General features: G+C 38.0%; 12 protein-coding genes and 1 pseudogene across 29 annotated transcripts in view; 5 read left to right on the top strand and 8 right to left on the bottom strand.

Annotated features, from left to right (window-relative positions):
- Positions 1 to 34,966: 34,966 nt before the first annotated feature.
- On the bottom strand, positions 34,967 to 141,870 carry LOC127448182 (arf-GAP with Rho-GAP domain, ANK repeat and PH domain-containing protein 2-like). Its single transcript, XM_051710530.1, has 33 exons — positions 141,744 to 141,870; positions 131,209 to 131,967; positions 127,331 to 127,404; positions 124,995 to 125,071; positions 124,641 to 124,705; positions 121,873 to 122,229; positions 120,979 to 121,048; positions 108,592 to 108,712; positions 105,118 to 105,296; positions 98,932 to 99,038; positions 94,785 to 94,984; positions 91,894 to 91,979; positions 90,093 to 90,275; positions 83,375 to 83,549; positions 81,380 to 81,505; positions 70,577 to 70,721; positions 69,809 to 69,911; positions 69,039 to 69,231; positions 64,868 to 64,931; positions 63,915 to 64,078; positions 63,437 to 63,649; positions 62,919 to 63,024; positions 61,409 to 61,556; positions 56,409 to 56,477; positions 52,081 to 52,155; positions 51,460 to 51,577; positions 47,518 to 47,646; positions 45,460 to 45,596; positions 43,234 to 43,316; positions 41,860 to 41,895; positions 41,541 to 41,604; positions 37,188 to 37,310; positions 34,967 to 36,646 (listed from the first exon to the last, which is right to left on the bottom strand). The coding sequence occupies exons 2-33, from the start codon at positions 131,916 to 131,918 to the stop codon at positions 36,326 to 36,328; spliced, it is 4,821 nt and encodes a 1,606-aa protein (XP_051566490.1). The 5' UTR covers positions 131,919 to 131,967; positions 141,744 to 141,870; the 3' UTR covers positions 34,967 to 36,325.
- Positions 141,871 to 152,065: 10,195 nt separating this feature from the next.
- On the top strand, positions 152,066 to 173,952 carry dthd1 (death domain containing 1). Of its 5 annotated transcripts, none has more exons than XR_007898492.1 (10): positions 152,066 to 152,194; positions 152,770 to 153,352; positions 155,028 to 155,733; positions 156,242 to 156,462; positions 156,592 to 156,747; positions 156,846 to 157,153; positions 158,324 to 158,562; positions 159,368 to 159,425; positions 159,561 to 159,901; positions 173,604 to 173,952. XR_007898492.1 is itself a non-coding variant. In XM_051710636.1 (10 exons), the coding sequence occupies exons 1-10, from the start codon at positions 152,131 to 152,133 to the stop codon at positions 159,845 to 159,847; spliced, it is 2,319 nt and encodes a 772-aa protein (XP_051566596.1). In that variant the 5' UTR covers positions 152,066 to 152,130; the 3' UTR covers positions 159,848 to 160,561. The 5 variants fall into 5 exon arrangements, 3 of the variants coding, with proteins under 3 accessions (XP_051566596.1, XP_051566589.1, XP_051566572.1); XR_007898493.1 differs by lacking the exon at positions 173,604 to 173,952 and adding an exon at positions 161,667 to 161,949; XM_051710636.1 differs by lacking the exon at positions 173,604 to 173,952 and having other exon boundaries at positions 155,028 to 155,250; positions 155,554 to 155,733; positions 159,561 to 160,561.
- A 5,522-nt stretch (positions 173,953 to 179,474) lies between these two features.
- Positions 179,475 to 206,298, top strand: per1b (period circadian clock 1b). Of its 2 annotated transcripts, XM_051710544.1 has the most exons (19): positions 179,475 to 179,687; positions 183,426 to 184,273; positions 187,044 to 187,297; positions 187,858 to 187,979; positions 190,399 to 190,600; positions 190,829 to 191,023; positions 191,164 to 191,349; positions 191,461 to 191,614; positions 192,523 to 192,766; positions 193,987 to 194,095; positions 194,221 to 194,377; positions 194,552 to 194,670; positions 195,225 to 195,371; positions 195,506 to 195,841; positions 198,720 to 199,531; positions 201,933 to 202,131; positions 203,140 to 203,332; positions 204,274 to 204,424; positions 204,889 to 206,298. In XM_051710544.1, exons 2-19 carry the CDS (start codon positions 183,897 to 183,899, stop codon positions 205,174 to 205,176), a joined length of 4,245 nt encoding a protein of 1,414 aa, XP_051566504.1. In that variant the 5' UTR covers positions 179,475 to 179,687; positions 183,426 to 183,896; the 3' UTR covers positions 205,177 to 206,298. The 2 variants fall into 2 exon arrangements, with proteins under 2 accessions (XP_051566504.1, XP_051566511.1); XM_051710551.1 differs by lacking the exon at positions 195,225 to 195,371.
- Positions 206,299 to 207,480: 1,182 nt separating this feature from the next.
- LOC127448263 (procollagen C-endopeptidase enhancer 2-like) lies at positions 207,481 to 217,216 on the top strand. Its single transcript, XM_051710675.1, has 9 exons — positions 207,481 to 207,659; positions 210,132 to 210,240; positions 210,730 to 210,988; positions 212,000 to 212,124; positions 212,527 to 212,663; positions 213,918 to 214,456; positions 214,558 to 214,638; positions 215,591 to 215,761; positions 216,969 to 217,216. The coding sequence occupies exons 1-9, from the start codon at positions 207,571 to 207,573 to the stop codon at positions 217,097 to 217,099; spliced, it is 1,641 nt and encodes a 546-aa protein (XP_051566635.1). The 5' UTR covers positions 207,481 to 207,570; the 3' UTR covers positions 217,100 to 217,216.
- Positions 217,217 to 218,736: 1,520 nt separating this feature from the next.
- paqr9 (progestin and adipoQ receptor family member 9) lies at positions 218,737 to 224,330 on the bottom strand. Its single transcript, XM_051710756.1, has one exon. It carries the CDS (start codon positions 222,850 to 222,852, stop codon positions 221,710 to 221,712), a length of 1,143 nt encoding a protein of 380 aa, XP_051566716.1. The 5' UTR covers positions 222,853 to 224,330; the 3' UTR covers positions 218,737 to 221,709.
- Positions 224,331 to 239,592: 15,262 nt separating this feature from the next.
- On the bottom strand, positions 239,593 to 245,382 carry ankrd46b (ankyrin repeat domain 46b). 2 transcript variants are annotated; one of them, XR_007898504.1, is made up of 5 exons: positions 245,237 to 245,382; positions 243,106 to 243,448; positions 242,485 to 242,643; positions 240,470 to 240,762; positions 239,593 to 240,380 (listed from the first exon to the last, which is right to left on the bottom strand). XR_007898504.1 is itself a non-coding variant. In XM_051710768.1 (4 exons), the coding sequence occupies exons 2-4, from the start codon at positions 243,414 to 243,416 to the stop codon at positions 240,546 to 240,548; spliced, it is 687 nt and encodes a 228-aa protein (XP_051566728.1). In that variant the 5' UTR covers positions 243,417 to 243,448; positions 245,237 to 245,381; the 3' UTR covers positions 239,593 to 240,545. The 2 variants fall into 2 exon arrangements, 1 of the variants encoding a protein (XP_051566728.1); XM_051710768.1 differs by having other exon boundaries at positions 239,593 to 240,762; positions 245,237 to 245,381.
- Positions 245,383 to 246,989: 1,607 nt separating this feature from the next.
- LOC127448170 (collagen alpha-6(IV) chain-like) lies at positions 246,990 to 380,830 on the bottom strand. Of its 2 annotated transcripts, XM_051710510.1 has the most exons (46): positions 380,763 to 380,830; positions 380,532 to 380,623; positions 380,336 to 380,381; positions 321,252 to 321,329; positions 301,645 to 301,779; positions 301,113 to 301,157; positions 300,912 to 301,028; positions 300,565 to 300,621; positions 298,136 to 298,243; positions 297,987 to 298,022; positions 297,288 to 297,329; positions 281,670 to 281,756; positions 279,717 to 279,770; positions 279,085 to 279,138; positions 275,692 to 275,736; positions 275,527 to 275,580; positions 275,378 to 275,438; positions 275,161 to 275,271; positions 274,922 to 275,071; positions 274,380 to 274,466; positions 274,095 to 274,252; positions 273,611 to 273,790; positions 273,236 to 273,419; positions 272,285 to 272,335; positions 271,181 to 271,252; positions 270,531 to 270,638; positions 270,146 to 270,364; positions 269,905 to 270,066; positions 267,126 to 267,296; positions 266,670 to 266,813; positions 266,358 to 266,480; positions 265,171 to 265,352; positions 265,010 to 265,073; positions 263,433 to 263,507; positions 263,219 to 263,326; positions 262,991 to 263,098; positions 262,759 to 262,830; positions 262,344 to 262,463; positions 261,190 to 261,306; positions 260,774 to 260,935; positions 260,528 to 260,626; positions 253,371 to 253,523; positions 253,102 to 253,218; positions 249,958 to 250,149; positions 249,434 to 249,720; positions 246,990 to 248,921 (listed from the first exon to the last, which is right to left on the bottom strand). In XM_051710510.1, the coding sequence occupies exons 2-46, from the start codon at positions 380,540 to 380,542 to the stop codon at positions 248,661 to 248,663; spliced, it is 5,067 nt and encodes a 1,688-aa protein (XP_051566470.1). In that variant the 5' UTR covers positions 380,543 to 380,623; positions 380,763 to 380,830; the 3' UTR covers positions 246,990 to 248,660. The 2 variants fall into 2 exon arrangements, with proteins under 2 accessions (XP_051566470.1, XP_051566480.1); XM_051710520.1 differs by lacking the exon at positions 272,285 to 272,335 and having other exon boundaries at positions 246,991 to 248,921.
- A 747-nt stretch (positions 380,831 to 381,577) lies between these two features.
- On the top strand, positions 381,578 to 464,844 carry LOC127431966 (collagen alpha-5(IV) chain-like). The gene is made up of 49 exons (XM_051682701.1): positions 381,578 to 381,823; positions 411,760 to 411,819; positions 412,588 to 412,677; positions 412,979 to 413,023; positions 413,110 to 413,154; positions 413,688 to 413,750; positions 413,877 to 413,930; positions 414,061 to 414,087; positions 414,207 to 414,287; positions 417,868 to 417,930; positions 418,100 to 418,135; positions 418,223 to 418,264; positions 418,364 to 418,456; positions 418,836 to 418,889; positions 419,094 to 419,150; positions 419,784 to 419,828; positions 419,915 to 419,968; positions 420,070 to 420,114; positions 422,304 to 422,391; positions 428,109 to 428,144; positions 428,731 to 428,982; positions 429,081 to 429,170; positions 432,006 to 432,076; positions 432,273 to 432,464; positions 432,567 to 432,735; positions 432,879 to 432,971; positions 433,090 to 433,194; positions 433,425 to 433,522; positions 433,848 to 433,998; positions 434,145 to 434,258; positions 434,941 to 435,108; positions 435,229 to 435,318; positions 435,405 to 435,551; positions 442,515 to 442,613; positions 445,938 to 446,027; positions 446,137 to 446,276; positions 446,421 to 446,727; positions 446,908 to 446,958; positions 447,043 to 447,228; positions 450,676 to 450,809; positions 451,641 to 451,713; positions 451,813 to 451,884; positions 451,973 to 452,101; positions 454,822 to 454,920; positions 457,223 to 457,435; positions 457,527 to 457,704; positions 457,860 to 457,974; positions 458,341 to 458,513; positions 462,617 to 464,844. Exons 1-49 carry the CDS (start codon positions 381,743 to 381,745, stop codon positions 462,696 to 462,698), a joined length of 5,040 nt encoding a protein of 1,679 aa, XP_051538661.1. The 5' UTR covers positions 381,578 to 381,742; the 3' UTR covers positions 462,699 to 464,844.
- Positions 464,845 to 467,265: 2,421 nt separating this feature from the next.
- Positions 467,266 to 495,934, bottom strand: LOC127432027 (insulin receptor substrate 2-B). Its single transcript, XM_051682819.1, has 2 exons — positions 492,138 to 495,934; positions 467,266 to 470,168 (listed from the first exon to the last, which is right to left on the bottom strand). Exons 1-2 carry the CDS (start codon positions 495,664 to 495,666, stop codon positions 470,164 to 470,166), a joined length of 3,534 nt encoding a protein of 1,177 aa, XP_051538779.1. The 5' UTR covers positions 495,667 to 495,934; the 3' UTR covers positions 467,266 to 470,163.
- A 5,772-nt stretch (positions 495,935 to 501,706) lies between these two features.
- LOC127432091 (retinal guanylyl cyclase 2-like) lies at positions 501,707 to 515,058 on the bottom strand (annotated as a pseudogene).
- Positions 515,059 to 529,920: 14,862 nt separating this feature from the next.
- LOC127445999 (ras-like protein family member 11A-like) lies at positions 529,921 to 537,528 on the bottom strand. Of its 6 annotated transcripts, XR_007898081.1 has the most exons (7): positions 537,062 to 537,528; positions 536,618 to 536,674; positions 536,441 to 536,523; positions 535,142 to 535,760; positions 534,282 to 534,489; positions 532,363 to 532,416; positions 529,921 to 531,665 (listed from the first exon to the last, which is right to left on the bottom strand). XR_007898081.1 is itself a non-coding variant. In XM_051706579.1 (4 exons), exons 1-4 carry the CDS (start codon positions 537,210 to 537,212, stop codon positions 535,290 to 535,292), a joined length of 762 nt encoding a protein of 253 aa, XP_051562539.1. In that variant the 5' UTR covers positions 537,213 to 537,528; the 3' UTR covers positions 534,496 to 535,289. The 6 variants fall into 6 exon arrangements, 1 of the variants encoding a protein (XP_051562539.1); XR_007898083.1 differs by lacking the exon at positions 532,363 to 532,416; XR_007898084.1 differs by lacking the exon at positions 532,363 to 532,416 and having other exon boundaries at positions 529,921 to 530,458.
- Positions 537,529 to 541,634: 4,106 nt separating this feature from the next.
- usp12b (ubiquitin specific peptidase 12b) lies at positions 541,635 to 563,099 on the top strand. Its single transcript, XM_051681454.1, has 9 exons — positions 541,635 to 541,826; positions 543,207 to 543,287; positions 543,611 to 543,824; positions 546,351 to 546,619; positions 547,360 to 547,436; positions 547,559 to 547,642; positions 552,691 to 552,888; positions 553,236 to 553,314; positions 559,272 to 563,099. The coding sequence occupies exons 1-9, from the start codon at positions 541,779 to 541,781 to the stop codon at positions 559,371 to 559,373; spliced, it is 1,152 nt and encodes a 383-aa protein (XP_051537414.1). The 5' UTR covers positions 541,635 to 541,778; the 3' UTR covers positions 559,374 to 563,099.
- Positions 561,682 to 576,716, bottom strand: part of LOC127430823 (rho GTPase-activating protein 6-like) — a 50,425-nt gene continuing 35,390 nt past the window's right edge. For 3 of the 6 annotated variants that reach the window (XM_051680965.1, XM_051681340.1, XM_051681256.1), the window contains 10 exons: positions 574,673 to 574,953; positions 572,409 to 572,610; positions 570,893 to 570,948; positions 570,323 to 570,473; positions 570,011 to 570,159; positions 567,712 to 567,888; positions 565,663 to 565,751; positions 565,350 to 565,525; positions 564,690 to 565,024; positions 561,682 to 564,028 (listed from right to left, as the gene is read on the bottom strand). In XM_051680965.1, the coding sequence (XP_051536925.1) occupies positions 563,960 to 564,028; positions 564,690 to 565,024; positions 565,350 to 565,525; positions 565,663 to 565,751; positions 567,712 to 567,888; positions 570,011 to 570,159; positions 570,323 to 570,473; positions 570,893 to 570,948; positions 572,409 to 572,610; positions 574,673 to 574,953 (1,685 nt within the window). In that variant the 3' untranslated portion in view covers positions 561,682 to 563,959. The remainder of the gene's footprint in view (positions 564,029 to 564,689; positions 565,025 to 565,349; positions 565,526 to 565,662; positions 565,752 to 567,711; positions 567,889 to 570,010; positions 570,160 to 570,322; positions 570,474 to 570,892; positions 570,949 to 572,408; positions 572,611 to 574,672; positions 574,954 to 576,716) is intronic. The other 3 variants (XM_051681094.1, XM_051681040.1, XM_051681177.1) reach the window with 3 other exon arrangements.

The following is a 576,716-nucleotide window of genomic DNA, read 5'->3' as shown; positions in this document are numbered from 1 at the left end:
GTAGCTGTGGTCAAATTTCTTGGGAAGCGAGGCTTGTCATTCAGAGGGGACGATGAATTGTTACATTCCTCTCACAATGGAAACTTTCTCGGTGTCCTTGAACTCATCGAATAATGATGAGGGAAGGATGTGTTGTGGAGCGATTTCTGGGATTCCAGCCCATTGAGAATCACACCAGTGAAAGTCTTGCTCAAACAGTGATTTCGTTGGTCGATAACCTTGGTTTAGACTTGGCTAATTGCCGAGGCCAGACTGATGACAACGTAGTGAATATGTCTGGGAAATATCAAGGGCTTCAAGCCCATCTCAAACACAAGAACCCCATGATGCACTATAATCCCTGCGCCGGTCACTCCTTAAATATGGTCGGAGTGAATGCAGTAGAGTGCTGCCCAGAGGCAGGTAGTTACTTTGATACATTACAGTCTCTGTATAATTTCTGCTCCTCATTTTCACATAGATGGGGAATGATGTTTCGCAATGTGGATGTTAACATTGACTCGACATTCAAATCTTTGTCAGGCACACGATGAAAATTACCAAAGTATCAGAGAGATCAGAGATTTTAAATAAAATATCAGACACAGAAACTGAGAAAAGAGACAATAGAAATGAAGCTATGGCTTTGGGTGCTAAATTGGGCACACTCGATACTGCATTTATGGCAAACTTTTGGAACGTCATCCTGGAGAGATTTAATGCCACCAGTATAGAATTACAGAGAAGTTAAATAAATTTAGGAATAGCAATGGGACTCTTGAAATCACTGCACTCATTTGTTTTGGTCCAGAGAGATGCGTTTGATACCTTTGAAAGTGCTGCACTAGCCATACCAGGTACAGCCACAACACATGCACATAAAAATAGGCGTGTGAGAAAATGAAATAATTCGCAGACAAAAGCACAAATGAGGAGGTGACCCTGCTGGGTAGAGATCAGTTGAAAATAGGTACATTTTATGCTATTATTGACAACCTGCTGAGCTGCTTAGATCATCATGTTGGAGCATACACACATCTTGCCAATCTATTCGGGGTCTTGTTTATGGATAAGGAGGCACCACACAACAACATAGTTTCACATTCTCAGGTGCTGTCCTCTGCATATCCAGCTGACTTGGACCACAACCTTGGTGATGAACTTGTGCAGTTTAGGTCATTTCTCTTAGATGGAGACTTCTCATGTACAAAAATGCTGAAAACAATCTTGGACCTGGGGCTCGAGTCAGTTTTCCCAAATGTCTACGTAGCACTTCAGATAATTTTTACGTTACCAGTTACAAATTGTGAAGGGGAACGGTCATTTTCCAAGATGGGATGTGTGAAACTTGAAATTAATGGAAAGACAAAGAATGTAAAGATGTCAAGAAAAGGAATCGTAGATGTCGCCTGTATTCTGTTGTTTTTATTTGTGTTAAAGTTAGTAGATATGTTTACAGAAAAACAGTTTGTGTTATTAACAAACTTTCTATCTGTAGGTTCAAAGTTGTAATGATTCATGAGTTGATATGACTTAAGACATTAAATAGCCCTCCATTTTGGCATTTTAAAAATAAAATAACTAATAAAGAACAACTTAAAATAAATGTTTTTTTCGGTGAGAAGATATACAACTTATGCAACAGATTCACGCATGTGTATGGAATTCGCGTGTAGGTGTGGCTCACTATCATTTTATCACTGTCAATCAAGAAGGATAGGCTATGACAGCATTTGTTTGACTACTGTACTTTCTCATTGGAGGTAATTAAGTTCCTTGTGTCTCCAAATCTGATTTCTTTTTTTTTTTAAGTCATGGCTTATTATAAGTAGATGAAGTAGAGGGAGCGGGGGACTATGTTGTGTACCCGGCCCTGGGAGAGCTGTAAACTGACACCTACCTGTCGCAAAATATGTCAGCGACTTCTCTTATAAAACAGCAATTTTATTCTAGTAATCTCCACAAATAGTTCACACCAAAAGGACTTTTTAGTGTAAAACATGTTGAAGATTAGAAGACTGGTGGTCAATTCATTAAGTGATGAGCTGTTTCCTTACAAAAGCAATTTACTCAGCGTACTGAAGCATTTCCTCCATTGACATCCATTCAAAAATAACGGCCTCTGGTTTCCTTGCCAGGGTACCTATGCTTTGTTTTGCTATCCATGTGGGCTCCCCTTGGTACAGGGGTTCTGGCTCGCTCTCGTGCTCAATGACAGTTGGACCGAGAACAACAGAATGCAGGGATCTCAAGACAGGTTTAAAACTACATTAATCTTGACACAGTGATTAAGACTAGAGGTGCTGAAAATTAGCGAGACACGATACAACCAAAATGAGACATTCCAAAAGCGCTCCTATGATGCGTGAGTTCATAGACCAGCAAATAGAGGAAAGTATGCCAATAACTTCAGACCTTGGTTATACTATTCCAGTGGTCAGACCTTTGAAGCTCCAAAATGCAGATAAAGGCAGCATAAACATAATACATTAGACTCCAGTGGTTTATTCAATGTCTTCTAAAGCAATCCAATTGGTTTTGGGTGAGAACAGACTAAATTGTAACTCCTTTTCACTATATCATGATCTCCATTACACTTCCTACAGCAACATCTAGCGCTCTGTGCATGCGTCAAGCACTAGGAAGTGTAATTAAGCTTGAGCTCATGATAGTGCCTAGAGACTATTGGATCACTTCAGAAAACACTGATTAAACCACTGGAGTCTTATGGATTATGGATGGCCACCATTCACTTGCATTGTATGGACCTTCAGATCTGAGATATTCTTCTAAAAAATCTTCATTTGTGTTCAGCGGAAGACAGAAAGTCATACACATCTGGGACGGCATGAGGGTGAGTAAATGATGAGAGACTATTTATTTTTGGGTGAACTATCCTCATATCCTGATTTTACTGAGTGAGACGTGTTCCTGGGTCAACAAGGGTGCTTAAGGTAATATTTATCAACCAATCAGAGCTGACTATGTGACATCATCCGGCTTCTGCAGAATGTGTGCCCTGAGTTCCATCAGACTGCAATCAACATCTGAAATTGTTTATAACACAACACAACTGTATGAAATCCCTAGGTCAACATAACTGTATGACACAACACAACTGTATGATGTCCCTAGGTCAACACACCTGAATAACACAACACAAATATATGATGTCCCTAGGTCAACACACCTGAATAACTCAACACAACTGTATGATGTCCCTAGGTCAACACACCTGAATAACACAACACAAATGTATGATGTCCCTAGGTCAACACACCTGAATAACACAACACAACTGTATGATGTCCCTAGGTCAACACACCTGAATAACACAACACAACTGTATGATGTCCCTATTTCAACACAACTGAATAACACAACACAACTGTATGATGTCCCAAGGTCAACATAACTGTATGACACAACACAAATGTATGATATCCCTAGGTCAACATAACTGTATAAAACAACACAACTGTACGATGTCCCTAGGTCAACATAACTGAATAACAACTGTATGATGTCCCTAGGTCAACACAACTGAATAACACAACACAACTGTATGATGTCCCTAGGTCAACATAACTGAATAACAAATGTATGATGTCCCTAGGTCAACACAACTGAATAACAAATGTATGATGTCCCTAGGTCAACTTAACTGTATAACACAACACAACTGTATGATATCCCTAGGTCAACATAAATGTATGACACAACACAACTGTATGATGTCCCTAGATCAACACACCTGAATAACACAACACAACTCTATGATGTCCCCAGATCAACATAACTGTATAACACAACACAACTGTATGATGTCCCTAGGTCAGCATAACTGAATAACACAACACAACTGTATGATATCCCTAGGTCAACATAACTGTATGACACAACACAACTGTATGATGTCCCTAGGTCAATACACCTGAATAACACAACACAACTCTATGATGTCCCTAGGTCAGCACACCTGAATAACACAACACAACTGTATGATGTCCCTATTTCAACACAACTGAATAACACAACACAACTGTATGATGTCCCTAGGTCAACAAAACTGTATAACACAACACAATTGTATAACACAACAAAAATGTATGATGTCCCGAAGTCAACAATGCCACATGTTCCTGACAGCCTGTCAACACTGGACGTAAGCGTCGTATTGCGTTATAAGCAATAAAACCCCATTATAATTATTGAAGTGTCCACTGCAACGCGTTGCGTCACAGAGCGCCGACAATAAACTTTCTATTTTGTGCTGTACTTGTCCTACAATTGGGCCTGTTTAGAATGTTCGCTTTGATGCGTCTAGTGCAGACAGCCTGAAGCGTTGCGGCATGTCGCGTCATCGGATGCAGCTGTAGACATGGTGTGAGACTAAACTGCTGAGTGCTTCACATTTAACCACAAAAAGGACTTAAACCATGGTATAACCAATTGTAAAACTGGAAGAACAAAATAAACTAAAATATTAAATATGATACATAACACATTTAGACATTCTAAATCAAATTGTCCCTAGGTCAACATATAGTAGGTCTAGCTGTTGAAAGCATGTAAGCTAACAAGCAAGCAAAAATATATCCAGTTTAATTTTATCTTGACTTTACTTTCATGAAAATAGTTATGGTTATTAGACAAAAGAACAATGTAGCATCCCTATCAAATGACATTAAGCAAGCTAGCATTGGGTGACTCAGCAAGTTAGCAAAATCTGTACATGTGAGCATGTTTGCTAATAATCTATGTATTCATTATGTTATGGTAAAATTAAAGTAGTTTATTCTCCAAAGCGACATGTAAGTAAATATTTAAAATAAATGTCCTTACCTTCACCGGTTGAACTATTTCAGATATTGACTGCAGTCTGTCAAAAAGGGCACCCATTCTGCAGAAGCCGGATGATGTCACATAGTCAGCTCTGATTGGTTGATAAATATTACCTTAAGCACCCTTGTTGACCCAGGAACACGTCTCACTCAGTAATATCAGGATGTGGAACTATCCCTTTAATTTTGGTCACAGGGAAACACCTACCAGCTTTTGTTTGTTTCTTCTTCTTTTCCATGTTAATAATCATATTGCTGTCCGAATTGCAATTTTTTCAAATTAATCGCAATTACATTTTGTGTCCAAATCGTTCAGCCTTTGTTTACGGACTGAACGAAGATTAATGCTGCTCAGCATTCATTTTCCTTAACATCAGAAATTACAATGTCCAGTACTAATTTTACTAATTATGTTGTACAATCGCATTTTATTTGATAAATAACACAAAACTGTTGTTTGCTTCGTCGTTTCGATCTGGCTGTTGATTAACAGCTACACAACCAATTAGATTACAGTGTCATTTATTTATTTGTTTATTTTATGTTCACACAAGTTATTTGTTTCTGAAAAGACTTTCAGAAATTATAGCTTTTTTGCCATTTTATACCATTTTATAAATATATATTTCACGTTTCGAGAATATTCTGTGGGCCTGGATCCGATTTAGGTGGACACCTGGCTACAACCCTCAAATTTAGGCCCTTATTCCAATATCATACCTACCCCAAACCCTTTAATTTTGAGTTTATATACAAAATGTAATACGCAGGTGTCTATTGACGTGTTTTTAACAGTTGAAGTAGAAAAAACAGTGAGACGTGGCGCAACAGTCAAAGACGTCCGTCTAGCACATGTTTACATAGGAATATAATTGAAAAACGGAGCAGATGGATGCAAAAACCAGTTCGGCGTGACTGCCCCTTGCTTACACATAAGTAAACATAATTTTTATGGGTTGTCTCTGTGCTTTCAGTGTCTCCAAGGGAACAGTGAAACGCACTTGGTTATTGTGTATTATGTCCTGTCTCTTCTCTGCTGCTTCCTCTCTCTCAGTACAACAGTCATAATCTCATTGTCTCACTATTGAACCTCTCAACATGTCACTCTTCTACTACTTGTAGACATGCGGTGCCTGTGTGTGTGTGTGTGTGTGTGTGTGTGTGTGTGTGTGTGTGTGTGTGGCTTGAGCTCTCAATTTATCTTCCTGTCAGGTCCTAGGTCCACCATGCATAATGGACTGGCTGTTAGCCAATCACGTTGTTTATGCTGAACACACCAGAGTACAAATATCCTCCTGAATTTGAATAAATGAGAAGAAAAAAAAAAAGGTACTCTAATTAATTTACAATAGCATTTAATGTATTGGACAGGGGGAATTTTATTTCGCTACAGGACTTATATCACACTAATTTAATAAACTGTTTCTTTGCTTTTGAAAACGCTGAAATTGTTGGCCCTGATTTGATTGCTTTCCTGAGGTAAAAAGAGTGTGTTATCAACCTCTGGTGGACATAAGAGGTATTTACGCATGCTTATTTCTGAGACATACAGGTACAATGTAAGAAGACATTTGGTCTGTCATCTGGCATCAGCTTTTCTCACATAAACGCTAACTACTAACTTGATAATTATAAGAAAAGCCATATTACTAACTTACTGGGCCTTTCAGTCTCAAATTGTAACTTTTATAGGACTAGTTCACCCAAAAATGAAAATTCTGTCATTATATGCAAACCCTAATGGTGTTCTGAAGCTGTATGACTTTCTTTGCTCCATGGAACACAAAATGAGATGTTTTGAATAATGTACAGGTTGCTCTTTTCCATGCAATTACAATGAATGGGCACTGGAGCTTTCAAGCTTCAAAAAGTTTGTGAAAGTACAATAAAAGTATCATAAGAGGACCCAAACATATTGTGTTCTATATTCAAATAGTCTCCTAAAAGCATACTATAGATTTGTGTGGGGAACGCTCTGACATTTAAGTCAATATATTAGTGGTTGTATTTGGGTAAGTTTCCCAAAAAAGTTTTCCACTACAAAATACTAATTACTTCAATAAAATTGTAATCAGATTTCTGATTGCATCATTGGAAAAGTAATCACATTACTAATTTAAACACCTTTTACAGAAAAGGTTTGCTCAATGTAGTCAAAATAATGTCTATATATTTCCTTCCTGTTCATTGTCACCCATAAGTCATACCCTTAGCACTACATGTTTCTCCCTTATAATGATTCTTCACACCTTTTAGCTGTCACAGAAACACAGACATATGAACATAATTCATGTTTTAAATTCTGCATAAATAATATTTTAGATGCGTGTAACCCAAGTAATGTACTTAAAAGTAATTAACTTAACTGAAAGTCAGTAAATGTAACCTGATTACTATAATTTAAAATGTAATGCATTACACTACTTTTAAATTTTAAAGTAATCAAATTACAGTATTTTATTACTTTGTAATCAGATTACACCCAAGATTGGTTAAACTATTCCTTTAAACTGGAAACACCAGTTTATTGTAGCAGCATAAAATATTAAATTTGAAGCACATTTAATTCAATTCGTTTTGTTTAAGCAATGATTAAGGATTCAAAACCAATGGCCAAAGCATGCCAAATACAACTATAGGCTATTCCTGAGATCTTCTTTGGGACATTAAAGTTAACCCCTGCTGTTCTGAACAGCCTCAAACTTTGTGTTCCTCATCCTATTACTACCCTTTTATTCTTTCCTAAGGGCTCTCCTCTTCCTTTCTACTCCATATCCACTCCACCCGTCCATCATCCCATCCCTACTCTATTATCACACACTCACAGAAATACATCTGCAGGGTGCATGTGACTTATGGTGCTCTCTCCCCCAGTGCTGTTATGCCCCGACACGGATGGCCACTTCCTCCCATCATGCATTGTTTAGTGTTGAGCCCGTGGGCAGAACATACTGCCTCAGTATGAATGGGCCCAATCTCTCAATACTCACTGCTTTAGTCTCTCTCTCTCTCTTTCTCTCTCTGTCCCACTGATTGATGCCACAAGATTCGGGCAAATTGCCTGCACACATCTTACCAAACCAGTCTGGCAAGATTGTGTGTTTGTGTGAAGGTTTGGAGGAGAGAAAAAGAGAGAAAGAGGAGGAGGATGGGGTGACAACTTTGTAGAGTTACAGCCAGCATGACAATGCAATCTGGCCTAAGGGCTACAGAGATAGTCGGACATACAGAGGAAGAGAGAAAGTAAGAAAGAAAGAGATGTTAGGAAAGATCCATTGCTTTCCTCTTAATGTACTTGGCATCACAGGATGCACAGACCTGTGCCAATAAGGGCTGATTGAATTGCAAGAGGAAGGTGAAGGAATATTATCAGACTTGTGTATGCGTATGTGGGTATGTGTCAGTGTGATTGAGTAGGGACATTGAGAAAAAGAGATAAAGAAATTGTAAGTGTGTGTGTATGTGTGTGTGGGCGGGTTTGGGTGGTTTACGAGGATATTTTTTTTAGGTTACAAACTGGTAATTACAAGGGTATTATGCTATAAATGTGGTTTATGAGGACATTTCTAGTGTCCCCATAAATCAAATCGCTTAAAAAAACGTACTAAACGATGTTTTTTTGAAAATGTAAAAATGCAGAAAGTTATTTGCGAGGGTTAGGTTTAGGGGTAGGGTTAGGGATAGGAGATAATATCTATAGTTCGTACAGTATAAAAAAACATGATGTCTATGGAGAGTCCTCATAATGATAGCCGCACCAACGTGTGTGCGTGTGCGTGCGTGCGTGCGTGTGTGTGTGTGTGTGTGCTATACTTGTGTATATAGGATTTGCACCCTCTGCACTACAGATTCAAGTAGTCTAGCTACTGCTTGGAAAGTGTGTGTGTAGGATTTGGGCTCTCCTCTGTACAGAAAGAGAGAGCCATCTTGCCGTTGCTGAGGAAGCATTCCCATAATCCCAGTGCTCAACTTCAAAAAGCTTTGTAAAAGACTACACAGCACCCTGCACCACAGTAAAACCCTCCTCATCTTTATTCTTTCTCCTTCTCTTTCTCTCTTTCTCTCTTTCTCTCTCAATTTCTCTCTTATTTTCCCTTCGTAGCTTCAGTCATCTCTGCCCCTTTCTGCCATCTCCTGCATTCTGATCCCTCTTTTTAATGCACTTCTAATCATTATTTTATCACTGTTTCTCTCTTGCTGCTTTTGAACCATCAGCCTTTTCTACTTTGAGCAGGTACTACAGGATAATTTTCTTTATCCATCACTATCTCTTATCTGACACGCAGAGTGAGGTGTATGCGTGGAGGAGAATGCAGCCACAGGATGAGTGCTATGGCAGGGGTCAGAGAACATGGCCCAAATCAGATCTGAACCTGCGTCTTCTTGCTCGTTTCACTGAATCGTTCATTATGTTATTTTCCAGTCGTCTGGTTTTCTAAAGAAACGAGCAAGTTGTTAAATGGGAGAGGAGACTGACGCCTTTGGTGTACTGTATATTTCAGCCACTTTGATGTATACTATCAGTCAAAGTGTATGTAGTCAAGATAGATAGATATACTATAGATAGATGGATGGATGGATGAATGGATTGATAGATAGAAGGACAGACGGACGAATGGTGTGTGGATGGATGAATGGATGGATGGATGAATGGATGGACGGATGGATGGAGGGTGTGTGTGTGTGTGTGTGTGTGTGTGCGTGTGTGTGTGTGGACGGATGGATACATATTTTTTAAATTAAAATATTAGTAAATAAATTCATGTGTAGGCACAGCATATATTTGCCTACAAAATACATTTCAAGCATTAGTCTTGCGATCAAAAGAGTTTTAAGATCCTGAAAATAAATATAAGCTAATGTGTCTAAACTTTTGACTGGGAGTATATGTGCAGAACTGAGGGAGGAATGCATGTGTAAGTGTCTGTGTGTGTGTGCATAAGCGCCATTTGACCCGGCTCTTTTTCCATTATATAGAGTACAGAACTTAGTTGAAGCTGTACGTAGCTATGAAGAGAAGTAGACAAGCGATGTCAAACATTAAAAACCAAAAGGCCTATAACAAAACTGAGCCTTCGATGATCTGTGTAGGCCAGTCCTTTTCAATTAGCCTTCTTTTTTTCTTTCTTTTTCAGCAGGATACTCAGTAATATTGAGTGAAGCCCATCCCCTGCTTCAAATATTGATATGGTTCTTACCAGGCCTCAATGCCCTTCCTACATGACTGGCTTTTAAAACAGAAAATAAGTGTTTGTATGTGGGTCTGTACCCATTATTGCTAGGAGTGTTGTTTGTCTAATGCCTATTTGTGTGTGTGTGTGTGTGTGTGTGTGTGTGTGTGTACAGGTTTGGGTGGTTTACCAGGACATTTTTTTAGGTTACAAACTGGTAATTACAAGGGTATTATGCTATAAATGTCGTTTATGAGGACATTTCTAGTGTCCCCATAATTCAAATCGCTTAAAAAACATACTAAACTATGTTTTGGTTTTTTTCAATGTAAAAATTGTGAGGGTTAGGTTTAGGGGTAGGGTTAGGAGATAGTATCTATAGTTCGTACAGTATAAAAATCATTATGTCTATGGAGAGTCCTCATAAGGATAGCCACACCAACATATGTGTGTGTGTGTGTGTGTGTGTGTGTGTGTGTGTGTGTGTGTGTGTGTGTGTGTGTGTGTGTTTGGTATTCTCAACTTAGCGTCTGACACTTGACGTTAACCTCTTTTATTCTCAGTTAGATTCCCCTTGTACTGGAATTTCATTCAAATGTGCATGACTCCAACCTCATTAAATATCAAAACACACAATTACATGACTTGTCTGAAGGTGACTGACAAGAAAACCCTCACGCAAGGAACATGCCAATCTAGTGATAGATCTGTGATGTAAGGAGACTGTAGAGCATGCACATGTGCACATATGTTGTACTAAATTTGGATTAGACAGTACTTTTTTAATGTCTGTATCTTTATTTATTATGCCTTGTACATCCTTTACCTTGATATATGTCTATAACTGAAGGACTGAAAAATAGAAGCCCCTTATACAAGTTCTTCAGATGCTTTTGAGAACCACTACTTCCTCCAGCACTCACAGTCACCCTTTCTCATCCTTTCTTCATCCACTTCTGCTGAACCTGTTCCGAGTTTTTTATGAAAGGTTTTGCTTTCTGGAAATACGCAATATGTTAGAGCTGCAATGTTCTTCTCTTCATTCTGATGTCAAGCAAACAAGTTTGTAGGTTATAGTTTTTGCATTTGAGGTATGTGCACAATGTGGGGACATATTCATACAACATAGCAAAACACTTGAAAATGGTTTACACACCCCTAAAGGTTAAAATGAAATATTTACTAATTTAATTGGCTGTCAACATTGTCATTCCTTTAAAGCATGACATTTGTTTGCAGTTCCATCTTTTTCTCACTCTTTCTTTCTCACCCATGCATGCTTTCTTTTAAATTAATTATTGATTTACATTTTAAGTTGGTCTTCCTCTTTTTGTTTTTGTTCAATACATGAATACATATGACTATTTTTTCATTCTCAAAGCTCCCTTAATGAGGGCAAATCCATGGGCATGTGTGTGATCGTCTCCTGAGCCTCAAAATGCAGCCTCAACATCTAGCCATCGATTTTGTTTCATCTTATTGAGTCTCTCCTTTCCTCTCTCTCTCTCTCTCTCTCTGTCACTCTCTTATTGTCTCACTCTCACACTCTCAATCATCGGCCAGTCCATCTCTTCCACCGAGACAAAACACTTATAAATGCAAGCGACTGATCAACTGACTTTATTGTTTTCAGAATTCCAGTGTGGCTCTTCTGAAACATTATACACTAGAAATTGAACCCGAATTTACACCATTTTTTTAAGAGGAAGGGAAAAGAGACAAACAAGCAAACAAACAAGGCTGTTTTTCATCAAGTAAAAGGGGGATAAAATGTTAAAAGAAAGAAAGAGAAATTTTTCCGGCCGGCCCACTGGGAAAAATCCAGGTTCTCCCCTGATGGCCAGTGCACCTCTGAGATCATTCCATTTACACCTGACCACATCAATGTGTCTCCACCAAACAGATATAAATCCAATCTTCAATTCCCGTGCTATATGCAACTAAAACAGTGTTCACTTTTAAAATATGTGATTTACTGATATTATTATTTATTATTATTATTCCAAGTGTCTTTGCCCAGCTCGCGTATGTCTGTGTATGGGCGTGCTGTGTGTTTTTCCCCTCTGGCTTTTCTTAGGTAAGATGCGTCATGCGTGTCACCTGCTCTTTGTCAGTGTTTAGTTTCAGTTTCATCAGTGCTTTGCATCAAATAAATGAGGAAAAATTTCTGTCTCTCCTGCAAAATGCATCCGTGTCTTAATTTGTTATCATTTATTGCATGACACGAGCCCATTGCAAATATTTGGTAACAGCTGTTATGTTTCACGTTTTCCCTATTCTGACATAGCACTGTTTGGCAAAGTAAAGTTTACATATATGACTTGAACAGTCAGATGCATTTACACTTGACCAGTTTCAACTGGAATTCATCTCAAAGCACCTCCTGAAGTGGTTTGAGCGATCGGATTGTAATGCATTTTGTAGGGCATTTACACCTGGACTTTTCATGATTGGATAGCTATCCGATCACAGAAAACACATGAAGAGGCCAAGTGTAAACAGGCAGAAAGAAAGAAAGAAAGAAAGAAAGAAAGAAAGAAGACCAGTGAAGACAGAAATGAAAAATAGAGTAAGGAGAGACATGAAATTGTCCTAGCATAAAATGGTTCTGGAAGTGACAACATAATTTCAATAATTTTGGTGTTCCCTTGTCATAGGATGGCATCAAGCTCAGTGCCGGCATTAGAGTGAATAATTAGATCACAATAATGTCATAATCTTAAAGATAATGGAGCTCTCCCTGGAGAGAGACAACGGAACACTACTGTGCTCTCTCTCTCTCTCTCTCGTTCTATAAAGACATCTTGACACGCACACTCTCTCCTCCTTGCTTAGTGCGGCTGAATTTTCTGTGTGCCACAGGAAGACCCTAAATTCTCTGCATACAGATCAATTCATCCTTGTGTGAGGGAGCAATAGAGAAAACAGAATAGCCACCCCATTCTTCCCCTGCTTGTTTATACTGAACTTTCCAGAGAATTGAATCTTGTGCACAGGCTGTCACCCACTATTGTAATTAGCCCGATTCCGAGTCTGTTTCCTACCTCTGATTCACAGCATCTTTCTAACTGCCAGCTTCCGCTGCTCAGCTTCCTCAACCTTTCCACGCACTCATCATCTTATTCCTGAACGTTTCATGGAGCTCAGACTAGCGCAGCTCATTTGAACTATACTACAGATGCTATAAGGCCCCTTTCATCCCTCCCAGCTGATGCTGAGATACTCTCTCAAAGTTTATACAAACAGATGTGTGGCATCCCTGTGAAGTCATATCTTGTGATTCTGGTGTCTTGGCAGGAAATTCAAGTGATTTCTTAATTGTTCTAAGGAAGGAGTGAAGTTTCAGATAAGTTCCTTTAGAAGATGTTTTAATGATAAGCTCTCTATCTGCTTGGTGCTCATTTCTTAAATGGTTTAAAGGAATAGTTCACCCAAAATGAAAATTCTGTCACCATTTACTCTCCCTCATGTTGTTCCAAATCTGAATGACTTGATTCTTTTTTTCTGTGCAACACAAAAGGCAAGATGTTAGGCAGAATGGAAAAAGATGCAATGAAAGTGATTGGTGACTGAGACATACAACATAGAGCCTAACGTGTCTATTTGTGTTCCTAAAAAGTGCATGTGAATAAAATAGACATGTATTAGGTAAATACAGCAGAGTAATCTTACGTTTGTGAATGTTTATTTGTATTCATGACCTCAACTTCACTGCAATATACAAAATGTCAGGTTTTTATTACATTTAAAATATTATTTTATGTTTGTCATTTTGCATGTTTTATGCTTTCAGTTGTATTAATTTGGTATTGTCCTCACTCTTTTATGACTTTGTATCAGAAGTTGAACACTAGGTTGTTCTTATATAATATTATGCCTCTAGCCTATTGAATTTAAAGTGTATTAAATTCAATAATAGAAATCCGAAAAAGGTTATTTTTGATCTGGTCTCTCCGCTGTCTTGGAGCACTGCATAAGGAAAGTCTCATGGCCAAAAACTCTAATTTCAGCACCACAGACAGAGTTGCCAATGCGACTGCACTATCATTCAATTACTCTTGTCTCTGCGCTGCTGGAGGCGTTCTTTAAAATGGCTTAACACAGCTTATTTTTTCTTTATTTCTTTTAGCTGTTGTGAGCACAATCAGCAAAGTAAAGTAGCTGCAATGTCAGCCTAATACTGAACTCACCATGAGAAATTCCTTACAGATGTGATAAACCAAAGAGGGTTAAAACAGCATTTCTTCCTGTTTTTCTATGTGAATATGCTGATTCATTCACCAGTTCTTTGAACGTGCAAAATATAAAAAATTGGGTAGCACTTAACGATAAGTTTGTATTTGTTATCATCAGAACACTGATTCGAACTCGTGAGTCCAGGGGTGGTAGTCAGCGTCAATACTCACTGAGCTACCCAGGCCCCACGGAACAAAGTGATTTTCATTTGTTTCGAAGTGAAAATTTATTTTTAAATGCTGGTAACCAGTTATAATCGATTAATTTTGTTCCGATAATTTTTTCATGTATTTTTTCAAAGGGTTTATGACAGTACATTTTTGGAAATACACCACTTCATGTTGGCCAAAAAAAATGAAACGTGCTTTGACCCTGAAGGAAACTGCTGCATCACACATTCCTTAATTGCCCATAGTGGAAGTCGCATTCTGTGAATGAAGACCTTTTTAACAACTGTGTATAATTACTACATATGCATGTACGGTTAATCCAGATACAAGGAAAACATTATTAGAGGTTAAAAGTATATTTCTGTTTCCAAGTCTTCACTGAATTATTGTTAGATATGATGCATTAAAACAGATGCTGTCAAGTTTTGACTGAGAAGCAGATCTGTAGTTAAAATTATACTTAACTGTTAATTAATTGTATGCTTGTTATGATTTCAATGCTAATAAATTTAATTACTTATTTTTGCTTATTTTGGTGTGGCAAGTGGCTTATTTTGGGCTTGTTTTTCCAGACCAGTTCACTTGTTTCTCTTGCAAGATCTGGCAACTCTGCAACTGGTATTTCACCCGCCCCTTGGAGAGTACTGTCATTTTAAAAAGAACCTTATTAACCGTTCTTTTATTTCGTTCTGACCGCAGGGAGGCTTACAAACTTAATGGGCTTTAAAATCGGCAGAGCACACAGAATCACCCATTAATGAGATACCGCACTTTCCATGTGCACTTTGTCAGCATAAAGGTCAACTTGAAATGTCAACAGAACATTGTAAATAAGATACTCTCTCATATTATGCACACAAACATACAATGCCAAACATTGGTGGTGGGGAGATAGAAGTAACATTTAGTAGTCACAGTGCAAAATAAATAAATAAGCACAGTTCTGAAAAACACATGCTAGGAGCTCTGAGAGAGGGTTGGGATTGAATTCTCAAGGCAAAACGTATTCTCATAGGTCTCATTCAAAAAACTTCTCTCTTCAGTAAAGTTTAAAAGTGGCTCTTTCACAATACACTATATATATGCATAGAGGAAGATATTCATGGTATTTCTGTATCACAGCCCAAATATGAAATTCAAAAGAGTTCATCTTGTATTCCAAAAGAAACCATTTCTCCCTCAAGAACTCACACCCACACATACACATCACACTTATGGGCTATAAGAAAAGTTTACCCACACAAGCAGAAGAAAAGAACAAAATACTGACAGAAAGTGATGGCAGCCGCAGAAAGGGAAATCGTGCCAAGCGCAAAACGAAGAACGACAAATAGAAAGAAAGAATTGTCTGGAAGAAACGATAGAACAGGGGGGAGGAAAGTTGGAGGAGTGAAGGGTAGGAAGAGCCCCTTGGGCAAGCTCACAGTTTCTGCCATTTTTAATTTGCTTGTCTAATTGTGCAATAACTGCCCTCATCTTCTAAAATCCCTCTCGAAATGTAGCCCTCCAATCACACCAGGCCAACCGCCTAGCATCCGATGGCAAATTCAGACTGACTGTTAGTGGGGACCAAATTGATCACAGCAAGGAAGCTACTAAAAAGCCTCCATTAAGGGTAGGGGAGTGTTTATAAAGAGACCTGTTCAATAATCACTGTGCGCCTGCCACATGGGCTGCATCCCTCCCCCTTTTTGTCTGTTTGAAAATACATTAAAAAGATGTTTCTCAGCCATTCTTTTATATCTTTGTGTACAAAGACATGATTGTTTTTCTTTAAAACAACAAAACTTTTCGAATTATGCCTTCTCACTTTTCCACTGAGTTATAAAAGGCAAATTGGTGTTATTGAAAATGATTGTTGACAGTAAGAGAACAGTGAAAGGGAGTGATACAGAGGAAGGGAGAGTTGGCTGCTTTTGAAGGGAAGGAGTGAGTGTTGAAGTGGCAGGTGTGAACACATGTCAAAAGAAATTTGGGTCAGTCTCTTTTCAGCTTCCAGAGATATCATTGCAGTCTCTCTCTATCGCTTTCACACATTCAAACGTACACACGCTTCCCTAAGGCTTATTTTGAGCTGAAATAAAAACACTTATCCTGCGTAAGAACATTCTGTGTGTGTGCCTCCATTGTGGAAATATGCATTATGTAATGTGATCCTATGCAGACATAATGTAACCCTAACTTCCCCAAACAAACTACACCTTTGACATGGGAGAGACGAGTAATAGTATTGTGTCTTATGATAATTATTATCTCCACTCACAAACACTCTTAATGTCTTTCTTAAAGCTGCACTATGTAACTTTGTGCTCTCCAGCGACATATGTGGTTGAAACTTGAATCATGAATCTCATGATTTGAGTTTACCTTCAAAATCAGAATTTCAGAAGTCATACATATTAGTAAAAATGTCACAATAACTCCCCCCGACAACATAGATACATCACGATCAGTTAACACATGAGTAATGTTCGATTCAGCATGACAAGCAATATAAGCTTCAACGACCCTACCAGACAACATATCCAAGCATTAAAGCAGGTAAACATCTTCGCCAAATGGATAACTGATAAACATCCATCCAGATTGTTGCAATGCTGTCCGGAACAGTGTGAGTGTGACTGAACTGAACTGTTCTTTCTTCTTTTTAACGGCTACTCGCAAACTACAACAGTGCATTGCCGCCATCTACTGTTTACATGGGAATGAGACAGCCGGTTCTTCTTCGCTATTTTCACGGACATGACATAATGACGCAAGGACGTCCGTCATAAGCCAGCGATTTCGCGCCAAATCGAACCCGACAGCTCAAAATACAAATAATTTTTATAAGCTTACCTTAGTGAATCAGAGTAAGGTAAGGACATTGTTTTGAAATCTGATTGTTTCAATCAATAATGGCAATTTGTTAATTTTTAACCAAAAAAATCTTACATAGTGAAGCTTTAAACACAAAAAAAGGCTCATATATGTACTGTAAAAGAAAGGAAAAATAAGCAACATTTAAAAGTTATTTAAATTCACCACATTACATTCACACATCAGCAAAAGGACGGGGCATCCGTCCAAAGACAGCGGGATGCGACACAACGCACAGCAAAGGAAGTTTCCAGTGTATACAGTATCATCAAAGTTGCTTTAAACAATTTTAGCCGTTCTGGAAGTTCCATCAGACTAGCCACTGAATAAGCCATGCCCTTCTTTCTAAAACCCTGCACTCCAAAGACAGGCAAACACACACAGACACACTAGAGACCGTTGTGCTGGCGCAGATGGAGGGGGGAGCATTTCGGCGTATGACCATGAGTGTTTCACGGCAGCAGGACACCATCCTGGCACTATAACAGCATGTATGGACTGCCTGGTAAACTTGCACAATGTTTGACAGGCAGAAAGTCTCCTGATTGGCTAAGCAAACTATCTGAACACAGCCCGTGGACATCTTTTCCTCTGCTGTATACCCAGCCTTGGGCTGTTACAGAGACAGGTGTGATATTTCATGGCACCTATTTCAGTGATATCTGACATGTAGTAGACGCGTTTCTGCACGTCATAATTTTTTATTTTTTTTTTTAAACTTACAGCACCTTAAATTATAATGGGAGCGATTTGCTGTTGACACGATGCCACGCACCACTCACGTCCGGTGTATCAGGTTGAAGCAGACTGTTCTGTTTCCATTAGTGTTTTGGCACAGAGTTCAGGAGAATTGATGCACACTGACACATGACTGGATGGCAGAGGTGACAAAATTTGATATCTGAAAAAGGGAGGAAAGGAAGGGCAGAGTTTGTTTGTGGAAAAGAAAGTAAACACAGCCTGTGGCAAATGAGAGTTGAGATGGCACAGAGGGATCCTGCAGAATGGATATGTTTGATATTTGGAGATGAAGACAGGATTGCTTCCGATATCAGAAAAATCCTTAAAAGTCATGTGTCATCATTTGACTTGACATGTACTGTAGGTCTTTGTGAAAGAGTGGATGTGATGGCATTTTTTTAGATTACAAATTGGTAATAACAAGGGTATTATGCTATAAATATGGTTTATGAGGACATTTCTAGTGTCCCCATCATTCAAATCGCTTAAAAAACACACTAAACAATGTTTTTGTTTTTGAAAATCTACAAATGCAGAAAGAAAAATTACAATCCAATGTAAAATTGTCTCCAAAGAGATATATAACGCTCTAAGATTTTTTTGGCGAAACAGCGTGTAGACGGTGCTTTCACATGGTACATATTCCTCTTCTCAGCACTGAACAGGATAGAACAATCAGAGTCGTTTCTTCTTATTGGATGAGGATTTCATTAATGCTTTTATAGATACTGCTGAAGCAGATTTACATTCACAGGAATTAATCCTTGAAATTTTCAGTTTTTATCAAGAATAACTATCCAGTGTAAAAATGTATCCAATGAGATATAAAACGTTCATAGATTTAAATTCAGATGAATGGAGGATTTGGTTTTAGGAGCCCTTGAGCACCCCCTGCAGGAATTAAACTTTGTGTCTCATATGACACAGTGGCTGACCACATTTGCAACTTCGATCTGTTCCACACACAGTGTATGAATTTAGGAAACAAAGAATATAACATGAGTCATATGGAGTTTGGAATGATGGTGAGTAAATTATGTTAGAATTTGTGGTAAGCAATCCCTGTTAATATTTTATTGCATACTTCATTCATATCTTATCCTGGAAAAGATGGTAAGTACTGTTATAGGATACAGCTACTCTCATTACAGTACTTAAGTACATTTTTCACATTTTTGTGTAAGATTCAGAAACCCCTGTTATTAATGACAACTGTGGCCGTTAAGTGAACTACAGCCAGCTAACTGTTGCTCGTGCTCATGCTCGTGCACACACTCCATAGGGATGCGAGCAAGCGAGCATTGACCAAAACAATGACATAACGTACAAAGAGACTGAACGTGATTCACCGACATCATGCTGACAGATGAGGTAGCATAATTAAAATTAAACAGTTATGATTGTTTTACTACAAACTTTGAGACTGCATATTATATTTGACTCTCCAGTGCTGGAACAGGGCTAAAAAAAGTGTGGATATTGGTCTGACTATGCGAGACTGTAGTTTGAAGTAATCACTTTTCTTTTCTGATACACTGACTGCATTTATACGATAGCCTATGTCGGTGTTAGCTAGCTAGCCAGCTTTATCAATAGCTGTTAGCTAAATTTGGTGGATGATGACAGTAGCTGTTTATAAAATAGACTGTACATTATAAATATGTTGACACAATTCAGTATTGATGTGATTCCATCACAACTGTCATTTTGATATATCGATGCGCTATTGTTTTATAATAATAGATTATATATATTTTCTTTTTTTATATATTTTCTGTATAACCAAGTTACGTTACACTAATGAATTGGTCTTTTTGCATTATCTTGAACATTGTCTAGCATTCATTTCATGTGTTATTGTAGTTTACCTTGCTGAATAATTACAGATTAACATTGACATTAACCTGACTTTTAGTATAAAGAGAAGATCGTTGAAATTATTTGAAAGTTACGAAGCAAGGTAGCTTGCAATTCGTCAGTGTTAGCAGGCAAGATCAAGTTAGCTAAAATTACACAGATCAATCCTTAAGGCACTATATTTCACATGCTTTGCAGTTATGTAAGCTTACCTGTCCAGTAAGAAGAACACCAATTCAGGGTCGGTTTTGATCCCCAAAACCGAACGGAGGTCCCTCCAGGGCAGGAATCCCTGCCGATGTTCACTCTAGTTTTCGCTCGACCAAGTATAAATAAATAATAGTACTTTACTTTTACTCTAGTATTCAAATTTGCTACAGTTATTTTTCACCACAATTACAAAATACAAAAAAATACATAATATTAAAGTTATAAGTGCTAAATCTGTTTATAAACTAAAAAGCGATGTGCGCGCAGCATCATAAGCACAGCAGCTTGCATAAACTACTGCCGGTGTCCTCTCTTCTTTAGCTTCTCCAAGACTTTCTGCCCTGTCACTATACAACAGTAATACTGTGATTTTCTGCATATTTCATTTTATTCTGGAACTTCGGAACTTCTGGAAGTTCATTCAGGTATGAGGGAACCATCTGAACACATTTAAACCACTGATCACTTCACTTGTTTTGAAGGTAAGCAATGTTTTAACTGTGTCAAACATTAACACAATGTAGTTTGACATATTTGTGGGGATATTTTGTTTACTTGCTACTATATGTCTAAAAAAACGTTTAAATACCTTAGAAAGTTACAATGCCAATAGTGTTGGAAATTAACGGGGACTTGGAAATTAACAAAAATGTCCCCGCAATTCGAAATATGGAGGCAAAAAATTCCCACGCAACGAGTTCCTGTGTTTTATTAATAATATCTGATATAGTTACAATTATATACACTGTGATCTACTTTATACTGAACATTCCTCGCACCATCATGCGCACAGACGGTCTCTCTGCTTCTATCAATCCACATCAGTTCGGTATTGTACTCCCACGTTAAATCCGTATTCGTTCGCCCCTCTTGTTCAGAATAAACTGTCCTAGTGGGTAACACTCTCGCTCACGGTGCTGTACTGTACTTCCCTGCTCTGTGCTGCTGTTTATCTGTCTGAAAAGCCTCACCCGCTAGAGGCCAAAAGTGCGCAAGGGATGAATGTTATATAAAGTAGGTATGAGAAATCACAAAACATAATGTAACCAAATGCTACAATTTACTTAATAATAATATCTCAATATATTAAATAACAATAATGTTGATTAAGACTTTATTATTACAGCTGTAATACAATAATACATATACAGAACAACCACTTTTAGTGTTTGAATCAATCATATCTCTCACTAAACACTGTGTGAAATGTTTATTTTTTTTTGCCTTATTTTATTCAGATGGCATGTGGGAGTTTGTAACAGTTTGCTTAATAATCTCATTCCATATCTGGATAAATGCTGCAATATCATAGAGGATAAATGTCCTCCTCTATGATATTGCTTTATATTAGTTTTGTACACTATGTTAACTTAACCAAAATACTTGGACATAAGTGAATGAGAATAAACCTGAAATAGGGATGTGTTTCAGTCGCAGTGCACATTATGTAGTTTAGAGACAATTTAGAGACATTTAGGATGTTACAAATGGTCTGTTCGTCCAAGAATCCACTTGCAGCAATGCAGGTCTTTGGCATTTAAGAAGCTGCTAGTTTAGGACCTGTGAGGAGTCTGTTTCTCATACTAGAGACTGTGATTTACTTGTCTTTTTGTTGTGCATTTGGCAGTCCACTTCCTTCTTTATCTTGTGGTTAGACATCTTTTTTCAAAACAGTAATGCATAGAATAGCCTTCATCTCTCTAAAACAATAGATTTTAGGAGAAAATAGGATTGCAGGATAAATGTGTTTTTACCTATTTTTAAAAACAAAATTTGACTTGCAAGTGTAAAGCAACTTGTAAGAACTCAATACCTCAGCAAATGGGGAAAAAACCCACTGTATTGTGATTTCCGCATCGTAGCGCAACCATTTTCAATTGTTCTAATAATAAGAAAATTTTCTTGAAAATCAGATTAGCACTTTAGAATGCTTTTATAAGGAATACATGACACAGTATATGTTTGCCATCATGGGTAAAGAAAAAATGGAATAAATACCACTTAAAATAATTATTTCAAACCGTAATTATAATTTTCAATTAATGATTTTGGCAGTATTTTTGATCAGTTGAATGCATCGTTGGTAAAAGGAAGCATCAATTTCTTTCAAGAACAAAAATGTCTTTGTGTTCTAAAAATGGAAGCATATATATACCATATACAGGGTTGGGAGGGTTGCTTTTGAAATGTATTCCACTACAGATTACAGAATACATGCTGTAAAATGTAATTTGTAACATATTCCGTTAGATTACTCAAGGTCAGTAACGTATTCTAAATACTTTGGATTACTTCTTCAGCACTGGTAGATTTTTTCACTTGTTTTGACAAGAAAAACTCTGCCAGTACAGTAAGACAAAATACACATGTTAAAAATACATTCTCTGAAAAACCTAAATATCTTATGCAGTGTTGTTTCTAAAACAATATAAATCAAATTGATCTTGTTTTAAGGATTTTTAGATATTTTTACAGGAAAACAATAAAAAAAAACTATTATCAAGAATAAAATTTTTGCCCTAATATCAAAGGTCTTAAAGGTGATCCAACATGAATTTTCCTGATAAAAAATATATGATCGTGTCTGGTAATGTGCATGTATAATGGCTAGAAATAGCATTTTAGCTTTGCATAAAGCTGACAATTTACACAAGGTTTATTTCTATTTCTTCTGCTCCAAACTTACTTCAAACTTACTTCTCTGTCTGCTCATATGAATGTAACACATCATAAGAAAGTTTTTCACCGCTGTTCAAATGCACTTTGGATCGCATCATTTATCATTTATGTATAAATATTTTCCATCTGAAAGGACTAAATATTAAAGGAAACAAATGACAATGAAATGCAAAGTAATCTTTTCAGTAATCAAAATACTTTTTGAATGTAACTGTATTCTAATTACCAATGATATAAATTGTAACTGTAGTGGAATACAGTTACTTATATTTTGTATTTTAAATACATAATCCCGTTACATATATAATACCATATATAATATAATTTTCATAAAGTAACTTGTAACGTAATTACTTGAATAGTTTTTTGGCAAACTACTTATTTACTCGTACATGAGGGACTCAGGAGCAACATGAATAACGGTCAGCTAAGGGATCTGCTCAGTGATACAATAGTAGCTCAGTGAAGAGGTCAGATGTGCTCTGTCGTGAATAAAACACAACTACTGACCAGTCAGCATCCATGTCCGAAACTACTGTATGTGTTTTATAAATTGTCACCAGGAGTATGCAAACATGCAAATTTTATGTAATATAACAATTGTGAACTGTACCAGAGTACCAAACTTAGTGTACTCTGATGTCAAACAGACTCAGGTTTACATCTGAGCTCTAGTGCTTACTTAACAAATTTATTTTTGAGTGACTTCAGCTTTGTCGATTGGCACCTGATTTTTACCATTTCTTCATTAGTAATTTATACACCTGCTTTATTTGTTATCAGTGTCATATTCTTTCTCACTCTGTATGGTTAGCTTTCTGTCTTTTAAATTCAAATGCATTAAAGTTGCTGCACATCTCTCCATTAATACTCTCAGCCGTTCTTTTGGCTCTTTATTGAAGAATTAGGAAGCTAAAAGCAGTCTGTCTCTGTGACTCTGTGGAGTGATGCTTTAGCGTAAATACAAATCAATACGGCTGCACTAATTCAATTTCCTGTTAGCGTGAGGCTACATACAGTGTTTCACTGAACCACTGAGAGTCAGACAGGTAGCTAATGTCGAATAATTGCAGGAATATGGAAAGTCTGTCTGCTTATTTGAGCATGTAGCAAAAGATGCTATGCGATGCATGGAGATGATAGACTGTGACTAGCATTGTATTGAAACTATTATCTTTTAGAAGCTGCTGTTTATTGAATCTGTTTGTATCCCAGAAAAACAAGCTGTTCATTCCAGTGTTATTATAGTTTTGGATTTTTAATTTAGTTTTTATTTCTATTTTATATTCAACTTGTCATTACCATTTAGTTTATTTTTCATTAGTTTTCACAGCTTGTCTGTTAGTTTTAGTTTACTTTTCGTTTTGCCAGTGTTTTGTAGTTTCAGTTTAGTTCAGTTTTTATTTTAGTTTAAGTTTTAGTATTTTTTAATGGCTGCCAAAGCTGAGTGTTTACTTGTGTAATTTAAAAAGTCTAACATCATTACATTTCTCAGGGCAGTCTTGTGCTACCTCTATCTAGTGGTATTTTCATGTTTAATGTGGATTGTAAATGTTGCAAATTTTATAATATAGGGTGAATATGGGTAAAGTGACTAAGGATACTTAAGCTTGATCCACATTGTATCTGTATGTATTTCCTTAAATGATAATAAATCATTACTAAACTGAACTTTGGGGAGTAAACAATTAAAGGAATAGCTCACCCAAAAATTAAAGTTCTCTAATAATTTACTCACCCTTATGCCATCTCAGATGTGTACGACTTTCTTTCTTCTGCTGAACATAAATGAAGATTTTTACAAGAATATCTCAGCTCTGTAGGTCCATACAATGCAGATCAATAGGGGGCAAACCCTGAAGCTCCATAAAGCACATAAAGGTCTCATAAAATTAATGCATACGACTCCAGTGGTTAAATCCATGTTTTTAGAAGTGATATCATAGGTGTGGGTGAGAAACATAAATATTGAAATCCTTTTTTTACTGGAAATCTTGACATCAGCAGTCTCCTTGGCAATCATGATTTCAAGTTTGATATTTCCCAGCGCCATCTAGCACTCTGCGAACTCTACTTAGAGTAATCGAGCTTGAAACCATGATCGTTCGTTTATGCTGCCTTTATGTGCTTTTGGAGTTTCAACATTTTGGACCCTGCTGACTTGCATTGTATGGACCTACAGAGCTGATATATTCTTCTAAAAATGTTCATTTGTGTTCAGCAGAAGAAAGAAAGTCATACACATCTAGGATGGCATGAGGGTGAATAAATGATGAGAGAGTTTTGGGTGAACTATCCCTTTATCTTTCTGAGGTTTTAAATTGATGATTTTACTTTGGAATGTGTGGCAGAGCTCATTTCATGACCACCGGTGGGAAAAGCAATGGTAAAGAAAATGACAGAAATTTGAGGTAAATTTTGTTAAGATTATAAAAAAGTAAAAGTTAACTTAATGCTATTATGTGAAAGTGTATAAGAAAATATAAAAATGTATTTCAAATACTTAAAATCATTTTTCCTCTGTCCCACTTTACCAGTACTTCTTAAAAAATCTGGGATTTGGTCAAAAGAGGGTCTTCAAAAGGTGGGGTCTTCCCAGTATTGAATATTTCTTAATTTTTGCTTTTGACTAATGTAGAAGACATCCTAAGCTTTCTTCAGAGGTATGATGTTAGGTTTTGTGGCATTTGGATCATAATACAAAGTGTCAAGAAATGTAAAATTTCCAAAAGTGTCTCACTTGCCCATATTCACACTAGTATTTCAAAAACTAAAACTTAAATGAATTTGAGATCATTATTATTTTATTTTAGTTATTTTTGGAGTTACGAAAAAGTATTTTAGTTTAGTTTCAGTTTTTTCCAATAATTTCAATTTTTATTTTTATTTCAGTTAATGAAAATGATTTTAGTTAGTTTTTTTGACAAACAGGGGTAAAAAATTAGAGTATAAAGTGAGGCTTCTGATGTTACAATGTGCTTACTGGTTTCAGCAGTTGCATGTCAAACTCCACTTGTCTTCCTGCGTGTTTGTTCATTTGCAGCTCTTCGTTCCCTTCACCCTGTTCCATGTTCTTTATCTGTAACCTTACTCTCTCTTCCCCTCAAATTCTCTCTCCTCTATCACACGTAAAAAATGGCTTTTGTGTTTTAATTAGACTGCAATTTGTGAGCTCAGAGTTCCTCCGCACACAAGTATGTGCTAATCTCAGTAATTAATCCTCATTTACTTAGTTCCTCGGCAGAGCCCATCACCTCTGCTCTCTGAATTCTCTCTTTCTAACTTAATCTATCATTGTAATCATATCTGGTTTACGGCCAAGAATAACTTGTTTCCTTTGCAGCATGCACAGATCTGAGTAATGTACATACTTTTGAGTTTTTGTGTGTGCGTGCACTGTCGACACAATGATACATGCCACCTCATTCACCAAACAATGAAGAAGAACATGGGAAACATAAAGGACAAAGCCTGGTTGATTGCTCTTTGTGGTGTTGACCGCTCTTCGTTTTTCAAACTCCAAACTTAAAGCTGATATGACAAATTATGGAGGCAGCCTCACAATGAGCTCCATTCTCAAGCCCTTCCACATATGAGAAATGGTCGTACCACACCTCTTTCTGTAGCGAGTATCTGTTTGCTTCAGCTTTTTTCTGTTTCATTTATTTAAAGTATTTACTGTCTGAGGATGTGAGCGCTATGGTGAGGATTGACATGGGTAGACATGTGTAAACAGAATCCTTCATTAAGATAAAAAGCGGGAGCCAGGTCTGATAAATGCAGTAGATAAATTGCTGTGGATATTTGTCTTGGCTGTGGCAAGGAAGGTTTCATCATGGTGGCAAGTTATGCTCCTCTCTTTTTTTGGTGTTTAGATTTCATCACTTTCTGGACTCGCCTTTCTCTCTCTCTCATGTGTTCTTTAGATCTGTTCACCTGCCTCCCTCTGCTTAATTACTTAACTTAATTTGTTTTCCTTTTAAGATGCACTCTCTGTTTTTTGTTTTGTTTGTTTCCGTTTTGCTGGCCTTTATGGCAATCATCTTGGACTACACTGATACCTAGCAGTGTGAATCCAGCATCATGCAAAAGCAATATTTTTTGGTTAACATTGCTACTGAAGAAGTGTGCTATTCACAGTCATTTATTCTATGAGCAAAAGTGTCCGATAACAGGAGAGTTACTGAGATAAGTAGTATTCATCTGGTCATGTGATCTCAACATGGTGACCCCCATTAAGCGACAAGCACCATGGCTGCATCTAACCTAAGGCAGCTGCCTCGATGCATCACTACTCAATCAGTCAATGACTTTACAGGCAGCAATTTGCATACGAAGGCACCTTCAAAGCCACCATAACGAAATGTGTATGGATCTAAAGCTATTTCTAGTGAGCTTTAGACATACCTAAGCATATATGTACAAAATACAATGTTTATAAATTGTTAGAAAAGGAGTCATTAGTTAAAAAAAAAAAAAAAACTAGAAATTGATAAACTAATTACTGCTGTCTCCTGCTCCATCAGACAACGTTTATACTTTTAATGGAGTGATTATTTGCACAAGGTGTAAATAGCACCTGCCACACAGTGTGGCCATTTGCACTCCAATTGTAATGTTGTTGCTGGCATTGGCAATGATGAAGACGATGAAGTAAAGAACCCAAGTGCAAATTTATTAACAAAAGTGAAACCCAAAAACCCTAACAAAACTTGACCTTGACCTTGACCTTGACCTTGACCTTGACCTTGACCTTGACCTTGACCTTGACCTTGACCAACTTGAAACCACAACCAAAGTTACATTCAACAATACCTGACAATGGACTATGGGAAACATGAGGGTTAAATACATGACATGGGAGAACACATGACAAGGATAACCAATAAACACAAAGAACTCTAAACAAGATAACAAGACAATCAACCAATGAAAAACAAAACACAAGAACATGGAGGGAAACATGAAATCACATGACAAGGGAACCACATGACATGAAACAGGAACTAGAATTTCAAAATAAAAGACATGAAAACATGAACCAACAAAATACACATGACACCAATAGTCTAGTAAAAAAAAAAAAAAAACATAAATTGAAGACAAACTGCACCCCTAGTGTTGCTGCAGTGGTTTAGGGTGTAACAACAGTCTGAATGTGCTTTTTTCATGCAGACAACTCAGGTTAGAATCTGCCTTTTGTAACACTTTTCCCCATCCAGTTCCCTGTCTTCACTCTTAATGTTCCTTTAATATTACGTATAATAATAATAATAATAATAATAATAATATATATATATATATATATATATATATATATATATATATATATATATATATATATACACACACAGTTGTGCTCAAAAGTTTGCATACCCTGGCAGAAATTGTGACATTTTGGCATTGATTTTGAAAATATGAATGATCATGCAAAAAAAAAAAAACTGTCTTTTATTTAATGATAGTGATCATATGAAGCCATTTATTATCACATAGATGTTTGGCTCCTTTTTAAATCATAATGTTAACAGAAATCACCCAAATGGCCCTGATCAAAAGTTTACATACTCTTAAATGTTTGGCCTTGTTACAGTCACACAAGGTGACACACACAGGTTTAAATGGCAAATAAAGGTAAATTTCCCACACTTGTGGCTTTTTAAATTGCAATTAGTGTCTGTGTATAAATAGTCAATGAGTTTGTTAGCTCTCACGTGGATGCACTGAGCAGGCTAGATACTGAGCCATGGGAAACAGAAAAGAACTGTCTAAAGACCTGCGTAACAAGGTAATGAAACTTTATAAAGATGGAAAAGGATATAAAAAGATATCCAAAGCCTTGAAAATGCCAGTCAGTACTGTTCAATCACTTATTAAGAAGTGGAAAATTCGGGGATCTCTTCATACCAAGCCAAGGTCAGGTAGTCCAAGAAATATTTCAGCCACAACTGCCAGAGGATTGTTCGGGATACAAAGAAAAACCCACAGGTAACCTCAGGAGAAATACAGGCTGCTCTGGAAAAAGACGGTGTGGTTGTTTCACTGTATATATAAAGGTTGATTTACTGGCAGTGATTTAGTCACTGTGAAGTTCATGTAGTTGAGAGGAAAGTTTGATCCATGTCAAATTAACCATGGTTTTACTAGTAATATTGTTTTAACTATGTTTTTTGGCGGGAGCCATAATTTTAATGCAATTGACCATGGTGTTACGAGAGTAATATGGTGTTAAATTGTAGCCATGTTTAATTTTGTGGTTTCTACAAAATTCCATAGTGATACTACACGACCAGCCACAACATTAAAACCACCTGTATTGTGTAGGTCCCCTTCGTGTCGGCAAAACAGTGCCAACCTGCATCTCAGAACAGCATTCTGAGATGTGTTATTCTCACCACAACTGTAAAGAGCGGTTATCTGAGTTACCGTAGACTTTGTCAGTTCGAACAAGTCTAGCCATTCTCTGTTGACCTCTCTCATCAACAAGGCATTTCTATCCACAGAACTGCCGCTCACAGTATGTTTTGTTTATGGCACCATTCGGAGTAAATTCTAGACACTGTTGTGTGTGAAAATGCCAGGAGATCAGCAGTTACAGAAATACGCAAACCAGCCCGTCTGGCACCAACAGTAACGCCACGGTCCAAATCACTGAGTCCAAATCACATTTTTTCATCATTCTGATGGTTGATGTGAACATTAACTGAAGCTTCTGACCCGTATCCACAATTTTATGCACTGCACTGCTGCCACATGATTGGCTGATTAGATAATCGCATGGATCTCAGAAGACAGGATGTGATGCGAATATTGGACATGGCTTGATGCCTTCCTATCTCTGTATACACCTTTTAAAATAAAACAACCTTTATTATAGTACTGTATGACTGTTTGCTTTCTCTCATATGAATGTACATGATTTTACACATTTTTTTAAATATATTTAAAAGTACTATTTTTTTTTTTTTTTTAAGTAGGCCTACTATTAATTTCTTCAGGTGTTAAACTTTTTTTTAAATGAGAAAAATAAATAAATAAAACTCAGTGTACCTTTAAAAACTCCGGTTATGTCTATTTCTATTTTCATGTACACCAACAACATTGTGTTGACCCTTATTGGGTTGGTCTCTTTGGGTTTGTTTCCATTGTACATTTATTATTTAGAAGCAATCCTAGTGGACATCTGTCTATGACTAGTCCATGTACGAAATACAAATCAGGCTGAAGTCATAGGCGTTTAAAGATATCACTAGGCAGCCTCATAGTGAGACTCCACCATCAATTATTCACCAACTTCCAGTCTTTTAGCATCCAATCAACAGCCACAATGAGGATTTATCCACCCTTCTATTCCTCAAGATTGCAAACAGATGCAGGAAAATAAGCAGGCAAGCCACTGCTGTCCCAGTTTATCTGTGACCTGAATCGCTAAACTAGTGGATAATGCTAATTAAGACTGGAGAGAAAGTCGTATTAGTATGAAAACTGAGACAGAAAAAGTTTCCAAATAGCAGAACTCTTTACTACATAACAGGGAAGGTTACTAAAAGTCAGCTAAGACATAGCGAGATATGTGAAAAATGCTTTTTGTTCCCTCTGTAAAATAATGACTGCAATTTAATAGTTGATTCCCCAAAGAGACTGACTGAAAGGTGGTCAAGTTTCTAGCTAAGAGTTTCTTTGGGAAAGAGGGTTGTGGTCACTGTGCTCTAAGATCAATTTTATCTCAAAATTAGTAATGTTTTTGAGTGGTGTTTCATCATACTGGAAAAAAAAGAAAAAACTGTGGTGACTCAGTTTTTAGTAGAACTGGATGGCAAGGGAGCGAGACTGAGAGAGAGCATTAGAGAGTAAAAAGATGATAAATGCTCTGACAAATGAGGTTAAAGTATTAGTCTGGCTTGCGATGGGTGTACCACTGGCAGCATAAATATGACAGAGTGAATGCAGCCAAAGTTTGTTATCTAAATGCAAGTTCAGTGCGTCAATGATGTGGTCAGTGAAAATTTCTGGTCAAAGGCTACCATAATACAATTATTTACTGTTGCCATAGTTACCCAACTCTCAGTCATGCATGCTATAATAACACTAATGACTGAGCGATCAAAGCGAAGCTAAACAGTGAGCTGTATACAAATTCATTCATTTCTGTAGTAGATGCATACTGTGTACATGGACATAATCAACATCAAGATTTTGGGTTAAAATTTATATGAATCTGAAAATATAAAATGGTCAAGGAAAGGTCTGGTCACTCAGGTTCTTTTTACAAAAAAAAAAAAAAAATGGCAATCTTTTATAACCTAGTTTAAATTTAGGATAAAGGTATTTAAAAATAAATAACTAATTAAATGTACTTTATTCAGCACTCTTTCTTTTTTCTTATGTGTACTTATTACATACACTTTATGCATCCTATGTTTATACTGTATGTATGTGTAAATGGACGTTTTATAGGTACCATTACATAGATGTATGTACAGTACATCTATGGCTTTTTAATGTGTTTTCAGTTTTACATTTGAATGTTTGTCTTGTAATAATAATTTGGAACCAACTTTATTTGAATATACAAAGGAAACTGTAGGTCCTGAAATTAGTCACCATTTTAAATCACCTTTTAATTAATAATAGACAATAACAAATATTACAAGTAGTCTCTGAATTAATATGTCACAAAATCTGAATGCATAATAATCATAAAATAATCAATTAACCAATGTTAGGATGGAAGATAAACAGTTTCCCTTGTACATTCTTATACATTTGTTTCAAAATGCTGTTTTCAATAGCTTTAGATTGAGTATAGCATGTCACACTGCAGGACATGTCAAATACCCATTTACTGTATGTATTATACAGTACCATCTACACTGGCCTCTTGAAACATGTACATAGACCTTTCTCTTTTATAATACAGTTCTTTTATCTGTAAAAATGCATCTTCTTTTTGATTACCCCTTTCTCTTCCATCTCCCTCCTTTTCTCTCACTTACACAGCGTTAAAGGCATCCTGCTTTTATGAGCATTTTACTGTGTGGGTGATATTATCTCCCATCAGATCTACATTGTCTTTCAGCTGTTAATTAGGCACTATTGTAGTTCTGTGGCCAATCAGAAACCTTGTTGTCCAATGAGAGTTGCTGTATTTACATCAGATAAAAAGCATAAGGGGATGGATTGTAGCGATGCACATTAGGATACAAAATCTGCGATCCTGTGCCAAATGAACAACTGGTGCAATACAATTAGGGTTATTAATTTTGATAAGATAAGCATCATAATGATTCATAACCGCCTAAATCTCATCTCATCCGTGAATAATTTGAAGAGAATATCGGTTTATTATCTGTTAGTAGTACACATATGTTCCCTGGCTGTCATTATGCTCAGACTGCCTTTATTAGATGTCCCATATAATGTAACAATGGGTATTTAACCCCTGATGCCTGCTAAAGGCACAGGAGGACACAGGCAGTGGATTCGCTAAAGTGTGAATAATATGGTAAATTGTCGCAACAGTCTGTATTCGGAGTGTGCAAACAAACAGCATGTGATGAATGCAGTTTGGCATAATTTTCAGATAAGATTGCAGTCTTTTATTCGGCTGGCCTTCTATATTGAAGTTCTCCTGTTTTTCCAATCCTCATGGTAATTTTGTCTCATCATCATTTAGCTTGCAGGCGGCAATGTGGGTCTATGTCCAATTGGAGTGGCCAATATCCAGTTGAGGATGAAGATCAGAGTCTATGTTTATGCTTTGGGCACAATTATCTCTGTTTAATTTAATCAGAGTGGAAGTCCTCTAGCAGAAGGACAGCAAACACACAAATACACACTTGAAGAATAAGGAAGAAGTTAACAGTTGTAGTAACCTACAAGTAAAGATCTGAAGGACCAAAGAGAACAATTCCAATCTGTCCATTTAATATAGGCTACACTGGGGTGCAAAAGTTGGAGACCGCTGGTGAAAATACTTTTCACCAGTAATGACACATTTGCAGTGAAAAGTTGAAAATATATTAGCATATTTATGTACATGAAATTCAGATTTTCTTAGTATTATGCTTTAATGAGCTTGCACTCAAGCTGACTGCATCCGAAAACGTAGGCAGCTGACTTGCTGCCTAATCAGTTAATGGCTTAACCGACAGCATTTTTCAGTGAATGGAACTTAATGGAAATTGGTCTCAGAACAGTTTGAAAAGCACCTTATTTTCATCCTATCTCTGCATACTGCCTTCAAAGGCAGCATTTTCCAGTTTTCAGACACACCCATGGACTTTACAAGTTTGCGAAAAACCTGATGATGCATGTTATCCCAGCATTCCCAACATTTGAGAATGCTCCAAAGAGTGTCTTGCATGCTTCAATGGAAAGGAAATCTGACCTTTTTGTGTAAAGGAGTAACAAGGTCAGTCATAAACTTGCTTATACTGTATATTTGTGTATAATGACCTATAAATAGTGCAGAATCTCAAGGTATTTCTTAATCATTTTATATCATAATGTGTCTTTGTTTTTCAGTTTTTGAAATCCTAAAACTGCAGTAGGCTATTCCAAATGTTCAATGTGGTCAATTTGATACTCCTGCTACAATAATCACACTATCGTTTGTTTGTTTTTTTAAGCTCTGAAGTCCATCATTTAAAAAGTTTAACATTAATTGTCCCACAAGAGCCACTTGGTGTCTGTGGTGTGCCATGCTGTACTGTCCCATCTTTCTTGTTTATTGCGTAAATTAAAAACTTAACTTGCTTTATTGACTGCTAATCTCTCTGGACTGCTCTTTGTTTACTGACTAATAGCATTGAGGAAAGGTTATGCATTAGTGATGAAATCTGAAAGCTTGGTGCTCTTTGACAATGCTTACTTTCCGATCCTAACAGTGAATAGCCTGTGTGCTGATAAAACAAAAGCATCGCAGAAATAACAGCCAATGGTGACACACTGCATCTTTTATGAGCAAATGTTTGTGTCATATTAGCTTAATCTCTTTTTTTAAATGGGTTTTGGGGAAGTTATTTCAGAGTCTTTGCCTGTGTGACTATCGTGGCATGGATGGTCCAAGAAAGTTAGTTGGAAAAGTGTATTTGGAGTGCGAAAAGCAAATATTTGCTCCTAAACATAGAGTATAGGGCCATGAATTGCAAAACAAAGCCTTTAAAGGGACAGTTCACACAAAAAGTAAATTATGTCATCATTTATTCATGTTCATGTGATTCCAAAACCTGTCTGACTTTTGTCTATGAAGCCCACAAGGAGATGTTGGGAAGAATGGCAGCCTTAGTCACTATTCACTTTTACTGCATCTTTTTGCCCATTCAATGAAAGTGAATGGTGACTGATGCTGACATGGCAACATGAGGATGAGTAAATGATTTTCAGTCTTAGGTGAACTATTCCTTTAATAAAGCACAGAAAACATGTGAAAATGCAGTATATAATTTACAGGTAACAGATGCAGCCCCACCAATTCATTCAGAAAGCCTGTATTTAACCACTACACAGCGACCTTCCTTTGTGTCAAAGTCACACATAATGTTTTCAATTATTTGAGGCCCTTCATTCCCCACACTGATGCCATATGGTGACCTTCGCATGAGAGAAACGCGACAGCATGTGTGTAGCTGTAGTGCTTAGGGACGCAGAGTGAAAACAGGTGAGAACAAACACACACACACTTTGAGTGACAGGAGCACAGAAGCGACAAGTTTCAATCAAAACCATAACATGTGGCAACGCTCAGTGTCAGCATCTGACAGTCGTTATTTATAAACATGATAATTAATTCAAGCATAAAAACTTTAATGAGGGAGATGGCACAGGTGTGTCACTTACACCTCTGGCTGATTGCAGGCGGCAAATCACATCAAACGGAGACAATAAAGCACATGAAACAGTAATACAACCTGATGAATTAAAATTTAAGAGTAACAGAACCACTCTGTGTCATTTGGATCAAAATGGAAGCAGCATACTCTTATAACCAGACCATAAATCATTGGGAGTTCTCCAGTATATTTATACACTCATTGAGTTGAGAGAACAGATATAAATTGACACAAACAAAACCCAATAATACATATACTGTACAGTAGGCCTTTATGGCAGCATTAACACATATAAACGATTTAACAACTGGAATTTAGCTTTGTTTATTTACAGGACATACAGACTTTACTATGTTAAGTTTTGACAACAGGCATGATAAAAAAAATTTAAGAATACGAAATGCAGGCAACTGTTAAGTAATTCATAATCTAGATAAAATGTCAACTAAAAATATTTAATAACAAACTGGGCAACAATATCCAGTGTGTATGCTCTCATATTATTATGCATTATTCAGCAGGTTTGGAATGGTGAGTTATTTTTGTTTCCAACTAATAAAAAACATAAGATTTTCTTGAAGAACAGTCTAAACCAAAAAAAAAGGTTAGGTAGACCTTGAAGCACACCAAGATTTAGACGAATGACTCATTCCGCTCGATTCCAAACAACCATTTTCATTAAATGGAGAAGGTACAATTAGTTCTAAACAGATCAATGGTAATGAATCATGTAGTGTTTTCAAACTCCGTTACCTTGAAAACAGGTGTTAGAATGAAAAGGGAAAACGCAAGTCAGCATGCAAAGCCTAAAACAATGGCAAAAGTTAACGTTCCAGGTTCATAAAAAGCTAAGCTCAATGGACAACATTTGTGGCCTCACATTAATAAATAAATAATACAAAAATATGTATATATTATGACACAGTTAAAGTAAGGCACTTACAATGGAAGTGAATGGGGCCAGTCCATAAATGTTCAAATTGACACTTTTCAAAGTATAGCCACAAGACATAAGCATTTTACTTGTCACCATGATTTTTGCGTGCAAAATCATTTACTAACCTTATCAGTATAAAGTTATATCCGATATTACTACTTACTTGTCATGACGACGTAGCGGTGGTAAACCCTGAAATCTGGTAAAGGCTGTAATGCTGGTAAATCCTTGATTTTATCACACTAAAATCACGTTAACATCTGTAATGTTATGTCACTTCCATTGCAAGTGTCTTACTGTACTGGGATTTTTGCTTTCTTGTTTTAAATAAACGAGGGACGAGTCAAAATTATTTTTCTGTTAATCAACATTATGCAACAAATCCTGTCGATTGAGCTTAACTTGTACTGAACCCTGGACATTCCTTTTTCTAATAATGAATTACATTGTGTAATAATTCCAGTAATAATTTAGGGAGTAATAATTCCACCAAATATCTTTCAGAGTGTCGGTCAACCTATGGGGATGTAAATGAGTAAGCAGTTGCAGCTGTACACAAATACATTCTTAACTGATCTTATGTTTGACCTACCAGTCATCTTACATCTTACATACCTAAAGAAGAGGATAACATAAAATAATTTTATTTGGCTTTTTTACAAAGTACAGAAAGTCTAAATCTAAAAATCTCACTCTTTGGTTTCTTTGTTATAAAATCCTCATGCCTTACAGATCCTCTCTGTGCATATTGGACGTGCAGTGGACAAAACTCTTGTCTTTTGGTCTCTGTCGCTCTCTCTTAATTGTCTCAATGTGGACAGTGTCCTGTTTTGTTCAGGACAGCATTTAGTTCATCAATTAGGTTGTGTGGCAATTGCACTCCTCTGCTGGGCAACACTGCTTTCCTCTGTGATAGTGGAGTGGGGGCACTGGGGTATTGTTGAAGAGATGCTCTTCGCTGAGACTGAAGTGTGTCATCAATCACCATTTCAAGCCTGGAGTCACACTGAGTTTCTTCACGGCCTGCCAATTTATGCATTGAGTCCGGTTGGTTGCCCTCGTTGGTGGTCATTTGGTTTTGTGTATTGGAACCCTCTATACTTATACTAAGGAGTGACGTCCTTTTAACCTATATGTAACAGGAGAAAGTGCATGGATTTTATTGATTGTTTGAGTCAAAGATAGTTTTGTATGCTCTGAATCAATTCCGACAACCGTTTTGTGGATGAACCAGAACTGAATAAACTGGTCGGATTATTTGGAAACTAAACACCTTGACTTTAATCAAAATAAGGACACAGCATTTTAGAAACATTAGACTTTTTTTTATATAAATTAAAATAATTTAAAATGTCTATCTTTGTCATATTCTATTTTAGGGTCATATTTTATATAAATGACTTTCATATTTATCAATTCTGTGATTTTCAAAGTGTATTTATCTTTTTCTGCATCAATTCAATCTTTGTATTCATCAGCAAATACTCATTGACAAGAAGGCATGTTTATGGTTTAATGCTCATCAAAGATGGAGACCAGAGCAAATAATTGCAAATTGTGCTAGCCTTTGTGTTCACTGAAGTAAAAAGTCATTCAGCAGTACTAAATTAAAAAGGTTGAGTACTTTTGACATGTACAGTATGTGAGTGTAGAGCAGGTTTTATCCTGACCTCTCTGTTGTGTTTGGCTTTGGTGGTCAGAGTTGTGCTGTAAGTGGATGTTCTACCTCTGCTCAGGTTGTAAGGTAAAGATGTACTTTGCTTTAGGTCTTTAGGCCATAAGTCACCTTCATGCTGCAAACACAAACAGTCTACAATTTAAAGGAGCAACTGTAAAAAATCAGGGTTCGCATACCTTTTTACCAATAAATGTATAGAGTTTTCCACAACTTTTTCATGATTTCTCCAGTCATTCATGATTGCCAGATAAGAATTCTAAACAATGACTACATTTACATGGACACCATAAAGCGTCTTATTGCGAGAAATCGGGCCATTGCGAGAAAACAGCATTCCTGTTTACATGCACTGTATAAGTGTGTACTCTTTACTCCCGTATACACGTGGCTCGGTCAGTAAGCAGCTTTCTCCACAGCAACGTAATTTTCCCGCAACGCTTGTATAAATAACAAACATGGGATCCGAGGAAGACTTCATTATTTTATTCTCTGTTGATTCACTTTATTTCCAGATATTCCAAAGTTGTTGACGTGTTTGTCTCAATTCACTTTCCATCGCAACCTGTAGCAGAATTGCACTGCAATAGTGGAATTTCCCTCTTACATAAAACTCTGGGATTCTCCCAATGTACAAGTGCATATACGCGAACGTAAGGGACAGTCGATATTTTACACTGATGTGCAAAAATGGGTCTAGTTTATAGTGTATGTGATTTTCCCACTGTACTTCCAGAAATGTTTAATTCTTTCCACTGTGTTGAGATGTTGTTGGACTCCATCCTATGATGTTTGTTCTCCGCTCTGTTCCACGCACGTGCACTTTTCAAACACCAGTCAGAACGTGGCATTTGCATTTACATGGACACATTAAGCTGCATTCTCCGAGAGAAACCTAGGTGTGTTAAACCGCTTTCTCTTAATCCCTTAAACGGTGTAAGAAAATCAGCATTCTTGTTTACACAACGTTTCAGAATGCCGCTTTCTGCTAAAATCTAATAATTTACTCATCATGTTCTTCCAAACCCAAAGGAGTCACCATTCACTTTCATTGCATCTTCTTCCATGTAATGAAAGTGAATGAAAGTCAAACATGTATTGAACAACATAGGGGTGAGTAAATAAAGACAGAAGTTTCCTTGTTGAGTGAACTATGCTTTTAAAATTTGAGGTACGCTTAGATTTTAGATTTTAGATTTTTTTTTTGTGATTTTTGTGTAAATACATGCTACATCAGAGCAACCTTCAACTTTTCGGCCATCATGACACTTTTTCAGCACATCGTTTTTTGTTAACTTTGCATGAGAATCAACACACAACACAACACCATAAACTTGTACATATACATGGATCAATAGATGCCAAAAAGAAAAGACCAATCACAGTGCAGTATAAAAACAGCTGTGAGATATAAGACCAGTCACAATTTAGTATGCAATTATTACAATGATGTTACCACTGCTGTTTGAATGCTGAGCATTCCATTGATGGAAGTCAATGGGAGATTTTCCAATTTAATTTTAAATCTCTAAAAAATAAATAGGAAAAAAAGATAAAGATTACAAAAACCAACAATAGATATCACACCTAATGCTTATATCATATATTAAACAAAGACTGATTGGAGTCTTTCCAAGTTTTTCATAACTGGGTACCCTGGAAAAAAACAGTTTCATACAGTAAATAGTCATTTTATTTTTCCAGTTATAAGTCTCAGGCAACCTAAAGACTTAAAACTTCTATATATTCTCAAGCAGCTCTAACTAAAACAAACATTTTGACCTTAATGATGTAGGAACAAATGTGCCGGAACATTCTGGACCTATTCCTGTGCAGAACACTCACTGAGACACCTCATACTTTCCACTTTGACTTCATGGCCTTTGAGCTGTTCTTCAAGTCTACATCCTCATTTTAGCGGTGCAAGGTCTCATCCTTTTACCTACCCAACACTCCTCACCAGTTTCTATGGAAACCATGCCAAGCAGAATTATAGGTGAAATGGAAGCAGTAAGAGGTTAGAAGAGTCTCAGAGCACAGAGTATCAATTAGTCTACCTGCATATACTTCGCAACCACTTTTAGCGCACATAATTATGAGACACAACAATATGTACACTGAATTATGATGCATGCCCTTCACTCTCCTCTCTCACTTAAAAAAAAGAAAAAAAAAGAAAAAAAAAAGCTGCAGTACCCAAGGAATAGAAAAAAAAAAAAAAACTAAAAACTGAAGCTCTTTATTTTTCCTTGTATCAGTTCAATGCCACAAAAGCAAGAATAAACCTCCACAATGAAAATAGGGAACCTGTGAGAAGTAGATAAGGATGAAGCATTAGGACAGAAGAGAGGGGCAGGAAAAATCTGAGAGGGTAAGGGGATTGCAGGAGAGATCCAAACAATAGCTAAATCATCTACTCCTCTGCCATATCTTGCTTGTGGTTTAAGTTATTAATATTGAATCAGCTGAGTCAGGCCCTGGGTGTGTAGTAGCACTCAGATTTTCTAAAGAAGAGGCTGCTAGAACCAGTGTTAGCGTGGCAGTCTGCTTGACCTTATTTCAGCTAAAGACCTTTACGGATAATGTGATTTATACTCATGGAGGATGACCTTGAAAACATTCACCCAATTCTTAGGGCTAGTTTTTTTTGGAACTTTCTCTTGAAAAGTAAATGCACTTTTATAAAAAAATAAAAAAATAATGTGTAGAGGTACCATGGTAATGCCATGGTACATTGATATATGCTATACTGTGGTACTGAATGCCTGCCATATCCATGTACCATGTTATATAGAAGGTACACCAATGTACTACACAGAATACCATGGCACATGTCCAAAAAACATGTTATTACAATGAAAACATGTCCAATAAACATGGCAATATCATGGTACTTTGATATTTACCATGGTACTGAATATTTACCCTTTTCATGTTCCATGACATTTACAATGTAACCCAATGTGCTTCAAGGAATACCAAGGTATTACCATTGGACATCTCTAAAAAAGCATGGTATTACTATGGAAACATGTCCAAAAACATGGTAATACCCTGGTGATATATACCGGTGTACTGAATGTTTGCCATATTCATGTACCATGGCATTTACAATGTACCTTAATGCACTTCAAGGAGTACCATGATATAACCATGATACGTGTCTAAAAGAAACATGGTATCACTATGGTAACATATCCAAAAAGATGGTAATACCATGGCACTTGATATATGCCAGTTTACTAAATGTTTGCCATATTCATGTACCATGGTATTTACAGTGTACCTCAATGTGCTTCAAGGAGTACAATGATATTACCATGGTACAAGTCTAAAAAAAATTCTTTTACTATGCTTTACTATGGTAACCTGTCCAAAAACATGATAATACAATGGTACTTTGACATACAGTATATGATACTGAATGTATGCCATATCCATGTACATGGTATTTGTAAGGTACCCCAATGTACTTCAAAGAATCCCATGTTTTTACCATGGTACAGGTCCAAAAACATGGTATAACCATGATATCTATACTGTGGTACTGAATGGTTTCTATATCTATGTACACTGGTTTTTATAAGGTACCTCAATGTATTTCAAAGAATACCATGGTATTACCATGATACATGTCCAAATAAACAAAACAAAAAAAAAGACTGTGATACAATGGTCATTTTTTTGGGTGATACAATGGTACTTATTTTAAGTGAACTCGTAAGAATGGGGCCTGGGTAGCTCAGCGAGTATTGATGCTGACTACCACCCCTGGAGTCATGAGTTCGAATCCAGGGTGTGCTGAGTGACTCCAGCCAGGTCTCCTAAGCAACCAAATTGGCCCGGTTGCTAGGGAGGGTAGAGTCACATGGGGTAACCTCCTCGTGGTCGCGATTAGTGGTTCTCGCTGTCAATGGGGCGCGTGGTAAGTTGTGCGTGGATCGCAGAGAATAGTATGAGCCTCCACATACTATGAGTCTCTGCGGTGTCATGCATGGTGAGCCACGTGACGATGTGCGGGCTGACTATCTCAGAAGCGGAGGCAACTGACCCCGATTGAGGTGAGTAACCACGCCACCATGAGGACCTAGTAAGCAGTGGGAATTGGGCATGCCAAATTGGGGAGAAAAGGGGATAAAAAAATAAAAAAAATTGAACTCATAAGAAATGCCACCTGTTTTTTGGTTGCTTTTAACCTGAACCAAGAAAAAGAAGCTATCGGCTGGGGAACTGTACAGGTGTGGAACAAATCGTAAAAAATTACATTTCAAAAGCGCCTTAAAATGGCCCCTTTGTCACAATGTTAACTCTGCACATTATCAGCACTTAGAAAACTGAAAAAGCTTACCTTCACTCTGATAATGGAGGTGACCCAGTCTTGCTGAGAATCATTCCCTTTACAGCAGAAATACCTTTTCAGAGAAGACGCAAAGACAGATATTCAGAACACTGAGGCACCCAAGTGTCCTATTCCAAATTTAGTCATGCAGTTCTGTACTTGAAGTACTAAGCTGAACAAAACCTTAGTAAGTTTTAGCCTGAAATATTAAAAAAGGGTATATTAATCTCCATTTCTAATTTTCAGTTCCAGCTAGACATTTTCCCTAAAAACAGTGGCGAAGCGTATGATTGACTATGCAATTAGGAACAGAGTTAATTGCACTTACCACTGCTGCTTTTCAGTATAAACAGTAAATCCCCAACTGTTGACAATTAAGACAAAAAAACATATTCCATTAGTTTTACAGCATTTCAGTCAGGTTCCCCATATCAATTTATGACTATTTTCAGCTTTTACTGATGGCTCACAGTTTGACCCCTGAGGACCGCTAAAGTGCTAAGATGTCATTAAATTCAACTTAACTTTCACAGCAAGCTGACAAGCATATGGAAAGGATGACCTCTTTTGCATGTGTAAGATATTTATACCACTATTACAAGCCCAGTTATACTTCACACTCTTGGGGCTGTTATCACCAAACTTATTTTTGCATCCATATGCGCTGTTTTTCAATTGTCTCTCTATGTAAACATGCACTAGATGGATGTCTTTGACCATTGCGGTGCATCTTGTCATTTTTTCAGCATCTTGCGCAAGAGCACCATGTTTTTTATGACTCATGCCGTTAAAAAGAACCTCAGAAACGCATCTCTATTCTGTTCTATTTGTTGCGCTGCATCTAGTTTTTATAGCGCAAGAAAGCATTAGGTCTGAATGGTCCCTTACAATTGCTGACCAATTGAAAATGACAGTTATCTCCATGCAGTTGGTCAAGTACTGATCATTCAAATGAACAGAAGTAAATTATTAGCATGTCGATGCCTCAGTGTGACCTTGTGATGTGAAATTATGAAAGGACAAGTGTGTATGGGCAACCGATAGAAAGTCTTTTTAAGTAATTTTGGTGTAAGTACTATTCTAAGAATCATGCCATGGATATATTCACAAGGAAAATTATTAATAAATGATAATTTGCAAAAATTACTTTTTTTCCCGATGCACTCATAAATTACACGACAAGCATAAATTACAAAAATGCAACATTATTGAAATGAAACAAATCCACAGTTAACAATTTTCTCAGCAGGAGTGAGAAAAATATAATATACTGTTTTTACAAAATTAAGTTTAATGAATTTTGTAATTGTAGGATATTAATCTGCTTTAAGATTGACTGCAATAGTTTTGTTTCTGAGGGGGGCATCTGGCACCAAGCCAAGCAAGCTCTGCATGTTTGGCACAAAAGATAGAGATTAAACTAAAAGCTCATTTTAGCATGGACCAAGAGATATTTCCAGAATAATTGTGAATCGATCTTAATTACACATTCAGAATTATGAATATGTCTTTCAGTGTGGCTACACTAATTTTGAATAATTTCTGTCATAGTATGGTGTGTGGGGTCTACTACGTGCTTCAGATTAAAATAAGAATTATAATGTGGGTATGGAGAAATTGTTGCACAAGTTTGTTAGAGAATACACAATTAGATAAGACTAGCAATACGCATTAAGTGATATAGCATTACAGAAATATTTACCTGCTTGTTGGTTTCAACTTCCTTCGAAGCCCTAAGTAACATTTAACAGACTTTAACGGAGCCTCTCTTTCTGGCTTGGTACTCTGAGGAAGCAATTGCATACATTTCAAAATCAGAACAGGGCCTTGATTTAAAACAATGCAGCAACTTTAAAGTATACTGTAACTCTGTACACACTTTACAGTAAATAGTTCACCTGAAAATGAAAACTGCCATTATTTACTCACCTTCATGTCCTTCCAAACCTGTGTATTTTCATTTATGCTGAATACAAAAGGACATTTTTTTAAAGAATATTCCAGTCCCTCTTTTTAATAAAATAGCAGCTGACTAAAAAGCTTCAATTATTATCTTAAAAAGGACACAAAATTATCATTTAAAAGTCATTGCGATGTGTGCATCACATTCCAAGTCTTCTGAGGGCATGCAATTCTGTAGGTTTTGATGAGAAACAACCCAATATTTAAATGATTTTTGGTAACATTTTACAATAAGGTTCAAATTTGTTAATATTAGTTAACAATATTAGTTAACATGAACCAACAATGAACAATCATTTTACAGCTTTTATTAATCTTGGTTAATGGTAATTTCAACATTTACTAATAAAATGTTTTAAATCAAAAGTTGTATTTTTTAACATTAGGTAATGCACTATGAACTAACAATGAACAATTGCATTTTTATTAACTAACATTAAGATTAATTAATGCTTAAATAATATATTGTTTATTGTTTGTTGATGATACCTAATGCATTTACTAATGTTAATAAATGGAACCATATTGTAAAGTGTTACCTAATTTATTAGTGTAAAAATTTGTTTGTTCGTTCATGAGCGCTATGAGAAAAGCTTGTTCACAGTGGCACGCGTGTTCACCTGAGACCTTACATTGTTTTTGGAGCTGAACTTTAGCTAAACTTCCTTTTGTGTTCTGCATAAGAAAAAAGTCAAACAGGTTTGGAATGACATGAGTGTGAGTAAATTATTATAGAATTTGTATTTTTGCATGAACTATTCCTTTATTGCTGCTTTGCTGCGACTAATGTTATATATTAAATATGCATTTTCAAACTCACCAAGTACTAAAACTGGTTCACAAATACAGAGAAGTAGCATAAAAGAAAGTACTTGTGATTGTTTTATTTCCCCAGCTCATTCGTTTGAATCAAATGGGGGGGGGGGGGGGGGGATGCAATTTCCTGTTTACAGCTGTTAGGAGCCCAAGGGCATTGTGTAAACTAGCATGAGCCGACAACACTATGTTGTTGCCTGGAAGGGATATATTTTGTACGTAATGCACTGCAAAACACAAGCAGCACAGGCGCACATCAACTACAGCTAAATGAGAACCGAGAATCCAAACTTACAAAAAAAAAGCAAAAAACAGAAAACGAAGGCATCAGAATATCAATAACATTTCTGCTTTACACCCATTTCCCACCTTCTTCACTTGATAATTAGTTGAATATTCTGTATCAGCAAGAAATTACACTAATTAAGGAAAGAAAAGCCTTCATTCTAAGTATCTTCACCTCTCCGCCTTCCCCCCGTTTCTCTCTTTGTCTCACACACACCCCCTCACACAACCTCACACTTCCCTCAAATATCAGTTATTAACACATCCAGCACTCTTTAGCAGACTGTGTCTTAGATCATAGAGCGTGGGCCCCAGAGGAATCGCAGACCGGCGTATGCACAGACTGAATAAAGTATGTATGAGGAGAGATTACGGAGAAAGAAACTAACAGACTGGAGTCATTTAAATCACCGTGCTCATTTCAGGGGGTATGAGAAGCCCCACGTTACTTTAATTTAAAATGAAAATAGCCATTACGGGTTTATTTATTGCTTTCTTTCCCACTCCACCTTGATTACAAGCGAGCCCCTGCGATTGGCCCAAAGCAGGTAATTTGACATCCGCTGTGTTTTTTAATTACTATTTCATCTGTAAATGCATGAAAAGAAAACAAACAGCGTTAACATGAAATGCCATGCCGGAAACTCGAAATTGGTAAACTCGGCTGCTGGCGAACGGTGACGCTTTGCAGAAGCTGATCCTGGTGGAACAGCAGGGATGGAGATATTGAAATATTACCAGGGGCAGAAATACGGTCACGCTCTGCAAACCATTTGGCTTTGTTAAAAAAAAAAATAATAATAATTTAAATGAGAAACAATTAACAACTAGAGAAATAAATAAAATAAAGAAAGAAAGAACATACTTTTATATCTTTGTATAACAGCAGTTTTTTGTCCTGTAGTACCAAGTATCTGTCCTGAAATTTATTCCCCGATAACAATTTGGAAGAGCTGTCTTTGAACTTAAGTTGCTCTCCTTTAATGAAATCTTTCAGTTTCTCTGTCACACACAGACACACAGAAAAGAACATGAAACAAGAAAAACATATTGAGTCATACCATAAACAATTTATGAGAGAGAGAGAACATACAAACTATACATATACCACTGCACCAGTACGCCCCCACTGCTTTAAACTGTAGTAGGTTCTCTCATATATTTTTAAAATGTCTAAAGTTGTATTGAAAAAGCGACTGGAAACTCAACTGGAACACGTTTTCCATCTTAATGCATTTCAGAGTCTAGCACATAGCTATACACATCCTGGCACACAAATAAACCTTTGTATCATGGCATTGCTTAATATATATTAATACCTTTAGTGAAGCATGCAGAAAAGCTATTACTCAGCGTAGGTACAAAGTTATGATTTCTGGCTGCAATTACTGATTGTTTCAATAACTGAGAAAGAGGGTAAATGGGCTTCTTTTTTTTTTTTTTTTTTACAAAAACCCTGCTTTCCGTTTTTTTACAATTCCATTTATCATAAAGAATGAAAAATGTATTATGACATTGAATGCGAGACTGTAATGAGAGTAATGAACTGAAGGAGAAGCTAGAATCGTTAAAAACTTTGGGAAGAATTCACAAACCAGTTTTGCCATTTTTGTTTTGAGTTTTCTTCACTAACCACCCACAATCAAGTTTAACCAGACGTTTTAACCACTAATAGTTCTAAACATTAATAACTAATATTGGCATTCATTCATTTTCTGTTATAGAGTAATTTCCTTGTGAAAAGCACTATACAAATAAATTTGACTTGACTTCCCCCTTTATGCTTGAGTGTAACCACAAGCAACTGACAGTATGGCTTCAAATAAGCACTGTAAAGGGGTTTGGACATGACTCGTATCAGCTTTGCCAAATACACTGAGCACTATGGAGTAAGCTTCAGCTTCAGCGTAAAACCCGGTGCAAACAATTCCAACTTTGACTCCATTGCCGCTGACCTTGGGATACTGGACTATTCAGATGACATATCATTATAAGGGTGATGTCATTGTTAAATCAAAACACCATGTTTTCTGCAGCACTTTTTGTGTCGAGATTAAAGCGGCACTTGATGCTGCCATTGAGCGGTGCACTAATGCCCTAATGCCAGCCATGTGGAGGCCCCTTAAATGTAACCGAACAAAATGGTTCTTTAAAGGAATAGTTCACCCAAAAATTCTCTCATTATTCACTTACTCTGATACCATCCCAGATGTGTATTACTGTCTTTTTTGGCAGAACACAAATAAAGATTTTTAGATGATAGAGCTCTGTTAGGTCCTTATAATGCAAGTACACAGGTGCCAGCACTTTGATGGTACAAAAGTCACATTTAGGCAACATAAAAGTAATCCACACGACTCCAGTCTATCAATAAATGTCTTCTGAAGCAAATCGATACGTTTGTGTAAAAAATAAATCTATAAATAAAACGTTTTTAACTTTTAAAAAGTGCTTCCTGCCAGCAGTTGACACGTCACGTAGCTGTCGCATGACATAAGCGCATCGGCAAGTTCATGCAAGAATTCGGAAGCAGTGCTTATTTACAACAGAAGTTGCAAATAAGAAGCGAAAGTTTTAATTATTGACTTGTTTCTTACATAAACCTATTGATTTGCTTCAGAAGACATTCATTGATCAATTGGAGTCATGTGGATTACTTTTATGCTGCCTAAGTGTGACTGTTGGACCGTCAAAGTGCTGGCACCCGTTAACTTGCATTATAAGAGTCTGACAGAGCTCTATCTTTTTCTAAAAATCTTCATTTGTGTTCTGCTGAAGAAAGACAGTCATACACATCTGGGATGGTATCAGGACAAGTGAATAATGAGAGAATTTTCATTTTTGGTTCAACTATTACTTTAATCTCTGTATTTTAGTTTTGGAGTAATCTGATGGGGTGTGGTAGGTCGTTCATTGCCAGTACCTGAGTTGGAATCTGTCATTTTAGAGCCGGAAAATTGTTTAATGAGCAGGAAGGCCGAGCCGGGATTCTCCAGGGAACTCCACTCCAATACTTGCTCTAGAATCTTCTCTTTGTAGTGTAAGGGACGCTCTGAGCACAGATGTGAGAGAAAAGATTGAGTTTGCTGGGGTAAGTGAAAGCAAATCTCTCTCTGACTTGTTTTGCAATGGATTGTAACCCCACTGAACAGAAAGCCCTGAAACAAATCCTAAGCAAGTCTGCAGGGTTTTCAGAATTAACAGTTGCCAAGCACCAAATGTGATGAAAAAGTGGCTTGCCAGTTGGCCTGTAAATAGTTTAGGAACTGCAATATAACACATGGTTTAAGCAGAATTGTAAGAATGATAATCTGACCCCCGCTGTTGTCAATGAAGTGCACAATATTCAAAATCAAAGACACCTACATAACATCTACTAAAGAAAACATAATTCGTAACTTGTGCATCTTACATTTAAATGACAACTATTTTCTCAGAGGAAAATGTATCATCAGAATTTATTTATTTTTTTTATATGTGATGACATATGTGGGATACTCCTCATATTAAGCCAGCAAACCAGGTGCTGTTTCGTCAAGAGAATGAGAATAACAAATAATAAATTAAAAGTAAAATAATACATTTTCTAAATTCACCTGCCATTGTCAAGTGTTGCAAAAAGTTAATTTTGGACCCTGCAAGTGCATGAACACAAATGTTTACGCAAAAGCTACATATGCTCTATTCCACACATTGTTGCATTCCAAAATGTGTTAGAACCAATGATATATATATATATATATATATATATATATATATATATAGAGATAGATAGATAGATAGATAGAGTGAGAGAGAGAGAGAGAGAGAGAGAGAGAGATGCCACTGTGCCGCCATATTGCTATGCCCAAACATTCCAATGTCCCTATTGACTTAACAGGGAATCATTTCATTTCAGCGAGTAAACATTAGTCATTCAATCACCGATTTTATATCTGAAATCTGCATGTACATCCCTACAACACAAACGTCCTACACATGTAATTATTTATTTATATAAAGTAGGGAATTTTTCCTGTTTCTTGAAAGCCTGTGTGAGTTAAGTTTATCTTTATCAACCAGTATCCACCTCTAACAAACTTTATCAGCAAACAGTTCACTGATGTAACTGTATAAACTGATGTAAGATACAAACAGACATTTTCAGACGTACGGTATTTATTGTGATCATCGAAGTGTTTGTTCTGAGTTACTTGTTTTATGTTTTTATCAAAAAGGGCCTTTTTCTCACTGACACTTGAATAAGAGCATAGCGCAGGGGTAGCTCAGTGGTAAAATACGCTGGCTACCACCCCTGGAGTTCGCTAGTTCGAATCCCAGGGCGTGCTGAGTGACTCCAGCCAGGTCTCCTAAATCAACCAAATTGGCCCAGTTGCTAGGGAGGGTAGAGTCACATGGGGTAACCACCTCGTGGTCGCTATAATGTGGTTTGTTCTCGGTGGGGCGCATGGTGAATTGAGCGTGGTTGCCGCGGTGGATGGCGTGAAGCCTCCACACGCGCTATGTCTCCGTGGCAACGCGCTCAACAAGCCACGTGTTAAGATGCGCGGGTTGACTGTCTCAGACACGGAGGCAACTGGGATTCGTCCTCTGCCACCCGCCACACTATGTGACCACGAGGACTTAGAGCGCATTGGGAATTGGGCATTCCAAATTGGGAGAAAAAGGGGAAAAATCCCCCCCCCAAAAAAAAAAAAAAAAAAAAAAAAAAAAAAAAAAGAGCATAGCGCATGCTCCCTATCACACGCTATCGCACGCGCAGAGAGGGAGACATGCAAAGCAATGCTGGTTAAAATTATATACTGATACGCTAGGTTTAAATGGCAAACGAACACGTACTTATGACATGTATCCATGTATGACAACAGTGAGCACTTCAATATGAAAACAAGCAAATCCCGGGCATTTAAGGCGATTTGCAAATTTTTGTAAAGTCCCTTTCGGTCAAAAGTTTTGAAACACTTGACTGAAATGTTCCTCATGATCTTAAAAATCTTTTGATCTGAAGGTGTATGCTTAAATATTTGAAATTAGTTTTGTAGACAAAATATAATTGTGCCACCATATTAATTTATTTCATTATAAAACTAAAATGTAATTTAAAAACAAATTTTTTTTTTTTTTTAAATTGATGACTTGGACCAAATAATAAAGAAAAGCAGCCAATAAGTGCCCAACATAGATGGGAACTCCTTCAATACTGTTTAAAAAGCATCCCAGGGTGATACCTCAAGAAGTTAGTTGAGAAAATGTCAAGAGTACATTTCTAAAAATTCTAGGCAAAGGGTGACTACTTTGAAGATGCTAAAATATAACACAGTTTTGATTTATTTTGGATTTTGTTTAGTCACAACATAATTCCCATAGTTCCATTTATGTTATTCCATAGTTTTAATGACTTTACTATTATTCTAAAATGTGAAAAAAAAAATAAAATAAATTATAATAAAGTTTCAAAACTTTTGACCAGTAGTGTGTGTGTGTGTGTAGTAGTATATATATATATATATATATATATATATATATATATATATATATATATATATATATACTCAGTGGTTAGAACGCAATTCATAACACGCTCAATGGGCCCTATATTGTGCATTCGTGTCTTCATCTACGATCAGTTTTTTCTTTCAGGTCAACTATGGTCTTGGCAGAGCAACAGTTTGAAGATAATTTTGCTTAGCAAGCTAGTTTAAACTGAGGTGTGTAATTTCTGTGGCATTACAGAAACACTAAATGGAATTGCACAAATAATCTGTTTTCAAACAGATTCCATAAAACTCCACACGTCTTCTATTGGTTGTACAAACAGATAGCCCCGCCCCAAACTCACAGCACTGGTCGAGCCAGTGTTGCTGTGTTGGGTTGGATGGACCATACAAACAGAGGAATGTTTTGTTAGGGCCATAGAGAGTAAGTGTTAGTTTTAGGTGAAATGAATTGTCTATGCATATTAATCTGAGATATGAGAAAGAATAAAATAAAAATAAATAAAAAAATACATCAGCTTTAAAGTTAGTTAAACTGTCACTTTTATAGCAAGCTACCTGAATAGTAATGCATTCAATTTAATGGCACAGACATTTGAAAATAACTATTGCCCCCTTGAGTGCTGAGGTTTATTACCACCGCAGTAATGCAAATAGCAGGTTCAGTATATCCAACAGGACTACATGCTTGTAATGCATTGGCTATTCGTTCTTGTCTGTGTACTCATTTAGAGCATGTTTCTGGTCCAAGACCAAACATTCAAAAGGCTCTGTTTATGTGTGTGTAACAGATGAAATTCTAGCATCACAAGAAATTAATCTACAGAACAGTATATTCTTACATCACTTCACTCAAAAAAAATTCTGTATATATATATATATATATATATATATATACACACACACACAGTCCTCTGCATCACTGTAAAAAAAGAAAAAAGAAGAAAAAAAGTGCTTTGTGCTTTGGGTTTGTCCTCCACACAAACTATGCACAAATTATGTAGTGCAAATTTGTAATTATCGCCAGCCAATCTGACTTTGATTAGAAAACACACTCAAGTGCAAAATAGATCTATTATCAAGTTGTAATTTTTAAAAAGGAAACGCACAATGCTCGCTATTGGCAAAAATCACTCTTACACCACCTGTCTCCCCTTCCCACTGATCCATCACAATCTGTTAATTGTTTCTCGTATCCACCATGAAATAAAAATAGTACTAATCATGCGCATTCACTTATCTATTTTTAATGTGTGTGTAAGCCTTAGAGGAACATCATTAAATGCTCCAATAAATTGCTAGCCCCCCCCCCGTATGAACTAACTCTAAGCGAAAAGTCTTTTTAGTTTTAACAGTAACACAACTCTTACCCAGCTCTCCATTCTCTATGGCCTCAAAGGTGGTCCAGAGGTCTTGATCTTTGACCTCCATGCCTTTCATCTCCAGAGTGCTGATGGCAAGCTCATCTGACCGCATACTAGGAGAAACCTTATACAGAGAGCAAGATCTTCACCATCATCATCGTTATATTTTTTGTGCTCAATAATACTGCTTGGACATCCTACTCATTTTACATAGTGATTTTTGAATATTATATAGTAGGGAATTATGCATATTTAAACCCAAGGATTGTCATATTTACGTTGAGTTACGTCAAGAGCTATTCCCTTTAAAAGAGGTTCTAACATCCATTTTGCTGTGGGAAATTAGAAAAAAATGTGGGGAAAGATGTAAAAGAACTGTCAAGAGAAAAAGCGCTCTTAAATTATGACTTTCATCCTAAAACGCACACACTTAAACATCCCGGCAATGTGTTTCACTCATGCCGCGAGTCTATTAACTCAGGTTTACCTTGACTACTGATAAAACACAATTACTCTCACAATTAAATCAAACATTCTTTTGATTTACTACAGTTTGATTTAGGTTCACAGACAGCCAGACAGACACATACACTCACAGCACAGAGAGCAAGAGCAGGAGAAACAAACCTTGATTAAACAGCACTTTTCAGGCTGCTTTTTTTCCAAATAGACCTCAAATATCAGGTCACCAGCAGGAGAGAACTACAAACACAGGTACACATAAAGAGAGACAAAAGCACACACAACTCATTAATACATACAGGTGCATCTCAATAAATTAGAATGTCGTGGAAAAGTTCATTTATTTCAGTAATTCAACTCAAATTGTGAAACTCGTGTATTAAATAAATTCAGTGCACACAGACTGAAGTAGTTTAAGTCTTTGGTTCTTTTAATTGTGATGATTTTGGCTCACATTTAACAAAAACCCACCAATTCACTATCTCAACAAATTAGAATACATCATAAGACCAATAAAAAAAACATTTTTAGTGAATTGTTGGCCTTCTGGAAAGTATGTTCATTTACTGTATATGTACTCAATACTTGGTAGGGGCTCCTTTTGCTTTAATTACTGCCTCAATTCGGCGTGGCATGGAGGTGATCAGTTTGTGGCACTGCTGAGGTGGTATGGAAGCCCAGGTTTCTTTGACAGTGGCCTTCAGCTCATCTGCATTTTTTGGTCTCTTGTTTCTCATTTTCCTCTTGACAATAGCCCATAGATTCTCTATGGGGTTCAGGTCTGGTGAGTTTGCTGGCCAGTCAAGCACACCAACACCATGGTCATTTAACCAACTTTTGGTGCTTTTGGCAGTGTGGGCAGGTGCCAAATCCTGCTGGAAAATGAAATCAGCATCTTGGAAGCTGGTCAGCAGAAGGAAGCATGAAGTGCTCCAAAATTTCTTGGTAAACGGGTGCAGTGACTTTGCTTTTCAAAAAACACAATGGACCAACACCAGCAGATGACATTGCACCCCAAATCATCACAGACTGTGGAAACTTAACACTGGACTTCAAGCAACTTGGGCTATGAGCTTCTCCACCCTTCCTCCAGACTCTAGGACCTTGGTTTCCAAATGAAATACAAAACTTGCTCTCATCTGAAAAGAGGACTTTGGACCACTGGGAAACAGTCTAGTTCTTCTTCTCCTTAGCCCAGGTAAGACGCCTCTGACATTGTCTGTGGTTCAGGAGTGGCTTAACAAGAGGAATATGACAACTGTAGCCAAATTCCTTGACATGTCTGTGTGTGGTGGCTCTTGATGCCTTGACCCCAGCCTCAGTCCATTCCTTGTAAAGTTCACCCAAATTCTTGAATCGATTTTGCTTGACAATCATAAGGCTGCGGTTCTCTCGGTTGGTTGTGCATCTTTTTCTTCCACACTTTTTCCTTCCACTCAACTTTCTGTTAACATGCTTGGATACAGCACTCTGTGAACAGCCAGCTTCTTTGGCAATGAATGTTTGTGGCTTACCCTCCTTGTGAAGGGTGTCAATGATTGTCTTCTGGACAACTGTCAGATCAGCAGATTGTGTAGCCTAGTGAACCAAACTGAGAGACCATTTTGAAGGCTCAGGAAACCTTTGCAGGTGTTTTGAGTTGATTAGCTGATTGGCATGTCACCATATTCTAATTTGTTGAGATAGTGAATTGGTGGGTTTTTGTTAAATGTGAGCCAAAATCATCACAATTAAAAGAACCAAAGACTTAAACTACTTCAGTCTGTGTGCATTGAATTAATTTAATACATGAGTTTCACAATTTGAGTTGAATTACTGAAATAAATGAACTTTTCCACGACATTCTAATTTATTGAGATGCACCTGTATACACATTATCAAATTCAGTTAGGTTTATAGAGCTGCTTTTCCACCATCAGTCTGAACAGTTACTGTTGCTGAATCGTGCCATTCCGTACCAATCCGGACTCGTTATCACGGTTACGGTTTGCTATTAAATCAAGGTTAGAATGGACTGACTGGGCAAGTGATCATTCGTGAGTCATCATGTCACTAAAGCCATTCCACCAGCATGGTTCTCTAGCTAACCATGCTGAAAAATCAGGGCTGGGAACAGTTTTTAATCATACTGTGCCAAACCATGCTCAAGTTGAAATGCTACTGGAATCGTTACTTAACATGCTGAAAAGTATTCGGCCTGATGGTGGAAAAGTGGCTATTATGAAAGGGATATTATAGTCAGTCGGTCAATATTGCAAAATAAATCACAACAGGGAACAATAACAACCCGGAAGTGGACAATAAATATTGATTTTAGTTTAAATTATGGTATTATGTCAAAAGAAAGGGACTGAGGAGTGATAGGAGAGACATTTAGGAAATCAGCTGCCATGGACAACAGTGAATCATATAGTTTAGCGGTCATTATACGAAGGAATGAAGGAAGGAAGGAGGGAAGGAAGGCAGGCAGGCAGGAAGGAAGAGAATAACACAGCTTTGCTAAGAAACCAGACACTCAACTGCAGCCTTTGTGGATCTAACACAAAAGCAATCAGAAACCCATTCAGCTCAGACCAGTGACTGTGTGTCTCACTAAATGACACACAGCTGGAGTCCCACACATCATTTTGCAGCATTACACCACAAATCTGGCAAACATCTCACAGCTTAAAGCTCTCCTAAACAATTAAAATTGCTATGGCAAAATGTACTTAAATGTACAGTAAATGAGACATATGCTAGCATTCTATGTGTAAATAATTTATTCTACCTATAATAGTGTAGTGACTAAACTCTTATTCGTGCATCCTCTGATCTATACAGAGAAAGATGCTTTATATTTTAAGCCAGGGTACAGTACCAGTTAAAATTGTGGACATACCTGATTAGGGATGTTAATGATTATTTGATAATCGATTAATTGTGGTTAATAATTTGATAGATTAAGCTTTTTGATTGTCAATTAGTTAATTTCAGAAAAAATGCGTTCAGTAATCATGCCAGCAGACATTGAAAAGACTTATCTATCTATACAGTCTTCATCCGCTAGAGGGCGCATTGCCGATTGTGGGCTGCATGTCATGTCTTGTCTGCATCACAGAAGAAGAACTACACGGACTCTGCGATAGGAGAAAGGTGTCTCGAGTTGGTCCTGGCAGGCTGCTAAGCCTGGAACAAACTCAGGCACCTTTGTACAGTGGCCCACATATGCGCATTCTTTACTTCCTCTCTTGTACAGATGAAGCGGACTCAATTTAATCAGTGTTGGAGCGTTTCTCTATAAATTAAAAAAAAATTATTTCATCACCAGAGAATCAGTATGTTATGTGCTGTGTTTACGCAGCGTATTATGATTTGAACTAATACATTTTTTTTTTTTAAACGTCCAAAAGGTCAGAATTATCCCACTGTCCACAGCGTTAAATTTTGATGAACTCAGATATGTATCTTCTATACAAGTTATTAAAGTAATTCATTAACAGTAATTAAACAATTCACAAATTCATACTGAACATAGCATAAATGTATGAAAATACACATAATTATGAATATTTTAAGAGGAAAAAGCCAATACTTGCATTTCTTAAGTGTATTAATTTAAATTATATTTAAACCGTAGGCTACATGCAAAATTACTTTAAGTTCTAAAGGCTTGAAATTAGTTCTGTAGACAAATTGAAGTTAAATTTCAGTATAAATTTCTTCACAAAAGTTTTTTTTTTTTTTTTCTCCAGACAGATGAGTTGGACCTTATATTAAAGTACAGGCAGCTAACAAGTGTCCAGCATACAGTACATGGGAACTCCTTCATTACTGTTTAAAAAGCATCCCAGGTGGATACCTTATAAAGTTGTTTAAGAGTGTGCAGAGCTGTAATCAAAGCAAAGGGAGGCTACTTTGAAGAATTTAACATGTAAGATAGTTTTGCTTTGTTTAACATTTTTGGTCACAGTTCCAAAAATCCATGTTACTTGATAGTTTTGATGATTTTATAATTATTTTAAAATGTGCAAAACCATCATAATAAATAATGTGTGTGTAACTGTGTTTACGTCTGGGGCAAGATTTTCCATGGGTCAGTTCCAAAATCGTCCTTGCCTGAACTTGAACACATGCACACAAACTTTTTATAGTTGGACAGCAGCACACAAAGGAAGATTAATTTGTTTTCAGCTTATCTGAACAAACTGTTCCTTGTGGTGCCAGCGAGGTATAAAGCAGGAGACAGAAAGGTGAAATAGCAGAATGAGCTTGCAGTATGCTCTAATTTGCTCAAAACAATAGCGAGACAGGTCAAAGTGATCTTGTGACCTGTGAAAACGTGCAACCTGTTAAAACTTACACACACATATGCAAACACAAGCAGGTTATGGGGTAAACACAAACATTTATGAACTGTAACACTACGTACTTTAAAAGTCATTCTCTTTCTTTGACTCACTCTCGCAAACACACAAACCTATTTAATGGAAAGGTTAAAAGGGGTGACTTACTGTAGTGTCTTTCCACCTGGTGATAAAGCTGTTTTCTTTCTCCATTTGCCTAACCTGCTCTTCATTGACCTGTTTTAATGGAAATGGACAGATAAACAGAGATTAAAGGCTCCTGTGTGCAGTAAACAACCCCGCTCACATCCCCAACAGCAAAGTCAACGCATCGAAACTCTTCAACAAGCCTGCTATTAAAGAACCCTTTTGAAATGACACATTAGAAAACTTCAAGTTGAAGCCTCTGTTAAAGGAATGTGCCGGGTTCAGTACAAGTTAAGCTCAATCTACAGCATTTGTGGCATAATGTTGATTATCACAAAAATTTGTTTCGACTCGTCCCTCCATTTCTTTAAAAAAGCAAAAATCTGAGTTACAGTGAAGCACTTACAATGGAAGTGAATGGGGCCAATTTTTGAGGATTTAAACACAGAAATGTGAAGCTTAAATTTTATAAAAGCACTTACAGTAATTCTTCTACTAAAGCTTTGAGCTGTAAAGTAGCTTAAATTGTCATTTTAGGATTTGTTGACATTACATCGTAATGGTAACAAAGTTGTAAAATTGGCTGTAACTTTACACAGAAAAGGTTAGTAAACCATTTTATCCCAATAAAATCATGTTTACATGCATATTGTTTCTGTCTTGTGGCTATACTTTTGAAAATTGGCCCCCCATTCACTTCCATTGTAAGTGCCTCACTGTAAAATTTTAGCTTTTTTTAAAGAAAAGGAGGGATGAGTCAAAATGAATTTTTGTGGTAATCAATATTATGCCACAAACGCCCCAGCCCATCTTGGAGGCTTCTGTCGTAACCACGACGTGCCTGGAGACCTGCTCTAGGGCAACCCCTGCCCGTAGAAATGCTAGGTCGTTCCAAGGGCTGAAGAGGCGGCGACAGATCGGCATGACGACCACGCGATGTGTCCCGTGGCGCCATGCCCATCTTGGGACTTGAGTCTGAAGCCAGTGCTGAAGCGGTCTCATATGCATCAACCCGAGCGGTGTGGCAACCGCAGAGGATGCCATGATGCCCCAGGAGCCTCTGAAAAAGTTTCAGTGGAACCGATGTCTTCTGTCTGAACGCCTTCAGACAGTTCAGTACCGACTGTGCATGCTCATTCGTGAAGCACGGTGTCATCGAGACTAAGTCCAACTCCAAGCCGAGAAAAGAGATGCTCTGAACCGGGGAGAGCTTGCTCTTTTCCCAGTTGCCCCGAAGCCCTAGATGGCTGAGGTGCCTGAGCACCAGGTCCCTGTGTCCGCACAGTAACTCTCGAGAGTGAGCTAGGATCAGCCAGTCGTCGAGGTAGATGAGTATGCGGATGCCCACTTCCCTTAGCGGGGCAAGGGCTGCCTCTGCGACCTTTGTGAAGACGCGAGGGGACAAGGACAGGCCGAAGGCGAGGACCTTGTACTGGTATGCCCGGCCCTCGAAAGCAAACCGCAGGAAGGGTCTGTGTCGAGGTAAAACCGAGACGTGGAATTACGCATCCTTCAGGTCTACCGCTGCGAACCAATCTTGATGCCAGACGCTTGCTAAAATGCGGAAGTCTTGAACGAGAGTCTGTGCAAGGCCTGGTTCAGAACTTGCAGGTCCAAGATTGGCCGCAATCCACCGCCTTTCTTTGGTACGATGAAGTAAGGGCTGTAAAACCCTTTCTTCATCTCGGCTGGAGGGACAGGCTCTATCGTGCCCTTGTGCAGAAGGGTCGCGATCTCCACACGCAAGGTAGCGGCGCTCTCGACCCTGCACCAAGGTGAAGCGGACGCCGCTGAACCTGGGCGCGCGCCTAGCAAACTGAATCGCGTAGCCGAGTCAGACGGTCCGGGTCAGCCATCACGACAGGTTGGAAAGCACAAGCCACGCGTCCAAATACCGGCGAGTGGGGCCTCGCGGCGGGGCGGGGCGGAGCCTGAGGCGCCACATCGCGGGGGCTCGAGCTCCATGGCCATGCTGAGTCCAGGGACATTGAAGCACTTACCTGGCTCCTGATACCCACCATAAGATTGGTCGAGGAGGGGGGAGGAGGAACATCGTCCCCGTAGTCCGTCGGAGCCAACCCGGTGTGGGCGTGTTTGTGCCACAGCTGGGCGCGCAGGGGCGGGGGGTCCACCGCTGGAGCGCCAAACCTGCCGAAATGGGACGGTGGACGGCAGTCGTGACAACGGCCGTGTGCACCTGACATGTGACCCAGAGAACAAGGAAACCACTCTTTTGTTGAAGTTTTGGGTACTGCAGCCTCTTGGGCATGTGGCGAAAAATGAAACAAAAGATTCTCCTTCCGGGGGATGGAGTGGTCTGTCTACCAGCTCTGTAGAAGCGGATCTCCTCGTCCCTTGGTCACCCTTCTCAGGGGCACTTTGAAGCCTTCCTAGGGTTCTTGGCGGCCGGCCGTGAGACCTTCGTTGCCCGGAGAGCGAGGTCGGTCGCCGAGCGCAGTTCCTACATCAATCCCGGGTCAGAACTACCCTCGTGCAGCTCTTTTAGCGCCTTGGCTTGGTGAACTTGCAGGAGAGCTACGAAGCGCAGGGCAGAGGCAGCTTGTCCAGCGGCACCGTAGGCCTTAGCCGTCAGGGACGACGTACACCTACAGGCCCTGGACGAGAGCTTCGGACTTATCCACCTGGAGGATCACCGAATACCCCTTGGCTGCCCCACCATCGAGGGTAGTGAGAGCGGGGGAGCTGAAAGATCGGGATTGGGCAGTAAAACGTGCCCCCCATGATCTTGTCAGCTCCTCATGCACTTCCGGAAAGAAAGGGACTGGTGCGGGGCGCGGCCGTGAGCAGCGCTCTGGGCCCAGGAACCAATCATCGAGCCACGAGGGTTCAGGGGAGAGCAGAGGGTTTCACTCTAGCCCGACGCTCGCGGCTGCCCCGGAAAGCATGTCCGTCATCTCCGCGTCGGCCTGAGACTGAGCGACCACACCCGAAGGAGGGAGCCCAGCCGAGGCATTCCCATCAGAGTGGACAAGCCCGCTCTCCAATGCTGTGCTCGATAACTCATCATCTTCCCGGGCTCCGAATAAGAGGTCGAACTGGCCGTGAGACGAGCCGGCGGTCTCATCCGAGAGCCTGACCGGGGCAAGCGAGTGTGCTGGGGAATGGGAGGTCCATGGGGGTTTACCTGCAGAGGTGCTCCCATTGAGGTCCCCAAATCGCCCCCAGTGCTAACCGGCACAGCCTCATACCCGTAGGTAGAAGGACCGAGGCGGGGAGCCGCTGGGGTGGCTTGCTTTCTTATGAATGCAAGCCACGACCACAACGTTGCCATGGTCATGTTCTCGCAATGAGGATAAGACCCATCCACGAACGATGTCTCCACGTGGGCAGCGCCCAGACACGTAAGACAGCGATCGTGGCCGTCAGAAGCAGAGAGATAACGACCGCAACCAGGAATAACACACAAACGGAAAGGCATCTTTAAAAAGACGTTTCTGTGTGTGCCACTCTTTTAGAAAAAAAATATACTCTTTTAGAATATACTCTTTTGCTCTGCCGAAGCGCCCAGGGGTGTTCTCTGCACTCCACGGGTGCAGAGGGGGAGAAGCCGCTGAAATGTGCCGTAAATCCAGCAGTTTTAGGTGAATGGTAAAGAGAACTGAGTTTGAATTGAATTCAGTGCACTGAATGCAACCGCTCGGCTCCGAAGAGAAAATCTGAATGAGTGGTTGCATACCACCTCCTTTTATATATGTCCGGGGAAGTGGCATGCAAATTCCACTCACTAATTCCCAGTGGCCTTTTTTCAAAAAGCATAGGTGTTTGGGGCTCTCAAGTGTGACCCCTAGTGTCACTACATCGACACAACTTCGAGTGAGTGACAGACAGGGAACTGAAATTACACACTTCACCTATAGCATTTGAGTTGATAAGAACTGCATGTTCCCTGGGGGAGGAAATACATATTTTTGAGGACAAGAGCTATAGGGCTGTGGGAAAATAAATCACATTTGTTTTCAAGGCAAATTGAGATATTTACTTGGCAGTGTGACAAACCAGTTAGCAGTAAGCTCTGTTTGAATGTATTCATAGAAAACAAACAAATGTGAATGTGTATATTGAACTTTAATTTACACCTTTATGCCATGGTTTTAAGCTACATATTATTTCAGAGGAAGTTCCCATCTTCAGCTCTAGATTCTGGCTATTTGTCATGCTAAACTTCATGTTTCACACACTCTCTCCTCTCTCTCTCTCCATGTGTACAAGTGTGTGTATGTGTGAAGCCAGGGGGCCTATGAATGTATGAGAGAGCCGAGGGGGAATTAGCACAGCACAGCACTGGAAATCCCATTACAGAGGTACACATCCAAGTGCAACATGAAGACTGTCCTCAGCTTCACACATTTTCAGCATTGTAGTGTTAGATGGATATTCTTTTCACTGTTCTCACCACTACAGAGGAGGAGTTTGTTATATACTGTGAAATGGGTAAACAGGCACAGTTTGGCAGTTTTTTATATCCCTCTTCAAATGAGGTGTTCAACAAAGGCATGCTGTTCATCAGTTATGCATTTTCACAAAGCACATTAAATATTAGAATGGACAAATCGATCGATCTCTCGCATTAGATTCTACAGCAGTTTCACAAGGGAATACTATTGAAGGATTCACTATACATTCATAAACATAACAGTATAAAACACTACGACGTATCCTAACAAGACACAATCACAGCCAATCAGAATGTATTTGAAGTTTAATGTACAATTATAAGGACTGGGACTTTGGACCAATGAGTTTTCACTGTGGGCCGGGTTACCCAGCACTGTAAGTAGTCACTGCCATGCTAATATTCAGTACAACATCACAATTATGCATGTGATATTGCTTAATTAACAACACACACCTTTGAAATGAAAAAACAACACTGTAAAAGTGTTTTTTTGGCTCTTGTATACTGAAATCTGGAGCAGTCTGACAATTATGAACATGGACCTGAATTGAAGCAACAAAGACCAGCTAGGTTTGAATTCTCATAGAGGGCACATGTATCTTACAGAGAAGAGCGGGATGTAATTGTTGATAAGATCCTCCACCACACGAGTCTCCTGAGCCATGTGACCCTCTGTTTGAAAGAGACATGAGGAGAACACACATGCCAGCTTCTGTGTGCTCATCTGGTTAATGTGTGAACAACTCTGGATCCTGTACAAATACAAACACATATCTTCAACATAATATACATGCATTAATGTGTGAACATCCTTATTGTGACAGTGCATTCCTACAGAAATGATACAAAATGAACACTTGCAACTAGGGTTGAAACGACTAGTCAACGTTGTCGACAACGTCGACAATAAAAAATGTGTCGACAAAAATATTCGTTGCCGAATAAGTCGTTTGATCTAATTTAATGTAACAGGAGATCAGATATGAACTAATGATGATCTCACGCGGGCGAGAGGAGCACTGCATATCGAGTCACTACACCACCACGAGGACTTAGAGCGCATTGGGAATTGGGCATTCCAAATTGGGGAGAAAAAAGGAGAAAATCCCCCCCCCCCCAAAAAAACAAAAAAGAGAGAGAGAGTTTGTTTTTTGAGAGTTAAAGATGTGACAGAGGGTAGTCTTCGCCCATTATATACACTGCAACAAAACACTTTTTTGATTTGTTGTTGTTTTGGCTTGTTTTCCTATATTAATATCTAAAACGCCTTTAAAATAAAGTACATTTACTTTAGGAGCTATACAGCAGAAGAAATAATTGTGGTCTGAGAATGTTGAATATATTAAATATTTAAATATTTTAAAATATCAAAAAATCCTTCAAACAAGATACATTTTCCTGAAGCAGCATATAAGATATGTAGACTTGCTTTCAGAGAAAATATCTTGAATATAAGTATATTTTGACTTTACTGTTCTGGCAGAAGAATAAACAAGTGAAAAATACACTTGTATACAAAATTCACTTATATTCAAGATACATTCTCTGAAAGCAAGTCTAAATATATTATATGTTGTTTATCAGGTAAATGTTTCTTGTTTTAAGGATTTTTATATATTTCTAAATAGAAAACAAGACAAAAACACTTGATTACAGTAAGATTTTTTGCAGTGATTTTTATTTTATTTTATTTTTTTACTGAATTAAACTTAATAAAAAGTATTTTTTTCCTTTAATTCAATGAATGTCATTTAGAGGTATTTTTAAAAGATGATTTTGTCCTCTTTATTGTTAATAAGCACATTTAATACAACCTTTTAAGTCGGGCACAAGCTGAATAGTTGGTTAAGAGCTAAAGATTAATCGTTGCAATAATTGCCCGAATAGTCGAATAATCCTTCTAATAATCGTTAGATTAGTTGATTATCAAAATAATCGTTAGTTGCAGCCCTACTTGCAACACAACACATTTTGTAAAAAAAAAAGTGAAAGTTTGGAGTACCCATGTTTACCATGAGCTTTTTGACCAGACTTCGAACATCACAATAGAAATTGAAAATGGTCACACACTGGCTTGACAGATGTTATTGCAAACTGTGTAGTTGTAAAATTACCTATATAAATGTTGCAATAAGGCAGCAAGGGTTGACCTGTTGACCTTGGGTAAATTCTGGATGTAGACTGAATATTTCTGCACTCTGACCTTCTCATCCTCTTCGTCTGAAATCATCAACGTTAGACAAAAAAAAAAAATAATAAAAAAAATAACAATTATTTAAAAAATATAGTTTACGTTTTACGCAAAAACACAAGATTAAAGCAAGAAAATGTAGTAGACAAGCCCTTGTGATGTTTGGGGCTTTGTAATCAAAGTCTGTTTGCTTTGAGGCCATTTATACGCTATATGCAATTTTAAGCAGATACTGTATACGCATTTAAAATTTAGGGTCTTTTTGTTCCAGGAAAATGGACCAAAAATGATTCATGACTCATCTTACACTCCGGGGCGTATCCACATTTTTGGTCCAATAAAATATTCTCTAGAATGAAAATGCCCGCTCCTCTCAAGCCTGCCTGCTTCTGACAAAGTTCTTTGTCAAAGAAATAGAGCCATTAGGTTGGCATCACTGACCAAGAGCAGATATCCAGAAAGGGTACAGCTCTTTCGCCAAGAGGGCATCTTCACTGTGGGACAGGAAGCTCTTGAGTGTGTCTGTGACATCCTCTAGACGGTGGTCTTGTGCCCTCAGCTTAACAACCCGGGCATCCTTTGTAAACTCCTCCAAAAGCTGGGCCACACGCCCCGGATCACCATTCTTCTGGTAGATTCCCTTGCAACACAAACCTGCAGGGGGAGGTCAAGGGTAAAAATATACACAGGTTTTCAGGGTAGTCTAGATTTTAATTCCAGAGAATTTTTGAATGTGTCACAAATATTTATTGAACATTCTGCTTAATGAAGGTAAAAGCTTATTTTTATTCTTTGATGACTTAACAGTGCCGCTAAAATATTCAAATTTATTTAAGAAAAAAATAAATGAAATACACTTTTTATTTAGGATTAAAGATAAATGATTAGACCTCAAAAGCATGGAATATAAACTGATTACCGCATTGGGTGACGAAAGCTATGCAGCTATCCACAATGATAGGGACATCATTTTTTTTCATTTGCTGGTTACCAAGAGCCAAACCGTCCGTCCTCGCTGCCAACTGGATGGCAGAGTGCCACAGCGCAAAATCCTGCTTGGTTATGCCATGAACGTAAACGGTTCTGTAAAAAAAAGCACACACTCTTACAAATTAAGAAATAATTCACAGATGATCTCTAACAGGTTCTACAGCAGCATAGTGATATAATGTTTATTACAACTTAATATCAACAGCCATTTTTGTTGCATTAACCCTTGAATGCAGTTCTGAGTCAATTTGACCCATTTAAACTTTTAAAACCAATTTATATCAACTTAACTTTTTGCTCTTAAACTTCATTTATAAATGATGTTGTAAATATTTTATTTAAATTATCAGTATTTAACATTATCAAAATAAAATCAGAGACTAGAATTGTTTTAAAACAATAGAAGTGTGTGTGTGTGTGTGTGTGTGTGTGTGTGTGTGTGTGTGTGTGTGTGTGTGTGTGTAGGTGGTGGGGTACCAAAACACACCCACAACCACACCCCCATCCAAAGCACGCACATGCAAACAAACACGCATACATACATCAATTGTCACAATTATTAGCTCAATATAAAAACAATGCAAGTCAATGGAAACAAATGGGAAAATGTTTTAAACAAATGGAAGCAAAACTTGATCCACACACACCCACTTCACCCACAAACACACACGCACACACAGGTATATTTGGAGAATTTACTTACATTTGTAAATTTGACATTGATTGGTTACTGATGATAAAACAGTTGTTGAGGGGAAATTGTGCAAATTGTGACTGCTGAACTGAGATTTAACAAGCCGGGTCAATTTGACCCGCTAAGTGCTACAGTGTTACTTGATTGCCAACTGCACGGAAGGGTTAAAGGTGTCAAATATACTGTACCTTCCACTCTCAACCATCAGCAAGACCTGAATTTTCTCATCACCCTCCATTTGAGTGGACACAGCTGGAAAAAAAAAAAAAAAAACCTTTGCTGAAGTTGTCCTTAAAACATTCATGTTGACATAAGGATGAAATTACTCTTAGATGCTTAGATGGGAGAGAAAAAGAGATGGACTGAAACAAATGATGAGAGCTTTAGTGTTTTGTAAATTTTCCAGCTGGAGTAAGTGGAACAGTAAGTTGAGTTGCTGGTCATTATTTTCTACAGCAGTACAAGAGGAGTTTAAGAATGTTGCTTCCCTATACCCATCAAACCCGTGTACACAATGAACATAATTACATACAAACATACTCACAGATTCTTACATTAATTCTGACACAAATTTTTCTCTCACACATCTTTGTAATTTGTTTCTCTCCCTTTGTCTGTCCCTCTCCCTCAAGTGGCAGAATAATGACCCAAAAACAATGACTAAAAGAGTACTGTTATACACAAAACTAAACTCTCTGAATCTTTGTATTGTGTTTGATTAAATGAATGAATTGATTTAATTAACAGACTCAATCACCTGTTCATTCCTTCTTAGAAATAAAAACAAAAAAACAAAACAAAACATGTCAACTGAGAACAAAATTGCTCTATTATTATTCTTGCTCAAATAAACTGAAACATGGGCACTAAAGTGGTAAAAAAAAAAAAAAAATGTTGCTTTAATTGCTGCACTTTAGCTATTTTCAAATTTTGTTTTGCAATGTTATTGGAAGTGAGGTTAAAAACTATTAAAGGAGCGTTATTGGGTACACAAGCTTTATTAAAAGCTATTACTGAAAAGAAGCAAATATTCACTATCACTGTTTGATAAAACAAACACAAACCTCCATCCTTTCAACCTCCCAAAAACATTAACTTTTTTATTAAGGAATTAAAAAAGTGAACTAAACAGCCTTGTGGTGCTGGGTTTAGGATTGTGATTTCAGTAACTCCAATATCAGGATTTTTCTTCTTTTACTGATATACAGTAGGAATTGTTTCAATACTGTATATAAAAGAAGATGTATTAAAGAATTTCAGATTAAAAGTAGTGAGAAAGTTTCTTTGCAGCTGTGATTTAACTATAAACTTTAAACTGTGCTCATTAAGCCATTTTATGCTACCTATAAATGTTTTCTGCAGATTTCTAGAGTGACGTCAAAGTTTCAAGATCAAGGACAGTGCTGTCATCCACAACAACAATAAATAGCAGCTAGCATATTGCTATCTAGGATGTTATTAACAGAAAGCATCTCTCAAATGCCTCTTTGTGCTCCAAATATATTGTGTGAATCCATTTCACCCATTTCATTTTCCGATTGCTAAACGAATGAATGTGATACTGCTCCCCTCTTTGTAAAAAGCGGGTGAGCTAGGCCAAGCCATGAACTGCTGGTCTGGTTATGTCTGTGTCCTAATCTAATTTCACAGAGTTCCAGCCCTTTGAGGCCCATATGTTCTGTCGTTATAGAGATCTTAAACCACTGGAGACGCTTCGTTAGCGTGCCACGCTACATTTCAAGGCTCTGCAAACTGTTGAGGCATCACCCTCTTAATCCTGGCCTGAGTATGTTGGCTTACTGGATTTTATCCCTTATTTGGCCTTGAACAGATTAGGAAAAAAAGAAATTCATTGATTTTTCCTGCCTCATTCTAGCGTAATTGATTGGAAATGTTGCAAATCTGGTCCATGGATGCCAAGCTCATGTCAACTACCTCCTCGCCCAAACATGATTGCCACAGGCAACTGCAGTCTCCCTCAGAGACTGGCGAGACATGTGACCAGATGAGTCTTTCAGAGACGTGGGAACCAAGTCAAACACTAGCACACTGGGAATGCCAATGAGGAAATAGCAGGTCGCAGAAGAGGCGGCACAGAAGAGTAAGGGATAATGTATTAGATGAGATTTTAAGAAAATTATCACGAGGCTAAAGGTGTCGCAAACTATTACTGAGACACTTTATTGCAGACATCACTGCTGTAATCCATTGTAAAAATTGAAGATGAACAATCTTTTTCAATAGATAATTGTAAATGTGTGTGTGAACATACATGAGTTGAATATACACACAAATATCCATTCTGATATACCCATAGATTTATTTGCCATAATTTCCCAACAACTAAGTTTTGAAGGTGCACTCAGTAATTTTTTGTTGAATGTCAAAGTAACTTACATTGGCTTACAGTGACACCTAGTGGCCTGAAAGCGTCATCATTCAAACACAGTAGTTTTCAGTTACCAATGCCACTGTTCACTATGCACAGTAAGCCAGGATTAATTTACTCCATGAATGAAAGTGTCCAATAACACGGCAGTTACTGAGATTGAGTAGTCTTCAGCTGGTCATGTGATCCTAATATGGCTACCCCCATGAGGGCGCCCCTGCCCCATGTAGATTAAAAGAGCTTTTATAAGGTTACTGATATGACTGTCTTCACCTCATGTAAGTGCTCATGATTTTATACACGTTTCAATATTACTATTCATTTCTTTAGAAGTAAAACTTTTGAAATGAGGAAAAAAAAATACTGAGTGCACCTAAGAGACTTTTTTTACATTTCCGGGTTTTGGAACGTGAAAGGAAACTTCTGCAGGGTAAAATTCTATAGCGGTGAATGGGAGACCACAGCATATATTATTTTTGCTTACCCATTTGCTCCAACAGCAAAAGAAAAAAGCCGCTCTTACATTTCCATGAGTTTCCACAAGTGGAAGAAAATTGAGAGCAGTGGATTACAACAGTCGGAAGAGAGAAGATGCCAAATTTACTGTCACTCCCTCAGCAGCTGTATTAGAAACCCCACCACAGCTGAGGTCACTAGTTTCCAGGTTAATATAACAGCAAGAATAATGTTATAAATTAGAAATTTACAACAACAAAAAAAGTAAAAAGTAAAATATAAAAAGTAGTGCTGTCATTCGATTAAAAATTTAATCGTGATTAATCGCATGATTTTTCATAATTAATCGCAATTAATCATAGGATTTCAAAAGTGCTTGAATTTGACCCTATATTTTCTTCTTTTCATGTCAAAATGCATTTAGTTCCTTCTCAGAAAAGATAACAATACAATATGTAACAGTAAAGCTAGTATTCTGTAGTATTCCACAATATAAAGACAGAAATGCATGGAAATAGTAGCAATTCAAACAACATTACACATTTACAAAGTCTAAGTGGGTGGTTGACTAACTGGAAAAACTAGATTAAGTATTCATTGCACTGAGCATTTTATCTCTTAAACCCTCATTCTCTACAATATTAGTTGTGGCAATCCACTTGACTACAGCAAATGTAAAGTTGCATTCACATGATTTGCCACGTTTTGAATTTCACATAAAAAGCGTTTGAAGAGAACATCTTGTTTTGGTTTTAGCGCTGGCACTCCGCACGTAAATGATGCTTTATCTAAATTTTCAGGTAAGTTGGAAGTGCAACAAAGTGCTGGGGAGGTGCTGATGCTGCACTCCAGCGAGTTGTGTGAATGCACCTTTTCACAGGTCCGTATGGGTTTGTTTGTACAAAATATACGGTAAAGAGGTCTTTTCATCAAATCGATAAATGCTTTAATCATCATTATGAAAATGTTATGCATAAAACTTTTAAATGAATCACATGCATTAACGCAGGTCTATTGTTTGCTTCCATGAAACACAAAAGGATATCTTAGGCAAAATGTCAGAGCAGCTTTTTTCAAAGAGTGGACTGTTAAGAGTAGTCCATATAAAAGCTATGTGTGAGGCCCCTGGGCTTCAGCCTGTGCATTAATACGCCCCTGCAGATGTCATTGACACCAAAAGCCAATAGTTCCTATGTGACTGACTGGAAGATTATCAGTGAATAATACACAAAGCCATCATATGGCTTTTATATGGTCTTTTTATGATAATTTTATAGTGCTTTTATTGTTTTTTTATTTTTATTTTTATTTATTTTTTTTATTTTATTTTTTTTAAGAGTTTAGCATTTTAAATCACTATCCACTTTTTTGTATTGAAAAGGGATGCTCAAACATTCTCTGGTTGGAATGGCAAAATTTTCATTTGAGGATGAACTATTCCTTTAATATCTTTATTTTGTATGTGTGTATGTGTGTGTGTGTGTGTGTGTGTGTGTGTGTGTGTGTGTCCTCACTGAGCTCCTGAAGACATTTCAGTTGAAGTACTCCCTCCTCTTCATCTCCAGAGCTGAAGTACAGTTCTGAACCCACCAGAGCAAACCATCCCATTCGCCAGTGATAAAGGTCGTGACCCTCTTTATAGTACAGCTGGCCAATAAGCTTGTTGTCCTGCTTCAGCAGAGCATCTGCCCTTGCGGGGACAAAACACTGGAAAGATAGAGACAGAAAAAATATTAGATAAACCAGGCCAGTGAGAGGAGAGGGAACGTATAAAAGTCAGAGGCTTGTGCAGATCACATGAAGAAGTTTCTAGTGTTTTTTGGCAAACAGAAACTACGGCTAACCCTGGAGTTGCATTACATTAAACCAGCATACACAGAGAGAAGTACAAACACCCTTTGAACATTCCCAAGCCGAGCCTCTCATAGTTACGCGAACACTTCTGCCTAGACAATGGCTCCTCCACACTTCACTTAAATGGAAATCTGTGTGTGTGAGTGTGTAAGATGAGAGGAAATTGAGATGGATATTGTTTGAAGGAATAATAGCATACACCCACTCGCACAAGAAAAACACTGACACACACAGAAACAACAGGGTCAAAGACACAATCAAATGACCTTCAAGAGTCGACACGCACATGTATAGTTTGTAAACACTGCAACGGGAACATTCATATTTGAACACAAAAAGTGTGCACGTACGGTAAGACAGGCAACGGTAAAAGTTGTGATAAATCTTTTATTAAGACATTTTTTGTGTTAAGAGTGTGCGTGTGTGTAACCTTGGCGATGGCACGTGTCCAATCTGTGTGTGTGTCCGAGGTCTCCGCTCCGAACACCAGCACTTTCTGCGACTGCAGGTACAACTCAAAGGTGAACACTGGCCTGAGGGTGATGTGGAAAAAGCAAAATTAGCACACACACAATCTCTCAAATGCACACAAACACACACACATGCCCACATGCTCACAGCTGTGAAACTGAAAGGATGGTGATTAATCTCTGTTAGTCTTTTGCGCTTACAATAAACAGCTGAACACCAGTGATTAATCCAGGCAGAAAGGTCACCCTCTTAATGGCTTTAACAGCTCTGACTTGTGGCCTATATTTTTGGATGGGGGATATTTTTGTTACAGCAGTGAGAGCAAAAGAATGAGGGGAAAAAGGGAGAGTGTGACCATTTCCCAGAGGGTCAAGCTAATCAGGTTAGAGGTTATCCTGTGAGTTTCCCCTCAAGTATTTTTGATTACATGTTTATATTTGACCATCTGAAACCATCTGAAGCTTCTAACCCACAAAGGTGATAAAACATACGGTCATTATTAGATTTCTTAACTCAAAAATGAAAATTGTCATTTTCTGTTTCTGACCACTTTTCTGATACAGTCATGGTACTCTTTTGTCATGTTTAAGGCTCTTTTTTTCTATTCTACATATGAAAGACAGTCATACAGGGTAGGAACAACATGCGGGTGAGTAAATGATGACAATTTCAATTTATGGTTGGACTATTGCTTTTACAAGAGGGCATGAGAGAAAAAGATAGGCACCCTGTATCTGTGATGTTCTCTGTGTTGTTGATGGCCAGGCTCACCACATCACTGATGTCAACCCGGCCAATGGGTGTGGCAATCTTCTTGTTGTCATAGTAACTGAGAAACCCACCTTCCAATGTACACCAACGGCGAACCATGTCTGAAACACATATACAAATAAATACAAATGAAAATTCAAAGACATACTCTTCAAGGTAAGCATCCCAGTTACTTTTGCTCATTCTTAAGGATTTGAATTGACTTCGGATCTTAACTTGTCCCACACCGTTTGTGCTTTGAATTGTGACATGAATAATACCTCAAATCATATGGACTATTGAGAAGAGGTGTGCTACTCTTCTAAACAATCAAACTTAAGATAAATAAATCGAGGGAAAAATGTAAATGTTCACTATTTCTGGAAGTTAGGATCTGTTTGGTATTTCCAATTGGGTCACCTAAAGAAAGCAATAAGTTCCTGAGGCTGGCCTTTACAACTACAGCACAAAATCTGACTGCTTTACTATAAGTAGCTATATCACCGTTCTTCAGAATTTACAAGTATTGTCCGTTTTTTTATTATTATTTTTATTGGGTAAAATCTACAGTATACACTCAAAGGAATCTACTCAAGACCTTAATAAGAATGCAGCTAAAATCTTGCAAGATTAAAGATCTTTAAAGGTTCAACAAAACACTAAAGCTACCGAGTTTTTTATTATTATTTTTTTAAACCCCAAAATCTTACATCACATAAAAAGTGCAGTTTAAAGCTACTGTATAAAAGATACATCAAGGCATGCTAAGGATTGAATGGGATATCAACTGGGATTATCAGCAATACACTGAAAATCCTGTGAGCACTTTATAAAATCCAAGAGATCCTCCCTATCCGTGAGGGCTTCTGTTCATTATAAATATTTGATTGAGATGGTACACTTTTTTAAATTTAACAACTTAGATTAGTTAAATCATACTGTGAAGCTTTGTTCAACACACTTTAAAATGTAACCAAAATACTCTATGTGGTCTTTGCCAGGAAAAAAATACATTGAACCTGCAACTTTACTATTCTAAATGCAGCAGTCGCATTATCATATGCAGTGAGTTTGAGCCTTCAATGCCAGTGTTTCCACACTGGTACATTTGGTAAACTGGCAGATCTGTTCAGAATCTAATAGGGTCATAGACAACATGAAAGAAAAAAACAGTGCTAAATGAAAAAATAAAACACAACTAACCGTATACAAATCGTGGATAGCAATATAAATAGGCTTGAGTTTTAAAAAGCAGGAGAAAATGCTTTCCATGTATTATGTTGTTGATATCAAAAGTTGTGCATCCAATCAAATTCAAAATATTTTTGCATAAATTAATCCATCACTTGGTAATATGGCTAATACTAATACAATATTTGAACCAGTGTTTATTATGTGTGTTATGCTCGTCAATTACATTTTTGCTGTTGTTTATGCATTTACAAACTGTCAATTTTTCTGTTCAGTCTACTTTCAGGCTATTTTAGCCCATTATACAGTCCATGGAAATATAAATTCATTTCAATGTGTGATTTTAAAGGTAATTTTTTTTATTTATTTACTTTTATAAGTTAACAGTTTTGTAATACACAGTTTTGGTACTGTGGTACAGTTTTTCCACCACCTGATGTCCAATTTTAAATCTGGATCCTGATGCAAAACCAGTTGTGAACTGTCCTACACCTCACTCTTATCTTCATTTCTCTTGTGAAATTGCTGATGTTCTCTTTCTGAGCACTGCTGCGAGTGGTTGTGATGCTATTAGACAGAGCAGTGGATCTTAAATCCAACCTTCTGTTCCATTGAAACATTTTGTTCCAATGCCGCAATGAATCACCTGATGCTGGCACTTCATTAATTCAGTTAGCTGTGTTAGTTTTGTGAGGGAACAAATCGTTCTGACTGCAGTTTCAGGACTGGAGTTAAGAGACACTAAAATATGGGCGAGAAGAGACTCTCCATGTGTCATGAGGTGTGATTTCCAATCTTTGACTATTCTGACTAACATTTAAAGCAGGGGGGTTTTCAACAGGAGGTCAAAGCCCACTAGGGGGTCTGCAGATGGACTGCAGCTGAACTGCCAATTATTGCTGGATCTCAAAGTACTTTTTGTAAAAAAAGAAAGTATGTGTTAAACAGAAATACAGTATGGGGTTCCTGTTCTCTCTATTCACCAAGAGGGCCTTGGCCTGAAAAAGACCCGTTTTAAACTGACAGTACAAAACAAAAGTGTTGATCAGTAAGAAACTTCAGTTGACAGAGATGATATTTGGCAACATCACCAAAATACATGACATGCCACATACATACACATGCAAACAGATCCACAGAAAGCTGGCATTTATTATCAACAACCACCGAAGGTGGCTGTCTCTGAGTATCGCATGTGGTGCATTACAATAAATAGATGGTATTTATTTCCCTTAAACCTCTTCACCTCATCTGTCTGAACCTCTCCAGCTCAAATGCCACCACAGAGAGTACACAGAAACCCTCTTGTCACTGTCTTTTCATTTTCTTGTTTACAAGGGTTTGTGGATATATAATCTATGAATCAGTGCTTCTTTATATAAAGGCACAGAGACAGGTAAATAGAAATGTCGTTTTCATTTGCCATTAGATTTCTATTGAATGTGGGCCAGAGGTCCAGACACATTGTGTGCTTCAATCTCATCAGAAGGACGTGCAAAACTACATATTTTCAAAAGCTACTAGTCAGTGGGTTGTCTGAACGACTAGTCGACTCATGTGTCTTAAGGAAGCCCTATATAATTAGGCTGATTTGGAGTTCACAAGACCCTGACCAGATGTGTTTCTTAGGGGGTGTTTATAATATGAGTTATTGCATTCCAAAACATCTAGATGGAGCTTAGATGGAACGGAACAGATTGCAGGGGTTTTGACACGCATGTTAAAAAGTTGGACCATTTTTTTACATGACACCTCATCTTAAAAACACAATGCTCATGGTGGGATGCTCAAAAACAGTGTAGGACATGAAAAAATGACAAAAAGCATGTGTATAATTATAGAGGAGGATATATTTAAATATGCAACCTTTCCAGAAAGGTTTTACTATGTAATTTGTCTAACAGCTAAAGCACAGCATGCCAATTAAGGCCAGAAACTTTTATGCAAGCATGAGAATGCAGACAAAAACGTTTAGCCAATGCATTGCCAACGGACGTTCCAGTTGAACATACTTAAAGGGATAATTTTCATTTTTGGGTGAACTATCTTTTTATTTACTCACCCTCATGCCATCCCAGATGTGTATGACTTTCTTTCTTCTGCAGAACACAAACAAAGATTTTTAGAAGAATATCTCAGCTCTGTTGGTCCATACATAAAGGTATCATAAAAGCAATCCATATGACTTCAGTGGTTTAATCAAAGTCTTCTGAAGTGATCCAATTGGTTTTGTGTGAGAACAAACCAAAATATAACTCCTTTTCACTGTACATATTGCCATTGCAGTCTCAAGGCACAATCATGATTTCAAGCTTGATTACACTCCCTACTTGGAAAAATTATCGCCAATGAGACTGCTATCAAGATTTATAGTAAAAAAGGAATTACATTTTGGTCTGTTCTCACCCAAAACCGATTGATTAGAAGAGAAGATATTGATTAAACCACTGGAGTCATATGGTTTACTTTTTTGATGCTTTTATGCGATATTTGGACCATCAGAGTTCTGGCCACCATTCATTTGCACTGAATGGACCTACAGAGCTAAACTCTTCTAAAACTCTTCGTTTGTGCTCATCAGAGCACAAGCATGAGGGTGAGATAATGATGAGAGAATCTTAATTTTTCGGTGAACTATCCCTTTAATGTGCATTCTTCCGATATTGGGGCATTTACAAACATCAGTACTCAAGGGGACGTTAGAGTTATACTCAAAAGTATGTACTATTAAACCGTATGTGTTAGAATTCAGGTAAGTTGCAATAAATATATTGACTTCAATGCACTTTTTCAGCAATATCCTATTCAAACTGTTGGTCTGTCATGAGAGTAGTTAGCTTGAAAGAGAAAACACATCGTAGAAGCGGACAGTTCACATTAATGTCTGCTAAAGCATCCCTTGTGGCAACGTTGAGAATGAAACATTGCTTTGGTACACAGCTTTGCATAAAATAGAGCTAGAAGCATTTGCATTCACGTACTTGCATGGAGTATTTTAGGGGCTAAAGCACCACTGCTAAAAATAGATAAGGTAAAATAGGCTTTTTGGCCGACTAGTCAACAATCTTGACCCATGTCTACTCATTAGTCTTTATGTGACTCAAAACCGTTTATAAAATTTTACATCTATATCTCAATGCAGGTTTCAGGTAAGTGGTAAGCTTTACTGTTAGGGTCATGTAGGGTGATCAGACGTCCCAATAAAATCGGTCACGGTTTTACGAGTCATGTCCTGCGTCCCGACGGATTGACAGTCAGGATGCCTTTTGTCCCAATAATCAGTCTTAGCCTAATATTTTATGAAAATGATCATTGCTGTGCTTCGTGCTTTTTCTGTATTGAAAACCTTGCGACGAATAATGAGAATCGTTCAATCATCATTCAGTGTTCAGATTTGCATTCACAATCTGCAAGGAAAGTTGTGCATTTACACACTGACAACATACACATCTTCAGTACATCATTGAATGGGATGTAAATCATTTTCTTTAGATTTCTACACACCCATAGGCCGTGGCTTTCTTTACCCGTGATCATCCAAAGGTTACATGGCTAGACAGGCCAGAGATTAATGTGCTGTCTAGAGCAGTGGTCCTATATATATATATATATATTATATATATATACACACACACATACACACACACACACACAGTGTATATATCTAAATACACCGATAAGCCACAACATTTAAACCACCTACCTAATATTGTGTAGGTCCCCCTCGTGCCACCAAAACAGCGCCAACCCACAATGCTAACAATGCTGTTCTTCTCACCACAATTGTACAGAGCAGTAATCTGAGTTACCATAGACTTTGTCAGTTCGAACCATTCTGGCCATTCTCTGTTGACCTCTCTCATCAACAAGGCGTTTTTGTCCACAGAACTGCCGCTCGCTGGATGTTTTTTGTTTTTGGTACCATTCGGAGTAAATTCAAGAGACTGTTTTGCGTGAAAATCCAAGGAGATCAGCATTACAGAAATACTCAAACCAGCCCGTCTGGCACCAACAATTATCCATGCGATTATATAATCAGCCAATCATGTGGCAGCAGTCCAAATAATCATGCAGATACGGGTCAGGAGCTTCAGTTAATATTCACATCAACCATCAGAATGGGGAAAAAATATGATCTCAGTGATTTGGACCATGGCATGATTGTAGGTGCCAGATGGGCTGTTTTGAGTATTTCTGTAACTGCTGATCTCCTGGGGATGTTCACACACAACAGTCTCTAGAATTTACTCTGAATGGTGCCAAAAACAAAAAACATCCAGTGAGGGGCAGTTCTGTGGACAGAAATGCCTTGTTGATGAGAGAGGACAACAGAGAATGGTCAGACTGGTTCGAACTGACAAAGTCTATGGTAACTCAGATAAATGCTCTGTACAATTGTGGTGAGAAGAATAAAATCTCAGAATGCTATTCTGAGATGCGGGTTGGCGCTGTTTTGGCAGCACGATGGGGACCTACACAATATTAGGCAGGTGGTTTTAATGTTGTGGCTGATCAGCGTATATGCATGGCCCTCGACACGTCTTTCAAAGTTGAACCGTTTTTAACTTGATGTGATGTCTTCAAAACGTGGCGCTCATGGCACAAGATGCTAAAAAAACAGCAAGACCCAACGACCAAAGACACCCATCTGACGTATATGTACAGATACAGCCCCTCATTCTTCTCTTTTCAATTAACAAAAGTTGTTCTTTCACGCAGCTTGGAAACAAATTTTTTTTCACTCAGCTGTGTATAAAGAACATTTTAATAATTGCACCTAAAATCATTATCAGCTCCCATAAGATCAAGGTTGCTTGCCGACCCCTAAAAGAACTCTGGAAACCACCAAATTACTGGAAAGAAATGTAAATTTTCTGTACTTGTAAAACATTGGGTTGTTACACCAATTCTATATTAGTGAATACAATAAATAACCTTTTTTTTTTTTTTTCTAAATTACAGCACAGTAAAACTGTTTTGACACATGAGAAAGAAACTCTAAAGGTCAAATTTTCAAAGCGTTGTGAGCATTTTCATATGGTGTATGAGTAAAAAGATTAATGTTTATGTGAGTCTGGAGCCAGGCAAGGCACAGTTCAGAGGCTTAGTCATCGACGGACGTGCCTCAAAATAATCTTGATTCATCATTTACACAGGCGGAACCTCATGGGGGGTTCTTTCATTTGCGGATGGACATTGCTTGCTATGAAAGGATCACAACATTGATCCAGATGAAAGAAATGAATGAGTTCGATTGAGAAATTGCCCTGGCTCAGAGACGCAGCTACCAACAGTGACAGGCAATGGGAGCTTGTTTTAGATACATTACCCCTATAGAGCATGGGGTGTTTCACAAGTATACACACACAGAGGAATACCACTGCATGATTTATAAAGGAGCAGATGTGGTTGTTTTCTCCACTTCCCCTAAAAGCATGATTCCTCTGCGGGTGTCAGTGGAAGCTCGGTGCAGTCAGACAAATACAAATACATACTCTCCAAGCATATCTGAATGAGGACAAACTGTACCATAGAGGCATAGACTTTTACTATTTTTATATACAGCTAATCATAATTATTATATACTTACCCCAACCTCACACCCTAACGGTGTAAGAAAACTTTTTGCACTTTTAGGAAAAAAAAAAAAAAAAAACATTTTTTATCTACTGTATATATGGATGGATTTTCTAAATGAGGACATTCCAAAATGTCTCCAAAGGGAGGGTTTGTTAGATTTAGCTCACTTCTAGGGACAACTTTAGCTACGTATACACACACACACACACTCAAAGTTATCTCAATGAGGACATAGATTTCTGTTGTTTTTATAAAAAGCTTGAAAACCTCAATAATTTCGCACTTTGCAAATTAAGCAATTGTTCTCCAATGGGTGAGAGATTACATATCAGCACTGCTATTATTGTAATAAAAGGTAAGGTCAAAAATGTCATCACAACTAAGAGCGCCTTGAGTTTAGGCTGTGTCAGAGTATGCTGTGAATGCATTGATTTTAATAGGAATGGTGTGTCTGAAGGATGTAGAGGAAAAATGCAAGTGTTTGTGATAGTGACGCCCAGTCATGTGTCCAAAAGTTAACTTTTGCTGCAACTGTAATTTACATTTTTGGGCCAAGTACGTAAGAGTGGGGATTTTTGATGAAAACAAACTGTCTTTCTGTGATTAAGTACCATTATAATGTTTTTTTTTTGTTTGTTTTTTTTTTTTTTTTTACTGTTTTTACTGACATTTTAATGCTTGTGATCTGCTTAAAACAGTAACTTTTTGCTTAGCAATACAATTTAAACCAATTAAAATTAAATAAATAATTATTGTGGGATGTGGTCATAAATGTAATGTATAAAAGCTTATGTTTAACTTTGCTGAGTTGAGATTGGGACACTACAGGCCAAACTAATAAACAAGCAAATGGGGTAAACTGGAGTCTGTCTAAGTTATCGCTGCACAGCAATAAGAGCATGATATGTAAGACCCTGGGTCTACAGACAGATAGGTTAATATACCTGCTTAGAAGGATATATGATATCTTAGAATAAGTGAGGATATCTGAGACGGGATGCCGTCAACCTTTCGGTTGGACCAAGTAGTAAGGTATCTGGGATATCAATTAGGGATTCAAGTCAGATTTAGTATTTCCACCACACAACGCATTCTGGTGTAGGCGTACGTTAATCAGTGAGAATCTCGGAAAGGCTGGACAAGTAGTGCTGTGAAATCGAAAGAACATGGTGGAAAGATTCATATGTGCAGTGTATTTATTTCATGTCCATTGTTATGTTTCTCTGCCAGGCTACAAAGACAGATATTGTACAAAGAGAGCCTGGAGAAGTGCTTCAGTGTTTACTGGTAAATTGTCAAAAATGTATATTTTAGATTGCCATCTCTTACCATGATAGCCACTGGATTGCCGCTTGTTTTAAAACTGCACTGCTTCTTACCTCTGGTACATGCCTTATAAACGGGCCTTTCGCATTCCCATATGTCAAACGTTGCATCTGAGCATTCCCTAGTGTGTCGGCGCCCTAAGGGGTGAAGTCAGTGCAATAACTGGACAGCCTCAGATCCAACAGTCTGTGCTTTTATTAAAATCCCCTGGACGAAAGCATCAATTATTAAAACTAGGTTTTTATATAGAATGTTTTAGACCATTAGTGTAAAAGGCTTTAAAGCAACCTGAATGGAAGAGCTTTGAAAAAAAAATTGCCCTTTTTTGGAAAGGCAAAAGCAATATTTTCCTGATGATTAAACAAGTTTAAATGTACTGTTTAAGTAGTGCCTCTGAATATTTCAGAGGGAACTCTACTCTTACGACACCATTACTCTGCTCGCACACTTTTATGTTTTTTATAATGAATGAAATAAGGTATTTATTGGTTCTGCCGTCACAATTCTTGAGATGAGAGGCATGTAACACATTTTATTCAAAGAGGGCAAAATGACTACATCAATAAATAATAAAAGGCCAGAGTGGAGGCAGCAGGACGATGCTTCTCTTGAGCAGTGAACCAGCACAGACAAAAAAAAAAAAAAGTCTAAACCTATTTTTGGTTATTTGGTTGCTACTGTTTCTGAGCAGAGTAGAACCAAAAACTCAATACAGTTTCAAAACAGTGGAAAGGTGAACCAGATGACATCATTACTTATCTGACTAAGTTTGACTTGGTTCTAAAGTTCTGAAAATATTTGTGAAGCCACAAATAAGCTGAGAATTTGTCAATGCACAACTGGCAGTTAAGGGAAGTTTTCAGATTCTCATCCAATTTCCAAGATCCTTTGTACAAAGAACAATGACCCTATTTGCACCTGGTTTTAAGATGCGTCTCGTTTGCTGGGGCCTGGGTAGCTCAGCGAGTATTGATGCTGACTACCACCCCTGGAGCCACGAGTTCAAATTCAGGGTGTGCTGAGTGACTCCAGCCAGGTCTCCTAAGCAACCAAATTGGCCCGGTTGCTAGGGAGGGTAGAGTCACATGGGGTAACCTCCTTGTGGTCGCGATTAGTGGTTCTCACTCTCAATGGGGCACGTGGTACTTTGTGCATGGATCGCAGAGAATAGCATGAGCCTCCACATGCTGGGAGTCTCCGCTGTGTCATGCACAACGAGCGGTGTCATGCACAACGAGCCATGTGATAAGATGCAGATTGACTGTCTTAGAAGCAACTGAGACTTGTCCTCCGCTACCCGGATTGAGGTGAGTAACCGCGCCACCACGAGGACCCACTAAGTAGTGGGAATTGGGCATTCTAAATTGGGAGAATAGAAATAGATCTGATCACATGTGGTCAGCGCTAAATACAGGTGTAAAAACGGGATCCAAAACGTTTTGTGATGAGGAAGTCAAAAACATATGAGACCACATCGCATATGAGGTGTAAACGCTAATCAGTCCTGCATGCGTCCCGGACAGTAGTGAAGCACCACCCCTCACCTGCTGCACTAAAACTACAGTTTAAACTTTACAGGTTATGAGTGGCTTGAAAAGTAAATAACCATCCAAACGGAAAATTAAAAAAAAAAGCGAATACATACACAAGCACAAGAACACATGTAGGTCGTCATAAAATAAGAGACCCTCCCCTCGAAATCTGAACACAAGTGGTCACAGGAGATACATTTATGTGACCAGGTGTAAACAGCGATGTGTCTCACCTGACCACATGTGTTCGGATCACCCGAGACGCATCTTAATACCAGATCTAAACAGGGTCAATGTGGCATCTATTTAGTATTAAACAACAGTTAGTTCCTGTACTTTGATCTGACTGGACAACTGGTGTTCCAAGAGATCTAATATTTAGAATAACATGACTGGGACACATCACTGTTTGTATAACGCCACTTGTATGTGTTTGCACAGTTTTGAGTATTTATAGACAAAATAACTGGCATAACAGATATTCTTTAAATTTTCCAATGGTCATCACATTTACTTTTAAGTTACTAAGTGCTTCATTAGAGCCTTTAAACTATCCAAGTCTAATTCAAAAATTTTGCTTATTATTTCCAGTGCTCGTAAGCAGACACACTGGTATAGGGGAAAAACAGGCAGAGGACCAAAGCGGGTAACCACAGCTTGAGACAGATATCCCTCGGGATCCTAAATAGGGATGAGCTGGGGGAAAAAACGAGACCCTACAAGTGAACATGAGCTCCAGATGCGTAAATTACTCCACCAAGAGTCCAGCTTAATGTAGGGCCATTTCCCGGCACTATCCCCAGAGACAACTCCTCCAAACATCTGGAGTGGTTAGGCAGAAGAACAGCATGAGCACCGTGGGTCCAGAGAGACGATAGGGAGACGACAAGCACTGAATAAACATTTTAAACAGCCTTAAAAGAACAGCATCTTTGTGGGGATTTAGTGTAAGGCAAGGATTCTTAGATGGATAGTGTACTTGCGTGTGTATTTTTGCATGTTTTGCAAATACGATGCAACAATTTCCAGCCATAGGTGGGAGATAAACAGGGATGTGCAGACGAATATTAAAAATAAGTAACTATGTGGACGAATGCACAGATGAGGAGGTGATTTTCTGGATGGATGCATGTAATAATGGATGGACTCACCAGGTCTTCCTTTCATGTCCAGAGTGGACTTGCCTGTATTCACAGAGCAATAGAGATATCCATCCATGAAAGAGCAAACATCGGCCGAAAAACTGCTGTCAAATGCTGCCTCCACCTTAGGAAAATCTAAGCAGAGAGAAATTAAAAGAAAAAAAAAAGAACAACTGATTTGGAATAATCCTATAATGTGATGGAGACTGGAACTCTGTTTATATGGAGATCAGATGCATTATATGCAAACCCAGTTCACGATTCTAGATTGTTTGTAGTTCTTTCTATTTAAATTGAAAGTATTTAAGAACTATTTACCTCAGAAGCTTCATGTTAACTGGTCAGTCTTCATCTAAGGTGTAAAAAAGCTTCAAATAACAGATTGCATTTTAACAGGATATCTCATTCCCCAAGGATGCTCCGATGGCAGGCAAAACTTCTCTCCAAACAAGGATGTTCGAGGTTAGAAGATTACTCTCCATGCTCCCCTTTTTCTACTGTACCTCTTCATCTGCTCTCCCATTTTCCCACTCCCTCACTATTAACTCCTTTTTCCACCTTCTACCTTATCACGTTCTGATTCAATTAGCCACTATGCTCAGGTTCAATTTTGTTCAGGAGGGCCGGCAGTACCGTCAAGATTTTATCATGCACTTCCAGTGCCTAAAATGGAAAAAGTTCAAATAACTTTAATTGAAAAGCCTTTTAATTGAGGGATTTTCCCATCCATCCATCTCTTCCCTCCAGCTACTTATACCTCTCTGTTTAAATGAGAGGGATTAAAAGTGATAATGAGATAGGATTGAGAGAAGTCTATTTTGGCAATCTCTGCACACACGCCTTAAACATGCAAATTGAGAACCTGCATAAGCAATATATTCAAATGTATTAATGTGTGTATTTTTTCCTTGGAAAATAGTAATCCAAGAGAACAACAAAACTTGTGGCAAGTTATTGAGGAAATCCAGGAATAGCATAGGTTAAAAAGTTCACCCTATGACCAGTTTATGTTTGAGAGCACTGGCAGAGGGAAAGATTATCAGTGAATAATGACAAATTTGGGTCTGTTATTCACACAAAGCCAACGTATGGCTTCAGAAGATGTAGAATAGTTTACAGGTTCCATACAACATGTACACTGTATTTCATTTCCTCTGAAGACATACATAGCTTTTATGATTTAATCCCTCTCATATGATGCTTCTTTGAAGCTTGGTATTTAAAATCACTATTCACTTTCATTGTATGAATAAAAGTATATCTGACATTACATCTAGGATCTTTCGTTAGTATTAAACGGAAGAAAATAATACTGTGTTGAATGGCATGGGGATGAGTAAATAATGACAAAGTTTTCATTTTTGGGTGAACTTTTCATTTAAGAATGTGTATGTGTGTATGCACGTGCAAAATCATGATTGGATTATCCAACTGAGAATCACATTTTCAAGCCATTAAGTTAATGAGCCCGCAACTCCACACAGATTTAGAGGTTACACGAATATTGTACTGCTATCGTTACGATGTGAGTTTAACAAAAACTGGCAATGTAACACTGGCAAACAGCTTAATTAGGATAGTTGGTACACTTCCTTTAAAGGGCCCAAATGAGCAATATAATGACAGTTCAATGCAATCAAGTCTAGACACATAAAAACACAAACTACTGCTAATTATAGACACTTTCAAGGAAGATGTTTGAAGGTAGGGTTAAGTGTGTCCCCCATTATTGTAATGCCAATTTGAATCCGAGCACCAATCAGGGCACCTCCAATCAGTTAACCAATCAGCACATAGGCAGTACATACATGCAAAGCAGGACACCAACATTCTTCAAAATTTCTCCTTTTGCGTTCCACAGAAAAAGAAATATTATACAGGTTTAGGAAGAAGGATGGTGAGTAAATGATGACAGAATTTTCAATTTTAGGGGATCAGTTCACATTTTAAAGGATTTTGTCCTGTACTTACTGTATGACAGACACTGTTCATGAGCACACACACCTGAGAGCTTATTATGGTAGAGGAACTCCATCTGCAGTCTCTGGCCTGCTTTCTGAGCCAGCAGGTATGGAGTGGAGTGCTCTGGGTCACCCGTCGCACACATCACATCTGCCCCGCTGAAAACCAGGGCCATGGTCTGCAGGACATCAGGGAGAACCACCGCAGCACAGAGGGCCTTCAGAGGAGGGCAACAAAATATTGTTATAAATTTGTTTTAAAGAGAAAAAATACGGATTGCCCAATGACCCAGTGCCAATGTGGGAAAGTTTCTGGCCAGATGACGGAACGGCCATTTGCCCCATCGGGCCAGTGCTTACTGTTAAATTCCAACAATCTTACTTTCGCTGATTATGTTCATGTTTTTATGCCTTGCAAACTTACAAATTTAGATTTTTTTATGTATTAAACATTGTTGTTGTGAATTCTGCTGATGAAAATATGTCACCAAGGTAAAGGTATCTAGCTTGCCAACAAAGTTGAATTACTTTTTATCATCTTAAAAGCATTAGTTAGAACTGGTTGAAAAATATGAACAAGTCCGTATACTTTTGCATTTTACGACATTAAATTTTAAAACTTTATAGCTCTCACAGATTTACACTGTAGCTGACTTAAAAACATAAACAGGGCTCAAAATAAATGATGGCCTGCTGGCCCGGGGCCAGAGTGAGAAAATTTGGGGCCAGTTAAAGGAATGTTTCAGGTTCAATACAAGTTAAGCTCAATCAACAGCATTTGTGGCATAATATTGATCACCACAAAAATTAATTTCGACTCAAGCAAAAAATCAAGGTTACAGTGAGGCACTTACAATGGAAGTGAATGGGCACAATGAAAGTGAATGTGGCCAGTTTTTGGAGGTTTTAAACACACTTGCAATCAGAAGCACTCGCAATAATTCTTCTATTAAAACTTGTGTATTATTTGAGCGGTTAAGTTGTTTAAATCGTCATTTTTACAGTCATTTTAGTGTTTGTTGACGTTACATCGTCATGGTAACAAAGTTGTAAAATTGGCTATAACTTTACACAAAAGGTTAGTAAGCGATTTAATCACACTGAAATCATGTTTACACACATATCCTTCATGTCTTCTGGCTATACTTTTGAAACAGTGAATATTTTAATGTTAAAAAATTGGCCCTCATTCACTGCATGTGCCTCACCGGAACCAAGATTTTTGCTTTTTTTTTAAAGGAGGGATGGTCAAATTAAATTTTTGTGAAAATCAATATTATGCCACAAGCACTGTCGATTGAGCATAACTTGTATTGAACCCAGAATATTACTTTAACGGAACTTTCACTGGCCCTATTGGGCCCTTTTATAATTCCATCAACTGGCCACAAATTTTCTTTTTTTTTTTTATGTCTTTTTATACCTTTCAAATAAATTTTTTTATTTTATATTACTATTCTGAACTAAAGTTGTTGCATATTCTGTTGAATTCTCACCAAGGTAATATTATCTAGCTGACTAACAGTTTTTGACTAAACTGTTTTGAAAGCTTGAAACAAATCAGTATTGTTTTGCACAGTATGGTATATTTTTCCAACAAAAGGGTGTGTTTGACATTAAAGCGTTTATTTCGTTATATTACAGTTGCATAAATTCCAGCTTTTCAAAGCAATTTACTATGATTGTTGCAAGTTTGTTTTTTTGATGTTTGTTTTAAAGAAATGTTAAATGAAAAATATAAATATGAAAAATTCTCACACACATACAACATGTTGCTAAAAAAAAAAAAAAAAAAAAAAAAAAAGGAATATTTTTATGGTGGGGGCAGTGAAAATGTTGGCAGGACAAGCACAAATCTGAACTACTGGCCTGACCGAGCCAGCAGAAAAAAGTTCTTACTGCTGAGCCTTTTAATAAATTATTAGTTTTAAATGAAAAATATATTTTTCTGACATACTTGCAAAGAAAAAATTTTTTTTAATTATTATTATTATTATTTTGTAGTTAAAATTTTTTGGCAGAGCCAGTAAAATCTGAACTACACTCCAACTGGACTCGCAGGAAAACGCCTTATTGTTGAACCCTCTTAATATCAGATTATCACCTTCAATTTCAGCATTCAAATCTGCTCTAAAAACACACTTATTCTCTCTGGTCTTTAATATTCTATAAACATTGTGTAATGTTTAATTTTATCATAGTACTTGTTATATTATTTTGTTGTCTGTTCTATCTATTGTAGTAATTTTTTTTATATTGTACAGCACTTTGGTCAACCTTGGTTGTTTTTAAATGAACTCTATAAATAAATATTGATTGATTGATTGATTATTGTTGAACCCTGTGATTGAACATTAGTGGTGGTAAGAGAACTGCTACACAAATTGCGAACACAATCTATCGTATGCAGACACACACACACACACACACGCAAGTCGATGCACAGAAAAATACACCTAAACTGACAGCACAAGATGAACTAACAAACAACAGTGTCAGAAGCCCTGTTCCTTTTGCAGCTATATGAAAAACAAACATTTGTTGCATGCAGTAGAATGTTTTACTGGGCATGCTGGAAGAGAATAACATTGACATTGACAGGAAATGGGGCATCCGCTTAAAGAATGCAGTCAGTCCAATTAAAAAGAGATGGAGGGGGAATAAGTCAATAAATACAATAGTGTGTGTCTCTCCAAAAGCAGAGAGAGAGACAGAGAGAGAGTGTATGCGGGCGAGTGTAATTCAGTCGAACACTGCTTTCATCTAAAACAGCCCGATCCAGCCAAGCTTATCGATCCCCCTCAAACAAGTCAGATCCAATGAGAACAAGGGCACTGAGACAGTAAACCACACACATGCACATCCACACATATGGACTCTAATGCCAGTACCTGCAGCTGTCCAACACATCACAGTGACATATGTACACAAACACACACACATGCAAATGTGACTTATGGAAAGCAGGTTTAGGAAAATTTCAGAATTCTAGAATTGGCATCTTTTCAATTCATGAGTTTGAATTGAATTGTATACGCCCCACAGGATGTTGAATATGAATTGAAATGATGTGAATAAAATGAAATTACATGATTAATTCTGACTAATGTTGCTTGTTTGTTAAACAGGCATAAATAGTCAAAATGTATATTTTTCTCATCAATCAAAATTAATAATGGACATATTTTGCTATATCAATTGAATATATGACTCAAATCCAAATTTACTATAGATGGCATTTCAAACATTGGTAACACTTTACAATAAGGTTCCGTTTGTTAACATTAGTTACCTACATTAGTTAACATGAACTAACAATGAACAAATACAGCATTTATTAATCTTGGTTAATGTTAAATTCAACATATACTAACACATTTCTTAAATCAACAGCTGTATTTGTTAAAATTAGTTATGCACTATGAACTAACAAACACTGAACCATTGTATTTTTTTAAACTAACATTATCTAAGGTTAATTCATTAATAAATAATGCATTAATTCATGTTAACATATGGAACCTTATTGTAAATTGTTGTATTGTAAACCAAACATTGTTTATTAATACCATTTAATGTTTCAGGAAATATCTGTAAACATGCTTGTGTAACTTTTACTAAAAAATAAAATGTATTATTAAAAACTACACACAGCGGTTATATGAATTTCTTACAATTATTTGGTACCTCAATTTAAATTCAGGAATTAAACTGGAATTTAAAAGGCATTCTAAATTAAATTCTGAATGGTGCATAACCCTGATTGAAAGGCATTGCAATAGTTCCCTTTCATTCAGAGCCTGTGTGGCCTCGAAAATGTTCTTCTAATGACACATAACCACAGAGGAATCCCTTGGTGTGCATGTGTGTGAGTGTTCTCTAGGTCACATATGCTGAGGAGACTTTCTGGAGGTCACAGAGTTATGAGAGTAATTGGAGTGTAGGAGTATAATTCCACAAAAAGAAAAGCAGTGATGCCAAACTATATGTAGAAGATTCCATCCGTGTGTATACTGTGCAAAAACTCACAGTCGCATGTACAGTGCACAAACAGTAATCTGTAGAATTACTGTATCCCGTGAACGCAAAAAATGGAACAAAAGTATCAAACAAAAACTGCAACGAAAATTTAAAGACATACATATTGATAACATAAGGGCTAAAACAAACACTTTGAAAATGGGGAGGATTGTTTAAAGAACATTGTGTATGTTTCTGTCCCAAATGCACTCTTACATTTATAATCTAATCTCACCACTGGATGTACTTATTTTCTTTATCTCTCTCTCCATCCCTCATTCTCTCTTTTTCGTTCTCTTTGACTTTAGCTCCACACACAGCTAGTGATCATTCAACTTCTTTAGAAGAGCTCTGAAAACTCCCCAGTGCTGCTCCCGTCACACACACAGATACCTAATCCACAGTTCCACTTCCCCTCCTCTGTTCAATCCTGTCTTCCCTTCTCATTCTCTCTCTTTTTCCCTCATCTCTGGGAAACAAAAGCAAGCTTGAGTTGTGTTTGTGCTGACAGTGAGCAAAATAGCATCTTTCTGGCTTAGGGAAATAGTAATACATACAAACTCAGCAGGACCATTCAAAACACGCATACAAATTTCAGCATAGCAATGTGGTAATTATGCATACACACAGGGAAGCCTATTAATTCATAATCAACGTCAATTTATTTATTGTCAATTTATTGTCAATTTATTTAATTTCTGTCATTAAAAATACATGGTGTTTTGTGTCGGAGCTGAGTGTTGCTGGGGGTAGCGCACTTGCTCATGTCAAATACAAGATCAGTTGGAGCTTGGTTCAAATCTGGCCTAGGACATGTCCGGATCTTGTTCCCGATTTTCCTGTCTGCTTCTATTGTTGGGATAGTTCACCCAAAAATGAAAATTCTCTCATCATTTTCTCATCCTCAAACCATCCCTGATACATGTAACTTTATTTCTTCTGCAGAACACAGATAAAGATTTTTAGAAGAATATTTCCGCTCTGTTGGTCCATACAATGCAAGTGAATGGGTGCCAAGATTTTGACGCTCCAATAAGCACATAAAGGCATCATAAAAGTAACCCATACAACTCCAGTGGTTAAATCAATGTTTTCAGAAGTGATATGATAGGTATGGGTGAGAAACAGATCAAAATCTAAGTCCTTTTTTGACATAAATTCTTCTGCCTGCCCAGTAGGAGGCGATATGCATGAAGAATGTGAATCAAAGAAAACGAGAGTGTGAAAGTTAAAATAGAGATTGAATGAGCAGTGAGGAGAATTTATAGTAAAACATAGGCATGTAAGGATACACAAATTTCACTAAACGATATGATGCAAAGCCTCACTATAAGATACAATAAACAAATGTTTCGCTCAAACATATTCAAGGATTCAGCATAAATGTCTTTTAAATCATAAATGACACAACAGTGTATGACATTGGAAAAAAAGTAGAGCTCTATAATAAAGTAACTTAAACAGCACTGCATTTATTTTGTTTGATTGTAATGAGGAAAAACTCAAATTAACTCACAATTTTCATGTTTTTCTTGAGAAAATATGCATAGTTTCAAAGCAACTTTATAGAAAATCATGCCTTAATGTTTTAAAGCCCCCAGAGAGCGAGCTAAAGTGACTGTAGCAAGGGAAAAAACTTACCTAGAGAGGAACCTGACCTCTGGTTTTACGAAGCATGTACATAATCCAATATCGTATAGCAGCTTGAGCAAAAACCGATCAGCACACGTCATTTTTTTACCCTCTTCCCCCAGTTTCACGTTATTAACCGGCTATATAATATGTGCACATGTGTTGTACTCATACCTGTTTACATTTCGACGACAAATCCAGAGAATAATAAGTGTCATGTAATCGCTGGTTTCTTACATTGTCAGATTTTTTAATAAGCTTGTTTTTGTTACTTATGAGTGTCTTGCTCAGTGTCATGCTCCGTGAGGGAGTGGTGCAACTTTGCTGCTTCTGTGATATCGGAATAAATAAAACGACATGTTTGATGAACTGTAGCGCCGGGGGATAGCGGGGGGGGTGGCTCAGTCGTGGCATCCTCCACCGTATTCTCCCCCGTCTACGTTCTCGGGAAGGCACGCATGAAAACACGTTCAGCGGGAGACGCTGATGTAAACACAGAGAAGGTGTGCAACGGTTAAATCCGTCAATGTAGCGCATGGTGATTGAGTGCAAAGTTTTTTACACCCCTAGTAAAAAAGGATTTAAATATTGATCTGTTTCTCACTACACCTATCATATCGCTGGAAAACCTCTGGAGTCTTATGGATTAATTTTATGCTGCCTTTATGTGATTTTTGGAGCTCCAAAATTTTGGCAACCATTAACTTGCATTGTATGGACCAAAAGAGCTGTGAAATTCTTCTAAAAATCTTCATTTGTGTTCAACAGAAGAAAGTCATATTTGGGTGAACTATTCCTTTAAGGCCTAAAAAGCCCAACAATTTTTGCAGCACTTTGATTGTAGGTGTATTATTCTTTGCCATGCATAAAGATTAAATGTAAAAATGTAAAACCTGCTCCGTAAATCAGTGGGAGCCAGTTACTATGGTAACCCTCATTTACACCTGGGCTTCCAGGTGAGCAGGAGCAACAACAGATGCACACATGCACACACACAACCACCAACATTTTCTTCCTGGCCTAATGGGCCTTTTAATGAGGCAGATAAAAACTAACATGAAGTCAAAGGCCAACATTACCACACACACCACAAACACACAAACACACACCTTGTTGAGTTCCTCCTGGGTCTTTAGACCTTCCAGAACTTTCTTGTACTTCCTCTCCTTATACTTCCTGCGAATGAAGAATGCTCGCTGCTCTGATGATGGCTGCTTGCAAAGCTCTTCCTCTGGGAGCAGATTTGCTGCCCAGAATCTGTTTGAATTTTTATTCCCAACCTCTAAAAACAGCTAGAGAGAGATGGACAGAGTGACAGAACGTGAGAATAAGAAATTTCACTTAAAAGGATGGTTTACCCAAAAATGAAAATTCTGTCATCATTTACTCACCCTAATGTTGTTCCAAACCTATTTGACTGTCTTTCTTTCGTGACATACAAGACGACATGTTAGCCTCAGTTACTACTCATTTTCGTTGCATTTTTTTCCATACAATGAAAGTGAATAGTGCCTAAAGGCCCCAGCACACTCACGCCGAAGGGCTTCTTGGTTCTTCGCTCAGAGCCAAAAAAAAGTTTGAACCAGCTGAGCAACAACGTACTGTTTGCTAACAATTAGACACCCACCTCGCTGCTGTGGGAGGTGTTTTAGAGGTACATTTCAATATAAGGAAGCTTAAGACTACATGTAAAACACCAACTAATATGACATTAAACTGCATTATCAATGATTTCATGCATGTTTATGCAGTAGATAATGTGTAATTTGTAATGTTTACCTTGTGTATTCGTGGCGCTAATGCACTAACATGCTATATGTGGGCACAATATGAGCCAGTTACGCTCTTTTAATGTATTTTATGATGACACTGATACTTCTGCAAAGATTGGTGTATAAAAGAGTGTAAATGGGTAGAATACAGAAAAAAGAATGATGATAGGCATATCTTACTTTAGGCAGATGTGTGAATGGCTTTCGGCTGCAGATGGCACATGAGTGAATGGGTACTTGAGTACATTTTGAGAAGATTTTGAGTGTTTGAGAAGACTGAGACAAAAAAATAAATAAATGAAAAATCTCGCATGACATGTTCTTGGAAAATGTCTCTCTGTGAACTATCGTACAGATGCAGGTAAATTTGCACAAGCTCGCTAATAACTCTGCATGCCAGTGTGTTCATGTTGACTGATCTTATCTGACTAAACGGGAATTAGCTGTTGGCCTCAAAGTAGGTGGAGCTCCAGGTCACACCTCCTAAAGTCATGGACCAATCGCAGTAAGGAGGTGTTTTGCAGTCGGTATTAAGTTTTCCTGAAAGTCACCCTGGCGAGCTATGACGAACCACTGAATCAAACTCAAAAACACCTTTTAGGCCAGATTTTGTTGTAAATGACGTCACACCTGTTCATTCTTCGATTTCGTAGGAAGCGTGCAGAGGCCTTAACATCTCATTTTGTGTTCCACAGAAGAAAGTAAGTCATATGGGTTTGGAACAGCATGAGGATGAGTAAATAATGACAGAATTCTCCATTTTGGGTGAACTACTGTATCCCTTTAAAGGTGCAGTTATTATTTTTTCATCATTAAAAAAAAAGTTTTACAGATGAAGAAATGAATTGTAGTTTTGGAAAATATGTTTTAAATCATGTACAATTGAATGAGATAAAGACTTCCATCATATCAGTAGCTTGACACAATCTGTTTTATTTTACATGGAGAGGGTCGTCTCATGGGGGCCGCCAAGTTGAGATCACACAATCAGCCGATTACTACTCACTTTATATCAGTTACCCCCCCTGTTACTGGACACTTTCACTTGTGTAATACATTAAAGGTGCTGTAAGTGAAATATTACAGAGTGCATCATTAAAAGCAATGCATAAAAATGACTATCATGACAGATTGATACCTCAATAAGTTCATTGGTCCATATGCTGCTGTCTAACTTCATACTCCGGACTTTTGAAATACCGGGGCCCAGGAACCGATGCTGACCTGGAAACAGACACTAATCTGAAATATTCACAACTATAACAGTGTTAATTAAACAGCCAATAACAGTATGTCTTAAAGCTGTGTTAGTACTGTATATACACAGATGCTCTGGTGTTACTGTGTAGAGAAAGTGTTAGACTCACTACCACTCAAAACTAAATACAGCTTCAAACTGAAATCATATTAAAATAATGACTCATATCTGATATACACACAGAAAAACTCACACTCATTATAAAATTCATCGTATCCTTTCCAGGCACTCTTTTCTCCAGCCTGCCACAGCTATAATTGCAAATGAAAGGCACGAAAAAGCCATTAATTGCTAATGAATCATAAGTAATTAATTGTGTTTGTTGGTCGGCGCATTTATTTAGCTGAACTCCAGGCACTGTCATAGTCGTTGTTTATGCGAGAAACAGATGAATTAAACATGGCAGGGAGAAACACATATTTGAATATGGAGTGTGTGATTTTCCAGCATAATTAGCAGCATTTTAGAGTACCAGTTTGCCATCAAAGATCATTAGAGCCGCCTGAAAGCCGACGGGACTAAAGATGTTTCATGTCTGAGTGTGCATTAAGGGGACCCAGTAAGGGTTTTGTAGTGCCATCTATGCAAACTTCCACAACATAAAAGTACCTTAAACACACAGTTTGCTTTTCTAAAATCATATTTTAAAAAAAGAAAGAAAAGAAAATAAACAACCACATCAGAATGGTTAATCTCAAGTTAAAGGGACAGTTCACCCAAAATGAAATTCTGTCATCATTTACTCATCTTCATGTTGTTCCAGCCTCGTATGACCTTCTTTCTTCCTCAGTCACCATTCACATTCATTGTATGGGAAGAAAAGTGCTTTGAAACAACATAAGTGAAGACAGATTTAGCATTTTTGGGTGAACTACCTTTATCTTAACTAGAGAAATATCATTTTGTTTCCAACTAATAAAAGGAATGAAGAGTTGAAAAATGTTTCTATGGTAACAGCAGCGACACTTGAGGAATGTCTCCAATCTCAGCGTTCGATTTAAAGAGCTTATTGCTATTACACGTGTAAAGAAACAGACAAACCTGACTATCTGTCACAGAGCCACCAATCCCAATCGATATCAGAAAGTGAGTGAGAGAAAGAGTGACAAGGTGAAAAGAGACAAAGAGAAAGAAATGAATGAGAAAAAAAAAACAAGGAGGAACATCAGATAAGTATTCTAAATGTGTAGATGGATTGTGAGAAAAAGGAAATCACTTCACCCATCTCTCTCTTTCAGACACTCTCTGTCTCCCTCCGAAGACAATTTACTATCTTTTTATTGTTAGCTGTTCTTTATATTCCCTTTATTTCTCTCTATCTCTTGTTCACTCTCTCCTAATTGTTAGAAACAGAAGCACAGCTAATTAAAGTGTCTGTGCCACAGATTCCATGAAGGCTGCGGTGCATAATTTAGGAAAATATCTCCCACTCGATGGCTTATTCAGCACCCATTCGCACACGTTCAGCCAGTATTTCCTCCTGTATCATGGCCTAATGTAATATTAAATGGCCACATAACTGAAATAATGAGATCATTTGTGGTGTCGGAGGGTGGTCAGAATGATCTAAGGAAAGGCAATTATATTGGAAAACTGAAAACTGAGTGGAAGAGAGTAGTAGAGCAAGAAACGGCTAAGGATTTTTCAAATACTTTACATATACAGTTGAGAGCATAAGTGTTTGTCCCCCTTGTAGATTCTGCAAGATCTTTAGCATTTAAAAAACGTAAGCGGGATCATAAAAATTGCATTTCGTTTTTATTTAGTACTGCCCCTGATGAAGCTACTTGACATCACAGATATTTACATATATTCCTCAAGACAAAAGAATTTACACAAATTCAATAGTTTACATCCCCTGGTTCTTAATATGGTGTGTTGCTTCCTCGATGATCAATGACTGACTGTATGTTTTGTGAAAGTTGTGCATGAGTCCATGATTTGTCCTGAACAGTGAAGCTGCTCACTGTTCTTAAGAAAAATTCTACAGGTACTGCAAATTATTTGGTTTCCTAGCATCTTCAGCAAATTTGAGTTCTTCTCAACAGTGGCTTTATGATGCTGATATCCAGCTTTTGACTTAGAACATTTGAGGGACTCATGTACTATTCCAAACGGTACAAACATTCATTGATACTCAAGAAGGCAACACACTATATTATGAACCAAGGGTATTTCAACCAAATCCATGAATTAGCTCTATCACTCTACTACCTCCTCTTCACCAATAGGTGGTGTGTGGTGTGTGGTGAGTGTACTGGCGCACTATGCCTGCCGTTGCATCATCCAGTTGAATTCTGCACACTGGTGGTGGTTGAGGAGAACCCCTTTTCACTATGTAAAGCACTTTGAGTGTAATGTCAGAAAGCGCTATATGAATGTTCATTCATTTATTCAAACATTTAAAGAGGATGATTTGTGTAAATTGGTATTATTTTGTCTTGTGGTACATACTGTATGTAAATATCTGTTATGTAGCTTCTGAATGGCAGTATGAAATAAAGTATGATCTTTTATCTCTTATATTTATATGTATTCTGAAAGGGGTGTGTAAACTAATGAGACAAAAGGGGATGCAAACTTATGCACTCAACTGTTTGTATATTGCTCAAACTATAACTTAGCTATACAAATATAAATATAGGGACAAATTTAAATGTATTGGTGTGGCTGTTTTGTCATTTTCTGTGATGTGTGTCCACGTTCAGTTCTAATGCTTTGTGTGTTTGCTCTTGGTTTGATCTTTGTGTGCAGTCAGAATTCCTTCTTACCTGAACAATTTTTGCAGATGACCACACCAAGGTTAATTGACGCCCATTCCGGTTCAGGAGCCTGACAGTCAGCGCATTTCCTGTTGGACTTGTTAAACCAAACCTTCTCCAGCACCTCGTAATTGGACAACGCCTCTGCAATGGCCTCCTGAACTGTCTCCATCCATTCCTCTCTCTCACGCTCTGACTCCGCTGTGAAACTGACAAAAATGGCACAGATCCATAACTTTACATTCTTATTACACTTTAATAGCCTGTTTACACACAAAGTAATTAGGGTTCATACAGTATATGTACAGTGTATCTACAGTATGTGTGCGTCCAAGAGACCTAAAAAGCTGTAAAAAAAATCTGCTAATATTTCAGCTCTGTAGGTCCATACAATGCAAGTGAATGGTGGCCAGAACTTTGAAGGTCCAAAAAGCACATAAATGCAACAGAAAAGTAATCCATACAACTCCAGTGGTTAAATCTATGTCTTCAGAAGCGATATGATAGGTGTGGGTGAGAAACAGATAAATATTTAAGTCCTTTTTTACTTTAAATCTCCACTTTCACATTCTTCTTCTTCTTATGGAGTCTTATGGATTACTTTTATGTTGCCTTTATGTGCTTTTTGAAGCTTTTAAATTCTGGCCACCATTCACTTAAATTAAATGGACCAACAGAGCTGAGATCTTCTTCTGAAAATCTTCATTTGTGTTCAGCAGAAGAAAGAAAGGCATACAAAAAATCTGAAATCAATGCAAAAAGTTATAAATGAAAAAATGAGTCAGACCAGGCCTGAATTCCAACAGTGTGTTGGGTCCCACTGGGATCAGGTCGGGTAGCAGACCAATAAAAATAGTGAACACCACTTTTTTAATTTTCATTATTGCACTATGATTGGCAGTGATGAGAAACGGTATGGTCTAAATATAAAAACCAGTAAGAGCTCTGAATCTGCTTCCCATTTCCATTATGTCCCCCTCTGTGCCAATTATTCTAAATGAGCACAGAGAGCTTGATCCGTCATTTCTCCCAAAAATTCCAATTATTTTGGCAAAAACTAATACTAAATAGTCTGCCAGCCCAACATCATTCAGCATTTAGAATGCAACTACAAACAGATCAATATGCTGTCCTGTCCACAATAACAAAGCTAGGAGATAAAGAGGAAAAAATCTTTACCAGTGCACCCTAGTCAAAGAAAGAGAGCGATAGCTTTTCATTGTTTGTTGTTTCTGTTATTGTTGTGGGGTTTTTTTTTGTTGCTGGGGAACCGATCAGCCATAAAAGGATCATTAAAAAACAAACACAAAAACATCTCATCGATTAGACCTCAGCAAATGGCTGCTTTGTTGGAAACATCAGCTAGTGTGAGGTCACAGGCGAGCGACGCCGCTACTGTACAGCTGTTATAACAGAGTTGATATTTATAAAGAAAAAAGAAAGAGGGAGTTTGAAAAACAGATCAATAATGAGTGCGCTTCAGATGGATGGTATCAGAGAAGCAGGACAGTCATAATGAGAGAGTAGATGTTAGAAGAAGAAAAAAAAAAAATTACAGCAGGCAACAAGCTATGAAAAAAGACACAAAAGGGTGTAATGGAGTGAGTTTCTTGTGCCTTTAATAAATCTCACACTGTCCAGATGAGCAAGCACTCAATTTAATTATATGCAGGCAAACAAACAAAAAAAAGATTTTAATCTTTTCTTGTTTGGAACTTTAATTTTGTTGGTGCACCACTAGAAAACAACTTGTACTAAGAGCTAAAATTCCGAAGAAAGAATGCTCTATGAATCAAGAAAATGTCACACCCCTCTTGCAGAAATGTTACAAACTAGGTAGTGAACCAAAAAAAAAAAACTGTAGGACATATGCTAGTAATCAGAAACATTTCCATTAACCCACTGTGCACTGCTAAACTTAACAGAACACAAGATCAGTTCAAGCACCTTCCACATACAATTGTGAGAATTAATGAATGGTGTTAATGAAAGTTAATGAATCCACTTTCTAGGCTCCTAAAATGTGATGTGACATTCATCAAGTCATAATTACAAATTAAGTCTTATTTAAACAAATATATATATATATATATATATATATATATATATATATATATATATATATATATATATATATATATATATATATATATATATATATATGTATAGTGAACCTTTATATTTTGTATTTGTGGCACCATTTTCATTGATAATCACCCAAGCTAATCCCTTTTTGTTGTTGCTGCTTTCACACTGATAGCATTTTGCAGCAAAAAAACGACCAGAAGTCATTCATTTTGAATGAGAGTTGGGGATTTTAGGTGACATGAGCGACAGCGACTGTTGGTAATGCATCAAAGTTGAGCAGTCTCTGCAAATGCGCAGCGATGAGATGTGCCAACTAGACAGTGCAGCTCGCGTGATCCATTGGCTGATAAACTTGTAGACAACAGTCAAGTACTAACGCTTACTAGCACCATCAGAACAAGATATTCTTGTTGGAGTAGCCTGCTTCAAATTGCACTTTCCATTGAATTGAAATGGAAACAAGTCAGGAATCTCTAAGGAATTTATTTTGTTCAAGTCACTATTTAGTTGACTGTCATGTTACATACTTTCTCAAGATTCAGGAATTCTGCTGTAAAATTTTCAGATGTTCATGAATTCACTTATTTATTGGTCAACTGCATACAAAGTTCCACACACTGAAAACGCAATGCAGGCACACAATATACACCCTTCAGCATTATTATTGCAATTTAATATTTATAACTTTTTTGTGCCAAAAACAGTCATATTTCTCTGTCTGACCCTTAGAACTAAACAGTACTGTTGCAACTTCGAGAAACGCTTCCACTGCTTATATGAAATAAACAACAGCTTTTCAGCATTTTCTCTGGCACAGGATGCTGGTTTGCTGTCAGGTCAAATATAGTTTTTAACTCTCCCATCCTTCAATAACAGACTCTTTGCAAAGCTTGCATTACATTGTGACAGGTTAACAACACAAATGTGCTGAAATACACTGCACAAACTGTTAAGACTGGACTGAAATGATCAGGGACCTTGTTAAAATAAACTTCAGCTGCTCTTTCCCAACCCTGGAATCCTGTAGAAGGATATGCAGAGCAACATACACACACAGCTAGGAACAGCACAAGGTTTTGCAAACTTTCCCACACATAACATTTAGCCTTCTGAAGTTTAGGAACAATAGTACCTGTCTGACATAAAGTTGCAGAGGTACAGAAAGAGTCATTTTTGCATCTCAAACGATTGAGGGAAATTTGATTACCCAATACATGACACCTTTAACTTCAGAGCAACATTTTTGGCTGAAAATGTAGTATTTTACTCCTAGTGGCATATTTTGAAATTGCAGTAGATTCCTGTCTGGTAACCTTTCATGAACACCCCCTCTTGTTTTTCTTGTCTAGTGTTTTTCTTAACAGTAGACTTGTGAACACAGCAGCAATCTTAGCCATCATAGTAAGGTTCTTTGTAAGCTGTTTAAGGACTATTTGTCATGTTCCTACACTGCGATTTTTAGGACGCCTACTCGAAGGGAAAGGAGAAATGGTGCTGAATTTCTTCTGGAGTAAGCCGACTGACTTTGGGCTATGGGGGACTAAGAAATCCTTTTGTAAATATTTCCTGACTTATGAGCTTCAACAACGCTTCTTCTAGGTTCTCTGAAATATACTTTGATCTAGCCATATTGCACTTGAATAGAATGCAGTTGAAGAGTGGATCAACAAAAATGTGTTTTTATGTGGCAAGGCAGGTAAAATCCACACTTCTTTCTTTCTCAAAGCCATATGCAATTAGCAAGGCAAGCCAACCCAAGGCCTGTATGAAGGGTCACTTCTACAGCAGTTAATTTACCATTCTGCAAATTATAAAAGTTTATCAAATATGAAAAAAGCTGAATATTTATGAAATCAGAGTCTGTATTTGAAACTTAGAGCAACCTCTCTCATAATCTAATGACATTTCTGGAGGCATTTGAGTAAATAAATGAATATTTACACAAATGTTAACACCTAATTAATTAAGTCTGGCCTTGGGTAAAAATTTGATTATTCTTTCTCTCCCCTTTCTCTCTAAATATATATTCTGACCTCATGCAAATATATATTACATTTTGCCAGCTCACCAGAAGGATTTGAAAGGTGTAGTGAGCTCAAAGCCCTTCTTCTCAACCTGTTTTACACATGTAGCAGTCAGGTCCACCACAGTAATGGCCAGTCCAGCATTAAAGTCCTGTGAAGAATCAACATAAATATAAGAATAAGCCCTTTCTAGGGCACACTCATTTCTTCATGTCCACTTCTGTAAAAAACAATATTAGGAAGTAAAATAAAGAAACCCAAAGCCATTGGAATGATGCTTATTAGTCACAGCTATATGAACAATCACACAAATTTAGTTTCAGATATTCTGGGTGACTATTTAGAACATTATAGCTGGAGTGAATCAAGTGAATCAAAAACTTACAATGAACTCTAAAAATCTTCAAAATGCAAGGAAACTGGTGTGTGAAAAAGGTCAAAGGGAGCACAGAATAGACAGTGAACTCACTGGAGGGTGAATACCTGCTGATCCATTGATCAGAGTGGATTAATGACAAAGTTTATTTCACACAAGAACAAGCAAGAAATACACAGCAAACTTTTCTTCCAAACTTTACCAATTACCTCAAGGGCGATGGCAATATGAAAACCTCTCAGAGGAAGGAGGGATGTTTCTGAGAGGGAAGGAGTGAGGAGAGAATAGGAGACAACAAAAGCCAGAGGGCTACTATATCGTCCTTCAAGACAGTATTTGGACAGATAGAGTTTAATAGGGTGCAGTTTTTAAAGTAAGGCTTGTCTTTTGATAAAGTCTGCATTTCACATTTCACAAGAATGAAATTCTGAAATAAAGTGGCCCCAAAAAGCATTTGGAGGCTTTTGGAAACGTACAGTAAATACATTGTACAATGGTTCCAAAATGTTTTACAGATAAAATGGATTGTTTGCAGTGTTACAGGAGTTGCATTGGATTTCACTATCAGTGGTGTACCTTGGCATAAGGTCACAAACAGTATTTTGCCAAAAGTGGCAATGTTCTTTGCAGCACAGAGCACTAGAGCTGCACAAAGCTCTCAGATATGCACTTTTGTCTCGCTCAAATCCGTGGCCAACTCGTTCCAGTGAAATCACAAAAAGTAAAATGGGTAACAATTTCTATGAAGCCCAATATTTATAATGATTTGTAAAGTCATTATAATGCATTAGTAATGTCTCATTATACACCTTATTATATGTTATAACTTATCATAAATAATTGTAACCACAATTATAATACATTATAATACTTACCTATATCAGAGGGTGTGGGGAGACAAAGGGAACCAAACGCAAAGGGAAACAGTCAATGAGTTTATTAACAACAACGTTTGTAAACAAGGACAGGCACACCTGGCACCGGCTGCAGTGATGAGCAGAGTCAAAAGCTATAGCCGCTCAGCGGGCTAAGGAATGAGTGTGTTAGTATGATGAGTGTGTGTGTTGTGGAAGTCAGGAGCAATCCGAAGAGAGTCCATTGAAGCTGGTGTGGTGCAAAGCAAAGCCAAGGCGAGTTTCTCCCCCGACACGCGGGCAAAGACCGAGGAATCCTCCTCCAAGGGAACTGGGCAACAATACTGGCGAAGGGGCGATGGCAAACAGGAAGGTAACCACACCTCTAGAGACAGGCAACCAACAGACACATGAGCAATCTCCAACTGAACAAGAGAGCATGGTTAACACTTGACAGCAAACAATAACTGTCAAAGAAAGAGGAAAAACACATGGAATAAGTAGGGAGTGCAATCAGTGAGAAGCAGTTGGAATGGGCAAGTAACTTATTGCCATGATAAGAATCTTATTTGGAGACTTTCTTTATAAATAACTTCCAAGGTATAAGTTTGACTTATAAGATATTGTTACAAGTTTATGTTATGGCTGTTTATAAGAAGATATTGCTATTGTAACTTAAAGCAGGCAAAGACCACTTAGAATATGATCATGTCATAAAATAGTTTTTGATTGTTTACACTATGCTGCTTTTGCATAACAGCACTTATACAATTAACTTTATTAGCTTCTGCTTCCATATATATATATATATATATATATATATATATATATATATATATATATATATATATATATATATAAACTAAAAAGTCATGGAAACATAATAGTAAACATTTCTTTTGCCGTTTGAGAAAATGGGAACATAAAAATTATATATATATATATAATTTTTATGTTCCCATTTTCTCAAACGGCAAAAGAAAAGTCCACTATTATGTTTCCATGACTTTCTACAAAAAACAAAAAACAAAAAAGAGCAGTGAAAATAGAGAAAACATTTATACATTTACATTAAATAATAAAAATGTAAAAAAAATATGTAAAATGTTTGCTGGATTTACCCTGCAAAATGAGACATCATCACCACCTGTGAAAAGGGTCCATTGACTGAAATCCTAGAATTTCTCCTGACATCTTCTAATTGTCCTGTGGACTTTAAATGTTAACCTTCAGAGACCTTGTAAAAATGGCATTACAGTACCCTTGTGTTTGGGCTACTTGTGTTCTTTATTTTGGAGCAAGTAGTTTAAGTTAGAAAATTAAAAATCGATGTAGTACTAAACTTTAATGGTGTCACATGATTTTCACTGGCCTGTTAGGTTGACTTTCAATACCTTGGGGAAACATCATGCCCTGACCTCAGAGGACAGAAGGGCGGCACACTTCATCCTCTCCAGGAAAGAAATGGGAAAAAACAGCGTCCTGGGCAGCTCGTTCATCTTATTAAATTAAATACTCCACTTCAATGAACATGAACCGAGTTACCCACAACTACACCTTTCCCTCTCTCTTTCTTTCTCTTTCTCCTTCTCTACATCTTCATGCTCCTTTGTGTTTTCTTCATCCCTCAACAGTCACTGCTGTCTTCACCTCCCTCTGCTATCCCGCCATACTTGTCTCTCTGCCCAGTTCCTCCTTACTTTCACTCACTCTTTCCTTCAATTTCCCTTTTTCCCGGCATTCCTTTTCTTTTTCTTTCAATCCCTCTCGTTTCTCTCAGCACTTGTCGGAGTGATTTAACCACAGAGAGGATTTAACATTAAAACAATACAATCAATTTCCATTTTCACTGCTCTCTTTCTCTTTCTCTCTCTCTTACATGCTAAATCGGCTGACGAAAAACAATTCCCTTGCAGAATGAAGACAAAGATGTTTGCTCGTGCTAATAAGGAAAATAATGAAAGACAAACAGAGATGATAAAGTGTGTGTGAGCGTGTGCGTCAACTATTCACACTGAATAACATTCTCAGCTTAATCTAATTTAAAACTGAGACTGGGTATAGATCAAATGTGAGCTGTCATGGTTTGCGTGTGCATTGTAATAACTACATTCTCAGCATATGGGCTGCTTATGGAAGGAGTGCCTAAGAACATTAAGCACTTACTAACATGAACTATTTCAGTTTTCAAGTTTCAGTTTTTTCAGTCCCATGAGAAAAACGGTTTACTTTCGGCTGTCTAACTATAGCCACCAATAACAAAAACCTGGCAGGGGCACACAGAAATCCTTTTTTTTATGTATTAAAAATTATTATAAAATGCACATGCTGTGGTGCTCATGTGGCTAGTGCCAGTTCCTATTCAGCTTGCAACAATCCTGTCCCACCTCACATGTTCTCCTGTTACTTTTAAAGGGATAGCACCCAAAAATGAGAATTCTCTCAACATTTCCTCACCCTCATCAATCCCAAACTTTTGTGATTGCTTTCCTCTGCAGAACAAACAAATAATTTTTTTTGAAGATTGTATGAGGTGTTTTTGGACATACAGTGTAAGCCAATGGGGTTCAAAACTTTCAAGCTCCAAAAAGGACATAAAGGCAGCATAAAAGCAATCCAAGTGGTTTAATCCATGTCTTCTGAAGAGTTACAATCGAATTTGAGTGAGAAACATATCAAGATTTAAGTCCTTATTTACCATATTTTCTGGAAATAAAGTCGCATTTGACTATAAGTCAGGTCGTACGGGTCAAAATTGCGTTTTTGAGAGAAAAAAGAATACAAGTCGCATCTCTGTTTAAGTCGCACTGACAGAGGTTGGATACTGCAGGCATTATGACCCGGGAGCAGCCGCCTGCCTTCCTTTCAGTGGTTCAGATGTCAAACGTGCTCCGTGATATGAATTTACACATCGTATCACAATGTTTTATATCTTGTTTTAAACGGGAGAATTTGCTTTAAGTAATCGTGTGTATCAGTTTCTCATACTCTGTTAAAGAGCACCTATTATGGTTTTTCAAATATTACCTTTCATGTAGTGTGTTATATTGCTGTTTGTGAATGTAAAAAAGTGCACGACAAATGGAGTTATTGACTCCCAAAAGAAAGAACCGATTCTGAACACCTGAAACGAGTCGTTAGTAATTCCAGACTTACTTCCTGTACTAACCTACATAATCTGGTAACAAAAAACCCACCTCTGGTCTTCACTGGTTGCTCACAAACAGCTTTGACCCACCATCAAACACTACACTAAGCGGTAGACCAATCACAACAGACTGGGACATCTGACCAATCAGAGCAGAGTAGGCTCTCTGAAAGGAGGAGTTTAGAATGAATCCTTTAGAACGGATCATTGAATGAGTCGTTTTTGACACTGGGAAAAAAAAGGTAATGCTGCAATTTAAATTATAAGCAAATTAAACTGTTTTTTGACCTTGGATGCATGTAAATCTATTGTATGAGACCTTTAAAACAAAAGTAGGCACATTTAAAAACCATAATAGGTGCTCTTTAATGTTTAATGAAAGAAACGTGACAATTAAGCCACATCTGTTTATAACATCTGGAACTCTATGCCGTGCACAAATAAACAGCTTTTAGTCTGTAATTAAAACAGTATGCCTATTGTATTCTATTCATTCATTAACGTTAGTGACTGTCTATCTGTGGATATTTGTGATATTTGCAACCCTCTCTGCAATGTATTAATTATCAGGTTCACTGACTGAATGTTTTACTATGAGTGTGATGAAGTGTCATTTTGTGGGCATGTGAGGAGTTGCGTTTGACAGAGGACTAGAGTTAGTTAGAAAAATAATGTTATGATGGACAAAATATTTGCAAAATGGTTACATAAAGTACTTTGTAAAGGTAGAATCTTCAGAATTGGTAACTTTTAAAAGCTTCCACTGTCTCTATAACCGATATTTTCATCTGTTTTGGTGCGTGTGTGTTTGACCAGCCGACATCAGCTACATATATTCACGCCAGGTATTAAATACTGCTATCATTGTACATCAATGAGACACTGCATTTTCAATTTCTAGTGTTGTCCATTAACCTTTTGGCAACTGCAGTACATTTTAAAGTATCCCGAAAACAATTCAACCCTCTATCATTTTAACTCACATCTGGTCAAAGTCTTTCTAGCAAGTCAGTCCACTGTCGGCCATCTTTGGAATGCTCCTTGGAGGCTATTTCCAGTCATGCTAGTGCAGCTCCTATCTACTTGAATGGGGAAAGACCAAAACCTCAAAAACGGTTGGTCAAGATTATGATCAAAGAACATATTTCAAATCAGCAATAAAATATGATAATACTGGAATCATAAATTGTGATTCTTTACCTCATACTACGCTAAAAACGCAATTTTTCTAGTTTGTAAAGCTAAAGAGCATGCACATTCTCGAGTTGATTGACAGGCGATGTCTGTATCTAAAAGGTGATTGGCTCTTTTTCCTGTAAGGCGGGACTTCCTTTCTTCCTACATCAGTTGAGTTCCTTGGTTGGGCGTTCTAATTTCTCCCATTCATTTTAATAGAAGTGGCCCATGCTAAATAGTCTCTGGTCTGGTTCATGTACAGCACTCTGTGCATGCATCAAACGTGAGGAAGTGTGTACGAGCTCCTCTTATGAACACACCAAGAAGACTGCCGGATGCCAAGATTAATAGTGAATAAGGACTATGTTTTAGAAGACATGGAATAAACTACTCAAGTTGTAAAAATTACTTTTATGCTACATTTATGTCCATTTTGGAGCTCAAAGTTATGGACTACATTGTACTATGGACAAAACACCTCATACATTCTTCAATATATATTTGTTTGTGTGCCGCAGAAAAAAGTAATTAATTCGAGTTTGAGACGGCATGAGGGTGAAAGAAAACTTTGAAAGAATTCAAATTTTTGGGTGAACTATTCCTGTACCAAAATCAAAAGATCAATAAATCAATACAGACATACAGATAGATAGAATGAGGTACAATGAAAAGCAACCTGGTCTGTTTTGCAGAGCCTGAAGTTAGTTCCCATGAGGCTGAGGAACACTCTTCCTTTGAGGCCACGCAGCTCGACGTAGCCGCACTTGTTTGTGTTATTTTTGCAAGGCTGATGGGAAATGGAGGACTGGGAGCTCACTGCAGACTGGAGAACATCTAGCCAATCCTGACGTTCTCCTTAGAGGAAAGACAAAGGATGGAGGGAGGTAAGAAAAAGTGTTTGTGCCAGTGGAGGTACGCTGTATCCTTTTTGATGTATGTTAGCGAATGTGCAGGTATGTGTGTGTGTGGAGAGACATGGTGCCATGGGAATAAAAGAGAAGGAAAAAAGTGTCTCATATTATTGTTATACTTTATAAACTTCCAAATCTGCAAACAAAGCAAGTATGCAAAAGCCCCAGTGTCTCATTGCACTGTCCCTGCCTGTGTGTTTTTGTGTGTGTGTGTGTGTGTGTGTGTGTGTGTGTGTGAGGGGGTAAGGAAGTTTAAGCGAGTTCTCTTGTGCAGTGTTTAAATAGGACTACAGGGGCTTACACAAATTCTCACATACACACACTAGCCAAAAAACAGCTGGAAACTCCTTTCATCTGCAGGTCTACAGCAACTGCCACATCCAGTGAGAGAAGGTATGACAGAGATAGAGAAAGAGAAAAGGTGAGAGAGAGAGAGATCTAATTTTATTAAAGGGGAGTTGTTCTCCATACAGTGTCTTTTGGACAAGATTCAAATTGTGGTTGTAGTCAGCAAGAAAGTTTCAGGCACGACTTAAGTTTATGTTAACCTATAAGATATATAATCACATTTCACTCCTCACCGAGTTCAGTTCATTAAAGCAAATGTGTGTAGATTTTTTTTACATTAAAATACGCTCTGCTGTCCAAACTTAATGTGGATAGACAACTATAAGTGAGCCATTTGTAGATTGGATGATTTCCCCAAAAAGTGTAAGCACCGTAGCGCTTTCAAAACATTTTCCGGTTGTTTGAAATTCCTGACAAGCCCGACACATCAGCATAGTCTCAAGCAATGGCACTAGTTTGAGGCGGGATTTTTATTTTTTTTTCTGACCAATGGCAGACAGGGAAACTATTCAGGAAACTTAAACTATTCTTAAACTGCAGTTCAATTTGGTGATGCTACAGAAATTACACACTTCATCTTTAATCTATATATATTTTAAAGGGATAGTTCACACAAAAATGAAAATTCTCTCATCACTTACCCTCATGGCATCCCAGATGTGTATGGCTTAATTTCTTTTGCCAAACAAAAGAATTCTAAAGATTTTTAGAAGAATATCTCAGCTCTGTTGGTCCTAACAATGCAAGTGAATGGTGATCAGAACTTTGAAGCTTCAAAAAGCAAAAAAGGCCACATAAAAGTAATCCATATGACTCCAGTGGTTAAATCCATGCCTTCAGAAGTGATATGATAGGTGTGGGTGAGCAACAGATCAATATTTAAATCCTTTTTTACTATAAATCACCACTTTCACTTTCACATTTCACCCACACATATCATATCACTTCAGAAGACATGGATTTAACCACTGGATTACTTTTACGTGGCCTGTATGAGATTTTTGGGGCTTCAAAGTTCTGGTCACCATTCACTTGCATTGTATGGACCTACAGGCCTATTTTTCATAAAATCTTTGTTTGTGTTCTGCTGAAAAAAAGTCATACACATCTGGAATGGCATGAGGGTGAGTAAATGATGAGAGAATTTTCATTTTCAGGTGAACGATCCTTTAAAGCTCAAGTGTGTAATTTCTGCGACACTTGTGTCACCAAAGATAATTACAAAAATTATTTCGAACAGATTTTAGAAAAATCCCACCATTTTACTTTGTTTGTACAAACAGATAGCCCCGCCCCAAACGTACGGCAATGGTCAAGCGAATGGTTGTTGTGCCAGGCTGGATGGGCCCCTCAAACATAGTGTTTTTTTTTAGGTTTGTTAAAACTTTTAAACTAAATCAACCTACAAATAGCTTACGTATAGTTGACTCTGCATATTAAACTGTGATACAAGAAAGAATTTTAAAAAAAATTACATATCAGCTTTAAATCTGATGTTGTCCAACTGAATTCTTTCAATGCCCTTATTCTCCTGTGTGTGCAATTACTGAAAGTGATTTAGACACACCCTCAAACAAATTCACCTACCTATGTTTCGCTAGAAAGTCACAAACCTGGAAAATTGGTGTCTACAAAAAGTACTCTTTCCACTTCATAAAATATTATACTTTCTCTCTCTCTGAGGGTTTACCTGGAGACCTGAGCCAGAGCTGAAGACCAGTTGAAAACAAGTACACAGCCATGAATGTTTACGCTCACACACACACACACACACACACACACACACACACACACAATTACACACACTCTTGTGCCTCTAAATGATTCCCAGCCTGCTCGATCCCTTGAACACTAATTCTCATTCTTATCTGTTTTGCTCATCCCACCTCACCACCCACTTCCAGCTCTTTCATTCACTCACTCGTTCTCTCCTCCTCTCTTGTGTTTGCCTTTAAATTGATGACTCTCTCAGACTTCTATAAAGCTGTTTAAAGATGCATGAGCAGATCTGACCAGCTCTCGCTCTCTCTTTCTTTCTCTCTGAATTCTTCTGATGGTGGATAATCCAGTTAAATACGACCTAAACTGACTTTCCTCAGAGTAATTCACTTATGATAGGTCAGGGGTCATCACACAGGAGCTGGGTGGGGAGGTCCAGACGAGGCCAATATTTGCTGATTTTCTGGGACACTATGGCACACGACAGTGCTATTAGCCTCAGATTTACCACAGTAATTACAGCAAGGAAAGCATGGGCCATGTCAATAATGTGGTAATTGATTGGCTCATGACAAATCCCTACCCTTTCACTGTCGCTTTTACGAATCAGCAAGAGTTAAATAACCTTGCCAGTCCTCATGGCCTTGAGACAGTTAAGTCTTTCCATGTATGAATAATGCAAAATAATCTATGTGGCATGCTTAGGTTTACAGATATACAGTGGCTGCAAGAAGTACTTTCTTAAGGACTGTTTGAAACCAGACATGATTGCAGCTTCATTATGAATATTAAGGGGGAAAAACAATACCATAAAATGCACATGCAATGTTGTGACAACAATATGCACCACAGGGTGTTTAATGTAGATTTTAAATCTGACATTATCATTAATGGCATCTTGATTGTTTAAGCTCAGTGTCAAAATACTGTCATCTTCCTCAGTCTGACAGTCTTCTCTCTCTTTTTGATTGGGTGTGCTGTGGATGATCTAGTCAGAGCAGAATCCACACTTTTCCTTTGTGAAATCTTATTGCAGAGATGGTAAAGGGATAAGAATAAGAGTGAAAAGATGATAAAAGATCAAGAGTGAGAGAGGGATTGAATTGGTTTTAAAGAGATTAACAGAGGTTGATTGAAACTTAAGATAGAGGGAAAAAAGCAGAGAGACTCACCTTCTTTCTCCGCCCGAAACACAAAGATTCTTACGGAGGTGACCACCTCAAACTTATTCTCACCCAGAGCTCGAACTTGTTTAATTGCTGAAATGGGGATAAGGCCCTTTGAGTACATCTCCTGCAGAGAATGAAAGAGAAAGAAAGACTTTCACTGAACACAGTCCATTAAGCAGACTGTCAGATAAACTACCAGTCAAAGGTTTGGACAAACGTGACTGAATTAATGTTTCTCGTGATCCTAAAAACCTTTTGATCTAAAGGCTTAGGCTCAAATTATTGAAATTAGTTTTGTAGACAAATATACACTATATTGCCAAAAGTATTCGCTCACCTGCCTTTAGACGCATATGAACTTAAGTGACATCCCATTCTTAATCCATAGGGTTTAATATGACGTCGGCCCACCCTTTGCAGCTATAACAGCTTCAACTCTTCTGGGAAGGCTTTCCACAAGGTTTAGGAGTGTGTTTATGGGAATTTTTGACCATTCTTCCAGAAACGCATTTGTGAGGTCAGACACTGATGTTGGACGAGAAGGTCTGGCTCGCAGTCTTCGCTCTAATTCATCCCAAAGGTGCTCTATCGGGTTGAGGTCAGGACTCTGTACAGGTCAGTCAAGTTCTTCCACACCAAACTCGCTCATCCATGTCTTTATGGACCTTGCTTTGTGCACTGGTATGCAGTCATGTTGGAACAGGAAGGGGCCATCCCCAAACTGTTCCCACAAAGTTGGGAGCATGGAATTGTCCAAAATCTCTTGGTATGCTGAAGCATTCAGAGTTCCTTTCACTGGAACTAAGGGGCCAAGCCCAGCTCCTGAAAAACAACCCCACACCATAATCCCCCCTCCACCAAACTTCACAGTTGGCACAATGCGGTCAGACAAGTACCGTTCTCCTGGCAACCGCCAAACCCAGACTCGTCCATCAGATTGCCAGATGGAGAAGCGTGATTTGTCACTCCAGAGAACGCATCTCCACTGCTCTAGAGTCCAGTGGCGGCGTGCTTTACACCACTGCATCTGACGCTTTGCATTGCACTTGGTGATGTATGGCTTGGATGCAGCTGCTCGGCCATGGAAACCCATTCCATGAAGCTCTCTACGCACTGTTCTTGAGCTAATCTGAAGGCCACATGAACTTTGGAGGTCTGTAGCGATTGACTCTGCAGAAAGTTGGCACTATGCGCCTCAGCATCCGCTGACCCCGCTCTGTCATTTTACGTGGCCTACCACTTCGTGGTTGAGTTGCTGTCATTCCCAATCGCTTCCACTTTGTTATAATACCACTGACAGTTGACTGTGGAATATTTAGTAGCGAGGAAATTTCACGACTGGACTTGTTGCACAGGTGGCATCCTATCACAGTACCACGCTGGAATTCACTGAGCTCCTGAGAGCGGCCCATTCTTTCACAAATGTTTGTAGAAGCAGTCTGCATGCCTATGTGCTTCATTTTATACACCTGTGGCCATGGAAGTGATTGGAACACCTGAATTCAATTATTTGGATGGGTGAGCGAATACTTTTGGCAATATAGTGTATATTGTGTCCATTTATGAATTTCTTTAAAAAATTAAGATTTTTTTTCCTTAAGGAGATTAGCTGGACCACACAGAGAGGAAAAACAGCCAACAAGTGCCCAGCATATGGGAACTCCTTCAAGACTGCTAGAAAAGCATCTCAAGTGGATCCTACATAAAGTTGGATGTGAGAATGCCAAGAATGTGCAGAGCTGGCAATCTGGCAAAGGGTGGCTTCTTTAAAAAAGCTCAAGCATACACTCAAAAAAGTGTTATTACCCTTACTTAATTGAATTTGAGAAAGCTTTTACAAGCAATTTAATGTCTTTCATTGAGCCAGCATAATTTAGTTAGAATAGGTCAAATCAATGTACTACAGCATTTTTAACTCCACTTCATTAGGTTCTTCAAACTTAATTTACTAAGGTTTAATTCAATATATATATATATATTCTTATGTTGGTCCAACTTAATTTATTTTAGTAATCATTAGTATATGCAAGGTGAGCAAGCGTAAGGCCAGTGAAACTGTTGCACTGTCCATTTATTTGTAACTGCTTTTAGCATCACTTGAAAGTGAATGGCAACCAAAGCACAAGCACCATTTTTCACCACAACCCCCAAAAATCCAGCATAACGGGCTCTCTTTTAAATACCAATTACAGGACATTAAACACTAACAAATCTCCTCATACTCTCATGCTCAAAAATTAATTACAAAAAAAAAAATCACAATTTCAACATTTGTTTTCACAATCCAGTCCCATGCAAAGCATGCTGGAAAATGTAAATACTCTGTCCAGTTTTATCAATGCTACATTAACACCACAAGTGCTAATGTAGTCCCAACTCAACTGGATTAAGTAAACTTAGTTTACAAATTTAAAATGGATAGAATGCGGTAAAATCAAGTTGTGACAAAAATTTTCCTGAATTTTGTTGCTTTACAGTTCATTTTAATTAAGTAAACTAAACAAGCAGCAAAATATTTTTTTGAGTGTCTGAGGATAGTTTTAATTTTAAATTATTTTGTTCAGTACATTATCCCTACATCCATTTGTGTCATTTCACAGACAACTTTCATATTATTCTAAAATGTCTATGTACAACCCCAATTCCAAAAAAGTTGGGACAGTATGAAAAATGCTAATAAATATAAAAAGGAGTGATTTGTAAATTAAATTCACTCTTTGCTATATTGAAAGCAACTACACATTATATGATTTTTTTTTTATTTATTTTTTAAATGTACAGTAATTTCAAATCAATTGATTGCAACACGCTCCAAAAAAGTTGAGACAGGGGCAATTTAAGGCTAATAACAATTTGACGAGTTGAAATATCAAGGCGATGTGAAACAGATGTTAAACAGGTGAGGCAATTGTGTCATAGTACTGTATACAGATATAAGGAGCCTCCAAAAACAGCCTAGTCCTTCAAGAGCAAGGATCATTCGAGATTAGTCAATTTGCCAACAGATGCTTCAGCAAATATTCCAGCACTTTGAGGCCAATGTTCCCCAAATACAAATTGGAAGGATTTGGGGTAGTTTACTCTCTACAGTGCACAATACAGTTAAAAGATTCAAGGAATCTGGTCAAATCTCGGTGCGTAAAGCGCAAGAGGAAAACCACTTCTGAATGTGCGTGATCTCTGATCCCTCAGACATCACGGTCTTAAGCGTCATTCATCTGTAATGGATATCATGAACATGGTCTTTGGATTACTTTAGTAAACCTTTGTTAGTCAGCACCACTCGCCGCTGCATCCACAGATGCAAGTTAAGACTTTACTATGCAAAGCAGAAGCCATACATCAACACTGTCCAGAAGCGCTGCTGACTTCTCTGGTCTCGGTCTCATCTTAGATGGAAAGTTGAACAGTGGGACAGTGTTTTTTGGTCCGAAGAGTCCACATTTTCTGGGCCAAAGAGGAAAAGGACCATCCAAGCTGTTATTAGTGTCACGTCCAAAAGCCAGTGTCTGTATGGGTCATGGCATGGGTAACTGGCACATCTGTGAGAACACCATGAATGCAGACAGATTATTTTGGAGCAACATATACTGCTACCCAGCACCATCTTTTCCAGGGACGTCCCTGCATTTTCCACCAGGACAACTTCAAACCACATACTGCCCGGATTACAAGTGCATGGCTGTGTGAGCAGAGAGTGTGGGTGCTAGATTGGTCTACCTGCAGTCCTGACCTGTCTCCAATTGAGAATGTGTGGCACATTATTAAGCACACCATACGGCAACGAAGACCCCATACAACTGTGCATCTAAAGACCTACATAATGGATGAATGGGGGGAAATTCCACTTTCTAAACTTAACAAACTTGTGTCTTCAGTGCCCAAATGCTTAATAAGTGTTATTAGAACAAATGGTGATGTTTCACAGTGGTAAACACTCGACTGTCCCAACTTTTTTGGGGCGTGCTGCAATCCTCTGATTTGAAATTACTGTATATTTTTTTAAAAAACAATGAAATTCACAGGTTAAAACATCATATAATGTGTAGTTGCAGTGCTTTCAATATAGCAAAGGGTGAATATAATTTACAAATCACTCCTTTTTGTTTTTATTAGCATTTTTCTTAATGTCCTAACTTTTTCGGAATTGGGGTTGTAATAATAAAGAGCATAAGTGAGTCCAAACTTTTTGCAACATATTGGAACATCACTCTTATACACTGTTTGCAACAGGGACCTGAACCAACCCTAATGCATCTGCTTACTCCACAAAATAAAGCAGGGATTGAGACAAACACACACACACACAAGCAGGTCTGATTTCTAATACCAGTCCCCAGCTAACAGCTTTGGCACTCTAGTATTTATAGTCTGATGTTTTGTGTGGCGCAATGAGGAAACAGAGCTAGTTGTTTATAGAAAGAAGTGTTTGGTCTCTGTATGTGTTTTAAACCAATGTAAGCCTCCAAAAGAGCAGCAGAGCTCTGTGAGGCCTCCTTTGGTGTACATCACTCATACACACACACAACTCCATCGGTTCAGAAACAGCAGATTGTGATGGATAGAAAAGTAGTGTGGAGGACTGAAAAAGAGGGAAAGGAAGAGAGACAGAGAGAGAAAGAAAAAAATAAAAGATTCATTTGTCCATTTCACTGGGCTGTTAATTATTGACCTTGCACTATTTCTAGAACATGTCCATCCAGAAATAGAAGAGAAGATTTAGTAAGGGACCCCCTCACTAGCGCAAATGGAAGAGGTAAAGCCAATGATAGATGGAAAGAGAGCAGATAACGGATGGAGAATGTGGGAAGGAAGAGAGAATGAGAAAGAGAAAGGGATATGATAGCTTGGGGATTACTTGATAGAGAGAGAATGAGTGAAAAACCAAGGGATCACAGAGGAAAAGCTCACAAAGCGGAGAGCGTGAGGGAACGGAAGATTGCGAGTGAGACAAAGAGAGAAAGAGGGGTCAGAGAGAGCGCCATCTCCTCAAATTAAGGCAGCATGTTAACAATGGTGGCTGCAGCTAACCCTAATTATGATAGAGGGCAGCCATCACCTCTCCCTGAGATTTCACTCCTCTCTCACTCTCTCCAATTTTGCGTCCTTCCTGCCGCAGTATACTGCCGGGAACTTGGTGGTGTTTTAATGAGACTTCCTCCATCCATATGTGGACAGCAGCGGAAGAGAGGAGAGAGAGGGATGAAAGTGAAAAGGTGTGCATGTTTGTAGGAAGCTAAGTGGCAATAATGAGGCGCTCTCTAAGCTGGCGTTAATTATTCATTGTGATTACAATTTTCAGGGTTGGAATGATGAAGGGGGCATAAAGAGTAGATGTATAAACATGGGTGCATCCATTAAGAGTTAGAGATGGCTTAAGTACTTTGGTGTGTTTGTGTGTGTGTGTGTGTGTGTGTGTGTGTGTGTGTGTGTGCTTATGCAAACACACAAGTGTGAACACACAATGGCAAAGACACTTTGTAGGAAATAGGTTGTTCTGTATCCCTGAAGTTTATAGCAGAACAACTGCCTGAATGTATTTGTATGGTTTGTGAACATCTGCAGCTCTATGCTCCTAGCAGATTGTTCTATATGTGCTTTGATGTTCATGAACAAATGCATCAGAATGTGCGAGAGTAATAGAGCTGAAGGGATTGACTGATAAAGACTACATTCACTCCAAGAGACCCAGAGAGAGTGCTGTGGTGCCATTAGCCTCTGTCTTCACTCATTGCCAGTGCTGGGTGAGTTCTATAATGGAGCCATGGGGACACCACATGGCCAACGGAAGTTAATGCACAGACCCTCAAGAAGAGCTAAATGTGAATGTGTAAGCTGAATTAAAGCAATATTTCACCCAAAAACAAAAATTCTATTGTCATTTTCTCACCCTCATTTTGTTCTGAACCGATGTGACTTTTGGTGTTTCACAGAAGAAAGAAACTCAGACGTGTTTGGATCAATATGTAAGGGTGAGTACATGATGACAGAATTTTTATATTTGGGTGAACTATCCCTTTAAATGTTTTGTGGAGTAAACGTCAATACAAAATTGCGTTTTTGCAAAATTTCATACTAAGAGACAACAGAGCTGAATGTAGGGAAATAAAAGATCAACTGCTGTATAAGTGGTGGGTCCTGGGAAGCTCGCTTTCGACCAAAGTTGGATGATTATGTACCATCAAAACCGGAGTGGGTGGTGAGAAAGATTTACATTGGTGCTCCCACAGGACTTTGGAGCTTTTAGGGATTTTCTGGTTAAAGGGGCTTCAGTTGTACTTCAGATACAAGATAACTGATCCCAATCCAAGCATCTCCACAGACCCTGCCTACTGAGAAGTGATATTCTAAACCCTTTTGGCACACACACAAACTGAGAAAGTGTTACTTAGATTCCCTGATGTTGCAGACCTGGTCGCAAGGTTGATGAAACATTAGGTAAGTTTGGAGAGAGACCATGCCACCCGGTCCCTGAGGGTATCGCAGAGAACCAGTGGGAGTGTAATGCTAGCCTCTCTCCCACGCTTAAGGACCTGCTGTCTGATTGATGACATCATTCTGTGATGTCAAGAAGGGAACAGTGATTAAGATTATCCACTTTAATCAGAAATAAGAGACTATGGATAGAGAGTGTCCTTTGAGGACAATCAGTTGCAAGACTTCCTTTAAACTTTCCTTTAAAAAAAGGTTTCTTTATTAGTGGTGCTTGCTAAATTGTGCTATTGCTTATCTAAATGACTGGACTTACAATTTTCAACTGGCTGACGGCAGATTATGATCAAGGAGGCATCTGAGCCCTATCTAAGGACCAGACTTAGACTAATGAGCAACCACCTAGTAAACACTTAGAACACCTTAGCAACCATCTAACAACTAGCAACTGCAAAGCAATGCACTAAGCACCACTCTGAAGACCATTGCAACCATACAGCAATGCCCTGGCAACCACCCACAACCCCCTACCATCATGGCAGTGATTTTTTTATGTGAAAGCTCCAGTCACAAGATTGCATTTGTCACCATACACTTCAAACTGTCATTTATTTTACAAATATTATTTCCAAACTAGCTGGTTTTTACAGACTGTGACCAGTTATTGAAAGCAGGTAAAATATATTTGTTTCAGTTTTGGCTAATAGACTAATAAAGGCAACAGACAAGTGTAACCTAATATGTTAAGACATTTTGGCAACTCAAATGTCCATAGCATATCATATACATTTACTAGAACACAGTGCAGTGGTCAAGGATTAGGGCTAGCAGTAGAGAACTATATATTGATGATAAACAGCCTACTAATAATATTTCAATCTGTGCAGTCAGATCATCTACAAAATGTGGTATGACAGATATTGACATGGATAGATATGATATTGCTAAAAGGTAAAACATTGTCTGATATACACTACATGGTCAAAAATATGAGGACACCCTCTTCTAATTAAGGGGTTTGGATTTTTCAGGCACACCCAATGGTAACAAGTACATAAAATAAAGCATTCAGCCATGCAAGCTCCTAAAACAAACATTTTTAGTAGAATGGGATGTTAGTGGCACTGTCACAGGATGCAGCCAGTAAAATCGGCAAGACCTGAACCCCATTTATCACCTCTGTGATGATTTGGAACGCCTACAGCGAGTGAGGCCCCATCCCCCAACAACAGTGCCTAATCCCACTGATGCTCTTGCATCGGAAAAGGAGCAAATTCCCACAGCCATATTCTGACATCTAGTGGAAATCCTTCGTGGAAGAATGAAAGCTGTTATAGCAGCAAAGGGAGTTAAATGTTAACAAGCACAAATGGGTATAGTGTTCAGGCCTTCATACTTTTAGTCATAAGATGAATCTCTGAAGTCTTCAAACACACCCATTACATATAAAGAGTCTTGCAGAGAGACATAGTAGTGTAACACTCTTTTGCACTCATGGATATCAGCAGTTAAATTACTAAAAACTAAAATGCATTAAAATGCTCAAACAGACTGCATGTACACACCCCTTGCAGAATCTTCAAGAAGTTTAGCATTTCTACACAATCCTAAAAGTTGTTGTTTTATAGTACTGCCCTGAGGAATCAGAATAACGTATATTTAAGTACTATATTCCACAAGACAAATTAGTAAATGTTATTACCCAAATCACCCTGAAGTTTACATACTCTTGGTTCTTACTATGGTTTGTTGCCTCCATTAGCATCAATGACTGTTTGCAGCATTTTGTATTGGTTGTGTTTGAGTCGTTTAATTGTCCTTACTGGCAAAGCTGGATCTCAACATCACTGGGGGGAGAACTTAAAAGTGCAGAACATGCAAGAAAACCAAAGAACTTACAGTACCTGGAGGCTTTTTTAAAATTATTTTCTATAAAGAACAGCAGGCAGCTTCACTGCCCAAAACAATCCAGGAACTTATCCACAACCATCACAAAAGGTTACAAACAGTCAGTGATGCTAATGAAGACAACACACATTATTAACCCGTACAACGCTGTGTGTATCAAGTATGATACACAACATTTGATGGCTCCTGTCTCACTCTTTGTTTAAGCTGAAAAGCCAAGAAATGTATGGTATGTAAGTTTCACATATTTAACCAGAATCAGAATGAGCTTTATTGCCAAGTGTTCTCACGTACACAAGGAATTTTACAGTGCACACAGAACATTACAGTGAGACACAGAATATAAAAACAAGGTAAGAGTATAAGAGTGATTCTACCTGCACGTTTCCTCACTCTGGAGACATACAGGTCTTGGAGGGTGGGCAGGGGGGCAACAATAATCCTCTCAGCAGTCTTGACTCTCCGTTGTAGTTTTCTTTTGTCTGGTTTGGTGGCTGAACCAAACAAGACAGTTATAGATGTACACAGGACAGACTCAATGATATCTGAGTAGAACTGTGTCAGCAGCTCCTGTAGCAGGTTGAACTTCCTGGTGAAGGAAGTATAACCTCTGCTGAGCCTTTTTCACAATGGAGTCTATGTGGGTCTCCCACTCCAGGTTCTGAGAGATGGTAGAGCCCAGGAACCTGAATGACTCCACTGCTGCCACAGTGCTGTTCAGGATGGTGGGGGGGGGGGGGGGGGGTTGTGACCACACCAGACAGCCAGCTGATCAACCTCCTATCTGTATGCAGACTCTTCACTGTCACGGACATGAGAGTGACAGGTCTGTAGTCATTAAGTCCTGTCATTTTGGGGTTTTTGGGGACCAGAATGATGGTGGAGCATTTGAAGCAGCAGAGAACTTCACACTGCTCCAGTGATCTATTGAAGATCTGTGTGAAGATGGGGGCCAGTGAAACACCGTCTGGGCCTGAAGCTTCCCTAGACTTTTGTTTCCGAAAGACCCGGCACACATCCTCCTCACAGGTCATAAGTGCAAATTGAGTAGCAGAAGAGGGGAGGAGGGGGGTTCCAGGAGGTGTTGGTGTGTGTGTGTGAAGTGAACATCAGAGTGGGGGAGAGGAGAGACACCATCTAGTGGTTATTTGTGAAAAAAGTGGTTTCAATGTTTATATACTGTAGATCCATTTAAAATGACGGTGGACAAATTATAGCTTATTTGAATAAAGTAAAAGTGGCAGTAATGATTATACTGTTCCTGATATTTTAAAATGAGTATTTGCTGAATATAAGCAACTTATACTTGGTTAAAATTTTTTATATTATTTTATTGAAAAAGCATGTTGAAATTAAATGTATCAAATATGATACAATAGGCTTTTGAGGTATATCACTCAAACACCATTACATTCCATTCATGCCCACAACACCAACAAAAAATCATAGCTTTGAAAAAAGTTATTTTTAAAGTGTCAAGTAATATTTCAGTGTATTTCCATATATCCAGCCTGCTCTATCATTTTAAAGATCTCATTATTTTACAGTACAAGCTATTATTTTGTCCTCTTACCATAAGTTCCTGAGACCCAGTGAAAAATGTTTTACAATTTCCCTTTTTTAAATGTCAATATAGTGTTTGGTGCATAAAATACATATGATAAAAATTGTTTATTGAAAAATATATATATATATATATATATATATATATATATATATATATTTTATTCATATTGTATTTGATGTGCTGAACTGAACTGTGATACATTTCAATCCATATTTATAGACCAAGGAGAGGAAGTTGTCATGGCCAAACTCTCAAACATTTGGTATCTCTGAAAACCCCAGGGAGTCCTCTGATAATACCCCAAGATTTACCACTGTAGCATATATGGGCTAAGAAAAACTTACTTAGTCATACACAAAAATGAATTTCTGGGCATCAGGAGGATAATGACCTTTAAAGCCTAATGCATCAAATATGATACATTAAAAAAAAAACAAGTGCAAAAATTTTTTTTTATATGATTATTTTTTTTATTTTGTCTAATATTAAAACAGTTTAAAAATTCTGACAATTCTTTCATATGTCAGGCTTTACATGGTTAAGAATCAATCGTATAGGTAAACTTCTGAACAGGATCATTTGTGTTATTTCAGTAATTATTTTGTCTTAAGGAATCTATGTAAAAATCTGTTATTCCAAAAGCTTCATCTGGGCAGTAATAAAAAACTAAAAAACAAAAGCAAGAACAAAACCAAGAAAGGATGTCTGATTGAGTCTTTCACTTCTATTCTGTCTTTCCAAGCTACTCGCTACTAAGTATTAGGCTATATGTTAAGGGATGGGATAGAAAAATAAGAGCAAGAGGGAGCAGTGATAGAAATTAACTTTTCCATTAAGGGGTAATATCTGCCCCCTGGAGTTGTTTTAAGGGGCATTTTTTACATTCATGAGGACATTTTTAGGGGTGTATTTTTTCTAACCATATAAAATATTTCTATTTAATCAATTTATTAAAAAACATTTTAAATCTGAATAATCAGATAAGCTGTTGCATATAAATTTAAATGAACAGCAAATAATTTCATGCGATAATTAGTATACTGGGCCTAGAACAGAATTTTAAGGAACATATACAGTATATCCGATGTTACAAATAAGAAATGGAGGAATTCATTAGGGGGTCATTTGCCCCCACATTTTAAATTTTGGGGACATTTTTTTTTTTCCACTTTCACTGGCATGTGTGGCCTGAACTCTAATTAATTTCTGACCATGGGACGTAGAGAGAGAAGTGAGTGATGCGTGTAAAAGCTGGAACAGGCTGCTCCCACTGATGGTCCTCTTTTGATAGGTGTAACAGGGTTGAAATGGGAAAGGAGGAGGTGTGAACCGGCTGAACAATCAAAGTAACATTTGAATAGGAACTTAAACAAAAAGACAGAAAAACATAAACGCACACATGACAGCTGCATGTGGCTCTCTCTCTCTCTCTCTCGAACTGCAGCTGATTAGCCCAATTGGGGGCCGGGCGTGAGTAGTCACGACCCGGTCCCGCCCTCCTCCTCCTCACAATAGGCATTAAGAGGACAAAAGGAAAGACAAGAGTACACACAGGTGCACCCATGTTACACATTGAAGATATGCTGCATCGAGCGCTGTTTCTTTCAAACTGTGGTAATACCATATCTGGAAAAAGACTGAGTGAATGTTGACAACATGAAGGAACTTTTTGTTTTATCCCACCAGAAGTGGAAATTAAAGGAATATTCCGGGTTCAATACAAATTAAGCTCAATCGACAGCATTTGTGGCATAATGTTGATTACCACAAAAATTATTTCGACTCGTCCTTCCTTTTAATTAAAAAAAGCAAAAACTGAGGTTACAGTGAGGCACTTACAATGGAAGTGAATGTGGCCAAATTTTGGAGGGTTTAAAAGGCAGAAATGTGAAGCTTTTAATTTTATAAAAGCCCTTACTGTATATTAATTCTTGCTAAAACGCATGTATTATTTGAGCTTTAAAGTTGCTTAAATCATCATCTTTACAGTTGTTTTAGGGTTCGCAATGAAGTTGTAAAATTGGCTATAAATTTACACAGAGAAGGTTAGTCAGCGATTTTATCACACTTGAATCATGTTTACAAGCATATTGTTTATGTCTTGCGGCTATACTTACAAATAGATATACAAATAGAGACTATTTTAACGTTTATGTATTGCCACTCCACTCACTTCCATTGCAAAAGCCTCATAGAAACCCTGATTTTTGCTTCTTTTAAAGAAAAGCAGGGAAGAGTCTAAACAAATTTTTGTGGTAATCAGCATTATGCCACAAATGTTGTTAATTGAGCTTAACTTGTATTGAACCCAGAATATTCCCTTAAGGGAGGGATTTGCAGCAGTTTGTCCCCTATGAGATACTTTAAACTAATAGTACATACTAAGCTGAGAACTGGTACCAGGCTTCTAGGCTTGTCTTGGCTCTCCTCTTTCAAACGGAAATGAGAATGTGTGTGAGAATTAGCAAGTATAGGTTTGTTACCTTATCACTGTTGTAGTAAGTGAGATTTGCTCCTTCAAGCTTCACATATCTTCTCTGAAAGATGCAGTTCCTACAAGTACAACATGAAACTTGTGTCATACTGAGAAAAGACTAATTTAATGTGACAGGTTTCTTAAGTATTGTTAATTAAAGCTGAAATGTGTCATTTCTGCACCACTAGAGTCACCAAACAGAACTACAAATAAAACCATTGCTTTCAAAGAGCTTTCCCTGAATACTCTCGTCTCTTTGGTCGGCAAACAGATTGTCCCACCCCACTCACGCCAGTGGTCAATGTGTCGGGCAGTCGAGATACTCAAACATTCAAAGCAAAGTTTTTAAAGCATTTATTAAACTTTTAAGCTTTTAAAATGCTTAGTTTTCAAGGAAATAAGTGCATATTTCATACTTTGTCTATGCATATTAAGCTGGGATTGGAGAAACTATTTTAACATCCAAAAAGTAACACAATTCAGCTTTAAGTTAAACTGATACAATTATTAATGTTAAAACAGTTTTAAAAACTTTTGCTGAGGGTATGTCAGGACCAACTTATTAGCACAAAATGACTCTGCCAACACTCAACTGGCAGTGTGGTCTATGTCAGATGATAAAAGAAACCACAAAGAGGAAGAGAAAAAAAATTTAACAGGAAGGCTGTTTTTTACCAGTGGGTTCAGCAGGTTGGTTTGTAGATGTATAAAAAGCAATACAGCAATACAAGTGTGAAATACTATGCTGATCTGAGATCTGTAGCTTAATGCTCTCATCAGCAATATCATGATGTGCTTTCTTAAAAACATCTCCAATTATGCATACAGATCATTTTAAACTTACAAAGAAGAAAAGTAAAAGAGTGTAAACCCCCATACAAAGCATCAGACAGGTCCTTACCCTTGAGGGGACAGTTTATCCAGCCAGCCTGCTTTAGTAGCAGTCTTAGGGGCCCCATAAAAGCAGGCGTAGGGTGAAATGGAAACTTCTCCTTGCGGAGGAAGAGTGCATCTAACTAGACCCGATAAGTCATCTGATTGCACACTGTATACGTCATTCACATCCCTTTGTCCAGTGCAAGAGAGAAGGACAGAGGTTGTATGTTGTTTTGAAGAGCTTTTACTAGCTGATTCCTGACTGAGCATGGATGCTTGGACAGTGGAGTAATCACTATCATCATCATCAACATAATGTTGCTTGGAAAGTTCTTGCTTGTTGTTATTGTTCAGCTTCTCTTTGGATCTTGTCTGCTTCTTCCTGGAAAAATAAAGATAGGAGGAAATAAATTTATTTTTTATGGTTTTGGTTTAGTTATTGAAAAGGATGCCATTGAGTTCAGGCTTGTTAAGCTAACACATAAAGGCAAATAATGCATGTGTATCTGTGGATAATAAGGCTAAATAATAAAATTTATAATGATTAAGTAACTTCTTAAGTATAATTTCTGTCAACAGTTGATTTTTCTAGACAGTAATAAATCCAATTTATTTAACGTTCTTTGAAATGATGACCAGATTATGTTTTAGTTACACACTGGTCAAATGCAGAGATAGAAATAGATCATGTAAAGAACCGATGAATTATTGAAAATTATAGCACACCCGAGGTGTTAATGGCCATTACACCTCAGGTGTGCATTCATGTTCAGTTATCAGAATCCAGAATTCAAATCTGTGAAATCAAAATGAAAGTTTCGCTGCTTTTAGTCCATATCTATTAGCTTTAGGGTCATCTACACTACCGGTCAAAAGTTTTGAAACACTTACTCATTCTTTATTATAATCTTTTTTTTTTTTTTTTTTTTTTTTTTTTACATTTTAGAATAATAGTAAAGCCATCAAAACTATGAAATAACATAAATGGAACTATGGGAATTATGTTGTGACTAAACAAAATCTAAAATAAATAAAAACTGTGTTCTATTTTAGCATCTTCAAAGTAGTCACACTTTGCCTAGAATCTGCAGACATGTACTCTTGACATTTTCTCAAATAATTGTATAATGAAATAAATTAATATGGTGGCATAATTATATTTTTGCCTACAAAACTAATTTCAAACATTTAAGCATACGCCTTCAGATCAAAAGATTTTTAAGATCATGAGAAACATTTCAGTCAAGTGTTTCAAAACATTTGACCAGTAGTGTATATGCCAGTGTACTTCAAAAGGTTGACAACATTCATTTTCAGTTGATATAAGCATTTAAATTATGTAGTCTCACTCTTCTGGCAAAAAATCTAATCAAATGCGATCTAGAACGAGAAGGCACCCGCCCCATTAATCTGCTCACTGCACATGGCTGTGTTTTCACCTGCGCTGATGGTTCCTTCGCAGGGCACTTCAAAGAGAGCACAATACATGTTGTGGGGTTTTTCCAAACAGAATTTCCAATAATAATCATTGTAGAAGTAAGCTGTGACTGACCGTTATCACCTTTCAGCCCCCTGAAGCACTCAGAGTGGAGGGTAATTGGACAGAAGAATGTGTGTGTGTGTGTGTGTGTGTGTAGGGGGGCTGCACTTATTGGCTATTTTAAAAAATGTCATGAGCCATTCAAGTCCCGCCCCAACTTTGTTTCCGTAGGAAATACGTCAACAGTGTAAAGTAAGCTGTGCTTTTCAAGACACTTCACAGGTACTTTAACAGTTTCCGTTAGCTTCTACGAACAACGCCTGAAAGTCATCACAGACTGCAAACCAGAATGATGTCCAAGAAGTTCCTTCCTGTACTACAATACGACATATGAAAATCTACAAACAATATGTCAAGACAAAGAAAGAAAAAAGAAAAAAGAGAGCGAATTAGGTTATTTATCCCTGTTGACAAGACCAGCACTGTTGGTCCTCCTGTCCACCAGCTAGACCAACTAATCAGCACAGAACAGTACGAAAATTCACACTAGTGTAAACTTTGTTTTTTTTTTTAGATAGAAAATTATGTGTTTGAAAAGCTTAAAATGATTATTTCACCCAAAAAAGAAAATTCATTCCTCATTACTGACCCTCATGCCATCCCAGATGTGTGATTTTCTTTCTTTCTTTCTACTCAACACAAACTAAGAAGTCAACAGAGTCCAAAATTTGAAGCTCCAAAAAGCACATACAGGTTGCATAAGAGTAATCCATACGACCCCAGTGGTTTAATCCGTGTTCAGAAGCGATATGATACAGTATGTGTGGGTGAGTAAAAGATCAATATTTAAGTCCTTTTTTACTATAAATTCTCCTCCCTGCCCAGTATGTGGCGATATGCACGACGAATGCGATTCGGCAAAAACAAAGAAGAAGAACTCTGAGGAGAGAAGAGAGCTTAGGAGGGCTGTTTGAAAGTGGAGATTTTTAGTAAAGAAGGACCTAAATATTGACTTGTTTATCACACACAACTATCAGATCTCTTCTGAAGACATGGATTTAGCCACTGGAGTAATTTGGTTTATTTTTATGCTGCCTTTTTGTCTTTTTTTGAGCTTCAAAGTCTTAGACCCTGTTGACTTGTATTGTATGGACATACAGAGCGGAGATATTTTTCTTAAAATCCTTGTTTGTGTTCTGTAGAAGAAAGTCAGTCACACACATCTGGGTTGGCATGAGGGTGAATAAATGATGAGTAAATTTTCATTTTTGGGAGAACCATTCCTTTAAAGAGAAGTACACCACACTGTTTACCTCAACTTCCGTTGTTCCAAGTTCTCTTTTATTCCTTGAGCGGCCAGTACATCTTTGCCCAAATCCTCAAAAACAAATACAAACAATCCCGTTAAAATTGTACAACACACTGTCAGACACATTTATATGAAACTCAAATGAACCCATTCATCTTTATTATGAAAGCTTTACTGAAAGTGTAACTAATAAGGAAGTGGTGTTAAGAATAGGAAAAAGCTGTATATCTGAGAATGAGTTTTCAGATCATGTTTCTTATAACTGATCAGAGAAATAGGTTGTTTATTTTACCACAAACAAATTTCAATACATCATCACAGAACAGTTTCTTAAAAACAGGTTGGTGTATTCACTCACCAGTTTGTTTTCTGCAGTATTGTAAAGGAAAAGCTCTCCACAGGGGTCAATGTGGGGCAAGTTACTTGTAGGTGGTGCTGTAAATAACACAATTAATTGTTACAACAAAACAGGTTGGGTTTTTTGTGTTAAGAGCCTGTGAGGAGGGTGAAGGAGAAGACAGAACAGTAAGAAGAGAAAAACAGTAAGTCAAAGAAAGTAAGAGATGGAAAAAGAGCAAGCCAGAGAAGAACAAGCATAAAATGAGATCCCACACATTGTCCTTTGGCGCAGCCGGCTTGGAAAATGTACCAAAGAGGGAGCAGTTTGGGTGACTGGTTGTCAAGGTGACAAATGAACACCATATCTCTGCAGAGACAGTAAGGGGCAGCATGAATTCCAGACTGTTCCCTCTGGATGGACACACACATAGATATATAGCTAATAGACAGGGCTCCCTGTAAGATAAGACCGTACTGTAGGGTGTTTGATCTAGACAGCAGTATGTTATCTATGATAGAACTGTAATGCATTGTATCACATCTTAACCCAGTAGCAGAGGTGCCATTTCAAATCAGTGTCATCATTTATCATTAGCAAGCATTGACCTTCTAACTACAGTACGGATGATACTCTCTCTCTTTCACAAACACTGCCCTGAGCTGCATTTCCCAAAAGCATCGTAAGCCTACTGTAAGTAGATCGTAGAAACCATTGGTGCCAATGGTCTCTACAATCAACTTAAGCTTGCAATGCTTTTGGGAAATGCAGCCCTGTTTATTGCAATTAAAGGGATAGTTCGCCCAAAAATGAAAATTCAAATCATGCCATCCCAGATGTGTATGACTTTCTTTCTTCTGCTGAACACAAAGATTTTTAGAAGAATATTTCAGCTCTGTTGGTCCATACAATGCAAGTGAATAGGTACCAAAATGTAGAAGCCCCACAAAGCACATAAAGGCAGCATAAAAGTAATACATAAGACTCCAATGGTTTAATCCATGTCTTCAGAAGTAATATGATAGGTGTGGGTGAGAAACAGATCAATATTTAAGTCCTTTCTTACTATAAATTCTCCTCCCTGCCTAGTAGGTTGCAATATGCATGAAGAATGTGAATCATTAAAAAGACAAGAAGAATATGAAAATGAATGTGGAGATTTATAGTAAAAAAAGGATTTAAATATTGGTCCGTTTTTTACCCATAACTATCATATCGCTTCATAACACATGGATTAATCTACTGGAGATAAGGATTACATTTATGCTGCCTTAATGTGCTTTTGGAGCTTCAAACTTCTGGCACACATTCACTTGCATTGTGAGGAGCTGAAATATTCTTCTAAAATTCCTTGTGTTCTGCAGAAGAGTCATACACATCTGGGAAGGCATGAGGGTGAGAAAATGATGAGAGAATTTTCATTTCTGGGTGAACTATGCATTTAAAGTAACAGTTCCCCAAAAATGATAATTCTGCCATAATTTAATCACCCTCACCTTCCAAACCCATATGACTTTCTTTCTTACGTGAAACACAAAAGGAGATGTTAGGCAGAATGTAAGCTTCGGTCACTATTCAATTTCACTCCATCTATTTTCCATATAATTAAATTGAATTGTGACTGAGACTAACATTTTACCTGATCTCAATGAGCATTTTTAAAATAATTGGGGATATTTCAATAATTTTTGCCTTCCTTTATACTGTCATCCTTAACTTGAGGGTGTCAAAACAATATCTAATAGTCCAAGATTTTCAGTATATTCTCTGATTATCAAGTTTTCCTCTTTAACAAACTAATTCTCAAGTTCCCCGTTTTCAGTCTACACACTTTTTTGTGGAGTACTTTCAACTTTCTCAAAACTTCATCTACCTTTCCATTACATTTTATTCTCCAGAGAGAAAGAACATAATTTGGTTGTAGATCTAGTAGATATGGCATTATTAAACCACATTTACACCTAAGCCTGGTTTCAGACTTCAGTGTAACTCCCAATTCCCGACTACACACACACTGTCTCACACAAACAATTTCCAAATAATTCCTCTAGGACATATAAAGCACCTTTCCTGCTGCCATTACACACACTGCTATGTGCTCGAAACAGGGACACAATGGAAAATATCAAAGACAACTTTTCCCAGTTTTTAAAGTTAAGCCAGGCCTCTCCAAATGCATGCGTGAAGAGATAAGAGCCTATTCCATTGAGAGTGCCGTATTGGCTTTGTCTCTGTCCCAGTGTACGTTTGAAATCCCGTTTGTTTTAATAGAGTAAAGAAATGGCATGACTCCACCATGAATCACAATGTTTAAAATGTAAACTTCTAAAACTGAAATAAAATAAAGTACAGTGTACCTTTCTGTATGGTTGTGGGGTAAGTGGGTGCCTCAGATCTTGTGAGATGGTCAATGCTGTTCACTGTCACACTCCTGTACACACATTTATTTATTTTTTTAATAAATTTGTGAACACTTTAAAATCATCTTTTTAAATATCTAATAATACAATATAATACAATTTTATTTATAAAGCACTTTAATGACTACAAAGTCATCCCAAAGTGCTGTACAATTAAAGACATAATCAAACATGCTAAAAAAACAATGCATCAATAAACACATAATAAACATAATAAAAACACAGTACAACAAACAATCAATTCACACCATACACATAGACAAGACCATACTCTGCTGTGTAGCTAATAACATTCTATCAACTTTCATATGCCACAGAATATAAATATGTAAATAAATATAATTTCCGATATATAATCTGGGGCCATACCATGTAATGCTTTAAACACATATATCAGAACCTTAAATTCTACTCTCTGTTTAATGGGCAGCCAGTGAAGAGAGGCTAAGATCGGAGTAATATGATCTCTCTTTCTGGTATTAGTTAACAGCCTTGCTGCAGCATTTTGTACCAACTGCAGTCATGACAAAGAGGACTGACAGACCCCCAGATACAGTAAATTACAATAATCCAATCGCGAGGACACAAAAAGCATGAACAATTTTTTTCAAGGTCCTTAAAAGCTAGGATCAATTTCAGTTTGGCAATGTTCCTAAGCTGAAAAAAGCTATTTTTCACCACAGAGTTGATTTGCCCTTCAAATTTAAGATCAGGATCAACAATAAACCCCAGATTTCTCACTTGGTTCCTTACATAAGAAGATAAGGGCCCGAAACTATTCTTTATATGTTTCAGCACAGCCACTACCGCCAAAAATTATAATTTCAGTTTTCTTATCATTAAGTTGGAGAAAATTGCTGCTCATCCAGCATTTAACATGTAATTATTTAGTAGATGCTTCAATTCAAAGTGACTTACAAATGAGGCTAACTAGCAATGCCAAGGTCATGGATTTGATTTCCAGGGGATGCACAGATTGATAAAATGTATATCCCAAATGCACATTAAGTCACTTTGGATAAAAGTGTAAGCCAAAAGCATAAATCAGGAGTGTCCAATCTTACTGGGGGCCAGGTGCAGGAAAAAATAAGCAGTTGTGGAACACATGTCTATATATACAGTACTGTGCAAAGGTTTTAGGCACTTGTGAAAAATGTTGCATAGTGAAGATGTCTTCAAAAATAATGACATAAATAGTTTTCATTTATCACTTAATGTCATATAAAGTCCAGTAAACATAAAGCTAAATCAATATTTGGTGCGGCCACCTTTGCCTTTAATACAGCACCAATTCTCCTAGGTACACCTGGATACAGTTTTTCTTGGTTGTTGGCAGATAGGATGTTCCAAGCTTCTTAGAGAATTCACCACAGTTCTTCTATCTGTTTAGGCTATCTCAATTGCTTCTGTCCCTATATATAATCTCAGACAGACACGATGTTCAGTGGGGGGCTTTGTGGGGGCCATGACATCTGTTGCAGGGCTCCCTGTCCTTCTATTCTAATCTTTTCTATTTGTAAAATTAATGTTAGACTCCCAAACATTTATATTTCCTATTGATACACTAAAGCTGAAGATATAAATAACCATCTTAAGACAAATGCTTTTGTGAAACATTTTATGTGCCTAAGACTTTTGCACAGTACTGTATATATAAATATAATTTTTTTAAAAATTAAAAAAGTTAGATTCTACTAGATTGTCACCATTAAATAATCTTGTTTTAATCATACTTTGTGCTCTTGGTATAGTATGCTTGAAAAGTGCATGTGTTAATAAAGGATATTTCAATTACCAAAAACACTTGAATTGAAAAAGTGATGTGTCTTCTATACATTCTCTTCAGTCATATGCATGGTGCGAATTCTGGGGGGTTAAGGGGGCTCTCAGACCACCTGATTCCAACAGGAGACCCCCTGGAAAGCTAATTTGCGCATTTTATTTAAAATCATGCGATTTATTAAATAAAACGTTTAACTCGTATAGTAATGCATATAATACATTTGACATCAAAATGTTTAATTCTGTTCTGTGTGATTTTCTAAAACCTGATTGGAATCGGAGCAAAACAAGATCGGAGCAGCAGCACTGCTCCCTCCCTCTCAGTCTCTCTCTTTCTTGCTCACCCACATACACGCGTGTGTGGGATGAGACATTTAACATTTGCACTCTTTGTTTGGTGGAATTTTATAATCTTTGAAGTTCAGTAATAAAAAAGTATCACCCACGAGTTCTGTAAGGCCATGACACGCGAACACCAAGGACTACTGTAGTCAGCAGCATCTAAACATTTTAGTTTCTAGAAACTGACTCAAGTCAGTCAGACACTTGTGGATGTGCGAGACAAACAGTGTCTCGAAAACTCAGTTTTAATTAAAATGTCTCCAATGTAAATGTGTATATTGTGTGAAAGTTCGCAAAACGTGTAGAGATGTCAGCGTAAAACCGGTCATCTTTCCGTTTTAATTTTTATTTATTTATTCTTTGCTCCGAAACGGCAAGACATTTTTTTTCTTGTTTTTCCTTCATTCACAAGCTTCCTGATGTTGAGAAGTTTGTATATAATTTTTCTATTTCTGTTAAAACAACCTAATGCACCAATTTATAACAATAAATCAAACTTACCAACGCTACATGTGAGAGAGAACATTCTAGGAGCTCAGAGGCACTTGCACACACAGGCAGCTCTACACAGTACAAGTGGTTTACTGTTGAACTTGGGGGTGGCGAAGCTGGTGGCATAAGCGATGAGAGCGCAATAATTTAGTTGGGCAGATGCACTGTGATATCTGGCTGTGCATGCCTGAAGTCCAAGTGTTCAGAGTATGAATGTCATACAATGTCATACAATTTCCCAAATTCTGGGTAGCTCAGTGGTAAAATACGCTGGCTACCACCCCTGGAGTTCGCTAGTTCGCTAGTTCGAATCCCAGGGCGTGCTGAGTGACTCCAGCCAGGTCTCCTAAGCAACCAAACTGGCCCGATTGCTAGGGAGGGTAGAGTCACATGGCGTAACCTCCTCGTGGTTGTTATAATGTGGTTCGTTCTAGGTGGGGCGTGTGGTGAATGAGCATGGTTGCCGCGGTGTATGGCGTAAAGCCTCCACACGCGCTATGTGGCTTGGAGTGTGCTGTCTCCATGGCAACGTGCTCAACAAGTCACATAGCATGTGTGGAGGCTTCACGCCATCCACCGCGGCAACCACGCTCAACTCACCATGCGGAGGCAACTGGGATTCGTCCTCCGCCACCTGAACTGAGGCGAATCACTACGCGACCACGAGGACTTAAGAGCGCATTGGGAATTGGGCATTCCAAATTTGGGAGTAAAAGGGGAAAAAATAAAAATAAATAATATATGTACACACTGGATGAAGCCAAGCTACAATTGCATTATCTAGGTCTGTTAGTCCAACTAAAGCAAACATGAAATTTTAAAAAGACAAATTATTGATTAGTCCAGCTGAAATCTAACTTTAAAGTGCATGTAAATGTAAGGAGTGAGGAGTGGGAACCTGAATTTTTTGTGTGTTCAATTGTGTGGGAAAGTACGTACGTCTGCTTTGTGTTGGTGTAAACTTACTAATTAAAAGATCAAATTAAAAGTTTAAACAACCACATGAAACCAAACACCCAATGACAATTTTTTTTAATTGCTCTTGAAAAAAATGAAAAAAAGAGTAGCATTGGTCTAAGACAACAAGGTACAGCAGTTTTTCCAAACTATGGCAGGTAAATGCATTTTTGAAATTTGAGAAACAAATTAATAAATAGTAAATAAATAAAATGTCATTTGTCATTTGCATATTTACTCACCAGTCATTAGGTGGTATGAAGGTATGTTCAGGGATCTCTGGAACAGGCCTGTGACGTAGCTTAAAGGAACATGTGGATCTTGGATCTGAAGGTGCCTTAACCATAAGGCATTGCTCATATATTTCATTTTCGACCATTTCTCCCTGAAACCCTACAGGTGTTCTTTCTGAAGGAAAATCATAATTCTGGTCTGGAATAGTTTCTGCTCCAAAGCAGGACAGCTCTTCTGAGGAGTTCTTCAATAATTCGTTGCTGCTGTGCTCAGAGGCGGAGCTACAGCTGGAGGAAGCAGCATGACATGTACTGCTAGAAAGTGTATGAGTCCTTACAGAAAGAGTTTGCCTTTCCATCTGGGTGTTATTTCCCTGAGGATGCTGGCAAGATCTTCCTTTCTGCCTATCCCTGGTAAATACTTGTCTAGGTCTTGGGATCGGCTTTCTCCTCACTGGAACTTTAACTAAACCCTTACCTCCATCAGCTTCCACCATCATGGTTTCCAGACTGCTTAGGATCCTCCGCCGGTGTCCTGTGGGAATACTGTCCACCTCGAGAAGCTTCTCCTCTGTTAGGCCCCTGAGGTCCTTAAGACAATGGTAGCCAGCCCGGGCGAAGCTGGCGGCATACTGGGTCAGGTGCACACTGCTCAACCACTGAGAAATCTCCTGGTCAGTCTCCATTGAAGGCGAGACAGAGGGGTCTTCAGTGGTCATGAAGTCTGCAGGTTTGGAGGAGAGGCTGGCATTGGAAGGCAAGGATGATCTGAGGCAAAGAGAGTAAAAATTACCTTCACAAACAATCAAGTAAAGGTCCGGGTGTTTGGACCTATCATTGTTTATACAACATTTTACAAGCATTGAATGGCAAAAATGCTTAGGTTGGCTCACTTGTCCATTGCAAGTATGACCCAACCTGAATAATCAAACCTGGTATTAAGTTCTAAAGTTTTGTAGTATAAAAACAGAAAGCTGCCTCTCTTCCTGTATTTTACATGCAGTATTTGCAGAAGAAAGGCAGTGTTTTCAAGTCACATGTAGGAACATATAAATGCAGACAATTCCAAAATACACTGGTGCTAAGTCATTTAGAGCTTTAAAAGCAATCAATCCTTGATAGTAAAAAGTTATTTAAAACAGGATGAAATGTTCTACCTTCTTTGTTTTAGTTAGGATCAGTTTACTTCTGCATTCTAAACAAGCTACAGAGAATGAAATAGGTTCTTTGGGGACCCTAAAAAAGCATTACAATAATCAATCCAATTTCTAACAAAGGCATTGACAAATGTTTCTGCATCGTCTTGGGATGAAAACATCTGCAATGTTTCTTAAACGATATAATGCAACTTCATGGAAACATGAGCAACATAAAAATCTGCATCTAGATTACCCAGATTTCAAGCTTCAGATTTAACATTTGAAGCAACAAGCCCAATTTATCCTGCAAGACATTTCTCTGAATTTGTATACATTTTCACTATTTTGTACTGTGTATGTATTGTAATCAATCAAGTATTGTAACTAATCACAAACATGTCATTTTCTTGCTCTCTGTGTAAAATCTGAAACATTTCTGATTTTCATGCTGCTACAATAAGAGGGCCAATGTAAAGTTGACAGTTTAGGCACTGTTTTGATTTACTGATGTTTTAAACAGAAATCAAGTAATACAGATCCACAGTTCTCAGCTCATTCTGGTGGGGAGCCAGCATAAAGAATAGCCTACAGCATAAAGATGCCCCACACAAAATAAATATTTTAATGTTAATTTTACATGAATCACAATTACAATATCATGGAAATTAATTCTCACATTATGTGAACTACATAATAGGACGCAGGCGGTGCAATATCCGGAGAATAACCTCCGGGTTAAATTGCACTTGAACTGGTCCATTAGCGCTTTGCATGCACATTTTCGCAAAATCCACTTGCGTCTAGACTTGGCGCATGCCTTCACAAAAAAAAAAAACTTCATGGCCATGCCCGTTGACTTTGCGTGTATGACTTATGGCATAGTGCTGCGCTTAGTGCTAGCGCTCTTAAAATAGGGCCCTTAGTCTTTGAGGGGTTTGTATGGTTTGCGAGTTAATTGTTGATTTATTCTTTGCTTTTGTGTTTCCATGCTAAATAAAAGTTAAATGTAATTTTGTTTTAGCATTTACGCTAAGGTGAACCAGTGTTATGCACAAAGGCAGCACAATCATGAGAAGTTGGTAGTGTAAATGGACTGTATGCAATGAATTAGAATAACAGAAATATGGACTTGTGTTCTTTTGTGCATTAACTGCGTCCTTGTTGAATGTCAGGCATTTTCTATGACAGTGACACGCTCCTGTTATACACATGGAAAATGTGGTTCCTTAAGGAATTGGATGTACCCTGCATTAATTTATAGAGTATGATTTATAATTTTCATCTACTGACACACAAATCATGGCTTGTATTAACAGCGATTGTATCGGCACACACTTTACTTCTACTAGTCGATTTAGATTTTGAAAACTTTTATTCATTTATTGAAATATGAACCATTAAATGAAACCATTAATTAAAACAAAAATATTTTGAAATTAAAATACACTTCAAATGAAACTTTAATCATATAATCAAATTAACAAAATGGTCAAAAACATCATACCAAATACAAACATTTGACCCTCTCCAACTTTTTTCACCGGCCCCTTTTGCAGTGACTTAAAAATTATTCTACGACAACAGGTGGAAAAACACCAAAAAAAATTAGATCATAAATACAATTGTAAATATAAACATAATAATAATTGAAAAATAAACCATGACCTATAGATAGTTTAACACAAATTTTTTTTTTTTTTTTTTTTTTTTCACAAAACAGCTACAGCTGTGATTGTCAGGGATTTAAAGGCTCAGTTCACCCAAAAAATGAACATTCTCTCATCATTAACTCACCCTTATGCCATCCCAGATGTCTAGGATTTTTAGAAGAATATTTCAGCTCTGTAGGTCCAATAAATGCAAGTGAATGGGTGCAAAATTTCAGAAGCTCCAAAAAGTACATACACTGGCGGCAAATGTTTGGAATAATGTACAGATTTTGGTCTTATGGAAAGATATTGGTACTTTTATTCACCAAAGTGGCATTCAACTGATCACAATGTATAGTCAGGACATTAATAACGTGAAAAATTACTATTACAATTTGACTTCTGATGAACTTCTTATACTACTTCAAAGAGTTCTCATCAAAAAAATCCTCCACATGCAGCAATGACAGCTTTGCAGATCCTTGGCATTCTAGCTGTCAGTTTGTCCAGATACTCAGGTGACATTTCACCCCACACTTCCTGTAGCACTTGCCATAGATGTGGCTGTCTTGTCGGGCACTTCTCACGCACCTTACAGTCTAGCTGATCCCACAAAAATCAATGGGGTTAAGATCCATAACACTCTTTTCCAATTATCTGTTGTCCAATGTATGTGTCTCTTTGCCCACTCTAACCTTTTCTTTTTGTTTTTCTGTTTCAAAAGTGTCTTTTTCTTTGCAATTCTTCCCATAAGGCCTGCACCAGAGTCTTCTCTTTACTGTTGTACATGAAACTGATGTTGAGCGGGTACAATTCAATGAAGCTGTCTGCTGAGTACATGTGAGGTGTCTATTTCTCAAGCTAGAGACTCTGATGTACTTATCCTCTTGTTTAGTTGTACAACTGGCCTTCCACATCTCTTTCTGTCCTTGTTAGAGCCAGTTGTCTTTTGTCTTTGAAGACTGTAGTGTACACCTTTGCCAAAAAACTGAAGATTTCATACAATTTCAAGCATTGTATAGCCTTCATTCCTCAAAACAATGATTGACTGACAAGTTTCTAGAAAAAGATGTTTCTTTTTTGCCATTTTTGACCTAATATTGATCTTAAGACATGCCAGTCTATTGCATAATGTGGCAACTCAAAAACAAACACAAAGACAATGTTAAGCTTCATTTAACGAACCAAATAGCTTTCAGCTGTGTTTGATAAAATGGCAAGTGATTTTCTAGTACCAAATTAGCAATTTAACATGATTACTCAAGGATAAGGTGTTGGAGTGACGGCTGCTGGAAATGGGGCCTGTCTAGACTTGATTAAAAATGACTTTTTTCAAATAGTGATGGTGCTGTTCTGACTATACTTTGTGATCAGTTGAAAGCCACTTTGGTAAATTAAAGTACCAGTTTCCTTCCAAAACAGCAAACTCTGCTGGCTGCCAGTGTATAGCCATCATAAAATTAATCCATACGACGCCAGTGGATTAATTAATGTCTTCTGAAGCGAAACACTAGGTGTTTGTAAGGAATAGATCAATATTTGCAACTTTTTTTCCTAAAAAAAATAATTACTTTTTTACGAGGGTCGAGGTCGCGCAGCCTTTCACGTGACATAAGTGCGTTGGCAGGTTCTGATGTGTGAAATCCGAAAAAATAAGGAAGCGCTGTGTGGTTTACAACAGAGGACCATAGTAATCATTTATAGATGCCTCATTCAGCTGGTTTGGATATGTCAACTGCGGCGCCATCTTGGAATGGTAAACAAGGAGATGAATCAATGTTTGAATCGGTTTTAATGCAAGTGTATGGAGGAGATGCCTCAGACCGAGCTCCTTGCTCACACCGCTGCAACAGTATCAAGGTCCAAAGGAACAGCTGCTAATAAGGTATCTACGTATGAATATCTATGTAGAGGAGGCTTTCGCGCTTAAGAGGGAACATTTTTAGTAAAAAAGTTTTAAATATTTATCTATTTCTTACACACACCTAGCGTTTTGCTTCAGTAGACATTATTTAATCCACTCGAGTGGATTTATGGATGAGCTTTTTGGAGCTTAAAACATTTGGCAAATAAGTCCTTTTCACTATAATTGTTTACTTCCGGTGCGTGTTCATGAGAGGACCGAGTACAAGCAGCCTCCCATGTGACGTAGGCATGCTGGCATATTCAAATGAAAGCAAAACCAATGAAGTTTGTGAACAGCATTCTGTTGAAAATAAAATAAAAACCGAACTGCACTTCCGGTTGTATCGTGTCAGTTCTCACGTGAACATGCCAATGCGCCTAAGTCACTCGAGAGGCTGCGTGTACTCAGTCATCTCATGAACACATATTGAGATATTATAGTGAAAAGGACTTAAATATTGATCTGTTAGAAAGACATTCACTTAACCACTGAGTCGTATGGATTACTTTTACTATGACTGCCTGTGCTTTTTGGAGCTTTAAAGTGCTGATCACCATCCACGTGCATTGTATGGACCTACAGAGCTGAGATATTCTAAAAATCTTTGTTTGTGTACAGCTGAAGAAGAAAGTCATAATGTATGTGATATACACAGAGTAAATGATGAGAATTTTTATTTTTGGGTGAACTATTCCTTTAATTTGATGTTCCACCATATTTTCAGATTTTGGACATGAACTTTATTACCACCTGCTGGTGGAATCTCCAAACTGCAAATGCAGGAACTGAATTTAGACTGTGCGCTGAAAACAGATATGGTCTGAAACATTGCAATAAACTATTTCTCAGGACAAAAGCAAATTGTGCTTTGCGTACAATACACCCACAGTTTGTGCACATACACCCACAGATAGCGCAAACACTCCCACCCACTTGTGCTTTGCGCTTGCACAAAAATTGAGCTTAGAAATAGCGCTCTCAAGAATTTTGGATAAGACGTTGCGCATGGTCGTTGCTCGTAGTGCTGCGCTTTGTGCTCTCACGAATATAGAGCCCTAATTTATTCCTTTATTTAACTTGCTTTCTGATTCAAATGCTCAAATGAAACTAATTCAATAACTAAGACACACTAAGTCTGGCTGAACTTCATTTAACCAGTATTTAACCAATCATTATGAAACCCAAAACTATTCGTGGTACTCTTATAGCCTACTCATAGTGGATTTCGCAACCTGGTCTCATAGTGAAAACGTGACTCTACCGTATTTTCCATAATATAAGTCTCTGTATTCTTCATCAGCTGAAAGGTCCTGCGACTTATAGTCCGAAGCAATTTATATACATAATTATGCGTAACTGATGTTGGCTGGTCAAACACACGCACACCAAAATAAATGAAACATCAGTCATAAAGGAGCGTTTTAAAGTTGCCAATTCATAATATTTTGCCCCTACAAAGTACTTAATGCAATCAGTTGAAATATTTTGTTCATAAATACAGTTTATCAATTTCTGGTTTCATATATTAAAGCTTTAAAACTAGGTAGCTAAGTAGCATACACTAAGTAGCATTCCTTTATTTCTAAACTTCAATTAACATTTTCAGAGCCATCATAATTTTTGCAGAGAATTTTAAACAAACTTAGTATCAGATTTTATCAGCCTCGGCCTGTAAACATTAAAAAGCTCTTTCAGTAGGCCATCTTGAGTGACCTCTGCTTCTCCTTTTCTCCATATTACTTCTCCTTTCAGCTAAAAGTATCACACTGAGCATTTTAAACACTATCCTTTCCATCTTCCAAAAATAAAATGAAATTTTGTTCTAGAAATACAACTGAACAGAGAATAATTGAAATGTGAGGTAGTGTTGAGGGCAACAGTGGTTAGAGAAGCAAAAAAAAGTTCTCACCACAAAAGAGTGGTTTGTTTCACTGTGTGCCTTCTATTTCAGCAAAAACATCACTATATTGATATAAGAAATGTCTAACACAAACGGTACAGTAACAGTGCTGGAATAATGGGAATATATTTATCTGTGCTTAATAAAAAGAATACAAAAATGAACTAATTTACTATGGCTAAAGATAAAAATGACATTTGCCTGGCTTACTAAGTGAGAACAGATAAGAACTCAAAATAAGGTTATTAACAATAAACAACATTATATTTATAATAATAACAGAGACCACAAACAGAAGTGCACAGCCCAATATCTGACCAGAATAAAACATTCAAACAAACTCAAAACACAGCAATTTAGACATGCTGTTTAAAAAACATGCTGGCTGAAGATATAGACATAAAGTGTAAGAACACCAGTCAAGCCTACAATGTAGATCTATGTTGGTCAGCAATGAACATGTTCTCGTGATCCAAGGAAATTAATAGGCATTTTATAGCAAGACAAAATATCAGGGTAATGCTACTGTTATGTGACCTAAAGTAGACAACAATATTGTCTTGCCAAAGAGACTATGGGCTCCATTTATATTACCACACTAGATGCAACGCTAAGCGCAACAACCATGCTCTATGTTTTATCCAAGGGAGCTAATTCCAAGTGCAATTTTCGTGCCAGCGCAAAGTGCAAGTCGGCGTGGGAGTGTTTGCGCTATCTGTGGGTGTATGCACACAAACTGTGGGTGTATTATATGTTAATGAAGTGGCGCAAAGCGCAATTTGCTATTTTTACTTTTGCGCTAAGACATTTGAGAACCACATATAATCTTGGCGCAAAGCCTAAAATCAGTTCCTGCATTTGCAGTTTGTGGATTCCACTAGGTATGGGCATTTTTTAGTAATTTTGTAGTCGGGTACCATAACCCACAAAAAAACAAGTACCTGATTACTCGTAAATTAAAATGCATGTTAAACCGTATGACACGCTTTGCGGGTGAAGTCTCCATTCTCCATACAGTAAATCCGCTCCCGTCTTTATTATACCCGGGACAAGCGTCGTGCATAACCCCACCCCCACCCTAATACTATCTATATGACCTGCCAGGAACAACTCAAGGCACCTTTCTCCCATCACGTGAAGTTTCAGGAAGTTAAAAAATAAAACTTATGCTGTGTAAAAAAAAAATGTATGTGTTAAACAAGAAGTATTAATTGCAGCCCTAATAATAAGTCCATTCTTACACAAAACCAACTGGATCGCTTCAGAAGACATTGAATGAAGAGTCTTAAGCCTGATGGATACTATGCAAGAAGCTGAACTTTTTTCTCCTCGATGAACTAAAGCACCTTAGGCGAACGAAGCCGGCATTTATACTACGCACAAATTACTTTGTTTAGAGTGATGTCACGTGTTTAACATATTGTTCAAACCATGAAATGAATGCCAATAATGCAGGTTTTTCTCCCCAAGGATCACCACTTTTAGCGCTGTATTGCTTCTTTGCTTTATTAAACTTGTCACAGGTTCCCTTCCACTTTTAAAAACTCCAATCTCTCTCCACTCATTTGTTGTGACCACGCTGTCTTTGTGGAGTTTGTGCTGCGAATCATATAAAAAAACAAACCCCATCCACAATTAATTTTAACCAATCATCAACGCTCTTCGACCAGCCGAGTTCTCCTAGGTCAAGAATTTCAGAGATGTGCACAAACAGGAGAAATATCTCCACACAAACACATTGGCAGAACAAAAACGTCACTGCTTTTCATCATCATTTGTAGGTAAACTAAGTGAAGCTTGTTTGCCCTGTAAGTATAAATAAGCCTTAATGGATTACCTTCATGTTGACTTTATCTCCTTTTGGAGCTTCAAAAGCCTGGCCACCATTCACTTGCATTGTACGGACCAACAGAGCTGAGAAATTGTTCTAAAAATCTTTTGTTTGTGTTGAGCAGAAGAAAGGAAGTCCTACATATCTGAGATGGCATGAGGGTGAGTAAATGATGAGAGAATTTTCATTTTTGGTTGAAATATCCCTCTAAAATAGGGCCCTTATATGTTTTCACTGTAATTCTATTTCCACTTGCCTAAACAGCAGCCTAGGTCAAACCACCCTACTAACTAGGTGGCTAAAACGAGTTCACAAGTTAATTTTCATCCTCATTTTGTTTCATAAAATGTTATAATTTATTACCTGAGTCTTTTTTCTCTCTCTCTCTCTCTCTCTCTCTCTCTCGCTTTTACTTGCTTGGCCTCAAATAAAAAGAAAAAAAAAAGAAAATCCAAAAGTAATGAGAGAGGAAATCAGAATAAATTACTGCAGTACAGTCATCCACTGGATTAGGTTAGTAAATATATTTTACAGCTTGTAATGTAAACCATTAATACATCATAAATGTGTATCGGAACACTTATTAAAGGTAACACTAGCAGCCCAGGCTTCAAATTATTGTTCACTAAACATGACAATAACATTTTCAATTCTAAAAATAAATCTATGTCCGAGTAACTAAAGCATTACAGCTTTGGCACAAACCAATGCTTTCACAATCCCCAAACCTGCACAAACATGCATCAGACTTTTACTGGTTAAGACATGAGCACATACAGTATATTCTTTCAATTTTCACAGCATATTAAATCTTGCCAAGACTTTAATTCCCTCATTTCCACAAAAAGAGTATATACTAATTGTCCTCCTATTTAGCAATAGATTAAAGATTAACAACCTGACCCCAACAATTTGTGAAAGATAATGTGTGTGGCTTAATTTTTTCAATGTTAAAATTCTTCAAAGTTCTATACCATCTTAATGTGGATAGATAGAAAACAAGTAAGCCATTGTTTTGTTTGTTGCACGGCCTCCTGCGTGAGTTTGGCACAGGACTAGGCTATTTGTTGGCAAGACCAATGGTAAAAGGGGGGAGTGTTCTGGAAACGGTCATGATTTTTGCATTTCTGTTTGTTCCTTGTAAATTTAAAACCATTAACTGTACTAGATTTTTCTTACATATTTTATCTTCATCATACCAGTACAAATAGGTTAATAATTTTCTCATCATCTAATTGCTTTGTAACATGTACTCAAATTACTTAAGCAGGATTTCACACAAAAAATATATATATATATATATATATATATATATATTTCAGCAATATGAAAAACTCAAATGTTGCAAAGTTATCTTCTATGCAAGCGCTTCATATAGGCCCGTGTCTTACACCCACTGTAAACTATAGTGATTATAGTGTGGAGAATGTCCACAAAGAATGTACTCAAGTATGTGTGAGGATATTTCCCTTCCTTTTACTCTGCTGTCCCCATATTGCACTTACTTCGAGTCATCACACATACCACAAATATCTTTCTCATAAAATCCACAATTCAAGAACAAAGTCCAGCAATAAGAAAAACTAATTCGGCTACAAACGTCATTTCTGTCAGATTTCAATGCATATATGTATATATTCAGCTTTAAAATAAAAAAAAAAAATTTAAATTCATAATTTGATAAAATCTTCATCATGGCACATAAAAATCAGCATACAGCTGTACATTCCTTATTATTGGCAATAACAATAATCATTTAAAACTTAGAGGTGTATGCTTGAGCTGTACCCAAAAAAGAAAGAAAAAACAAACTGGAAATATCTGCACCTTGTTATCTGCAAATGTAATGCAGAATGGCTGTACCAAATGTGTTGTGATAGTCAATGATCAATAAGTGAGATTGAGATTGAGGTGAGTGTTTAAACAAGGAGTGTCTTTCTTGAGCATAAAGAGCTGATAAACAAATACTAGTGGCCCAGTTTACAGGAGCTAACACGTTTGGCCAAATTCGGAGTCGATTTCTCACAAATTAACTATAGTAACATAGCTATTTTATAACCTCGTTTTAATCCCCATGAACGAAAGGCATAGTCAGTCTGAAAGCAAAATCTAAACCTACCTCACTGGTCAACCTCCTGGTTCGGATTAGCTTTCTGATGTCGCTGTAACTTTCTACTTCGTTAGAAACTTTCATCTAACTGCCGTTCCGGCTTTCGAGTCTGGACGGGGCGCTCTCGCTCTCGCTGTTCTCCACGCCTACCTGCGCCCGTAACCAACCGCACCTGAATCCCCCTACACTGACCTAAACATGCGGGCACCACGACAAATGGCCAAATCATCAGACTAGATTTAAATTCAAATAATATTGTAATATAATGATGTTGGTTAGTATATCAGTTTGCTGGAATCTCTCTCTCTCTCTCTCTCTCTCTCTCTCTCTCTCTCTCTCTCTCTCTCTCTCTCTCTCTCTCTCTCTCTCTCTCTCTCCAGCTTGTTGCAGCTTGATGGCCCTCCGGTTATGTTTTCTGCAGGATGGAATGTGTCAGGCCACACCATCGACAACACATAATAAAACCTTACTGTCAGATTAACTTGCATGAATACAGGGCCGTTACCACCAAAGATATTGAGGAGGACATTAGATATAATGTGAAAATCTGCAAAAACGAACTAATTAGATAGATTTAGTTTTTTTCTTTCTGCATTGTTAAAGGAGCTGTTTTTGGGTAGTTCTCTGTGGGAAGTTCATTTAATGTGCAATGCAGCCATTTGACCACAAGAAGATGATAAATCATTCTCTGTGGTTTGATGGATGTTTTCACCCAACCCTTCTTTTTAAAAGAACAAACCGCAGTTAAGTGGATAGTCCACCCACAAATAACTATTCTGTAATAATTTATTCATCCTCGTCCTCAAATGATTTTTTTTTCTTCTTCCGGGGAACACGTAAGGCCGGAACTTTTTTCACAGACTGGAAATGTTGAACATTTCCAACTAATATCGCAGTGTAAATCTAGCAAAACTTCTTTAAATTTGTATTATATTACCCGGGTATACGTTTTAAAAATGAGTTATAACACAGCTGCTGAGAGAGTAACTTTGCCATCTCCTCTCGTAATACATTGCTCTCTTTTTTTTTTTTTTTTTTTTTTTTTTGGAAAGTTCTGGAAACATTAGTGCCATTTTTCTTTTGATTCTGGAGCAAATGGCTGAGCAAAAATTACATTTGGCTTGGTCTCCCATTCACTGCTATCAAAGTGTACCCTGCAATCATTTACGTCTGCATTCTTCTGAAGTGTGAAAAGTTACTGTTACTGATTAACCACATTTATGAAATTACTGGGTTTGTAAAACCAACCGATCAGCTGGAGTTTTACAGGGAGACCTTGACATTTTTTGTGTGCAATATGCATCTATGCACCCGTCGGACAAGACTGAGGATTGATTTTATTTCTTTGAAAAAGGGATTATTTAAAGATTGCATTCAGTTTGTGATGTTATAACAACTATTGACCAGACGAGGTCGCTTGTTGTTAGCAGACCTGCTGATCACTCTAGGATTCTAGCATGCAGCATCTTACACTTGCTCATCATTTATAAGGTAAATTGAGCTACATTTTACCATAGTGCGCGCTATTGTTAATATACGTAGGTGAAACCCATGTCTTTTGTTTGCCTGGATACTAAATCTGTCATTAAAGATTTCAATTTGATTCGCAAATACACCATTGATCAAGTGATCAAAGAGGCGTACAGTATGAGAGATACATACACCAGAGCTGCTCTCCTCACAGATGTAAAGGGTAAATAAAATACAAGGGTAAACGGCATCAAAAGTTTTTACTAAATCCGTGACAGTGCGGGAATCACCAAAGACATCTAATGCTGTTTCGCTCGTGCTTGTGAAAAACGAAAAAGTTGTTATAAGAGGGAGAAACTTTGAAGAAAAGCGATTGAGATGCCTGACTGATTGTTGAAAAGTCTTGCGAATAGAGAGAATGTTCTCTGACACGCAGGACTGTTCGGTCAGTGTGTGTATATTGTGGTGCTGAAATGGTTTGTATTAATCAGTGGCGATTTTAGGGGGTCCCCTGAAATCTCATTGGCCACCCCAGAACTGATTGGTGGTTCATCATGTTCATCAACACAAGAACGAAGAACCAATAGAAACACCTGTCAATCAAAGATGACATCTCAGGTCATTTGTTGATTTAGAGCCACACTGACCCAGGGTCAGTTTTATATTTCTGACCATTATAGTAGCGGTGGTACTGAAGCTGTGTGAGCTGATCTTTGATCAGTGGGGGGAGGGGCAGGTCGCGGGCAGCGGGCGCTAGGTCTGGAGTATAATGGTCGGTCAGAAGCACGAAAATGACACGAGCTAGCGTCTACCTCCAACTTCCAATGAGTTGACGACGTCGATTTGTGGTCAAAAAGAAAGCTGTTATTTGACAGGTATGTTCATCTAATCTAACGTTTAATTTATCCCGAATTTCCATGTGAATGTGAAAACATTTTTCCATTGTTACAGTAGCTAGGTTAAAGAGTAAGCTAGACCCTACACCACATTCAGCATGTTATCTTTATATTGACATGAAATATGAAATGCCATGTTTTCTGATTTAATGACGGAGGTGTGTAAAGCGTTGTACAGATGTATATGTTCAATAGCTAAAGTTATATATATGGCCAACCTGTGTGTGAAATGGAAGGGTTTGTGCTGTGACTGTACTTTAAATCTTTACATGAGTTATTTATGAGCTCTTTATGTGTATTATTGGTCAGTCAGACCAATAAAATCTTCAAAGTTTTTATACCTTATTTGACAAGGGCAAATTGCACTTAAATGCCGCAAATGATTTGACTAACTATTTTATTTGGTAATATTCAAAGTTATTGAAGCTATCAGAACATGTGGAAAATAAACCTGAGTAGACACTGTAAACAGAGTTTTGTTTTTTACTGTATTCAGAGCTCAATCTGCAATTTTGGGGTTTCCAGACAGACACCTATAAGCCCTCGTAGCCAATTTCACACACTGATTTGTACCCAATTTAACAATATTTCTGCTGGACAGTGCAGTTATAGCTAATAAATGAATGAATAATTGATTGAATGATTGATTGAATTGCGCCTCAATCAGTTATCACCTGTACTTGTATCTTTTTATGATTATACACTATACCTGATGTTATACGCAGATTAATTCTCTACAATAGCTCTTAAAAACGTGTAACTGACTTTTCCTAAACAATTACTGATTTAAAAATGGATGTTATGTTAATATAACCAGAGATTCCCAGAAACTGTAATAGGTTGAAATAGAACAGGAATAGAAAACTGTCAAATGTCAAAACAACAGTCTGATATTGAATACAAATAATTCAGTGAATGCTAACATGAGTTTAAGAAATCATTTATTCTACATGTGTAGATGTTGAAGCAAAGCAAATGTGATATTTACACATTTTGATCATGTGCCATTCATAAAGGTTCTCCCGGTATCGCCACACTAGGTCTGTGCCCCGTCTTGGCCACCCCAGTAAAAATGTCCTGGATACGCCACTGGTATTAATGCACTGAAATGGTATGTTCTTTTATCCAGTATTGTTATTGATGATAATATTTAGATTTTATCTAATACCTATAAGCTGTTTTATGAGGTGGGGTTGAAAATGTTGTCTGTTCATTTGTGTGTTTGTCTGTTGCAAATGTAGACAATGCAAATGAGATACATTTTCAAGAAAATGTAAGTCTGAAGTATACTGCTTGTCAATTGAACATGAATTTATACATGTGAACGGCATGTTTTAGTAAAAACGCAAGTTACAAAATAATTATATTAGTTTTTATAAATATTGTTAAATAAAAATGTTAATATAGGTAACAAAATCTTTCAAAGAACATTGCATTAGTTGTGCATAGATTACCCACACTAATGAGGAATTTGAGTAAAGGGGTGAACATTGTTAGAGTGCGGATTTGTAATCTGACCCCTTGGTAGTATGGAGTAAAAATGTTGGCCCTCGCACCCTTCAAAGTTGCCCATCCCTGATCTAGACAGTCCATGAGCCATCTGTGGGCATGCCGTCTAAAAGTGTTCTCTGATTGTCCTGAGTAGCTCCATTTATGTGCAATGCAATCATTTGACCACATGATGTGTCAAAGGGGGGCATGACCCAAAAAAAAATGGGAACCACTGCCTTACATACCTTACAGCAGTGACGTGCACAGACCTTAGCAAGGACAGAGGCAGAAGGATAAAAAAGGGCACTGATTTTTTTTACATTTTTATTATTTTTATTTTTTTTTTATGAGTTGTAATTATAAATACTTAAAGGTGCTATATGTAAGATTGATAATAAGCGTTTGAAATGGGTACTGCAGTCCAAATTCAAAATATTGGAGAGTTATCTGCCCCGCCCCAGACTCGAAGCTCATGAGGGTTGCCAGAATTAGCCAACTCAGAATCTGGTTTAAAGGATTTCTGGGCTTTAAGCTGTCTTAAAGATTCCAAAGGCATCTCCAGTATTTATCCTTGTTTTACTACACCTCTGGTCATGATGGTTTTTAGACGGATCGTGAGGCTTTTTAGGTCGGGTGGACTCTGTTATCTCTGATCCAGTTAATTTGCTGGCTTCCATGGCTGCAGCACGCAGTGTTGTTTGCCCGCTAACTTGTTTCAAATCTGGCAATCCGGTGGTGTCGAAATACTATTGGTGAGTGTGCAGTGGGTGGGATCACACAAACCAAAACATAAACAGAAGTTCAGGCCCGGAATTGAAACTTCAAATTAGAATATACTGGCTGTAGCATTGTTTTCGGAGAAGCCAGTATTTCAACTTAGCATGTTTCCTAATTCTCTAATGTCGTATTATGTTCATTTTATGATTTAGTACAGTAAAAATATTACATATAGCACCTTTAACTAATTTCTTTGCCTTTTGAGTATTTAACCATTTTTTGTATATATATACTCAGAGGTGGGGTCTTGTTACTCAGTGTCTTGGTCTGGGTCTTGGTCTCAACATTTAAAGTCTTGGTCTGGATCTCGGTCTCGGCCTAAGGTCTTGATGGTCAAGACCGCTGTGTATTTACCAGTGCACTAAATGCGATTATTATTTCAGCCACTAGTTGGCGCTGCATCTTTAACATTACTGAGAATTTGTGTCAGACCTCAATCCTAAAGTGTCTCTTCCCTCTCTGACCCACATTGTTTCAACAGCCATTCCAGATCTTCATGACAAGAAGACCCAGGAAATAAAGACTTTGTTAACTAAGGCTCATCATGTTGCATGCACTCTGGACATTTGGACAGACCGTGTGTGCCATTCTTTCATGGCAGTAACAGCTCACACATTTGTAGATTTCACTGCTAAATCTAGCCTCCTCTCTTTTGAGCAAGTGAAAGGTAGACATACTGGAGCAAAGATTGCAGAGTTCATCGATGGGGTTCTTCAGCAGAATGATTTGCATTCCAAGGTCACATACTTCGTGACAGATAATGCATCAAACATGCAAAAAGCATTTACTGTCTTCAGTGAGTTTAATATCACTGAGCAGCAGCGGACATGGAGGAACTTCGTGCTGAAGTTGATGATGAGGAGTTGTGGAGTGACTTGGAAGGCTCCGCAGCATCTGAGGTAAAAGATCTGATCACACAAAACAGTCTCATGCTTCACTCATTCTTTACAACTTGTTGTTAAAGATGGACTTGAGAAACTGGGTGCCTTCAGGACAACAATAGCAAAATGTTCAAAACTCTCAAGCTTGCTGCATCAAAGTTGCCAGTTTAAGGAGGTTTTTGAAAACGCGTTTGGTCAGAACAGGTCGATACCAAACACTAAAGTCACAAGGTGGAGCAGTGTTCACAGACAGCTCTCTGCTGTGAGTAAACTTGAGCCACCAAAGCTTTCGTTCATGTTTCGTGATTGAGACTTGTCTCACTTGACCTTTACAGCAAAAGAACATGCTGAGATAACAGAACTGGTGGATATCCTAGAGCCATTTGCTGAAGCAACAGAGGTATGTCAGGGCAATAAATATGCCACAGTCAGTGTGATTGTACCGTCAGTGGTAGCACTGTACAAGCACTTGACTAAAACAAAGTCTCCTGGAACATCAGCCCATACAAGACATCATGTAGCAGTTGTTAATATGCTATTTGATTCTTTATGCCGCAGATTCAATGGCTTGTTTCGGCTCTTGGACATGTGCCCTCAAAGTGAAACATGTACTGAATCAGAAAAGCAAAGTCATTTGGCAACATGATCTACCTAATGTCCTCTGCGCTTGATCCAAACTATGCATTTGTGTGGTTAGAGGAAGATCATCCTGGGTCTGAGAATGTGAAATTGTCCTTGAAATACAAAATAATCAATGCCATCATCAAAGAAGCTGAAAGTCTTCCTGATGTTTGAAACTCAAACTCTGTCTCCACAGAACAACAGAATTCAGGAGATACAGTAAATTCAGCTGTACAAAGTTGCATGTCTGTTCTCTTTGCTTCATATTCAAAAAGAATCCTACAACAATCTGTACAGGCCCAGCAACTGTGTACTCACTGGTTTTAAGTGCTTTGGAGAAAATTCCTCTCTTTCTGGGAAATGACGATCCATGGGCAAAGTTACGGGAAGATGTTGTCATCAGAAATCTTCACATATTGTATGAAAAAATATTCTGTGTTCCAGCTACCTCTGCTGAGTTTGAGAGAGTTTTCAGCCAAGGAGGTCTTTTCATGACCCCACACAGAGCAAAGATGTCTCCACAGCTCCTGTCCACTTTAGCCTACCTCAGATGTAATAAATAAAACCTGAGTGTGATTGTTGTTTATTTTTTTAGTTTACCATGATTAATTTGATTTGCATTCACAACAACTTAATATACATTTACTACCAATGTTTTTTTGTTTTGTTTTGTTTTTGGTTTTTTTTAACTTTTTTTTATACACTTATTTATTCATTTTGGGAAACCTGAAACAAAAACAAGTTTGATTGTTGACTTGTTATTCCTTGTTCAAATAAGGTGTTAAAGCAATATTATAAGTGAATACAATAAATTCAACATGTCAGTTCATTACAATTTACTTCCTGTTTCTTGGACCTACAGGTTTTGGTCTGGATCTGGGTCATGAAGAGTCTAGTCTTGGCCTCATCTTGGTCTCAAGGGGTCTAGTCGTGGTCAAGGTCTTGGAGGGTCTGGTCTTGACTACACCTCTGTATATACTGTACATATTTTTCCCATTTTTCCTTCATCACAAATAATAGCCTATTATGTTATATTTATCTCAAAAAGCACCATGGTAATACACTTGTTTATTTATTTATATTTAGGCATGGCCTGTGATAACCCCATGTTTATGACATGTGTCACAGTAAAACCATGGTATTTTTAAAGTACCTTGGAGTACCATGACAGTATCATGAAATATGAACATGATCAATCATTCAGTACCATGGCATTACCCTGTTAACGTGGTGCAGGGTGCGAAGGCGCGATGAGAAAGTGCGAGCGTGGGGCGATCAACTGTGTTTTGCGAATGATACAGGGTCCTTGAATAATGTATAACATGCGAGTAAGGGCAGCTGGTGGAGTTTCTGGTGCCCCCCTAGGGTAGGATGGTGCCCCCTAGGGAGTTGGTGCCCTACGCAGACTGCGTAATATGCGTATAGGGAGTGACGGTACTGTGGTAGCCTAATGGTATTTTTCTGAAAGTGATTAGTCTAATGGCTTATTAGTTTCAACAAAACCAAACTGGCTTTGGCTGAACCTGACAGCTCCTTCAGTTTATGTCAATATTATATAAAAGACAAATTTCATTTATATCACTGAAAGCAACATTATAATTAATACATTTGTCTACACTAGTGGGACGCGATGTCAGAAATGCGGTAGCAATCGAGTATTATTCTTTTGATTAACTTACAACACAATATATGGAGTGGACTTTTTATCTGACCTGTTACTTGTCTGAGGTAACGGCAATTCGATGTTGCAGGGCGAATTCAAAACTGCATTTTTTGCTTCCTTGAAGGGCACTGCTGCGGGAGGGGAAGCCACTCGAAAGCTCGTTCAAAATGAAAGTGAGAAAATTAATCTTTTCTCAGAGGGCCCTTCCACAAGACTTCTAGTGAAGAGTGCATTCATACAGTAATGTCATGTTTCCTTCAGAGCACCCACTTCAAGGGCTCTGCAGTTCGGAGTGAGTATAGGGCATAGGGAGGATCACTTGCAATTGGAATCCACCCCGATCTGCTGTAGCGTGCGCTCTTAAAGGCACGTCCGCTTAATTTTCTTTAATATGCCCACGATTTACAAAGAAATCTCATAATAACACATTATTACTGTTATTGTGAGATTATGATGAGATTTTTTTGTAATTTTATTTAACTATTTTAATTTAATTATTACAATTTCCCCCTTTTTCTGGATGACCAAAAGTGCACGTTTAGACTTGCACCCCTGCAAATTAATTTAGCAAGGTTGTTAACTATAAATGTAATTTAGAATCAAATCACACTATATATATATATATATATATATATATATATATATATATATATATATATATATATATATATATATATAAATGTGTATGATGCTTAGAATAAAATATAATACAATTTATCAAATGTTAAGAGGACATTCATTTTTGGGGCATCTTTTGTCCCTACATTTTGGGGGCATTTTTGAATCAGAATCAGAATGAGCTTTATTGCCAAGAGTTCTCATGTACACAAGGAATGTTTTTGGTGATGGGAGAAACAAGTGCACACAGAGTATCACAGTGAGACACAGAATATAAAACAAGGTAACAGTATAAATAGATATACAAATAATAGGACATATAACAGAATGGCGTATGTACATGTGCAAGTGGCAATGTATGTGCAAGGTAGGGGTATGTACAATTATTGAATTAAATATGTGAATTTACATATGTACATGAGATATGTATTTACATTATTGCACTGTGGGGGAGTCCTGAGGCAGTTTAATTGTTCAAGTGGAAAATGGCCTGAGGGTAAAAACTGTTCTTGTGCCTGGATGTCCTGGCGCTGAGTGCTCTGTAGTGCCGGCCAGAGGGCAACAGTTCAAAGAGGGAGTGGGCAGGGTGTGTGGGGTCCAGAGTGATTCTACCTGCACGTTTCCTCACTCTGGATATGTACAGGTCTTGGAGGGTGGGCAGGGGGGCACCAATAATAATAATAATCCTCTCAGCAGTCCTGACTGACCTTTGTAGTTTCCTTCTGTCTGATTTGGTGGCTGAACCAAACCAGACAGTTATAGGTGTACGCAGGACAGACTCAAAGACGGCCGAGTAGAATTGTATCAGCAGTGCCTGTGGCAGGTTGAACTTCCTCAGCTGGAAAAGGAAGTACAACCTCTGCAGAGCCTTCTTCGCAATGGAGTCTATGTGGGTTCCCACTTCAGGTCCTGAGAGATGGTAGAGCCGAGGAACCTGAATGACTCCACTGCTGCCACAGTGCTGTTCAGGATGGTGTTCAGCTCAAGGTTGTTGTGACCACACCAGACAGCCAACTGTTCAACCTCCTGTCTGTATGCAGACTCGTCACCGTCGCAGATGCAGCCGATGATCGTGGTGTCATCTGCAAACTTCAGGAGCTTGACAGTGCTGTCCTTTGCAGTGCAGTCATTTGTGTACAGGGAGAAGAGCAGTGGAGAGAGAATGCATCCCTGAGGAGAGTGAGGGTCCTGGATGTGAGTTTCCCCAGTCTCACTTGCTGCTGCCTATTTGTCAGAAAGCTGGTGATCCATAGACATTTATAATAGTATACATAATAGTATACATTATGCATGTATACTATTATACATGCATAATATTATATAATACAAAGCATTTGTATTCTAGCCCTATCTGTTACAATAGTGTTTGCGTATGTGCTTTACACATAAAATATTTAAGTTGGAAACTTGAATTTCTGACCAGAATGGCCATTCACACATTAACACATTACTCTTCTTTAGGTTCCACCATTTCTTAGGGGAGCTTTTGTGTCAAGTCATGCCTTCTAATTGCCATGACAACCCTACTTTACAGGCCTGTGGTAGTAAAACCTGGTGGGCTTGTACAACGACAACAGCTCCACTTAAAACATCACTACAGGAAGGAGAGACAGAGAGAAAAGGAGCATACTATTTTTCTTCCAGTAATAATCAAATCCTCAGTTTGTGGTCCTAGACTCTCTAAGAACACACTTAAAAGTATGGTAGAGGCAGCTGTCCAGGTAACATTCTCCCAAGAGAATGACCTATTAAACATCTTACAAGCAACAGCTCAGGAACTGCGGGGAATTTTACAACCAGAGGAAACAAGAGGAGAAACAGGACCTGACCAAGAGCTCCCTAATGGGCATAGAGATTCAGCTGGGCTCCTCCCAAGGCTTTTCCAGGTTCTTAAGGAGTTTAGTGTTCTTCACACTCAACGAGTGTGCGTGCTGAGAGAGGTACTTTGTGGTACAGCGAACACACTAACAGAGCATAGGATGTACTGTAATTTGGCATGCACTCTCCCAGACAGAGAGTCTAAGGAGCAAACAGCTGATGTGGGTAAGTGCTTTATGAGAAGGTTGGGTTTTTGTAATGGAGTTGTAGGAAAGTTTCCAAACCCCCTCTTGGTCTCTCACTTTGTCTCTGAGTCAACAAAGCTTTATTGGCATGATTGTTCAACATTTTCAAAGAATTCTAGTACTTACTGAATACACATTGAAAAAAGGACAACAGCTTAAAAGGTTAGTTCACCCAAAAATGACCATTCTGTCTTTATGCAGTTCCAAACCTGAGACTTTCGTCTGTGGAACACTAATGGAGATGTTAAGCAGAATGTTAGCCTCAGTCACCATTGACTTTTATTGTATGGATAAAAAGTTGGTGAGTCCCTAACATTGTGCCTGACATCTCTTTTTGTGTTTCACAGAAGAAAGAAAGTCTTACAGGTTTGGAACGATATGATGGTGAATGACAGAATTATAATTTTTGGGTGAACTATTCCTTAAAGTTAAAAAAGGTTAATTTAAGGTTATTAAAATGGCAAAATAGAATAAATTTGTTAATATGCACACTCACCTGGCTTGTCTTAGAATTATTCTAGGGTATACTAGAATAATAGTGTTATGTGATTTTAGATGCTTCCTATGGATCCTGTTTTTTCCAAGACCATGTGACTGATGTCATACTTAATGTACTGGAAGATGTCCACATTATTGTAAACCAGGTTTGTGTAATGAGCAGCAGGCTTGACACTGGCATTGCTTTTGTTAATGAAGTCATGGGAGGGAGCCTACCCACTCAAAACAGAGTTGAACGAAATGGACAGCTGGATCCTATCAGTATTGGACCATTGGATACAACAGACCAGATAAAAACAGGAGTATGTGATATCAGTGCTCCCCGGTGCCAAAGCACAGACCAGCATTTGCATCTTGCAAAAGTGCATTCTTCAGATTTTCCAACTGGTCCTACATCAGATCCAATGAAGCACTGTACTGTGTGTATGGATGACAGACAAACGTCCGAAGAAACAAGGGACGTGAGGTTACATTCTGTACATCAGGAAGAAACAGAAGAAGACTCACTGTATGAAGCTATAGTGTCTGACTGCAAAGAGTGCCTGAGCCTCAATAGTGATGAAAAGGAATTAAAAGGAGAGGGGAAAGAGAAAAGCAGGGATGAGAGTGAAAAATTGAAGCATGGATTGGTCACTGTTGGGTAAGTCTATTTATGGGGGCAGGTGTGATGTAACAATATTTCCAGTCGAAAGTGCTGTTGATCAGTCCAACAGCTTTCTCTTCCTCTTTGATGAGAATTGTGTTAACAAGAAAACATTTTACAAACCATATATTATACCACATTATATAAAAGGGTGTTTTTCAACCTAACTTTTGAAAAAAAAGTATTGGGGGCAACATTGTTTGGTGTGATGGAAATACAGAAAGTCGTAATTTTGGAGAAATAATTTTAGCTTCAATAAATATTGAAATGGTTTATGTTATGTGTTATGCTTTTATGGTTTATATTTCATTTTGTTTATATTATTGTACTGTAGTTTTAACATTTTTAATAATTTGTTATTTTATAATGGATTTTTATAGTTTAATATTGAAAGTCTGGGTCTGCAACAAGACTAAAACAATAAAATCTATACATAAAAATCTAAAATAAAAATATTATTAAAAATAAATGGAGGCATTCTAGTACAGTTTAAATTTGATATTTTTATTTAAAATCAACCCCTGAGACATGAAATTGCCAAAAAGTTGAAGAAACACCCTACTATTAATGGTGATTTGTCCTTTGAAAATCCCTCCTATTTATAGTCTTAAAGGGATAGTTCACCCAAAAATAAAAATTTTCTTATCATTTACTCACCCTCATGCACCCCAGTTGTGTATGACTTTCTTTCTTCAGCAGAACACAAATGAAGATTTTTAGAAGAATATCTTAGCTCTGTATGTCCATACAATGCAAGTGAATGGTGATCAGACGTTTGTAGCTCCAAAAATCACATAAAGCAAACATAAAAGTAATCCATATGACTCCAGTTGTTAAATCCATATCTTCAGAAGCAATATAATAGGTGTGGGTGAGAAACTGATCAAAATTTAAGTCCTTTTTTACTCTAAATCTCCACTTTCACTTTTACATCTGAAAGTGAATATGAACATAGAGATTTAGAGTAAAAAAGATTTAAATATTGTTCTGTTTCTCACCCAGAACAACTATCCTTTTAAGACCCGGGCATATTTAATTTCTGAGCGTTCAGCATCGGCTCGCGCCAGGTCGCTTTTCAAAGTGTACTCTTCTGACCGCAAGTGAATACGAATGCATTTGACGCATGCCCACTACCAGGGCCGTTTCTAGCTATAAGTTGTATAAACAGCCACTTAGGCCCTCTGAGCCACCAGGGGTCCTGCAAAGCAAGGTTTTTTTAAACACAAAAAGCTGCAAGTCAGACTCAGGTAGCTGTTATGGCTCAATTAGACAGTTATTGGGGGCCCTCTTGTGGCCTGAGAGGGAAGGGAAAATGTAACTGCAAGGAGAGCATTGAAGCTAGATGTGAAAGGCACACGCACGCTTAAAGGTTCTTCGTCGTCATGAAGCACTCCTACAAGTAATTTATTGTAAATTTATTTCATTCTGGGGGGGGTTGCTCCAAGTAGGATTTCGCGTGGGCCCTTATATGCTCAGAAACAGCCCTGCCCACTTAAACTGCATTGTGATATGCTAAGCGATCCGCAACGTGGACATCCAAAGTATACTTTGACCTTTAATGTCTGGGAATCTGACCCTAAAAAAAGAACAATCTAATAAAACCACATAATCAGCTTTTCAGTTCATTTGAATTTACATAATTTCTTAACAATGATTGTATTTTTGGTGACAGACTTGCAGACCAGTCAGGAGGAGCCAGTTTTTCAGAATCTCCCAGAGTCTGCTACATAACTGCCCCATGCGAGGTTGCAAATGTCATGACATGTGAGGTAGTTGACGGCCTGAGTTCTCTCATGGTGTCAGGATCAGAGGAGCTGGTCAGCAGTGTTCTCCGCATTTCAAACTTCAGCGACATCAAATGTCCCTTCCCACTCAGCATAGCAGTGCCGTTCCGAGTGAGTTACCGTGGGAACTATAGAGAGATTACAGTGAAAGTGGTGGATCTGGAAAAAAGAGTTAGCTATGTCACCCCAACATGTACCAAAGGTTTCTATGGAGGAGAAAGGGTCTGTAATAAAATGAATTTGTTAAAAAATTATTTGTGTAATTTCTGTTACTTAAAACCTAACACAGAGGTTATTATAGATTTTTCCAATGTAACATGGTTTATGTCCTTTATAATTATTGTAAGCTTATATATGATATGGATATGCTTATGTTTAGCAAGTATAATGTCACTGTATGCGTCTTCCTTAAAGGGATCATTTGCAGTAGTGCGGGTGTATTCTCTGGGTGTGTTTGCGGTTCTGTCCCGTTTGAGGATGGAGAGTTTTACTGTTCCTAAGGTGGGACTGTCTCTCAAACTCAGTGTGGACTCCAGGATATGCCTCGACTACTTGCCTGGATCCTTCGCTGTACCAGTTGTTGCTCAAGTAATGGTAAGTTCAGGTTTTCTTGTCACTTAGGGTAATGTATCACAGCTGTTGTTCCTTTTTTTATTATTATTTATTTAAAGCAAACCAGAAGACCATTTTCTAAAAATGCATTTGTTTTGAGAACTTTCTCTCTGCTTCAGGGAGAAATCATATCCAGGTAAAAAAAAATTATTTATTTATATGTAATTCCCGTAGTGTTTTCTAGGCTAATTTGTTTTAAGCAAAATCTTATATCTTACATTTGTTTTGTTTTTTGGTTTGTTTGTTTTGTCAAAATGATTCAGATGTGTTCTCGGCAAGTTTTGTGAGATTCACCCTTGAAGCATTTTATTAAATGTTTTACACGCACATAGAAGAACTTCAACACATTTGAACCCAAGAGTCATATCAAAATAATTAACTGCTCACTCAAATAAATGGCAGTTAAAAAATGCAATAATGTATTTTGTACAGTTAAGCTGCTTTTAAATCAAAGACCACACTATAGTGGCCGTTCTTTTTGTCACATTAGGTTCAGCCAGTGGACGCTGCCATTTTATCCTCTCTTAAATCCAAAAATGATTCCTACCATGCTGCTCTCACCTCAACTCCCTTACTGTACATAATCCACCCCTCAAAACTTAAACTCAGACGACCTTTCACACTTATCTTGCCATGTCCTTCTATTTCGAGACGAGACGATACTGACAGACCCATTCCAGTACCAGGCAATCTTTCATACCAGCAGATTAGGTAAATCATTTTACATTCTAAATTGAGAGAAAATCAGGTCTCCTCTTTGAGTGAAAGGTTTACTGTATATCAGTGCTAACAATTGCATTGAAATTAATTAATAAATAAATGTATTTCTCTCTGACACAGGGTTGATAGTGCCTCAGTTAAGTCTCCAAAAGACTGTAAAGAGCAGCTTGCTCTGCTGGGCTGGACAGAGAACCATTGGAAAGTTTTAGATAAAGTCAGTGTAAGGAACCTACAGAATGGTCTGGTCTCTTTTGAACTATCCGAGAGCTATGAAAGGTGCTGATCAAAACTAATATTTGGTAGCATGATATGAAAATGCCCCTTTGAACTGTCTCTTTGAACTTCCTCTCCTTCTTCCTCACATGCCTCTTCAGGTTAATAGTCCTTCGCATTCAATCCTCTGTAAAATCTTCCTACCTGACTTCTTTCGTTGAAGAGCTGGAAGAAGCTGTAAAGATCTTCTCAGTCACCACTGTAGTCCATCATGAGCGTCTGGACCCCAGCAGTGTGGTTGTGGCCACCCTGACAAGCAGAGATCTTAGCTGGGAGCTCTCTGAACTCCAGGCCCTGGATTACTGTGGACCTCCAGAGCCTTCGTCAAAAATCTCCATGAGGGAGGGACAACAGCTGCTGCTCATGTTCAGCGGGAACATAACCTGCAGTGCTATATTGAGCAAATCTTGTACTTTCATTTTTTATATTATATTATATTATATTAGACTAGATTATTCTTTCATAGTAACTCATGCACATTCCATACTTAGCATAATTTTTTAATGATTTTTCTAGATTGCAGGTGGACAGTGCCTCCCAGGCTGAATATCTGTTTTTATAATAATACTAATTTATGATTAGAATATTTATTCTAAAATAGATAGTCATAGATGCTGACATTGACTTTTCAATATTTTTGATGCTCTAGAAATCTTCTGGATGTAGAAATCTTCAGGATTTATTCATGTAGCTGGTGGTTGTAAAGAAACAACACGGAATACAAAAATATCTTTTTGGGATTATATTCTTACGGCTGTTGAAAAAAAAAAGAAGAAGAAAAAAAAATAGTGGTCAATGAAAAAGGGGGGGAAACGGAATGGAAACGGAAATTAAATACAAAAATGAAATATGGTTCAATGAAATACAGTTAAAAAATACAGTAGAAGCTAATGTCAAAAGAAAACACAAACAGGGTATTAGCCTACCGCTATGCTTCAGCATACATCACCTTAATACATGCTTATATCATTCACAGTAGTTTATATATTTAACACATGCTTAAATCACTCAAAGCATTTTATGCATTTTTAACCATTCTTTAAGGACAAACACAACAGTTTAAACAATAAAATTCTCATTACACGTTTTCACATATAACACGTATTACACTTATTCAAAAACTGGAAAACACTCTGGGCTACAAATCACCAAATACGATATGATTAATTCTAAATTTACAAACCCAGTCCTCATATGTGTGGAAAATGTGGTCAAACTCCCCACATGCAATCCGTATGCATCCCTCAAAAATAACCCATAACACTCAATTTTAACATACAACTCTACTGAACACATATTTAATGCAATTTAACAACATTTTGTGTAGAATTTGATATTTACCCAAAGAAATCTCAACCGATGAACAAAACTGGGAGCTCTCTTACACAACATATGTTCTCACGTCTCTAACACGAGAGAGTGCCAAAAAGCAAGTGTCGCAAAACTCAGGTTCTTAAAGAAGCCATGTCCAGTTAATGACTAGATTTAAATAACATGAAATTTCTCCACTTGGCTGGATAAATTTGAACTTCCTGTGTGTACGTACTTGTTTCTTGTATACTTCTACTTGTGGTCATAGGTAATCAGGGGACAGATTCTCACCTAATCACATTTCACAACCAAAGAAGGAACCGGCTCTATTTGAGATTAAAAGAAGTGGACCCCTTTGGCAATTACAGCTCTCCTCACTACAAAGGTGTTGCCAGTTTATTCAGGGTCACCAAAGGTCACTTGGTCTGGAATGGTGACACAGTGGCCCTGTCTAAAGACTGCCCTCTAGAAGAGCCTGTCTGTAGGCTGCCACTCACTTTACCCAAGGTAAACTAAAGACTTAACAAGTCTTTAAAGTGTAGAATACTTTAAATCCAGAAATTAACTGTACCTTAAAGTAACAGTTCACCCAAAATTCTCTCATAATTTCCTCACCCTTGATGTATGACTTTCTTTCTTCTGCAGAACACAAATTAAGATATTTATGAGAATATCTCAGCTCTGTTGGCAGCATAAAAATAATCCATAAGACTCCAGTGGTTAAATCTATATCTTCAGAAGCGATATGATAGGTGTGGGTGATAAACTGATCAATATTCATGTCCCTTTTTTACTATGAATTCTCCTCCCTGCCCAGTAGGTGGCGATATGCACGAAAAACATGAATCACCAAAAACAAAAGAAGAATGTGAAAGTGAAAGTGGAGATTGATAGTACAAAATAACTTAAATATTGATCTGTTTCTCACCCACACTTATTATATCACTAATGAAGATATGGATGTAACTTATGGGTTACTTTTATGCTGCCTTTATGTACTTTTATAGAGCTTCAAAATGTTTGTACCCATTCTCATTGTGAGGACCTACAGAGCTGAAATATTCTTCTAAAAATCTTTGTTTGTGTTAAGCAGAAGAAAAAAGTTATACACATCTCAGATGGCATGAGGGTGAGTTAAAGATCAATTGAGATGTTAACGTTTACCTGTGTACTGAAGAAAATTGCAGTGCCTTATCATACATCATTGCATAAGTGACACAGTTACACAGGAATCATATTTTACCTTTTTTGTTGGTCATTTTTAGTGGTTTGTGAATTTCTCCGAGTTGATTTTTGCTTGTTTTCTATTTAGAGTGCCAGGACCATCTTTCGACCTGTAAGTGCAAATATATTGCAGCACAGTGAACCAGGTGTGTAAAACTTATACACACACACGTTGGTGCGGCTATCCTTATGAGGACTTTCCGTAGACATAATGATTTTTATACTGTATGAACTGTATTTTCTATAGTTCTAAGTTAGTAGTGAAAGTGTTTGTTTTCCAGATCCTCTCTCAGATGAGCTGTTATCATGGCTCTGTGATGAGCTCACTGAGGATGATGCAGCGCTTCTCGCCATGTCTCTCAGTCTTCGTCGCTCCGCTGTACAGATTGCCCGCCTGCGCGCACCCCACAGCCTCTCTCAACAAGCTTTTCGCATTCTGACAGCTTGGAAAAGGGGCCTTCCTTCCACCTCTTCGAAATGTTCCATGCTGGCCCACTGCTTGACTCGCTCTGGAAGGCCTGACCTTGCTAGAGAGCTGCTGCTCAGGGAGGCTGCAGATAAAAAATAGAGGAAAAACCCAAGAGAAACATGGAAACCAGGCAACCAGGAGGGACCTATAACAGTAAATGCTTCTTAATTACATTAGGCAATGGAAGTGGTGGGGTGAGGGTTGGTTTGTTGTACTAAATTGATACTAAGAAATGTTTTATTTGGTAATTATGGTTGTTATTGCTGTAAGAACCGTTCTTGTTTATCATGTTCTTCATGAATGAAACATATAACATAGTAAAAAGTTTGCATCCTTGCCACAAACACTGCAGAAAAAAAAGTACACGTGTTGGAATAAAAATACTGGTCACGTAAAAGTTAGAAATGCATTAATAATTTGTACCTAATGACAAAAATACCGGGCCCTTTTTATGTATTTGTGTGTTTTGGGGGGGGGGGGGGGTGCTTATTCACTAAAGCCTACTCATCATTAAGTCTGGGAAAGTGGGGGCCCACCCAAAAAAGTTTGGTTCTTTCAATTTTAGTGGCCGCCCTGAATAAATGTCAGACCAATGCAAATGAGGCCCAAATATTAAATCTACTTAACTGTAATCTAAAATTTTAGATTTATTCAACAGAGCTGTATAAATGGAAGTGACCAGCAGATGGTGCTGATATAACAATGAAAAATAATCTTAATAAATAAAAAATCGTGCACTGAAGACTTTATTTACTTTATCATTTGCATCAGATATATATAGGTGGAATGATAGCTAGAGGCAAAGGAATCTGAGCACAGACTTCTTGCTCCAGAGCTGAATAGGCAAATAGTAGTAGATCCTATGAGACAATCTGTCTGCACTATTACAAATGGTTGAGAGGAGCTGGGGGGATCTTAATGCTCAGTGCTGAAGGAAATTTTTCAACATTGTGGCCACTGGTAGTAAAACTGGAAGATTGAACATTTTGCAACAGCAAGGTACAATTTTAATTACAGCTGCTCGATGATGCAATGGCCTTGTCGTCACAAATCACATTTCAGTTTAACTACCTGTTACCTTGATGTTAAAAATTCCCAATTATTATGTAACTTATAAATATGCACTCGTCCAGTCTTTATGAGCTATTTTGTCTGCTGCTTATATGCTAAATGTGGGTTATTAATGCAGCCTGCCTCAAACCAGGGGCATTTCTATGATTTAAAAACATCAGGGGCTAAGGAAAGGCTAAGGGTATATAATAGTGATATAATATATAGCTATTATTATAAGCAAAATAAACATGCAAACCAAAACAAATACAAAGATGTTCAAAATAATAAAAGTAAAAGAGATATTTTTTTATTTTATTTTCCACATACAAGGGCTGTTTCTAGCCTTTCATCATTCACCCACCAAGTCAAAAAGTGTACCTTTTTTATGGGGAATTTATTTAATTAACCCTTTCAGGCACAGTGGTCACATCGAAGCAACCTATCATTTTGCATTAGAGTTGAAAGTAGGAACCTTTCCATTTTGTGAAAATATTTAATGTTATTCAGGGGAAGAAAAAGAAAGTAGCACACAGGTAGTGATGTAACAACTGTAGTTTCCACATGGTTGCTGCTGATGCTCCTTAAATTCTCAACACCTCAGTTTATTTTTTTATTTTTATTATTATTATTATTATATATTTATTGAATGACATAATGATAATTTATATTAAAATATTATACCATATACTCATATGGTAAAATGTGCATATGCAAAATAGATAGTCACATGGACAAAGCATGGTGGTTACACACAGTGCAAATACAGAAAACACAAAATTCCATGGAAAAATAGTTCTGCTTTCTATTTTTAGAGATATTTCTTAATTTAGGGGATATTGTATTATCCTATGTTTATGCATTTCAGAAAACATCAAGGCAAAACATGAATTCAGTGCTGAGGAGGTAGCAAGACTACTGTTAGAAGCCGGTGACTTTGGGATTGCCATTTCTACTTTTTTATTGTGTACATAGTGTAGCATTAATATGTAAATATGAGATACAAAGTATCTATTAAGTATTCACATGAACTCATAAGTTGAAGTTTCTCAAAATGACTTGTACCAAACTGAAAAAAATGACTAGTAAGATTTACTTATATTTTGCACGTTTTTGCGCACAGTTTTTCTAAGTAAATCTTAATAGTATAAAACTAAAATCTACTTAACTTTTTGACATAACATTGATTAAAGTGAGTAAATTTAACTTAAACATTTTAGTAAACTCTGTAACTTCTACTGACAAAAACGATAAACATCATGCTCAAGTAAACTCAGTAAACTTTAAATAAACACCTTATTAAAACATAAGGCGTTTTGAAGTTTTCTTTCAAATATATGTTTTATCATGTACCACATGACATACAGAAGCCACCCACAGGCACGCATAATGTATAATATTATGTCAAAGACATTATCACTCCACATATCTTTCAAAATAAATAACCATAATGTTGCTGATGCAGACCTCAACAATTGGTACACAAAACACCATGAGGGTGACAATCAACAGATAATATTTTTGATCATGAACAGGTAGTTTTGAGTAGAAAATGAACTTAAGACTGCACAAAACAAAAAGTTACCAAATGTAACAATTATAGTAAAAATGGTGAACCCATGCAAGCTGATTAATTATTCAAGCCCATTGCATGCTGGGAACACTAGCTTTGAAAAGTTTAATCAAATTTACTTATTTTATTTACCAGTGACTTTTAATAAAATTAGCAAATAAATATGAAAAAGTTTAGGAGTAATACATGAGGACACATTGTAAAAATAAAAATCAAACATGAATAATATTTACTTATAAGCTAGAGCATTAATTTTTACAAGTTTGAATGTAGAGTTTACTTAATATTTTCAAGTTCAAGCTTTAACTTATTCAATGTAGAAATACTTAATCTTTTGTGCTATATTTACTACACCACAAAAGAAAAAGTGCATGGTACAATAAATGGTAATATCATGATATTTTGATACAGTATATACCATGGTATCTGCGTGATATTGTAAGGAATCTGAAGTATCTCAGTACTCTGAGTTATTTTTCATCATCTAATCATCTGGAAGGAATCTGGAATCTTTTACTGCTGTATGGTTTTAAGATATTATGTGAAATCAAACTAATATATACTTTTATTTATTTTTATTTTTGTCAAAATGCCAGTTACTAATGTAAAATTGAGTTGAAATAGGAAGGGTGATGCATAATTTAACCACCTTTACATTACCCAATTAATTGATTATATGTCTCTTTATCGCTATCACTTTGCACTTTAACCACAGATAGCAAAATACACCAAGGCCAATTCCAGTTAATATTTCACCTGCCAGAGCCTATCCCTTTGGCCCGCTTCTGTCTCTTGTACTCAGGCCGAATGTCTGTTTACAAGTCATTAGGGCCAGATGGGGCAGCCAGTAGCAGAACTACTATGTATGTAGCACAGCTATTTATGCATGTAACTATAGTTCATAAATATTACATTTACAATATACTAATTATAGGTTATAATATAAAACTTATAAATCTTTACAAATCTAAAGAAAATCAAAAGAAGGTCTGGCGGCCTCCTCCCAGGCCGCCAGACCCCATCTTTGCCCTGAGGCCTCCTCCCAGGCCGCCAGATCCTACCTCTGCCCTGAGGCCTTCCCCCAGTCTGCTAGACCCCACCTTTACCCTGAGGCCTCCTCCAGGCCGCCGGACCCCGCCTCTTTCCTTAATTTCCCTCTTTGGTTTCCCTCCCTTTCTGTTGTATTTTCTGTTTTATGTTAGTCCTTGTTTTGTCTGTCTTGTGTATTGTTTAATGTTCCCGTTTTAGGACGCCGAGAGTCCCATTGAGGAGGGTGGGGGCTTACTGTCACAGTCCTGTCACTCTGTGTTTTGGTCTGACAGGACCATGGCATTATCATCCCATGTCTGTCTTGTTTCTTCGGTCTGTCCTGTTTCATGTCGGGAGCATGGTGTCTGGATCCTGACTTCCTGTCTGGTTCGGTTTCAGTCCATGGCACTCATGCTCCATGTCTGTCTGTTGTTGACGTGGGTGCATCGTGCTTATGTCATCTTGGCAGCATGCACTCACATCAATAGTTTCTGTCTCTCGTGAACACGGATGCGCACGGGTGCGTGTGGCTGAACTCTTGCACGGGTGTCCTGTCTTGTTTTTGTCGCCTGTTGCGTGCATCGTGTGGCATTTGCCTCGCGATGTACGCTCAGATTCTGTTTAGTGTGAGAATGCGTGGCATCGCTTTGTTTGGCATTGCTACGCATTCTCTAGTCTTGTTTGTCAGTTGGCATGGGCATATTTTGCCTTATTGTCTATTGTCCCGCCTCCTTGTTTGCCCATTATTAGTTCATTTGTTACACTTGCCCTGTGTTAACCCATTTGATTTCTCTCCCTATTTTAGTCTCCTCATGTTTGCTGTCCAGAGCCAGTTCGTCTTGTTTCCAGTAGTGTTTTCCAGTCGCTCCTGTGTATTTGTTTGCTTACTCTTGTCAGTCAGTCAGTCAGTCTGTCGGTCTAGTTTCCTGTCCTGTTCATCCCTACCCTGTCCGGTCGGTCCTGTTCCCGCTGCCTTCTGCCCCGGCCCTGGATTACCCTTTTTCCCCTTTGGGATAGTTTATGTTTGTTTTCCCCCTTGTGGGAGTTTATGTTGGTTTTAGTTTTTATAAATTAATCTTATTTTCAGCTATGCGTTTGGGTCCTGCCTCTGCAGTCCTGACATTATTATTACATACTCGGATCTTTAGAGACCCAGTACATACTGTATATCTATCACAAATTGATCTACAAAATGCCCAGACACTGTCTAATGTTTGAAAACATTTTCAAGACAATTAAAGAATAATAGAATAGAATATATATTCAGAGTGACTATTTGCATCCCGGTATAAATAGCATCTGCCACACAGTGCAGCTATTTGGACCAAGAAGCTTTAATTTGCACCGCTATAGTCTGGTGGAACCGCAGAAATATACGACAAACTAGACAATCGATGTCGATACAGTGGCATGGTATGTAAAGACGGCGTGATTGTGTAGTGTTATCCTAGTAACCCCAGTTCAATTGTGCCTTTTGTCCCATTCTTTTTCCCACTCGATTTCCTGTTTCCACTCTTAATATTTCCTTTAACGCTAGTTAAAATAATAGATAAAAATGAATATAAATGTTGATTTCATTGCAGTGATTTGGTCATGGTCTGAGAAGGATGGGTGTTTGGGGTGTGTGGCAGCGGCTCCCTCTTTGGCGCCCAGCCCAGCAGGTGGCGCCTTAAGCGACTGCCTAGTTCCCCTATGCCTAGAAACAGCCCTGTTCCACACAAAAATTTCATAAAACGCAACTGGCTGTCAAACACATATTGAGCTTCACATTTTAACTCATAAGCTACACATATGTATTTTCTCTGGCACTTTTTGAGTCTAGATAGATGCACAACTTACAGAATTTCAATAGAACACCCAAATGACAATAGACAAATCATACCGTTCATGTTACAATTGCTAGTTTACTTCAACATTGGTTCTTCGTCAGATTGCAATGTAAAATGTTTATCATGTCAATCACTCAAACATCAGCACCACCAAGAGTAAGAAATAGCATGTACGTATAATATGTATGCGTACACCAATATGGCGTACTGATAATTCACCATTGTCACACTGATATCCTGTGATAGTTAACTTATATAGATATTAAATAATCATGAAATATGATTTATGGAAATGCCAAAAATAAATAAATAAATAAATAAATAAAATCACTCAGACACTATTACATATCCTAGTCTCATAGAATGACTAGAATTATATATAACTAGAATTTTGCAAACTTACTTTTATGTGCCGCTTTCTGTTTCGCTGCAATTTCCTGGTGAAGTGAATACTAGAGGTGCTATAACAGTGCGTTTTATTCACTTTTACACAAATCTTAACAATTATTTTTCACTCTATTACTCACACTGCCATGTTATTAACTCCAAACAGTTTTACCTCAACACATAATTTGAAAGATGATATGTTTTAACACCTGTTTTAAAGACCCGCCAATTTACACACTTATTTACACATGTTTAGCTTCTGCGGTAGCTCACTAGTGATGGATTTTGAATTCGGAGACCAAGGCTCGAACCCAGCCATGGAAGCTCGAAACGAAAGTGCCATAGGAGTGACATTAAATGATGTGCTTGCTTCAGAAAATGCACTTTTCATATTGCATTTGCATTTTAAGGGGCCGTTTACACAACAACGTTTTCAACTAAAAACGGAAAACTTTTTATGCGTTTTGGCTGTTCGTTTACAGGACAACGACGTTTTGGGGCCTGAAAACACAAACTTTTGAAAACAGGTTTCAAAGTGCAAGTTTTTGAAAACGATGCCGTTATTGTCTCCATGTAAACATACAAAAACGAATTTGTGAAAACGATGACATCATGCGCATGCGTATTATGTGTTATATAAAGAGTGATGGATTGATAGGCATCAATTTGAGATGTACAATTATCAATATGAATACTGGTGTCTGTGCAAATAACAATAATCAACAATTTATTCATTTGGAGTGTTTTGTATGGAGTGTGAACGTTGTAAAGTAGGCGGAACCTGCAATTTGAAAATCTTGAAATTAATGTATGGATTCAGATGGGAAAAATGTATTTGTATTTTAAATGTTATTTATTTATTTACTTAATTTTATCTGATGTACCTTTACCCTGAAATTCATTCACCCACCGCTTATGTATATAGCCTGTAGACAGGGATGTGATGCCATGTACAGTATTCAGTGATATGCTTAGAATATGTAAACATGAGGCAGTGAAAATGCATTTTAGATCCAGTTTACACAAGACCTCTCTCTCCCTCAGAAGATATCCATATATCAGAGTTCTGTGTGATATCCAAAACCAGTCAACATCAACAGCTTGCTATGTTAACTTACTCTCCTACCAGCCCAAGAGTCAGCAGGGGGAATACAGAAGAAGGCAGGAGACGAAGTGATGGTAAAAATGAGCAGAGTTTATTGAATAATCATGAGAGTTCAGTCTATAGGCATGCGTGCGAGTACTTCAAAACAACGCGCAAGACATTCAAAACTACAATGGCGGACTACAGGACTGTGTTTGTGCTGCTCAAGATTTTGAGTTTACTGATGCTTCTCCAGCAAAGTAATTGTAGTAATAAAGCAACCTCATCTTCCATCCAGACAAAATTGCTCGATGCTTTCGCCATCTTCATTGTTTGTATTCACCGCTCTGTGGAAGAATGCTTATATGCGCAGGCGCATAGTGTTTCTTTACAAAGTGGCATCGCCATCTACTGGCCTGGCATGCATAATACAGCGTTTTTAGTCGTTTTTGCGGATCCGTGTGAACGGGGATCGTTTTGACAACGTTGTCGTCTGTACACGAAACTTTTCAGAAACACAAAGGAAAAACTTTTCCATTTTTAGTACATTGTTGTCGTGTAAATGTACCCTAAAACACTTTCGGTTTAGTTTAGATGTTTAGATGTTGGTTAAGGGTAAGGATGTCTGTTTTGTTAACCTCTCATTTATCTTTTAGGACACTATTGGTTAGATTTAGGCTAAAGTTTCTGGTTAGGGAAGTACATTTTCTCATTAAAACATCCATATAAAATTCACCTTAAAATCCCTGTCTGATCACAACATCACTTCACTTGCTTTTGGTGCCCCCCACTGGACATTTCACTGGGAAACTGCAGCAAAACATGTAATAAAGCACGTAATTCCATTTTGCAAAAATGTTGCCATGTTCACGTAAATTTCATGAGATCAGGATATACATATCTCAGGTCTTTAATGACCCTATAAACTTGTGGCAATAAAAGGTGTAATATGTAACAATTTTCATGTAATATTCGCCTTTTGCCAATGTGCGGCTTGTAACGCAACTTAAAAAATTAGCCCTTCCTGGACTTCCTAGGTTGCCTATTAAAGCCTCTAGACTGATTTTCATGCGAAGGGAGCGAGTCACTTTTGCCAGGAAAATCCAAAGGATGTGACGTTTATGCGCGCTCTTGAGAGCGTTGCCTCGGTAATAGCTTCTCTTCCGCTATTCAACAGTGACAACATACTGCTACACTAGGTAACATTATCTTAGAGATGGAATCCAGCAAACGTCCTGCTCCCAGCACAACACCGACTCCTACACTAAGTAAGCCAAAAAAAAATAAAAAATATCTACTGAATCTCGTCTGGCTAAGTGGGAATGTGATCGTGGTCGAGTGAAAACTAGAGTGAACATCGGCAGGGCATTTGATTCCTGGAGGGACCTTCGTTCAGTTTTGGGGATCAAAACCGACCCTGAATTGACGTTCTTTTTATTGGACAGGTAAGCTTACATAACTGCAAAGCATGTGAAATATAGTGCCATAAGGATTGATCTGTGTAATTTTAGCTAACTTGATCTTGCCTGCACAGTAACTGTCATAAACAATGTTAATCTTTAATTATTCAGCAAGGTAAACTACAATAACATATGAAATGAATGCTAGACATTAGACAATGTTCAAGATAATGCAAAAAGACCAATTCATTAGTGTAACGTAACTTGGTTATACAGAAAATATATATAATCTATTTTTATAAAACAATAGCGCAACGATATATCAAAGATATGACAGTGGTGATGGAATCACATCAATACTGAATTGTGTCAACATATTTATAATGTACAGTCTTGGATGCCGGTTTTGTTTTTCACGCTGGCTCTCCCTAATGGCTGGAGCTTGTTTTTTGGAATTACACTACTTCGGGACAGTTGAGGTTAAATATGTTTGTTCTTTGTGCTTATGCCTCCTAGTAGAATAATTACCTCATCTGCAGCACTCATAACAGCCGGCTCTCTGATCATTTGTTTGTCTGTCTGAGGAAACTGAACGGCTTTATATCAGCTGGAGTTTATTTTGTGGAGGAACACACCTTCGAGACAGTTTTGTGAATGAATCTACATGTTTTTTCTGTTATTCTGCCTGTTGGCTGGGGTCTGTTTTACAAAGTATTTTCTGTTATGTAATTGTGCCTCACAAAATTTGAGCAGAAACACCGGACTTGAATAATCTGATGGCAAAGTTGTCTTGGGGGTTCTCGCATACGTACATGGACTCTTTGAGTTTAGAGGGATTGACGCCGGTTGGTGCTGTCGTGCGTGGGGTTAATGCACACGTTTTTCTTTTTTCTGTTTGTTTTGTTCAGGGGGAAGTTCGGGTTTGATTGTTTCACCAATGGGTAATTTGGTCTGTGTAATCTTGTTTTTGACACACTCATTTTTTTATTTTTTATAATATCAATATGTCAAATGTTAATCTGAATGGGTTATCTCTCTCCACATGGAATGTGAATGGGTTGGGGCACCCCATAAAAAGAAGGAATCTTTCCCCGCAGGAAGCTGAAAAATTTGGGAAGATATGGGGTGGACATGTTTTCTTTAGTGCTGGCTCAAGTAAGAGCAAGGGAGTTATTATATTGATTAATAAACATCTACAATTCAAATGTCTCAAACAGATTAAAGATACATTAGGAAGAGTCATTGTTGTTTTAGGAGAAATTCAGGGGCAAAGGATGATTTTGGCTAATATTTACGCACCTAACGTTGATGATCAGGGCTTTTTTATAGATCTTGAAGGGATGTTGCAAGCTGCTGGCACCCCTCATGATATAATATTGGGAGGAGACTTTAAACTTTTGATGGACTCAGTCCTTGATCATAGTGAAGCAAAAGTGTGTAAGCCCCCTAGAGCAACATTGACGCTTCACAGGATGTGTAAAAACCTTGGTCTTGTAGATATCTGGCGACTTTTGAACCATCTGGTAGGGATTATACATTTTTTTTCATCAGTTCATAAGATTTATTCTAGAATAGATTTTTTAAAGTCCCTCATTTCATCTGTTGTTGATTGCTCAATTGGAAACATTTTAGTCTCAGATCACGCCCTGGTGAACTTAGAGATATTGCCACATACAGAGAAAAGGAAATCATATAGTTGGCGCTTTAATGTATCCCTTTTGCAAAATCCTGATTTCCAACAAATGTTAAAGACTGAAATCAATGTTTATATGGAGACCAACTGGTCCTCAGTATCCTCAGTGGGCGTGGCTTGGGAGGCACTTAAGGCGGTTCATAGGGGTCGGATCATACAGTATGCCTCATTTATCAAAAAATCCAAAGCACAAGAACTTGTGGAGTTGGAAGGAAATATTAAAAGTGCCGAGGCAGAGCTGAAGCGACGTATGTCATCTGATGGTCTCAGAGAATTGACCCGATTGAAATACAGATATAATACTATTTTGTCGCAGAAAGTGGAGTTTTGGTTGTTCAGGGCAAGACAGTCATACTTTGAGTCAGGGGACAAAGCAGGGAAGCTTTTGGCTAGATATATAAAGCAGAGAGAGTCTTTTTCTACCATTCCCTCAGTGAAATTTGCTGGTGCTGAAATTTTTACCTCAGCCATTGATATTAATAATGCTTTTAAAGAATTCTATCTTGATCTTTATAGTTCCACAAATTCATCTACTGATGAAGATATTAGAAACTTTGTGGAAACATTAGAACTCCCTAAACTGACGAATGAGCAAAAAACACTCTTGATTCTGAGATAACCTTGGAGGAGCTTGACGAGGTAATTAAGGCCTTACCTACAGGCAAGGCTCCGGGGCCAGATGGTTTTGCTGCTGAATTTTTTAGATCTTATGCTACAGAACTGGCTCCACTTTTGTTAGAAGTTTATACGGAATCATTAAAGAATGGAAAGCTTCCGCCAACCATGACACAAGCCCGGATCAGTCTGATTCTTAAAAAGGACAAAGATCCAAGCAAGTGTAAAAGTTACCGTCCAATTTCCCTGATCCAGCTAGATGTTAAAATTCTGGCTAAAATTTTGGCTAACCGATTAAGTAAGGTTATGACATCTCTTATACATATAGATCAGGTGGGGTTTATTCGGGGTCACTGGTCTTCTGATAACATCAGGCGTTTCATCAATATCATGTGGTCAGTAGCGAATGATCAGTCTCCGGTCACTGCCATCTCACTTGACGCTGAAAAGGCGTTTGATATGGTAGAATGGGATTATCTTTTTAAGATTTTGGAAATGTATGGGTTTGGGAGTACATTTATTGGTTGGATCAAGTTACTTTATAGACACCATGTAGCAGCGGTACAAACAAATGGATTAATTTCAGATTATTTTACTCTGGATAGGGGCACCCGTCAGGGTTGCCCTCTTTCCCCATTATTGTTCTGTCTTGCCCTGGAACCATTAGCAGCCGTGATAAGAAAAGATGATGATTTTCCAGGGGTGATTGCGGGAGGTGTGGCACATAAGCTTCTGCTTTATGCAGATGATATTTTATTATTTGTCTCTGACCCCACTAGATCTATGTCTTGCCTCCACAGAATTATTAATTCCTTTTCCAAGTTCTCAGGATACAAAGTCAACTGGTCTAAATCCGAAGCTTTGGCTTTGACAGTGTACTGTCCAGTAATGGCCTTCCAGCCGGTGCCTTCCAGTGGCCCAAACAGGGCATTAAGTATTTGGGCATTTTATTCCCAACAAATTTGTCTGATTTAGTCAGAGTTAATTTTGACCCTTTAATAAAACGTTTTTCGAGCGATGTAGTCAGGTGGGCTTCATTACATTTATCGATGATTGGGAAGGTTAATGTTATTAAAATGTACTGTATTCCAAAATTTAACTACTTGCTACAGTCTCTCCCAGTAGATGTCCCCCTCTCTTATTTCAAGCAATTTGATAGCATAGCGAAGTCTTTCATTTGGAGTGGTAAGCGCCCCAGACTACATTTCAATAAATTACATAGGCCGATTGACAAAGGTGGGATAGGCCTACCCAAGATTTGTTTTATTATTATGCATTCGGTCTCAGACATTTGGCTCATTGGTCGCTTCCACCTGAAAGAGCCCCTCCCTGGTTCTGCATTGAACAAGAACTTCTTGCCCCTATTTTGCCATCGCACAGCCTTTCCATCAAACTGAATAGAGAAGTTAAATCACACCCCATTATTTCACATTTACACTCAGTATGGACAAAGGTGTCCAGAGTTTTTAATTCAGATATTTATCTAAATGTTGCCTCGAGCCTATGGCTAAACCCCAAACTATGCATTAATAAGTCCCCTTTTTGTTGGTCTGAGTGGATTGTGAGGGGGGTTAATACATTCGGTGATCTTTACCAGAGCGGTGTGATGAGATCCTTTGAAAATCTGGTTCAATATTTTGGGATCCCCAGATCTCAGTTTTTTAGGTATCTTCAGTTACGCCATTTGCTCTGTACTATTTTTGGGAGTAGCATACATTTAAGGGGTTGGAAGTCGGTGGGAGCACCCTCAATTCGGGAGTGGTGCGAGGAGATGGGAAGGGTGGCAACCTTTGAGGAGGTAACATGTAGAAGGCTGGGGATATGGGATTCTTTTATTGGGAAATGGGGTAGATATTTGACGTTTTTGGGGGGCTCTCGCAGTGGGTCTGTGAAGAGAGAGGTATAGTTTAGAGTTGTATGTTTATTATAGGTGTATGTGTATATGTATGTATGTTTGTGTATGTATATGTATATATATATATATATATATATATATATATATATATATATAATTTTATTCTCTGTAAATGTGTGTACTTATGTAAGACCACTGGGATGTTCGTTTGGGGTCATGTGGGGTTCTCGATTGGGGAGGGAAAGTAGTGGGAGTTAATGTTGAATCATTATATATATGTTTTGTTTTTCTTTGTTTTGAAAATGTCTTTGTTCTCTCATAGTCAGACATATATCCACACATTTTTTAGCCCTGTTCCAGCACTGGAGAGTCAAATATAATAACAAGGGATTCTGAATCTTACATACTGCACCGTTAAGCAGTTTATTTATTTATTTATTTTTATTTATTTTATTTTTTGCTATTTTGTATTTTATTTTTTCGTTTGCTTTCTTTTTGTTACAATATTCAGAAGACAAAGGTTGAGCAATGCTAAAGAGGTGGTCTCCAATTTCTTAAAGACAAAATTCCTAAAAACAAACAAATAGTCCTTTATTGTGTGGTGGGTACCAGCTGAAACCACTTAAACAAATTGCCTTTATCCCCAAACCTAAACAATCTGATCCCACATTGATTTTGTTTGGATGGTTTGTAACACGTTCATGACAAAAACAAATTATATTCAAATGAATTTCTGTGTCTGAGCCTGAAAGCATGTGACGCTGGCAGTGGCGGGCCGTGCATTTAAAGTCCAGGCCTTCAGTGTGATTCATGCCATTAAGAAAACACAGTTTCACAATGAATAAGACGCCCTATGCCTTTGGGCATCATACATTATGTCGCAGCTAACTAGTAATACCAATTGACATTTTAAAAACACGTCCACGCACGAAAGCCAGAACTTGAAACGACACTTAATGCTCAATAATATGGTTCAAAACAGTGTTACTATGAATGCAAATTTTAATACAGTGAAAAAGACACTCTATTAGCATAACATAAATATATATAAATAAATAAAAATGTCCAACATTCTTTTGAATGTCCATGTACTAAAATAAAATATTTGATGCCATGAGTGTACCTTCATTTACTATTACTATTATTTTGAATGGCCATGGAAAATGAAGCAATGTGATAATTTTCTGATTAATTTAAAAAATTTACTTGATGAACTTTCACCTTTTTGCTGACCCTTTATGCTTCGCAGAGCTAATGTGTGCTTCTAAATCACTTGCACCTTTATTAGCAACTGACACATAAGTGCCAGCTTTACATGTCATACATTCTGTTTCCCACAGATCTCGACCTGGACGAAAGCATGGGAATTTTTTGTGCAAATCTTCTGTAAATTTGCACTTTCGTTTGGGCATTGTTTCCACTCAGCTGTCATTTGCTACTGCTGTCAAGCAACTGTTTGATGCCGAACACAACAGCGCTTCGCGCGTTCGCGGAGAGATTGTCAGGCAGGAATTTGGCTAATGGTTGCTGCAAGTTGCTCTTTCTCAACAGCAATACCAGCAGTGATGACAGCCGACTCGTCGGACAGCTTGATCTTACACATTTCACTCTTGAATTACGTACATCACTTAAAGCGTGATTGTGTCACTCAAGACCAGCTAGAATTCCTCGACCATGACATATCCTAAAGATCACACCCGCCAAGAACAAATAAATCGATCTGATTGGCTGATGAATCTGACAATATGACATTAGATGCACATTAATTTGCACTGTTGTGGGATTCTGTGGAAATTCTGAAGGCCTGAGGGGGTGGAGCTCAAACTCACGCACTGCTTCAGGCATGCAATTTGTGAAACAGTTGTCACACTTTGCTTGTAAGCATCAAGGAATAAATTCTGACTGGATAAACTTTTCGTTTTTCTCTATTTGTTTGTAGATTAATTAAGAGTGGAAAGCGATTAAAAATACATCGGAAAAAGGTGATTGAGAATGAAAGGATGAAAAATATTTATCTATTTGGCATGTTAGGCCAGCAGAGAAGGCTTTTCTGGCCCTGAGAATCCACCAGTGGACGCTGGTGACTTTGGGATTGCCATTTTTACTTTTTTATTGTGTACATAGTGTAGCATTAATATGTAAATATGAGACACAAAGCATCTATTAAGTATTCACATGACCTCACTAATGACTTGTACCATCACTGAAAAAAATTCAAAAAGTTTTTGCGCACAGTTATTCTAAGTAAGTCTTAATAGTATAAAACTAAAATTTACTTAGCTTTTTGACATAATATTGATTAAAGTGAGTAAATTTAGGAACTTTTACTTACAAATACGATAAACATCATGCTCAAGTAAACTCAGTAAACTTTAAATAAACACCTTATAAAATCATAAAAAATTCACAACATGTTTTGAAGCTGACTTATAAATATATGTTTTATCATGTACCACATGACATACAGAAACTTCCCACAGGGAAATATTATGAATACTTTTATGTCTGAGACATCATCATACAGCATTGCTGTCTAAATAAATCATATTGTTGCTGATGCAGACCTCAACACTTGGTACACAAAACACCATGAGGGTGACAATCAACAGATAATATTTTTGATCACGAAAAGGTAGTTTTGAGTAGAAAATGAACTTAAGACTGCACAAAACAAAAAGTTACCAAATGTAACAAAAACATTTATAGTAAAAACGGTGTAAATAAACTTGCAAACCGTGAAACCATGCAAGCTGATTAATTATTCGAGCCCATTGCATGCTGGGAACACCAGCTTCGAAAAGTTTAATAAAATGTACTTATTTTATTTACCAGTGACATTTAATAAAATTTGCAAATAAATACGAAATTGTTTAGGAGTAATACATGAGGACACATTGTAAAAATAAAAAACAAACATGAATAATATTTACTTATAAGCTAGAGCATTAATTTTTACATGTTTGAATGTAGAATTTACTTAATATTTTCAAGTCCACACTTTAACTTATTCAGTGTAGAAAGTACTTAATCTTTTGTGCTATATTTACTACACCACAAAAAAAAAGTGCATGGTACAATAAATGGTAATATTATGATATTTTGTACAATATATACCATGGTATCTGCGTGATATTGTAAGGAATCTGAAGTATCTCAGTACTCTGAGTTATTTTTCATCATCTAATCATCTGGAAGGAATCTGGAATCTTTTTACTGCTGTATGGTTTTAAGATATTATGTGAAATCAAACTAATATATACTTTTATTTATATTTTAATTATTTATTTATTTTTGTCAAAATGCCAGTTACTAATGTAAAATTTAGTTAAAATAGGAAGGGTGATGCATAATTTAACCACCTTTACATTACCCAATTAACTGATTAAAAATAGCAACATATTCTCTGTCTCTTTATCGCTATCTCTTTGCACTTTAACCACAGATAGCAAAATACACCAAGGCCAGTTCCAGTTAGTATTTCACCTGCCAGAGCCTATCCCTTTGGCCCGCTTCTGTCTCTTGTTCTCGGGACGAATGTCTGTTTACAAGTTTTGGGCCAGATGGGGCAGCCAGTAGCAGAGCTACTATGTATGTAGCACAGCTATTTATGTATGTAACTATAGTTCATATATATTACACTACAGTATACTTATTATAGGTTATAATATAAAACTTTTGCATTTTTACAAATCTTAGCATCCCATTGAAAATGTCAATGAACTCTTGAATGAGCATGCACGAAGAAAATTTGTTTACAACATTACACAAACAGCAATTGTTTAATAAGTATACTTTGTTGTAGCTCACCTGATAGAGTTATGGACTTTGAATCTCGAGACAAGGCTCGAGCCAAGCGATGGAAGCTCAAAACGAAATAGAAGTGACATTAAATTATGTGCTTGCTTCAGAAAATGTGCTTTTCATATCGCATTTGCATTTTCAAACATTATCGGTTTGGGCCTGGGTAGCTCAGCGAGTATTGACGCAGACTACCACCCCTGGAGTCGCAAGTTCGAATCCAGGGTGTGCTGAGTGACTCCAGCCAGGTCTCCTAAGCATCCAAATTGGCCCGGTTGCTAGGGAGGGTAGAGTCACATGGGGTAACCTTCTCATGGTCGCGATTAGTGGTTCTCGCTCTCAGTGGGGCATGTGGTAAGTTGTGCGTGGATCGTGGAGTGTAGCATGAGCCTCCATATGCTGTGAGTCTCTGCGGTGTCATGCACAATGAGTCACGTGATCAGATGCACGAATTGACGGTCTCAGAAGCGGAGGCAACTGAGACTTGTCCTACACCACCCCGATTGAGGTGAGTAACCACGCCATCACGAGGACCTACTAAGTAGTGAGAATTGGGCATTCCAAAAGGGGATAACATTTTGTTTTTAAAACACTATCGGTTTAGTTTAGATGTTGGTTAACGATAAGGATGTTGTTTATCTTATAGGACACTACTGGTTAGATTTAGGCTAAAGTTCTTGGTTAGGGAAGTACATTTTACTCATTAAAACATCCATATAAAATTCACCTTATAACCCTGTCTGACAACACAACATCACTTCACTTGCTTTTGGTGCCCCCCACTGGGAATTTCACTGGGAAACTGCAGCCAAACATGTAATAAAGCATGTAATTCCATTTTGCAAAAATGTTGCCATGTTTTGCAAAAATACAGTACAATAAGTACAATACAATTATAGTACAATAAGTTGTTAATAAAAGCAACACGGTGTAATAGACTGCAAACTTAGTGAAATAAAATGTATTCAAACGTAGGTCTGTTTTTCATGTATTGCCAAAACGTTTATGTTGATTGACTGAATATTCACGATGCAAAGTCCAATGATAGAACAATATATGGCTGTTTCCAGCATGATTAATACAGAAAAGTGTGTAACATCGAGAACTACACTTTCCCCTGATCATCACGGTCCAGAAGCAGTAATAGTGAATGCTACAATAAAAAAAACACTTGTTTTAGCTGCAAAAATACACATTCAGAATATATCTAAGTAACTAGCCTTACAGCTGCTGTCTCATAATTGCACAAAGAAGTATATGTGGGGAGAATGAGAAGAATGTGAATCGCCAAAAACAAAAGAAGAATCTGGAAGTGAAAGTGGGCATTTATAGTTAAAAAATAATTAAATATTGATCTGTTTCTCACCCACACCAATCATATTGCTTTGCAGACATGGATTTAACCACTGGAGTCGAATTGATTAGTTTTATGCTGCTTTAATATGCTTTTGGAGCTTCAAAGTTCTGGCCACCATTCACTTGCATTGTATGGACCTACAGAGCTGAGATATTCTACTAAAAATGTTTGTGTTCAGCTGAAGAAAGAAAGTTGTACACACCTGGGATGGCATGAGGGTGAGTAAATGATGAGAGAATTTTATAGTGGGTGAAATATCCATTTAAACTTGGTTGTTATCATGACAGAGCATATTTTTCATAATATAGTTTCATATTTAAATGTATAATTTCATCCGTTTCATATTCTATATTCATAATTTTATATTTAAAACATTATCTCTAAACATTATTCATGCAGTTGTAATTGCTTTGTAAATGCATTTATACCTGCGCTGAGCAGCATGAAACAGTCTGTATAAATACACTTAAATGCAACTTCTTTAAAACAAAACCCAACTGAAAACTCACTTATTTGCAGTTTTTTAACTGCCTGACTCCTGTAATGCGGGCATCTTTTTTTACATCATACTGTCTATATGTTTGAATTTAGTTTATATGTTTTCTGTCGTGATTGTTTCACATGTTATTTCATGGCCTTTGCTCTGTTGGCATCTTCTAACTCGTGATTGTTCTATTTTGCCTATGCTACATGCATGTAAAGCGCCTTAGGTACTTGAAAGGCGCTATATACATAACAAATATTATTATTAATAATAATAATAAAATCCCTGCAATAACCCATATATTTATGCATAGGGTATACGGCTGTCACGTGACAAAAGAACGAACGACTCGGACCAAAAGAGTTGAAAGGTGAACTAAACTTTCTGTTTCCTGTTAAGCTCCTATGCGGTTTTCACGTACTAAACGAACGGAGGTTGCGCAATGCGCATGCGCGGCCAACATAAAATGAACGAATCACTCTCTGAGACTATTTGTTCTTCTGAGTCACACAAAAGATTCGTTCATCATGAACGACCCATCACTAGCACAGTGGTTCTCAACCCTGATCCTGGAGGCCCCCCCCAACACTACACATTTTGTACATCTCCCTTATCTGACCCACCCAATTCAGGTTGTAGAGTCTCTACTGACGAGCTAATGAGTTGAATCAGGTGTGTTTGATTGGGGAGATATCCAAAATGTGTAGAGTTGGGGGGCCTCCAGGAACAGGGTTGTTTGCCCTAGTGACGCCCCTGTCTGAACTTAACTCGCCCAACACTGGTAAGCTGACAGCCCATTTTACCAATCGGATAAATCGAGGTCAGCCTGCTTCTCTAACGACGATGCATTCATCCATACAGCAACAGTGAGCCACACCACCAGCCGCGTGACTTTTCTATTTTTTTCTTTTTCCCAGCCGCGTGACTCTGAGGGTGTCGCGGAAGCTGCTTGACGTCACCATCAACCTGCCTCGGAAGCACGTGTAGCTGTGCATGGCTCATTCACTGCCTTAAAAAAAGAGTTTCAATAGACTTTTTAATGTATAGCTAACTTTCCCTCCCTAGAATGCAAATCTGTGGTCAAAAACATACAATTAGATGCATACTACTACTTGTTTCGTCGATGAAAATACATTTGAATGATGATTTAGATTGTTTGTGTGTATGAGTATTTACATCTCAGGTTGTGGACTACCATACATCTCTATGGATAACAGCTTACCAATCACTTTCTTAATATAAATCTGAACGTAAGGAATAAAGGAATCGTCAAATGGCTTTACATTATTGTTACTAACTCTAAGAAACAAGAATAAATAACAGAATTCCATATATTTCTTTTGTTGATCTACAGCAGGAGGAATGAATTCCCTCGTACTGCCCACAACACGCTCTCAACAACAAAAACAGGCGCGCTGCAACGTGACAAATGCTGAAAGTGTACAGCGTGGCCTCTGTATCAGCCAATCAGCGAAAACCTCGCCATAAAATGGGAGTGGTCAACCAATAGTATTCATGATTTGCTGCGAGCACAGCCAATCGAATGCCTCGATGCGTGCATTTTGTGGACAGCTTGGAAAAGCACGTGTACTCGTGTGTGTCTGGAGGCTTGGGGAAATTGAAATCTGAATCACACACAACTGAGACGCAATATCGGTGGACCGCAGACGCAACAACATAGATTTTATATTCGGCCAACGTTGTAACATCAGGATTGCACTGTAATTCTGTACTGGCATTTGGAAATTGTTCAAAAGACCGAAGAAGGGTAGTGGGATCCAGGAGGTAAGGCCAGTATTCATTATTTAGGCTGGATTTGATTGGGAGTGTAGTACTGCCACCGTTTTCTATGTAAAGTCATAGTTATGTTAATCACATATTTATTCACGTTTAGTCGTCAGGGCTGTTCAAACCGAACACGCCACTGCGTTAAAATAAATAAATAAACGCAGCGTCTCGAATAAAACAGAACGCATTTAACGACGCAACGGTCAAATACGTCGATTGAAAAAGAAAATGCAAAATGCATTCGGTGTGAACGGCCCCTTAGTCATACGCACTAATCTAATGGAAGCTCCTGTTTTATTCGACAACGCCTCGTTTGTTGTGTGTTCAGTCCTGGAGCAAACGTTCTAATATTTTTATTTTATTGAATTAATCATAATGACGTCTTTATTCATATGGTATGTAGAACAAACTACGTATGTTGTCGGGAGTTTGTATTTATGTGGCGCCGCTGCACTGTGAGATGAGCTTGCAAAAATTCCCCTTTCCGGACACGTACGTTTGTTTTTATGCGTTACAACATAAGTATGCTCTAATAAAGTGCACATTTAGATTAAATGTCGTTTATAAATAGGGCTGTCGTTAATTAAGTGCGATTAATTAAAAGTAAAATAACGCGCTTAAAAAAAAGTAACGCAATTATTAATCATGTCCCAATGCATTTGTAAATTCCTGATGTTTTCACGAATTTGTGGCAGTAGGGGGCAGTCAGCGCTACGGCTGTACAGGCAACACGCCTAGTCAATGGAGCATAACAATGCAGTGTTCTCACACGTTTCAAAGTTAACTTTCAAACCAAGTATAACCTTACACACAGCATGCTAAAAAAAACTATTTGTTGCAGTAGAGCTGCTGAAAACTAATTAGACACAATGCAATAAAGCATCTGTCTGATGCATGAGTACATAGACCAACTATAAATAACAGCGCAGAGGGAGGTAGGGCAATAATAGTGTTTTGTTATATTAAAATAAACAATGTTTTGACTTCTAAACAACTTTTTGTATTGTCTAAACGCTTTACTTGTCTGCTGTCACAATATAAGTATCATTTTCAGAAATTCTCATAATCAGTTGTCATGAAAATTATGGATCAATTAATCGATTATTCGTTACCGTTATTACGGCAAATGCATGTGGAAGACTCCAGATAATATCTGCGTGTAGCTTACTGTTTAATTATAATTTAAATGTATGTACTTCAGAAATCGAAGTGATATTTTCCTTTTAAAGTATTTTTAGTTTATTGTAGTTTGATACATTTAAGTTTGTGAATGGTTTCATTTATTTATAAAGTATTATTGGTAATAATAACTAGTGTAGGAGATACAGATTCGAGTTCATTAAAACTTGTTGTGGATTGTGGGATATTTCAGATTTGTTTTTTTTATTTTTAAGTCAAATAATAACATACTGTGTGGATATAACAAAGAATAACTTTTAAATTGCATGTGACATGTCATATTAAACCAAAGATATAAATGGTGAAGTAAAACATTTCTCTGTTCTGTTTTCTTCTGTTAGCTCACAAGCTAACCGGTTAGCCCATTAGCTTAGCATACTGTTAGCTTTTCTTCATTTTCATCACATTTCTGGTCACTGTCACTACCTAGAGTTACGGAAGTTGCAGTATGTTTAATAATTTTACAAACTTTTAATTTTTTTTTACTTTGTGGTTAGGTTTAGGGGTGTAGGTTTGTTGCGGTACTCCAAATAAACACAACAAACACAGTGTATGAATGTGACATCAAACTGTTGCAAGACTTGAGCATTTCGCTGGTGATTTGAAGGTGGTGTAACTTGTAGTGGGCGTGTCTTGGAGTAGTCTTGCCGGACGCAGACAGTCCTTTCTCGACACATGTAGACCAGTGGATGAACAATGCTTATTGCCATGTTGTACTTTAGCAGGATGTGATATGCAGTGCGCCCTCTAAAGGCAGATGTCTGTCTGTGTGTGTGTGTGTGTGTGTGTGTGTGTGTGTGTGTGTGTGTATATATATATGTGTGTGTATATATATATATATATATATATATATATATATGTATATATACATACATACATACATACATATACATATATATATATATATATATATATATATATATATATACATACATACATATATACATACATATATATATATGAGGGCGTTTTTCCAAATGGCATTTTTGCGCACTTGACGGGCACTTCGAGAAGGGGATGCCACTCGAAGGGCCGTTCCAAACAAAATTAAGAAAGTAAAATTTTTCACAAAGGGCCCTGTCAAAAGACCTTTAGTGACGCTACATTCAAACTGTAATGTCATGCCCCATCAGAGTGCCCACATCAAGAGCTCTGTCCTTTTGTATTGAGTAGGGCATAGGGATGATCACTTTCGATTGGCATTTGCCCATAGACAGTCTTTTCACTACCTGTTTGCTTGATTACTGAATGCATTTGTGCTGAAATTGATTAATCGATGATTAATATAATCTATGAAATTATTAACAAAGATTAATTATTAACATTCCTGGATGTAATTCATTTGAATAATCAGAATTAGATTATGTATTATTATATTTATAGTTATTTTAATTATTATATACTAAACTAATTATTTTGGGGCCTTCTTCAGTAAATAATAATATGCGATTAATTCGATTAAGTGGCACATTAATTCGATAATTTTTTTATTGATTGACAGCCCTACTTCATTTTTTTTTTATCATAATTTGTCTTTTGACGAAAGTAAAAATGTTTCCAAAAAGTTGAAAGAGCATAAACATTTTAGTTGACGATAATGTGAAAAATTAGAAACATCTCAGTCAAACATACAAAACAAAAATGTATACATTTTGAAAATTTAGATTTATGATCATAAAATCTAAAACATGAAAACTTGGTGAAAACCTGAGCTACACTCATGCAGCTCAAGTGGGGACTTAATTAATAAATAAATAATTTAGTTATTTGAATAAATTATTTCTAGATTGCGCCCTGCTTCCCTTGTTTATGTGTGAGATGATTGCAGCTTGCAAAAATTCCCCTTACTGAAAAATGTGTTTATTGATGCATTTTTATTGATGTTACAACAGTAGAATTGTCTAAGAAGGTGCTGATTTGGATTAAATGTTGTTTATAATTGTTCATAAAAAAACACTTACTATTGCACAACATGCTTTGCCCACATGAGGTGGCAGTTCTTGGAATGCAAGCATGCATCCTGTTACCATGTTTTACAGTCCATATTATAATAGGTGGACAACTGTTTCATTTACACATCATGCTTTACCACATATTTGATGATCTAGCTTTGTGCATGCAATTAAAGTGAAACATGGATGGTGGACCAAATACTCATAATTTGTAAAGCAAAAAGATTCTAGCAATTACCTTGCTAAGTAAACTGGCATGGAACTGTGAGATTTAAATGATACTAAACTACTAGGAGTCATGTAGCAGCTATATGATTACCCTCTGGCAGAAACTGAATAGATAATTTTAGATGAACAAATATGAAAAATCTTTATAAACTGGGCATTGGTTTGTTTTAGGTGAGAAAAATGAAAGTTCTTTTAGAGATTGTTAGGATTCGGGACATTTGAACTGGGAGATATTAACAATAACATCTATCACCCGTTAGCTTTTAAAAAACAGCCTATTCAAGACGAATAACTAGCTGCATATTTCTGTTTGTGTGTTTGTTTTAAATGGACACTCAAGTTGCTGTTGTTTTTTGTTTTTTCCTTTTCTTGACAGGTGTCCTCTGAGATGAGATAAAGAGTGCCACAAAGGAGGAATGAACAGACCCTGAAAAAAGCCTTATTTATCAGTGGCTGTTTTTACGCTCTCTCTCGCACTCTGTCATACTCCATCTGCCTCTATGACAATAGCCAAGTCTGTTACATAACAACCAGTCGTGTCTGGTTTTCTGTGTTAAACAACAATTTTTTGAAGTTAACATTATATTTAACTTTTGCGCTGTTTTGAAGTGACATTAAACAGTACTGGAGGCTACAAGCCACTTGTCTTCTTAAATTGCCCTTGAAGGAACTATAACAGTCGGACAAAACATGTTGATGTTTTTGGAATGAATCTATGAAGAATATTTGCAACAAAATGATTTCCCATTGTGGTTCAGCCAGTCCAACCTAGTGAACTTTATTCAACTTAATCTATTGTCAGGTGAATCTCATCACCTAGGCAACCATTTATTCGTACAGTATTATTATGAGTGATGACAACTCTGACTCTGCCCCCAGCAATGAAACACATAGAGGGGCAGAGAAAGAGACAGGGCTTTTTAGCCGATCCTTCGGCATGAGTGAAAGCTCTCCTTCATCAAATCCGGAGAGTAGTGGTAGGGGTTCATTACCGGGATGCACATCTGATCCCAAGGGATCCACAGGTGACAACCAAGGGACACATTCTGATGATACGGATGCACTATCAAGTGGAAATGACTCTGGGGAGAGGGAAAGTGAAGGAGGAAGGGAGAGAGGGAATGGATCCAGAGGGAGACAGTCAAACAGAAGTTATCAAAGTTCTTCCAGTCAGAACGGAAAGGACTCTGCTATGTGCCTGGAGACTACAGAGAGCAACAAGAGGTAAGAGAGGAGAAAAAATAACACGTTAACATGATTTTATTGTGATAAAAATCAGGGATTTACCGCTGTTAACGTGTATACTAGAGCCCAACCGATATGGGATTTTTGAGAGGGAAAATTCACCGATTACCGATATGGTGACCGATATAGTTAATTTGAGCTGGAATTAATACAGATTTTCTATGTGGATTGTTCACCGATTTTGCATCGATATGACTATGCAAAGGTACTCAGAAGGCTGCTTTCTTAAATATTTTGATCAAAGAATATTTGACATCATTATTATACATTGTCAACAAATTCTAGAAATGAACACTGAGAAAATAAAGAATAAATACAAATACAATAAATAGCTAAATAAACATCAGTACTGTTTAGTATCAATCAAATGCTGACCTTTAAAATAAAGAAATTCAAATAAAATAAATAGCTAAATAAACATCAGTACTGTTTAGTATCAGTCAAATGTTGACCATTTAAATGAAAATAGTTAAATAAACATCAGTAGTACTGTTCAGTATCAGTCAAATGCTGATTATTTTAATACTGCCAATCAGTTAGGGGCAGGTTGTAAAACAAAAGCATATACATCTGCCGAGTCAAGTGGTGTTGCACCATATTCTGCTATACAAGTTCAGGGGAAACTTTCAACGGTGGAAAACCAGACTTTTACATTTTATAAATGCAACGACTGGAATTGTTCGGTTGAAGGGGGTACCAAACTGAATCCTAAACAAAACAGTTTGGTGAATACATGTTTACACATTAGCTTACACTTAGCTGACAAGCAATGAAAGTAGCTACGTGGTTAGCTAGTTAGCTATAAGCTCGTTGTCACGGAGAGTAAAAGATGGACCAGCATTGCATCTCACCAACTAGGTAACAACATAGCGTGAAATCAACACTCAATAGACACAATCCACCACTGCACCGTTGTCTGCTGAGCTGCAAAAAGATGCTCTGATGTTTACCTTACTGACTGCACTGACAAAATATAGCTGCCTAACAGCAAACAGACATGAGTGAGATGGTTGTCAGGGACAGGGTTAACGTTATATTGAAAAGGGAAAATGATGGGGTCATTGTTTATTAACTTTCCAGTATGTATTTCACAAACTAGTTAGCAACTTACCGAGAAGACACCGTTTAACACCGCACTGCTTATCTCCGCCCTGTCTGCAGAGCCATCGTCAGCTCGGCACTGCTGGACAAAGTACGTTATGACACCAATTCTAAAGCATTGTTTTCTGCATTAGATGTTCTGAAAAAAGCTTTCATATCTGCGCATATTGGTAAACATATACACCGATACCGATATATCGGTGAAAGGCTAATAGTGTATACTATTTACGTCTTGTGGTGATACTTTTGAAACAATGTGCATTCCAACTTGCTTTTTAAGTGTATTACTGTAACTGAGATTTGTTTCCTTTTTTAATTAAATACATTTAAATATATATTTTTTTAAATAAAAGTAAATATAAAAAACAAATGGTTATCAACATTGTGCCAAAAAAGCTGTTGATTTAAGCTTAAAATAGTCAACATTTACTCACCCTCATGTTGCTCCAAACCTGCATGACATTCACAAATGAAGATATTTTGAAGAATGTTTCAACTGTTTTTGTCCATTTCATTTGAAAACAAAATTGGACCCCATGGGCCTTCATTGTATAGACAAAAAACACTGAGACATTTTTCATAATATCTTACTGTTCCACAGAATAAAGAAATGCATAGAGGTTTGGAGTGACATGAGGATAAATGATGACAGAATTTACTATCCCTTTTAGAAATGTGTTAGGTTATTACTAGGGTTATTACTTGTAGTCGAGGACTCTAATCCACAAAAAACGTGTACCCAATTACTCAAATTAAAATGCATGTTAAAAAAACACGTATGACCCATACGTGAATCTTATATTTTGTTTTATTTATAAATGTTACCCAGAACGGTTTCAAAATAAGATAACTTCAACAAACAATGCTTTTTCTTTTGGGTAAAAATTAAAAGCACAATATGCATGAATAAAAATGGAAGACAAACAAGATTTAAAAATAACATTTATATACATAAATGTAAAAAACATTTGCTCTCACCCGGAGCATACACAGAAACCAGTACTGATGGCATGAGGGTAATGCACAGATATAAACTCTGATTCTACATAAAGTTTATCGCATTTTGATCATTTCACATTATTATTAAACAAGTGGTGAAAGTTAGCTTTTTATAAAATGCGCTCTGCCTGCATTAAGAGATTTCACGCACATTTACATACACACTGGTCTGATCAGCTTCCGAGTTCGCTTTACATTTTTTTATGCAATAAAAGCAGATTCTCGTCTGTTGGTTTGCATGACTCCAATAAAAACTGAATACAAAAGTAGAATTCAGTAATGATTAAAATATTACAAGTATTGCCTTGTAATATAACTTGGCTTTGCTTTAGAATCACAGACACCATGATATTACAGTATTCTTCTCATCCAACACGTCAACAACACATCCACAGCGCCCTCCCAGTGGACACAATTGTAACTGCGAGATTTGGTGAGAGATTCTGAGGGAAAACTGTAATTCAGCACTGCTCACGGCAGGGAAATGCGGAAAGGAAATGAATTTGCGATATTTGAGGGATGTTTTTAATACTGGAGTAGCTGGTGCGGAACAAGTACTCTATTACTCGATTACTCATGCACATCACCAGTTATTACTGGTTAAATATCTCGGTTTACACTCTCTTGTTGTTAATCTTTACCTCCTCAGCTCAAACTCCCAGAGTCTCTCTCCACCCAGCAGCTCTCTGGCTTACAGTCTGTTGAGTGCCAGCTCTGAGCAGGACCCACAGTCCACCAGCGGCTGCAGCAGTAATCAGTCGGCTCGCGTCCAGACCCAGAAAGAGCTGATGAGAGCCCTGAACGAGCTGAAGATCCGCCTGCCTCCGGAGAGAATGATGAAGGGACGCTCCAGCACCCTTAACGCCCTCAAATACGCCCTCAGCTGTGTCAAACAAGTTCGAGGTGAGAGAGAAGGAAGAGAGGGAGTGTGTTTGTTAGGAAAGGCAATAGGCTGAAATTAGTTAAATGTTTTCCAGTGGTAAAATACTTTTTCTTAACTAAACTTAATATGCAGAGGCCACTGCAGTATGCCATTCATAGATTGATTTTTCCCTGAAAAGTGTAAACAGATTGGCTCTGTGCCCCTATCAAAACATTGTTCTTTGGTTTGAGCATACTCACCAACTTGACATAGCAACATTGGCTCAACCAATGGCATGAGTTTTGAGGTGGGACTATATGTTTGGCCAACCAATTTCAAGCAGAGGGTATGTTTGTTGAAACCTGTTTGAAATGGTCATTCTTTTTGCAGTTTCGTTTGGTGATGCTAATGCTCAGAAGTTACACACTTCTCCTTTAAAGAGTTAAAGATAAAAAAATATTAAAAGTAGAAGTTTGTGGGTGTTGCAGAATAAATGCTAAAAGTAAAGCCTCAAATTAAAGGAATGGTGAATAGTGCACTAAATGTGTGTGTTAAAGAATGTTTGTGCTTTTTTTTTTTTTTTTTTCTTTGAATCTTGCAGCCAATCAGGAATACTATCACCAGTGGAATGTTGAGGAGTGCCATGGCTGTAGTCTGGATCTCTCCACATTCACCATTGATGAACTGGACAATATCACCTCTGAATATACTCTCAAAAATACAGTACGTTGTCTTGCACACATACACGTTTTTTTCTATGTCTTAGTAACACAATATTACTGTGTGAAAAGTGTTTCCCCTTTTTATTTATTTTTTCTACTCTATCTCTTTCTGTAAGACCCATATCATTTCTATAGAAACACTATGAAAGCCTGCTGTTTGCAGTAACTACCATTTTTTTGCAACCGTATTGCAGTCAAGTTGACGTGACATTAAGTCTACGTAGGATAACATAATATTCATAATCAATGACTAGATTAATGGAAGAAAGCATAAATGCCGAAATCATTGACGTTTTACATTACGTAAACCTCCCCAAAGCGAGGCACAAATTCATCTCTTAAGCCTGATGTAAGACTTTCTCTCATTAATAGATTACCTCAATTTTGGTGATAATAAAACACATACAGTAAATGTGAGGGATGTACAGTGTCAAGAAGAACATCCTTGCCAGTAATTTGATCTATTATCTCCAACACCCCTTGTCCAAAAAGCACATGACCTTCACAAAATGTAATGAGTCATTCTAGTGTTCACATTTAATACATACGTATGACATGTCAGACATTGCTCGACGATCAGATGGCTTGGTTCGGGCCAGTTGACAAAACCATCACATGCTCAAGTAGGCCAGTGGTTCTATACTTTCATGCTGTGCATGTGTAGAGCTGCTGTTTGCGAGCAAATGACAACAAAGGAGGGCTTTCGCATAAGACACATTCTTGAGTTTCAAGAACCCAGAGATTTATTTTTTAAAATCGTGCCACAAATATAAATACTGTGGTATAAAATGTAAAACGGAAACTTGAGGCCGACTAATAGTGAATTTTACCGATAACTAAGATGGTGGAAAGGGCAGATATAACCGATTAATCGGCCAATAGTCCGATTTATAGATTTTTTTTTTGTTTGTTTTAAATTTTATTAACATTTTTATTGATTCCACAGAAGACACAAAAAACAAGACATATACATGGAATCAACATTTAGCACTTAATACCCACCCTGACCCCCAACATGCACTCCTGTGGTCACATGAGCATATTCACACAGAAAAAAAAAAAAATATATATATATATATATATATATATATATATATATATATATATATATATATAAAATAAATAAACAAAAAAATATATAATAATCACACACATCCACAGCTAATCCTCTCTCTCCGCTACCTCTCCCCGAAAACCCTCCAAGAACGCCAACCACTTGCCCCACTTCCCAACAAACATATCCAAATTACCCCATCTACTAAATATCATCTCCTCATATGCTGCCACCCTCCCCATCCCCGCGCTCCACTCCTGAAATGGGGGTGCTCCAGCTGACTTCCATCCCCTCAAAACAGTCTATCTGGCAACCATCACACTTGTCAGGACCCAGTTCTTCATGTTTTTGTTCCCCATATCGATGACCTTCCCATCGCCCAAGACGCAGAGTCTGGGGCAAAATGAAATCCGAGTGCCCAACACGTCACACGATTTATAGAATATTAAAAAAGGTTGTTAGTCTTTCCTTACTATGATGGGCATAGACAAAGATGCTACAAAATGAAAAAAATCCCAGATGCAGCTTGTAGAGCCAAAATCCCGATAATAAAAAAAAAATGAAGATTTTGGTGCATAACTTGTTACTTAATTATAAACAAGCCCTAAACACACTGGGGACTCTTATTTTGTAGTGACGGAGAATTGGCTACGTTACAATGCTCTATATTTAATTATTAACTAAATTAAGCTTTTTATAGCCTATAGGCCTATATTTACCAGATGGGATGTAATGAGGAATAAGGTTTATTAATATTCACAAGATATTAAGTTGGAGACATAATATACAGTATGTGCTGACGGGGGACATTTCCATATAGTCGCATTTGTCTTTGCATGTCCTCAACTTCAATTTAGAACACTCGATTATCTAATCAAAATAGTAAAATATGCATTGAAGTGAGGATAAAAATATGTATAAATATTGTCAATGATAAAACATTTAGAAAATCCCCGCAAGAGTTTGGTGATTGTTTTTATTTCACCACTAGAGGCTGATATTACACTGTTGAATCCTCCAGTGTTAGCTACAAAGGAAAAAAAAAAAACTATTGCCAGCTATCGGCACAGATTTTTACAGATAACTGATAGTTCCAAAAAGCAACTATCTGCACCAATTAAATGGTAAAACCAATATATCGGTCTATCTCTATCTGAAACTCTCGTGGTTGATACCCTTGCTCGAGATTTACTGTCATACTGCCCAGCTCTATTCTCCTCTAGACTAGTCCTCATTATTTCATACTTTGTCTTCAACTCCAAAATCAAATGGGTTTATTTGCCTTATTATACATGAATAAACCATTTTAAAGGTATTTGTCAGAAGTTGCTGTCACTGCAAGCCCATCTGTTTTTCTCCTGTGCAGGACACATTCTCCATGGCGGTATCGTTCCTGTCCGGAAAGGTGGTGTACATCTCACCGCAGGGCTCATCTCTTCTGCGTAGTAAACCAGAGAAGCTGCACGGGGTGCTGTTCTCTGAGCTGCTGGCCCCTCAGGATGTGAGCACCTTCTACAGCAGCACAGCGCCCTGCAGACTACCTTCATGGGCCTCCTGCATTGGCTCTGGTATGTTTATGCATGGTATATTTGGTTATGGGCAATGTTGCTGAGATTGAATTTTATTTTTTTTCACTTGTTCTACCTTTTATATAAATATAACTCAAGCAGCACAACACATTGAAACTACAGTGATCCCAATTAATCGGTGCTGCTTAAAGTCGAGCACACCTATTTTAGCCACACCGCAAATTAGGTTTAGGCAATAAAATGAAATCCTCTCTCCTTTGACTGTAGCCTCCCCTCCGGTGGACTGCACCCAAGAAAAGTCCATGTTTTGTCGTATCAGAGAAGACGTTTCATCCAGTGGCGATATGAGGTACTACCCTTTCAGACTGACCCCCTACCTGCTCACACTCCGAGACTCAGACATTGCATACCCCCAACCCTGCTGTCTGCTCATCGCCGAGAGAGTGCACTCGGGATATGAGGGTACATATTTACACTCACACATCAGTTTTTTGCCATTGTTTGCATTTGCAAACAATGAAGAGGATGCTTTTCAATTGTTTTATTTGATAATTTTATTTCCGTTGTAACCCCCCACCCCTTTCTCTCTATTCCTTCCTCAGCCCCTCGCATTCCTCCGGATAAGAGGATATTTACTACAAGTCACACTCCTAGCTGTCTCTTTCAGGAGGTGGATGAGCGGGCAGTTCCTCTGTTAGGGTACCTGCCTCAGGACCTGGTGGGAACTCCTGTGCTGCTCCTCATCCATCCAGATGACCGACAAATTATGGTGGCCATCCATAAGAAGAGTGAGTCAATTCTCCCTTCTCTTTCTGTAGCCTCTATATGTTTTCTTTTTTATTTGAGATGTGTGGTACAGTATTCACTGTCTTATGTTCTTCTTATGATCTCTCTCGCAGTTCTTCAGTTTGCAGGGCAGCCGTTCGAGCACTCCCCTTTGCGGATGTGTGCTCGCAACGGAGAATATCTGACCATAGACACTTCTTGGTCCTCCTTTATCAACCCCTGGAGCAGGAAAGTGACCTTCATAGTTGGCCGCCACAAAGTTCGAACGTAAGAACACATGTATATGAGTACATACAGGGTCCAAAAGCAACACTCGCCAACCTGCCGGTTTATTTTTATTTTATTTTTATTTTTACCAGACGCAAGTGACATTACCAATTTGAGATCAAAGACATATAAATGCTCTACTTATATGTACTTTTAAAACAAGTCACTGTTGCTGCTAGTGCATCTTATAACAACTTCAAACTCAGTGGAACATTTACCATCGTAAGTTTATCAAGGATGCCTAATGCTTCTTTTCCCTCCGGTACTCCATGTGGAGAAGTACATTTTTCACATTAAGGAAATATTCTGGGTTAAGCTCAATCGACAGCATTTGTGGCCATTGTCATAGAAACCGTACTTTTTTTTTTTTAATAGATTTTGGATTTAAAAAAAATATAGAAAAATATCATTTCATGGCGGATAAGAAATATTTAATTTTATTTTTATTATTTTTTTTATTTACTCTATTGGCAGGTGTGGTGAATTTTGGTCCTGGAATGCACATACACGTAACCATTTCTGTCTTCAGTGTAAAAACACCTCAATTTACCACACTTCCAGACATGTGTTCAACAGAAACACAAAAACACATTCATAATTCTTCAATCACATAGTGTGTGCACTCATGCTCTGTCATGTGAACACAGACAGATTTTTGATGAGTTCAGTATTGTTCTCAAGGACCATTTATTTGTTTTTGTAGTTGTAGTGAAGCTCCACTGAAAGTGCACTAGCAATGCCAAAGTAATAGGCTTGATTCCCAGAGAACAAATACTGATAAGTTTATAAAAATTGACAGGCTATACATAAATGTAAATGCACTCACTATAAGGCATTTTGTGTTTTATTAAATGTAAATGTCTCTGCACTTGAACATGTACCCATTAACCTTTCTACTCTTCCTCTAGCTCTCCGCTGAATGAAGATGTCTTTACACTGCCGAGTGGTCAGGAGGAGCGGGCCCTGACCCCAGACATCGCTCAGCTCAGTGAGCAGATCCACAGGCTCCTTGTTCAGCCTGTCCACAGTGGCAGCTCTCAGGGCTACGGCAGCCTGGCCAGCAATGGATCCCATGAACTCCAGCCCAGTGCTGCCTCCTCATCAGACAGCAGTGGACCAGGTCTGGAGGATCCCTCTCAGTTTCATAAACCTGTAAGTAAAATCATTATGTCAGATTAATCAAGTAATTAAAGATTATAATATGAGAAAGATTGCAAAGAATAATACAGAATACCAGTCTTCTTTCCTTTTTCATCAGTCACCACAACAATCAGTCAGACCATGAAACTGGCCAGTGTTTGCTCGGACAGTAATTAAGCTGAAGACAAAACAGCTCTAGTTTGGTAGTGGGGCTTTAAGATCACCTCAAACTATTACGAGGTGCAACATTAAGTTTAGGATTTGGCAACAACTCTTTAACAAGCATTCTAGAATTACTATGTAAGCTAATTACTAGTTATTTTTTATTTTTTTATCAAAAAGGTAGAATTTGAAGGCATGGAATTAAAACGTTATGATAATATTGTCTTATCAGAGTTGATTCTGCAACTAAGCAATATAATATCATTGTGTATTTTTTACTTCGTTTGGCCTTCAGACTGGAACAGTGTGAAGTTATTGAGGTTACCAAAATACCAGTTAAGAAAGATTTTATCCATAAATTAAAGGCAGACCAGAGATGTATAGGAATGGGGTTAGGGTAGTTTCTGGGTTCTGAGGGGAACTAGCTTCCCCAGCTGAGCCTGGTTTCTCTCAAGGTTATTTTCTCTATAAACTAAGATTTTGTGTTCCTTGTCACAGTCGCCCTTTGCTTGCTCACTGGGGGCCAAAAGACAATAATTTTTAGGCATGATTCTCGATGTCTTTTTTTTTTTTTTTTTTTTTCATTTAAAATGCACAATGAGGACTTTTACAAATTACAGCATAATTTTCTGTTAAAGCAACATTTTTTGTAAAGCTGCTTTGAAGCAATGTGTGTTGTGATAAGCACTATACAAATAACAATTACTTGATTTGGGTTCCCATGGTTATGGAAAACCTAAAAATACTGGAATTTTAAAATGTAAAATTTGAGGCACTGAAAAGTCATATTTAAGTTTTTTAAAAGTCTATAGAAAGTCCTTTAGTGAATGCATCATTGCCTAGAAATTGCTCTTTATGGCAAGCTCTATAAAATTATTTCTCAAAATCCAGGAATCACAAAGGAAGTCATGGTAATTCATTAGTCAAAATATGTGAACCCTGGTAACAATCGGCACTAAATGTAAGGCACTATAGAGAACTGTGTCCGGCCATATTATCACACCGCTAATTCTGTATGCATGTAGAAATATGTCACCACATTGACAGTTGTCTCACTGACTTTTCAACAGATGACTTTCCAGCAAATCTGCAAAGATGTTCACATGGTGAAGACCAGCGGACAACAGGTCTTTATTGAGTCCCGTAGCCGACCTCCTCCTAAAAAACATTCCACCACAGGTAAACACGCATACACACACTTGTTTTTGTATTTGGAATTTACTCTGAAGTTTTATGGCAGCATTTTTTTGATTTTTTTTTATATTGTGGATTGTTTACCACTTTTCTCTGTCCATGATAAACAGGTGCTTTGCAAGCCAGTGAAGCAGCAGAGCCAGGCTGCAGTCACTGCCATAGTGCTGCTCCACCCTCAAAGTCCTCTGCACCCTCCCTACTTTTGAGGAAAGAGCAGCCAACCAACTTCTCTTATCAGCAGATCAACTGCTTGGATAGCATAATAAGGTGAATGTTTGATGGATTCAATTACACATACAATTAAATTATATGGGCTTTCCATTTCTAAGTTAAGTGAGTGGTGGCTCTTTGGAAAGTATGCATGAAATTAAGTTATATGTAACCACTCCAGTCCATTGGCAGGTCCTGGGCTTTAACATGTGCATTTGTTTGGTTTCTCAGGTATCTGGAGAGCTGTAACATCCCCAACACAGTGAAGAGGAAGTGTGGCTCCTCCTCCTGCACCGCTTCCTCCACATCTGATGATGATAAACAGCAGGACACTCAAGGCAACACTATAGGTGGACATTGCAATACTAAACTAATGCATTACAGCACTGATTGTATGCGTTACAATGCTAAATGTAGGGGAAGATGGGAGAAGAGCCACCCCCACCCATAGAACAATGAGCATTTACTGATATTGTACCATTGGATGATGCATCACCAATTCAAGATTTAGAGAAATAAATGGAAACATTTGCTTATTTAATTGCTATAACACAAAATGTTTAAAAAAAAAATCATTAAAGGGAGACATCTTTTTTCTTTTTCTTTTTGGTAAAAGATTACAAAAGAATAATGTGAAATTATGAATTGGGCACAATGCAAAAGAGTATTAAGAAAGTTCATGGGGTTGATTTTAAATGAGCTAAGCTTTTAAGCAAGGTCCTCATGAAAATGTCAGTGGAAAAACAATGAAGATTCAGAACATTTTACAGTTAAGATGTGCAAAAGATAAGGTAAAAGGTGATGTTTGCTGTAGCACAACTTAATGTGTAAAACATCAAAGTGGCAGGGATAAACGAAAACCTTCAAGACGAGATGTGCATTAACGGGATGCCTTGACTTGCAGTTCCTCGGGTGTCTTTGGTAGAGGAGAGAGCTTTGTTGCCGCCACTGGCTATGCACAGTAAAGCAGAAAGTGTTGCCTCTGTTACCTCCCAGTGCAGTTTCAGCAGCACCATCGTCCATGTGGGTGACAAGAAACCTCCTGAGTCAGGTGGGCATCTGGGTGTGAGTGTGAATAAGACAGTGAAGCAAGGGCATTGTGCGTTCCAGTTCTCTAGGAAGACATTTTGGAATCCTCCTTTCTGTAATCTCACTTCCGCCTTCTTTTTTTCCGCACTCTCACAGATATTGTAATGGAAGATGCCCCTTCCACTCCAAATACTGCTCCTCCTGCCACTCAACCCCAAGCTCCTTTCATGGCCACACCATTTCTGCCCCCTAGTCCAGCCCCTCAGTTCGATAGGGATGGAGGGAGAAGAGGAGGTCCAGGAAGAGCCGGGACAGCTGGGGGAGCAGGAGGAGGAGGAGGAGAAAGGTTGGGTCTCACGAAAGAGGTCTTGTCTGCTCACACACAGCAAGAAGAGCAGAACTTCCTGTGCCGTTTCAGAGACCTGAGTAAACTCAGAGTGTTTGACCCAACCTCAGCTTTCCGACGCCAGACAACGGTGCCCTTAGCAAAAGGTTAGGACAAGCATGTAAACGTTCACACACAATGCAACACATGCACAGTACAATCAGTATTATTACCAGGAAAAAAGGTTTTGCAATTTTCTTTTTAACGTCAATATAGTGTTTAGTGCACAAGAAACATATGGCAACAATAACTATAAATTATTTATTTTTTACTTTTGTGTGCTCTGTAGAGGATGTTGGGACCCAGTTAGAAAATGTTGAAATATTTTTTCCATTTCCAAAAATGCTGAAAGTTTGAGGTTGTGAGATAAATTTCTTCTTTAACGCATACTCTGCAACATGCAACACTGATTTAATGAAAACGTTGAAAGAGATGTTTTATAACTTGTATTTTTTTATGCACTCTAGTGCATGTATTTATTAGGTGTAAAATCATAATGCATTTTGGCACAGAAATCAAATTTCAATAGGAATAACTCATATTTCATAGAAACATGGTTAGTTTTGTTTTACCTCAGTTATCTCAGTGTCTCCACAACTGGAGAAAACAAAAGCACTGAGTCTTGATGTCCTTTAGAGAAAGAAAAAAATCATACCCTGCTTTGAAAACTTTTTTTTGTGATGTTTATTTACGAGAAAAAAAATATATATATATATATTATATTAAGGATGTGCACAGTGACCATTTTTTTAACATTCGGTTAACTGCGAGGTTTCACGAATAGTTAATTAGTTTTTTGTCAGGGCGTGGGAATAAAAAAAATTTTATGCAATGGAATTTCCTCAAGCACTACTCAAAATAGCAGTAAATAAAGTGCACAGTGAGCTATGAGCCTAAGTAGCACAATACATACTGTAGATCTTCAAATGATAAAATCTCACATTATACTCAAAAATAATTAAACTGTCACTGTCTGTAACTGCGCTCTGCTCAGGCAATTCAAACTAGTAGGCGAATTCAAGTATTGTCATGTGCATGGAGTTACACTTCTGTGGTTAATAGCCTCTTTGGGGTGCTTTGATTTTTAAATGGTTTAAAATCAAATGGCATTGAACTTTTCAAATTATTGTACGGAAATATGCACACCAGAGCAAAAGGGACAAAACACTGTCTTTCCATTTATAAAAAGCGCTGATTCTTTCAGTGGTAAAAAAAACAACAAAAAAACAACCTGGAATCATGTTTAATGGTGTAACAGTCACATTATGTCTTCTTTGCAACCTGAACTTCTTCAGGTGCCAATATTTTTGGCCACCACTGTATATACAGTGCCTTGCGAAAGTGTTCAGACCTCTGACCAATTATCTCATATTACTGAATTACAAATAGTGCATTGTAATTTCATTCGTTTGATATTTAGTTTTAAAACACTGGAACTCAAAATCAGTTATTGTTAGGTGACATTGGTTTTATGTGGGAAAATAAATAAAACTGAAATATCTTGCTTGCATAAGTATTCAACCCCTGTGCTGTGGAAGCTGCCAAACCGATGAAAGAAATTGCCCTAACGAGGACACAATTACTTTACCATTGGCATCCACCTGTGAATCATTAAAGTTGCAATCACATTTTCTAGATAAAAAAAACCCATTGTTGAATCATTGGTCAGGCTGTGAATCTGAAGGGAAATGAAGACCAAAGAGCATTCCACAGAAGTTAGAGATAAAGTAATACAAATGCATAGATTAGGGAAAGGATACAAAATATTATCCAAATGTTTGGATATCCCAGTGAGCACAGTTGGATCAATAATCAGGAAGTGGAAGCTGCACCACACCATCCAGGCACAGCCAAGAAAAGGCTGTCCCTCAAAACTCAGCATTCTAACAAAAAGGAAACTTGTGAGAGAAGCCACAGAGAGGCCAGCAATCACTTTGAAGAAGCTACAGAGTTCAGTGGCTGGGAGTGGAGTAATGGTGCACCAGTCAACCATATCAAGAGCACTGCATAACGCTAACCTGTATGGGAGTGTGGCAAGAAAGAAGCCGTTACTCAAAGTACCATCTGAAAGCATGTCTTGAGTTTGCCAGAAAGCATGTGAGTGACCCAGCTGTGATATGGGAGAAGGTTTTGTGGTCAGATGAGATGAAGCTAGAGCTTTTTTGGCCAAAACTCAAAGCGCTATGTGTGGTGCAAACCTAACACTTCCTATGCCTCAAGACATACCATCCCTACAGTGAAGTATGGTGGTGGCAGCATCATGCTGTGGGGATACTTCTCATCAGCAGGGACTGGGCATCTTGTTAAAATTGAAGGAAGAATTGATGGAGCAAAATATAGGAAAATACTGCAAGAGAACCTGCTTCAATCCGCTAAAACACTGAAGCTTGGGAGGAAATTCACCTTTCAGCAGGACAATGATCCCAAGCACAAGGCCAAAGCAACATTGCAGTGGCTCAAGAATAAAAAGATAAATGTCCTGCAGTGGCCCAGTCAAAGTTCTGATCTCAATCCTACCAACCTGAACAACCTGGAGAAAATCTGCCGAGAAGAATGGGCCAAAATCACTTTGTCACTGTGTGCAAAGCTGGTACATATGTACCCCAAAGACTTGGCTGGGTACCCCAAAGGTGGCTTGACCAAATATTAATGTGTGGGGGTTGAATACTTACACAAGCAAGATATTTCATTTCAGTGTACCATTTGTAATTCAGTAATATGAGAGAATTGGTCAGGGGTCCGAATACTTTTGCAAAGCACTGTGTGTGTGTGTGTGTGTGTTTTTTAATATATATATATATATATATATATATATATATATTATGAAAATTACAAAATAATACACTTAATCCTCTTGCAGTAAAATGTGCTGAATTGATGTCAGCCATCTTTTAAATCGAAACATTTATTATTTCTAAAAATGTCCTCTACAAAGGAAAAAATAAATAAATACATAATTATTCTCAATTTCTCACTCAATTTTAGGTGTCCGTTGTTCACGTGACTACCCAGCTGTAGGCAGTACTGGGCGTAGACGTGGTCGAGGAGGCAAGAGACCGAAGCACCATGAGACTTCAGAGCAAGCTGGGTCTCAGAGCCTAGCAGGTCCTGTGAGAGGCCTCCTCCCTGGGGTTCCCACTCTGGACCGGCCCTCGAATCCCTCCATACCCCTGGGTCCCACAGCCAGCTCCTCTTCCTGGCCTACCTCAGGGTCACAAGCTAGTGTTCCCTCCGTCCCTTACCCACCTGGTGTCCTTCCTCTGTATCCCGTCTATCCTCCCCTCTCCCACCCTGTCTCAGACCCCAACATGCAGACGGGCCTACGCTTCCCCCTTCAGAACTTGCAGATGGCACCTCCCATGGGCCACCCAATGATGGCATTTGTTCTGCCCAATTACATGTTCCCTCAGGCCAATGTGGGCATGCCTCAGCCCTTCTACAACCCAAACCTGGCTTTCCCTTTCTCCACTTCTAACATGGGCTCCCCTGGACCTTGTCAGACCCCGACCCCAGCACCACGTGCCCATTCTCGCTCCAGCACCCCACATTCTTACAGCCAAAGAGAGGCAGGGGCTGAGAGGGAAGGAGCAGAGTCCCCTCTCTTTCATTCCAGATGCTCCTCACCCTTAAATCTGCTTCAGCTGGAGGAGTCACCCAGCAACCGGTTTGAGGTGGCATCAGTGTTGGCTTCAGGGCAGCAAGCCACATCTCCTATGGTGGTACAAGGAGGTGGGGCAGGAGGACAGGCCTCCTCCAGTCAGAGAGGCTCAGCGGTGGACTCAAAAGAGACTGAAAATGTAAGAAAAATACACTGTTCTATTACATTTCCATTTTAGTCATTTAGCAGATGCTTATATCCAAAGCAGGGTTTTTATCCAACATGAAACTGCAAGCTAAATGCCCTCAGATTATTTAAACAGATTTTAGAGAGATTGGTTAAGCCTGAGATTAAAAAGTATAATTAATATATAAACATGTGGTCTGCTGTAGACCTTACTGGTTAAGTTTCACAAAATCTGTGAAGAACATGTCCAGGCCATATTTCACTCCAAAATCAAATGGGGGAAAAAATTATAGCTCTGTTTCAGGTCTGTTGAGCTTCCTGGCTGTCTCCTGCCTACACAGGCAGCTGCCTTCTAAGGCAGCATCCTAATTGAAATGAAACCTCATAAGTGACTGATTTGGAACACACTACATAGGCAACATCAAATAAGATCTTCCCATACATAGCACAAGGGAGACCTGAGTCACAATTGATTTCAGTTGAGTTTGGGGTTAGCATGGTGCATATACTGTATATTATTTATTTGTGTAGGGAAAGTACAAAATTGATGATTTCATGATTTCAGCTCAAAACCTAAAAAAGACTTTGTAAATTGTACATGAGAATGTGAGATTATAGCACATGCTAATTTGCATCTCAGGTCCATAGATGGCTGAATAAAATTAACCACATTTTAGGATAAATATTAAACTATAAAAGAAATAAGGTTGCTCCCAACCCTGGTAACCATTATTGTAAAATACTTTATATATTGCATTTATTTTTATTTAATTTTACTCATATATACACACACACACATATACATACATACATGCATACATACTGGCGGCCAAAAGTTTGGAATAATGTACAGATTTAGCTGTTTTGGAAGGAAATTGGTACTTTAATTCACCAAAGTAGCATTCAACTGATCACAAAGTATAGTCAGGACATTAATAACATGAAAAATTACTATTACAATTTAAAAAAAAAAAAAAAACTACTTAAGTGTTCTCATCAAAAAATCCTCTACGTGCAGCAATGACAGCTTTGCAGATCCTTGACAATCTAGCTGTCAGTTTGTCCAGATACTCAGGTGACATTTCACCCCACACTTCCTGTAGCACTTGCCATAGATGTGGCTGTCTTGTTGGGCACTTCTCACGCACCTTACAGTCTAGCTGATCCCACAAATGCTCAATGGGGTTAAGATCCATAACACTCTTTTCTAATTATCTGTTTCTTTGCCCACTCTAACCTTTTTGTTTTTGTTTCAAAAGTGGCTTTTTCTTTGCAATTCTTACTATAAGGCCTGCACCCCCGAGTCTTCTCTTTACTGTTGTACGTGAAACTGATGTTGAGCAGGTAGAATTCAATGAAGCTGTCGGCTGAGGACATGTGAATCATCTATTTCTCAAACTAGAGTCTCTGATGTATTTATCCTCTTGTTTAGTTGTACATCTGGGCCTTCCAAATCTCTTTCTGTCCTTGTTAGAGCCAGTTGTCCATTGTCTTTGAAGACTGTAATGTACAACTTTGTAAGAAATCTTCGTTTTTTTGGCAGTTTCAAGCATTGTATAGCCTTCATTCCTCAAAACAATTATTGACTGAGTTTCTAGGGAAAGCTGTTTCTTTTTTGCCATTTTTGACCTTAAGACATGCCAGTCTTTTGCATACTGTGGCAACTCAAAAACAAACACAAAGACAATGTTAAGCTTCATTTAACAAACCAAATAGCTTTCAGCTGTGTTTGATATAATGGTAAGTGATTTTCTAGTACCAAATTAGCAATTTAACATGATTACTCAAGGATAAGGTGTTGGAGTGATGGCTGCTGGAAATGGGGCCTGTCTAGATTTGATAAAAAATGACTTGTTCAAAAATGTCCTGACTGTACTTTGTGATCAGTTGAATGTGACTTTGGTGAATTAAAGTACCAATTACCTTCCAAAACAGCAAAATCTGTACATTATTCCAAACTTTTGGCCGGCCGTGTGTGTGTGTGTGTGTGTGTGTATGTAATATATATATACACACACATTACATTATAATATTATTATTATTATTATTGACATTTCTCTCGCTTTATGCACCATCTCGGATTAATTTTTTCACAGAGTTTGTCACAATGCATTCTGGAATTGCCTTTTCCGGAAAGGATATGTGTGCTGCTGCCTTTGAATTTGACCAAAAGAAGGTATCATAGATCTTTTGGAATACATTTTGCGGTGAAATATGACCCAGTATGTTCTTGACAGCCTTCGTGAGATTCACCTGACAAGAAAGTAATCTTGTCATACATTAAATAAATAAATAAAACAAAAAATTGGAACACATGGCATTCATCAAAAAAATTCACTATTAATCAACCATAATCCTGATGTCTTTTCATTATATCAAGCAGTAGTGGACTGATCTTCTATTATCCTTTGCAGGGTGAAGCAAATGATTCAAATCAAGATGCCATGTCCACCTCCAGTGATCTGCTGGATCTGCTGCTACAGGAGGACTCTCGCTCGGGCACTGGCTCTGCCGCCTCAGGCTCTGGGTCGTCAGGCACAGGCTCCTCGGGGATGGGCTCGGGATCCTCTGGATCTGGATCCAATGGCTGCAGCTCTTCAGGAAGTGGAACTCGTAAGTGCTTATTAAAAAAAGTTGAATAAATATATGTCAGTTTCAATATTTTTTAGAGCCAGTTTGCTTTCTTACTAGATGTCATATGATTCATAATCTAATTTATGTTTAAATTAACATGAAGTACATCACTGGTGCATGTCTGCTCTCTGGAAGCCAGGATGAATAGGCAATCCTGACATAGGCCAGACCCCCCCAGTCCCCTCTCAGATAGCATACACAGGTTGCTTAGCATCTCGGATCCATAGATCATTCTGTATGAATACTTTAGTGTTTATGTATAGTGTTACTTTAAGGCCTTGTTCAGACTGCCACAAAAAATCCGATTTTTTTTTTTTTGCATATCCAGATTGTATCCAGACGAGTTTTTGATAGTCTGGGCAGCAAAAAAAAAAAAAACACATGAAATCTGATTTTTCAGAATCTGATTCAAACTACATGGGGAGGTGGTTTCAAATACAATTGAAATCTGATTTTTTCAGAAGTGTCTCAGTTCGGACGCTCTGGCTACTCAAATCGGATTTCAAATGGTCTTTTGCGTCACTCTTAACGCGACACACAACGATGACGTCAAAAATCGGTGACTGCAGCACAGAAAATCACAATATTTACCAGTCTCCTCCGTCGCTGAGTTTTTCTTGTGCGATGGAGGAGTTCTGCACCACGACTGGACAGGGCGCTTATTTGGAGAGCGAGATGATGCACCTCCATTTTTCCCACATCTGTTTTGAAAGCATCGTAACGTGGGTACGCCTACATCATTACCAAAGCAACCCATACAGATAGGTTGGTTATGTCTGAATGCGCAAACCTGATTTGATCACTTGCAATTAATAGTGCGGACAGTCTGCCTGAAAAAATCAGATTTGCCTGCAGTCTGAATATAGCCTTAGTGAAGGAATAGAATGTCATCAGCACTTTTCACCATTTAAGATGGGTAATGATTTCAGTTGCTTGAGAAGAAAGGTTGCATGTATGAATCCCTCTTTTTTGTGTTAACCTGAACAGGAAGTAGTCAGAGCAGCAACACCAGCAAGTACTTTGGCAGTGTGGACTCATCAGAGAACAGCCATTCCCGCAAGCAGACAGCAGGGGGGGATGGAGAGGCGCAGTTCATAAAGTGCGTCCTACAAGACCCGATCTGGCTGCTCATGGCCAACACTGATGAAAAGACTATGATGACCTACCAGCTGCCTGTCCGGTAAATGTTGCACAGAATTTTTCAGTTTGTCTCCATAAACATTACTGATCTTAAAGGGATAGTTCACCTAAAAATGAAAAATTCTCTCATCATTTGCTCACCCTCATGCCATCCCAGATGTGTATGACTTTCTTTCTTCAGCAAAACACAAATGAAGATTTTTAGAAGAATATTTCAGCTCTGTAGGTCTATACAATGCAAGTGAATGGGTGCCCAAATTTTGACGCTTCAAAAAGCATATAAAGGCATCATAAAAGTAATCCATAAAACTCAGTGTTTTAATCCATATTGTCAAAAGTGATATGATGGGTGTGGGTTAGTAACAGATCAGTATTTAAGTGATTTTTTTTTTTTTTTTTTTGCAAGGAAATTCTTCTCCCTGCCTAGAAGGGGGTGATATGCATGAATGATATGCGTGAATCACCAAAAACACAAGAAGAATGTGAAAGTTAACTGAGCAGAGAGGAGAATTTATTGTTAAAAAGGACTTAAATATTGAGCCGTTTCTCACCCACACCTATCATATTGCTTCTGAAGACATTGAATTAACCACTGGAGTCATGTGGATTACATTTATGCTGACTTATGTGATTTTTGGAGCTTCAAAATTTTGGCACCCTTTCACTTGCATTGTATGGACCAAAACAGCTGAGAAATTATGAGAATTTTCATTTTTGGGTGAACCGTCACTTTAAATTGCATTTAGCTGTGTATCTTGTAGAAGAACTACACAAAAACAAACAAAAAGTACTAACCTCAAGCTACTTTAATCCATCTCGTTATGACATACACACTCGCACCGCACACATAGTAAAAAAAAAAAAAAAAAACATTCCCATGCTAATACCCCATAAACTGCATTACTACACACCCACTGTAAAAGCTGTTTAAAGTTGTAGTCATCATGAATTGACCCTGTATGTGTGTTTTGTGTGTTATAGAGACAGAGATTCTGTATTAAAAGAGGACCGTGCTGCTCTGCGAGCCATGCAGAAGCAACAGCCTCGCTTTACTGAAGCGCAGAAGAGCGAGTTAAGTCAGGTTCACCCTTGGATACGTACTGGACGTCTGCCTCGTGCTATCAACATTTCTGTGAGTTTACATCTCTTAAATAGACTATTAGTCATGCAGAACTCCACAAAAACTTAGTGGGCATTCATTGTCTCTTAGTTAAAGAAGTAGTTGAACCAGGAATGAATCCGTTTAATCGGCCTCTTGTTTTTCCATGCCCGTATGCTATTATTATTTAGTGAAACACAAAAGGAGAAATTTAAAAGAATCTTTACGCAGCTCTTGTTGTTCATATAACAACAGTTCATAGCGACCACGTCTGTCAAGCTCCAAAAGGAAAAAAAAAAAAAAACAACCCATGTGGTTTAAATGACTTGTTTGCTGTAAGTCTTCTGAAGCAATACAAAATTGCTAGTGATTTCCACTATATTAGCTAGCAATGTGCTGTCGATTGATTTGGATTTGTCAAACATGTGTCTTTCCTCTTTACTGAAATCCTCCTCTTTTTTTTTTTTTTTTTTTTATATATGGTGTGTATATTTCAGGCATGCATGGACTGCAGGTCATCTCCTTCTGTCCCATCTGCGGCTCCCTTCGATGTTGAGATCCATGAGATGGAGTTCTGTGGTGTTTTGGAGGTGACGGAAGACGGCACCACTGCTGAGAAGCAAACCCAAGCAGACACAGTCATGGACAAGAGTAAGGTAGAGGGGGACTCGTGCAAAGCCAACGAGGTTGAAAAGAATGGGACTATTATGACATCACAAGTCAATGACCAAGAAATGATGATTGAAGAACAGGAAGTGACCTCTCTTGTAGGGATGATCCACTAAAGACATGAGTTGCCATCAGTCAGCAGGACACGTTGCTCATATCCTCAACTGATGACGTCATTCGTGTACTCTTTAAATTATGCAGTTGTAATTATTTATGTAGATGAATCCATGTCAATAAATATTAAGCCAGGAAGGCTGACAGACAATGAATGCAGAATATCACTCTCTTGCGTAGTTATGGGAGATTTTGGTTTGTGCAGACAGGTTTTGAACCGTTAGCTATTGTGACTGCGGGGAACAAGGGGTACTTGGCTTCAGACCACACTGGATTGGACAAGTCCTCAGATGCAACTGCTCATTTCCATTTTTAGCGACCTACATGAGCACATTTTGTGATGCACTTAAAATCTATTTCAAATATGTTAGTATTGAGTTAATGTCATTGGTGTTATACTGAACAAAACAGATTCAATGCCTCTGAGGAAGTTTTACCTGTGTTTCTCACCTTGTGCTTTTGACATTTCCCAAATGATATGGAAATGTTGTAATTTTTACAGTTGCATACAAGCTTGTCAAATTTGGAGTTTCGACCAAATGTACACACACTAAACTTTTTTTTTTTTTTTTTTTTTTTAGCATTCTGTATATTATTTTTTTATACATTTATCAGTGCAAAAGGAATATTTTTATGTGCTGTGTGTAATTTGTTCAGAGCTTTGATGGATTGTGTAAAATGAACATTGCAACTGACATCTCCTCAAAGAGGCAGTCAGGAATTATTGGTCAGAACTATTACAGTTTACTCACCACCAGTTCCAATTTGGAATTTTTGTTACTATCACAACAGTATCCATGGCAACAGTGAACTTTTTAAAGGGTATTTGTAGCTAAGGCATCTTTTTGTTGAGTAGCACTAATTGATAGAGAGGTGCAATGGGCACGACCAGAGAAAGCTTAAGAGATGATTCACCCAAAAATGAAAATACTGTCATCATTCACTCACCCTCATGTTGTTCCAAACCTTTGAGACTTACTTTCTTCCATGGAACACAAAGGAGATTTTATAGGCAAAGTGTTATTCTCAGTCACCATTCACTTTCATTGCATCTTTTTTCTATACGATGAAAGTGAATGGCGGCTGAGGCTGTTGTGTCTTTTTTTTTTTTTTTGAAAAACTACTCCTAGACGAAAGAAAGTCATGTGGGCTTGAAACAACATGAGGGTGAGTAAATGATGACAAATTTCATATTTGGGTCAATTCAGATTTTCCTATAATTGTATTGGTTATTGGACATATTTTCCTCCATTCTCTTTTTTCCTTTTTTTTTTTATTTCTCTGCCCGTTACAGTCATGTGGCTTCTAGTCATCTTGGAAAAGTTTTTAAGTATTTTTGTGCATTACTTTATATGAAAAAGAATAAAAAGAATATGGTTTACACTATTGTAGTCTGTAAATATTCCATGAATCAAGGTTAAAATAGGATTTGAGGGATTATAAGAATATACAGTGAATACATGATTGAAAAGCACATTGTATACTTTGGAGACGGAAGAGTGAATTAAAATAAGCGGTTTGTCCTGCCAAACCACAGCCATTTAGTTTAGTCCACAGAGCTACTATAAACATACAGAAGTATTTCCAGTCGCAAACAACACAGCATATGCACACAAATTACAAACACATTCGCAAGGCAAGTTTATTTATATAGCCAATTTCATGCCCAGGGTAGGTCAAAGTGCTTTGCATGGAAATGATAAAGAAAATAAAACCTACATCACTTAAGAAAAAGAAAAGAAACTTTTTCTTATTTAAGACATAAGAATTTAAAACTTAAGTTTGGGGTGCCGAAGTATGATGCACACACAAAATGTTTGTGATGAAAATGATTATTGTATATGAGAGTTATAAAAGCGGATTTTAATAATGGTTATTTAAGCCAGTGCCCTGGTTAGGAAGTTTAGCTTGACTTGCATTCTTTCGATGCATAGCAATATAATGACAGACCATGCAGAGTATAAAAAGTACAAAAGGTCTTCCCCTAGTTGTGCTGTTTATGAGCAGACTTTTGCTCTCATGATCCCAACTGTTTCAACATTTGCACCAATGACCAGTTAACAAACAAAAGAAAACAAACAAATAACAAAAAACATGCAGAATGGGCATACGTCAACATAAATCTAGACAAATGTGGATGTGGTATGGGTTGGTGGTGTGTGTGTGTATGAAATTGCTTGTTTTTAGTTTCCTATTCAATTTTAAATGTCTCCATCATACCACAGCAATGGCATCTGGGACACATTACTCTTTCAATTCACTTACTTTTAGTCTAACTCTCCTCTCTGGCTCTTGAATCCCTCTTTCAGTCCTCCAGTCTCTTTCCACGCCCTTAAACTCACCCCTGTCCACTTTTCCCTCACTAACTTGTTCTCTGTTTCTCTTTGAGAAGAAGGATGTTGAGTGGTGTATGCATGTGGCATTTGGGGGTTCTGTTTTTGGGGTTAGGATGGGTGCATGGACAAAGCCAGACCAACTTTACAAGGTAAGTGTGGGTGTGTGTGTGTGATTAAATGTAAGCATTATGTAGGTGAAGATACTAGTATCCAAACCTCATACAGAGCACAGAAGTGCTGTTCAGCAGCAGGGTTCAATCTTTAAACAAAACAGATAGTCCGAGGGAACACTTTTATTTTTATTTTATTTTTTCACTTTTCTCTGCAAAAAATTCAATTAAAAAGTGCAGATGAAACACAAACCGAAATGTTCTTAAAACTATTAGTCAATATTATTTGGCCAACCTTTTATTTTCACTATTTCAATTGTCAAGTAAATGCATTCCATATCTTCTTTCTTTCTTTCTTTCTTTCTTTTAAGTTAATTTGTGGATTATTCACTGAGGATATTAGCTGACCCCAGACAAACACTTGTATATAGAACATCCAAAGAAACCTTTAAATAGATTCTTCAAATTAAAAAACCTTTACACAAGTTTTGAACATCACTATTAATCAAACTTATATACAATGGTTCAATATGTAAGATGTTAAATATGTACAGTATGTAACGGGGGCAAAATGTCATTATCTAATTACTTTAGTGTAAGCTAATGTGTAGAGGTATTATTTATTAACCCTTTGTTAACTGATTTCAAATGACTGAAGAGAGTCTTTGACCAAAATGTTGCTAGTAAAAATGTGTAAGCTAGTAGGAGAGCATGCAGGACTTTTTGTAAAACATTGTATATACTGACCAAAAGTGAATTTGAATCAAGCTTTGATTAATGCCCCCCTTTTTAAATATAAATATAATATCATTATTATTTTTGTTTGATTATTTTAACTAGTTATGAGGGTGTGTGATTGTAATAGACTCATTTGGTGGGATTTCCTCAAAAAAATGCACATGAAAATGTACCTTTTTACTGTATATTTTCTATATAGGTAACAATAAATATAAAAACTGAATTTACAGTTTCTATTAACAGAGCTGTTATCCCAAGACACAAACTTGACATATATGGCTCTTTACAGTTTTGAAATTGAACATACTGTATCAGGTCTTAATATCCTCACACAGCTATCCCAGGATCTGATATAAGTTCAACACGAAATCTCATACATCACGCTTCCAAGCACAGGCTTGTTATATTAACAAAAAATGCCTTGACATTTCTTGTTTGTAGTGGCTTTATTACCATGCGCAGCCTGTGCTGAAAAGCATGATGAAGCAAAAGCAAGCTTGAGGTTTTTTAAAAGTGATGCAATTTGTGAGGAAGACAGAGAGTGCCTGGTTATGCATGAACCAGGATACATTTTGCTTTTAGAATGACAGTAGACCGGTAAAACATTTATAAAAATATGATTTCTAAAAGAGAGCTCAGTGGCCCTTTCTGGAACCTCAAAACTAAGGCTGTGTGGCTGTTAATTTTGCTGTGGTTTGCGTGTGTGTATTTGTAAGTGTGGTTTGTGTGTATATCCTTATTATATGGCAGAGCTGGCAGTACTGCCTTAAGTCAAGACATTATTGCTTTAACCCTTAAATATACAACTATTGATATTGATGTTTTTCTGTTTTTATCCCTTTAATGAATAGTTCACCCAAAAATTAAAATTCTCTCATCCTTTACTCACCCTCATGCCATCCCAGATGTGTATGACTTTCTTTTTTCTGCAAAACACAAATAAAGATTCTTTGAATAATACCTCAGTTCTGTAGGTCCATATAATGCAAGTAAATGGTGGCCAGAACTTTGAAGCTTCAAAAAGCACATAAAGGCAGCATGAACGTAATCCAACTCCAGTGGTTTAATCAATGTCTTCAGATGTACTATGATAGGTATGGGTGATAAACATATCAATATTTAAGTCCTTTGTTTACTAAAAATTTCCACCTTTTAGCAGCCCCGACCAGTAGGTAGTGATATGCATGAAGAATGCGAATCTCCAAATAAAAGAAGAAGAAGAAAGTGAAAGTGGAGATTTATATTAAAAAAGAACTTACATGTTGATCTGATTCTCACTCACACCTATCATATCACTTCTGAAGATATACTGTAGATTAAATCACTGGAGTTGATTTCTTGGATAACTTTTATGCTGGTTTATGTGCTTTTTTTAAGATTCAAAGTTCTGTTTACCATTCACTTGCATTGTATGGACTTACAGAGCTGAGATATTCTTCTAAAAATTATCATTTGTGTTCTGTTGAAGAAAGTCATACACACCTGGGATGCTCTGAGGGTTAGTAAAAGAGAGAATTTTCATTTTTTGGTGAACTTTTCCTTGAAAAGTGTTTTTTTAGGAAGCCATTGGTTATAAATGTCATTTTTATGCATATTTTGTTTAGGGGTGAATTTTAGATTTATTTTTTTTTGCAATTGTTGCAATTTTTCTACAGTTGGTCACTGAGAGTTAATCATGTAATAGTAGTTTTTCTTAGTCTTTCTTAACATCTATCCCTCTGTTTCTTTTCTTCTCTTTGTCATTCCTTTCTATTCCTCTTCTATGCTTTCCAGGCCCATTTTCCTGTGTGGTGGTCATTTGGTGACAGACTCCGGTTTTGTGGCCAGTGAGGGTTTCCCCTCTCATTACAAACCAAACTCCAAATGCACATGGTACATCACTGTAAGTTCATCACCTTCAACTCCTATTGTTCTCCTTCCTCTATTACATTCCAAACATGAATGACATTTTCTAAATGTCATCATCTAAATGACATTTTCATTTAGTCATTTAGCAGATGCTTTTATCCAAAGTGACTTACAAATGAGGACAATATCTGCAGTATCACAGTACCAAGTTCTGAGAGTAGCTAGAATAGTATAGAAGCTAGCGAAAGAGAAATAGACAGACAAAGAAAGGGATTTAAAAAATTATTATTACTAGATGGGAAGTGCTATTATGCTCACGGAAGAGATGCGTCTTCAGTTGTTTCTTAAATGTCGAGATGGTTTCCACAGATTGGATGGAGGTTGGAAGCTCATTCCACCACAAAAGGACAGAGAAAGTGAATGATCATGAAATGAACTTTTTGCCTCGTTGCGATGGAACCACCTTGCGCCGCTCGTTCATTGACTTCCTCATTCATTTTCACTATTTCCTCTCTCCCATCAGGTCCCAGAGGGTCATGTTGTGATGCTGCAGTTCAGGATATTTGATCTAGAGGCAGATTCCATCTGTCGCTATGACTACTTGGATATCTATAATGGACACTCGTACACAATGCAGAAACTGGGCCGGTTCTGTGGAACGTTCCGGCCTGGTGCCCTCATCTCCACCTCAAACACCATGATGCTGGAGATGGTGTCTGATGGCAGCACTGGAGGAAGAGGATTTCTGGCTTATTTTAGTGGAGGAAAACCGCATGTAGATGGTGGGATAAATTTAATTTTAGTTTCAAAAATGCAATTTAAACTTTGTTTTGAATATTTTCACATTTTTGTGTTTGATTTAATGTTTGCAGTTTAGATTTGCATATACTTTTCAAGAAATGTTCAAGGAACAAATATGTCAAAACAATTCTAAAGGAATATGTAACAGATTGAAATTTCAATCAATGTGGAATCAATCTTAAAGGATCCTAATAAGATTAAAGACCCAACAGTATATACCGAAATTATGAAAAATAAACCGAAAATTAGGTTAAGTGATGTAGGAGAGATTTTGAGTCAAAAGTCCAAATTAAGAAATGTGTGTTATCTCTAGCAGTGATTTTGTATGTTGATTTGAAACACATAGTCTATTTTATTATTTTTTGTATGAATTTTAAATGGTTGTTTAAACTGTGACATCTTACCCCATAAAGTTTGATAACATGACCTGCTATTGTTGTCACGAAATTACAGTTAATTGAACTATACCTTTTTTCTGGCCAATAAGTTTGGAAATGTTCAATAGTTTTTTTTATGACCATAATATAATACTGTATATACTGTGTAAATGGTATAATACTGCATATAGTATTATACCATCAAATTATATACAGTATGTATATACATACACTAAACTCTCACTATATATATCGATCAGCCACAACATTAAAACCACCTGCCTAATATTGTGTAGGTCCCCCTCGTGCCGCCAAAACAACACCAACCCGCATCTCAGAATAGCATTATGTGGGCTTATTAGGTTTGTGCCTATTCAGAAACTGACTATAATTAACCTTCCCTAAGAAATAAAAAGTGTGACATCTAAACTCGGTCTCCCTTAAATATATATATATATATATGTTTCAACCCATTAGGATGCTATTTAATTAATTCCAAATTATGATAGACATCCAATCCTGTACAATCCTTTAGGATTTTATTATTAGGGAGATCTCTTTCAATTTCTCTTACAGTATTTCTCTTTCTGTACCCACATCTCCTCTTCCCTACAGAGAATCAGTTCTGTGGTGGCCGACTGACTAAGCCTCAGGGTTCACTGAAGACACCCAACTGGCCAGAATCTGATTACCCAGCAGGCATCAGCTGCTCTTGGCACATAACTGTGGAGACCAACATGGTCAGCTGGCAGAGATAACTTCACACCTCTTTTTCTCTATCGTTTCTCTCCTCTCGTTGCTCAGTCTGGTGGCATTAAATTGAATTATTTGCATAAACTGTTAAGTCATTGGAGGGTTAAATAGATTTTAGTTTACTAGAGAAGTGCTGCTGGTTTCGAGAGGTCTGAGCATGTGTATTTAAGGAAGCACTTGCAGAATATGTATGTGAAAGTCCCCATTCAGAAAGGAGTGTATAAGGTGGGACATGGAAAGAGAGAGAGTGAGAGGGGCATGAAAAAATTAATGAAAGACCTCTTTTCAAAATAGCATTTTTTTTTTTTTTTTCACTCAGAGCTATACAGTTCCATAACAACATATCAAAGTCTGTGTGTATGCATGTTTGTGCATGTGTACATGCCCAGGTGATTGAGGTTAAGTTTGAGAAACTGGACTTGGAATCGGACACATACTGTCGCTATGACTACGTGGCCCTGTTCAACGGGGGAGAGACTGATGACTCACGCAGTATTGGCAAATTCTGTGGAGACTCTGCTCCAGAGTGAGTGCAAACCTGATGCAGTACCTTTCATTTAAAGTTTTATGCAATAGTTCCTGCAGGTTCTATTTATACACAATTACATTTAATGAGACGTTCAAACCGGTTTTCAGGATACAATATTTTCTAATTTATCTACACAGGAAAAGGATTATGTTGTTTTCAAGCATGGGGGAAGAATGTGCTTCCCAATTAGGAAATACTTTACATTTACACAGTCATCAGTTTCAAAATAAGACCTTTGTCATTTTGATGGTCAATGTGTTCTTCATTCAAGTGTTGACAATATTGATGTTAGCTTTGAGACTGCTTCCTTAAAATAAATAATTTGCAATAATAGTTATTTGCAGTCCTTTCAATTATTTTAGTGCTGTAATAGCTAGTGAAATACCAATTTATTATTTAGTGTTAGCTCTTCCTTCTGTCAGTTTTAAAGTCTACCAACTGTGTAGTAAATGGATAATTCACACTTTTGTTGTGATTTCTTTTTTTTTTTTTTTTTTTGTAAAACAAAAATTTTAATTTATTTTTAGTGCATATGCATACCCTCTAGTTATTGTTTTGGCCAACCAAACAACAAGTCGTAATAATAGTACGAGATGGCAAAATCATAAGAAATCGTACAAGCTGTCGTACAAAAACATACAACTTTTATTCCCATAGAGAAAAATAAACAAACCAGGGAACGTTATTACATTCAATTAAGTGTAACCCCTTAACTCAAACCTAACCTAACCATAAAGTGTAATCCCTTACCCAAACCCTTAACCTAGACACAATGTTAATAGGAAAATCACTGTTGTGTACCACGGAAGAAAGAAAACATCACGGTTTGGAACGAGATGGAGGACGCTTATTACAAGTTATTGACATAATTGAGTCATTTGTATTGAATTAATGAATAAATATGGAATGAGAAACCAAATTTGTGGGCATAAAAGTGTTGAATAGGAGACTAGCTAAGATTTTATGCCTGTATTGTTTAAATTTAAAAAATCTGTTGGTTAGTCTCTATGGGAATAAAAGTTGTACCTTTTCTTACAAGCCAAAACGTACGATATCTTATGATTTCACAAATTTCCAACACCAATTATTCTATGAGGTGTCATGAGAAATGTCATGTTAGTTTTGGTAAAAAATAAATATATATCTATATATATATATATATATATATATATATATATATATATATATATACTGTATACAGTATATCATTCAACTACTAATAATAACTCTCTTTACATCTCTGTTTGCCAGTGTGGTAGTGACCAATGGAAATGAGCTATTGGTGCACTTTGTATCAGATCTGAGTGTCACAGCTGCAGGATTCATGGCTCAGTACAACAGTATCCCCCGTGGCTCCCGCACAACCACTTCTGTCCTGGACGCAGCACCTAGGCCCAGAGTCAAAACTATACCTACTAAATCCACTACTTCACCAGCCAAACCCAAACCTAAAATTAAACCTACTCTAAGGCCTAGGCCAACACCAAAATCCCGGACAAGGCCCATGCAATCTAGGCCAACTCCTAAGCCTAGATCAAAGCCAAAACCCAGGCCCAAACCAGTCCGGCCTACTACAAGATCTGATACTAGAGTCACACCAAAACCTGCCATAAAAGTGTCAACAAAGCCTAAGACTAAGCCAACAGCTAAATCTGCAATTAAGCATCAACCAAAGCCAACAGGTGCGATGGCAAAGCCAAAAGTAAAGCCTAACCTTGGTGTGAAACCAACAGCAAAGCCAAAAACTAGTCCCATTACAAAATCTGGGAATAAAACAACAACAAATGCAGGTAAATAAATAAATAAATAAATGTTAGCTGTGTGAGGGTGCAATATTTTGTTTTCTGTTTTTGTGCTTGACTAAATGTGTGTGTTTATCTGTATCTTCCAGCTTCAGTGGGGAGCCCACTATGTTCACTACCATGCAAGAGAATAGGCACTCTTGTGACCCATTTTTGCCCCAGTCATTTTGGTGAGTTGCCTTATTTATATTTCTTTTATCCTGCCATTTCTGTCTACTCTCTTCTCCTCTAATTGCCTGCCACATACATAGACCCCAGGGGCTTATCTATTCTCTTATATGAAGAATGTCATTTTGAAGCTTTTAGTGCAGGGCTGCTTTTCAGGCAGTAATTATGGTGTAATGATGGACTAACTGAAGGAGAGCTAAAACAAACAGCTATATGTTTATGTCAAGAACTGATGGTTCAAATTTGGCTTTGATGAACAGATTTTTATTTTCTGTCTAATTCCAATATTTGTTGATTTTTTTTTTTCAATTGGAATCTGCAAGCAGTTGTACAATACACACCATAATCATGCAATATTACAATGTTGAACAAACAATAAATACAGTGCAAATACCTGGCCCCAAAAGGAATTTGGACAGTTATGCCACACATAAAACTGTATGAATGTATTTTAACTACATAACAAATAATTTCAAACCAAGTGGCATTTAGTTTAAAGAAATATAGCAAAACATTTCTCAAAAAAAGTTTGCAAATGCTACAAAAAAGGACAAAAAGTGTTTAGACACATTCTGGTTGTCAAACTTGAGAAACATTTCCATAGTTAATGTGATGAACTAGTTACTACTCTAGGTCTAGCCATCTTTGACACATGTGTGAACTGTATGGGGCACTGACTTCATACATACTCTATAAATTACTTTGGGGTCAGTTGGTTTTAAACTAATTGCAAAAATGGCTCAGAAAAGTGAAGTTAGTTCTGAGGAAAGTTCTAACATCGTTTGTTTACAGATACCACTTGGTTTGATAATCTAACATTCATAAATTTTTAAGTGTGACTGAAGTGTTCAAAAATTTTCAGATATTTTTTTGGGCACACTGTACACAGTATATATTGTATGCAAGTTTTCAACACTGTTTTTCTCAAATCCCCTGCCTCTGTCTCTCCCACAGTGCTGACTGGTAAAGTGACATCAGTGACCCCAGGAACTCAAGGCAGTGCTCAAGTAGACATATCCATCATAAAGATATTTAAGACAGGTAGACTTAATGTCAAAAAGAGAGGACCCACCATGTCTGTCACACTGGCAGCTACGTGCATGAAGTGTCCAGCACTGCGTAAAGGTGAACGGAACACACACACACACACACACACGCACACACACACACACACTTGTTTTTATTATAATTGTGGGGACTCCATAGACTTCCATGCATTTTATGGATTTTATACAGCTCTAATGATAATTTCTATCCCCTACCCCTAAACCTAACCCTCACAAAAACTTTTTTGCATTTTTACATTTTCAAAAAAACATTGTTTAGTATGTTTAATAAACCATTTCCCTCATGGGGACTGCTGGCAGGGCCCCACAAGGTAGGTGATCTCAGGTTTTACTATCCTTGTGGGACCAAATGTAGTATTAACGTGTACACACACACACACACACACACACACACACACACACACACAGTTTATCTACAACCAATATTTTATGTGTAGAATAATGCTTGCATTGTTTAGAATCAGTTTGTCCTCTAGTGGCCAAATATGTACATTACATTAATTTATTATAGGAAATGTTAAAGGAATGTTCCGGGTTCAATACAAGTTAAGCTCAATCGGCAGCATTTGTGGCATAATGTTGATTATCACAAAAATAATTTAGACTCGTTCCTCCTTTTCTTTAAAAAAAAGAAGCAAAAATCGAGGTTAAAGTGAGGCACTTACAATGGAAGTGAATGGGGCCAAGTTTTATAGGGTTTAAACACAGAAATGTGAAGCTTATAATTTTATAAAAGCACTTGCATTAATTCTTCAGTTAAAAGTCATGTATTATTTGAGCTGTAAAGTTGTTTAAATTGTCGTTTTAGGGTTTAAGTGTTTGTTGACATTACATCGTCATGGTAACGAAACTGTAAAATTGGCTATAACCTTACACAGAAAAGGTTAGTAAACATGTGAAAAATGTTTACACACATACTCTTTATGTCTTGTGGCTATACCTTAAACAGTGAGTGTTTTAACGTTCAAAAATTGGCCCCCATTCACCTCCATTGTAAGTGCCTCACTGTGACCTCTAGTTTTGCTCTTTTTAAAGAAAACAGGGAACGAGTCTAAATCATTTTTTGTGATAATCAACATTATGCAACAAATGCTGTCGATTGAACTTAACTTGTATTGAACCCGGAACATTCCTTTAATTCAAGGTATGGTTTTGCAGAATACATATTGCTCACTGATATAACAAAAATTATCATTGTACAACTTTTAACTTTATTTCATTGCACTGACTCTACATTTATTTAATGATCTGATAATCTTTCATAGGAGTGAACTATGTGTTGATGGGTCATGTGAATGATGAAGGTGTCGGCACTCTGACCCCATCCAGCTTTGCCCTTCAGCATAAGTCAGTGCATGATAAAGCATTGGCCAATCTCGCAAAAAAAGCATGCTGACCTCACAGCCACCTTGACCAATCAAAATGAGGGAAACAGGTTTCAACTCTGGACTAATTTAATCACAACCTTAAATTCAGTCATGGATATGTTTAAATAAACTAAATCCTTAATTATTATTTTGCATCTTTTTATTTATAACTGGGAGGTTTATTGTTACATACAGTTGAAACTACATATATTGCTGCTCAGCTTGGTGTTTGTTTTTCTCTGCTAATGCCAACACAGAGAACACACAGTAAGATTCAGAAATCTGTCACAAAATGTAACATATTAGATACCTATGGACTGTACTGGATGAGTAAAGTACTGGATGAAATATATATGCTATCATGTCTATGTTTCTTAGTTGTGTTTTTGTACAACGCAAACATTTTGATATGACACAATGTATTCAATTTAAAGGAATATTTTGGGATCAAGTTAAGCTCAATCAACAGCATTTGTGGCATAATGATGATAACCACAAAAATGTATTTTGACTCGTCCCTCCTTTTCTTTAAAAAAAATTACAAATCAAGGTTACAGTGAGGCACTTACAATGGAAGTGAATGGGGCCAATCTGTAAACTTTAAAATACAGCTTCAAAACTATAGCCACAAGACGTAAATTATATTTGTGTTAAAAAAAATGTAGTGTATAAAAATCGCTTACTAACCTTTCAAAGCTATATCCAATTTTCCAACTTCGTTGCTATGACGACGAAACACAGTAAACCCTAAAATGACTGTAAAAACGATGATTTAAACAACTTTGCAACTCAAATAATACACAAGTTTTCAAAGAAGAATGCTTTTATAAAATGATCTTTCTTCAATCCCTCCAAAAATTGGCCCCATTCACTTCCGTTGTAAGTGCCTCACTGTAACCTTGATTTTTGCTTTTTCTAAAGAAGTCAAAATTATTTTTGTGGTAATCAACATTTTGCCACAAATGCTGTAGATTGAGCCTAACTTGTATTGAACCCGGAATATTGCTTTAAATTATAAATCTTCTTTAAATGTATGTTTTGACCACAAGGTGCAAAGGGCCACAAACAATAGAACAAAGTGTTTCAGGCCAGTAGATGGCAAACGACTATGTCTCCATCAAGTGGACAGATCTGGTGATACCGTGCATTTGGTGTCTGCAGTGTACTGGAGCTGAGCCAAAACAAGAGAGCAATGGAAAATGTGTACCTTATTTCCTTTTCTCATTCAAGGCATCTTTCCCACACTATTATCTGTATGACAGCCTGATGTCATTGCTGTATATATCTCCAGAATATATGATTAGTTTTGTGTTTTTGTGTCATTTTGAAAAGCATGTACTTATGTAACATTGTAAGTCAGAGAGAGAAGAGAGAGAGAGTGGAATGTTGACATAAGCATCTCAGCTGCTCCTGTTACTGAGCAGTAGTCAATCACACACGGATATGTAAATGCAAATACAGGCAAACACATACCTGCAGACCTGGAATTGTGGACTAATGTGTTATGCCATCTCTCAAACTATTTCACAGCTGAATATTGTAATGAATTTCAATTGCTTATTTAAACATGCATATACATTTCTATTAAGGAAAGAGTGAATATTTTAAAAACAGTACGTTGCATACAGTGTATACACTAATTTAATAACAGAAAACAACAGACAAGGCAGATTTACCATTTCAATTTATTGATCTCTAGTAATCATCTCTTAATATACATTTTGAAATAGAATCTAGTGGTACAATAATCATATATATATTAATATGTGCTAAAACTGTAAATATCCTAAATTTTCCTATTTAATCCTATATCTTAATAAATAAGATATATTAGCATGATCTACTTGAATAAACCATGACGATAAATTCACACTACAGCATTCGGCATACAGCATAGTTACCAGTGCATTAAGATTGCAAGTCTTCTCCCCTGAGAACTACAACTGTTCTAGGCGAACTGTTCTAGAACTAGAATTTCTAATCAACCTGTATCAAACATATACTTTTTTTAAATATTCATATTTTTGTCCATCTCCACAGCGTACTGTAAATTAAATATATATTTGATACAGGTTTAGTCTCTTGTACATTTGAACTATAACTATATGTCTTATTACAGCGTAAGGACAGCAATAAGAGATGACAAACATTGTCCTAATTGTACTGACATTTGTCAGACCTGCTTTCTGCACGATGTCAAACAAATGATGTTGCAAGTTTTGGAAGAAAGTCCATCCATGCTGTCTCAAAACAATTTTTGTAGACAAGCCTGCTCAACATTTTAAAATGGGATTAAAATGTATGACAGGTCCCTTTTAAAGGAATAGTCAAACCCAAAAAGAGAATTATCTTATCATTTACTCACCCTCGTGCCATCCCACATGTGTATGACTTTCTTTCTTCAGCAGAACACAAATTAAGATTTTTTTGAATAATATCTCAGTTCTGTAAGTCCATATAATGCAAGTGAATAGTGGCCAGAACTTTGAAGCTCTAAAAAGCACATAAAGGAAACATAAATGTATTCCATAAGACTCGAGTGGTTTAATCCATGTCTTCAGAAGCGATATGATAGGTGTGGGTGATAAACATATCAATATTTAAGTCCTTTTTACTATAAATCTCCACCTTTGACCAATAGGTGGTGATATGCGTGAAGAATGGAAAATCACCAAAAAACAAAAGAAGAATTTGGAAGTGAAAGTGGAGATTTATAGTAAAAAAGGGACTTAAATATTGATATTGTTTTCACCAACACCTATTATATAGCTTCTGAAGACATGGATTAATTTGATGCTTCCTTTATGTGCTTTTTGGAGTTCCGGTCACCATTCAGATGCATTGTATGGACCTACAGAGCTGAGATATTTAAAAAAAAAAAAAAATTTGTTTGTGTACTGAAGAAGAAATAAAGTCATACACAACTGGGATGGGCTGAGTGTGAGTAAATGATGAGAGAATTTTCATTTTTGGGTGAACTATTCCTTTAAAATAAAAGACTAACGCAAACATTTATGTGCAAATCATAAATTCTGTCTAGATTTTAATACTAAGCTTGTGCAACAGTGCAATGTAACAACAAAGAATTAGTGTGAACTAACTATTACATGGCTTACAAAACTAATGAATGAGTTAATCTGATCAAATACATAAGACGAAGTAAAGAAATGCTCTAAATATGTCCTCACACTTATTGCAACTATTCAGCCTGCCTGACTTAGAATTATGAGGAAAGAACAACAGAGACAAAACATCATTTTTGACAGCCACAATATATCATCAACAACTCCAATTTGTCATTCACAGCAACAGAAACACATGCAGTAGACTGACAAATGTTGACGCAGAAATTCACAAATATTGTTAAACCACACCATACTCTCAGACTAAATACACTGCAAGTATTATCAGTCAGTGTTTCACTACAGCACTTAGCACACTCATAAGAGCACCGCTTACCGAAAGCATCCGACTGGTTGAATGAAATCTCAGTTTACCAGTAGAAAGCCCAGTGAGACCCTCAAGGCTGTACACAACTAGGTTGAATCCTTACACCTGGACTAAGTTTTAATAATGCTGATCTGCCACTGATAATATTGTGTAGTCTATGACTACAGTTAATCTGCTTCTGCAAAACTGGCCTTTAATGTAAAAAAACAGTACTTGCTGATATGTTTTTAAAACAATGATATGGCTTTGTTTTTCTCCATTCAGTCCTCCAATCAATTCTAGGCCTTAAAACCAATTGTCAAGTTATGGAAAAGTGTGTACAATCAACTGCCATGCATAGATTAAAATAGATACAGTATTTATATTGAAATCTACATTTACTACCTGTGTTGTCTCTCATCTTAATTAAAATCTATAATTCATAGTAGTGATTGAGGGAAGCTGTAAAATTCATTCAAAATAAGGGTTGTAAAGTGCAGCGCTAGGTGTAAAGCAGCATGAAACCGCACCCCTCTCATTTCCCTCAGCCTCGAAACATTTTGGCTGAAGCTATTTGTGCTTGTCTGCATGCTGTTTGTCTGCACTTCCTGTTCAAAGGGTTTGCTAAAAAGAGGGAGGAAATGTGAGTGGGTGGATGAGAGAAAAAGCGAGATAAAAAAGAGAATAGAGAGGAAGACCATTTCAGGTAGCAAGTTAAATGATAAAGAGTGCTAGTACAATAAAAGATCTCCTACTAAAATAACAATGATCCTCATTTTAAATCCCTCTTAAATGTTTGTTCCAGAATGTTCTCAAAATTCTCACTTAAGTTCTATACATTCCCAAGGGAGCAAATGTGGCACAGTCAGCTTGCTGACTACAGAGCAGCAGGGCACTTGGCCGCCCTACAACAAGAAAACAACATCCCTTGACCGCACTTACACTGAAAGTTGCTAAAACATTCATAATTTGGGTCAAATGATAATGCCTCTGAGCATTTTGTTTTTCTATTAAAGGGATGAGGGTGAGTAAATGACAGAATATTTATATTTGAGTGAACTCCCCCTTTAATCAGTGCCCCAAACTTTGAATTATTGTTAGAAAAGTTCAAACTGCAAGTGTCGAAGGTCAACCTTATTATGACATTAACAGAGTAAAATCCTCGTGCTAATGGATAGTTTTTAATCTGACCAACATGTCGTGGCACTTCCTAATGTCTCTTCAGCTTGTTTTGCTCTGGTGCATAGATATGATATGCATCCCAGCCAAACCAGGCTATGATGCTCGCTATACACACCTGCAGGAGCACCATAACCCCATAAGTGGACCAGAGAGTTGGTCCAGGGAGCCTAGGTGGTGTTGCAGGCGACAGTATAAGTGCTGGGCTGAGAAGCAGGGCCCGCATCTCCACTTTGATCATTTGGAGCTCGTCCAAAATGGACAGGAAGGTGCAGCAATGGAACCACTGATGGCTGTGACCCCAGATATCAAAATTCCCAGGAGAAAAGCGCTCTGGAATCTTACTGATATTGAAGATGGCAGATACCACCAGCCAGAAGCAGTGGCGGTAGAAGAAGGCAGCCATGGTAGAGAACAAATCAGGGGAGGAGGATGAGGGAGCAGGGGGGGTGTAAGGGGAGGGACTCAGGAGACGGTAGAAGACAGGGGTGGAGGATACGAAAAAGGGGATTAGGAAGACGAGGGTACGCACTGCATAGCGGTACCTCCGCCAGCGCTGTCTGGTGTTGCAGCAGGTGAGGACACATACGATAGCAACCAGGCAGGAGGACGGAATGTAGAGGCTTTCAAAAAATGTGCGGAACCCCCACAGATGAGAGGGCAGAGATGTAGAGGGCCACGCCTCCTCGTCAATGTCCAGGCCCTTTCTTTGGGAAGCATTCCGTCCCCACAACCCAATCTCTGGAATTCCTGCTTGAGGATGGATGTAGTAGTAATATGCCAGTGAGGAACCCACTGTATATGCACTGATGGTTCCATAGTCCACAAAGAAACAGATTTCTCGAATGATGAGAGACATGGAGTTGAGTAGATGAGCCAGGCTGCTGGCTAGCAGCAGGTAGAACACCCCGAGGAAGTAGTTCCAGAAAGGGTAGAAAAAAGGGTTGCTAGGTTCTGGCGCTCCTTCCCACGCAAACACCTCCAGAAAGTGGAAGGCAAACACAAAGATAGGGAGGAAGTGCGTCCAGAAGTTTCCAGTCTCATTGGTGGGACGAAAAGCAGAGGCCAGGCACTGCCGGAGGCTGTAGTTGGGGAAACGATAACCTGACAAAATGAAGTTCTCAGTCACTCTCGGTGGAACGTCAGTGTGACGTACTAATGGCAATGACCACATGGTTGCTGAATGTAACTCTGGTTCAATAATGTTCACACTGTTTCAGAAGACAAAGACTGCAGAATGATCACCTGAGCTTAGAATTAATGTTGTTTCAGATAAGTTAAACAGATAACACGTAAAGCAAGCACTACATCATGTTGGAGGTAGTCATTTACTAGCCAGTATTGCTTTCAGAACTGATTTCAGGAACGTAATTATCTTTCAGCAAAGCGCAGTAATCCATTTGAAGCATTTAGTGTAATTATGTGCAGATTGCAGCTTGCAAAGGCGATTCATGTGGCTCCATGTCCAAAAATGACAGTGGTCTCAGGCTCAGCAGAAATAAATAATCCGATGCTGTTGCAGGTACAAAGGTTGCTCTTCACTCATGTCTGGAAAGTTATTGGCGAGGTAAATTCATTTAAAAACAACATAAACAGATCACTGCGGATGGCTCTTTCCATGTGAATGATCTGGCCGTGACGTTCAGGTCACGTCTCTGTCACCTGAGGTTCACAAGACTTTCTCCACATTCGTCCCGGTCACACATGTGAGCAAACAGTGTGCATGTTTAGTGCTGAAGGTCTCTTTTGCTTCTCACTGCGGCTGCATCTCTCATGCATTCAAGCTTCTCTTTGAAACTAGGTCATGTGGGACACGGTCGCGCACCCGGCCGGTCTCAGAAACCGAGCGTCACCCCTCGGTGTATTATGCATGCTCTGCCCGTGCATAATTAATGTAGCGGTTTCCTCCGTCAAATGAAGATGCACTGTGGTACATTAATAGATCGTCGTGAGAACAGTCATATGAGTCCGGCGCATCGTGTATCGTAACGATGTTTTATCTCAAAAGGGGAAGAGAGAACAGTTCTCACCATTCAACTGTCTGTGTCGCGACTCATTTCTCTATTTTTCCAAGGTTAAGTGCAGTTTTAACCGTTTAAGGGGCCGTTCACACCAAACCTGCTTGTTTCCGTTGTTTTTATCTATGTAAACATGCGCTAGGCTAGACGGACGTCTTTGACCATTGCGCCGCGTTTTTTAAACGCCGTGTCAAGTTAAAACGCGTCTAGATACAGCAGAGCTCTGTTCAATTCGTTGCGCTGCGTCTAGCTGCGTCTTTTAAGCTCAAAAACCTGTTCGGTCTGAACGAGCCCTTTAAGCGGCTTTTTCTTGCTTTGCGGTGCAGTGTGATCCTGATCCTGATCCTGATCGTGCTCCTTTCCAGGAAGAAGATATTTCATTTCAGCGGGATCACGCTTCGAACTAAACAGAAAGCCGGCATCCAGTACTCCATTGATAGTTAAATCGCCCTTGACTTCTTGCTCAAACGGAGAGTATAGCTGTAGAGGACGAAACGCTGTAGGGCTCTCGCTGTCTTTATCCGGCCGTTACTTAATCAGGATAAAAGCCAACCGAGCAGCCAGCTCAGACTCAGCTAAAACGCGATGATTTCCGTGGTAACACGCGAAGCAGTTTGAAACGGTCTGTAGCCAATAGTCTCTCACTCTCTATCTCGCTTTTTGTCCCTCTCACAATCTCTCGATCTTTTACCCCACGCGCACGCACTACCAAGCAAATCACTCGTTTGAGGCTATGACATTTGGGTCATTCCTGTACTCGGTAATATTTCAGCCCCTCAGACTTTTTTTTTAAAGTGGTGGTTATTCACTGAAATGAAATGTTGAAAGCTTTTTAAAGATGTTGATATGGTCCATAATTAATTAAAAATAATTATTGCATTAAAAAATAATCTTTATCATAAAAGATTATTCCAAGCATTTTGTCATGTTCCTGAGGCACTTAAAAAAATTATAAATGATTTACATTTTAAATTAATTAAATTAAATAATTAAATCTGCACTGTCTATAATTTTTGTCATTAATGTCATAATTTATTTGTGTTCCTTTGCTGAGAAAGATAGGCTATTTGACCAAAAATGCATGATTTTTATTTTATTTATTTTTAATTTATTTTCTATGATTAACATTTTTATTCAAACACAGAAAAGCCAAAAATAAATACACAGAATCAACTTTTAACACCCACTACCACCCCTCCCCCTCCCCATCTCCAACCCACCCCGATCCTCAACAAACACCGATCCTCAACAAACACCGATCCTCAACAAACACCCCTGTGGTCATGCATGAGCACATACAAAAGAAAACAAAAACAAAACAAATAATTACAAAATATATATAAACATCACACACAGTAATAACTACCCCTCTCTCTTCACTGTTCCACCCCAAGAACCCTCCAAGAATGCCAAGCATCTACCCCATTTCCCAACAAACAAATCCAAATTCCCCAGTCTTCCATATGACCCTTCTTCTAAAGCTGCCACCCTCCCCATCTCCGAGCACCACTCCTGAAATGGGGGCGCTCCAGCCGACTTCCAACCCCTCAAAATCACCTGTCTGGCAACCATAACACTGGTTAGGACCCAATCCTCCACATGTTTATTCCCCACACTGATGACCGCCCCATCTCCCAAAATACAGAGTCTGGGGCAAAACGAAACCCTAGTGCCCAAGACGTCACATACAAAACTCTGAACCCTCAACCAAAACCCCTGGATCTTAACACACCCCCAAAAGACATGGGTTGTGTCGCCATCCTCTGATTGATCGCCAATAGGTGGGAGTGCCTTTAAGACCAAGCCTATACAATCTAGAGGGAGTCCAATAGAATCAATGTAAAATCTTGAATTGAATAAGGTGAAACCTTGCATCTCTAGATGCAGATTTGACATTTTTTTGAATCCTAGCCCACACTCCCTCCTCCAATACCAAGTTTAAATCTTTCTCCCATAATCTCTTGATAGAAGTTAAAGTTCTGTCCCCCAGACTCTGAATTAACAGGGAGTAATACACTGATGCCTCATGACCTCCAAAAGCAGTAATTAATTATTTATTTCTTAAACCAGGATATAAAGTTTTGTCCCTCAGTCTGAACTCAACCCCGTCACACAAACCACTTTCAGCCCCAAAAAATATTTGGTTCCATCCATGTGTGACATTATTAACCGGAAGTGACATCATTCAGCTTTCTTCAACAGCACCGTGGAGAATCAGGTAAGAAATATCATAATTTGTTTTCATATTTTGAAGTGACAATTCAACTCCATCACATCAAATTAAGATAATAAATCAGAACTTTTCAAAATTATATTTTAATCCATATACCACCACACGATGAACAGTGGCCATTTTGAGCAACAAAATGCAACTCCGTCACTCACAACCCTGTCACATTTTTCACTGTAAGCCTGTGACAGGGTAAAGTTATTCACTACATTTTTAAATATTGTAACAAAAATATGGAACAGTCAATATATTATACATTACAAACTCTATATTTTTACTTGAATGAAACGTGTTAAAATATGTGGATGTAAGTAGGCTTGTGGGAGAGTTGGGACAGAGTTGGGACAAGAGTGACAATATTGGGTAATAAAAGTGGGAACACAATTAAAAATCAGTGTAGCCTATTGTTTGCTGAGCACAGCCTGACTTGTTAAGGACTAGCACAAAAAAGTTGGGGTTTTAGGTAAAAATAAAAATAAATGTTTTTTTTGAACAAGAATAATGAGACCACGGACACACAATTTGCTTATTTGTAGCAAATTGTATCACATAAAAATGAGAAAACTGTCATAAATGTTATATATTTGTAGTCATCAAATTGGTATAAGGGACACATGAGCAGTAGGTCGATGTTTATTTTATAACCAGTATTGTGTATAATCATTTTTAAACCACTTCCATTATGTCCGTGACAGGGTTGAGAAAAAAGGTGCCCAAATCAAAAGAAAATAGAACATAATAAAATATGATTGGAAATATGATGGTTTAATATGTACCTTATGTTGTGGAGTATTCAGACAATTAATCACATTTAGTAAAATAATAATAATAATAATAATAATAATTCCAAGTTGAAATATTACTGAATCCCAGGAATGACCCATTTATGGACTACAAGTTTAGTGCTGTTATAGATAGCATAGTATTGTATCCTTAAATACATTTAGCTCTGTGTTACATGAAGCCAAATCCACAGTTTTGCATTTTAGGGAAAGCGCATGTCCATTTGTGGAACTTTTTGCATTAGGACAGAGAAATAGCCTGAAGGAATATTCATGAAAGTGATAACATCAATGACTTTTTAACCTATACTGGCAATCACCTGTCATACATTGTTATCCAAACAACAAACATAGCTGATTTAAGCTACATGTAGTATATGATCTTGGCAATAATTCCTCAAATGTTCAAAATTTTGTCCAGATGTTATTAATTACAAGGTAGTCTGGATTCTTCATCATGACATAACAAGACTTCATGAAACTACTCCAAAAAAAAAAAGAAAGAAAAAAAGAAAAAGAAAAGCAAACAGCACAAGGATTGTCAACACGTATGCCTCTATGGTAAATTAGCAGCTACAAATCTGCTACACATGCACTATCTGAACTCTTGAATCCTCAAGTGTAGAACAGTCCTCTGTTAGTGTGACAGGTGGCTCTATGATGGGCAGTGAGTTGTAAGAATAATGCTGTCATTATAGAGAATTTTGTTGTTGTTTTTTACACAGGACAGTAAATGTAGGAATGTGCTGATTGTGGCTTATTTCTATGACATGTTGTGATGGGACAGTACTTGTCAATGGACCAGGGTCAGAATTTAAGTGGGGCTTGGGGCAAAAATGCATACAAGAAAGAAACCCCGTAATTCAAAAAGTGGAGGCAAAAAAATGCCCTTGCTATGAATTCTTTTGTTTTTAATGGTAGCATCTAATTTAGTTCTTAATTCTCTAGTCCCAGTTATACGTATTATCACATAGTTGATGTTGATTGAATTTTAAGAGTACATTTCAATCATGAAAATTTGCATTAATTAATAATTACATTTAAGTATTTTATATAAACAGATGAGACAGTTCGTTTTATATGGTTAGAAACAAAATTGCCCTCATAAAGGTTAAAAATGCACCTGAAAATCAAATCCAGGGTGCAATTATTGCCCTTTAATGTTAAAAGTACATTTGTGACATGGCAATAAACATTTACTGTATAATAATCATCTTCTAAAATCACACAGCATGGCTTGTTAGAAATTATGGAAAACAAAAAAATATGACTGTTTTTAATATTTTTATACCCCACAATACTTTCAGAGGAATCATATTTTGGGGTCCACTTTACACAAATGTTCCCTTTGTTAAGTGTTTATAAAGGGGTTCATTAATGACCAATAATTCATTTACAAATGCATAATAAATTATTTAAATGCAGTTAAAACGTCATGCATAAAAAGGTTGACATTTTAATGCAATACTTGTCAAATAGTGAGCCATTTTAACTCACGTTATAAATGTTTAATAAAACACAAATTCAACATTAGTAAGCTATGAAAATGTACCTTAATGTAAAGTGAACACGTGTGAAGAATTCATTAGAACCTATGTACATCAAGTTCTGTGTGGTTTAATGGTCATCAGGCTTTATTGTACTGTATAATACAGTATAAATGCTGTGAATGAGCATGAAGATTTAAAAAAAAGTGTTTTTGCAGAGGACTTTAGGTAACTAGGATTAGGTAAATTGGTACACCACTCAGAGTAGCACCATTCTTTTTGACATCAACAAATGGAAAGTGACATGCAATGTAAGACTGTAGCAAAATGACATAAACCCACTTTTTGATCTCACTACAATAATCTTTTTTTGCTGCATTGTGACATAGATCATGAATTGGTGCATTGCATGTTTTTGATTAATATCAGTATGAATAAGTGTATTTATTAAGCAATTATAACGTGAGTTAAAAAGCTCACTATTTGGCAATATTACATGAAAGTCCCCCTTTTTATTCATGTTGTTATAATCAGCATATCAATGATTTAAATAGCACATTTGTAAATTACTTATTAGTCATTAATCAAACCCTTTATAAACTCTTAACAAAGGGAACATTAATGTAAAGTGTTATTTTTAAAAAGCCTTTCACATGCAGGACATTTTATTTGGACATTTCCATTAGTTTTTTTTCCTATCAGTTAAATGAGGATAAGTCATTTGACATTAAGACCTGTGTGAGTATAGCTCTGAAATCAATGTTCTAATAGCAGAGTAGTGCCATGTAGAAAGAAATGCCATTTAGAAAATTGCTTTTGATGACAAATTACGATTTTATACAATTTGACTGATTGGTAGAATACTATTCTTGCATTAGACAGTTCTTTAATCTGGTCTGTTGTTACTATATGATAGTGTAGAGAAGAGGTATGCATATGCATGTGTGAACCTGCATGTACTGTATATGTGTTAATTTGTGTACGAGAAATATTGCGGCTGGCTTTTTCTCTCTTTAAGAGGGTCATGTTGGGAATTTTAGGGGCTGGGCTCTGCTGTGTGGCAGCTGCTTAATGACTGAATGGCTGCTGTGCACTTGGTGACCACCTGCCAGGGGATTAGCCTTTAAAGGACGCTTTGGGCATTGAGATACTGATTTATAGATGAGATGGAAAATGAATGCATTAGAGTACCCGTGGAGGTGAAAAGTAGGTGGTAGCAATGTTGAAGATGATTAGTCAGTCGCCATATATCTGATGAAAACCATAAACTTAAGCAGAGTACATGCTTCACATACAAAACAAACCAAGACAAAGATTGAATTCAATCCCCCAGCGCACTAATACCTCAAACAAGCTGAGACTAGTTTTCATCTAGCAGACAGTATCAGCAATTTACAGGCATGTTTTCATCTGAGCATTTCAAAATGTCAGATTCATCCATTTCTTGCATATACAGTATTTGTGACAGTAAGAAAAACATATGGTATATTTTAGAAATGCTGATTGTACCTCAAGTGAACAATCTCCTGAAACATTTCATTTTTTTATTTTTGAGTGTTAACAAGTTAGATATTGTATTGACTTCACTGTCAGAGGCGACTGGTTCTTTTCAAAAGTGGGGAAACACAAATTGTTTTTGGTGTCTGCAAAATTGCTCCCAAATGCTAGGAATGATTTTAATGGTACAAGTATCTGCCATAGACTCCCATTGTCCCTATGGACATATTTATGTAGAAAAAGGTGGATTGTGTTACTTTTTTGTGATTAACATTTTATTGATTCCACAGAAGACACAAAAAACTAAACATATATACATGGAATAAACGTTTAACATTTAATCCCCAGCACTACCCCTCACAATCCCCAACCTCAGGTAGTTGAATTTTGGAAAACAATTCATTTTAATAACTTTAACCTTCCCAATCATAGATAAATGTAATGAAGCCCACCTGCCCACATCACTCGAAATCCTTTTTATTAAGTGGTCAAAATTAACTAACTAAATCACACAATGTTGCTGCAAATAAAATGCCCAAATACTTAATGCCCTGTTTAAGGCCACTGGAAGGTGCCCGGCTGGAAGGCCATTACTGGGCAGTACGCTGTCAGAGCAAAAGCTTTGGATTTAGACCAATTGACCAACTGAAAACTTAGAAAAGGTATTAATAATCCTGTGAAGGCAAGGCATAGATCTAGTTGGGTTGGAGACAAATAATAAAATATCATCTGCATAAAGCAGAAGCTTATGTGACAAATCTCCCACCACCACCCCTGGAAAATCATCCTCCTTTCTTATCACAGCTGCTAATGGTTCCAGGGCAAGACAGAATAATAATGAAGAGTGAAATAATCTGAAATTAATCCATTTGTTTGTACCGCCGCTACCGGATGTCTATAAAGTAACTTAATCCATCCAATAAAAGTATTCCCGAACCCGTATATTTCCAAAATCTTAAAAAGATAATCCCATTCTACCATATCAAACACCTTTTCGGCATCAAGTGAGATAGCAGTGACCGGAGTCTGATCATTCGCCACTGACCATATGATATTGATGAAAAGCCTAATGTTATCAGAAGAGCTGCGGCCCCAAAAAATCCCACCTGATCTATATGTATAAGAGACATCATAACTATACTTAATCGGTTAGCCAGGATTTTTGCCAATATTTTTACATCTAGCTGGATCAGGGAAGATGGAAGGTAACTCTTGCACTCGTTTGGATCTTTGTCCTTTTTAAGAATCAGACTGATCAGGGCTTGTGTCTTGGTTGGCGGAAGCTTCCCATTCTTTAATGATTCCGTGTAAACTTCTAACAAAAGTGGAGCCAGTTCTGTAGCATAAGATCTAAAAAATTCAGCAGCAAAACCATCTGGCCCTGGAGCCTTGCCTGTAGTTACCTTTGCCTTTAATTACCTTGCCAAGCTCCTCCAAGGTTATATCAGAATCAAGATAATTTTTTTTTGCTCAGTCATCAGTTTAGGGAGTTCTAATGGTTCCACAAAGTTTCTGATATCTTCATCAGTAGACGAAGACGTTGAACTATAGAGATCAAGATAGAATTCTTTAAAAGCATTATTAATATCAATGGCCGAAGTAAATATTTCACCACCAGCAGAGTGAATGGTAGAAAAAGACTCTCTCTGCTTTATATATCTAGCCAAAAGCTTCCCTGCTTTGTCCACTGACTCAAAGTATGACTGTCTTGCCCTGAATAGCCAAAACTCCACCTTCCGCGACAAAACAGTATTATATCTGTATTTCACTCAGGTCAATTCTCTGAGGCCAGGTGAATTGTGTTACTTGAACAAACAGCACGATAGTGATGGTGATAATTTACAATTTATAAATTCACAAAGAGTAATTTGTACATATATTAAACTTTTCATTGCTGCATTTCTTATGAAATTTTAAGGGAAGCCATTCTTCCCCTGTAGTCTTAAAGCAATCGCCACTGCTGAACATATAGGGAAGCATGCCTCAGATTGGAAAGGGTTAATTTGTGAAGAGGATGGAGTGCCACCTGTGGCAGAGCTAATAACCTCTTGGCTACTTTCACAGATCGAGTAGACTGGCACTCTAAGTGACTTCACCAAAGTAGTGAAAAGCATTGTTAAATAATTACAATGGTATGGAATAGGATAACAAACAGATGGCTGGCTGAAAATGGATGAATTTTGGGTGGTGATCCAAGAGCCATGGAGACAAGTTTGCCTGTCAAGCAGAAGCACATGACCACACACAGGTTTTGAATGGGTTTTTAAATTAGCTTTTTTGGATAATCCGTTGTGGGTTTTAGGTCCATTCAAGAACATGCAGCCTTAATTGACAAACAAACAAGATCTTCCTTTCCCTATTCAAAATGCAACAAAAAAAAAAAAACCCCGGTGCATGCAGTCCATCTGTAAAGTCGGACTGATCCCCATACAGAGATATTAGAAATACATGAGGTTGGGGACCTGGGTAGCTCAGCGAGTATTGACAATGACTACCACCCATGGAGTCACGAGTTTGAATCCAGGGTGTGCTGAGTGACTCCAGCCAGGTCTCCTAAGCAACCAAATTGGCCCGGTTGCTAGGGAGGGTAGTCACATGGGGTAACCTCCTCGTGGTCACGATTAGTGGTTCTCGCTCTCAATGGGGCGCGTGGTAAGTTGTGCGTGGATCGCGGAGAGTAGCATGAGCCTCCACATGCGCCATGGACAACGAACCACATGATAAGATGTGTGGATTGACTGTCTCAGAAGCGGAGGCAACTGAGACTTGTCCTCCGCCACCCGGATTGAGGTGAGTAACTGCACCACCATGAGGACCTACTAAGTAGTGGGAATTGGGCATTCCAAATTGGGAGAAATATATGAGGTTATAAGAAATCCATTATTCTTATGGGAGCATCTATTCTTGAGGAAGCTTACCTCCAGTGAACAAAACTTCAAAGGTCACTTGAGGGAGCAGGACAAGTATTCTAACATCATATCAGAAAGATAGTGGTCCAAACATACTTCTCTTAAGTCCTGCTCATTCTTTCTATAGTCTTTAATGGAATCTTACATTTTACAGTTAAAGCAATAAAAAATACTATAAACACTTGATGAAATGTGAGGTCAAAGTACATTATATTGTAATGAGCCACTTCCACACAACCTATTCTTGAGCTAACCATAGAGTTTTCCATCCCATCATGATTTGAAACAAGTGTCAATGCTGGATAAGATGAGTCAGCCAAAAATGTGTCACTGCTGGCAGCATGTGATGAGGCACACTTGGCAATGGCACTTTACTGCTGCCATAAATCCATTACAGTGTTGAGGTGTTCTTGAGGTCCAACAATAAAGCATTACAGACAGGACACCAGGGAATTAAACGTCCCAAAACCCCTTCTTCAACCCTTCCTTCATTTCCTGTTTACTGAGAACATCATGCCGATTTTGTTAGCAGCCCCTGTACTTTTCCAATCCCTTCTTGGGATTAAAGACTGCAATATGTTCAGTTCTGTAAGAGGGGTGGGGGGAACAAGTAATTTACAGTACAACAATGTTAAAGCACTCAGCTTTTACAGTGCAACAACTGCAAATGAGATGCACTCACACATTAAAGCACTTTAGTACTCTCAGATGGCCACCATCAGACAGAATTTACAAATATATCTACTGAAAGAAAGAAAGAAAGAAAGAAAGAAAGAAAGAAAGAAAGAAAGAAAAAGATATGTGGCTCATCACGTCATGTTTAATTTATGGTCCTTTATGGTGTATTAAATGGTCCATTGAACTGCAAAGGATTGCACAGTTCTTCAATATTACTATACATGTTATGTTTTATAACAATACATTGACTGGAAGATGCAATGACCATGTCTTTATTTATTCATAATTGTAACTGTGATGTTGTTGCTACATTGGTTGAAGGTTGCTCAAGTGCTATATTTGGAGTTTATATTACCTCAGGGCAACTGAAGGGTGTGTGACACAGCAAAATATCTACAACCTTCTTTAGTGGACCATATGCATTCATGTGACCTAGAGAAATGACAAAGTGACACATGCTGCTAACTTGCATGTTCACTAACTAGTGCAACAACATAAATAGATTTGCGTAACGCTCACTAATGCATAACCCTGCACACACAGCATCTTTAGACTGTTCGGTTCATGAATGCATTATGTGATGCTAAAAGGTGCAAGGAGAATAGGTCAGTTAAAATAGATAAACAAAGGTTGTTAGACAAAATTGATACATAAATAATAAATCTCACTTTCAACTGCTTTTATTTTCAGCAAACTTAACATGTGTAAATATTTGTATGAACATAAAAAGATTCAACAACTAAGACATAAACTGAACAAGTTTCACAGACATGTGACTAACAGAAATGGAATAATGTGTCCCTGAACAAAGGGGGGGTCAATATCAAAAGTAACAGTCAGTATCTGGTGTGGCCACCAGCTGCATTAAGTACTGCAGTGCATCTCCTCCTCATGGACTGCACCAGATTTGCCAGTTCTTGCTGTGAGATGTTACCCCACTCTTCCACCAAGGCACTTGCAAGTTCCTGGACATTTCTGGGGGGAATGGCCCTAGCCCTCACCCGCCGATCCAACAGGTCCCAGACATGCTCAATAGGATTGAGATCCGGGCTCTGTGCTGGCCATGGCAGAACACTGACATTCCTGTCTTACAGGAAATCACGCAAGGAACGAGCAGTATGGCTGGTGGCATTGTCATGCTGGAGGGCCATGTCAGAATGAGCCTGCAGGAAGTGTACCATATGAGGGAGGAGAACGTCTTCCCTGTAATGCACAGTGTTGAGATTGCTTGCAATGACAACAAGCTCAGTCCGATGATACTGTGACACACCACCCCAGACCATGACGGACCCTCCAAATCGATCCCGCTCCAGAGTACAGGCCTCGGTGTAACGCTCATTCCTTCGATGATAAACGCGAGTCCGACCATCACCCCTGGTGAGACAAAACCACGACTCGTCAGTGAAGAGCACTGTGGCAGCGGGGGCGTGTTCAAGCGTCCGTCCGGAGAGAGAGAAAGCGGTAAGGGCGTTTGCACCTGAGCTAGATTATGTCTAACACCTGTCTCTAATTACAGTGAGCACGGGGAGAGCGGCATAAAAGAGCCACACCGCCAGCAGACGAGAGAGAGAGAGCCTGGGTCCCCAGAGTTATGATTGTGAAGCTGAGAGTTTATTATAGTGAAGTTGCAGAGATTATTATTGTGACACGGAAGAATTTATTATTGTAAAGCTGAGAGCAGTTCGGTCATTAAAAGCCTAACCTGTGAGTAGAGCAACCTGCCTCCGGCCTCCTCCTTTCCACGGAACTTCTACAAGCATTTTTTGCCAGTCCTGTCTGGTCCAGCGAAGGTGGGTTTGTGCCCATTGGCGACGTTGTTGCTGGTGATGTTGTAAGGCAGGTCCTTACCAGACAGGCCTACGAGCCCTCAATCCAGCCTCTCTCATCCTATTGCAGACAGTCTGAGCACTGATGGGGGGATTGTGCGTTCCTGGTGTAACTTGGGCAGTTGTTGTTGCCATCCTGTACCTGTCCCGCAGGTGTGATATTCGGATGTACCGATCCTGTGCAGGTGTTGTTACACGTGATCTGCCACTGCGAGGACGATCGGCTGTCCTTCTTGTCTCCCTGTAGCGCTGTCTTAGGTGTCTCACAGTACGGACATTGCAATTTATTGCCCTGGCGACATCTGCAGTCCTCATGCCTCCATGCAGCATGCCTAAGGCATGTTCACGCAGATGAACAGGGACCCTGGGCTTCTTTATTTTGTGTTTTTCAGAGTCAGTAGAAAGTTCTCTTTAGTGTCCTAAGTTTTTATAACTGTGACCTTAATTGCCTACCGTCTGTAAGCTGTTAGTGTCTTAATGACTGTTCCACAGGTGCATGTTCATTAGTTATTTATGATTCATTGAACAAGCATGAAAAACATTGTTTAAACCCTTTACAATAAAGATCTGTAAAGTTATTTGGATTTTTACAAAATGATCTTTAAAATACAGTGTCCTGAAAAAGGGATTTTTTTGCTGAGTTTATAAATAAATATCAAAAATGCACATAAAAATATTATAATATAAAAATAATATATAAATATACAGATAGTATATAAATGGTGGATAAAATTTTTAGTGCAAATAAACAGATGGAATTTATAAATGATGCTGGAATAAAAGACAACACGACAAGCATATAACCGAAAGGCTCCAGCTCTTGTTTCCTAAACCTCAAAGTTAATCCTGAAATAAACTTCACTTCCCCACCAGGCAACATTACTGAAACTGAACACAACTAAAGCGTGACTTGAAATCTTGATTAAAAGTGCCCAGGGGCATAGACCCCCCCCCCCCCCCCCCAATAATCAAAACACACAAGCACAACCCCCCATTATTTATAACATGATCAATGGAAACATGTAAATGCTTCACAGTGGAATCCAGTTGGGTTTTAAGCTCTTAAGCATTTCTCAGCAAGTCCAAATTAATTAAATACTTTCATGTATTTTTCTGTGCATGTGCTGCTCTCACAGGACCTTTTGTTTCCTTTTAAAAACCTACCAAGAAAATATTAATAACATCTGGAGTGTTGCCCTTGACATATTGCTTTAGTCTGTGTACTGTAGTTAAGTAACCTCTTCCTCAGTCTAAACCTTTCCCTCTCTGTTAACATCTTTCTCTCTCCGTTCCTTCTTCATCCCTCTGTCAAGCACCCCTTACCTCATTTTCTTACTATGGTTTGATCAATGGAACGAGTGTTTTTAAGTATGACAGTACTAAGTTTGAGGCTTGCCCATATTTAATGTGTGAGAAGGATACATAAGATTGCACTCAGTAATTTTTCCTAATTTAAAAAGTTTTACTTCTAAAGAAATTAACTGTAAACTTTAAGTGGTGGTGGCTCAGTGGTTAAGGCTCTGGGTTACTGACCAGAAGGTTGGGGGTTTAAGCCCCAGCACCACCAAGATGCCACTGTTGGGCCTTTGAGCAAGGCCCTTGACCCTGTCTGCTCCAGGGGCACTGTATCATGGCTGACTCTGCACTCTGACCCCAGCTTAGATGGGATATGTGAAAATAAATAAATTTCACTGTATATGTGCAAAAATGTATATATAATGTGCACAATTTTACGAATAAAAAAAATACCACAGCACACCACTATCCCACATAACCATCGTCGATAGTTTTCCTTTTCAAAAACTTGTCCATGTTTTCTGTCCGTCTTAGTAGCGTGTTTACTTGTAAAGTTTGAAATTGAAAGTAATATAGGTTTGCTGTATAATGAGGTCACAGATGGCAAGAGCGCTAATTGGGTAATGAAAAAACAATAAATTTGCTTCTTTTATAATTTGTAGATTTGTTCTTGCAAATTCATTCTTGCAATGCCACAGCAAATTACAGGGATGCAAACTCATGAGGGGAGAAAAGGGTAAGACAATCACTGGTCCACGAACATTTTTTCCAGGGATATATTTTTTTAAAGAATTAGCTAAAAGAACCAATTCCAGTGATTTTAATTATTCAATATAGCAAATTACAATTGTGCAGAATTAGCTGCAAAAATAAAGGGTATTTTGGTGTGGCTTGCTTCTGTGTCACAAATGTGTTTAATTTTATTAACTGATTAGTTCAGTGACCACTTCTGGAAATGTCACTAGGTGGCGTTGAGTGAGTCATTGAATCATTTTAAGATGTTCACGACCGTAATCTGCCAAGAGACTTTATAGTATTTAAGCATTATAAGAACAAAGCAGATCTATAGTTTTCCATCAGTTTGAGCATGACTTTTCATCCAAAAAGACAACAATATTAGTCTAATAATAGTAAGTTTCAATAACGTCCTTCTCCTTCATTAAAACTTGTATGACCACAAATCTACTGACTTCAGTAGAATGTTTAAGCATTATAAGAACAAAGCAGGTGTACTGTATGATTTTCCAACAGTATTTAAACTGCTGAGCATGATTTTTATAAGAAAATACAACAATAATAGTCTAATAATAATAATTTTGAGTTTCAATAATGTCCTTTGGTCATTGTAAAGTGCATTTTACATTAGTTGAGTCGAGGTGTCAACGCCAGCATCAAGCGCCGCATTGCCCTCCATATGACAAACATTGCAGAAAGCGTCACAGAGGAGCGATTTTACGAGTTTGCCACACAAGAAAGTGGGAGATGTGCACAATAAACCTGTATTTGAAAGAGAAAAAAAATAAAACTGGCAGTTGCTTTGATTGTAGAAAGTAATGAAAGGACTCGTTTATGTTTAGGTCTTAACTGGGATCTCTGGATGCTCAGAAATGATAAGGTAATATTGGTCCGGTTGCTAGGGTGGGTAGAGTCACATGGGGTAACCTCCTCATGGTCGCTATGTGTGGTTCTCACTTTCAGTGGAGTGTGTGGTGAGTTGCGCGTGGATGCCGCGGAGAATAGCGTGGGCCTCAACAAGCCATGTGGTAGGATGCATGGATTGACGGTCTCAGACGCAGAGGCAACTGAGATACGTCATCCGCCACCCGGATTGAGGCGAGTCACGCGTAGTGACACCACGAGGACTTAGAGCGCACTGGGAATTGGGCATTCCAAATTGGGGAGGGGGGCGGGAGGGATATGGCATCTGTAACTGAAAACAATTGCATTATAACGATGCTGTATCCATGCCCCTAGGTGTCAGTGTAGTCCTAGAAGACATGCACAAAAAATTACTGAGAGCACTTTTATCATTTAAATTTGTAAGCGTCAAACGGCTTCATGTGTAAGTATAAAATATCAGAAAAATGTTTTCCACACACCTGTCTAAACTTTTCACACTTTTAAAATGTTCTATTTTATTTTTCTGGTTTAAGTAGTCTCTGCCATAACTGGTTTGGTGCTGTTCTAGCAGGTAGACAGCTTTTCACAAGCAGAACCTAGCAGCATGGTCTTTCTGGTGAAGCTGGTTCAGGCAATTAAAGGAATATTCTGGGTTCAATACAAGTTAAGCTCAATCAACAGCATTTATGGCATAAATTGTTAAATACATTTTGACTCCCTCCTTTTCTTGAAGAAAAAATAAAAATACAAACCTGGGTTCCAGTGAGGCACTTACAATGAGCACGTTCACATTCACATTCTTACACCGATGCACGTTCTTACACCAATTATGCTTAATAAGACGACACATGTGTGGTCATGTAAACACAATAAAAATCATTCCTTTATTGGTGTAAGGTCTAAGTGGTGTAAGAATAAACTGATCAACACTGGTAGATTTTTGCCCATTACGCCGATTTCGTGTAGCATGTAAACACCTTAACTGGTGTTCTCACTGGCTCATCTAATGTGTGCACGTGTTGAGTGCATGCCTCTTCACGGTTTGACGTCAAAAGCAGAAACACATTCATTTTAAGTGAAGGGGGCAAATCCGTTAATGTTAAAATTATTGTCATTTCAAAAGTATAGCCACAAGACATCAATAATATGCGTGATAACATGATTTTTTTGTGATAAAATCACTTACTATCCTTTTCTGTGTAAAGTTATAGCCAATTTTACAATTTCGTTGCCAATATGATGTAGTCAACAAACCCTAAAACAACTTTAAAAAGCTCAAATAATACATGAGTTTTAACATAATGTAAGTGCATTTATGAAATTATAAGCTTCACATTTCTGCCTTTTAACCCTCCAAAAACTGGCCCCTTCCTTTGTAAGTGCATCACTGTAACCTCGATTTTTGCTTCTTTTTTTCTAAGAAAATGATGGACGAGTTGAAATAAATTTTAGTGGTAATCAACATTAAGCCACAAATGCTGTTGATTGAGCTCAACTTGTATTGAACCCAGAATATTCCATAAAGACATAAAGAACAAAATCTCATTTATATGAAGCACTCTGACGAGAAGTAATTTTGTGTGATATATTTATTTGCATTATACCAAAAATGAAAACTTGAACAAAAGCTATATGGACATATATGTGTAACGGCAAATAGCAATTTAGACAATGAGCAATAATATAGGCCATATTTGTCTTCATATTGTGGAAAATGTTGCTGAGAGCAACACAACCAATGTGCTTTCGCATTTCTGATATGAGAGAAAATATTATTATTATTATATTAAACAGAAAGAAACTCTTTGACATTAAATAGTTACATAAAAATAAAACTGCTCACAGAGTGGTCACTGTTGACTTTCCTCTACATCTCTGCAGAAACAAGAAATACTTGCTGGCCACATTGTTTTGTTATTGAACATTTAAACAGATATTCTATGTAACAAAAAAATCTATGAATACTGAATATGCAAACAGGTGTTAATTCAATACCAGCATAAGTATAGTACAGATAAAAAATAAAATAAAACAGGTGGGTGATTGAAGAGGGAAAATAAGATAAGACAAGGATGAAAACCGTCATGCCCTATCTAATATAACATAACACTGTCATCTAATGCGGTTTACATTACCATTGAGATATTCAAATGAATACACCTACTGGTCAATCAACTGGCCATGTAGGTGTTCAGTGAACATGGGAAGATCTGTGAGAAATTAAAACAGGATTACATAACTTGGTGTACATTTAAGAAACTTCACAAATATTCTGCACCCGATAAATACCTGAACCTATACCTTTCAATTCTTCTTCATTGCTCAGCCACACAACGTGGACAGCTCCACTCTACCTCACCTATGAGAAAGACAAGATCATTTCCAAACTCCAGATTAGACCTAATCTTGTACTATGAGGAACCTTCAGTGTGTATGGTCAACTCAAACCTCCTTTCAGTTCAAAGCTTGACTCGTTTGGTCCAGGGACTACACTTGAGCTGTACCACAGAATCTTGTGTCCACCTCAGTGAACCAATTCCAACTGGCTAGCAGAAAAGGGCAGGACACCACTGACATAGTAAGCAATGCCCAGAGAGAGAATAGCGATGACCACCAGCAGAAGCAGGACCCTCCAGAAGCCCAGGTCCTCCACAAACTCTTGCCAGGTGGAGCGAAAGCTGGACAGCACACCTTCGCTGTTCTGCAGGTTTGGATTCAGCAGTGAATGGCTCTCCATGGCACTAGTTAAGAAAATAGATGAATTACACTTACAGTAGTACAATAAGCCACTTTGTGGCTGTTATTTTCATAGCTGCTATTCTGTTACAGTTGAAGTCAGAAGTTTACATACACTTAGGATGAAGTCATTAAACCTCATTTTTTAACCACTCTACAGATATAATATTAGCAAACTATAGTTTTGGCAACTCGTTTAGGACATCTACTTTGTGCATGACACGAGTAATTTTTCCAACAATTGTTTACAGACAGATTGTTTCACTTTAAATTGCCTATATCACAATTCCAGTGGATCAGAGTTTTACACACACTAAATTAACTGTGCCTTTAAGCAGCTTAGAAAATTCCAGAAAATGATATCAAGCCTTTAGGCAATTAGCCAATTAGCTTCTGATAGGAGGTGTACTGAATTGGAGGTGTACCTGTGGATGTATTTTAAGGCCTAGCTTCAAACTCACTGCCTCTTTGCTTGACATCATGGGAAAATCAAAAGAAATCAGCCAAGACCTCAGAAATAAAATTGTGGACCTCCACTTTCCAAACACCTGAAGGTACCATGTTCATCTGTAAAAACAATAGTATGCAAGTATAAACACCATGGGACCATGCAGCCATTATACCGCTCAGGAAGGAGACACATTCTGTCTCCTAGAGATGAACGTAGTTTGGTGTGAAAAGTGCAAATCAATCCCAGAACAACAGCAAAGGACCTTGTGAAGATGCTGGAGGAAACAGGTAGACAAGTATCTATATCCACAGTAAAACGAGTCCTATATCAACATAACGTGAAAGGCTGCTCAGCAAGGAAGAAGCCACTGCTCCAAAACCACCATAAAAAGCCAGACTACAGTTTGCAAGTGCACATGGGGACAAAGATCTTACTTTTTTGAGAAATGCCCTCTGGTCTGATGAAACAAAAAATGAACTGTTTGGCCATAATGACCATTGTTATGTTTGGAGGAAAAAGGGTGAGGCTTGTAAGCCAAAGAACACCATCCCAACCGTGAAGCATGGGGGTGGCAGCATCATGTTGTGGGGGTGTTTAGCTGCAGGAGGGACTGGTGCACTTCACAAAATAGATGGCATCACGAGGAAGGAAAATTATGTGGTTATATTGAAGCAACATCTTAAGACATCAGCCAGGAAGTTAAAGCTCTGTCGCAAATGGGTCTTCCAAATGGACAATGATCCATTAAGGACAGCAAAGTCAAGGTATTGGAGTGGCCATCACAAAGCCCTGACCTCAATCCGACAGAAAATTTGTGGGTAGAACTGAATAAGCGTGTGCGAGCAAGTAGGCCTACAAACCTGACCCTGAGTTATACCAGTTCTGTCTGGAGAAATGGGCCAAAATTCCAGCAACTTGTTGTGAGAAGTTTGTGGAAGGCTACCCAAAATGTTTGACCCAAGTTAAACAATTTAAAGGCAATACTACCATATACAAACAAAGTGTATGTAAACTTCTGACCCACTTGGAATGTGATGAAAGAAATAAAAGCTGAAATAAATCATTCTCTCTACTATTATCCTGACATTTCACATTCTTAAAATAAAGTAGTGATCCTAACTGACCTAAGACAGGGAAAGTTTTCTACGATTCAATGTCAGGAATTGTGAAAAACTGAGTTTAATTGTCTTTGGCTAAGGTTTATGTAAACTTCTGACTTCAACTGTATATATCCATCATACTCAAAACATGGGCATCTATCTGGAAGGCATCTTACCTCTCACTTTCAGCTATCTGCATGGCTTCCAGTTTGGAGTGGGTTCCTCTGTTGAAGCCCTTGACCTCCTGTTCTTCCAGCCCTTCCAGCAACCGTATGGCATCTTTATTTACCCCTCTCCTCTTTGCCAGCACCAGTGGTGTCGACCCATTATGATTACTGTTTAAATTCAAGTTAACAATCAGAAATTACATGCAGTCAGATTTAGAACAATCATATGCTCCACAAAATTACCACTGCAACCTTGGTTCTGCCAAAAGTACCATAGTTACTACAGTAAATCATTACTACTACTACTAATACTACTGAAAATAGTAAAATCATTGTAAATTAACATGATATCTCCTTCAAACAGTGCATGACACTTTTATGGATCTTTCTGTAATTTGGTTTCTTTATTCCATTATTTTTTGGATGACAGTGGTGGCTAATACCAAATTACCACAGTTTTACTTCAACTATTGTATTCTGGTAGAAAATAGGTTACCATGGTAAAGTTTTGTAAGAATGTCATCATTGATACTTCCATTCTTTAATAGAACAAACAAACAGGAAGAAAAAAAAAACTCTTGTCACAAATACTTTATGATGATCTAATAATAAAATGTCACTATATCTCACCAAATATCAATTTTGAGACCATTGGACACCAGGAACTGAATGGTGTCCACATGTCCACAGAGGTGCAACGCAGTGTTGCCCTGATAGTCTGTGGCCAGCAGGTCTGCGCCAAACTTGTGCAGGAAGCGGCAGATATCCACATTCCCACGCGCTGCAGCCAGATGTAGACCCGTGCGGCCCCGGTGGTCACGGATGTTGGGGTCGCAGCCGGTCTCCAGCAGACACCTGGCAAAACTCAAGTCCCCATCAATGCAAGCCTGCAGTAATGGTACACTGGATTGCGACGAGTCATTGATGAAGACATATGACATGTCCGAGTCTGTCTCTGAAAATTCCAGCGTAACTAAGACAGACAAATATAATTTGTGTATTTGACAAATATAACTTCCAAGTCAATCTCACAAACCTGTCAATAACATGTCTGGGTCATTTCACACCCCCAAAACGGAAGAAGAAGAAATTTATAAATAAGACATTGGGTTTCGTATTTGATTATGATTTTGGCCATTATGATTTTGTGACAGTATTTGTATTTAAATGACATGAAAATTAAAGGTGCTGTAAGCCATTAATGAAATAAGTGTCCTGAGATATCTCACCGGTCTCTGTTACAGCTGTAGACTTTGTAAACAGCAAACAAAAATGTGTCCGCAACACTTTTCAACTGTCAATCATTTTGCTCTTTCTCATTTGAAGCATCATTAAGGCTCTAATTCATAATTGTCAGTTGAGGGCACTATTGTGCCACTGTTGAATTTGACAGCTACAGGAACAAACAATGCTGCTCTTTTACTCGGTTTTGGTCTCAAAATTATCTTTGGAGGGCGGGGTTTTGGAATGAGGCGGCGTGGCTAATTCAACAGCTCACTCACGTGAAAGCTTCACTAAAATCGCTAACAGCACCTTTAAGCATAATTTCCCCCTCAAGTTCACATTACTGTAACGCAGAACAATAACTATAATATTATGATATAATCGAATCTATCACAAAAATAATAATAATAAATAATAATATGACTTAATTTATAAAGTATTAATGCATCATTGTAATATTTGTTATGTATGCTGATTTTAATAATTAAAACATCTTTGTGTCCAGACAGGATGATGTAATGTAATGTTACTGTATGTGATGCGAAACTAATGAGTATGATCATTGAGAATAATGGAAATTACAAACAAACTTAAAAAAGATCTAGTTACATGCAAACAACACTTATGGTCCTAAAACTTTCTATATTTGAAATATCATTTCTTACTACTTCTTTTGATTTTGAGGTGAAATATGGCCCAGACATCATCAGATTCACTCAGCAACAAGGATTATAATGTTGATGATCAGTGCTGGGTAGATTACTAAAACGGATTACAAATTACACAACTAAAATTGTAATCAGTAACATAATCTTTACAGTACACTTTTAAGGTGATCTGATCGGATTACTTACTGCATGTTTTCATGAAAATATCATTTTAGTGGGTGTACCAGTTAAATCAAACAACGATTTGCAATTTTCCAGTCCCTGAGTACCCCTAACTGTAATCTGATTATGCACATTTTAAATGTAATGTAATCTAATTGCAAATAAATACTTGATTTTTGTGAACTGATTACGTAATCCAGTTAACATGTGGTCTATTTCTGTCCAATGGTGATGGTCAGCTGTTCAGGCCTCCTAAGAATTACAGCTGGTTACAAGATTCTGCAAACTGCTAATGCAACACAAAGCCCTTTGAACTGCAACTTCAATCTTCAGCACAGTACCTGCATCCTTCACCTCATCAAGCCCGCAGTGCAGTGCAGTGCAGGCAGGAGGGAGGTCTCTGCTGCATCAGCCAGCAAACCACTATGCTGACTAAACACATCGACCTCCACACAAAATGACAATCACAAGAGTGAGATTCACTCCTCTAAAGTGACAACAGGGAGGCATCTGCTAGTCCGTTTCAGGGTGTCATGTCTGATATAGGGTTAGTGAACATGGAATTACTGTATACAGCTACTAGATGCAAATGTACTATACTGTAATCACTGTCTTTGCTATTGCGGGCAGAGGACAACTAACATGACTCAACATAGTGGCATCAACAACGCAGTTACTCATACGCACTCGCATATGTTTATTTATACCTGTTTTGTGCAGCAGTATCAGATGAGAATGGTGTTAATCCAAGTCCCGTTGCTTCCGTCTGTGTTGTTTATGAGTTACTATCTCTTTGGTGGCTAGTATAGCTGGCGACTCTATATTTGAGGCCTTACACTGCCCCCTACTGCTCTGGCGCGCCAATGCGGACCATCACTATAGAGTGCAACAGTCTGGTTCCGGAAATAAAAATCTTATTTATTGATTGATTTTCAACGATAAATCCCTTTAAAAACAGACATACCGTGAGCTACGAGGTTGTTCATCGATTATATATGCTTCCGTTGAAGTCATCCGTCTGCGTTATCTGAACTGCATTGTTTACAAATCGTGTTTTCATGGTAAAGCGGAATTCATGGTAAACAACTACAGTACCCATAGTACAGTAAAGAAATATCAACCAATCAGAAAACCGCGGGCAATGAAAACCGCGAAACGTGTCTCCGCACGCTCCCATGACGCACTGTAAATGACGTAATCGAGTCGGTCTCCCTTCACCGTGAAACTACTTATATATTTGTACATATCCGGATGTTTTGCAATAAACGTAAAATATATTGTTTCTATACTTATAATCAATAACCTAAAATCAATAGTTTTATATATTCCCATCATTTTTTATTCAATAACATCATTCGCAATGCTTCATGGGATTGTAGTTTGTGCCCTCAGAAAAGACGGTAAGTTCACAGAGACTTGTACCTTTGTCTTTATGTCCGATTTTAAAATAATTTTTTGCCTCAAAACAAAGTTGGTGATGTTGTGATTCACCTCGGAGCTGGTTAGTTTGCTTCATGGCTCACAACACTTTTATTAAGGATTTTATTAAAAGTCTATGGAAGAAATGAATGGGGAAAATACTTCCGGAATCCAGACGTCTGAAAAAGTGGGCGGCCACTGTTGCGCTCTATTGGCTCAAATAGAGTGCTGAGATGGAACCAGTGAAAGAACAGAGTGGCAATCTAAAGGCAAAGTACGTAGTTTCCTTTTCGAGGGAAGTGGCTTGGTTTTGCAAATAGAGCCATGGACAGAGACATTTGAATATCTCATAATTTTGAATTAAATTTTGACAACAGTTTAAATCTTAAAGGTGCACTATTTTGTTTGTGTCATCTTGGACGTACAGTGACACCTGGCGTGGATGCAGCCAAAGTCTTTCTAGCAAGTCAGTCCACTATCGGCCACCTTTGGAACGCTCCCGGGAGGCTATTTTCCAGTCATGACAGTGCAGCTCCTATCTACTTGAATCGGGGTAACACCGGAACCTCAAAAACTTCTTACCAAGCTTACGTTTAAACAACATCATAGATAATGTGCATACGCATCCTCGAGATGTATGACAGGCGATGTCTGTATCTAAAAGGTGATTTGGTCTTTTACCTGTAAGGCGGGACTTCCTGTCTACATCCTGTGCTAGAGCTTCATGGTTGGGCTTTCCAATTTCTCCCATTCATTTTAATAGAAGAGGTCCGTCTCTTAAAAATAGTCTCTGATGCAGCGTCATTAAAATGCAATAGTTTTCAGTTACAGATGCCATTGTTGAAATTAACTATTCACAGTCAGCCATGATTAATTTACTCCATAAGTGAAAGTGTCGAATAACAGGGCGGTTACTGACATTAAGCGTGTAGTATTCGGCTGGTCATGGCAGCCCCCATGAGGGGACCCTCTCCATCGGAAATAAAACAGCTTTTATAAGGTTACTGATTCTTCATCTCATGTGAGTGCTCATGATTTTATACATATGTTTCAAAATGACAGTTTATTTTAGAGTAAAACCTTATCAATGAGGAAAACATTACTGTGTGCACCTTTGAATATGCTGTTGTGGCTGTGACCTGGAGATCCAGAGAAAGATTTCAGTTTTCCCCTGGCCGGTGGCAGCCTAATAAAAATTCATATATCATACATCCTCAAATTAGTGAAAATGTGAAATAACAGTTGGAAAGTTTTATTTGACCGGTTCCATAGATATACTCACGGTGAACATTCAGATAAAAAAACTTACATCACTTTATGAAGTATTGGAAAAGGTCTTCTCATACAGTATTTACTGTCTGAATTCATTATAAAAATGTTTTATTAGTTAATAGAATTGACCAGGTTCTGAAATATATACACCTCAGGGCAATGAAGCAGTAAAAAACAATAACAATAAATGCAAATTGTCTATTTATGAAAGCCAATCTTCAAAAATGTCCATTTTTTTTATTTTTTATTTAAAAAAATTAGTCTTAGAATTAAGAGAAATGGGGATATATTCTTAAATTTTTCCCTATTATTAAATTTACAAGTCAACTCTTTGTCTTTGTTTAATGTACAGTACATTTTCTTTGTATCAGTGGGATGAATTAAATGAACTATAATCTAATCACTTACATACATACACATGAAGAAATGTAACATGATAAAAAATACAATATGTACTCTAGGCTACCAGTGAGAGACTGAAAGGCTTAGTGGCAATAGTGATTATATAATCAACCAGACTTTTCAACTCAAAATTAGTCTATATAGCTCCTCTAATGCACAAAGTGAATTAGATGTGTTAAAAAAGGCATTAACACTTTGAGTATACAAATACACTAACTGAATCATTCTGACACTAACAAAAGAACCTTTGATATGTTTCACTTTTCTATTCAAACACACAGTAAATTACTGATGTAAAAATGTATCTTTTAAAGATTAAGGGATATATGGTGATAACCATAATCATCATTACCATTTGATGGATGTTTGAATGGCCTAGGACTGGTGAATTTACTTAAATCAAATGCTCTTGTGAAAGTACCTTTACATACAGTCATTTTTCAGATATTCACTTCAGTGCAATTTATATAGAACACATAATTATTGGGTTAGATAAATCATAATTATTTCAAGTGATAACCATGATGTAAAATCTCACTCATTCATGTACATTCCAAAGTGCTGGTTTGTCAATTTTGCCAATGATAAACAAGAAAAAAGCACCAATATCAGCTAGTGAAGCAAATACAAATTGTACTTGAAATGCAGTAACAACCAGATAAATCAGAAGTTGCTTTTGAAAAATGTATGTCGTCCACTGGGAGTTTGAGATGCACTCTCCGAGGTAGCTGTGAATATATGAACAACAATTAAACAAAAACACATACATATTTCAGATATGTACTGTAGCACCACTGTTGATAATAGGCAAGCAGAGAGAAAAATAATCTCTTCTCCATTTCTTTTCATTCAAACCCCCATATTCTCCAAATATAGCACATCAGATTACCACCGCTGGGTGTCATATACAACAACAGTCATTAGGTCAAGGGCATGAAATCAAATCCGTCAGTTATCTTTTGTTTTCTTTATCTTCAAATGCCTCTTCTCATTTCTGTTTTATTAAAGTCACTTTCTCCTGTTGAGCATCTAGAGAAGCTACAGGATCTTCATGCAGACTTGACAGCGACTGATGCGTGACCGGTACTGCTCTCCTTTCAGGGTCTCCTGGGATGGACCCTGAACGAACTGATCGTCCAGCTCTACTGTGGTCAACCAGAAACTGTACTTGTTGGCAAAGTAGTGGCAGGTGCCATGGGCACCATTGCACTCAATGAAGGGTGTGGAACGGAAATCCTCCAGACAAGAACCGGGAGACACCAAAGACTGACCACCTCCTTCTGCACCTGCGGCCGTGTGCTGAAGAAATGAGACAAAGTTAGCCATTTATGTATAGTCAAAAGAACACATTTGTTGATACTGTATTTTTGCTATTTGATATTGCAATCAGCCTTTATTGCCCTTCTGCTCCTCTTTTGACAGTAATACCATTCACTGCATCTTTTAGACTAAAGCGTACGACCCAAGTCAAATCTAATTAGGATTGTTTGTATATCACTGACAGTTATAAATTGCATATGAGCACATTATATTAAGTCATTATAATTTTTAGTTGGATGGTCACTAGTTGGTTATTTTATCATAACCGAAGGTAAATTTGCCTAGTATTCAGATGGTATTTATAAACATTAAGACAATGTTTATTTGAAATGCTTGTAAGAATACACTGGATGTTTCCATTTATTTGCATTAAACTTTTGGTCATGACTGTATATAGACATGAGTGTATCTCTACTACATTGTACTGCAAGCACATTGTTTGAGTTTGAATTTGTGTGTAATTGTGCATGTATGCTGAAACTGAATATTACCATAAGGAAGGAGTAACCAATCCACAGACTTCGCCAGCCCTGAGGGCAGGTAGGTATGGTGAGGTCTTGACTATGGATAGCGACTGCATGAGAAGGGGCCTCACACACCGAGCAGCGGCTAATGTACTGAGATATCTGCTGATCTGCCACAGGCATCATGGGAATGGGCGCCGTGGTGGACAGCCAATAGGATTTGTCATTGCGGCTGGCGTAGTAACAAAGTTCATTGACTGTGCAGTACAGGAAGGGGATGGTGCTGAAATGAGGCAGGCAGGAACCAGGCAATCCTGTGACAAAGCAAACATTTAAATTCAACTGAATTATCTTTAACAGCATTATCTTGCGGCAAGTCAACTCATTAGTGCAAACTGTATATAAGCGCCTATATTACACAGTCCACAACAGACTGATCTACAACAATATTGTAGTAAGTGATTACACCCTGTATCTTTTTCTTTTTTATTACATAGTCACAAAGTTACAAGTGTATAAATATTAGTTATAAATAGTCACAAGTGCCTCACCCAAATCCTGGTTGTGGGCTTTCTCCTGTCCCTCCACATACATCAAACTGTAGCCATCCCACAACTTCGCCATGCCTTGAGGACACATGGGCACCAGGGTGGACTGACTATGTTTCACCAGAGTATAACCAATACTGCTACTGCGCGCAGGTAACCCCGGAGGACCTGGCAACCCCGGTTGGCCAGGGGTACCTGTATAGGACATGTCAAAGTAAAATAAAGAACATTAAAGGAGAGAGGATAAGAGATTAATAATGTAAACAGTGATGTTGTAGTGCCATGTACCTTACACAATGTATAAAGTGAAACTGTCTAGCTGTTAGCTTAAAGGAATAGTTCACCCAAAAATGCAACCAGGGGCTGTCAAACTCCAAAAAGCGTGCACGCACACACACACACATACACACACAAACCCATTATAAAAACACAATAAAAGTAGTCCACATGACTCAATGCTATATTCCAAGTCTTCTGAAGCCATATGTTAGCTTTGTGTGAGGAGCAGACTAAAATTTAAGTTGCTATTCAATGTTTTTCTTCAACTCCACTAGACTCAAACACTGGGGAGGGCAAGATTATCAGTGAATAATTACTTTAATTTAGTTCACACAAACCTGTCATAAGGCTTATGGCCTTGTGGTATATTTTAATGACACTTTTATGTAGGGCTGGGTATTGATGCAGATTTCCTGATTTGGTTCGATTCCGAATCACAAGCACTTGATTCAATTTCAATTTAATGAAATTCAGTTTTGATTCATATGGGAGTATTTTAGTTATAATGTTCATTTTGCTTACATATGAAAGATGTTTCTCTCTCAGCTAATGTTGTTAAAACTTCTAACTTGGTACATTATGAAAAAATGTATTTAATGAATTTTATTTTATAATTTGTCACATTTTAGCTTTTTAAAAATGTACAAATTGGATGTATTCCATCAGTAAGTATGATGTCTTGAAATTTAATATATTGTTAACATGCATAATTTGCACTAATTACAAGTACTTACACTGATTTGTAGAACAAGTGCTAAAACGTTACAGTCTCTTTAAGAATAGCAGCAGTTCAGTGTGTTTGGTGATTCACATTCTTCATGCATATAGCCCCCTACTGGGCAGGGAGGTGAATTTATGATAAAAAATGACTTAAATATTTATCCGTTTCACACCCACACCTGTCATATCATGTCTGAACACATGGATTTAACCACTGAAGTATGGATTACTTTTATGCTGCCTTTATGTGGATTTTGGAGCTTCAAAATTTTGGCACCCATTCACTTGTATTGTAAGGACCTACAGAGCTGAAATATTCTTCTAAAAATCTTAATTTATGTTCTGCTGAGGAAAGAAAGTCATACACATTTGGGATCCCAGGAGAGTGAGTAAATCATGTGAGAATTTTCATTTTTGGGTGAACTATTCCTTTACCGAGAGTGAAGTCAAATGGCTTCTTTACCACATACGTGCTATGTGTGATTGGAATGAAATGTTTCTTTTTTGTTGTTTTAGATCAACAACTTACTGTAAAAAACAGAAAGGGTATTAAAAGATACATTATTCAATGACAAATGGGTTGTGTGAATTTCTTTTTTGGACACACATTACATGGAAAGAGTCTAACCAAACTTTTACTCTCAACATGCAGAGAAAGGATTTCGGTGCTGAACTTTTTCGTCTCTATACTACTCAAACTCTGGTGAGTGAAATCTAAAGATTTACCAGCCAGTGGCTTATCATAGACATTTTAATTGCATAGTTTAAAAGATCAAGCTAGGGATTTTAAAAATCGATATTGGGATTGTTCAAATTGGGATTGCGATTAGTTGAAAACTTGATATTTCTTCCCATCCCAAACTTTATTCTGCTTTTTTCTGTGTTTTTTTATTTTTATTTATTATTATTATTTTTTTTTATTATTATTTATTTATTTTATTTTTTTTGAGCTTGACAGCCCCTGGGTAGGGTTGAACCAGGTGTGTTTAAGGTCTCACTTAAGTTGAGACGTAAAGTTCACACTAAGGGCTTAGTAACTACTAGTTATTTTGTAACTAATTCAGTGCTTAATCTGGTTGCACCACCTGCTCTTAAGGCAACACTTAACTAATAGGTCATAAGCTCTCTGTAACATGATGTGTAGTCGCATAATATGACGTTTACCTGTATTTATCCCCATTAAAATACGATACGTAATAAAAGTAGATTTGATAAATAGTATATTTGCCCTGTGTAAATAACAATATATAGGAACTGTATCTAAAATAAATAAGGGGTGATAAATAAATACTAATACAGCAGGCTGGAAAAATAGACATTTATTCAATTTAATATCCTGTATATATTTTGAATGTGTTGAAACTTGACAACGGGGGACGCACCCTGAAAACTGCACCGTTAGATCATACTGAAGAGCCGCTTAAAAGTATGTTTTTTTTTCTCTTGTAAATATAAACGAGTGTAAATGTCAACATCATACTGTATGTCGAAATGACTGATGCCTGTCACGCAAAACATGAGCTCACTGATGTCATAAAATATCAGTCTGCTTTTTTATTCCATCCGTTACTCCTGGTCTGAGGCTTCCGTAAATATATAGTTTATATGTAGGGTTACATCCTACCTAAGTTTAATGGTGCAACCCTCAAATATTTAGTAGTGTGTAAATTGTGACTAAGTGCCCATTTACACCACAACTAGGCTAAGTTGTAACTTACGTATAGCTGGTGCAACCGGCCCCAGGTCACTATGTACTTAGTATGCTGTTGTACAGGGTTGCATAACGATTCTTCAAAGCTTTCTACTTTTGTGTTCCACAGAAAAAAAAATAAGTATACAGGTTTTAACAACATGAGAGTGAGTAAATAATTGCAGGAATTTCATTTTTCATTTACTCTTACTGGTGCAACCTAGTCATGTTATTTTATTGATGCAATCATTTATAAAAAATAATATTTTTACGTCAGTAAAACCAGTCAATTTAGATGTTACCTTGTTAAGCACATTTTAGGTTAACTAACAAAACATTTGTCAAAAGTAGTAGTACACCAAGGCCTTCACATAAACAAACATTGCTTTCTTTGTAACAATATCAGAGTGTGGCAGAGTTCTGCCTTTGTGTTAATAATGTAGACTTTCTCATCGTACCTTGAGTTCCTGTGGGTCCTTGGACTCCTGAAGGTCCAGGCTCACCAAAACCTCCCGGAGGTCCAGCTGCACCAACTGGACCAAGTCTACCCACTGGCCCTCTGAGTCCTTTGGGACCTATAGAAAATGTACAGAAATTTGGTGAGTTGAAAAGTTAAATAAAGTTATGAATAATGCTAATATCAGTGATTCATACCAGACAAGAGGATCACACTACCATCTTTCTTTGTTTTTTGTTATCTTTTGCAAAGACTGAAGAAAGCACTCACCTGGGGATCCTGGACTGCCTGGCTGGCCTGGTGTTCCTGGCTGACCAAGAGGCCCATCAAAACCTGGTGGGCCGGGATTCCCAGGTGGCCTATTTTGAGTATAGTTGCTAGGTGGGTATATAGTACCTGGAAGCCCCTTAGGACCAGGATCACCTGAAATGACAATATAATCAGCAAGAGTTGGTGTGTTCACACATTGCCCATGATTTACATATTTACTTCTGAGGTAATATTTCTAGAATGAATTTATTTTTTTCCTTCATTTCTATTTTTTATTTTTTTTTAAAGAAAAATCAAAAACCCTCACCCAACCCATATACAGAACAGAACAGACTTGCAATGGGATTCGTATGCGCTTAAACACTAATTTCTGATACATGTAAACAAAAGAAAAAGATACTCCTAAAACAGATACACTGAATAACATAAAACAAGAAAGAATACAATACTGTCAAAAATAAACATAAACAGCAGGAGTACACTCTAGATACTTAATTTTTGGAAATCTGTTCAAGGAAGGGGCCCGAATCTCAGAACATTTACCAAGGGCACCTATTCTAGAAAAACAGACTCTCTCCAGTTGAAGGGATGACACCAACTCAGAAAGCCAGTTATTAAAACTGGGAGAAGAGACAGACTTCTAACCCATTAGTATAATCCTCTTGGCAAATACCATCTCAAACATTAATGCTGATTAATGACACTGAGATAACCCTGCAACATTAAAAAAACCCAAAAGAGCTAATTCAATATCAGGCAATAGTTCTGCATTATAAACTACGGAGTACCAATGAAAAATGTCCTGCCAGAAAATAGACAGCTTGGGACAAGTCCAAAACATGTGAGACAGTGACCCTTCAGGAGCTTTACAACGATCACAGAGAGGTGAAATTGTTGGATAAATATTATGAAGCTTTACTTTTGAGTAATGTAATCTGTGCATGACCTTGAAATTAATTAACTGTAATCTGGCATTTATAGCACATCCATGTATTCTGTGCAATCCCCCTGCCCAGATATTATCCTCAATCTTAGCACCTATGTCCCTCTCCCATGAATCTTTAAGCTGTTTGGAGGAAATTGCAATATAAGAAGAAAATAAGGACACAAATTGTGAGATCAGATGTTTAGTCTCCAGAGACTGACACAGAAGACTATGAAAAGGGTGGTCACAGGGTTCATTGGCATATTCTGAAAATGTATTTTTGACAATGACGAGCCTGAAGATAGCAGAAAAAAATGAGACTTTGATAGATCGTAATTAATGCGTACAGTTGAAGTCAAAAACTTACATGCACACAAGTTGAAGTCATTAAAACTAATGTTTTAACCACTCCACATATTTAATATTAGCAAACTATAGTTTTGGCAAGTCGTTTAAGATATCTACTTTGTGTATGATACCAGTAATGTTTCCAACCATTGTTTACAGACAGATTGTTTCACTTTTAGTTGACTATATCACAATTCCAGTGGGTCAGAAGTTTACTGTGTTAAGTTAACTGTGCCTTTAAGCAGCTTGAAAAATTCCAGAAAATGATGTCAAGCCTTTAGACAATTAGCTTCTGATAGGAGGTGTACTGAATTGGAGGTGTACCTGTGGATGTATTTTAAGGCCTACCTTCAAACTCAGTGCCTCTTTTAAAAAATCAAAAGAAATCAAAAGAAATCAGCCAAGACCTCAGAAAAAAATTGTGGACCTCCACAAGCCTGATTCATCCTTGGGAGCAATTTCCAAATGCCTGAAGGTATCACGTTCAGCTGTACAAACAATAGTACGCAAGTATCAACACCATGGGACCACGCAGCCATCATACCACTCAGGTAGGAGACACATTCTGTCTCCCAAAGATGAACATAGTTTGGTGCGAAAAGTGCAAATCAATCCCAGAACAACAGCAAAGGACCATGTGAAGATGTTGGAGGAAACAGGTAGACAAGTAACTATATCCACAGTAAAACAAGTCATATATCGATATTACCTGAAAGGCTGCTCAGCAAGGAAGAAGCCACTGCTCCAAAACCGCCATAAAAAAGCCAGACTACAGTTTGCAAGTGCACATGGGGACAAAGATCTTACTTTTTGGAGAAATTTCCTCTGGTGTGATGAAACAAAAATTGAACTTTTTGGTCATAATGTCCATCATTATGTTTGGAGGAAAAAGGGTGAGACTTGCAAGCCGAAGAACACCATCCCAACTGTGAAGCATGGGGGTGGCAGCATCATGTTGTGGGGGTGCTTTGCTGCAGGAGGGACTGGTGCACTTCACAAAATAGATGGCGTCATGAGGAAGGAAATTTATGTGGATATATTGAAGCAACATCTCAAGACATCAGCCAGGAAGTTAAAGCTCGGTTGCAAATGGGTCTTCCAAATGGACAATAACCCCAAGCATACCTCCAAAGTTCTGGCAAAATGGCTTAAGGACAACAAAGTCAAGGTATTGGAGTGGCCATCACAAAGCCCTGACCTCGATCTGATATAAAGTTTGTGGCCAGAACTGAAAAAAACGTGTGCAAGCAAGGAGGCCTACAAACCTGACTCAGTTACACCAGTTCTGTCTGAAGGAATGGGCCAAATTTCCAGCAACTTATTGTGAGAAGCTTGTGGAAGGCTAACCAAAAAGTCTGACCCAAGTTAAACAATTTAAAGGCAATGCTACCAAATACGTATGTAAACTTCTGACCCAATGGGAATGTGATGAAAGAAATAAAAGCTGAAATAAATAATTCTCTACTATTCTTCTGACATTTCACATTCTTAAAATAAAGTAGTGATCATAACTGACCTAAGACAGGGAATGTTTTCTATGATTAAATGTCAGGAATTGTGAAAAACTGATTTTAAATGTATTTGGCTAAGGTGTATGTAAACTTCTGACTTCAACTGTAACTGACTGAAAGATGAAGTGACCATCAATATAAAGGTCTTTTACAGTGGTCAAGCCCTTACTCCTCCAAAGTGAAAAAAAAAAAGATCTGATCGAGCAGGTGCAAAATTGTGATCATCACAAATGGGTATATTGGTTGAAGGTTGTAAAATTTGTAACACTTTTTTCATTTGCTTCAATATCCTAAGAGAGTTATGTATTACAAGGTTTTTTGAAAACGACTTTATAGGGATAACGGCACTGGAAAACAATAAAGCTGGAAGTGAACTACTAGAAACAGAATGCGCCTCTATGGAAAGCCATTTGGGAGAGCCGCTAATGATGCAATCTGAACTAATACTTCCATCCCGCCAGTGCATCAAAGCCCTAGCATTGGCTGCCCAATATTAATGTTGGAAAACTGGCAGGCCATCCACCAACTTCTTTTGGCTTTTGTAAGTGGAATTTGGAGATTCGATGGGCCTTGTAGCCTCAGGCAAATGGTAATATTACAGAGTCTAATTGTTTAAAAAACGAAGATGGCAAAAATATTGGTAAGTTTTGAAAGAGATAAAGAAATCTGGGAAGGGAAACCATTTTGACTGCATTTATATGGCCAACCAAAGATAGAGGGAGAATTCTTCACTTTTCAATACATGTTTTTAGTCTCTTAACACATTCAGTAAAGTTAAGATTAAATAACTTTTTAGCATGTTCAGGAATGACCAACCCAAGGTAGGTAAAATGGTCCTGACAGATTTTGAAGGGAAGGGAATGAATAAATCTAGAATTAAGTCCATTCCCCAAGGGGATAAATACCAGTTGTCTCCCAGTTAATAGAGTAGTCAGAGAAAGCACCACATTTTTTTAATCCACTTCATTAAAGAGGGCAGCGAAGAAGGAGAATCTAGCAATACCTTTTACGTCCGTATGATTACGAATACAAATTGCCAGTGGTTCTAGGGCTAAATCGAACAATAAGGGGCTTAGACAACAACCTTGCCTTGTAAAAAAATTAGTAACTATAGCTGGTTTAGGGGTGAGATACAACATTTTAATTAATAACTGAAATTTGTCTCCGAAGCCAAACCGATCCAGCACCACAAACATGTATCTCCATTCAATCTGATCAAATGCTTTCTCAAGAAATAATGGCAGCTTTTGAATTCTTGTTATGGGTATCATAAACAACATTCAACAGGTGGCATACATTGAAAAATTAAAATCTGCCTGGAACAAAGCCTGTTTGATCAGGATGAACTAGGGAGGCCACATGCTTCCCTAGTAGCTTTGCTAGAACTTTAGCAACTATTTTTTGGTCACAATTGAGCAAGCTCAAAGGCCTGAAACTACCAGGGTCAGTGCCATCCCTGTCTTTCTTCCACAATAAACAAATGTGAACTTCATACAAGGAAGAGGGGAATGTGTTAATCTCAACTGAGTGATTTAACATCCTAAGTATCAAGGGTGCAAGAATACCTGTGTGTGCTTTATAAAATGAAACCCCAAACCCATCTGGGCCTGTAGCCTTCCCATTTGGGAAGGACCTAATGGCTTCCACAATCTCAGGACGGTATAGTAAATTCAGCTTCCAATTCATCCCTAGCTGTGTCGGTAAGCTTTGGGAGGGGAATGGCCTTGAGGAACCTATTTATGTCTGAATCAGAAAACTGACATTTAGAAGTGTAAAGAGATTATAGTATTCTACAAAACGACTGAAGAAGAGCCTTGATTTCAACAAGGCGTTTCTGCCTCTCTTTCTTGCTGGAGGATTCATAGGTTATGATGTTACCACTTACAACTGCTTTGAGTGTCTCCCATAGAATTGAGTCTGAAATTTCACCATTATCATTGATATCTAGGAAGTGGCTCAAAGAAGATAACGTATGATTTAAAGTGTGTGTCGGTTAACAAAGGATTAAAACGCGAAGTATAATGTGATTTGGGTAGAGGAAGATTGAGCAGCATAGATACAGGACTATGGTAAAATATTAAAATGTTATGATGTTTTGACTGAAGCACGCAAGGAATACGTTTTGAATTAATAATAAAATAATCAATTCGAGTGTAAGTCTTATGCACATATGAAAAAAGGGGCAAAACAGTCACGGGCACACATCTACAAGGTTGGTAGTTCTTTTTTTTATTTATAATTTTTTTTATCCCCTTTTCTCCCCAATTTGGAATGCCCAATTCCCACTACTTAGTAGGTCCTCGTGATGGCACGGTTACTCACCTCAATCCGGGTGGCGGAGAACAAGTCTCAGTTGCCTCCGCTTCTGAGACAGTCAATCCGTGCATCTTATCACGTGGCTCGCTGTGCATGACACCGCGGAGACTCACAGCATTTGGAGGCTCATGCTACTCTATGCGATCCACGCACAACTCACCACGTGCCCCATTGAGAGCGAGAACCCCTAATCGTGACCACGAGGAGGTTACCTCATGTGACTCTACCCTCCCTAGCAACCGGGCCAATTTGGCTGCTTAAGAGACCTGGCTGAAGTCACTCAGCATGCCCTGGATTCAAACTCATGACTCCAGGGGTGGTAGTCAGCGTCAATACTTGCTGAGCTACCCAGGCCCCAAGGTTGGTAGTTCTAAGTAAATTATTAAGCACGCCTACAGAGCTAATGGTTGGTGGGACCTGCATTGAAGAACGATCTAAATGTGAATCTAATAACAGTTGAAGTCACATCCAATTACAAGGTTAGTGGAGCCCGGATCTGGAAGAATATAAAAAATCTTACGAAAAAAACTTGGATCATCCGTATTTGGACCATAAACATTCAAACAAGTAATGGGAAAGGAGTTAACTGAGCCAGATACTAAGATATACCTGCCTGCAGTATCGGTCACTACAGAGGACATATGGAAAGGAATTGATATTCTAAACAGTATGGCAACATCCCTGGCTTTAGATGAAAATGTTGCTTGAAAGACTTGAGAAATCCAATTAGCCCTAAGCCTTCTGAGCTCTGTTGGTTTAATGTACGTTTCCTGAATAAATATAATATCGGCCGATAACAATTTTAAGTGAGTAAACACTTTACTTCATTTGATCTGGTACCCCATACCACTTACATTCCAACTCAAAAACGTAACATTATTTACCCCACCAGCGTTATCATTCATAGCTCCTGCCATTCACTATAAATTAGATACATCCTTCCAAAATATCCCACATAGCAATAATAACGCAGTCTGGTAGAACAAACCCAACTGAACACCCAACACCCAGAGCTGAATCCCAATACAAAACTCCCCATAAGCTCAGAAACAGCGGAGCAAAAAGAGAAGCCTCGGCAAGTAAGACAAGAAAAAAAAAAAAAAAAACTCTTACAGATAGCAGATAGCACATATTACTCAGTTAAGAACGTCCTGAAAATGAGTTTAAACATGTCTTAAGCAGTATGCAGAGATCTTTATCATGATCGTGGTGCATTTTGGCAATGATGATCTGTGGTTTCTGACCGACCGACGGTTTTGGAATCAGAGTTTTGTGAGCATGATCCACTTTAGCTGGCTTCGGGAAGTCATCGGAGCTCTGTGATTAGAGCAGAGATAAAAGCAGTTGGCTGGCCCTTCTATTCTCCTTCAGCAATTCCCACGAATTTAAGATTCTGCCTTCTCGAGCGGCCTTTAAGATCGTTCACTTTGCCTCGGAGAAAGTTGTTGGTAGATCGAAGATCATCACATACTCTCTGTAGCTCATTCAGGCGAGAATCATGTCCGTTTATGGCGCTTTCGAGCTCATCAACTGTCTGCCTCACACCTGACTGCTCGACCTGTAAATTAGCCAACGTATTGTCGATGGCATCTAGACAGGTGTTAATAGAAAACTTTGTGTCTTCAAGCAGCTTTTTTCAAAACATCACCTTGATTCTCAATGGCCGCAAGTATGGAGTCAGTGGTGGAGAAGGACAGGGACCCCGAGGCTGCACCGTCCTTGCTTGAGTAAGCAGACAAAGATTTTTTGGAGGCCATGTTGTCACTTTGCTCGGAAAATGTATGAACTAACTAACTTCACGTTAACATCCATTCGTTCTCCTCACTTGCAGATGCAGAAAACTTTAAGTACCAAGGATAATGATGTGAACTGAAAATATAATGGTTAAATAGGTTAAATTAGGAGTAAAGGGAGAGGAACCTAGGAAAGTGCGACTACTCCATTTGCCGTGCGCGAATTTCAAATGCAAAATGCACTTTGCCTTGTTTCAGATGAAGAGTTCACTAACATACTAAAAATAATATAAAATGCCCTTTAAGGGTACAATATTTACTAACCCTTCTGTCCTTTGAATCCTTTCATGCCATAACCCCCTGATTCTCCAGGAAAACCTGGTGGCCCAGGTAAACCACTAAAACCAGGGTCACCTCTTTGTCCTTTGAAAATCAAAAGAGATACAGCATAATTACAGCACAATTATAATGAATAAATTATAAAAAATAAACCACAATAACACAGTAAAAGAATGTGAAAAGTAATGAAGCATTTAAAATGTTACATATCAACAGTAGCAAACAGAATACCTTTGAATCCAGGGTTGCCTTGAAATCCAGGTGCTCCAGAACCACCAGGGTCTCCGCGTGCTCCTGGTATACCTGGTAGTCCAGGATATCCGGCATCTCCTTTGTCTCCTTGGACTGTTCCAGGCCCTGGTGGACCAGGGAGGCCAGGAGGGCCAAAGGTACCTACAAATGATCAACAAATGCTACATCACAAGAACTATAAGGGACTGGTACTGTATAACAAGAGGTCAAAGAAAAACATACTTAAGTGCAGTGCAAAAACTGTTAACCATCTAGATCTGATTCGGTATTTATTATATTTATTTTAAATATACGTTTTACAAGCATAGAGCACCAGCTAAATTTATTCTGGTAAAGCATAAAACAGGCAATAGAATAGAAATAAGTGGGAAAGAGAGGATAGAGATGCCCTGTACCTTCTCGTCCATCTAATCCCGGAAGTCCGGGGTCTCCGAGCAGACCTGGGATATTAGAAGGACTAGGTGGGCCAGGGGGGCCTGGATTACCAGGTAAGCCTCGTCGACCAGGGGCACCTGAAAACCAACATTCCACAATCAAAGACATACTGCATGCAAATAAAGTACAAACAAAGCTGGTCAGAACAGCAATGACCCTGTGATTGCTTTCTTTCACACTCAAAGTCTCTTTCACTTTTCTTTAAAGAGCCTTGTGGAAAAGTAGAGTGTACCGGTTTCTACACTATTGCTCAAAAGAACTGCTTGAATCTGTTCTGTACCAGTAAACCAAAACACCATAACTAGGGCAATACTAAAACTGAGAAAAACGGCTTCAAAGTTTTTTGACTGTCCAGACAAATGTGGATTATAAAATAGTCTCACTCTGTTTTCTCTGAATCTGAGCATAGTTGAGCCAGATCAATCTGTCACAGTCCGAATGATACCGTTGAGTCTTTGTTAGGGCTCTTGAACAGTTACCAAACTGAACTGGCTTCTTCATCTAACACCCTTTTAAAAATCTTTATTAAACAGCTATTATTTTAACTGATTAAGTTAATCTGATGTTTTGCTTTTTTTTTCTTCTCCCCTATTCTCCCCAAATCCCAATGCACTCTATAAATCCTTGTGGTGGCGTAGTGACTCACCTCAATCTGGGTGGCGGAGGATGAATCTCAGTTGCCTCCGCGCCTGAGACCATCAATCCATGCATTTTATCACGTGGCTTGTTGAGTGTGTTACCGTGGAGATGTAGTGCTTCACGCTATTCTCCGCGGCATCCACGCACAACTCACCACGTGCCCCACTGAGAGCGAGAACCACATCATAGTGATGACGAGGAGGTTACTCCATGTGACTAAACCCTCCCCAGCAACCAGGCCAACTTCATTGCCCAGGAGACCTGGCTGGAGTCACTCAGCACATCCTGGACTCGATCTCGCGATTCAAGGGGTGGTAGTCAGCGTCAACACTCGCTGAGCCACCCAGGCCCCAGTTAATCTGACTTTTTAATATATTAATTTCTTTTCCTTCTTTTCCTTTTGTACAAAAGATTCAAATTTGATGGTCTGCTGATGTTGGCATGCTTGGTGGTCTGTGAGCGTGATGATCTTCACCATTCTCTCCTTTAAATCCTCTCTCTCCAGGCAGGCCAGGGGCTCCGGGCCGTGATGGGCCTCTCTCTCCCTTCAGACCATCCCTACCAGGAGCTCCTTGCTGACCACCTTCAATCACTCCTGAGGACATAGGTTAAATAAATGAGCAGTGATTAGGGTGTCTGTTCAAGTTTGTGTCACTTTGGACAATGCTGTTAACTTGGACCCTGTTGCGGTTGTGTTATTTAATGTTAATAAATTAATTAAATGATGAGAGAATTTTCATTTTGGGGTGAACTATCCATTTGAAGTGAAAAAAAAAAAATGATATAGTGCACCTTTAACTTAGAACTTTGTGATCATGGTGGCACTAGGCCACGTCAACACTAATCCATTTAAGTTACAGTTACCTTTTCATCCATTTAAGTTAATTTACCTGGAACTCCAGGGGGGCCCTTGGATCCTGGAAGACCATTGAGTCCATCTAAACCGGGTAAGCCTGGTAGACCTGAAGTGAGACGCAGGTAAAGGTATTTCAGAAATGGCATCAGGATAAATAAGATATGTGACTACGAAGGAAATGTTTAGTTTGATGTTAGCCATATTTATTAAAAATGGAAAATTGTGCTGTATCTGGAGGCTGGGAATGGTACACATTCTTGATTAACCTTTCTCTCCTGCTGGACCTGAAGCTCCAAGACGACCTTGCTCTCCATCACGTCCCTTCTGTCCTGGATAACCAGGGAGACCCTTACTGCCTGGGAGACCTGGTGGGCCTATGGTTAAATATAAAAACATTAGACATGCAAAGAGATTTAAAAAGCTGAAAATACTCAACAGTGAATCAAATCACCACAATAATGGAATAATAAAAGTGGTTGCAAGCTTCCAATTACCACCAAATCCTGGTGCTCCTGGCTCTCCAGGATAACCTTTCTGGCCTTGGAATCCCGGGACTCCTGGGAAACCTGGATCACCCCGTTCACCCCGAAGTCCTGGACCATCTGGTTATGAACCATAAAAGAATGATCATGTTCATTATGATGGAAAATAAAAGAAAGTATTGATAGATATTTAATCTATATTAAGAACTGAAAAAGTCTCTCCCACCTGAGAATCCAGGATCTCCCACCACACCCTTTGGTCCAGGGGGCCCAGGTACTGAATACGAGTCACCTTTCTCACCTTAAAGAAATAATTTTTAGGGGAATCAATCAGTATGTTTACAAGCATTAACATTTTGATTTCAGTTTGACTTAAACATTAATTAGTGTTTTTAAAATATCGTGTAATCACTTTAGTCTTTTTACATGAAATCACACCAGTCTGATTTTTTGCTTAGTTGGACTAAAAGACCTAGATAATGCGATAGTGGCTCGACTTAGCCCAGCACGTATTCACCTTAATCGGACCATAACTGGCCTCTGCACTGTGTGCATGTTATGATGAACAAATGGCCTCCAATTTATATTTTAAATGCCCATAATAATGCGTTACAGATGTGACAGTTACTGGCACTTCATATCAATCAAATCATATAATATTAAATGAGAGAAAAAGAATACATCTACTGCTCGTTCTTTTACCATGATGATTCTGGTAATTTGAATGTGTTTCCATTTTACTGCATTTATAGCCAACATCAGGGAAGCAATCATTTTGACAAACTTTGCGATTTGAATTGTAATATGATAAACATTTTACATTCTGCTATTGCTGCTGCTCAGTGTGTGCTGCAAACCTGCTAGAGAGTGCTGCTTCATCACTCTGACTGAAGCGTGAATGCAGATTAAAATGCAGCTTTTGCGGTTTAGTAATCGTAAATTACTAGTTTAGTAAAACTATCATAAAGTCTTAACTCAATCAACCATGCAGCCTTAATGGATACGATGTCTCAGAGGTCAATGTCTGCAGGTTTCAAAGCGTTTTGGTCATTAGGAACGGTTTTTCCTTTTTCTGTGTTTATTTTTGACAAGTCCGTAACTAAACTGGAAAAACTTGTCTAAACTCTATCTGCAGGGGTTTATAATTATACATAAATTTTTTTTTTATATATATACTAGTAATAAGTACATTCAATGAGAAGTTAAATTTCACATTTAGACTGCCAATGTCATGTTCATAATACTGAAACTGCTCAGAGGTGATGCGCGACAGCAAATATTCTATTCGTGTTATGTATTGTGTCATGTATACACATTGTGTCATGTACATTGGACAGACAAAAAACTATGCAAAAACCTGCAGTTGATTATTATCTCAAGATTATAGTTGGGCATGTAAATGTCCTGAATGATAACTGTCTGTAGCTATTCTATCCACTACTTGAACTGTTGTTTCAAAGGTTAGAGTAGCATAGGTTAGGAAGGGTTTTTACATTTCATAAATACCATGGCAAGATCTTAAAGGGATAGTTCACCCACAAATGAAAATGTGGTATTCATTTACTCACCCTCATGTTGTTCCAAACCAGTAAGACACACTCTCTTCCATGGAACACAAAAGATGTTCACTTTCATTGCATAACCTTTACCATAACATAACCTTTTGTGTTCCTTTGTACAAAGAAAGTTAAATGTGTTAGGAACAACATGAGGCTGAGTAAATGACAGACTTTGAATTTTTGGGTGAACTATTCTATTAAATAATTAATCCACTTAAAATTGACAGATCAACACAGATCTCACCTTTGGCACCAGGCTGTCCTTGACTGCCTGAAAATCCTTGAAATCCAGGTCCACCATCATCACCCTGCCATGAAGACAAGACACAATGTTCACATTGCACTATAGTATGCTTGGTATACCTTTAATGTTCTTGACTTGTGACTTGAACACAGAATGCTTACCCTTGGTCCTGGCATGCCAGGGAATCCCATGACACCAGGTGATCCTTTGGGTCCGGGGAAGCCAGAGGAACCAGGAATGCCTGGGATTCCAGGCTGACCAGGAAAACCTTTCGCTTGGTCGGCAATACCGGGCAGTCCAGGTAACCCCGGACGACCAGGTGGCCCGGAAAAACCCTTATCACCTGTTAAAAGGAGAAATGTTTTAGTGCTTTTACTAAGACTGTAATGACCTTTTATCATGTTGCATCACTGTCTGTAAGTTCAGCCACAAAGACAACTGAATGGCACATATAGTCATTCCACTTACACCACACAGGATAAATGTAAATTTGTATGTAATTTACAGTATGGTAGCACAACACCATTGAAAGACTCTCTCCGATGACATCTAAGGCTGATTTTTTTTTAACAATTTTCAGCCGCAAGCTTCATTTACGTAGTCATCCGAAAACCAGAGGGTGTTAGTTCATGTGGCCGCGTCTCTCAGTGGGTGGGTGTTAACAGCCTCAGTGGCTCAACTCCCTGCTGACCCACCACAACATCCGACATGTTTGATGTTATCGCTGGCTTTCTGTGGGGTGGACTCCCATGGGCTCTGCAGTGATCAAGGAGCTTCTTCTCACTGGAAAGAACTTTGCACTGCTCAGTTCTGATGCAAACTCAGCAAATGCATAGACACATTTCGCAAATGCTGATGGTTATTCATGGTGAATGTGTAACCAAGCGTTTTCAGGGGTTCTCCTACATTGAAATGACGAATAAAACAAGAAAGCAGAGGCAGAACAGCCTTTATTTATTCGCTTTTTTTTTTTTTTTTTTTGAAGTACATAATTCAGTCTATTTGACTGCATGTTGGCATGAAACTCCTGTTCTTATTTCAATGAGATTCGCATGACAGGAAATCGCAGAGAAGCATCAGAGGCAGTCATTTAGTCTATCATCCCTCTTTTATCCTTAATCAGTCAGAGTGACATCCAACAAAAGAGGGTGAGATTTCAGCAAAAATGGTAGGTGTAATATGATTAACCAAAATCGAGATGTTTCAAGTCGGCTGGTGGAATGCTGCTTTAAAATGTCAATGAACATCTCAATGATCCTGATTCATCCTATTGAAAATCTAACGAAAAGGAATTGAGGTTTAACAGGTTTGTTTTAGTGTGGATGGATGGTCTGGCTACTTTTTGTACCTCTTGGCCCTGGAAAACCAGGCAATCCACTGCTTCCTGGGACACCTGGTTCACCCTTTTCCTGCAGCTTAGATGGAACCACTGTAGGAGAGGGTCCCGGTGGACCTGTAGAGCCACGATCCCCTAGAATACACAAACATACATGAATTAAAACAGTTTTTATTCGATTACATTGCATTCTTTATTAAAATATAATTACAAGAAGCTACTGTAGCATCTTTCTGGAGTATTAAATTATTTATTCAGACAGTTCTCTATTGTCTCAATAAAACAAGCCCATTAAGAGATGGCAATATAAGGAATGCTGCACACCTTTTAGTCCTTTTGCTCCATCTCTCCCAGGTAACGCATCCTGTGCAATTAAACCAGGCGAACCTTTGACACCTGGGTTACCTGGAATTCCAGGAGAACCAGGCAATCCAGGGAATCCTAACAACCCTGGAGATCCCCTCTCCCCTAAAACACAGACAGAGAAGATTAATAAAGGGATTATGGAAGACACATGATGGCACTGATGGCAGTAATAATATGGTAGAAGTGACAGTATGGTATATTATCAATAATTTCAATAGGATCAAATGAAAGGCTATCTGTTATGCTTGTCTGATGTTTGATAATAAAACACAGCAATACAAATTTAGAATACCTAGATTTAGAAACTCGTCAGGATGACAATGAATAAAAAATAAAAAAAAAATACTCCTCAAATCTTCAGCAACAGAATAAATTACACCACACACATTTAAAGATCTTTCTGCAGGCTCATACCCTTTATTCCTGGTCGTCCAGGTGTGCCTGGACGTGCTCCAGCACCAGGGGGACCAGGAAGTCCCCTAAATCCCTGTGTCCCTGGGACACCAGGAAAACCAGTGGCACCTTTTATCCCACCAGACCCAGGAGGCCCTGGATCTCCTCTCACACCCTTCAACCCAGGGAAACCTGGGGAGTTAAAAAATCTATTAAAACACAACATGAGGATTTGACCTTGAGAGAACATCTAACTTAATGCATTAAGATGTTGTATCTACCGAGTTAGGCAATACTTTAAAGACAGTATATTTCAGGTAATATGTACTGTTACTACTGAAAAACAAGCAAATGCTAATGGATGCAAGGCTGTAAAGTAAGGTATTAATACAAATGCAATAAATGTTGATGACAAAAGCAAACATTTATTGATATTTGTTGTGCATAATTTGGCTAATATACTGTAAGTAAAAACTCAAAGTATGGACTAATTCTACACTGAATGTACAGGCAGTTGGAATATTACTTTCATGAATAACTAAAGGTGGTGGGTTTGTGGTTTAAGGCACACAAGCATATCAGGGTTATAGCAGTGTATTGTAAACATAATTTCTGAGTCCACATTGTTAGAAGATGCTGCTCAAATTCTGTGAATTTGAGGATTAGTAGCACTTAAGCACACATGTTTCCGCCCATCTTGTAAGTGTGAGCATAGAATGCGATAGCTGCTCCTTGGTACACAAACACATAAAAAGATGGAGGAATACAATTTATCCAACTCTAATAATGAAAAATCATGGATTAAGTACTAAGAGATGGTCAATGGAACAAGTGAGCAATTTTCTGATCTAATAAACAATTGGCTGTTAGAGCCTGCATCTTTTATATAAATAGATTTCTTGGTTTGTTATAGAGGCCTAATGGTCCATGTTGGTCACCTTAGAGGGATAGTTCACCTAAAATTAAATAAATAAAATGATGCTGACCCAAACCTGCATGACTCACTTTCTTCTGTGGAATACAAAAGGAGATTTTAGGCAGAATGATAGCCTCAGTCACCATGGAAAAAATAATGAATGTAAATGGCGAGTGAGGCTGACATTCTGTCTAACATCTCCCTTTCTGTTCCATGGAAGAAAAGTTTGGATCAGCATGGATAGTGAAAGTGAATGATGATCATTTTTGAGTGAACTATCCCTTCAAAATACTTTTTTAATTAATTTAATTAGGAGGACTGAATACATACAAGTGCATTAAGACACAGCATAGCGAAGGTGTGGACTGTGTGTTAGAGAAACTTTAAACACTAAATGCAGGGCATGGGGGAGGACAATATTTCTCACCTTGGCAGCCTATTGTGGTGACCCAACACCGAAAATAGAGGAAGGTCGTACCACAAATGGAAGGATGGGAGGGTGGAAATGATGGTGATGAAAAAAGAGGAGGGGAGGATGTCCATAAAGGAATGAATAAGGAAAACAGATATGTTTGTGAGGAAGATCAGTAAACACAGGCTGACGAAGACTGAGATAAAACTGATGATAAAAGAAAGAGCCAACAGTGAAACATTTTAGCCATTATTACAAATTAGTTAGGAAATAAGAACATACTGTCCACTCAAATCTAGTTCACACAAGAACTTACATGAAATGTTTTAGCCAAAACTACCTTGTGTATCACCCAGTGAAATAATGGAGTATACAGGACATTATAGAAGAGATGCAAACATGGTAAAAGTCTAAAAAGTTTGGCAGAATTGGCAAAACCCATTGCTTTTGGTTAAGTAAAGCAGATGTGTGTAATTATTTCGATGTTAAAGGGGTAATGACATGCCTTTTTATTATTATTTTTTTATGTTCCTTGAGGTTCACTTATACATTAGTAAAGTTTTTGGCATGAAAGTCAGTCATATATTTGTAAAACAAGATCTTTTTACACCCTCAATCTGACCCTTTGTCAGAAATGCTCGGTTTTGGTGCTGCTTCTTCTTTAAGACTTGACAGTAAACGCACACTGTTATGATTGGCTCCCTGCTCTTGACTGACCTGCTCTCTCCTTGCCATCTCACTGCTCACCGCTACTGGGCAGGCTACAGAAGTGACAAGGTAAAGTAGACGATGTGTTGTTGTGGAGGCGGTCAGATGCAAATGTCTAATACAGTGTGACATCACAATGTGGAAGAAGTAGAGAACAGCTCATGTTGGCAGCTTGGTTTCAACAAATGCTCTTTCTGCAATGAGGAAGTTTTGAGTTCTGAAACTTACAGTATGTTTTTATAGTACAATAACCTCCTATGTCAAAAGATCAAGGAAAATTTTATCTTCTCGTGCCACAACCTCTTTAAATACTTTTTTCATATCCCAGTTTAATGTGCAATGTCAAGTAAGCCATCTGTAGGTCGATTTCACCTAAAATAGCACCACTGTAGCTCTGTGGTGCAATCAAAACATTTTCTGTTTGTTTGAGCGGCCCATCCAGACCAACACAGCAACACTGGCTCGACCAATGGTGTGAGTTTGGGGCGGGACTATCTGTTTGTACAACCAATGGAAGGCAGGAGGAGTTTTCTGGAATCCATTTGAAAACAGGGATTTTTTTGCAATTCTGTTTGGTGATGCTATAAATTACACACTTCAGCTTTGGTCCTAGTGACAAATTCACGTGTTGTGGAGCTTGCTGTAGAATTTGCCCTAGTAAAAGGATCTATGAATAGCTCTCATTGAGAAAATAAAACACACACATATATTGTTAGATGAAGTACTAAAATTGAGGTTTTATAAGAACGAGAAATGATGATTACCTGAAGGCCCAGGAAATCCTTTAGCTCCATCTGGCCCTCTGAGTCCAGAGATACCCCCAGGAGACAATTCGCCCGGTGGACCAATGGGACCCTGGGGACCAGGTATTCCGTTCACACCTCGCTCACCCTTTGCACCAGGGAAACCATTGCGTCCATCAATACCTGAAGAGGAATACATTAGTGCTAACTACGCTTAACTGGTTATGCTGAAGATAATAGTTCAGCTTCTCTTCAAACCTACCAGGGGTCCCGGGTAAACCAGGTGTCCCAGGTTGACCCTTGTTCCCTGGCTCTCCTGGTCTTCCTGGAAGACCTGGAGCTCCAGGGGTGGCCCCAAGCACCACACCAGGTTCTCCCTTTGCTCCAGGCACACCTGGCAAACCGTCTCTTCCTGGAGACCCTTGTAAGCCAGCTTTTGTTACTCCTGGTAAACCTGGATCTCCTCTGGGTCCAGAGAAACCTGTAAAAGGTGTGAACATTCTACAAACTTTCCAAAACAAACATAAATCTGTCAGATATAATACAATATGAAAATGTGGCTATTAAAAATGCACAAACAAAAAAGGATATCTAAGATTTATGGTTTGAGGGGAGTTCCCATTTAGGTTTTAGGTGTGTATTCTTACCCTGAGGTCCTGGCAGACCTCCAGTGCCTGGTTCTCCTCTCTCACCCTTTGGCCCATCAAAACCTGGACGTCCACTCACTCCTGGGGAACCAGGCTGACCCTGTGTTCCTGATATTTACATAAATAAAAACAGACACAAACACACATACATGCAGTTTATACACATTAGACAAACTTGTTAAAACAAATTAAAACACTTCAAATACTTTGTAACACATTTTCTACTTATGAATTAGTTTAATCGGTAACTTTTCTGTACTTTTAGTCAGACATAGAAGACCAAGATTTCGGCTGATGTATATACGTCAACAAAACTGCCATCTTGGAAAGGTCAACATTTTGGGTTGAACTCATCAGAAATAATCACTAGCCAACCTACTATCATTACACAGACAAAAACTGCGCAATAGTGTGCAGCCTACACGTTTAAGAACTAGCAGGAATAAGGAGATAACCTTTACAGGTGACAATACTGACAAAGACATGTTGCTTGTTGCAGGCTGGATCTGTCAATTCACTTGCATGTGTTTATAGGAGAATCTTGACCTTTCCAATATGGCGGGTCTACTCTGATATTTCGCAGGAATTAGCAACAGTTGCTAATGCAGCATCTGGGCATTCCATATATATATGCTTTAGTATTCAATTACCTGGCACCCCAGGAAGACCACCGAATCCTGGATCCCCAGGTTCCCCAGGAATCCTGCACGGCAGTGGCGTTCCTATTGATGACAACATCGTTGTCAGCAAAATACAAAACGATGGCCTATTCCCACACAAGCCCTACACCTAACTCCTCTTCTCTCTGAACTCATAAAAGTTTGAACTGCGCAAAACTAAATGGAACGGTAGTGATTATGACTGATAAATCTAATTTATCGCCTCCATTTACAAAGCAAGTTTTAAATCTGGAAACGTTTGCTAATTGTTTGTTGAAAAAAATCTGAGCATCTGTCTATTACCCTAAAATAAGAGAATACTGGTGAATGAGAAAGTAGACAGGAGAAAATATATTGTAATTATGAAATTATAATGTAATCCAGCATTATACTGTTCTGGATTGTACTGTATGGCAATGGGAATGAAAAACATGTATAAATGTATGACAACTTACAATATGAGTTCCTTTTTAATTCAAGCCTGATAGTGTAGTCTTGGGTAGTTGAAATGAAATAATTTGGGAAAGTTGACATCCTACAGTGTGACATACTACTGTATGTTTTAAACAGCATTTAGCTAATTTATTTGAAATTATTATGTATGCAGCTTTTAGGACCTTCTATTAACTGAGAGGCCACTTTTAATTTTACTTCATTTGTCACACCACAGAACGATTTAAAATGAAAAATTCATTTAAATTTTAAAACTAAAATACAGATTTTTATTAAAAGTGTATCATCTACTCTGCAAACAATATCTAATAAAGGCTGATGTGGGGACCTACCAAAAACTAATTGTCAATTATCGTACCAAATACAGAACATAAGATAACCGCACCCTCCCTCCAGCTTAGCAGGCATAGTAGGGCTAATCACATGCACAAAGATTGTTAGATGACTGGCAAAAGAGAGCTGTTATATGGCAACTAACAGTTTTTCAGAATGGCATGAGACTAACTGAATTAGACATCTCAAGCTATAGGGAAGTTATAAGAACGGTCAGGCTGGTGGTTAAACTATCAGGTACAGTCAGGCCACTGAAAAACATGTCCCTGATTGTTTTTATTTGGCTATACTCAGGGCTTCTCATCTCACCTCCCTCTTCCAAAGAGGCATCATTAAGCCCCACCTGCAAACAGCTGTCACCTAGTCAGACAACATGCAAGGGCAAGAGAGATTGCAAGAGAAGCTGTCAATCAATCGGTCCATGAATCGGTTCATTCGGGTAGCATCATTAATAGATCAAATGCATAAGCATGATTGTACTTTTAGTGCAGAATTTAAAAAGCTCCTTCAAATAATCCAGCTCATTTAGTTAAAATAGTGTAAAAACAAAAAACAAGAAGAAGACAAAAAAAAAGAGGAATATGTGCATGGCCATGTCAAAGCCATTCCACTGCTGAGAGAGAAATGGAGAGCATGCAGGGAATTGAAAGGATACAGTATGTTAATTCAGACACAGATGTTAAGACTATGTTATAAAATAATTGATTGTTTAACCTGCTCAATTTCTCTCTGAATGGAATGGCTTTCAAAGAGATCAAAAGTTCTGTTAGCACAGGCAAAATGTAAAAGATTCATCTGCAAACCCATTCACACTCACTAATTGAAAAGAAAATTGCTGCTGCAATTTTGTGTTGAGAATTTGAGACGATCTTCAGAATAATAATGAAACAGAGCTTGTCAAGCTGAGATTTCTGATGCATTTAACAGTCTGAACAGGCAGTTTTTAACACTCTCAATATAACTTTAGTCTTCAGACCCTAAAAGACCCTAAACTGTAGCACCTTAAACCTAGCTGATCTGCACAGTTATGCAGTACAGGGTTTGCTCAGGAAAAAAACAAATCTTTTGGCAAAACGTAATGTAACAAAACTGTTAAGAATAAAACCAGTCATCGCATAACTTGTACATTATATTAGCATATGTAAATATAATGGTATGATAATTAAGCATTAAATCTGTGTAGTACTAGCTGCTATGAAGTATTACTGACTTTCTAATTATTCTTTCAGCCTATGTCAAGTTTACACACTACCTACTTACCTGAAGGCCCTGGAGGTCCAGGTGATCCAGGAAGACCGTTGAATCCGGGATCACCTTGTGCCCCTTTGAACCCAGCGATGCCAGGATAGCCAATACCAGGATCTCCAACAGCACCGGGACGACCTTTGAACCCTGGGATACCAGGAAAACCTTTATCTCCAGTAACCCCAAAACCTGGATCTCCCTGTAGAGAAAGACTGAACTTAGAGTTTTAAAGATGTAAACTAACGTACTGAAAAAAGTAATGTATCTGACTGATTTACTATATGTAATCATTTTATAAGCATTTAATGTTGTTAGGAGGCATGATTTTTAACATGTTGTTACTCTGGAACCTATGGGACAGTTTGTCATGCCATCAGCCTATCCACTCACAGGTGGGCCTGGTGGTCCAGGGAAGCCAGGAGATCCATCTCTTCCAGGGTTGCCGCTTGATCCAAGTGGCCCAAGAGGACCCTGCTGACCCATGTCACCTTTTTGTCCTCTGCCTTGGGGGAAGAAGGGATTACCTTTCTCTCCTTTACGCCCAAAAAAGCCCCTCTCACCCGCACGGCCCTAAAAGAAAGCAAGACTCGATTATAATTCTATGTGACTTTTTGATGTTACCCGTCAATGCATCAGATGTGACCTTCTCTAGAGACCACCGTGTATTAAGTGCATTTTAACCAACTCCCCAACCTGGCAAAGAAACAGTGGCCTTTACAGTGAACTTTAGGTTTAGACTGCACCACCATCTAAGATCTTTCACCACGTGGTTGCCGCACTCCACATTAATGTCATTTAGTAAACACAGAAAAAGCTTGTAAAAAGCCATTACCACATCTCAACCAAGCTAATGATTCAATGATCAATCACTTACATCTGGACCCTGTGGTCCACGGGATCCTGGGAAGCCTGGGTCACCCATTTCTCCCTTCGCACCACCGGGTCCTATGAAACCCGAAGGCCCTGCAGGCCCTGGAAGTCCCCGTGCACCAGTCGTTGTTCCACCCAAACAATTGCAGTCGCCATCTTCTCCTGTAATGACACAGGGTTAAGAAGGGAAAAAGTCTAAGAGTGTGATTGCCATTTTACATCCTTTTCTAAAATGAAACCTAATGCTTTTCATTGCAGAATTACAACTGGGAAAGGGGGAATTCCTTACCTTTAAACCCTTTATAGCCTCTGTCGCCAGGTGGCCCTCTCTGACCTGGAGGTCCTGGTAATGCCACAGAGAATGGATTTATAGATACTAGAAGAGGCAAAATGAGAAGCAACAATCAGCTACTGTGACAAAGATTGTGTTTTACAGCTTCAGACTCTCCATGGTGGTTGTAATATGATAAGTAACACTTTAATATCGCAAAGGGTGGTCGTCGGAGAAGACATTTTTCTTTATATTAAAATACTGTAGGGGAGAATCCATTAACAGTTTGATTAATGCTGATGTTTTGGCCACCCAAAGAAAAAGGTACAGATCAAATCTATATTTCTTTAAGTAAAATAAAATAAATATATTCTAATGGCAAAAACCTTCTCATTAATTCAAAACTGTGAATGCATACAAGATTTGCCAAGAAATAATGACATAATAACAACCTAAAGCTTACGTGACTCTTTCATCTTACATGGTACATCCTATTTGAAATATATTTATGACACCACGTGTTTTTACTTGGAAATCAACATCATTTGAAAAAAACTTACATGTTTTGCCCGGTGGTCCAGGTGGACCTGGGGGTCCAGGAAGGCCTGGACTACCGGCAAGACCTTCAGGGCCATAGGAATCCCGACCTGGGCTTCCCTTCTGGCCTTTGGGTCCACGACTACCTGGGAACCCAGCACTGCCTGGACGACCTGAACATATATCAAAGACAGTATATATCATATTGTTACATCACATCAGTGAATAAAAACATGAAAATGTAGAGGTATAGCACTAGAACCTGTGACAAAAGAAGACACTCCTGGTGGACCAGGCAGACCAGGAAGTCCTGGAGGACCAGGATCTCCGCTTAGCCCTGGATAACCAGCAAGACCAGGATCACCTTGAGGACCTGTATACAAATGGAATAAACATTCATGACTGTGTATTAGCATGTGTCTGAGTGTATGTGGGTTTATTTTATACTTTGGGGACAAAAAATGGGTGATTCCTGATACCTGGAATGTCATCTGTTGAAGGAAAGTATGGTCCAGGGGGACCTGGTTCTCCTCTTTCACCCTAAAACACATACACAATGCTCGATTTAACCCTGTTGTGCAACATGTGCTTTTCACACATTTCTGTTTTTCTTGTTTTGCATGCTTACTTTTGGTCCAGGAAAGCCTGGTTGGCCCAGAAACCCCAGACTTCCAGTGAAGCCCTAGAGATGAAGTAGAAGGAGATTGTAGGTTGATATCCAATAATGACGTAGGACTGATATTGCATTGGGCATAGGACATATTTTAGTAGTGCAAAGTGTTTCACATCTTACTTTTCTGCCAGGAGCCCCGGGAGGTCCGTTCAGACCAGGTGGACCCTGCAATATTTAACATTACATTAAAAATCAGGTGGAGCCAAAACAAACAAAAGGTTTTACATTTGATAATAATATATACAAGAAACATTTACTGCATACTTTATCATCTAACATAAAGAAATAAAGAAATTTTACATCTAAAGATGGTGCCGAGGCATGGTGACATGTTGATTGCCGCTCTTCGCAGACTTGTTAGTTTTGTATATACTATCTTGTTTGGGTCGCTATTCTTCCAGCCAGTTTACTCTCTTATCACTTATGACCGCCAAACACTTCTGAAAACAGGTGAAACAGTACGACTAGATGCAATCTTTGGCGTCAGAGAGCTGGACTTGCTACCTTCACTCTCCCACGAACAACATGGCCGAGGCGACTCACTTGGGACCACCCAGAATATGCGAGCTCGGAAACAGGGCCGCAGGGCCAGTGTACAGGTGAGAATGAAACGCTGTGGACAATGACCTCTGATGCCCAGCATTTTCCTGTCCAACGTTCAGTCTCTGGACAACAAACTGGCCGATCTCAGGGGACGACTTATATTCCAAAGAGATCTATGGAATTGCTGTACTTTCTGCTTTACGGAGACGTGGCCCACCGCCATCACGCCAGACCACGTGGTCCAGCCCAAGGGCTTCTCAATCTACAGCACAGATTGGACTGATTCATAAGGAAAAAAAAGAGGCGGCGTATGCTTTCTTATAAACAACACATGGTGTACGAATGTGGAAGTAATTTTACAGAACTGCACTCCGGACTTGAATACCTTCTGATCAAATGCCGACTGTTCTACCAGCCCACGGAGTTCTCGGCTGTGCTTATGGCCGCAGTTTACATCCCACCCCAAGGGAACACACACAGCACTTTGAACGAACTGTACCACATCGTCACTAAATACGAGAACAAGCACCCCGATGGACTGTTCATTATCTCGGGGGTCTTTAACCAAGCCAACTTCAGGAATATCTACCCAAAATACCACCAGGATGTCTCCTGCCCCACCAGAGGCCCAAACACCCTTGACCACTGCTACACCTCAAATAAAGGAGCGTACACTTCCCTACCACGTCCACATCTCGGACGGTCAGATCACGCCTAGATTCTTCTGCTCCCAGTCTTCAAACAGAAACTCAAGCAAGAGGAGCCTGTGATGCGTACAGTGCAGTGTTAGACACCAGAAGCGGAGGAAAAGCTTCATGACTGCTTTGACTCAGTGGACTGTTCAGAAACTCATCTTCTGATATGGACGAGTATGCCACAGTGGTCATGGACTTCATTCAGTACTGTGTAAGTGACTGCATACCCAAAAAACAGTACGCTCATTTCCTAACCAGAAAACATGGACTACCCCCGAAATCTGAAATAAGATCCGCGCATGCACCTGCACGTTTCAGTCCGGAGACATGGATGCGTACAAGAAATGTAAGTATGACATTCAGGAAACCATCACAAGCGTGAAACGGGAATACAGCAGGAAAGTGGAATGACAGTTGAACTGCACTCAAGATGCGTGTTGGATGTGACAGGGAATCCAAACTTTAACGGATTATAAACCACAGACAGCTGCTGGTGTGTCTCACTCTGATGAACTGAACACGCTTTACACCCGTTTCGAGCTTGCAAACAAAGACCTTCCAGTGCGAGCTCCCGCAGCGCTGCATGACAAGTTTTACCGTCTCTGTGACGATGTGAAAAAAAACTGAATCGAGTCAACATTCGCAAAGCTGCTGGTCCGGACGGAATTTCAGGATGTATTTTAAATACATGCAGTGAGCAACTGGCTGCTGTCTTTACGGACATATTTAACACTTCCTTAAAAAGCTCAACTGTACCAGCCTGCTTCAAAAACACTACCATTCTCCCTGTTCCAAAGAAAAACAAAGTGGCACTAATCGCCCAGTGGCACTATCCCCCATTGCAATTAAATGCTTTGAGAGGCTGGTTCTGGAACACTTTAAGAACACCATCTCAGACACTTTGGACCCACTGCAGTTTGCCTACCTCCACAACAGATTCACTGAGGAGGCCATATCACACACACTTCATACCACTCTGGCTCACCTGGACAATAAAAAACTGTTATGCAATGTTATTATTTGTGGATTATAGTTTGCCATTTAATTCTGTCATCCCAACCAAGCTGATCCACAAACTACTAGATCTGGGACTGAATTGGATCCTGGATTTCCTCATCAACAGACCTCAGCGTGTCAGAAACACCTCCTCCCCAATTATCCTCAACACTGGCACCCCACAGGAAAGCATCCTGAGCCTGGTGCTGTATTCCTTGTTCACGCATGAGTGTGGCCAGTCACAGCTCAAACACTATCATATAATTTGCTGACAATACCACCATTGTGGGTCTGAATCACCAACAATGACAAAACGGCCTACAGAGAGGAGGTGAGGCTCCTGGCATTGTGGTGCCAGGACAACAACTTGTCTCTCAATGTCAGTAAAACTAAGGAGCTGGAGATCAACTACAGGAAACAGAATACGGTTCATGCACCCATCTACATTGGAGGGGACATTGTAGAGAGGGTCAACAGCTTCAGATTCCTAGGGGTCATCCTCACTGCTAAACTCACATGGACTGAGCACACAGCATCTATCATCAAAAAGGCCCACCAACGCCTTCATTTCCTCAGGCATCTGAAGAAAGGCAGGATGTCCACTACAGTCCTCACCACTTTTTACAGGTGTGCTGTGGAGTCCGTCCTCACAGGGTGTATTACATCTGGGTGTGGCAGCTGCTCCATACAGGACAAGAAAGCCCTACAGAGGGTGGTTAAAACAGCCCAGAAAATAATTGGCACACAGCTACCAGCAGTACAGGATATCTACACCACACGCTGCCACAGAAAGGCAAAGTGCATCATGGAAGACCACAGTCACCCTGCGTGGGCACTTTTCTCTTTTCTGCCCTCTGGTAAGCGGCTCAGGACTATTCGAACCTGCACCACTAGATTCAGGGATAGCTTTTACCCCAATGCTTTCAGAATGTTCAACACACACTAATGTGCAATATCAATAACGATACTGGACTCTACACTGTCACTTTTGCAACTTGACTTTGCATTGATCTCTCCAAACTCATCACTTGCACTGCTACTTTATTGTTTGGTAATTATTTTGGTTGTTTATTGTTATCTTTGCATATATGTATATTTTGTACTTAGTAGTACTATCTATTGCATCCTGTATTGTCTATAGTCTGTGGAGAAACATTCAAGCAAGAATTTCATTGTACCTTGTACACAGTACATGTACATATGACAATAAACTTTAAACTTGAAACAAATTAATAGTCATAAAAAAACTCTTTGGTCATGTGGCTGGAACAGGACCTACCCTCAAGCCTGGCAAGCCCAGGATTCCTTTTTCACCAGTCTCACCTGTAAAACCCTACATGTGCACAGCATAAGAAGAAAAGTTTATAGCAGTTTGAGATTAAAATACATAGCAAATATTAAAGGGATAGTTCCCCCCAAAATGAAAATTCTTTCATCATTTACTCACCCATGTGCCATTCCAGATGTGTATGAATTTCTATACAAATTGTGATTTTTAGAAGAATACTTAAGCTCTGTAGGTGAATGGTGCCCCCATTTCAGTAGGGGGTGGTATGCATGAAGAATGTGAATCACCAAAAATACAAGAAGAATGTAAAAGTGATCTGTTACTCACCCACACCTATCATATCGCTTCTGAAGATATGGATTAAATCACTGGAGTTTTATGGATTACTTTTATGCTGACTCGTGTGATTTTCTGGAGCTTCAAAATGTTGGCACCCATTCACTTGCATTGTGTGGACCTACAGAGCTGAGAAATTCTTCTAAAAATCTTCATTGGAGTTCAGCAGATGAAAGAAAGTCATACACACCTGGGATATCATGAGGGTGAGTAAATGATGAGAGAATTTTCATTTTTGGGTGAACTATCCTTTTACGTGGGGAGAAAAGCCATCTTTGGTCACTCACTATTGGTCCTGGACTCCCGGGGAGGCCTGGATTACCTGCATAGCCTTTATCCCCCTGGGGAAGAGAGTGATTGAAAGAGAGTAGAAAAGGTCTAAAAATCCATAATGTCACCCTGTCATTTTTCAAAAACATAAGATTTCAGTCATATAATGTAACTGAGCTGGGGATCAAGTTTGTAGCTTTTCCACTTCTCCTAACCAGCAGGTCTTTGCAGATATTTAAATTGCAAAATGTGGTTTATACAGAGTTAAGAATAAAGGAGTTTAGGATTTCATTAAGAGAATGGCATAAAACATTTTAAAATAGAAAATATGGAAAAGTGTATGTATCTGTGAAGGCAGACAAGTCAGCGAGAGCAGATTGGCTGTGAATGGCACATAAACAATTCTGAGACTGCCATAGTTAAGAAATACTACACAATATTTATTCATAGACTTTGGGTTAAAAAAAATAAAATAATAATAATAATAATAATAATAATAATATTTTTTAAACAACTATGTTAAAGATATTATACAAGGTAAGAAGTATACAGTGGTCCCAAAAAGTACTTGACCACACCATAATGCAATATATGAATTTCATTGCATTAGAAACAAAATATCAAACCATGTGGCATCTGCAAGGAATTACTTTTGACCAACTGGCCTCAATGTTAATGGATGTATGAAGTCAGTTAACCCTCAAGTTCACACAGGTGTCCAAGCAGAGATACCACAGGTGTAGTTCATCACATTAACTATGAACATGATCTAATAAGTGACAACCAGAAAGTGACCAAATACATTTTGTCTTCATTTTAAAACTGTAAATTTATTATTTAAAACCAAACAAACTTGTTTTTTGTAAAACGTTTTGCTTGAGAAGTGTGCTAGCAGTATGATCTCTATTTAAAATAAATGCCATTTGGTTTTATATTTTGTTATCTAATGCAATGGCATTCAGACATTAAGTGTGGCGCAAGTGTCTTTTTTGGGACCACTGTAATTATAAACAAAATGTATTCTTTATATGAACAAAATAGTCTTTACAAAGCATCCCAGAATCAAAAGCATTTCTCTTGTGTGAGTGAAATCACCATCAAATATAAAGACATTCAAGGACATCACCCACAACATTCACCACAAGGTGAAGTATGGGTTAACAGCAAGGATGAGGTTGACATCACCCTCCTGGATAACAAATGTGAGGTACGGTGTGGAGAAAGGGGGACACATAGTAACTGTAGAAAAGATCAAATTTGAGGAGGACGTTGTTGACTAGATAGACAGCATCCAAGGTCTAGATCCTCAAAGCTGCATTTTCCTCACAAACCTGAGTTCCTTTGTCTCCCTTTGGAAAGCCAACAAGCTCCACCATTCCATTGACCAGTGGGCGGCCTGGGTCACCGGGCGGGCCCACATCTCCCTGGATACGGTAACCAAGGAAGAGAGATTTTTTTTTATATGGGACACGATGAGGTGGGATGGGGAGGCTGTTTGGAGACGGTAGCGGCGGGGCAAGCTGAAGAGGTGGCATGTGGTGAGAAGTTTTTTTGGATTTTGTAGAAGAACGTTAAGAAGACTGTGACCACTGCTGGAGCAGTGGGGAGATCAAGGTGAGGAGGAGATGAATGGACAGGTAGAATGAAGTAGATTTGGTAATGAACCACACACTTCACTCAGGATGTGTCTCTATTTTTCCCCATACACTGATTTTATAACTTAGCACGCTCACAACCACCCCTCAACTCTCCCCTTAAACAACATTGTAAGGCTCTCCAGGATGTGCACTGCTATAACTGGAGAGGTTACAAATATTAACCCCTTTTGGTAAAACATCAGAAAGTTCCAGACCATTCTCCTTCGAGTGCTTAAGTGGTTCAGTGCCCTCTCATGCTTCCCCCATCATCAATCCTTCTCACCCTGGCAGTGCCCCTCCCTGGGTTGGCATCACCGCTCCCCAGTGTGTTACCTTCTCTCCTTTGTTGATAGTGCTTATTGCTGGTGCGTTAAACTGAACGGCCGGACTGCCCCTGAGTCCCGGTAGACCAACATCCCCCTGAGATCCACAACACAGATATTTGACACATTAGAGCCCATAATTTTATGAAAGAGAGATCAAATGAGATAAAGAGATATGATTAGGTAAAGAAAAAGTACATGAAAAAAACGGAAAGTGCAGGAATAAGCAAAATGAAAGAGATACAGCAAATCTGTAAATGCAAACGTAAGAGTGACAAAAGGAAAGAAAGATGACTTAAAGTTTTGAGGAACTCATGTGAAGGCAGAAGGATAGTAAAAATAGAGAACAAGAAGCAAAAGGAAGACTGAAAAAAACAAACAAAAAAACTCAGTATTTTTCTCTTATTTTACAGGAAAAGTAGCCATACAAGATACATTTACTTAAGAATCAAATTTGTTTAAGATAATAGGCCTGAGACTTGTTTCCAGAGAATATATCTTGAAGTTTATTTTTCTTATCCTATTGGCAAATAATCTTTTCTTGTTTTGAGCATAAACCTCTTAAAATGTTGTTTCAATTAAAGGAATAATTCACCCCAAAATGAAAATTTTCTCATAATTTACTCACCCTCATGTCATCCCAGATGTGTATGACTTACTTCCTTCTGATGATCTCAAACAAATATTTTTAGAAGAATATTTCAGCTCTGTAGGTCCATACAATACAAGTCAACAGGGTCCAGAACTTTGAAGCTCAATAAAACACATACAGGCAGCATAAAAGTAATCTATATGACTCCATGTCTTCTGAAGAGATATGATAGGTGTGAGTGAGAAACAGATCAATATTTAAGTCCTTTTTAACTATAAAATTTCCTCCCAGCCAAGTAGGTGGTGATATGAATGTGAATTGCCAAAAACAGAACAACAACAACTCTTGGGAGAGAAGAGAACTTCAAAGGCTGTTTGAAAGCGGTGATTTAAATATTGATCTGTTTCTCACCCACACTTATCATAAATGAATGAAACCACTGGAGTTGTATGGATTATATGTATGCTGCCTTTGTACGATTTTTAAGCTTTAAAGTTTTGGACCCTGTTGACTTGCATTGTATGAACCTACAGAACTGAAATATTCTCATAAAAATCTTCATTTGTGTTGCAGAAGAAAGTCATGCACATCTGGGATGGCAAGAGGGTGAGTAAATGAGAGAATTTTCATTTTTGAGTGAACTATTTCTTTAAGTTAAAAACAGTTTGTCATTAAACTTAATTAATATCTAATACCTCTGATGACTTAGGCTATGTTCAAACAGACAGAAAATATCAGATATTTTTGGCCAGTCTGACTCAAATCCGTTTTTGTAGTCTGAACAGGAGAAAAACAAAAAGATTTTTACAAGCCTGATCCAAACGATATTTGTAGGTGGTTTGGAATCCAATTAAAATCAGATCAGATCAGATCAGATCCGGTCAGATCAGATTTCATGTGTTTTTTCATCATTCGTTGTGCGCAACGGGTTGCTTCATCAGGTGTTGCGATGAGAAGACATGTAGGCTACTGCATTCTAAATGGCAAAAATGATACCTTCACAGGACATTTCGAAGGGAAAACAATAATGATGGCCATGATGTAGTATCATTACAAGAATTTTCAATAAAAAGAAATGACTTAAAAGTGAGTTCAGAATGACTGTTTAACCTTTCAGCACTCCGACAGTGGAAGGTAAAGTCTATGAGGGGAACAGATGATCTCTTCTGAATGGAACGCACCCATATGTCTTGTACTGTATATGTTACAGTGACCACCACAGCGCGATGAGGTTGAATGTCTCACGTGAATACGGGACGCTTGAGCATTTTGAGCGCTTCAATACAGGACGGGGGTCCTTTTCAAAGTCTCGCTATCCGACACTTTCATGCTTTGATAAAGGAACACAAAGCCTTCAATACAGGACGTTCACTACCTGATAAAATACAGGACAATCGGCGTCTGACCTGTATGGGAAAAAATATTGGACGTCTGGGACAGTTGTAAATCCTGGCAGCAATAACCATTGCATATGCCACCTCTCCCGTTTTTTAAGCCATTTTCTGTGAATGTGTTAATATTTGGATGCTCTCATGACAAACATCCATAGATAAACACCAACACATGGTGAACATACACAAGTTAGTAGTGACAACTAATGCAGATGTGCTAGCAAAAGCGATTGCAGTCTGACCAGCAAAAAATCCAATCTGTCCACATATTACCTGCAGTTTGAACTGTCAGTCTAAAAAATCAGAATTTAGAAAAATCGGATTTTTCCTGCAGTGTGAACAAAGCCTTAATATCTTTTTTTCTTTTTTTTTTTGCTTATGAAGTAAGTAAATTTTCCTTGTTTAAAGGGTTTTTCGATATTTCTACTGGAAAATGTTTTTTTTTTTTTTTTTTTTTGCAGTGAACAAACACAGAAAAGCTAGATGATGAAGGGACAGAAAATGAGAGAAAGAAAAGTGACAGTAAGAAGGACTAAAGGGCTCATTTTCCATTATATACTATTACAAATGCATGAATATTATTGCTGCCACAGCTTTATTTGATAGATCTATCAGAACATTTCAAAGGCTTGCATGTGAATCTAGCTAGTCCTTGTTCTCTCAATAAGAATTAAGAGTTCTTTGGGTCGAGTGTCCCATCCAAAGGAAACAAAGGCACACAGAAAATTGGAGCAGGTGATTCCAGCACCATCACAGGCCACTCAAAAACAAGCAAACTGATTGGCAGCTCAGAGATTCCACTTCAAACATGATAATACAAATATATTAACATTTAGAAATAATGAAGAAACTACAGGTACTATAACATAAGAAATCTGTGAACTGCCATTCAAAAGTTGAGGAAAATACATTCCATAATTTGTAGTGTTGCCATGCTTATTAGTAAGATTAAGCAGTGTTCCTCACATTGAAAGTACCAAAAGGATACATTCCTTTCTATTATAGAAAAGGTCTTTATTATGATGTGTAGTGTGCATTTAGAGGAGTGGAAACATACTGCAGTTGGGTTAAAACAAATATGAAACAAGACAGGCATGCTAGGAAAACAGAATTGTTTGGAGTGGTAGGAAAAAAAGAATTCTAGATGGACAAATGATATAGGGAGAATGAACGAGTGATGAAGTTAATGTGCAAGACAAAATTGGTATTAACTTTTCATAATGTTCAATTCAAAAGACAATGATTAAAAAAAAAGAAAAAAAAAAGGTTAAAATCTTCTTTGCTAGCTCTAACAGACTAGCACTACTATGGAAGTAAATTCATGACTAAAGTCTTTGAAGCATAAAAGCATGTTGAATTGCTCTAATCAAATAAATAAATAAATGCATTGGCTTATCAGTGTTGCATTTAAATGCGTTGAATTTGCTTGCATTTTGGAAGGCTGAAATTTAACATGGTTGTATTTTTAAGCATTGAATTTCATTTGGAAACATTGTACATTTCTTTTGGAAACATTTCACAACTAATTTCATTATTAAAAATTCAACAATAAATATTCACCTTCCAAAGATAATTTCCAAAATATTCAGTTCATTTGAAAATACCATCTAGATTTTTCAACGGTAAAATTCAGCCTGTTCTATTTCGCTTAACAAAATTTGCTTCCTCAAATTCAGTGGTCCAAATTCGGTTGGAAATTCAACCTTCCACATCTGGGAACTGCAGGAAAAGCAGCAGAGTACCGATGCACAATCTCAACCTGGTGCTATTCGTTCTCACCAATAGGTGATGCAATGCAATCGAGTGTTGACTGCTGAAGCCCAAAGCTACTGGTAGATAGCCCCTAGCCCCGATAGGGTATGGGGTTATGGTTATTTTAGGCAGGGTATTGTAGGTTAGGGTTAGGGTAGGTTGGGTACAGCAGGGTAGGGAAGGGTTAGGCTTAGGCTTATGCATGGGGGTATGCATTCTGACAACGGAGAACGTTACCGTCAGGTACTGTTTCCCCCATACAGATCCGCTGGGGGGAAACAGATCCCAACGACAGGGATTCTGGAGTAGAAGTGTTTGAGGCTGCTCTGAATGTTTTTCCACTCTAGGTGTCTCTGAGTTGGGCCAACTCAAGTTTTTCTGTGTTCTCCAATGAGCGACTCCAATTTTGGAGGTAATCACCGATGCTTAATAAAAGTTTCTCACTGCAGAAAAGAAATAATCCGCTCGCATGTCACCAGCTTCAACCAGGGCATCAAACTGATTTTTAATGTCAGACAGTATGAATGATTCCTCCAGCCTGCAAGATTTTTCTCAGGTCATGAATGTGCAAAGCTATGGCCGCGCACAACAAAATGATAAGCAAGAAGTCCTTTACTTGCGTGCACCTTGTCAGATTCGGAAGTTTGCTTCACAAAAAAAAAAAAAATCGCTATGACTTGGTGTGGCACACTTAGTTTTAGCAGCATCCACATGCTTTTTTGTATGAGCATGCTGCGCGATGTCGGTAGAGCAATGGAAAAGCGAGCTCCACAAATCTCACACCTCACTTTACTAGGCTCTGTCTGTAACATTTTTTTTTTTTAGGAATTTAAACTCTTTTTGAAGATCCTCATTAAATGTACATGCACAATTCCTTGAAATTTTTCCAGCCGCAATTTCATCTGTGTGCTCTTTCAAACTGACTCTTCAATCAGTTCACTAACTGGACATCTATTGATAGGGGATTGTGACTGGATAGTTTAATCCAATCATGTACTTCAAATAACACTAATCTCGCTCATTATTTTACGATAGAGCAATGCCTGTTTCCCAAACAAGCACGTATGTGGCTCGTTATAAAGTTTAACTTAAGTGCTTCATGACGGGAGCTGTCCAGTCCAAAGGTGCCGATCACTTTGGCCTGTATGTCCAGGTGTTTGTCTTCTCAAAATGAAAATAAGGTGGAAATACTGACAAACATGGATGTTGTTTGTAACATTTACGAGGAACCAAAATTAATTACCTAACTATTACAGAATTTAATTAAAGAAATTAGGCAACATTATGCATCATGCAATTTGTTACTGCATTGTAAAAAGACTATAGGTGAGCAGATTCGAACCAGCCATTGGAGGAAGGAAGAAGAGGAGGAGGAAAAGAGAGAGGGAATCTCTCATTGCACACACTCGCTCTAATCGCCTATGATAACCATATTTTAATTATTACGTGATATTTATTTAATTTTTAAACTGCGTGGTCACATTACTCACATGTCTTCTTAAATAATCTGTTTAATAAGAATGTGTCATCTTTCTATTGCTAATACAATTATGCTATTAGGCTAATATAACGTTATACTGTATTACAGTACATGTCTTATTTAGACCTATCACGTCACATGTGCAGACTGCGGAGACTGCCTATTGATTTCATAGCGATTTTTTATCCTCTGAAATAGTTTACAATGGCTTTCCAATGATCAAAATAAAATTTAAATAGAAAATTTAGATAAAAAATGTTTTTATTGATTCATCTATTAAACAATGAAAAGCAAAACATATACAAACAGAATCAATATTTAACCCTCACAATTGCCCACATTTAAATGTCCAAATTAAACACTCTGGACACTTTTGTCCACACCGAGTGCAAATGCAAGATAACTTAACTTCTCTGGTTAGTTTGACTGAAAGGCTTTGCAATGGCAAAAACTTCCTGTTCAATACAAAACTAGGGAGTGGCTCTCTCAGGTGGAAGAGACAAATGAGCCAAATGTCTGAGACCGAATGCATAATAATAAAACAAATTCTTGGGTAGGCCTAGCCCACCTTTGTCAATCGGCCTATGTAACTTATTGAAATGTAATCTGGGACGCTTACCATTCCAAACGAAGGACTTTGCTATGCTATCAAATTGCTTGAAATAAGAGAGGGGGACATCTACTGGGAGAGATTGTAACAGGCAGTTAAATTTTGGAATACAATTCATTTTAATAACATTAACCTTCCCAATCATAGATAAATGTAATGAAGCCCACCTGCCCACATCGCTTGAAAACCTTTTTATTAAGGGGTCAAAATTAACTAACCAAATCAAAACTGCGTAAAGCAAAAGCTTATGTGCCACACCTCCTGCCACCACCCATGGAAAATCATCTTCCCTTCTTATCGTGGCTGCTAATGGTTCCAGGGCAAGATAGAACAATACTGGGGAAAGAGGGCAACCCTGCCGGTTGCCCCTATCCAGATTAAAATAATCTGAAATTAATCCATTTGTTTGTACCACTGCTACCGAGTGTTTATAAAGTAATTTATCCATCCAATAAAAGTATCCCTGAACCCGTATATTTCCAAAAACTTAAAGAGATAATCCCATTCTACCATATCAAACGCCTTTTCGGCAACAAGTGAGATGGCAGTGACCGGAGTCTGATCATTCGCCACTGACCACATGATATTGATGAAATGCCTAATGTCAAATCAAATCAAATCACTTTAATGTCACACAGCCATATACACAAGCGCAATGGTGTGTGAAATTCTTGGGTGCAGTTCCGATCAACATAGCAGTCGTGACAGTGATGAGACATATACCAATTTACAATAACATCAAATTAACACAGCACAATTTAAACATCTGTTATACGCATAATTACACTCAACAGTATACAAATAACAACATACACTGTACAGTATACAATACGCACTATATAGATACACATTATTCAATAAAAATAAAAAATAAAAATATATAAAAAAGTATATATATATATATAGAATGTACAGTATTGTACTGTATTGACAGTCAAGCTGTCGGTTGATAGTCAGTTGTTAAGAGAGAACATAATATAATAATAATAATATAATTTATGACAGTCCAGTGTGAGATATAAGAGTAAGGTTAATAAAGTGCAGTGTTGATGTATTTTGATCATGGGAGATCAAGAGTTCAAAAGTCTGATTGCTTGGGGGAAGAAGCTATCATGGAGTCGGCTGGTGCGGGTCCTGATGCTGCGATACCGCCTACCTGATGGTAGCAGTGAGAACAGCCCATGGCTCGGTGGCTGGAGTCTCTGATGATCCTCCGAGCTTTTTTCACACACCGCCTTGTATATATTTCCTGGAGGGAGGGAAGCTCACCTCCGATGATGTGTCTGGCAGTTCGCACCACCCTTTGCAGTGCTTTGCGGTTGTGGGCGGTGCTATTGCCGTACCAGGCGGAGATACAGCCAGTCAGGATGCTCTCCACAGTGCAGGTGTAGAACCGTGTGAGGATGTGGCGGTTCATTCCAAACTTCCTCAGCCGTCTCAGGAAGAAGAGGCGCTGATGAGCCTTCTTCACAACGACTTCAGTGTGGATGGACCATGTGAGTTCCTCAGTGATGTGGACACCCAGGAACTTGAAACTGCTGACTCTCTCCACTGGTGCTCCATTGATGGTGATGGGACTGTATTCTCTGTCTTTTCTTCTGAAGTCCACCACAAGCTCCTTTGTCTTACTGATGTTGAGGGAGAGGTTGTTCTCCTGACACCAGTGTACCTCCTCTCTGTAGGCTGTTTCATCATTGTCAGTGATCAGACCTACCACCGTCGTGTCATCAGCAAACTTAATGATGGCATTGGAGCCATGTGTTGCCACACAGTCATGTGTGTACAAGGAACACAGTAGTGGGCTGAGAACACAGCCCTGCGGGGCTCCAGTGTTGAGGGTCAGTGATGAGGAGTTGTTGCTGCCTATTCTAACCAACTGGCGTCTGCTTGACAGGAAGTCCAGGATCCAGCTGCACAGCGAGCTGTTTAAGCCCAGAGCCCGGAGTTTCTCATCTAGCTTGGAGGGCACTATGGTGTTGAATGCTGAGCTGTAGTCTACAAACAGCATTCTCACATAAGTGTTCTTTTTTTCCAGGTGGGAGAGAGCAGTGTGTATTGTAGATGCAATGGCATCATCAGTGGAGCGGTTGTTGCAGTAAGCAAACTGCAGCGGGTCAAGAGAGAGTGGCAATACAGAGCAGATGTAATCTCTGATTAGTCTCTCAAAACATTTGCTGATGATGGGGGTCAGAGCAACAGGATGCCAGTCATTTAAACAAGTTATTTTTGATTGTTTTGGAACAGGCACAATGGTGGATGTTTTAAAGCATGTGGGGACTACAGACAAAGAGAGGGAAATGTTGAAAATGTCCGTAAAAACACCAGCCAGCTGGTTCGCGCACGCTCTGATGACATGGCCCGGAATGCTGTCTGGGCCAGCGGCTTTGTGGATATTCACCTGTCGGAAGGATCGTGTTACATCCGCTACAGAGACGGAGAGTGAACTAACCTCTGTAGCTTCGGCCGCGAGAGCTCTCTCCACGAGGGCAGTGTTATTTCCCTCAAAACGAGCATAAAAAGTATTTAGCTCATCCGGTAGAGAGGCAGCGGTGTTCATGGCGGAGTTTTTATTCCCTTTAAAGTCTGTGATGATGTTAATTCCCTGCCACATGCTTCTAGAGTTGGTGGTGTTAAACTGTCCTTCAATCTTACTCCTGTACTGGCGTTTTGCGGTTCTTTCGGAGGGCATAACTGGCTTGTTTATGCTCCTCCACGTTCCCGGAATTAAAAGCGGAGGTCCGCACATTAAGTGCCGCACGAACATCGCTATTGATCCAAGGTTTCTGATTCGGATAGATTCGTACAGTTCTGGTCGGAACGACGTCCTCTATGCACGTTCTGATGAAACACATTACGCTATCAGCGTAAAGCTCGATGTCGTCATCAGAGGCGGACCGGAACATCTCCCAGTCCGTGTGATCAAAACAGTCTTGTAGCGTAGAATCTGATTGGTCCGACCAGCACTGGATCGTTCTGAGGGTGGGTGCTTCCTGTTTCAATTTCTGCCTGTAAGTGGGCAGAAGCAGAATGGAAAAGTGGTCCGATTTGCCAAATGGTGGGCAGGGGAGGGATTTGTAGCCATCCCGGAACGGAGAGTAGCAATGGTCCAAAACCCGGTCCCCTCGTGTGTTGAAACTAATGTGCTGGTGATATTTTGGTGCAACTGATTTTAAACTGGCTTTATTAAAGTCCCCGGTCACAATGAACGCGGCCTCAGTTCCTTGACTGCCCGGTCTGTGTCGGCTTGTGGGGGGATGTACACAGCAGTGATAATGACCGCTGTGAATTCCCTCGGTAGCCAGAATGGTCGACACAGAAGCATAAGAAATTCCAGATCAGGAGAGCAGAAAGACTTGATAGAATGTACGTTCCTCTGATCACACCAGGATTTGTTGATCATAAAACATGTTATCAGAAGAGCTGCAGCCCCGAATAAACCCCACCTGATCTATATGTATAAAAGATGTCATAACTTTACGCAGTCAGTTAGCCAGAATTTTAAACAATACTTTAACATCTAGCTGGATCAGGGAAATTGGACGGTAACTTTTACACTCGCTTGGATCTTTGTCCTTTTTAAGTATCAGACTGATCCAGGCTTGTGTCATGGTTGGCGGAAGCTTTCCATTCTTTAATGATTCCGTATAAACTTCTAGCAAAAGTGAAGCCAATTCTGTAGCATAAGATCTGAAAAATTCAGTGGCAAAGCCATCTGGCACCAGAGCTTAGCCTGTAGGCAAGGCCTTAATTACCTTGCCAACCTCCTCCAAATATCTCAGAATCAAGAGAATTGTTTTGCTCAGTTGTCAGTTTAGGGAGTTCTAATGGTTCCACAAAGTTTCTAATATCTTCATCAGCAGACGAAGACGTGGAACTATAAAGATCAAGATAGAATTCTTTAAAAGCATTACTAATATCAATGGCCGAGGTAAAAATTTCACCACCAGAAGATTTGCTTTATATATCTAGCCAAAAGCTTCCCTGCTTTGTCACCCGACTCAAAGTATGACTGTCCACGCCCACAGAGGATACTGAGGACCAGTTGGTCTCCATATACACATTGATTTCAGCCTTTAACATTTGTTGGAATTCAAGATTTTGCAAAAGGGATACATTAAAGCACCAACTATATGATCTATATTTCTCCGTATGTGGCAACACCTCTAAACTCACCAGTGCGTGATCTGAGACTAAAATGTTTCCAATTGAGCAATCCACAACAGATGAAATGAGGGACTTAAATATATATATATATAAAAATCTATTCTAGAATAGATCTTATGGACTGATGAAAAAAATGTATAGTCCCTACCAGATGGGTTCAAAAGTCTCCAAATATCTGTAAGACAAAGAATTTTACACATCCTGTGAAGCATCAATGTTGCTCTAGGGGGCTTACACACTTTTGCTTCACTATGATCAAGGAATGAGTCCATCAAAAGATTAAAGTCTCCTCCCAATATTATATCAAGATCTATAAAAAAAACCCTGATCATCAACATAAGGTGCATAAATATTAGCCAAAATCAACCTTTGCCCCTGAATTTCTGCTAAAATGATAATACCTCTTCCTAATTTATCTTTAATCAGTTTGAGACATTTGAATTGTAGATGATTACTTATCAATGTAATGACTCCCCTGCTCTTACTTGAGCCAGCACTAAAGAAAACATGTCCATCCCATATCTTACCAACTTTTTCAGCTTCCTATGGGGAAAGATGCATTTCTTGAAGAAACACTATGTCATATTTCTTATATTTAAGAAGAGAAATAACTTTCCTTCTTTTTATGGGGTGCCCCAACCCATTCACATTCCATGTGGAGAGAGATAATCCACTCATATTAACATTTGACATATTAGAGAAAATAGATTGCGTGTCAAAAACAAGATTATAAAGACCAATTTCCAACATTAGTGCAACAACCAAACCCTGAACTTCCCCAGAACCAAACAAACAGAAAAAAGAAAAATGTGTGCATTAACCCCATGCATGACAGTGCCAACCAGCGTCCATCCCTCTAAACTCAAAAAGTCCATGTACGCCTACGAGAGCCCCCACGAAAACTTTGCTGTTGATGCTTCTATACAAATTTTGTGAGACAGAATTACATAACAGAATAAAATCTATAAAACAAACTCCAGCCAACAGGCAGAATAAACAAAAAGAACATGTAGATTCATCCACATACTGTCCTGAAGGTGTATTCCTCCCCAAAACAAGCTCCAGCCTCTAGCGGAACCAACACACGAAAATGTATATAAGTAAATAAATAAATACAAAATTTTCAGTTTCCTCGGGCAGCCGGCTGTTTCATAAGTGCAGCAGATGACCTAATCCTTCCAATGTCCTGCAAAAAAATATTCCACAAAACAAACTCCATCCAATAGGAGGCACAAGTACAAAGAACGAGCAGATTCATCCACAACTGCCCTGAAGGAGTGTTATTCCACAAAACAGACTCCAGCCTCTAGGTGGAACATCACAAGAAGAAACAAAAAAAAAAGGCTCCCAGTTTCCTCGAACAGTCAAGTGAATGCACAGCGAGTCAAGCTCACTCGGAAGCAACATGAAAATCATGAAAATAACTTACTCATTCCAATGATTTTATGAAAGACATCACTTGTTGTGGGCATGTAAATACTTTGCGGCCATCCTTAGTATCTATTCTCAGTTTGGCCAGAAACATCAATGCAAAAGCGATCTTCTGTTGATGTAAGAGTTTCTTGCATTCCTTGAATCGATCACTTTTCTCTCTTGTCGAATTTGCAAAGTCTGGGAACAAGAAAATGCTGTGGTTCTTCCAAGAAAGCCTTCCTTTACTCCTTGCCTCACGCAACACGAGATCTTTATCGGATGATCTCAGAAATTTGGCCAGAATTGATCGAGGCCTGTCTGTCTCAGCCGATCTCCGAGCCGGGACCCTGTGAGCTCGCTCGATTTCCAGCTTATGGCCTGTTATGTCGAGCAGACTCAGGAAGAGCTCATCTAGAAATTTCACCATATCTCGGCCTTCCTCGTTCTCAGAAATTCCAACAATTTGGACGCTGTTTCGCTGATTACGATTCTCAAGGTCTTCCAGTTTTTCCCAGATGCACTGCAAATCCACCTTGGTTGCTAGCAGATTAGCAGCTAATTCCCTCTCCGATGATTCCAGATAATCGATCCGTTTCCCAACGTCCGACTATCTTGTAACCAACTCAGAGAATTTCACCTCCATGGAAGTGATCGATCGACATATTACAGCCAAATCCTCCAAGTCCGCTATGACTTTTGTCAGCATCACAGACATGTTGGACTGCTGACGTTAAATTTCTCCTGCCACACAGTCCAAACGGAGTCCCTGGTCTGCGGCCCTGTCAGGGGTATCAGCTTGAGCATGTAAGTGTCTTTTAATGTCTCCAGGGCCCGATGATTTCGAAATCTTTGACATATTGTCTTCATAGAACAGTTATGAAACAAAGTGTATCGAATCTCACCGGTTTAGGACACAAAAAGGATTAAAAACTAGTAAAGTATGCAGAGCTCGCCGTTAATTTTTTAAATGTTCCATTGTCTTTGATAACCTGTGAAAGATGCCAGAAAGATATGTTTAAGTTGCACTTAATGGGCTTAAGAGCGGTTAAAGAGTGTTAATTTACGTTTTTACAAACTACTTGGATAATGATGCTTTTGGGAAATGCGCCTTAGAGATTAAGAACTACTTAAGTGCTACTAACGTCCTACTTAATGCTTTGAGAATCCCAGCCAAGGTTAATAATAATAATGCATAAAATAGATATATAAATGGATGAATAGATAAAATAAAATCAGAGAGAGCAGAAAAATGTCAATGACTTTTCTCATCATCTCCTCTTCCTTTCTGACACCCAAGGGTGCTCTCGCCAACACCAAGCATTGTGCAGCTCCACATTTCTGTCACCGTTATCACCCCTAGGAGTAAAGAGCAGACCTCTCGATTGGTGAATGTCCCTAAAGCACAGGTTCCACATGTCTCCTAGTTTGGCGCTCCGCAATAACAAGGTGAGTTATATTCAAATAATGTCACTGGCAGGACTATATGGCCTCCATTGTGTTCAACGATCCTGGAAGCTTTCATCTTGACCCACAGAGCAATTTGTGAAAAATAAACATTACATATGCACACCTGATGAACGAAGCATTGATTGTGTAAAAGAAATACACAATCGTTCTGCACAAAACTATTGCAAAACAAAATGTAATTATGTAGTTAATTAGTATCTTTATAAAGTTATGCACAAATATAATGATGTTACTAAGTAGAGCAGCACTGGTTCACCCAGATTGACAGCTGGTCCATCCAATCAAATCTGCCAGACTATACCAATAGTTTACAAATAAAATAAACGGCATTTTGTCGCATGCAAAATAGCTCACATGATAATCATCATATTCCTGTTTGAAAATGTAGTTAGATGTAGTTAAATGTTTTTATTTCAAATAAGAAAACTGACATGCTTTTGTTGAATTGAAATGGGTCGTGTCGCGCTTCTCACTGAGTCGGTTTGTTCTGCTCAGCAGATAATTGATCACGTTTTGTCTCTATCGAAGTAGGCTACTCAACATCAAGGAGCACACAAACAACAGCCACATATAAGCAGTAATAGTAAAAGCATGACCGATTTATCGGTCGGCCGATATTAGCCCTTCACAGATATATCGTATCGTCGTATATGTTTACAGATATGCGCAGATATGACAACTTTTTTTCAGAACATATAATGCAGAAAACAATGCTTTAGAATTGGTGTCATAACGTAGTTTGTCCAGCAGAGCGTGCTCCGACTCCACTGTTTCCAGAGCTGAACTGACAGTGGTTCTGCAGACAGTACGGTATTAAGCAGTGTCTTCACAGTAAGTTGCTAACTAGTTTGTGAAATACATACTGGAAAGTTAATAAACAATGACCCCATAATTTTCCCTTTTCAATATAACTAATATAACGTTAACCCTGTCCCTGACAACCATGTCACTCATGTTTATCACATCTGTTTGCTATGTTAGCCAGCTATAGTTTGTCAGGGCATCTTTTTGCAGCTCAGCAGACAACGGTGCGGTGGTGGATTGTGTCTGTTGAGTGTTGATTTCATGCTAAATTTTGTTACATAGATGGTGAGACACAATGCTGGAAAGTAAATAAAGTCCATCTTTTGCTCTCCGTGACAACGAGCTTATAGCTAACTAGCTAACCATGTAACTACTTTCATTGCTTGTCAGCTGAGTGGAAGCTAATGTGTAAACATGTATTCACCAAACTGTTTTGTTCAGGATTCACAGTTTGGTACCCCCTTCAACCGAACAATTCCAGTCATTGCATTTACAAAATGTAATATTTAAAATTCTGGTTTTCCACCATTGAAAGTTTCCCCTGAACTTGTATAGCAGAATACGGTGTAACACCACTGCTGCTGTTTATCTATTGACTCGGCAGGTGTAAACGCTTCTTGTTTTACAACCTGCCCCTAATGACTTGCAGTATTAAAATAGTCAGCATTTGACTGATACTACAAGGTACTACTGATGTTTATTTAACAATGTGCGTGTGACAGCGCCCTTCAGTGTCAGAGAGGAAGATGAGAGTTTGTAAAGAGAAGGAATTTGGGAAGAGGCACCAAGATAGACAATTTCCCCGTAGATACAGTATAACATCGACATAAATCCTTCTGAATTTAATACTATATCATGCGGCCACTTTGTACCAACTCATGAACAAAGGTAGGCCTATTCTTTATTGATTTAGGCCTAATTAATTTTTCATTCATTCATTTATTATTTTTATTGTAATATATTATTTTATAAAATTTTCTCATTTTTTTGTTTCTTCTAATTTCTTTTCAAATTGAAAAACAAACTATTAAAACACACACGGCTGTTCTCTCTACCTGTAGCTTTGCGGTCAACACCCGATTGCATTGCACTGATTGTGCATCGGTACTCTGCTGCTTTTCCTGCAGTTCCTGGATGTGGAAAGTTGGATTACCTAATTTGAACCACTGAATTTGAGGAAGCAAAGTGAAATAGAACGGGCTGAATTTTACCTGTTGAAAAATCTAGATGGTATTTTCAAATGAACTGAATATTTTGGAAATTAACTTTCGAAGGTGAATATTTATTGTTGAATTTTTAATAATGAAATTGTGAAATGTTTCCAAATGAAATATTCAATGCTTAAAAATACAACCATGTTAAATTTCAGCCTCCCAAAATGCAAGCACTTTAAATGCAACACATTTAAATGCAAGCACTGAAAATACAATGCATTTATTTTTTCGATTAGAGCAATTCAACATGCTTTTATGCTTCAAAAACTTAAGTCATGAATTTACTTCCATACACTACAAACATTCTTTGAGTGTGCAAGTCTTGTTACACAGAGTGGTGTCTTTTTGTACAAATCCTATATGTTGAAACGCTATTTATTTTTTGATCGCATATTGACCATTTGAAATGGGAAAAAAAGAAGAGTTCTCTGAGTTAGGTCAGTGGCTTCAACCACTAATGAACACATGCAATACACCTTCAGAAGAGAGAATGATAAAGAAACACTCCCATAAAAGCATTCAATCTAACAGACTTGAACAAACGTACATACACACAGAACTCAGCTAGAGTAGTCTAAACCTGAAAAACTGTGTTCTAAGTTTTTATTAAACAAAAGAGTATCAGACAAAATGGGGCTATTACCTAAACCAAATGACTTTCTTAATGAGTGTAAGCTAAAAGCAATACTAATGTATGCGTAGAGGACTGCTAAGCTGTTGGCAAGTTGATGAAACCCCTACCTTTTCTCCAGGTTCCCCTTTGTATCCTTGACCTGCACTTCCCTGTTGAATAAGCAGAGAAAGGTTTATGTCACTTATTCATTGGCCATTTTGGAGAAAGCCTTTCCCAAAAAAGTACATTTTACTAAAAAACATGTGATACATACATGAGGAGATACAGTTATAAGCACATTATGGGTGCTTCTCATTTCTAAAATTGTGCATCCTTGTTTCCTTTCCTTGCATCCTTTCCTCGTTTCCTAGCTCCACCATATTAGGAAACGAGGAAAGGATGCAAGGAAAGAAAACAAGGACAGTATTTGATATATTTGTAAAACGAAATGTCCTGCTCACTCAAGGTTACTTCAGAGCGCTGTCTTTGTGCAGCTCCATTGCCTCGGAGTGCATGCAAGATGAAACATTAATTAAAACTGTTGTGTCAAATGTGAAGGGGAGGAGAATTTATGTGCACGTCAGGTGCTTCAACAAAAACGTCTTCCACATAGGATGCACCTGTGATGGGGGACTTCAATTGGTTTCCGGTTAATGAAATTGAGGAAGGAGGAGTGAGAAAACGAGTATGTGCAATTTAAGAAATGAGAAGCACCCTCTAAAACTTTCATCCTAAAAGCAACATGGATCCATGTAAACAGTGCCCCCTGTCTGACAGGGGGATCAAGTGTCAAATATTATTTTTTATTTTTTTATTTAACAACTTACTGGAGGTCCAGGAGGACCAGGTGGACCAGGACGACCCTGAAGAGAGAGCAAAAGGTAGAGGTTAGACAAACAGATGGATGGATGGATGGATGGGTGGATGATCGATCGATCGATAGATCAATAGATCGATAGATAGATAGAATACATACAATAAATCCATCTGGACCTCTGGGCCCAATTGGACCTGGAAATCCATCTGGACCTGGAAATCCATCTGGACCTGGAAGGCCATCGCCATCTCTGCGCCCTATATTGGACTAAAGATTTTACACAGAGTTGGTAGTTGCAAAAAGCAACATTTATCATAAGGTTTTCAGTACTTAAAAATAAAAAATAATAAAAATAAATTAACATTAAATATATGTGCATTTTTGTATGAAACTATTAGCACAAAACAGATCAAATACCACAGAGTATCAAGCCACGGTACAACACATATAGTAGGTCTTTACAACTTTAACATATCAATATTTTTTCCCACCTCTAGTGTTTAAGTATTTTTCCTTTGTGAATTTGTATCAATATTTGCACGCCAAATATTGATATTATTATAAAAACATTTTCCACATTAATATTATGGTGATGGGAAACTTTTTTCTCTTTGCCAAATCAATCTAGGAATTCAACAACAGTCCCTTAGAAGGTGCAGTTATCATGCTTTACACATAATCACCCTCTCTTACTAAAATTTATTATGATTTACCAGTAGTAGTATTAACTACTAATTGGTATTTTGAGTTTTTTTTTTTGTATCATATAAAATAAGCTAACATTTTAGGTGAAATCTATTATACTTAATGAAACTGTGTTGTAATAAATAATGTTTTTAAAGTGTTTAGGCTACTATTATATTCATAAATACTACAAATTATTTTTAGAAAGTCTAGCTACATTGACACAGAAATAAGGAGCTATTATGGTCTTATGTGCTTATGGCTTTGGAAAAAAGATATTAGGAAATAAACTATCCTTGTTTTGTAAACTGGCACTTTTCATTAATTTAATGCATTTGGTGATTTGGAAACGAATTAGAAACATTGAGTGAAATATCGCAATATATCGTTGTTTTGAATTGCAATACACCAAAAATAAAGAATCACAATAATATTGTATCGTGACCTAAATATCGATATTATATATATGGCCAGTTACCTTGTGATTCCCTCCCCTAATAAACACTTAACATTGTGCCCATATTACTGTAAATACCTGCCTTGTGATGTTAACATTTATCTACAATTTCAAAATGAGATTGGCCTCACACAATGTAGTGAAAGCATATTATGATGTTCAACAGACCTGAAATGTCAGAAGCTCAGTGAAGTTCTAATCTATCTGATTGATATGGCATGTTTAATTTAAAAAACTGCTTTTTTGAGCAACCCACCCAGTAAAATTCCTTGTATGAGTAACTTTCTGATTCTGATTCTTTCCATTTTGGAGGGCCACAACTGTTCCGATACTGTCCTTTTTATTTACACATTAATATCTTTTGATCTGGGACTATCCAACCATTAAATTCAACTCAAACACAAATTAGAGATAAGCCATGCCAACTTATAAAAACGAGGTAATAAAAGTCATGTAAATGTCATGAAGAAGACTGTGGTTCCGCTACCAAAACACCAGTGGGTGCACTCACCGCAATATTGACTGGAGTCATGCATCACTAAATCACCTGTAACATTTCTTGCATGTTCAAATCTGTATAAATAACTTGGTTGAATTAATGAACTAAGTTAAGGATTGTTAAGCACTGGTGCAATTCTGAGCATTTATTCCTTAACCTTTTTTCACCTCTATAGAATTGACCTTGCCTCATGTTTTGCTTTGTTTGCTGCTTTGGATTTGTTTGCCCTGTTTGAATTGGTGCTTGTGCGTGACTTTTGACTTACTCATCTTTAAAGTCTGTCTGGATTCATTTCTTTAATAAAACTTTCATGCACATAGATCTCATTCACTTATAGTATATAAAACGTCTATCGCTTCTTTCATGGTTGCTTAAGGAACAATACAGAAGAAAAACTACTCTTGACAGCTGTTGTGGAATTTTGTGAAGATCATTACTAGGAACCTACAATGATGCTGCTAATCTAAATGCACATGAGGTAACTGTAACCAGTGTTTGATTTTTCTTCTGACAAGTACACACAGAAAGTCAAGACAAGATTAGGTAATAAGTGAAGCAAGACCAAGACTTCCAAAAAGTGTGTTTTATTATACTGTACTTCACAGATTTGTCTCTTTGGCAGCCCTAAAAGCAGAAAAGTTCTAAGCTCCATATTTGTGACAATAAACAAACATGCGCCCCCACACATTGTCCAACTGAGAGGATTTAAAGCCCACAGGTGATATAAAAGATGCATGTAGTGTTAAAATTATCTAAGGGATTTTCCAAGGCAGGTCAGCACTCCATGCCCAGATTTACAACTACCTTTCAACACAGAGTGTGTGACTAACAGTCCTTTTAGTAAATGCCATATGAGCTGCAGTATTAAGAGTTGTTGTACGTGGATGTGTGTACTGTATGAGTGTCTAAAAATGTTTGTGTGTGTGATTTGCTTGGGTTTGTACTTACTATTGGTATATCTACATAACGTGGTTCTCCTTTCTGTCCTTTTTGACCAGGGAGTCCCTAAAATGAAGTATATGAGCAATATATTTATATCAAGATTTAAATTGGCTTGATACATTGGTTTCTGGTGCTTTGGGTTGTAATATTTTTGTTTTTATTATTCATAACAGTGTATTTGAAACATTTGGGACACGATTATATTCATCCTTAATGTGATGCATTGTTGTTTATATTAAATGATAAATAAACAGAAAAAATGTTAATTAAAACTTGCATTTCTTCCATGATTCACAAAGGCATTGCAATAGACATGTTAAGCCGATCTCTATTTAATTGTTCACATAACTCACAGGTGCTCCAGGTATACCAGGAAATCCATCACGGGCTCTGTCACCTGGGTCACCTCGCGTGCCGTTACAGCCATCCAGACCTGGTGGTCCCCTGGGCCCCTCCTGCCCAGGGTGTCCCTGCATAGTATAGTAAACACAGCTTAGATAACTATTAAGAGAGCAGATGAGAACTATAGTAAGACACAAGAAATGTATACTTACAGGAACACCATCATTACCAGAAAACCCCGGAACACCCATTGGGCCCTGTCAAAAAAGAAAATGGCACCAAGAGGCACTATGCATTAATTAATGTATTAAAATCTATTGCAAAAGAGTATACATTTGCAAGCATCTCATTTCAATCACATGTATTTAAAGGGAGTTCATCCAAATATGTTGTTCCCAACCCATATGAATTTCTTTCTTCGGATGAACACAAAAAGGAGCTGTTAGGAGGAATATTAGGAACTAATATTCCTAATACTCACCTTTCACTTTCATTTTGGAAAAAAGATGCAATGAAAGTGAATGGTGACTGAGGGATAACATTGCATTCCTAAATCTTTGTGTTCCACAGAAGAAAGAAAGTCATACTGATTTGGAACAACATGAGGGCAAGTAAATGACAGAATTTTCATTTTTGAGTGAACTATTCTTCTAAGATCCCACTATACGTTTATGTCTTTTATGAAGTGCAGCTACTGTAAACTTCCCACAGACAATTCCTCCACATGAAGAAAGGCAATCTGACCTTGTCTCCTTTCAGTCCAGAGGGCCCTTTGCGTCCAGCATGACCATTTTCTCCTTTCGGGCCGGTGGGCCCAGGGCCCCCAATGAAACCCTCAGGACCGCTGCTTCCCACCAGTCCAAGTGGCCCTGGTTGCCCCTTAAATAAAGACATAAATGAATATGAGAGTCAGATCGATATTTCCTCAATTACTTTTTCCTTTTTTACAATTACTTTAAATAGGATGGAGATACCTATGTATGGGAAGGAGGGAACGCAGATAAAGACAGATGACCCAACAATTAAATCAATCCCTTATTACTCAACTTTTATATCTATGCAGTATATATATATATATATATATATATATATATATATATGTGTGTGTGTGTGTGTGTGTGTGTGTGTGTAAATACAGTGCATTCATAAAGTATTCAGACCCCTTCATTTTTTTCACATTTTGTTATGTTGCAGCCTTATGCTAAAATGCTTTTAATTATTTATTTTTTCACATCAATTTACACTCCATACCCCATAATGACAAAGTAAATACCAGATTTTTGATAACTTTGCAAATTTATAAAAAAGAAAAAACTGAAATATCACACTGACATAAGTATTCAGACCCTTGCTATGACACTTGAAATTTAGCTCAGGTGCATCTCATTTCTCTGGATCATCTTTGAGATGTTTCTACACTTTGATTGGAGCCCACCTGTGGAAAATTCAATTGATTGGACATGATCTGGAAAGGCACACACCTGTCTATATAAGTTCTCACAGCCAAAAATGCATATCAGAGCAAAAACAAGCCATGAGGTCAAAGGAACTGCCTGCAGAGCTCAGAGACAGGATTGTGTCGAGGCACAGATCTGGGGAATGCTAAAAAAAATTTTGGGCTGCATTGAAGGTTCCCAAGAGCACAGTGGCCTCCATAATTCTTAAATGGAAGAAGTTTGGAATAACCAGGACTCTTCCTAGAGCTGGCCGCCCGGCCAAACTGAGCAATCGGGGGAGAAGGGCCTTGGTAAGAGATGTGACCAAGAACCCAATGGTCACTTTGGTTGAGCTCCAGAGATCATGTGTGGAGATGGGAGAAACTTGCAGAAGGACAACCATCACTGCAACACTCCACCAATCTGGGCTTTATGGCAGAGTGGCCAGACGGAAGCTTTTCCTCAATGCAAGACACATAAAAGCACCTTAAGGACTCTCAGACTGTGAGAAACAAGATTCTCTGGTCTGATGAAACGAAGATTGAACTGTTTGACCCTCAATTCCAAGCATCATGTCTGGAGGAAACCAGGCACCGCTCATCACCTGTGCAATACCATTCCAACGGTGAAGCATGGTGGTGTTAGTATCATGCTATGGGGGTGTTTTTCAGTGGCAGGGACAGCGGGACTGGTCAGAGTTGAAGGAAAGCTCAATGCAGAAAAATACAGATGAAAACTTAGTCCAGTTCACACAGCCAAGACAATGCAAGACTGGCTTAGGGACAACTCTGTGAATGTCCTTGAGTGGCCCAGCCAGAGCCCAGACTTGAGCCCAATCGAACATCTCTGGAGAGACCTGAAAATGGCTGTCCACCGATGGTCCCCATCCAACCTGACAGAGCTTGAGAGGATCTGCAGAGAAGAATGGCAGAATGGCATCTCCAAATCCAGGTGTGCAAAGTTTGTCGCATCACACCCAAAAAGCTAGTTATCAAAGTTATCAAAAATCTGGTTTCTGCTTTGTCATTATGGGGTATGGAAAAAAAAAGCATTTTAGCATTTTGCTACATAAAATGTGAAAATAAAGAAGGGGTCTGAATACTTTCTGAATGCACTGTATATATACACATATATTTAGACAAAACTTGTGTGGAAAAAAAAAATTTGATGTAGAGAAGTCAAGTTAAATTACTAAAATTACACTAAATATGAGCAGTACTGTACAAAATTTTGGAGAGTGTTCACAGCTCAAGAGAAATCTGTAATACAAGCTATGTATCATTAGTAGTTATGATTCATCTGAAGCAAACTAAACTAAATGCAGATAGTTAAATAAATGCAGATAGGCTCCTCTAAGAGAGAAAAAAGTAAATAAAAAAAATAAAATAAAAAGGCATCTTAAGTTTTAAGTAACCACTGTTTTGGGGCCTGGGTAGCTCAGCAAGTATTGACACTGACCACCACCCCTGGAGTCACGAGTTCGAATCCAGGGCATGCTGAGTGACTTCAGCCAGGTCACCTAAGCAACCAAATTGGCCCGGTTACTAGAGAGGGTAGAGTCACATGAGGTAACCTCCTCGTGGTCACTATAATATGGTTCTCGCTCTCGGTGGGGCACCTGGTGAGTTGTGCGTGTATGGCACGGAGAATAGCGTGAAGCCTCCACACGCGCTGTCTCAACGGTAACGCACTCAACAAACTACTTGATAAGATGCACGGATTGACGGTCTCAGATCCATCTGAGATTCGTCCTCCGCCACCTGGATTGAGGCAAGTCACTACGCCACCATGAGGACCTAGAGCGCACTGGGAATTGGACATTCCAAATTGGGAAGAAAAGGGGAGAAGAAAAAAGTAACCACTGTATAACATAATAACATAAACTCCTAGTAAAATTGCTAGGACTAAAATCTTTGCATAAAATTCTCAGAAATATTGTGTTAATTTGTAAATGAATACAGCAATAAACATATTGTGTTTTGCATACAACTAGGGCACATATCCATCTCCATCAAGATACTGTACTTGATTAGAGTTACATTCTGTGAGTTAATGATGATCAGCGAGTGTTGTATGTCTCTTACAGCACATATTTTTGACTTTATAATAGCCCCTGGTTATACATCTTGCTGACCAAATGGTGGCGACAGAATCCAGCATTTAACTCAAAGCTAAGCGTATCTTTCCCAAAGAGATTTTTTGACACTGTGGAATGGAAAGTGTGACAGTGGTCCCTTAAACATACCTAGAGTACATAATCACTTATCAGTGGTACAACCTTTATGCAAATTGTAGCATTATGAAATTATAAAACCTCTATCATTTTGATTAAGACACTGAGGAAGTGGTGTGATTATATAGAAAGATATATTCAGTAAGTGAACATGGACCTTTCTATAGTACTGAACTTTACAATACTGTTAGATTGTAAGAAGTCTAATTTGTACATTGAACATGTGACCCATTATTTGACTGGACAGCTGAGTCAGTCTCTTTCCTATAATGTTTCCAAAAGTTACTTTGCCAAGCTGTTAAGAGGGCATTTAATATGTTCCAATAGATGTCTGACAAGCTTAAACATAGCAGGACACTGTTCACTATTCAAGCCATTATCTGTGAAGAGTGCTGAACATGTTTCTGTATGTCTGCCAGAGAGAACAGGCATTACCTTGTTCCTGCTTTGTAAAACACATATAAGCAACTAGCTCAATACAGAACATTAAAAAAAATAATAAAAAATAAACAATAACATTGAAACATTATGTCCAAAATAATAAGTATATAATGAAAACAACAACAACAACAACATATCAATATTATTTAAATTACACCTGAAGTATATTTGTTGTCAAATGGGCATGGTGGAGCTATTCAACATGCCATGGATGAATGAACTTGCATTCCTTGAGTGCAAACAGTACTTCAAACAATCTTTTAATGCACATACATTAAGCAACATGTCAGAATGTGAAGTCTCTGTAGATGTGGGCAGGGGCGGACTGGCCATCAGGAGAACTGGAACTTTTCCCGATGGGCCGGCCGCGAAACGGGGCCGAATGGGCAGCGATAAGCTGAAATGGGCTGCCGCATTATACAGAACGGGCCACAAACCGATATGCCGAAGGGGGCAGTGATATGCAGAAAAGGTAAGGTGGGGGGGATAGGATTAGGATATGACGCATAAATAATTTTATTGATTTGGTTTCTAGATGCACAAAATTCCTACTAAATCAAACAGTTATCTGGAACTTGCTTTCAAAGCAACAGAGTCTATTCTTGAAAGTTTTTTCTTAAACATTTTATGTTGTTTCTTTTAATCCTTCAAGCTATTCCTGTCTCTGACAGTGATGCATGGGGATGGAATGCTTCAATTCGTGCCAACATCACCCTCCAGCTGATTTTCTGTCTTGGTTTGAGGTTTAGGTGTTTGGCATTGGAAAAACCATCGTGGATTAGATAAGGTGAGACCTGTGTGCAGTTAAGAAATACACTATCGGGGGGCCTGGGTAGCTCAGCGAATATTGACGCTGACTACCACCCCTGGAATCGTGAGTTCGAATCCAGGGTGTGCTGAGTAAATCCAGACAGGACTCCTAAGCAACCAAATTGGCCCGGTTGCTAGGGAGGGTAGAGTCACATGGGGTAACCTCCTCGTGGTCGCGATTAGTGGTTCTCGCTCTCAATGGGGCGTGGGGTAAGTTGTGCGTGGATTGCGGAGAACAGCATGAGCGTCTCGTGCCGTGAGACTCCGCGGTGTCATGCACACGTGACAAGCCACGTGATAAGATGCACGGATTGACTGTCTCAGAAGTGGAGGCAACTGAGACTTGTCCTCCGCCACCCGGATTGAGGCGAGTAACCGCGCCACCACGAGGACCTACTAAGTAGTGGGAATTGGGCATTCCAAATTGGGAGAAAAGGGGATAAAAAAGAAAAAGAAATACACTACGGTTTTCAAATGACAGTTCACACAGGCAGAACAAAATCGGATTATTTTGGCCAATTTGACTCAAATCTGTTAGGTTTTTGTAGTCTGAACAGGAGAAAAACACAAAAAATCAGATTTTTACAAGCCTGATCCAAACAACATTCGTAGGTGGTTTGGAATCCGATTAAAATCTGATTTTTCTTAATGCGTCTCAGTCTGAATGGTCAGGTCGGATTTCATTTGCATTTCGTCATTCTTGTGCGCAACGGGTTGTTTCGTAAGGTGTTGCAATGAGAAGACATGTAGGCTACTGCATTCCAAATGGCAAAAATGATGCCTTCACAGGACATTTCGAAGGGAAAACAATAATGATGGCCATGCTGTAGTATTGTTACAAACATTTTCAATAAAAAGAAATGACTTAAAAATTTAGTTCAGAATGACCGTTTTATTAAAGCTTTCAGCACTCCAACAGTGGAAGGTAAATTCTATGAGGTGAACAGACGATCTCTTCTGAATGGAACGCACCCATATGTCGTGTACTATATATGTTACAGTGACCACCACAGCGCGATGAGTTTGAATGTCTCACGTGAATACGGGACACCTGAGCAGTTTAAACTCTTCAATACAGGACGGGGGTCCTTTTCAAAAGTCTCGCTGTCTGACACTTTCATGCTTCAATATGGGACACAAAGCCTCCAATATGGGACATTTTGCTACCTGATAAAATACAGGACAATAGGCGTCCAACCTGTATGGGAACAATACGGGACATCTAGGACAGTTGTAAATCCTGGCAGCAATAACCATTGCATATGCCACCTCTCCCATTTTTTAAGCCATTTCTGTGAATGTGTTAATATTTGAATGCTCTCATGACAATCATCCATTGATAAACACTCACACATGGTGAACATACACAAGTTAGTAGTGACAACTAATGTAGACATGCTAGCAAAAGTGACTGCATGTGATTGGTCCACATATAACCTGCAGTTTGAACAGTCAGTCTAAAAAAATCAGTGTGAACAAAGCAGTCCTCTTAATGTCATCAGTCTGATGACAACTGTACAGTTACATTTCTTTCTTTTATTTTTATAACTAGTGGTGCTTGCTAAGGCAAGCATCATAGGGATGTCATTTATAAACTCAAATTGTGTTTCTTTTTTAGAAGAGTTATGCAATTACTTTTCTAAGTGATCAGACTTTGCAGGCTACATTGCAGCAGAAAGCCATATCTAGGGAATGGAATAGAGACCTTTGGCTTGAACCACTAAGCAACCACAGAGCAACCAGCCAGAACACCCAAGCAGTCAAAGAGCAACGCACTAACAACCACTCATAACAACTAAGCAACAACATAGCAATGTCCTGGCAACCACCCACAACATCCTAGTGACAGCAACTTTTGCACGGGCAAGCACCACTCACATTTTCTTTAGAAAATGTAAAAATCCAGTTGTTTCATAAAAGATGAAAGGTGCAACTGGTGGGCTGTGAGGGATTTGGAGAGCATTCTACCAATGAGGGAATTACCAGAAACCCTTAAAAAAAACACCATAGTGTTCCTGTCTCTTCCTGCAAGTCATTCCAAAGAATGCAATTTGATATCTGTTCATGACTGTCTCCTTCACAAACCGCCTAATGGGTTTCAACATGTATACAGTGATATTAACAACATGAAGATGGAAAAAGTGACTTCCAGCCACATTAACGTGCAGTAGACTGCTTCATTTGTGGCACAAATCTGCCCCCTCACAATGGACACAATAGAACTCATTCTGCTTTTCTAAGCAACCCACTCTAACATGCCTGGCTAGAGAGCATGCACCTCACTTCCTGTCGGAATGGCCAGCAGAATCCATGAGCCAACAGATTCCCGCGGCTCAGTCCTGCCGGCTCGGAGGATTTGGTAGGAAGCATTGTTCGTGGACAGCGAGGCTCAGGAGTGATTTTACCTGTCGCACCATGTGTTCATTGGGAGCGATGATGGAAGCCGCATTAGGACACATCAGAAAAAGGGGCCGAGTGATTCAGCCTTGATAACCAAATTTCTCTGAGTGCATCACCCCGCCTGTAGAACCAAAACAACCAGCAATGCCAGACAGACAGCAGGGCAAGCACACACACACCGACTCTCGTCCAAATATTATACCTGAAGGCATGCAAATGTGATATCTGTCTGTGAATGAATCATGTTGTGCGTAACCCTTTTAAATAGCTGGGCCTTTAATGGCTTTAATGATTTTGTATGTTCTTCATTTTAGTATATCTTCTTATAAGGATTTCAATAACTTTCTGGAACTTTTTACCTGAGTTGTTTCCCCTTTTTTATTATCTCCAGGTGTTATCAGTGGTATAACGTAAATGTGTGTTTTTCTGTGTTTTGACAAGATTCTTTTGCTCAGTACAAAGTGTATTTTAGCATACATAAAGTATGTAACCATGCAGAAGTCTATTCAAGAGTATATTGCTATGAAACACATTTCCATATTTAAAATTTTCATTGTACGTGTGTGTTTGTGTAAAAATGTATATATATAAAAAAGTCTTAAACATAAAAAAGATAATGTCTGCTTGGTTTAAAGTTTGAATTAAAGGTTCAGGTGTATATATATATATATATATATATATATATATATATATATATATATATATTACATTTTGGCTAATACATTGCAAGTACAATCTGAAATTATTGAATAATGCTGTCATACAAAAGTAAAAAAAAGTGTATTACAAAGTTTCATTTGCATCACATGTAAGGTATATGTGCTTTCATTCTCTAGAACTTACATAAACATAATGTCACGCATGTGTGGTACATGACGGTCATTCTGTCATACAAGCTCATGAACTTTGTGTATGTAATAACAATGCCAGTGGCCAGATGAGAAGGATTAGAGAGAGATTGGATAAATTTAGAGAGTTCCTTGCTGTAACCTCATTTTAGATTATCTGTCTGATATCAGGTAACAACAGTATTATCACATTTTGTTTACAGTTTACCTACATACTGGCATAAGGTTGTATAAATAAGTAAGATGCGCTGAACCCACAATCTTTTTAAATATTTCTCATCTCATAAGCTTTCCCTATTGTCTCAACATTAATTTTCCACTGGAATTTACATAAGATCTCCAGCAGGGGACAATGTTATTTCCAATACCAGGTTCAAAGGTTTTCATGCAAAGAAAGTCTGGGTAATTACTAAGCTCAAACACCCACAACTTGACAAGGATACAAACCCCCAAAAAACAGGAAGTGTAAACCACTGACATCAAGATATAATATAACAGTCTTGTTAACCTAACCTGCCAGAGTTTATACTCAAATAATCTCAGTTTAAACCAGTCAAGACTGTTTATACTTAATACACCTGGCTTTTCAAAGTGACACGGTAAGCAGTTACAGATTCTGTCCCTCGAGCACGTCTATCTTCAGTCAAGCTGTTTGGTTAAATCTTCCATAGCCTAAACACGTGCCTCTTGTTTGGAATGCTTGTTTAGATTGTGGTTGTGTGTGAGGCAGACCCCCCTAAAAGAAGGGAGAAAGGTTGCAGTGATGAAAAGAATAACCAACATGGGGATAAAACAGCAAGTCTGTTTTCCTCTTGGCTTTTTCCTCTATTTTAAAAAGGACTTGATTAAAATCAGGCTGAATGGGTTGCAGCCATTATAGAGTCAATAGTCTGATTTTTATCATGAGATAAGCTGACTTCACTAGGATGAGAGGAGAGTAAAAACACAGGAACAACTTTATCATCAAGATAATTAACAATTTGAAGTATAGATTCATTTATAGTATAATACAGATATAGTATTAAGTATAGACATACTAGAAAATTATTCTGGGATCTCTCTCTCTCTGGGACATTGACAACAGCTCTGATTATATTAGTATTAAATCAGAGAGAGAAAGAAAGAGAAAGAGAAAAGAAAACATAAGCCATATGTTCACACACTCACACACATGCAGCCTACGCAAAACAACAAACACAACCATGTGCAATTAGACACATTTCATTAACAGCATACATACAAGCACAAACACATAAATACATGTATCCACATATATACAGTACAGTAGATTAATTATGAACTACATATAAATGCAAGGAACTTGTATTTAATTTATGCATGTAACATTTTGCACTGTATCCGTTGTTTGCACCACTTTTATTTTGTGCTACACTGTACTTATTTATCAACTCTTTGTATTTATTACAAGGCTCTCTGGAATACTCTATTTTGACTGGGGGTTTGATCCAGGGGTCTGATATTGCTCAGTAACAACCGCATATTCACGTATCAGACTGGTCATCCGGGTTTTGCGAGCCATCGTTCCTGCTTTTCAGATCACTTTGCAATCTCTCCAAATAGGCTAATAAAATAATTTCAACACAAATCAATGTTTCATGTGAATTTATTTTGGCAAGTAGTCTTTTCATAAGATGCATAATGAGCAGTCAGACAGTCATTAATAAAATAAAAAAATAAAAAACACCAAAATAACTGTGACGCAAACCGGAGGTGGATTTCAACTGTTCAGCAATTTATTTCTTCTCATTTATTTACATATTTGCAATGCAAATCAAGGTTTCATGTATATTTATTTGTTTATTTGGCAAGTATTCCTGTAATAGGATGGATAATGAGGAGTGAGATGATCATTTTCATAAAATAAACCAACAGAACAGACGCAAACTGGAGGTGGATTTCAGCTGCTCTGTGATTTATTTCTTCTCATGTTATTACATCATTTCAACGCAAATCAATATTTTATGTTCATGTATTTATTTATTTGGTTAATAGCTGTGTAATAAGCGGAATAATGTACAGTAAGCCGGTTGTTTTCGCAAAATAAACTCCATCAGGCGGGGGGTCCTGATCAAACTCTCGGGATTTTATTTTGCGATAACAACTGGCTGGCTGTACATTATCCCTAATATATTGTGTACCGTTACTGAGTATTTTTTTTATTTTTTGTACTGCTTTGAACTTATTGCGTACCATGACCTCTGACTTACTGTCATTAATATTTTACACTGTATAAAATGTTTAGTCAGGTAACCTAAAAATGTGCTTCATATGGTAACATCAAAATTATATGGTTTTATTCAAGTCAAAAATATCATTTCAAATCAACTAAATGAACCTGACAAATAGGGTTAGACCATAGAAATAGATCCTTGAGGTAACAAGTGCAGGTTACCATTTTGTTTTTAGTGTATTATGCACTGCGTGCTAACTTTGCACTAACTGCACCGTGAGTCCACATTAACTTTATTTTGTTTGTTATAATAAGAACAATATAGAGTGCAATAAAAATATATTGTTCCCATCTACACTGTAACAAGTGGTAAGCGGCAACTGTTACCTTAAGAAGTTTGATCAAACCTTTAAAGGGGTCATGCCATGAGGAATCAAATTGTACTATAAAAACATACTGTACATTTCAGAACTCAAAACGTCCTCCTCACTGCAAAAGAGCATTTGCTGAAACCAAGCTGCCTAAACGACTCATTCTCTACTTCCTCCACATTGTGATGTCACACTGTGGTAGACATTTGCATCTGACCACCTCCACAACAACACATCAACGACTACTTTAACTTATCACCTCCGTAGCCACGCCATTAGCAGTGTGTAGTGAGATGGCAGAGCAGGGAGAGAGCAGGTCAATCAAGAGCAGAGAGCCAATCAGAAAAGTGTGCGTTTACTGTCAAATCTTAAAGGAAAAGCAGCACCAAAAACGAGCGATTCTGGCAGAGGGTAATCAATTTCATGTTTTACCAATATATGACTTTTTTTGTGTGCAAAAACTATACTAGTATTATAAGTGAACCTCAAGAAACATATTCAAATAATAAAACAAAATAATGACACCACCCCTTTCAAATAAGTTTTGTTGGTGTAACCTAATGTAGTCAAGTTTGAGACATATTAAAAAATATTTTTGACTTCAATCAAACCACTTAATTTAGATATTACCAAATGAAGCACATGTTTAGGTTAACATTTTTCCAGTGTATGTACATAAATCCAGGCATTCATCACCACAGCAATGAGACAAACCCTGGCCCTTTTACAATTATATAGAATCTAACACATACAGTGTCTACTGTTTTGAGTAAACCTAACCAGATGGCTTTCTCACAAGACTTCTTTAATAAATCAGTTCTCATCACTGCAAAGGGGAGGACTGCTTTGTTTTGAGAGTGGACAGACCAAGTCAGGGTGGCTAAAGACACATGCTCTCCACACATGAAAGCCAGCATTGCTTTTATTTGGCTGCCCTTAACCCAAACCATGTCAGCATCCTGCAACCTCTGACCTGTCTGGAAGAGGATGTTATTGGTCCAAACAAGTCCAGTATGGGTGGCTGTTTTTGTTGGGTGGCTGACCAAGGAGGAGCACTCTTTTAAGATGGCTCATCATGGATGATGTTTATCTTTGAGGAGAGCTCTGAGATTACTGGAAACAGATGCATTAAGAATAGCATCATAGCCTGGTTGCATATTTGACACAAGAACACAGAACTATACTAACTATAAGATGTATTATAATATATTATGAATGCCTTGTAATGCATGAGGAGTACTTTAAATGCATTATACTATATACACACACACACACACACACACACCCACACGGTACACTGCATATATATGGACATAATAAGTTTAATCATCTTGGTTGCTTTATCTGTCATTTTATAATGTATCATCTCTGTCCGTCTCGCACAAGACTAAAATAAGCTTTATTGGCCTAACCAAGGTATTATATTGTGTGGCATTAAATAACCTTACTCATACAAATAGACACACAAATAAACAAGCAATGCTTTGAATATCAGATTAGAATTATCAATGTTGGATGCTTCTGAACTGTAATCTGGTAAAGATAACAAATTACACAAATGACATTTATAATCCGATTAGATCACCTTTTAGGTTATCTAATCTGATTACTTTTGGATTACTTATTGCATGTTTTGATGACAATCATTAATTGTAAGTGTTCCGAGTACCAATTTACACTACTTTCATCATATATACTGTAAGAAAAATGCATGTATGAAATCATGTATTTGTTTTGTATGTTGAATTTTTATGAAATCGAACATTTGTTATTGATTTTTTTTTTTTTATATTTGCAATTTGTCAGTACCTGAGCTCCTCTTCGTTTCTTTGAAGGTCAAGACTGAAAAGTAATGTAATTAACATCAGTAATCCATAAAAGTAACTAATCTGTTTATGTAATCCAGATTATATGTAGTTCATTATTATTCAACACAGAGTATTATGCACATTAAGTTTTCCACTGGTTGCACTTTATGGGACTTACTACTTTCACATACCTTGCAGCTAGTTTGGCATGTTTTCTCTAGCAGGTATGGGAGTTTGTATGTACTAAAATTCAAATGAAATTCTTTGCAGTGGTTTTCAAAATACTGTATGTCTGTAGTTATGGCATAAAGTTAAGAAATGTAGTTTTATCTGTATAGCAATGCTTTGTTCACCTGGGCCTCGTTTCCCAGTAACGATTGATCTTAGCGGATAAGACTGTTTCCTACACATATTTTTTATGTGCAGTTCCCAAAAATGCACTTAACATAAATGGGCGAGGATGCACTTTTAGTGCTACTTAAGAGTGTTGCTGTCCGAGAGATAGTGCTGAAATATGAACGTTCAGTACTGCTAGTCATTGTAACTTCATTATATTATTATCCGTAACTTTACATTTGCAAATTACCTCGTTGGAAATGTTTAAAGATATTTTCTTAAATATTCAAACTAATTAACTACATGATTACATATTATTTTACAAAAATTTTGTGCAGAATTATCTTTTTCATTTACACCATTATTATTTCCATAATCAGGTGTGTATTTGTAATATTTCATTTTCATAAATTGCTCTTTGGTTCGATATGAAAGCTTCCCAGATCAATGAAGGCAGCGGATGCCCTGTGTATGATCCTGCTAATGACAAGCATTAATTGAATACAATGAGGTTCACCGTGTTGCAGAGGGCAAAATAGCAGGATCATACAATGATGAAACAGCCTACAGAGAGGAGGTGCACTCTCTGACATGCTGGTGTCAGGAGCACAACCTCTCCCTCAACGTCAGTAAGACAAAGGAGCTTGTGGTGGACTTCAGGAGAAGAGAAAGAGAACACAGCCCCATCACCATCAATGGAGCACCAGTGGAGAGAGTCAGCAGCTTCAAGTTCCTGGGTGTCCACATCACTGAGGAACTCACATGGTCCGTCCACACTGAGGCCGTTGTAAAGAAGGCTCATCAGAGCCTCTTCTTCAAGAGATGGCTGAGGAAGTTTGGAATGAACCGCCACATCCTCACACGGTTCTACACCAGCACTGTAGAGAGCATCCTGACTGGCTGCATCTCCGCCTGGTACGGCAATAGCACCACCCACAACCGTAAAGCCCTGCAAAGGGTGGTGCGAACTGCCAGACACATCATCGGAGGTGAGCTTCCCTCCCTCCAGGACATATATACCAGGCGGTGTGTGAAAAAAGCTTGGAGGATCATCAGAGACTCCAGCCACCCGAGCCATGGGCTGCTCTCACTGCTACCATCAGGCAGGCGTTATCGCAGCAGGACCCGCACCAGCCGACTACATGATAGCTTCTTCCCCCAAGCAATCAGACTTTTGAACTCTTGATCTCTCACGATCAATATACATCAGTACTGCACTTTATTGATCTTATTATCTCACACTGGACTGTCATAAATTACACACTGGCAACTGACTGTTAACCGACAGTCTGAATGTCAATACAGTACAATACAACCAACTGTACATTTTATATATACTATATATACTATTTTTATTTTATTTTTTTGTATAATGTGTATTCTATATTGTGTGTATTGTATACTGTACATTGTATGTTATTACTTGTATATTGTGTTGTGTGTAATTATGTGTATATTAGATTTTAAATTGTGTTGTGTTAATCTGATGTTTATTGTAAATTGGTATATGTCTCATCACTGTCACGACTGCTATGTTGCTCGGAACTGCACCCAAGAATTTCACACACTATTGCACTTGTGTATATGGTTGTGTGACAATACAAGTGATTTGATAATACAGAGATGTGTGAAAGATGCGCTTAAGGGACATTCACCAATAAAGCAGAGGTGTGCTCTTTACTCCCAAAAGTGCTAACGCTAACAACAATGCTACACAACGTGTGATTCTACACAATGTGTGGTGCAGGAGAGAGTGCCCTTGGGTGTCAGAGAGGAAAAGGAGACAAGGATGATGAGCCAATATCTGGACAATTTTCATGCAAGGCAGCAAGTCATTGACTTTTTCCCTTCTCTATCTAATTTTATACATTTGTCTGCAGCAATCATGCCACAAATAATGTTATATGTTTACCAATTAATCTTTTCACCATTTACATAGACTATTTTTTGCATTTATTAATTATTATTATTAGCCTTTTCTGTGAAAACAAAAAATAAATAAACAGGTATCATGGTATTAAAGTCTCAGCATAAAGTGTAGCTATACAGTAAGTATTTAAATTGTATTAAGTGTAATTTCGTGATTATCCAGCAGTTGTCTGCATAAGTCAATGTCCTTACGATGCTCTTAATGCTGTTCAAGTACTCCAGAGCACTTGTAAATCTATGAGCATTTTCAAGTACTACTTAAGTTAAAATGGCTTCGGGAAATGGGCCGCAAATCTAAGATGAAGCGTAAGATGAATTCTACGATCTATTTAGGCTTACGATACTTTTGGGAAATGCAGGACTAATCTCTTTAACTTTGTGTCTCTCTTCCTCAATCCCTCTCTCTCTTTGTCTCTGTGTTTTTGTTCTTTTATTGTGTTGTTCATGTTAGTTTTGTATTTCTGTGCAGTATTCTTTTCTAAAATGCTCTAATGATGTAAAAGAACTTAAAAATATTTTGTGCATATTGTCCAATTGACTAGGTACATAAACTCTGAAGAAATGTCCTAATCAAAAATCAAAAGTAACGGTCAGTATCTGGTGTGGCCACCAGCTGCATTAAGTACTGCAGTGCATCTCCTCATGGACTGCACCAGATTTGCCAGTTCTTGCTGTGAGATGTTACCCCACTCTTCCACCAAGGCACTTGCAAGTTCCCGGACATTTCTGGGGGAATGGCCCTAGCCCTCACCCTCCGATCCAACAGGTCCCAGATGTGCTCAATGGGACTGAGATCCGGGCTCTTCGCTGGCCATGGCAGAACACTGACATTCCTGTCTTGCAGGAAATCACACACAGAATGAGCAGTATGGCTGGTGGCATTGTCATGCTGGAGGGACATGTCACGATGAGCCTGCAGGAAGGGTACCACATGAGGGAGGAGGATGTCTTCCCTGTAACGCACAGCGTTGAGATTGCTTGCAATGACAACAAGCTCAGTCCGATGATGGTGTGACACACCGCCCCAGACCATGATGGACCATCCACCTCCAAATTGATCCCGCTCCAGAGTACAGGCCTCGGTGTAAAGCTCATTCCTTCGACGATAAACACGAGTCCGACCATCACCCCTGTTGAGAAGCCACATTCATATTCGGATGTACTGATCCTGTACAGGTGTTGTTACACATGGTCTGCCACTGCGAGGATGATCAGCTGTCCTTCCTGTCTCCCTGTAGTGCTGTCTTAGGCATCTCACAGTATGGACATTGCAATTTATTGCCCTGGCCACATCTGCAGTCCTCATGCCTCAGGCACGTTCACACAGATGAGCAGGGACCCTGGGCATCCTTCTTTTGGTGTTTTTCAGAGTCAGTAGAAAGGTCTCTTTAGTGTCCTAAGTTTTTATAACTGTGACCTTAATTGCCTACTGTCTGTAAGCTGTTAGTGTCTTAATGACCGTTCCACAGATGCATGTTCATTAATTGTTTATGGTTAATTGAACAAGCATGGAAAACATTGTTTAAACCCTTTACAATAAAGATCTGTGAAGTTATTTGGATTTTTACAAAATTATCTTTAAAATACAGTGTCCTGAAAAAGGGAAAAGTTTCTTTTTTGCTGAGTTTACATTAATGGATTAAACTCAAAGTCCCTCTCCTCTTTCTCTCTGTTTTTTTCCTTCTCTAGGGCAGACATTCCCAGTACGGCTGACTGCACTTTTCAGAGCTCACTCACTTTTCTTCGCATCACATTGGCTCCTGTTGTTTTTACGGGGCACAACTCTATTGCTGGGGGTGAAGTCAGGCTCAAAGATGGTTTACCCACTCTGGCAGTGTCTTTGTGTTTATGGATTACTGGACTTGTAGGTAATGGCAATGGGCAAATAGGTAGCGAAACCATCACATCTATTTTTTTCTGCCCTGGATACTGACTTCAGCTTGTTTCAGGCTTTACACCATGACCGCTTTGAGACAGGGTTGAGTAAATCAAGTTGAAAGGATTCAGAAATTGACAAGAGTTCTGGAACTCTTTACACCTGAGAAAGGCCTATAGAAATTACAAGGTCTCTATTGTGTCTAAAAAATAAAAATTCCTTAATCATTTACTTACACTCTTATCGCTTCAAACCCATATGACTTTCTTTCTTCAGTAGAACACAAAAGACGACGGTTAGGCAGAATGACAGCCTGTCACCTTTCACTTTCATTATGTGGAGGAAAAAAAATGCAATGAAAGTGAATGGTGACTGAGGCTGTCGTTCTGCCTAACATATCCTTTAGCTTTCACGGAAGAAAGAAAGTGATACAGATTTGAACATTTAAATAGTTAATGACAGAATTCTTATTTTTTGGGTAAACTATTCTTTTAAGCAATGTGTACAGGAGTGTTTGTGTTCTTCATTTTGCACTAACAAAGAAAGTGCTAGTTAGTAATGCAATGGGTTTATGTTGCATATTAAACACACTCTACTGCAACATTAAAAATGCATGTCAAACCCAGAGTGGATCGCTAAATGATGACTTAGAGCCAGAGGAAAGACAGCAATGAGCTTGTTCATCCTGTTCTATGTATTATGGTTATTACTACACCTTGCTGGGTAATGCTGTGCAAGCGGTGTTTTTTTTTTTTAAATACATCATCTTATATGCAAGTGTCAATTTTTATGTCAGGAAAGGATGTGGTAACATTTACCTCTGTTTATACACTTGCTGGTTTTATTAGAGGTTATCTATCCAAACAGAAAAAACAACCACAGATTTCTCAAGATTATGTTTATCGGGGGCCTGGGTAGCTCAGGAAATATTGACGCTGACTACCACCCTTGGAGTCGCGAGTTCGAATCCAGGGTGTGCTGAGTGAATCCAGCCAGACCTCTTAAGCAACCAAATTGGCCCGGTTGCTAGGTAGTGATTAGTGGTTCTCGCTCTCATTGGGGCGCATAGTAAGTTGTACGTGGATCGTGGAGAGTAGCATGAGCCTTCACATGCGGAGTCTCCGCGGTGTCATGCATAACGGGCCACGTGATAAGATGCGCGGATTGATGGTTTCAGAAGCGGAGGCAACTGAGACTTGTCCTTCGCCACCCGGATTGAGGCGAGTAACCGCGGCACCACGAGGACCTACTAAGTAGTGGGAATTGGGCATTCCAAATTGGGAGCAAAGGGGATAAAAAAAAATAAAATAAAAAAAAGACTGTTTATCACAGAGTCAAAAACTGACAGAATGTTCCTATAAAAATGTTGTAAATAACATAAGGAAGCATGATGGCATGGAAGTCATGCAGGTGGGTACAATTGGCATGTAAGCTCTGATCTTCATATATATATATATATATGAAGATCAGAGCTTACATGCCAATTGTACCCACCTGCATGACTTCCATGCCATCATGTATTGCCATATATATTAAAAAAACTTTCATTTTATAGGTGTGAATGGAACATGAACAACCATAAATCTGCCTTAAAAGCATTTCTATCTTATGTGCCACTGCTTGGCATGCTCCAGGGAAGATGGAACGGATGTGGTCTGAACCAAGAACATGTTGGGAGCGCATGTGTGTGTACAGTAGCATAGAAGTAATAATATTTGTTTTCTCTGAACTCTTAACAGGAAAAAGAGACATAAAGCTGGGGGAAAAATGGAAAAGAAAGGTAAAAATCATATATTACAGTATAAAATGTCCTGTTAAATGCCAAAAATATTTGCCAAGTATGATGTATTTCTGGATATGGATCTTTTGTTGGGTTTGAAATAACATGACATGAGGGTCTTAAATGGCCAGAAAATCTATATCTAAGGGGTACGAACACCATCTCCTTTCCTCTTTTTGATTCTGGCATTGTACAGAACTGCTCTTTACCAAATTACTTCTCTTGTATTGCATACATTTCACCAAAAAGTATCTCACATAGTAATACATTTGTCTTCTAAATGTCTATATATACTTTATCTAGGCTCAACAGTAAGGAATGCCAGATGGCTCAGGGCCAGTGTGAGAGAGTTTCAAGCAAGCTGAGGGAAGTGTCACTTGCCCTATACATCCAGTTTCACCACGTCTCATGTTCATTGCAAACTCAAACATGTAGCAAACTTCATGTGGTATTCTTTGATGGATTGAACATTGTTGTTGCGAATTCTGCTGATTTAAATATCTCCTCAAGGTAAAGTTATGTAGCTGGTTAACATAGATGAGGTTTTGACAAAAATTGCAAGAATGGTTCCTGATAATCTTGGAAGCATCAGTTAAATGATTTAACAACAGCTATATACTTTAAGTTCAAGTATCATAAACCAGTAATTGTATGCCATCGTTTTCAAGCAAAAGTGTTTGTGAATTTACAGCTGTCATGGGGTCTGTTCCAAAACCTAGTGAGCGTCCTAGAGATGTTTAAAAAAGACATCATTACTAAATCAATGCCTAAACCTAACCATTAGTATTTTAAAATATAAATGAGACGTTAAAAAAAGACTTCCTTACCAAATCAATGCCTAAACCTAACCATTAGTGTTTAAAATATGAGATGTTAAAAAAGACATCCTTACATTATCAATGCCTAAACCTAACTATTAGTGTTTTAAAATGCAGAATCAAAATGAAAAATCAAATTTTCTGAACCAACCACATAATTTCATGCCGCTTCCATTACCCTGTAATGTCACATGTCAGCTTGCACACAGACTGGACCTGAACCACGGTCGTCCGACTCTAAGTCCAACGATATATAAAATATATTGTTTTTTCAAAAGATGTGTTAGTGTGTGTCGATATCATAAAATAGCAGGTTCTGAGTAATAGAGAGAAAAATAAGTATTTATAAAGTCATGTTCAGCCATTAAAGTCATGATTTGAGAGAAAGGGAATAAAACACAGTTGTTGTAGCACCTCTAGTGTCCATTTCACTTGGAAACTGCAGGGAATTGTACCTGGAGACACATGTAAGAAGTTTTGCAAAATGTATAAAGTCACGTTTTCAATATGAGAACAGGTTGTAAAAAAAAAAAAAAAAAAAAATCAGATTTGAATTGAATGTGCCTGAAAATTAGATATAGGCTATCAGTGTAGGGTGCATAGCTAACAACTGTAAATGTATGTGGATCTATTTTTACTAAAAATGTCTAGGCAAAGGGCAAATGAATGAGAGCCCTATGAGAGTGTGGAAACACTTCATCATCAGTTTGATGAGGAAAATAGGAAAACTCCAAGACTGTGTTTTTTTCTACTTGTTCTCATGTTTCTGAGATCTGTGTCTAAATCAATTGTGGCATCGAGACTGCATTGAAAATAGAATAAATTTTGAGAACTGTTTAAAAAATGGACAGAAAAAGATATGAAGATCTGGGAGATAAGTTTCTCAGTTAATGTTCACCAACTTGGTTACTTGAGAATTGAGAGATTTGTTTGAGTGTGTGTGAGTGCATGTGCAGGTTTTAGCAGCCCTGAAGGTAAATTTAGAGTTAACAGTGATGGATGATGTATTGGATGAGGTCAGTAGATTGGTATGAACAGTCTCCACAATGTCAAACTGAGTATCTCATCACTCACCCTGCTACCCTTTAAGGGCAAACACTGGCACGCTCCACCGCAGTTCCGGCCTGCACATGGCTCCTGATGCTCTGACCCCTGCAAACACAGAGAGACACAAGGGACAAGATTAAATCTTTTACTACTGTCAGAGCGTAATGTCATTAAAATAGCAAAGAAATTGCAGTACCTGCACTCTCAGTGCCAACAAAAATCAGCATTCAAATAATTTCAACGCACATATCTATAGAATTTTAATGTCAGGATTAAAAACATGTAAATGTACACATTTTACATATTGATCAACAGTTGACCACAATAGCATCAACATACTCAATTCAGACTTGTAATGTGCTTTTTTGTGTGCATTTTTCTGTGTGAGTGAATGGCTTCACTCATGTAATACAAGCGAAGGGAATTTCTGAGTATATTGCACGTAAAACTATTCTTACGTAAAATTCAGTTTCAATTGCTATAAGAATGGATTTATGGACGTGTGTACACATGTGGCTCAATGTGTATACACAACACAAGAACAAGTTGTGCCATAGTTTGTGAAAGTGAAAGCACAGCTTGATTGATTACTCTAGTATCCATTGATCAGTTTCTCTCCCTGCAGGCCACAGAAGAATGTGGTATGTGATCTCACAGCTAAACAAAAGACATGTATTTCTGCCTGTGGTACAGCATACCAACAAATAAAAAAAGATGAACGCAGGGACTAGAGGTCATGCAGTTCACTTAGGCTGAGATGATTAGTTACCCTATATACATGCCAATCTCTAAACCTAACCCTTCTTACTATAGAATGCTCTCTCTCTCTCTCTCTCTCTCTCTCTCTCACACACACACACAAACACACACACACAGATACAGATGAGCTCTATTGTCCCTTCGCCCCATGCTGAGATCACATTCCAAAGCATGCCTGTCCCACCCTTTCAAATCATCTATCTCTTTTGAGTAGTGCTCTTTCTCTCGCTCTCTCTCTGAAACTCCTAACACACACGCACACACACACGCGCGCGCACACACACACACACACACACACACACACGAAGCCTCTAAAATTGTATTGCTATAGAATGTAGCTGTGAATGTTCACACATTACTTTGGGGCCATGATGGAATATCTACTACCAAAGCACACAAAACCAGCAACATGCATCTAAGACATAGTATTAAATCAATATTACTCAAAGTGTGCATATGCAGTGATTATACAGTAATTAACTACATTTTAGTTAATATGATATTCTGGTCCATAGATATGCCTTGGTTCCCTCCTTCTCTCCGTTTTGGCATGTTTTATTGTTTGCCACACGAAAAATCTGATTACTAAAAAAACAAATAGCAAACCTTTTTTAGCACACACAATTTAAGGTGTCATTCATGTCGCTAGCACTAACGGTTCAGGGACAAGTCACATGCCGAAGTGAAATACTATGGGTTAGGGGTCTGTTCAAATCCCTAACCTCCCATATGAGCAATAGTAATAGTGATGCTTGCCTTACCAAACTCAACAAGCCTCAACTGGATGCCAACAGTAAGTTATATACTGCCTGCACATCAACATTTTCAGTCAAATATCAGATTCTACATAACACATCTTTTCCTAACCTATAGGACAAGCTCAGTGAAATATAATCACCTTTATTCAGAAGACCTGTGAATAATGTGATCAATGAAAGCTGCACATATAAGACTTGGAGCAGGACTGCTCCTGCTGGAGGTCGGAGGTCACTGGATTGCGTTTCACTCTGATTAAAGGATGAAAAGGTGCAGACAAGAGGTAATGAGGGCCCCATGAGGCTTTGGACAGTGGGTACTTGGCCAATGGGTCCGGGGTGTTCGGACAGCCATCTAGAAAAAAAACCTTAAAGGTTCTGCAGTGATAATCAAGACCTTATTTACAAATCACAAAGGGCATGTGTGTGTAAAGCATCTGTGTGTGTAAAAGTGATGTTAGGCCCTCGGTGGAACCTGTCTCCACTAAGAGCGTCACATGACTTCACAAAGCCTTCGACTTTTCCAACTTGTGACCACATTTTTTCTGTGAGAGAGAGAGAGATTTTGGCTGAGGCAAATAACTGAGGGATATAAAGAAAGTGAAACCATGAGAATAAGTAAGACAATGAGTACGGATAAAGAAAATGGTGGGACAAGAGAAGAAACCAGTAAAAAGCAGGTTAGAAAGCCGGGATTGTCCTGGACGGCCATCTCTCTTCTATTGATCTCCTGTTTACCACTAATTGCTCTGACAGAAACAGGCCAGAAAGTCTACCAACACAAATTCAAAGATAAGTAGAGACTGAGAGAGAGAGCGAGAGAGAGAGAGAAAACAGACAAATCCTGACCAAATACAGGCTTAGTGATTATTATGTAGTTGCTGAAAAGTGAAGAGAGAGAAAATGCTGGAAACCAAAGGACGAAAGATTCAGTGAACATTGTACAATATGTGAGGTTGAAACAGAAATGTATTTTCTCCTGTAAAAAAAATATCAAAACATCAGAGGTAAATACTAGTAACATTTCCTGAAATCAGTTCCAGACCTCAGCATGTCGGTAGTCACCACCAGTGAAATGAATGATTTATTACTTTAAACCATATTTGTCATTTAAATTAATTCCTGTTGTATTGTGTTTTTTATTTATTTATTTTTTTTTATCTTGTCCCTTTCTTTTATTTTAACAATTTCCTTCATTGTTTTATTTACTGTTTATCTTATTTCTGCACTTTGCACTTTATGTACACATTTTTGTGCTCTCTATGCTTTGGTAAAATTGTAATGTTCACAATCATTGTCAACTCTTGAAAACAAAATGTACAGTACGTAAAAAAATAGTATTCAGTACCAGTAAAAATGTATTCCTTGAATTAGCTGTAAAGGGCAGCTCACACCGTTTTTCAGACACCTGCGTTTGTGGCACTGTGGATGGCTTTTGAGCACAAGGACACATTGGGCGTGAACGACCCCTATGTTACTTTGGATAAAAGCATCTGCCAAATGCATCAATGTAAATAATCACAGGGAATGGCCAATGAACATATTTAAAAAAATGTTTCTTACCTTTTATTCTACCTTACATTTAAAATTTTAAACACACAGCTGAATACAACATGCGCAAACACCCTAAAAGAAAGTCAGATAAAGAACATAGCAACCCTACAAACACCCCTCTAACTACAAAACTTGCATTATAGCATCACTTGAAATGCACACAAAAAGTTTAAAGACACAAAAGCAGGCAATCTGTGGAGACTTCAGGGTCTTGAGTGGCACACTGACACATAAATGGCACAGTAAAGAGACTGAGAACATCCTCCCTCCTTTAACTACATGTTTTGATTAGAAGGGACACCAGGGGGCAAAACAGAAATGAGAGGATAATCCAACACCCCTCACTTAGTTTTAAAACGCTTGATCCTGTCCCAGTGGAGATACTTTTTTCACGCTCTTTTCAGGCTGCTTAACCCACCTGGCAGAGAACTGAAAACATAAGCCATTTATGTGCATTTGGGTTCCTCTCCTGTACGTTAAGAAAACCTGCACTACAAGGAGAAACAAGCCCCTCACAATGGCACACCTTGACTTGAATTGAAACAGCTATTCGGAGGAGGACAAAGAGTGCAACTTAAGTAGAAATCTCTGTGCACATATATCTAGACACAAACTCAGCCCTGCTGGCAAGAGCAGAGATCCATTTACACACTTTGCAAAGCAGCGTGTCACACCTGAAGTTGTTTGTGCAGGCCTCTTCACCTTTAGCCCTTATGCAAAGTATGTTCCATAAACGTTACCTTTTTAGTTTCATATCATAGTAAACTGAATGTGTGATAAAGTCATTACAACATGCACAAACAAAGGCCACAAAAATCTTGAGGTTACATGCCATATGCATCCTTGTTTGATACATGTACACCTGAGAAACACACCCACATCCACATACAGGCCCACACACAGACCCTCTGAGTAAGGTTAAACTTCTATGTCCCCTTGTGCTAGAGAGATGTTTGTCTGCTCACATTCCCTCCATCAACTGCTGTCATCAATCAATCCACACATATCAATGCATGACAGAACAGAAAACAAGAAAACACCAGGAGAAGGGAAAAGATGTGAGAGTGAGTGAAGTTTATCCTGCTCTCCCATGACAGATGAGCTGCTCCGAAAGATGGTATAGCCTGAGGAAGTTTTCGACTGAGAATAGAGCAAACAAAAAGCAATGAGACATGAAGCTCATGGTTCATCTGTCTGTCTTTACCAGTACTGTTATTATAAGGACTGATATTTACAGTGTTTTTTTTTTCTTTTGCACTATGATACTGTTATACCTCCAGATTCACACATTAAATAAACACAAAAATAACACATTGAATTTATTTCTCCCATCAGAATAGTTAAATCTTTAACAAATATTCAATGAAAACACACACATTATGAAAATAATGCATCAAAATAAGCCACTCGAGGGTGAACAGTGAATTTACCAAGCATAAGAAGGTATATTCTGCACAATGCTGAAACAGTCTTTGCCAATCAGATTTTAGTGCCAAAAATATCCATTTTTTAATGAAGAACATTCAATTCTCCCCTACATACTCATCAAGAAAACTTTGCATGTAGTCATTTTGCAATAATTGCATTTTAGATATCATATATTTTTTATTGCTAAATGTAATTACTGCTTGTTATTCTTTTTATGTTCTTATGGTAATATTTACAGTATATGTAACTAAGCAGTAGCAATAAATACCGGTAATAAGTAAATAAATGTAAAAAATAAATAAATAAATAAAAAAAATCACATAATCCAACATTACATTTGCAGACCAAATGCCAGAGTTACAGCCATTATTTTAACAGCGTAATTACACTCTTATAATTACACACTCTTTATGAAGAATGCAGATGCTGTAAAACAAAAGAAGTGAAGATGGTGAGAAACTTTCCTGAGAGAAAATCTTGTTTTATGCCGCTAAATTCACCTGATAGTGTCTGTGCAAGAGCATATCATCTGGAAAGCATCACATTCTATTTTAATCATCTTATTTGAATACAAACATTTGATAAACATCTGCAGAGCTCTTTCCTAATATCCGACAGGAAATATTTTGATAAACCATTACAGATTAGCAAACAAATGAACATCTAGATGAACCAAATGACACTATCCAGATGAAAATGAATACATCACCTAGTCAAGTCATTTTTATTTGTATAGCGCTTTTCACAGCACACATCATTTCAAAGCAGCTTTACAGAAAATTATGCTGTAATAGAAAATGAAGCTGTAATGTCTGTAATGTCTTTAAGTCTTCATATATATATATATATGTTATATATATATATATACACACACACACTACCGGTCAAAAGTTTTGAAACACTTACTCATTCTTTATTATAATTTTTTTTTCACATTTAAAATAATAGTAAAGTCATTAAAACTATGGAATAACATAAATGGAACTAAGTGAATTATGTTGTGACTAAACAAAATCCAAAATAAATCAAAACTGTGTTATATTTTAGCATCTTCAAAATAGTCACCCTTTGCCTAGAATTTGCAGACATGTACTCTTGACAACTTCTTGAGGTATCACCCTGGGATGCTTTTTAAACAGTACTGATGGAGTTCCCATCTATGTTGGGCACTTATTGGTTGCTTTTCTTTATTATTTGGTCCAAGTCATCAATTTCAAAAACTTTTTTTTTTTTATAAAAGTTTAGTTTTATAATGTAATAAATTAATATGGTGGCACAATTATATTTTGTCTACAAAACTAATTTCAAACATTTAAGCGTACGCCTTCAGATCAAAAGATTTTTAAGATCATGAGAAACATTTCAGTCAAGTGTTTCAAAACTTTTGACCGGTTTTGTGTGTGTATATATATATATATATATATATATATATATATATATATATATATATATATATATATATATATATATATATATATATATACACACACACACACACACACACATATACACAGTATACATATATATATTTTAAGGCACACTCTACAATCACGTTTTCTGTCAAACCACACAATGAAGACTTTAAGACATTACAGAAATTACAGCTTAATTTTCTGTTACTGCATAATTTTCTGTAAAGCTGCTTTGAAATGATGTGTGCTGTGAAAAGCGCTATACAAATAAAAATGACTTGACTAGGTGATGTATTCATTTTCATCTGGATAGTGTCATTTGGTTCATCTAGATGTTCATTTGTTTGCTAATCTGTAATGATTTATCAAAATATTTCCTGTTGGATTTCCCCGTCTGGCACCAACAATCATGCCACGATCCAAATCACTGAGATCACATTTTCCTCATTCTGACAGTTGATGTGAACATTAACTGAAGCTCCTGACCCGTATCTGCATGATTTTATGCACTGCAGCCACACAATTGGCTGATGAGACAATCGCATGGACGTTTGCTGGTGCCAGATGGGCTGGTTTGAGTATTTCTGTAACTGCTGATCTCCTGGGATTTTCACACACAACAAGAATTAGAATTTACTCTGAATGGTGGCAAAAACAAAAAACATCCAGTGAGCTGCAGTTCTGTGGACAGAAATGCCTTGTTGATGAGAGAGGTCAACAGCGAATGGCCAGACTGGTTTAAACTGACAAAGTCTACGGTAACTCAGATAACCGCTCTGTACAACTGTGGTGAGAAGAATAGCATCCCAGAATGCTATTCGGAGATGCGGATTGGCGCTGTTTTGGCGGCACGAGGGGGACCTACACAATATTAGGCAGGTGGTTTTAAAGTTGTGGCTGATCAGTGTATAAGTAAAATTAATGAAAAAATTAACTAATAATTAAATGAGTGAAATTAACCATAAATAATACCATAAATAATAAAAATAAAAAAATAAAAAAATAAATAAAAAAAGATTTTATTTAGAAACATTGCTGCTTGTATTTATTTTTTCAAAATATAGTTTTTTCCCAACTCTGCTTATCGTTTTTCCAGCAGAAGTGCTTGACATGGGGTGAAAGATTCATGGAAAGGTGCAGTTTACGTTTGTTTTTTTTATTTGATCTGAGCTCTAATTTAGGCTTCAGAATTTAGTATAGGCATCAGTAAATCACGTTCAGCTGATAACATATGATCAGTGGTAATGCTGTTAACCCCATAAATAAACACATTGTGGGTGCGTACTCAATACAACAGGAGAAAGAATAGAAAAAGCCTGCACACTGTCGTATAGCTTGCAAATCTGTAATATCTTACAGCACTTCGGTCAAAGACCTTCTTCAGGCATTCTATCAGTTTCTTTGAAGATTTTTCCTGTTGCAAGTGAAGTACATCACTGTTACAGGCTCGGATTTACTAGAGAAGTTTCACCAATGACGCTGGCAATGCGTTCAACTGACCCAGAGAAGGTTAATGGTGGTGGACATCCACCTGCCACAGTGAACTGAATTTTTTTTTTACACTTAAGCTTCATGTGAAACCATATTTATTGACCTCTTGGACAGTTTAATTCACAAAAGAACCTCTGATGACAGCAAAAGCACGAGAGGACCGTAAGTTACTCACTTTATTTTTAGAATGAACATGCTAGTGTTTGCTAAATCAATATATTTTACGATGTGAATGCACTCCATTAAAAAAAACTTTTATTACTGTTCGCATAGATGTTAAAAGCTTCCTATTCTCATTTACTAGTGAGTCTAGAGCCTTCCTTATATGGCGTTTTCATGGGGGTGGATAATGATAATTGTGAATGAACGTGCTAGCACTCTACTTACAAATGTTTGGAATTCACTAACATACACAGCGTTAAGTTTACGGGAAGCCCATTTTACACGTAAATTACTCCCAATATTTTCGTATATTTACAAAATTTTCATGAAAGAAGCCCAAAGTCTTTGAAGTCCATCCAGAATTGACTGGGGACATAAACATCTTGATGTCATCCACTGGGGTTCAAAACCAGGAAATAAACAAAGTTATAGTATTTTGAAAAAATTTAAACAAAGAAACATTATGATGTTAAATTCTGCACTGTTTCTCTGTCACTAATCAAATAAGCAAATTTGTGACACGGACCATGTCAACTCCTTCGCACTAAAAGTCGGATATTCTTGTTTCCTTTGAAGCACAGAAGATGTTCTTTGCATTCCCAAATCATGCTGGGATAACATGAATCATTAGGTTTTGCACAAACTTGTGAAGTCTGTGCCAGCTTGAGCGCATGCTGTCATTACAGCATGCTTAGAAATTCTAAAATAAACTTTTCACTCAACTGGTATGCTGATAACACAATTTGAAATAAAAACTGTATTATATTAGAAAAAAGGAAAATGGAAGCATTTTCACAAGCATTTCATGGGTTCACCCCATTGTACGTACGTGTGCTTTTTGTGTCTTTTTATCCTTCATCCTGTTCCAACAGATTCCAAACAGACATTGTAACTTACAAAGATACAATTGTGGAAACTAATACTGGGGTTAATTAGATGTTTACACCTTAGTAGGTTTATTCTTTCACATTTCATTTCTGTTTGCATTATTCCTTGACAAAAAACCTATAGCTGAGATGCAGAAGGTAACATTCAGACACACTTAATCTCCACTGCCTTTCATGTGGGACTGCTGGTCACATGTGCCCATTTTCACAGCTGTGTTTAAACACTCAGTGTTTCACAGTTTACCTCAGGCCAAACTAACCCCCGCTCTCCACTATCAACCTCATCTACATTTGGTTTTATGGTCTCTTAAAACCCCGGCCACCCATTGACAGACTCTGACCTGCACATGAACTGATGTCATCCAAGCACAATAAAAAATTGAGCGACACACTTCAGACGGCCAGAATAAACTGGATGGCATCACCCAAAACACACACCTGTGACAACACATAATCTAAATTATATATTAATGCCATGTGATGTTGCTCGGCAACTGTAAACGACTAATCTCGGCTTTACTCCCCTAAATAAGTTATTCTTCACCTTGACTTGTTTGTGACACATCTCACGCTGTATTGTCGCATATATCTACCATGATATAGCCAAAATCTCTACTAGCTAACACATTTCTACCATCACATGGAATATAATGTCAAACCTCCCAGCAACGTGGCAAAATTTTAAACTCAGGGTTTGGTAGTACTAGCACTAGTAATAGCTAGCACCACTAATCAGTGCTTTAAAAAAATCATTTTCTATATCATTTCAATTTAGTCTATACATTGCAATAATATGAGATATGTAACAATATGAGAATCACCTCCGTGCAAAGTGGGATCACTGAATCTGAATTTTTTCCTACAGAGTGCAAAGTATTTAAAAATCGGACAAAAAAAGAAAAAGGTACAAGACTTAACGTCTTTAAACAGGGAATAAACTACAAACACATGAAGCATTGAGAATTACGTAATCAAATGAATAACGATGGAAAAATATAATAGTACTGATTTACAGTTGTTGATTATAAGTATCAGAGCATGTGAGCAGAGCGGTGATAATTCCACTTGAGCGGAGAGCGCCTTTTTGAAGGCTCCGCTCACTCAGGCCACTCAGCTTGATAATACTGAATCCTGGCAAACACACACAAAAAGTCCCTGCATCAAGACTAATAAACATGTATGATCTTGCAGATCAGTGTGTCCTAATTTGCAGGCGGAGCATTCTGCTTTCATGCCGTCATTGTACAATTGAGCATTTGATTAGTAAAGATTTACGCTCTCGTATAGAGAATTTAATAGCGGAATTATCTCACTTAATCGACCGCCTGTTGCTTTTGATTTCTGCTTCGGGATAAAATGCACATAACTGCTGGTCAGTTTCCAAAGCCAAATCCACATATTAACGATATGACTAGATTAGTGGTTGCAGATAACATCTTACGACATCGCTCGCTGCGCAGAAAAAAAAAAAGCTATAAATGATTGAACATTAGGAAAAAAAAACATTTTCTTAAACGAAGGCAGTGTAATTCATGAATTAAATAATTTGTATTTGTTTTGGGATCATTAAACATGATTTCATCTAATACATACAGTATATTGGACAAAATCTCAAAGGCGAACATTTTTTATTTGTTAAATCCACGGTTAAACCCTGCTGTACATATAAAGAGCACATGCACAACACATGATCGTTGGACGCATATAAAATCCAGATTCACTTTATGCTGCTTTAAAAATATCAAGGAAAAACAAAGGGGGCACATGGTATCTACTAATATAATAAGTATTATATAATTAACCACAGTCTTTTAGATTGCATGCAATTCGTACATATAAAATTGTAGGGAATATTAAATCAAGCAACAATACTGAAAGAGAAAAACTTTCATTGGTCTTTTCTGGATAAATTAATATACCCTTTAAAACTGAGCACAAAATTAGGATGAGAAATTGCTCATTTTAATTTAAAAACCTAAAGTCTGATAGTATTAAATCAGAAATCTATTAATGTATCAAATCTATAGTAGCCTAATAATCATTCTGTGGAGACAACTGAAGAACAATTATGAATTTCACTTTTACCTATATTTCCTAGTACCAGTCATTTTCATTATTGCCATGAATGACTCGAACAAACTTTTAAGATGAAAAGATTATGTTTTTCTGGGTCGGTTGTGTCACTCAGGTCCAATTTAAACTGAAAAGAGTGATTGTACGTGTATGCGAGTTTCTGCAACACCGCGCATATGTTTTATCACTTGTAGAGGCATGTTTGATGACTTGATAAAGTAAATAAAGGTAATTTAGAACTGACATTTTTTAAGGCATTATTTGAAGATGCTCAATGGCATATGTGCTAACAGAGAAATATTTGACTGATTACAAATGATAACGAAGGTCTGGTACACCCGATTATCTAACAGCCGTTGTAAACCAGTCCAAAATAAACAGTGAGATTTTATATACTAAAACGCAACAATACAATCACATAATTTCAGATGTGTACGTTACTAAGCATTTGATAATGTAATAAATGCCGGCCTATAGCCTAGCCTATATTACACCCAGAGGGGCACCTCAAGCCCATGTGGGCAAAGGGGCAGGTGCTCGGGCCAATGTAGCCATCCCCCTGTGCACGTGCCCAGAAACAAGTATACTACAGAGATATTTCATGTAGGAGCAGAATTTGAGCGAACTTTTTTTTAACGGTGAGCGTGAGCTTGGGCCGTGAGTGGTTGAGCAGAGTGCACACGCATGGAGTGGGTTATTGAGTGGAGTGTCACACCACTCTGCTTCGCTCACATGCCCTGATAAGTACAGAATCTATAAATAAATAAATAAAAAACATACAGTATATTGCAAATATTCAGACACAGAGACGGACTATGTCATTTGCAGTGTGGTCGCTGCTGGGCTCGCTTGTCTTGGTTTGTTTTCAGTAATTCTCTGATTGGTGGATTGTCCCCCTCAGGATCATGGGTAGTGTAGTTCTTTCAACAGGAATTCCACTATTTAACTTTTTTTTTTTTAAACTGAAGTTGAAATAACACAGACTGATGGCTTTTGAAGAAGCATCTACCATCGATGAACAACGTCTGTAAAATCTAGGCATTCACCTGAGTTAAAAAGAGTTTCAACCCTGATATTTTTTAAAGCCAACAAACTTAAGACTTAAGATTACCTTTTCTGTCTGAAACTTTAGGCTACAACCTAATTAATTAAATAATTATGAGAAAGCTCTTTTAAACAATGCAACTTCTTGTTTGTTTTCATACATCAGTTTCTAGTTAGAGTAAATCAGAGAGCAGAGATCCAGTGCCACTGCTGCCGGTGTGAACATTACCCACTTATGTGCAATTATGCTGATGAAAGTTGAGGCACAGGCCTCGTATTTCCAGGCTGTAATTTCCAAAGCTAAGTGCTGGGATGCTAATAATGCTGTTTGGAGAGGAAGTCGCAAGCAACAAAGATGGGAGCAGCCTTTCCTTTCTCCATTCAGCAGAGAATTCCCTAGAAGGGACGTAAACAGGAATAGTTACCGAAATTACAATATCAGACTGCACTGTTTGAGCTGCTAAATCATATAACTTAAAATATTTAAGCTTCTGGCTAATGCAAAAGCTTAGGCCTGCCCTATGTAGAACATCCCAGGAGGGTTTTGTAAGGGTACTATCAATGGAGATCCACCAAAGGATCTTTGTTCATTTGTCAGGTAAACCAAGTTTTTAAAGATGGGCATTGGGCCATTGGGGCACTGTAACACACATTTTTCAGCATTGCCATTAGATTCCACTGCTTCCTTCTCTCTCACAATTCTCTCTCTCTCCAGTGCATCTACACTCTGCCAGTTCTTCTATTAATAGAAAAAGGATGTCTCTTAAGTAGTGGGATCTTTTTTTGGCAGGTTTTCTAGGAAGGATCATCTGAATGGTAAGGTTTGGTGGTCTGACAGTGGATGAATGAGGAAGATATGTGTGTCAAAATTAGCCTGCCAGTGAGCGCCAGAGTATGTTTTTTGTTAGAGAGAGACTTTGTGACCGTGTGACTTTGATGCAAACCTTGATTGAGATATGTTGAGGAATTCCTCATCTCCTAGTTAATGCAAACAGAGAGCTGGCAAATGAGGGAAACATTAACACACACATTATCTATCCCTCTTCTCAGCTGGCATAACTGGTGCTGACTCAGCTGTGCAGAAGGGCACTGAACTAGCAGTGTGAGTAATACAGCTCTTATTGACTCTACGGAAACACTAAACTTAATGCAGGGAGTGACCCCAGACAGCGGTAGATTTCACACACAGGCACGTGAATATGTTGATATGTGCTCAGCTTTTGTCTGGGGTGCCTGTGCTTGTGAATATTAGTAATTCTTGCCTTTGCCTATTGGAGGTGGTATAGCGCAAGATGAAAAATAGGAGAAAGGTCTTTGTGTTCACAAATGTAGGTGAAATTCCAGTCAATGACACACAAACAAACTCACACAAATATGTTTACCTACAGTAGCTATCTAAATGAGGACACACAATAGACTTCTATTGTTTTTATATATAGAGCTAATTATAATTACCATAAACCAACCCTATCTAAAACCCTACCCTAAAGAAAACGTTTTGCATTTTTTGAATAAATTGATTTTTACCTTTGATGGTGTCCCACCCAAAAGTTTTTTTTTATTTTTATTTTTATTTTTTGTAATTTTTTTAGATGATCTTACTTCTGAGAAACAATTTTGTCTGGGAAACAATTTTGGCAAGTATAGTTAGTAAACCTCCCAACAGAGAGGGTACACATATCTTAACAGGTATTGCCTAATTTTCATTAACCTTCACTACTTCTTCAAAAAAAGAAAGATAGAAAAAACTCCCTCCCCCCTTGTCTCCTTCAAAACAATGACCCCTTTCACATATTCCTGCAGTGGGGCCATGATCTGGTTAAAATATCTCCCTGTCGGACATGTCCTTTGTTAGGACACCAACTTCTTTTTTCCTTTTTCGTCATGGGCAGGGTGAATGGCTGACAACAGACTTACCTACACACCATTAAGCCAGTCTGCTTTTGATGGCAGCTGGTAAAAGACGCCCAGTGCTGTGAATAGAGAGGGGAGGGGTGGTGAAGAAAGGAGAGAAAGGAGGGAAGGAGGACAGAGTGAGAGAAGAAAAAGATAAGGAAGAAAAGAGTCTCCGAAGTCCAAAGTAGTCTTAAAAACGGACTGAACTTTTGAAATTCCAGGCAGGATATCCTTCTGGAACACACCTTTCTTTTTTCTGCAAAGTTGTTTAAGTTAAAAAAAAAAAAAAAGCATCATTCAGAAGTACCAGTGCTTAGCAGATATGATAGAGAAGCTTCATTTAGCTTCAAACAGAAGTGAACAAAGGACTGCAAATGGCAATAACTGACTGAACTGCCTGCAAATTTTCCAGCAAGGATACATAACTAATCCCCCCACACAAGGAGAGACACATAGTGAAAATGTAAAAGTAAGGAGGAGAGAATTCATAACTCAGTGCTACATACAAAAGGCAAGACAAGATTGTGTGTGGCCAGAGGGGGGCAAAAAAAGTCTGAAAAACAAAGATGAAAGCTATCCTATCATTCTTTCATATATTAAATTTTTTTTTTCTTGTCAAAGTTTATATCCACATGGGTTTCTGTTAAATCCCACCTAACATTTTCTCTGTCCTGCTACAGACTATCAACTGACAGGTGATTGTTTTAAAAAAATGCTTTAATGTCACACAAATCCCTGTGTCCGTGTTTGCTCACATATGAAAAAAGCTATTCATATCACTCTAAGTCAGCCAAAACATGCTCATATACACCTGACAAGATGTGCCAGTCTGTAAGAGTCAGAGGTCAGGAATCAAAGCTACTTGTAAACAGGGTTGAAGTAGGTCACAGAAATGGGGGAAAGAGAGATGGATGATGGGACATAGGAAGTGAACCAGGTGTTACCGAAGGTTTAGCAGGTCCTCTACTCTGAGCATCCTGCCATCCATCTCAATATTACATCAAAAAATCTTCCCACTATAGGTTATTTGGAACAACATCTGTGAGGACAACCAGAAAACCTATAATACTGACTTTAATGCTGTCAGGACATTTTCAAGAATCCTGCTCTGGCATTTACAAAAGTGCCACATTGGTGTTTACCAACAGCAATGGAAACTATTGAGGAGCTGTGTGACTGTTTAGCCCATTTTTATCAAGAGAGGCAGTGGAGAAGCCAGAATCTGACCAAGCTTCAATGATTCTGATCTGACCTGGCCAACATACCTGAAATTGCTCCCTAGAGAAAAAACTATAACAGAAACAACAGTACCATCCATATCAACACGTGCCATTACTACGAGTCAAGCAACAGCTTGCAAATTTTAAAGCCCTTACTTATCTGTTCAAATAGTGTTTATTGCAGATGATGGGAGAGAAAAGAACAGGCGGAGAAGGGGGGTGGGGTGGATGAATGGATTCGACCAGACACGTCTGTTCTTGGTTTACAGCTGGCAGCCTTTGTTTTTCAGTTACGATTGTTATCACTCTCTCTTGATTTCGGGTTGATTTGTACTTAATAGTGCTTGTTGGCTCCCTCTATAATGCTGCCACAAATCATGGCTTGTTCTAACAGTGGTTGGGGTGTGAGGTGGGGGTTTGGCTGTGCGCTGCATGTGAGGCTGGACACGCCCGATATCAGCAGTGTGTTTTTTACAACATGACCGAGCAGGTGATTAATGAAGGCTTTAAATAAGTGAATGAATCATCAACTACTTCATCTCCACAAATACGGTTTCAAACCACAAACAGTCACCGTTATACCAGCATGGGTTTAAGCCCTATCTCTGCCTGTTGTAAAGGAACACCAGTACACCTGAACACATGACATGAGACTAGCATATGTATCCATCAACACAGGATGCAACTGTTAGGCCTACTGTATTTACATGACATATTCTAAGATGTCTTGTGGCAAACATACAGTATATACTTAACCAGTAGGGACGGGATGATATTGTTATCTTAAGATTCGGTTCAATATACAATATGAGGTTCACGATTCGATATAATCTTGATTCAATGTAATAACACTTAAATGACAAAGTATGGCAGAAAATTGTGTTTATCTTTTGAAAAATGTTTGAGCAAAATGCACATGATAATTTCTCATCAAAATAAATAATTTAATACACAATATAAATGCTAAAATTTGAAATAATAAGAGTTTTTCCATATACCTTTCACTATAAGAAAAGATCACAAACAAATAAGCCTTCAAAAACAGTGGGCTACATTCAGGCTTATCAGGTGCAGAACATGCAATAGACCTGAACAGAACATGTCCTAAAAAATGTGAAAATGTATATTTTATTTTTTAATAATTTATTTGTCATCATTATTATAATCACATTTTAACTTTTTATTTTTTTTATATTCTATCAATTAATGTTATATTAAAGAGTTCAAAGTGCATGTGTTCATGTGTTTATTAACGAGGGAAAAGTATCTCGGTTTCTTTATCGCATCTGATATGTGAAGGACCATATAAGAAAACAAGATGCACACTGATTTTTATGGCAACAATGACAGTTTAAGATGGCTCTGACGTGGCATTTCATTTACACAGAACCAAAGCAGCATCAGCATCGCATTAACATGGCAAAGGCGCTTTGAAACTAACTTTAGGCAAACTACAGATTGGATTCAGATTTGTATCCATCATGTGCACTGTGTAGGCCTATGTGACTCCAAAATGGGGAATTGATAGGATTTCAATTAGGGCTGGGCGATGTGGCAAAAAAAAAAAAATCTCGGTTTTTATCAAACTTTTGGACGATTCACGATTCTATTTTTTTTTTTTTCAACTTTTAAATGTACTCCAACATGATTCAAATTGTATGTTCTTTATTAGAATGCAAGGAAACTGGTTCGAGAAACCCAAGTTCTTTTCATTATAGGAAACAAAGGTGTGCAAGAAAAATTTACAAATGCACCAAATGTAAAATAAATTAAAATCTAATAAACCCAGATGTTCAGAAATAATAGAATAAGAAAACTGCAAAATAATTCTTAGCCAGTGTAGGTCTTAATTTTATCTAAACCAAGTCTATCTAGAAAGTTATCTAGAAATCAATATCTATAAATTATCAAGTTTATCTATAATGTACTTCTTGTATATAAAACAATTTGTGTGTATATTCATAAACCCCTGCTGATAGAGACGAGTACTCAAGCAGTTCACGCTGAGCAGTGCAGCAATATGAAATAATTTATCATTACAATTCAACTAGCAAAGTTTGTCAAAATGATTGCTTGCCAAATGTTGGCTAGATTCAGTACACTTGAAACACATCACAAAAGCAATAATTAGCAATCTATCTGAATCATCATGGCAAAAGGAGCGGCAGATGTTTGATTCTCCCATATATAGCCTCTCCATTTGATTTTAAATGAAGCGCAATAACTGTCACGTAACTAATGCTTTTTTATGGGTAAAAAGAAAATAAAGGAGACTGTTCAACAACATGCGCATGCCGAGGCCAGCCTTAAGCCGGTATATACCTGCATGATGGACGAAGCTGAGCTACATTCACACTGTGTACAATCGTACTGGGAATACTGCCGCTGTCTTTTATATCACACTCCATGTTGTTAAACTGTCACGTTCATTTGGAGTGCACCACACACGTGCAGCTGATCAGATCGGGAGTGGCATTAAGACAAACACTATGAATTCTTTTTCTCTTCCTTATTCAGCCTTTGGTGGATTTACAACGTATCTAACTATAGCGTTTGCAATATTTTTTGCAAAATCTTGATTTCTTGATTTAAAACCAAATTCGAATTTATTGAAAAAATTTGAAAAACCGTCACAAAGAAAAGAAGCGTCAATCAATGCTGTACATGCACTTAAAAAGTTTGATTTCATCGCACTAAAACAATAATTTGTCTTGTCATTTAAAAGCTTTAGTCCAACTGAAATCATACCGGTCCGATTTTTGCGAAGTTGGACAAACAGACCAAGATAATGCTATTGTAGCTTGGGTACATCCAGAGTGATTTTCATGTTAATCTGATTACAATTTGTCTCTACGTTATGCTGCATTTCGGAGCAAGCTAGCAGACAGAGGTGATGCACTGTGTGTATTTAACACTCCCTCAGCTGAAGTCCTTCCTTTAAATATTCAATTATGTATTGTGTCATATATATGTCATCTGTAGACAGACAGATGAAGACTGTAGCTTGACTATGCAAAAAGCCTGCTGTAGCTTGATTATAACTGTGCATGGTAAACATACAAGTTCCTCTCCGCCTTATTTTGCAACACAAAAGCAAGAAAGCAGCTTAATTTCCCACTAAAAAGTGTAGCAAGGTTCACTATCATTAACTGCAATGTAAATAACTAGAAGGATAATAAGAACTGAAATTAGTGATATAGGCTTGTACATTAGCACAACCACAGGGTGTAAAGCAGAATAATATGCCAATGTCGGATAATTTTCTAATGTCAGCATTTATAGTAAAAGAGTAAGTAGATAATTCACTTGTTACTGTGGGTTGTATTAGAAATGATAATAAAATGTGCTTCTTACTTTACAGAGAGCATGACAATGCCGTGTTTCTGGTCTCCATGCAAACCTCCATTCATATTTCTTTGTGAAAGCTTAGATGTTGCCTTTATTTCCAAAGACGATGTTTCAGGTTTATCAGCCATGCTGAATTTTCCCACTCATTCTTACTGTGCAACAGTGTATGATGAAATGAGGGCAAAATGTGATAAAAGGTCAAAACCATATGTGCTACAAACCAAGGTGTTCATGAAAATAATAATTAATGATAATAATATGATGACATATTGCCAACATGCAATATAAACCAGCATAATGTAGTATTTTGTATAATGTTTTGCTAAAATATCTGGAAGTTGCTTATGAGAACCACATTCAAGGTGGATAATGGCGGCGTCCTAATTACGCTGAAAAATAAGGTGGATAGGATACAGTTTTATCTTCAATGTCTTATTTTCCGAAGTGTCAGTACAAATCACCCTTTTACTCATTCCTGCCTTCCAGTTCTGTAGTTGAGTAGTTAGCATGGAGCGATAAAGCAAAGGAGGGATGACGAATTGAGTTGACATGCAGCTGTGCAATGCTGGGCAACAGCTGCATAGATTCAGGAATGGTCACAACTGGCAAGAATTCTTACAAGGATGTTTAGGTGAAAAGGTAGAGGTTGAATGTCACACTGTTCTCAGTGGAAAAAAGTAAGTGTTGTCATCCAAAGTTGTCAATCAAACCCTCAGTGAATTTTATGACTGTCAGTACCATTACACTTATTTGTCCAATTCCCATGCTCTGTTAAACACCTGCAGTCCTTAATGTGCTTATTTTTTATTTTTATGTCTACCATTTCAACCCCACTTTCCCAAACACTTTGTTTCTTTTTCGCCCCAAACTTAGCTAATTATCTGTCCATTGTTATATCAAAAAGAAAAGATTAGCACAACAATCTGTCAAGGAGCCACTGTTTTGCAAATTACATTTCACCCAACATGCTATGAAGTGGTTTAGAGAATAAGGTAAAGATATGGTCTATCTGATAAGGGGCAGGCGATTAAAGCATGGTAGGCAGATAGACGCCTGGGAACGTGCGGGTGAGAGGTGTTATGTACATTAGTTCGGTACATTTTGCAGCCTGCAGGTATTTGAATCACAAAGAAGACAAGTTCAATTAGATCTCTAACCTGGGGGGTTAAGGAAGGGTGTTTGTCCGCATGCCTGTGTTCATGTGAGAGATCTACAGGGATGAAAAATCTCAACAAAGGAAAACTTTAGATTTAAAGGTCCACAGTGGTCTCTAGTAATATGTCCATGATGACAAGACAGAAGAACAAGGAAAAAAGAGAGGAAAAATAGAAGACAGAGAGAAGAGAAAGACTTCTGTCTTACATTCTACAAGTTCTTCATACACAGACAGCTTTGTGTACACAGATGGTGTAGTGGAATACTTTCGGGAATTCCATGAGATTAAGATCTACAAAGTGGTCAAGAGGACCTGGCAGCATTAGATGTCACTGTGACATAGCTTTGATGTATCCTTAATTTCTAGTGACAGGACAAATCAACCAATTTGAGTGGAGCAGATGGACTGCAGAGGACAATGCTCCCAAGAGAGAAAGTTGAACACATAAATACATTGTTCTAAAAAACTTTCTTTCAAATTAAAGATGATCCCGTCAACTTCATCTTGTGAGACTTTGAAATGTTTCAAATCCATTTCCAAGTGCAAGTTGCTTAGTACATCACGATCACGTGGATTCCCATTGAGATGACTGTATTTGCCCGCAACATTTCACCATCCAATGATATGGGTGACCGAGCCTTCATGAACACACGCCTGTAGGGCTGGGTATTGATACAGATTTCCCAAATCGATACAATTCTGATTCACAAGCTCTTGATTCGATTCAATATCGACTCATATGGGTATATTCAGTTATAATGTCCCTTTTGCTTACATTTTCTTACAACTCTCTCCCAGCTAATGCTGTTAATTATACAGGGGACCTTCAAACTAGGTGCTTTACAAAAATATAAATTTTACTAATTATATTTTATTTGTTTTTCATCATTTTTGGTCACATTTTAGCTTTTTAAAAATTAACAAATCCATGTATTCAATCAATAAATATGATATTATACAGCACATATAATATTTTTTTACGTTCATTGTTTGATTGCATAATTTGCAATAGATTGTTTACAGGTATTTACATTGATTTGTTGAACACATGCTAAAAAACAGTAGACTCTTTAAGAACACCGGCATTTCTGTAAAGAGCATCTGTAAATGAGTGCATATAAATGAGAGAGAACTCAAATGGCTTTACCTCATCCATGCCATGCGTGATTAGAATAAAATGTTTATTTATTTATTTTTATCAACAACTGACTGTAGAGAACAGAAAGGGTAATAAATGAGATGTTGTTCAATGACAAATGGGTTGCGTGAATCTCGTCTTTGGACACAAACAACTACACGGAACAACTTTTACTCTCAACACTCAGTGAAAGGGTCTCACGGCTGAATACTCCACCACTATACAACACAATCACTGGTGAGTGAAATCTAGACATTTACAGTACCAGCCAGTTGCCCAATATATACATTTTAGTTGTAGTAGTGTTATTTTTTAATGACACAATGGTCCAGACCATTACTCTACTCTACTCAAGAACTGCACAATACTACTATTTTTATGCACAGTAAAGAAGGTGCTGAAATGTTTACGGGAGAAAATATTTACTCTATTGATATTTAACATAAATTTCAACAGTTCAATCTGTTGCTGTCTCATCCCCTGCAAAAACCTCACAAATAAACAAACAAGCACACACATTTCAGTGAGATTAGGCCTGTTGCTCATTCATGTTGTTATGAGGAGACTAAACTCTCCAATCTACAAACACACAGACACAGAAAGAAATATATACCCTAACCTGACAAGAAAGAAAGAGGGAGAGATATATATGGAGGGTCAGAGACAAAGTATGGGAACAGGGGGAATGAAAATGCAAGAATGCAAGCTTTAAATAAGGGCTCCTTTTTAGCAATGGAAATTTACTGGGAAGCTCATAAAACAGGAGTGATTTGTGATTGGCTTTATTTGTCCCCATTCCTGTCAGATATTATAGCCTCTGTATCTCCTTTGTCAAAGAAAGGTCATGACCACAAAGTTTTTAAATATGCATAAATCCAAAAAAAGAGGAATCTTCCATTCCTGTATTATGAATAGCACAGAGACGGACAGACATACTGAAACCACCAAAAGGTACTTTTAAAGTGTGACTTCCCAAGGCAACTGGTGATGGTGCCACTGCAGGAGCTGAGAGGAGCTCATGAGACAAAGTGAGACCTCCCACACTCCTTGCTGTGGGGTCCTTTACAATGATAACTGATTGCTTTCCTTGGCCACAGAAGAATCAAAAATCTAAATCAAATCCCTTTATTGTCACTCAACAATAAACACAAGTGCAATAGTGGGTGAAAGCAGTATGACAATTGCAATAAACATCTGATTTACACATAACAGTTTACACATCTTGTTACACAACACAATAAACACCTAATAATATACAATAAACAGTATACACAAAATAAGAACACTGTATGCAATAAAAATAATATACAATATACACAAAATGTATATATTTTGTAATATACCCCCCATGTAATCAGTGGAAATAAATATTAAATGTTGTGTTGACATTCAGCTGTCAGTTGGTAGTCAGTTGCCAGTGTGTTATTAAGAGAAGTAGAAAATGTGAGTCCAGTCTGAGGCTAATAAAGTATAGTGCTGATATTTGTATCATGAGCAATCAAGAGTTCAAAAGTCTGATTGCTTGGGGGAAAAAGCTGTCATGAAGTCGGCTGGTGCAGGTCCTGATGCTGCGATACCGCCTGCCTGATGGTAGCAGTGAGAACAGCACATGGCTCGGGTGGCTGGAGTCTCTGATGATCCTCCCAGCTTTATTCACACACCGCCTGGTATAGATGTGCTGGAGGGAGGGAAGCTCACCTCCGATGATGTGTCTGGCAGTTCGCACCACCCTTTGCAGGGCTTTACGGTTGAGGGCAGTGCTGTTGCTGTACCAGCCAGTCTGGATGCTCTACAGTGCTGGTGTAGAACCATGTGAGGATGTGGCGGTTCATTCCAAACTTCCTCAGCCGTCTCAGGAAGAAGAGGTGCTGGTGAGCCTTCTTCACAATGGCCTCAGTGTGGATGGACCATGTGAGTTCCTCAGTGATGTGGACACCGAGGAACTTGAAGCTGCTGACTCTCTCCACTGGTGCTCCATTGATGGTGATGGGGCTGTGTTCTCTTTCTCTTCTCCTGAAGTCCACCACAAGCTCTTTGGTCTTACTGACACTGAGGGAGAGGTTGTGCTCCTCCTCTGTGTAGGCTGTTTCATCATTGTCAGTGATCAGACCTACCACCGTCGTATTATCAGCGAACTTAATGATGGCATTGGTGCTAAGTGTTGCCACACAGTCATGTGTGTACAGGGAATACAGAAGTGGGCTGAGAACACAGCCCTGTGGGGTTCCAGTGTTGAGGGTCAGTGATGAGGAGATGTTGCTGCCCATTCACCTGGCGTCTGTTTGACAGGAAGTCCAGGATCCAGCTGCACAGCGAGCTGTTTAAACCCAGAGCCCGGAGTTTCACATTAAACTTGGAGGGCACTATGGTGTTGAATGCTGAGCTGTAGTCTACAAACAGCATTCTCACATATGTGTTCCTTTTTTACAGGTGGGAGAGAGCAGTTTGTCCCCTGCACAGCAAGTCTACCCAGGGGACGGAGATAGAGAACCACTACAGTACCAGCCTGCAGTGATTTTATCCTACATCCTGGACAGTTACGTATGAAGGGTGCACATTTGATGTGTGCCACCCCTTGCTACTCCTGAAAACACCAAATCTCCAGCTGCTCTACACACCCACTCCATTTAAACATCGAAAGAAATTTGAAGCTGATTAAACCCTTTGAAGCTTATCAGTAAATTAAAATCTCTTGTTCTATAAGATCTATTGAAGCGGTGAAAAGACAGTCTCACAATTTGGAATAACAGCGGAGGAGGTTGAAAGCTCACACCACGTAGCCTGAAAGTCTTCAAAAAAACTAAAATAAAAAAAAATAAAAAAAATACACAGGTTTGGGAAAAGACTTTTCAGTTGTTTTTTGTTTTTGTAGGTGTCCCTGCCAAACAACATCTGCCACATATCTACCACCAATGCATTCAAAACAATGATGATTGTAACATAGTGTCTCAAGCAGAGTGATGTGCAGGTGCAGAATGAGAAAACAAAAAAGAACATACCGATAACCCCAAAAGAACTCTTTAAAAACCATGGAACCAGGATTACAAAAACAATCTTAAAGCCTCACCAAAGTCACCTTTACAAAATCACCACTGAACACTGAAGACCAGACAAAAGACCAGGAAAAACAACAGGGCCATATACACAAAAACTCATTTGAAACATTTCAAAATAAAAGTTGAATGACTAAACAAGAAAACAGTGAACAGTGACCCCAGTGGTTGCTTGATCAAATCCTAGAATATACAACACGTGAACCACTTTGGTTTGAGCCTACTTCAACTTTTAATTAAACAATCTGTGTCATTCCAAGAAAAACTCAACCAATGGTCCCTGGCTCAAATTTTGTTTTATATATATATATATATATTCTTTTTTCTGGTGAAATACAATTGGCATAAAACAATGGGTGCTAAAGTCCAATGGTTTTAGTAATAAACCTACCCATCTCTGTGTAAAAAAATAATAAATAAAACAAATGACACTGCCACCTTTCTAAGCTTATTCTTTATCTGTAATTTTGCTACAAGTTATAGGTGGAAATTTAAAATTTGACCCCCTCTACAAAATAATGGATTGCTCAGTATATATCGATCCATGGAATTTAATATTTTGGCTTTCATCAACATTTATGTTTTTGTTTAAAAAGTATTACCAAATAAAAAATTTAATCTGGGAAAGTTTCTGAAATTTGGTTGATTAGACACTGAATAACATGACCACCTCTTTAAGATCTGTCCTTGTATTCCTTTCAACAACTGATAGGAGATGTGAGCATAATTCAAAGTAATGCACTAATGGATGTTAGTGAATAATGGAAATCAATACAAATTTTAAAGAGTACAGCATTTTTCTTGTTGCCAAGAGAAATTACCATCACTGAGGAGCAGGGATGTCAAAAGTACAGGTAGTCCAGTGAGTCAATACTAAAATAAATAGATGCAATAATACCAGTGTTCTGACTGACACACAACTGCTTTCAAATGCTCACACACTAATGAGCGCATGCAGTTACTCCTCTGCTGAAATGGACAATTAATCAAATAAATATAGTGGTATGTCCTAGTGTGATTGTTAAATCGTATGAATATTAAACGGCCGATTTAATTAAATAAACACACGTGAATGTCTAAAGCCACTTATAAGATCAAAACACCTCATTTTATGAGCATCGCACGCTGTGCTTGTAGTAGTTGACAAAAGAGAGTGCACATTCACTGAGAAGCAGGTACTGCTTGCAAACTATTTGTTTATACAATTAAATTGCAGCATTTTGCACTTTATTGATCACACTGGGCCTTACAACCAACTTCTTAACCGAAAATGTGAAACTACCATCAAAAAACACAGAACCGGAAATGCCTTCATGTCAAAATAAAAACTTGATTTAAACTTAAAGCTCGACGGGAGACTTGAAGAAATAGCAACCGAAATATATTACTACTGTATAGTACAAAGTAGTATTTATTTTAATAATTATTAAAATGATAATAATAATAAAGCAATGTCTTACAAGCTAGAGTGCTGTTGTACTGAATAGAAGTTTTCATTAATGTTTTATTTATGTGATGATTCTCTGTTGTGAAGCACTTTATTTGACATAAAATAAGACCAATTTTTTGTTTTGGAATATGCTGTGAGGATCTTTACTGAAAAACTTGCAATGGTTTGTTGAAAAGTAATGGTTCTATTTTGATTCAATTCAAGTTGTAATGCATTTGATTAGACACCATTTTGAAGATGAAACTGAATTAAACTTTAAAACATGGAACAGAAAAAAACTTGGAGGGAAAAACAGAATTTAGAAAAAAACAAAAAGCGATGTTCACTAAATCGAGAAACTCTTGAAGGAAACATGCAACTGTTTTAATGTATATTTACAATGATCCATTTAACTTTGTTAAATAGGCTAAAGCACTGTGTTCGATAGCATATGACTTTTTTTGTGGTATTGAAATTGGTGTTGAGAATCGTGAGACTTTACTGATATTGGTACAGACTACTGACATTTTGGTTTCGTGAAAACCCTACTGAGGAGAGATGGCATTGCTACAATCAAGTTGTGAGGTGAACCAAAGAACCAAAGTAGTTTCTTACATCTTTGTAGATGATTCAAAGTCTTTGCCCCCCAGTGTAATAACTCCACCCACCATTATTCGTTTAACCTGATTTTTGCCTCTTTGCAATCTTTGCATGGACAATGAAGCAGCAGCACAATCATGCCTTACTGATTGTGATCAATGCAACATGTAAACTCAGGGTTCTCAGGGGCTAGAGAGGATAATGTCATGCCATTAGGTGCAGTTACCCTGCAAGCTTGATGATACATCCCTAAAAAGTTATGAAGTTTGTGTGCACTTAGGTCTGACTAATGTGAAGGGAGTGAAAGAGCTTACTCTCTCTATCTGTCTGTTTGGGTGCATGTTCACTGGATTTGTGAGGCCTGTTAAATCCAGGAGCTAACAGTAGAATTAGCTATAAAAATGATAGAGGTTCTACATGCGAACCTTCATATTCTCCGCCTCTAGTAGGATTGGTAAAGAAATATTCCACTGTGCGTTTGCTCTGGCAATATCACAACAATAAGCCATTCTACCATTGTAGAGATTACAAATCAAACATCCATATTTATTGCCTTCACAAAACCTTTTTCATTTGTATAATTAAATGTGAATTGAGACCCAATCAAAGAATTGCTTTCTTTGTCACCTGGAAACATTCTTTTCATGCTTTCTCTGAGCTGTTGATTTACGAGGGCTCTAAACCACAACTGAGCTGGTCTCAACTTGAAAGACAAAGTCGTTCTTGGCTCACACCGTTTTCATGAGATACTCTTGATTCACATTGGCCAGTCACTTGCATACTTTATTGAAAAATGAGATTAATTGACTAGAATTCTTTCAGGTGGTGCATGACAATCTGACAGAAGCTGTTATACAGTATTTTGCAACACTGACAAGCTTCACACTAATCGAGTGAGATTAGGAGAAAAGGACTAGTAGAGAGCTGAAGAATGAGGTGAAGTCAGGCCACATTTTGAGGTATTATGTCTAAGAGTTACACTAATGCCAGGAAACATTCCATCAGATCCGGCAGGACAAAATCAACAAGAACAGAGCACATTTCAACACCTCACTGCCATTTTTAATTAAATGCGGATAAACAACTTGACTATATGGCTCCCCGTCCACTCAACAAGAGAGTCTCTAGATCAGGGCTAGTCAATTGACAGCCCGCAGGCCAAATCCGGCCCGCCAATCATGTTTGTCTGGCCCTCCGACTGATTTTCGATCAAATTGTCTCGCCATCTGAAATACCAAAGCGCTCTCTGTGCAAAACTCAGCGCTCATTGTCGCGAGCCTCAGCAATCAGCAGTGAGTTTAACAATGCTCACTGGCACGTGCAACAGCATTCAACTGTCATCAGTTGTGCGGACCGGAGCACGCGTTTAAGCTTTTCTGGCGACAGTTAAGTTACACTACTTTGCTAAACATGGATCGCACAGTTTAGGTAAGCATTTGATAGTGTCTTTTTCAATCAAATGTATTTATATAAAATTGCTTAGTTGTGTGGAGTGCGGTCAAATCTACAGATGTAAAAAATTATCACCGCAGTTGTGACAGAAATGTTGTCAGTACATTAGGTAACAAAAGCAATCGATTATGAAAACTGAACGTTCAAAGAAAATGCGCTGAAAAGTTTGCTTTTATTCTCTATTCTTGAAGTGTCAAACAATTGTCTCATCTGTTCAGGATCTTTAGCTTGGAAAAAAAAATTATAACGTGAAACTGATCCTGATTATATCTGGTGAGTCAGCCCTCTCAATCACAAACAGAATCAACTCACTTTGTCCTTCTTTTGCCAATGATTATCTACACAAAAATCTGGCTCCTGCACTGGCTATTGTGTGCAAATTCACAATATTTCCAGGATACATTTTTTCCTCACTGAATAGGATGATACTTTTAAAGAAAATGGAAGAATAGACTATTTTTTTTTTTTTAAAGAAAATTTAATTTAAATGCATTAAGTAAACTTGACATTTTTATTTGACCTTTGTTTTCATATGTGGGTTGATATTGTGAGAGGGCTTAAGCAGGTCTAAATGTTTCTCATCAGTTTTAATAATTTGTAAACAATAGCCCTAAAATGTTAAAATTATGTTTTTTTTTTTTTTTTTTTTCCAAAGTAAAGTTGATCAAAAATTATATGTTAGTTAAGAGTATAAGTCATGTTTGTTCTTCAGCTAGATCTTATGAAGGAATTTATGGCCAGACCTTTATATTATAATTCAATATACAGTATACCCTGTGACAATTTTATTATAAATGCACTGTATTAAGGTTTAAGTAACATGTTACTTGAGATGAAAGTGTTAGCTAAGATAAATGTGGGAAAAATGTTTGGCCCCCGCCAAGTTTTCATCTGGATAATCTGGCCCCTGCAAGAAAGTATCTGAAGAGCCCTGCTCTAGACAGTAAGTCAGTGATGAACTCAATATTCCTTAACCCATTCTGGCTTGTGGTATGGTTAACTAAACAAAACAGTCATGCACAATCAACACAACCTGCTTTAGTTTTTTTTTCCCTTGTTTCCTCAGGTCCCTGCAAGATATGCCCACTCCCGACGGAATATAGTAATAGAGGTGGTCACTATAAAAGCCTGTTTGGCACAACTTCAAAGGGGTGAGTCACTTAAAATCTTTAGTGACTAAAGGCCAGAGTTTACTTCGGTTGTCCGCGTTACTGATCTGCGTCTATGAGCACGGTATTCGTGACGCGAATTCTGCCAACAGCACAGTCTGCGCAGACTGTTGTGTGTGGTCCAGATTTCTCAACAAGCAGACACGAGTTCGTATTCACTCGTGGTCAATAGTGTATACTTTAAAAGGCAACGCGGTTGACCAGGCACAATCCAGAATGCAAAAAAATACAACCGGGCCTTAAGAAGGTGTAAGTAAATTGAGGTAGAAAGTTGTCTTATTTCAAAGACAACAATTCCAAGTCAAGCATGATGCAGTTTTGTTGCTTCATAAAGGCATGAAAACATGGTTACAGAATATGAACTATATGGAATGGAGCTGGAAATTAAGGCCTGGTAAGTGGACAGTGGATCGGTGGTGGAGGGAGGGAGGCGGGCGGTTTGGGAGTGAGTGAATGGGAATGTATTAGAGCTGGCCCATCTTAACGAAGAGGTGGCAAAGACTGTTGAAATATGGCTACCTGTGACACCCCATGGCTTGCTGGCTGCCAGTATGGTCCGCCTGACAACACAGAATGGACCCTAAAAATTACTCATGGATATTTTCTCTGTTTACCCACCTTTGCCAGGTGTGGCAAAAAAGTTCTGAAGCCTGTCTGCTCACATTTTTTCACAATTTCTGTGCTGATTGTGGGAGAACTGTAAGTGCACTAATTCGATATGTGCATTATTCACATTTTCTTGGCTAATTGTGAAATAAAATCTGCAATGCAGAGCGCAGGTACACTTTCAATCCCTGCACTTTTATCACATTTCCTTGGCTGATTTTATGGAAAATCTGTGGATTTAATCTATTCTCTTTTATCACAATTCTATGAAAACCTGTACATTTTTCTGCAGGCTCAGATTCAATATTCTTCCATTCTTTTTGAATTCAATTCAATTTTTGGTGCAAATTCTGTCTGCGGGCATAGAATCTCTTTGGGCTTATCTATGAATAAACATTTCAAAAATTTATGAAAATCTTTCAGTTTCCCTGTTAAAAAGAGCAGCATTGCTGGTCACCAGCCTATCCTGTGTTTTGGATGCTGATTTGTGTTTGGATGTCACCAACAGGCCTCTTAACTACTGTACTTTAACCAGCAACATTTCCTTGGTCAACCAACTTCACCAGAAAGACTGACTGACCAGCATTTTTGCTAGACTTTCACTAAATCAGCATAAACCAGCCTGGACTAGCATGACAATTTAAAATTCTTTTCAGCAGGGTTTCCTTTGAAAGATTACTTTGTTTTCTTTCTATTTACAAAATGACAGATCAGCTTGCTTCTGACTTGTAATGAGGGCAATTGTAATACATTTTTGTACCAAATTTGAAATTATGATCTAGTCTAGAATGTTTCTTAAACCATAGGATGTAAGGTAAATAGTAGTCTGAAGGCTATGTAGAAAAATTTAAAAAATGTTTGTTGCCCCTGCCCTATATGAACTGAACACTTGTTCTTATACAGTGATGTTTTTCATAGGGCTGGGTATCACCAATCAGTATCAACTTTGTCTTCATAATGTGGAATAATTAGTTTGAAGAATGTTGTTTGGGGGGGCCTGGGTAGCTCAGCGAGTATTGACGCTGACTACCAACCCTGGAGTCGTGAGTTTGAATCGAGGATGTGCTGAGTGACCAAATTGGCCCGGTTGCTAGGGAGGGTAGAGTCACATGGGGTAACCTCCTCGTGGTCACGATTAGTGGTTCTCGCTCTCAGTGTGGCATGTGGTAAGTTGTGTGTGGATTGCAGAGAGTAGCATGAGCCTCCACATGTGGCGAGTCTCTGCGGTGTCATGCACAACGAGCCACATGATAAGATGCGTGGATTGACAACTGAAGGGATGCAACTGAGACTTGTCCTCCGCCACCCAAATTGAGGTAACCGCGCCACCAGGAGGACCTACTAAGTAGTGTGAATTGGACATTCCAAATTGGGAGAAAAGGGGATAAAAAAATAAAAATAAACATGTTTGGAAAATGTTAAAAATATTATTCTTACATATTTTCTTTTCTTTTCTAAATAGGAACTAAATGCATTTTGACAGGAAAATAAGTATATTTAGGGTCAAATTTCAGCACTTTCAAAATCTGCGATTATGAAAAATCATGCGCTTAATCGCGATTAAATATTTTAATCGACTGACAGCACTATCAATGCATATACTCTATATACAGTGGTGTGAAAAAGTGTTTGCCCCCTTCCTGATTTCTTATTTTTTTGCATGTTTGTCACACTTTTTCAGATCATCAAACAAGTTTAAATATTAGTCAAAGACAACACAAGTAAACACAAAATGCAGTTTTTAAATGAAGGTTGTTATTATTAAGGGAAAACAAAATCCAAACCTATGAAAAAATGTGTGAAAAAGTGATTGCCCCCTAAACCTAATAACTGGTTGGGCCACCCTTAGCAGCAACAACTGCAATCAAGCGTTTGCGATAACTTGCAATGAGTCTTTTACAGCGCTGTGGAGGAATTTTGGCCCACTCATCTTTGCAGAATTGTTGTAATTCAGCCACATTGGAGGGTTTTCGAGCATGAACTGCCTTTTTAAGGTCATGCCACAGCATCTCAATAGGATTCAGGTCAGGACTTTGACTAGGCCACTCCAAAGTGTTCATTTTGTTTTATTTCAGCCATTCAGAGGTGGACTTGCTGGTGTGTTTTGGATCATTGTCCTGCTGCAGAACCCAAGTTCGCTTCAGCTTGAGGTCACGAAAAGATGGTCGGACATTCTCCTTCAGGATTTTTTGGTAGACAGCAGAATTCATGGTTCCATTTATCACAGCAAGTCTTCCAGGTCCTGAAGCAGCAAAACAGCCCCAGACCATCACACTACCACCACCATATTTTACTGTTGGTATGATGTTCTTTTTCTGAAATGCGGTGTTACTTTTACGCCAGATGTAATGGGACACACACCTTCCAAAAAGTTCAACTTTTGTCTCGTCAGTCCACAGAGTATCTTCCCAAAAGTCTTGGGGATCATCAAGATGTTTTCTGGCAAAAATGAGATGAGCCTTAATGTTCTTTTTGCTCAGCAGTGGTTTTTGTCTTGGAACTCTGCCATGCAGGCCATTTTTGCCCAGTCTCTTTCTTATGGTGGAGTCATGAACACTGACCTTAACTGAGGCAAGTGAGGCCTGCAGTTCTTTGGATGTTGTTGTGGGGTCTTTTGTGACCTCTTGGATGAGTCGTCGCTGCGCTCTTGGGGTAATTTTGGTCGGCCGGCCACTCCTGGGAAGGTTCACCACTGTTCCATGTTTTCGCCATTTGTGGATAATGGCTCTCACTGTGGTTCTCTGGAGTCCCAAAGCTTTAGAAATGGTTTTATAACCTTTTCCAGACTGATAGATCTCAATTACTTTCTTTCTCATTTGTTCCTGAATTTCTTTGGATCTCAGCATGATGTCTAGCTTTTGAAGATCTTTTGGTCTACTTCACTTTGTCAGGCAGGTCCTATTTAAGTGATTTCTTGATTGAGAACAGGTGTGGCAGTAATCAGGCCTGGGTGTGGCTAGAGAAATTGAACTCAGGTGTGATAAACCACAGTTATGTTTTAACAGGTGGGGCAAACACTTTTTCACACAGGGCCATGTAGGTTTGGATTTTGTTTTCCCTTAATAATAACAACCTTCATTTATAAACTGCATTTTGTGTTTACTTGTGTTATCTTTGACTAATATTTAAACTTGTTTGATGATCTGAAACATTTAAGTGTGACAAACATGCAAAAAAATAAGAAATCAAGAAGGGGGCAAACACTTTTTCACACCACTGTATATATATGTAGACAAAAATATAATTGTGCCACCATATTAATTTATTTCATTATAAAACTAAAATTTTATAAAAAAATAAAAAAACGTTTTTGAAATTGATGACTTTGAGCAATTAATAAAGAAAAGCAGAGCAATAAATGCCCAACATAGATGGGAACTCCTTCAATACTGTTGAAAAAGCATCCCAAGGTGATACCTCAAGAAGTTGGTTGAGAAAATGTCAAGAGTACATGTCTGCAAATTCTTGGCAAAGGGTGACTACTTTGAAGATGCTAAAATATAACACAGTTTTGATTTATTTTGGATTTTGTTTAGTCACAACATAATTCCCATAGTTCCATTTATGTTATTCCATAGTTTTGATGACTTTTACTATTATTTTAAATGTGAAAAAATAAATAAACATTATAATAAAGAATGAGTAAGTGTTTCAAAACTTTTGACCGGTAGTGTGTGTGTGTGTATATATATATATATATATATATATATATATAGGGATCTAAAGTATCGATACAATATCATAAGAAAATATTTGATATATGATTGCATCTGCACAGGTCTAGTTTTTTGTGTGATTTATTATGTTCTCAGTAGTAAAAGAGAATAGGCCTAAATCTGGAAATTTAAACAGTACAAAATGCCTTTCTTGAGGGTTGTCTCTTCACCACATTAAGATTATACCTCTATGTAATACATGAACACATTGTGAAGGTCATCAGGGGATGTTTTGGGTGTCAGACTGACATGCCGGATTGAGTACAGAGATGTGGGCGTAAGAAGAACATGAGAGAAGTTTCTAGTGATCAGCTCTGCTTCAGACTAAGGGTATAGAATGACAGGGGCTGATGTGTTGTTTTGGACAGGCATGCTGAGTTTTATGTTGGGGTGTATAAAAGTTTAAGATATTGAGGGGGCCTTTCTTTGCCCGGTTGACTTTCAGGCATCCGAGGTTAATGACAGTTCATTGAGGCCCAGTCTGGAGTTTGATGGGCCCCTGCACATGGGAGCCCCCATCACATAACTAATCATCACTCATCAGGACATGAACCTGTGCTAACGAGCAAACATTTGTGTTTGTATGTACCTGTTCCCATTCAATTCACACCACAGAGAAAAATAAATGCATGATCATTTGCACTCTTTGTTGTCTTTTAGTGTTGACATTTTGGCTGACATTTAAAAAAAAAAAAAAAAAAAAGTTGTTTACCTTTGATTATCTGATTTTTTTAAACCGACTGTCACTAGAGACATGATCAGACATTCCATGCTATATAAACACTCGTTCACACGCAAACATGTAAAAAAAATTATTTATACAAATTATATTCTTCTTTTTTTAAAGACTGTCTGACTGAACCATGGGTGTTGTGTTTATTACATATGGGCTGTAAAAGGTAAAAAAACATATTTTTACAATGTTAAAATCCATTCTTCAGAATTCCACAAATGTCCTCCCAAAATCAGTGCAAAATATGTGAACTTCAACTGTCCTGTTCATAACAAAGCAATGCTTTGAAACTAAATACTTTTGGAAATTTAAAGGGACAGTTTACCCCAAATTAATATTCAGTCTTAATTTTTTTCACCCTGACATTTTTCCAAATCTGTATGACTTTATTCCGTGGATCACAAAAGGAGATTGGAACAACAGGAGGGTGAGTAAATGATGAAAGAATTTACATTTTCAACTAATTACACTTTCACAGGTGTTGAGCTGTTCCCTGGGTTTCCATTACATCTATTATGATTGAGATCTGTTTAGAGGGTAAATTCCAAACATTTACCAGCTTGTTTTGTCATGAATTTTTTTTTTTTTTTCTCAATAGGCTTTTGAATATACTTCAATTTTAATATTTACAGACAATAACGCTAACAAACCCTAATAGATATTACATACATTTTTGATGTTTAGAGTTTATTCCAAGCATGACATTCCCTTGATTGGGAAATGAACATTAAAAGGTTGGAGAGAAGCTGAGAAATGAGAAGGGGGTGCATAAAGACAAACATTAGGAACTTTAACATGTCTTCGATTGAGCCCCACCACTGCACTTGAGGAGTTCCCCTCCAAACACATACAAACATGTTCTCAGTTGTGTATTTCACTCTCTCCTGCATTCTTTCCTTGTTTCACACCTTTGATCAATATCAGATCTATTATCCCCCTTCTGATTTCCAGCCACTCAAAGTCCATTCAAGTCTTACTATGCCTGGCACCTCAGCCGATGCACCCCAGGCTAGCGTATTAGTGAGATGATTGGGGTCTGTTACAAAGTAGATCCTTTGCCCTTGGCAACCCCTATGTTCAGCAGAGGCTCATTTCTCCTAAACAGAGTCTGTGGATAGTCTTCTCCACTCCAAGGGCAACGCATGCCAGACATGAGGCACTATGAGCAGAATGATGAGATGATTATTGATAGCGACATTTAAAAGGTTGACACATATGATATCTAGTATCTATCTATCTGTCGGTTGGTCTGTCTGTCTGTCGGTCTAATATAGAAGCTACTTTGATTCACAAACCGTGATGCAAAAAGGCTGGTAACTTGTATCTGGCACTTTTTTTATACTTTACTTACAGTAGTATTAACCTTATACGGCAGTTAAACTAGCACACGGCCATCTTGAAAATTTTGTCTTCGAACTTCCGGTCTACCGACTGCTATATAGATATCTATGGTGTTGATGTAAAAGTGTAATTAGCTAGCAAAGTGGATTTACAGGTTGTAGAGTAGCCAAAAGTTATAATGTGTATTTTAAAGTGTTCAGGGGATGTCATAAACACTGGAAGTATAGGGAGATTTTAAAACAAGAGTACTTTATTCATAAATCCACAAGATCCTACCTTCACGCTGTGGAGGTACTAAGGTACTAATATTCCTCTGTGCTCATGAAAACCAAAAGAGACAACACAAAGTCTTTAAAAATATCATTGTATGACACTTCTGGACATCTTCTCATGTCATTCACCCATCGCGTTATAGTTAGGATGAGCAGATTTTTGAGTGTTAAACTGGGATGGGGTGCTATACACACACACACATACACAGACATATACATGTGAAAGTGTACGTTTTATTTTATACACCATTCACAACAATTTTAGTCAAATTTAAGCCTTTTAAATATGTGGGGTGACAAATGTATTTTGAAAGGAAAAATGTAATTTCCTTTAATGTTATGAACTTGCATGTGAAATAATACAAGCTTTCACTGTTTGCAATGTCATGTCAACTTCACATTTTAACACAAATTATTAACAAGTTGAAACCTAAAAATTAAGCAGAATTACATACATAGCAATTAAACGCTTGTTTCTTGAAAATGTGCAGTGTGTCATAGCTGTCCGAATGTGATCTGCCCAGTCCAATTTACCTCTGTGGGTATCGGAAAAACATTTACAGTGACAGCAAAACACCACAATAGAATTTTCACATAGTAAAGGGGTGGAGTAGACTCACACCATCAACTCTTCATGAAAAATACTTTCTGTGCACCCACACCTAATTAATTTTGATCAAGTCTTCTCAGTAGCTTCAATACAAACAGGAAGTTAGAAGACAAAAAAAGGGTGGGGCTGAATAAGATGAAAGTTAATTTGGGACCAACAGAAGGCAAAATGTGTTCAGGGGCCTATATTGTCCTCCTCACTGTGTCTTCTTAAATGGGATAATTATGTAGTGAAGTTTAAAGGAATAGTTCGCCCACAAATGATAATTCTCATATCATTTACACACTCTTATGCTGTCTCAAACTCATGTGACATTCTTCTGCAGAACACAAACACAGATATCTTTACATCCATAAAGGCAGCATAAAGTAAATCCATACGACTCAATCGAGCTTCAGATCATGATCGTGCCAAGGTGACTGCAGAGGGCAAGATCTGGATGGATCACTTTCATATGGATCACTTTTTTGCTGCCTTTATGTCCTTTTTGGAGCTTGGAAGTGTTGACTTGCATTGTATTGATATATTCACATCATATCTCCATCAAAATACCTTCATCTGTGTTCTGCAGAAGAGAGTAAGTCATACAACTTTGAGATGGCATAAGGTTGAAAAAATTACGAGAGAATTATAATGTTTGGGTGAACTATTCCTTTAAGGATGTTTAGAGCAGGCTTGGTTGTATATTCCATATGCTCCCTTTTGGATGGACCAAAGCATGTGTAGAAAAACTTTGTCAGCCAGTGTGAAACAGCACTTGAAAGCTGGAGCAATATCACAGGGCCGTGTCAAGAAAAAGATGAGTAACTGTTGGGGAAGGAGACCATAGCTGAAGAAATAGGACCACTGGTTTGGGACAGTGGGGGTTTGTATGATCTCAGTTTGTGGTACTGTAAAAGCTGTTAGTTCAGCCTGTTTCTGTAACATCCATGGGGAGATGTCGATACTTTTCATGCTTTGAAATGGAAAAAAATCATTGTGCTTTCAAGCGATCACACGCTTATGGACTCACATTTCCAACTTCTTTCACTGCAGTTAAAAAAGTATGAGACTGAGAGAGAGCTGTTTGCCTGAAAAAAACAATCCACCCATATGAAGCAAGAAGCCAGGTATTAGCAATACATAACATCATAAAGATAATTTACCTGATGATTTATAACACAGGAGAACAGCACCAGCTTACACAAACTCTGGGGTTTACTTGTACGAGTTAAAAAAAAACATGTTAGTCTTTTGTCGCTTTCTAAATGGAAGACCCACATGGAGTTTGTTAAAACATCTTGGCATGTTCCAGCGCATTCAGGTCTATACAACATGGAATAGAGTTTATAAATAATGACATGAAAAGTGATTTATTACTTTTCCAAATGCTTGTCGTACTGTCCAAACATGAGACTGTAAATGTACTGTGTATGCATGCCAGATGTGAAGGTATACAATGTTCGGTACATGTTATCCACCTTTTCGAAAGCAAATTTCTGATAGCAGCAACAAGAAATACTGATTTGTAGAAACTCGCTGCTCTTCCGTTTTTATACATCCACGCACAAAATCACTAAATGTCTGATAAAGCTGCATGTAAAATGGACTTTTGACAGAAAGAACTAAATGAAATAGAGGCCATGAGGGATCTACTCTAAGGACCATAGCATTAAAACCTCTCAATACGTTTCTCTCTCTCTCTTTGTTTCCTTCTTTGTGCTTCTCTCCCACTTTCCATATTCTCCATTACAACCCACCTCCAAATACCAATTCCCTCCCTAGTGATCACTAAAATTTGCAGTGTGCCAATAGAGCAGGACAGAACTGTTTCCAGACAGGACTTTCTGCAGTTACACAGACTCCTCTTTGAGTGAAATATGCATTGTTGGAAACAACCATGTATATGCTTTTAAGTTATTGAGACTCAATTTGATTTAAAATTCTCTTGAAACAAGCATTTTTACATAGCTCTCAACAGACACAAACTCTACAGATGCTTGGATGCACAGCTGGCCTGGTCTCTTACGACAGCTGAAGGAAACTAAGCATCACAGGCTTAAGGTCTATACTGTGCAAACCACCTGCCATGACCGCTACAGGAAACCAACACTCAGCAGTAGGTCAGAAACTGTGGCTTTCAACCCACACTAGGGATCCATTAAGACCCAGTCTGAGTTAGAGCAGAGGGCAGCGGCTGGCCTGCAGCAAACTCCCAAGAGCAAAAGGTGTTAAGGAAAGGAGGCTCTTTTCCATCATCGACAAAGGAAATCAGCACTAAGATTTGGGCAGTGTTCGATCTCCCACTGGGAAGCCAATTTATAGCTCGACAAAGTGCTGAAGCTGGAATTAATCGTGGGCATATCTCTGAAGCAGTTCAATGGATCATTAAACACAATTAACCAGCAATACAAAGATGTAGTAATATATTTCAGATTAAGTAAAGGTCAAGCTCTCTTACATTGGGCACAAGCAGAGTTAAAAATGATTTGAGCAAAACAACCTTTAGAATGATTAAAAATACTTGGTTGCACAACTAAGGGGGTGACATGAATCCGGCTATATCTCTGACAACAGTTTAGTGTAATCCATACTACAAAGCTGAATATTAATGAATGAACAGAACAGAGACAGGTTGTATACACTTCATTCCAGACTGACAGAATCCTGAGACAAACACAGATAGAGTTGGCCAATCATTTACAGGTACAGCACTGCAGGATGTGAGTAACACAGTCACTTTGGATGTCATTAATCTGGCATAAACATATAGACATGTATGTATGCCTATACTGTATACGTATAATGTCCTCCAACCCAGTTGGACCTCCTTGAATGATAGGACGTGTCCTTCTTAACTGGCAGATAGGACAAATAGGGCCCACACAAATCCTGGGATTTTCACACACAACAGTCTCTAGAATTTACTCAGAATAGTGCCAAAAACAAAAAAACATCCAGTGAGCGGCAGTTCTGTGGACGGAAATGCCTTGTTGATGAGAGAGATCAACAGAGAATGGCCAGACTGGTTCGAACTGACAAAGTCTACGGTAACTCAGATAACCGCTCTGTACAACTATGGTGAGGAGAACTGGCGCTGTTTTGCCGTCACGAGGGGGACCTACACAATATTAGGCAGGTGGTTTAATGTTGTGGCTGATCATATATATATGATAAACAATAAAAACATTTTTTTATTTATGCAATCCATTTAAAATACTTAATCTATTCCAAATCTGAAGCTAAATTCCACTGAAAAGGGGCATTTATCTGCGACGTGCTCGCCTTGAATTATGATCATTGTACTTTAAATATAGAACATGACACGCATTCACTGAATCAACATTTGCTAATATTTAACAGGCATATTTATTGAAAACAATTGAATGAATAGTACAGGATCAATGGAGCAACCCCGCCTGTTCTAAACGGAATTCACCACGTAAAAGTTACTTAACATATTAAAACAGTCAGGACATTGTTGAAAATAATTAACAGGTAGACTAAGCCAAATCTACAAGAGAGAAAAAAATGCGCTGAAAAGTTGCGCGTATATCACAGCATGCAGTCGTGCATTAACCATTGATCTAATATGAGAGCTGTTCGGTAAAGAACCTTAACCAATAACAGTTAGGCCTGTGATGTAATAACAATAAACCTAATGTATTCTAAACATGACGTGCACACAGAATAAAAGATAGTTTATCCTGTTAAGCAGTCGGCACCTCGTTGAAAATAGCCTTCTTAATCAACAGATTAAAAAAAATGGCATACCTAGTCTAAACAGTTATTTTCTAGGCTACTTACTCAAAAGCATAATCTTTTTTGATGAGCAAAATTAACAAATCAACATGGTCCGGTAAAAGACAGGACTTGACTCACCTGAGGCTGCTATCCTGCGCTTGAAAAAGTCTGCACAGCAGAAAAATAATGTACAAGCATGCACAGATTTAATGAAGACTCAAATGTGAAAACATCCATAGGGACTTTCAAATGTTTGGAAAGCCGATTCCCGCACCACCGAAGTGATTTCATTACTTCTTTGCTGAGTTTGCTTGTCTAGCGAGAGGACATTTTCCTGCGAGTGCCGCGAGTGAGAGGGAAGAAGCTTGCGTAGCCTGAGGTGAAATTAAACTCTGTATCTGCTCCAGATATCCTCTTTTTCAAATAATATTTGTATTATTAATTCTATTTAAAATACGTAACATTAATATGACAGTAATTTAAGTGCAGCCTGTGTAAAAAAATAAAGCCAAGCGTAAATGTGTAAAAATTATGATCAGTTTAACGGGGGGAAATATTAACAGACTAGTAATTCGTGACGACTAGCAGCATCAGAACCGTTTAGTCTACTAGTCGACTAGTCTCGCACATGCCTAATATATATATATATATATATATATATATATATATATATATATATATATATATATATATATATATATATATATATATATATATAAAGGGAGTGTTAAAAAATCTTTTAAATTATGAAACAACAGACATTCAATGAAAAAAAATTGCCTAGAAGTGTGGCAACGTGGTAATATCTAAATTAACTGATTTGATTTAAAGGGGTCATGACTTGGAAAATCAAACTTACCATGATATCTTGACATATAAGAGTTCATAGCACTATAAAAACCAAAAACTTTTTCATTAGTCCAAATAAAAAAGGCTTTATTGAAACCAAGATGCCAAAATGACTTGTTCTCTACTTCCTCCTCACTAATACATCATAGTGAGTTATTACATCAGCACAGGCCAGTCTCTGCATAAACAGATCAACGCCTACTTTATCGTCGACACTGCTTAGGCCCTTCCACCGGTCTTGCAGTTAGAGTAGAACGGTGAGATTATTTTTAGAGCAACAGAAGGTGTCACGATGGCCACGAAGATGTCAAGACGTTGTGCAGTGCCAGGTTGTGGGAAACTAGATTTCTTGCATTTGCTTCGCAAGGATCCCAACATTAAGAAAGAGCGGCTGACGTTTACTTTTAATGAAGTCCCGGATCGTGTCGGTAAGAATGTGTTTGTTTGCTCGCTTCATTTTACCGATGATTCTTTCACAAACAAGACACAATTCGAAGCAGGCTTTGCAGAGAGACTTAAATTAAAAGTTGATGCAGAGCCAACTCTATTGGACCCGACAGTAATGTCGCAACAGACAAGTGTGAGCATCCATATTAATTGTTTTGCTTCGTATGTTACAGACTGTTAAATGTGTACTGAGTATTTGATTTGATACTAGGGATTTTAGATGCTCGTGTATTAGTTTTAATGCACAGGGATTTCTAAGCAGCATATATTTTCTTGTTCTGTTGGCATGATGCACAATTGCCACAGATGCATCTAAAGAGTATTGATATCAATATATTTAGACAATCTCTATTCTTTTTAATGAAAACATGACTCATTTGTAATGAACAACGAATGCGTTTGTCACTACACTGATTATATGATGAAAGATGATTATATGACAAACGACAGTGTGACAAACACCGGTGAATGTATCCTGTATACGTTTACATGTTGCACGGTAAGTGTATCCTTTCACAGTTATAAACGTGATAGCACCATATATTTACACTTTATTTGGCACTGTCATGCGTTACTCAGCATCTGTAAAACACTGAAATGTTTCACCGTTGGAAAATGCCCCAACTATGTAACAACACAGATGTTGTGTCGCGTTTTAGTTTAAATAACAAAAGTAATACCTATTACACAAATAGACAAGTAAATTACAGTGATTACTTACCATGCTGTCACAGACTGCAGTATTCGTGGTGTTTGTGGAGGGGGTTAATTTTCAAAAACTTCAGGATCAGACTCTGGCTCAAACATGTATGGATGAATTCCTCCGGTTGTCATTTTTTTAACCATCCGAAGTTTTCAAAACAACCACACACGCGTGTAATGGTGGGGGCGTTTACACTTATCAACATCCACAATATGTTACCCAATCACAGCAGTGTGCATTTACCCTGAAGTCTTCAAGAACACACCTCCCAAAAAACTGAGCATTTGAATCAGAGGCACAAAAACTGGATAGAAAATGACCAATTATTCCTAAAATATGACTACTTTTAATGAAAAAAAAAAAAAAAAAAAAAAAAAAAATCACACTAACATTATAAGTGGATCTCAAGGAACATTATAAAATAAAATAAAAATCCAATTCATGACACCTTTAAGTCATAAATATCTTTTAACATCACTGAATCAACCTGAATACATTAGGTTACACTGGTAAGACTAATTTCAAGTGTTAGATAAGGTAGAAATAGCTCTTAGGATAACCATTGCAGGTTAACATATTATAAAGTGTACTGTACAAAAGTAGAACAGATAGTATTTGGATACTTCCTGGTTGTCAGAGTTAGTGTCACATGGCCATGGTTAGTGTGTTGAATTACACCTGTGGTTACCATTCTAGGATATCTGTGTGAATATGAGGGGAAATTAACTCATTCAGCCACTAAAATGACCATGGGCTTGGGACCAGTTGGTTAGAAGTAACTGCATCATTTGTCAATGACATTTAGTTATCTAATTGAAAAAATTCATACATTTTTAATTGGGGCTTAAAGGGGTCATGACATGAGGAATAAAATTTCCCTTGATCTTTTGACATATAAGAGGTCATTGTACTATAAATTTTGAAAACTGAAAACTGAAACTTCCTCCTTAATAGAAAAAGAGTATTTATTTAAACCAGACTCCAGAAACTGGCCATTTGGAATTTGTGGAACTTGTGACGTCACAAGGACCAAATACATCTGCATATGACTGTCTCTTCAGCAAGACATCAACACCTATTTTTTCGTAATTGCACCCTTGCTCAGTTACACAGGTGAAGTGGAGAGAGATGGGCCTGTCATGGGAGATTCATCTACACCAAAGGGGACTTACATAGGACACATTCAAGTGCCTATCTGAATTTAAATGTTTCTCTGCACTAGAAGAACGACTTTGATCGTTATTGAAACATATGCAGTCCTGTGTGTAAACAAACACGGAAGATATGAAATGTGAAGGCCAGCGTCTCTGCTTTGGCCTGTTGAAGCACCCAGCATAAACATGGATTGTATTACGTTTGCATATTCAGAACATTTCAGCATGGTTTGTATGTTTTTCGGCTCATATGCATGGACTGCTTGTGAACCAGTCAATACATGAATCAAGCTTTGCAAAGGAACTGTTATTAAATGAGCATTATTAAAGATGGGGCAGTTAAAAACTCTGTAAGTAAACAGTTTAATTTACGAATATTTAAGATATCATGATTGTTTTATAGTTAATGTGCCACTGTGCTTCATGTATTCGGATGCAATGTATTGGGTGTACATTATGTGTAAACCCTGAAATGTAATTTTATAATGTTGTGGAGCTTGTTGTTTATTTTCTAAATAAGTTCTCTACTTTTTTGGAGGTACTGCAGCTGTGTATAACTGATGAGATCCATCCAATACTTCCTGTGCTGTTACCTGGTGTGACGAGGAGGAGGGCGTGGCCGGGCCGTGAGTATGCACGGCCGGCATAGAGTCAACTAATCAGTTGGAGAGAGAGATAAAGGGGAGCCGGAGACGCCAGTTCGAGAGAGAGAGAGACACACGTGGCTGATGTGTGTGTGCGTCTATGTTTTATGTTGTTTTAAATTCATTTCTGTCATTAAAGTTTACGTTGACTGTTCTGCCAGTTCCCGCCTCCTCCTTGCCCATCCTTTACCTGTTACACTTGTGCCAAAACCCGGGAAGGAGGAGGGATGTTCTCGCCGCTGTCGTCCGCCAGGGGACGGAAACGCCGCTGCCAGGAATCGGAGGAGCCGCTGCCATCTGCCAGGAAGGGGAGGAGCCGTTCCATCCGCCAGGGGTCGGAGGACTCACTGTTGTCCGCCAGGAAGGGGAGGAGCCGTTCTGTCCACCAGGGGTCAGAGCGGCTGTCTTCCACCAGAGGATGGAGGAGTGGCTGAGGACCAGGCTACGGCGTGTCTGGGGACCAGAGAGCAAGTTTTTTTCTTTTTCTCTCTCTCTCTCCCCTCTCCCTCCCCTCATCTCTCCCCAGGTTCCCAGGAGGTGGGGTAGACCATCGGCTGGTGGTGGTGGTGGGGGGTGGATGAGGAGTGTGACGAGGAGGAGGGTGTGGCCAGGCCGTGAGGGTGCACGGCTGGCGCTGAGTCAACTAATCAGCGGGAGAGAGAGATAAAGGGGAGCTGGATACGCCAGTTCGAGAGAGAGAGATCACTGTGTCTGTGTGTGTGTGTGTGTGTGTGTGAGCGTCTCTATGTTTTATGTTGTTTTAAGTTCATTTCTGTCATTAAAGTTTACGTTGACTGTTCTGCCGATTCCCGCCTCCTCCTCGCCCATCCTTTACCCATTACACCTGTTCTTGAACCTGCAAAGTGGAGCTCTCCTTTACCAAAGTCTCGGCCATTAACAGAATTCACAAACCACATTTAGTTTCAAAACATTGTGAAACATAATGACTTGGCTGAATGAATCTCAGCCAACCAATGAGCTGACAAACTTACCAGTCCAAAATTAAAACTCTAACCCACCCAAGCATTTTTAAAAGAACCCAAAATATTACCTTTGGCACACAAACCATTAACATCTACAAATCTTAACTGCAAAGACCACCACATGCTATTCCCTCCTTTCCTTCTCTTTCATTCTTTCCACACCCCCAACATGAATATTCCACCATATTATTATGATTAATTTGCAGAACACTGTCATTGTCTTTTAAAGGCTGAAAGACTAAAGAAAAAGCCTCTAAGATCTGCCTTAAATCTACCCTAGAGGAGTTAGGTGGGAACAGACAGATAGGTAAAAAAGGTCATGGAGAGAATAATGAGATGCATTCATTCATCTTTTGGGGCTTTTCCACTGCACGGTACAGCTCGACTCGACTCTGCTCGCTTTTTGGGGGTTTTCCACTGTGGATAGTGCCTGGTACCTTTTTTAGTACCACCTCTGTCGAGGTTCCAAGCGAGCCGAGCTGATACTAAATGTGATGTCAAAACCCTGCAGATCACTGATTGGTTGGAGAGAATCGTCACTACCAGTGTCACTGGATTTGCGACACGGGACATCAACCCGCTAGTTTTAAAGTTAGCAACAGCGATAGCAGTATCATTTGTTCACGCGACTTTCGAATTGTAAAAAGAAATGGCTGTGCGCAAAACCATGCCATGGTCAATAAACGAGGTGCAGACGTTCCTCTCGTTAGCGACGAACGAAACGATGCAAAACAAAAAAGTCTTTCAGGAAGTGTCTCAGCTGTTGGCCTTACATGGCTACCACCAGACCTACCAACATTGTAGGGAAAAGTTAAAAAAACCTAAAAGTGACTACAGAACCATCAAGGATCATAACAGCCGGAGTGGTTCAAACAGAAGAAAGTGGAAGTGGTTCGACCAAATGGATGCTATCTATGGCAATAGACCGGCGAGCAATGGGAGGGAGAGTGCCCTGGACTCGGCCACGGCGTTGTTAGAGTCCACGATGGATGATGGTACATTTTGTTACGTTAACTCTGTATTCTGCTTGAAAGCTTCACTTTTAGTTGACCAGCAACTGAAAAGCTTGCTTCTAAAACAACCAGACCAATTTAACTGTTACACTTGTGTAAAATCACCATGCAACAACTGCTTTATGAAACACAATGAGCTAGTTGCTAACAGCTAGCTGTCGTGTTATTGTTTATGGTCAGTAATGTTTGTGTCGCGTTTAAGATGATGTCACGGCTGTACAAGCGGCGCAACTATGATGATCAGCCTATAATCCTACCCACGTTGAGGTGACACTAAACTGCAGTGGAAAAGCAAGCTCAGAAAAGTGATGCGAGCAGAGTTGAGTCGAACCGTAACGTGCAGTGGAAAAGTGCCATTAGAAGACAGAACAGAGGGGCCGCAATGGAGGGTAAACAGAGAGTAAGAAAATGGCACTCTCTCTTTGGTGAGAAGAATAGAAGAGATATTCAATTTTTGAATTATAAGTTTGAGAGTTAGAGAAAGAGAGAGAGAGAGAGAGAGAGAGAGAGAGAGAGAGAGAGAGAGAAACAGTAACATGAAAGCCTTAGAGCTGGTATTAGGTGATCCGAGTGCATACTCAAAGGCAATGGGTGTGCATACTGTTTTATGCAGGGGGTTGGGGCAGGTTGCACAGGTGAGGGGGTTCAGCTGCTTAGCCAACGTTTGGAGACTAAGCTGGGGCCTGCCCCTGTCACGGATTTGGGAATGTCATCATAGGAATGTCTAGCTCCGGGGCCTTAGATCTGGAGGGGGGCTGACGTCTACCATTTTTCATTCAGTCTTAACATCCGCAAGCGATGAAAAGCAATGAAACTACAACTGATTACAGTCATATATATTTCCACTAAAATGAACTCTAATTTAACTATAACATGACACACATACTTTTGATGCTTTACACATGATACTACTTGACCGTGCTGTGATGTGTTATGCTACAGTAGACTATACTGTATACTACAGTATACATAATCACACACTGTTGCTTGTGCTTTTTAATGGCGCTTGCTAATAAGGCTGCACAATTAATTGAAAAACTAATCGTGGTTACGATTACAGCTGCCACAATTATATAATCGTGAAAACTGACAATTACAGCATTCAATTTAAGTCCGCTCCTGTTGCGTCAATGGTTTCTATTTACAACGTGTTTTTGCAGCGGTTGAATATTCTAACAAAATCACAGACATGTCCGTTGAGCAATCAAATGGCAATGGCCAATCAGAGATGCTTAAATTAGTCGTCCATCCTATCAGTAATGACAACTGATCCTAATATGCAAGTTTTAAACCGTATGATGCTTGCTTTATGTTTTACCTCTGTTCGCAGTGGCACACGAAAAATAATACTGAAGAAACATCACCTGACACCCAGAAAGAAGTTGTAGAACAAAAGCAAAAAGCACTCTGGAATTATTTTGATTCACTGCATATTGCACCGCTCACTTTGAACGTAGATGGTAAATACGTTGCAAATGAGCAACACGACAAAACTAAAACACTCCCGTTCTAATCAAGGCATACACGCGGTGTAAATAATTGATTTATTATGCTGATTAGACAGATTTCTTTTAATGAGAGCATTCACGAGAGTGCAGAACTTTGTGTGGCGCGTCAGTGAGATTGTCTCAAACAATGTGAACCTGCAATGAGTGACAGCAGTCATTGTAATGGAAGTTTGTTGCATTGCTCGATTTCTTTGTAAAATTAATTAAAAATGTAATAACAGTTAAGTTTTGTCATGTTAATAAGTAGGCCAATGTGAATTAAATTTTTTACAAAATTGCAATAAATTCAGCTTAACTGTTATAAGTTTGTTTTGGAGATGTAGCCAACATAAAGAATATGGCATGAATAGCATATCTCACGAATCACCGTCATTGTTATCGCATCTGCTCTAATAAGACCCATTTGCCACACAGCTGCTATTGGTGGATTTAAAATTTTCACAAATTGTTTTTAATTTCCAAAGTGCAACCACTGAGGCCACAAATGATCTAACAATGCACTTACATGAACAAGATCACCATTGAATATCTAACGGGATGAATGGTCCCCTGTCTCGCCACCACAGGACTTACTGAACACAGTAAATAACTTGGTCATTTTAAATCGGCTGTTAATAAGTTTGAATATTGAATAGGTCATTTTATTTACTGTAAGTGGACTAATACTTTAAGCAGAAATTCAGCAATAATTTAATTTATTCTATACAATAGATATCCATTTAAAATAACTTTTATTAGGTCTAACATTAAAAAACATTGCTACAAAATTTAATGCTTAAAAGATGCTTAAAAGAAACTGGAGCGCAGCTCATATCCACCATTGAAATCTGCAACTCAAAAGAACTGCACGGTTGCCTACTTTGTGATGTCACGGTAATTTAATATTTTAATTGACATTAATAATCTCGATTACAATATCTAGGGCAATAATCGACAATTATGATTTTTGCCATAATCATGCAGCCCTACTTGCTAAGGCATAACTATTATTAAAGCTCACACTAATAACCTAGTGATCTGAGCAAACCCCCCAACCCTAAGTATTAAACTTGGCATGTAACTCTTTGTGCTACGGACTTAAATGGTACCGCAAATCATGTAGCTTTTTGAGGAGAGGTTTGATTTGACTTTTCTAAGCAGTTAAGAATGTCTCATGTTGTATAAAAAAACCAGACTGATCTCGCTGTGAATTTGGCAACAGCTGGTCAAAAGTTCTTCAGCAAAAATGTATGTGCTTAACGAAATGTAAACCACTGCCCCAAGTGGCAAGTGTAAGTGTTGTTTAACGTATGGGCACGTGTGAGCTCCAGTTTCAAAATGAAATGACCACAGAGTGGGGCCAAAAGCGAGTTGTAAAAAGAGTTGTTTTTAGTTGTAAATTATGTAATACATTTCATTTTGTCAACTTTAATCTGTTGAGAATTGACTTGAACTTTTAAAGGGAAAAAATACTGTCATAACTTAATGTATTGCAAACCCATATGACATTCTTTCAACCATGGACCACAAAAGGAGATGTTTAGTCACAGTCACCATTCACATTCATTGTGTGGAAAAAAGATTAATGAAAGTGAATGGTGACTGGGGCTAACATTGTGTTCCATTTTAATTTCTATGGGACACAATGTCTATGGGCTTGGAAGAGTAATCATGACAGAATTGTAATTTTTGGATGAACTATCCTTTTAAGGTCCTGTTTAAAACCTGTTGATGCTCAGTGACCCCACCCATGAGCCTGACTTAACTCCGCTGAAATTAGTTCACATTTACTATATAGTGTGTTGTTCAAAATTGTTCATAATGTTGACAGATTATACATCTGTATAATCTGTGAACATTATTAACTTTTTTTTTACTAGATTATATAGTAAATGTGAACAAAGTGACATCAGTTCATTGGGGGAGGGGTGCATGCACATCAACAGGTTGCATTTGTGAAGGTATTTGCCAACACATTTATATTAAATTGACAATATAAATGTAAGTCGGTACATGATTGCATCATGTCTTCCTGGGAAACGAGTGTCTAATTGAGAATATTGTTTCTGAATAAATTCTACTTACACTACAATTGAAAACATTTCCTTGTTTCTCTCTGGACAAGTAACTTTTTTATGCTTTAGTATGAAATAAGAGATTTAGGCAACGCTGGATTATACATATTGGTAACAAACCAAAACAGGCATCATCAACTTTAGAAATAATGCTATAGATTAACAGATAAATAAATAATATAACTGAAGTAATCTGATTTGACATAAGTTTCAAAAGAATGTTTTGGAAACATCTACAGTATCATGGTCATATAATACCTCACACCCTTTGCTGGTGCCTGTTTCCATTACCACTACAAAGCTCCTCTAGAAGGCTCATGCTCAAACAAAGCTTAGACGAGGTTACATTAGCGCTCTTGGCAGCAAACTACCGAAAACTGTAACTCACAGATGGGCACTTCATAGGTAAAGAATGAAGGAGGAACAGAGGAAATAATGAAGGAGATATTGAACAATAGAGAAGTGGAAACACATGAAAGAAAGGATGATGTAGTGCTGTGGGGAGTGAGGAAAGACCAAACACAGATGGATAAACAGAGGGATTCCAATAACAGTCTTTCTTGCAGCAAAGCACCTAGTAACTGCAGGATGCATTAAGTACACAGTGTTGTTTTTACAGCCTTTAAATACAATATTTACTTGCTTACTCACTGACAATACTTATGATTAGCCTACTGTAAGTACTCAGTATTAATGCACATATATTTCCATTTCTCCATGTCTATATCAGACTCTCTTACAGTACTTGTAAATTTATCTTGTAGACCAGTGGGCCTTAGTCAGGTTGGAAGCCATATTAATTATACACCAGGAATCTTGCCATGGCAAGAATCTATGCAAATTCAACCGATAAAAGTTTTTGTAATTTCTGCAATTTTTCCACATAAACTTTTAATCTGAGGTAATTTGGTCACTTTTCTCCATATTAACAGGGGCAAAACAAGTGCACAAAAAGCTTGAAGCAGTTGAGACATATACAACTGCACAGCCGCCATTGTATTATCTCCGCAGTTACAGAGTAAGCATCTCCTCCCCGTCTCCACAGTGTCGCTCAGTGTCATTAACCCTGCATGTATTAGCCCGCAACAACCAAGAATATTTGCCATTAAACACATGTTAAAGTGAAACTGGAAAGTTTTAAGATCACTGTCAAAAGCCTTGTCTAAACTTTTAAATGGTGTGCGTACATCACAGCTAGGATTTAATCTTCACACCCTCTTCAGGAGCTGCTCTAAATGGTGGGTTGGTGATGGTCTCAGTTCATTTGGAGTAATTTTCACAGGAAAATTAGACTTAATATTCATAAAACACGTTCATGCTTGGCATTTCTATATTCGCTTAAAAATCCCATATTTGGATTGTACAATGCGATTAGAATTTCAGGTGCTCAATATTCGCAGTTCTCTCTGATTATCGCGGTTAAAATAAATGATCAGGATCAGGCGATATAATAGAGACAGGCCTTATTTGTTTTTTTACAGTAGTTTACCATTTTATTGTAGGTCTATTTTAACCTTAAAGTTTACTTTGCATTGTCTGAGGCAGAAAAGCTCTTCCACTTAACTCATATTAGATACATCTAGAGTTTCACATCTTAAATGTATTGTTTTTGTGTGTATTTATAATTTTTTGCTTGATAGCTGCATATTCAGTTGTTATGCACTAATATAATTACAGGCAATTGCACTTATAGTGTCATTGACACAAATTACTCAAGTATACTATGATTATTTGTTAGTTTTCACTGCAAAATAACAACAAAAATGCTGCAAATGGCATCACATATTTTGAGCAAAGCCGCAGGAAATTCAGTAATTTTGGGCCACAATAATCAGGAAAAAGTGTCACAAAATCCTGGTGGGACTGGCTGTGAGGGATAGATGTAAAGTCCTGTTTTTTGTTGAGTTTTTTGACTAGTGGAATTAAAAAATAAAATAAAATATATATATATATCCAATGTTTTGCTGACTTAATGGTCACCAAGGTTGTGTACACAACAGTACAAGCCATAAAACGGGCTGTCATTTTCATTTGTGGCAAATAAAACATACCGTCTACCTTCACTAAGGTCCAAAGTGTTTGCTTGGCGGCTTTGCCCAGGGGGCTGAATTCTTGGTGAGGGCCACACCGATGACAGAGAAGGGTGGGGAACATAAATGAATTGAAAGAATGAGTGAAAGCAATCCAACCAACAACAAATGAAAAAAGAACAGAAAGAAAAATAAACAAATCCATTTCAAAGCAAAGAATAAATACAGTTTAAGGCTACCATGACAGTGACAGGTCGACAGTGTAAGACAAGGCATGTAGAATGAACTAAAACAACATACACATACCGGTATGGTGTATTAACTGTAACTGTATGTTACTATAAAGGAAGGCCCAACCTAAGACTTGCAAGAAAAGAAAAAAAAAAGAATGTTCTCTGCATACGTCCATTTCAGAATTTTATTTTTTGCTTATCATTCTAAATTTTTATTTTCTCTCATTCGTTCTTTTATTTTCCTCTAGTGGGGCTTGCTAAGGCAAACTTCACTATTACAGATGCTCGTACTTGGGGTTAGGGATTTCAAGGAGTATTACAGTAAACAAGTATTTCAACATGTATTAAACAAGTATTAAATTTTAGAGCTTAACTCAGCCCACATCATTTGTGCAAATCATGTGGCTTAAGGAAAGATGTGCTATTACAATCAGATAATGATCCCAAAAACTTACATTGAAGGAGTGACCTAAGCCATATCTATTGTGGGTACCACAAAACTACACAAAATTGAGAGTGGGTTCTGTTGATATGGGCAAGAAATCACCTAACAACCACCCAGAACACCCTAACAACCACCTAGCGATGCTCTAGTAACCAAACACCCTAGCAACAGCATAGCAGTGCACTAAAAACTCTCAAAGCACCTTAACAGCTGCATACTGTTGCAACACCTCAATTAAAAAGATAGAAAAAATTTAGTATCCTTTATCCTGATTTAGCCAATCAAATGCCCTCTACTCCCTCTTTAAAAAAAGCGTCATAAACCAATGAGTGAAGGAAAGAATGTTAAGATGCCCTCTCTGAACTCTCTTACTCTGTTCGTGTAGTAACCTTGGACCTTTTGTTTGCTTTGAACATGAGTGAACATGGATCTTAGATAAGTCCATCATATGTGTGTAGCTGATTGCAAAACAAACAAAAAGTCACTGGCATGCCTTCAGTCCTGTTACTCACTGAAATAAGCCGACAAGGAGACATCTGTCAACACCTCTGAGGGTTTAATCTCTGGATTTTATCATATTAGGATCAGTGACACTTTTTGGATTGTGGCACATCCTGCATTAGCCTATTTGAAAAGTTTTCCCGTGTTCAATCAGTAGCAAATTTAACATGAAAAACATGCAAGCATCAGATAGAGGGAGATCAATGTTCTGGGAAAAAGAGAGAAATAATAAATAAAAGAACTATGGGAGGGAGCGACATGGAGATGGTAGGGAACAGAGACACACAGCAGGTCTTTAAAAGTTAAGTTAAACTATACTCATCAGCCCAACTTGCCATGGTTGTGTGCTGTGATTTATACTCATGTTGTATTGATTGTAACAGTGAGTCATGTGGCAGAAGACTCTCTGTGACTGAGCGAAGCAGTAAAACACCCATTACTCCCAAACTAGCCCACACACATGCTTGAACAGACACATAAAATGCAGATCTTATTTTATTTAAAGCTTTTCTTTAAGTTACGTACACTGTATGACAGGGTTGTCACAATACCAGCATTTCAGTAGTCGGTATCAAGCAGTCAGATTTCACGATACCAATTTCGATACCACAGATCCAAAACTCTTGTGTTTTCCATTTCATTTTTTCTGAATGTCTTGAATTTTAATTCAACTTCAGCATTAAAATGGTATCTAATCAAACGAATTCATAAAACTATAATAAAATGAATAGAACAATTGCTTTTCTACATACCAATAATTTTTTTTTAAATCATATAAAGTGTTTCAGTAAAGATTCTCACAGCATAATCTAAAACACAACATTGGTTTTATTTTTCATCAAATAAATAGCTGCACAACAGAGCATCACATTATGAATGAAAACATTGATAAAAACTTTTATTTAGTACAACAGCACTTTTACTTGTGAGATATTGCTTAAACATTATTATTATTATCATTCTTTTTATTATGAATATACATTTTAGTGAATATTACATTTTACTATACAGTATTAACATATTTCAGTCACATGTTGAATCAAGCTTTTATTTTGACATGAAGGCTTTTCAGTATGTGCATTTCACTGCTGCATAAGCAGTTGTTTAAATGGCCCAGCGTTATTTTTAAAGTGCAAAATGCTGTGATTTAAATATATAATCCATTACATCACGAACAGAGCATGTGATGCTCCTAATTCTGTGATTTTAGCATTTGAGTAGCGTCACACATTCATTGTAAAGTGCGCAGCACATGCAGACAGTATATTTATTTTATTTAAATGCATACTTTTGCGGTTTAATAGACCCACTAAGACCTATCATGATTTTTATTGGATGAATTGTGCATTCACTTTCCCCAAATATGTCACATTTGTGTCAGTCAGACAGCGCACATGTATTGAATTGAGTCTGTGCTCGGTACTACTGGTACCGCACTGCATTAATACTTGTATTGTCGCATCTTTTTTTTTAAAATTATTTATTGACTTGGTACTGAAGTTCTTTTGACATCCCTATGACTAAAGATCTACTCCTTATAAGTCAATTTGTGTCTGGTATTCATCTCAATGAAAGATGACAAAAACATATCTAAGCATAACTTAACTTATCGTACTATGAATGTGCAGATCTGAAAGTTCTCATGTGCAACCACAAGTCTCATAACAGTGGAAGCAGACCATGTAAGGAGTAAATATCTCACTGATGTTGAGATTAACTTAATTTCCTCTCTATAACTGGACCATATAGAATGAGGCAGAGTGAAATAGAGCAAATAAAATGAGCAGGAAACAATAAACAAAGGCATACACAAGACATTCCTCTCAGATCTTTATGTTTAGTCACAGGAAAAGGAAGATTGAACATGGATGGATGAAAGTTGTAAACAATGAGAGTAAGCAATAAAAAAGGATTAAAGGGATTATAGGGAAAACATGAGTGGTTATGAACCTAAATTGGAGAAAGAAAGAAAGAAAGAAAGAAAGGCCATTCAATGTAACCTAGATGTAGAGTCCGACCTTACTTTTGTTAAAAGTCCCATCTGAATTGGTTTTATTAATGAATTAGCCATTAAGAAGGGCTTTCTCCATTGTTCATTGATAAGTGAGTCTGGGTGAGTGGTTGTAATTTCAAATTAGGTAATTAAATGTCAAAATCAGTGTTAATTTTTGGCTTTACACATATTTATCTCATATGTTAAGGCATTAAAGGAATGTTCCGGGTTTAAGCTCAATCGACAGCATTTGTGGCATAATGTTGATTATCCAAAAAATTTATTTTTACTTCAAAAGCACCAAAAAAAAAAAAAAAAAAAAAAAAAGCAAAAATCTGTGTTTCAGTGAGTCACTTTAAAATGGAAGTGAATGGGGCTAATCCATAAACATTAAAATAATCACTGCTTCAAAGTATAGCCACAAGACATAAACAACATTTAATTGAAGTTAGTTAAGATTAAAAATGAAGGTGGAGTTGGGGTGTTGGAGGGATGCCGGAAGAATTGTTATGAGAGTGAGGTAACCAGCTGCTTACATGTGCTTATGTTGCAATTGACGGGACTAAATTGACAAGCTTCACCCGAACATTAGTTAGAAATCCATTAGTGCTGACAATTTATCTGTCTCAGTCCAGTTAACCTAATTTCAAACAGAGGGCCATAAACATTATCTCCTGGTGAAGTTTTCAAATGATGGAGAGAACATTCAGAATTTGTGCGCTGGGGTAGGTTCAATCAGAGAGGGGTACTAACAAACCACAAAGCAATCACGGACTGTCTTGGTCAAACCTAGAGGAATGTTTTAGAAAGGGACACCTGCAGCAAGGAAGAGAACTCTCAACAAGTTCAACCAAGCAGCCCAGGAATTTGTCATGGAGGAGGAAGCAAAAGGTGTCCACTGAGATAACACTAAAATAAATATTCAGACAAAGACACTTTGTCTTTGAGAAAGTTTGAGAAGTGAATGACAGTAAAGATGAGCTCTGTTCATTTTCTCTGTCTCCTCTTCTTTCTCACAGGTCCAACACATAATCCTTAATATTGACCCAACTTTAATCCCAATCCTTATCCTACACCTTAACCAACCAGTTCAGTGCACCTCAAAAAAAGAAATAAAATACAAATAAAAATACAAATAAAAAAATACAGTAAATGCTTTATTTTGGGACAACACTCTAGGGTATTTCAAAGAACATTATGCCTTATACTATGTGCACTTCGTTATTGGAATTCATTGCCTTTGGCATTGTTAAAATTTGAAGTATTATCTATATAACTATCTACACAGCGGTCATGCACCAAACCCCACAGAAAATAATCACTTATTCGTGTTTTTCTAGACCACATAAACCCGCCTCTCTCTCTCGCTCTCTGTGGATATGCTGTATAAGAGGTAGTTATCATCCAAATATTTCCGCTGCGGTTTCTTTCAAGCTGTTCTATAGAACACATCAAAAAGGCTGTACACCTCTTCAGTCACTAAGTTGTTAGTTGGACAAGGTGCTACTAAACTATGCAGACACTCACAACATAGTCTGTTAAAGAAAATATTAGGCTTAAATTAATAAAAACACCTTCAAAATGCAATATCTGGATATTAGATGTTATTTGCTGCTTAGCAAAGAACTTTTTAAAGAGTAATCAGCAAGAATTTGAATATCATCAATAATCAAGAACAGGCGAATAATTATAATACACTAAGTCACCACTAGAACGCAAGAAGTTTTCTTGTAGATAATGAAAGATTATCCAGTGGTTTTATCAAGTGGTCACCATAAGATGGAAGATTAACAAGAACGTATATCTGTGCATATGTTTAAAAACAAAAGATATGGAGTGAGTCTTACAAACTGCAGCAAAAAAAACATTTGATATGCAACCCTGGTCAGTTTGTGAATACTGTATAGGCCTATGTGCTGTTTTAAAGACATCTTCAAATATCAAACAAAATCTAGCAGTTTGTAAAACTTATTTCCTGGTTTTGCAATTTAAAGAGAGAGATTTTAATTTGAATAGGGTTTAAGACATTTTTAATCTGGTTAACTTTAATCTGGTTTAAGCAGTTGACACATGCTTCTTCTTGGATCAATTTTGCTAATACAATTTTCTTAGTAGCATTTGAGTTTTTTTGTAAATGATTCCAATTTCCTATTGTTAATTTACTGTAACATATTTAGAAATACAATTCTTAGTGTTACCTTGCAAATGACAGCTGTCGTTTCATGATACTATGTTTGTTGAGAGTTGAAATGGGGGCTTGCGACAATCTTTATATAGGCATCAACCAATAAAAAAAATGAAGCAACTTGTCTTTAAGATAACAGCACCCATAGTGAACACATTTAAAGGAGGGAAATGGGTAATATCTTATTCTTATATATCATAATTTTAGTATAAAACCCATTATAAAACCCATTTTTTAAGACAATTTTTGGCAATGTAAATAACAAACAATGTTTGTCATTTACATTACCAAAATTTCAGTTTCATATTCTACCATAAAGACAGGATTCTACTTATATTTCACCAGTTCACTCATTCCTGGCTCCTTGTACTGGGTGGCTCCTAGTAATCCAGTTAAAGTATGTAAGCCTATTAACCCATTAATATCCATGTAGAAGCTTACAATTGGCATCAAACATCAGCATACTGCAATAAAGCTGGATTGTTCTTGCCCTTGGGCATAAAGGAATGGTAAATCATTCACCTAAGCCCTGACCCCTGTCTTGACCCCATCAAAGACTTTTAAGCCTGGTATTATTAACATCTGTCTCGATTTATCTGCCCTCAAGTGATCACATGATTGAGACAGATTGTCATTTACACCTGGTATTAACATGCATCTCAACTGAGATTCCTGTGACTGGATTTCATCAAGGGGAGGTTCTAGCATATTAAATTAGCACCCGCTAAATGCAGGTATTTTATGCGCGGTGGCGGGTAATTTTGCTCAACTACCTGCTACTGTGGCGGGCGGGCGACCTGTAGACGTCTCGGGGTGACACATGACAAGAAATGATGTTAGACACAAAGACGCGCATTTGAAGAAGCACACGATAGAAAAGCCATCGATGCGATGCGTTATTGCCACTTTGGCACTCACGCACGCAGCACGAGTGTGTCTCGCGGAACACACGCATATGACGAGTTCTCATTATTTCTTCTCTGTCAGCCATCTGGAACTTGTCATATGCGCGTTTCCGCGTGACACGTGAGCGCTGTGCACGTGAGTGCCAAATCTCCAATAAACCTCTGAACAATATAAAATATTGTATTTTATATTTTGATTAAAGAACAATAATCAAAATATAATCAAATATGCTTCTTCAAACAAGCTTCTTTGTGTCTAACGGAATAGTGTCGTCTATGAGAACGTATATATGATCTCAAACCATCTCAGGATGCAACAACATTGGGACTACAGATGAATTGCCATATGTGTCCGAGTCGCATGTATATGGGAGTAAAGAGAAAGCCGCTAACACAGTTCATGTAAACCAAAGTTGTTCTAGCAAGTCAGTCCACTGTTGGCCATCTTTGGAATGCTCTCGGGAGGCTATTTCCAGTCATGCCAGTGCAGCTACTATCTACATGAATGGGGGGACACCAAAATCTCAAAAACCGTTAGTCAAGATTACTATCAAAAAACATATTTCAAATCACCAATACAATTTGATAATATTGGAATCATAAATTGTGCTTCTTTACCTCATATTAGACTAAAACACCCAATTTTCCCAGCTTGTACAGCTACCGCGCATGCACGTTCTCGAGTTGATTGACAGGCGATGTCTGTATCTAAAAGGTAATTGGCTCTTTTTCCTGTAAGGCAGTACTTTCTTTACGTCCATTGACTGTTGGGCGCTACAGCTTCTTGGTTGGGCGTTCCAATTTCTCCCATTCATTTAAATAGAAGTGACCTGTCTCTGCTAAATAGTCTCTGATGTAAACCCATACGCTGATTTCAAGCCCTACGCAGCTTTCTCGCAATAAACGGCTTTCTGGTGTCCTTGTTAACATAGTCAGTGGGTCACTGCTGTGGATAAAGCCCAAAAATTTCATCCCAATGTACTGTAATTTTTTTTTTTATCTCACCAAAAAAAAAAAAAAAAAAAATAAAAATCATTGTTATTTGAGTCAAACAGTAACAGAACTTTGGATTGTGTGTACTTCACATAGTAACCTGTGACACTTTATGCTCATGTCAGGCAAACCGAAATTATTCTGTGATTTCTTGTGCATGTATATGCAGTTTTTTTTTTTTTTTTTTATAAATATAATCACAAATAAGTTCAGTCCTGCCACTTCATACTCAACAACATAAGGAAAATCTAGCCCTCCATCAATACCTACTCTGCCTTTGTCCATGCTCTAGTTATTTCATGACTAGACTACTGCCAACACTTGCCACTTCACCTGCAGCTGCCTTGTGCCCATCCAAAATGCTGCCCTCTATAGGTGTTCAACCTTCAGATATTCTATGATGTCATGCTTCTGCTTAAGTCTCTATACTGGCTGACAGTAATTGCCTGAATAAAATTCAAATGGTCAACAATGTTGCATGCAACATGCCACTTCTAGCATCCCTATCTTTCAACACACAGGAGGCTGTTCAGGTCTACATGAAGTCATACTGTTCCGTAGGGTTAGGTGGGTTAGGTGTACCGAACAGCCAAATCACCATTTACTTTCAAATCAAGCCTCAAGACACACCTTTTCATGATTCACCTCTTCTTTTACTCACACTCAGCTTAAACTATGACTTCATTACTGTACTTCTGTTACACTTGACTCAATGCACCTGTATCTTCATCATGTTATTTGCACTGTAATTTTTTGTTTTAAAATAAACTATGCAAAATATGAGTTTATTTAACTTTATTTAACTTATTTAAATTATGAGTTTATTTAACATTCATACAAATTTCTTGCCTATAATATCAATACAAAGATGGATTAAATCATAGGGTTTTCTTCTAACGTATGTAACTGGTGTGAGTTTATACATTCAAAATTGTCATTGTCAAAATGGGTGTGGCTGAAAAACAGGGAACTTTGCATATTAACAAGAAGGAGTGTTTCTTTAAGTTTGGTGATGAGTGGACAGAGACACTCCAAGAGTTATTATACAGATCTCAAGGAAACAGTCAAAAGAGCTAGCCTTTCACTGAAAGCTAAAAGCAAGAGAAACTTGTGAAAAAGTAACATCATGACATCTGACATGTCAGCGCAAGTTTAACATGGTAGTCTAAAAAACTTTAGTCTATATTAAAAACCTTGTCAAGTGATTGTGTCTTCTGTAATATACCAGATACCTGAGTAACACATCACAATCCAAAACATGATGACCAAGGTACAGTTTTTTTGTCACTAAAGCTTTAAAACAGCTTCAGGTTTCAGTTAAATCATGGATGAACAAAGACATACAGGTGATATAAACTGCAAAGGAAAATACTGATCTTTAATATGTGAGAGGAAGAGCAGCAGCTCTATACTGAAGTGTTTTTAATGATGATAGCGCACTTACCCCGTGTGTAGACTCTGCACAAAAGACCACAGCTAACACCAAAAACCTGTAAACATGACCAGATCCATCATAAATGCTCCCAAGAAATACTCGCCTGACTAAAACTGACAGTCAGCCTTTCAAGTATCTGTATTGTGAGCTTTAGCAGCCTCGCTTACTGTAATAAAATGACATCTCTGGATATAAATAAACTTACCTTAGCATCATTTTGCAACGTTTTGAGGAAAACGCGGGTATTTATCCTTGTCGTCCTATATTCACAGGACGCGTCTGTTAGTGGCTTCAAAGCTATTCATTTGAGAATCCGGTGAGACGTGGATAAAAATAAACAGTTAAACAAACGATAGAAATATTACTTTGCAAATGCTACACGTATTACATGGTTTGATTTCTGTTTGTCCTCTGAGAATAAGAGAAGTTAACTCACAACAAACTTTCGCAGTAGAAACCCTCTCTCCGCGGCGTAGCCGATGCGCGCACCGCTGCAAGTGCGAGCTGTGAACAGAGAAGGGGCGGGATCTCCAACTGTCAATCACTCGCGATGCCAAGGACAACCTTGTTAGTGAAAAGTCACTCATGTAAGATAAAATCTCATTTATTTGTGTCTGAAACATAACTGCACAAAATGAAAACATAGTATGAACATCTTGGAGGTCACAAACTGATAATCCAGAGTTGAATAAGCCATGTACGGAAATAGTTGACAATAGTACCAAAAATCCATTAATTTTTCCGGTTTTAAAATAGTACCATCTATTTTTATTATTATTGCAACGTTTTGCCAATTGAGGCTAGAAGGGAAAAGCAAACCATCCCGTTACACATTCATCTCCATATATTTCTGTCAACGGGATTTATGCGTTATCGCAACTGGTAGAAATGTGTTTAAAAGAGTGAAGCTTGAATATATATGCCTATACAGAAGGGCCTATTATTCACCCGAATATGGACTTAAAACATAAACATAACTTTCAATATTGTTATGTGATAAATCTACTACTTCCGCCACAAAATCGCTACCAAGTTTCCTTATAAAATCAAAATAGCTACAAGTAACATCTTTTCATATTAATATTTTGTCCACGTAAATATAGGTAAATACAGACCCGGAGACATTCAAAGGGAATCCTCATTTTATGACGTTTAAGCGCAATATCGCTGTGGATCTATATCGTTTGGCGGAGGGATATGAAGTAGGTCGGTAAGCAGGTTAAGGGCTTCAGTAAAGTGAAGGCTGCACTACTGAGAGCGCTCCAAGCGCTGGACAGCACTGAGACTTTACAAGAATCCATCTGTGACTTTGAAACAACTTCTTTGCTTTGCAGTTAGGTTAACGGAGGAATATGAGAAGTTTAATAAGTGTTCATAGCTGTAACTGTCATTGTTAAGTGGACAGATTCTTTGAAAATGAGTATTAACTTAAAGAGTCTCGGCGCATTGTTACTGTTCTTAACTCTATGCATAGAGGTGCAGAGGTCGGAGTCTGCGGTAAGTGCATTTCTTTAGTCTTCTTTTAGTTATAATATCATAACAAAGTGAAACATTAATGCTACGATTGCTTAATATCTGCGAACCATATACTAAGTAGCACGCGACTCAGCAAAACTTTATAAATAGTGGTTAGCCTACTTTATATCATGAAAGTGTATGTTTTCTTGAGATCGGTATGAACAAGTGCTACCTTATGCAAATCTAGTAATCTATAGTCAATTTCAGTGTGTTTGTAAACATTCGATATCCGTGTGTAATTGTGAGATACAATTTGATGCTTTTATTTGCCTTTATTGGGTAAAAGAGCGGAGCTTTGCAACTCTCTCTCATGCTCATCACATTTTATGGTGCCAACTGCGTGCAGAAACATGTTGACTATTCCTTTCAAATGTGTTACCGATGTAAAAAGTAAAGTAACTTTAATCAAGACAAGTCATTTATGACTTGACATACATTCTGTGGGGTTTCCCCCTTTATGTTTTTGGGTGTCTTGTAAGACTAGTTCATTAATATATTTGTAAAAACATCTTAGCGGTGTTTGGATAGGCTATTACATAAAAGTCCAGTTGTAAATGGTTAACCTCAAAGTTGAAATGTTGAACGTCTTCCCCACGTGTGGTTTCTAATCTGCATCAATAAGTTGTTGCACAAATTCTGCTGGCATGAATTAATGGGTTGAAATCTGATTAAATACTGATTGATGCACTTGTATTTGCACAGTGCAGCTGACATCTGTGAGAAATACAATACATTCTGAAAATTATTTTATCATCACAGGTGTAAATTGATGATTAGTAATGTATTTTTAAACCAAAAACATCTGTAATCTTGATGTGTATGGTAGTTATGTTATCCATATGAACCTATTCATTAAGCACAATATTGCTGTCTTAGCAACTGATGCATCTTGATACAATATGTTTTACATCACTGCATCTTTGAATCCGATTAGATGCAATGCCACACATATAAAGAAATGGCATCATTACAGTAGGCCTATGTGGCCCATTCACAGTGCCGCTATCAGGTGTGGATTTGTTTAGGGAGGAACCTCTCCTAAAGGTACTGATACATACTTAGCTGTGACAGAAGTACACATTTGGTGACCTAACCCCAAGAACATCATGTCTAACATTCCTACATTTCCCTGTGGGCATTATTTTGTACCATCATAACAGGGACTAGTAGTTTGCACTCCCCTTACCATTGATTGGCTGTTGAAATGTTCTAATTCTCATTAAGGACTCTGGAGCTCTTTCAGATTATGTAGGGTTCCACCCTTTCTCAATTTTCTCAATTTACAAGGTGAAATGTGGCAACTGTCATTCCAATAGGGAGGAGTTAGCTAGACATGAGGACAGGCATGTAGACATATAGTGCCGCCTATCCCCCAAGAGCAAGATTGCACGACACTCAGATCTATTCAATAAGCAGATCTAACCCCAGACACAGCCCATTGTTCACACACCCTCTTAACCCCTCGAGTCCTTCAAAAAATACCAGTTCATACTTACCACCCCAGTCCAAGTATATGTCTATATTTGCCTGATGTGATTTTGTGTTATTAGGGATACAGGGCCCTATTTTAAGGGCACTAGCACTAAGTGCAGTGCTATGCGAAAATTCATACGGGCAAAGTCAGTGGGCATGGCCATGAAGTTTTTGGTATTTGCGTGCAAGCATGCACTAAGGGTGCTTTTACACTGGCAGTTTAGTACGAAACAGCACAGTTTGCATGAAAAATTGGTAATGTGAAAGCTGTCATGCGGACCAGGGAGCGCACCGTGGTACCAAACCCGAGACTACCTGTAGGAGGTGGTCTGAGTTCGGTTGCAATGGCACTGTAGCGCGATTCGCGTGAATGTGAAAGCAACTCGGACTCGGGTGCGCACTCATTCAGGAAGTAAAGTAACCTGCTCGTGCATTTTAGCCGATGACGACATCTATCTATCTATCTATCTATCTATACACCTTATAAATACTATATATAAATACTATTATAGGTTATAAATATAGGGTATAATAGGAGATGACAATGGCGATATCTTCACCTTGGACACAAGCGTGAGTAAGCGTGCAGTGTAAACAAAGATGCAAATGAACTCCTTGCAATCAGCTGTCTCCTCAAAAAACGCCATTTGCGAGCAGCAGCAAGCCGCCTTCCCCTGGACATCTGATGAGTTACACCATGAAGCGCACATATACGCAGTTGTCGTTCACTCTGCTGTGCATAATGGCACCAAAATAACAAAAAAACAAAAAGTTTGATGAGTCGCGTTGTGTTCTCCATGCATGTTTGTGATGATGTAAGATGAACGCAAATGGACCAGGGTTCGATATAATCAAGTGAGTGTGAAACCAGACCAAAGCTGCGGGGGGCACCGGGAACAATTGCACTCAGAATCGGACCGCAGCAAACGTGCCCAGTGTGAAAGCCCCCTAAGTCAAGGCACAAGTGGGTTTGGCGAAATTGTTGCACAACGTGCAAATCGGCTGGGTCAAGGGCGATTTAATTCTGAGGTTCTTCTCCAGTTTTTGCACTGTCTGCTTCCTATTATATAGTCTATTCCCTCAGCACATTCATAAGAAGTTGGTAGTGCAAATTGGCTGTATATTAATTAGAAGAATACAAATATGGTCTTAAGTTCTTTTGTGCATTAACAAAGGACTGTGTCCTTGTTGAATGTCAGGCATATCCTTACACGCATGGAAAATATGGTTCTCATCAGGATTTGGATGTAGGCTCCATTAAATTATAGAGAATGTAAGTATTGTTAATCATTTTCATCTTCTGACATGCAAATCATGGCTAGGATTAACAGTGATATCAGCCTTTCAGGTTGGCTGTGGATCGAGGGATTTTTGCACTCACTTCACTTCGACTGGTCGATTTTGTTTTTGAAATTACAATTAATTTATTGAAACACAAATAAATTAAACCAAAAATATTGCTAAATTCTAAATTCAAATTACACTTTAAATGAAAATATAATCAAAATAACGAATTGGTCAAAAACTCATACCAAATCCAACCATTTTATCCTCTCCAGCTTTTTCCACTGGCCCCTTTTGCAGAGGCTTAAAAATCACTCTGTGACAACAGTTGGAAAAATATCAATATAAGTTAGATGACTGTAACAGAGTTCGTATTCTCAGGGCAAATGGAGGAGTCAGGAGGCAGCGGAAACAGTCAACGTGAGTATTTTATTACTCTTCAGCTTCGTTGTCACAAAACTCAAACAAAAGGGCACTCAGTTGCCACATAATCACACACAAATGAGTCAATAAGTCTTGTCGCACACCCAGGAACAGTTTGTCTCTGGTTCCTCTCTTTCTGCTGACTGATGCTCTTTATCAGCCTTTTCAGGTGTCCTCCGCCATCACTATAACGAGACAGGTATTAATGATAATGACAGCCCAGGTGACGAGCCTTACCGCTCTCCCTCTCCCGCAGACAGACACACGACCACGCCCCCATCCCCACATACCCCCACTACCCGACTCAGTCCGAGGCAACATCCGGCCTGCCAACTCCCCCCCATTTCTGGAGAGAAAGTCAGCCACAGCCATCTGCGCCCCGGTCTGTGGATCACCTCGAATTTAAACAGCTGAAGTGCCAGGTAACAACGGGTGATCTGCACGTTGGTATCTTTTATGCGGTGGAGCTATTGGAGTGGGGCTTGATCTGAGCAGAGGGTGAAGGCCCACCCCAGCAGGTAGTAGCGGAGGGTGAGGACAGCCCACTTGATCGCAAGACACTCCTTCTCGGTGGTACTATAGTTTGTCTCCCCCAGGTAGAGCTTGCGACTTATGAACAGTACCGGCCTTTCCTCCCCTCCCACCTCCTGCGAGAGCACCACCCCCAGCCCCCTGTCGGATGCATCCATCTGCAAAATAAAGGGGAGAGAGAAGTTTGGAGCATGTAAAAGCGGCCCCCCACAAAGTGTCGAATATACTTTTAGGAAAGCCTGTTGGTATGACTCCCTTCACAGGACCAGATCGGGGGCCCCATTCTAGTAAGATCAGTCAACAGGCTGGTGATGTCAGAATAACTAGGCTCAAACCTTCGGTAGTAGCCAGCCAGCCCCAGAAACTGTCTTGCCTGCCTTTTGGTCTTGGGCCTCGGGCAGGCCACGATCACTACGGTTTTGTTAACCTGGGGTCGCACCTGCCCGTGACCCAAGTGGAAACCCAGATACCAAACCAATTACGCAATTCTTCGGGTTGGCCATTAGCCCCGCCCGTCACAGCGACCTCAGGACAGTTCTCAGATGTTGCATGTGCCACCGCCAGTCATTACTATAAATAATAATATCATCTAAATATGTGGGGGCATATGCTGTATGTGGTCTGAGAATTTTGTCCATGAGACGCTGAAACATGGCCATGGCCCCAAACAAACTGAACGGAAGAGTCACAAATTGGTGTAAGCTGAAAAGTGTGGAAAAAGCCGTTTTTTCTTGGGAGATTGGATTTAAATGGATCTGCCAATAACCCTCTGTTAAGTCCAGTGTCAAATAAAATTGAGCCGTGCCCAACCGGTCGAGCAACTCGTCAATCCGAGGCATTGGGTACGCATCAAATTTGGACACCGCGTTCACTTTGCGATTGTCTACACAGAACCAGACTGTCCCGTCGCTCTTAGGTACCAGAACCACTGGGCTGGCCCAATCGCTGTGTGACTCTTCTATTACGCCCATCTTGAGCATTGCCTCAAATTCTTCCTGAACAACCCTTTTCTTGTGTTCAGGAAGGTGATGGGGCAGCTACGAACCACCACCCCTGGTGTGGTCTCGATATGGTGTTCTGTGAGGTTTGTGCAACCAGGGAGAGGCGAGAACACGTCTGCGAATTCCGCTTACAACTTGGCCACATCTGTGAGCTGTGACAGTAAAAGGTGGTCTCAATTTGGTTTGAGAGTCACCTCTGGCCCGAGCTCCACCCTCTCCGGAACTACCATCAGCAAGGCCACAGGGACCACCTCCCTCCATGATTTTAGGAGGTTGAGGTGGTAAATCTGACATGCCCCACCCCTGCCCATTCTCCTAACCTCATTGACGAGAGCTCCGACTCGCCGTGTGACCTCAAAGGGCCCTTGCCACTTGGCGAGTAATTTAGAGCTTGAGGTGGGCAGTAATACAAGCACTTTATCGCCCGGTGTGAATTCCCTTAGTCGAGTGCCCTGTCATAGAGTCGGCTTTGACGTTCCTGAGCTTGGAGCAAATTCTCCTGTGTTAATTGACCCAAAGTGTGGAGTTTTGCTCTAAGATCAAGAATGTACTGAATTTAATTTTTACTGTTTGAAGGTCCCTCCTCCCAAGCTTCCCGCATCACGTCGAACACGCCGCATGGCCGATGCCCATACAGCAGCTCAAATGGGGAAAACCCTGTGGAGGCTTGTGGGACCTCTCACACTGCAAATAACAGGGGTTCGAGCCACTTATACCAATTTCTAGCGTCCTCGTATACGAACCTATGAATCATATTTTTTTAGGTTTTATTAAATTGTTCCACCAACCCATCTGTTTGTTGGTGGTAAACACTGGTGCGAATCGATTTAATACCTAACAGTTTGTACAGTTCGCGTATTGTTTGTGACATAAATGTAGTGCCTTGATCAGTGAGGATTTCTTTTGGAATCCCCACTCGGGAGGTTATTCTGAAGAGTGCCTCCGCAACACTATGTGCTGAGATGTTGTGCAGGGGCACTGCTACCAGATATCACGTTGCATAGTCCACCAGAACTAATACAAAGTGATGCCTGTGTGCGGCCCATTCGAATGGCCCGACGAGGTCCATTCCGATTCTTTCGAAGAGGACCTCGATTAGTGGCAGAGAGCGCAATAGCGCTTTTGGGGTGGCCTGTGGATTCACCAACTGACAGTCACGGCATGCCACACACCACTTGCAAACGTCCCCGTGAATGCCTGTCCCAAAAAAATTGATTATGGTGAGCCGACAGCTCTTTAGTACTAATAATTTGGTTGTATTTTCTTTTGTTTGAGTGTCCTGCATCACTCGATACAACCAATCTTTAATAATTGAAAAATATGGGTATGTGTGACGTCAGGCTGGAGCTGTTGACCTTCGATGACTCTCATTTGGACAAACATGTGTTTGAGGGACTTGTCACATGACTGCTCTAGAGGGAAATCCCTCTCAGGGAACCCCTGAAGACAGAAATTCCCTCTCTTGCATCATCTTGACACGGAGCAGACATAGACAGCCCTGGAACCACCTCCCCAGCCATAGCATTGCACATCACACACCGAGACAATATTTTACAGGACCCATCCACACATATTTCCCTTTATAAATTCCTAAAATCAGGCCAATTTGTTCCCAAAATCAGTGGATGGGTGAGGCGTGAATTAACCGTGGCCTCTACTCTATGCTTTTTCCCCCTAAATAGTATCTCAGTGGTAACCACCGGATACCTGTGAATATCCCCATGCACACACCGCACACTCACCCATTTATTTGTACCCAATGCCCCACCTTGCACCAAAATAATAGGTTTGGGCACAACCCGAATCCACCAAAGCTTGATATGTAACCCCTTTTAAACTCACCGGTGTCCGATACGTCCGTGCCTGATCGGGGGTGGCCTGTAGAGCATCAGGGTTCTGGATCAGTGTCCCCACCTCCATAACTGGACACCAATCCTGGCAGTGCCCGGCTCACACAGACCGGCCCAGGCTTCCCTACCGTGCCCATGGGGGCAGTCTCGACAACCTGGGGTGGGGGGAGCAGAGGGAGACAGGGGAAAGGTGAGACACAGACAAGAGGAAGGGTTTGGGTGGGGCTCCTCCCCACTTCTGGGGAGCTTGAACAGGATGGAAAGGGGAGGTTTGAGAAGTAGGAGAGAAAGAGAGAGAAGAAAGAGCCTCTGGTTCGCTGCCTTCTGGAAACACCGCCATGTAGTTTTCTGCCAGCTGGATGGCTTCTTCCAGTGATGCCAGGCAGTGGCTCTGGACCCACTCGGTCATCCCCCGTGGGAGTTGAGAGATGAACTGCTCCTGTGTCACTAGGTTCACGATATCCACGGCGCCACGGGTTCCCTCAGCCAACAGCCATCTTCGACAGGCATCCCGGTGCTGTTGCGCGAAAGCAAACGGGCGGTCGTGCTTCTCAAACTTCAGGGTCCTGAAGTGCTGGCGGTTCTGCTCAGGACTACTGCCAGCCCGTTGCACAATTGCCTTCTTCAGGTCTCCGTAGTTGAGGAGGCTGGTGGCAGGAAGTTGCTGGGCCCATTGGTGGGGTGGCCATCTCCACACCTTGGCTGTCTTTTCAAATATGTTGAGGTAGACCTAGAGATCATCGCTCGGCCCCATCTTGATGAGGGTAACAGGGGTTGTGGGCCCGGGGTCGCAGCTGCAGCACCCACTCTGGCGATCAGGCTTCGGAACGCCTGCCAATCCTCCGCTTGGGCCTGGAGCAGGAGTTGGAAATGCTGTTCCTGCTCCAGGCATAAATCCATGAGGGCTTGATGTTGGTTCTGCTGGATGCTGGCGAGGGACTTGATTACTTCCCCCAGTGGTGAAGGGTCCGTGATGACGTTATCCTCCAAATCCCAGGTTTTGACACCAGTGTAACAGAGTTCGTATTCTCAGGGCAAATGGAGGCGTCATTAGGCAGTGGAAACAGTCAATGTGAGTATTTTATTACTCTTCAGCTTCGTTCACAGAACTCAAACAAAAGGGCACTCAGTGGCCAAATAATCACACACAAGCGAGTCAATAAGTCTTGTCGCACACACAGGAACAGTTTCTCTCTGGTACCTCTCTGCCGACTGATGCGCTTTGTCTGCCTTTTCAGGTCTCCCTCCGCTATCACTATAACAAGAGACAGGTGTTAATGATAATGACAGCCCAGGTGACGAGTCTTACCACTCTCCCACTCACACAGAAAGACACACAACCACGTCCCCATCCCCACAATCATAAATACAATTGTAAATGTTTCCTAAACATAATAATAGTAATAACTGAAAAAAATAAACCATATCCTATAGACAGTTTAAAAAAAATAAAATAAATAAAAAAATGAAATTATTCATAAGATGGCTATAAAACTCTGATCATCAGGGAGATAATATTATGTTCCACTATATTTTTAAATGTCATAAAGTTTGGACATAAACTTTATTACCACCTGCTGGTGGAATGTCCAAACTGCAAATGCAGGAACTGAGTTTGGACTTTGCGCTGAGATAAGACTTGCTTCTCAAAGGTCTTAGCGCAATGACCTATTTCTCAGGAAATTAGTAAATTGCGTTTTGTGGCACTTCATTTACATATAGTACACCCATAGTTTGCATACAAATACCCACAGGCAGCGCAAACACTCACACCCACACCCAGTTGTGCTTTGCACTGGCGCAAAACATGTGCTTAGAATTAGCGCTCTCACAAAAATTTTATAAGATGTTGCACACGGTCTTTGTGTGTTGCGCTGCGCCTAGCACACTCACGGAAATAGAGCCCATAAGCATAGAAAAAAAACACATTTAATAGTAATTTGTTTCATACTAAGATGTGTTTGTGATCTGGAATGGTGCGACTCATTTGAACTGACCAAATTTAGACATGTGAATGGACGAGTCCTGCCCCAATGTTCCTACAACAATCGTAATTATAGAAGATAATTTTTTTTTCTTTTTGGGAGTATAGCATTCAAAATCCACTTCCCTCAAAATTCTGTGTGGGTATGCATCTGCTTGAAGCTAATGTTCCTACTGTTAGTGAATCTGACATTGGTTTCTGGCAAGAACAAAATTTGAGCTCTGGACAGGTCTCAAGGCAAGTAGTTTGGAAGCATTTAGGGGGATAATGCACATAGGATACTGCTCAATCTTGTTCCACAACTAGTAGTTGTCCCTTTCAGAATTGTTGCCATGTGAAGGAAGAGATTTTCTCCTATTTTTAAAATGTCAAAGCCTTTTAACTCAAAGTGGAATGGGTTGCCAGGACACAATTCCACCCCTATGTCTTTCAGAACTGGGCCACCTAGTGGTGAATTTAGATTTGTATGCATATTAAAACTGTAATCATCTGGGATGTTTGGTCTTTTGGAGATGCCAGAAATTTGGTGTTACCAGATCAAAGAGTTTGTTGGTAACTTTAAACCATAGGGGCCTGCTTTGAACTTTTTATACTTGAAGGAGTCCATACACTGTGCAATTCAATGTGTATGAACATGCATGGGTGTGTGTGTGTGTGTATGTGTATGTACATTTTCTCACATGCTGGGCACACGCATGTTAGTGTGACTTTGTGCATGGTTGTGTGTGGGTGTTTAAGTGTAACACAATACACCAAAGACCCTAGAGACACTTTTGATGAAGCTCCTCAGAAGAGCAGCCTCACAGAAACAAACACCCATGCATTCAACCCAAACATCAGCAATCTGTGTTAACAGCTATAACATCCATTCAGTGCAGAGATATCCACCCAGAGTGCTTGGTCTTTGCAGCAGTCTCATGCCAGCATACAGGCCTGGTTCTACGGGGGTGCTTGAGGGTGCTTAGAACCCTCAAACAAATCTTAGAGCACCCTCAATTGCAGACAAGGGCAAACTACTGCCTGCGGGTCGATTTATCATGAACGTTTTTTATTAGATCTTACATTTACAGTATCTGGCTTTGGGACTTATCGTGCATCCAAAAGCTTTTAGTATGCTCATTGTTGCCAGATAATAGATGCAACACCCCAATCAGAGATTTATACATGCACAAATAGGAAATATTTCATCTTATGTCATATTAATTTATGCAATCTGGCAACCATGCATGCGTGATGCAGCCACTCCATGTCCAGTCGTGAGGCTGCATGTGCTGTTTAGTACCAAGTCTGCAAGCAAACCTTTTCAGTGATGAACTTTAATAAAATCCCAATAGATCTTCGCATCATTCGCCCACGGAGGAACACGCGAGCAAAACCATTTTAGAGAGGAACATTTTTGTTCTTTGTATTATTTGTAAAATGCTGAAGTCCCTCACACCTGTATGCGAATGTTACTCTGGCAGTAATCATTTATCAGTGTCATGCATTCAGTTGTGTGCTGAATGGGATGCCAAACAAAACATCATGACCCATGAGCGTATAAACGGGTTGATAATGTTTTGAGAATAAAACAACTTTGTCCACTTTGCGGCAAACATTAAATTAAGCTTTTAGAATCTATCATTTCTGAATATTTTATTTTACTATTAAACCAGACTATTGATGTATTATTAAATTGAATAATAAATTACCACTGCATTGAAGTATGTTAAAATAAACAATTAATAATTATACTCAGTCTTTATTCAGTTTTACTAACATATGATAGAAAAGTAGCAGCAAAACTTCAAGCAATCGCAGAATGGTCCCATCTGTCTGTATACACTTCAGAAGATCGTGCATCATTCATTGAGTGCATGAGTGCACTACTACTTCTGGGCTTAAAAGATACAACTATGCAGAAATTTTTATCTTCTCTCTTCCATGTTCTAGTTAATGGCTGATGTGGCTAATGTACCAAAACAATTGGAACTGTAAATCCTAATGTTGTCATTACTTGAAAAATCAATTTGTCTTAAACATTACTCGAAATGTCAAGTTTTGGGCTCATAAGTCAAAGATCTAAGTTCCATGAAATTATCTTTATTAAAAATCCATTGACTTAAAGGTGCACTCAGTAATCTTTTCCCCATTAAAAAAGTTTTACTCCTAAAGAAATGAATAAAATAATTTCTTGGTGATTAACATTAATTATTGATTCATACAAAAAAGCAAAACATATATACACAGAATCAACATTTAACCCCCATCACTACCCAATCCCCGACCCCACCCTGACCCCCAACAAACATTCCTGTGGTCACACATGAGTATATACAAAAAAAAAAAAAAACACATATATATATATATATATATATATATATATATATATATATATATATATATATATATATATATATATATAATAACACACATTTATAACAATACCTCTCTCCACTGCCCCTCCCCGAGAGCCCTCCAAGAATGCTAAATAGTTGCCCCATTTCCCAACAAACACATCCAAGTTCCCCAGTCTTCTAGATGATGCTTCCTCGAGAGCCACCACCCTCCCCATCTCCGTGTACCACTCCTGAAATAGGGGCACTCCAGCCGACTTCCATCCCCTTAAAACAACTTGTCTGGCGATCATAACACTGGTTAGAACCCAATTTTTTATGTGTTTATTCCCTATATTTATGGGAAGGATCCCCATCGCCTAAAATACAGAGTCTGGGGCAAAATTAAATTTGAGTGCCCAATACATTACACACAAAACTCTGAACCTTCAACCAAAATTCTAGGATCTTAACACACCACCAAAAAACATGGGTTGTGTCTCCATCTTCTGATTGGCATCGCCAGCAGCTGGGAGTGTCTTTAAGACCAAGCCTATACAATCTAGAGGGGGTCCAACAGAATCGATGTAAAATCTTGAATTGCATAAGGCGCACCTCTTGAATTGAATCTCTAGATGCAGACTTGATGGTTTTTAGAATCCTAGCCCACATTCCCTCCTCCAATACCAAGTTTAAATCTTTCTCCCATAATCTCTTGATAGAAGTTAAAGCTCCATCCCCCAGACTCTGAATTAGCAGGGAATAATACACTGATGCCTCATGACCTTTTCCAAAAGCAGTAATCACCACTCCCAGAGTATCTGCCGCTTTAGGGGGGTGTATGCTACTCCCAAAAACAGTACAGAGCAGGTGCCGCAGCTGTAAATACCTAAAGAACTGAGATCTAGGAATCCCAAAATGTTGAATCAAATTTTCAAAGGATCTCAATATACCACTCTTCATATAGATCACCGAGTGTAGTAACCCCCCCTCACAATCCACTCTGACCAGCAGAAAGGGGACTTATTCAGCCATATGCTTGAGGCACCATTTAAATAAATGTCCGAATTAAACACTCTGGACACTTTTGTCCATACCGAGTGCAAATGCGAGATAAAAGGGTGTAATTTAACTTGTCCGATTAGTTTATAGAAAGGATTTGCAATGGCGAAATAGGGGCAAGAACTTCCTGTTCAATACAAAACCAGGAAGGGGCTCTCTCAGGTGGAAGCGACCTATGAGCCAAATGTCTGTGACCGAATCCATAATAACAAAACAAAATCTTGGGTAGGCCTAGCCCACCTTTGTCAATCGGCCTATGCAGCTTACTGAAATGTAATCTGGGATGTTTACCATTCCAAATTAAGGACTTTGCTATGCTATCAAATTGCTTGAAATAAGAGAGGGGGACATCTATAGGGAGAGACAATGAATTGCCATTTTGAAATATATGTATAAAATCATGACCACATGAGATGAGGAACTATAGTCATATCAGTAACCGTATAAAAGCTGTTTTATTCTACGTGGGGCAGGGGCGCCTTAATGGAAGGGCTGCCACTTTAGAATCACATGACCGGCTGAATGCTACTTGCTTAATCTTAGAATCAGAATCAGAATGAGTTTTATTGTCAAGTATAAACATACAAGGAATTTGTCTTGGTGACAGAAGCTTCCAGTGCACAAAAAATAAGCAACAAAACAGATAATAATTTTTTGATAATAATAAAAAAAAAATAGAATACAAATAAAAAGTGAATAGAAAATAAAGTATATATATATAAATACACAATAGGACAAAATATATATATATATATATATATATACAAAATACAAATACAAATTTGTTATATACAGAAGCAAGGGAATGTAATGGCAGAAGAGGTATGGTATGCTGGATAAATATAAATAGACTAAGCTGTGTATTGCACATTAATTATTGCTCAATGGGGCAGTTTTAACTGTTCATGAGATGGATTGTCTGAGGGAAAAAACTGTTCCTGTGTCTGATGGTTCTGGTGCTCAGTGGTCTGTAGCGCCTGCCAGAAGGCAACAGTTCAAAAAGGTAGTGGGCAGGGTGAGTGGGGTCCAGAGTGATTTTTCCAGCCCTTTTCCTCACTCTGGAATTGTACAGTTCTTGAAGGGAGGGCAGGGGGCAACCAGTAATCCTCTCAGCAGTCCGAACTGTCCTTTGTAGTCTTTTGATATCTGATTTCGTAGCTGAACCAAACCAGACAGTTACTGAAATGCTCAATGATCTCAGTAACCGTCTTTGTATTGGACACTTTCACTCTTGGATTAAATTGATCATGGCTGATTGTGAATAGTGAATTTCTACAATGGCATCTGCAAATGTAGCTAAGTCCAAGATGACATGAACAAAAAGTTACTGAGTGCACCTTTAAGATTTGAAGTGTTAATAACTGAGACTGTTGAGTACAAAATTGAGGCTATGGGCAATATCCACAATGCCTTGTTCTTAAAATATTTAATTATGTTTTCTTGGTCAAGGGGACCATATGGGGGCATTTAAATAGTTGTTACTAAGAATTCGTAGAGGTTGTAGCTTTTGCAGTATTATTTATGTTGTTTTGTTGCAAATAGTTGTTGATGACCCTTTCTAGATCCCCTTCAATTTGCTTATCGAGCAAACAGGTCTGTGGATGATGCTGTCAACATGGGATTGCCCCCTGCCCCCCCCCCCTTCAAGAACTATACACTTCCAGAGTGAGGAAAAAGGCTGGAAAAATCATTCTGGACCCCACTCACCCTGCCCACTACCTTTTTGAACTGTTGCCTTCTGGCCGATGCTTCAGAGCTCTGAGCACCAGAACCGTCAGGCACAGGAACAGTTTTTTCCCTCAGACTATCCATCTCATGAACAGATAAATTGCCCCATTGAGCAATAACTATGTGCAGTACACAGTTTAGTCGTTTTATATTTATCCAACACATCCAACCTCTTCTGCCATTTCATTCCTCTGAAAAAAAAACAAAAAAAAAAACATTTGCACTGTACATAACAGATAACAGATTTGTATTAGATTGCACTACGTATGTCTATGTGTGTATGTATATATGTATGTGTGTGTCTGTGTGTGTATGTACGAATGTGTATAATTATTTTTTATTTTTTATTATTATCTATGTCTTGCTGCTGTTTTTGTATTGTTTTTGTATTGTTGTACACTGGAAGCTCCTGTCACCAAGACAAATTCCTTGTATGTGTAAGCATACTAGGCAATAAAGCTCATTCTGATTCTGATGTCACCATTAGGGTGATGTGTGTCCCCTTTGATCACGCTGATAAATACTATCTTGTTCTCCTTGAGTATGTGCAACTGAAGTTCAGACATATATACATTTCTGTGGAGAAATACGTTTACTTAATGATTGACCTAGAATCAGTTATAATCTTCATTATTTTAGCTGTGTTATTGTGTGACCTAAATTTGAGGCCATTCTATTAAAAGTATTGTGTTGAAACAGCAACATTTCAATAGTAAATCTGGGTTAATCCTACTTGCATCTAGTTATCTTAACTTAAATAGTTAAGTTCATTGTACCTGTATATGAACACCAATTTAAGTGAACTTAATTACACAAGTTCTGGAGACACCATTTGTCAAATCAGTTGAGGGAATGAGTTTACTCAATAATTTGAGTAGAGTTCAACTTATTATTGTTTTCAGGGCAGCAACATCATAAGAGATAGCAGAATAATGTTTAGTCATGTAATAATGAAATATATTGTTTAATTCTGGTAAATTTGGGTTGGTACCTTACAGAAATATGTGGTACATTGTATAACTGTGCTTGGCAGATCCAGCAAATTATACGTTGAGTAAAAACAAGCTATTGAGAATATCACTAAGAATTGAGCTGAGAATTTGGGTTTCCTAGTTTGAGCATTTTTTTTTTTTTTTTCACTCTTTTAATACATTTACAAATGTCTGCAAACGTGCTAGTTGTCTCTATCAGTACTCAACAGATATGGGTTTTTCAATGGCCAATGCATGATACAGATATCTAGATATCAGTGTGGCTGATGACACGAAAAAATGGTGATGTACTGTATATAATACAATTTAATGTTAGCAAAGTAATTGACATGTTCACAAAATTTTTGGAATTAACACTTATTTTGTGAATATGAATTAAAAATTAGTTAGATCTGACTAAATTCGCTACCTGTGTGCTGTTTGATCACAGCCGACTGCTTTCAAACGCTCACATGCATGCATGTGTCTGCCCATGCACTTGTGTCTTGTGATGAATGCAGCGCTCCTGCACGAGACTCTGCACCTTTTTTAGTCAAAATACCTTTCTCTAGGCAATATTAATGTAAACACAGCTGTTAATGAATTACCAATGTAAACAGACGGGATTAAATCTGCGCTAGATATTAAAGCAAACACAGATGTTAATGTATAAGCAGATGGGACAAATTCTTGTGTTAGATTTGTGCGATGTCTAAATGTATATAAGCTGCATGCTGTCTGTTATAGGCATTCAGGCATTCTTACTGAATCAAATCAGTGTAAAGATTGTCAAGTATTTAAGTAGTTTCGTTTTGCATTAAATTACCTTTTTTAATATTTTATATTATACATTTTTAAATGTTTAATTTCTACTGTTGCTAAAAGATTTAAAACATTGTTTACTCTGTTCTCTATTTAATTACTGGCTCTTGAATAATTCCTTTACAAGCTTGAATCAAGTTTTACAAGAGAAACACTGAAGGCTGAGAGAATCTTTATTCTAAGTAAAAAAAAAAAAAAATTGTGATTCTCAATTTATCCAAAATCGTGCAGCTCTACTCAGAAAATATTTTTATGCATTTCAAATGTATTTTTTGAGTATTTGTTTAAATATAGGCAGATGCTATTTGCACCCTGGTGCAAATAATGGTATATGCTATTTACATCCCAGTGCAAATAGTGGCAGATATTATTTGCACCCCAACCCTGGTACAAATAATGGTAGATACTAATTGCACCCATATTTAAATGTTAACATACATTATGGGCATCACTGCAGACAAAACAGAGATAATAATAATAAAAAATAGAATAAAACAGGTGCAAATAGACACTCTGTTAAAGATATGCATATTGTAATATTTTATCATGATTTATTATTATGCATAATATATTTTACTATGTCAATACAAATGTTGCCACTATGCAGTACTACAATATATAATACTACAATACTATGCCCATGTTTTTGAATTAAGCATGATCAACATTTGTATTGACATAATTGACATTTCTTGAAGTACAGTATAATGTATATATGACACAAAATATAATTCCACTGATTTGTGTGCATACAACAATTCTTCTTTGAATAATGAATGTTATTGGTATATGGTTGTGATATAATAATATAATGGGTAATTTTTGTTTATGTATTTTTTATGTAATTTGTGTCCTTCTCTACCTCCTGATATATACACGTAGATTCTTGATAACTTGTCTTTGTTACTTCAGTAATTTATGTTAATGCCGGTATACTATATAAAGAGGCAATATATGTCAACAACATTTAGTAAATATTTGTATACTTTTAAATCTATTCTATTAGGACAGATACGATAAATAATCCCTCTTTATAAATGGAATCAGGTGTGCTATTGTTAACGGGACACTGATGATGATGTAAATCAAAAATATTTTGTCTTTGCACTGAGCACTTTTTGCACTTTTGCACTTTTTGGCCTCTCAATAAACAAAAAAATTGTGCGAATTTTTCTACACATTTGTGTGCGAGCTTCCCCTCTCTTTTGGATTTTATTATTTACAGCATTAAATATTTTTATATTTAATGTATAAGCAAACAGACCTCAGAAATCAAACAGACTCTCTGCAGAAATGTTTTATATTCTATCAGTTACACTCATATCATGTTCAGTTTGCACTTTGCAGCTAAATTACTTATCTAAACTGTAAACAAACTACACTGACCTTTAATATAAATTAAGATTTTAAGGGAAAAGGTATCAGTCCATCTTCCAAATTTAACACACTATTGATATCTATCTATCATGACTCCAGTGTTATTGTACAAGTGAAAAAGAAAAGTGTTTTATCAGGGCCATTCGGGGGGTTGGTGTTGGAGTGAGACAGTCTGTGTGTATGTTACTAGTGTGAAGAACAGCGATAATACAGACATTGTAATATCCACTTAACTGGGTGTCTAGCCTGCTTTAAAACAAGGTTGAAATTTTATACTTTTTCAGATAGAGATGTGTGTGCATGAATGTCTTTTTTGAACAATGTGCAAGAATCTTGTTTTAACATGAATTAAGCAGTCTTACAGCTGTAGAGACCCTAAAGTCATGTACTTCTCTTTCTTATTTACTCTCCCTGTTGTACACACCTTCGCTTTTCATCTTTTTTTGTCATCCTCGACTCCCCATTTTTCTTTACGCCTTTTTCACTCGCATCTGCTTCTGCTATTAGTGGAGAACGGAGGCAGTAGTGGCTCCCCTGTGTAACTCTGGGAAGCCCTGTCTTAATGTGTGTATGTGCATGTGAGAAGCTAATGTTGACTCGTTACGAGTAAACAGTCAACCAGATGATTCTGTAGATGTCAAAACACACGAATGCACTTATATTAGCACTTGTAAAAAATATATTTTTAAATAATGAAATGAAATTGTTATTGATGTTTTTATTATTATTGTCTAGTTTCCTGGTTAATGGGTTTTCGCTACTTTCTGGATGTTTGCAAATGAGTAATTGCAGAGTAGAAAAATACACGTTTTTTAAAGAAACTGCAAAAATTAAAGGGATAGTTCAACCAAAAATGAAAATTCTCTCATCATTTACTCACTCTTATGCCATCCCATATGTGTATGACTTTCTTTCTTCTGCAGAACACAAATTAAGATATTTAGAAGAATATTTCAGCTTTGTAGGTCATTCAATGCAAGGGAATGGGTGGCAAAATTATGAAACTCCAAAATCCACATAAAGAGAGCATAAAAATAATGAGAATGAGAAAGTGAAAATAAAGTGGAAATTGACTGAGCAGGAGAACTTATAAAAAAAAAAAAAAAAAAAAAAAAAAGGACTTAAACATTGATCTGTTTCTCACCCACACCTATCAAATCACTTCAGAATAAGTAGCTTAAAGCTATTGCCTTGCTTAACCAAACCAAAAAAAAAAAGATGTAATTCAATTGAGCCCTGCAGTTTTAGATTCATATGCTGGCTGGGTATGGCATGCAGGTTTGAACATGCTTTGTGGGGAATATAATTAGATCTTCTGGTTATAGTTCAGGTGAGAACTTGTCCTGCAATCATTTGAGTGCCAGTCTACGTCCAGTTGCTTCTCTCGTCAGCTGATCTCCACTCAGCAAAATCAAATGTTACTATAATCTTTATTGTTCTTTTTTACATTTACACTGATCATAGAAATAATAGCTTACTCACAGGAGCTGTTTATATTACAGTAATATGAACACAAAACCCCTCTTTTCAGCGTACTTTTGTGGTTAACATTAGGTACTCATGATGTTTTAAGAGGCCAGATGATGTTGCTTATACTGCTCCATTCTGATCTGCAAGTATTTTAGAGAGAATGTAGTTTGTACCAAAATCACATTCGGTGCACCTGGACATATTGACATAGTTGTGTTTTAAACAAGTAGATTAGATCGAAAGTTTCTTTAAATATTGTGCCTTCTCAGACACTTTCACTGCTTGTATGATAGGAGAAATATGCTGATTTCAAATTATCTTGGGAAATATGTGTATTTTTTTTTTTTTTTTTTTTTGAGAATTGGATAAGAGTTTTATCAGGTCAGTTATATGCAGACCTCCCGGGAATCTGCAGTGCTGGCCTTATCTAATAAGTGACATCAGTGGCTGCATAGGGCCCCGTGACTTCCAGGGTCCCCTACTACTTTACAACGTGTAAATAGCTCTGGTCAAACAGCCAGGATAAATGCATGCCAATGGTCAGATGGAACCTGTCAAATCTATGAAAAAATATATTATCATTCAAGAAAAGTAGAGTAGAGACTGTTGTGTGTGAAAATCCCAGGAGATCAGCAGTTACAGAAATACTCAAACCAGCCATCCGTGTGATTATCTAATCAGCTAATCGTGTGGCAGCAGTGCAGTGCATAAATCGTGCAGATATGGGTCATGAGCTTCAGTTAATGTTCACATCAACTATCAGAATGGGGAAAATTTTTGATCTCAGGTGCCAAGTGAGCTGGTTTGAGTATTTCTATGACTGTTATTTCCTGGGATTTTCACGCACAACAGTCTCAGACTGAATTTACTAGCTTTAGCAAATAAACAGAATTTACTCAGAATGGTGCCAAAAACAAAAAACATCCAGTGAGTGGCAGTTCTGTGGACGGAAATGCCTTGTTGATGAGAGATCAACAGAGAATGGCCGGACTGGTTTGAACTGACAGAATCTACGGTTACTCAGATAACTGCTCTGTACAATTGTGGTGAGAAGAACAACATCTCAGAATGCTATTCTGAGATGCGGGTTGGCGCTGTTTTGGTGGCACGAGGGGGACCTACACAATATTATGCAAGTGGTTTTAATGTTGTGGCTGATCAGTGTAAGCTGCATTAATGTATTAATGTACAGTATATCTAATAATCACAGAGTAAAGAGTGTCAAATATTTAAGTAGTTTCATTTAGCATTAAATTACATTTTTAATGTTTTATATTAGAATATTTTTAATGTTTAATTGCTACAAGGGCTGTCAATTAATAAAAAAATGTTTTTTAATCAAATTCATTACATGGTGTCCCAATTAATTAATCGAATTAATCGCAATTAATCACATATATAATTCCTTACAATTCCTTACATTATATAGCGCTTTTTTTAGGCTGTCAAAGCGCTTTACATAGTACACGGGGAATCTCCTCAACCACCATCAGTGTGCAGCATCCACCTGGATGATGCGACGGCAGCCATAGTGTGCCAGAATGCCCACCACACATTAGCTATTGATGGAGAGGAGAGAGTAGAGTGATAGAGCCAATTCAAAGATGGGGATTATTAGGAGGCCATGATTGATAAGGGTCAATGGGGGGAATTTTGCCAGGACACCAGAGTTACACCCCTATTCTTTACGAGAAGTGCCCTGGGATTTTTAATGACCACAGAGAGTCAGGACCACTGTTTAACATCTTATCCGAAAGATGGTGTCTTTTTACAGTATAGTGTCCCCATCACTATACACTATGCATTAGGACCCATACAGACCACAGGGTGAGCACCCCCTGCTGGCCTCCCTAATATCTCTTCCATCAGCAACCTTAGTTTTCCCCAGGAGGTCTCCCATCCAGGTACTGGCCAGGCTCAACCCTGCTTATATATATATATATATATATATATATATATATATATATATATATATATTTGCAATAATAACAAGGTGCTGTTTGGTTTATAATGTATTCAGTGCGCCCTCTCTTGTGGATATAGGACATTTTAAATTTATATCTTTGATTTACAACTTTATTGCATTTTTACATAGATTGAAGCAGAGAACATTTTGTAAGAACCTCTAGTAAATTACATGTTACTTTGTTTAATACCCTTATGTCCAGGTTTTGTAAATCACTGAAATAAGCATTTTTTCTTCAGAATCGTGAGAGATTGTGCAGATTCTCAATTTATCCAGAATCATGCAGCTCTAATGTGTTTGGTTAAGTGTACCTTTAGTTAGGGGCCCCATTTTTTAAATCTACATAGGGCCCCCAAAATGCTAGGGCCGGCCCTGGGAATCTGCTCCTGCAGAACTCCACGGATTTCCACAGAATTGGAATGTCATCATTGACTGAAGTTAGGGTTAGGTTAGGTGAACAATTCCCCTCATGTTGGTTTATTAAATATTTTGGTTAATCTGATTATGCTATCATCTATCAAAAAGACTGTATTTTTACAGTGATTAGTTTTACAATGACTAAACTGATTCTGTAGAATTCTGCAGATTTTCTCTCATAATCATCACAGAAAATTGTGAGTAATATAAAATCCACAGTTTTCATCCGGGCCTGGTGATAGGGACGCAAATGACCAGCAGGTTGAGTTGAGAGAATTTCTTTATATTTTCTTCATATCTTCATACATATTAATATAGGCTAGAAGACAAACATCCACATTTTGAATTTAGTAACAAATAACAATAACCAAACTATACTTGGTTGATATAACACAGATTAGGTTTTCAGCTGTAGGTCTGAAACACCGACCTAGACTCAAGAGCCTCCCCTGCTGTTCACTCCCCCTAAGAACCAGAACCAGATCACAGTCTCTCACTATCAGTGTGTAAGAGATATCTTCATCCAGTGTTGGGCAAGCTACTCAAAACAATTTAGCAAGCTAAGCTACAAACTAACAGAAAAATTAGTTAAGCTAAGCTAAAAGCTACACTTCAGAGAAAGTAACAAGTTACACTACAAGCTACATACCAAAAGTAGCTTGCTTCATTTAAGCTACTTCATATTTTTTTCAACCGCAGATGCACGGAGTATACCGTCATAGACAGAGCACCTAAAAGATGTATTCACATGACATTTATCAAAGCCATGGAACAGTATATTACAGTTTAGTGCAATGCAGTATACAAAGTAAAAATAAAAAAATTATGTAAATTATGCTACTCATACAAACCCACGTGTTCAATATGAAAAATCACTATTTTTAAATTTTATTTTTCAGATTTAAACTACTACCTATACAAACCTCTACAAAATGATGTAGTGGTGTAGCTTTTCTCAACGCTATGCTGCTACCTAATCAAAAATATAGCTTCGCTACAGAAAAGCTACTTGATTTAAAAACTAGCGAAGCTACCATCTCGCTACTCAGAAATTTAGTTAAGCTAATAGCTTCGCTATTTGTAGCGAAGCTACTGCCCATCACTGCTCATTATAAGGAGCAATAACACATTTACAGTTTTAATTCCAGCACAACTGGTTTTGCTTTAGGACCCAGATTTGACAGATTTTACATTTTTTACCCAACACGGTACCATTGTACCAACAAAGTACCAACACAGTAACATTAAGAATACAAATCTAAACAAATACATTTAAAAATCAATAATTTAAATGTATTAAAATGACCATGAACTGCATCAGCCCAAACATATGCAAAATAATTAACGTGATATAGGCAGAATATAAAAGTTGACAATGATGAAAATGCGAACACAACAGTAGAAGTGTAATTTTACCAGTCTAATTAAATAAACACTTGGCCAAATATCATGTTAGTATTAGCCATATTACCAAATGACAGGGTAATTTGCACAAAAATACCATTTTTTTTTAATGCACAGCCTTTCACATCCACATTAAAAAAATATGGAAATAGTTCTTCGTTTATGAGCCTGTTTATTCTGCTATCCAAACTATGCAGGATTATATGGTTGGTTGTATTTTATTATTTGCATTAAGCATTGCACAATACTATAACAATGCAACCTTTACCTGATTTTTTTACCACTCAATAACTTGATTTTTGCATGGAATATTATGATACGGGGCTCATCCGTAACGGAATATGTTACTTGTGCTTGCTACTAATTCAGTTGTGTATGTACTTAGACATGTGTGTGTTTTCTCTTTGAGTCCCTATTAGTTCCTGTGAACAGGATTTTTCCATCATTCGGGTCGCTGCTAGTGGTTTTTGCACATGTTTGCACCCCAAAGGCTTGTCAAATTATTGCTCAAGCCAAGCTCCTTGTGCAGTGAGAGGTGAACTGAGTTTGGATTCTTTGAGTTAGGCTATGGTGGAGCTTGAAAAGAATGCCCAGCTCAATAAGATTAGTTGATGGCATTACCTTGGTAAACATTTGACCCCATGTGCACATTTTTATCCAGCAAGGCCCACGCCCCCACGCAGTCCACTCGGCCCTAGCTGGTTAATTGGTAGAGGTTGAAGGTCATTCTTTTCTTAGCCCTGCAGGAATAAGAATAAAAGAATTCCAGGGAAGAACCAATGCAGACTATAAGAGGGAGGTGCTTTATTGCTCATTAGATTTGAAGGAGCTGGACCCTAATAACACATTTAAGAAGAGTTTCTTAGGAGACTTGGGATTTCTGTTTTTCAATGACCTTAAAGTCATGAAAGATCCAGCAGTGATTGAGGATTGAGTGCTGTGAAATTTGTCGTTCCAATAGATATTGCTGTTTTGTGCTTAGAGAAAAAGTAATGTTTGGCTCTGCTAAACCACGTGAGAACTAGGAGAAATAAAATAATTTGTCACATCACATCGCAGGACCATTTAAATAAACTAGTAAAGGCAAAAATGTGTTTGGGAAAACAATAAAATTGTGGCCATCATATAACCTAAAATAATCACTTTCCCCAATATATTCATAGAAATTAACGTGTTCCTGTTATGTTTCAACTGCCTTTTAAAATACATTTAAAAACAATTAATTAAATGTAACTTTTAGTCAGCTTTAAAACTTTTTGTGTATTTCTTTCCCCTTGAGTGGTCAATTTATATAATTATTGCCAATTTATTTATTACCAACTATAGTGAAAAAGTATATACATTATATATGTTATTACATATTTCATATATACGTTTCAGAAGGAAGTTGGTACTTTAATTCACCAAAGTGAATTCAACTGATCACAAAGTATAGTCAGGACATTACTGATTTAAAAAACAGCACCATCACTATTTGAAAAAAGTCATTTTTGATAAAATCTAGACAGGCCCCATTTCCAGCAGCCATCACTCCAACACCTTATCCTTGAGTAATCATGTTAAATTGCTAATTTGGTACTAGAAAATCACTTGCCATTTTATCAAACACAGCTGAAAGCTATTTGATTCATTAAATGAAGCTTAACATTGTGTTTGTTTTTGAGTTGCCACAGTATGCAATAGATTGGCATGTCTTAAGGTCAATATTAGGTCAAAAATGGCAAAAAAGAAACATCTTTCTCTAGAAACTTGTCAGTCAATCATTGTTTTGAGGAATTAAGGCTATACAATGCTTGAAATTGCCATAAAACTGAAGATTTTATACAAAGGTGTACACTACAGGCTTCAAAGACAAAGGACAACTGGCTCTAACAAGGACAGAAAGAGATGTGGAAGGCCAGTTGTACGACTAAACAAGAGGATACGTACATCAGAGTCTCTAGTGTGAGAAATAGACGCCTCACATTTCCTCAGCTGACAGCTTCATTGAATTCTACCCGCTCAACACCAGTTTCATGTACAACAGTAAAGAGAAGACTCAGGGGTGCAGGACTTATGGGAAGAATTGCAAAGATAAAGCCACTTTTGAAACAGAAAAAAAAAAAAAAAAGGTTAGAGTGGGCAAAGAAACACAGACATTGGACAACAGATAATTGGAAAAGAGTGTTATTGATCTTAAACCCACTGAGCTCGACTGTAAGGTGCGTGAGAAGTGCCCGACAAGTGCTACAGGAAGTGTGGGGTGAAATGTCACCTGAGTATCTGGACAAACTGACAGCTAGAATGCCAAGGATCTGCAAAGCTGTCATTGCTGCATGTAGAAGATATTTTGTTGAGAACTCTTTGAAGTAGTTTAAGAAGTTCTGAATATTTTTTTCAAATTATAATAGTAAATTGTCACGTTATTAATGTCCTGACTATACATTGTGATCAGCTGAATGCCACTTTGGTGAATAAAAAGTACCAATTTCTTTCCATAAGAGCAAAATCTGTACATTATTCCAAACCTTTGGCTGCCAGTGTATATGTGCACGTGTGTGTGTGTGTGTGTGTGTGTGTGTTTCAGTCCCATCACGAACATTTTCCTCCAAGCCAATAATTAACAGCAAATACTGTTAATGATGTAAATATATCCTAATAGCCCCCAGCTAAAAACATTGACAATTTAACAGGTTTTTCATTGATGTATTTTGTTGCAATTTGAAAATATTAGAGATTAAATCAGCAAAACTGGCCAAAACACTTAGCTGTGAGCTTGTGTGCGAGTGTGTGTTTGATTGGGTCTTTCAGGCTCGCATATTACTTGTGGTCTGCTGCCGCTTAGTTGTGTCTGCTCCCACCATTCATTTGTCCTCAGGCCATCTTTTACCAGCGATCAGTTAATCCACTCTGCAGACAGGAATTTAAATATTAAGTTTCCCTCACTTAAATCATTGCCCTGCTTAATATCTTCCACTGGGTGGCACTGTTCATCTCCACATATCAGAGCTAGAGGGTTAATTTACCCAAAAATGACATTTCTATAATTATTTACTTACCCTCATGTTGTTCCAAACCTGTATGGCTTTCTTTCATTTGTGGAACACATGTTAGGCAATATGTTAATCTCAGTCACCATACACTGTCATTGCATCTTTATCCATTCAATGAAAGGTGGCTGATTTTGTGATCTCCTTTTGTGTTCCACTCAAGGGAAAATGTTATACAGATTTGGAACAACATGAGGGTGAGTAAAAAAATAAACTGGTTGTCACTGTAAATATAGTATCTGCTTAATAAATAAGATGAAATTTTATACGAATGGGCCTGATCTGTTAGAAGGGATAGCAAATGGTTCCTGAAATTAACCCTCACAAAAAAACTTTCTGCATTTTTACATTTTCAATAAAACATCGTTTAGTATGTTTTTTAAGCGATTTAAATTATGGGGACACTAGAAATGTCCTCATAAACCACATTTATGGCATAATACCCTTGTAATTACTAGTTTGTAACCTAAAAATAAGTCCTCGTAAACTACTTAAACCTGCCCACACACACACACACACACACACACACACACCTCAAAGTAAATCTACCAGAGAATGGAATGATTCTGACAGCTTTGCACTAAACATGCTCCAAGGCTCTTCCTTTGTTGTGTCTGAGCTAAAATTATAAAAGCTATTAAAATATTAACGCACGCTATTTTACACAGTAAGCAATGATGATTCCTACACTCATCAGCAGTAATGATGACTCCCACACAGTGTCAGAAAATTACTTTTTTCTTAAGGGGCAATATTTGCCCCATGGAATTGGTTTTATCTTTATGAAGGCAATTTGTTTTCCTAACATAAAACACAACTGAATCAGTTGATTGAAATGGAAACTACAGTGTCTAAACCAACAACTAGTTAGTCCTAAAACAGAACAATATGGAATATTATGGAATATATCAAATGTTAGGTATCAGATGAAAGAGAAACTTTTTATTTTCAGTGACATGTTTGCCTCAAGTCCTGGTTAGGTTTTGGGTTAGGGGATAGAATCTATAGTTTGTACAGTATAAAAATCATGATGTCTATGGAGAGTCCTCATAATGATAGCTGCACCAACGTGTGTGTGTGTGTGTGTGTGTGTGTCAATTACTACGTACAGTACATTTACTCAATCGAATTAACAAATCAGTCTAAATACTAGTGTTTTTTTTTCCTAACTGATGATGAATTCTACAGACATGTACAACAAACTGTAAAGCTGTAAAAGTGTGTGTGTTTTTGTATTCCTCTTGCATAAACAAACATGCTGTCGTTCTCATGGATTTTAACTAGTTTAATTATGTACTGCTCAGTTAATCTTCATAAATCACTGAAATTGAAGAATCCTCTTCCACAAACCCACAATAACTGAAAATTCAGTTCAGTTCAAAATATTTGATTTCCAAAAAATTTGTTGAAAAAAAAAAAAAAAAAATGATACATTTTGCAATTAAATATTAAGGAAATATTTTCCAGATAATAATTGTTATAATTTGTTTTGGTTTTTGTAGGCCACAATGAAATGATTAATAGTCGTTTATTTAATTTCAGAAAGAGCACAGTGTTCTTGTAATATAAAGCTTATTTTCTAACATAGTATAAATGGGTCTGTACTCTGTACATGAAAATATATAGCTGCAGGTGGTCTTTTGCAAGGGGATCATCATAATTGGGGGTCCTTTTTGTTTGGGCGTAGACCGTTTGACCTTACATTTCACACTGAATGAAGGACTGAAGTATTGAAGCTCACCTTGGTCTTTGGTCTAGCTGCCCAGTGCACTGCCTGTTAGCACAACTGTTTAGACCCAGGATCTTCACTTGTCCTTTTCTATTTTGTAAACATCACACTGGTGGAATTTGGGCTGTCTTGCTAGATCTTAGCAGCCACTCTGCAGAAGTCCACTGAGCAGTCGTTGGCGATGACGGCAACCTGTTGCTTGTTACTGCCACTGGAGGGTAACAGAGTGCACCATCAATTTTCTTCTCATAACAGAGTGCTCTTTTATTTATGTTAGCCATTTCAAAAAACAATTATTTTTCTAAAAGTCTTGCAAGCAGGCCTACAGTACCCAGATAGCATACGTACATCTCAGAGATGTCTGTTTAAGAGCGTTTCATCTGGAAAGTATCGCACACTATTTAACATCTGATAAACATCTTCAAAAGATCATGTTTACAAACATTCTAAATTATAAATATCTCAAAGACATCTGCTGAATGTACCCTGATAGTACATCACCCAGGCGTCTACATATTTGATGTGTGTTTACATCTGAAAGACATATTTTTTAGGTTGTTTGCTCATCTGCAATACATCTAAAGTTGAAGTCAGAAGTTTACATACACTTAGGTTGAAGTCATTAAAACTCATTTTTTAACCATTCCACAGATTTCATATTAGCAAACTATAGTTTTGGCAAGTCGTTTAGGATATCTACTTCGTGCATGACACAAGTAATTTTTCCAACAATTGTTTACAGACAGATTGTTTCACTTTTAATTGACTATATCACAATTCCAATGGGTCAGAAGTTTACATACACTAAGTTAACTGTACATTTAAGCAGCTTGGAAAATTCCAGAAAATTATGTCAAGCCTAAAGGCAATGAGCCAATTAGCTTCTAATAGGCTAATTGGCTAATTGGAGTCAATTGGAGGTGTACCTGTGGATGTATTTTAAGGCCTACCTTGAAACTCAGTGCCTCTTTGCTAGACATCATGGGAAAATCAAAAGAAATCAGCCAAGACCTTAGAAAAATAAATTGTGGACCTCCACAAGTCTGGTTCATCCTTGGGAGCAATTTCCAAATGCCTGAAGGTACCACGTTCATCTGCACAAACAATAGTACGCAAGTATAAACACCATGGGACCACGCAGCCATTATACCGCTCAGGAAGGAGACACATTCTGTCTCCTAGAGATGAACGTAGTTTGGTGTGAAAAGTGCAAATCCCAGAACAACAGCAAAGGACCTTGTGAAGATGCTGGAGGAAACTGGTAGACGGGTAACTATATCCACAGTAAAACGAGTCCGATATCGACATAACCTGAAAGGCTGCTCGGCAAGGAAGAATCCATTGGTCCAAACCTGCCATAAAAAAAGCCAGACTACAGTTTGCAAGTGCACATGGGGACAAAGATCTTACTCTTTGGAGAAATGTCCTCTGGTCTGATGAAACAAAAATTTAACTGTTTGGCCATAATAACCATCATTATGTTTGGAGGAAAAAGGGTGAGGCTTGCAAGCCGAAGAACACCATCCCAACTGTGAAGCATGGGGATGGCAGCATCATGTTGTGGGGGTGCTTTGCTGCAGGAGGAACTGGTGCACTTCACAAAATAAATGGCATCACGAGGAAGGAAAATGATGTGGATATATTGAAGCAAAATCTCAAGACATCAGCCAGGAAGTTAAAACTCAGTTGCAAATGGGTCTTCCAAATGGACAATGACCCCAAGCATACCTCCAAAGTTGTGGCAAAATGGCTTAAGGACAACAAAGTCAAGGTACTGGAGTGGCCATCACAAAGCCCTGACCTCAGTCCGATAGAAACCTGAGTCAGGTTTGTAGGCAAGGAGGCCTAAAAACCTGACTCCGTTACACCAGTTCTGTCTGGAGGAATGGGCCATAATTCCAGCAACTTATTGTGAGAAGCTTGTGGAAGGCTACCCAAAATGTTTGACCCAAGTTAAACAATTTAAAGGCAATGCTACCAAACACTAACAAATTGTATGTAAACTTCTCACCCACTGGGAATGTGATGAAAGAAATAAAAGCTGAAATAAATCATTCTCTCTACTATTATTCTGACATTTCACATTCTTAAAATAAAGTAGTGATCCTAACTGACCTAAGACAGGGAAAGTTTTCTATGATTAAATGTCAGGAATTGTGAAAAACTGAGTTTAAATGTATTTGGCTAAAGTGTATGTAAACTTCTGACTTCAACTGTATAATACGTATGTCAATAAGTATGTCTCGGATGTCAATAAGACATTCATCAGATGTCTTTTGAGACATTTATGATTCAGAATGTTTGTAAATCGGATCTTTTTAAGATGTTAAGCAGATACAGATGTTATTTAGATTGTGATGCTTTCCAGATGAAAAGATCTAAGACAGACATCTCAGAGATGTACGTGTGCTATCTGGGGAAGGGATGTCATATGTTTTTGTTTATAGAACCAGATTGCAGTTGCAGCTAGTTTAATTTACACTGAAACTAAATTACACTTGGCAAACCTCCAGATTTGTGACGTATGCTCTGATTCCAGTCCGTTTGGCAGCAAAGTGTCCATCAGCTTAACCCTATGGAAATGCTCATTTTGAAGGGCCCTTCGAAGCAGCTAACTATGAGCCCTTCGGTTTGGAATGACCCTTCAACTTGGCGGCCACAATTGTTCCCTCTTCTAGTGCCCATCGGAGGCAGATTTATCCCATTTGGAACGCAGGGCCATTTTGTAACAAATCCCCTGAACATGTTTATCATATGATCTTAATATTGATGATTGTCCACCGCTGTTTCCACTGTTGCCCAATGTTCTTATAATGTTTCCACAGCTCTTTTCTAATTGTGCAAAGTTGTTGGCTGTTAGAAATTGAACTCCTAGATATGTACTTTTTGTCCAGTAGTTTTATTCACACAAAATCTGCTTCCAAAGAAATAGTTTTCATGTTTAAAAGGCTGTGGTTAATGGTTTAGAATCACCTTGAATGCTGGATTTATGGCATACACTAATTATAATTTATATGTACATGTGTCTTCAAAATCTCTTCCATGTGTATGTTAGACTTCATGTGTTCTGTTTCTTCAGGCATGTCATGGCTGTGGAACGGGATCAAAGTGTGATTGTAGTGGGGTGAAAGGAGAGAAGGTAAGTTTTTACCCACAAACCAACAGCCACACATGCATACTGAAGTCTGTAGGCTGATAAGCCTGGCTCCTTCGTATTTCCCTGTTACATTCTGTACAGTGTATGTTATTATTTGTATATTGTGTTGTGTGTAATTATGTGTATATTAGACTTTAAATTGTGCTGTGTTAATTTGATGTTATTGTTAATTTGTATATGTCTCATCACTGTCACGACTGCTATGTTGATCGGAACTGCACCCAAGAATTTCACACACCATTGCACTTGTGTATATGGCTGTGTGACAATAAATGTGATTTGATTTGATTTAAATACACCAGAAGCGTTGCTCTGGTAGAATGCCACTATCATTGAATTAATACACACAAGCATTCAATCAGACCTAGCGCCCTTTTTTTCTTCTTTTTTTTGTTTTTTTTTTGTTTTGTTTTTTGGAGCACTGCCAAAATAGTTTAATCTGAACTGCTTTAAGTGACAACCTGGTGCATGTACTTGACTGTTCAAACTTGTGGGTCGTCCTCATTTGACAATCTTATTCAGTCATCATGATACCATCTGTTTAAGAAAAGGAGTTGTACCTTACACAATCTATGCTTGCTGTGAAATCAGTTCTTAGATCTATAGTGCTTTGCCTGTCTGATAGGTTCACAGGAAGAAATTACATTTTTTGTATTTACATAATTTCGCCTTACCTTCATTTCTCTGTGATGTGATAATTGATAATTGATAATATCTCACTCTTTCTGTCTTTGCTATCTGTAATGACAGGGCGAGCGAGGGTTTCCAGGACTATCAGGTCAGCCAGGTGTTCCAGGTTTCCCTGGACCAGAGGGGCCAATTGGACCTCATGGAGAGAAGGTCAGTGATCAGCACATTGTCCATATTTGAGCAAATACAGTACATCAATAGTAGCGCTTAATAGTAGTGCTTAATTACATTTTTATGAATTACATTTTAAATTTTATTCTATTTTAATTTGTTGGATTTTGATCAACCACAATTAGATTGTCATAATCAGATATCATCTGATTCAGTTATTAACAATTATCTGTAAATATCAGTTATTGATCAGCTACAATGAAGTAATGTTCTACAATTTCAATATGTGAATTAGCTATCGCATACTTTATACTAAAGCTTGTCTTTCTCTCTCGCGAAGGGTGATGATGGACCTTCAGGACCAATGGGGCCGAAAGGAATAAGAGTGAGAGTTTCTCAGTAACAGCTTCTGGCTCATTATCAATCTAGGTATATCCACAAATGCTGACCGTTTCTGTGTTTTTTTTTTAGGGACCTCCTGGATTGCCAGGGTTCCCAGGAACACCAGGAATTCCAGTGAGTGAATTGTCAATGATTTGATCCATTATTTCGGGGCTTTTTCAAGAGGCAGAAAATTTAGATCAGTGTCAGAAATGGTCAGAAATTATCTTTTTTATTAGGAGACATTTTATTATATTGTCCCCCTGGAATTGATATTCAGGGGCATTTTTTTATATTTTTTTTTACCTTTTGTAAGGGCATTTTTTCTTAACGTATAAAATTGCATAGTCAATTTACTATGTCAAATTCTTTAGCTGAAACTGTTAAATGAAATAAATTCTTGTTCTGAAAAACTATGGCTGTTACATATAAAGTCAAATAAGTAACTTTAAATAATGTCCAAGATATCATAACACAAACGATGCTCATCTACAGTAGGCTGCATTTTGTAGCAGTTGAATATATGACATAATAAATTGCTTGTATTGTTTTGAACAATGTCTCTCTTGACATGCTTATGTCATGCTGCTGTCCTCTCCCACCGTTTTTGCATCACACTCTCAATGGCAATAGTAATAATTTAAAAATGTGCTCTTTTTGACTGACAGGGTCTCCCAGGACAGGATGGTGCCCCAGGACCCAGGGGAATTCCTGGGTGTAACGGAACTAAAGTATGTGACAATCAAACACCACAAACAAGCATTCCTAATCAGTGCACGGATCAGTTGAAAAATTGAAAGAGAACAAAAAAAGTAACTTTTTATTTATTTATTTTTTGTAATTTTTTTTTTATACAGGGTGAAAGAGGATTTTCAGGAAGTCCAGGTCTTCCAGGTTTAGAGGGTCAACAAGTAAGTGTTACTTATGTCACGTTTTACATGGTTTGTGCATGTTTTTTTCTCTTCTGCTTGTTAGTTGTAGGTGCACTCACAGAAGTCATTACTGTGAAAATATTCTAATATTTAATTCTTGTCTCCATAGGGTCCATCTGGTTATCCAGGACAAAAGGCAATTATTTCACTCTATAATTCTCATGTTAATATTTTCCACTGTACACTTTAGAGTTTGATACATATTAACATACAGTATATGTGAAATGGTAATAAATACCCCTTTTTCTCCTGCAGGGAGAGCCTGGGGAAGTTATAGAAATCAGTCGCATTTCAGATAATGGGGATCCTGGCATTGACGGTTCGCCGGGCCCTAGGGTGAGCATTTACAGTTTCGTAATGAACAGATCTGGATCCCACATGCAGGGGCGCCGTCATGGGTGGTGCAGGGTATGCCAGGCATATTGGCCTCGGATGCTAGGGGGCCCTAAAATCACCACTTTGGAATTATATATTTTTTATATTCACTGATTTATAATATAGAACTGGATTGCTGATGACATCATATCAGTGATGCTACTATGCCGCCATATTGCTATGCCCAAACATTCCGATGTGCCTGTTGACTTAATAGGAAATGTTCTGTTTTCAGCGAGCATACATTAGTCATTCAATCACCGATTTCATATCTGAAATCTGCCTGCACATCCCTACAATGCAAACAAGTTCTAGTAGTAATATAAGTAATTAACATGAACAGCAACAAATATGCAAACATGCCATTGCTTTTAAAAATATCCATAAACATCACAAGAATTGCCTACAATTAATTCTTCCAAAGAGAAGACGAATCACAAGGACAAAACTATTTACATGTAAGAATTCCCATCCAAGCATGTATTCACCAACCTGAGTGCTTTAAAGTGATGATTTTACAACTGAGCACATTGTCTGTCTGCACTAATAAAGGTAAATAATTATACTGGTTAAGACTTTATTCTAAATAGAAGCTAACATGCTCCAAAGAGTGTACATCTAATCAGAATATTCCTGTACATGTGGTTACAGATAAAAAAATAAAAAGCTCTTGCCATTAATTCCACTGCATTTCGCAAATTTTGCACGTTATTTAACCCTCCTATGGTATTCGGTCATTTTTGCCCAAAATAAATTTTCCTAGTTTAATAAAAATGGTTTCCTTTATCTGAGCTGACAAGACTTGGTGACTTTTCCTCCATTTGCCATCTGAACATATATATATATATATATATAAAAGCGACACCTTTGGTATTCACGGTCAAAATTGACCGACCATTGTAAATGAATGGGAAAGTCCAAAAAACAGAGCAATTTTTTTTTATCTGTCAAATACAATCAATAAATCAGCCACAATGCAGATTTTTTTTACAGAAATTACAGGGTGAAACATCCTCAGCGCAAAACATACACACCCACTCATACACAAATACACTTACACACACACAAAAATTAACTGGTGAGATTCAACACAGAGCTTTTTTTTTTTAACATTTGTCAAAATGAAAAGGTTTTTTAGTCACAATATTACGGAGTTCCCGCCATAATCCACTGTGTAATGGGAACCGCAAAGTTCCAGAGCCTTCTCCACATATTCACAGAGTGTCCAGTGAGGATAAGCCGGAGGCATCAGGTCCTTCAGTGCACTATTCAGACTGGTCCAGAAGAAAACCACCAGAGAGCGGTCTGGATAGTGCACTAAATTCGCTAGTTCCAAAAACTCATGGACATGATCCTCAACTGGACGGTGTCCTTGCTTAAGAAGCAGAATTCTGACAGCGGCTATATCCATGTGGGTCAGTTCTTCTGTAACGAATGGTTGCTGAGATGAGACGGGAGACGCTGGATCTAAATGCAGGCTTTTAATGAAGATGATAATAGTGAAACAAACAAACATGAACTCATAAAGCAACAAACAAGAACTGACAAAGAAATGCAAAACTAGAGGGTATATATACACACACAAGGGCTAACGAGGGAATGGAAAACAGGTGAGGACAAAGGGGAACAGATGGCAGTGATGAGGGCAGTGCATGATGAGAAACATAGTCCGGGGGGAAACATTTCAAAATAAGAGTCCTAGGAAACACGAGGGAGACAGTCTGTGACACACTTTAAAAAAAATCGGTATCTGTATCGGCCGATCTTAGTGTTAAAAAATCAGAGATCGTATCGTCCTCAAATTTCCTGATTGGTGCACCACTACATAATGAAAGGGTGAGATGATAACACACTTGCCCAGAACCAGGGCATCAATAAGTAGAGCTCTACAGTAATCTTTTGGTCATCATTGGCATTACAAGTCATCTGTTGTTTTCCAGCTGATGACAGCAATATGATACACACACATATTTGCAAAATACATTTTTACTATAGAAAGTTTAAAATTGCAAAATATTTATTCTGATTCTTCTGTTTTATACTCTAGTTTAATTTTCAGAATTTTGCAGTTCATTTCTGTTTCTTGATATTCATTTTCTTGACATTATTATGCATTTACTTTTAGTTATTACATTTTTATGTTTGAAATAAATTATTGGTTGAAAAATGCTTATTTTTGTAACACCATTGTCAGGTTTGATTACAAGCATAATTACATTAACTGCAAAAACTGACACTTCAAATCAATTTTAAAAAGCTAAACTTTGACAAATAATAGTTTGATAATGTCTGAATATATATCCAAATGCATTTATTGTGATAAAGTATAAAATTAGGTTACAAACCATCAGACTAGTAGGTGGCTACAGCCATCTACTGGCTATTACTGGCATGACATGGTTTTCAAGTCATGTTATTTATATTTTGTTCACCAGATGGCAGCCAATGTATGCCTCCAATTTATGTCACAATTTCAATTTCACAATTTTCTTCATGTTCCAACTTATAGAAGTGTAAGTTCTGAATGATTTTTTATTTTATTTTTTTGACAAATTTGCTTATTTGTATATGCAAATTAATGGTAAAATGTAGACATTTAGATGTAAATAAGATTAATAGAGCATAAAATCCCAAAATAAATGCATAATTTTATTGTTCTTAATTAAGGGAAGAAGAAATGATATCATTGTAACTGTCCAAAAAAAAAAAAAAAAAAAAAGGGTTACACATCTAATCCTTCCGGTCAAAAATGACCGTGAATAACAAAGGGAGGTGCCACTTTTCAATACCATAGGAAGGTTAACAAAAATAATTATCATTGATGTCTTAAACAAGTTTGAAATGTCTCCTCACTGCAAATGCGTGCTTGACATTTCACAATTGCTTGACATCACTTATCACCTGAATAACGTTGTTGTACATGCATAGATTTAAACAAAAATTATTTTTTAGCGGATTTTAATTTCCGAAAAACGAAGAGAATCGGGTACGAGTATTTAGAAGCAGGTCAGATGTCCAGACATCGGATATGTATCTGATTTAAAACCACATTTGAAAGTGTCTCGGATCGGATGCAAAAAATGTTTATCTGATCTGTGCAAGATATCAGTGAAAAAAATGGTTGATATAGTAAATGCAGCCACAAAATCAAGCAACCTATTGTTATACTTATTAATACTCAGTGAATGTAATTTTGCTATAAATATAAATTATTTTATTTGCTTATAAAAGCACCCGAGTCAAAAGACAAAATCTATTATAGGGGTATAATTGTGCCTTGCAAACCCCTCTTAGAACTGTAAATGGCACCCCTGCCCACATGTAAATTGTCTGGGGAAAGATTTTGAAAGCAAGGCATAAATTGACCCAAACACACACTAATGGATTTTGTTCACAGTGGATTTTGCTGTGTACCCTCTCAAACAGGTTTCTTACCCAAATCAAATTCAATACCAATAGGTAAACAGAGAAGTAGATTTGGACTTCTTGAATTGGCAGTTAATGTTAACTGACCCTAGAAAAATCTGTTTATGACATATAGGGAGATCCCGGACCCCCAGGTTTGCCAGGTCCCATCGGTCCTGCTGGTCCCCGTGGTTATGAGGTAAGAAGACACTAATCACAGTTTCCCTGTTTGAATCACACATGCAAACATGTGTGCATCATATTTAGGAAGGTATGTGAATAAGTATTTGACTTTTTTTTTGTCAGTTCCTCGTGTTAGCAGTGCAGTGATTTCTTACGTTTCGTTTTAAAACAAAATTGTTTTTCAGGGTCGTCCAGGTCCTCCTGGTCCACCAGGGCCCAAGGTAAGTCTACATGCTGCAATTAAACACTGTCATGGTTTACTTGTCTTAGTTTTTGTCAAAGTCTTAATGTGCTTCTATGTCTTACAGGGAAACATGGGATTGAACTTCCAAGGACCAAAAGGAGAGAAGGTACACACATTCTGCTGTAAAAAAACAAAAAAAGAAAAAAAAAGCATACAAGAGGTTTAATAACATTAATTTATTTAATGTGCGTGTTTGTGTATGAAGGGTGATCGTGGATTGCAAGGACCTCCAGGGCCACCGGGACAGGTTGGCGAAGTCTCAGGCTTACCTGACACAGTCATTCAGCAAGGAGAAAAGGTAAAAGAATGTCAGTGACTGATGAAATGGTGTGGGAAATTTCTTAATGCAAATCTTCAATGTTTCTCTTTAAATCTCAGTAAAAAAAAAGATAAAACAAAGAAATTGATAAAAGAAAAAAATCTTCAACCAATCTTTGTCTAATTTAAATCACTGTGGCACTGAGAGCCCAGATATATTTTTTTAGACATCAAACTCAAAATCAGTCTAAACAGAAAAAACAAATTACAAAAGCTAACGTCAGGCTGAGCTGAAATCGTAATCTTGTACAGTATGTCCGGATTTACATGCTTATTGATCAATTACATCAATTATATATAAATAAATGCTTTGGTATGTGTGTGTTTAGTATTGTTTTGTTTGTTTGTTTGTTTTACAGGGGGATCGTGGCCTGCCCGGAGATGCTGGATTTCCTGGCCCCCCTGGACCTCCTGTATGCATTTTTCCTTTTGTTTATTATGGTTTATTTTTAAACAGTCTAGAGCCATTTTATTAAAAAAAAAAAAATGGATTGACTAAGTAGACAGACAGAAGTATTAAGATTTATCTTAGATAGAAAGATACATAGATTTTGTAAATATGCACTGATCTTTTTTTGGTTCTGTTTGTAATTAAGAGTACTTTGTTTGTCTTTCAGGGCCCACAAGGTGGCCAGAAAGGTGAGAAAGGAGAGCCTGGGGATCTAGGAAAGAGGGTAAGTGGTAAAAGACATACCCCTTTTCCACTGAAATGGTGCTGGTGGTGGAGCCAGTGATCAGCCGGGGCATCTTTGAACCTCGCTCAGAACCGGCCTCTGTTTCCACTGTCTTCCACTGCCAAAACATACTGTTACTGTTTCTGACTACATAACATGCCAAGAAACAAAGGGCATTGTGGTCTTTGTTTACCCCTAGTCATTCAGTTTTTATGCCATCACAACCTGACTTTTATGTGAAGGCCAGAATTAATTTAAATGCATAACCAATTAAATTCGGAAAAATCAGAAAATCAGTGGCTGAATGGAGTCTCCATCAACTGAATGTGCATCGTGAGGAGCTGCATTGAATATAGGCAGTTTATTTGATTATGATGGTAGTAATATAGTTTTGAACCATCTAGTTTTGATTCGTGTTTTCAGTTGCATTGTTAGCTTGCTGGTACCTGGTTGGAGACCAGCAGTTTTAAAGCACCTTTTCTAAGGTGGAAACATACAAACAGCTCTAGGTTGGCATGGTTCCAACACCAGCACCGTGTTAATGGAAAAGGGGTAACAGAAACCCAACAGCACAGTAATGCTTATAAATTACAAAAGGCAGCATTTTATAATATGGATATTTATTGTCATAAGGGAAAACCTGGCAAAGATGGTGACCCTGGTGACCCAGGATTTCAGGTAAGGTGTCGTCTGTAGCTGTTTACTTAAGTTTCTCACATTGATAATATTGTTTAATGCTGCCTCTGTTGACACATCTCTCTTAGGGTGACAAGGGAGATTCGGGTTTTCCTGGTCTGCCAGGTCGAGATGGTGGCAGAGTAAGTTACTTTATTGTCTCTAAACAGGATGAACACAACATAACACCATTTCTGAGAAGAGATGTACTGTAATATACATTTTCATTTATTAATACATTTAGGGTGAGAAAGGAGAACCAGGACCTCCTGGACCTCCAGGGTTTGGGGTACGTAGAATATTTTATTCTGTCATCTCTACAAAATCACGCATAAGAGGAATTGTAGCAACTCATAATGTAATAAGAAAAGCACAATGTAATAACTGTACATAGTGTAATGTTAAATGTAATAAATGGTCATAATGTAATAATTTTTTAAAAACATAATAAAATTGTGAGCTTATAATGTAATAAAATGTAATGTCATAGGTTATTAGATTATTCGAAATTGATTACATTAGGAACTCACTGTAGCAACTCATGACGTTATCATGACTTGTAGTAACAGCATAAAATTTATAAGTGAAACGTAATGTATAATATAATTTTCTCTTAACATAAAGTTATGATCGCAAAATGTAATATTAGTTTTTTGCCAAATGAATTATTATATTAAAAGAAATATATTAGGCTACATAGTGAACTCACCTGAAATATTTACATTAAAAAAATTACTCCACTGTTTAATATTTATATTATTATTATTATAATATTCTTTAATTATATACTTTTTATCAAAAATGTTTTTTTCTTTCTTTAGCTTAAAGAAGTTGTCCTACTCTAACATATTTAGTAAATATATACATAAATTGACTGATAATAAACACGTTGGCTGAACATTGCATTTTCGGCATACAGTACAGTATACTACACTCTTTAGGTTTTTTTTGTTTTGTTATAATGTAGGTTATACTTCAGCGGTCACCAATTAGCAGGCCATGGTCCGGATGCGGATTTTGTTTCATCTTGAGCGCGAGACATCATGAGCCCCCTCTAAGTGTTTCTACTCTGGAATCGAGCGGCACGGCGCAAGAAAATTACACAGCGAGCAGCAATATGGATGGATAACGGCATATTTCTCTAAAGACACTGCAGAGAATGAGAATTAATATAATGTTAATGAGAATAAAGATAACGAAAATGAGCTATCTGCACATGTCTGATAGCCAGTCCGACTGCATTTCGTAATAAGCAAACAGGAAGAACACAAACATTTTGTACAATTAATTCAGAGATGGCATCATCTCTATCAATGGATGGTGTGCAAAGACAACCAAAACACTTCCCATTTATACTTGACTAGCAAACAGTATTTTTTAAGGCTGCACTGTTGTGGTGTAAATTGTGATTTGTTTGTAGTTATTAGATCCACACATAAAGGAAAATATAAAAATGGTCAATTTTTCAGACTAAGAATGATCCATTCAGACCACAGAATTTTCTTTTATGGTATGCCTTTGAGCCCTGTAGCAGCCAATAATGTAATAAAAGTCGATAATGTAATAACTGTCAATAACGTAATACATTTTCCATTCTTAATGTAATAAAAGTCAATAATGTAATAACTTATTACATTATGGGCAAAAAGTTATTACGTTATTGGTTCAGAAATGTTATTACATTATTGGTAAGTTATTACATTGTTGACTTATTACATTAAGAATGGAAAATGTATTACATTATTGGCAGTTATTACATTAACGGTAGTTATTAAATTATTGGCTGCTACAAACCCTTTATCGTTCCTCAGCCACGTATGCCACATACATAAGGTATCTGAATGTAAAAATATGTCTGAGTAATATCTTTAAATGCATTCAAATACTGGACTACTCATTCAGCTTGAAAACCTACAGTTAACTGTATCTTTTAATATTAATAACCATTTTAATCTTTTGGTGTAAGATCTCTCAGATCTTACCACTTTGGCTGTCTATTTTGACTATTTAGGATTTATTATTTCTTTCTTTTACAAACTACTATTGCTGCCAACTTGCTAATTTATAATAACTATTCCCAAAAAATACAGATTGCTCTCATTTCATAGCCATACAAGCCAAATTGACAACTGAAACTGTGTAAGTTATGATTGTCTGGACCTTTGCTGGGGAGGCAATTCAAAGACCGGACCTCTTGGAACTTTAATTAAATACCCCACTATGCTCTGTACACAGTTACCTCACAATACTTGTCATTTACCAATATGTATACCTTTAGTTGTCAAATTGAAAAACATTTAACGTCGTCTTCAAGCTGAAGACTTTGGCTCATGTATAAATACGAACATAAAGATACAACATATATGACATATAATAAAATTATTCATGGTATCTGTGAGTATATATACATAGATAGATACTGTAGATTATGTTATGTGTTGCTACAAGGATTTTGAAAAAATCCCTTTCACCCTCTAGGGCGGGCCATTCCCAGGTGGAAGAGGACAAAAAGGAGAACGTGGTGACCCTGGATCACCTGGTCCTAAAGGAGACAGAGGACTTCCAGGTAGGAAGGGTCAAAAAGGTTACTAAATTAAATGAAATATTAAAAGGTTCAAACTAAATTGTGCCCAAGACAAAAAATTACCAAAACGGCAATTGCGGGTGGGGTGGCCATTGAGGTGGCCAGGCTACCCCCTAGCTCCACCCCTGCCTACAGACAAATGTGTAGTAACAAAAGCAGAGATGTTGAAACCAGGGCCCGCGGGCCAAAGTTGGCACGTGATGACCTTTGATTTGGCCCGCCTTGCCGTATATGATGAGGGGAAAACATTGAAAAAAAAAATGCTATTGACACAGCTTTTCATTGCATTAATTTAGCAGATTGCAGAGTAATGTTTTTTGTATAACGAAATCATAAAGGAGGGGAACCAGGGCAACTTTCATATTTTAACATAATACAGTTAGCAGGGCTTGAAATTCGGCACGGGATTGCGGGTTTTGCACACAATTTTAATCATAACTGCAAGTTCCACGTTCATAATGTGGAAAACTCCCACACACTTTTATTCACTTTACAGTGCAGTTGCAAATTAGTAAACCAATAGATACAGAATCAAAATCAAATCAATAAACTTGTATTTTATCAAACTGTAATTCCAGAAGCTGCGTGAGTAAATCCGCTCTGTATCTCCCTCTCTCTCTTGCAGCTGTCAGCAGTGCAATTGAGGGCTTGTTAAAGGTGTAATATGTACAATTTTTCATGTAATATTCACCTTTTTTTTTTTTTTGCCGATGTGTTAACGGCTTGTAACGCAACTTAAAAATGAGCCTTTCCTGGACTTCCCAGATTTCCTATTAAAGCCTGTAGAATGATTTTGATTTTTATGCGAAGGGAGTGGGTCGCTTCTGCCAGGAAAATCCAAAGGATGTGACATTTATGCGTGCTCCCGAGAGCCTTGCCTCAGTGCTTCTCTTCCACTATTCAACAGCGACAACAGTCTGCAAAACTTGGTAAAGTTATCTTAGAGATGAAATCCAGCAAACAGCCACACAAACTCTGAGTAAGCCAAAAAAAAAAACACAAAAATATTATCTACTGAATCCCGTATGGCTAAGCGGAAATGTGATCGTGGTCGAGCAAAAACTAGAGTGAACATCGGCAGGGCATTTGATTCCTGGAGGGACCTTCGTTCAGTTTTGGTGATCAAAGCCGACCCTGAATTGGTGTTCTTCTTATTGGACAGGTAAGCTTACATAACTGCAAAGCATGTGAAATATAGTGTTATAAGGGTTGATCTGTGTAATTTTAGCTAACTTGATCTTGCCTGCTAACGCTGACGAATTACAAGCTACCTTGCTTTGTAACTTTCAAATAATTTCAACGATCTTCTCTTTATACTAAAAGTCAGGTTAATGTCAATGTTAATCTGTAATTATTCAGCAAGGTAAACTACAATAACACATGAAATGAATGCTAGACAATGTTCAGGATAATGCAAAAAGACCAATTCATTAGTGTAACGTAACTTGGTAATACAGAAAACATATACAATCTATTATTATAAAACAATAGCGCATCGATATATCAAAATGACAGTTGTGATGGAATCACATCAATACTGAATTGTGTCAACATATTTATAATGTACAGTCTATTTTATAAACAGCTACTGTCATCATCCACCAAATTTAGCTAACAGCTATTGATAAAGCTGGCTAGCTAGCTAACGCCGACATAGGCTATCGTATAAATGTAGTCAGTGTATCAGAAAAGAAAAGTGATTACTTCAAACTACAGTCTCACATAGTCAGACCTATATCACACTTTGTTTTAGCCCTGTTCCAGCACTGGAGAGTCAAATATAATATGCAGTCTCAAAGTTTGTAGTAAAACAGTCATAACTGTGTAAGTTTAATTATGTTACCTCATCTGTCAGCATGATGCCGGTGAATCACGTTCAGCCTCTTTGTACATTACGTCATTGTTTTGGTCGATGCTCGCATCCCTATGGAGTGTGTGCACACGATCACGAGCAACAGGTAGATGGCTGCAGTTCACTTAACGGCCACAGGTGTCATTAATAACAAAGGTTTCTGAATCTTACATACTGCACCTTTAAATTTAGTGTGAGCGCGTGCTTTGTCACGTAGTTACTGGACTTAAGATGTTTATGTATAAACCTTTTAAACCTGTTAATTCCACACGCAAATGACGTTATACTGGGTCTCCGTAAGCGAGCGACGCAATAAAACTAGAACTGCGTCCCAAACAACACACTATACACTATGCACTTTTAAAATATACTATGTATGCACTTAGCCATGTAGTGTATACATTTTCAAAGTGTAGTATCATCCCAAATGGAACACAACATTTTTTTACTACACAGAAGCGTTCGCAGTTTAACTCACTTTTGTAAGGTGCTGTCTTCACAGAAGTTTCGCTAGCTGTCATATTCTCCATTATTTGCAATTGTTTTGCCAGATCACCATTGCTGCCGGTAACTCCGCCCCTTTAACTATGTACGTGTGCTGAGTGCACGAAGTGTCCAACATTCCACACTCTGTTTTGATGGTTGAAAAAGTGCATCATCCGGGTAGTCGTAGTACACTTCTTTTTGTTGTATTTTCAGTGTAAACATACTACTCGCACTACTTACACTTCAAAATGACGTAAAATAATGCAGAAGTGTGCGTTTTGGGACACATATTAGATCATTCCTGTTCATAATCAAGCTGTTAACATCGCAAACGCATGACAACGAACGCCTTTCATATCGTGCCACTCCCTCGTTAGTCATAATGCAGCACATTTGTAAGAAAGGCAGAATAGCAAAAATGCTTTGTGTAATGTACCAGCTGTAGGCCTATGGTGAAGAAAGACACTTAAACACCTGTTACATTTCTCATTTCCATCTCTAGTTCCATCCAGAGTCGGAAATTATCGGGGGCTCTGGGCAACTTTGTTTTTAAAAAACAAATTGTTTTAAAATGAATTGCTTAAATTAAAGTTTTTGACATAAAAGGATGACAGAGTCATAAGGTTACCAGAAAATTTTGTTATAATGCAACGTTTACTTTCAGCCCACGGCCCTTAATCAAGTTTGATTTTTGTCCCTTTTGGCACCTCTGAATGAGGTACTTACCTGAAGTGTTCGTAATTGGTAACTAATATGAAACATTACTGTACTTCCCAATGGTACATACATAGTAATTAGGTTGTTCCTCCAGACAAGTGTGGTATACGTACATGGTAAATTATACAAAACATTACTGTATTTACCAATGGTACAAACATGGTAAATACTGTATGTTGTACCTACAGACAAATGTGGCGTATATGTACTATGCATATTACAAGGCTAGAGAACTGGTATTTCCAGTTATGTAATGGTTATGTACAATGGTGCACTTTAATTTACAGTCTGTTTCCATAGAATTACTATGGACGTACTAGTGAATGTACCTAGTAGTTAATGCATAAGTTATTTTACATTTATTCTTTTGGCAGACGCTTTAATCCAAAGTGACTTACAAAAGAGGAAAACATAAGAGAATCATCTTAAGGAAACAGTGGTATGAAAAGTTATTACAAAGTTTCACTAGCATCAGAATAGCATTCAGAATAGATTAAAGTGCAACAAGGAAATTTTTTTTTTAGTGACTGGTAAAGTGCTCATGGAAAAGATGTGTTTTTAGCCATTTTTTGAAGACAGAAAGTGAGTCAGCTTCATGAATGGAGTTGGGAAGGTCTTTCCACCAACGTGGTATGATGAAGCCGAATGTCCGGGAAAGTGTTTTGGTGCTTCTTTTTGTTGGTACAACAAGGCGACATTCCTTAGCCAACCACAGGCTTCTAGTGGGCGCGTAGCTCTGCAGAAATTATTTTAGGTATGCTTGAGCAGACCCAGTGACTGTTTTGTATGCCAGCATCAGAACTTGATATGTGCATCAACCGGCAGCCAGTGAAGAGTCAAGGAGTGGTGTAACGTGCTGTCTTTGGCTGATTAAAGACCAGACATGCTGCTGCATTCTGGATCATTTGCAGGGGTCTAATTGCACATGCAGGTAGGCCTGCAATAAGAGCATTACAGTAGTCCGGTCTAGTTATGACAAGTGACTGAACAAGAACATGAGGACCTAAATGCAGCTTTATTAACAAAAGGATAAACCAAGAAACTCAGAATATAAAAAATAAAACACAGGAAACCAAGCACAGAACATGACAACACATGTAAAACTGACAAACTAACCAGGGGAAACAAGGGCTTAAATACACAAGGGAAGACAGGGAACACCTGGGGAAACAATCAGAGAACGAGGAACACATGGGGAAACAATTAGAGAGAACCAATCTTGAAAAAACTACAAAGGACTACAAAACCACAGGAAACAGGAACGAGGAACTAAACAAGAATTTCAAAAAAATAGTCTAAATAAAAACACAGGGAATACATGACAGGCATGTTCAGAGAGGAAGGGTCTTATCTTCCTGATATTGTGGAGTGTAAATCTACATGATCTTGCGGTCTTTGAGATGTGGTCTCTGAAATTTAGTTTGTTATCGACCCATAGATTTCTGACTGTTTTGGAAGGCGTTACTGTAGCTGCACCCAGCTGCACGCTGATGTTGTGTTCAACAGCAGGGTTGGCTGGAAAGACAAGGAGTTGGTCTTGGCTGGGTTAAGTTGCAGGTGGTGTTTCTTCATCCAGGCCGAGATGTCTGCCAGGCAGGCAGAGATTCGAGCAGTTACTGTGGTGTCGTTGTGCTGGAAAGACAAGTAGAGTTGCGTGTCATCAGCGTAGCAATGGTAAGAGAAACCATGTGCCTGAATGATGGTTATACAGTTATACTGTACTTTGGGGGTGATACAAGTATGGACAAAGATACTTATTAGAGTACTTACTGGTAAGTACTATTGCAGTTCACCTTACCTCACAATCTTTAACTGAACACTGATTCTCTTAACTGATTGGTCTGTACCGTGACATTACCCTCCTTACATTCTTGTAATTTCTGGCAATTCATGAAGGGATTTTTGGTGACATACCTAATAATTATGTGTATAGACAGTTCTCACTTTGGACATATGCAGTAGCTACCAGACTCATATTTGCCCTTGACTTTAGCAGTTTTCATGTGAAGAAGGCCTTACTTAAAATTACTTACTACTAACCCTATGAAGTACTGTATAATTAATGCTGTATTTTATGTGTAAGATCCCATCCAACTTCCACAGCATGAACCTGAGGACTTGTACTTAGTACTATCTATTATTTTTATGTATCAAGTATCGGTAAGTACCATAATGTTTCACATTAGTTACCATGTACTGTACGTACACTATAAGTAAGTGCCTTTTATTACCCACACTTGTCTGTAAGTACTACATATTTACCATGTGTGAACAATCGGTGGGTACAGTAATGTTTCATATTAGTTAATTTTTACGAACACTTTAGGTAAATACCTCTTGTTACTACATGTATGTCTGTAGGTACAACATATTTACCATATATGTACCAGGATAGTACACATATTGTAAATAAATGTGCTACCAGAATGGGTCTCATTTTTTTGTCAGTATCATGAAATAGCACTTGGTTTCTTTTATGATGTAACTGTAAGGGACATGTGCTGTTTGGGAAAGCAAGCAGACGTGCTTTGCACCTGCTGCCTGAAATGTTCCATGTTGTGCACACATACTGTAACTGTTATTTCACACCAGTATGTACATTGTTCTCTTATCATCAATCAATGCCTTTTGTGTCCTTTGGTAGGGTTTCAGGGGCCACCTGGTCCACAAGGTCCTCCAGGTAAGTGGCATGCAAATCTCCCGCCCTTCGTACATTTTTTAGCTTCTACAGGGTTCCCATGGTCATGGACAAACTATAAAATACTAGGGATTTTTAAAATGGTGTTTTCCAGGCCTGAAAAAGTCATGAAGATTTGAATAATGAATTTAGTTTTTTTCTAGGTATGTTCTGCTCTAAAATCTCTGTTAAATATTGCTCTTGGGTAGAGTAAAACTTGCTTGCAAGTCATAGTGAAGTCTGATTCGTGAGCAAGTCGTTCTTTTGAGTGTGTTTTTCAATTAATCTTAAATGAATCGGCCAGACTATTAAAAATCATTCTAATTGATTAATTAGCATATCAGTCTGAATTTTAATAACTTTAAAAATCCTTTTTAAATTACAAATAATTACAGATTACAAAAAAAGGTGATGGACAAGTCATGGAAATCCTTTGGTCAAAAGGTGTGGGGACCCTGCTTCTAGAAACAGCATTTACCATCTTTTCATATTTTTATTTGCCGTAAATTTACTTCATTTTTAGAAATCCCAGCAGAATGTCTGAAAATGTTTACATTGCATTGCATGAAGAGCCTCACTCTCATTATAGGAATTGGAGGTCCCGGTCCTGCCGGTCCACCAGGTTTACCTGGAGAGAGAGGCGACAAGGGTGATGAAGGGCAGCCAGGAATCTCCCTCCCTGGGGTGCCTGGGAGACCAGGTTTTCCAGGTCCCCAAGGTCTCCAAGGACCTCCTGGTCCCCCAGGAATATTCAAGGGTGATCAGGAATGTCCTAGTGGTCTTCCTGGACTTCCAGGCCTGCAGGGGGAGCGTGGATTTCCAGGAGATGTAGGACAGAAAGGTTTGACCTGTGTCTCATATTAGAACACATTCTGTTTCAGATTTTTGGATGGTTTTAGAAACATTGTGGATAATGCACTGTATTGCCAATTGTCTCAGGTCAAAAAGGAGAGACATGTGTGAATTGCTTCACTAGTGGGAACCCTGTCCCTGGACCACCAGGTTTTCCAGGTCCTCCTGGAAATCCAGGTAAGATTGAAATCCTGTAAATCCAGGTAAGATTTTCAACTTCATGTAAGCACCCTCCTGTGGTGTGATCTTTATAAGGAGCTCATGATATGCAGGTATTTTTGTTGTGTTGAGCTGAGCAGTGGTGAAGCAGTTGTCATTCTCTTAATCTTGTTTTCCAGGAAAATAAGATTTAATTTAGAACCAAAAATGTAAGATTTTTTTTTTTTTTTTTTTTTGTCATAGAGTACGTTTGTGACTGCTTCTCCATCATTTTGAGCCACTCTGACCAAAAAACAAATTTTTAGATGATTAATGCACTAAAGTAAAAAGGAAAGTCTCAGCCAACATTTAAATGATTATTGATATAAATAAACTCAGCAAAAAAAGAAACGTCCTCTCACTTTCAACTGTTTTTATTTTCAGCAAAATTAACATGTGTAAATATTTGTATAAACATAAAAAGATTCAGCAACTAAGACATAAACTGGACAAGTTTCACAGACATGTGACTAACAGAAATGGAATAATGTGTCCCTGAACAAAGGGGGGGGGGTCAAAATCAAAAGTAACGGTCAGTATCTGGTGTGGCCACCAGCTGCATTAAGTACTGCAGTGCATCTCCTCCTCATGGACTGCACCAGATTTGCCAGTTCTTGCTGTGAGATGTTACCCCACTCTTCCACCAAGGCACTTGCAAGTTCCTGGACATTTCTGGGGGGAATGGCCCTAGCCCTCACCCTCCGATCCAACCAGTCCCAGACGTGCTCAATGGGATTGAGATCCGGGCTCTTCGCTGGCCATGGCAGAACACTGACATTCCTGTCTTGCAGAAAATCATGCACAGAATGAGCAGTATGGCTGGTGGCATTGTCATGCTGGAGGGTCAAGTCAGGATGAGCCTGCAGGAAGTGTACCATATGAGGGAGGAGGACGTCTTCCCTGTAATGCACAGCATTGAGATTGCCTGCAATGACAACAAGCTCAGTCCGATGATGCTGTGACACACCACCCCAGACCATGACGGACCCTCCACCTCCAAATCGATCCCGCTCCAGAGTACAGGCCTCGGTGTAACGCTCATTCCTTTGAAGATAAACACGAGTTCGACCATCACCCCTGGTGAGACAAAACCACGACTCGTCAGTGAAGAGCACTTTTTGCCAGTCCTGTCTGGTCCAGCGAAGGTGGGTTTGTGCCCATAGGCGACGTTGTTGCCGGTGATGTCTGGTAAGGACCTGCCTTACAACAGGCCTACAAGCCCTCAGTCCAGCCTCTCTCAGCCTATTGCGGACAGTCTGAGCACTGATGGGGGGATTGTGCGTTCCTGGTGTAACTCGGGCAGTTGTTGTTGCCATCCTGTACCTGTCCTGCAGGTGTGATATTCGGATGTACCGATCCTGTGCAGGTGTTGTTACATGTGGTCTGCCCCTGCGAGGACAATCAGCTGTCTTTCTTGTCTCCCTGTAGCGCTGTCTTAGCCGTCTCACAGTACGGACATTGCAATTTACTGCCCTGGCGACATCTGCAGTCCTCATGCCTCCATGCAGCATGCCTAAGGCACGTTCACGCAGATGAGCAGGGACCCTGGGCATCTTTCTTTTGGTGTTTTTCAGAGTCAGTAGAAAGGTCTCTTTAGTGTCCTAAGTTTTTATAACTGTGACCTTAATTGCTGTTAGTGTCTTAACGACCGTTCCACAGGTGCATGTTCATTAATTGTTTATTGTTCATTGAACAAGAATGGAAAACATTGTTTAAACCCTTTACAATAAAGATCTGTAAAGTTATTTGGATTTTTACAAAATTATCTTTAAAATACATTGTCCTGAAAAAGGGATGTTTCTTTTTTTGCTGAGTTTAATATATATATATATATATATATATATATATATATATATATATATATATATATATATATTATACAGGGTTGGGGAGTAACAAAATACATGTAACGGGATTACATATTTAAAATACAAAATATAAGTACCTGTATTCCACTACAGTTACAATTTAAATCATTAGTATTTAGAATACAGTTACATTCAAAAAGTATTTTGATTACTGAAGAGATGTTGTCCATGTTCTTCTGTTCTAATCTTTTCTGTTTGCAAAAGTAATGTTTGCGAGTCTAACATTTATATTTCCTATTGACACACTATATATATATATATATATATATATATATATATATATATATATATATATATATATAAATAACAATCTTAAGACAAATGCTTTTGTGAAACATCTTATGTGCCTAAGACTTTTGCACAGTACTAATATATATATATATATATATATATATATATATATATATATATATATATATATATATATATACTTTTTTCTTGGTATATGTGTTTCTTGGTCAAAGTGGCTCAAAATGATGGATCAGAAGTCATATATATGATTACAAATGTATTTTTGGTTCAAGAAAAAACTTTTTGCCAGTGGGATGAGAAAAATGAACTTATTTCAAGATATATTCTGTGAAAACAAGCCAAAAGGTTGCTTTTCAAATGAATTATGTTTTGAGGATCTTTAGATATTTACTTGAAAGCATGTTGATTTTTTTGCAGGGTAAAAATTATGCCCCCAGTGGGATGTCCCAACCCAATTCACCTCTCTCTTTCACTCACACACACACACACACACACACACACACAACTTTCTTGTAAAAAGCCCATAAATAAATGCCACAGAAAGAAATCTCTTGTTTTAGTCATCATTATATTCCAAAGGAACTGCCAGCCAAACAGAATTTTGAGGACTAAATAAAAAGTTCATCTCAGAAAATTTTATATTTTTATATAAAGATGCAGTTCACGCTAAATATCCCACTTTTCTTTGTTTCAGGTGCATCTGGATCGCCTGGTCCTAAAGGAGACAGAGGATTCCCAGGAGGGCCAGGGATCATGGGCCTACCTGTGAGTGCTCCCTAGTTTCTTCTCCATGCTCAGAACCTCGGTTTGTCTTTGAAGTGGCTAGTACTTCATATTTATTCATAAATTACAAACTACTGTGTACTTCTTCAGATCAACATTTTTCAATGTGATTAAAGTCTTGTTACCTAACATTTGATGTAATATAATAATATTAGTGATTGATATATTTACCCTTTAGGGCATACAAGGACCTCAGGGTTCTCCTGGATTCCCTGGAGAGAAGGGCGACCCAGGTGATGCCATCTCTGTTACAGGTGTGAAAGGGGACAAGGGAGACACAGGTTTTCCTGGCCCTCCGGGTCTGCCAGGACTTGAAGGAAGGCCTGGTCGTGATGGAGTGCCTGGTCCCCCTGGCCTCAGAGGACCACCTGTGAGTGTTAATCTTTCAGATTACAATGCATCACTTATATGACAGTTGTTTGTGTGTGCACCAGTCAGTAATTTTTACCCTGACTTTGCTTGTCGCTTACAGGGTTCTGCATTTGTGAAAGGCGCACAAGGTCCCCCAGGTGAACCTGGCTTGACAGGTGCTCCAGGAGACAGGGGTCTGCCTGGTCCCCCAGGATTTGGTCCTCAGGGTCCCACTGGAGAGAAAGGTATCCAGGGAGTTTCAGGAAGACCAGGGGCTCCTGGAGCACCAGGTAAGCAGCAACTATTACCTGTTTTTTATGTTCTATATATTAAACCAGAGTTTAGAGATACCTGATTGATTTTTGCTTAATCAATAATATGGCAGTGTTCGTCCATTGTGGAAATTACATCTAATTATTGGTCTAAATGGTAGGTCAGAAAGGTGAACCTGGGCTAGCTGTGTCAGAGAAGGGTGAACGTGGACCCCCAGGTCGGGATGGAGAACCTGGTTTTCCAGGAAGTCCAGGTAAAGAGGAAGGAACTGCCAACTACACTTCTGAAACATGCACTCTGTAGTTTTAAATGCATATGGAACAGATTAAGAATTCAGAAGTATAACAGAGTCTGGTCCCATATCTGTACAGGTAACCCAGGCCCACCTGGACAAGCTGGGTTCCCAGGCCTACCCGGAGCCAAAGGAGAGCCTGGTCTTCCTGGTTTTGGCTTGCCAGGACCCTCTGGTGCTAAAGGTATAATGTATTACCTCTGTTGACTTTGTCACATGTATTTTTACATTTACATTTATTCATTTAGCATTATCCATAAAGCTGTTTGTAGATTTTATGATCTCAAAATAGCCAACTACTGGCTGATATATCAGTTGGCACATGTATTATTTCTCACATCACTTGGCAGGTGTATTTTATCAATATGTTTTGTCCATATCTGTATGGCTAACAGTTATGTCCATTTTCTACAGGATTTCCTGGTATTGCTGGTTCCCCTGGTGGGCCTGGTGTTCCTGGACGGCCAGGATTGGACGGACTCCCTGGTCAGCCTGGATTACCTGGACCCAAAGTATAAAACATTAGACAATACAATATGAGATGATGATGCACTTCACCAGTACACATTCAGACTACATCAAATGAAAGATTTGCAATGCAAAAAACAAACAATCTCTTAATCAGTATTTTTGTCTAACAAAATTTAGTGAGTATTATGCTTAAAACAAGTTTAAAAAACAAACAAACTACTATTTAGAGATATGTTCTCTGAAAACAAGTTGTTACTGGACAACAAGACAAAAATACTTATTATGAAAAAAAAAATTTGCAATGTAAGAGAGAAGTCAGTTGAAATTGAGCATAAAGTGTTCTAATGAGTATCTTTGTCTCCAAAGGGAGAACCTGGCTTTGGTTTACCAGGCCCTTCAGGTCCTTCAGGATTCCCAGGCAGTAAAGGTGCACCCGGTCCTAAAGGCGATCCTGGTTTCCCTGGAAATCCTGGTGCACCAGGGCGATCAGGTCTTGATGGTGCCCCTGGACCTAAAGGTAGAGAATTATTTAATGTCTACATAGTAATGCATAAAGCTGCACTGGGATACCACTGAAATGCCTTTGCTATGATGCCTATATGAAGTTGAAATACTGTAAGAGTGAAATCAATGAGTTTCCTAAGAATTTGCATTTCCATTTAGGTGATCCTGGTTTTCCTGGTGGTCCTGGTCCTCTTGGTCCCCCAGGACCCCCTGCCTTTGGCCTTCAGGGCCCCCCTGGTCCTCCTGGAGCACCTGGCCCAATGGGAACTCCTGGTATGCCTGAAATTATTTCAGCAACAACGTTGAAACACAAGCAGCCTGTTCAAAGATTTAATGAAATGTGAGACCAGAAAGAATTGATCTTTAATTTAGTTAACGTGTGGATTAGAGATATGCTTATGTATATTTCTCATCTTGAAATACAACCGCAAACACTTCAGAGTGTTAAATTTGCATGCAAAATGTTTTTACAATATGTTTACAGGAAGCCTTGTCTAAGAAAACAAATATAGCCCAAACAAATATTTCAAAATCATCATACACATTATTACAGGGGTCTCAAACTAATGGCCCGCAGTCCAAATTTGCCCCGTGAGATAGTTTCATATGGCCCACATAAGTGTTAATATTTTATCCTCAAATCCACCCCACAAATAATTTTTCACTTTCTAAATTTTTATATGGTCTTAAATGTTCCCCGTAGTTCTCTTGAAGGATTATTAAATGATAGCCTAATATATTCCACATGGTTATTACACACTTAACAAAACTAAATCGCTTTCATTGATCAACAGAGCTGTCCATACTGGAAGCATCCACTGAATTCACAGATTCTCTGTTTCTTACTTTTTTTTTTAATGCTCTGTGCAGTTACTGAATTCACTTATTTTGCCCATCCAACTGAAATGAAATGCTGTTTCAGTTGTTAACACCATTGTTGTCTTCTCTGTACCAGGAGTCCCTGGTTCGAATGGAGAGAAGGGAGACCGTGGCCCCCCTGGTCCGAGTATTCCAGGATTGCAAGGTGACAGAGGAAGCCCTGGAGTCCCTGGACCTCCTGGCCTAACTGGTCCACCTGGGAGTCCAGGAATACCTGGTCAATATGGCCTTCCTGGACTGCCTGGTAATATGATTCTGTAATTCAGCTCAGAAATATCATCCGATGTTATCTGTACTTTATACTTTGACGTTATCTCAAACTAAATCCTGAACTCTCTCCTCTAATGCTATGTCATTGCTACAGGACCTAAGGGGGACATGGGTGCGATGGGTGCACCAGGACCCTCAGGTGTCCCTGGCAATCCTGGCAGAATAGGCTTTCCTGGACCTAAAGGTCTGCTACCTTTGCTTCAGCTCAAAACTCGATTTCAGAAAGGTCCATGATAGAGTGAAACATTATTTTGCTCTTTGCTCCCACAGGAGATGATGGTGTCCAAGGACAACCAGGTAGCCCAGGTTTTGAAGGATCGAAGGGAGACAAAGGTGATCCGGGCCTTCCAGGCCCACCTGGCCAAATCTTGTCTCCAAACATAAATAAGGGACAAAAAGGAGAACCTGGAATTCCAGGTGAGCCAACCCTGTTAGCTGCTACCTTGAACTCTTACCTCCTTAGCTTACACCAGCATGGTGGACAGGGCTGGTTTATAGTGGCTCTTTGTTGGTTGGTTTGGTGCTGGTGGACCAACTGAGCCCTGCTGTTCACCAGCTAAATTTAGTTTACATTTTTCAGCTGGTGAAACTGGGCAGCCAGCATGAGCTGTTTGATACAGCTTGGTGACCAGCTATACTGGTCTTTTCAGCATGTTACTGTCCTTTCCACAGGCTTACAACCAGCCCGTGACCTTTGTTAGATCTATTCACAAAAATAGAGTAAGCTTGGGGAAAAAAAAGAAGAAAAAAAATACTTCAAAGACTTTTTTTTTTTTTTTTCAGAATAATTTTAAAGAATATTTTTTCAAGAATCAAATTATTCATCTTCTACTTATCTATTCTAGATCTTGACTGATCATTCTTTCTCTATCAGTCTCTTCCCAGAGCTCTACATCATTACTCACCCCACAGGATTTCTTTATCTTAATCTTCGATAAACTTGTATGACTTTCTGTCTTCTGTGGAACACAAACATAGATATTTTAATGGCGATATGATGTCTGTTTGTCCACACAGTGTAAATGAATGGTGACCAAACTTTCAAGCTTTAAAAAGGACATCAAGTCAGCGTAAAAGTAATCCATAAGACTCCAGTGGTTTAATCCATGTCTTCTGAAGCCATCCAATACATTTTGGGTGAGAGCAGACCAAAATATAACTCCTTTGTCACAATAAAGGTTCATAATTTCAAGCTTGATTACACATCATAGCGCCATCTAGTGCTCTGCGCATGCGTCAAACGCTAGGAAGAGTAATCAAGCTAAAAAATCATGACCGTTCCAAGAGACCCCAATGGCAATATTTACAACAAAAATTAGTTGCATTTTTGTATGTTCTTGCCCAAAACCGATTGAATGGCTTCAGAGGACATGGCTTGTTTGTTCCATGGAAGAAAGAAAGTCATTCAAGTTTGCAACTACATAAGAGTGAGTAAATGATGAGAGCATTATCATTTTGGGGGGAACTATTCTATTAAATCAAACCTCAACTGTAACTCATTTTCCCATACCTTTCCTTTGCCATCAGTATATCTTTGATCAGTGGATCATCTCTTTTATAAAGACATTTTGGCGGGAGTCATGTGGTGCCATGCGAGGATTGGACATGTAAACGGCAAGCTCTGCACACTTTGCTAGTTTTTAATACTTTTTGTGTCAAACCAGTGAGATTCGATACACCCTGATCCATAATTGTTCTATGAAGACAATATGTCAAAGAATTCAAAATCCTCGGGCGCTAGAGACATTAAAAGACACTTACGTTCTCAAGCTGACACCCCTGACAGGGCCGCAGACTGGGCACTCAGTTTGGAAGGTGCGGTGGAAGAGATTCAGCGTCAACTGTCGAACATGACAGCAATGCTGTCAAAGGTCATTGCGGACTTGGAGGATCTTGCTGTAATACGTCAATCAGTCACTGCCATGGAGACTAAATTCTTTGAGTTGGTTACAAGAATGGGGACGTCGAGAAATGGATAGATTATCTGGAGTCATCGGAGAGGGAATTAGCTGCTAATCCGCTAGCGACCAAGACGGACTTGGAACATGTTTGGGAAAAGTTGGAAGATATGGAGAATCGTAATCAGCAAAACAACGTCCGAATTGTTGGAATTCCTGAGAACGAAGAAGGCAGAGATATGGTGAAATTCCTAGACGAGCTCTTCCCGAGTCTGCTTGACATAACAGGCCATAAACCGGAAATTGAACAAGCTCACAGGGTTTCGGCTCGGAGATATGTGGAAGGACAGGCCCCAATCAATTCTGGCCAAATTTCTGAGATCATCCGATAAAGATCTTGTGTTACGCGAGGCGAGGAGTAAAGGAAGGCTTTCTTGGAAGAACCACAACATTTTCTTGTTCCCAGACCTTGCGAATTTAACGAGAGAGACGTGACCGATTCAAGGAATGCAAGAAAGTCTTCAATGGAAGATTGCTTTTGCACTGATGTTCCCGGTCAAATTGAGAATAGATACTAAGGATGGCCGCAAAATATTTACATGCCCACAGCAAGCATTGTCCTTCATAAAGTCAATGACTAAGTTATTGTGTGATGCTCTTGATACAGCCGAGTTGGCCTGACTCACTGAATATTCACTTGACCATGCGAGGAAACTGGGCACCTTCTTTGTTTGTTTTTGTGTTGGTTCTGCCTAGTGGCTGGAGTTTGTTTTGTGGAATAACACTCCTTCGGGACAGTTTGTGGATGTATCTGCACATTCTTTGTACTTATGCCTCCTATTGGATGGAGTTTGTTTTGTGGAATATTTCTTGCAAATCATTAGTGATTATGGCATCTGTTCCACTCATGTACTGGCCGAATGGGCTGGCTCGCTGAACATTTGTTTGACTGTCCGAGGAAACTGAACGGCCCCCTTTTTTATTATTATTTAATATATATAATTTTTTATTTTATTTATTTTTTTGTGCTGATTCCGCTAGAGGCTGGAGTTTGTTTTGTGGAGGAACAGACCTTCGGGATAGTTATGTGGATGAATCTACATGTTCTTTGTGTTTATCCCACCTAATGGCTGGAGTTTGTTTTATAGATTATCTTCTGTTGTGTAATTCTCTTTTACAAATTTTGTATAGAAACACCAGACTTGGGCAATCCGATGGCAAAGTTGTCGCAGGGGCTCTCGTAGGCATGCTGTTTGAGTTTGGAGGGATGGATGCCGGTTGACGCTGTTGTGCACGGGGTTAATGCGCACGTTTTCCTTTTTTCTGTTTTTTGTTCTGGAGAAAGTTCGGGGGTTGATTATTGCACCAATGTTGGAATGTGGTCTTTGTGTGTCAAAAATAAAAATATAATCTATTTTCTCTAATATGTCAAAATGTCAAATGTTAATATGAGTGGATTGTCTCTCTCCACGTGGAATGTGAATGGGTTGGGACACCTCATAAAAAGAAGGAAGGTTATTTCTTTCCTTAAACGTAAGAAATATGATATAGTGTTCCTTCAAAAAATGCATCTTTCCCTGCAGGAAGCTGAAAAATTTGGGAAGATATGGACATGTTTTCTTTAGTACTGGCTCAAGTAAGCACAGGGGAGTCATTACATTGAGTAAACATCTACAATTCAAATGTCTCAAACTAATGTAATTTATTGTTTTAGCTGAAATTCAGGGGCAAAGGTTTATTTTGGCTAATATTTACGCACCTAACGCTGATGATCTGGGCTTTTTTTGTAGATCTTGAAGGGATGTTGCAAGCCACTGGCACCCCTCATGACTTAGTCCTTGATCATAGTGAAGCAAAAGTGTGTAAGCCCCCTAGAGCAACATTGACGCTTCATAGGATGTGTAAAAATCTTGGTCTTACAGATATTTAGAGACTTTTTAACCCATCTGGTAGGGACTATACATTTTTTTTCATCAGTCCATAAGATTTGTTCTAGAATAGATTAAATTTTTATATCTAAGTCCCTCATTTCATCTGTTGTTGATTGCTCAATTGGAAACATTTTAGTCTCAGATCACGCCTGGTGAGTTTAGAGGTGTTGCCACATATAGAGAAAAAGAAATCATATAGTTGGCGCTTTAATGTATCCCTTTTGCAAAATCCTGATTTCCAACAAAAGCTAAAGGTTGAAATCAATGTCTATATGGAGACCAGCTGGTCCTCAGTATCCTCTGTGGGCGTGGCTTGGAAGGCACTTAAGGCGGTTCTTAGGGGTCGGATCATACAGTATGCCTCATTCATCAAAAAATCCAAAGCACGGGAAATCGTGGAGCTGGAAGGGAATATTTCATGTGCCGAGGCAGAGCTGAAGCACCGAATGTCTTCTGATGGCCTCAGAGAATTGACCTAATTGAAATACAGATATAATACTATTTTGTCACTGAAGGTGGAGTTTTGGCTATTCTGGGAAAGACAATCATATTTTGAGTCGGGACAAAGCAGGGAAGCTTTTGGCTAGATATATAAAGCAGAGAGAGTCTTTTTCTACCATTCCCTTAGTGAAATCTGCTGGTGGTGAAATATTTACTTCAGCCATTGATATTATGGATATTATGCTTTTAAAGATTATAGTTCCACGTCTTCGTCTACTTATGAAGACATTCGAAATTGGTGGAACCATTAGAACTCCCTAAATTGACGAATGAGCAAAGAAATTCTCTTGATTCTGAGATAACCTTGGAAGGTAATTAAGGCCTTGCCTACAGGCAAGGCTCTGGGGCCAGATGGTTTTGCCACTGATTTTTTTTTTATCTTGTGCTACAGAATTGGCTCCACATTTGTTAGAAGTTTATATGGAATCATTAAAGAATGTAAATCTTCCACCAACCATGACACAAGCCCGGATCAGTCTGATTCTTAAAAAGGACAAAGATCCAATTCGGGGCCGCAGCTCTTCTGATAACATTAGGCGTTTCATCAATATTATGTGGTCAGTGGCGAATGATCAGACGCAGCCATCTCACTTGACACTGAAAAGGCATTTGATATGGTAGAATGGGATTATCTTTTTAAGATTTTGTAAATATACAGATTCGGGAATACTTTTATTGGATTAAGTTACTTTATAGACACCCACTAGCGGCGGTACAAACAAATGGATTAATTTCAGATGATTTTACTCTGGATAGGGGCACCCGTCAGGGTTGCCCTCTTTCCCCATTATTGTTCTGTCTTGCCCTGGAACCATTAGCAGCCGCGATAAGAAGGGAAGATGATTTTCCAGGGGTGGTGGCGGGAGGTGTGGCGCATAAGATTTTGCTTTACGCAGATTATATTTTATTATTCGTCTCTGACCCCATTAGATCTATGCCTTGCCTCCTTGGAATTATTAATTCCTTTTCTAAGTTCTCAGGATACAGAGTCAATTGGTCTAAATCTGAAGCTTTGGCTCTGACAGCGTACTGCCCAGTAACCTTCCAGTGGCCTAAACAGGGCATTAAGTATTTGGGCATTTTATTCCCAGCAAATTTGTCTCCTTAATAAAAAGTTTTTCGAGTGATGTGGGCATTTATCTATGATTGGGAAGGTTAATGTTATTAAAATGAATTGTATTCCAGAATTCAACTACCTGCTACAATCTCTCCCTGTTTCTTATTTCAAGCAATTTGATAGCATAGCGAAGTCCTTCATTTGGAATGGTAAGTGTCCTAGATTGCATTTTAATAAGTTACATAGGCTGATTGACAAAGGTGGGCTAGGCCTACACAAGATTTTGTTTTATTATTATGCATTCGGTCTCAGACATTTGGCTCATTGGTCACTTCCACCTGAGAGAGCCCCTCTCTGGTTTTGTGTTGAACAGGAAGTTGTTGCCCCTATTTTGCCATTGCAAAGCCTTTCTATTAAACTAATCGGAGAAGTTACACCCCGTTATCTCGCATTTGCACTCTGTATGGACAAAAGTGTCCAGAGTGTTTAATTCGGACATTTAATTAAATGTTGCCTCAAGCATATGGCTGACCCCTAAATTATGTATTAATAAGTCCCCTTTCTGCTGGTCAGAGTGGATTGTGAGGGGGGGTTACTACACTCTGTGACCTGTACGTGAGTGGAGTGTTGAGATCTTTTGAAAATTTGGTTCAACATTTTGGGATTCCCAGATCTCAGTTCTATAGGTATTTACAGATGTGCCACCTGCTCTGTACTGTTTTTGGGAGTAGCATGCACCTCCCTAAAGCAGCAGATACTCTGGGAGAGGTTACTGCTTTTGGAAAAGGTCATGAGGCATCAGTATATTACTCCTGCTAATTCAGAGTTTGGGAGACAGAGCTTCAACTTCTCTCAAGAGATTATGGGAAAAATATTTAAATTTGGTATTGGAGGAGGGAGGGTGGGCTAGGATTCTAAAAAATTTAAAGTCTGCATCTAGAGATGCAAGGGTTCACCTTATGCAATTCAAGATTTTACATAGATTCTATTGGACCCCATCTAGATTGTATAGGCTTGGTCTTAAAGACCAAGAATTTTGGTTGAAGGTTCAGAGTTGTTTGTGTGATGTTTTGGGCACTCAGATTTTACTTTGCCCCAGACTCTGTATTTTGGGCGATGGGGCAGTCATAAATTTGGGGGATAAACATATAAAAAATTGGGTTCTGACCAGTATCATGACTGGCAGCCAAATTATTTTAAGGGGTTGGAAGTCAGACGGAACGCTATCATTTCCAGAGTGGTGTGCGGAGATGGGGAAGATGGCAGCTTTCTAGGAGGTGGCAAGTAGAAGGCTGGGGTTTTGGACTTGTTTGTTAGGAAATGGGGTAATTCTTTAGCATTTTGGGGGGACTCTCAGGGAGGGGATGGGGAGAGAAAAGTCTAGTTTAATTATGTATGTTTATTATATATATATATATATATAAAATATAATAATTATTATTTTTATTTTTTGTGTGTGTGTGTGTTATTATATGTGACCACAGGGGTGTTCGTTGGGGGTCAGGGTGGGGGTTGGTGATTGGGGAGGGATATTAGTGGGAGTTAAATGTTAAATGTTGATTCAGTGTGCATGTGTTGTGTTTTCCTCTGTTGTGTATTTTTGAATCAATAAAAAATGTTAATTGAAAAAAAATAAAGACATTTTGGCCCCTCCTTAACCTCTGTTTATACAAACTCCTTGTTTAGGCTCAAGTTATCTTACAACCAGATTACTGTTTCCATTACTTTGGTCTCGGGCCGAACATAGTTCAACTTTCATTTTAATGCCTGCATTTATTTATCTTCAATATCACTGTTATTTTTCTTACCACTAAATAAAATTGCAACTATATTAGTACAGCATTTTTTCTGCCATTTTGTAGTTCTTGATCTGTTAACATTTTGTAGGACCAAATGAAATTATGCTTTAGCAGATCTTTAGTTTAGCAATTGGAATCTTTCAATCTCAATATATGTTTTGGTTATTTTATAACTCTCTTTCTTTATCATATAGGTTTTAGTGGATCACCAGGTGCAAAGGGTATTCCTGGTCTCCCTGGAGATGCTGGATTTCCTGGGCAAGATGGACGACCAGGGCCACCAGGACCACCAGGTAAAGCATACAATAAATTTATTTCAATTTATCTATGAAAAAAAAAAAAGGATTTGTATTTTTTGTTATTCAAAGGGCTCTATTTTCGTGACCTCGCTAAATGTAACTCTATATGAGAGTGCTTATTCTAAGGGCAATTTTCGTGCCAGCGCAAGGTGCATGTTGGCGTGTATGGAAGTACTTGCTGCTGTCTGGGGTCATATACATGCAAACTGTGGGTGTATTGTATGTTAATGAAGAGGCGCAAATTGCAGTTTGCCATTTTCCTGAGAAATAGGTCATTGCTGCCTACATGCTACTATGATTATTTCATGGCCATTCCCACTGACTTTATGCATATAAAGTATTGCATAGCACTGTGCTTAAGACTTAGCGGGCTTAATTTAGGGTCAAAAGGTTTAGTCTTTTGACAAAAATGTCGGTAACACTTTACATTAAGGTTCCACTTGTTAACATTAGTTTACAACATTAGCTAACATGAGCTAACAATGAACAATACATTTACAGCATTGATTAATCTTGGTTAATGTAAGTTTCATACATATACTTTATGCTATTACATTTTTAAAATCAAAAGTTGTATTTGTTAACATTAGTTAATGCACTATGAACTAACATGAACTATTTCAAATTAACAATTGTGCTTTTATTAACTTACATTAACAAAGATTAATAAATACTGTAAAAAAATATATTGTTATTATTTGTTCATAATACTTGCATAAAGTAATGTTAATGAATGGAACCTTATTGTGAAGTGTTCCCAAAATGTCTTATACATTTTTCAATATTTCATCATGTCATATTCATTAATTTTATTCAGTGTTGCTATTACTAAAATGACTTTTAATTTTAGTCAACGAAAGTAACATAATTTAGTTGATGATAACGTGCAAAATAACAAACACGTGTGTAAAACTGTAACAGTTCAAACTTTATTCAATTGCTCAAACATTTAAAAAAAATGTATAAACATTTATATTTTATGATTTAAACATTTAATAAGCATATAAAAGGTACAACAAAATATAACCGTCCTTGTTGTGAAAACATGAGTTCCTGAAATAATAGCATATGATCTACTTTTTAGAAGTTACTGTATTCTAAATTATTCATGCTTTAGAGACTGTAATTAATTTTCCGTGTTTTAGCCAGTTTAAGAAATTACATTTCATGTTTGACTTTTCTTTTTATACATCGTATTCACAGCTCAAGTTATGGATTATGACAAGCACGTGACTTAGATCAAATTCACCTGTTCATTCGCTTCGTTGTCTTTCCAGATGTTAGTGTATGCAGTGCTGGGTAGTAAAGAATTACATATAATCTAGAGTATTTAATCAGATTACAAAAATCAAGTACTTGTAATTAGAATAAATTATATTTTTAAAAACTCATAATCAGATTACAGTTACTTTTTATAGATTACATGATTACATACATATTAATTTATTGATCCCTCAAATTCTTCATTCTAAATCAGTCTACAGCTGATATACAGTACTTTCGGCAAGTCTTCAAGTGTTTTTGAATTTAGGTGAAAATGCACACACAGACCCGATACTAGCCACCAGCCATAATTACACGAAAAATGGAGCAGAAATCTATACATAAATTATGAACCAATTGCATTAGTGTGGTAAAGTTTGTTTTAGTTTCGTGAATTCCTTTTGTACTCTTTACATGCGCTTTTGCCACAACTTTTAAGGCTGTTTTTTTTTTTTCCTGTGACGTTGATTTACAAATCAACTGGTCTGATCTGTTACCACACATGGATAAAATTTAAATGTAAAATGATAAAATGTAATGCAAAAATTGCCAGAGTAAGAACATAAAGTGCCTTTTTATTTCACTCAGGAACAGACAGTTAGCGATTAAAACTCATATCAATTCTCATATTTTGATCCATTGAGTAAGATTTCTCTTATGCATTTCAGCAACACATTTTAAAAGGGTACAATCTTATTCTACTCAAATGCATGTGACAGCAAATAAACAAGAATAGGTCAGAAGTAATCCAAAAGCAATCAGATTAGATTACTTTAAAATGTAATTCAAGAGATGACATTACTGACTACATTTTTAGTCATGTAATTTGTAATCAGTACCAGAGTACAATTCAGAAATAATCTACCCAGCACTTGTGGATATAGTGAATAATTTCATATAAAAATAGGATGCGTTTGTGGTAGTGCTCTCAGTTGATTAAAATATTTAATTGCAATTAATCACATACAGTAATTTTTCATAGTTAATTGCGATTAATCGCAGATTTCTAAAGTGTTTACATTTTACTTGATACTGTATATCCTTTTTTTTTATGCATTTAGTTCCTTCTTAGAAAAGAAAACAATATGTAACAGTAATGCTTTATTAAAGTTTTCCAAACAAAGTATTTCTCAATGTAAAGAATAAATACACTAAAATAACACCAATTCAACTTTGCTACAGTAATCATGAAGTTGCATTAACATGATTTGCACTGTTTTGAACTCCTCATGAATGGCGTTGTAGAGAATCTCTTGTTTTGCTTTTAGCACTGGCACTGTGCACGTCAATTATATTTTATCCAAATTGACGATAAGACGGAAACGCAACACGGCGCCGGGGTAATGCTGGTGCTTCACTCCAGCGAGTCATGTGAATGCAGATTTTCACCGGTACCATCTGGGTTTGTTTTGTACAAAAATATGGTTAAGAGGTCCTTTCTCCAACACTTGATCATTGTCACAAAATCAATGTTGATGCTGTGTTCGGAATTGTATACTACCCAAACTACTCATACTACTTCTGCCATATCTGTCTATGGCAGAAAAACTAAGAGTAGAGTGGTAGTGTGCAATTCTGAACTCGGCATGTATTTTTATGGTGTGTGCGTCAGTGTAATGACCCCGGGCGGACACATTGCAAAAGTTTCACCCTACTCCAACCAGTGTTTAGACCTAAGTGCTGAATGAAATGTCAAATAGGTAAATGCGTTAATCACGATTTAAGAAACATTAACGCGTTAAACGTTTTTAATTAATCGCATATGTTAATTTCGACAGGTCTAGTTTGAGGTAATTAACTTGTTTGGAAAGCAGATAAAGTTGCCAGTCTTCAGCTCATTCTGTTCATGCAGCTCAAGCGTGGAAATGCCCGTGGACATACTGGATTACTGGATTATATGAAAAAATTATTTGAGATTTTTTTATTCTTGTAAAAACAGATGTTTCTTCTCCTGATTGTGCACTGTTAATATCTTTGCATCTCCAAAAATGTTATATACTGTATATAGATTAGTGAATAATTGTTTGTTTATTTAATTTCTGTCTTAATGTTTAGGCCCCAAAGGTGATCCTGGTCTTCCAGGAAATCCAGGAGCCCCAGGAATGCCAGGACTGAAGGGAAGCATGGGGGAGATGGGATTCCCAGGTCAGCTCCTCTTTCCAACAAAGATCAAAGCTATAAAAAATAAAAAAAACTTGTGTTACTGAGGCTTTATAACCTTGAAACAAGACTGAGCCAGTCTTTTTTGTTATAGGAGTTCCTGGAGTGAAGGGAAACCCTGGCCAAACTGGCCGAACTGGCCAGCCTGGATCACCAGGAACACCAGGGTTCCCAGGACTAAAAGGTGATCCTGGCTCAGCAGGATATGGATTACCAGGAAATCCTGGGCCTAAGGTTAGAACAAATTATTTCTTGCCTGTATGAACATTGACTTGGTTTTAATGTTGTGCTTTAATAGGACACAATACAAATCATATGATAAATGTGTGTTTGACTAGGCTTATAATATATTTACTGGTTTGCTATCAAAATTCGCAGGGTGAACCAGGAGCTCCAGGATTTCCTGGAACACCAGGGCCGAAAGGCCAACCTGGTTTTCCAGGACCTCCAGGGTTGACTGGCAGCCCTGGACCCAAGGGTGACCCTGGACTCCCAGGATTCCAAGGTGCACCTGGCATTCCTGGCCCTAAAGGTTTGGATGGAGTTCCAGGCCCTCCTGGTCTAAATGGAGCACCTGGTAGGCCAGGAGATCCTGGCCGATCTGGACAAACCGGCATCCCTGGTGATAAAGGTCTGACTGGTCGCGATGGTATCCCAGGGCCTGCAGGACAAAAGGGTGAACCAGGTTAGTCTGTCTTCAGTCAGTGTGGAAGATACACTGTATCATGTGCACTATGTGTTACATATTTTATCTAGGACAAGGGAAAAGTAAGAGAGGCACAGGAAAGATGTCCTACACAATGTATGTAGTCAGTATAGCATACAGTATGTACCTACATTCATTCCTTTTTAACTCTTTACTCAGGTGCTCCAGGTCTTGGTGGCCCAGGCCCGCCTGGTTTCCCCGGGTTACCAGGTAAAGCACTTCAATTTTTCTTTATCTGTTTTAACAGAGAATGCTGCCAAATTTCTCATAAAATTTTTCTTTTCCAAATGACAGGGTCTAAAGGAGACCCTGGCTTTCCTGGTCCTCCAGGTAGTCCTGGATTTCCTGGTCCAAAGGGTGAGGCGGGATTCCCTGGGTTGCCGGGCCAAACTGGTCCTGTAGGACCACCTGGCCCTTCAGGCCAGCCTGTGCAGGGGCCTAAAGGTAACCAAGGCCCACCTGGTCCCCCAGGAAGAACCGGTAAGTTAAACATCTCTTCCTTTTAGCCAGCTTTGCCTTCTGAGTTTTACAATGTCATGAGTCATATTAATGATATCATGCATTTTTTGTAATTACATTCAAATGTATTTAATACAGGTGTGCCAGAAGCAGAATATCTGATTTGGAAACAAAAAATGACCTCAAAATGAATAACAAACACTCCTGCATAATGAAAAAAAAAATAAAAAAAATAATTGAACTGATTATCCAAATAGATGCTGTAAGCATTTGTTAAATTAGACCCATTTAAAGTCTAAGGTCCACCCACTTACGGCCCACTTATCTGAACACTAATGCAAAAAATTTTCTCATCCAAATAAATAAAAATAGATATGTATACAAATAATGGCTTGACTGCACACACTTATTATTTAACACTGCAAATTGAGTGTTTTGATTGTGAACCAGAGGGCATACTGGCTTTGAGTGAACATTTTAGTTTGACTGATTTGCATGGGATGTTGCACAAGCAATCATGATTATGCCATATACAGATCACCATGCTCCACTACACTCACTCTAAAATCAAAGAGCACAAGACACACTATTTGTTTTCCATTCACTGGAAGACATCTTCTGTTTCCACCACTCTCTTTCCTAATTATGTGTTTTCACATCAGTGCAGAAGTGCTGGTGTGTCTGTGTTAGGGAGAGTCGGACTCTCTGCATGCATGCAGTGGTTTTGTGTAGTCAGTGTTTCACAAATGCCCAGCCTGTGCCCTAGGAGCATTACACACAGTGTCTGTGTTCCTCATCCACATTTGCCTGTTGATCCGTGCCCCACTTGTCTTCACTTCCACCCCCTCCCTTCTCCCCAGCAACGGAAGTTGTATTGTTCTCATCACATGGTGCTGTCTCGATGGTTTTGAAATGAGAAGCACCTGTCAGTCACCTGACAGTTTATTTATGTGTTCACATAACCTGTCTGTCTTTAATTTTGTATCTGTATTTGCATGGGAAATAGACTGATTTTTAAGAAATGAAAAGCCAGCACAGATCTATTTTAAAATGGGCTCCACTCTGGCCAAAAAAACAAACACTTTGTATGAGTTCTGCAAGAATTAATGTAAAATTATTATCTATTGCTACATTTAACTAGTATGTCATACAAAGGTAGAACACAGTAACTGTGTCAACACTGAAACTAAGATTAATGTCTTTCAACTTGGTTTCAGTGTGGATTTTGTAGTAACTGCAATTTACAGAAATTTTCTCTGAATCTGAGCATAGCTGAGCCAAACTATCCATCACAGGACTGCTGATATTGAATTTTCACAGCGCATCTCCTCATGATGTATTTTGACCTGCATGCTTTTCAATATGGATGTAGATTTTCTGCCATCCAACGAAAAAATAAGAAAATTAAATTACCGAGGAGAGCCCAATCATGAAACATTGCTCAGACTGGCCAATGTAAAAATCAGCATCAGGCAAGATATCACTCATCTTAATTGCTCTGTTCAATAACGTAATGTTATATTTAGATAATTCACTGATAAGTCTTGTTTATTTCAGTGGGTTTATCATAAGCAGCCACTTCTATAAACTCATGTGAAGTTTATTTAATAGGCTTTTTAAAATAAGTAATTTATAATGCATAATTAATCAATTAAAATTAAATCAATAATTTAAATAATGAGTTATTTGAAATTTTTTTTTTAAATGAGAAGTAATTTTACATTTAAACAGATAACATTAAAAAGATACATTAATTTTAACACCTAAATTGATGTGTTAAACCTTCTGTAATGTGCACATCTAGAAAATAGACACTCCCACCTCTGTAATAAACACGGAGATCCTGTCTGAATCAGTACATGAAATCACAGACGTAATTTGATAATAATTGTAACTGAAAAGTCATTTAGAAAACGAATCCTGTCCCAATAGGGCTATAGTTTAAATATTGGTGAATTGATACCTTTCTGTATTGAAGTTTCTGAAGTCAATAAAAAAAGGTAGCCCATTTTGGCTAGTGTCTGTAAGGCTTATTTTTACCCAGGTCCATACTGGGTATGACATGTATCTCTTGTTTCTTGTGCCATGGCTCTGCCTCCGCCTGATGACCTGGAATCTGTGCAGGCCCAGCAGGTCAGGCTCTTACTATTCTAGAGCTAAGCTAGATTTATTTATTTTTCTCTAGAGTATGTAACTTTTGAAAGTATTCATTTTGAAATTTATTCTTGATTTATCTGTATGGCGTGTGGTCCGTAACTATATCATTCTTTTCTATCATGCAAAATAAATCTATTTCTGTAGTAAAACTGTACCATTACCACAGTATAATTGGTTACGTGTGTAATTGAGCATTTTCCTGCTGTATTTGAATAGATGTTGTTTCAAAGTTAGCAGATTTAGCACAGTGAGCTTGTTTACTTGCACAAGAATATTCCTATATTAATCAAAATCTGGTTATTCTGATTAAAACATACTCGCAAAGATGTTAACCTGATTGCTATAACCCAAGTAAGCCAAAGTTCCTGAAATTCTAGAAATCTAAATAAGACTACTGACATATTCCTATTTTAAACAGAATTCTAGTCATGTAAACACCTTATTCAGAATATCCAATGTAACAGAATATTTATTTATGTCTGCGCTTATCCAAACAAAATAATTCTTTAACTTTTGATGTAAAACAAAGTAACACATTTTTTGAATGAGGAGACAGATTCTTTACAAACATTGTCCATAAATAAAACATTTCATTCAAAATAAAGTCTCAACCAGAATATAGACTTTAATTGGAACATGATGTGCATGTAAACATGATCAATGTCATACTAAGCTGTTTCATCAATAACACTTCAGAATCATTGGAGGCAAAAACAAAACAGTATGTCGGATTATTTCTTAAAATCTGAACTCAGACGGTCTTCATTAGATAATATAGCTATGTTGCTTTGCTAACCTTTAATTTAAACATTTAATTTTATTCCTTGCCTCCCATCTCTTTTTGATTTTTGGATGTTGACCTTTGACCCCACTATAGGTCCAGCAGATTAGACCACTTGGTTTGATACTCACCTGTGTCATGCTCTGTACTTCCATTTGTTATTAGATGTTTTACCAATGGATAAGAGATATTAAATGTTGCACTCCCTTTCTTTTCTTATGCCTATCTCTGTTTCTAGGAAAATAGTTGTGAGTCTTTCATTGTCCCCTTTATTTTTTCTCACCCATGCTCCCAGAACATCACAGAACCATTCAGCACACCTAAGCCCTATACGAAGCAATTTGCACATGATAAACATACACACAAACCCAGACATCAATGCTTGTTTTGATTTTGACACTAGTTTCTTTTTTTGATATGAGAAATGAGAATAATGCTGTTTGTTAGTCTGTTTGGGGATTTGATCTGATTTAGCATAAAACATAGGTAGAAACGTAGGCCTAACAGAGTTTCGTACTCTGAATGTGAAGGTCCTCCTGGCCCTGAGGGTCCCCGTGGGCCTGCAGGTAGTGGAGGAGTGAAGGGTGAGAAGGGCTCACCTGGATTTCCTGGGACACCTGGTGCACCTGGACCGAAAGGAGATTATGGTTCCCCTGGTTTCCCGGTAAGCTTTATAGTTTTATTATGTTTTTTTATGTGTTTGAAAGTTGGGAAGTTTATAGTGATAAAGCTGCTGAATGTAGTTTTTCAGTGTTGAAGTACTTTTTCTTTTACCAGCTTAATGGGCAGAGACAAATAATTTTTTTAAGTAATTAAAATATATATATATAATAATTTAGGGCTGCATATGGTTAATATAGGCTTTCTGACATTTAAAGAGCACCTATTATGGTTTTTAAATGTGCCTACTTTTGTTTTAAAGGTCTCATACAAAAGATTTACATGCATCCAAGGTCAAATAACACTTTAATTTGCTCATAATTTAAATTGCAGCATTACCTTTTTTTTCCCAGTGTCAAAAACGACTCATTCAATGATCCGTTCTAAAGGATTCATTCTAAACTCCTCCTTTCAGAGATCCTACTCTGCTCTGATTGGTCAGATGTCCCAGTCTGTTGTGATTGGTCTACCGCGTAGTGTAGTGTTTCAGGGCGGGTCAAAGCTGTTTGCGAGCAGCCAATGAAGACCAGAGGCGGGTTTTTTGTTACCAAATTACATAGGTTAGTACAGGAAGTAATTGTGGAATTACTAACAACTCGTTTCTGGTGTTCAGAATCAGTTCTTTCTTTTGGGAGTCAATAACTCCATTTGTCATGCACTTTGATTTTTTGAAACTTTGCAGACTTTTTTACATTCACAAACAGCTATATAACACATTACATGAAAGGTAATATTTGAAAAACCATAATAAGTGCTCTTTAATTTGACGTTGCCGAAAAGTTTATTTATCTGTTCATTCAAGTAGATAATCATGATGGACTTTGATTTTCACAAGGGTCTGCCAGGTCCTCCAGGACCCAGTGGGCTTAAAGGAGATATTGGACCTCAAGGAGTTCCTGGATTCCCAGGTCAGTTATCCTTCTGTATTCACTTAACTCGAGTTCATCATTTGCTTGTTTTGTAGAGTTATTTATAAGATTTATCCACAACACCTCTGAATGTTACAGGATCTAAAGGACAGCCTGGCCCTGCTGGTTCTGTTGGCCTCACTGGGGACCGTGGTGAAGTTGGAGATCCAGGTGTGTAACTTTGAAACCAGGACATGATCTTACCCTTTACAAATCCAATACGTAATGCATCCTCTGATATTTCCCGTTACGATTGTAGGACCTCCTGGTGACCAAGTTGTAGCGCCAGCCCCTATTTATTTGAAGGGGGAACGTGGGCCTCCTGGACCACCTGGTATCCAAGGCAGCAGAGGCCCGCCAGGTCCCCAGGGATTGCAGGGTCTTCCAGGTTAGTGCTCATGTTTAGACTTTGGGTAGCTGACTTGAAATACCTTTGGGAAATTGACATGGCCTTGGGTGTGACATGCTGTACTCCATCTAAAATTATTTTAAACAACACATTGTTAATAATTTTATAATCATTATGCATGCAGGACTGTTTAAAAGATGCTAATGAAGGCAAAATGTGGTTAACATTTTTGAAAAACTTAAAAGTAGGGCTGTCAATCAATTCAAATTTTAAAATGTATCGCAATTAATTGCATATATAAACATTTGCTGAGAAAGGCCCTCAAATAAACAATTAATTATAAATAGTTATATTTAAATAATAATTAATATAATATTTATTATAAATATAATAATTCAGGTTATTAAAATGCATTACATTATAGTGGCAGACGAGTAAAACATTAATAAGACAATACAAAAACTGGCTTTAGAAAGCAATATATTGTTTATTTCCATATTACTGAATAAAAGCCTGTCATTTGCCCCCAGTCAACGGCAATCCATTTTGCAATTGAATTCGTCAATCTGTCTGAGATAGATTTATGAAAAGGGTTTTTCTAAGGACTATGTACATGTGTCAGATGGACATTTTTGGAGCATCTGACTTTGGTTGCATTGCATCATAATAATGCTGTGAAAAAAATGCCCTCATTCTTTAAAGCTACTCTAAGTAAGTTTTTCTTTTGTTAGAAATGAACAAAATTAAATTAATGATCAAGTACACCAACAATTCGTCTTCCAAACCATGTATTTGCTTACCCCGATTCACTATGGTAAGCCTATAATAATTATTTATATTTTAGAGCAGTCAGGCTTTGGCGGGAAATTGCATACTCTGTCAGTCATCCATGCATAATTACGTAATGTCCGTAAGTAAAGAAAAGAAGATCCGGAGCGTGTGTGTGTGTGTGCGTTGATAGGTGTGGCAGTTTGAAGATAAAAGCTTGTAGCCACAACAAATGAGTGGCATTGACCATGGATCATTCAAAAAGGCAACCCTCTGGGTAATTGCCCATTTTCAAAATAAAAAAACCTTGAAACGAGAACACTCTGCAAGCAAAAAGGGAAGCGACAAAGCCTGTAATAATAAAACATGAAACAACACCAGCTTGTCTTTTTCAAAGGTGGTGACAACTCCGAGATCTGAAAGCATTTTAAACCAACCAAGAGATGGCTTTTTCTTGCTCGATAGGTAAGATATTTTATTGGACCGATAGTTCGCCAGGTAGTTCTCTTAGCGCTGTAACAAACAAAAAAACCTTATGCTGGTAACAATCTCTAAACCAGTTACTACCTTGGTCTATTTGCCTGCTAGCTAAGATATACAGTAATAGTTTCCACCGTTTGACTTTCTGATATAGCAATGGTTATGTCTAATGTCATCGTTGCCTAACTTTTGTAATGTTAATTGTTTTCAATAACAATTACAACAGCGTAAGATAAGTTAATTTTCTGCTAATAAGACATATTTTTGGGATATCCAACATTTTCTTCCTTTCCTTATTTATTTATTTTATTTTTTGAGGAGAGGGGAGGAGTTTTGTTGTTGTTAGTGACATTCGCGCTGATAAGTTGATCATTTATATCCAGGTTACACCTGTGCACCTCAAACCATCAGATTCATCCGCGCTGGAGAGCAGAGCCAAAGCCCGACTGACATAACCAAAACAGTGTGCCTCCACAAGTAACTTGTCGTTAATGCTTCAACCGCTAGAAGGCCAAAAGTTACATACGCTGTGTCTCGTTTGGATGGATACGCCCTCCGGAAGTCGGATTTGTTGGCCGCATACGTCATCGAGAAAAGCGTTTCAGAAAAGCGAGAAGGACACTTCGAAACCTTCTTTCATGGGAATTCGGAGGATGCATGAGGTGTATCCTTCGTGGGCACTCACAACCCAGTACCTCAGTAGATGGGTGCAGAGTATATAATATCTATAATTATATTAATATATAATTAAAATAAAGTATTAGACCAAAAGTACACCTGTAAAATCTATTTTCTTTTCTCTTTACATCTTTATAACTCTCCTAAAATGTACCTCATACATTCCCTTCCAGAGATACTTTGTTCCCTTCTCACTCAAAGCGCTCGTGCTTGTTAAAGTGTGGCGTGCTGTCATAACAATCATGTTACGTTCCGTTTCCATTTGTCCCACGAAGGCCGTCTCGTTTAAACGAGGCTTGTTTAAAGGAGAACGCTCGGTGTACTGCAGCCTTCAAAGGACACGTCCTACCTAGCATGCAGCCTTCCAAACAAGACACAGTCATAGTGTAGCTATCCAGTTAAATGAAGTTTGAAACTCAAGCCTGAGTGTGGTTTGTTTTTTGTACAGCTATGCGTTGCTTATACAGCTGGAGTTTCACTTACTGCCCCCTGCTGAAAACAGGTGGTACTTCAAGCCTGAATTGCTCTGATAATAGGAATATTTCCTTTTACGGTCCGGGGACATGATTAGTTTTTATTTTTATTTTTTATTTTTTTACTCATTATTTTTTATATAATTAATCGCACTGAATTAATGCTTGAAATCAACAGCTCTGCTTAAAGGATATGGTGACCAGTTACAAGACCTAAGATGTACACTTCCACTTATTCGTTGTTATAAATCTTGATGTTGCTTAATAAAAAAAAGTCCCTTGACACATTATTTTTCACTGTTGGAAAAGATTGGTCAAGAACATAGTCCTCATCATGTCTGGTTTCACTTCATCCATTAGGTTCACCTGGCAACCCTGGTGACTCAGGTCCTATGGGACCTCCAGGATTTACTGGTTCACCTGGAAGGAAGGGAGATCAAGGACCATCTGGACAACCAGGTAAAAAGGACAGGTTGTTGCAGGTGAAGTGTGTAATTTATAGACAGTTTTCAAATAAGTTTCAAATACTCCCCCGCTTTCCGTTACTTGAGAAAAATGGGTGGCCCCAGTGTTTTATAAAGTATCCATTTGTCATACTTGAGTAAAATTAAAGACACCTTCATGGAAATTGACTCAAGTAAAAGTTAAAGTAGCTCTTGAAAAAAATGACTTAAGTAAAAGTATTAAAGTAAATGGTATTAAATTTACTGAAGTATCAAAAGTACAGGTAAATTGCATAAATATGCAGAACAGTTCATTAAACCCATGGCAACTTATTTGATTGTTGGTGCTCATCATTTACTCTCCTTCATGCCATCCCAGATGTGTATGACTTTCTGCAGAACGCAAACAAAGATTTTAGAAGAATTTTTCAGCTCTATAAGTTAATTAAATGCAAATGAATGGTGGCCAGACATTTCAAGCTACAAAAAGCACATTAAGGGAGCATAAAGTTATCCATACTCCTACTGTGGTTAAAACCATGTCCTCTGAAGCAATTCAGTTAGTTTTGGGTGAAAACAAACCAAACTGTAACTCATTTTCACTGTATACCTTGCCATTGCAATCTCTAGGCACGATCATAATTTCAAGCTTGATTTCACTTTCTAGTGCTTGATGCATGCACAGAACCCTAGGTGGTGCTATAGGAAGAATTTGAAATCCTGAGCCAAGAAGACTGCTAATGTCAAAATGTATATTCGAAAAAGGAGTTATATTTTGGTCTATTCTCAACCAAAAACCAATTTGATCCATTCAGAAGACATTGATGAAACCACTGGAGTCTTATGGATTACTCTTATGCTACATTTATGTGCTTTTTGGAGCTTTAAAGGTCTAGCCACCATTCACTTACATTGAATTGACCTACATAACAGCAATATTCTTCTGAAAATCTTTTTTGTTTGTGTTCTGCAGAATTTTTTTTTTTTAAGTCATACACATCTTGAATTGAATGAGGGTGAGAAAACTATGAGAGAATTTTCATTTTTAAACGAACCATCCCTTTAATGGTACATTCAAGTGACCAATAAGCAACCACCAAGAACACCTTGGCAACTGCATAGCAGTGTGCTGAAACACAGTTAAAACAACTTAACAGCATAGCAACAACCTGACAACCACCTAGAACACCCTGTCAAGTGCAAAGCAATGTGCAAAAAACACAGAAAACAACTTAGTAACAGCATAGTAACAAACTGGCAACCACATACTGTAGTAATGCGCCAAAACAAACAGCAAAGATCACCTTGATAACTGCATAGCATGCCCTAGCAACCATCCCGAAAACCCTAGTTACCACATACTGTAGCATATATGTGCTACAAAGCAAATATAACACTTTGGCAACCACCAGAAAACTAGTTTTGCTTAGGCAAAGACCATTCACATCTTCATAAAATATAAAAATAAATATTGTTGGACATTTTCATGGGCGCTGGTAATTATTCATACACATGATATCTTGTTTAAATGTAAAATGTAAACGCAATGTGATTGACTTTTATATGAACAGTTCTCTTGGAAAGGCAGGAGACTGATCGCACATAACTTCATTATTTCACAGCTTTCATAATGTTTAAGCCTAAACTTATACATTTAATTAGTCGGAAAAAAACATTCACTCACATGAGCAGTTTCTTGTCTTCCCCAGTGGAGACAGACGGCGGAACAGGTAAACGGGCGTGCAAATCGCTTGCGATTTTGATTCAGATTCGTCATTCTCAAAACGAATAATTCAGTCCGCTTTTTCAATCTTTTTGTTCAGTTCAAAGGAATCAAATGTAAAAGATTCAACTCAAATGATTCTTTCAACGAATCACACATCACTATCGCCGATCTGCATGCATTTTTGCACGTACTGCTGTTATTTTATTTATTTATTTTTTTTTAGGTGTTCAGTCGCAAAAGTAACGAAAGGGTCTGGAGAAATTTATCGGAGAAAAGTATCAATTTTCTCTTCAAAATGTACTAAAGTGAAAGTACACTCAAGAATACTCAAAGTACAAACATTAAAAAACTGTACTTAAGTACAGTAACATAGTATTTGTACTTTGTTACTATACACCTCTGGGTAGCCCCACCCCAAACCAATGCCATTGGCTGAAGCAGTGTTCAAATATTAAATCAGATCCTGATTCAATTTGATGCTGCTTGTGGCTCCATAATTACACACTTTAAGGATGTTTTGCAGCACTGAATTATTAGGAAGTTATTTGCTTTAAACAGTGACTACATTTCCTCTGCCTTCATTTATGTACAGGTCTGCGTGGTTACCCCGGCCCTCCTGGTCCAGATGGAATTCAGGGCCCTCCAGGTTTCCCAGGATCATCATCTGCAGCACACGGTTTTCTGATCACACGCCACAGCCAGACCACTGATGTGCCATTGTGTCCTGATAACACAAACCTCATTTATGATGGGTATTCTTTACTCTATGTGCAGGGCAACGAGAGGGCACATGGACAGGACCTGGGTGAGTAGTCCCAAAGGTCCCCACCGGAAAACAAATATCATATATGTATTAATATCTTAGTGCAAAATAACAATAATATCTCTTGCAACAGGTACGGCTGGTAGCTGCCTACGTCGTTTTAGCACCATGCCCTTCATGTTCTGCAACATCAACAATGTTTGCAACTTTGCCTCCCGCAATGACTATTCCTATTGGCTGTCCACACCACAGCCCATGCCCATGAGTATGGCACCCATCACTGGAGAGGGCATCAAACCCTTCATCAGTAGGTAAGAGACAGACACAAACACAGTGACTATATAATGTGAGATTTGCATCTGGTTGCCTGGTAAAGCTCATATCAAAGAGCTTTTTGAAGGTGGTTGAGCAGAAATATCAGAATCCATTGCAGATACATGTTGTTTGTTTGTTTGTGTGTGTGTAGGTGTGCTGTGTGTGAAGCCCCAGCCATGGTGATTGCTATACACAGCCAGACTATTCAGTTGCCAACCTGCCCACAGAAATGGGATCCCCTCTGGATTGGGTACTCCTTCATGATGGTATGTTCCATAAACTTTAAGATCATCTTACAATTGCAGTTCACTTTCAATTAATCTAAAAGTTAAAGGTCTTGTTTATAGGGATAGTTCACCCAAAAACTTTTATTCTGTCATCATCTACTCATACTGCCTGAAATATAGTTAGTGTGCAGTTTTGTCTTCTACTTCTATGGTGTTGAGTCCAGTTGTATGCAAAAACAAAGAAGTTATTATCATATTGTGTTTCGAGTGGCATGAAGCAAAGTAAGCTGGCAGCAATAATGGTACACTTGTATAGTACAAAGAGAACAACTTATAATGGCAATTATCAGAACACACACCTCCTTCTCCCATATGTCAATTTGTCTTTCTTTCTCTGTCTAATAGCACACCAGTGCAGGTGCTGAGGGCTCAGGTCAGGCTCTTGCCTCTCCCGGATCCTGTCTGGAGGAGTTTCGCTCCACTCCATTCATTGAGTGCCATGGTCGGGGGACCTGCAATTATTACGGCAACTCCTACAGCTTCTGGCTGGCCACTGTGGACTTGAATGAAATGTTTAGGTATGGGCTGTACATGTTATGACACTGCATTGAATACTCTGTGTAAGCTAGAAGACTTCATTTATCTGGGAGTCATTCATTTTGTTGTCATTAGATCAGTTTTAAAAAAGCAGCAAATAGTTTGTGTTGTAGACTAAGGTTACCTGTTCTTTGAACCTAAGACTGAATGTCTTGCTGCTTTGGGTCTTTTTGCTACTTGGACAAATGTAGACTTAATAAGGTGATGTCATACTAAAGCCCAAAATATACTTCAATTTTGGCACGAATGCTTAGCGTCTGCGTACAGTTGAACATACAGACTTTAAAAGTATACTTCATTTGACTCTGCGCACATACACAGGTGGTTGGCACATGTGCGATATGACTGCTATGAGATACTGGACTCGAGCACGTGCACATTAGGCATGTAAAGATACACAAATTTTACAATATGATGCAAAGCCACATGATACAATACTATTTTAAAAAAATTGCCCACAAATTTTTCGCTCAAACTTATTCAAGGATTCAACATAAATGTCTTTTAAATCATACATGACACAACAGTGTCTGACATTGGCAACAAAAAGTTGAGCTCTATAATAAAGTAACTTAAACAGCACTGCATTTATTTTGTTTGATTGTAATGAGAAAAACTCATATGAAATCACAATTTTCATGTTTTTCTTGTGAAAAAATAGTTTTTCTACACTCAAGTCATTTATATTTGTATAGCACTTTTCACAATACACATCAAAACACAAGCAGCTTCATAAAAAATCATGCCTTAAAGTCGGCATGAAATGGACTCTGCAACCGACTTCCTTATTGTAACGTATTTCCGAGTGAAACAGCTTATCGAACAAGAAAAAAATGTAGGGCGGGGATTTGAGTTTATCCATTGGTTGTTGATTGGATTGTGAAAATATGGGCATTGCATAGCGGAACGGTGGCAGATCTGAATGCGAGTTTGCAGTGGACACACACACCCCTACCACCGTGCTGCTCGAGTCAGAGCTGGTTATCAATAAAATTGAGCAGTGATCTCAACACACTTATGATCAAACTGACAACATAAACGCACAAGTACAGTTGAAGTCAGAAGTTTACATGCACTTAGGTTGAAGTCATTAAAACTTATTTTTTTAACCACTCCACAGATTTCATATTAGCAAACTGTAGTTTTGGCAAGTCATTTAGGACATCTACTTTGTGCATGAAACGAGTAATTTTTCCAACAATTGTTTACAGACAGATTGTTTCACTTTTAATTGACTATATCACAATTACAGTGGGTCAGAAGTTTACATACACTAAGTTAACTGTGCCTTTAAGCAGCTGGGAAAATTCCAGAAAATGATGTCAAGCCTAATTTAGCTTCTGATAGGCTAATTGGAGTAAATTGGAGGTGTACCTGTAGATGTATTTTAAGGCCTACCTTCAAACTCAGTGCCTCTATGCTTGACATCATGGGAAAATCAAAAGAAATCAGCCAAGACCTCAGAATAAAAATTGTGGTCCTCCACAAGTCTGGTTCATCCTTAGGAGCAATTTCCAAATGCCTGAAGGTACCATGTTCATCTGTACAAACAATAGTATGCAAGTATAAACACCATGGACCACACAGCCATCATACCGCTCAGGAAGGAGATCCATTCTGTCTCCTAGAGATGAACGTAGTTTGATGCGAAAAGTGCAAGTCAATCCCAGAAAAACAGCAAAGGACTTTGTGAAGATGCTGGAGGAAATCGGTAGACAAGTATCTATATCCACAGTAAAACGAGTCCTATATCGATATAACCTGAAAGGCTGCTCAGCAAGGAAGAAGCCACTGCTCCAAAACCGCCATAAAAAAGCCAGACTACAGTTTGCAAGTGCACATGAGGACAAATATCTCACTTTTTGGAGAAATGTCCTCTGGTCTGATGAAACAAAAATTTAACTGTTTGGCCATAATAACATGATCTTTATGTTTGAAGGAAAAAGTGTGAGGCTTGCATGCCGAAGAACACCATCCCAACTGTGAAGCATGGGTGTGGCAGCATCATGTTGTGGGGGTGCTTTGCTGCAGGAGGAACTGGTGCACTTCACAAAATAGATGGCATCATCTGTCGTTTTCAGTTATGGATGCCATTGTAGAAATTCACTATTTACAGTGAGCCTCAGCCATCCATTCATCCATCCATCCATCCATCTTCTATAGCCGCTTGTCCCTATATAGGGTCACGGGTAGTGTTGGAGGGAAATTATGTTTATATATTGAAGCAACATCTCAAGACATCAGCCAGGAAGTTAAAGCTTGGTCGCAAATGAGTCTTCCAAATGGACAATGACCACATGCATACCTCCAAAGTTGTGGCAAAATGGCTTAAGGACAGCAAAGTCAAGGTATTGGAGTGGCAATCACAAAGCCCTGACCTCAGTCTGATATAAAATTTGTGGGCAGAAATGAAAAAGCGTGTGCGAGCAAGGTGGCCTACAAACCTGACTCAGTTACACCAGTTCTGTCTGGAGGATTGGGTCAAAATTCCAGCAACTTATTGTGAGAAGCTTGTGGAAGGATACCCAAAATGTTTGACCCAAGCTAAACAATTAAAAGGCAATGCTACCAAACACTAACAAAGTGTATGTAAACTTCTCACCCACTGGGAATGTGATGAAAGAAATAAAAGCTGAAATAAATCATTCTCTCTACTATTATTCTGACATTTCACATTCTTAAAATAAAGTATTGATCCTAACTGACCTAAGACAGGGAATTTTTCCTACAATTAAATATCAGGAATTGTGAAAAACTGAGTTTAAATGTATTTGGCTAAGGTGTATGTAAACTTCTGACATCAACTGTACATCAACTTACGAAGAGTCTGTAGCTGTTGAAAAACGAGTGAGTAAAGAAACATATTTTAATGTTTTGAATCACAATACACTAAATATAAAGGGAAAAAACATTTGTGCTGTGCGTCACAAGATAACTGCATTCCAAAATATAAATAAACTCCAAGAGCATTTGAAGTGTTGTCTTCATTAGTGATCACCTCAGCAATTCAGGTGTGAAATGTCTCGACCACAACCGCGAATTCGCCGTTATTCCTCCTCATTCGAAATGTAAATTCAGGCCAGCTGACCCGTAACCAAGGAAGTTTGGGTTAAGGAACAATAATTTTAGATCCAAGAATTTTGGTTGAGGGTTCAGAGTTTTATGTGTGATGTATCGGGCACTCAAATTTCATTTTGTCCCAGACTCTGTATTTTAGGCTATGGGGCGGTCATTAATATAGGGAATAAATACATAAAGAATTGGGTCCTGGACAGTGTTATGATCGGCAGATGGGTTATTCTTAGGGGATGGAGGTCGGCTGGAGCACCCTCATTTCGAGAGTAGTGCATGGAGATGGGCAGGGTAGTGGCATTTGAAGAGATATCGTATAGAAGGCTAGGCAACCTGGGTTTATTTAATAAAAAATAGGGCAGATATTTAGCCTTTTTAGAAGGCTCTCGGGGATGGGCAGTGGAGAGGGATTTGTAGTTTTAAATGTGTGTGTGCAATCTTATTGTTTTTTGAAAGTATACTTTTTATGTTTTGTTTTTTGTTTGTTTCTAAATATTTATGACCACTGGGGTGCGTATTTAATTTGTTGAATGGAATCAATAAAAATTGTTGATAATAAAAAAATGAACGAAAGTTTTAAAGAACAACAGACAAATACACCATGCCATCTTCAACATGCGATTGACGCTTTCGTCTCCTGTTGTTTAACTGCGATTTGCATCTTCGTCTTGTGCTTCTTTCTTGACAGCAACAGCTCAACTGTAAGTGTTGCCACCTTGTAGAACCACTAATTACTGCAAATAATTCCAGGCACGTGTGCATACTGCCCATTCAGTGGATCCGCAGTCAGAAAAATCGAGCCGCACGCATTCAGTGCTCGAGCACTCTGCTGATGATTAAATTTTCCTAACTAGCAACTTGGCAACCTCTAGTTCTCACCATCAGTGTGACCTTTACATTCTTGTCAAACTTTGCAAATGTATGCAGCACCTGTACATTTAAAAACTGCTTATTATTAGAATTTATAAACTGTTTTGTCAATCGAATCCCTTCCTTTTCTTCTCCCAAACAGGAGGCCGCAGTCAGAGACACTAAAAGCTGGAAACTTGGAGACCCGCGTGAGCCGCTGTATTGTGTGTATGAAGAGGACGTAACGTAATGACGTGTGCAGTCTGTTGTTGTTGTTGTTGTTGTTGTTGTTGAGGATCAGCCATGACCTATAGTGACTGCAGCCGCCATACTGTCCACCAGTGGTAATTCATTGGTGCAGCATCTCCAAGTTTTTACACTATGGTGTTACTGTGCAACACAGCAAAAGAAACTGAAAGAAAGAAATTAGTCTTTTTTTAATTATATTTTTTCAAAGAAGTACCTCAAAAGAAATATGCAGATCCAGCAAGGTGCCATGGCAGTTGTGATACAAAGTGCGTTAGATTTTTTTCCTAAGAGATTTTGTAGAGATACTTTTCTTATAATATTTTCCTACAATAATTTGTCATGTTACACAAAATGTGGTACATTTTTGGGAGAAATGCTCACTATTTCTTTTTCTTATGAGTGGAATTGTCTCCATGTTACCAAATGGGCACTTTGAATATCAAAGAGACTAAATGCACTGAAGCGTTACATTAGTGGGACTGCCTTTTACTGCTTTTCCATCGCTTGCTTTTCTTATTCTTGATGGTGGTACTAACACTGCTGTATCAGGACTTTTTAGCAATGTATCATTTATCTCTTTTGTAAGTAATACAATGTGTATATTGTGTAAAACACCTTTTTAGTATAAAAATAATTATTCTTTATTATGAATTTCTGGGTTCTTTGTTGATATGCTGACTCACTTTCACATATTAGTTCACACATTAATTTACGCTGATATCTGTACAAAGAAAATGAAACAGTATTTTATATATATATATATATATATATATATATATCCAGAAACTTGATTTGTTTTAGGAGGTATTTTTATTCAGTAATTCCTTGTTGTCAAGCAGTAACAAATTATTGATTTAAGGGGGTCAGTGGCATTCTTCGTGGCATACCCAGTTTTTATTATTATATTACGTAATTATTTTAATAGGTCTATCTACCATTCTGATTTAATTGAATTGAATGTGCATTTCAAAATCATTTTCCTTTTTTAATGTTTAGTATCCAGAAGCTGTTATAAACTTAAATGACTGAAATAAAAGAAACAAACGTTGTCTGTGCAAGGTGAACTTTTTTTGCGCGCATAGTTTGGAATTCTGTTTGTTTTTCTCTGGATTGACGTTGCTGGTATGAGCATACTAATCAGAGTGTTGGATTTTTCCATGCAGTAAATCTCCTCATGTAATGTGTCAGGTTTAACGGCATAGAAAAAATAAATCTTATAGATGGATACAAAGAGGAAACAGGTATTGTAGGGCTGCACAAAACAGCTCTTTATTCTGATGAAAATTAAGACATTTTGCATAGCAGTTATGAAACAGTGTCGTAGATGATGAAACCAGTATATTTTGCTCTACTATTACATATTCTAAAGTACTCCTCTGAAAAACTGATTACAAGTAAACGTTTCAGATTTCAGAAGATTGAGTTAAAGGTGCACTCAGTAATTTTTCCTCATTAAAAAAGTTTTACTCCTAAATAAATGAATAGTCATTTTGAAACATACGTATAAAATCATGAGCACACATGGGATAAAGACCAGTCATTTCAGTAACCTTATAAAAGCTGTTTTATTCTACATGGAGAGGGTCCCTTCATGGGGGCAGCCTTGTTAGAATCACATGACCATCTACTACTCGCTTAATCTCAGTAAACACCCTTTTATTAGACACTTTCACATGTGGATTACACAAATCATGGCTGAGGCTGGGTGGCATGGTGGCTCAGTGGGTAGCACTGTTGCCTCCATAGCAAGAAGGGCCCAGGTTTGAGTCCTGGCTCAACTGAGTTTGCATGTTCTCTCTGTGTTCATGTGGGTTTCCTCTGGGTGCTCTGGGTTCCCCCACAATCCAAAATGACATGCAGGTTAAGTTAATTGGGGACCCTAAATTGCCTGTAGATGTGAGTGAATGTGTATGTCTGTGTGTGTTGCCCTGTGATGGACTGGCCACCTGTCCAGGGTGTTTCCCTGTCTTCAGCCTGAGACAGCTGGTATAGGCTCCAGCACTACCTGTGACCCTACATAGGGACAAGTGGCTATAGAAGATGGATGGATGGCTGAGGCTTACTGTAAATAGTGAATTTCTGCAATGGCATCTGTAACTGAAAACTATTGTGTTTGAATTATGATGCATCCGGACCCTTAGGTGTCAGTGTAAGTCCAAAACGACATAGACAAAAACTTCCTGAGTGCACCTTTAAAGGTTAAGTGGAATTTCAGGAAATGTGTTTAGTGTAAACTTCAATGGAAAATGTGTCCTTTTTTTTTTTTTTTTTTTTGCTTGTTCTCTCTCTCTCACACACACACACACACATACAAACACACACACTCTGTCGCTCAAGTTTTACCAATGTGCTTTGTTATGCTATGCCGGACAAATTGGTTATTTATACTTATTAAAGGTTTTAGGATATTAATAGTTCATATAAGATCCAGTTGATATTTGGCAACAGCTAAGCTCTCAATAGGATCACTGAGCAGATGACAATGACCCCATTACCACTGGGATAGTGATCTTTGTTCCTGGCAACAACAGGATCAAGGAGCAATGGACAAGCTTTCTGATCACCATATTTTGTTTTGCATGCTGGTGTCCAGCATGGGATGCTGATTTGGTGTCCCCATGGGGCTTCTTGACTTCTTTCACGTTGTCATTACGGGGTATAGTTTGTAGAATTGAGGGAAAATAATGAATTTAATCAATTTTGGAATAAGGCTGTAACATAACAAAATGTGGAAAAAGTGAAGCGCTGTGAACACTTTCCGGATGCACTGTAAATGTACTTGTAGCCATGGCCTTTCTTGTGTAGTGAAATCTCCTCTATTAGCTTTTGTGAGCTATTTGTATTTTATTATTTTCATTATTTGCATAGAAATACATATTTGCTTTATGACACTAAACTTACATTTTAAAACTTAAATAAGTGTCATTATATATAGAGTGAGGGCTTAATTTTGTTTTAAAACAATTAATTATGTAGCCTTACATATTTAAGAATCAGTTACATAAAATAGGGTGGAATAATAATGAGGCTGGTTGTTTTTTCTTTTAATCCTGCTACTCCGAAATATTAGGTTATACATTCACATTATCACTTTGAATATGTCATTCAACTCAAATGTTAATGTAATGTGTGTGTTTATTATTATAATTTTTATTGTATATACTGTGTGTGTGTGTGTATATACTGCATATAGAGTATATACTCTACTATATATAGCTTCAGTGTACTTAGCTACTATTTTTTTTTTTTTTTAGTAACATGTAGCTTAAAATAAAAAATAAAATAAAGTGTTCCTTCTCTGTAGTTAAACTACTTTAAGAGTAGTTTGTAGCTTGGGAAGCTACAGTTTTATAGTAGCTTCCCCAACACTGGTCAGTTGCTGCCAGTGCTGACAAGGTGTTAGGTACCATGCAGGTTGCACACTACATTAGTTAGCAGTGCTAAAAAGCTTACGTTTAAATACAGAGAATCCAGTTAAGCCCATCATTACGGAGAAACAAAATCAATAGATAACATGGCTGCTCACTCCCTTAATATTACTATGCATGTCACTGGATTTCTGCGGTGGTTTGAGCTCTTTAAGGAGATAATGGTTTCCCAGTTTAAGTATCTCAAGACTTGCTCATGAGTACATAAGCTCTGGCTTTCTGGGAAAGAAGTCAACCCCCCTACTGAAAAGTTCACCTGCAATGGTCAGTTATCCGCTTTAATTTCCACAAGCTTCTTACTGACACTACTTACCAGCATAAGTGTAGTCACTGCATCCACATAAATCTGTGTACTTGTGGGGTGCTAACTGTACAGACCTAATAATGCATGCATGTGTGGCCATGTCTTTAACATAAAGACCAAAGTCCATTAAGTTGAACCCAATTTAAGAAAAAGAAAAAAGAAAAAAAAATGTAATGTAATTCTTCCAATAGCTGTTTTTATGATGGAATGGTCTAAACAGCATTTTTATTTTCAGTAGACACTGTCCCACAGTTTATTCACCCAGTTTTGTGGCTATTCATTTCCTAATTTGACCTGACTCTGGTCAACAGATTAAAGCAGCATGGTACTACTGGCTGACTGTGTCATGGTCTTTTGCTTTGGTTCATCTTCTTTTTTCCATGTACTTTGGAATTTTGAGCTTTTACCCTTGGAAATCTCACTATCAAATGTTTTGATTCAGATATGTGTAACAGTGCAGCACACAACTGAGCAGGTCAACAGTCGTTTCCAATTCCACAAACATTATCTTCCATTATTTATTCTCAAGTTTTGTGTTCTATATGATAGCTATGATGTTACTAAAAGTCAGAAATGAATCAGGGCTCAGGGCAAAAATGGCAAAATGCCCCTGATATTTAATATGTGAGGGCAATACATTATGGATGGTGATAGACAATTAAATAAATTATATAAAACAATAAAGTGATTTGATTTGATTGATTTTAAATACATCAATCAATTGTCTGTTGCAGTCAAGACATACAAACGAGAGCATACATTTAATTATAGATTAATCAATTTAATTTTATATTAACATCTGGGTATTCAACCCTGAGTAATATCCACTTTCTCAATACAATTTCAGTGTCAAAAGTACTCCTGGGACATATGTTCATGTATCAGAAAATTAGCTTGATCTGATTTAATATTACAAGACACAACTTGAGAATAATGGAAAGACATGGTTTGGCAATGCCAAGGTCTGTGTGATAATTATATTTACTTATTTCATAACATATTACATTTTGCTTTTCATATCCCTCCATTAAAATGTCCTTGTTGTGTATCCCTCTCGGTTTACAGTGATTTTAAAGTAAATGTCATAGTTTTTTAGATTGAGAATGAAAAAATAACTGATTCAATTGTATTATTTGACATAAATGGACAACATGCTGTTTTTTATGGTTAGAAAACATATGCACTGTAAAGCAAAAATGCAAATCAATTACAGAAAGTAAATATTGCCCCTTAATGGAAAAAGTACATTTATAACACTTATGTTATTGCCCTAGATCTGTTCTCGGAGGCAAACAAAGTTCAACATGGGTGAATGCAAACGATGAGACATCCATCTCTTATTCGCTCACAGACAAGTGAGAACAAACTGGACAGCAAATTGTTATAGGAAAATTTTTTTTATTGCAATAGCTCTATTGAAAGCAAAAAATGATAAATGCAAACACTAAGCAATGCTCAAATGATTTACCTGCCATCACTTTCTTTTTTCCCCACCAGAGGAAAAAGCAAATGTCAAATCAAATGCAGGATTAAAGCATCAGTATGTACACATGGACATAGCCATAAAAATATGTTTTTTATATTTTCTCTCAGTTTATCTGAAAGGCTGACCTCAACATCTGAACTGTGCCATCAAGCTTGGACTTGAAAAACAACAGCAAACAGAATGCAAGTGTACCAAAACGTTAGTCAGAGGTTTGACAACATTACAAAAAGACAACACAGGCAAGGGTAGGTCCCAACGTCCCGTCTCTTTGATTTTAAAATGGAGTAAGCTAAACTGCCTTTCAAAAAGATTAGCCAACTTTTAAAAAATATAAAAAGGGGAAAACACATTAATGTCGTACCACTGCACATCTGTCCTATGTAATCACTTAAATCACGTTCCAAATAGAAATTTAAATGAATAAAGATGGTTACTCAAAATTCATGGCAAAACAGCAGCCAGCTTAATCACATACATTAGCAAAAGGCTGATATCAAATACATTTAAATGGAGTTCATTAAAACTTACCTAATTTAAAGCTTCTTTTGCATTTGACAGGAATTTGTTTTTGTGTAAAAGTATTTTTAGAGGTTAATCTCACAGTAAAAAAAAAAAAAATAACACACATTTTCATTATGTAGAGGCAATTTTAGGTCTAAAATATAGTTTGGATGTTTGGTAAAACCATGTTTCCACAGAAGCACAGCTGGACTGTAATAATCTGTGCTAGTTAAGACATTCCTTTGGTAATTCCATGAGGAATGGTTTAAACAGACATGCTGATCACTTTTGAAATGCAGAACACAAAGTTTACTTTCATGCCATTGACAGTATAACAATGACGACCATACCAGATATTGTATTTGTGGCTATTATGTTTTTCACATTTGATGGGGAAATACAAAAACAAACTTTCTGTCAATTCAACCAAAAGATGCAGATTAAGTAGTGTGCATTTCACTCCATTGTTCCCTCTCTTCCGCAACATTTTTTTAATGCAGAAAACACTGCTGCTGACCACACAGTGGCAGCCACAGTTAAGAGCTCTCTGCATGATTTGTAAGAATAGCCTGATCAAAGCGTGACATGCAGAGAGCACAATACTGAGAGGAGAGAGGTAAAGAAATAAACAGCCAATTGGATAGTAATAAAAAATTTAAATATAATCAATTATAAATATAGAAATGAAATGTTGTGTCAATCTTTAAAAGAGTATAAACCTAAAAGGTATCATTTAAATGGATTGATGATTAAAAAAAAAGTTGAACCTTCAGTCTTGCCAAAAGCATACACAAAATAAATAATATTATAAAGACAGAATTGAGATTTTTGTACCTGCGTATTGTGCTATTTGTTCACATAGGGTTGCAGACAGGCTGACCTCTATTACAGTGTCTTGTAGGTACCAAATAAGTAACTAGAGATTTCAATATTTATATTTATTTGGATTATGCTGTGCTCATCCTGGTGGCGTTTTAGCAACAGTAGAAGATATCATCTGGCATCTTGGGTAGACCCAAAATAGACCCTACCTCTTTTTCTGCACCCCCCCACCTCTTCCTCTCTATCTGTCTCTCCAGTGCACTTGGCAAAGAGAAGACGATGGTCAAAAATTAGTAAGGGAAGAGAGATGAAAGGCCTATGTTTGGACTAAGCCATATGCCAAGAAGGCACTGAAAACATACCTGGGCCCAGCACAGGGTAAGCAGGATGCAATTGTCCTGACACAGACACAGACTGAGAAACAGTGTTGATAGTACTCAAAGGAGGTGTCTGCGGTCCAAAATGTAAGATGTGCAAGACATTAATAGAGACACTACTTCCTTACAGATACAACCCCTCTGTAGTCTGTACCACATCAATATATGCTTTCTTTGACAAAGCAAAACGTAAACACAAACACTAATATCCGTAATTGCACCTGAAATCTTTATGAGAAATAAATACAGTTTGTAGAGGTTAGTGATGCTTGTTAACAGCATGCACCTGCCCGAACCAGACTCATGGATTATGGTAGCTTTCTGACCTCCCTTTTTATGCAGCAAATAAAATATTGTGATACAAATCACAATAAAGCACTGATCTCATACAGGACAGATCGTATATGTCAGCTCTGAGACAGCACACTGAACAATAAAAAAATAAATTCAATAAAAAGAAAACTCAGGATCCTTGTGTTGTACCGCAGGGTCATGTGCTATCACGCCATCCGGCATCTCTCCACGAACTTGATTGGACTGTCCTCAGTCTGTAGGAAGAATGGGAGAAAGTCATTAACCCATGAGCTCATTGTGGACACCAGGTACTCTCACTTCCATTAAATTAAACACATTCCAAGATCCACAACACGTGTTTAAACAGTTGTGCTTTAATAAATAAAAAAATTAAAAAAGTAGAATGGAGGTGGGTATTTAACAAATTTAAACAAATCAACATTAAACGTGACAACACTTAAATGTGCCTATGAAACATATTTAGCAGGTCTGATAAGGTTCTCCACACAGAAAGGCCACAAGCTTCAGCAAAATATGAATTCTTTGAGTTACATATAACAAGTTGAAATCGTGACAAAAAGAACCACTTTAACAAAGCGGTAATGCACCTTGCCCTGTATCCGGTACAAAAACAGAAAGCAATTGTAACTTGATTATACAGTATATGCTAAAAAGCTGCTGTTTGCTTTGTACATTCAAAGCATTGGCACAAACATATTTTCGAGTAGAGAATGCCAGAAAGGGGGATTGGATCCAATGCTTGTTTCTGTGTTGGAGATGTTTGGCTCCTACAGGTCTTCTGTGTGTGTTATAGACTTCTATCTAGGGCAGCAACTAGGGCTGCACGATTATAGTAAAAATCATAATTGTCCATTATTGCCCTTGATATTGTAATAACGATTATTCATGTAGATTAAAATACCGTGGCGTCACAAAGCAAGCAACCGTGTGGTTCTTCTGAGTTGCATATTTCAATGGTGGATATGAGCTGCGCTCCAGTTTCTTTTAAGCATCTTTTAAGCATTAAATATTGTAATAATGTTTGTAAATGTTAGGACTAATAAAAGTACATTTAAATGGATAGCTATTGTATAGAATAAATTATGCTGAATTTCTGCTTAAAGTATTAGTCCACGTACAGTAAATAAAATGACCTATTCAATATTCAAACTTATTAACAGCCAATTTAAACTGACCAAGTTACTTATTGCGTTCAGTAAGTCCTGTGGTGGTGAGGCAGGGGACCATTCATCCCGTTAGATCTTCAATGGTGATCTTGTTCATGGCCTCAGTGGTTGCACTTTGGAAATTAAAAACAGTCATTTGCGATAGAAGTTTGTGCGGTTCGTGAAAATGTTAAATCTACTAATACCAGCTGTGTGGCAAATGGGTCTTATTAGAGCAGATGCGATAACGATGGTGATTTGTGAGATATGCTATTCATGCCATATTCTTTATGTTGGCTACATCTCCAGAACAAACTTAGAACAGTTAAGCTCAATTACTTTATTGCTATTTTGTACAAATCAAATTCACATTGGCCTAACTATTAACATGACAAAACTGTTATTACATTTTTAATAAACTGTACACAGAAATCGAGCAACGCGACAAACTTTCCCATTACAACTACGTTTCCATCCAAGGATTCTTTGAGAAAAAATTACTAAAATTTCACAAGTGTCGACATAATATTTTTCCGTTGAACTCTAGCGCATAAACTCTGTCGATACATCAAATGTCGCGAAAAACTGGTTTGGAAACACTTTTTGTCGAGAAAATTGGCATTAACGCAAAAATGTATTGTCACATGACAGAATTAACCCCAATCGTTAGCCTGTGTTAATCATGACGACAAGGAATACATCCTTGAAAGCCAATTTATTGTACGTGATTAAGGATTGATCTAAACGGCATATAGATCCGATGCTGCAAACATGACATTTCAGGAGTGCCGACACAAATATCTCGTATCATGCGATGTACATGATATGAGATATTTGTGTGCACGTACAAGTGCACGGAGAACAAATTAATGGCCACTGTTTGTGATTAATGTAATCATGGTAGACATCCGTTTAATTTATTAAAGTTGCTTTTCCACACCATTCAAAATAATAGACGGCAGTCATGGAATTAGCCCAAAATACAAAATAACATATCATTGGGGCCTGGGTAGCTCAGTGGTAAACACGCTGGCTACCACCCCTGGAGTTCGCTAGTTCGAATCCCAGGGTGTGCTTAGTGACTCCAGCCAGGTCTCCTAAGCAACCAAATTGGCCCGGTAGCTAGGGAGGGTAGAGTCACACGGGGTAACCTCCTCGTGATCGCTATAATGTGGTTCGTTCTCAGTGGGGCGCGTGGTGAGTTGAGCGTGGTTGCCGCGGTGGATGGCGTGAAGCCATGTCTCCATGGCAACGCGCTCAACAAGCCACGTGATAAGATGCGCGGGTTGAAGATCTCAGACGCGGAGGCAACTGGGATTCGTCCTCCGCCACCCGGACTGAGGCGAATCACTATGCGACCACGAGGACTTCAAAGCACATTGGGAATTGGGCATTCCAAATTGGGAGAAAACGAAAAAAAAAAAAAAAAACCATATCATTTCTGTGCACATATGTTTTAAATTAAAAATAAATACACAATACTAGGAGAAAAGCTTCAGTGTGCTTTTTTTTGGAACACTAACAGCCCAATTATATAAAATTATTGTTTTGCTTTTGAAAAAATACCGGCAAAATTCCCTGCATTAAATTAAATAAATGACCAAACGAAAAAAATTATATTGTTAGGCCTATATAATTGCCTTTTCTTTACACAAACTTAAATTAGCCGTACCCTGTTCTGTAGACGAATAAAGTCGGCTGAATGACATCAGAACTATTTGTCCAATGCGGAGTTCACTTTCAGAAAACAAGCTTTTGAACCTTTTAAAACTTTTTTTTTTTTTTTTTAATCTAACCCTCTTTACCTCAGATCGCATTTGCTGAGCTTCTTCAGAAAATGTACATTGCATTATGACGCTAAAATGAATTTGAGATGACAATCAAGTTCAGTTGGTCGTTAAAAGTTGCTGGACAGGTATGTGGGACATAACACAGTTGTGATGGCAATGCTTTAGATGATTGTTCAAAATAGCCTGTTGAATATCAGGAAGGTATGAAATGTAAACCCTGATATTACACCGCATCAATTTTTCTTTAATAGTTGTGCACACAGCATATACACATTGATGGATGGTCCTTATACTAAGACTGAAAGTTTCCCTCGCTACCTGGTGCAGGTTTCCAGCTTGAACAGGGCCATGACGATTCACTTTCGGGTCGGAACCTGTGGCAACCTGATAGGCGCAACATCAGGACCAATATTACAGTAATATCAGAAGGGCAACTGTTCCCTTTTGATTGCAATTCCTCCTCTTCTGATTGCATTTATTTGTGAAATTAAAATGACAGTAAGCTGGCTAATTTCAATGAATTGTCTCAATACTCTCCCCATTTTACCAAAACTTCGGAGGAAAAAAATTAGGGACATCTGGGAGGCGAATCAGCGCTAAACACACATTTCTGAATGGAAACGTTTTAAGGGCAGATTTCTTTTGCGCTAAACCAAAACTTATGCAACAAAGTGTTTTTTTAGGCATGACGTCATCACGCACACCATCTTTATCGATAAATGTTTACACATTTTCACTTTGTCAAAAACAAAATAGCGCTGTCACTGCTGACTGCTGTCACTCAATGCAGGTTTACACTGTTTGAGACCTGCATTTCGACGCAAGCTCAATGACACTCCGCACAATAATTGATTCATTATACTGATTAGACATCTTTGTTTTTAATGAGAGCATTCGCGAGAGTTCAGAACTTTAAAGCTGCTGGGAAAGTTCTGAACTCTCGCGAATGCTCTCATTAAAAACAAAGATGTCTAATCAGTATAATAAATCAATTATTTACACCGCGTCTATGCCTTCATTAGAACGAGAGCGTTTTAGTTTTGCCCTGTTGCTCATTTGCAGCATATTTAACATATGTTCAAAGCGAGCAGTGCAATATGCAATGAATCCAAAATAATTCCAAAGTGCTTTTCGCTCTTGTTCTACAGCTTCTTTTCAAGTGTCAGGTGATGATTTTTGAGTGCCACCGCGAACAGAGGTGGAACATACAGCAACTGGGCAATCAGACGGTGCAGACTACCCTCTCTCACATTTCTGTTCACTTCAATCTATCTTTAACTCACAAAAAACAAACTCTCTCTTATTAATAAAGCTGCGTATTGCCAATTTTCTTCACGATAAGAAATGTACAGTGACATATCATGATTCAATAAGTTGCGAGCCATCACGTGATAATCTAGCTGCATTAAGCATGCGCACTCGAGGGATGAGCATCCCCTTAGATCGGGACATTTGCGCAACTCATAGCAGAGATGCTGACCGCACAGAGAAATGCCAGTTTCAGAGTTTGTAGTTATTTACATTATCTGCTTCTGTATTATTTGAACTTTAATAAAGCTATAACGCATTAATATAACGGCATATAAGATGTAACGCCAGTGTGTTTCCTTTAAAAACGCTTGACACGCAAGATTTTCTTCAGCGGACCAGCAGCTCCGGCTCCATTTATTCCACAATGAGAGCGCTTCTGTATTTACTTATTTTGTATATTTGCATTGTAATTCCCTCTTACTTTGCGATCTACATCACCTGAAGCTGTTTGGAAAATTTGGAGTGCATCTGGACTGTGAGCTGTGTTTTGTTCCTCACCGCAGTCAGGCACGAACAGCAGTGCTGCTCTCACGCGTCATCATTAGAGTTTAATGTGATCTTATGTTACGTTAAATGAGATCAAATGACTATTTGACAACAAAAAATGTTGTCGACAATGTTTTATTGTCAACGTTGTCGATAACGTCGACTAATCATTTCAGCCCTATTTCTATCTAAGCAGTCTCCCCAGCCTTACAATTTCCTACCTGTCCTGCCCAAGGATTACAACATGCCCTTCACCTGTCATAACCCTCTACATCCTCTAATGGTTCTGGTAAGCAGTGGAGGCCTGGTTTGACCCTGGTCACACAACAATGCCTTTGATAAAGGGCTTTGTCTGACCTAACAAAGATGGTGGGGGCACAATGCAGCTGCTTTAAGAGCTCTCCGTTTAGTGGCCGTCTGGAGCGGCAGGAATGTTGCTGTCTCATTGTTCAAATGAAGGGCAGGTATATTGTGGTACCAAAGGTCTCAGAGTTCTTCCTGGCTCGACCCTGCTCTGATGCCTTCGTTACCCCAGAGCGTGCCACAAGAGATGGCATGACCAACACAAAAATCATCCCAAAAACTATTTGAGGGAATGAGGACAGTAAAAAAGGTTTCTGGAGCTAGTATCTATTAGAGTCAACCTGGCCATAAGGCCCTTTCCCACTGGCGGTACTAAAGCCCGTTTTAGGTAATTTTTCGCCGGCACTAGTACTTTTCGTCGCTTTCGCACCTGAGGAACTATAGCTCCTAGAAGCCATTTTAGGGGACATTTTTTGCTCCTAATCCAGGGTAGGTACCTTTGGGGCGTATAGGGACTGTGGGAGGTGCTGTAGCCTGTGACTGGTCAAAAACCTATGATGCACAAAGCATTAAGAAAGGAGAGTTCACAGCCACCATTAGTAAACAAACTAGCAGCAATTTTACAATTCCCTTTACAGAAATAAAGTATCCAAAAGAATCACCCATTTCACATATATACAGTATGTGTGTATGTGTGATTTCATCGGGAGACACGATTTGAGTTTTCATTGCATCAGTACTGTTTGTACTGTGTGACTAAAGAGAAAAAGTGATTTCTGGATGACTACATAAAATTTTTCCTGGGATGACAGGTATAATCAGATGTTTATCAAGAGTGGGTAATTGACCTTTATTATACACTAAACCATCATGAAATCTAGTTTACATAATAGAAGTATTGCGCGCCTGTTACTGCGTTATTAACTTGCATCAAGACGTCTTTGTCAATGAGTGAGTATTTCAGTAAAGTAATTTATGTTGAGTCATAAAAGCCTTTATCGTAAAAGACTGTGTTGATAAATAGGTTCACAGTGAATTTTCAACATGTTGTCGGCTGAGTTCAGCGTGTACTCCGTGGTTAAAGAGTGCTTTCGCCACCTCGTCTCATCTCTCACTCCAGTTGCAGGCTGCACGAAGCACCGCATGCACAGCTCACGAGCCCAGTTTATACTTTACCCTGAAAACACAGACTGCATCCGAAAACAGGAAAATGCTGCCTTTGGAGGCGGTGTAAGTGTGGATGAAGGTAGGATTAAATAAGGTGCTTTTTTAAAGTGTTCAGAGAGTTCCATTCATCCACAAACACTGTTGTTTACACTGTTAAACTGATTAGGAAGCAGCCTATTATTTCTGATGCAGCCAAAGTTTGTATAAAACAGCCCTAAAAAAGTGTAACTCCGATACGGCGTCCTCCATCGATGTTGTTGATTTTGTTGTGTTTGCTAAGAAATCGCATGTGCAAATAACGTCACAAGAAAAATGGTCGATACTACATGACATCACAATGGTGGTTACTTTGGTAAGTGCGAATACAGCAGGGGAAAAGTCTCCACGGTTGTCCCGTCCTTCTTAAGAGCTCTCATCCAGAAAGTTACTAAGGGAAAAGTACCAGGACTGTAGGTGGAAAAGGGCGTATAGTCTACCTGGTCATTAGAAATGTGAGCTTCAAGTTTGGTTTAAACTTAGAATGGGCATTTTGATTGCTTGAGTACTCAACAGATTAATTACTCAGGTTGGGATGGGGGTCATCTATGGCATTTTTTAATAGTTGGTCTTGGTCAATGTACATATGCATCTGGAGCACAGCTTTTGCCATTACATGGCATCTGTTTTTTTTTTTGTGTGCTATTTCGCACCATGGATGCCACATTTTTAAGATATTGCGTTAAGTTAAAAATGATTTTAAACAGTTTTTGAATGCAAGAATATCTTTTTGTATTCTGTTTTTGCTGCCCCAGATCGAAAATCATTGTGTACAGTGTCCATATAGAGCTGCTGTCCCAGTCAGACTGTAAGGTACTTATTTATATATGCCATCATAACCAATGACAAAATAAAAACAAAAATTAAACATTTTGAAGTTGAAATGTCATTCAATTTGTGTTTTCATGATTGACTATTGCTTTCATTTCCGAGTATTCGGGTGCTCAGGCCCATCCTTAGTTTATAAATTTTTCCTCTCTCTCTTTGGATTGGTAGAAGGAAGTTGTTACCAACCCCACCCCCACCCATGTCCAAACCCCAAGCACACCAAGACCAAGGTGACCATTTTTAGTACAAGTCCAAGCATGTCCAATTTGGGTCACCCTGGTGTTACATATTAGTGTACCAACTTAGTGGAATAAAGGAGACCTGATCCAGCCATCCTCTCAAACTGTCCTAAAAAGTGAACGGCAGCTTTCAACGCAAGACCATCTGCGTCAGTGCATGGATACCAGACTCCAAATGCCTCACACACTGCAAACAAATCACAAGCATGTCATAGTGGATTGCCACAGCAAGTTAGCGCTATAAGTGGAATAATTACCAAACAACTGCTGTCTAGCTTTCATTTCCGGCCCATTTTAGGGCCTGTTCTGCCCATCTACGACAGTGGGATTGCCCCTGACCCCAATGGGAGTCTCTTCTTTCAGTAGTGGATGCATGTATGAAGGGTGGCATCTACTAGTACAGATGTCATTTGTTTAATAGTACTCTGTTGGCATGGAGAGCCGATTCATGTGATTAACACCACATTAACACTGAAGCACCTCACCTTGACCCACAAAAACCAAACATGGGCATAAAGTACTAATGCACTTACAAGCATTCACATCACCTTTTTTATAAGCAAATGGCTAACTTTTATTGATGCAAAGGGCTCGGTTTCAGCACGACAACCAGAGAATAGGAATGGTAATAAGAAACTGAATGATTCTTTTTCAAATTGTACTTAACAATTCTGTTTCTCTATTGATTGTTTTAGTAGTTGAGGAAGCATCGCCTTCTTCAATAGTTTGTCCTAAACATATAGGCCTACAGAACAAAAATACTAAACAAACACAGTAACAGTTCTTGGTTTAACTTGGCCATGATGAAAGTAATGACTTATGGTTCAGTGAGAAACCAAGTGGCTCACTAGACAGATTCAAAGCAATATCTCAAGTCTTTTTGACAGATTTATTACAAAGAACCATAATAGGCTCATAATAGGAGAAATTTATAACAGTTAGACTGCACTAGTTGCATTGTATGTTTAGTGTTCCATCTGTTCCTGCAGAAGAATCGAAGAACTGTTAACAGGACTGAAAATCATTCAATTACAGTACTTTTTTTCAAAATAGGTGAAATGAGGCCAAAGCAAATGTTACAGTTAAGCATCTTGACAACATTTGTGATGAGAAGACAACAGGTCAGACTTAAGCTAGTCTTAGCCACCTTTGTCAGGAAACACAGTAATACCATATGAATGAATGAATGAATGAATGAATGAATAAACAAACATTCATATAGCGCTTTCTGACATTACACTCAAAGTGCTTTACATAGTGAATAAGGGACTCTCCTCAACCACAACCAGTGTGCAGCATCCACCTGGATGATGCAACGGCAGCCATAGTGCGCCAGTACGGTCACCACACACCAGCTGATTGGTGGAGAGGAGAGAGTAGAGTGATACAGCCAATTCATGGATGGGGATTATTAGGAGGCCATGATTGATAAGGGCCAATGGGGGGAATTTGGCCAGGACACCGGAGTTACACTCCTACTCTTTACGAGAAGCGCCCTGGTATTTTTAATGACCAAAGAGAGTCAGGACCTCTGTTCAACGTCTCATCTGAAAGATGGTGCCTTTTTACAGTATAGTGTTCCCGTCACTGTACTGGAGTGTTAGGACCCACACAGAAAGGTCAGCACCCCCTGCTCGCCTCACTAACACCTCTTATAGCAGCAACCTTCATTTTCCCCAGGAGGTCTCCCATCCAGGTATTAGCCAGGCTCAGCCTTCCTTAGCTTCAGCGGTTAACCAGTCTAGAGCTACAGGGTGATAAGGCTGCCAAAATGCGAGACAAGCAGATAAATATACCAAACTGTAAGTTACTGCTGAGGTGGTCATAGCTTTTCCCTGTAAACATGTAACACTTCAAGTAAGACTTAGTGTCATGCAGAATGAGGGTTGAAAAAATATTTTCTAAATTGTTCTACCTTAATAGATCAACCATGTAACTAAGCATAAAATACAATGCGTTTTCATGTTCCTGGAGCCACAAATGATTGGTCATTGTGTTTGTAGAGCAATTCACTACACTATCTGCTAAATCATAGAACTGGAGTTTCCAATAGAAACAAACTCTTTGTGTCAACAGACAATATAACAAAATAGAGTAGCCCGTGCTGCTGGCACTACCATACCTCAGTTCTGAAGTGTATAAAGCTGGTTTGAACCAATTTGAAAGGCAGGGCTAACCAAATCACAGCTGTAACCTCTGAACTAGGGCTGGTTGATATGGCTTCAGAAATTATATCTTGATATTTTTCGGCAAATTGACAATATTCGATATCTCGATAATTATGTTTTTGCTCTGAAATAGCATGTGTTTTTTTGTTTTGTTTTTTCAATCAGAGGAACCATCATTTCATCTAAACAGCCATTTGTAGCCAAGCAGAATTAATATTTCAAAGGTATTAAATACAAATCTATTTAAAAATGATGAAGGCATGTTTCCCACAGTTTTTCACTAAATTAACACAAGGTAAAATATAATAATTTTCATTGATTTGCATGTTTATACTTATACTTAACATACAATCATATATGGAGCTTAATAAAAATCTTATTCACCTTCATATATTTTTACTAAAATATTTTTCTTTGTGAATGAGCAAGGTGTGCAAAAACTACTGCACTTATTTTTGGGAAACCAGATGAATATTGCATAGTACTAAATTATTATTGTGGAACCCAGTCAAGCTTATTATTATAACATAAAACTGTATTATTATTATTTTCAGGATAATATTTTTTAAAGATAAATTAATATATTTCTGTCCTATTTATTTCACCTTCACCAGGAGCTTTTATTATGAAATGGGAAGTGCAATGTTTGTTTGACAGTTATGAGTTTCGCATCTTGTAAACCGCTGTCAAACTCTTTTACTGTTCCTCGTTTGTAGATTTGTATACCAACGTTATAGCGGTTACTAATGTCTGTAATTGTGTGAATGCTTGAACCTGCAGTACTTCACAATGCAGGTGAACTGCGCTAAAAACAAGCCCCCGCCCCCCTGCATGCGCACACAGATCAGCACATTGCCGGTTCATTCTGAAGCACACACAGACCATGTTAATCTGTCTTTAATCACAGCCTTTGGCAGTTCAATAATCACATATGATCATATCTCCATTTTGATGTTATTTTGATGTATAATTTGATTAATTATACAGGATCCTGAAATGACTCTACTGATGCACTCTATGAAACTTAATGGCCAAATCAAAGGCTCAATAAAATTATCATGATATTCACAATATAGTTGAATTTTATTTAGTCAGCAAAATCATTGCGATTATATAGAGGGTATTCAATGTATCACCCAGCCCCACTCTGAACAAAGCAAAAAGTGAACAATCTATGGAAGGTTATACTGCCATCATTAGTTGTCAGCACTTACATTATCAGTACCTAAAGACCCCGTTTGCACATAGTATTAAGAGGTGTTTTGGGTGATCCGATCACGTGGTCAGCTCTAAAAACAGGTGTAAACGGGGTCCCAAACGTTTTGTGATTGGAGCACAAAAAACACATTCAAAGGTTGTCAAAAACACGTGACTGGGGGCCTGGGTAGCTCAGCGAGTAAAGACGCTGACTACCAAACTTGGAGTCGCAAGTTCGAATCCAGGGCATGTTGAGTGACTCCAGCCAGGTGTCCTAAGCAACCAAATTGGCCCGGTTGCTAGGGAGGGTTGAGTCACATGGGGTAACAACTCGTGGTCGCTATAATGTGGTTCTCACTCTCGGTGGGGTGCATGGTGAGTTGTGCGTGGATGCCGCAGAGAACAGCGTGAAGCCTCCACGTGCGCCGTCTCCGCAGTAACGCGCTCAACAAGCCAAGTGATAAGATGCGTGAATTGATGGTCTCAGACGCAGAGGCAACTGAGATTCGTCCTCCGCCACCCGGATTGAGGTGAGTCACTACGCCACCACAAGGACTTAGAGCGCATTGGTAATTGGGCATTCCAAATTGGGGAGAAAACGGAAAAACAAATGTGACCACATCCCACTTGAGGTGTTAACATTAATCCATCCTGAATGTGTCCCAGACAGCAGTGAAGCACCACCCCTCAACTGCTGTGCTAAAACAAGTGCTTAAATTTTGCCGGTTAAAAGCACTTTTAAAAGGAAATAACTGCCCAATCTGAACATTTAAAAAAACTTAAACATACACAAGCACCAGAGTTCTACTATAGTGTGTCTGATAGCAAATTGCAGTGACACTGATGAGAACCACACACGTGAAGCTTGTGTTAATGCAGCTACTCCACTAAAACAATGGATAGTTCTGCTCGAAATGTTGCGTTTGTGCTTAGATTAAATTTCAGCTAAATCTGGGAGAAACTGTGTGCCAGTTTAATTTGCACTTTATTATCATACAGTAACACACTGACACAGTGATTGTTGCAGGCTGTCATGAAATCAGAGACCCTCCCCTTGAAATGCAAACATAGGTGGTCACAGGAGATGCATTTAAGTGACCAGGTATAAACAGCGATGTGTCTCGCCAGACCACATAAGATCGGATCACCTAATAATTAATAATAATTGTATTTATCACATATTTATACATTTGCACATATACAGTGAAATTCTTTTTTTTCCACATATCCCAGCTAAGCTGGGGTCAGATTGCAGGGTCAGCCATGATACAGCGCCCCTGGAGCAGATAGGGTCAAGGGCCTTGCTCAAGGGCCCAACAGTGGCATCTTGGCAGTGCTGGGGCTTGAACCCCCAACCTTCTGATCCGTAACCCAGAGCCTTGACCACTGAGCCACCACTGCCCCAGTGCAATCGAGAGCCTCGACCTGGGTACTATGATCATGGTATCTCCCCTTGCAGGTAAGTATGGGACGCATATTAATACTAGGGATGCACCGATACCATTTCTCTTCCAATCTGATTCCGATATGTGAAATCTCAGTATCGGCTGATACCAGTGTTGCTGTTTTTTTGCTTAATCAGTTTAGAATATCTTTACATTATTGTGTGGAACTAATTGGGGGTACAAATATGTAAAGAAACACAAACCTCTAACTACACATTATTTCAATATATATGTATAGCTTATTAAGAAAAATTTTGTTAACTAGTCTACTGGATAGTGTAGCAGCAAAATTAACAGTAATTCCAGTCTTAGTGTTCAGTAAAAAAGAAGGCAGTTTTTTTTTTTTTTTTTTGCAAAAAAACACAAAAATTGTATCTGGATTTTAAAGGATTCAGATACATTTTTTGTTCAAATTAGTTATAAGATATCAGTTCACTTTTCATTCAGTTATTTTTCGGAACCCATTCAACTTAAATATAATTTGTAAACAAATAATAATAATAAATTATTATTATTACTATTACAGTTGACTTTTAGAATTTTAATTACAACAATAATATTTCTCAATCATTTATCTTTAATACCTTAAATTATTTTACCTTAAAACCTTCAGGCTTTTAAAAAAAAAAAAAAAAAAAAAAAAAAAAATATTCTGAACTCTCCAGGAAGTCCTTTATATGTCTGTTTGTAGGCAAGTTCACAGTAGTTTAATTCATTTCTTATTCAAATTCTGGTAAAATGCTCCTCCGGTGCCATTCTAAATGCATATTATAAGTGAACCAAACTATTGAGCATCTACATCTGAGATGCTGTTCGTGAGTAGCGATCAAAGATTGCGCAATGTGTGAAGGCTAAACATAGCCATATGTGTGTGTGTGTGTGTGTGTGCGTGTGCGTGTGTGTGTGTGTGTCAACAGAGCAGCACCATTCACTACCGTGCTGGTGGTGCATGTGCATTTTATATATTTACTTATTAAACACAGCCTTTTGTGATGCACAGAGCTATCACACGTCTTCAGGTGGCTTTGAATAAAATGCATGAGTCATATGGTTCTTTTATGTCATTTTTTAAGCTTGACAGTAACGAACATGACTAACACACAGTATCGGATTTGGATCGGGCTCGTCAGACCGACACCTGATCCGTCTAAAAACGTAAATATCGGAGCTGATACCGATCCAGGTATTGGATCGGTGCAATCCCTAATTAATACCAGGTGTAAACGGGGTCAAAGACGAAAAAATACTTTGCCTCAATATGAGTAGCATTGGTGCATCAGTAATTAACATTATTTTGGTAAATGCATACTTTTTCATACCTCTTTTTGTAGACTAATTTGAAATTCCAAATAAATGGCAAAACCATTTATTCATACAATATCCTAAACAAGATTAATTTCAGGGATCTCATTTTACAGATTACCTAAATGACTGGCATGGATGTCGAAATTGCTAGAATGACTAAGTGAGAATATTTTTTAAATTATAAACCAATCAGAATTGTGTTTTACATTGTATTCCATCCGTTTTCATCCATGTTAATGAATTTATAGCTGTAGTAAGGTTACATTACATTATTATATGGACTTTTATTATTGGATTTCATTACTGGATTAGAAGAAAACTTCATTCATTGAAAATTATTTTCAGCATATAAAAATAAAATGAGCAATTTTTCATGTGTGGGCCAGTGAAGATGTTGGCAGGGCAAGTAGGAATCTGAACTACTGACCTAAATGGACCATCAGACAAAATCTTAACAGTTGAGCCCTGATTACTATCTTTGCCTTCATCCCTACCCAGCCTTACCATATCCTACCTGTCCTGCCTGAGGATAACACAACATGCCCTTCACCTGTCATAGCCCTCTATATCCCCTGATGTTTCTGGCAGGCAATGGAGGCCTGGTTTGACCCTGGTGCACAAAAGCTATGCCTTTGATAAAGGGCTTTGTCTGACTTAACAATGGTGGTGGGGGCACAATGCAGCCAATTTCAGAGCTCTTCGTTCAGCGGCTGTCTGGAGCGGCAGGAATGCCTCTGTCTCGTTGTTCATTTGGGTACCAAAGGTCCAAGAGTTCTTTCTGGCTTGACCCCATTCTCATACTGTCCTAAAAAATGAACAGCAGCTTGCAACGCAATACCCTTTGGGTCACTGCACGGACACCAAACATTTCATAGTTCTGTGCCAGGGCAAGCTGGTGCTATAAGTAGAACGATGACCAAACTAATGCCGCCTCCCTTTCATTCCAGGCCTATTTTAGGACCTGTTCTGCCCACATACAGTGGGATTGCCCCTGACCCCAATGGGAGTCTCTTATTTCTGTAGTATATGAACGCAGAAAGGGTGACTCCTACTAGTACAGACATCATTGGTTTAGTAGAACTGTCAAGTCACAGCAAAGGTTACGGAAAAGGACTTGACACTTAATGACAAGAAAAAATGGTGGGTGGGACTCAAGCTTGTCTTATCCACCTTTGACAGGAAACACAGTAATACTATAGGAGACAAGCAGATAAATGAACTAAGATACTTGTAGTGGTGAGCTAATGAGGTGATGGTACAGTATTTATCTTCAAGTAGGCCTCTCGCAATTTTTTTATTTGTGAAAGCCCCAAAACGGATAATTATTCATCTTAACCATCATTATTTCTTTGAAAGTTAATCAATTAACTCATTCAAGTAAACACAGAAAAAACATGTAACTAAACTTCAAAATTCAATGTGTTTTCCTGTTCCTGGTGCAATTAGATTGTTAGTACAGTATGGCATAGATCCTATGCAGGTAATCAACATATATGTAAAAAGCACCCATACCATAAGCATAATTTGATCCTGCCAACAATTAGAAAACCATAACGATACAGACGTAGGCTATATGAAAATGAGTGTCCATAAAGGCAACAAATGACTTCTCTTTTCATATGAATATAATGAAATATTCAACTTCTCAGCTATTTTTCTACTATAATGGTGATACTCCAACTTTTTTTAGGCCAAGTACCACCTTCGATCAAATCAAACCTCCTAAGTACCATCTACTCAACAATGTTCCCTCTAATTTTTTTGCAATGTACAAATAATGCCATATTTTGATTAATTTCAATATTCCTGTAAATGTTAGAGCTGGGAAACCCTATCAGTTTCTTGACTGGCCCTTTTGCAGATCTGCGAAAGGACCCTATAGAACAGCATCTATAACAAGCAAACATCATACTGTATATCACAATAACATTTAGAAGGTTTGCAGTCCAATTCAAACACACCAACACATAATATATTTTGGAAGCATTGTAGCTTATCTATTAATTTCTCCCATTTATCTAAAAGTGCTTGGAACTGCTCTGCTTGACATTCCAAATCCAGAGTTGTGCGCTATACAATCTAGGGGTAAACTGTTCTCTGCTACAGTCTACTTCACTGACTTGACTACAATGAGTTCAATCTACAGTATGCAAAGGGAGCGAGAGAGAGAGAGAGAGAGAGAGAGAGAGAGAGAGAGAGAGAAAACAGGTGATAAAGTGCACCTCACAGGGGTTTATAGTGTGGCCTTTGATGTAAACAGAATACATAGGATATTACAGTAAAATAAACACTGGTTGAATAAGCAATTAAAACAACAATGGGTGTGACCGTGAATTGGTGTGATCGTGTGTGCATGTCAAAGGCTTTCAAGCACAGCACACCATGTTCAGGACCAAAACATTCCTGTCATGCCTCAAAACTAATTTGAGTCCATGTTTTTAAAAAGCTCATGTGATCGCTTATATTTTACTTGAGGGATGTATGACAGAAGACCTCAACATGTGCTAAATGCCATCACACACTCATGCTCTGTGTGAATGTATGTACAGTGGCCCCAAAAAGTATTTAGCCACTTTTGGACACTAAGGTACACTCAGTAATTCTTTCCTTACATATTTTTCCCTAAAAACTTGTTTAAACAGGTATAAACACATGTACTCTGTCATGATGAATACTCCAATCATTTCAAGAAATTATTTTTTGCTTTGTCTGCGCATTTCTACAATGGCATCGGAAACTCAAAACTACTGCTTCATGTCCCTTCAAGAAGACTGCCAGTGCAACATAAAAAAAGTACACCTCTAAGTCACGCTTAAAAATGTCTGAATATCATTGCATTAGACACAACATATCAAACCAAGTGGTGCTTGCAAACAAATTATGCAACTCACGAGCTAATTTCACTTTTTTTGCACCATTTTTGAAAATGACTTTAACCAGCTGGTGTCAAGGTGATTTTAAGTTGATGAAGTATGTTTCTCTCAAGTAACTCTTAGCAGAGTAACCACAGGTGTAGTTAATCACATTAACTATGTAATTTATTTGAAAGTACTTTGAATAGGCTTATTTCTATTGTTTTATCATTTAAAACCTAAAAACATTCTTTTTGTGAAACGTTTTGCTTGAAAGTGTTTGGCATATATTTCTTTAAAATATATACCAATTGGTTTGATATTTATAAGTAAAGCAATTCACATATTTTTAAGAGTGGCTTAAAGGAATAGTTCACCCAAAAATACAAATTATTTCCTCATTTTCCTTCATGCCGTTCCAAACCCATATGACTTCCTTTCTTCCATGAAACAAAAGAGGAAAAATTCTGAAGAAAATAGATACTTTTTTGCCATATAATGAAAATGAATGGTGACTGAGGAGATCAGTGCCTAACATATCCTTTTGTGTTCAATGGAAGTCACACGTTTGGAACATTACAAGGGTGAGTAAATTATAACAATTTTCATTTTTGGGTGAACTATCTCTTTAAGTGTCCAAGTACTTTCTGGGGCCTCTGTGTTTGTGTACATGTGTAGTAAAATTCATGGATCCACTAATCACTGTGCACACAAACCTGGGGTGAAGGTCTCTTAAGGGAGGAGAAACTTGTTTGCTTGTGTATGGGGTCAAAGTTTCCATCTGTGTCTCAACGTAGATCATTAACTCAGCATACCACTAAACTAGTAGGGGTTGAACTCTAAAAGCTGATACAAACTCATCCACAATCACGGACAAACAATATTGGCCCAATGCAAAGCACGTCACTTCAAAATGTACTGATTGTGTTCACACTGACTGTGTTCACATACTGTAACTCAAAGGCTTTGAAGACTGTATTCAAAGTGACAAATTACAGATAAAGAGGCACAGAGCTGTGCATCTAAAATAAATTAAAATAGAGATCTGAAGTTATTTGTGGATGCCTTTACTTAACTGAAAGTTTACTGGTTAAAATACATGCTTCAAGAAGATTGTTCCTTATGTTCTTTATCATGTTTAGATTCAACAGAATAATGTCCCAAGCAGACATACCATGTATCACAAAAGGAATATGAAGTAAAGAGATTTTGCACATATTTAAAGAAATAATAATAAGTATTTTTTTCTAAATGATTATGTATGTGTGTCCTGGCTCTCCTGTGTGCTTAGCAAGGAAGACGGTGTGTGTGTGTGTGTGGACAGAATTTATCACAGGAAAAGGAACCCATGACCTGTAGTCCTAATTTCCAGCAATAAGAGCAATACTGCTTAGCACATGCCATGGTCGTAAATAAGGTGTGCTCTCAAAATAACACTGTAAATATAGGCATATGCAATTTACAGAAATGGCATGATGCCTCAGAGCAAGATTTTAGCTCAGTAAAGCTCTTGTGCTGCACTCTTTTTTACGTTTTTAAATTGCTCCTATTAAACAGTTAAGCAAATACATGTCTCAATATTGAGTACAGAAATCTACAGTTAAACTTGATCAGTTTTAAATAACATTGGAATAACAGTAAGTATGTGAATATATACAGTACACAAGTGGTTTAGACCATGGCATGAATGTTGGTGCCAGACAGGCTGGTTTGAGTATTCCTGTAATTGCTGATCTCCTGGGATTTTCATGCACAACTCTCTAGCATACAGAGAATGGTGCGAAATACATAAAATAACCAGCGAGCGGCAGTTCTGTGGGCAAAAACAGCTAGTTAATGAGAGAGGTCAGAGGAGAATGGCCAGACTGGTTTAAGCTGACAGGAAGGTGACAGTAACCCAATTAACCACACGTTACAACAGTTCTATGCTGAAAAGGATTTCTGAAAAATACAACACATCGAACATTGAGGCGGATGGGCTACAGCAGCAGAAGACCCCTCCGGGTACCACTATTGTCAACTTAGAACAGGAAACTGAGGCTGCATAGGGCACAGGCTCACCAAAACTGGACAGTAGACAATTGGAAAAACATCGCCTGTGTGTGTGTAGTGCTAATAAGTTTACATAACCCTTACATACATACCTCTGTAAGAGGCTTAACATTTTTAAATAATGAGGGACCATAAGAACAGATTTTTTTTTTTTGTACTACCCTGAAGAAGTTGCATAAAGGATATTTTGTATATTCCACAAAACAAATTAATACGTGAAATTATCCTGTTCAAAAGTTTACATAGTGTGTTACCTCCCGAAGCATCAATAATTGCAGCATATTGTGATAGTTCTGTGTGATTCCTCAATTGTCATTATTGGCAACGTTGGATCTCAACATCGAGTCACTGTGGGGGGGAAACTTAAAAGAACAAAACATGCAAGGAAACCTAAGAATTTACAATACCTGAAAGCTTTGTGCCAAAAACAGTGAACAGCAATTTGTGTTATTTCAGTTATTGTTTTGTCTGGTGGAATATATTTAAATGTCTGTTAATGTCAAATAGCTCAGTTTGGACAGTACTAAATAAATATAAATATAAATAAATATACTCTTACAGTATACTGTAAGAGCCTTGACCCTGAATCACAAGATCAGAGACCAAAATAACCTATTAAAACACTTCTTTGCCCATTTTGAGGATCTGTGATGGCTCCAATTAATACAGAACAAACAGTCCTGTTCTCTGCAACCTTCGGCTGTTTACCACATGCTGTGTTACAGCCCCAGAGCGAGCACTGAAAAGCGAGACGTGTTGTGATTGAAGCGCATTCCTGTGTAGTTATGCGCTTGCTAATTTACATTCCAACACCACAAAGAGTGCACATACCTCTTAATAAGACAGGCCCTGGTACAGGCATAGCCTGACCTGCCTACAGTGCTACACTCAAATTTACTTCTTCCACCATTTTGCCAACTTAAAACCACAAACCTTCTCTACATAACCCTGCCCTCCAAAATTATGTCAGCAAACCTAAATATGAACAATGACTGACAGAACAAGAGTGTTTCCGCTTCTCTCCTAAAACTGTCAAAGAAACGTAATTACTCAGGGATGCCTATTTTAGTGATATCTGTTGGGTTGTAGAGAGTAGAGACATTATATGCGTAATATATTTAAAAAATAAATAAATAAAAAAATAAAAAACTGCTTACAGCACCATTAAATACCACCAGCTATACCCGAAGATGACTATGGTATTTGATTTGATTTGGTCAGAGGCTGATTAGATTGAGCGGGATGTAATTGTACTGGTGTTGTTTGGCAGAATAATCTTCAGTGCTAGTAGAATGGTCTCACTTCATAAAGAAATTGAGAAATGGAGAGATGGAGAGTGAAATAGAGAGGTACAGAGAAGTTAAGAGAGACTAGCGGTGGTACCATTGTACAGTGATAGTAAAACACCATGTACAAAGCCATAGTAGTTCCATGTTGTCCACAAAAAACACTGGTACATTTTGGTACTTTTCTGTGAAATTAGAGGGAACGAGAGAAAGAAAGAGATTGAGAGGAAGACAACCGGCTCCACTGAGTCATAGTTGCTCCAGGTGCAGGAATTATTTAGCACTGATGCATTTCCTGCTGCAAGAGTCCAAGTGCTGCAAAACGCTAAGTCTATTAGCCCATATCAAAAGAAACCAGTGAATGAGCCAAAAAGCACGAAACACACTGCATAACATGCTGCTCGGTCCTAACAGACAAAAAGAGAGAGGGGAGGAGAGAGAAGAAACTAACGGCACGAGATTGAGAAGAGAATGTCAGAGTAACCCAGATGCACTTGCAATATCTTTATTGATGGATAGTTTGTCTGCCTCTCTTATGAAAACTTAAACTGACAGTTCACCTATAAATGAAAATCGTCATAATTTACTCACCCTCATCATCTCTTTAAGTTGTCAAATACAAATACGCCTGACACTCACCACATTATAATAGCAAATAGGTTACTTTTATTATACAAAAGCTCAGTAAAGACAAGTGACCATCCAGGTCAATATGCACTACACACAGACTAAAATGTGTGCAATGATATAGGTCTAGTTAATGTTACTCGTCTTGTGAAAACCTGCACTGACAGAGAGCAAGAGACATGCAGAGGTGACGCAATCTGTACATAAGACTGAGGTTCACTTTTAAGATGATATTCGAACAACTTTGAGAACATCACACACACACCAAAAAATTTTTATAGTTGCAGTGAGCATTTTTTTTTTCAATGATAATTGTTAGATTCTCCAATTCTAGCTTAATTTACTGACAACTAAAGTAAGCTTTTTGTGGGTTGAATTCCCCTAAAAAAAGTGCAAACACTGAGATGCTTTTATGACATTGCTCCGATTTATTTTATTTTTTTCTCGGGGACCTGGGTGAGCAACATTGGCACAACCAACCCCATGCATGTGGGGGCGGGACTACCTGTTTGTCAGCAATGTAAGACAGGGGGAGAGTTTGAAATGTGCTTTAAAACAGTCATTGTTTTGCAATTCTGTTTGGGGCTAGTGGTGCAAAAATGCAGCTTTAAAAGGTTAGTTAACCCAGAAAATAAAAATTCTGTCATCATTTACTAGATGACTTTCTTCCATGGTACACAAAAAGCATATTTTAGCAGAAAGTGATTGGTGACTGAGACCTACTGCCTGCATATCCTCTTTTGTTTTTCACAGAAGTCATTCAGGTTTGGAACAACATGAGGGTGAGTAAAGTATCACAGAATTTTCTTTTTTTATTCTATTCTTTTAACTACAGTTTTCATAAATTAATGGTGACTACTGGCATTGGATCAAAAAAGGATGCTAGTGTGTGAAGTTTTCAGCCAATGACATATGTAAAAATTGTTACAGCTAAACTCAGCAGTCTATATCTGTAGCCTGTTGGCAGCAATGTTGTCTGAAACAAGTTTCCTGTATATATCATAGCCTGAGTCATGAATCTACAACAGAGCTGTCTGCCAGTGGAGAGAAAGGAGATTTAGACAGGGAGAGAGAGTGATGCTAGAATGTCATCAGATGCTCAAGCCAACCTTATTCACACACACACACACACACACACACACACACACACACACACACACACTTCAATCTCCATTTCAACTATGATAAACAAATGAGTCATCCAGCACTTGCTGAGAACACTGACTCACTCACGCTTCATTCTCTTGCGTCCCTACAGCAACACAAACACACACACACACACACACACACACACAAACACACACTCAGCCAAATATATAGCAGCCTCTAAACAAAGTAGATATAAAGAAGATAAACATTCAGAGCAACTAATTTGTTAGAGGATGCAATAGGAAGGGGGAACTGTTTAAATTATGATCCGTTTGTACACTCTTAACTACTTGCCTGTAATATTATTCAGAACATAAAAATGTTCTACATTCAGACCTTCCAGATCACAGTGAAGTATGGAGTTAATGAAAACCTACAGACTTACAGTCAGGAAAAGTATTTTATTCAATCAACACATCAAATACCAGGCACAGTAGTGTGTCATTTATAACAAAGACACACTACACTGAAAAAAAGCATATTCTTAATTAGTATTTTTGGTCTTGTTTTCAAGTAACATCCTTGAAGGGTTCACCAGCCATAATTTTCTCACCCTGATATTTTTCCAAACCCGTATCACTTACTTTCTTCTGTGGAACACAGAATTGTCATTTTTGGGTGAACTATCCCTTTGAAGAATTAAATTTGTTTTTTTTTGTTTTTTTGGCAGTGTAATTGCCAGGTCAGTATTTCAGTCAGTTCAGTAAGCAGGGAGATGTGACTTTTAAGCTTGACTTTCAAAGAAAAACAATTAAAGATACCAAATGAACATATTCAACATCTATGGAGAGTGCGTGCTACAGAAGGAAAGCTTACCTTTAGATGCTGATGTAAGCTCCTCAGATTTGATTAAATCTATACTGGCATAGGCACCGTTCTCTGGAGAAGGAGCACTTGAGGATGGCAAGGAAACTGCATCATGACCGCGCATGTTCCCATGCTGGAGGTCATCTCTCAGGTCTAGGGAGATATAGTTTAGGCCATTTTGGTGTTCTGCAGGTAAAGTACTTCCAGGCCTCCAAGAGGGGGAATTGGCTCTTTCTGAGGAGGTTCCTGGTGTCACCTCACTGCTAGATGTCACACTGTCTGTACAAACGCTGTCAAAAGACACAGAGTTCTTACTGCACCCCACCTGCTGACTGCTGCTAGGCACTGTGCCTTTGGCATCTTGACTGCTTCCACCTGATGCTCCTGATGATGTCACAAAGGTCTCTGAGCTGTGTCTCCGCCTGCCTTGAGGATCAGCACGGACAACCTTGGGCTCTGTCTGCGGAGTGAAAGGGAAAAACTGTCGTTCCAGGATACACAGACGCTCAAGCATGTCTGTAGGACTCTTGGACTCCTCCCCAGCTGCAAAGGACATTTCTGTGTAGTCGTCAGGTTTACCAATAGCGAGTTCGCTGCAGTGGGAGGATGAGGAGGGCCGGATGTATGAAGGAGGATTCCAGGGGGCCACCAGAGAGGGCCTTGGGGACCGACTCTTTGGTGGAACACTGCCCACCTCGACAATCATGTAGTCCTGTGGCAGTGGGGACTTACGTTGTTCCCTGCTGATATTGAGGGTTGAGACTGGGCCTTCAGCAGACAATGGGAATACAGGATAGTTGGGCCGATCCCCAAATTCAATATTGATGTACTCTCCAGGGCTGGAAGGGCGCATTGCTGTTTCACCTGTTCGCAAAGAGCCATGCAAGCTCCGCCTTCCCAGCGGTAGGCGGTTCGGACGAACTGCACGGCGGTCTGTGCAGCCATTATGATGTGTGGATTCAGAAGGTGGGCACCTGCTACTACGATCTGTTGTGCAGACTGATTTCACTGGGGAACTCATGAGAACATACTCGTCGTGTTCAGGCTGGTCTCTGGATGGAGCTTTGTATGAGCGAGGGAGGGAGAAATATGGACTGTGGGACTTGGGGATCACAGGAGTGGTCAAGGCATAGTAATTCTCATTAGAAACCTTTTGAGCATTAGGTGTGGTGGTGTTCTGAGCCATGTCCATGTATTCTGCATTCGTAAGGCGATTTGAGGCTCTCCGCCCATCTCCACTTCTGCTAAAGTCAGGGCTGGATGGGGCAGGGGAGTCAGTAGACCCACTCCTACCAGGGAGCATCATCATATAGCCTTGAGAGTCCATGTGATGGGGAACAGGTAAAGCAGCACTGTGGACTTGTGGAGAGCCAGAGAGATGGATATTGGGTTGCATAGGCATGTAGTCTGCATCACTGGTGGAGGGCAGCACACCTGCCATCATGGGCATGTAGCCATCATCTTTAAGGGCGTCTGCAGGCCGTAAGCTAGGAAACCGGTCTTGGCTATGTTCAGAACTGGAGCTGTAGTCAGAGCAGAGGGAGGAGGATGTAGAGATGGTCTGTGCACTGGCACTCCAGGAGCTACTCTCAACCACAGCCTCGTCCAGCGAGAAGGTGGTCTGTGTCATCTTCTGATAAACAGTTACTCCAGCAGCACTAGCGCCCCCAACCTGCCTGGAGAAGGAGGGTGTCCGCTTTCTTAATGACCCCGGTCGTGAATCTTCGTCAGCACTTTCATCACGGGTTGCCTCAGCTGCGCTTGTCCCGAACACATCACGATTAAATCCCATAGCCATGTAGTCACTGAGGCAGTGCTCCTCGCGGATGGGTGGCGTGTTTCCTAGGGACTCAGGGGTGTTGCTGCGTACTCTGAAGTAGCGAAAGTCTCCAGGGCTAGAGCCATACTCATCGGAGGAGTTGAAACCTCCATCACTCGGTGATCCACAAACGGATGTGCTGGAGGGGCGAGTGATGGTGTCGGTCACAGAGCCATGCCCACTGCTGCTTGACATACTGACTGGGCTGGTGGTCGAGGGAAAGTGCGAGACTGGCAGTGAGGCAGAGCGGGCATGATAGGTGGAGCCCGGCGGGGCACGTATGTAGCGTGCGCCACCCCCACTGCTATTTTCCTGACGGCTCAGGTTGGCACGGGCTGTGTTGAGATGAATAAGGCTACCTGTCACAGAGCAAAATGGGCGGTTCATGGTGCATTCTCCCTCACTGGAGGTGCGGAATCTGTACCCATTTGCCCCAATGCTCTTCCTGCTGGGTGGAGTGCCCACCACAGACTCGGTCCGAGACCGCCGCTGGAGCCCGGTCTGACTGGGAGGTAGGTTGCCGAGGTGTCGCCTTGTGGTGATAAAACCCATTGAGTTGGAGCCAGACGACTGGCTTTTGCTTCTCGGTCTGAACTCGGCAAAAGCCTTGAGCGCCTTCATGGTCTCCAGAATGGTTTCGTGCATGTTTTGAGCCACCACAGAATCGTCCACTTGCATCCACAGCTCCCCAGGTCCTATAGAAGAGGAGCGGCCGACCTCTATGAAAAAGAAGCTCTCAGAATGGCCACAGCGCCTTATGTTCATAAGCTGCAAGTTCACACAAGGTGTATCAGAGTTCAGCTTCATCAGATGTACGCTCTTAGCAGACAGACAGAGCCTATATACGCCGGTTAGATTCTTAGTCTGGCCCAAGCCCTTTGGTTTAACATTTACCTGCCACACTTCTTTAAAGTCAGTGCCAGGAGTTACAGTACCATAGCCGTCATCGGTCTCCTCTGCGTCCATGTGGCCTCTCTTGCCTTCACTCATGAGCTCGCTGAGCGCCTGGTACCACTCCTCCTGCTCCTGTTCATTCTCGGCAACAATCGCGAAGTATTCATCCTTTGTATAAAGAGCAATGAGATGTTTATTCTTAGAATCAGCCCTCTTATTGACAGTGAAGCACTGATAGAGATAGATCACCCTTTTCGGATGAGAGGCGGTCACCGCAGCCCCGCCAGATGAGGCTGCAGTAGAGCCGGCGGCGCTCGAGCGGAGCGTGTTACGAAATTTCTTCTCACTGTCATAGTATTCCAGTCTGCTTGGCCCCAAATGACTCGACGCCCGCAAGACGAAAAACCGCTTATGTCCGTGTTTCTGCTTTCTCAGGTATCCGCACTTTTTGATGTCGTCCGCGACCGCGGAACTGGCATTCACAGCAGGGTAAGCTGAGGTAGCGTGTATGTTGCTCGCAGTAGCGGCTGAGTCCTCATGTGCCCGGTTAAGGGAGGACGTGGATCCCTTCCTCGCCGGTGATTCCAGGTTGTTTTCGTGGGCAGCGTTTTGCCGGTAGTGATACTGTTGCTGCTGTTGATGTGCTTCACTCGGCTGTTGATCAGAGGGCAGTGACCGTTGTTGATGAAAACCATTTAGTACGGAAGGGGGTTCCTCGCCGTTCTCCGTCGCAGCTGCGGCAGGAATAGTCCCGAGAGCCCTCTGTTGCGTTTCCAGCATAAACATAGCGGCTTTGCCTTCTTGGTAATTCGCGAAATTTGCCATTAGATAAGAGAGACTTCACCTTAGGCTCACAGACCGAGACCCCATTTTTGTTTGGGGGGGTGAGCAGTGTGCCTCAGGCGGCTTAAGTATTTTCAGTGTTGCGCTTCTCCAGGGCGCCACATGAAAAGCAGGTATTCCAGCCAGTACTCCTCGAACTCAGTGCCAGCGACTGCAACATGACCACATTTACCCGTTCTATTATAGGTAGATCATCCTAGCGGGCTACCAATCTGCTCTTCGCACCCTGTATACACTACGGAGCATAGCACAAACAACACATGACTCGTGCGTCATTCGTCTGTGGGTGGGAGGACGCAACGACGAGGCGTCTGATTGGGTGAGATGAGTGATTGAAAGCTTTTGCTCTGAAATGGAACCAATCACTATAGACTTTTTGGGTCCACGTCAATGCAACTGACCAATAGTTTCATTCGGAGTTTCATTAATTTAAATTGTACCTACAAATGTAAATTTAGACAAGGCTACATTTACAAACCAGAATCTTCTTTTTTGCATTTTGTTCTTAAAGAAATTGTAAACTATATAGGTAAGCTACTATTATGACCAGTACTAGTGTTCATTGCTTTTGAGATTTTTTTGTGTAATAATAAGGCATTATTATGTTTGTTTTGTATATATTATTATTATTATTATTATTATTATTATTATTATTATTATGTTATGTTTTTACCCCTGCCTACTTTTTGTTGTAATATTAGCATATTAATAAAATAAAAAAAAATTGTAAGGAAACGTCGGGTGATTGATAGCGATTTGTCCAATCAGATTATATAAAAGCAGGTTGCGTCATAGGCTTTATCGCGTTCATTGGCTGTAGCGTTTGATCGAAGGGTCATCCGTCCAATCATGGGCTTCTGCACTGCACACTATCTCTCAAAGGACTCTGTTCGTGTTGCGTACTGCTGACCAGTGAATTTCGATTCAGAGCAGCTAACTTACTACTTCTAATTACTGTAGTAACATGCCAACCATCAACAAACAAATCCTTTTATTCAGTTAGTATTGTAGTTTGCGGGTGATTGGTATTTTAGATCATAAGTAGTCCGGCTTTGCGATGCATGGGAGAATTGACAAGTTACTGCAAGGTATTAAGTTGCAACAAAGTAGTCTGTAATAATAAAGTGCCTTTTGAGCCAGTCGTTTTACCCACGAGGGCAACTACTGGCAGCTAACAGTGTTTTTTCTGTGTGACAGATGGGATCTTCTTGTATGTATTGTTTACAATATGAGCGTGGGAAACCAGAGTTGGATATCTAAAAGGGCATATCAAAAATCAAAGCTGTCAGGTGAAAGCATGATGCTTTGAAGGAAGAAAAAGAAAAAACAGGGACAAATTATGAAGTTCCATAACTGAATAGCAAAGCCTAAACATTAAAGAATGTTCTGGGTTCAATACAAGTTAAGCTCAATCGACAGCATTTGTGGCATAATGTTGATTACCACAAAAATTAATTTTGTCTAGTCCCTCCTTTTCTACTAATTTAAAAAAGGCAAACATTTAGGTTACAGTGAGGCACTTACAATGGAAGTGAATGTGGCCAATTTTTGGAGGGTTTAAAAGCAGAAATGTGAAGCGTATAATTTTATAAAAGCACTTACATTAATTCTTCTGTTAAAACTCGTGTATTATTTGAGCTGTAAAGTTGTTTAAACTGACATTTTTACAGTTTTAGAATTTTAGGATTTGTTCACAGTACATCGTCACAGCAACGAAGATATAAAATTGGCTATAATTTTACAAAGAAAAGGTTAGTAAGTGCTAAAATCATGTTTACATGCATATTGTTTCTGTCTTGTGGCTAAACTTTTGAAACAGTGATTATTTTAACTATCAAAAATTGGCCCCCATTCACCCATTGTAAGTGCCTCACTGTAACCTTCATTTTTTGCCATTTTTTAAAGAAAAGGATGGGCAAGTCGAAATATATTTTTGTGGTAATCAACATTATGCCACAAATGCTGTCGATTGAGCTTAACTTGTATTGAACCCAGAACATTCTTTAATGTTTAGGCTTTGCTATTCAGTTATGGAACTTCATAATTTGTCCCTGTTTTTTCTTTTTCTTCCTTCAAAGCATCATGCTTTCACCTGACAGCTTTGATTTTTGATATGCCTTTTTAGATATCCAACTCTGGTTTTCCACGCTTATTGTAAGCAATACAGATTTACAAGAAGATCACAATATTCATGCCAGTGCAAGTGGGCATGGGTGGGAGTGTTAGCGCTATTTGTGGGTGTATGCACGCAAACTGTGGGTGGATGAAGTGGCGCAAAGCGCAGTTAGCTATTTTCTTCAGAAATATGTCATTGCGCTTAGACATTTTAATGCCACCTCTGGTTTCAACGCAAAGTCTAAATTCAGTTCCTACATTTGCAGTTTGGGTATTCCACCAGCAGGTGGTAATAAAGTTAATGTTCTTAAAATATAGTAGAACATCAAATTATGTCCCTGACGAACAGAGTTGTAGCCATCTTATGAAACAAAAATGTATGAGATTTGTGTTAAACTATCTATAGGTCATGGTATATTTTCAGTTATTATGACTATGTTTATATTTACAATTGTTTTTATGATCTCATTTGTAATGCTATTTTTCCACCTGTTGTCATAGTGATTTTTAAGTCCCTGCAAAAGGTGCTAGTGAAAAAAGTTGTAGAGGATAAAAAGTTTGGATTTGGCACATAATTTTTTTTTTTTTTTTTTTTTTTTTTACCATTTAGTTATTTTTATTATATTTTCACTTCATTTGAAGTGTAACTTGAATTTAGTTTAATTTTTGGTTTAATTTTTTTCAATAAATTGTTTCAATAAATTAATTTAATTGTTCAAAATCAAAATCGACTGGTAGAAGTGAAGTGTATGCTGATACAATCACTGTTAATACTAGCCATGATCTGTATGTCAGTAGACAAAAATGATTATTAATACTTACATTCCATATAATTTAATGGAGCCTACATCCAAATCCTGATGAGAATAAAAAAAATGTAAGAATTTTAAAAGGAGCATGTCCATATGTTTTATTCTTCTAATTCATTTTATACAGTCTATTTACACTGCCACCTTATTATGAATGTGCTGTCTTTTGTTTATAACACTGCTGCTTGAGTGAATGGACTATATAATAGGATGCAGATGTGCAGTAACTGGAAAAAACCTCCAAATTAAATTGCACTTAACCCAACCCATTAGCACAATGCATGCACAATTTTGCCAGACCCACTTGCGCCTAGACTTAGAGCATGCTTACACGAAAATACCAAAACTTCATGGCCATGCCTGTTGACTTTGCACTTATGAATTATGGCAGTGGTTCTCAACTGGTTTTGTTTTGGGACCCAGATTTTACATTGGACATCAAGTGTTGACCCACCATAGTAAAAAACGTAAACTGTATGTATTCATTTTGTTCATAGTTTTCAAGTATAAGGGCATGAATTAAGTGACATTATTTTTGTTGTTGATGTCAACAACAAAAATATACGGATAGTTTCATTAATTCAAACAGAACATACAGTATATTACACGGGATGAAAACGTAATAATGACATATAAGCACAGGCAAGACCATGGATGTCTCCTTATTTCTGTGGTTAGGTCAGTGTAGCTAGTCTTAAATGATAATAATATTAATACATTATAGTATTTATGAAAGAAATAGTAGCCAAAACACATTTAGAAATGTTAACTACAACTACCAATGTTGTTATAAAAATGAGGTCTAATAGTTTCGACCTAATAGATTATTTAACATGAAACTATAATATTTTTGTCAAAATATGCACTTACTTTTATTACAGTAAAATTGTGAAAACATTTTGTAAAGGTGAAGATGTGTAATAAATAAAATTAAGAAAAACTTTATTTTGGCACATGTAGCCTACAGTGCTCGGACATAGTACATGTCCTGAGTGCTCAGCCCGGTTGTTGAGCACGCCAGAGAACTGGGCAGTTCATTAGCGCGAGCTAGTACCGATACATTTGTGCGAAAGCTTGAATCGCACCGCGAAAATATTGCAGTACAAATGAAAAGACTTTAGTTGAATGCAAAACTGAATGCTTTTTATATCACTCTGTCATTTTGTTTGTTTGATCTGTAAAGCACTTTGGGTCAACTTCTGTTGTTTTTAAATGTGCTCTATAAATAAAGGTTGACTTGACGAATGCGAGATTATCATTAAATTTACATCGGGAGCCCCGATAGGGGGTCCCAATAGACCTGCGACCCACCAGTTTAGAAACATTGTCTTGTGGCATAGCGCTGCGTTTAGCACTAGCACTCTTAAAATAGGGCATATAGTTACACTAAATACAATTATTATGAAATGTATTGCATTAATATTGCTGTTATGAACAAAACTATTGCCAACATGTCTCATATTACTGTAAGTACACATGCAAGCATGCACTAATTTATTTATTTTATTTTTTTTAGATTTAGGCATTTACATTTCATAACAAAATTCCATCAGATTGAACTGAGTAATCTTTAAAAAAATAAAATTAAATATCTTAAGTTTCATTAATTTAATTTGGTTAAAAATTACACAATTCAATATGATGGAATTTGTTTCGAAATTTAAATGTGTTAATCTTAAAAAATCGTTTTAAAGGGATAGTTCACCCAAAAATAAAAACCATCCCAGATGTGTATGACTTTCTTTCTTCTGCAGAACACAGAAAAAGACTTTAAGAAGAATATTTCAGCTCTGTAGGTCCATACAATGCAAGTGAATGGGCACCAACATTTTGAAGCTCCAAAAAGCACATATAGCCATCATAAAAGTAATCTATATATTATTCCAGTGGATTAATTAATGTCTTCTGAAGTGAAATGCTAGGTGTGTGTAAAAAAATAGATCAATATTTAAAAAGTTTTTCCTAAGAATGTTCGCTTCCGTCCAGCTATGGTTTGCACGTTAAGGTAAACTAGGCAGCATAAAAGTAATCCGTAAGACTCCAGTGGTTAAATCCATGTCTTCAGAAGCAATATAATAGGTGTTGATGAGAAACAGCATCAATATTTAAGTTCTTTTTCAGTATAAATTCTCCTTCCTGCCCAATAGGTGATGATTTGCAAAAAATGTGTGAAAGTGGTGATTTATAGTAAAAAGGGACTTATATATTGAGCTGTTTCTCGCCCACACCTATTATATTGCTTCTGAAGACATGGATTTAACCACTGGAGGCATATGGATTACTTTTATGCTGCCTTTATGTGCTTTTTGGAGCTTAACATTTTGGTCACCATTCACATGCACTGTATGGACCTATAGAGCTGAAATATTCTTCTAGAAATCTTTATTTGTGTTCTGCAGAAGAAAGAAAGTCATACACATCTGGGATGGCACAATGGTGAGTAAATGATGAGAGAATTTTCATTTTTGGGTAAACTATTCTTTTAAAAAAAAAACAAATGCAAGTTTTCTGCTATTCAATGCCCCATTAAGTCTCTTCAGACTGATGGTAATTAGACATGGACTGGATGAGACATGCATAGTAGAGCTTATAACTTAATCTGTTGTAGATGGAACATTTTGCTGTAATATTCAATACTCTATCTGATCTGCTAAGTATTTATTGTGAAACAATTACTGTGTTCATTCATGTGAAACAAAGGTCAACAACACATTGAAATGTGCTTGGTGAAACTAATGTGAGGATCAATTTTGTGTATGCTTCCATAATTGATGGCCAATCTCAGTCAAGTTAGTCTCTAAAAAATGTGTGAGTTTAATATTCATTACAATTGAAAGTCTTTCACAAGTGTTTAGTTTGAGACATTGATGGTTCAAGCACTTCTTCGTATTGTGACAATACTAAACTATCAAAATGTTTTACTGGAAATATAAAGTATTCCCCACTACGCTGTTCACTATGAGACATTGGGTTCTAAGATCAGCTTGGTTTTGTCCCTATGGTGTCCCCCTACATCGGTCGCCATCTGCTGCTATTACTGATACAATAACAAGAGGGCACTGTTATACAGTATTTCAGTGATTTAAATCTTTGCCATTTCAAGATGCATGAAGTTTTACACAAACCGCTCTAACATTAGTTTCATTAGCTCAGTTGCTCTTGTAGGATGTAAAATAATAGCTGTCTGTTTAAACAATTGAGACCTGATATTTTCTTATATTTTAGTATTGTGAAGTAACTTTATTTCAGTAATTTATTCTTCTTGACATGAATTAGTTTTTGTCTACAATGATAAAGAGAAATATGCTGAGACCAACAAAATGTATTAGCTTTATTAGCTTAAATTATTTGATGCACCATCAGATAACAGTCTACAGTCTTCACTAAAATGGATTATGATTGATCTTCTATGTGGCAATAAATAAATAAATAAAACAGCGAAAAGTTTGTGTGCTGGTGATGACATCCATGGGAGACTGTACTAAATGTAACTATAATTATAAAATGTCCTCAAGACCAAATTTACATAATTATTCCCTGGTTAAATTCAACTCTTCCACCATCTAAAATTATAATAAATTCAGAGCTTCATAAGACATATTAACACTGGTCTCACAATTCTGTGGGTATTTCTAGTTTTTTATTTGTATTTATTTATTTATTTACTTTTTATGTGCTATATTCCCTATTTTGTTCAAAGTTCACAAAGAGGAATAATCTGTGAGTGAATGTTGTGCATGTACATTGGTGGCCAAAAGTTTGGAATAATGTACAGATTTTGCTGTTTCGGAAGGAAATTGGTACTTTAATTCACCAAAGTGGCATTCAGTTGATCACAAAGTATAGTCAGGACATTACTGATGTAAAAACAGCACCATCACTACTTGAAAAAAGTCATTTTTGATCAAATCTAGACAGGCTCCATTTCCAGCAGCCATCACTCCAACACCTTATCCTTGAGTAATCATGATAAATTGCTAATTTGGTACTAGAAAATCACTTGCCATTATATCAAACACAGCTGAAAGCTATTTGATTCGTTAAATGAAGCTTAACATTGTGTTTGTTTTTGAGTTGCCACAGTATGCAATAGACTGGCATGTTTTACGGTCAATATTAGGTCAAAAATGGCAAAAAAGAAACAGCTTTCCCTAGAAACTCATCAGTCAATAATTGTTTTGAGGAATAAAGGCTATACAATGCTTGAAATTGCCAAAAAACTGAAGATTTCATACAAAGGTGTACACTACAGTCTTCAAAGGCAAAAGACAACTGGCTCTAACAAGGACAGAAAGAGATGTGGAAGGCCCAGATGTACAACTAAACAAGAGGATAAGTACATCAGAGTCTCTAGTTTGAGAAATAGACTCCTCACATGTCTTCAGCTGACAGCTTCATTGAATTGTACCCGCTCAACATCAGTTTCATGTACAACAGTAAAGAGAAGACTCAGGGGTGCAGGCCTTATGGGAAGAATTGCAAAGAAAAAGCCACTTTTGAAACAGAAAAACCAAAAAGAAAAGGTTAGAGTGGGCAAAGAAACACAGACATTGGACAACAGATAATTGGAAAAGAGTGTTATGGATCTTAACCCCATTGAGCTTTTGTGGGATCAGCTAGACGGTATGTGAGAAGTGCCCAACAAGACAGCCACATCTATGGCAAGTGCTACAGGAAGTGTGGGGTGAAATGTCACCTGAGTATCTGGACAAACTGACAGCTAGAATGCCAAGGATCTGCAAAGCTGTCATTGCTGCATGTAGAAAAAAGATATTTTGATGAGAACTCTTTGAAGTAGTTTAAGAAGTTATGAACATTTTTTTCTAATTGTAATTGTAATGTTTCATGTTATTAATGTCCTGACTATACATTGTGATCCATTGAATGCCACTTTGGTGAATAAAATTACCAATTTTTTTCCATAAGAGCAAAATCTGTACATTATTCCAAACTTTTGCCGCCAGTGTATATTCGTTCTTTCAGCCATATCTGAAAATGATGATGAGCAGGTCAGTTCAGGAATATTTCAATCAGGGAGTATGAAGTGAGGTGGAATACCAAGGCTCCAAATTGGAGATTTCCCTCATAGATAGATAATTTCCTCTTTGAGGACAAAGAGATTTGTTTCCACCGTGGGTGCGTAGAGAGCATCAACACAACAACACGATACGTATTAACCATCAAAACAATCACAAACATAGAGAGAAAAAAACAAAAAACAAGATCATACAAGGAGTGCCAGAGTATAAGATGGCATCACAATGGCTGATTACCTATGTGTTTAAAGCTCGTATTGCCATAAATGATGAACTGCTATGAATGTTTAATATGGTTTGATACATTGAAAGATTCTTCATAAGGAATGTCCCATCAAAAGGTCTGAATTTCTGCCATAGGAAACAAAAATGTAATCTCTGTGCAGTTACTGTAACAGTTCACACAAGCTTGCCTCAACAAGTGCTGAGAAGCAAGAATGAGTTCTTGGTGCTCTTAAAATTTGTCCTCCATTTTTTTCTGCCTGAAGGTGTGGGGTCAAAAGAGCAGAGGTCAAAGGTCATCAATGATGGTGGATCATGACATTGCCCTCATCACAAAGAGTGAGATGAGCCACCTGACGCACAGTGGAGATCTTCACAGCTTTTTGAAGCATCACCTTAAAATCATCTGGATTCACGTCTGTAAGACACAAAAACAGAGAATGAACACCAGCCTTAGTTTACCTTATCATCATCAAAAAAAAAAAAAAAAATTCATTATGTGAGTTGGGACAGCAAAACACTTAATGTATGTAGTTTTTTTTTTAGCTCTACGTTGACATCATACATGAAACACTGAGAAAAAACAAGAGATTCAGAGCACGACAGAACACGCAAACACAAACATAACAGCATGCCAAACATAGCCGACGATCCATTTTGAAAAAGCCGGCTATCCATATCTGAGGAGTGCCATCCAAATATTTCTGAAGGCGTACAAAGTTACCAGAAATTATGACATCACCAAATCACACATAATTTATTTTATTTTGTGTTAAAGGAATAGTTCACTCAAATTAAAATTCTCTCATGCTGCCCCAAACCCGTATGACTTTCTTTTTCTGTTACAAAGGGAGATATTAGGTAGAATGTTAGGGACTGACAGCCTCAGTCACCATTCACTTTCATTGTAACAAGATGGAACAAATGTGAATGGTGGCTGAGCCTAACATTCTACCTATCATCTTTTGAGTTCAAGAAAGAAAGAAAACTTATTTGGACATCAACAAAGTGAGTAAATGATGACAGAATTTAAGTTTTTGGGGTGAACTTTCGCTTTAAGGGATACTATGATAAAAAGGTTAATTGCATTAATTTAAGAGTCGTTCAAGCTTGTGCTTGAACTGACAATTGCAGAAATACACAAATAAAAACTAGAAATTCTGTAAGATCCGACAAAACAGTAGGATAATATATTATCACTTAAGAAACACTACTTGAAAGCAGAAGAACTGAGTCTTGTTTATTGTTGGAGAATGGTACCCAACCAAAATGGGAAAAAAATGGCAATAGCCTCCCACAATGACTTTTACCCCCCGTCATGACACCCCCACTCTTCCCCCTCTTGACTCTCTGCCATATAAAGTAATGTTATACATTCTCCATGCCTAACATTACCTCAGTTTTTCTTCTTTGCAAGTTGTGCTTCTGCTTTCTGCTCCTTGTATGCGGCTATTTCCTTCATCTGCAAGCCATGAGCCATTTGCCTGAAAAATACATTGGAAAAGATAAACAGAAGACACACACACTAAAGGACATAGGCTACGGAAAGGTCTGCCCTTACCCTGACTTGAGTACAGGTGGCACAGGGAGAGGTTTGGTGAAGCTGTCCCTCCCGATCAGCCAGTAGGTTTCTTCTATACCTTTGCCCTGTAGAGAAGAGAGGAGACAGATGATTAAACATTGGTGTTGCATAACAGTTCCCTTAATTTTTTTGAGCAGTGTGTTTTGATGTTTATTGTCTTCTGTTATTAGTTTGCCTCACACTACATTTCCCATGATGCACTGCCCTCATCACAGCCATCTGTTCCTCATCTTCCTCACCCGGTCCCTATTCCCTCATCAAGCACCAGTTTGTGTGTGTGTATGTGTATGTGTATGTATGTGTGTATATATATATATATATATATATATATATATACCCTCTAGTTTTATCTCTCATGGTCAGTTCTTATGTTACCTAGCATGTTTCCTTGTATGTTCCTGTGTTTGTAGTTGATAGATTATTTGGTTCTTTGCATTTCTCCACATTGTTTTGTATCTCCATCACCTTCATTAAAAGCCTGCTTATAGATCCATCGTCTCATCTCTGCTTCAAACCATGACAATGTTGATTACCACAAATTCATTTCGGCTTGTCCCTCCTTTAAAAGAAAAAAGAGCAAAAATGGAGGTTACAGGTACTTACAATGGAAGTGAATGGTGCCCACTTTTTAGAGGGTTTAAAGGCACAAATTTTAAGCTTATAGTTTTAGAAAAGCAATTACTTTTATTTAGTAATATAGCAATTACAATTATTATTAGTTTTTCTGTTAAAAGTGGTGTATTATGTGAGCTGTAAAATTGTTTAAATCATTGTTTTTATGGTCATTTCAGGGTTTACGTCGTCATGGCAATGTGGTTGTAAAATTGGATAAATAACTTTACACAGAAAACGTTAGTAAGCAATTTTATCACACTCATCACAATGATGTTAACATGCATCTTGTGGCTATATTTTTTAAACAGTGAGAATTTAATGTTTATGGATTGGCCCCATTCACTTCCATTGTAAGTGCCAAGATTTCTGCTTTTATTTTTTTTTAAAGGAAAGGAGGGAGGAGTCGAAATCATTTTTGCAGTAATCAACATTATGCCACAAATGCTGTTGATTAAGCTTAACTTGTATTGAACTTGGAATATTCTTTTAAGGCTCTCACCATTACACACTAAAGTCTGAAATACAGTTTATGTTTTAGTGGTGAAATTAATTTTCATAGGCTTATGCATTCCTGTGGACTCCATTCTAGAAGCAGTGTTGACGGTGTCCCCGAACAGACAGTACCACGGCATGGTCAAACCCACTACACCAGCTACACAGGGACCTAGTAAGACCACATAGATAGCATGTTAAAAAAAATATTTATGCAGTATTGTCTAACTTTAATCTTAAACCAAACTGCTTTGATCAATCTGACCTGTATGAAGTCCTATTCGTATGCGAACAGGTACATCAGGCATGTGTCTTATTTTAAAGGTGCCTACAGCACTTAGGATGTCCTGAGCCATATTTGCAATCTCTGCTGCATGGTGGTTCCCATTGGGCACGGGCACGCCTGATGCCACCATGTAAGCATCACCTATAGTTTCCACCTGCAGGCAACAGAGAGACATTCATCTGTTTACTGAAAGTATTTATGATTCTTAGGACAACAATTTTACATGATTACAACACAATAAAGGACATTCTGTGGAAGCCAAGCAATTATGTCTGAGCAACACCCAAACTCATTTTTACTCAAACAGCGATTGCATCCAGTACAACAAAGCAAAGCAATTTAATATATGTTAAGATTATATTTCTGGTGTTACCTTATAGACATCATGATTGCCGATGATGGCATCAAATAGAGTATAAAGGTCATTGAGAAGGTCAACCACCTCAATGGGCTCGCTATTGGCTGAGATTGTGGTAAAGCCAACAATATCACTGAAGTAGAGACTGACACTATCGAAATACTCTGGTTTGACTGTAGTGCCAAGCTTTAAAGCCTCTGCCACTGACCTAGAGAAGATTATGCAACAAAAATCTTTTGTAATGTTTTCAACTTCTAGTGCTTGAAAACTGAAATGAACCCTCATGGTCTGTTGAGGTTGACTTTACTGTCTCTATGTTTGGGGTCACAGAGACCCCCATGATGTGTGTGTAAGAATGGTAATAGTTCTTCAAAAAATTAAAAGCAAACCTCTTATTTTCCCCTTAAAATTCTTTAAATTAGTTCCTCTGATGTGATCAAATCTCCGTCGACAGATTATTGAAGCTTTTGTGTCACAAAGTGGTCATGTACTTTTAAGAAATGTGATTGATATCCAGTATAACATTGCTTTTAATCAGTTCTTATGAGATAAGGAAAAGTTATAAAGTATCAGTCCAATACTTCAATGTTAAATATGTTGGTAACACTTTACATTAAGGTTCAATTTGTTAACATTAGTAAACAATATTAGTTAACATGAACTAACAATGAACATTTTCAGCATTTATTAATCTTGGTTAATGTTACCTTCAACATAACTAATGCATTTTTAAAATCAAAAGTTGTATTTGTGAAGATTAGTTAATGCATTATGAACTAACATGAACTAACAATAAACAATTGCATTTTTATTAACTAACATTAACTAAGATTAATAAATGCTGTAAAAACATATTGTTCATTGTTTGTTTATGATCCCTAAAGCATTAACTGATGTTAACCTTATTGTTACCATTATGTTTTTTTTAAAATATATTAAAAGGACCATAGGGTCTCAGACCTTAAACAGAACATGATGGTTATTTTGTATGTGTGAATGAAACTTCTTCACAGTTTATTTATCTTAAATCATGTCTGTGCTTAGTGTGATGGTAAGGTCTTTACTGAGAAAGTGCGTATGTCTCTTACGGAGGCGACATTTGTGTGAGGAGTTTCTCAGTCTTTTGTTTCTCTATTTCCAGCTCCTCTGTCCTTTCTCTGATCAGCTCCTCCAAGTTGGAGGAGTACTGTTCCAACATTCTCAACATGGAGTCTATGATGTTGGTCTTCTTCCCTTTGTTAACGTTTTTGAACTATAGAGAGATTGATGACACATGAGGGACAGATGCAGAGAATGGGAAAAATACACTCTTCTCTTGAGTGATCTTAATCTTATATTTCTCCACTATTTGGCTATTCTTGTCTTGAATTGGCAGCTAAATAGAATAAATTTCTTAGAACGACCATGAATGTTCATTTACTCTAAGAGTGACTATGTAAACTGTTATGTGACTACAAAATGGTTTGGCAGTGTTGATAGTGGGCACCTGGTCAAAGAATTCATCAAATGTAAGTCTTCTCTCTGGTTGCTCATTCCAGCACTGCTTCATAAGCTGAATACACTCCATTGGAGCATGATCCGGGGACACAATGGGTCGGCACATTGGAGGAGGCTTCCGGATCCTTTGGATAATTTCTATATGATCCAGAAGTATTCAAGGCTTAGACATTGTAAAGGTATAATAAAGAGTTGTAAAAGAAGATGTATTTGGCCTGGACAATATATAGATCTGGCTGTAATATCACAACAACCTATCAATATAGTCATTCAATAGTGATTGCAGATTAGATAGCAGATTAGTTTACCATCAACAGACTGCTCTAGCATGCTATGATAGAGAAACTGTACACATCACCAGGTTGACTGCCATTCAAACCAGGGTGGGACCCTCTCAAAATCTCAGGAGCAGTCCACAGAAGGTCTGCATGGTTACAAACACACATTAACATTCTAAGCATGTAGGAGAAAAAGAAAGTGGAGCATAGCAGTCATGAGACACACATATGAAACTGTCGCAAAAATTCATACCCTCAGCTGGCGGTTCAATATAAGGGAATTTCTGAGCTTCCAACACCTCGTTATAGCCATAGTCTGTGATTTTGAGCACGAAACACCCATCAACCACACAGTTTCTGGATTTAAGCCTTCCATGACAGACGTTCCTATGGTGAAGATATTTCAGACCCTGCATGCCACAAACACAGACACACACACAAGATTTCACGTGATTTTCATGTAACTGCAGATCCAGGCCAGATCAAATGACCATGGGTTTGTGTGAGGCACAAATGTCACAAGATTGCTATATTGAAACACAGAAGTCTAAAACACTTTTGTTATTTATAGGCAAATTTGTAAGTTCAGGGTCCCAGGTGCGCTTCCAAAGGATTGGTTGGGACTCAGAGATGGGGCGCCCATTGCACATAGGGGCCACGGTTTGTTCCTGGTATGCAGAAGATGCCCTAATCCTGCCCCCACCCTAATCCTAACAATATGGAGCCTGTAAATCAGAGTAGCCTGCCAGGAACAATGGTTGGTACATTTCTCCAATCTTGGAGATGGTCTTCAGTACACATATATACATACTGTAGATTCAAAAGGGCTCTTGTACAATTAAATATAATTATATAATTTTACTTTAATTGTCAATAATTAAAATGATAATTCATTGTCCCTTTTTGTGACAGATAATTGGATTCTGAAGACATTATAAATGTTTGCTAAATTCCATAAGTCCATACATTTTAAAAAGCAACTTCAACCTGAAATTCAACCAATCACATTCCTGGACTCCTAGTAACAGCACCTTGATGAGGTCCAGAATGAGAGAGGACTTGAACATCCAGTCCAGTTTGACGTCTTCATTTAGAAACAGATCTTCCAAGCTGCCGCGAGAACAGCACTCCGTTACTATGGCAAAGACACCGCAGTCGTGGAAGAATCCGAGGAAGGGGTTAACATTCTCGTGCCTCATATCTTTCATCTGGAGTATGAAGATTAGCAATAATAAGCAACTGTATAATTAATTGCATAATTAATAACAACACAGTTAAAATGAACACTAAACCTACAGTTTTAAAATAGAAAATAAGCAGCAAAGCCAACCAGTTCAAAAACATCACTGGTATTTGGGTTAATGTTCCGAAAGTTTCCATATGGAAGTCTTTTCAGCCATGCCCAATCTCCCTGTCAAATACACAACATTACAAATTATTAAAGTATCATACAGTGGGCTTTAAAAGTATTCAGTTTTTACTACAATTTATTACCAAGTACACTTCATAATCATAATTCATAATCACATAGTTTTAGATGACAGTTTCCACCATCTCTCTAAACCTTTGAAGAAAACCTTCTGTTTTTACTACTATATCATTAAGATTATTATATTGTGATTGGCTAACTTCCATGTGGTTCACAATGTCATTCATCTGGGCAGACCAAGTTCCAGAATACTGAAATTGTCATGTAAACATCAGCAGTCATTTTTGTGCTCATAGATGTAACATCTTAACCATGATTTTCTGAGACCCGTTTTGCAGCTATATAATATCATAAAGGGTCTGGGTGGACTGATGAGGGAGCTTTCCTTTGTGAATATTAGAGTTTTTCTAGATATGCAGTAAAAGTCCTAATTTTCCATCATACAGTATGTGCCCTTTAATATTCAGTAAATCATTTTGGATAGCCTTATGAATGTTTTTCTTTTACCTCATAAATGGCAACATTTGAATTCTCATAGGTGGCAGGCGATTGAATGGACAATGGAGACTTAAGGCTTGCTCTGAAATGCTCAATCCTGTATCACTGGCCTTGCTGTCTTCCAAGCTCAGCTTCTGTTTCTCACACAAAAGTATCACTTATTAGGGTGTGTGTATGTCTTTGTGTGTGCTTGCATGTGTTGTGTTACTGACCTTATTGCTCAGGGATGGGGTGATGAATGTGACATCATTTAATGTCAGTAAAATCTTATTTGGACCCCGCACCATTCGGATTTGATTAATTTTACGCCTATACAAAACAAAAATTATGTTGTAAAGAAACTTTCTCCAATAGTCTAATCCAGGGGTTTTCAACCTTTGGGGCACACCCAGTGGGGTGGGGTGGGGGTTGGATTTAATAGGGGTGTGAGACTACAGGGATTTTGACTGGAGTCTTTTGAATTTGTTCACCAAAGAGATTTGTTTACTGATACTTTCATGGACCATTTCTGTAGTATAACGAGTGAGTCATTTAATCATTGATTCAACTAATTTGTTAAAAAAAAACATTGTTCAAGGCCGAAACAATGTAGGTGAACAAGATCGATTTGTTCGCTTAAAAGATTCGTTCTCAGATTAAACATAACTAGTGATTTGTCATACTCAAGTGACATGAAAATGGAAGTATGACGGACAGTAAAATGCAGATTCACGTGCATCATGCCATAATGAACGGTGTCCAAGTCTTTTGTTTTTTTCGAGGTGATAAGAAATGACAGTTTAAAACCTGTGAAACTTAGAAAGACATAATACACCAAACACCCAACGTACAAAGATAAGTTGGGATCAAATCAAGGTAAGTCGCATTTTCCATACTTACATCAAAAGCAAAAGCTTTGACAGCGAAGGATGATTTACATATACCGAATGAATACAGTATAATATTTTATGTATTGGTATGGGTATTTTGTGCTTAACTTTAGTAATATGGATATTTAAATATTATTCTCAATTACATTGGCTTCCTATCCTTTTACGTGTTGATTTTAAAACTCTTATTTTAACATACAAAGCAGTACATGGGACAGCTCCTTCTTATCTTTGTAATCTAGTTGCACCTTACACACCGTCTCACTCTCTCTGTTCTGCTGGCTTCCTTATTCTCCAGCAGCCCTCCTGCAGTTTACAAACCATGGGGGAGAGAGCTTTTTCCTTTGCTGCCTCTAGGTTATGGAATGCTCTTCTGCTTGTTGTTAGAAATGCTCCCACGTTAAACGGTTTTAAGAAACTGTTAAAAACTCTTGTTTTTAAAATAGCCAACACTGATTAAACCTGACTCTCACTCAGCAAGGTTTTATTCAGTTACTTATTGCTTAATTGTTCTGTCTTGTGTTTCTTTATTATTATTTATTTATTTATTTATTTCATTTTATTTTTTTTATTTTTTTTCCGCCCCTACTATGTTTGAGTCTTGTTTTTTTTTTTTTCATATTCTTTTAATATGCATCTGTATTGTATTGTAGCGCTTTGGGTATGAGAAGAAGCATATTATAAATAAAATTTATTATTTAAATAGTGTCAACTAGTACAGTATATCAAGGGTGTTGTCAGCACGCATTTCTCTCATTGGATTTTGGGTTGAGGTGGTGCTAGATAATCTGAGGGGGCGCATGTCCTGAAAGGTTGAAATTAAACCCCCCCTCTCTATGCACACACTGAACAAACGTAGTGACAAATTTATTTTGGAATGTGTTGTTGATGAATACCTCATAAAGTAAGAACAGCCAATCAAGAAGATGATGAACAATTAATCAGAGAGGAAGATTAAAACCAAGTGGAATAGATTCACACCTGTGTAAAAGAGGGTGATTTTTTTTTATAATTTTAAAACTTAAAATGTCATTATATCACAAATCAGCAATGTGCAGGTTTGATTGTGTATCTGTTTGTACTGTATGTCGTTGTGCACAAACAAGAACATGAGATGTGACTGAACCCCACAGTATGATGGTTTCTGTACTCATCATGTGTATGTAACTTTATCATATAGGCCTAGTTCACAGCCCTACTGACCTCCACTGCAGATAATCCCATGTGTAAACCAACAGCTGGAATCGGTTTTTGGTGGTCCTCCATGAGGGAAATGAATCGGTCGACCCAAAAAGCGCACCATATCTGTCTGCATCTCTATACGGTACGTAGGTTTCAACTCCCAGGAAAAGCCATCAGTGTCCAGCACCACATAGTCCAGAATGCCAAAGCCAGAAGAATTGGCTTGTATAGAATGGCTGAAGCCTTTGAAAACCAGGTCACAGGCATTCTGGGCGATGTTGCCCCCAGACATCCACTGACCCGAGGCCCTGACACTTTGCACAGCATGGGCCATGAACATGATGGAGGAATAGACGGTGCCAAACAATGGGGACACCTATTGAATGGGAAGGTTAATTAGCTTGATGTTGGTGTTCAAAATACAGTATCTACCATTTGTATTGTTTTGTGCCCAGTTGTTGGTAGCCCATTTTATTAATACTTTTTTAACTGTAATCTTTCCATTCCATGTAAACCCTGCTTGTACCTGCTGTGGTTTAAGGTGCATAGGCAGCTCCCCTTGCTCCTGAGCCTTTTTGAAAGCTTGGTAGAATGAAGTTTCTCAGGAGACTCAATAGTGATGGTGAGCATGGCATCATAGGCTCGTAACAGCTTGCTGTTGTAGCGTAGGGCTGGATGGACCATGTGATGATAGGGAAGACTGTAAAAGAGGGTATCATACGGTACAAACACCAATGAGCCGTCTGTCATCCGCATATCATAAGCTGTTTCCAATAGCAACTTCTGCGCTCCTCCACCAATCAGTACTGAATGCATGCAGAGAATGACCCTGCAAACAGAGATAAAAATTGAGAACAGGTAGAAAAGGTCAGAAAGGCTAATGGTGACTAAGTCAAGATGGAATATGTGGGCATTTTTTTCTTCTTCTTCTTTTGCATTTCCTGCAATGATTTTAGGGGGAAAATCTGCGGAAATTAATGTGGAATTGATTTATATGAGCTGAAAGTACTATACACTTATTAGTAGCCGAAAGAATAATCAAATTAGTCAGCATTTGCAATAAACAAAGATGAAATGGTTTCAAAGTTTTTGAAGAACTTTAAGAATGACAGCTATACAGGCAGATTCCATGTAGGCCTTCAAATAAGCAATTGTTTTGTAGTATCTTATAAAGTATCATTATCAAAGCATTTGAAATACAAATTATGGAATAAAATGGCACTTACATGGAAAAACAAAAGTAAATGTTACAGCTTTAAATGAGAGCACACAAATTATCATTACATCATAACATTATTGTTAAAAGTTACAATGGACTTGACTGAACCAATATTAACAGTGTTTAAACTCACAGTGGAGACCCTCCACTTTCTTGACTTTTGCCAGTGTCTTCCGCACACTGGTGTGTTCATTACCAATCGATGCCACTATGCCAATTGGCATTCCATGACTCTGCAGGGCATTGGCCAGCTTGATGCCTGTCTCTACCCAGACATCCTCAGCTGATGAAATGACGCCCACATGTGCCCAGCGAAAGTGTCGCATAAAGCTCAGCAGCACAAAGGTCGGGAGGGGCATGGTGTGGGTGAAAGTAGGGTGACTACGGATGTCATCCATCTCATATCCAATGCAGGACCAGGAAAACACTGCTTTATTTCAACTCTTTCCAAGGAGAGAGGCAGCTTCACAGTAGCCTGGGTTGATTGGGCCAATAAACCCAGACGCCCGTGTATAGTCACCAAGAAAACGGGCAAAGGAATGTGATGTCTCACATTCTTCTTCCAGGATGACATAATCAAATGTGATGCCCTGTGAGAGGAAGGGATCCTTGTTGATGCGCTCCACAGCTAACTGTGCAGCCTCACTGGGCTCAGCTTTAGTAAAAAGAGGGTCACATGACCAAGGCCCCACGACCCCAACCCTCAAGGTGTCAGCATTGGAATCAGGGAGCAGGCAGAGACACAGAAGGCTTACAGTAGACCACAGTTGCCAGAGACACAAATAGGTGTGCCTATGATGACTAGAGAAATAAGGGCTTTGGTCAGGGAGTCCTCTGGTGGCCCATGAAGGAAGTAAACTGTATAAGGCACTTGATGGCCGTTGCATTGCAAGGTAACAGCTAAGCCACACAGTTGGTGTGTTGGCACACGCTGGAGCTCCCTCACTGTCACATGAGAGTGGCTTTTATGTCAACCAGACAGAGTAACCTGAGAAAAAAAGAAGGATAGTTAAAGGGATAGTTTCCTGAAGAAGAAAAAAGATGTAGTGAAAGTGAATGGTGACTCACTGAGTCTATCATTCTGTCTAACTTCTCCTTTTGAGTTCCATGAACTAGAAGTGATACAGGTTTTGAATAACATGAGGGTCAGTAAATGATGAGAGAATTTGTATTTTTCGGTGAACCATTAACAGGGTAAGTATTGTAACAGGCCTGATTAATTGACTGACAAACCTGTTTGCCAATAATTTGTTAGCTGATATTTAGAATGGTACCATATACGTATAGTCCAATCTTTTCAGAACAGGAAAGAGAAACAAATATAGAAGGGCATTTGATTAAATCTGAAAATTTGTGCTGCAGGTCATTACTGAAGTTATGTAGGATTGAGAGTGAGAGGATTACTTAAATCCTGTTAAGTGTACACCATAATTCTGTAATGCTTGGAATGGCCACCTCAGCATTTTAAAAATAAAACATTAAATACACCTTTCTTTAATCATGTTTAACCCAACAACAGACTGCATTTACTGTGTGCATTTGGTAGATCATTTTGCAGAACGACCTGTGCCTGTGGACCTCCACCATATTTGGCTAAATGAACAACTTGGATTTTACATTTTCAGTAATTGATCATTTAAAACTAACACTATGATATTTGCATGAATTACAATCTCCAGACAAATGCTGTTACTTGAGCATATGAATCAATGAAATTACATAAGTATATCTGTGCTGCTGCTGGATTTTATAGTAATCCTCAAAGCCAGAAAATAGCAAACTAATTCCACTTAGTTTGGAAGTGAGACAGCTGACAGTACTAATGTATTTTTGGGAATTACACCATTTTTTAAAAACAAAATAATGACTAACAGTATTATGAACTATGAGTTTATGTCAATGTTTAAAAAATTGTTTGGTATGCCCAATTCCCAATGCGCTCTAGGTCCTCGTGGTGGCATAGTGACTCGCCTCAATCCAGGTGGCCGAGGACAAATCTCAGTTGCCTCCGCGTCCGAGACAGTCAATCCACACATCTTATCACGTGGCTTATCGAGCGCGTTACCGCGGAGACCTAGCGCGTGTGGAGGCTTCACGCTATTCTCTGTGGCATCCACACACAACTCACCACGTGCCCCACCGAGAGCGAGAACCACATTATAGCAACTACGAGGAGGTAAAACCAATGTGACTCTACCCACCCTAGCAACCGGGCCAATTTGGTTGCTTAGGAAGCCTGACTGGAGTTTCTTGTGCATGTTTTTAATACTACACTAGATTAAAAATGAATTACTTAATTGATGTTACCTAACAACTGGATTTGACTTACCGACTCTAATTGGCAAAGCACTCTCTGATTGCTTATTGTCATAACTTGTTGTCTTCATCTATGACAGTAAGAACAGTGGCCCAGTGTCCTCTTCTTGGAAGCACTATAATAGTGTGCAAAATTCAGTGTCCAAGAGCAATAATTTCTGGTAACGTGCCAAAATTTGATTAAATCCCAATATGAGCAGCTAGTATAATCACTGCCTATCCAGAGCCATCGGTTCTGCCGATTAGCCCTTGTAGTGCTCCAGACATTATTGAGTTACATTTATAATCCTCTTCAAGTCTCTTCTGCTGTGTATGATGCCACTGCTGACCTCAGTGAATGGCCTGAAGATTATATAAATCCAATTTCCAGCCTGTGAGATGGACACATTTCAGTGTTATGCATACTCTTATGAAAACTTCCAAATTTTCCATTTGTTACTAATCGTTGTTACTATTTTTAGTCTTCACTAAAATATATATGATTTATTCTATAATTATATAAAGAATATATAGCTATATACAGTGTTGGGAGGGTTACTTTTGAAATGTATTCCATTACAGATTACAGAATACATGCTGTAAAATGTAATTTGTAACGTATTCCATTAGATTACTCAAGGTCAGTAACGTATTCTAAATACTTTGGATTACTTCTTCAGCACTGGTAGATTTTTTTCACTTGTTTTGACTATAAAAACTCTGCCAGTACAGTAAGACAAAATACACATGTTAAAAATACATTCTCTGAAAAACCAAATTATTTTTTGCAGTGTTGTTTCTAAAACAAGATAAATCAAATTTTTTTTAAGGCTTTTTTGATATTTTTACAGGAAAACGATACAAAAATTATGATCAAGAATACAATTTTTGCCCTAATATCAAAGGTCTTACTAGAAAAAAGAAATGATGATCCATCGTGAATTTTCTTGATAAAAAAATGTCTGGTAACGTGCATGTAAAATGGCTAGAAATAGCATTTTAGCTTAGCGTAAAGCTGACAATTTACACAAGGTTTATTTCTTTTTCTTATGCTCCAAATTTACTTCAAACTTACTTCTCTGTCTGCTCGTATGAATGTAACACCTCATAAGAAAGTGTTTCACCGCTGTTCAAATGCACTTTGGATCGCATCATTTATATGTATAAATGTTTTCCATCTGAAAGGACAAAATATTAAATGAAACAAATGACAATAAAATACAAAGTAATCTCTTCAGTAATCAAAATACTTTTTGAATGTAACTGTATTCTAATTACCAATTATTTAAATTGTAACTGTAGTGGAATACAGGTACTTATATTTTGTATTTTAAATACGTTATCCCGTTACATGTATTTCGTAACTCCCCAACCCTGGCTATACATGAGTTTGTTCATGTAATGCATAAGATGGATGTGGTAAAAGGGCTTGACAGATTTGACTTGCAGCGTGTGATGGTGGGACTCAAACTTGAGACATGAGTATGTAAGGGTTAATGTACAGTCAGCCAGTTGATATCGCACAATAAACCCCACAGGGTGATCAGGACCCCGACGCAAAGCAGAGAGGTCTTGTATCACCCTGAAGGGGTTTATTTTGCGATAACAACTGGCTGACTCCTCAATATTCAGCCTATTGCAAGACTACTTGCCAAATAAATAAATAAATGGACATGAAACATTGATTTGCGCTGAAATTATGTAATTATGTGAGAAGAAACAAATCGCTGATCAGCTGAAATCAAACTCTGGTTTGCGTTGGTGTTTACTTTGTAAAAATGACCGTCAAAACATATGGTCACACATGTAAAAATGACAACCAATGTAATTATAAAACTGCATTTTAAACTATCGTATACCTGGAAACATACCAAACTACAAAGCAGAAACTTAAGCTATTGTGTACCTGGAAACGTAGATATCCTAAAATACTACTGTAACTTTATGCATAGGATCCAATACTGTCTCTGCCCATTATTTCCCTCTTGCATTTTTCAGAAATTACATAGGACCAAATTGCATATATATATATATTTTAGCACTGTCCAATCTCTCAGAACAGACCCCAAACCAAACTGGAATAAATTGCAGAACAGCCCCGTAAAATTGCCCTTAGCATAAACAGAAGAAAAGCTGTACATTACCACACTGTAAAACAAATTCGATTGTTTTTACAAAGAAAAAAAAAATGGCAGCTGTGGTTGCCAGAATAATTATGTAAAAAATACAGTAAAAATATAAACAACTTTACAGAACAACCTGTAAATGTTACATTTTACAACTGTAAAAATCTGCTTTTCACTTTATAATGTATTGTTAATCACTGTAGTAGTTACAGAAGGGTACATGATGGCATGAAATTCATCACAAAAGTCCTTTCTGGCAATGATCAATAAATGTTGAGACAACCACTTAACACCATCAGGGTAACACATGTGAAATTAAAATTATTCTAATATCCATTATTCATCAAATATAACACAGAACACCCCAAAGTACATAACTGGTATTAAAAATAAGAAGAAACATAACTATTCCCATAAAATATAATGAAATGTAATGGGTCACACAGGAAATTCTGGGAATGACCGATTCCTGTTTTTTACCGTAATTTTAACAATAATTTACAATAAAAAGTACATATACTCTCTTGTTAAACATAATATACATTTTAACTGTTAATTATATGTGAAAATCATACTTTTTACATCTAAAAATTTTAATTTTTACAACATTTTTCTGTAAAACTACACGTATTGTCTTTTTAAATATATTAAAATGTTTTAACATATATTTTACGGCAACAACTCGTTAACCAATTTATGCTTTTTTACTGTAGCATTTTACAGTCTTTTACCGTTAAAATTACGGACATTTTTTACAGTGCATGTTGTTTTAAGATATGGAGAGCAATAGGAGAAGATGTGATTCAGTGAAACACCAACAAGTGGTTTATGAAATCTTTTCCCATAAAATGCCTTTATATAAGTACTTTCTGCAAAATTACAGATATGACTGACACTATTTTCATCCAGTAATTCAACATAACTTGTTTAATGTCTGTTGGCGGTAATAGGTCCAGTAAATTAATGTGTTTCGTTCCTCACCCTGTTGTCTGCTTTAACTGGACAGCTGACAAGTTGCTTTGAATCTCTGATTGCTTGGGTGTTTTGTGTGCATTTATTTTTAGTTACAAAAGCTTTGATCCAAAGCTAAATTATTTACATTGGTGTGTTGGCTAGAGATTTTTGATATACTATATTTTATCTTGAACTTCAAATAAAGCTTGTTTTCAAATGGTTTCTGGGTAAATATTCACTTAATGGGTGTTTCTCAATTCTAAGAATGCAGAGAACGGACTTGCATTCTTATGAAGACCAGTCTTGCTGAGCTACCTTGGAAGAATGAACTCGAAAGGACAGGAGGACGCAGAACGCATGTATTATGAGATTTGAGATGTGCTGTGATCTTCCTGTTGTGCAATTGACTGTCCAGGCACATAATCACACCAGAGAGGTTTTGCAGGACTAGTGAAATGTTAAAAGAATAAAGTCTGTTAACACTCGTTTGCTCCATGTGTTTATTTCTTTATTAAAAATATGCCCAACAAAACAACACAAGCCATCAGATGCAAACTTTTGAGGGAAAACACAACAAGGCCTTCAGCTGCCACTGTAAACTGAAACTTACCTGTCACAAAATTGTCTGTGACTTCTCTTAAAAAAAACAGCAATTTTGTCTTAGGAAACTCCAAACATAATTTACTCCAAAAGGATTGTTTAGTATAAAACATGTTGAAGATTAGTGGACAGGCGGTCATTCATTAAGTGATGAGATTTGTCCTCACAAAAATAGTTTTTTCAGCATATTCAATCATCTCTTCCATAGACACCCATTAAAAAAACGGCCTCTGTTCTCCTCGCCAGTGTACCGCTGTGTTATGCTTTGTTTTGCTAACATTGGAGGCTTCCCCTTAGTAGAGGGTTTCTGCACAAGTCACCATCCAATGCACCCTGGTTATTTGCTCTGTTCAAGACCACATCTGAACCAGGTAATTTTATGCATTCTTCATACGCACATCTTGCAACTGGTAAGGGGGAACGAGTTCTACTCTTTTCCCTGTGTGCGGGAGAAAAGAAGCACTGCTTTGAAAACACTTCCATGTTGCAGTGTTTTTACATTGCACCAGAAAGAGCCAACTGAAGCAAACTAAAAGAGTATGCTTGCTGAAACATGTTTTTTTTCCACCTTGTGAGCGATACATCCCTGTGTCCGACAACCACGAGCGCTATCTTTTATGCTTGAGCCAAGCTCACACTGAAGCATCCTGGGTTCTGATTGTGTTCATTATGAAGGCATGAAGCTCAGGACGCTGTGCTCACAGATTGCTTTCATAGAGAAAGTGGATGCCGATCCCTTTCCTTTCAGCTTTGCTCTTTCAGTGTCACTTGTCAAGCAGCCATATCACCCTGTAGCTCAAGACTGGTTGCCTGCTGAAGTTAAGCAGAGTTGAGCCTGGCCAGTACCTGGATGGGAGACCTCCTGGGAAAACTAAGGTTGCTACTGGAAGAGGTGTTAGGAAGGCCAGCAGGGGGTGTTCACCATGGAGTCTGTGTGGGTCTGAATGCCACAGTATAGTGACAGGGACACTATACTGTTTAAAAAAAAAAAAAGAAAGAAAAAGCAAGTGCCATCCTTTGGATGAGATGTTAAACTAAGGTCCTGACTCTCTGTGGTTATTAAAAATCCCAGGGCACTTCTTGTAAAGAGTAGGGGTGTAACCCTGGTGTCCTGTCCAAATTCCCCCCTTCTTAGTCATGGCCTCCTAATAATCCCCATCCATTAATTGGCTCTATAACTCTACTCTCTCCTCTCCACCAATAGCTGGTGAGTGTACTGGTGCACCATGGCTGCTGCACACTTGTGGTGGTTGAGGAGAGTTCTCTGTGTAAAGTGCTTTGAGTGTAGTGTCAAAAAAATGTGCTATATAAATGTAACATTCATTCATCCTAAGGGACGGAGTGTCTAAGAGGGTGGTGCTTTACTGCTGGAAGCCTCTGATACTGACACATAGTTACATTTAGTAGATGAGCAGAGTGTCTGTATTTCCCCTTGAACTATAATAAACAGAGCTATATCTGCTACTGAAGCTGAGTTGAACAAGATTCTCAGCAGGGCAGTTGAGAAGCTTCAGATCAAATGGCCACCCCTGTTGCACCCAGGAGCTCTTGACTGGATGAATGGTTCTTACAGGGTTGGTGTAATCAGGTATTGTGCCACCTGGGACTTTTCTTTCCCAAGCTGCATGACCGAGAACCTGTGTTGCAGGGGCAATGGCTTTCAAATCCTTGGAACAGCGAGTTGAAAGGATATTCACATCTTACCCCAATTGAAGAGGCACATTATGCCCCTCCTCTTTCATACTGCAGTGGAAATCTAAGTCGGTTTAAATCCAAGCCATGTAGACTCACATCCACTTTTTGGGTAATGCCTACACTTCAGAGGGTCAAGCTGGTGCAGCTCTACACACCATGGCGGTATTGCAGGAAAAAGGAGTGGTGGGTTGCGGCCCATCCTGAAATTGTGACCTTTGAATCGGACACTCAGGAAGTCTCAATTTAAGATAGTGACATTCTTGAGATTCGCCTTTGAGAGGACTGCATACCAGTTCAAGGTCCTACCCTTCGGGTTGTCCATGGCTCCTTGCACATTCACAAAATGTGTCGATGCAGTGCTAGCTCTGCTATTTCAATTAGAGGCACAGGTGTACAAGCACAGAGACTGGTTACTCTTGCATCTGGAGCAGTTGGGACTCAGGGTCAACTGGACTGTTGATACCCAGTCAGCAAGTTTTGCTTACTGATTTACTCTCACATCAAGGTGTCAGGATATGGCAATGGAGACTCCACCCTTAGTCTGCTTAGAGGGTTTGGGAGGTATAAGGGGTAGCCCACATAGACCTATTTGTCTCCCTGGTGACCATGCATTGTCACGTCCGGCACTCCATTATAAAGCAAGCACCACTAGGCTTGGATGCCTTAGTTCACAAATGGCCAGCGGGTAGCAAATATGCGTTTCCCCCAATCTGCTTTCCACATCAAGTATTGTGCAAGATTCAGGAAGACAAGGAAAATGTGTTCCAACAGCCACTGGTTTCCAGAGATGGTAGAGCTTCTAGATGCTTCCCCATGGGAAATTACTTTGAGGACAGATTTGCTCTTGCAAGCTCGGGCACAATTTGGCATCCTCGGACATAGCTACTGTATGTAGACTGCATGTCTGGCCTCTGAATGGGGCTCGTCTAACACAATAGGGTTGTCGCAACCAGTGTTAAACAGTGTTCAAGTTGAGTCAGGGCTCTTGGGGGGCACCACGTTAACCTGACTAAAAACATATCTTACCTGATTCAGCTGTGCATTTGTTCTGGACATGCCCAATGCTTGAAATAGTTTCACTGTTGCCTCATGTTCTTTCTCTGCTGTATTCTCTGTTGTTACTCACTATATTGACTCTGCTCCATACTCTCTGACCATGTCATTGTATTGGCACTTGGCAACTCTAATGCATTAATAACATTAATGCAGGGAAAGATGATGGAATTGCAGTAGAAAAGAGTTGAGGGCGTAAGGAGAAAATGTTGGTAACCGCTAAAGCACAAGATTGTCTACCACATTTGAACTGAAGAAATACATCAGACACATGCATGCACGACTCCGCAAGAATCTCTATGTGAATCCCTACCAAAAATTCACAGAATCATTTGTTATATTTATTACAATTTGCAATTTTGATATTTTAATGAGTTGTAAAATAAGAGTAGGATGTTAGCCTCAATACTATACAATCTTTTTTAGAATTTACATTGGTCACTGTGGCTGAGATGCATAGTGTATAGTAGAGTTATAAAGAAGACATAGCTCCTTATGCCATATTGTTATTTACTCATTTAAAAAAAACAAATTATGTTGTTGTTATTGTTTATCAGCATTGCTTGTGTATTTAAAGAAATTGAGGGAGAACCGCTCATCACAGGCACAACATAATAAATAGACTAAGATATTTCTCAGCATTGCATCCATGTAATAACTTTACAAGTGTTTGATAGTAAGCTAACATGTAGTGTTAAATAAAACTGTTACCAGCAAAACTATGTGCATATTAACTACGTTCATATTAATTTACCTCTAGCGACGGTTTAGTTCTAAGATAAAAGATCATTTAATATTAATAATTTAGAAGTACCAACAATCATATATCAAAGAAGAACTATATCTTACCATTATTGTAAGGTGAAAATAAGGATTCACTATGCCAGTGTCACTCAGTCACCGTCTGTAAGTTCCTTCAGAAAACAGCGCATGGCGTGTATTGAATTTTCCGATGTAAAAAGTCTAATTTAGAATATTTATGAAACTGGGACAGATAATGGACAATGTTATACTGTTACCGCAAGCATAAAATTTTTTTTTAGTTTAATTATTCTAGTATTTTAGATGTAGTGAAACACCAGGGGGCCCACCAAGTTAATTTTTTTTGGCCTTCTGAAGGGTTCTTAACTCCTATGGAGTGGTCCCCCCAAACCCCTCCCCCCTCTCAATTCGAACACTGGTGTTAAACACCATATTACAGGCCAGGGCCCCCTCAACGAGGTGGCTGTATTCCTTAATTGGCAACTCTTTGCTAATTTGTACTCCTCTTAGGGTGAAACCCAAAGCTTTGCCCTGTGTAGATGATACTGATGATACTTTATTCAAGAGCGGTTGGATGCAGGACTCACTCCATCCATGCTCAAAGTATATATTGCTGCCATAGCGGCTACTCATTAAATCATTGAGGGCTTGTCGGTAGGCAAACACCCTCTGGTCAGTAGCTTCTTGTGTGGTGTGAGACATTTCAGACCTTCTTGTCCCACTACTGTAACTTGTAAGCGCATGTAGTACCAGTCTGGGAATTAGCACTGGTGCTACATGCGCTTACAAGTTCCCTGTTTGAGCCACTGGAGGTGGTAAGTTCACACATCTGAAGTCTCTGCTGCTACTCACTTTGGCATCTGTAAAACATATAGGGGAACTTCAGGACCTTTCAGGTCAGTAACACATGTTAATGTTTGTACCAGTCCTGTGAAAGGCCTTTTTTTTTCAGATTAAGGTAAGATGTTTAGTTTGTAAGTTTAGTCAAGGAACGGTTCACACAAAACAGAACATTCTGTCATCATTTACTCATGTCACTCCCAAATCTATATACCTGCACACTGAAAAAAGGGAAAGCAGCTCTATTGAAAATACTAAACCTGTACACTTAAACTTTTATTTATTTATTTATTTATTTTTAACACGGAATCAACCTTTATCAACATATGTTAAAGCCCCGTCCTCTAGACTCTGAATTAGCCAGGAATAGTACGCTGAAGCCTTGTGACCCTTTCCAAAAGCAGCAATCACCATCTTAAGAGTGTCTGCCGCTTTAGGGGGCTGCGCACAACACCCAAAGGTGATATAAAGTAGATAGCGCAGCTGTAAGTACCTGAAGAATTAAGATCTGGGAATCCCAAACCACTGTACAATATTTTCAAAGGATCTCAACGCTCCATTTTCATACAGGTCACCCAGCGTAGTAACACCCTTCTCAATCCATTCTATCCAGCAGAAAGGGGACTTGTTAATGCACAATTTAGGGTTTAATCAAATATTTGCGGCAACGTTCAGGTAAATGTCCGAATTGAACACACGGGAAACTTTTGTCCACACTAAATGCATATGCGAGATAATGGTATGTAACTTTACTTCTCCGGACAGCTTGGTAGAAAGACTTTGCAATGGCAAGATAGGGGCAAGGACCTCCTGTTCAATAAAGAGCCAGGGAGGGGCTCTTTCAGGTGGAAGCGACCAATGTGCCAGATGTCTGAGACCAAAAGCATAACAGTAAAACAAAATCTTTGGGAGATCTAACCCACCTTTGTCAATTGGCCTATGTAACTTATTAAAATGCATCCGAGGACGTTTACCATTCCAGATAAAGGATTTAGCTATACTATCAAATTGTTTAAAATAAAAGAGGGGAACTTCAATGGGCAGAGACTGTAGTAGGTAGTTGAATTTTGGGATACAATTCATTTTTTATAACATTAACCTTCCCAATCATAGATAAATGCAGTGAAGCCCACCTATCCACATCGCTCAAAAACCTTTTTATTAAAGGGTCAAAATTAACTCTGACTAAATCACACAAATTTGCTGGAAATAAAATACCCAAATACTTAATGCTGTCACATATTCCCTGTTTTTTGTATTGACTTTTATGTTGAAATTCTTGTTTAGTTCCTGTTTCCTGTTAGTTTTTGTAGTCCTTTGTAGTTTCATTTTATAATTGGTTTCCCCCTGATTGTTTCCACAGGTGTTCCTTGTTCCCTTGTTTGCCCCTGTGTATTTAAGCCCTTGTTTTTCCTTGTTTCCTCTGTCAGTCTTTGCATGTGTTATGCCTTACTCTGTACATTTGTTCCCTGTGGTTTTGTTTCTTTATGTTCTGAGTTATCTGGTTTTCTTTTGTCTATTAAAGACACTGCATTTAGATCCTCCATTCTCTCCTGACTCGTTACAAATTCCCTGTTTGGGCCACTGAAAAGTACCCGGCTGAAAAGCTGTTACCGGGCAGTACGCTGTCAGAGCCAAAGCTTCGGATTTAGACCAATTAACTTTGTATCCTGAGAACTTGGAAAAGGAATTAATAATTCTGTGGAGGCAAGTCATAGATCTAGTGGGGTCGGAGATGGATAATAAAATATCATCTGTGTAAAGCAAAAGCTTATGCGCCACCCCTCACGTCATCACCCCTGGAAAATCATCTTCCTTTCTTATCGCGGCTGCTAATGGTTCCAGGGCAAGACAGAACAATAATGGGGAAAGAGGGGAACCCTGCCGGGTGCCCCTATCCAGAGTAAAATAATCCTAAATTAATCAATTTGTTTGTATGGCCACTACTGGGTGTCTATAAAGTAACCTAATCCATCCAATAAACGTACTCCCGAATCTATACATTTCCAAAAACTTAAAAAGATAATCCCATTCTACAATATCAAATGCCTTTTTGGCGTCAAGTGAGATGGCAGCGACCACGTGATATTGATGAAATGCCTAATGTTATCAGAAGAGCTGCGGACCGCAATGAACCCCACCTGATCTATATGTATAAGAGATGTCATAACTTTATTTAATCGGTTAGCCAAAATTTTTGACAAAATTTTAATGTCTAGCTGGATCAGGGAAATTGGACGGTAACTCTTACACTCGCTTGATCTTTGTCCTTTTTAAGAATCAGACTGATCTGGGCTTGTGTCATGGTTGGCGGAAGCTTTCCATTCTTTGATGACTCCATATACACTTCTAACAAAAGTGGAGCCAGTTCTGTAGCATAAGATCTAAAAACTTCAGCGGCAAAGCCATCTGACCCCAGAGCCTTGCCTGTAGGCAAGGCCTTAATTACCTCATCAAGCTCCTCCAAGGTTATCTCAGAATCAAGAGAATTTTTTTTGCTCTGTTGTCAGTTTAGGGAGATCTAGAGGTTCCACAAAGTTTCTAATATATTCATCAGTAGATGAAGACGTGGAACTATAAAGATCAAGATAGAATTCTTTAAAAGCATTATTAATATCAATGGCTGAGGTAAATATTTCACCACCAGCATATTTCACTGAAGGAATGGTAGAAAAAGACTCTCTCTGCTTTATATATCTAGCCAAAAGCTTCCCTGCTTTGTCCCCTGACTTTAAGTATGACTGTCTTGCCCTGAATAGACAAAACTCCACCTTCCGTGACAAAATAGTATTATATCTGTATTTCAATCTTGTCAATTCTCTGAGGCCATCAGATGACATTCGGTGCTTCAGCTCTGTCTCTGTACTTTTAATATTCTCTTCCAACTCCACGAGTTCTCGTGTTTTGGATTTTTTGATGAATGAGGCATACTGTATGATCCGACCCCTAAGAACCACTTTAAGTGCCTCCCAAGCCATGCCCACAGAGGATACTGAGGACAAGTTGGTCTCCATATAAACATTGATTTCAGCCTTTAATATTTGTTGAAAATCAGGATTTTGCAAAAGGGATACATTAAAGCACCAACTATATGATTTCTTTTTCTCCGTATGAGACAACACCTCTAAACACACCAGGGCATGATCTGAGACTAAGATGTTTCCAACTGAACAATCCACAACAGATGAAATGAGAGACTTCCCTTCCCTGATCATCAATATTAGGTGTGTAAATATTAGCCAAAATCAACCTTTGCCCCTGAATTTCTGCTAAAACAATAATGACTCTTTCTAATTTATCTTTAATCTGTTTCAGACATTTGAATTGTAGATGTTTACTTATCAATGTAATGACTCCCCTGCTCTTACTTGAGCCAGCACTAAAGAAAACATGTCCACCCCAAATCTTCCCAAATTTTTCGGCTTCCTGCGGGGAAAGATCTGTTTCTTGAAGAAACACAATATCATATTTCTTATATTTAAGAAAATAAATAACCTTCCTTCTTTTTATGGGGTGCCCCAACCCATTCACATTCCAAGTGGAGAGAGACAATCCACTCATATTAACATCTGACATTTTGACATATTAGAAAAAATAGATTGTGTGTCAAAATTAAAATTATAAAGACCACATTCCCATTAGTGCAACAATCAAACCCCGAACTTCCCCCCGAACCAAACAAACAGAAAAAAGAAAAACGTGCGCATTAATTAATAGGAGTGTTATTCCACAAAACAAACTCCAGCTGCTAGGTGGAACCAACACAAAAAGAAACAAAAATGGCGCCCAGCTTCCTCAGACAGTCAAGAGTACAGTGAGACAGCTCACTTAGGGACCATATGAAAGTCACCAAATGGCTTACTCACTCAATTGTCTCTATGAAAGACAATGCTTGTTGTGGGCAAGTAAATATTTTGCGGCCTTAGTATCTACTCTCAATTTGGCCGGAAACATCAGAGCAAAAGCAATCTTCCGTTGATGTAAGAGTTTCTTGCATTCCTTGAATCGATCACGTTTCTCTCTTGTCAAATTCGCAAAATCTGGGAACATGAAAATGCTGTGATTCTTCCAAGAAAGCTTTCCTTTGCTCCTCACCTCGCGCAACATGAGATCTTTATCGGATGAACTCAGAAATTTGGCCAGAATTGAATGGGGCCTGTCTCCCTCAGCCCTGTCTCCCTCAGCCAATCTGCGAGCCGGGACTCTGTGAGCTCGCTCGATTTTCAGCTTATGGCCTGTTATGTCGAGCAGACTCGGGAAGAGCTCGTCTAGGAATTTCACCATATCTTGGCCTTCTTCATGCTCAGGAATTCCAACAATTCAGAAGTTATTTCACCAGCTATGATTCTCAAATCCTCCAGTTTTTCCAAAACGCGCTGCAAATCTACTTTGGTCGCTAGCAGATTAGCAGCTAATTCCCTCACCGATGACTCCAGATATTCGATCTGTCTCTCGACATCCCCGATTCTTGTAACCATGGCCATGGGCAAAGTGTGTGTCTATAAAAGACATATGTCTGGCTGCAGACATCCCCTAACTTTGTCAGGTTTTATAATCTGCATGTATCTTCCCTCTCTTCCCACGTAGGGGGAAGTAAGTTGATCACTAACCATTTGGTTAATATCAGTGTTAGATTAAAAAACTGTGTTTTTTCCCTCACTGGTGTGAATGACAACATGTGTGCAATGTTTTACTATCCTGGTGGCAAGTGTCATTGTGCCAGAGCCCTTGGCCAGGCGATTGCTCTGCTCCCCTCCTTCCCTCTAAGCAGGAATATGTGTTGAGATATTGCTCCTCAACCCATCATGGCCAATGTCTCAGTCTTGGCATCGCGCTGTTGGTTTATTGTTCCCACTTTGCTTCCTACTGTATTTCTCAATATTATGGCTACAGCAATGCTTTTGTCTACCCAGTAATGGCTAGTAGGCATTGCACATCAGTGCTGTGGAATTATGGTATACGACTCTCATAACGTCAGCTTCTGATGCAGCATCTGGGTTACCTTTTTGAAAGGGAATGTCTTGGTTACTCACAATACTTTGGTTCCCTGAAAGGAGGGAATGAGATGCTACTGATTTTTCGCCGTTATGGGAAAAGAGATACACTCTCCTTCCTTTCATTCAGAAAATCCTGAGGGTGTGAAACTGGGCTCCTGCTTATATGCTCACAATGATGTCAGCATAGGTGGAGCGCCAAGCTTCACCAGCCAATTGAATTTGCTTGATGGTATAGGGTTTAAAGTCCTGTCCCCTGAAGGGTTCTCCCATAGTGTCAGCTTCTGACACAGCATCTCATTCTCTCCTTTCCAAGGTTATGTGATTGACATAGACATTATTGCATGAGGAAATCATGTTATCAAGCTGGAACAGGAATGAGAAGAAAAACTGCTTATAGTAAACGAAAAATAGCACACAATTTGTCATGGTGCTTTTATTGCTTGGTTTGGTATTATATTACATTCTGAATTTTTTGTTTCACAAAGAATGAGTTTATTCAACAAAGAATGAAAACCAACCAACCTTGGTTGTACCTAGCTACCATGAACAATATAGACAAAACTGGAATGTACCCATTTTATTTCAATTCATACATAATTGTAATGGGAATTGCAATTAAATATTTATCGCTGAATTAGAAATTTCCCCAATTTTCATGTTTTAGAAATCTGGTCATCTTAGTAAGTCAGTACTATCTTAGTAAGTATCTGGGCAATACATACAAGTGGCAGCAAGCACTGACAATGTGTTTGAATTTTCAGAAAACAGTACTTCTCGAATTATGCTGCAAGAACACTTTCAAAACATCATGTAAAACAGGAAAGAAGTGACAATTTATACACTCAAGTTATGTACAAGAAATAAGACAGATAATTAATTACAGTGATTAAAATATCTGTTTTGTGGAAAGAATGACCTCGGTTGACAGACTGGAGACATTGCAGGTATGAAGGTGATGCTCAGATCTAGAATCAGAATCAGAATTAGAATTAGCTTTACTGCCAAGTATGCTTACACATACAAGGAATTTGTCTTGGTGACAGAAGCTTTCAGTGCACAAACAATACAGCAACAAGAGATAGTAATTAAAAAAAATAGACTACAAATAAAAAGTGAATAGAAAATAGAAGTATATATAGAAATACACAATAAGATTATATACACTGTATATATATATATATATATATATATATATATATATATATATATATATATATATCCAGATGCAAGGGAATGTATGGCAGAAGGGGTATGGTATGTTGGATAAATATAAATAGACTAAGCTGTGTATTGCACATAATTATTGCTCAATGGGGCAGTTTTAGCTATTCATGAGATGGAAAGCCTGAGGGAAAAGACTGTTCCTGTGTCTGATGGTTCTGGTGCTCAGTGCTCTGCAGCGCCGTCCAGAAGGCAACTGTTCAAAAAGGTAGTGGGCAGGGTGAGTGGGGTCCAGAGTGATTTTTCCAGCCCTTTTCCTCACTCTGGAAGTGTACAATTCTTGAAGGGAGGTCAGGGGGCAACCAATAATCCTCTCAGCAGTCTGAGCTGTCCTTTGTAGTCTTCTGATATCCGATTTCGTAGCTGAACCAAACCAGACAGTTACTGAAGTCCAGAAGACAGACTCAATGACTGCTGAGTAGAACTGTATCAGCAGCGCCTGTGGCAGGTTGAACTTCCTCAGCTGGCGAAGGAAGTACAACCTCTGCTGGGCCTTTTTCACAGTGGAGTCAATGTGGGTGTCCCACTTCAGGTCCTGTGAGATGGTAGTGCCCAGGAACCTGAATGACTCCACTGCTGCCACAGTGCTGTTTAGAATATTGAGCAGGGTTAATGTCGGGGTGTTCCTCTTAAAGTCCACAATCATCTACACTGTTTTTAGCGTGTTCAGCTCCAGGTTGTTTTGACTGCACCAGTGAATCAGGCGTTTAACCTCCCTTCTGTATACAGACTCATCGTCATCTTGAATGAGGCCGATGAAAGTAGTGTCGTCTGCAAACTTCAGGAGCTTGACACAGGTGTCCTTGGCATTGCAGTCATTGGTATACTGGGAGAAGAGTAGTGGGGAGAGCACACATCCCTGGGGGCACCAGTGCTGATTGTACATGTGCTGGAAGTGAATTTCCCCTGTCTCACTAGCTGCTGCCTGTCCGTCGGTAATCTGGTGATCCACTGACAGATGGACATGGGAACAGAGAGTTGGTGTAATTTAGTCCGGAGAATAGATGGGATGATGGTGTTGAAAATACTAAAGTACTAAAATACAGTTCTAAATACTAAAGTAGTCTGCACTCAAGTTATTTTAACAATTTTGGCTATTTCTGGTCCCAAATGCCATCCAGAATAACAAATAAATCCAACATATCAATTATAACTACTGAAATAATAAGGAATGGAAACTCTCTAAATCAGTTCAGACTAGAATGTAGTTTGTAGAATAGTCATGCTGGGGCTTATATAGGCAGGCAAATGGAGTTCAGAGACTTGATGTTATTCTTTTCTTTTGTAGTAACCAGCAGATCATTTTAAAACAGTGCTTGGTGATACAGATCTACCCTTTTATGTGTGTGTATATATGTTTATATAAATGTACATGAACATGCATTCATAATATTATACTGTATATTTATAGTTGTAAGTAATGTTCTTGTGTATAAGAAAGTGTGTGTGTGTGTGTGTATGTGTGTGTGTGTGTGTGTGTGTGTGTGTGTGTGTGTGTGTGTATGTGTGACACTTCACAGGATAGCTGTTAATACCATAATATTGTATTCTATTCTATTTGAAAATGGCTTCTATTTGGCAGGGGCCTTTGTTAAACATAATTTAATTTTAATGATGGTGGAGTGCAGAATGTGAAAGAGATTTTCACCTCCTTCATCCCTGAAGGAGCTGGAGAATTTACACCATTAAGAAAAACCTGTACCTTAAACAAAAAAGAACAGAAACAGATAAATGGTGAACATAGTAAATTTAGAGAGAATGATCCTTGACTGAATTGTGGTAAACTACACATCAATATATCAATGAAGCACTCCGAATCTAACAAGGGTTAATCTCGCAAAGTAGTTAATCAAACTGCACTTCAACCAAACATCATTGCTCAAACAATGAACAATGAATCCACCTTTGACCAGCCCTGACAAGTAGGTGACAATACGCACAAATTGCCATAAACAAAAGAAGAATGTGGAAGTGACAGTGAGAGTGGAGAGTTATAGTGAAAAATGGCTTAAATATAGATCTGTTTCTCAATCACACCTATCATATCGCTTCTGAATATACTGTATAGATTTAAACACTGGAGTCTTATGGGTTACTTTTATGCTGAGCTTCAAAGTTCTAGTCACCGTTCACTTGTACTGTAAGGACCTTTAGAGCTGAGATATTCTTCTAAAAATTATGAGAGAATTTTCTTTTTTGGTGAACTATCCCTTTAAGTATATTTTAGATATTTCTCCTTTCTCTCTCCTTCTAACATTTTGCCTGACTTCCTTCCCTTCCTCTCACTTTCAGTATTTCTCACTCCTTCCTCCACCCCCAGTCCTCCTTTGGGAATTGTGTTGGTCATGCTTCCTGTTGCTGTGATAACGTAATGAACTCAGAAGTAGAAAAAAGTCTCTTATAACTGATTCACATCACAGCTGTTTCTCATCTAATAACACTCTTCTGAGAATTCAAACTTCCTTTACCAGCACTCCCAAATGAAAAAATAAGCACAATCACTAACTCATACTCCTTATGAAATAAGAAGTCCTGCTGTCTTTCTCATTTTGTCAGAGCATAACAGAGCACAGGAAGCCATTCATAGTCATAATGCCAAAAGATGGTTTATTAAATCTGTGCTGTACAAACTAGAGGGGAGAAGCCACTGATTCAGGCTTGTGATCTAATCAACAAAAGCATCAGATCACTCCGAATTTTAGAACTGTACTGAAATGTTAAGGTCAGACCAGATAACAAGTACTTACGCATTTTAATTTTCTCTACATCTATTAAAATAAATAATAGTGTTACAATGCAATGTATTTCCCCCAAATCATACAAGAAAGTGCAGCACTTATAATGTGTACACTTATGCTGGGCAGTCGTTAGAGAGGTGTAAACAGTGTTACCGAGGGGGATCTGCATTCTAATTTGACCAGGGCCCTGCCCAGTCTTGGAATGGCCCTGCACTTATGCTGTCTAATCCTTAAATGCTTATACTTGATGAGAATTTTTTTTAGAGGAATAGCCTACATCTGTTATTTCAATGTGTGTATTTGCACATTCTCTTGTAACAGTGTATATGAGTCTGTGTTCTTCCATCAAATTCAAGCCAAGTGTGCCTAAGACCCAATTTACCATTTTTTTTTTTATACTTTTTTAAAAAAAAATTTAAGTACAGTGTAAATGTGAGTGATTTTTAAGGGCTGTTCTTTTAAAATTATACGTTTTCTGCAAAGGATGAAGTGAAACTACTATTAACGTGGAACAGTTAAGCCTCAGAGACACCCACAGCTGGTTTACATTTGAACTAATGCTTAACAAGCTGGTTTTGGGAAGTTCTAACACTGGCATTAAGCCAACAGGTTCTGAGAACTGAGCCGTTCTCTAGTTTAAAATATTTGAGAATGATATGAGGAAATTTCAGTTAAAATAATGGGGGTCAGTTGTCAGTGGGATGTTGACACGAGATGTATTATAAGTTGTGGGTTTATGTAAAAGAAAGAGAAGGAGAGCAAGAGAGAAAACAGACCAAGCCATGCTTATTGTGAAAGAAGTTAAATCAACACAGCATATTCATCTTACCACAAATCTGCCGTTTACTTTGTCAAAGTATCTCACTTTGGGAGAGTGGAACAGGCTGATCCCATTCTGATCCTGATATTCTTTCATTAGACAATTAGGTGACGGGAAGAAAAGTAATTTATAAAAGGTGAAAGGTCACTTAGTGGATAACCAATAGTTCATTCCAGGACTCCAAGACCTGCTGCAAAGGAATGCAACTTCATCTGTCCTGCGGGATAAACAAATGTCCATTTGAATGGCTGAGTGGGACATCTGGAAAGAACAAGCAAAGGAAACACTCTACAAAACGACACTGCACACTTAAAGCCCTTGACACAGTGTAAGTAGGTCAAAGGTCATGGGAATCACCAGTTAACAACCTCTTCCTCCGATATGATTATAAAAGAACATAGCTGGATAATGTCGCCCACTGTCAGTTAAAATTTTGGGACTATCCTTAAATAACATTTAGGAAACTATTCCAAGCATCATGAGAACCTTGTAGGGATGACTGCTGTTGTCTAACGTATTTACATGTGTCAAATAAATGGCCCTACATAAATGGTTTGTTTTATTTTGTTACTTCCAATGTAATAAACAGCCTTAGTCAAAGAAAAATTCTATTCATTCTTGCTTACAGTAGTGGGCTAGGACAAAATACGTAGTAGTACCAATCTCATTTTTTAATTCTCACTAAAATATTAGCAGTCAATATAATATCATGTTACTAAAGAAATTAATAATAACCCTGGAAAACATGAATGATAGCAGCTGAAACAGATAATCAAAACCAGGCCTTTAATGATTTTAAAACATTTGATTAAAATGGCAATACTAGGAGTCCCATGTGTCACAGTTCACCCAGAGAGAGTGAATCTCACCATGCATCTTGTATGAATACTTGGAAAAACAGCTGGCAAGTTTTAATGTTGTTCCATGTGTTTCACAATCTTGAACGCTTTTGCAACAGCAAGTTGTTATTCTGAAAACTTTCTGAATTCTCTGCAGTCACATTTATCATAATCATCATCACAGTGCAGTAGCTGATTTCACTTTGGATGACAGAACTTGCCGGAACCTTCTCTTCAACTCTTGCATGTTCGGGCTCTTTGGTCTGGCAAGGTGTAGTCCTCCTTTCCTCTTCTCCCCATTTCCTCCTCCCAGTGCTCGGCTCACCTCGTGACATAGATGCAGAAAAGCAGCCTGGACGCTCTCATGGTTCTCCCTGGCCGAAGCCTCAAAGTATGGCCCTCCCAATTCATCAGCAAGCGCCTTACCTTCGTGATCCGGGACCTGCCGGGCACGCAGCAAGTCGCTTTTGTTGCCCACAATGATGACAGGTATGTTGCCACTGGGGTGGATTCGTCGCACATGTTGGTAGAGTGGCTGGATGGTGTGGTAGCTTTTGAGGTCAGTGATGGAGAAGACAAGCACATACCCATCTGCCCAGTATATGGAGCGGTTGATCTGCTCTTGACAATAAAGACCCTCTGCATCATCCTGAAAATATCAAATAGTCAGTATTAAAGATTAGTTGGACAAAATTACTAGTAAACAATGTTACCTGATATTTGAAAATAAAACTGATCCTTTTTATATACAAAGAAAGGAGAGAATTAGTTAGCATTCAAAAAAAATATTCATTTCAATTAAATAATAATTTATTTGAACAATTACTATTATAATCATTCTTTTAGGCAATAATGGACCCAGAAGGGCTACTCTAATCATCAGAGCAGCTATTAATAGGGTACAACAGGGCTAAAGGCCCAAATATAATATTGCAAATTTATGTAATATTACATAAATTCCCCCCGCAATATTTTCCTTAAGGGGTGCCTTTAGACCCATTGTACCTTACTTACTTCTGAGCTTCAGCCAGGATCAGATTCATTCAGCTGACGAGAGCTTTTCAACTGCTGAACATCTTCTTGAGTACGCATGAGTCAGACTAATGAGCTTAGGGCTGAACACACCCTCTTTATCTCATGGCCTGCATACTTTGTTTACAGGCCAAATGTTTGAACTAATATTCCCCACAGTTCATCTAAAGCATGCAGGGATCCCACAGGCAATGACTGAATGATCTAAATGACTGATAAAGCACCATAGACACAATCCTTTTAATGGAAGTTTAGCTGAAAGATGAAGTTAATGTTGGTAATGTGATTTGGAGGTACCTGTATTGAGACACATGGCGTGTCCTGCACTTGTAAAGAAACTTGCTCCCCATCCAAATGAATCTTCCTTGAATACAAGGCTCCTGTAAATGAAGTTTACATGTTGAACAAGTCATCTTCAGAAAGTTTGCAAAGTGTACAGTATACAGTATATCATTGTTTTATGAAATGGCTTACCTGTGTTGGCTTCATAGTCTCCTATGAATCTCTTGGTAAGAAATCTTACAATCAGAGCTGAAAATGTAAACCATAGTATCAACATACTACAGTGTAATTGCTCTCTCTCTCCCTCTCTCTCTCTCTCTCTCTCTCTCTCTCTCTATCATAGGCAACATGTCACTCACATCTCATGCACAAGTAGTGTGTCAGTGTGTCGCAACCAACCATTAGGCTATATTTTGTTTTAATATTCCAAATATTATCATTTTGATTTTTATAATTAGTTTTTCATAATTAGAAACATGTTTGCCGTTATATTTAGTTTGGATATTCTTAAAACAGAATGAATTCATAAACATAAGACCAACATGTCCTGTTAGAATGAGTTACAATCATATATAAAATGTAATAAGCATGATTTTGTATTGGCCTATTAAAGGAAACAGCATTTTATCCTTTTACCTGTTTTTCCGACGTTGCTTGCTCCAAGAACAACTATTTTAACGTTTTTGTTGGGCACACAGTCTAATACAGGGTACTCCGGTATAGGAACGAGCAGAAAGTTGCTAGAACCACTGCTCATTGTTCCTGGCTGTTCGAAAATTGGACGCATTTAGAAAGCTGTCATTATTATTAGGCTGCCCAGAAATGCATGTCTTCTCCTTGTTTTTCGAGCTATATGTGCCCGCTCCAAATGTTAGGTGTCCTCATAACGCAAGTCTTCAGTGATCTCCGCTTGAAACAATGTCTTGACAGATAGTTTGAACAAAATACAAGCATCCAGCGCACCCCAAACACCGTCTCCACTTCTGCACGTCATGAATGTTAATTCTGCATAACGGCCCCATGAAAAACCCGCAGTTCCTAGTCGCCAGACAGCTTTCCACAGACCTCAGCTGCGCCTTCAGCCAAAGGCAACGGGACAAGCTCACGAGGGGCGTGAGTAAAACATCGCACCCATTCTGACCCACATAAATTCATTTATATGATTTTATGGGATATGCAAGTATTTTGTATAATATTTTACAATATAGTTACATTTTGATATACATATAGTTTTTTGAACATTTAATATATAATTAATATTTACATTTTGAAAAATTTTCATAACAAATCTATGCAACGGGATTATTTTATTAATTATAATTTTTTACAATTAAATTACATTCAGCAAAACTTAAAATAACAAATAAGTATTTTTTCTCAAAATAAATTTGGTAATTTCAGGGGTTTTCATAGGCTATATAACTTTGCACATTTTTAAATGTTTAAATATTATATAAAATTGCCTCAAAATCAAACTTTAGAGGTTGCACACAATGATCTCATGGATCAGGAAACTGTTTAATTGTATAGTGACAAACAGGTGTTTAGGAAAGTGCTGTGGTAGTTTTTGTTGCTATTTAGAGGGAGAAAATAAAATGCACCTTTTATCCCATGGGGCCTTTAGCCCCATTAAAAAACAACCATAAGGTGGTTTTATGAATAAAACTCATGTAAAGAAGAACATGACAATAAGAGGTAATAAATTCGCACTACAATTATGCAAACAGTATCTTTTTTTAATGTTGAGAATAAAATATGCCTTCATAAAAGTAAAAAAAAATTTTTTTATATAAAAATCAAATCAAGGTGCCAATAACTGCCCCATACCCTTTAATGGGAAAGTTAATTTCTGATAACCGGTAATCACAGCAATGCTGATTTAGGGCCATATAGCACGATTGCAAGTGTGATATTGCTTATATACAACAATTTAATGAACAAGTAAATGTTAAAAAAATTAGGAAAAACTGAGTACGGTCATAAAAACGCATTTGTGCATGGAACTACTTTCTTACGTGATGGATCAGAATCTGCCGTTGCTGGTTCAGACCAAATGATGCATCCAAGCCTCTCAAAAACGTCACTTTAGAACTAGTATTAAAGGATGAGAAACAAGGATGTGTGTGTGTGTGTGAGAGAGAGAGAGAGAGAGAGGGAGAGAAAGAGAGAGAGAGAGAGAGCGAGAGAGAAAGAGATGGAGCGATGTGATCACCTGCGTCTGTTTCCACTCCCAAGCAGAGATGCTGTAGTGTGTTAGTCAGCTTTCTAAAGATAATGTTATTTTTGTCAAATGCATCCAATGTGGAAAAATAGCAGTCCAAGCAGGGGTATTCCTCTCTATTTCACAGGAGCTGGTGCACAAGAGTCATTCACTATAGAAACCGCAATGTCCTCCACCATTTTTAACAGTATGTCCTCTCCAATGTGGAAACTCTGGTAAGAGGTAAGTGCTTGAGTTTGTTTAATTAATCAGCCTGTTGTGTCTCTCAGTTGTGATAAGCCTTAATGCTGAAGTTGTTAGTTTAAATCTGTTTTTTTTCCATCTTTAGTAGTGTAGTAGTAATCCAAGTAATCACAGAGTGCCGATAAATGAAAATACTGACTGACTGGCAATGCACATCACCTCTGCTGACTCATTTACACACATAAATGGTCTTTTTCTGCCACCTGCTGGCTAAAATCTGCAAAGTCACAAAAATAAATGTAAAGAGACACATCTAGCTTTTTACACATCTGCACTGCTCTTACACTTTAGTTAATAGTATGAACACAAGCGGAGTGATACAAACAGTGAAGCGTCCGAGTAAGTGCTGATGTTCTGAGACATCAGTACTCATGGAATGTCTCTCATCCAATCAGATTCGAGGACCGGAACTAACTTTTGTATATATATATATAGGGTTACTTTTGAAATGTATTCCACTACAGATTACAGAATACATGCTGTAAAAGGTCAGTAATGTTTTCTAAATACTTTGGATTACTTCTTCAGCACTGGTAGATTTTTTCACTTGTTTTGACTATAAAAACTCTGCACGTACAGTAAGACAAAATACACATGTTAAAAATACATTCTCTGAAAAACCAAATTATCTTTTGCAGTGTTGTTTCTAAAACAAGATAAATCTAATTGATCTTGTTTTAAGGCTTTTTTTTATTTTTATTTTGAATTATGATCAAGAATATGATTTTTGCCCTAATATCAAAGGTTTTATTAGAAAAAAAGAAATTATGATCCATCGTGAATTTTCTTGATAAAAAAATTGTCTGGTAACATGTGCATGTAAAATGGCTTGAAATAGCATTTTAGTTTAGCGTAAATCTGACAATTTACACAAGGTTTATTTCTATTTCCTCTGCTCCAAACTTACTTCAAAATTATCTGTCTTCTCATATGAATGTAACACATCATAAGAAAGTGTTTCACCGCTGTTCAAATGTACTTTTGATCGTATCATTTATATGTATAAATGTTTTCTATTTGAAAGGAATAAATATTAAATGAAACAAATGACAATAAAATACAAAGTAATCTCTTCAGTAATCAAAATACTTTTTGAATGTAACTGTATTCTAATTACTAATGATTTAAATTGTAACTGTAATGGAATACAGTTAATTATATTTTGTATTTTAAATACGTAATCCCGTTACATGTATTTTATTACTCCCCAACCCTGTATGTGTGTATATATATATATATATATATATATATATATATATATATATATATATATATATATATATATATATATATACATATATGTGTGTGTGTGTGTGTGTGTGTGTGTGTATCAGATTACAAAAATCAAGAACTTGAAATTTGATTAAATTACATCTTAATTTGGACTACAGTTACTATATATGGATTACATGATTACATAGTAACAAGGCAGCGGCAGTTAATTGTTGATAATTTATTGATCAGCACACTGCTGATAAACGTTCGGTAAGTCTTCGAGTGTTTTCGGAAGAGAGAGGGAGGGTTGTGTGTATTGCACTCAGAACTGATAGGCTTGCCACTAGCCAGTCAGGTGAAGATGGAGCGTCCTACCTCAGCATTTAATCATTGGATTTACAGAGATAATTTCATTTTTAAGGCCAAAAAAATCACTGTGCAAGGTAAACTCTCCCTTTCAAAAGTTAATATCCAGCTAACTGTGAAGGATTCTACGTCAAATCTAAAGAAGCATTTGGAGGCATGTTTGCAAGTTTTTTTAAACTTTACATGCAAATCTGGATTTTTGGTGGAGGATCGGTGATGATCTGGGGGCGCTTCAGCAAGGCTGGAATTGGGCAGATTTGTCTTTCTGAAGGACGCATGAATCAAGCCAAGTACAAGGTTATCCTGGAAGAAAACTTGCTTCCTTCTGCTCTGACAATGTTCCCCAACTCTGAGGATTGGTTTTTCCAGCAGGACAATGCTCCATGCCACACAGCCAGGTCAATCAAAGTGTGGATGGAGGACCACCGGATCAAGACCCTGTCATGGCTAGCCCAATCTCCAGACCTGAACCCCACTGAAAACCTCAGGAATGTGATCAAGAGGAAGATGGATGGCCACAAGCCATCAAACAAAGCCGAGATGCTTGAATTTTTGCACCAGGAGTGGCATAAAGTCACCCAACAGTAGTGTGAAAGACTGGTAGAGAGCATGCCAAGATGCATGAAAGCTGTGATTGAAAATCAGGGTTATTCCACCAAATATTGATTTCTGAGCTCTTCCTAAGTTAAAACATTAGTATTGTGTTGTATAAAATGAATATGAACTTTTTTCTTTGCATTATTCGAGGTTTGAAAACACGGCATCTTTTTGGTTATTTTGACCAGTTGTCATTTTCTGCAAATAAATGCTCTAAATGTCGAAATCTTTATTTAGAATTTGGAAGAAATGTTGTCAGTACTTTATAGAATAAAACTAAAAATTTCATTTTACTCAAACACATACCTATAAATAGTAAATATAGAGAAACTGGTAATTTTGCAGTGGTCTCTTTTATAGAGCTGTATATAGGCTATATATATATATATTCAGTATATTTCCTGACTCCTCCTGATCTATAAAGCACATACATCGGTCAAAAGCAATATAGGGCGAACGTACTGTACACAATGCTCTGCAGTCGTCTGAGTATCAGTATACAGAAACCAGAGAAGGGATGTGTGAGAAAGGCAGATTTGTACGGATGACGAGCCGGACCTGTGTTTACTGCGCAGCTGCTGAACTGAGCGAGGCGACACTCCCTCCCTTATTCCGATACGAGCTGGACCGACTCAAGTATTCACCGGAACTTCAGCCTGTGCGGCTGTCACAGTTTTAAATAGGGGTTCGGTCCAATATGGCGGCAGACGGATGGAAATACTGATGACAGTCCGAAAGATCGCCTCGATTTGTACGATGGTGAGTTTGTATTCTTGTGAGCGAGTGCTGTCCTGTCCACTGCGTCTATCCTGTGTTTGGATTAGCCTGCTAACACGGCTAGCGCAACAGCTAACAGATAAACAACCGTGTCATGAGAGGGTAGCACATCCACAAAAAGTTTGCACACCTCACTGTCTGTGTTGATAGACACAGTGGAAGTTCGGAGATGTTGTTAAAATGACTTTAAAGCATTTTGACAGATAGTTTGTTTTCAGCACGAGGGTTAACTACGTAGCCTAGCGTGTTAGCGAGCGGCACACACATACTGCCCATGTTTGATTGTCAGGCGACTCAGACTCATCTGATAATATTAGTCATCTGGACACTTTTTTAACATGTTTATTATCGTTTTGTTGTTTTGTTAAGAAGATGTATGAACATGGTGTCGTACAGGCGAAGTCATACATAAGATAATAGCTCCACTGCTAAAGTTGTTTTTATGTTTTTAATATTATCTGAGGGACACAAAGCTGATTCAGTTGACTCAGTTAATTAGTGGTGCTTATTTAATTTTAAATAAGAAAGCGAGACAATTATACTACATCTAGAAGTGATTCAGCTTAAAGTTTAGGGTTTGTAATGCACTCTGTGTTGTTATGTCTTTATTATACTAAGCTAAATAATAAATAGTGAAATCTTATTTCTTTTTTGTTTGAGGATAGTTAGTGGGTGTTCTCTTAGAAGAACAGTTTAATATTTATTCATAGCAATCAATAAATGCTACAAATAGCAGATGTTGTTTATGTGGCAACTTCCTTAGTTACCAGTGGGTACTGATAATTGTGTAGCTATCCTATCAGTTATGGAGATAAGACATAGATTTATGTCTTATGTCTTGTTGATTGTGCTCTCCAGTATGCAAGAGCATACACACACTGTCAAACAATGTCGCATACATATGTGTGTGCGTGTTCTTGCATATCTGGATTCTTGCATACTGGAGAGCACAAGCAACAACATATGTATGGATGTACTTCAGTTGAGAAAAGAAAGCCTTCTTGCATTTCTTACCTCAGTCATGATGAATCAGATCCCTCTGGTGCTCTATCCTTCCAGAAACTGCTTTCAGACCCAGAGCACAGCGTTACATAGGCCTTTTAGCATTTGTATAGTCACAGACTGTACCCAGACACAAATACTTCTAACATATCTGCCATTATTCTCCCCTAGTGAAACTTGGTGAGTATGCTTGCCCGGCAACTGCATCCTGTTAATGCCAAGCCTGGCATCATACTCCACAAACAGGATGTTCCTGTTAGTCTCAAAAAAGGTCTAGGGTATTCCTGGGCACTCAGGCTGTTGTATTATTGAGACCCCATGAGCAAAGATAAATTTTATTGGTGTTTCTGTTCTCTGTAGGGCGCCAATGCCTCTGCTTTGGAAAAGGAGATTGGACCGGAACAGTTCCCTGTTAATGAACACTACTTTGGGCTGGTCAATGTAAGTTTATATTATTCTCTACAGCAGTAAATATGCTATAAATAGAAGATGACTTTGCCTTTTTACTTTTCACATTTTAAAGCATCTGGAATCTTTTAAATATAATGCACCATCACTTAGCAAATAGCAAATTTGGCAAGCATGTATAAAAGGCTGCAAAATCCATAGAACCTCTCCATATATCTTGCAAGGTATTGCTTACAGTGTCTGAAGTATTAATGGTAGATCTGATACACTCACATGTGCATGTGTATCATAACATTTGTTTTCACCTTATCACTCTGTGGTCTGTTTCTTTGTCCATCCACAATCTGGTCTCTTAGTTTGGCAACACCTGCTACTGCAACTCAGTGTTGCAGGCACTGTACTTCTGCCGGCCCTTCCGCGAGAAAGTACTGGCCTATAAGATCCAGCCACGACGTAAAGAGAGCCTGCTTACCTGCCTGGCTGACCTGTTCAACAGCATTGCGACCCAGAAGAAGAAAGTGGGAGTCATTCCACCAAAGAAGTTCATCTCCCGGCTGAGGAAGGAAAATGGTGAGAGAGAAGCCTGGTTGTTACAATAAGGGATTGGACTGACTGACATGGGAGATGTTATTGATGTGGGTTGTTGGGGAATTTATGCAGGTATTTAAGAGATCCATGAACTGATAATTTTGAACATGTAGCTAAATACAGAAACTGTTTAGCCTTGCACTGTGGATAGTGACACAGTTAATAAACATGGCCCAGTATGTTTATATATATTTTGAATGTAGACATATATACTTAGATGTTGTTTGGAACCAGTTTAATATAATATTTACATATATGCAGTGTTTTCTACAGAATTCTGTATTTGCAGCCATATATATATATATGTGTATATGTTTTTATTTAAAGACCATTTTTTACAAAAACTAAATTAAACTAAAGTGTTTTTATATAAACATCCTGTTAGTAATTATAGCGTACTGATTTAAGTATCACAAACCTTAAAGCTGAAGTGTGTAATAGAGGTAGACCGATATAACGGTTTTACGATTAATCTGTGCCGATAGTTGCTTTTTGGAACTATCAGTTATTGGCAAAAATATATGACTATAGCTATAATATATATATATATATATATATATATATATATATATATATAATATAAAAAAAAAAAAAGCTTAATTTGGTAAATACATAAATATAGAAGATTGTAACGGAGCCAAGTCTCTGTCATTTCAAAATAAGTAAGTGTATTCCGGGCTTGTTTGTAGTTAAAAGTCCCATGTTATGCACCAAGTTCTACATTTTTTTTCTGGTTATTATTGGGATTTTAGTTGCGCAATAAACTGCTGGGATTTTATTCATTTTGGACTCTTGCAGCCACAATGTCTATGCCCGTCATATTAAGAAAATACATTCTATAAATTTTATAAGTCAGTTTTAAAAACTGTTGGACGATTAATCGGTTATCAGCCTTTTCCACAACCTTAGTTATTGGTATTGTCAAAATCCACTATCGGTTGACCTTTAGTGTGTAACTTTTTTGGCGTTACTTTTTTTTTTTTTTTTTTTTTTTGTCCCAGCTTAATATGTAGAGACGACTATAAGTAAGCCATTTGTTGGTTAATTTTCTCGAAAACCGTAAATTTTGTGTCTCTGTAGCATTATAAAAATTCCTTTGTTTGTTTTGAGTGGCCTGCCCAGCCCTACACAACAACATTGACTCAACCAATGGCTTGAGTTTGGGGTGGACTGTTTTATGTTGGCCGAGGGGAGCACAACACAGCCAAATTAGCAACACAAACAAAACAGAAGAAAGCCACAACACAATGATATGAAACCACAGCACAGCTAAATTAAGCCTTAACACAATGAATTTAAGCCACAACATGATGAAATAAGACAGCACAACAAAAGTATCAAAAAAGAACTATTATTAAAAACGTTTTACTTATTTGTCCTAGAGTGTTCTGGACAACGGAACCTGGTTGGGTTTCTACCAGAACTCTTAATGCACATATTTTCATCAACATTTGCTTGAATCCATATGGCCAATGAAGCAAAAATGATGTTGCAGTACCTGCGGCTATTCTTATAGCAGCTCTTATAATGTGTCCTGCTCCTGTGAAAATGTGCTGTTTGCAGGCCGTAGCCTTCACTCAGATGGCGAAGTGCTCAGGGCCCAGGGAAAGTTTCATGGTGTGAACTTTTTTCTTTTGTTTTTTTGTGACACGTAGACCAGGAAACTTCTCTTGTAGTGACTTGCAGTGGGATGAGCAGCTTTCTGCATCTTTGGAGAAGCTTCATGACCACTATGCATTGAATCAGACTGCCACACGACTTAAAATAAAGTGCTTGACAAATATTTATTTTCTTTTAATATTGCTGTGTTGTGGCTTAATTTAGCTGTGCTGTGGGTTTTCCGTTGTGTTGTGGCTATATTTTGTTGTGTTGTGACTTGTTTCCATTATGCTTTCAGCTTTTATTTGCTTTGCTGATTTGGTTGTGTTGTGCACTTCTCAGCCACCGTACTGTTTCTTTGTTTGATCATCAGCAGATGGGGGGCATATGTGGAAAGCTGTTTGAAAACAATGTTTTTATTTTTGCAATTCCATTCAGTGGCTCTAGTGGTGCAGAAATTTCACTTCAACTTTAAGTGCACATAACACAATACGAGTTCTCGGTTCTTTACTAGTTGGACATGAGTAAAAGTCATGATGACTTACTGTTCACTAAGTCGCTGTGATTCATTCAATGAAACATTCGTTCCAATGATTCAAACTGACAGCTTGGGAATTTGTAAATCTATTAGACTGAATCATTAAAAGAATCTGCTAGTAATTCCTTCGTGAATCTGACTGGTTGCATTTGCACTTGCAGTCAGTGAAGAGGACGTAATATAAAGAAGTGTTGTCCATTTACTGTCTGTATTATTTTGCGTTGCCTAAAAACAATAATAAAAGTGATGAAATACTTTGTGTGTGATTGAATCATCATGCATTGTTTATATAAACACTGTTTAAATATAAGATGGATAGGAAAGAATCAACTACCTAATGCTATCAACACTTTCTTCTACTCTACCTACAGAGTTGTTTGACAACTACATGCAGCAGGATGCACACGAATTCCTCAACTACTTGCTCAACACCATTGCAGACCTGCTACAGGAGGAGAAGGGCCAAGAGAGACAGCAGAATGGAAAGGTTGTGCAGAACGGTGGGGGTGGAGGAGGCGGCGGCGGAAGCGGCAGCAGCACAGGAGAGGGTGAAATGGAGGAAAAGACCCAACAGACATGGGTGCATGAGATCTTCCAAGGCACGCTGACCAATGAGACACGGTGCCTCAACTGTGAAGCGGTGAGTCAGAGGAGGTAGAGTGAGTCAGATGCACTCTCTAGGGGCTCTTGCTTTTCTTATTGAGATATGGGGATAGGAAGTAAGAGTGGGGATAATGGTTTTATTGTGACAGTGTGATTTGCCCTGAGGATTTGATTCATCTGAGTTTGGGAGATTGTGTGGATTTGCATGGAGGACAGTTTTCAACAGTGTGTCACAGTAAATAGAAATTGGGTAAATGCTGGTAACTCACTCGGCTGACGTGAGATCTGAAATGTATTTGTGTTTTATCCAAATGACCACATGAAATCACTTGACGAATGCAGTTTCCTTTCCTGTGTGTGGACACAGTTCCTATTAAAACAGGAACTTTGGGCAGAACATATAGAAAGGCTGGTCCCTTTTTTTATAACAGGCTTTAGCTGTCACAGCCATAAACCATGATTTAGTACTTGTCAGTTTCAGGGGAAGGGACATTCCTATTTTAGGATTCCTATTATTTAAGATGACTCATCAATGTTTTTGATCTGTTTTCCCAAGCGGAAGACAATACTTTTTAAATGTGTATTTCAGCTTAAGGTTAATTTTGTCAGCTTTTAAGATTGCACTAGAATACAGATGGTTTCAAAGACATGGACTAAAAGTCACAGAACTTTTACAGTTTTGATTTATTTGTGTCATTAATGTATATGTGGCAGAAGTACCCAGGGCAGATGCATGAAAATTGAATGACTATTGAGCTCTTTCTTTCTTGTCCCTAGGTGAGCAGTAAAGATGAGGACTTCCTGGACCTCTCAGTAGATGTGGAGCAGAATACCTCCATCACACACTGTCTTAGGTAAAGCCTCAGACCTCACACTTGACTGCAACAACAATATTACGGTAACCCGATGGTGTTCATTCTTTTTTAATGCTCATTAATGTTTGTGGAAGGTTAACATGTTCTCTCTGCATTGACAGGGGTTTCAGCAACACAGAGACCTTATGTAGCGAATACAAGTACTACTGTGAGCAATGCAGAAGTAAACAGGAAGCTCAGAAAAGGTACAGAGTTGTAGTAGACAGGCTACTGTCTTATCCCTGACGCTAATTTGCTGTGATTATTTACATCAACCATTGTAAGACTGATGCTATAGAACAATGGTTCTCAACTGGTTTTGCTTGGGGACCCAGATTTTATAGTGGACATCAAGTGGCGACCCACCATAGTAAAAAAACATAACCTATATTGAATGTATCCTGGATAGCATTTTCTTTTATCTTACATAGTTTTGTTCATGGTTTTCAATAGGGATGTGCGCTACGACTAATTTGACTGTCGTTTAAACGGAAGTTTGTGCGCTACGACTAATTTGACTGTCGTTTAAACGGAAGTTTTGTAATCGACTAGTCTAAAGAGAAACCAACCTTCAGAAAACGACAAAAAAAAAAAAAAAAGGTTTTTATGCGACCCATTTAAAATACTTAATCTATTCCAAATCCGATGCTAAATTCCATTGAAAAGGGGCATTTATCTGCGACGTGCTCACCTTGAATTATGATCACTGTACATTAAATATAGAACATGACACGCATTCACCTTTAGCGAATACAGGTTTATTTATTGAAAACAATTGAATGAATAGTGCAGGATCAGTGGAACAACCCTAAAAGCCTGTTCTAAACGGAAATCACAAAGAAAAATTACTTAACATATTAAAACAGTCAGGACATTGTTGAAAATAATTAACAGGTAGACTAAGCCAAATCTTTGAGAGAGAAAAAAATGCGCTGAAAAGTTGCACGTATTTCAGGACGTGCAGTCGTGCGTTAACCATTGATCTAATATGACAGCTGTTCGGTAAAGAACGTTAACCAATAACAGTTCCGATGTGTAAAAACAAAAAGAAAAATTGTTATAGGATAGAAAAAATAGGCGTGTGATGTAGCCTGCAATAAACCTAATGTATTCTAAACATGACGTGCACACAGAATAAAAGATATTTTAACACATTAAGCAGTCGGCACATCGTTGAAAATAGCCTTCTTAATCAGCAGATTAAAAAAAATTGCATACCTAGTCTAAAATAGTTATTTTCTAGGCTACTTACTCAAAAGCATCAATTTTTTGATGAGTAAAATTAACACGTCGACATGGTCTGGTGAAAGACGGGACTCCAGATATCCTCTTTTTTAAAATAATATTTGTATTATTAATTCTATTTAAAATATGTAACATTAATATGACAGTAATTTAAGTGCAGTCTCTGTATACATATAAAGCCAAACGTAAATGTGTAAAAATTATTATCAGTTTAATGGGGGAAATATTAACTGACTAGTAATTCCAGTGTCGACTAGCAGCATCAGAACCGTTTAGTCGACTAGTCTCGCACATCCCTAGTTTAAGTATAAATGCATTTATCAAGTGGCATTATTTTTTTTTTTTTATGTCAACAACAACAAGTTCTCTTCCCCCTTTTTAAAAGTTGATGAGCATATTTATTTATATAAGCCCAATATATATATATTATCCAGTTTATTTCCAGTTATATTTACAGTGTAATGACATAAAAACAGGCATAAGACCATGATGGCCCCTCATTACCATGGCTAGGTCAATCTAGCTAGTCTTTCTAATAATAATAATAAATATAGCTGCGAGCAGCAATTAACGGGGTTCAAGTGGTTTAAGGCCTTTAAGCATGTGTAAAAGGGTATTATGTTTTATTTAGCAAGCATGTAACCACCTAGATCGTAGATGGAATAGACCATTTACAGCCAATACAGGTAATTTACTAAGGAAATACATGATTTTTAAAGCTTTTTAAAGCTCATAGCACCACCTATGGTCCGATCTCCATAAAAGTCTGCATGCTTGTTTAGAGTCATATGTCGCATGTGCTCACCTAATTTCTTGAAGTTCTGAGTTTTTGTTTAGGAATTATGGGCTTATTTGTACACTTGACCATGGCCATTTTCTAAATGACACTGTTATAGCTACCCAAAGGGTAAAAATCAACATAATTATTGACCTGGAGAGTCCAGAGAATTGTACTGCATTGGTTTTATTGAGGTTGAGTGAAAAACCTAGGACTAGTTCACAAAAGTAGGTTTTTTACATAATCGTGAATATTTAATGAACGATTTGATTGACAGCAGTGGTTCCTGAGGCAAAGTTGTTCAGTATGAGGAGATCTAACAAATGAATTATAGCTGCGTCCCAATTCAGAGGCTGCATCATTCAAAGGTCGCATTTGAATGCTGATTGCGTCACTGCTGCGCGACAAAGGCTGTCCCAATTCGAAGGCTCCATCAAATGGCGCCTCCAAATTAGTCCTTCGTTTCCCGTGAAATGAAGGATACAACAGATGGATCCTTCGCGGCCTTGCCTACCCCAGAATTCATTGCGTGCCAGTGATTACAGGATTTTTTTGAGAGAAATTGCCGAATTTCACTTTTAAACGTAAGTATTGGGTTTCAACTTACTCAAATATCTAATGATACAAATGTAAAAAAAAACTTAAGTGGTTCAAATGTTGACTTATATCTTTAAGATGCGATTTATATATAGTTTATACTCTTTATTATATACAGAAATGGACCATGGTGAAAATATTTAGATTGTGAACCCTGTTTTGTTTTCAGACAGTTTAATATAACTTTAAAAAAAGTCCAGTACAAAGGTTACAGTCACTCGGCAGCTGTCAAAGTTGTTAGGCGACAAGAACAGTCCTCCGTAGGGTAGACTGTCCCAATTAACAATGCTCAGTCTGACCTTCGTGGCCTTTGAAGTCCGAGTCCTTCGAAGGATGCAGCCTTTGAATTGGGACACAGCCATTCTGTATATGTGTGAAACACCACGTGATTACAGAGGCGTAAAACTCGTTAGTGCCATCCATTGGCGATTTCTTTCAAATTTCTCACAGACCTCTAGGGCCAGGACTCGAACAGGCCCCGAGTTTTGTGCCGATCGGCCTCCGTTAACCTTGTCTAATAGGTGCTCAAACTTTATTGGCCGATGGCGGCCAAGTTTTTTGAGATACGCAAATGTCTTCATAGACAGCCATGGTACCTTGGACAAAGACACTGCATGCCGATTTTCAACTTAATCAGACTAACGGTTGCGTAGTTAGAGCAGTTTCATGTTTTTTTTCCTGTAATAGTAACACCAAGTGGCCAAACTCCGCGTTTTTTTTACTGTCATCTCAGATTAAGCTCATACACATGTGTACTGAGATTAGTGAAAATATCTCATTTCGTTCGGGTGTTATAGCCATTTTAGTAAAAATGGCCTGCCCTTTTCGTACGTTTTGGCACCCCTTAGCGACCGTGAGTCGAAATTTCAACTTTTTTTTGATAATTATTGATAATCAGACTCCAGAGTACATTTCTGCACTGGTTTGGTTCCGATCGGGCGAAAAACCTAGGACTAGTTCGCAAAGTAGGTTTTTAACATTATCTGAAATATTTACCAAACGGTTTGATAGACACCAATGCTTCTTGAGGAAAAGTTGTTTGAATGAGAAGAGCTATCAGGTGATATATATGACTTTTTTGGCCGATTTTTGTAAAACTTTGCACAACCCTCTCAGTTCAACAGTCAAATAGGTCCACAAAGTTTCGTTCCGATCGGTCATTTTTAACCATGTGTAATAGCTGCTGAAATTTGATTGGCCAATGGCGGCCATGTTTTTCAACATACGTGAATGTCCATATAGACAATGATGGTAGCTGAGACAAAAGACAATGTATGCAAATTTTGAAGTCAATAGGATTAACGGTTTCATAGTTACAGCCAATTTTATGTTTTTTGGTATTATAGCACCACCATGTGACAAAACCACGTCAACTTTTCTGGACGACCAAAGATTGACCTCTTACATAAGCATGCTAAGTTTGGTAAAGAAATCTTATTTCCTTCAAGAGTTATAGCCATTTACATAAAATTGGCCACTCCTACTTCCTATGTTTTCGCATACCGTAGCTAGCTCGAGTCGAAAGTTCAAACTTTTTTTGATAACTTTTGAGATTGAGACTCCATAGAATCATTTGGCACTGGTTTGGTCCCGATCGGACGAAAAACCTAGGACTAGTTCGCAAAAGTAGGTTTGATGAAAAATCTATGTGTTTTGTTTGTTTTGAGCCAAGGATTCCAATGGTATAAAGCAATTGAGTCCACGACAAACGGTCTAGGAGTTATGAGCAGTTTCGTGTTTTTGATCGCTGTAGCACCCCCATTGACCAATTTGGCCGAGTCCGTGTTTCTGAGTAGTGAGAAATACTACTACCATCTGACCAAGTTTCAAGTCTCTAGGCCTTACGGTTTACTCTGCCTGATCAGTTTTATGGTGGAATAATAATAATATTAATAAAAATCTTAACAATTACAATAGGGTTTCAGCGCTAAGCGCTTGAACCCCTAATAATAATAAAAATCAAAAGATCACATTTACTGTTGCTACTGAAAAATCGTGAAACATTTTTGTATGGGTAATGATGTAATTTTAAAAACAACAACTTTATTTTGGCACATAGCACACTGTTGCTATGTTCCACCTCACTGCTGTATATATTGTCAGGGCTGCCTGTTTGAGCGCGAGCGCCAGAGATACAGTTGATCAGTGAGCAGATCATTGGTGCGAGTTGTTCCATTATACTCGCGCAAAAAACAAGCTTAATCGCACCGCGAAAGTATCGCGTTGCAGATAAGAAGCCTTTTTGCATGTATAAAGCGCTGAAATTTCACTTAGGTGGCCTGCGAAAAATTTTCAATGGGAGAACAATGGCATGTTCTTTCTCTGCTGTCCGCGACCCAGTCCAAATAGACCTGCGACCCACTTTTGGTTCACGACCCACCAGTTGAGAAACACTGCTATAGAACAAACCCTTACCTTCCATGTAGTATTTCCCTCATTCCTGAATGCATTTATAATCCGCATTACTGTTCCTCATAGCATTAGTGTGTGGGCTGTGTGCACCAGAAGAAGCATTTTTATTCTGGAGATTTTTACAATTACTGTTGCTCATGAAGTGGGCAAATAAAGAGCAGCCTGAGATTGGATGTGGAATTTCAAGTTATAATAATTAATCATGACACTTCTTCCTTAAAGGATGCGGGTGAAGAAATTACCCATGATCCTTGCCCTGCACCTAAAGCGCTTTAAGTATATGGACCAGCTGCATCGCTACACCAAGCTCTCCTACCGCGTGGTCTTCCCTCTGGAGCTGAGGCTCTTCAACACCTCTGGGGATGCCACTAACCCTGACCGATTGTACGACCTAGTAGCAGTAGTGGTGCACTGTGGGAGGTAGGTTTCTGCTTGTAAAATGACAGACAAGGGCATCGGTTAGTTTAACCTCGTGCTGTAACTGCTTATTTTCTTGATATAGTGTTTTATATTAACTTCAAAGCACAGCCTAATAATGTTTAAAAGGAGCTAATGTTTAAAACAGTTTGTCTCACTTACTAAACAGAAGAAGTCTAGTTTTTGAAATTAAATGAAATACAAATACACTAGTCACATGGCTTTTTGAGTGCAGACTAGCCCTGATCTCTTCTTCTTTTCTGTTTAGAGTGCTGTGGATCACATATATACAGTATAATGTCCTTTGTTTCAGTCCATCATATGATGTTGTTCTGTTCTGTCTTTTGTAGTGGTCCAAATCGAGGTCATTATATCACTATAGTGAAGAGTCATGGCTTCTGGCTTCTGTTTGATGATGACATTGTAGAGGTGAGTCAGAATATCACTTGTTGCTCTGCATAAAATTGTTTATGGTAATTTATTCCTTATGGTAATATTCTGGTTTAAATGCTACTTAAGCATCTGTGCATGCTGTCAGTTACCACAGAAAATAATTTTGACTCATTCCTCAGTTTCTAAAAACAAAAGAAAAACATGTACAGCGATGGTCTTACAATGGCAGTCTCTGTAGCTAATGTACAGCACGCAATGCAATAAAACGTTTAAAACCTAAAACTATCACATTGTTCTGAAAGTATGACCATAACACAACAAATTTATAATCCTATCTTTCAGCTTATGCCATGACCCTGTAAAGCCTGTAAACCTGGTAACTTAGCCTGAAACCTATGCTAGGATATTTCTTTTAAAGCACTTTTTAATGGAACAAAACTCCACCTATAAGAATCACATTTTGCTAACGCAAAGCGAGAAGTTCATCCACATAGAAAAGTAGTCTCACCTCAAACGGATGCTCAAATAATAGTAAACCATTATTTTAATAAATAATTATGAGTGAATAATGAGTGTTTTAACAAAAACAGTTTCAGTTCAGCAAACTTAATGGTTTCTTCCAACTGGGGTTACAAATTTGCATTTTCACTTAAATTTTAGGGCTGCATGATATCTAATTTATCGAAATATCGCAAATGTACATATCGCGATATGCATATCGCAAGGGCTTGCAATAATACGTTGAAAAGTAACGTTTATGGCGACGCAGATAGCAGAGAACAGACCAGGCGCACAATTGTCACTTGGTGTGTGCGTGCATTGTGAATATGAGCATAGAGAAGACACTTTTGATTTTTGATACTGTATCTTTCAATATACCCTCTGATGTTCATTCATGTTTCTTTTTTGTGCCATAAGAAAGAGAGTGTATGCTGTGCCCCACTCCATTTGAATCTCAATCTGTCACACACAGTATTAAAGAGTATCAAAACAATATTTGTGCAGATAGTAATGAGACCAAACGCCGGCTTGATACTCAAACTTGGCTTGTTTAATGGCCACTTTGGATATATCAAAGGATGGGTTTCAATGGATTGTCCCGTGCAATCGTTCCTGTCAGTGCAGCCGCAGCATCGACTCAGAACATGAACATTAAACCAACATGAATGTCAATGGCAAGCACTTCTGGATAACAATTTTCAAAATAAAAGTCCCACATTGAATGAACTAATAATGAAATAAATAAGAACATGAATTACAGTGTAACAAATGACTATTTTAGGATATCCCATAATATAGTGAAATTAACTTTATATTCATATGCTTTAAAAAAATAAAAAAATAAAATAAATAATATATATATATATATATATATTTACATATGAATTTTAATATCTCCTACATAGCTAATGGTAAAACTGTATAATACACAGTCTAAATGCAGTTTGGAAGAAAAGACAATTATTTTTGTGATCACTGGGATAGATGGTCATTTTTTTACATGGGTGGTGGGGTTTATGATGTTCTGTGCACTGATATCAAATATTGCATTATCCAACAACATATCACATTTTTCCTCCATATCGTGCAGCCCTAATTTGAATGGTGTTTACCTATTTAACGAATATATGATTGCAGTGCAGATTATCTGGTGTACTCTGGATGTCTAGCATTCCACACATCTTTTAACCCTGCCTCTAAGGTGATGTACTGCTTGTGTTTCTGCCTCACCAAGTGCTTGTCTGGAATCGCCCTTACATTGACCTAAATACTTTGCATTTCTCTAAATAATGTGAACTTTTATAGGAAGAGTGAGACATTTATAAGACCAAGATCTAAGATTCTTGCTTTAACTTAATAATAATCACTTTCTGAAATATTGACAAAGTTTTTATAAACCTGAAATAGAAAGTTGACTCGTTTTTATGACAAGCCATTTTTGTTGAAACATTCTACAAAGAACGCTTTACATATTGTGACCTGGAACCATCTTTCCATTAGCTCCTCATGAGGTCTAGACACACGATTGTTTAGTCTGAGATATTAGATTTAACCTTGTGGCTTAAAAGCATGCCTGTGAATACTTAAGTGTCTACATTGAGACCACCACGAACACATACAGTTGTGGCCAAAAATATTGGCACCCTTGGTAAATATGAGCAAAGAAGGCTGTGAAAAAAAAATCAGCATTGTCCTTTTGATCTTTCATTCAAAACATTCACAAAAATGTAACCTTTTATTGAAGTAAAACAACTGAAATGGGGAAAATCTCATTATTAAATACATATTTTTCTCCAAAGCACATTGGTCATAATTATTGGCACCCTTTTATTCAATACTTTTTGCAACTTTCCTTTGCCAAGATAACAGTTCCGAGTCTTCTCTTATAATGCCTAATGAGGTTGGAGAACACCTGGCAAGTGATCTGAGACCATTCCTCCATACAGAATCTCTACAAATCCTTCAAATTCAGAGGTCCATGTTTGTGGTCTCTGCTCTTCAGTTCACCCCACACATTTTCTATAGGATTCAGGTCAGGGGACTGGGATGGCCATAGCAGAACCTTGATTTTGTGGTCAGTGAACCATTTTTGTGTTGAGTTTGATGTTTGTTTTGGATTGTTTTCCTGCTGGAAGATCCAACCAGGGCCCATTGTAAGCCCATTGAGGCAGCCAGGTTTAGATTTTTTTGTCTGTTGGTATTTGATAGAGTCCGTGATGCCATGTATCCAAACAAGATGTCCAGGACCTCTGGCAGAAAAACAGCCCCACAACATTAAAGATCCAGCACCACATTTAACCGTGGGCATGACGTATTTTCCATATGGCTACCTCTCTTTATGCGCCAAACTCATCTCTGGTGTTTACTGCCAAACAGCTCTGTTTTTTGTTTCATCTGAACATAGAACCCGTCGCATTTTAAGTTCCAGTAGTGTCTGGCAAGTTGAAGACGCTTGAGTTTGTTGTTGGATGAAAGCAGAGGCTTTTTTTCTTAAAACCCTCCCAAACAACTTGTGGTGATGTAGGTGATGTCTGATATTTTGTTTTTGAGACTTTCTGACCCCAAGACCCAACTAATTTCTGCAGTTCTCCAGTTGTGATCCTAGGAGATTCTTTGGCCACTTGAACCATCCTCCTCACTGTGCGTGGAGACAATATAGACACACGTCTTTTTCCAGGCTGATTCTTAAGATCTCCAGTTGATTGGAACTTGTTAATTATTGCCCTGATGGTGGAAATGGGCATTTTCAATGCTTTGGCTATTTTCTTATAGCCACTTCCATTTTGTGAAGCTCAAAAACCTTTTTGCCGCACATCAGAACTATATTCTTTGGTCTAACCCACTGTGATTGATGATTAAGGGAATTTGGTTACCTCATATTCATACCCCCGTGAAACAGGAAGTCATGGCTGAACAATTTCATGTTCCTAGTCACCCAGGTTACTAAAAAATGTAAAAATGAATGGGAATATACTTCAGATATATTTTACACAAGAATCTCTAGAGGTGCCAATAATTGTGGCCAATGTGTTTTGGAGAAAAATATTTATTTAATGAGATATTTCCCCTCTTTCAATTGTTTTACTTCAATTAAAGGTTTGATTTTTATGAATGTTTTGAATGAAAGATCAAAAGGATAAACAATGCAGATTTTTTTCACAGCCTTCTTTGCTCATATTTATCAAGGGTGCCAATATTTTTGGCCACAAATGTACATTTATAATATAAAGTGGTTATCTTGGCACACAGATGTCATGTAAACTCTGCTACGTGGTAACCCTGACAAATATTTACACATACGTATGTTGTGAACAAACTTTCAGGAGCTTCTCAGAACATGAAGTGGCTCTCTTACCATAAACAGGAAAAGGAGCTCTGGAAAAGCCTTTTGGCAATCTGTAATAAATACCAAGTACTGTGGTAGTGTGAGTCACTCTGAATAACATGGATGTCAATTGAAGGGCTGGTGGAGTAGTGTCTAGTAGTTACATGCTAAAGTGAGTCCCCCCCCTCTTATCTGATGTCTTTGTGACAGCTGGAGAGCTGGCTGGAGTGGGGAATTTCCTCTAATTTTTTTTATTGTATTTTTTGGGGTGGTACATGCAGCCACCGGCTTGCCGCGTTTGGACCTCCTTAGGCAGAGTCAGACCACCGGCAAGTCGATCAATGTTCACTATCCATAATAATGTCCTTCCAAGCAGTAATGAATAAACCAATGTACACCTGTTTCAATAACCTTTGCAAATGTATTTATATTTTCAGTGAATAGATTAAAGATACAAACAAAAATATTGTTACAAATATATAAAAAAATATATGGTAGCCTAAAAATACATGGATTTGGATACATTTTGGATTAAATAAATATTATGGAACTGTTCAGGTTAAGCTCTTTTTTTATTTATTTATTTATTTATTTTTTTTGTTCTACCCTTTTTCTACCCAATTTGGAATGCCCAATGCGCTCTAAGTCCTCATGGTGGCGAAGGACGAATCTCAGTTACCTCCGCGTCTGAGACCGTCAATCCACGCATCTTATCACATGGCTTGTTAAGTGCATTACCGTGGAGACATAGCACGTGTGGAGGCTTCACGCTATTCTCCGCGGCATCCGCACAACTCACCACGCGCCCCACCGAGAGCGGACCGCATTATAACGACTACGAGGAGGTTACGCCATGTGACTCTACCTTCCCTAGCAACCGGGCCAATTTGGTTGCATAGGCGACCTGGCTGGAGTCACTCATCATGCCCTGGATTCAAACTCGTGACTCCAGGGGTGGTAGTCGCGAGTTCAAATCCAGGGTGTGCTGAGTGACTATATTACTACTTAGTGGTATATTTACAAGCAAACTAGGCCACCCTGTGATAAGACGCATGGATTGACTGTCTCAGAAGCGGAGCAACTGAGACTTGTCCTCCGCCACCCGGATTGAGGTGAGTAACCGTGCCACCATGAGGACCTAGTAAGTAGTGGGAATTGGGCATGCCAGATTGGGGAGAAAAGGGGATTAAAAATAAATTTAAAAAAAAAACTACTTCAAAGATCATAAGCATACAGTTTAATGTGGGCCAGTTGATCCATCAGACAGAGTGCTTGTGCTGTTTGATGTGCCTAAGAGTTGTTTCTCTCTAGTGCACAACTTACATTTTACTGTTATTTTCTGTGTTTTATACTGTATTAATTTTATGAATACAAAATCTGGCATGAATTTCCATTTCACAAAACTGTTTGTCTTTACCACAAGCAAGTCTCTGTTAAATTCCAGTGCGCAAGCGAGCGCAGTTGCATCCGCATCAGTCAAACCGATCACAAAATGGAAAGTGAGCACAATCAATTTGATAAAATTGTGCTGTTTGATAAGCTTTGGTTTTAGGCATCAAATTTAAGTTTAAATGTAAGCGTAATTGAAATCCTGTCTAAATAATGCAAGAAATAATATTTGAGAATTAAATAGATTTAAAATAGAGTTCCTTATATTTATGGTATAAAGGCATTGCAACATTCTATATCTAACAGTTAACACTTGGAATGTAGTTTTGTTTTTAATAATTTACAATTGAGTGGTTTAAATTGTGCTGCTGCTCCCAAAATTAGAACAGAGGTGTTTTTTTTTTGCATTTTATATTGCAATATAAATTATATTGTCTATTTTCTCCAATTTATATTTAAAAAAATTTTACATAATGTACAGCATACAATCATTTGTTTTTTAAATAAATAACTTTTTTCCAATTTAATTGATTAATTGGATTACTGTTTTCAAACACTCCACCACCATCCATTGCTTAGAAAAACAGGTGGTCCGTCTTCAATCTTGTGCCATTTATCAAGCCAATGTTATGTCCGGCAGCTCAAACAAATTGGCTGCAGTTCCATTTGTTGCCACTAGTCCACCTTCAAGTCAATAATTAAGGTATCCATCCAATTCTTAAAGCTTTCCTTAACATTCAGTAATGCATTGTTGTCTTTTTTTTTTTATTCTCCACAGAAAATAGATGCCCAAGCAATTGAGGAATTCTATGGTCTGACATCGGACATCTCCAAAAACTCTGAGTCAGGGTACATACTCTTTTACCAGTCTAGAGACTGAGCCAATGGGAGTGACTGACAGAATGAGAAAGTGTGATTTGTGAGAGACAGGATCAGGCAGATAGGGAGGCTTGGGCTTTGTTGACACGGCCCTACACTATCCCTCTCAGTCAAGTCCCTTTTCATCCAGGCTTGTCAGTGGAGCTTTGCACCAGAGCATCAATCAGGCCCCAGACAGGAGCAGTTGATGCCAGTGTGACCTGGACACAGCACAGTAATCACCAGGTGGAAGCAATCGCCTTCTGATTAGCCGTTGTCTCACTCGCCTGCTTTGTGTTGCTCAGCACACACAAACGCACATATACTCACAGTTGTGAAATGAGCTACATGTATGTCTTGAAGGCCTGAGAATGGACACTGTACAAACTTTTTCCCCGCAACACTGTAAAAAGGTTAATTTTGATTGAGGTAGCTTGATGATTGGGTTCACTATTCAGTATCACATTCATCGTGTGTTTCATGATCTGTATTTTGGCACAATATAATGGCCGATCAAGAAAGCTGCAGAACGGTTCTTCACCCTACAAAAAAAAAAAAACTCTCCACAGATGTTCATCTGCAATGTCAAACATGGCACGCTATTTAACAGCCAGGCAATCAGTTAGTTATAAATGTGTTCCAATAACCAATAACTCATGTTGCTGTTGTAACTGAGCAATGTAGAGCTGCTCAACCTGATAGGGTTTTAAGCACACACTTTTAAGCACACACTGGAAGGAAGCATTTGTTTGTCAAGAAGTTCACAAGTGGTGTTACGCAGGGCTTTTGAAAACCTCACTATGGACTAATGAGTGCTCTGTGGGGACTAGAACAGTGAGTGTGTGTAAAGGATGTTTCTTGGCTTAAGAATGCTCTTTCAGTATTCATTGAATGTAAAACATTCTGCCAGTTATGGTACACTGCAAGTGAGTGTAAAGCTTGGATTTGATTGTGTCATACAGTGCGCACACTCAATGGTGCACTAACTGTTCAGTGTAACAGATGGAAATAGAAATTAGGGCTTTATGTTATTCTGAATCTAAGTTGGAGCCCATTGATGGCTATTATATTGAAACCAAAAGCTGCAAACACTTCCAGTCATATTTTACTAAGACTGTGGCACTGCTGTGATATTAAGATTAATGCTGACTCATTCAGTTTTCCCCTTCTAACAATAGAAATGTTGGATAAATCAAACATACTTGTTTCGACTAGGGCTCCATTAGACACTCCATTACAGAGACTTATTCTATGATTTATTAGGCAGATTGAATTAGCTGCATCTATTCCGTGTCATGTTAATAACTCTTCCCTAGATCTCTATTGTGTTCTCCTCTGCCCTCTTAATAACATTTTAACTGAACATAGCCATAGATGGTAAGTGAAGCACAACGGTATGCTGAAATGCAGTTTAGGTCTGTTTGTAAATGTCAGGTTTAAGCTGTGATTTGCTTGATCTTGTTAAAGAGACTAATGCGTTGCTCATTTGTGGGTCCAATAGTGCATACGTAGGATGAGCCACTTCTCACAATTGGCTCACAGCTAGTAAATATTTACAAGCAAACTAGGCCACCTGTGATTTGTATATTTTTGAGGAAAAAATACACCAAGCAAAATTTGGTAATGTTTAAGAACAGGCAAAATACATACTACCGAGCTAGCACAAGTTTCAGTTTTTGCTGATATTTTCAAACTCACAAAATTGTTTTCCAAGCCCAATTGTATCCCTTCCTAATAGTTCTGACTAAAATGTATGGTTAGAGAATGAAAATTGTAGCTTAGTTTGGGGGTTTGCTATGTGAACTACACTGGCTTTATTTGATTGATTGACAAGAATGCGCTTTAATCTGTGAGGGGTCGTAACTGACAGTGCTGCTGATTATTATCCATACATTTTGTAAAGTCTACTTGGTATCAGTGCATGCATGGTATAACAACTCTTGAAATGGTTATAAAGCATGTATAAAGATCTTATAACAAGACATAAGTGTCTTCAAAGAGGTAAGCTTTTTGCTGGTCAGTGAACCTACTGGTATCACCTGACTTAAAGGGATAGTTCACCCAAAAATGAAAATTCTCTCATTATTTACTCACCCTCATAATATCTCAGGTGTGTATGACTTGTTCTTCACCAGAAGACATTTGAAGAAAAATAAACATTTCTCAGCTCAGTAGATCCTTAAAATGCAAGTGGATGGAGATTTCTCTTTTGAAGGTCCAAAAATCACAGACAGTCAGCAAAAACTTCATCGATACGACTCCAGCTGTTAAATTAATGTCTTCTAAAGCGACACAAACGCTTTTGGTGCGAAAGATAAATATTGAAGTACTTTTTTTTTTTCTTTTTTTTTTTTTACTCTAAATCATGCCTCCGGGCAGCAGTATGCGCGTGTGACGTAATTACATTGGCATTTGAAACATGCAAGACCTGATGCACGTGACACACAACCGGAAGAGCAGCGCTGTTTACAAGTGAGAAGGAACACTGTACAGTACCTAGGTTGGTTTTGGTTTAGATCTGTATTTCTGTTTCTTTACTCACAGTGGTGCGTTTGTGTGCTTATCCTGGATGTCTCAACCGAGTGGGGAATGTGAGATTACATCTGTTTCCATGGTAACGCGAATACATCACACGAGAGGACGCTTTGACTCCAGCCTCTCCTGAAGCATTGGATTATAGTTAAAAAGTACTTAAATATTTATATTTTTTCACACCAAAAGCAATCGTGATGCTTTAGAAGACATTAATTTAACCGCTTCAGTTGTAACAATGATGTTTATTCTGACTGTAGGTGATTTTTTGGAGCTTTACAAGAGAAATCTCCATTCACTTGCATTTTAAGGACCTACTGAGCTAAGATATTTTTCTATTTTTCTTCAAATGTGTTCTGGTGAAGAAAGTCATACACACCTGGGATATGAGGGTGAGTAAATAATGATAATTTTCATTTTTGGCTGAACTGAAGTAGACCCAAATATGTGTCAAACTGACATTTGTCATGTAAATTACTCATTTACACATGCTATGGAGGAGTGTTTGTAGATGTGTCTTTACATTTGAATAAGGCTTCTCCATGCAAACTTAACTGGATATTTTCTTTTTTTAAATTGGCTTGTGATCTAGTAGTTGTGGGAGCAGAAACATTTATTTGGGCTCTTTTATTTCTTTATTTTATTTATGTGTAATTATATATGTTAAATATTACTTTTCTTTGATATTCTAATGTTTTACATTTTACACTTGATTTGGACGTGGACCAGGGCTGTTGTATGTTATGTGGGGAGATTGTTGTAGCAGAACTGTATGGGTGATCGTGTTTGCTTGGAATGATCTGATTAATGCCATAAGATTGGGGGGAAAAAAAAGAAAAAACACACACGCATCATGTTGTTTATAGTCATAGAAACATTTATGCACTGATTGCAGTAACAATAACCAGAGTGCTAGCTAGTTTTGGCGTTACCAGTCAGACAGAAACAAAATTTAGATGAATACAATCAAATGCCATGTCATGCTGACATTCAGGTAGAATTTGGAGTGGCATTAGTTTTATGTTTCATTCCCAGCCCTTCCCTTAACATTGTGTAATAATGTTTATTCCATACTGGTTTCGAAAAAAAGTGCACTTTTGATAAAGCAATGTACAAATTGTAAACCAGGTGAATGTTCTGGTTTTGGAGTGGACAGTGTGGATGAAAGATGGGACTGGATCACCCTGTCCCTAATAAAAACAAACATAAACACACACCAACCACTTCAAAGGGGTACACATGGTCTCTGTTTCTTTGTGTTGTAATTAAACTAGACAACACATGTGGATTCAAGCAATCATAGATTGCAGTGATGTGATCACTTTCGGGTAGGTAACTATTTTGACAGTTAATTATTTTGCACATCAAAAGTAAAATATGCTGTTCCTATTTAGAAATATTAACCATTTGGGCTGTTTAGAAAGGCAGTGTAATAGTGATGTGCTAAAATATTATCTAGTCTCTTTTTTACCATATGTCTGTGCTATTCCTTGCCTTTTGAGAGCCAAAAATGAGTCTCTCTTTTTAAAATGAGTAGTTCAATACTAAATTTTTCTTCAAGATGTAGACAAAGAAAGTCTGGCTTCAACTCAGCACAGTCTATATAGTCTAAGAAAGAAAGTTCTTGAGTTGATTTACATTTGAGTTTGGTGTAGTGATTTGGGATTAGAGTGAAAAATCCAGATTGCGTCCTGGACGGTGGGCAGAAAAGCAATGCTTTAGGAAAATCATTTTGTATAAGACTCACCTAGACTTGAAGGCCCAGTCTGTACAGTTAAATCTTTTAGTTATTGGGGCAAATACTCAACCATACTGGATTGATGATGATTCTTTTACCCATCCAACTCAACAGAGTGAGTCTGCCAGTAAAGGAGATAAATTCAGGGATTTGGACCAAGACCTAGTCATGTGAAACACTAAATTCAGACATGTAATTTTGAAGCTGAACACCAGTAAATATCACCCCCTTGTGGTTCAATGATAACATGTTTCATAGTTCAGAGCATGTTCTCCAAATGGTCAAAAGATATCAAAAATATCTTATTCTTCAAACAATAAATCTATCTTCCATTCCACTTATTTTTTCTCACACTGTGATTGGTTGTTGAAGAAGTTTTGCAGTGAGGGGCTTCTGACCACCGGTATCTGAAAAGCAACATGTACAATATTTAAGGCTACATATTACTATAATCCACTTCTTTAAAAGAACTCAAAACTACCAAATGTAATATATGCTTGTATTTAAAATGAAAATATGCTATATATGAGGTTTTGTAATAGTGAAAAACTGAAGACCATGCTTCAACTAGCTGCCAATATACTAAAGGAAAATTTTTTTAAATGTTGCAAAACAAAAATAAATGTAATGTTTGCTACTTAGCAATAGTGATACTTTGGAATTTATCAAATGCTATCGTAAACATTTAATGAGAGATTTTTTTTTTTTTTTAAAACCTTTGAAAATTAGATTATTTTGAATTTTTCAGGGCCTGCTGAGAGCATTTGAAGGATGAACTATGTATATAAAAGCGCTCTCTATTTAGAAAAGGTTTACAATAGCCTGTGATATATTTACATTCTATAGTCAGAGGTCTGTATCTTGGTAAAATACATAGTTTTGGCAGGCTTATAATGATTCTGTTGATTGTTCTTTTAAAATAATCTACAGTGTTCTGAAAAAACATCTTCAAGTGGAGTGGGGTTATTTAAGATTACATTATATAAACAATACAGCATCCACAGTTGTGTGTATAGTTACATTATACACACAACCCTCACACTACATTTGTCCAACTAGGGGTCATACTATAGTCTCTGAGCCTGACACCTTGCCAGTGAAAAAGTCCCAGAAGTTGCTTGGCTTGCTGTCATCTGACGTCGTGGATGAGGCATTGGAGTTCTGTCGGACCCAGATACCCTTCTCTCTAGGGCTCTGCGGTTGAGAGCCACTATCCTGCCGTACCAGACTGAAATGAAGGCGCTCTTCTGACCAGGTCTGTCTTGAACCACCATGTCTACTCTCTTGGAACTCAGTGTTATCACTCTGGGCATTGAGGGAAGGCTGGGCAAGACTTAGCAGGTTGTGGTGGGAATGAAACTGCCTTATTTGGCCAATGGACTTGGCAGGAGCCTCAGGGGACCCTGTTACAGACACACACACACACACACACACACAGGTGGATCATTTGAATCCATAGTCATTAAGTTCAGTAAAGAATATCTAGAATTTTGCCCTCATTTGTTCACATATGTCATATGGGAAAGAAGCACAACTAGTTAGGAAAATGTGGGTGTTGCTTGCTGGAACAAAAATAGCCGCCAGGATGTTGGCTGTGGGTAATAATTCTATAATTAAAATGAAAAGATTACATTGAAGGAGAATATGTGCTTCTCCATATGGCTAATTTGAATCCTAAAAGGAAACAGTTGATCTTATATTATTTTTAAAGAATATAACACTACTCACGTTTTCTATTGGTGTTGAGGTGAAGAGCATTGAGGAAAACCTCACTGCTCAAGCTTCCAATTGCAGATGTCTCTGGGAAGAGAAAGTCATCACTGGACTGACTCACAGAGTCCAGAGACACCTGTGTGTCCCTCCTTCCATCAGACTCTGTTTCCATTATCGGACAACCACTACTACTGTCACAGAGCAATGCAGAGGTGTGATAGACTGAGTGTTAATCAAAGAGTGAGTGCAGTCTGTTAGTGTTTGGACAGTTTTATTTTTATAATCCCATAATTATCATCTAAAATCTGATTCTTGCAAGTATGCTGACCTGACTTTCCTGCGCAGCAGATAGTCAATGACATCAGGGTCTGTCTGAATGAGGCTCATTAGCACCTCCTGCTGGAGCTCAGCAGACACCTGAACAAAAGTAACCACTTTTTGAATTCTTCCACTACAGATTACAGAATACATGCTGTAAAATGTAATTTGTAACGTATTCCATTAGATTACTCAAAGTCAGTAACGTATTCTAAATACTTTGGATTACTTCTTCAGCACTAATAGATTTTTTAACTTGTTTTGACTAGAAAAACCTAAATATCTTATGCAGTGTTGTTTCTAAAACAAGATAAATAAAACTGATCTTGTTTTAAGGATTTGTAGATATATTTACAGGAAAACAATACAAAAATTATTATCAAAAATATGATATCAAAGGTCTTATTAGAAAAAAAGAAATTATGATCCATCGTGAATTTTTTTGATAAACAAATATGATCGTGTCTGGTAACATGTGCATGTAAAATGGCTTGAAATAGCATTTTAACTTAGCATAAAGCTGACAATTTACACAAGGTTTATTTCTATTTCTTCTGCTCCAAACTTACTTCAAACTTCTCTGTCTACATGTATGAATGTAACACATCATAAGAAAGTGTTTCACCGCTGTTCAAATGCACTTTGGATCACATCATTTATAATTTATGTATAAATGTTTTCCATCTGAAAGGAGTAAATATGAAATGAAACAAATGACAATAAAATGCAAAGTAATCTCTTCAGTAATCAAAATACTTTTTGAATGTAACTGTATTCTAAATACCAATGATTGAAATTGTAACTGTAGTGGAATACAGTTACTTATATTTTGTATTTTAAATACGTAATCCTGTTACATGTATTTCATTACTCCCCAACCCTGAATGTGTATATATATATATATATATATATATATATATATATATATATATATATATATATATATATATATATATACAGTACTGTGCACATAAGATGTTTCACAAAAGCATTTGTCTTAAGATGTTTATTTATATCTTCAGCTTTAGTGTGTCAATAGGAAATATAAATGTTAGACTCCCAAACAGAAGAACATGGAGCCCTGCAACAGATGGCATTGCCCCCACAAAGCCCCCAACTGAACATCGTGTCTGTCTGAGATTACATATAGAGACAGAAGCAATTGAGACAGCCTAAATAGATTGAAGAACTGTGGCAAATTCTCCAAGAAGCTTGTAACATCCTATCTGCCAACAACAAACTGTGTCCAGGTGTACCTAGGAGAATTGGTGCTGTTTTAAAGGCAAAGGTGGTCACACCGAATATTGATTTAGCTTTTTTATGTTTACTGGACTTTGTATGACGTTAAGTGATAAATGAAAACTATTTATTTCATTATATTTGAAGACATCCTCACTATGCAACATTTTTCACAAGTGCCTAACACTTTTGCACAGTACTGTGTGTGTGTGTGTGTGTGTGTATATATATATATATATATATATATATATATATATATATATATATATATATATATATATATATATATATATATACACACACACACACACACCAATCACCCACAACATTAAAACCACCTGCCTAATATTGTGTAGGTCCCCCTCATTCCGCCAAAACAGCGCCAACCAGCATCTCATGAGATGCTATTCTTCTCACCACAATTGTACAGAGCGGTTATCTGAGTTACCGTAGACTTCAGTTCAAACCAGTCTGGCCATTCGCTGTTGACCTCTCTCATCAACGAGGCCTTTCCATCCACAGAACTGCAGCTCACTGTATATTTTTTGTTTTTGGCACCATTCTGAGTAAATTCTAGAGACTGTTGTGCATGAAAATCCCAGGAGATAAGCAGTTACAGAAATACACAAACCAGCCCATCTGGCACCAATAAATATTTGTATAAATAAAGCATCACCGACACACTGTGGGATAAAATGTGGGCCAAAGAATTTATCCATTGTTTTTCTGCCAGAATGTACAACTGTCTCTTCAAAACTCTACTTTCATAGTATTCATGCTCTACTCTCTTTTATTCCACACCCCCAGCCCTCTCTCTCACCGTAAAGAGGCGTTTGTGGTTCTGGATGAGCAGCAGGGTGACAGAGATGACGGCTGTACTATCCTCTATGCCCAAAGCTTGAGGACTAAGCTCTCTCTCTGATCCTCTCTCCTTCTGTAGGAGGTTGGGCCCAAAGATCACTGCCAGGTTGGCTGCCGTCATCTTATTACCTGAGATCTAATAACAACAACAGTTTACAACAAAGCTCTTAACCATGGGCTTCACTTGATTTTTAAAAAACATTGGTGGGGACAGGGGCCCGAGGGTTGTTTGTGAGATCAAGTAAATCAACTCAAGTGTTCAAATGAACTTATGAAATTATTTGATAATGTCATCATTAAATCTGACACTGTCGGTTACACAATTACAGCATGTTGGTTTAGAGACAAGCTTCATGCTAAAAGTCCAAGGGGTGAGTTTATCAAATGCAGAATATTTTTTTTCTTTCTTATTTAACCCTTTATTGACACCACAAAAAAATGTTGCTTTTAACTCACCATATTTTAACTCATATTATATATCATTTAGCAATATTGAAGGAATGTTCTGGGTTCAATACAAGTTATGCTCAATCGATGGAATTTGTGGCAAAATGTTGATTTCAACAAAAAATTATTCTGACTCATCCCTTGTTATATATATATATATATATATATATATATATATATATATATATATATAAAAGCAAAAATCAAGGTTACAGTAAGACACTTACAATGGAAGAGAATGGATGCCAGTCAATAAATGTTCGAATACACAAGAAGTAAGCAAAGTAAGATGTAAACATTGTTTGTGTTAACACAATTTTAGTGTGATAAAATCAGGGATTTACCAGCATTATAACGTTCACGAGATAACAGGGTTTACTGGCATTACGTCTTCATGACAACAAAGTTGCAATGTTGAATATTCATTTACACAAGATAAGATCAGTAAGTTTATCAAACTAAAGTTATGCTAACATATATAATGTTTACACCTTGTCAATATACTTTTGTAACACTGTGTATTAATTATGGACAATAGATTCACTTCTATTGTAGTGCCTTACTGTAACCATGATTATTTATTTATTTTATTTAATAAACGAGGTACAAGTGTTTATTTTTTTTATTTGTTTTGTGAAACAAAACAAAATAACACATTTTTGTTTTCTTTCCTTAAAAGCTAGTGGGGCATAAAAAAATCAATAATGATTAATTATTTTAATATTTTTTTCTATTTTATAGGTTAACAAAGCAAGCAAAATCTAAATCTCCCCTCGGACAGGCATAAAACAATAACTAAAGCGACGAAGATGTGTGATTTCCGCGTATGATTAAAACACTGGAGCCGCGTCACATCCTTTGTATCCATTTTAATAGCAAAGTTCCTTATATAGTGATGTACAGCTTCCAAATATTGAATATATGTGCAGTAGAGTTTGAAATGCATTTTATGTCAATGCATGTAGTGTAATAGTGCAGGTATTAAGTTAAAATGTTGATTTAGTAATTAGAGAAAATGTTTAGGGAAAAGAGTTTCCATTAGTAACCATGATTATACTATATATTGTAAACATGACAGTAACCATGTTGATTTTGTAGTTACAATATTTTTACTACAAATACCATAGTTAAACTATGGTTACTGTAAAACAATGCTTTTTATTTAGGGCATACCTGTTGAGGTGTTTGTTACCAAATAGAGTATTCTTACTTTGGATTTGGCAGTAATAATTTTTTTTCTATACATGGCAAATGCCGAACCATACCGAAACCGTGACCCTAAAACTGTGATACAAACCGAACTGTGAGAAATTTGAACTGTTACACACCTAATACATTTAGAATTAATTATATCTTATTTAATGATTTATAGCCCAGAGTGTTTTCCAGTTTAGTGAATAAGTGTAATACGTGTTATATGTGAAAACATGTAATGAGAATTTTATTGTTTTAAACTGTAATACATGTTCTTAAAGCCTGCTTAAATATGCATAAAATGCTTCCAGTGATTTAAGCATGTGTTAAATGCAGAAAATGCTGTGAATGATATAAGCATGTATTAAGGTGATGTATGCTGAAGCATATGGGTAGGCTAATGCCGTGTTTGTATTTTCTTTTGATATCTCTACCGTATTTCAGTTCCATATTTCATTTAATTTCATTTTTAATATACATCGACCGCTGTTTTTTTTTTTTTCTATAAACAGCCGTCAGAATAAAACCCCAAAATATCTTTTTGTATTCTGTGTGGTTTATTCACATCCCACCAGCTACATTTTTACATGTGAAGAGTGAGGGTCAGGGTGTGGTACCTCCTCCTTGTTGGGGCCAGTAGAGTTCTGTGCGTTTTCCTGTACTGTATGTAGAAGGGTGAGGAGCCTCAGTAGAGTATCACAATTGCAGGGCGGCAACAGGTACAATAACTGCTGCAGGTACGTCAACTGATCAGCCCCTCTCAACACTGTGAGAAACACAGTATATTTCAAGAAAATTTGTGTATTTCATTACAGCTGATATGATAAACAGAGGTATGGTGAATATATATGCAATAATACAGTTGGATTGTGTAATATTTGAAGTATTGTTAAATCGTTTGTGATGTGAATGTGATTGTGTGCTCATACAGTTAACGTGCAGGAAAGCACGGTAGAGTTCTCGCGGCAATAGTGGGTCAGGCATGTCCCTCAGGAACTCCTTCAGTAATGCAGCCACATCATGAACGCTGTGTTCCTCGTCTAGCATGACATCTATCCCACTATCAAAGTCCTCACGAAGCTGCAAACACACACATGAACACAGTCAACAAAATGATAAAACATCATAAAAAATGCTGCATGCTGCCAACACAGATGAGCCTCAAGTATCCATGTTTCCTGTTCTTGTACAAACAGTATAATATACATACACAAATCACAGTCAATCTGAGGTCAGCTTCCTACATGCACACCAATGCTGGTCTATAAAAACAAGAGACTGTACTGCACACTGTATGATCAGTATCTGAAAACATAAACTGTACATGGGACTACTGCCATTGCATACACATTAAAAAACTGTCAGTGTTATACTCTCAGCAGTGTGTCTAAAAATTAATATGAAAAACAGGGGGCCATATGTTGGAGATAAAAAATATGTTTTATATTGTGCAGTGGTGTAAACAAGATATAGAGTGCAGCCGGAACTCACAAACTTACCTGACGAACTCTCTTTTTGGAGCTGCCTACACGGAAAATTCCCAAAGTTTGTAATCCTAGAAAGAGAGAGATAGGGCCTTGATCATATACAGGTGCTGGGCTCATATTTAATCAATTTAGTGTTTTTGAGGGTAATCTGAGTGTCCTGACCCTCAGTTTGTAACATGAGCCAGGATGTGTTATGAGTTATCAATACATAAATGTTTGAATCTGATGATGACAGTATTTGGATACTTGTGCTGTATTTCTAATATTATTTTATAATCTACATCCAAGCATAACACTTTGATGAATTTTTTATTGTCTCAAGTAGTCTTAAAACAAGCAACCCTTTTATGACAAAGAAATAGTAACTGGATATTAGCCACTGGAAACCTTAACAAGGGATCCCATACTTTTTGACCAATCTAATTTCATAAAGTTTTCATGAATTCTTCAGTCATTTGCGATAACTGGACAAGAAATTGCATAAAATAAAATAAAACAAAATAAACAAAATTCTTGCTGATGAAATACTTTAGAGCGGATTATAACTAAAAAAATCAACTTTTCCATTTTATTTAAACATTTAAATAATGGAGTGACTATTGTGTAAATAGCATCTGCCACACAGTGCAGCTATTTGCACCCCAATAGTCTGGTGGAACCACAGAAATATATGACAAACTAGACGTTAAGTGTTGCTGCAATGACATGGGGTGTAAATACGATGTGAATGTGTAGTGTTGTCCTAGCGATCCCGGTTCGATTCCCCCTTTTATCCCACATTTTTTTACCATCCGATTTCCTCTTTCCACTCTTAATATTTCCTTTAATACTTCTTACAATAATAAATACAAATTAATATTAAGGTTGATTTCATTGCAGTGATTTTGTCATGGTGAATTTTGGGAAGTGCAGAAAAGGGTTTGATCCAGAGGCAGGGTCTGTCGATCGCATCTCGTTCCCTTACTCTTTCTCCCGCGGCTCGGCGTCGCTTGTGTGTAGATTGCATCACTGTATTACTATAGTAATACTGTAGTAACCATGTTTTTTGGCAGAAACCATAGTTTTAATGCAATTAACCATGGTGTTACTAATATGGTATAATATGGTGGTAATATAGTAATCATAGTTAATTTTGTGGTTACTGTAATTTTACTAGAAATACCATGGTGAAACTGTTGTAAAACCAAGGTTATTTTTTCTATGGTAAGGTTAGGTTTACGGGTAGGGGTTAATTTAGTGTCTGTGGGATTCTAAATAAACACAATAAACACGCTGCAGTGATGCCCATATACTGAATGTTAGTATTTAAATATGGGTGCATATGGTATCTGCCACTATTTGCACTGAGGTGTAAATAGTATATACCATTGTTTGCACCAAGGTGCAAATAGCATCTGCCAATAAATAATATTGTATTTATTTATTAAATGAATAAATCAATTTATGAATGTAATAAATAAATGCAATACTTTATACATTTTTCAGGCCTGAAAAACAATTTTATGCTGTAATGTTGTTTGCAGCTCACCGTAAGTCTGAATGTGGTTACAGCAGCGCTCCACCACTCTGGGGACTTGTCTATAGATGGGGTTGAGACTCAGCTTGGCCTGTGTAAGACCAGCTGAAGTCTTCTTCAACTCCAGCTCATTGGGGTGAGACAGCTGCAGAGCTTCTAGTAATCTGGACTGACTCTCAACCAGATCAGAGATGGAGTCTACAGACAACCCTCCCTAGACAGAGAGAGAAGTCAGTGGGGTGAGAGAAATAAAGGTTAGTTTACGATGGAAGGATAGGCAATGATCAAGGGAATGAAAGTTAAGGCATGTGACAGACGTAATTTTTAAAGGTTGAAGGTCAAAATATTAACATAAATTTGAGATAAGGCTAAAACTACCTGTTCCATTTACAAGAAATTGTTAAAACACATAAACAGCCACAAAGCTTTCCCATTAGTCAGACTAAAGAACACAAAGATAGTGGAAAATTTGTTGCAATACTTAAAAATCTATTAATATTTTTACAAGGTGTACAAAAGAAATATAAACACATTTTCATAAAAGCTTTTCAAATGTCACATCTATCAAAGCAATGATGAACAGCCCAGCAATCTGTTATTTTTCTTTTCTCTCTCCATGTTTGGGGAGGACAGAATGGAGAGTTTGATTTGGCAAAGAAACAGACATAGATATCACTCCCTCCTGCTGATCTGTTGCCAACCATAGAGATATTGTCTCTAGTCCTACAGAGTATGTGGAAGTAGTGATACAGGTGAGAAAGATATGGCAATAATCGGAATAACATACTGACTGTTACCATCCGGAGTCTCAGTAATAACAAACATCTTTTTGGATATGATGTGACCAGGAATACTACACTTCCCTACAAACCCAAAATGCAGTAATGTGGATTATAAAATAGTCTCAATCTGTTTTCTCAGAATCTGAGCATAGTTGGGCCAAAACTGTGTAGTAAAGAGTTCAGTCCTTTAAAGCTCACGAGACTTAGTAAAGATCTCCATTGTGTTTCGTTTAAAATTTCTAATATCTAAAATTCCTTTGGAGAAACACAAATGAGACAATTGTTACATACAATGACGGTAGAACTATAAAATTAATGTCGATGGAATAGTTCTGATAATTTGATTTTGAAAGAATTTGATGAGAAATGTATTGAAATAAATCTCAAACTTTGGTTTCTTGGCAAATTTGAGCACAGTGTGAGACACTCTTTGAGATATTCTCTGAAACTCTAGAGGAGATACAATTGAGATTACTGTGGCTTTTTTTCTCAGGAAACCCAAGCAAACATCTCCATTTGATCTTTATTGAATGTTATTGCTGTCTAGGTGAAACAACGAAGATATCGATATGATCTCACTTGTGATTTTTTTCCCTATGGGGAGGTATGACTACATCTGAAGTTATCTGTAGTGAGTTGCAGATGTTTTATCGAGGTAGAAGTTCAACATGACCTGGACACTGTTTTTTACACAGTTCTGATTACTATATAAAAAAAACCACTGTTTGTATTTCCTACTATAGCCTTTACATATTACTTTGAAAGATCCTTCTACTTAAAGGAATATTCCGGGTCCAATACAAGTTAAGCACAATCGACAGCATTTGTTGGCATAATGTTGATTACCAAGAAAATTAATTTTGACTCGTCTGTCCTTTTCTTTAAAAAAAAAAAAAAATCGAGGTTACAGTGAGGTATTTACAATGGAAGTGAATGGGGACAATGAGAGTGGATGAGGCCAATTTTTGGAGGGTTTAAACACAGAAATAATTTTATAAAAACACTTACATTAATTCCTCTGTTAACACTCATGTTCTATTAGAGCTGTAAATTAGTTTAAATTGTCGTTTTTACAGTCATTTTAGGGTTTTACGGTTTGCTGACATCACATCGTCATGGCAATGAGGTTGCAAAATTGGTTATAATTTTACACAGAAGGTTAGTAAGCAATTTTATCACACTAAAATCATGTTTACATGCATATTGTTTATGTCTTGTGGCTATATTTTTGAAAAAGTAAGTATTTTAACATTCAAAATATTGGCCCCCATGCACTTCCATTGTAAGTGCCTCACTGTAACCTTGATTTTTGCAAGTCAAAATGTATTTTTGTGGTAATAAACATTATGCCACAAATGCTGTCGATTGAGCATAACTTGTATTGAAGCCAGAATATTCCTTTAACTGACTGGTAGCCATACCGTTCTCATAATAAGTGAGGTCTAGTTCACACAAAACCAGTAAAGAGCTAAATTCACACAGGGCTTCTCTTACCCGTCTGTGTGTCCGTGAGGTGTTATCCATGAACGCTGACGATAGAGATTTGCTGTGGCCCTCCACTGCCGGTGAGGAGGCAGCACCAGGTGTTAAGACTGTATTGCACAGCTGCCGGTTTCCATTGTGCTGCCATTTTTCAGCACGGAAGCGTAGTACACTGGCCTCAAGGTCCAGACAGTCCCGACGACTCTCTTTCAATGCATCCTGCCGTTGCTTGTGAGCCCGGTCATTTGCGATTACTTGGGTGAGAGGGATACCAAAGGCCTTGGATGCATTCTCTGTAGGAGAATCAGAAAATAAAACTTAAGGACATTTCTGTTGGCCTATGGACTATTTAATTTCTTATACTTTTACAAATTGAGACAGAATTTTGACACATAAGATGTTGGTATTGTTATTGATATTATTATTATTATTATACATTTTAGATGAGGTGATCATTCCACATTTTTGACTAGGATAAGTTTCCACAGACTTCAAATCATTGTTTTAAGCCTGCTTTTTCATACATACAGTACAAGTAAAACTTCTGTAAAGACACAGCCTTTTTTAAATTACATTTTAGGAAGAGGGGGTGTGGAACATGTCAAACCAAATTTATTTCTGCAAACAAAGACTGCGTATACAGTATCATTTTATCACAAAAAACTCAAAATCACATTTCACACTACAAGCAGCATCCTGATAAATAGCACTATTTCTTTTGTTCTTGCTTACATTCTGTAAAATGACCCAATAGAGTACAGCCAAAATATCAGATTATGAAATGTCACATCAAATGCAATGTCATATTTTGGTAACTAGTTATACTTTACTATTTCCATACAGGTTTACTTCCCTTTAAAATTGATTCAAGGCAATTAAGATTTTAAGAAATGTGGTTAAATAAGAGCTAACAATTATGCAAAACATTCTTGGTATATATGGGATTTCTAGTGTAAAGCACAGATAATATGAGAAATAAACCATACTGAGGGCTGATGCCTTGTGTGTCAGGATACAGGAAATTAACCCAATTGCAGACAGTAGCCAGTTAAATAGTTTATTATATAAAAAGGAAAAATGGAACAAACAAAAAACACTGTGCAAAAGAAGAAAACAAAAACTGCCCAGAAAACAGCACAATGCTGCAGGAAAATAAACATCCCACAAGGGGGCAAAACAGGAACCAGAACCAAACACAACACTTGAAATAAACAGGACTAACTAACAGCAAATAAAAACAAAACCAACTGACCAACTGCAGAGCACAATACACCACAATAGAAATCCAGGGTACACTGAAGGAATTAACCAGCACAGGGGGGATTGAAAGGGAATGAAATGAGGAGGGTAATGAGGAGAGCAGGTAGGGAAAATGAACTATAAACAAGGCAAACAACGGGGCGTGGTCAGGAGCACAAGGTGACATGACACAAACAGAAGCCATGAGCTCAATAACAGAAAACACAAACAGAAACACAAAACCAGAGTAAACTGGTGATAGGATCCCCACACTAAATAAAAACACAAGAGAGTCAGGAATCTGACTTTGTGTAAATACAGTAACTTCTGTACATATAAGATCCATGGGCGACATTTAAATAAATCCAGATGTCATACTGTTTAGATTTCATATGACTTGAATGTATTATATGCAGACTGTAATGCTAGTTTGGACATAGCTTCAGCTCTTATCTGAGTCCACTCTTTCCATGCTGATCTTCTTATCTAGCTGCTCTATGTCTGCTTTACTCATGCTAAACAGAAAAGCATCTGTATTTGCCCACTGGGGTTAATTCCAATCATATGTGTAAACAACACATAATATTTAAAGCCATTTGAAAATACAACAGACAGACAGACAGACAGACAGACAGACAGATAGATAGATAGATAGATAGATAGATAGATGTACTGTATTTTGTCTTTTCATTAACCTATTGAAATCATAAAAGCAACTGTTACAAGTTTGTCCCTGTTGTGCATCTTGTAAGCCTCTTTGGGGGTTGCTAACACTTTAATTAATTGAGTGATTTCTGAACTAATTAAAACATAATAC

Source organism: Myxocyprinus asiaticus, chromosome 1, assembly GCF_019703515.2.
Source record: "Myxocyprinus asiaticus isolate MX2 ecotype Aquarium Trade chromosome 1, UBuf_Myxa_2, whole genome shotgun sequence".
NCBI classification, from domain to species: domain Eukaryota; kingdom Metazoa; phylum Chordata; class Actinopteri; order Cypriniformes; family Catostomidae; genus Myxocyprinus; species Myxocyprinus asiaticus.
This window is presented reverse-complemented; position numbering and strand designations above follow the sequence as displayed.

Bases quoted from the DNA above. Each gene is read 5' to 3' on its own strand.
- LOC127448182 (XM_051710530.1), bottom strand. From the start codon at position 131,918: ATGACCACTGAAGACCCCTCTGTCTCGCCTTCAATGGAGACTGACCAG. The intron at 124,706-124,994 runs GTGAGTGAATAC...TTTGTTTTTGAG, and splicing joins ATACTGCAGAAAACAAACTG to GATTTGGGCAAAGATGTACT. The intron at 47,647-51,459 runs GTAAGAGTTGTG...ATCTGTGCTCAG, and splicing joins CATAGAGAATGGAGAGCTGG to AGCGTCCCTTACACTACAAA.
- dthd1 (XM_051710612.1), top strand. From the start codon at position 152,131: ATGTACTGTAATTTGGCATGCACTCTCCCAGACAGAGAGTCTAAGGAG. The intron at 153,353-155,027 runs GTAAGTCTATTT...TTTTGGTGACAG, and splicing joins CATGGATTGGTCACTGTTGG to ACTTGCAGACCAGTCAGGAG. The intron at 156,748-156,845 runs GTGCTGATCAAA...ATGCCTCTTCAG, and splicing joins CTATCCGAGAGCTATGAAAG to GTTAATAGTCCTTCGCATTC.
- per1b (XM_051710544.1), top strand. From the start codon at position 183,897: ATGAGTGATGACAACTCTGACTCTGCCCCCAGCAATGAAACACATAGA. The intron at 187,298-187,857 runs GTGAGAGAGAAG...TGAATCTTGCAG, and splicing joins CTGTGTCAAACAAGTTCGAG to CCAATCAGGAATACTATCAC. The intron at 199,532-201,932 runs GTAAGAAAAATA...TATCCTTTGCAG, and splicing joins ACTCAAAAGAGACTGAAAAT to GGTGAAGCAAATGATTCAAA.
- LOC127448263 (XM_051710675.1), top strand. From the start codon at position 207,571: ATGTTGAGTGGTGTATGCATGTGGCATTTGGGGGTTCTGTTTTTGGGG. The intron at 210,241-210,729 runs GTAAGTTCATCA...CTCTCCCATCAG, and splicing joins AATGCACATGGTACATCACT to GTCCCAGAGGGTCATGTTGT. The intron at 212,125-212,526 runs GTCAGCTGGCAG...GTACATGCCCAG, and splicing joins TAACTGTGGAGACCAACATG to GTGATTGAGGTTAAGTTTGA.
- paqr9 (XM_051710756.1), bottom strand. From the start codon at position 222,852: ATGTGGTCATTGCCATTAGTACGTCACACTGACGTTCCACCGAGAGTG.
- ankrd46b (XM_051710768.1), bottom strand. From the start codon at position 243,416: ATGTCATATGTCTTCATCAATGACTCGTCGCAATCCAGTGTACCATTA. The intron at 242,644-243,105 runs GTGAGATATAGT...GAATTTAAACAG, and splicing joins GGTCTCAAAATTGATATTTG to TAATCATAATGGGTCGACAC. The intron at 240,763-242,484 runs GTAAGATGCCTT...TTTCTTAACTAG, and splicing joins CAGATAGCTGAAAGTGAGAG to TGCCATGGAGAGCCATTCAC.
- LOC127448170 (XM_051710510.1), bottom strand. The intron at 298,023-298,135 runs GTATGTATTCTA...CTCTCTCTTCAG, and splicing joins GAGGTCCAGATGGATTTATT to GGTCGTCCTGGTCCACCTGG. The intron at 272,336-273,235 runs GTAAGTAGGTAG...TTGTCTGACTAG, and splicing joins TGGACCTCCAGGGCCTTCAG to GTGACAGCTGTTTGCAGGTG.
- LOC127431966 (XM_051682701.1), top strand. From the start codon at position 381,743: ATGAGTATTAACTTAAAGAGTCTCGGCGCATTGTTACTGTTCTTAACT. The intron at 432,736-432,878 runs GTAAGCAGCAAC...TCTAAATGGTAG, and splicing joins AGGGGCTCCTGGAGCACCAG to GTCAGAAAGGTGAACCTGGG. The intron at 454,921-457,222 runs GTAAAAAGGACA...ATTTATGTACAG, and splicing joins AGGACCATCTGGACAACCAG to GTCTGCGTGGTTACCCCGGC.
- LOC127432027 (XM_051682819.1), bottom strand. From the start codon at position 495,666: ATGGCAAATTTCGCGAATTACCAAGAAGGCAAAGCCGCTATGTTTATG.
- LOC127445999 (XM_051706579.1), bottom strand. From the start codon at position 537,212: ATGCGTCCAATTTTCGAACAGCCAGGAACAATGAGCAGTGGTTCTAGC. The intron at 536,675-537,061 runs GTAAAAGGATAA...TTACATTTTCAG, and splicing joins AAGCAACGTCGGAAAAACAG to CTCTGATTGTAAGATTTCTT. The intron at 536,524-536,617 runs GTAAGCCATTTC...CTTCATTTACAG, and splicing joins AGACTATGAAGCCAACACAG to GAGCCTTGTATTCAAGGAAG.
- usp12b (XM_051681454.1), top strand. From the start codon at position 541,779: ATGGAAATACTGATGACAGTCCGAAAGATCGCCTCGATTTGTACGATG. The intron at 547,437-547,558 runs GTAAAGCCTCAG...CTGCATTGACAG, and splicing joins TCCATCACACACTGTCTTAG to GGGTTTCAGCAACACAGAGA. The intron at 547,643-552,690 runs GTACAGAGTTGT...TCTTCCTTAAAG, and splicing joins AAACAGGAAGCTCAGAAAAG to GATGCGGGTGAAGAAATTAC.